This window comes from Peromyscus leucopus, chromosome 2, assembly GCF_004664715.2.
Source record: "Peromyscus leucopus breed LL Stock chromosome 2, UCI_PerLeu_2.1, whole genome shotgun sequence".
NCBI classification, from domain to species: Eukaryota; Metazoa; Chordata; class Mammalia; order Rodentia; family Cricetidae; genus Peromyscus; species Peromyscus leucopus.
In genome coordinates this window covers 145,102,662-145,556,306 of record NC_051064.1, presented here as the reverse complement: position 1 = coordinate 145,556,306, position 453,645 = coordinate 145,102,662, and the positions used below count along the sequence as shown (strand labels likewise).

The 453,645-nt window shown below is 47.1% G+C and overlaps 6 protein-coding genes across 15 annotated transcripts in view; 3 read left to right on the top strand and 3 right to left on the bottom strand.

The window, feature by feature from the left end:
- Positions 1–13,912, top strand: part of Tnfrsf8 (TNF receptor superfamily member 8) — a 52,632-nt gene extending 38,720 nt beyond the window's left edge. The window contains exons 11-13 of the mRNA XM_028860149.2: positions 6,057–6,082; positions 8,884–9,094; positions 13,645–13,912. Of these exons, the coding sequence (XP_028715982.1) occupies positions 6,057–6,082; positions 8,884–9,094; positions 13,645–13,889 (482 nt within the window). The 3' untranslated portion in view covers positions 13,890–13,912. The remainder of the gene's footprint in view (positions 1–6,056; positions 6,083–8,883; positions 9,095–13,644) is intronic.
- Positions 13,913–36,811: 22,899 nt separating this feature from the next.
- Positions 36,812–70,880, top strand: Tnfrsf1b (TNF receptor superfamily member 1B). Its single transcript, XM_028860146.2, has 10 exons — positions 36,812–36,975; positions 54,402–54,504; positions 56,562–56,690; positions 57,898–58,050; positions 58,468–58,561; positions 58,818–59,041; positions 59,533–59,610; positions 60,126–60,160; positions 63,458–63,665; positions 69,149–70,880. Exons 1-10 carry the CDS (start codon positions 36,898–36,900, stop codon positions 69,460–69,462), a joined length of 1,416 nt encoding a protein of 471 aa, XP_028715979.1. The 5' UTR covers positions 36,812–36,897; the 3' UTR covers positions 69,463–70,880.
- A 3,775-nt stretch (positions 70,881–74,655) lies between these two features.
- On the bottom strand, positions 74,656–76,514 carry LOC114685524 (protein SET-like). The gene has a single exon (XM_028860148.2). It carries the CDS (start codon positions 76,157–76,159, stop codon positions 75,326–75,328), a length of 834 nt encoding a protein of 277 aa, XP_028715981.1. The 5' UTR covers positions 76,160–76,514; the 3' UTR covers positions 74,656–75,325.
- Positions 76,515–88,852: 12,338 nt separating this feature from the next.
- Positions 88,853–322,897, top strand: Vps13d (vacuolar protein sorting 13 homolog D). Of its 7 annotated transcripts, none has more exons than XM_028860132.2 (70): positions 88,853–88,960; positions 93,535–93,704; positions 103,526–103,603; positions 106,113–106,303; positions 106,394–106,474; positions 109,605–109,721; positions 112,372–112,476; positions 113,350–113,520; positions 113,865–113,965; positions 115,402–115,570; positions 117,709–117,810; positions 117,971–118,172; positions 118,709–118,888; positions 120,008–120,138; positions 120,963–121,035; positions 121,427–121,597; positions 122,798–122,928; positions 125,561–125,693; positions 128,114–130,324; positions 131,622–131,773; positions 135,097–136,128; positions 139,653–139,743; positions 141,325–141,451; positions 143,358–143,538; positions 146,834–147,013; positions 154,739–154,961; positions 157,581–157,791; positions 160,803–160,974; positions 161,175–161,287; positions 163,314–163,526; positions 167,804–168,066; positions 168,892–169,025; positions 172,815–172,970; positions 174,893–175,103; positions 175,701–175,775; positions 177,530–177,736; positions 179,914–180,003; positions 181,967–182,107; positions 183,250–183,372; positions 185,500–185,574; positions 189,241–189,346; positions 191,078–191,230; positions 192,862–192,997; positions 194,435–194,482; positions 197,465–197,615; positions 197,778–197,988; positions 200,046–200,293; positions 201,655–201,846; positions 202,140–202,266; positions 205,625–205,767; positions 209,234–209,364; positions 209,578–209,753; positions 214,954–215,077; positions 216,312–216,547; positions 219,244–219,352; positions 222,795–222,958; positions 224,073–224,181; positions 227,257–227,436; positions 229,723–229,839; positions 230,657–230,806; positions 235,358–235,507; positions 236,603–236,699; positions 239,090–239,238; positions 248,390–248,524; positions 249,542–249,709; positions 273,521–273,653; positions 276,701–276,896; positions 311,818–311,949; positions 318,162–318,402; positions 320,187–322,897. In XM_028860132.2, the coding sequence occupies exons 2-70, from the start codon at positions 93,608–93,610 to the stop codon at positions 320,316–320,318; spliced, it is 13,158 nt and encodes a 4,385-aa protein (XP_028715965.1). In that variant the 5' UTR covers positions 88,853–88,960; positions 93,535–93,607; the 3' UTR covers positions 320,319–322,897. The 7 variants fall into 7 exon arrangements, with proteins under 7 accessions (XP_028715965.1, XP_028715964.1, XP_028715963.1 ...); XM_028860131.2 differs by having other exon boundaries at positions 120,960–121,035; positions 128,117–130,324; XM_028860130.2 differs by having other exon boundaries at positions 120,960–121,035; positions 189,244–189,346.
- A 43,302-nt stretch (positions 322,898–366,199) lies between these two features.
- On the bottom strand, positions 366,200–402,873 carry Dhrs3 (dehydrogenase/reductase 3). Of its 4 annotated transcripts, XM_037203169.1 has the most exons (7): positions 401,625–402,041; positions 400,798–401,061; positions 374,847–374,990; positions 374,141–374,260; positions 373,568–373,806; positions 369,391–369,516; positions 366,200–366,714 (listed from the first exon to the last, which is right to left on the bottom strand). In XM_037203169.1, exons 2-7 carry the CDS (start codon positions 400,990–400,992, stop codon positions 366,630–366,632), a joined length of 909 nt encoding a protein of 302 aa, XP_037059064.1. In that variant the 5' UTR covers positions 400,993–401,061; positions 401,625–402,041; the 3' UTR covers positions 366,200–366,629. The 4 variants fall into 4 exon arrangements, with proteins under 4 accessions (XP_037059064.1, XP_037059066.1, XP_028715975.1 ...); XM_037203171.1 differs by lacking the exons at positions 400,798–401,061; positions 401,625–402,041 and adding an exon at positions 402,849–402,873; XM_028860142.2 differs by lacking the exon at positions 401,625–402,041 and having other exon boundaries at positions 400,798–401,222.
- A 21,430-nt stretch (positions 402,874–424,303) lies between these two features.
- On the bottom strand, positions 424,304–428,167 carry LOC114685525 (nucleosome assembly protein 1-like 1). The gene is made up of 2 exons (XM_037203354.1): positions 428,068–428,167; positions 424,304–424,921 (listed from the first exon to the last, which is right to left on the bottom strand). Exons 1-2 carry the CDS (start codon positions 428,165–428,167, stop codon positions 424,386–424,388), a joined length of 636 nt encoding a protein of 211 aa, XP_037059249.1. The 3' UTR covers positions 424,304–424,385.
- Positions 428,168–453,645: the final 25,478 nt, after the last annotated feature.

Sequence of the window (453,645 nt, the reverse complement as noted above, 5' to 3'; positions counted from 1 at the left end):
TGGGTGTAGAAACTAGAAACTGGGTTTCTGGAAGAACATATACTAAGGCATTTTGATTAGCTTTTAATTCTTGTTTTTATTCACAGTTGATTTATACTAGGTTAGTGTCATGTTAGATGTAATGTGTATTCAACACAAGAATATCTTGACTTGGGTCTGGTTTATTTCCCTGCATGATTTTTTTTTATTTGCAAGTTCTTTATAATAAAATTTTAATTACAAAAGAATGCTTGACAGCTAGGTTTGGTTAAGTGTGCCTGTAATTCCCAGTACAAGAGGCCCAGGCAGGAGAGCCCTCATTTGTAGGATAGCTTGAACGATATGACATCCTGTTTCAAGAACAAACCACTAACAAAAACAGAAGTTTTCATTGGCTGATCTCATGGTGGAATGAAGTCCAGGACTGAGGGAAGCTTAACTCATTCTGTTCTCTTTTTTGGTAGGAAACTTGTGGTGACTCGTTAAATGAGACAGAGCAGGGAACCCAGGACAGGACAACCCTGAGGGGACAGTTTCCTCAGCCAGAGGCAGAGGCCGAGCCTGCAGAGCTGCTTTCTGACCTTGACATAGTGCCTGTCGATGAAGGTGCTCAAGGAATCGACAATGCCACCATCTCGGCTGAGCAGCCTGCTGTGGAAGCACCTCTGGCGTTGCTGCAGCCAGCAGACCCCATTCTGGCCGGTGACCCGATGGGATGATTTTACCAGTTTTGGCGTGGAGTTGAGAATATCAGCGCAATGCTGTCGCCACCATTTGTCTACATCCCTCCCAATTGGGGTGAGTTTATAAAGACACGGAAATAGCATTCTTTGTATTTCAAAACTCCTTCACACAATAGTAGTATTAGCTTTTTAATTGAAAGATTTAGGTTGAGACCTTTCAGTTTCACAGAGTGGTAAGAAATAAGGCAGAAATACAATCCTGCTCAAGATAACATGTTATGAAGCTATGGTTGTCATGTGTTGGCCTGTGAATTTAGTTCTATGTAGTTTTAACACAAGGGAGAAAGTTGATGTGTCTCGCACAGTCAAGATACAGAATGTTCTATCACAAGGTTCGTTTCTATCTCACATGAATTGTACCACAAATACACACCCAAATCCATCCCTTTTTTGGTTGTCCTTCCGTTCCACATGTCTAATACAATCTCCCTCCCCGCCCAATAAAATCCGGTGGTGACTCATCCAAATCGTTATGTGTATCAACAGTTTCATCCTTTTTTTATTGCTGAACACTCTATTCCATGATATAGATATGCTGTGACTTAACCATTCATCTATTAAGGAAATTTTGTGGGGTTTTTCCCTTACTTTTTACTATTAGGATTAAGACTACTATGAGCATTTATGTATAGATTTTTGTAAAATTTGAATTTTTATTTTTCTGATAGATTTCTCAAGAGTTTAATTACTAATAGGAATTGCATGTTTAGTTTTTTAAAATATAAAGTTTCATTGAGATGTAACTGATGTCTCAGTCTATTTCTGCTGGTAACACAAGATATCCTAGACTAGTTGATTTGTAAAAAGTAGAAATTAGTTTTCTTACTGTCGGAGGCTGGGAAGTTCAAAATAAAGGTGCCATTTTCTGGTGAAGGTCGCTTCCTCTAAAGGAGAGAAAGGCCATCTCCTCACATGGCTACAGGTTATAAAGGCAAGCTCTAAAACGCTGCACTAAGCTCTTTTACAAGGAACTTAATGCTATTCATGAGAGAGGATCTTCTCAAGCTTGGTAACCTCTTCTCAAAGTTCTCTTATCTCAATACTACAAGTTGTCAATACTGAATTCTGAATGAGAACATATCCATAGTAATTGATATGTAAAAATCAACAATGTTGATTAATCGTACACATGTATGAATATGTATACAGCTTGACAAATTTGGCCATATGTGTCTCACTTTTGTGAGAAACTGCATGACTGCTTTTCAGGGTGGCTAGACTATTTTATATTCCTGCTAGCATTTGGTACCTGTCGTTTCTATTGTTTTTCCTTCTGGATGATATCAAAATTCCTTCTTTTATCACACCGTTTGTATGGAAAGATTTCCTTTTAATGTTTCCTATGGGTAAGTCTGTGGGGGACAAATTCTTCTACATTTCCTTTTTGTGTGAATGTCTTAATTCTCCTCCTTTCCTAGAGGAAATAATTTGTATGAAAGGTCTTATATGACAATCGTTAACTTTTTTACAGAAATGCGGAAATCGCAGAACCAGTGTTGGAAACACACCCCTGACAATGAACAATCCAACTTTGGAGGAAAATCACGAAGAGGAAGACACTTTCAATCCACCTGTCTTTCACAACTTCAGTGAGTCTGAAATGATATCCATTAAACATAGCACTCCATAATCCAAACTTACCTCAGTGTAAGATAGCGTCAACTTATTTTATTGTTTGAGAATTTTGTATATGCAGTGATGTTTTGGTTAAGTAACTCTCCCTCTCTCCTCCAGCCTTCCTTACCCCCCATTTTTCTTCATTCCAACTTCATGTACTCTCTTTTTTTTTAATGCACTGAGTCCACTTAGTGTTGCCAGTATTGCATGAATAGATGACTATTACTAAGGCTATGGGAGTTTTACAGGGGCTCTCATTGTTAATATATTGACTCTCCTTTTCTCTGGAGCTAACCAATTGCCAATAGGCTCTCTCTCTCCCTACTTCCTCTCTGTCTTCTCCTCTCCTCTCCCTCTCCTTTCTCTCTCCTCTTTCTCTCTCTCCTCTCCTCCTCCTCCTCCTCCTCGTCCTCCTTCTCTCCTCCTCTCCTCTCTCTCTCTGGAACTGCTCCGAAGAACGAATGAGGCGATGTAAAAAGGAGTTTGAAATGGAAAAAGGAGGCTTAGTTCAGTTGGTCCAACTAGTGGAGAGGATGACCTGGAAGGGTTCCAGAAAAGAGGACGGTTGTCAGCATCCTCAAAACAGAGCATGTGGTACTACTGGAGCCCCGCACTTGAGGGAAGAGGGCAGGTGGGTCTATGTGTAATCATACAGCCCAGGCTACATAGTGGGAAATCTATTTCAAAGCCAGATGTGATGCTGCACACTTGCAAGGTGAGACAGTACGATCAGGAGTTCAAAGTCATCCTCAGTTAGTTACCAGTCTTACTTCCCTCCCCAAACTGAGAAAAATAATGGTTCCAGTGTGCCCATGGCCAGCTGATTTTATTATTGACCTCTTATATTAGAGTGGTACATTTATCACAGTTGAATAAATATACAGTAATGTATTTGCTTGCTTTATTTTATTTATTTATTTATTTATTTATTTATTTATTTATTTATTTATGTTTTTCGAGACAGGGTTTCTCTGTGTAGCTTTGAAGCCTGTCCTAGAACTCGCTCTATAGACCAGGCTGGCCTTGAACTCACAGAAGTTCTGCCCTGCCTCTGCCTCCGAGTGCTGGTATTAAAGGTGTGTACCACCACCACCCATGCTTTTTTTTAATTTTTTAAAATATGTATACGGGCATTTGCTTGTATGTCTGTAACTGCTCACATGCATGGTGCCCACTAAGGCCAGAAGAGGGCGCTGGATCCCTTGAAATTGTAGTTATAAAAGGTTGTGAACCACCATGTGGGTGCTGAAACGAATCTCAATCCTCTGGAAAAGCAGCCAGTGCTCTTAACCTCTCGGCCATCTCTCTAGCCTCAATGTATCATGATTAAGTAACAAAAGCCACACTTTATTCTTTCTTTACTTATTGTTTCTTAAGGTGCCAGGGACCCTTCTTCCATTCAGTCAGACATCTTCTTAAGCTCCCCTGGCCTGTTTACAGGCTCTCAGACTTCCTTTTGACCTAAGTGGCCTTTGACATCACTGGTCAGACGTTTTGCAGGATTCCCTCTACTGGGACTTGTCTAAAATTTATTTTGTACAATGAGACCAGGGTTCATTGTAGGAGGAAAACCACAGAGCACAGAGCCGTGCTCATCGCACACTTTTCTCCAGATGGCTTCTCACAGAAATTCTACTGTGTGTGTGTGCGCCGGCAGTGCGTTGCGTGCGTGCGTGCGTGCGTGCGTGTGTGTGTGTGTGTGTGTGTGTGTGTGTGTGTGTGTGTGTGTTGTGCACATACTTGCACTGGGAACAGAGCCCTTCACACTTAACAGACAATGGTTCCACACTAATCCTGCCCTGCTCCCCATCCCCCACCTCCAGCCTCACCCGCTGTTTTGAGATCTCTATTCTATCTTCCTAAACATCTCAGAAGTTGGCCAGGTCTGTCCCATTTCCCAGATAAAAAGACTGAGTCTTAGAACTGTGAAGCAGAGCTGGTTTCCCTCCAAGGAGGTGTTGAGCAGCTGGCTGAGCCACACTATTGTTTGGCACTTGGCATCTTTTCAATTTTGAAGTAATTATAAACACTCCTGCTTTTGTCTTCATTAGTGTGACTTCCTGAGGGTGTGGTCCCTATGGGGGGGAGGTGTCCCCTGGTTCAAAGGCACCAAGGGTCCTAGCCAGAAAGCCCTATAAAGAGACAGCGTCTCCTTCCATGCAGCATCCCAGCCCCAGCTCACAAGCCTTTCTCAAGACGGAGTTCAGCATCTTGTTCTATCTCAAGACAGAGTTCAGCATCTTGTTCTTTCTCAAGACGGAGGAGTTCAGCATCTTGATTCTTTTCTTGCTACTCGGGCGCACACTTTTTTGTTCTCCAGGTTCCCACAATGACTTGGCACCACATGTCAGCTGACAGATTGCAAAACTCAGGATTGCTTCCAAAGGACAAAGATTTAGTTTCACTGATGTTGCTTTTAAAACAGTCAGTTAAACCTTGCCCCACAAAATGAAAATCAGACAAATAAAACAAGCAAACCCTGGGCTGGAGAGATGGCTCAGTGGTGAAGAGCACTGACTGCTCTTCCAGAGGACCTGGGTTCAATTCCCAGCACCCACATGGGGGCTCACAACTGTCTGTAATTCTAGTTCCAGGAGATCTGATACCTCTTCTGGTCTCCTTGGGTACCAGACATGCGTGAGGTGCACAGACACACCTGCAGGCAAAACACTCACACATAGAGAATAATAAAAAATTAAAAAACCACACCCATCAATCCGAACTCCTTGTGTCTCAAGGCAGAGAGTACCTGAAGTGTCAGTGGCTCGGATTGGTGGTTAGTGGCCACCTCAAGAGAACAAGCCACGACTTCCCGAAGTGACCATTCTTCTGGGGACAGTGGTTACCAGGTTACATCAGCAAGGCACATTTGCTAACCTGAGACTTGGTCGTGTCATTTTATGAGAGAGTTGTTCTGAGCATCACTTCAGTCTATTTCCCTGCAAGACGAGCTCATGCCAAGCTGCAGTGACCTCATGACATTTCAATTTGTTGTCGGTTAATCTGCTGTGCACATGTCAAATAGGATTTGGGGTCAAGCTGCTGAGCCAGAAAGCATGTTCTAGAAGCAGCTCATCTGGCATGCTGTCTTTCCCTGGCGTGGTTGCCTTGTCATTGTGAACCTGATTGGCATTACAGGGTCCCTGGGTGGCCTCCTGGGACTCAGTAACAGTTCTGTCCCCCTATAATATGTTTCATGGTGGGCCTGGGCTAGTTTGCATTGGTAATGTGGCTGCCTCCTCCTTTCTCAGGTGGCTGGTGAGCTATGGTTAAATGTCACCATGTTCTTGGGTAGCTAATCTTTAAGACAAAAGGATACTGGGGTGAATGGCAGGGGCTGAGGTGAGCAGAGAAAGGTTGGGCCCTGAGAGTTGTGGCCCAGGCATCTCCAGAGCCCTCAGATGCCACCTCAGGGTGGTTCAAAGAGAAGTGAGGCAGACAGAGCAGGAGTGCCCTTGAGGGCTGCAGCCTGGGCTCCTTTGGCTTGTGGAAGGGAGGCCCCAGCTCACTCCTCCTCCAGAAACTGGCTTCAGGCATGCCAGGGGCTCATCCTGAAATTAGCTACTGCCAGCCTGGGAGCTTGAGCCCCGGGGTGGGCAAGGCTCAGCCCCACTGAGATCCTAGGGTGTTGTCTGTTAACAAATGGCGAGTGCTGGAGGGGTGTCAAGCTCTCGTTGGTGACGTGGTGACATCACTACCTTTTTTTTTTTTTTCCAGATTTCAGACCTACTGAAAAACCAGCTGTAAGTGCCATCTCCAACACCCCCACCCCCACCCCACCCCCCAGCTTCTGTCATCTTGTTTGACTTCTTTCTTCACAGATCTGTGCTTTCAGGGCTGCTGGGGTCATAGGAAGCCAGGCGAACTAGCCCCTTCCCTGGCACCCAGGCTTCCAGGTCGAGAAGCTAGGAGCCCAGGGCTTTGACCTGGGGCCCCATGGTAGGGTTTGGCCAGGGACAGAGAGCCCCACCTCACAGCAACCTCCAGCTCCTGGCTCAGCCCCAGGGGATTTCCAGCAGGGATTGCAGACAGCAGTTTGGTTTGGGCCACTTTGAGGTACTAAGTCTGGTCTGGAGGGAGGCTGTGATTATTTCTCTCTCTTTACTCTGGGAGGCCTGCCCTCCGAGCTGGATGACATACACCACCGCCAGCAGCAAGGGCTTGCCAAGCTGGCTGCATGTGTTGAGCAATTACTATCTGCTAGGCACTCCTGCTCCCTCCCCTGCCCTCTCTTCAGCCTTTCCCTGTGCAGCCCATGCTGACCTTGAAATCCAGGTGTGCACCACCACATCTGGCTTGCTAGACACCTTTCTTTGTGCTTTTTAGAAGTTACCTCAGAGAGTCCTGACTCTCAGGAGTTGGTAGTCTTCTCATATTTAGTTAAAGAGGAAATGGCAATCAGCAAGTTAGGGGTTACCCAGTTGGTGGCTCTATTAGAACCCCAGCCTGTACTGTGGGACTTCAGAACTGGTGCTGGACCCTGGTCCTCTAGCAGTCTCCTTTGGGGACACTTGCATCACTTCTTACAGAGTGCTCCATCTGTGCCGGTGCCAGGTGCAGGCCTTGGCAGGGCCTGTGCTTTTGCTGAACCCTCTTTATTTTTTTTCCGTTTTTCAAGACAGGGTTTCTCTGTGTAGTTTTGGTGCCAGTCCTGGATCTCGCTCTGTAGATCCACCTGGCTCTGCCTCCTGAGTACTGGGATTAAAGGCGTGTGCCACCGCCACCCAGCTGCTGAACCCTCTTTAAGCTTGTTCTGGAGGAGACCTGTCCGTTGTCAGGCTGCCCAGGGACGTGTGTGTGATGGTGGGGTGAAGCTGAGGGGGGAGGGGGAGGGGTTCAGGATGAGGCACCTGCTTGTGGCCATGTGGTCGGTGCTTATGGCTCACACAGTTTTTGCCTTTTTTCCATTGAGCGAATTGCTTATCTCTCTTTCTCTTTCTACCCCGCCCCTTTCTCTCTCTCTTTCATAACAGCTACGTTTTTTTCTCAGTTTACTCTTTTTGTTTTTAATTTTTGTGTATGAATGTTTTGCCTGCATGTATGTCTCTGTACCACGTACATTCCTGGTACCCGCAGAAGTCAGAAAGGGGCATCAGATCCCCTGAAACTGGAGTTACAGATGGTTGTGAGTCACTGTGTAGGTGCTGAGAACCAAACCATGGTCCTCTGGAAGAGCGGCCAATGCTTTCAACCACTGGGTTTTGTTTTTCCAGTTCCTTATTTGTTTATTTTTGAGACAAGGTCTTAATGTAACCCAGACTGACTGAAAATTCATTATGCAGCTGAGGATGACCTTCAACTTCTGATCCTCCTGCTTTCACTTCCCAAGTGTGAGGATTACAGGCTTGCACCATGCCTGGCTAAAATTAGTGAGGCTTGTTTGTTTGGTATGGTTTGGTTTGGTTTTTCCTGTCCTGGGAATCAAATCAGAGTGCTAGGCGAACACTACAATTGTGAGCTATATCATCAGCCCTGGCCTTTAAATTATCATAAAAGAATAACCAAGATTACATAGCTCTCTGATCTTTGAATCCCTCAACCTGGGTCCTTTTGAAGACTGAAGGTGAATGTCACACACCAGGTGTCTCATTTCCCTTTGTACTGAACTCATTAACTTGAGAAACCAACACATTTCTAAAGATGTGCTTTTTTTTTTTTTTTTAAACTCTGTTAGGATGCAGTTAAAACTTCTCTCCCCAGAATTTGGGAGTGAAGAGGTACCAGAAGGTGGTGAGCCTAGACTTCAACATTTAGATCTTGGCTAGAAACTTACTGTCTGTGTGGCCCTGGGTGAGTTGGTTGCCCCACTCCTCCAGGCCTCAGTTTCTCCATCTGTAAGAGAGGCAGGTGCTAATATTACAGCTGTGCGGGGTGGTTGTGAGGGTGGCACATCACTCTTAGAAGCTGAGTATGTGAGTCACTGACTGCTGCTGAGCACACAGTGAGTTGAGGATGTGGCTCAGTGGAGTGGGTAGAGTGCTTGCCTGGTAAGCACAAAACCCTAAGCTGGCCCTACACAGACTGGGCAAGGTAACACCTCTACCCCCCATTCCCCTGTGATATCAGTGTTGGGGAGATGAAGGCAGGAGGATCAAAAGTTCAAGGTCATCCCCAGCTGTATAGCAAGTTTGAGGCCAGCCTGGATGGACGACAGGGGACTGTCACACAAAGACAAAGCAATAACTGACTGTACACCTTTAATCCCAGCCCTTGAGAAGCAGATGGGTCCCTGTGAGTGCATGGGCCAGCCTGGGTCCCTGTGAGTGCATGGGCCAGCCTGGGTCCCTGTGAGTGCATGGGCCAGCCTGGGTCCCTGTGAGTGCATGGGCCAGCCTGGTTTATATATTAAGTTCTAGGTCAGCCAGAGCTATATGATGAGACACTATCTCAATTAAAAAACAAACATAACCATGAAAAAAAAAATTCTTGAGAATGCCACACACAGGTGCCTCATGCTGTCATGTGGCTTGAGGCAGCTTCAAAGCTCCCTGGCAGTTTGGTGGCGTTGAGGGAACCCTGCCTCAGCTCTTACTCCTGTTCACAGCAGCTGAAGAGAAGTGAGTCAGTGACAGATCCCATCACAGGACACAGGTCGAGCCCAGTGAACCCTCCAGCTGTGGAGACTTGTACCAGTGTTGGGGCGGCCTGCCTGGAGAGCCTGCCACTGCTGGAAGAAAGCACGGCTGGGAATCCTTTGGCCCCCAGGGAACCTCCAGAGCCCCGAGTATCCACGGAACACACGAATAACAGGATTGGTGAGTCCTTCAGTTGGGAGGTCCTGGTCTGATCAAGTGTGGAAGGGAGATGGCTGCTGAGCCATGGATGGGGCTGGGGGAGGGAGGGATACATTCCTCCCCCCTCCTGCTCACTCTGCCCCAGGTCAAGCTTCTGTCCAGGAAGAATGACAGGAGTGTCACTTCATGGGGACTACTGGGGACATTCACTGAGTGAGGGCAGTGTTTGTCATTATTAAAGAGACAGAGACTCTTTCCCCACTAGCCTAATACAGAGCCTGAAGTGGGGGAAGAAGGGAAGCAGGCTGGTGCCGTCAGACACTTCACTGGCAACATCTCTTCATGTCTGTCACATACTTCTGGGAATGATGACTTTACTCCTCTTTCATGGCTGGGGCAACTGAGGCTTGGGGTAGGAGTGTGGAGTGAGTTTTCTTGTTGAATTGCTGAGTCACATCTGCTGGTTTGGCCATACCACCCATGGGTCTCAGCAGGAGCCCAGAGACCAGCCCTTATTCCCCAGCATTTCCCTCTCTACTGCCCTCCTGGCAGGACCAACATCTGCTGTGGCTCCTATGGGCCCTGTCTCCTTCCCCACTTCCTACCACCCCAGAACACATCAGTGGTTCTCAACCTGTGGGTTGCGACCCTTTCAGCAAACCTCTGTCTCCAAAACTTATTTACATTATGATTTATAACAGTAGCAAAATTACAGTTATGAAGTAGCAATGGAAATAATTTTACCATCGGGGGTCGTCACACCATGAGGAACTGTATTAAAGGGTCACAGCATTGAGGAGGTTGAGAACCCCTGATATATATTGTCCTCACCATCTCAGGATAGAGTACTCAATTCTCACTCTGGCATTCAAGGCCTCTGCTCCATCACACCCAACACATCCGCTCTCCCTCTTAGGATGGTTTTCTGATTTTCAGCTCTCTCTCCCCCTCCCTCCCCCTAAGCACCTCTGCAGGGCTGTTTCCTCACCCAGAGCAGGCAGCTCCCCTTCTTTGAGCCCCCCTCCTGTCCTGGAGGCGGCCTTCTCTCTGTGTACCCTGAACAAGCCAATGGTCTCTGCGGAGCTTCTCCGCCCAGTGTCCCAGCCCCCGGCCCTCCAGGCCAGATGTTCCCCGGGCCCTGTCACCTTCTCTGGGTGTTGCTGGAAGGGCATTGGTGAGGGCTCTTCACATGTCCATGGCCGTCTGTGGAGGTGAGAGCTCTCTCGAGCTGTCTGTATTGTCTCAAAGAAATGTTTGCAGCTTTCGGTAACTCTATTTGGAAAGAATGTGTTTGAGAAAACACTGCCAAAGATTTTCGGTTTCCCAAGAAGTCCTCCTGGCATCTGAGTCCAAGATGACTGCAGGGCTTGGAACTTGGAGACAGGGCCTGAGCCTGTGCAGGGAGGGAGGTGGCGAGGGCTGGGGCTGGGGGTGGGGCTGCTGAGGGAAGGTCTCGGAGATCCTCTAGGACACCAGGACCCAAGGGATACTTTGTCCTCTTAGTGACACACCAGAAGTGCAGCCTCCCCATTTAGTTCCCAACAGGGACAAAGGGGTTTAAACCTTCCCCCCCCCCTTTCCTTCACCTGACTAGGACACTTCCCGTGGAGCTGGGATCTGAGCAGCTGGGGGTGGACCACCTGTGATGGGTGGAGCCAGAGGGTCAGGACCCATAGACAGGAGAGGGCAAAAGCCTGGGTCTGGTCTTGGCTTCCTCTGCTCTCCCAGCGCCTCTCTCCCTACATTACTTTCCAATACCTCCTCTCTCTCTTATATTTATTTATTTATTTATTTATTTATTTATTTATTTATTTATTTATTTGTGTGTGTGTACATACATATGTGCACATGTGTGTGTGTGCATGCACGCACGCGCATGTGCACATGCATGCATGTGTCACAGTGTGCATGTAGAGGTCGGAGGACAACTTGCATGTGTCCGTTCGCTCCTTCCACCATGTGGGTCTCAGGGATCAAACTCAGGTCTTGGTTTGGCAGCAACTACTTTTATCTGCTGAGCCATCTTGAAATACCTCCATCTCTCATCTATATAATTTATTCATTCATTCATTCATTTATTTATTTAGTGTGTGTGTGTGTGCCACGGCATGAGTGTGGAGGTCAGAGAACGACTTTTGGGAGTCACTTCTCTGCTTCAACCTTGTGAGTCCTAGGCATTGAGCTCTGGTTGTTGGCTTGGTGTCGGGCAGGCACCCTGTGCTCCACCCCTCATCTCCCTGGCCCCTCATCTCTCCGTCATGTGCTCCTCTGGCCTCTTCTCAGGCCAACCCAGCACCTGACCTATGGTCCTGTCTTGTTTTTTAGTACCAGAGATTGAACCTGGTGCCTTCTACATGCTAGGGGAGTGCCCTACTACTGAACTATATCCCATCCATCTTGGCTTATTTTCATTTTAAATTTAAAATGTGTGTGTGTGTGTGTGTGTGTGTGTGTGTGTGTGTGTGTGTGTGCAGAAGCCAGAGGTTGACATTGGTTGTCTTGATTGCACTCCACCTTACGTCTCCCAGCGTGGTCTCTCACTGGAACTGAGACTCTGGAACGGAGACTCACTGGTGCAATTAGCCCAGCTAGCCAGCTTGCTCAGGGATCCCCTGTCTCTGCCTCCCACATGTTGTTACAGGCACTGCCACACCCACCCAAGCATTACATGGCTGCTGCAGGTCTGAACGTTTGTCTTCATGCTTGTATGACCAGTACTTTGCCTGCTAGGCTACCCCCTGACCTATGTCTGTTTTCTGGATTTGTCTGGTGTTTTTTTTTTTGGCTTTTTTTTTTTTTTTTTTTTTTTTTTGTTTTTCGAGACAGGGTGTCTCTGTGTAGCTTTGCGCCTTTTCCTGGAACTCACTTGGTAGCCCAGGCTGGCCTCGAACTCACAGAGATCTGCCTGCCTCTGCCTCCCGAGTGCTGGGATTAAAGGCGTGCGCCACCACCGCCCGGCTTTTTTTTTTTTTTTTAAAAGACAGGGTCTCATGTAGCCCAGGCTAACCTTGAACTTGCTTTGCACCCAAGGATGACCTTGAACTTCTGATCCTTAGGCCTTGGCCAATTGCTGCTGTTCCAAGCTTGCAATTCTGCACATGCCCCCAGCTCCCTTTTTACTTTTTTCCTTGAGACAGACTCTGACTGAGTTTCCCAAGCTGGCCTTGAACTTGCTGTCTTCCTGCCTCAGCTTCTCCAGATTTACAGCCTGGCTCCCATCTTTGGCCAGCCAGCCCCTCAGCTGAGGGTTCCATCAAGCCTTGATGGAGGATGTGGGGTGCGGGCTGAGGCCCGCTCTTGCTGTGGGACCCATGGGACACACAGTTGGTGTCTTTCTCGTGCCCTTCCCTCCACTTCTTGTTGTTTCCTCTACTTCTCTCTTTCCTGGGTGTGTGAGAAACCAAAATAGAAGAGCTGCCATGGTGCAATGCTCTTAGGCATGCCTGGGCATCTGGGAGACTCCGGGCTTCCTGAATCTGAGGGTGTAACCCGGAGGCAGGGGTCCATGTCCCCCCTGCCTCCACCCACCCCCACTCTTAAGTTCCTTTTTGAGCTTCCCCATTCCATCTGCAGAGTCCATTGCAGGATGGGGCAGGGGGTGGGGTGCAGCCCCTGCCTGAAGCCATAGGTGCCATGCCCAGTGGGCAGAGTCAGCTGCTCCTGTGAATCCAGACTTCTTCTGCTTCCCAGTGCAAAAGGCTTTGTTTCCCCAAGGCTCCCTGACTCCCCCCATGGATCAGCCTGTGCTCAGGACTATAGCATGCCCTAGTGTTGGAGACTGGGTTATCCATCCCTGACACTCATCATCCACCCTGCTAGCTGGCAGTGAGGCTCAGGAGCTGGTCCACAGACTGGGTTATCCATCCCTGACACTCATCATCCACCCTGCTAGCTGGCAGTGAGGCTCAGGAGCTGGTCCACAGAAACACGGAGCCCCTGGCCACTGTTGCATATTATCAGGGCCCAGGCTTCTGAAGGGCATGGCCAACCAGCCAAGTTTGCCTGGATTGATGAGGCTCCTGGGACATGGGACCATGAGTCCCAGGTGAACTGGGTCACATTGGTCACCCAGGGTGTTTTAGGCGTGTGGATGAAAGTGGAAAGGGTAGCCAGGTGGCTGGATGTTTCTTTGGAGAGGTCTCCTAACCTTATTTGCTGACCTTGGGGAGGCCTCAGGTTCTTAAAGAAGCCATGCTGTGGATTAGATTAATGGTGGTGGTGGTGGTGGTGGTGGTGGTGGTGTGGTGGTGGTGGTGGTGGTGGTGAAGGGCAGTTCATGGGAATGATGGGCCTCAGAGCTGGCACTTGAGAAGAGCCAGGGACGTGTGTGGCTCTGCAGTGTTTCCCAGTATTCTTTTTATCCTGGCCTCTTTCAATGCTTATTTCCTGGACTGATTGTGTTCTTTCTCTGCTCGTCTCTGATGGCATGCCTAGGAAATCGTGGGTGCCCCCCCCCCAAATCTCTCCGTGCAGGAGAGGTGGCCTTGTCTGTCTGAAGTCACCCAGCAGGTCAGGTGGAAGTGGGCTGAGGCTCTGGTCTGGCTTCCCTCATCCATCTTCTTGCTTTACAGAGAAAATCTACATCATGAAGGCTGACACAGTGATTGTGGGCTCCGTGAAGACCGAAGTCCCTGAAGGCCGGGCTCCAGCAGGATCGACCGAACCTGAGTCAGAAGCTGAATTGGAAGTGGACCATGCCCCTCACTACCCGGAGCAGGAGACAGAACCACCGCTGGGCAGCTGCACTGAGGTCATGTTCTCAGTAGAAGAAGGAGGAAAAGAGGACCACTGGCCCATGACTGTCTCCGAGAAGTGACACCCAGTGTTAGCTGGGGCCAGAGAGCAGCTGAGTGTATCCTGGAGATCAGGTTAGCTCCAAGCTGGGAACCTACTGTGGCCTGAACTAAAGCCCCAGCATCCAGTGGGATAGCCCAGAATGAAGTCTTCAGCTGCTACCATGAACACTGGCTCCTGTGCCCCAGGAGTGGGCACTCACTGTCAGGCTAGTGTCTGCTGAGGGAGAAGCCAGGGGCTGGTTCCAAGCCTCCTTGCCCACACCACTGTGCCCTGCCTTCTCTCCCTGGCTCTCAGGGGATGGCTTTACTGGCATGCTACCAGCCTCCAGCTGCCGTACACACGGCTCCCTGCGGGCACAGAACCAGCACCTGTTGCCCCTACTCCTGAGGCAAAGGGAAGTTAAAGGACAGACACTCATCCCCACCGGCACCGTGACAGCCTGCACCCATCACACAAGACCGCACCACAGGGAGTGCACAGAGAGACTCTCCTGGCCCAGCTTCCCTGTTCTGAAGCCTACAAAATGGGCTAGATGCTACTCATTGTCCTCGGATGACCCTACCATGCAGCCTTTGGGGACTCAGATGTCTTTGGACCCCCAAGCAGCTGCAGTGACCTCCCTCCCCGACCCAGTGCTGCTAGAGGCTCTGCTTGGCCCAGGGACTTCCTGTCACATGGAGATGGGAGCACTGCCATCCTGGGGGGCCTCCACTCTCTGCGCCACCCTTGATTCCACCCTAGAAATGAAGAAGCATTGTGTCCTTAAGCCACCAGGATCAGGCCTGGCAGAAAGCTCCCTGCTCCAGCAGGTCGGAGCCTGGATGTTGGAGGCAGGCTGGTCACATTGCTCTGGACCCACTGTGAAGAGGCAACACTGGTGGACATGCCTGGAGCTCTGCTCTTCGTTGTTGTTGTTTTTTAAATTCCTTTTGAGGCGCTGGGAATTGAACCCATGGCCCTGCACATTCCAGGCAAATGTCGCAGGGCTGAGTTACATCCTCAATCCCAGCATTTCACACTAAGCACTAAAGCTGCTGTGACTCCCAGCCTGGCTCACTCCCAGGGACCTGCAGCCTCTTGTAACAAACACACAGCTGACTGGATGACACGTCTCCCGGTCTGTGGCAGCCTAGGGACTCTGGACTTACCCTTGGGCCAGGCAGGGAGAGTTCTGTTTACTCACCAGCTGCTCACTTCTGGAGGAAGCTGGGGCCCTGTGAGGAATCACGAGGGGAGTTTCTGAAACTGCCTGGATCTTTGCGGGAAAGTTGGAGCAGCTGGGTACCACCAGGGTGCCATCGGAGGCCTAGACCAGGGTCTGGATACTGGCCAGAAGGGATATGTGTGGGGCCTGGATAGTTGCCCAGCTGCCTTGTGCAAGTACACAGTGGATGTGTGGGCATACCCAGTGACCCTAAAGCCATGTCATGATGACCACATGGATGCCACACTCCTGAGTGGAAGATATTGCTAAACTTTCTCTCTCTCTCTCTCTCTCTCTCTCTCTCTCTCTCTCTCTCTCTCTCTCTCTCTCTCTCTCTCTCTTTGAGACAGGATCTTTTTCTGTATTCTAGGCTAGACTCAAACTTGATATGTAGCCCAGGCTGACCCTGATCTGTGACCCTCCAATGTTTGCTTCCTGAGTGATTTCAGGCTGCCACACACTTCAACCAAGTGACATATTCCTTTGCAAAGTGACCCTTCACACAATTTTTGACCCTCTAAATATCCGGAAGGGCCTGCAAAACTGTGGAAGTGTGAGGCTGCAGACTGATTACAGAAGTGAGTGATGAGGGACCGCTGATCACAGAGGCTGGCAGCTGACCCTCTAACCCCAGAGGGGACACTCTCCATGAGCATGGGCACTCACAGCTGAGGACAGGAGCCTGTGACCAGCTGTGTGCCCCTTAACTCTTTCCTTGTCCATCCAGGCAGTGTCTTCCTGATAAAGGCTTGTCCTCTGAGGATGCTGAGAATAAATGGTCTCTGCTCACAAGGCTCCCCTTGGTGTTTGTAGGAAGAATCCTGGGCCTCTCTAGGACTTTCTTCCTACAGGCAGGTTTGGGCCACAGCTTTGGAAGAGGGCAAACTCTTCCATGTTGCTGGCAGAGCTGGGGGTCTGTGGAACCCAGAGCTTCTGTGGCTGAGCAGGAGAGGCCCTGCCACCCTGCACCCACAGCAGGGCAGAGCTCCAGCTCCAGGCAATCAGCCCAGAGTCTCTCCTCGCTGGCTCCTGTCTATCCGTCCCTAGGACTGTTGCCTACACCTGTGCCTCACCTCAGCCTGACACCGAACCAGCTGCTGGGTGGCCATGTAGTCAGGCCAGGAGCCAGAGCTCTCCCGATGGGACCTTCCGAAGCTCTCTCTGTTCTGATGTCCAGGATAGCGAAGAGCCGGGCCCTTGTTCTCAGGGGGCAGCCCTGTGTGGTGAGGGACTCCGCCCCCACCTCTTTCTGAACAGTTGTCTGCAGTCAGTAAGTGCTCAGTCCTTGGATGCTGTTGCTTCCTGAGGCAGTCCTGTAGAATCTCCAAGACCTGGCACCGGTCCCTGCGGCGGGACAAGGGGGCTATGTCCCCTGAACTTCTCTCTCTTGTCCTTCCTTCCCAACAGTGAGTATGCAAGGACTGGTTCTTGGTCATCTTCACCGGGCAGTATTGCACTGAACTGAGTAGACCTGAGAGTGTACATGTAGAGGGGCAGTCCCCAGCTGCAGTTCTCCATGGGTCTCCTCTTGCACCTAGGGAACTGGTGCTCAGACTCAGGTTCAAATCCCAGCTCTCCCACTGACCAACCAGGGAGCTTGCTTGATCACTTGAAGGCTATCATCATCTGTTACTATGACACAACACTTGAGACTGGGAAATTTATTAAGAAAGAAGGTTTATTCTGGCTCATGGTCCTGGCAGGTAGGAAACCCACCCTGGGCAGCCCCATCTAAAGAGGCTCTTGCATTGACCCAACTGTGGAGTGGAAACCAGGCCAAGTAGGTAAAACGTGGGTTAACCTGTTCTTATGGTAACTTCCAGTCCTCAGACAGTGTGGACTCACTCCTGAGGGACCCACAGTCTTATGGACTGTGAGTGCCCTTTGTGACGCAGAACTCCTGGGGTCCCTGCCTCCTACTCTTGCTACAGTGGTGGTTGAATCTCAGCATGACCCTCCAAGGGGCCTCACCACACTCACCCCACAGCTCTATTTCCTCATCTGTGAAATGGGTATTGGTGTCAACCTGAGAGTACAGTGGGGCTTCCTAGGGGTGTCACTTATGACTAGTGACTTGGGTTTTTATTCCACCCCAGTGGCCACTTGTCCAGAGTGAGCGCTTTCTGTGCTATTAGGCTTTCTCCCTCTTATGAGAGGGTCTCTTCTCAGAGGGCATTAGACTGGACACATATGTTTCAGAAAAAATAAGTGTTCATAGTGATGGTTGGTTCCAAGGCTGGTGCTCCAAAGCCTACTTTTGGACTAGCCTGATACTAGTTGAGTTGCCCCCAAATGGGCAGGTTACTTCTTGCTGTCTGAGGTGCCTTGGGAACCCTTCACTTTAGTCAGGACTCGCTATGTGCCAGACATCTAAAACTCTGGGTGTATTTTTGAGGTCCCTCGTGGTTCTAGTGTCTTCCAGATCACACTGTTCAAGGTATTTTCTTCATAGTGCCCCCCCCCAAGGCACCCAATCTGAGCCAGGCCCAGGCTAGCAAAGAGTTCCTGGCACATGGCTTTCCTCCCAGGGATCCTGTGTCCAGTAGTGGCTCAAGACCTAGTCTGTGATGTGATGGTGAATGCCTTTTATTCCCAGGTGGATCTCTGTGAGTTCAAATCCATCCTGGTGTACAGTCAATTTCTGGGCAATCAGGGCTACATATAGAGACCCTGTCTCCAAAAAAAAAAAAAGAAAAGAAAAAGAAAAAAAAATTTCCAGTCTGTGAATTAGGCTGATCTGGGCTCTGGGACAGAATGTCTACATGGAAGAGGTTGGGGACAGCTTCCCTGGGGAAATGCCCCCTGGCTCCAACTGAGTGAAATAAGTCAGCAAGCCTCAGAAGGCAAGACTAGCCTGTGGAAAGGCCCTGAGATGGAAAAGCTCCTGGACTTGAGATTCAGGAAGAATATAGTCATAGAGGAAGCCCAGGGTGGGGAGAGAAAGGTGGGGAGAGAGAAGTTTGCCCAAGGAAGCCTGGTGAGCCATCCCAAGGCACTGAGATTTTATCAAAAGAACACCATTCCAGGCTTAGTTTTATTGTCTTGTAAGTACAATTAACATTTCAGAGTGAGTAACAAAAGCCAAACCACAGGGCACCAAAAGTCCCAAGAGCAGATTTCAGGGGGAAGCTAGGGATGCTGGGAACAGGAAGCAGCTGAGCTGGCACCCAGACAACACTCCTAGGTACTGCTGGGGAGACCCAGGAGGAGAGAGCTGGGGAATCAGGTTCCTCTTTCTTCTGGTGTCTTCCAAACGTGGCTGCAGAAGTCTAGGGAAGGCCACAGGTCCCTGGGCACACAACTCCTGTCATCTGAGCACCACGGGAGTTATCAGTGGCCCTGGCGAGGTCTGGGGACACTTTGCCATGGATGGAGATAGCGGAGGTTGTGGCTATGGGCAAGACAGGCCTCCGGGTTCGGGTTCAGGCTCAGCCGATTCCCAGCCACACAGTCTCACTCTTGCACCTAGCTTCCTGATTGATAGAGTAGACTGAATTCTCACCTGGCAAAAGGCTGAGAGGTGAGGGGATGAAGCATCTAGCTCAACTGGCCGTCTTCACGGTCACTGCCTTTTCAGAGCCTTTGACTTCCCCAAGCCCTTCTGCAGTCTGTGTCCATGCTTCCCAGGAACAGCCCTGAACGCTAAGCTGGGCTCTGGGTCATGGCTCACCAGCCCACAGCTGGGATGTTCCACATGGGAGTCCATCCTCTCAACCTCTTACCTCCTGACTCCACTTCCCGCCCTGCATCCAGGTGGCCTGGCTGTCTCAGTGGTGAGGGGTAAATGTTGATGCTGTGGATGTTACAAGCCGGCTTGAGGCAAGTTTCAGCCGTGAGTCACTACCTCCATGTCATGTGAACAGCCTTCACCACACACTCCCCTGCTTGATGGACTGAAACCCTGTGAGACCACAAGCCAAAAATCCGTCTTTTCTCCTTTACATTGTTTCAGTTAGATTGTGGTCACAGTGCTGTGGGAATTAAGAAGGAGGTGGATTTGTGTGTGTGTGTGTGTGTGTGTGTGTGTGTGTGTGTGTGTGTGTGTGTGTTGCACATGGAGGCCAGGGGAAGATGTCAGGGTCCTTCTCTGTCTCTTTTTATCTTACTCCCTGGAGACAGGGACTCACACTGAGTCTGGAACTAGGCTGGCAACTAGCAAGCCCCTGTGAGCCTCCTGTCTCCACCCCCACAGCTCTGGGTTATAGGTGTTTATAGCCACATCCTGCTTTTTACATGGTTGCCGGGGATTCGAACCCAGCCAGGTCCTAAGGCTTGTTTACCAAGTATTCTGTCTTAGGGTTTCTACTGCTGCAGTGAAACACCATGATCAAAGACAAGTTTGGGAGGAAAATGTTTACTCGTCTTACACTTCCACGTTGTAGTCCATCACAGAAGGAAGCCAGGACAGGGACTCAGACAGGGCAGGGACCTGGAGGCAGAAACTGATGTGGAGGCCATGGAAGGGTGATGCTTCCTGGCCTGCTCCACATGGCTTGCTCAGCTGCTTTATTACAGAACCCAGGACCACCAGCCCAGGATGGCCTCGCTCACAATGGGCTGGATCCTCCCCCAGCCATCACTAATTTAGAAAAATGCTCTACTGGTTTGCCTACAGCCTGATCTTAATGGAGGCGTTTTCTCAGTTGGGGTTCCCTCCCCTCAGATGACTCTAGCCTGTGTCAAGTTGACATAAACTATCCAGCTCACACTCGTACACACGGAGTCATCGCCCAGCCAGTGCATTCCTTCTTCAATGGACAGACAGGGATAGCATCCAGAGGCTGGGTCAGCTGTGGTTTTTTGTTTTGTTTTGTTTTTCTGATCTCTCTGGCTAGGCACTAAGGACACAGCCAAGCCAGCCAGAGTCACTTTCCTTGAAGGAGAGTGTTCTGAGATTCAGGGAGACCAAGGTCTAGAACATGTGTGTGGGACAGTTTGCCTGGCAGGGGAATCTACTGGGACAGAGACACCTTGTGTCCTGCTCCTGCTCTCCCCGACATTTCAGGGCCCCCCAAAAGAAACAAGGTCTAGAGCATGTCTCTCCGTTTCACAGTTGGGAAGCTGTGCCTCACAGAGCCCCCAGGGCACTGTGTGGAGGGAGCTATGGCCAGGGTGGGGGTCAGCTAGCCTAAGTGAGCAACACCAACACTTGCTGGTCCCCATGCTGGCTTTACAAACATGTTGACATTATAAGTAGACAGTAAGGACAGGGTGTGGAGGTCTACGCCTGTGGTCCCAACACTCGGGAGGCTGAGACAGGAGGATGACTTGAGCCCAGGAGTTCAAGACAGCATAACACAATCTTTAAAAGAAAGAAAAAAGTAGCTGGTAAGAATTGTGAATATGTGTTTACATTTATTTATTTTGAATGGGGTGGTGTGTGTGTGTGTGTGTGTGTGTGTGTGTGTGTGTGTGTGTGTGAAAGAGGAGTTGGTTCTCTCCTACCTTATGGGAGTCAGGTATTGAATTCAGGTCACCGAGCTTGGCAGCAAGTACCTTTAGGCTACGAGCCGTCTCTCTGGCCTCAGAGTCCCTATTTACGAGATCCAAGGCATCCTCCATAATCAGAGGGGACAGAATATCACAGAAAGGGCTGGGAGTGTAGCTCAGTTGGTAAAATGACTGCCTAGCATGCACAAAGCCATGAGTTCAATCCCCAGCACAGGAAAAAAAAAAAAACCAGGCATGGTGGCTCATGTCTGTAATCCTAGCCCTTGGGAGATGGAAGAAGGGGATGAGAAGTCCAAGATCACCTTTGGCTACTAAGTGGGTTTGAGGTCAACCTGGACTACATGAGACCCTGTCTTAAAAACAACGCCCCCCCCCCCAAACAAAAACAAAAAACGAACACAAATGTCAAAACTGAGTGGCTTAAACCAACAAAGATGGCGAGATTTGCCCATAGTCCTGTGCTTGGTCCCAGGCTGAGCCGTGAAGCGCATCTCTACCCACAGCTGTTCCAGATGGGCATAGACGGGAGTGGAGGCTGCATTTCCCAGAGGCCTGGCAGGGTGGTGGTTGATAGGCAGCCGTCCACTCCTTTCCTAGAGTGAGTGGCCCAGGCCTCACTGCTCAGTGGCGGTGTCGGGATCGCAAGTCCCATGGCCCCAGGTGCAGCAGTGGAAAAGGCCAGGGCCTTCACACCTGGTGTGCATCATGTTTGCCCTGTCACTAGGCAAGCAGACACAGAGCCTGGACCCCGGCTGTGCGGGAGGGCTTTCGAGACCATCCTGTGTCAGGCGGGCCCTTCCACATAACACTTTCCCTGAACTGTTTTCTTCTTAGGCTTTTCATGTGTATGGTATGCATGTGTGTACGTGTGTGTGTATGTGTGTGTCAGTCCACGTGTGTGCTCTTGAACACTTGAGGTTGAAGAATCATTCTCTATTGTTCTTCCACTTTATTCTCTGAGGCAAGGTCTTTCAATCAAGCCCAGATCTCACTGATGTGGCTAATCTGGCTAGCCTGCTTGCTCTGGGGGGTCCCTGTCTCTGTAATCCAAGGCTGGAGTTACAGGTGGACTTTTATTTCCACTGGGCATTTATGGGGGTTTCTGGGGGCCTGTACTCCAGTCCTCACACTTCTGTGGCAAGTGCTTTAACCACAAGCCAGTCTCTAGTCCCGGATTTAAGTCTTTCTGTCTCCAGCATGTGCTCTGTAATCCTCAGGGATTGCTTGAGTACCCCAGGGCCACTGCATGCTCACGGGGGCAGGGGTAAGCTGCATATTCCCTTGACTGATTTAGGAGCATTGGTGGCTCCATTCTGTTTCTTTTTAGAAGGGGAAACTGAGGCTCTCAGTGTTCCTGCCTGGCCTCGTGAGCAGGGGACTGGATCTGGTACCTTCTAGGGTAGGACCCCTCTCTGGCAACCCAGCTCACCAAGCTGCAAGAAGCCTGGTCAGGAAGTCAGAGTTGTGGGCAGATTACTCAAGAGCAGCATGTCACAGGTTGTGGTTGTTTATTTGCTGTCTTGTATCACTTGGGAAATGCCAGCACCCTCAACACACATCAGGGAAGGCCCCACCTTGAGCAGAGACCTTCTGCAAATACTGGGCACTCACAAGATGAATCAGGGTCCTCTGGTCCAGGGTCAGTTAGATGAAAGAACCTCATCCCTGCCCTCCAGGAATTCACATGTGTTAGGAGGAGAGAACCAAGTCCCTCTGAGTCTTCTTGTACTCTCTCCCATAAACCTCACAGGGTGCTTGGAAATGGTAACATTAGATACCCCTATGCTACTGGTGAGGAAACCGAGGCACAGAATAATTAAGTCACTTGGCCAATGATACACAGCTACTAAATGGTGCAGACAGGATTCGAATTCAGGTCACCTGGCCAGGACTCTAGTTCCCAGTCACTTGACTGTGATCCCTTGTGGCTCAGGCAGGGGTCACCACTGGCCTCTGTCATTTGCTGCTTTGTTTTATCTAATACTTTAACCAGTGTCCTAGAGTTGGCTGCAGGGAGTTAAGTCACATGCTACAGTGCCAAGTTTACCCGGCCACAGTTAGAATGTCAGGCCCTGGATAACACATCCTGGCACCCAGGGGCTCAGAAGACACCCAGATAATGGATTGCCTCCTGGCTTCCCCTCTACTGTTCTTTTCCAAAGTCAAGTGCTGGTCAAGTTGCTCTCTCCCAGAACCTTCAGTGGCTCCCTAGGGCCACAGTCTACCAATCGGGCCTTGGTATCTTCCATACCTCCCTATCCTGTCTCTGAGCCCCAACTGTGTCCCTTGAGGGGCCAGACATGGAGGACACGTCCCCAGCATGACGTCTCTGCTTAGTGGTGCCATCCCAAACTTCACTAACTCCTTTCCCTTCCAGGAGACTTTCAGGTCACCCAGGGCAGGACTTCCGTGCCTTTTGATTTCCTGTAGCACTGACCGCCAGAGGAATGGAGGGCAAGTTTCAGAAATCCGGAAAAAATGATCTACATCTGAGAAGATGAATTCATTCTGTCTAAATCACCGTTCTGTTGCTGGAAAGAGATACCATGACCAAGGCTTATGAAAGGAAGCATTTAATTGAGACCTGCTTACAGTTTCAGAGGGTTAGTCCATCATCATCATGGCAGAGTGTGTGGTGGCAGCAGGCAGGCATGTTGCTGGAGAAGTAGCTGAGAGCTTTACATATTGATCCACAGGCCACAGAAAAACAGAGAGACACTGGGGCTGGTGTGGGCATTTGGAACCTCAAAGCCTGCTCCCAGTGGCACACCTCCTCCAACAAGGCTACACCTTCTAGTCTTTCCCACCAGTTCATCAATTGGGGACTCAGCATGCAAGTATATGAGCCTATGGGGGGGGGGCAGCATTCTCAACCACTACACATTCATTCACTCATTCAGTAGAACTCCTATCAAGTATCCTATCGGGTAGGCTGCTGGGTGTTGAGGAGCATTGTGAGGATAGGAGATGAGGCCTGGGTATGCAGCCACCTGGGAAGGGCAGCCTGGAGTTGGGCTTTGACCTTGGGGATCTTGGAGCTTTAGAGTCAAGTAGATAGTGTCCAGGAGGAGGCTGGGCCTCCTCCACTCCCTCCTCTGTGGAGTGGTTCTAATAAGCCTGCCTGCACCAGAAGGATGCAGTAAGGATGAAGCTCTTTTTGTTTGTTTGTTTTGTTTTTTCAAGACAGGGTTTCTCTGTGGAACAGTCCTGGCTGTCCTGGAACTCACTTCGTAGGCCAGGCTGGCCTTGAACTCACAGAGATCCGCCTGGCTCTGCCTCCTGAGTGTCGGAGTACAGCACCACTGCCCAGCCTGAAGTTCTTATCTTAATTTGGTAAGTAGATATTTATCAAGCCCAAACTGCAGGCTCATGGTGCTGAGGGCATAGGCCATGCCCTCATAGCCTGCTGAGAATCTGAGCTGACTCTGTCTGGTGCAGCTGACAGATAAGTCTGTGGCACAGTGGGACCTCAGGGTGGGTCAGAGTCACATAGGACTTGAGGATATGGCCCAAGCTATGGGGATGTGTTTTAGTTCTTTTTCTCAGTGTTGTGACACATAGCGAACAGAAGCAAGTTAAGGAAGAAAGGATTTACTTTGGCTCACACTTTGGGTCCATCGTGGTGGGGAAGGCATGGAGATAGGTGCTCGAGGCAGCTGGTCACATCACATCTGCAGTCAGCATCTGCAGTCAGGAACAGAGATGAGTGCTCATGCTTAGCTTGCCTGCCTCTTTTTATTCAGCCCAGGACCCCAGGCCTTGGAAGGGATCTGTCACATTGAGGGTGGGTCTTCCTCCCAGGCAAGCCCCCAGAGGTTTGGCTCCTAGATGTTTCTAGATCCTGTCAACTTGATCGTCACTATTAACCACCACAGGGGCATCTGGAGAAGGGGGTGATGGATAGAGCATCGGGAGGAAGTGAATGGCTGGCAGAATGAAAGATGAGTAGTTTGTGAGCTGGGCTGCACACTGCCCCACTGCATGTGGGGGCTGAGTTTTCCTTACGTGCTCTGTGAAGAGAGGCTGGGAGTGTTGTGCAGCCAGTTAGCCGGAAGTTGTACTGGCCTCAGGGGCTGGGGAAACTGGGCATGGGGTTTTCCTTCTAGCCTGAAGGGGAAGAGCAGAGCTGGCATTTCAGGAAACTCTTCCCTGCATCATCAAATTCTGAGTCTGAATGTATTTACTTATTTATAGCAGGGATTATAGGCATGTGCCTATACATCACACCTGGTGTATGTGCTGTTAGGAATGGAACCCAAGACCATGTGCCTCCTAGGCAAGCACTCTGCCAACTGAGCCACATTACCAGCCTTTCTGAGTCTGCATTTGCTGAGCACCCAGTTATTGGAATTTTCCCAGGGGCCTGTCTTGAGAAAATCCTTCCCAGAGTCTTGGGGAAGACGCTATGTCCAGCATGGGGTTATCTGAGGGAAAAGAATCTATGTACACCAGTTTCTTACGTCCGTTTACTTTATTTCTCTATAACAAACTTCTGTCTACACAGCTGCAGTTCCATTCTGACACTCAGTTCCTCTCTGTCCCTTTTTCTGTCCTTGCATAGCCCTAGTAATAACTAAGCTCTTATTCTTTCCATCTCATCTTCCTCCTCTGTTCCTTCTTCCTCCATCTTTCCTTCCTCTTCTCCTTCCTGACCTGATTCAAATCCACCTATAGTCTACAGAACTTTTTCTTGCTCCTTACTCCTTGGCCTGAGCCAGTTTGCCTTTTCATCTACAGAAACTCTGCCTTGTTCTCTTCTCTCTGTCCACACGACTCTGACCAGACCAGGAATTCTGCTCCAGTCTTTACTGCATCTGGTTATGAAAAAGAAAAAAGAAAAAAAAAGAAAAAAACCTCTTTTGTCCTGAGTCAATAGCTCTGGAATGCCACTAGGCCTGAAGGAAAGGCATGATCTGAGCTTCATTTGCACAAGAAACAAAGCTATGCATCTACAGTCCACCTGTCTCCTAGCCTCTGTAAGGGTGTTACCTAGTAGATCAGCAGTAGGTCTGAGAAGCTTATACTGTTTGCCATATGGCCTAGTAGTATATGGGTGCACAAGAAATTCATATCAGAAGACTATATATTAAAGGTTGAATAACACCAAATATTCCCTGATAAATGGCTTCCCTCTAGAAAGATTCCTTGAACTTTCTAGGTATAGCTTTATTATATACAGCTGAATCTCTATAATATATTCTTGCAGCTTGCAGCACCCAGTAGATATCAGGTGCTGTCAGCTCTGATGTGGACAGAATCCCCGCCAAACAGAAGCCTACCACCTCTATCCAGCAGGTGAGGGAAGTTGGGCTCAGGAAGGTGAAGAAATTGGTCCATGGTCAAGGTCACATACCAGTAAATGGCCTGAGCTAGGGCTTGATCCCAAGTCTGGGTGATGGCTAAATTGTTAGCAGAGCTACCTAAAATAGCTTTTTCTCTCTCTTTCTTAATTTCATTATTTATTTTAGTAAATGCAAAAATAATGGGTTTCATTATATTTTCATGCCTAGTATCTCCTAAAGTAGCCTCATTGGGAAGCTCCTTGACAACTGAAATGCCATGCGGTTCTAGAGCTAAATGTTCCTGGGTCCTCCATTGGGGCACAGAGCTGTATTTCAGTTGAATGAGTGCAAAGGGGTACAGCTATTCTGCCTGGAATACAGTAGGTGCTCAATATATGTTGAGTTTTCAGGGCAGGCAGACAGGCCTGGGGAGGAAGAAGGGAAAGACTTCACCCTGAGGACAAATTAGAGATAGCTTAGTCACTGTCCCTTTGAGAAGTTCCAGGGCTCCTCAGCCAGAATTGCCCCTTTGGTCTGTCTGCAAGGAGCTGGTCCACACTGAGTCACTGGGCTCCACTCTAGCCAAGGCTACTACGAGGTACAGACTCATCAACCTATGACTGAGTGAAGATGGAGAAACTGAACCCGGGAAGATTATTTCTTTCTTTTCCCTTTTGAATAGAGGAAGGGGAAAGTGGTTGAGGAAACTGTGGTCTGTGACATGGGGACTGTGTGCGTACCCAGCTCCTTGCTGATGAGCACAGGCTGTGGCTCATTCTCAGGAGCCAGCTCCATCAGAGCACAGAGGGGCAGGCTGAGTGCTGGCTCATGAAGTGGGACTAGAGCCATCCTGTGTCCAGCCTGCCAGGGAACTGACCCCATGTCCATCACTCCCGCTTCATCTTCTGTCTACTCTGCCTCTAAACTGAAGGCTTAGCAATTTAGAAATGCAAACACTCCGTGCTGGCGCATAGTAGTCCTAGGGAGAGGCGGTGTGGTGGCCTAGCTTGCAGGAAGCAGAGTGTGCAGGGCTGAGCTGAGCTGCACAAGGGCTTCGGAACTTTGAGGCCCACACCCCTATTACTTTTTCTTCTCAGAATACGGATTGGGAAACTGAGGCACAGGGAGGAGTAAGACATGCTGAGGCCATACAAAATCAGTGGCCATAGAGCAAGATGGGTCTGTCACTCAACCTCTCCCAAGGCACTGTTCCTGGAAGAAGCCATATGGTTTCAAGAATTTCTTCCCAGAGGGAGACAAAAACAATGTGTACCCCCTTGATAAGGTCCCAAGGACCTTATGATTTTACCAAAGTTCACCCCAGGGAATTAATGAGTTTACTGGGCTTCCTTACAAGCATGAATGAAGGTCTACTTGCAGGAGCTTAGATGACCCCAAAGCTGCTACACTGGAAAAGTTTTCACACCACATGGATGGTGGCTTCCCTGTAAGCCCATAGAAGAGCCCCTCTTAATTAGTATTCCCCAGTCTGAGTACTCGAGCATCTCCTGAGACCACAGGCCACATGCAGTTAGGGCAGGATTAAGTGGCTGGTAACTCAAATGAGGATCCAATGATCCTTCTCACTCCCTTCTTCTGTAAGGGGATGTCAGCAGTCAACAAGCCAGATCATGAAGAACCCTTGCAAGAAGTGCCACTGATTTGATGAAGATGGTGGTCTTGCTCCAATGTGTTCTACATCCCTTATGTTCAGGGCACCTGAAGAACTTTAAGTTCTCTGTGAACTGGAGCCTCGTTGGAGTGCCTGGTACAACATAACAAGCAGCCATTGCCAGGCAAACTGCACTACACAGACTTGAGATTATAATGAGATTTGCTCTGTATCAGGTGCCCACGATATACTGGCCATGAGGACTCATGGGAGTTGATTAAAATAAAAGATGAGATCATGATGCCCTGCCATTTGGCTGTTCTGGAGTTGCTGCAGATATCAGCTGAGAACCCAGATGTGAAGTGGGTGAGGGAGTCAGGGGGAGGTACAGTCTTTTAGTTCCTGGTCCTCACGCCTCATATACGTTTCTGCTTCCTGCCATCGCTTCCTGGGATTAAAGGCGTGTGTCACCATGCCTGGCTCTTTCCAGGGTGGCTTTGAACTCACAGAGATCCAGATGGATCTCTGCCTCTGGAATGCTAGGATTAAAGGCGTGAATGCCACCATTTTCTGGCCTCTATATCTAGTGGCTGTTCTGTTCTCTGACCCCAGATAAGTTTATTAGGATGCACACTATATTGGGGGACACAGTATCACCATATCTCAATTCAAATATTTCTACATAGTTATTTGTGTGTATGTGCCCAAGCACACATGGCGTGCATGGTGCTCATGTGTGGAGGTCGGAGGGCAGCTTCATGGAGTTGCTCCCTTCCTTCCTCCGTGTGCCTCTTGAAGACTGGACTCGGGTCCTCAGGCTCGCATCAAGTGCCTTTACCCGCTGGGCCATCTCACTGGCCATGCATCTCAGCTGAAGCACGGTTGGTGTTTGGGGAATTTGGCAAATGGATTTAGTTAGGCGCGGCGGTGAGGGGTGATGGTGCATATGCCCAAGAGTGCATGTCCAGAGGACAGGCGAGGACATGCGGTGTCCTGCACCATCACGCTCTGCCTTCTTCCCTTGAGACAGGGTCTCTCGCCGAATCTGGAGCTGGGTTGGCAGCCGACAAGCCCCGGAAATCCTCTGGGCACTTAATTTTAACTCTCTGCCCTCTGTGGCACAAGGGTTACAGGCATGCATGACCCAACCTGTTCTGTTTTTTTTTTTTTGTTTTAATGTGGGTGCTGGGGATTGGAACTCAGGTCCTCATGCTTGTGTGGCAAGCACTTACCCACTCAGCCTGCTCCTCAGTCATTATTATTATTGTTGCTATGGGCGGGGCAGCCTTACCTTAGCCATTATAAAAAAGAATAGCAAAGAAAGAGAATTCACCCTGTCTACTAAACATTCTTCAAGGATCTACTGACACGATGTGGAACCTGTCCAGAAATCACCAGATTGGACGAGGAGACGAGCTCTCTCGGCAACAGACCCGCGGACCCACAATAAATGGCGGAAGGATGGAACGTTTGGCTGGCGGTGTAAGACAGATAGGCTGGCAGAAATAAAGTTGGGTCTTTAGACCTTACATACTACATGTAATTCAGATGCTTGACTGGCCCAGCTGTGACAGTTGAGATTATAAAGCTAACAAAAGGAAAAAGTAGAGAAAAGTATTTCCATGACTTCCAGCTAAGAAGACCCTTTCAACCATGATCCAATTAGTGAACAATATTGATGGATTTTTGTTACATTAAAATTAAGGAATTTTTGAGCCCAGCAGTGGTGGCACACCCCTTTAATCCCAGCACTCAGGAGTCAGAGGCAGGAGAATCTCCTAGTTGGAGGCCAGCCTGGTCTACAAATGGAGTTCCAGGACAGCCAGGGCTACATACACACACACACACACACACACACACACACACACACACACACCACCAACAACAAAAAAACCTGTCTCAGAACACAAAACTCCACAAAACAAAACACACACACACACACACACACACACACACGAACTTTTTAAATGGACTTTAAAAATATTTGGTATTATCTTAGTCTCTTTTTATTTTTTAATTTATTAATTAATTTATTTATTTTGGTTTTTCGAGACAGGTTTTCTCTGTGTAGCTTTGCGCCTTTCCTAGAACTTGCTTTGGAGACTATGTTGGCCTCGAACTCAACAGAGATCCGCCTGCCTCTGCCTCCCAAGTGCTGGGATAAAAGGTGTGCGCCACGACCGCCCAGCCAGTCTCTTTTTAAAAGTTATATTTATTTATTGATGTGTGTTTGGGGGAGGACTATGTACATGAACAATTTTCAGGAGTTGGTTCCTTCCTTCCACCGTGTGGTTCCTGGGGATCGAACTCGGGCTGTCAGGCGGTGGCACACACTTTCTACCTGCTGAGCCATATCGGCCGTCCAGTCAAGCAATTTTTAAACGATAAGGGGAAGCATGAATAAGGACAGCAAACACACACCAGAACGGAGGAGGTATTTATGAAATCCGAAAAGGACATGGGATTAATATCTAGAAGATACAAGGAATTAGAGCAGATCTACAAGAAGACAGGAAATAATAACGAACGATCGGATGAAAGGATGTTGAAAAGCAGTTCACAGAAGGGGAAACCCGGATGACTCAGCAGCGGCGAAGAGGTACTTGGACCTAAGAAGTTCAGAGAAATGCAAATGAGGCCCCGTGGCTTCCACTTCACACTCACCACATTGGCCTAGGAAGAAAGCTGGCTAATGGCAAGTTCAGGGGAAAACGTGCAGAAATAGGAACCCTCTGGCCCCGCCGGTGGGCTGTGACAGCGTGGGCGGCACAGAGCAATCGGGCAGCGTTAGGGAACTAGGTGCCCAGTACCCTGGGGTCCCACAGCCTACTCCTGAGACACTCCAACACCCATAAGCCACATCAGATTGGTTTACAGGGATGGATGGATTGTAGCAGTAGGGATGCTTTGAAAGAGGCTCAAGGTCAGGCTCAACACACACACACACACACACACACACACACACACACACACACACACGCCTTGTATGGTAAGATCTGTATATCATTCACTCCACCCTCTAGATCCAAAATCCAATAAGCCAGTGATGGAGGAGTTATATTTTAAAAAATTATGCTCAGATCAGCCACAGAATTATGAAATGCCTAGGAATACAAGAAAACAGTAGAGGGCAGAGAGGCCATTTATGAGGAAACAGGAAAACTGAGGCCAGAGTCGATAGAGTATGTAAGGGTGAGGGCAACCATTGCTTGTCCACAGATAGGGCCAGCATCTCCCTAAGTCCCTTAGAGACAGAGGGAGAGAAGAACGAGACGCGGAGGGGCACAGGGGGCGGGTGGTTTGGAGAGAGAGTGGACATGGGGGAAAGGAGAAGTGAGTGTGGGGTTAGAGGAGTGAGGGGTAGGGGCCTGGCCCTGGGAAGGGCCCTCTCAGATATCAGGGGAGGGGGTCGGGCTGGCGCGGGGAGGGGCTGAGGAGGCAGAGTTGAAAGCCATTTAAAGATGAAGGGGGCAGGTCTGGAGGTGTGACTCAGGTAGAGGCCCTTTCCAGGGTTTACAGAGCTCCGGGTTCTAGAGCTCCGGGTTCTAGTCCAAACGAGAGAGAGAGAGAGAGAGAGAGAGAGAGAGAGAGAGAGAGAGAGAGAGAGAGAGAGAGAGAGAGAGAGCGAGCCTGGAGAGAAAACTCAGTTGGTAGCATGCTTCCAGCACTCATGAAGCCCGGCTACCATTCCTAGCATGGCATGAATGGACACCCTGGTGAACATCCTGGTAATCTTAGCACTAGGGAGGTGGAGGCAGGAGGATTGGGAGTTCAAAGTCATCCTTAGCTACATAGTAAGTTTGAGGCCAGCCTGGGCTGCAGGAGACCCTACCTCAAAAAGAAATCTTAAAAAAATGTGAAAGGGGAGAAGAAAAAAAAAGATAATTATGAAAAAAACAAAACAAAAAACGCTCATGGAGCTGAAACGACACTCAGATGTGGGTGCTGGAAGTCTGGAGTTCCCAGTACAGGACCCAGTGAAAATGAAAATGTGCACTGGCTCCTTCCAGAAGCCCTACTTTCTATGTTTACCACCCGGGGAAACTCTCGCGTGCCTCTGTTTGGCAGTACTCAAGATGGTTACTGTTCATCCCCTGAAGTCCACAACTAGAGAGCAGTGAAACACTGGTGAACCTTAGGGCAAGTACACAGCCCAACTCCACACAGCAGAGGAAAGAGAAGGAAGTGAGAACTGAAGTCAGCAATGTGGGCATGTTCTCATCTCAAAGACTGAGTGCTGTCAGACAGGTAGGCTCAAGCTCCTGCTGTTCGGGTGTGCACAGGCGAATATGCATGCATATCATATGAAACACAGTTATCCTTCAGCTTCTCCTGGGATGGCTTCCAGGAGTCCCTTCTTGTAGATACCCAAATCCATGGATGCTCACATTCAGGATCCCTGCTTTTCAGGATACCCACACCATGCATGCTCTAGTTATAGTAACTTACGTCAAAGAGCGTGATGCTTGCGGGTAACACACACATTTGCCTATAGACTTCAAGTCATTTTTATGTAGTACCTTTATATCTCTATAAATTATCTTTATATAGCACACTTATATGAGCTTAGAGAATAAACAATATCAAGAAAAAAGGTCTGAATGTGTTCAGTATGCACACACAGTGTTTTTGCTTGTTTGATTTCTAGAACATTGCTGATCCCTGATTGGGTATATCCCGGGATGTGGAGCCCACGGATCTGAATGTTCACTGGAGTCCAATGTGTTGTTTGTTTTCATATGAAGCCCCAAAATAGACCAGAGAAACAGTAAACTCAAAGCAGTTGTCCCTGGGAAGAAGATTGTCTGAGTGGGAACTGGTGTGCAGCGTCAAGGACCTCTAGTTTAATGATAAAGAGTTTGAAGTAAGAGGCTGGAGAGAAGGCTCAGCAGTTTTCAGTGCTTGCCGCTCTTTCAAAGGACCCGAGTTCAGTTCCCAGCATCCACGGCAGGCTGCTCAGAACCACCTGTAACATCAGCTCTAGGGCATCTGATGTCCTCTTATGGGCCTCTGAGGGCACCCACAGACCATACACCCACTCATACACATTAATAAAAATAAACCTTAAATCCGGTCCTCTGTAAGAGCAGGGAGCACTCCTAACCTCTGAGGCATCTTTTCATCCCCATCTAGATATTTAATTCTTATTTTTTTGTGTCGTGTGTGTGTTGGGGTGTGTGTGTGTTACAGGTGGGAAGACAGCCAGGGGAGACAGTTGTGAACCTGTGGCTAACACCAGGCACAGCTTCCTGTTCGTGATTTACGACTGTGACTCACAAGGGGCTGGCCCAGCACACTCAGGGTGTGGTGATAAGCACTGGCAAGAACCAGCCAAGAAATGTCCTGACTGCGACCACTAAGGGGAAGAGAGGGAAGGACAAGGGATACCCTTGCCCAGAAGCAGCCCTATATGACAGGAGTCCCTGGGCCTCTAGAGGCCATGTTGGAAGGACCTTGCTCTGTAGCTGTTTCTAGGAGTTCACATAGACAAGTATATCAGAGGTTCTCCCTCTGAAAGCTGCCTCTGCCAGCATCCTTGAGCCACTGCGTGCTGCACCTAAGCCTCTGATGGTGTCTCTCAGTCCCAGGTGTGTGTGGGGCTCATTAAAAAAAGTCAATCAGATCATCCAGGGGCTGGGGAGATGGTCCAGTGAGTATTTGCCAGGCAAGCATGCAAGCATGAGGCCCACTGTTTGGATCCCCAGCTTCCAAAGGGGTAGGGGGGAAGCACAGTAGATATGGTGGCCCTCTTGTAATCTTAACACTCAGGAGGTAGAGACGGGATCCAAAAAGCAAGCTAGCTAGACCAGCCAAATAGGTGTGCACCGGGTTCGAGTGAGAGACCCTACCTCCACACACAGAGAATTGAGGAAGACATGATGTTAATTTCAGGTCTCGGTGCTTGTGCACACATGTACGTGCCCCTGAGTGTGCACACACACACACCACCACCACCACACACACCATCACCACCACACACACCACCACCACCACACACACATGCTGTTGCAGAAGGCATTCTTCCTAGAAAACAGAGCCGTCTTCCTCAGATCTGCTATGCAGAAAAGAGCCTATCACATCAGGGCCTTTGGATTGTTAAATTTCCCTCAGAGGAGAAGGGGGTGGGGAAGGCCATTGGATCCTCACCTGACATTCCAGCAACTCCTCCAAGACATTTGTACACAGTTCTGTCTGAATTGCTGCTGGGGGCCTGGGTGTGTCCCTGGCAGTGTGAGAGTATTTGGTTGTAGAAGCCTAGAAGAGGAACTCTCTGTGCAGCTATGTGGAAGTCATTATCCATGCTGGGTGAAGACTTTCCAGTGTGGATGCACTGGGGTTACCCATGCTGTGCAATGAACTCGTTAGTTCCCCAGGGTGAACCTGGGTAGAATCCTATTAGGAGGGAGCAGGCCAGCACAGGCACACCACACACACATAAACCAAAAGTCATGGGATCCTGGCACTGGGACCTTTGGGACACAATTTCTGGCTCAGTCTCTCTGGGAGCATGTTTGTGGGTGTCTTGGAGGCTGAGAGCTACTCTGACTGAAGCTGGAGTGCTTCCTCCCAGAGGCTTGCCAGGATACCTGACATACAGTAGGTGCTCAGTTAACAGCCTGGGCAATCCTGCAAAGGTGAGTCTTCTGTTTACAGAAGCAGAGCTACCAGCTTTTGGGGTGTGAGATGACAGGGGATCTCTGAGGTCTGGGGCTGCCCTGGGAAGTGGGGAGGGGCTCGGGAACCCCATGGCCAGGTTCATAGGCTTTGTCTGCAGCCCCCGAGGAGGCTGTCATCCTATCTCTGCCCATCCACTGTAAGAACAATGGGGCCTTTTTGGCACCATAGGGCTTATGGCCTAAGAGATGCCTGGTGGGGTGACTAGAGCCAAGGACTGACTTGATTAGACTGGATTCAACCCTGATATGTACTCTTCATTCATTCATTGATTCATTCATTCATTGATTCATTCATTCATTCATTCATGCACCTTCCACGTGGTGTTTTGAGACAGGGTTTCTCTATGTAGCCCTGGCTGTCCTTGCGCTCGTTGTATAGATCAAGCTGGCCTTGAACTCACTGAAATATCCCTGCCTCTGCCTCCCTAGTGCTGTCATTAAAGGCGTGCGCCACCACGTCTGGCTGGTTTTCATCTCTTTATTGCCTCCTGCGTATACTTAGAATTTCTCATTCACTTCCACTTTATTGAGCCCTACCTTCCGTGAGTTTCCTAGGTACCGAAGGGATAGCCAGGACAGGATGGCATGCGTACCTGTGCTGCAGAGGACTGTACGATGCAGCAGTGTGAGCAGCGACTGTGCTGGCTGGGCAGGAGCTAAACTGTAAGGTCCTACAAAACTGCAAGACCGTGTGTACCGACAGACACGTGTTGGTGACCCAGAGTAGCCCTCCGCTAACTGCTAGTTTCACAATTACTCATCGTTATTAACATGAACTGCAAGCGATCCCTGGTGAGCATTTGCTAGGCACCTGCGTAGATGCTAGGTTAGCTGACGGAGGGCGGGGCTGGGGGGGCAGGCTGCAGTGTTTTCATAGAATAACAGCTGATGCTATAAAAAGCAGTGCCTAGTATTCAAGTCAGGGTAGGCCCCCGTGTTTGGAGTTGGTGGCTTTAAGAGAAGAGAAACACACACACACACACACACACACACACACACACACACACACACTTCACGTTTACCCCTTGCCTCTTGCTATGTGGATCTTGCCAGCAAGGTCATCATTATTGACTGTGACTCCTTGGTCCTGGACCAGAACCATGAGTTGAAATCATCCCTTTCTCTTCATAATGTACCCAGTATGTGGTGCTGAGTTACTAGCCACAGAATACAGACTAAGATAGGAACTAGCCTGTGGTCTCCTGTGTGCGGTCCCTGGGGGGGCATTGTTCCCTGGCTGGACAGGATGAGTCAGTTGGACCCACTGGGCAGGGTTCAGGGCAGACCACTGATTCTTGTTTCTGACAGGTGACACTCATTCCTGGCTTTCAGCTTTCTCAGGTAGATCAGAGCACCCCTGAGATGTGTTCCATAGGGGGCATAGGGACCAGAACTCTCCTTGCCTGCTCAGTGGCTGTCCCTCTTTAGGGTTAAGGCTGTGGGCTGTGTCCCATGTCTCAGAAACATGTGGGAACCAGGTGATTTCCCAGGCTCCTGACTATCAGGTGGGATTTTCCATCCTATGAAGGGTCACTTCCCAGTTTCTCTCAGAGCACCTAGAAGTACCAACCTTGTGATTGCTCTCCCAAGGGCGGGTGGCTACAAGGCTTTCTCCTATCAGCCTACAGTGAGAGTGTGTGTGTATAAGGAGGCGGGCAGTCACCTGTCCCCCTGCCCATCCCACCTCTCCAAGTGCCTTGTGCAGGGCTGGAGGAATACACGCTGGCCGTGGGGCTGGCGCTCAGATGGCAGCTAGAGTGAGTGCTCTGATGAGGTCAGTTCTAGAAAACAAGACTTCCTGGATGGCTTTTCTCCCTCTGCCTCTGTCAGCCAAGGGACTCAGAACGAGAGGACCGGCTGTTCTCGCTGAAGGCTCTGAGCATGTTCAAAGGAACTCGAACAAATGAAACGTATCAACAAGAGCTGTACTACGCCATGCTGTGTACTGTGGTTGTGCATGCTGAGTTAAGCAGGCACATGCCATATGTTAGCGGGACCAGATTATATAGCTTATATTAATAAGCTCTGTGAAAAGGTGCAAATAGTCACGTGTAATTAGCCTGGCACTAGGGCCGTGGTTCTTAACCTGTGGGTCACACCCCGTTTGGGGTCGTATATCAGATATGCTGCATATCAGATATTTACCTTATGATTCATAACAGTAGCAAAATTACAGTATGAAGTAGCAATGAAAATAATTTTATGGTTGCGGGGGGGGGGGTCACCGCAACATGAAGAAATGTATTAAAGGGTTGCAGTGTTAGGAAGGCTGAGAACCACTGCTCTAGGGTCTAAGTGAGTGAGTGATCTAGGCCCTTTGGTTCTCCAGAGCAGATGTCAACTTTGGGACTGTTTGCCCCAGAGTCAAGTGGAAAGTCGGTGAGATTTGAGAAAAGAAGCTGGAGGCAGGTCAGCTGAGGGAAGGCCCAACCTGGGCAGCCAGTCACAAATACAGTGGGCATCTATCTCCAGTGCCAGTCTCTTTCCCTTCACTGGAAAGGTGACCCGAAGGGGAAGGAGCAATGGAGAGAGACTGAGTCACTCGGGGCTGGAAGAGATGCTGGAGAAAGAGACCCAGAGCTGCCTGGGGGAGTCCAGGTGGAGGTGCCCAGGGAGAGCAGAGGACTCGGTGTGAGGGGACGTGTCTTCAGTCAGTGGCCCCGCCCCTTCCCGCCTCCACCCCTCCCCTACCCCCAAGGTCTGCCCTAGCTCTGGCCTGGGGCTTTCGCTTTCAGTCACCAGCTAGAGCGCGAGGAGCCACTAGATCTCCAGGCGCAAGGGCGGGAGCCACCGCCGCCCCTATGGCGCCCGCCACCCTCTGGGTCGCTCTGGTCATCGGACTGCAGCTATGGGCCACCGGGCACACCGTGCCTACCCAGGTGGGTGACTCTCAGGTTATCAGGGGAACAGCCGCATCGCACAGTGCCCACCGTGGCTACAGCACAATTCCGGGACAGCGCGAGAGGCCATCCCATCCCCAGCCAACCTGCGCCACGCGCCTCTAGGGAGCAGCGGGGAACCCGAAGCCTGGCACCTTGGGAGCCTGGGGTGGAACTTGGGTCCAGGCAGCTTCACGTTCCAGAAATGCGCTGTGGCTCTCTCCACGAGCGCGGCCAGGGCTTGGGTAACAGCCAGCCAAGGCTCGGGAGTACCGTTCATCCCTGTGACTCTGCGAAGTCCCTTCTGTCCTGCACACTTGAAGCGGGAAGGACCCTTACCGGGGTCACTGCCCGAGCGCGTTGCCGATTCTTCCTTCTCTGCGCCAGCCATGGTTTCTCTCTTTCTTAGAAACACCGGGGCTGCTAGTTGTCGTTGGGGCCAGGAGTCTAAGTAGGCGCCTCATATAAGAGACGGTTGGGTAGTGAGTCACTTCTCTGCCACTTACCCAGATCTCTTCCAAGGATCCGCCTGTTGTGTTCAGGGGCCATTTCAGAACGTTCTCTGTGTGCTGGGGACAGTGGAGGCGAGGGGAGCTACCCAAGGAGCCCCGGGAAACCGGAGAGAGTAAAGACCCCAGTATTCCGTCTTCGCATTACTCACACAAGAAAAGGGCAAGTCTACAGTGTGGTCTTTTTATTTTATTTTTCCTTCCTGTCTCCATTGTTGGTAAGACAGGGTAAAGAGAACATAGATTCCGGGTGTGGAAAGCGAGGCCCAGAGAAGTCACCTTTTCTGAAGGGCATGGGGGGAGCTTGCTGCACAGGATATGCCTTCGCTTGGCTCCACAGTTGGGCAGTTAGGTGTGCTTTCTGCCTCCAGAGCCCACGCTGATGGACAGACTGTATTTACCTGTCTGCAGGAGAGGAAAGCAAGAGGTGGCTTCTGTGGTGTCATAAGTGACTCAATGGCTCAGGGTTGGAAAGGAATGGACTCATCCATGATGGATGCTGGTCCTCGGGGAGGTTGCCAGGGATGGACTCTGATCAGGACGGTCCCAGTTCTGAGGGCTGAGTGTGAATGTGCATGGCTGCGGTGGCCAGCCTGGCTGGGGACTGTTCTCTGAACTCCAAGGAAGAATAGGTCTTTGGGCTCTGAGCTTGGGCCTGTCCCTGGAATCGGAGCATATGAACTTCCGTTCAGGAGGAGGGGCCGCACAAGGCCCTGTGGGACTCAGGTGGAGTGCAGGTGTGACCGGAGGGACTGGACTCCTACCTTCTGCGACTGTTGCCATGGATTCTTAGCTTGCTGCCTGTTCCCACTCCCACAAATCCTTCTTTGACAGAGAGACCTTGCTGAAGCCCAGACGTCCCTCTCTGCCTGTCTGGGAAGCCTCTGTGGCTCCTCGTAGTGGAGGCCGAACCCTTACCTTCCACGTATCCCAGGCCAGAGGGAGGTATCTGCCCTACCTGCTCACAGGCACCTATGCCCTGGGAAGCTGATGACTAGGTGCTTGCCATCCTGCATGTGTGAGCCCGGTACACATTTTGTCCACTCTACAGCCTTGACTCTTCCAAACCTTTTGTAAATACCAGTTCTCCAGAAAGGCCTGTCCACATCTCCCCACTTAGGTGTGACCTGCTCTTTGGAGCACAGGTTCCATGCTACCTTTAATTCTCTGTGTGTCTTACCTGCCTTAAAGATGGGACGGACCTGGAGCTGAGAACTGTGCCATCCTCCTTCTCATGATTAATTCCACAGTGGCTCCTGGTTGGGACACTCAAATGCCAGACACTGTGTTGGGTACATTGCCACAGATTGGCACTGAAACTTCCCTTCCAGCTGTTTATACAAGGTGGCTTCCTCTGTTCCACTGAAAGATGTGAGAATGGGTGACGAGCTGGAGCATTTCCCAGGACTACAGAACTGGGAGGTAATGAGGTGGGATTGAAGGCAAGTTGGCCTCAACTCCTAATGTTACTTCCCCAGACCCTCCCTTACCTGTATCTCCCAACTCCTAACCCCTGTGATGGGACTCAGAGATGTTGTGTGTAGCTGGATTGGGCAGCAGACAGAGCCCTGAGGACACTGGAGCAGGTCCTAGGGGGCAGCAGATTCACTTCACCCTTGGGGTGGGGGGAACCCACCATTCACCTAATCATTTAGTCGGCAAATAAATGCATGTGAAGGCAGGATAGCCGGACACTTGTTCTGAGCTGGGATAGAGCGTCCCTACCCCTGGGAGTCTTGGGGCTGAGGGCCGCTGTTCGCTGGTTGGGCCTGAGCCTGCAGGATCTCTGGCTGGCACTTGAATGGAGTTTGTACCTGTAGTACTGCTGAGCCTGAGGGCTCTTTCCTCCTTTCCTTACACCTTTGTCTTTCGTTCACTGACTGACGTCCTTCTGGGGCATCTGTGTTGTGACTGAGAATGTGACCTGGTGATTGGGACCTTCAGATGGCCATGGGCCGGTGACCAGGCGCCCTGATACAGTGCCGTCCACCCATCAACTCTCTCAGTGCTCACGGACACCTGCTTCACACACTGCCCACTGTCTAGTTCTAGGAAGCCACCTTCAGAACCCCAAGAGCCACACTGCCAGAGGTTACATAACTTACAGACACAGGTTTTGCTCAGAACTGCCCTTGTGACCTGGGTCAAATTAGCTTTTGTTTACCCCCTGTTTGTGGTGAGAGAGAGAGAATTTGCTTGGCTTTTTTTTTTTTTTTTTTTTTTTGACAGTGTCTCATGTAGCCCAGGCTGGCCTGCAGTTCATTACGTTGGTTAGGATGACCTTGAACTCCTGATCCTCCTTCCACATCTCCAGTGCTGGGATTCCAGCTGTGTGCCATCAACACCTGACTTCTGTAGGTTGGGACATGTGTGCCTGCTTGCCAAGCAGACACACTACCAGCTGAGCTATACCCTGAGTGTTTGCCTGGCACTCTTGGGGTGAAGAACGGCCTGGACTATTGTCCTGACACCTGGCCCAGTGGCTCCCTGAAGCATTTGTCCGTCCCCAGGGCTGGGTGACACTTGTGACACTTTATGGCCCTTGCTTCCCAGTACTACGGGAGTAGCCAGGGTGGCTTTGTTAGGAAAGGGAGAGTTCAGCCAGGGTGGCTTTGTGGGGGAAGGGAGAGGTTTGTCACCATGTCTGGTATTTGTGTTACATTTCTTGTTGCTCTTGCTGATGACTTATTCCCAGCGCTCAAGGCAGAATTATCAATTCAAGGCCATCCTTGGAATCTGAGACAACCCTGGGCTTCATGAAACTGTAAAAAAAAAAAACAAACAAACCCTAAAAACAAAACAAAACCCCCCAAAACCCAAAACATTTGACTAAATGTCAAAGGCTGACCTTTGTAGTGACTCGTGACCCCATTTTATGGCCAAACGTGATAGGTTGGTGGGTAGATCCAGGTTCTGGTGGCCTTCCTCTTTCAAAGTGTCTCAGGGCTCCTCCCCACTGCTGTGGCAGATCTGATGAGGTGGGGACCTTCTCCCTAAATAACACATACTCTCTACCCCTACCTACCCTAGGCTATGATCGGGCCATATCACTGGTGGTGGCTCAGTCCTGGAACTGGCAAGGAGGGAAATGGGGCTTGGTGCTGGGAGAGGACCCAGTGAGCAGAAGTGAATGAACACGCGGCACTCTCTGTTTCAGACACCGCCAGACACCAGCTCCCTCAGTCAGGGTTCAAGGCCTGAGTCACACAGATGCCAGCTCGCAGCCTTACTCTGCTGCCCAGTGGCTGTGGGGTGTGTGTGTCCCCCCAACCCGCTACAGTGGAAACACTCCCCTGCTGGTGGCCAGGACTAAGGTGTTTCATAGGCTTTGAAGCCACTGGTGGCTGTTTGAGCCACAGGTAGCCTGTCCTGATATGCAGGACATATGCAGCACTCATAGCTAGGTGGGGGACCACAGTATGCTCAGACCCCCATCTCTGGGAGCCATGGGACCCCAAAGCTTCCGGCCTCGGTGACTTTGCTGCCTGGCACTCCAAGACCAACTTCCTTCCTGTCACCTTGTCCTGCTGTGCTTCCTGCCCCGTGCCCCCTAGTTGGGCCCCTCAGATCATTTGCCTGCCTGCCTGGGGTCTAGGACCCCGTGCAGTAGCAAAGGCGATGTGGTCAGGAAGTCGCCGCCCCACCCTTTCAGCGGCAGGTGCTAAATGACAATTGTGGGCGATGAAGAGTGTGTTTGCTGAAAATGTTAGGAGTACATTTAGCTCTGTGGTTCTCAACCTGTGGGTCACGATCCCTGTGCGGATTGAACGACCTTTTCACGGGAGTTGCTTATAGACCATCCTGCATATCAGATATTTACATTATGATTCATAACAGTAGCAAAATCACAGTTATGAAGTAGCAATGTACAGAGCGACTTCCAGGACAGGCTCCAAAGCTACACAGAGAAACCCTGTCTCAAAACATTTTAAAAAAAAAAGATGTCTAGTGAAGTAGCAACGAAATGTTTTATGGTTGGAGAGCACCACAGCATGAGGAACTTATTAAAGGGTCGCAGTATGAGGGAGGTTGAGAACCACTGCATAATACATGTCAGTAGATCCTAGGTTTTCTCTAAACTCTCTTCCATCTGTGTGTGTGTGTGTGTGTGCGTGTGTGCGTGTGTGTGTGTGTGTGTGTGTGTGTGTGTGTGTTTCTGAGATTTTGTTTACTTATGACCCAAGATGGGGAAACCCTCTTCTGAACTGATGCTGCCCAGTTCCAAATACCCAAGCAACTTCTAAGACAGCACAGCCTTGTGGAAGGAGCCTGGCCTGAGTGTTAGTAGAGCAATTTACTGGCTTACTGTGTGTCCTTGCTCAAGTTATTTGACCTCTCTGAGCCCAAACCTTCCAACACCACCAATCTCCAGTCTCAGAAGACTGGGGTGGGGGATGGTAGCTACACAAATCACCAGAGAAGAGAGCTGACATCCTTTCTCACTTTTTTCTTTCTCACTTTTTTTGTATGTGCGTATGTATGTGTGAGTGGTGTGCCTGCACGTGTGTGTTTACATGTGTGTAGATGCATGTCTGTGTGTGCAGGTGCCCAATTTGTCTTCCTCGATTGATCAATCCCACTTTATTTATTGAGGCTGGATCTCTCGCTGAACCTGGAGCTCATTGATGGAGTTAGTCTAGCTATCCAGCTTTTTCTGGGATCTCTGTTGCTGCCTCCCTTATGCTGGGTTTATAGTTAGCTGCCACATTCATGTGTGCTCTGAGGAGCCCAGCTCTGGTCCTCTGGCTTGTAGGCAAGTGTTTATCCGCTGAGCTGTCTCTCCAGCCCTTCATGCTCATCTTATTCCCTTTTGTTTGGGCTACAATTATTTCCCTGTCTCGGACCCCATTGGCATCAAGATTTCATGGCTGCCTGTCAGTCAGCTTGCCTGAAGACAGGCCTGGAAGTCATGGGTTTCCTGCCCCTGTTCCCTAGAACTTAGCACCTTTCATGTGTCAGCAGCGAGGCGTGTCCCCAGACGCTGAGGAAGTCAGAGTTTCGTAACATCAAGCAACAGGACTATCTGGGAGCCGGCAGGTTCAAGGAAGCCCTAGTGAGGCGGGTGTTTCCTCGAAGAAGCTCTTTGTCACCCATAAAGCCCACACTTTGTTTGGTGCCGATTCTGGGCCGACAGTGTGTCTCCTTGTCCTGGGATGCAGGGTAGGGGCTTTGCGGTTTAGGGCCCACCCCTCCTGTGGGACAGGGGCTCTGCAGCTCCAGGACCCACCCCTCTGGGGCTCACATCTTTTTTTCCACCGCGATCTCTTGTGATGTCATAGCTGACAGTGACACTGTTGTGGTTTGGACTGCTCGGTTGTGAGCCTGGGAAGAGGAAATCTACTTAGCTCACTAGCGGGAGGTTGGGGGAGAGAGTTCCTTATACCCGGAATGTGAGCCATCCTAGGGCTCTGGTGAGGAGGTAACCAGTGTGTTCTTAACTGTAGCTCTGTCTGACTCTTGCCCGCTTGAGGAGGATGAGACAGCCACCCTGTCCTCTCTAAGGTCTTCCCCACCCACCCGGTTTCTTCTTGGTTTTTGAAACAGAGTCTCACTTTGTGACTTTGGCTGGCCTGGAACTCGCTTTGTAGACCAGGCTGGCCTCACACTCACAGAGATCCACAGGTCTCTGCTTCCCAAGTGCTGGGATTAAAGATTAGTGCTACCACGCCGGGCTCCCTTCTTTCTAGAGCTGGAGGGGTTAAGTTTGTGGATGCTATGCTGTTCCTCATTTAAGAAGGGCCTCCTCCCAGCCGGCACGTTCAGCACGGGAGGCTGTAAGAGGGCGTGCAGCCCGAGTGAGTAAGTTCTACTGTTGAAACCGAGCATCCGATGACCGTGCTCAGGAGTACTGGGTCCTTGAGAGGCCTAGGGAACCACCACTGTGTTCTCTTTGGGACCTGGGGCCCTGGGTTAACCCAACCCCTCTGTCAAGACATGGGGAGACTATCACTACCCGGGGGTGCTGTTCATCAGGGTGGTCAGTGTGGGTTTCATCTGACCTTAGCCTTAGGACCATAGTGACCTGAGGTTCAGGAAATTGAGTTGGTTTGAGGTTGAGAGCTAGGTGGGAAGGGACATGTAGGCAGTTTTACAGGCCATGCACAAAGACATTTTCTGTCCTCTCGGGACAGGGCAGAGTTGTGGATCCTGGGTTCTGGGGTCTGGGGCCCAGGCCTGGTGTAGCTTCACTTTGGGCAGGAGTTGGCTCGTCAGTTCTCTTCTCTGTTGGGATTCTCCATTGCCCCAGTCCTGACCAGATCTCAAGGACTCTCAGAGCCAGCATTGGAATCCAGGCCTGCAGCGTTAGGAGGTGGTAGAGGGGGCAGGGAATGCTCAGTAGCTTGAGCAGAGGGTGGAGTGTAGCTCTGGACTGGACAGTGAATCTATGGGGAAGGGCTCTGGCATGTTGACTCGGTTAGCAGAACCCTGCCAGTGCCCTAGCTATCCCAGTGCCTGGCCTCCCCAGCTGACCTCCAGCCCTGGCTTCTGTCTGCGGCTGACAGAGCCAAGGTTCCTAATTTGCCTGTCACCAGCTGCTCCCTCTCACACTGCCTGAGCCTCTGGCCCTGAGCCTGGGTCCTGCTCCTTCCTGCTCTCTCTGGCAGGAGGCCAGTCCTCCCCACTCTACCCCGAAGGCCTCCATGCTTGCCTCCCTATGGCGTGGGCCTGTGGTCACACCCTCCTCACCTTCTCTTGTCAGCCTCTTGATTCTCCCCACATTCTGCCCTCCTGCAAGAACTCCGGGAGCACTTTCCCAGCCTTGAGACCCAGAACATAGCAGACTGGTGATGAGTGGATACCAGCTGGAGGCTGGAGGGACTGGGGACAGGGCTGGACCATCTAGCTGGGGCAGGAAGTTTGCTAGAGTCAACGACACATGAGGCTGTGTGTCTGTGGTCAGTTTGTGAAAGAAGTAATACCAGTCACATTAAACAATTGTTGGGCCGGGTATGGTGGATTGCATATGAAATCCTTTGGGAGGTGGAAGCAGGAAGATGGAGAGTTCCGAACCAGTATGTCTTAAAAAAAAAAACAAAACATACATATACATATACATATACATATACATATACATATACATATACATACACACACACACACACACACACACACACACAAACAAAAAAAAACACCCTGTATTTCTGCAGGAATTTGCAAAACACCTTATTGTATCAGACCCAGGAGGTATGTACTGTTGTCAGGTTCATTCTACAGAGAAAAAGACCTTTATTTATTTGAAAATACAATAAACAGGCTGGGGCTGGGGAGATGGCTCAGCAGTTAAGGGCACTTTCTGCTCTTCCAAGGACCTTGGTTTGATTCCCAGCACCCACATAGTGGCTCACAACCATCTGGAACTCCAGCTCCAAGAGAACTGATTTCCTGGGGCATCAGGCACACACATACATTCAGGAAAAACTCTCATACACATAAAATTAAAAACAATATGTGAGATGGTAGTGTCAGATGCTGGGAAGCACCGGGAAGGCAGAGGCAGGTGAATCTCTTGAGTTTGAGGCCAGCCTGGTTTACAAAGTCAGTTCCAGGACAGCAAGGGCTACACAGAGAAACCCTGTCTCAAAAAACCAAACCAAAACCAACCAACAAACAAACTAAAAAACCCAAGAATAACAAAAAACAATAACAACAACAAATGGTCTGGGAGGTGATTCAGTGGTCAGGAGTACTTGCTGCTCTTGCAGAGGCCCCGGGTTCTACTTCCAGTACCAACATGGCAGTTAACTGTCTGTAACTCCAGTTCCAGGGGATCCGATGCCCATTCTGATCTCTGCAGCATCAGGCACGCACACAGGTCCATAGACGAACATGTAGGCAAAGCATTCATACACATAAAAATAAATTCATCTTTTAAAAATGTAACAAATATACAAACAAAAACACAACAAATAGGGTCTGGGGATACAATTGTGCAAGAAAGAAGTCATGCTTAGTGTGTATAACAAATTAATAATTAAATTAATTAGTTAAAAAAAAATCCACAAGAAAATAATTCCTCTAAGATGCCTGCTAATTAGGGATGTAGTCTGATTTCAAAGCCAAGCTTCCTTCCTCCAGTGCCTGTTGCCAACTACCACACTCTCTCCCCATCAGGAGATGGGGCAATGGGAGCCTCTGACAGTTTGGAGGTGGCCTGGGGAAGAGCTGATCATTCTGGCCTTCGTGTGAAGGGCAGATGGGGTGGAAAGGCTAGAGGCAGGGAGACACACTTAGGAGGCTGAAGTGGTGACTCGGGTGAGGTGGGGACGGCAGAGCAAGTGAAGGAGTGGGAGGGTTGAGAGAAGAGGAGCCTGGGGGCCAGGGCATTTTCCCCCCCTGTATCTCCATCTTTTATAGAGGATGACTGTCCAGCCTGAGCTTGGGCATTGTAACTGGCTGGCCTTGAACTCACTGTGTATCAGAGGATGAACTTCTTTCTGATGCTCCTGGCTCCCCATCCCAGTTGCTGGGATTACAGATGTGCATTACCATACCTGGCTTTTTCATGCAGTGCTGAGCATGGAACCCAAGCTTTCACGTGTGCTAGGCATACACTGTACCAACTGAGCTGCACCCCAACCTTTTCTGGGTCTTTCATGGTCAGCCACAGGAACAGCCTTGCCACAATCCTGGCCGTCCACTCTGACTGGGGTCTGCAGTGTCTCCTGAGAGCCAGGCATGAGTCTCATGCATCGGATGCATGGAGCCCTTCCATCCGCAGCCAGCAGGGTGACAGGCCACTGCTCTTGCTAGCAGACGTGAGAGGGCCAGCCTTGCTCATGGGCCTACTGCTCTCCCCAGCCAAAGCCCAGCTTCCATCCTTAGGGATGCACAATCATACTTTGGCTACCACCCAGATGTGATGGCGGTTGGTTGAGGCCACTACATGGACCATGATCTGAATACCACCCTTCAGTTTCTAGGGACACTACCTTGTCCATTCCTTGGCCAGTTCTCATGTGAGCCAAACTCAGCTCAGTGAATCAGAAGTGAAATCTTTTGCTTTTGTTGATAAGCGCTGCGTCTATTAGACACCTGCCCCAGCCACGTGCAGCACCCAGCTCCTCACCCCCACTGGCTCAGTGAATCACAACACTTGGTATGGTCCGCATGGCTCTGTTCTTACTTCGTGGATGCCAAAATCAAGGTGGGAGAAGAAGAGAAGGGGAGTCCAACCAGGTCCTGGCTCAAGGCGAAATCACAGTAGGGTGTCAGGGGTGACACAAGAGAAAACAAAGAATTAACCTAAATATGGTCTAACCTGGGGAATGTAGAAATAGCCCCAGGTTGGCACAGGAACCTCTTGGAGGGATCTGACTCTCATCTGGGGTTCAGAGGTTTCCATGAGAATAAGATGTTGGTGGGGGTGAGTCTGGAGAATCTGAGGGGTCTGCTCTGCAGAATATGTGGCCAGAGGTAGCAACAGGGGTCAGGGTGTGGAAGGGATGTGGGAGTCAGATGCTCTGTATCTGTATCAGGTGATGGGTGAACTGAGGGCCGCAGGTGACAGGTGAGCTGGAGAGATTTTTGTTCCAGCCTGAGGGCAGCAGGAACCGCTGAATACTTTCACGGAGGGCCAGTCTTGGAAGTAGGAAGGTGGCTTAGGTCTGTCTGCAAAGGGGCATACGCTGGGGACCAACAGTGAGGAGACTAGCTGGCGAGAGTTGCCCAGGTGTGGAGGAGAGCCAGCTGGAGATGGAGAAAGCTGTACCAAAGGGTCTCAAGGAGGTGATAACGGAGAGAGTGGGGCATTCTCTGTCACCAAACTGAGCTCTACTTGGAGGCAGAGACCTTGGCATGCAGCTTGAAGCCTGGCCCTAAGAACCGGATCCCAGCATGGGTTTCCTGTCTGCTGCAGCTCACTTCTGAAGCTCATCACAGGCGGCAGCTTGGAGGAGGGATGTGTCACCCCTGGGCTACCCACCTGTGATGTGGTTGGTCCTACCTGACGACAGTGCTCTTTGTTTCCATGAGGGTTGACAGGCCTGGCCGACTAGGCCTTGCGTCGCTGTGACAGCCTGGCTTGATGTGGCTGTACCCTCATAGTCCATGGGGCTTCTGTAAACCTCCAAGGTCAAGACTGAAATGCCCACCCCCACCCCGCCATGCAAATGATGTGGTCTCTCCAGCGCTTGAAGATAGCTTCCGGCTGTGTGTGTGGGGTCCTTGGGCAGATGCCTGTCCCCAACAGCTGTCTCGTTTACCCTGGGATGTGGTGGCTCTTGTGTCTGGAAACATCATTGAATTGTTTACCACCCTGTGAAGCAAGACAAGACCACAGGCTGTGAGGTGCTTGCTGCACGACTATGAGGACCTGAGTTTGATCTCTAGAACCCATGTGAAAATACCAGAGTAGCACATGTGTGGAATCCCAGTGCTGGGGTGGTGGAGCTAGGCGGATCTCTGGGTTTACTGAGTGGCCAACCTAGCCAAATTCGTGTGCCCCAGGCCGAAGAGAAACCTTGTCATGACACTAAGGTGGACAGTGCACTGAGGAGAGACCACACAGGTTGCCCTCTGGCATACACATACACACACACACACACACACACACACACACACACACACACACACACACACACACGCACCCCCATATATGCACTCCCGTATGCACACAGAGTACAGCTACATGTGCACCCACACATACATGTGTACCTGCACATACATGGAGAGGTACTGATTCATGTTCACCCTCCCTGTATAGCCACATGCATGTGCTCCTGCACATACACAAACAGACATGCGCGTGCACGCGTGTACACACACACACACACACAACACACACACACACACACACACCCCACAGGCTATAAAACGGTCCGAGCCGTTCAGGTGTAGGATGTAGCTATAATGAGCTCCCAGTCCTCACCGTGTTGAACCTCCTGGATCCTCCGTTTCTGCATTGTGAAATGGGCTTCGTCTTAGTTGCTTTTTGATTGCTGTGAAGAGACACCATGACTAAGGTGATTTATAAAAGAAAGCATTTAATTGGGGGCTGGCTTACAGTTTCAGGGGGTAAGTCCATGGAGGGGAGCATGACAGACAGGCAGACATGGCACCAGAGCAGCAGCTGAGAGCTTATTTTGATTCATAAGCATGAGAGAGAGAGAGAAGAGAGAGAGAGAGAGAGAGAGAGAGAGAGAGAGAGAGAGAGAGAGAGAGAAAACCTCTTGACATGGGCTTTTGAAGCCCCCTGCCCCCACCATGTTACGCTTCCTTCTACAAAGCCACACCTCCAAATCCTTCCCAGAACAGTTCCACTAACTAGGGACCAAGCATTCAAACATACGAATTTAGGGAGCCGTTCTCATTCAAGCCACCAAAGACTTTTACTGACCTCAATGTTTGGTTCAAAGAGAAAAATGTGGAAATTCATGTGAGTGTGCCCAGACTGGCACCTCACACAGTGGGTACTTATCCTGGATCTAAGCCTTACCAGTCCTTCTAGCTCATACAAAGGGTGGTGCAGGTGGGTGCATACTCTTTACCACAAGCTGGAAGCTCTTCCATGTCACCTTCTCCATCCTCTCCCATTCCTGCCTTAGTGGTAGATCCATGCCCAGGGGTGTTGCCATCTATCATCCGTTCATCTCTCAGTCTGTCCATCTATCCATCTGCCCACACATCTATTCATCCATCTGTCCACCCATCCACCTATTTACTCTTGAATTCATCTCTTTTCATCCTTCCTTCCTTCCTCCCTCCCTCCTCCCTCCCTCCTCCTTCCTTCCTTCCATCTCCATCTCTTCTTCCCTCCATTTTTCATCCATCCATTTCTCCATCTATCCATTTCTTTATCCACCTCCATCCATTTATCCTTTTTGCAGTCTCTGTCTACCAGGCACAGTAGGTGGCTAATTCATATCTATTTAGTGGGTGCTTAATCCTTACCATCCGTTTCCAGTTCTGACCTGACTGGGGGGGGGGGCACTTGCCTTTTTTTGGGCAGAATCTCTCTATGTAGCCTGACTGTCCTGGATCTTACTCTGTAAACCAGGCTGGCCTTGAACTCACAGAGATCCTCCTGCCTCTGCCTCCTGAGTGCTGGGAGTAAAGACACGGGCCACCTCCCCACTCCCTGTTTGGGGTTTTGTCTTTTGAACGACCGGCTCAAGTCAACACGCTGACGCACCAAGAGTTCATTTCCTCATTTCTCAGTGTCAGATCCCCACGACTGCGGGTGGGGGCGAATCTGCGTCTCTCCAGTTCAAAGCGGAAGGTTGGAGTCCCCCCCAGCCCTGTGAACCTCAGGACTTGTCCACCCCCCTCTTACCCCATCCCAGTGTGCATGGCCCCTGCCGTGGCCCTGAGGCCCAGCGCCTGGGGCTGTGTTTTGGAGCTCTGGGGACCTCCCCCTGCTGGAGTGACCTTTCGTTCTGCGCTGTGTAGGGGCTTTCTGTTCCTCATTGTTTAGCCCTGACGAGGTTGTGGTTTTGTTTTTTGTTTTTTTTTCTCTGTCCAGGAGAATAAACAGGCCTCAGACTTGTTGAAGGAGGGCTGGGCCCCTTTGCTAGCTCCTGGGACTGGGGTCTCATATAGCTGAGGAGAAGGGTACCAGGGAGCTTCTTCACAGTGAAGCTGGGGACAAGGGGGGCCCTGGAAGGCAGGAGCAGCAGGCCATGGCGTCCAGCTGGCTACCAGGAGCCCTTGTTCATGGGCGGGTCAGTGAGACAGTCCAATTTGGCTGAGGCAAGGCCCTTTCCCATCAGGCCCTCTGGGTCTGGCAGGAAGTTGTCCCCTAGCCAAGCAGTGTTTCTCTGGGCCATTAGAAGCTGCCCAGGCCCCCAGATGAGTTAGGGGCTCCCCTGGTTACCACCACCCAGGATACTTGAGGGGATAAACTCTGGGCTGGCAGGGATAGGGTTCCCATGAGATCCAGGCCACATACAGCCCGGGTTTGTGGGGAGGGAGGCTGCTGTTTGAGGAAGTGGAGAGGGTGGGGTGAAGGGAGAAGGTACTTAATTAATGGGACAGTTTCTCCAGGAAGGCTAGTCCGGGAGTCTTGTGGGGGACACTCAGGCCCTCTGTGTCAGTTAGCATTCTGTGGAATGATAGGTGTAAAAGGAGCCATGGCGCTGTGATTTCTGGGGTTCAGGGCTTCCCTAGGTCCGCTGTGTGCGTCCATCCCCACTCCCTTCCCCCAGCTTATCTTGCTTTGTCCGTGGGGTGAGAAATCAGACAGCATGAGGGCAGCGGAGGATTCCCTGATGCCTGGGGAGTTCTTTCTTGTTTTTCCTCTTCTCTTTTTGAGCAGTATGAGTCCCTAGCCCAGAGACGCCCCCATGGGTGTGGAGGGGGCAACCAGCACCACTGACACCCTTTGCCTTGGACACAGGCAGTGTGGAACGCCCTTATAGCGGGTGCTCAACCCCAGTGGATCCTTTTGTCGTGAAATGGAAGGGGGAGGTGCCAGGATAGTGGGCGTACATGTGCGTGCGTGTACTTGGATGCGTGTGCCCCTATCCAGAAGGAGCTGCAGTGGCTTTTTCAGACTTGGTACCCAGCACAGCTGGCTCTGAGACTTCCCTCACCCAGCTGCCTGCATGACCTCCCTGGAGCAGATGGCTCTGTTGGTGGACTCAGAGACAGGCCAAGATGGCAGGTGCATTTCTGCTCAGGCTTCTTGGCTTTAGTGCGGAGAGTGAAGACCTCTCCTGCAGGAAATGACATTGGAATCACTCCCCTGTTCAGGGTAGTACTGCTGATCTCCCTTTTCTGTCTGGCTCTGGGGCTACTGGGTGAGCATGAAAACAAGAGGGGATGCACTTTGAAGGCATGTGTGGACTTTGGTCAGAGGGAGCATGAATAGGTAGGGCACAGGGGCAGGACCAGAAGAGCCAACGACTGTCCACATCAGGGAACTCTAGTCCCTTGAGTCATGGCCCCTGGTGGCTTCCAGCCGGTATCACTGAGTGGCTTGGTGACTGAACAGGGAAGATCACTGAGGGAGTAACTCACATGTTACTTGCTGCTGAGACCATGTCATTGGGCAGGATAGTGATGCTCCCCAGACAGTGCTGGAGGTGGGGAGGGAAGGCAGAGGGCAGAGCCACCACCCACAGATTCTGGGAATTTGTATGGTGGTATTTTACTGAACTGAAATATGATTTTAATTGTATGTTAATAAATAAAGTTGCCCGGGGGTTAGAGCTATTAGAGCCATAGCAAGAGCGTGGCGGTGGCCACGCCTTTAATCCCAGCACTTAGTAGATAGGGCTATAGGCAAGCCTGTGAGACATTTCCTTTTTTGTTTTTTTTTTTGTTTGTTTGTTTTTTGTTTTTTCTAGACAGTGTTTCTTTGTGTAGCTTTGCGCCTTTCCTGGAACTTGCCTTGTAGATCAGGCTGGCCTTGAACTCACAGAGATTCGCCTGCCTCTGCCTCCCAAGTGATGGGATTAAAGGCGATACACCAGGCTCATCTGGTGTGTATCGACTGGATACACACCAGATGAACCCAGTATTATAGGCAGCACCTTCTCTGATTGACTTGTTTACAGCTGCTGTTCAAGGGAGCTGGTCAGTGCCTTTGCTGTGATAGTTGTTAGATATTTTGTGTATCTCTCTTGTGTGGGAGCCCGTTCTGGGGTTCCTTGTGGCTTTACCCAGCAGGTCCGAATAGAGGATGATCAGGACCACGGGCTGAGTGCAGGTGTCTGAGATAGTCTGCACTTGGCTGTGCTGGGGGAGGAGGTCTTTTGCTCCACCCCTTGACATCTCTATAAAAACCCTGGGCCAGAGACAGTCCGGGCCTGTTGGAATAGGTTCCAGGCCCTCTCGAGGCTGTCCTTTATTTTCTATCTGTTTATCTCCGCAAGATTCTCCGCTATAAATCCTTCTATCTAATATTTCCTGCTGCTCGTACTCAAGAAAACTCTGGGAAGCTGTGGGGGTGGTGGGTAAACGCCCCACACTCTTGCTCCCGTGGAGTTCAGTCAGGAACCGAAGTCCAGAGAGGTAGAGACACTTGCCTGTGATCATACAGCTGATAAGCAGTAGAATAAGAAAATGAAACCATGACTTTCTAACTCTCTACCTTTATCTGAGAAGTCAGGGGACTTGTCACGGTTACTGGTTCAATAAACGTTCATTGAGCTCCTATTGACCATGATGGAAGCTGTTGGTACAATAAAAAGTATAAGCCAGCCCTCAACTTTGACCTAGAACCGCCCCCTGGTCATTTTCAGGTGACGTCAGCAGGAACTTCAAGGACTTTGGGTGTGTGTGCACAGCCTCTTTGTGCTTGTGGGTCCACTCCCGTGTTTGTTCATGAGCTCACATCCTTGCTGGACTGGCTAACTCAGCCTTGTCCCCGAAGGCTCAGATTGCCATCCCATCTTTCGGAAGGAAAGCCGGGGCTCGGGCTGGTCTCCAGGGTACTGGGACAGGCACAGTGATGACAGTTGCTGCTGCTGCTGCTACTGCACATTTCCCAGGGCCACTTGGAGATCTGAGGGAGAGCCCTGTGTTTCTCATTGCTGGTTCTGTGCCATGTGGGTGCTGTTTTCCTTTTCTCTCCTCCCCGTCTGTCTGTCTTTCACAATTATTTATTAAAAAATTAAAAAATGTGAGTGTGCCTGAGTGTATGTATGTGCACCACATGCATGCAGGAGCCAGCAGAACTTAGAGGTAGAGTCAGATCCCTTGGAACTCGAGTGGCAGGCAGTTGTGAGCAGCCATGTGGGTGCTGGAACCGAACCCAGGTCCTCTCCAAGAGTAGCAAGTGCTTTTAACTACTGGGCCGTCTCTTGTTCTCCCCCCCCCCCATTCCTGACTTTGCTGCTCTCTGGTTGGAGGTACTTGGCACAGCCATTGAAAGCATAGGCAAGAGAGGCAGACAGGACCCAGGCTCAAATCTGTCACTGCCTCTGAGTCCTTAGGTGGGTGACGAGCCCTCTTTATACTCCTGCTTCCTTTCTATACAACCGTCACCGTCCATCTTGGCTGGTTGTTGGAGAATTGCAATAATACATCCATCTCAGGTGCAGTCTGGAGGCAGAGCCTGAGGCATGGCTTCTTGTGACAGGAGAAGGCTCTCGGACAAGAGGGTGGGGAAGCAGGATGTGGCAACAGGGCCACATGGTTGCCAGCCAAGAGGTATGGGCGTTGATCTTGGTTTGAGGTCAAGGTATTGCCTCTCAGTTGGAAACTTGTCAGCCAATGCTGAGAGCATCCTCCTGGCAGTGGGAGTCTGAGTAGACCCGGGACCCCCCAGTGGTCCAAACCTTCCCAGCCCATAGGACTGCAACGCCTGTGTGAGGAAGCACACAGGCTTGTTCCCATCCTGTTTTAACTTCCTGAGGCAGCTTTGCCATGACCTGTGTCAGAAGCTTGGGTCTAGAGGTGACAAGGTCACTGCCTCTTTGCATCATAGGTGTCAGCATGTGAGCATGTATATGTACACCTGCACGCATATGCATGGGTGTACGTAAAAGGAGACACGTGCCCTGTCAGAACAATGACATGAATGTCAGAAGGGACCTATCTATGTAGAGAGAGCCCAGAGGAGGAAGAGCCTATGTTGAGTCTAGGGGAGTCAGGGGTGCTTCTGGGAGGAGGCAAACTTCAGCCAGAAGGACACAGGGACAGACAGGCAGGCATTCTAGAAAGAGAGCAGCTTTGTGTGGAGGACCTTTTTTCAGTGACCAAAGCCACTGTCTTCAAAAACTGCGTCTTCTCTGAACCCTCCTGGGACTCACCCAGCAAGAGGGAAGGCCTAAAGTAACCCACTCCTGGCCCAGCACCTCCATCTGCAAACACAAGTGTGCCCTGCTGAAGAGGGAGGCCAAGAAGAGGCCAGGACGCTAGTTTCTCCAACCTTCCTCCTCCTCCAAAGCAAGAACCCATCCATGAGACCTGATGATGGGTGTCCTGGAGCCCAGAGTCACTGTGCTGATGACTGCCTCACTTGCTCTCTTCCAGGTTACCTTGACACCCTACATGCCAGAACCTGGAGTCGCGTGCCGGGACCCAAAGGAATACTACAACAACAATGTTCAGATGTGCTGTGCTGCATGTCCTCCCGGTGAGAGGCAGATGCTGGGTGTTTGGACCGTGATGTCATGGAGGGAATGCCTGTCCAGGAATGGGGAAGAGGGCCTTAAATTCTCACTGGGCTGCTCCTAGGGACATCCATTCTAGGGCCAGTTAATCATCTTGCCCTGGGCTTTTGCATATGCTGTCCCCTCTGCTCAGCACACTTCTCAATACCTCCTCTCCGTTAACATATACTTACATTTTTAGACCCTGTCTCCATGACCAAGAAGGCTGCTCCATTCTGCAATGATGGTCTGGTTCTTCTCTTAGCCTTGCTGTGTGCTCCTCTGGAATAAAGACTGTAGCTTGGTCCCTGTGGAATTCCCAGCACATAACTGGCCCATATAGGTGTCCTGTATCTAATTATCAAGTGAATGAATGTGTACCTATTTCATAGATGGTAGATCTGAGCCCTTGCCCCAATGGGGAGGACTGAGTAGCTAGCCTTCAGTGCTGAGTAGCCAGTCAAGTGTATACATTCACTTGAGTAGTATCCATAATGCACCTACTGTGTGTTCAGTCTGCTGGGATCATAGCAGAATGTCGGGAAGATATTCCTGATCCTCATCCTCATAGAGGCTACTTTTTTTTTTAAGTAAGATTTATTTGTATTTTATACATATGGGTGTTTTGCCTGCATGTACTTTTGTGCACCACATTCACACAGTGCCCCTTGGAGGTCAGAAGAGGGTGTTAGAACCTTCGAACTGGCAGTAGGGATGGTTGTTAGTTATGTGGGTGCTGGGAATTGAACCCAGGTCCTGGAAGAGCAGCCAGTGTTCTTAACTGCTGAGCCACCTCTCCAGCCCATGTCTGCTTTCTAATGGAGGACAGACAGATTACCTAAGAGATAATGTGGTGCTGCCTGCCAGGAGGTGCTCTGATGGAGAGAAGGCTGCACTGGCTGATGGAGACAGACAGACAGACAAGGTTATGTGCTCCGGATGACACTGAGTGGTCCAGGAAGGTCTCTCTGAGCCCTGCAAAAGGGACAAGAGCAAGCCACACAAGCATACAGGAGATGCAAGGAAGTGAGTGGAAAGCCCCAAAGTAGGAGCCTGTTTAGAGAGCTCAAGGGACCTGGAGGTTGCTGTGTGTGGTCCAGAGTGAAAGAAGAGAGTGTGATGGGAGACAGGGGTGACGAGATGAGGGCTGGTGAGACGGCTCAGTGTGTAAAGGCACTGGTTGTGCAAGCCTGATGACCTGAGTTCGATGCCCTGAACCAATGGTGGAAGTAGAAAACACACACACACACACACACACACACACACGCACACTGAACTGATGGTAAAAGTAGAAAACAGGTTTTACACACACACACACACACACACACACACTAATAATACTACTAATAATAAACACTTGATTAAGATGAGCAGAGTCACCGTGAAGAATTCAGATTTTTATTTACTGGAGGCTCTGTGCCATTTGCTTGAGACCCAGTGAGTAGGAACAAAGGAGCTTGTGTACATGTTGCCCTCCACAGTCACCTTGAGAGCCCCCAGGGGACAGTGGCTCTTCTGTTGACTAGCAGAGAGTCTTTAAGAAGTTATGAGCTTAGAATGTCAGTGAATTTGGCAGGAAAGGAATAAGGGAGAGGAGCTGGCTTCAGAAGAAAGAAATAAACACCTTAAAGGTTTGCCCTGGTGTTCTCCCATCCTCCAGACTTTTAGGGATCCCGTGCCTTGGCTCTGACAGGCTGCCAGGTCCGACATCCTTGCTGCCACCTTTTCCCTATGGTTCATACACCAGGATAGAGAATTTTAACCAACCATCAAGAAGACAGGAGTTGGCAAACCGATTCTTTCCGAAGTGTTATTGACTGACAGTAGGTTTTTCTAGTGTGGTGTTTCAGCTACCTGGAGAGAGCAGAGAGGAATCTATGTTCAGAGGTGGAGATGGCTAGAGCCCAACAGATGTATGATGACCTGTGGAGGCGCTTGATGCTTCATCAAAGGAGCTTCCTGGCTGGGTTCAGAACCCTGGAATCTAAGGTCTTACTGGAGGCCTGTCTTCCACTGAGACCCTTGGTCCTTGTTTTCTCAGGCCAGCATGTGAAGCACTTCTGCACCAAAACCTCAGACACGGTGTGCTCCGACTGTGAGGACGGCACGTACACCAAGCTCTGGAACAGGCTCTCCACGTGTCTGAGCTGTGGTTCTCGCTGTGGCAAGGGTGAGTGGCCGGAGCGGGATGGTCCTAACATCTTCCCTGGTCACTAGCCCTCCAGCCTAGGAAGGTGGAGAGAGTTACCCTGGGCCAGTTGTTTTCATCTTCCGGGAGTTGAGTGGCTGGGGCCTGCTCTTTACCACATGTATGCATTTATGTGGTTGGAACCTGGGGCGCCATGCAGGTAATACAAGTGCTTTTTAACTGAGTTACACCAATCCCCAGACCTTTTAAAAAATTTTTTTAAAAGATTGTTTATTTTTATTGTGTGTGTATGGGTATTTTTGCTGCATGTAGTACCCATGAAAGCCACTATGTGGGTCCTCTGCAAGAACAGCCAGTGTTCTTAATCGGCAAGCCGTCTTTCCAGCCTCTAGCTTCAATTTTATTTGCAGGTTTTAGGAATTGAACATAGGGTTTTGTGGTGCTCTATCACTAGGCTACATCCTTTCAGAGCCCTTTACTTTTGAGACAAGAGCTTGCTCAATGGCCCAGGCTGGCTTTGAACTTACGAACTGCCTGCTTCAGCTTCCTGGGATTACAGGCCTGAGCCCCCAGAAGCAGCTTTCAATTCGTTTTTTTTTGTTTGTTTGTTTTTGTTTTATTGTTGTTGTTTGTTTTTGTTTTTTCAAGACAGCATTTCTCTGTGTAGCCTTGGCTGTCCTGGAACTGAGCTAGCTCTATAAACCAGGCTGGCCTCGAACTCACAGAGATCCACCTGCCTCTGCCTCCCAAGTGCTGGGATTAGAGGCGTGTGCCACCACCACCCGGCTGTTTTTGTGTTTTTTGGAGATGGGTTTTTGCTAAGTTGTCCAAGTTGGCCTAGAATGTTCTACTAGGCCCAGGCTAACTTTAAATTTACAATCATCCTCTTGCCTTAGCTTCCCCGGTGTTGGGATTACATGTGTGTAACACCTTGCCTGGCCACTTACAGATGGCATTTTCCTTCTCGATCCCACCACACCTTCATTGGATCTCTGAGGTGGGTGGAGGGAAGGGGCCATCTCTGTCAGAGTTGAGGATGTAGAACATAGGGAGGCAGATTGTGTATGTTCACAGTGTGGTGGCGCTGGGGTCCAGACAACAGCCCAGGGGACAATGTGGACAGGGTCCTTTGGGCCTATGCTGAGTGAATGACCAGCTCTGTCAGGGAAGGCAGAGCAGGTGAGTGGAGGCAGAAATGACCCTGGCTGTCTGTCCTTCCCTCCTCCAGACCAGGTGGAGATCCGTGCCTGTACTAAACAGCAGAACCGAGTGTGCGTCTGCAAAGCTGACATGTACTGTGCCTTGCAAACAAATGCTGACAGCTGTCGACAGTGCATGAGCCTGAGCAAGTGCGGCCCTGGCTTTGGAGTGGCCAGTACAAGTAAGGACCCCTCTTCCTTTCCCACACGAGCATCCCCGAGACGTCACAGGTGTTGACCTCTCAGCCTCACCGAGGAACCTTCCCAGTGGCTGTCAGATGCATCTGTTAGGTGCTGCACATTAGGGTCTGACATAGATCCAGACATGAGTCATAATAAGCCCTAAGCTGGTAGAAAATCAGATGAGGCAGGAAGGTAACCCTGGAAAGCAGGCCCATGTACGTGTATGGGCATGCATGTACATGCATGTGTATATGTGTTTATTGCATGTGTGTGTGTACAGACATGGCTACACGTGTATATATGTTAAGGGAGAGAGTTGCAAACAGGTCTCTCTTGCAGCCCCAGTGCTAGGACACTCCCCACCGGGTTGCATGAAGTATTCATGTTGTTGACAAGCTCTGGATTTTCTCTTCAAGGATCTGCAAATGGAAACGTGGTGTGCAGGGCCTGTGACCCAGGGACGTTCTCTGACACCACATCATCCACAGATGTGTGCAGGCCCCACCGCACGTGAGTGTTGATTGCCTGGGTTCTGAAAGAGCAGGGAGGGTGACCCCTGGGTGACTGGGGCCCAGGATATAGGACAGCTTGTCACCCATTGTCTCTGGGGCTGGATTCTGACATGACAGGAGCATGGAGGCAAGGCTGGCTAGGGTGACTGGCTCATGGCCACTGATTAGCTGTTGACATCCTTGTCCTCCGCCTGGCTCCCTGAAGTAAGCTCACTGTCCTCTGTGGCCTCCTGACCGAACCCTTCCTCCCTCAGATGTAGCATCCTCGCCATTCCCGGAAGTGCAAGCGCGGATGCAGTCTGTGCACCCGAGTCCCCAGCCCCGAGCACCGTCCCAGAAGCAGTCTACGTGTCTCAGCCAGAGCCCACAAGATCCCACCCGCTGGAGCCAGAGCCAGAGCCCAGCCAAACTCCAAGCACCGTCTCTGTCTTTGTCAAAAGTGAACCAAGCACCACGGGTGGTATCTCTCTTCCAATTGGTAAGTCTCTGTCTCCAGCATCCAGGCTTGCACGTGCACAGTCTGAGCTATTGGGGAGGCTGAGATAGGAGAATTGCAAGTTCAAGGCCAACCTGGGCTACAGACACTTTCTCTCCCTCCTTCTCTGCTCCATTTTTGCTTTTTGACGGTTCCCTGTGGGCGATCCTTGGAGCCCGGACTCTGTCCTTCATAGCACATACAGATGTGAAGGAGCTGGGTCTCCAAAGGCCTGATGTTGTCACAGGGAATCCCTGGGTTGGATGAATGTGAACATAGGTTCTGGTTGCTGGTTCTGATGAACCCATTACTTCCTGGGGTTAGGATAGCACCAAGCTGGAGGCCCCAGACTGTGGCCCTCTGGCTGCATGTGGTTTACAGATGTTTATCTTTGGTTCAGCCCTGAATTTGAAGACCTCAGGCTGGACTTGATTTCCAGCCCCAGCTCCAGCCACCTGGCACCTTCATTTCTGAGTACCCTGCCTTCTTCCTAGGTCTGATCGTTGGGGTGACAGCTCTGGGTCTGCTGGTGTTAGGGCTGGTGAACTGCCTCATCCTGGTGCAGAAGAAAAGTAAGGTTTTGCTCCATCCTTGTTTCCAGCCTCCCCGCTCCCCCTCACTGCTTTTCTGGGTGCCTCGGGTAGGGGGTGTGTCTAGTACAGAGCACTACACTATCATAGACTCAAATGGATCTGGAGACTGTAGTCCCTTGTTCCCTAGGAGCTTAGAGCCTGGAGCAGAAGGTACATCCTCTAACCTGGCCACTGGAAGGCAGTGTCGAGGCTATCCCAGGGGACTGAAGTTCAGGATTCCTGGGGTCTCTAGGATTCTGTGAGCTGGGCTGCATTTCCTGAGTGGAGTGTGGCTGAGGCAAGGCTACCGCACAGGCTGGGCTAGGGTACTGCAGAGGAGATTGAAGAGGGTAGTGGCTAAGAGTAAGATGGGCTCCTCTGTGGGCCTTACCTGGCAGGCAGCTACTCCCTGGGCTGGTCCACTCCACCAGCGCCACCCTAGCCATGCTGTGTCCGTTAGGACAGATGTGCTGAAGAAGCCCTGCTCCTGACTTGTTCCTCTCTCTTCTTTGTAGAGAAGCCCTCCTGCCTGCAAAGAGAAGCCAAGGTGGTGAGTATCCCTCTGTGGTCATCCTCCTCCTCCTTTCCTCCTCCTTCCCCTCCTCCTCCAGTTCCTCTTCTAGGGTGCTGGGTCATCATACAAGCAGCATGGAATGGTGGTGCATACCTCTAATCCCCATAGCCGGCACAGGTACAGGCTGGAAGACCAGGAGTTTAAATGCTCCCTCAGAGCCAGCTGATGTCTAGCCGCATTCCAGCTGGGAAGAAACAGGCCGGCTCTTCCCTGGCTGGGCATAGCCAGGCTCCCCCCCCCCCTCACCGGTCCCCACGAGCAGGGCACCTCATTATATAGATTAAGAAACGTAGGCTTAAAAGCTACTGCCACTCTTGAAGGGTTAAGAGTTAGGTCTGTGGTATGTTCTGGGGCTCAAACCTCTGAGTAAGTGGATTTGGCAGACACATCAAATGCTGTCTCAAACAGACCTCTCCCAGCAGGGCTTGCTCTCCAGTATTAGTCACCAGGAGTTGGAGAACCTAGATGCTGCCCTTTGCCCAGCCCTGTACCCCGTGAGCCGCCTGCCTCAGGGCCCTCTTGGGAGCCCAGTGGGTGGTGTCCTCATGTGCTAGGGTGAGGCCATCAGGCAGGACCAGCACCTACTCTGAGGGCTGGGAAAAGTAGGGTTATTTAGAAAAAACAGCACATGAATTCATCCACGCTGCCCCTGGTCATGCACATGGCCTCGTGTTTAGTCACCAACAATTGTCGGGTACTGAACTCAGGCCAGCACTGTGCTGAAGTCTTACAGATTCTTCCAGCCTGTCTGTGACACAGTCTGCTGCGTCATTATTGCCCCCCAACTTGACAGTCTTGGGACACATGGCCCAGACACTCTTAAGTAACTGTCCCGAGGTGGCACAGCTGACGGATGTGGCCTGGAACACACTCTTCCACTCTCACTCACGCATGCCCAGATGGCCCGACACAGAGAGACACCCTTAGCGCCGAAGCCTGCAGGAGCCATGCTTCTGCCAGTCCCAGCTCCGTGTAACAGGCCCAGGCCCAGAAATAATGTAGGAGGTGTCAGGCAAGCTGAGGTCCTCGGTGCTCACTCAGTGGGGTTCCAGCCTGAGTCACAGGATTGTGATGGTGTCTGGTGTCTGTACTTGAACATTGTAGCTTGTGGCTCTGAGTGGGGAGGTGGCTGTGACCTTTAGGTTTTTTTTTTTTTTTTTTTTTTTTTTTCTGCTTGGCTCTAGCCACAGGCAGAGAGGGGAAGGCCCAGCCAGAAAAGCTCCTTCTCAGGAGCTGGTGAGTGTGACATTTATGAATGCCTCTGCAGGGCTATAGGCTAAGGCTGGGCCCAGGGTAAGACTGTGAATTCAGAATGCCTTCCACCCCTTCCAGACTTGGCTACCTGGCTGGCAGGACTCCAGGGGAGGCAGGAGGATGCATCGTGCATTGCTTCCCCATGCTGGCCTGGGTTTTCTTGCTGTGGCCAAGCTAATGTAATTCTAAGTACAGGATTCACCTTCGGTGGGCTTTTTTGGCCTCTTGGGGACAGCTTGTGCCAGATCCTTTCAGTCCACAGTCAGAAGCTATGGACTGGGCAGGAATCAAGGCCACAGGACACACATGGGCATCTAAGAAGCAGGGCCCCCAGATGGCATTTCAGTGACTCTAGAGAGCACCAGTCACAGGAAGTATGGCCAAACTATTGCTTCTGCACAGACTTTTTGTGCCTGCCTCTGGAGGAAGGCCAGGGGGTGCCAGCCCTGGCCTGGTCACTTTTCCAGCTGGTGTGGACAGACAGTGGCCTTGGAATGGTATTTCCAGGTGTCCTCAGCAGGGGTGGCTGTGAAAATGGATTTTGTGCTAAGCCTCTGGAGTTGAACCCCAGATACCCAAAAAAGGCATGAGGAGTTTTAGCTTGCTGCACTGTATCCTAACCATGACCTAGGGCAAGAAACCCAGTTTCCACATCTGCAGAGCCAGGGTGGAACTAGGCTAGACTGAGCTTCTGAAAGAGCTGAGGTAGATGTTTCTCAGGTACTGTACTCGGCACTAGGTACTCAGGTCATGTACGGGTTTTGTCATTGTTATTCTGTAAGAAGCCGCAGGGAAGCCACAGAACATCCTTTGGGTGAACCGTGGGAAGGGGGAGCTGAGACAGGCCAGTGAGGAGCCCTGTGAGTGGCCTGGGGGAAAGGACTCCACGAACTGGGCTGATTCATTGAACGGAAGGAACAGAGAGTAAAGGTGTTAAGCTTCGAGGACTGAGTCTGGCCCCAGGGACAGCTACCTAGACCCGCCTGTGAGTCAGGAAAGCCACCCTTTGCCATTAAACACTGATGGTGACTCAGTTGCACCAAACTTGTTTGTTTATGGACACTAAAACTCATACTTTAGGTTTTGGGAATTTTTTTATTTTAGACAGGGACTCGTGTGGCCCCTATTGGGCTTGAACACTAATTGAAGATGGCTTTGAATTTCTGATGCTCCTGCCTCAGTCTCTCCACTCAATCAGTGCTGAGATTATAGACATACCACACCCCGCTTACGTGTTGTTGGGGACTGAACCTAGGAGGAGCCAGTGTGTAGTCTTTAGTTCCTTCTGTTCTTGCAGAAAACATGAGTTCAGGTCCCAGCACCCCATCAGATGGCTCACAACCACCTGTAACTCCAGCTCCAGGGGATCCAATGCCCCTTCCTGTCCTCCAAAGACATCTGCATGCACGTGTACCTGCTCACACTAAGACACAAACGTATACACACAATTAAAAATTAAAAAAATAAGACTTTTTTTTAAAAAAAGAGAAATGTTACTATCTTATTTATTTATTTATTTATTTTTAAGTTGGAACCATTTAAAAGCATGAAGGTCATTCCTGGCTGGCAGGCTTTGCCACCCAGTGAGTGGTACTTCTGCCAAGTTCTCATAAACAGTGTCCTGTGCAAGGCTTATAGCACCACTATCCTTGAAATTCCCAACTGTTTAGTTTTCACAACAATCCTAGGACATAAGCTATAATTGTTCCTTTATACATGAAACATGGAGGCCCAGAGAGGTTAGGTAACTTTTCAAGATCACACAGCCAATGAGTGGTAGAGTGATGATCTTAGACTCAGGTGGTCTGAATTCAGAATTCAACTCTTAGCTACCAGGCTGGGGACATCTCCCTACACTGACAGACGACCTTCAGAAAGTCGATTTTTCCGTTTCCTCATGTGGACTGAGGGTGTGGAAACAACGTGTGGTGTGGGCAGAAATGTGTAAGCTGTGGAGTGTGGGTGACGGGGGTGACGAGTCACCGGCAGGTGGTTTAATGTTCTCCCTCTTCCTCTCAGCCTCACCTGCCCGATGAGAAGTCCCTGGGTGCCACAGGCCTAGAGCAGCAGCACCTGTTGACCACAGCGCCCAGTTCCAGCAGCAGCTCCCTGGAGAGCTCCACCAGCGCTGGGGACAGGAGGGTGCCCCCTCGGAGCCAGCCCCAGGCAACGGCCACAGAGGAGGCCCGAGGGTCTCAGGAGGCCTGTGCAGGCTCCCGGAGTTCAGGTGAGAGGCAGGAGCTGGCTCCCTCCCACTCTGTGCAGAGAGAGTTGAAAATAACCCAAGAGGGAAATGCCTTTAACACACCTGGCAACCATGATGGTTGGTAGTTGTGGCTCTCAGTCACTGCCTGTCTTGGGAGGAGATCCTACGCCATTTCACCCTACACCATTTCACTCGTTCTGAAAAGGGTCCAGGCTCACAGTGCTCAGCACAGCTTCTCTGGAGTGTGTGGATCACGTTCTCACCCATGTCAAGTTGCAAAATCTTGAGTCAGACCTCTGTGAATTGGGTTCATGTGCATTCCTTGCCTAATCTCTGCTAGTGCCCTGGAGTTGCCCTGTGGGGCTAGCCTTGGCTGCCCCCAGCTTACTTCTGTTCCCTGCTCATGCGAAGAATAGCCACTTTGGATTCTAGGTTCAGCCCCACCTTGCCCTGTGTTGGTCCTCTCTCTGCTCACCCTTCTGCCAGAACTCTGGCTTTGTCTTTCAAGTCTCTCATATCCGTGGGGAGCACTCCCGCACCCCACCCCATGCTGTCATCCCAGCTGGGGTGGCTGTTCCTCAGGAATCCCCAAGGCCATGCCTCTCTTCCACAGGACTGTCTGTCTCCTTCCTCCCTTTACTGGCTTGTGTGATTCCCAAAAGCCAAGATCCTGCTTACATCCCCGGGCCCAGCACTGGTCTGGCTAGATTTTGTTTTGTTTTTTTGAGACAGGGTTTCTCTTTGTAGCCCTGGCTGTTCTGGAACTGTTTGTAGACCAGGCTGGCCTTGAACTCAGAGATCCTCCTGCCTCTGTCTCCTGAGTGCTGGGATTAAAGGTGTGTGCCACCACAGCCAGTTTGGCCTGGGAAACTGTGATACACCAGGCGTTGTCTTGGATGCTTTGCCTGCACCAAACACCCTGCCTGTCAATACAAAGAAATAGTTACCATTATTATCCCATTTTCCAGATGAGGAAATTGAGGCCTGGAAAAGTTAATCACCTTGTTAGGAGAACACAGTATACACAAGCACCAGGAGTCTGGGCTTGGGCTTTAGAGCTCTGGAACTGGAATATGAGTAAAACAATTCCTTCAAGTTTTTTTTTTTTTTTTCTTTCTTTTCAGTTTTTCAAGACAGGGTTTCACTGAGTAACAGCTTTGGCTGTCTTGGAACTCACTCTATAGACCAGGATGGCCTCGAATTCACAGAGATCCACCTGCCTCTGCCTCCCAAGTGCTGGGATTAAAGGCATCCTCCAAGGTTCTTTAAAAATATATATAGATTTGTTTTTTTAACAATGCATATGGGTGTTTTACCTGCATGCATGTCTGTACACACGGGGAAGGCCAGAGAGGGTGTCAGATCCCTGGAACTAGAGTTACAGATGATTGTGAACTGCCATGGTGGATGCAGGGAATTGAACCCAAATCCTCTGCAATACCAAGTGCTCTTAACTGCTGAGCCACCTCTCTAGCCCTGTTCTTTGGAAGTTCAGCTCTCGATAGCTCCCTGAGGGTCACCTGGGGCCAGAGGCACAATGTGGGGACCTGGTGCATTTACTTGGTGTGCATCTTACCTTATAATCTAGGATGGCAACACAGTTGGTACCTCCAGTGCCCACACTGGAGCGAGTCCCTGGTGGGGTTCCCCAGAACCCTGGGGTTTCCTTTGTTTTGTAGTGGGAAGGTCAGGTCCACTGGCTGGTGGTGCAACAGAAGTAAACATGAACGTGACTTTGGTTGTTAACTCAGAGCAGACCCACTGCCCCGGAGGCCATGAGAATCCGAGCCTTAATCCCACGAGTCTCCGTTTCCTCACCTGGTGATCAGCCATGAACCCCCTTGGCATGCTGATAAGAGACTGCAGCATTGTAGCCGCATTGGCATCTGACGGGATTACGGCTGCTGCCTCAGCTGCCTCCCCACCCAGCCTCCCCCCACACCCACACTCTGCTGCGGCTGCAGCAACTGTTGTGCCCAGTGCTTGCCGGTGCCCATGCAACCTTCTCTGCCTGCGGCACCCCTGCCCCCCTGCCTACCCACGGGAGCACTCGTGTCTGCTTCTGTTTTTGCTGTCGGAGTCCCCAGCCTCACCAGCACGTGATGACTTGTCAGGGCCCCTCAGTACAAGCTGAGGGTTCCTTGGGCCTGGCCTGGAACAGAGCAGATGGCTCTCCACATTGGTTGAGTCTATACACATGCTCAAATAGAAACGTGAGTTCATCTTTCTTGGCTCCCCTTCTCCCATTATGTCCCACTGTGGCATCTTCCTTGCCTCCCTGAGGATGTCTATCCATCCCCTTTCTCCTCTGCTCTCTGCCCCCTCCTCTTTCTTCTCCTAGATGTTTCTTCTCCTAGATCTGTACCCCATCTCTCTCTGACCTCCCCATTGCTTTGCTCTCCCATTCTCCCTCCCTCCCTCCCATTGACACCTCTCTCTACTGTGGGAGCCTGTCAACCCCAGAATGGTGCCCACCCACCACCAGAGTGTCTTGTTCACAACATGCAAAGGCCATGGTGACTTTGCGTGACCTTTGGGCGCTGGGGAGGCCCAGGATAGAGATGTCTTTGTGGTCCCTTGATTTCAGCTCTTCCTCCCTCTGGTGCATTTGAGAAGCCTCTGTGCATGGTGGTTGGCTGGCTGTATTCTTACCCAAGCTTCCTTGACCTCCAGCTTCCAGGTGCCAGGCTGAATAGCCAGCTTCCACTGCTGTCGGCCCTGGCAGGTTCTGGAGGGCCAGCAGCAGTAGCAGCAGCAACTGACGTTTGGGAGAACAGTTGTGTGGCAAGCCCTCATGTCTGCCCCCTGCTAGTCTGGCATCCACTCCTCACCAACTTAGGAAACTTAGATGCCCAGAGGGGCCAGGCAGGACAATGGGTGGACCGTCCCTGACGTCTGTTCTGTCAATGGCTTCTGCTTCTGTATATCCCAGTGGCAGGGATCAAACTTCTTGTGTATGGTAGACAAGCCTTTCCCACTTAACTATGCCTCCAGCCTGGGGCTTTCAACTACCAACCAACCTCTGAAGTTTAAAATTTGGCAGTCAGTTAATTTAAAACTTTATCATCGCCGGGCGGTGGTGGCGCACGCCTTTAATCCCAGCACTCGGGAGGCAGAGGCAGGTGGATCTCTGTGAGTTCGAGGCCAGCCTGGGCTACCAAGTGAGCTCCAGGAAAGGCGCAAAGCTACGCAGAGAAACCCTGTCTTGAAAAACCAAAAAAAAAAAAAAAAAAAAAAACCTTTATCATCACCGGCCGGGTGGTGTTGGCACACACCTTCAGTCCCAGCACTTAGGAGGCAGAGGCAGGAGGATCTCTAATCTATAGAGCTGGTTCTAGTTCAGCTAGGGATACACAGAGAAACCCTGTCTTTAAAAACAAACAAACAAAACAACAATAAAAAATCAAAACAAACCCAAAACACCACCACCATCACCACCATCAAAAAAAAAAAAAAAACCTGCTATCATCACCAAAATGTACTTAGGCTGGTTTTGGTCCATTTAATACGTGTCCCTGTTAAAAGTCACTAGGAACATAGCATGAACTGTCAGAAAGTCCACATGCCCCGTGATTCCAGGTCTGGGATGTGGGGAGGGAGACCAGGTGATGGACAGGGAAGGAAGCCAATGTGTTCAGAGCAGGGAGGACAGACAGAGGCTTATTGGAGAAAGTGACTTTGAGCTAGGCCTCAGTGACAGGAGGGAGAGCCTGTGAACAAGAAGAGCTTTCTAAGCTGAGGGAACAGCATGTGCAAAAGTCCTGAGGCCTGAAGTGCTCAAGGAGCAGCAGGGAGCCTAGGGCAGCTGGAAGGCCTGTGAGATGTTGGAGCATCAGGGGCGTAAAGAGGATGGGTACCAGTTTATGTAAGGCCTCATGGGCTCTGTCAAGGACCAACAGAGGAAGTGACCCCCACTTCAAAGGGCCAGCTTGGAAACCTGCAGAGGATGGGGCCGGAGCCAGGATGGGGCAGAGGCTGGTCATATAGTCCAGAAGAGTGGGTGGAGGCCTGCTTGGCTGGCACAGGGCAGGCAAGGAAGCTCTGCTTCCTTTTTGAAGGTAGTTATTGGTAGATTGGTTATAGAATACGACACAGACATTGCCCCAAGGCTCCAAGTCTGAGCAGGGTGGATCGTGGCACTGTGGACTGAGCAGAAAGGTGATTGGAGATGGAGGTAAAATGCAAGGTGTTTTTAAGAACCCAAGTGCAGGTTTCTTAGGTGCATGGTTAGGTGGAGTCCTGATTACACCTACTCACTGTCTCCAAGAGCTATGGAGATAAAGCAGTGACCAAGACTGTCATCTTTGCTAGGAGAGATGCACCGTCATTGCAGCCTTTAAAAACATTTATAGGGTTGGGGATTTAGCTCAGTGGTAGAGCGCTTGCCTAGCAAGCGCAAGGCCCTGGGTTTGATCCTCAGCTAAAAACAAACAAACAAACACCATTTATAAAAGGTTTATTCTTTTTTTTTAATCCTATGAGTGAGCGTTTTTTGCCTGAATATACATTTGTGTACCACATGTGTCATCTGGTGCCCATAGGAATCAGAAGAGGGCACCAGACCCCTTGGAACTAGAGTTACAGATCGTTGTGAACCACCATGTGGGTGCTGAGAATCAAACCCCAGTCTTCTAGAAGAGCAGCCAGTGCCCTTGATCACTGAGCCATCTCTCCAGTCACACTTTTTGTTTTCTTCTTTTTGAGACAGAGTCTTATGTAGCCCAGGCTGACCTTGAATTGGCTGTGTAACCAAGAATAACCTTGAACTTCTGATTCTCCTGCCTCTACCTCCCAAATGCTGGAATTTTAGGCATGTGCAATGTGCTGTCTATGCTGGGAACCGAACCCAAGGTTTTGTGCGTGCTAGGTAAACACTCTACCAATTGAGCTACATCCCCAGCTACCGTACCCGTTTAACAGCAGAGTAAACTGAAAGAGGTCAAGTGATTGGCCAAGATTGAGGAACTCAGAACAGTCAGTCTGCTAAGAGTGGGCATCCCAGCCTCAGTAGTAAGGACAGAGTACCAGCAATCCCATCTCAACTTCCAGATTCATGAAATCCTAGAGGCAGCTGTGGACAGTAAGAGATTTACTGAGAACAAAGATGTCTTCCGAGTCAGGGGCTCATCTCTAGGAAGGAACAGTTTCCAAGTGGCCACAGATACTGTGCCGATGACAAGAGAGTTCTCACCATTTGGTTTGGTTGGTGGTGTGGCTGTAATGGTCGACACCTTTCGCAGTTTTGTCTGATTTAGATGATTGTCTTCTGTCAGCCACATGGAAAGTTGGGCTGGGCAGCTGGGAGGTGAGCAAACAGAGGCACATGAGGGCAGGTGACATGTCTGATGCCATAGTAGGGGGGAGCTAGCATCTTTGGTCTCTTGGTCCTTGGCCTACTGCTCTTCCCCCACCATCTTAACCTGCCTCTGGGACAAGAAGTAAACTGCAAAGACACCCCCACTCCAAGACCCCCGGACTCACAGCTCCCATCTTGTGCTTCACAGATTCTTCCCGCGGCAGCCACGGGACCCATGTCAATGTCACCTGCATCGTGAACGTCTGTAGTAGCTCTGACCACAGCGCACAGTGTTCCTCCCAAGCCAGCACCACAGTGGGAGAGCCAGATGCCAACGCCCCGGGATCCCCGAAGGACGAGCAGGTTCCCTTCTCCCAGGAGGAGTGTCCTTCTCAGTCCCAGTGGGAGACCCCAGAGACACTGCTGAGCCATGAGAAGTCTTTGCCCCTCGGTGTGCCTGATGTGGGCATGAAGCCGGACCAACCAGGCTGGCGTGACCAGGCTGCAGCCAAAGTGGCCTGACCCCTGCAAGGGCAACGCCCTGTATATGGACCCCCAATTCTCCTAGACCCTCAACCCACAGGACTTTACAACTCTTTCTGGGCCCATTTCCCTTAGTGACCTCCCCAACCCCACTTGCAGGTCAAGTGAGGGTTGAAGCAGCCGGAGTGGTGGGAAACTCTTGCCATGGTGTTCTATGGGGCAGTCCCAGCAAAACCCTTACTCTTCTGTGACCTCTGGATCTCCTGGGCTCTGGCCTGATTGTGGCTTCTGAGAGGCCCCGGGATCTTTCCCTCCCAAAGAGCTAACACCCTCATCCATACGCTTGGAGAAAGGACAGTACAGCTCTTCAGCCTGAATGATGACATCACAGGACAGTCCCAGCAGGAAGGGGGAAGTGGTGGCCTTGTAGGGCACAGGGGCCCTTGAGGTTAGTGCTAGACTCTTGGGAAGTACCCCTTCCAAACTACCACAGTTCTTTTGATGCAAGAATCAGATGTACAGAGGCCCCGATAGGCGAGGTTGCTCTGCTATAAGGGTGCTGGGCTGTAACTCAGTGGTAGTGTGTGTGCTCTTAGCATGCCCTGGGTTCGATCTCCAGCTCCAAATGCAGAAAGTAAGTACATGCAGCAAACAGCTGGTTTGCATCCTCTGCCTTTGACCTTCACTCCAGTGGGCACAGAGAGGGTTCCAGTTCCTCCCTGCTGGCCTTCTAAGGAGCCCTTTCAAGGCCACACCTTCTTTTCAGGGAATCTCAGGGACTGTAGAGGTCCCAGGCCTCTGCAGCCACCTGCCTCCTCCTACCTCAGCCTGGACCACTCCCTCTAACTCCCCAACTGCTTGGTACTGTACCCACCGTGACCCTGAGTGCATGTCCATGCTATGCATTGTGGGTTGGAACAGTGCATGGCATCATTTGAACAGCCCATCTGGAAGCAGCTGAAGCCAGCTATTTTGCCAAAGGATTCATACCCATTTTCTAGTCAACACGCTCCCCTAGCATGCCCAGATCTGGAAGGAAAGGGTTCAGGAGACTCCTTAAGAGGCAAGTTCAGTCTATGGTGCTTGGATTCCATGTTCACAAATTCCATTGGATATGAAGTTGGTAGTTAAACTATTGGAGGCCTGTTACCATGGAGACTCAAAAAGCACTCTGGAATTGAGATGTTGTACTCTTAAGACCTACAGGACCTACTGGTTAGGTCTCTGCGCTGCAACAGACCGTCGAGGCTATGGAACACGCCTGTCCCCTGGTGGCCAGTACTGGGATGACTTTGGGCTTCCGAGGCAACAAAAGCATGAATTAAAAGGACGTTTTCTGGGTGTTGCCCCAGCTCCTGTGCTTGTATGGACCCCAACACGATGTGTCAAGGAGCATTTGCACTGTATGCTGGACAAGTTCCTGCTTATAAATGCTTTTTGTTGTTTTTTCACACTGATCCCTGACTGTGTCTGGGGGCTGGGCTGGGGTTTGTCTGGGGTCCTGCTGGCCCACCTCCAATGTGTGAGGAGAGATGGGGTCATGGTTAGTGAGGTCCAAGAGGTCCATGTAGTGAATGGCTCTGGAGCCCTCACCCACCCCACCTTTACAGCTGCTCTTGCTGAGAACCTGGCTGTCTCCCACTACAGTTGTAGCCTGTGGTGCTGAGGGAACTTCCGGCAGCTCGTCTCCAGGCATGTTCCTGTCTCCTGCCCTCTTACCTAAACCTGGCCTCCTCATTGTGTTCTGGGAAGGAGGTGGGTTCTGCCATCTGGGAAGCCCACAGCACAGGTCAGAGCAATGGCTGTACCACAAGCCCATCTGTGGGTGCTTAGAGCAGCTCAGGGCTCTGTGAGCAGAGGCGGGGGTCAGGGAACAGGTAACAGTAGTTACCTCTGACACATTCCTGAGGGATGAGCAGTTTTCCAGAACCTCTCTTTTTCTTTGTGTGTGTGTGTGTGTGTGTGTGTGATTGGTGGGGTAAGGTGTATGTGTGTGTGTGGGGTCTCTCTCTCTCTCTTTCTCTCTCTCTCTCTCTCTCTCTCTCTCTCTCTCTCTCTCTCTCTCTCTCTGTGTGTGTGTGTGTGTGGTGTATGTATGTGTATGCATTTTTGCATATATGTGTGGGGAGGCCAGAGGTTGGTTTGGGGTGTTCTTGGTCACTCTCTATCTAATATGTTGAGGCAGGGGCTCTCCTCGAAACCTAGAGCTTGCATATCTGGCTAGTCTAGCTTGCTTCAGGCATCCCTTGGCTCTGCCTCTGGAGTGCTGGGATTGCAGGCAGGCCGCTGGACCTGCCCAAGGTTTACATGGATACTAGAGATCTGAATTCTGATTCTCATGCTTGTGTACCAAGCACTTTATCCACTAAGACATCTCTCCAGGTGCTCCCTCTTTTAATGAGTTAAGGTTGGACTGGTAAGATGGCTCAGTGGATAAAGGCAATTGCTGACAAGCCTGAGGACCCAAACTGGGTCCCCAGGACTCCTGCAGCTTGTCCTTTGACTCCTCCACATGCATGCTTCTGCACGTGTGCGCACACACACACACACACACACACACACACACACACACACATACACACACAATACATGCAATAAAATTTTAAAAATAAGTTGACTTTATTTTGTATCATTATTTTTGCTTATTATCTGTTTGTTTATAGAAAGGGTCTTTCTATGTACCCAAGCTGGCTGCATACTCTGGGCACCTTGAACTTGCAAATTCTCCTGCCTTAGCTTCCAGAGCACTGACATTATAGTCATGTGCAGCCATGCTAGGACTTTTTGGGCATTAAATCTTCCTTATTTATTTAATCTTATTTTTTCAGATAGGTCTTGTGTATTCCAGGCTGGCATCAACCTTGTCTAAGGATGACCTTGAACTTGGTATCCTCTTGCTTTTACTTCCCAAGTGTTGGGGTTCAGGTGTGTTCATACTGTGCCTGGTTTATGTGTTGCTGGGGATTAAACCCAGGGGCCTTGAGCATTCTAGGCAAACACAGCCAAATGTCCCATGCCCCAGCCCCAAACTTTACTTTTTGTTTGTTTGTTTGTTTGTTTGTTTGTTTTGAGACAGGGTCTCACTATGTAGCTCTGGTTGTCCTGGAACTCACTCTGTAGACCAGGCTGGCCTCAAACTCAGAGATCCACCTGCCTCTGCTTCCTGAGTGCTGGGATTAAAGGTGTGCACCACCACTTTACTTTTAACTTGCAAATTATCATTAACATTGTTACCAAACAGACAACTATATTGGAGTTAAGTCCTCATAGGCACTTGACCATCATTCTACGGCCTTTTGGAGCTCTGTGCTTGGCTTTGCCATAGCTCTATTTGCTAAAGAATGCTTAGGGAGTTCAAGATCCCCCAGAACAGTGGTTCTCAACCTGTGCATCATGATCTCTTTGGGGGGTCACCTATTACTGTGTTTAACATGTATGCCTGCAGGCCAGAAGAGGGCACCAGATCTCATTATAGATGGTTGTGAGCCACCATGTGGTTGCTGGGAATTGAATTCAGGACCTCTGGAAGAGCAGCCAGTGCTCATAACCTCTGAGCCATCTTCTCCAGCCCCAAATAGAAAATTTTTTTAATTTAAAAATTTAACCGGGCAGTGGTGGCACACGTCTTTAATCCCAGCACTCAGGAGGCAGAGGCAGGAGGATCTCTGTAAGTCTGAGGCCAGCCTGGTCTCCAAAGCGAGTTCCAGGAAAGGCTCAAAGCTACACAGAGAAACCCTGTCTCAAAAAAACAAACAAACAAAAAAATTTAGCATTCTGCCAAGTGTGGTGCACGTCTTTAATCCCAGAACTTGGGAGGCAGAGGCAGGTGGATCTCTATGATTTAGAGGCCAACTTGGCCTACACAATGAGTTCGAGGCTAGCCAAGACTACATGGTGAGCCTCTGTCTCAAAAAAATTCTAGCATTCTTGAGACCAGAGAGCTGGCTTGCTGGGTAAAGGGCCCAAGACCCACATGATGGAAGGAGAGAACTGACTGGCCTCTCTACTCATACACCCACGCACATATACAATAAATAAAATAACGTAATTTAAAAGTTTTAAAAATATGTAGTATCCTCTGCTGGGACTGGAACTCTGTTGATAGAGTGTTAGCCAAGCATGCACAAGGCCCTGGGTTCAATCCCCAGGACTGCATATACTGGGTGGCTTCTTGTAATTCCAGCACTAGGAGGCAGAGAAGAAGAATCAGAAGTTCAATCATCCTTTGCTACATACCTAGTTCAAAGACAGCCTAGGCCACATGAGAACTTGTCTTAGAAAGGAGAAGGAAGAAAGAGAATAAAGAAGAAGAAGAAGAAGAAGAAGAAGAAGAAGAAGAAGAAGAAGAAGCAGCAGCAGCTGGGCTGTGGGGGCACTCGCCTTTAGTCCCAGCACTCGGGAGGTAGAGGCAGGAGGATCTCTGTGAGTTTGAGGCCAGCCTGGTCTACAGAACAAGTTCCAGGACAACCCCAGCTACACAAGGAAGCCCTGTCTTGGAAAACCAAACCAAATTAAAAGAAAACAAAAAGATAAATCCAGCATTGTTCTTTTGACTAGACCTGATACAGATCCTATGCCAGTTAGAGCGTACACCTTGGTTTAATACGTTATAACACTGTATGAAAGCCGGAAACACAAATATATTTGAGTATTGAATATGTTACTTTTCTCTTTACAATGAGGAAACACCTAACAAAAGCAACCTAAGGAAGAAAGAGGTTTTTTTTTTTTGGCTCCTGGTTAGAGAGTCCAGGCCATCATGGAGAAGTCAGGACAGCAAGAATAGGTAGCGGCTGGCCACATTGCCTCTGCAGTCAGGAAGGAGGGAGGGAGAGAGAGAGAGAGAGAGAGAGAGAGAGAGAGAGAGAGAGAGAGAGAGAGAGAGAAGTGCTGCTCAGTTCACTTTTTCATTTAGTTCCATCTATGACTCCTATCCCTTAGAGCAGTGGTTCTCAACCTGCGGGTCTCAATCCCCACAGGGGTCTCATATCAGCTATCCTGTATATCACACATTTTTTTTTTTTTTTTTTTTTTTTTTGTGTACACATTGATTTTATTGTAACAAAGCAACTTGTACACTTCAACATTTAAAATGAGCATTTTTCCTTCCAGTGAAAACCAAAAAAAAAATAAAAATAAAAAAATTAAAAATAAAGTTACAACAGAGAATGTCAACTCCAAATAAAACCCTACAGGTTCTGCTGATTCTCCCATTGAGTGGCAGGGCTCAAGTCATTGTTAGGAGAGAATTTTATTTTAAAAGTGTCATCTTAAACTGCAAGGATGTCCGTTAAACATCACAATCAAACATGCCAAAGGAGAAGCCATGTTGTCACAATGCCCACTTACCCCCCCAGACACCTCAACCCACCCTTGCTGACCTTCTATACCCCCCCTTTTTTTCTTTTTTTTTCTTTTTATTAAACAAGAGAAAGTAGACAGATACATGTTGGTAAATGCTAACTGTCTGTATTCACATAGAGACACAGTGTAATCTCTGAGCCCAATATACAGAGAAAGGAAAAAAGCTAGAAGTCTATGCACTACTACACAGGGACCTAGCACCCCCCAGCCTCCAGCAGAGCCAAGGGGGCCGAAGGGTTTTTCTTTTTTCCCACAGAGCACAGTGGTGGTGTTGAATCCACAGTTTGAGACAACAAAGGATAAAAATGAATTTAGAACAGAATAGTGGAGATTCTTTTCCTGTTGTATTTTGTTCAAGGTATTTCCCCCAAAATAGGTTGAGAACCATGGTGTTGAGAAGAGACCTCAAAAACAGGGCTACTGAGCACAAGAGGGGTCAGGGGGAGGGAAATGACTGCAACTTGCTCCCAGGGACTGGAGAAAATTAAAAAATAAAAAGAAAATAAAAAAGAGGGCTGGAATCCATCAGTCTTCTGTGCTAGTCATCCTCGCCTTCATCCTCCTCTCCTTCCTCCCCTTCATCATCATCTTCATCTTCTTCACCTTCATCTTCATCCCCTTCCTCATCAATATCTTCCAAGCCTTCCTCTTCTTCATCATCATCATCATCATCTTCTGCCTCTCCTTCTTCATCGTCCATATCAGGAACCAAATAGTACTGTAGGGGGTTTGGCCAAATGTCGTCTTTGATGACCTCTCCTAACTCATCTGCACCTGCGTCAGAGTGGTCAGTGAACCAGGTGAAGAAGCTCTCCGGCTCTTCATGCTGCCTCTTCCTGCTGGCCTTATTCTGCGTTTGACTTGAGCGTTTTGTCAAATCCTTTCCAGACTTCCATTTGATTTCAGTGGACTTTGAAGATGGGTCGCCACTCTCATTCAGATGAAATTCTTTGGAGAGAACTTTATTTTCAAAGTAAGGATTTTCATCAAAATAAAAATCTATTCTGTAACCTGATTTAATGTCTTCAAATTCTGTCACTTCAACTCTGGTCAAGTAATGCAGAGCCTCTTCATCTTCCTCCCCAAGCAGTGCAGACACTTGTGGGTGGTTGACAAATGTTGTTACCCAAAAATTTGGGATTTTGGCGATCAATTCTGACCTCTTCTGAAAAAATGGTTGGCGGAGTTTGTTATATTTTTGTTCTACTTTCAAAATTTCCTCACTGGCTTGTTCATTAAGTCTGTCTATTTCATTTTGTACTTCGTCAATGTGTTCAATTGCTTCTTGCTGTTCTTTTTCTGAGGTCTCGTCGGCCCCGTCGTGGTTGGAGTTGAGCTCCTTTTTACTGGCTTTGGCCGTCGGCGCCGACATGGTGCCCTCCGCGGTCGGGGCGGGGAGCGGGGAGGGGGAGCGAAGCGACGGCCTAGGGGGCGGCCAGCGGCTTCCCCTCACGCCACACGCGCGGCGCCCGCTTGCTCCGGCCGCCTCCTCCCGGCGCTCACTTGCTCGCCCTCCCCCTGGCTGCCTGGCGCTGCCCGCGGGGCCTGACGCCGAGGCAGGCCCGGGCGCGTTGTGGCGGGCCCCCGGCCGGGGCTCTCGCTGAAGGCGGGGAGGCGGCGGCGGCGGCTCGGCTGGACTCCTCGACTCGCGCCCCGCGCTCCGGCTCGCTTCTCGATTGCCCCGAGCCGCCTCCTCCTCCTCCTCCTCCACCGCCTCCTCCTCCTCCTCCACCTCCTCCACTATATCACACATTTACATAATGATTTATAACAGTAGCAAAATTCCAGTTATGAAGTAACAACAAAATAATTTTATAGATGGGGGGTCACCACCACATGAGGAACTGTATTAAAGGGTCACAGCTTGTGAACTTTTTTGTGTATGGGGGGTGGGAGGGTAGGGAAAGGGGTGTGGTCGAGACAGGGTCTCCCTATGTAATCCAGGTTGGTCTAGAACTCACTGAGTAGACTAGGCTGGCCATGAACTCATAGAGATCTACCTGCCTCAGCCTTCAAAGTACTGGGATAAAAGGCATGCATCACCATGCCCAGAACTTCATGAATTCTTTGTTGAAAAATCTGCCACTGAAAATTGAAATACCAAGGCTGTGGGCGTAGCTTAGTGACAGAGCACTTGTCTACATTCTGCCGGGCTCTGGCTTCAAGCCCAAGCATAGAAAAAGAAAGGAAAAAGAAACTGTGACTCAATCATTGATGTTATTTTTGAGACGCATGATCAGAGAAGCTAGACAGGCTAGCTGTGGAGCCATATCCCAAGTGGGTCAAAGCACACGGTGCATATAGCCGGTGAGGAACGTGATCCCACAGCCTGCCCCAAGTGTGCCATCTGAATCCAGGCTGTGGCATTTGAAGTATGCTTCTAATGGGCGTTAACAGCTTAGATGCAAGATTGTAAAACATTGGTAGCAAACTTCTGCCCTCCGGGGTTCTCCCATTGTGCTATAAGCCTGTATTTAAGACCTCCTCCCTCCTTCAATAAATGGCATTCGGCATTAAAAAAAAAAAGAAAGAAAGAAAGAAAGAAAGAAAGAAAGAAAGAAAGAAAGAAAGAAAGAAAGAAAGAGAGAGAAAGAAAGCCTCATGCTTTCCCAGCAAGCTACCTACTCAAGCAGGGGAGTTGCCATTTAAAAGCTAGCACTTGGTGGTATGGGGGAGGCGTGGGAGATACCTCATCCATTAGGAGCACTGGCTGTTCTTCCAGAGGACTGGGGTTCAATTCTCAGCACCCACACGGTGGCTCAGAACTGTCTGCAACTCCAGCTCCTGAGGCTGTGATGCCAGTGTGCTGGACCCTTACTTAAATTGATTTTGTCGGGACATTTTAATGATAACAACAGAAAAGAAACTAAGACAAATGGCGAAAGTGCTTGGAAGCATCCTGGGATGGGCTCCTCTTCAAAAATGTCCACGCTCCTGCCAGAGGCATGCCTACCACCAGGCATGCCCACCGCCAGAAGCTAAAGTCACCTCTAATTGGTAACATGTTCCACCATCGTGAACGTGTTCTCAGAGCAGAAGCTAGGTGTTGGTGTGCTTGTGTCCTGTGTGTCTGTGTGTCCTGTGTGCCTGTGTGTGTCCTGCTGTCTAGCAAAGGTAAGAGTGCTTGTTGCTAAGCCTGATGACCTGAATTCCACCCCCAAGACCCATATGGTGGAGAGAACTGACTCCCACGGTCGCCCTCATGTTCAAAGACTCCAGTGTTAAGAGAGCCATGGTGGTGCACACCTGTCATCCCAGCATTGGGATGATAGAGGCAGGAGGATCAAGAGTTCAAGGTCATCCTTGGCTACCTAGTGAGTCTGAGACCAGATCTGGTTGCATTAGAACCTTTCAAAACAAACGGACCAAACCAACAGAAAAGCAGAGAGTGGTGTGATATTTTCTTCAGTCACCTTCTCTCTATGTCTCAATGACAGAGACACCTACGATGACACTAGACCAACCCTGACAGTCCCAGAGGGTGTCCTCATCTCAGGATCCTGAAGAGTAACATGGTCATAGGGTGCCCCAAATTCTTTGGAGGGGGCCACTCATTAGCCAGCCCTCTTCCCCACCACCCACTCACTGTCCCCATAGAGCCCTTCACTCCACCTCCTCTCAACCTGGGCCCTGGCTTCTCGCCCCCCTCGTCTTTAGGTGGGTTACCTGGCTCCCTGTTTCACTGACAAAATAACGGAAAGAAAAGGGAATGCCTGGAGCTCCTGAGTCCACCTCCCCCATGCCTGCACCTGGGCCCATGTCCTTGGCTTCTCTGTGAGCATGGCTGAGATACACTTTCTGTATATCCTTCTTTCTCTCTCAAATGTCTATTTATTTTTATTTTATGTGTATGAATGTTTGCCTGCATGTATGTAGATCATATTCATGCAGTGCCCTGGGATACCAGAAGAGGGTGGCTGTGATTCACCATAGGGGTGCTGAGAATTGAGCTTGGGTCCTCTGCAAGAGCAGCCACTGCTTTTAACTGCTGAGCCATCTCTCCAGCCCATGGCATCTCTCATGAACCAAATGTATTGCTTTGGTGACTCCGCGTTTTCTCTGTCTGCTTATAGACACAATGATCTTTTTGTCCCTTTTGCAAAACAACATCCCACCTCTCACCAGAAAACAGAAAATAACAGTAGTTGGTGACACGCGGAGAGTGTGAAACCCTGCGCCCTGTGGGTGGGCTGTAAAACAGGGCAGCTGCTGGCGCAGATGGTGTAGAAGTCCCTAAACGTATGAAACAAGCCCTGGATTCCACCACAGGCACTGAAAATAAACCAAACATAGAGCTATCAGATGATCCGGAAATGTCACTTCCCGATACCTACCCAGAAGCACTGCAAATGCACGTCTGCCTGAATGGGTATTTGATTGAACATCATCACACACTGCAGCATTGTCCACAAGAAGTGAGAGATGGAGACAAGGGGAGTAGCACCCATGACAGACAAAGACAAAATGCAGACGACACATGCAATGGGGATGTTCTCCCTTAAGAAGGAAAAGGGTGGGTGTGGTGGTATTGTGTTCCCCAAAATATTGTGTACTCTAATAAATTTATCTGGGGTCAGAGAACAGACAGCCACTAGATACAAAGGCTAGAAAATGGTGGCACTCACACCTTTAATCCTAGCATTCCAGAGATAGAAATCCCTCTGGATCTCTGTGAGTTCAAGGCCACATTGGAAATAGCCAAGCATGGTGACACACGCCTTTAATCCCAGAAAGCCAGCCTTTAATCCCAGGGAGTGGTGGTAGAAAGCAGAAAGATATATAAGGCGTGAGGACCAGAAACTAGAAGCATTTGGCTGGTTAAGCATTTGGCTGGTTAGGCATTTGGCTGGTTAAGCATTTGGCTGGTTAAGCTTCAGGCTTTCGAGCAGCAGTTCAGCTGAGAGCCATTGGGATGAGGACATAGAAGCTTCCAGTCTGAGGAAACAGGACCAGCTGAGGAACTGGCAAGGTGAGATAGCTGTGGCTTGTTCTGTCTCTCTGATCTACCAGCATTGACTCCAATAACTGGCCTTGGGTTTGATTTTATTAATAAGAACTTTTAAGATTCCTGCTACAGGCGGGCTGGAGAGATGGCCCAGCAGTTAAGAGTGCATACTGCTCTTGCAGAGAACCCAAGTTCAATTCCCAGCACCCCTATGATCACACCAGATGGATCACAAGCATCGATTACTGCATCCCAACTCCAGGGGATCCAACACCTCTAGTCTCCATGGGTACCTGCATTCATGTGCACATGCCATACACATAACTTTACATAATAAAAATCAGAGCCAGGCATGGTGGCACATGCTTTTGATCTTAGCACTTGAGAGGCAGAGGTAAGTAGAGTTTGAGGCCAGCTTGATCTATGTCGTGAGTTCAAGGCTAGCCAGAGTTACATGGTGGGATCTTGTCTCAAAAAAAAAAAAAATTACAAACAAACAAATAAAAAACATAGTGATATCCTGTCTTTTAAAAATGTATGTTTGTGTATGTTAGAATAAAATCTGAGAGAGAGAGAGAGAGAGAAAGAGAGAGAGAGAAAGAGAGAGAGAAAGAGAGAAAGAGAGAGAAGACACCTGATGTCAAACTCTGGCTTCCACATACATACATGCATGCACACATCTATATACATATGATGCACAGCCATCCACTAACACATTGTACATATGCACACACAACTTAAATAAAAATAAAAAAAATAAAAGCTAAAAAAGGAAGGAAGCAGAAACTGAAGAGATGGCTCAGTCAGCGAGGTGCTTATTAAGTATGAAGACCTGAGTCTTCACCCAATAGGTAAACAAAACAAAGCAAAGCAAAACAAAACGCCCTGGAAGGATAGCCCCATGGTTAACAGCACGGACTGCTCTTGCAGAGGACCCAGTTTCAATTCCCAGTACCCACACAGGCAGCTCACAATCAACTGTAACTTCAGTCTCAGGGGACCCTACACCCTCTTCCGGTCTTTACAGGCACTGCATGCATGTGATGCATAGACACACATGCAGGCAAAAAAAAAAAAAACTTTCATGCACATAAAATAATAAAAAAGAAGCACCCACATGAAAATGTTCAGATACACACCTATACACACACAAGTATGCGCGTGTGTATAAATGAAGAAATGGAAGGGATTGTGCTGTGCACTATGGCATGAATGAACCGTGTAAGTGAATGAATGGGCCGTGTAAGTGAATGAAGATAGTCACATAACCTCATGTGACTCCTCCTCCACGAAAGATGTGCAAGCGTCAAATCTGCAGATGGAAAGCAGAATGCTGGCTGCTGGGGGCTGAGAAGCAGGCCACTACTGGGGATGTTGTAACTACTCAATGTAGAAAGAGTTCTGGAGATGGTCGGCAGTGAGGGTTGCATGGCACTGTGAATGGTTAAATGGTTAGTGGGAGCAGGAGTGTGGCTCATTTGGTAAAGGGCTTGCCTAGAAAGCACCAAGCCCTGAGTTCCAACCCCACCTGGTGTGGTGGTGGTGGTGCATGCTGGCAATCCCAGCCTTCAGGAAGCAGAGGCAGGAGGAACAGAAGTTCCAGGTCACCTCGGCAACATACCAAGTTGGAGGACAGCTTGGATTCATGGCACCCTGTCTCAAAATCAAAGTAAAATAAAATACTACAAGCAGTCCTTGCCAAATCCGATGACCATGTGAGGGAGTACTGGCCATGTTCTCAGCTGATCTTGCCTTCTAGGCTCTGGGATACGACAGCTACTAAAACAGAGCCCGTCCAGGAAAGCAGGTAGAAACAGAGTATCAGACAGATGAAGATGTGTTGGATAGGAGGGACAGGGGGATGGGGACACCCATTTTGGGTGAGTGGTCAGAAAGGGACTGGAGCAGAGGCCAAAGGGAGGAGGGAGGAACCAGGCCTCCTGCTCTGCTGGGCAGACAGGTTGGATGAAAAGAGGGAAGCTAAGGCAGAAGAGCGTCAAAGATCGTCATCCCCCATCATCCCCGTCATCCCTGTCATCCCCGGCTCTGCAGGTGGAAGCAAGATGCCAGTGACCCTTCCCATCTGGTTCTTTTTTCTGCTTCCTGGTGTCCTGAGTTCAGAAAGAGTGACTCTTATGTGTTATAGGCACATGTGTGCGTGCATGCGTGAGTGTGTGTGTGTGTGTGTTTGATTTTACCATTTGAAGTCACACTGTTCAAAAGATATAATTTACAACCAGATTTAAAGATTAAATAGGGTTTAAACATTAAGTTAAAAACTATGAGCTGGCTTACTTATTTTTCTACATATCATTTCTTTCTGCAAATGAAATTATAAGGTTTGTCGCTTCAGTTTAGGGGTGAGGAGGAGTCCTGATAAGCTTAAACTCAAAGGTCATGTGCATTTCGGCACCCAGTATAGATTGTAGTCAAGTGTTTGCACACTCTTGTTGAGATAGCACTCACAAAGGGAGGATTGTCTCGGTGCAGGTGGTCCTCATAGGCGTGTGTGTGTGTGTGTGCAGTACAGAGGTCAGAGGAGGATACTGGGTACCCTGCTCTATCACTTTCCACCTTATTCTCTACCTTGAGATAGTCTGTCACCTGGAGCTAGGCTGGCAGCCAGTAAGCCCCGGCAATTTTTCTATCTCTGTTCACCTCCCTGACAGCACCAGCATGTGGCCACACCTGGCTTTTTAGGTGGGTTCTGGGGATTTGAACTTGGGACTTTGTGCTTACACAGCAAGATCTTTTACCCTCCAAGCCATCTCTCCAGCCCCTCATAGGTGTATTGACTGCTACGTTGAAATCCTGGACTCTCAGCCAGTGAGAAATGCAAATCAGATCCTCAGGGGAGGGCCTCCCTCCCATTCCCATGCTTCTTTAGTTTCCCATCCTCCCAATTCCCTCATACCTACAGCTACCAGCCTGTTCTGCCTCTGCCCCTCCCTCGACTCTAACAACTTCCATCAAGCTTGTGCTTTTCTGGGTATAGGTGGTCAGCTCTGTGGTCTCCCCTGCTGGACTGTCCTCAGCAAAGATCACCCATGACCCTTGGTTTCCCATGCCCTGTCTCCTGCAGAGAGACCCATGTAAACTTGCAGCTTGACAACTCACTTATTGCACACTAATTCCTGGGGAGATGTGTCTACTCACCTCATATAGTGAAGGTAAGGATACTACCTGTCCAACTTGGGGAACCAATATGTTTATTGGGGTTACTTACAGGAGTGTGGGTGAGGGGCTACAGGAGCAGAGATGACTCAATGGCAGATGCATTGCTGAAGCTCACCCCAGCAGTGACAGCTCATGAAAGCTGGAACCCTGGATTTCACTGCCCAGCCTGCAGGAAGCTCTGCAGTTCTAGGTGTCTCTTCCAGTTCTAGGTGTCTCTTCCAGTCTCTAGGTGTCTCTTGCAGTTCTAGGTGTCTCTTCCAGGCAGCCAGACTGGTCTGAATGTGTCTCTTTGTAGTTTGTAGATAGACTGAGAAACATCTCCTATAGGCTGAAGTGTTTGAATACATGGCTTGTGCTTGGTGGAGGTGGAGCATTACTGGAGGAATTACATCATTGGGGGCGGGGTTTGAGAGTTCATAGCCTTGCCCCACTTCCAGTTTGCTTTCTCTGCTTCATGTTTGCAGTTGAAGATGTGCTTGCTCAGCCTTCTACTCTGACCGTCTGTGGCCATGCCTCCCCCACCACTATGGAGTTTCCCTCTGGAACCACAAGCCCAAAGAAACTCTTCTTTCTATAAGTTGCTTTGGTCATGGCATTTTATCACAGTACCAGGAAGTAACTGATACAAGAAGGGAGGAACCTAGTGTAGCTTGTCAGTTTCAGGGACTTCCTGAAGCTTTTGAGTTGTTTACCTCCTGGGTTTTAGTTAGCTCCAGAGGACATTGATAGGCAACATTGTTCTAATCTTTGAGCTTCTCCATTTTTAAAATAGGCTTACTACCAGCCCTAACCCCCTTGAGATACTGATGTATGAAGAGATGAGCTGAGAGTTAAGGATGTGTCACAGTTGGTAGAAAGCTTGAAGCCATGGGCTGATCCCTAGCCCCTTATAACCAGGAGTGGTAGTGCATCCCAGTAATCCTAGCACTTAGGAAGATAAGATGTTGAAGTCCATTCTTGGCTACATAATGAGTTTGAGGCTATGGCTAACCTAAGACAGAGACAGAGATTTAGAGAAAGCTCGGAGAGCTTGAGTGGGAGGCAGGACGAACCGAGCAAACCCATTAGGTCGGGAGCTGATAAAGGGCTGCAAGGAAGGGTCGTTGCCTCTTCAGTCTCTGCCTCCTTTCACTGCTGGGCATTGAACATGCACTAAGGATGGGCCTCAGGGACCTAGCTATGACTCACACCATTGAAGAGACAGTGGAAGCATCGGGTCATTAAGTACAAGAAGGTACACATTTGGGCAACTGAGGCAGCCACCTGACTGAAGTCACCAGTTAACAGGCCAGGTGCCTCCCCTGCTCATTGTTTTGTTCAGGCCAGAGTGAGCAGTCTGCTGCGGTGGGGAGGGAGTGTCTGCTTGCTCTTTAGGTTTTGTGGCTCATCTCATTGCTACTCAGGACATGCTGATGAAGTAACAGTGGCCAGAACCCGTGTCCTCCTGTCCTCGAGGCTGACCTGCCATGGAGTGAATCTTGGCTCTTCCATTCACTCACTTGCTGTCTGTGTGATTGGTATCAGGCAATTGATGCCCGTTGTCCCTATCTGGAAAGTGGGGTTAAGAAAATATCTCCCTCAGTGGGAAGGCTGGCTTGAGTTCCTACCTGTAAAATGCTTAAGACAATGCCTGGCTCACAGCAACAGCTTAGTTTGTGCCTGTCTTCTGTGAAGGTTCTGGAAAAGCATCTGAAGACAGGACAGATAAGTCACTTCCAAGAGCTACGGTCAGAAACACATACAGAGGGGTGGGTGTAGGTGTGTGTGGATGTGCAAGAGACCTTGAAGAAACACAAAAAAGAGGCAAAGGGTCGAGGGGACTGGGTGGGGGTGGGTGGGACGGCTGAAGTGTTGGTGCCTTAGTGGAGCTGGGAGGTGAGATAGCTCTGGGAGGATGAGGAGAGAGAGCAAGGGTTGGGTAGGATGGCCTCAGAAGCGCAGTACAGCACGTTGAGTTTTACTTTCAGATGGCACAGGAGCGTGGGAACTGTTCTAGCATGGCCTGATCTTAGAGTTGGGAAACCAGGCTTGCGTAACTTCATCTGGGAGACTGTTCTAGGAGAAAGGAAGCCATCCACTGTCTGCTTTGCAGAGGAGGACCAGGAAGCCTGGCTGGTGGGGCTGGTCAGGCGTGGTGCTTATCTAAGGAGTGGGTTGGGTGCTTGTAGCAAGCTGCTGACTGTGGGAGGCTCCTGATAGCCAGTTCCTTAGAAATGCATAAGAAAACCAGAGTTTCTCAACCAGTGGGTCATGATAGTATTTACACTGTAATTCATAACAGTAGCAAAATAACAGTTATGAAATAGCAACAAAAATAAATTTTATGTCAGGGTTCACTACAACATGAAGAACTGTGTTAATTGTTAAAGCATTAGGAAGATTGAGAACCACTGGACTCTAAGCTAAAGATGGCTGTGACCCAATGCCACCACAGAATTGTCCTGAGAACGTGGACTGGCCTCTGCTTTCCAGAGCTCAGAACCTCCCCTCTGAGCCAAGGGCTACACTCTGTCATTTGTCTTTTTCCATGTCCCTGGGTGACAGTGACATCCCTCTCTGGGCTCTCTTTATTTTCACTACAAACTCAGCCCTGGGCTTCTAAGCACCGTAGCTGCCAGGCACAGGATGCACCCGAGCATCAGAAGGAGGTCCATCCTGAGACTGCAAAATAAGTGTCAGTACTAGATGCTGGAGATGGAGGATACGGTTCCTTCTTTAAGCACTTAGACACATTATGCGGCCACATATACATCCTGGGTCACGTTTCTTTTTTTATGCTGATTACATGTTAAAATTATGTTTTGGATACTTGGAGGTCAATACAAATTTTGACCCGAATTTCATGCTTTTCTTTTCTCTCATTCTGACCTGGCTACTTGACATTTTAAAACTGTCTCTGCTGCTTGAGCTCCTGTCTATTCAACAGCACTGTTGCAGAAGGTTAAAAGCACTCAAGGAGCCGGGCAGAGGTGGCGCAGGCCTTTAATCCCAGCACTCGGGAGGCAGAGGCAGGCGGATCTCTGTGAGTTGGAGGCCAGCCTGGTCTACAAAGTGAGTTCCAGGATAGCTAGGACTGTTACATACAGAAACTCTTGTGTGTTGGGGGAGGGGGGCAGGGATCATTCAAGAAGCTGGGTGTAGCTGTTCGGTGGTGGCGCATACCTTTAATCCCAGCACTTGGGAGGTAGAGGCAGGCGGATTTCTGTGAGTTCAAGGCAAGCCTGGGCTACAGAGTGAGTTCCAGGAAAGGCACAAAGCTACACAGAGAAACCCTGTCTCGAAGAAAAAAAAAAAAAAAAAAAAAAAAAAAAAAGAGTTTCCCTGTGTAGCCCTGGCTGTCCTGGAACTCTGTAGACCAGGCTGGCCTTGAATTCAGAGATCTGCCTGCCTTTTCTTTTTAGTGTTTTATGTGTATGAGTGTTTTGCCTACCTGGATGTATGTGCATCATGTGCATTCCCGGTGTCCTTGGTGGTCAGAAGAGGGCAATCAGGTTTCCTGGAACTAGAGTTACCAATGGTTGTGGGATGCTGGGAACCAAACCCAGGTTTCCCTGCAAGAGCAGCAGGTGTTCTTGACTCATGAGCCATTTCCCCAGCTCCCGGCTTTTTTTTGTTTGAGACGGGGTCTTGCTATGTTGTCCAACGAGCCTCAAACTCCTGGGCTCGAGTCTCCTCTTGCCTCAGCCTTTGAAGTAGGCGAGACTATGGGCACAGCTACAGTGATGGCTACAGGTGCTTGTTTATTTATTAGAACATGCTAATCAAGGGCTGGCCCAGTGAGCCCCTCCCCCAGCCCCACAGCTGCATTAAAAAAATGTTCTTCAGATAGAGCCACTTCTGTGCTGACCAACCTAGCCTGCATTCCATCTGGAGAGTCGCATCTGGAGAGTCCCAGGTTGTGTTCCCACATCTAAGCTGCTGAGGAGGACCCAGCTTTGAGAGGCTAAGAGGTCCCTGGGAATCCAGGCCTCACTTAGGAGTGAGTCAGCTCACCGTCTCACAGTCACCCACATCAGTGCAGCATTATGAGGCTGGATAATTACTATGGTGAACACGTCGCTACAGCCTTGACATTCAGCTTCCTGCATCTTCTGTGTGAGCCTTAGATGCTGCCCTTGCTCTTTTTGGGATAATAGAAGAGTGAAGTGTTCATTTACCCATTCATTCACTCATTCATTCATTCACTCATTCATTCACTCATTCATTTTGTGTTGGTTACCTTTTCTCATCACTGTAGCCCAATACCCTACCAGCAGCATCATAAGGGGGAAGGGTTAATTTAGGCTCACATTTTGGGGTACAGTTTCATGGTGGAGAAAGCATGTGATAGGGACAACTTGGTCTATGTCAATAACAAGAAGCAGAGAAAGAGGAATGTTGGTGCTCAGCTCTCTTTTTTCTTTTTTCTTTAAAAGTTTTAAAAATTATTTACATGCATGTATGTGTGTCGGCTTGTCTGTATGTGCAACATGTGGAAAAGTATGCTTAGAGGCCAGAAAATGGTGTTGGATCCTCTGGAACTGGAGTTACAGGCAGTTGTGAGCCAACTGATGGGGTGCTGAGAACTAAACTCTGGTCCTCTGCGAGAGTAGCAGTGGTCTTACCCACCGAGCTGTTCTCCGCCGGCTGCTTTTCTCCTTTTTATTCAATCTGAGAAACTGACTCATCTTTCTCACATTCATCCTACTCCTCAGTTAATGCTCTCCGTAAAAGCCCTCACAGACACACCCAGAGGCACGTCTCATTAATGCCCTAGCTGTTCACTAGGCCAATGAGATAACCCTGGAGAATTCCTTTCTTCCCTTTCCTCTCTCTCCCGCTCCCCCTCCTCTCCCTCCTCCCCTCCCTCTCTCCCTCCCTTCCTTCCTGGTAGGGTCTCATGTAGTACAGGCTGGTATCAAACTGGCTGTGTAGCTGTGGAGGGCCCTGAACTCCTACCTCCCCTGCCTCCACCTCCCAAGCGCTGGGGTTGCAAGTGTGTGCCGTCACCCGGAGCTCGGACAGTGTGTGCTGAGGTAACAACTGTGAAAAGATGAAGCATCTGTTTTAGAGTAGCTGTCAGGGTTAGGAAAGATAACCAAGGACTAGACAGATACAGATCGTCTCATGTAGCATTAAGTTTTGTGAAGAGCTGGGCACGGTGGTTCACATCGCAATTCCAGCTCTCCAGAGGTGGAGGCAGGAAGGCCAGGAGTTCAAGATGAGGTTTAGCTACATAGGGAGTTTCAGGGCAGCCTGGGCAAACAAACAAACAAATAAACAAATAAGGTCTATGAAGAAATACAGCAGCTGGAGACATGGTTCTGTGCTCAGGAACAGTTTGGTTTGCAGCACCCACACAACCACCATGTAGCCCAAGCTGGCTTCGAACTATCAATCCTCCTGAGTGTTCGGAAGGAGGAAAATATTTTTTAGTTAAAACGTTTGCATTTATTTATTTTGTGTGTATGTATGGTCAGGCACACAGAGGCAGAGGACGTCTTGTGGGAATCAATGCTCTCCTTTCATCATGTGGGTGCTAGAAATTGGACTCAGGTGATCTGTCCTGGCTGCAAGTTCCTGTACTGGGTGAGCCATCTTGCTGGTCCAGGAGGTGTATAGTGGGGTGGGTGGTTTAAGCAGGAAAGGCATGGTTTGAATAACAGACTTCAGTGACAGTGTCAAGGGGTTCTTGTGGGTGGGGTGTGATGGAAGGTGGATGGAAAGCAGGGCGTTTTCGAAGGCACAATACTGTTTGAACTAGGTTCATTTATATCCCTACACGCTCCTGGGACTCAGTTTACCCATCTGTGAAACAGGGCTGATTGAGTTGTTGCACATTAAGCCCCCAACATCCTGGGAGGCGGCCGCAGCCCTGCAGGAACGGCTGCGGACGCTAGGGGCGCCCCCATCGACGGCTCGGCGCTCGGCTGGCCAGGCGCAGACATATAGCCTTTCGATTGGTCGGGTCTAGCGCTCCAGCCAGCGCCATTGAGGAGTAGCTGAGAGGAAGCGCCTCGCAGAACCGGGGTAGGGCGGCAGCGACGGCGATAGCTACAGCTACAGCGACAGGTATGGGGGAGGCGGGCAGGGCTGAGGGGCTCACGAGCAGCGCCCACCGCGATCGCCCCGGCTGTGCTTAGACGGCCCGGCTCGGGGTCTGCGGCAGCCGGCCTCTCCCGGAGCCCGGGCGCCCTCGCGGGGACCCCGGAGCCCGAGTGTCGCCGGCACCCCAGGCCCGGGCTCGGGGCACCGGCCCCTGCAGCCCGGCGACACCCCTGGATTGTGGGTGTCACTTCTTCCGAGGCCTGATCCCAACGTGCGAGTGTCCGTCCCTTCAGCACACCCCCAGCGGGGCGTCATTCCATCCCACAGTGCCTCCATCCCCTCTGGGGTCACCTCTGGGTGGGGACATCAGGCCTGGTCCCTGGGGTCCCTCCCCTTCCCCTCTCCACCTCCAGGTAGGGGACCCTTCGCCTTCCTTACTAACCTAGAGAGCCGTCTTCTCCGGGTTTGGTGGCTCTGTCCCTTGCTGCAGCCAGGCTTGGGGGTTCTGACAGCCGATGGAGATATGGGAAGGCAAGGGAAGCTTTGCATTCCTGTGGACCCCTAGCCTGACACCTGCTCGGAGCTGTCCCCTTGAGGCAGAGCTCCCGGGATCCCTCAGCTCTCAGTCCTAGCTGCCTCGCAGGACTCCCCGGGTTCAATTGGCTGCTTCCCCTTCCCGGGTCTGGCTTCCTCTCGGGAGGGGCCTGGCTCAAGGTCATGTCCGGCTGTCTGCCCAGGCTGTGGGCGAGTTCAGATCCTCAGTGTCACCTGCCACACCGATAGGGGAAGCCAGGTGGGGGTTATTGCCGGACAGCTGCCTAGAAGTCCTGATGGACCCGAGCATATAAACACTCTGGGATTCCGGCCAGTCTGGCGGCCCTTCCTGAAACCGGATTCCTTAAGGGAATCCTTGAAGTGGCCTCAAGCCTGGTCTAGATGCTTAGAGCAGCTAATGGATGCTTTCTGGCTTGGGCCCCAATTTACTGAGCAGAGGAACATTTTAGGGCGCTAACCGTCCATGTCTTTGTACCATGTGTTTTGTATTCTTCCACATAGAGCGTAAAGTACAGTAGGGCCTGAACTTGGGTACAAAATGACAGTAGTTTGCTGAAAAAGTAAAATTATTTTACATTTATTTGGTGTGTGTGTGTGTGTGTGTGTGTGTGTGTGTGTGTGTGTGTGTTCAGAGGGACAACCTGTAGGAATCTGTTCTCTCTTTCCTCCATGTGGGTTCTGGGGATTAAACTCAGGTCTTCAGTCTTGGTAGCAAGTCCCTTCACTCTTTGAGACATCATGCTGGCTTGACACTGGTTTCTCTTTACTGGGAAAACATCTGGAGTTGACACTTCAGGGAGAGTTGACATTTAGGGCTGAAATTAATGGCAATAACAAAAATGAAGCGTACTCCAGCCTTGGCTGGGTGCCCAGGACTGTCGGAGGCTCACATAGTAAAACAGGCTAGTCAGTTTCACTCTGTGTTTTAATAGATTTACGTTTTTAAAATGACAATGGAGAAATGTCTCTTTTACTTACACTGTGAAGCATTTTTGATTAAAAATATAAACTTGCTTTTGTGATCTCTTTAAACAAATACTGAAGAGTCTCCCCCAGTTTCTTAGTTTTATGTCTGGAGCATTAAAAAAAATCTTTTGGAAGAAATAAGGCAAGTATTCTGCAGAATGTTTTAATAATACTATTATCTAGACAGGGTCTCACTATGTGCCCTGGCTGGCCTGGAACTCCTTATGTATATATAGACCAGATTGGCTTTAAAACTCAAAACTCCTTCTGCCTCCCTGTGCTGGGAATAAAATTGTGTACCACCACCCTGAATAGTTAATTGATTTTTAACTGTCCCTGATAACAAATAAATCTTGCATGGAAGTGCTAGATATTACTGACAAGTAAGTCAGTCTTCCCTGGAGACTGGGTTAAAACTCTTAGGGGCTTTTGCTCTGGGTCTTCTTTGTGTTGATAGCCTTTTCCTTGGGGTGAGTGTATCTTCTGGCACTAAGATAAATCACTAGTCATCAGGCAAAGTCCTTGGAAAGGATCCTGAAAATAGTCTGGTTCCAAGTGGGACACATGCCACAGGAAATCTGGAATGTCTGGTGTGGTGGCTGGTGGAACGTGAATGGCCTAGAGCAGGATTTACAGCTCACAGTTCTAATTGGAATCCATTGACCCAGTCATCTGAGAACCCACTTAAACTTTTGTTTTTGTTTGTTTGTTTTGAGCTGTTCTGGAACTCTGTGTTGACCACGCTGGCCTCATATTCATAGAGATCCACCTGCCTCCGCCTCCCAGTCAGATTAAAGTCGTGTGCCAACATTCTTGACTCCCACTTAAACCTCTTTTGTTTGTTTGTTTCAGTCTCTCTCATGTTAACCTTTTTAAAAAAAAATCTGTTTATTTATTGTGTGTATATGCATTTGAGTCTGTGTGTGGGTGTGCCCCATATCACAGCTTGCATGTGGAGGTCAAAGGACAACTTTCTGGACCAGTTCTCTCCTTCCTGTGGGTCCTGGGGATGGAACTCAGGCCCTCTTCTGCAGCAGGTGCCTTTACCCTCTGAGCTATTTGGATGACCCTCATGTTAACCTTTTTTTTTTTTTTTTTTTTTTTTTAACATAATAGTAAAAATCATCTCTATAACCTTAGGCAAAAACTTTTTTTAAAATTTCTTTTATATTATAAGTGTTTTGTCTGTATGAATGTCTGTGCACCACGTGGGTGCCTGGTGCCCATGGAGGACCAAAGAGGGCATTAGATACCCTGGAACTGGAGCTACAGATGCTTGTGAGCCACCATGTGGGTGCTGAGAATTGATTGAACCTAGTTCTCTGGAAGAACAGCCAGTGCTCTTAACCAATGAACTCCAGTCCTCCAAGCAAAACCTTTTACAAATATTTGCTAAAGTATCATAGTTATGCCGGGGGGGGGGGGGGGGGGGGGGGGGGGTGGTGGTGGTGGTGGTGGTGGTGGTGGTGGTGGTGGTGGTGGTGCACACCTTTAATCCCAGCACTGGGAGGCAGAGGCAGGTGGATCGCTGTGAGTTCAAGGGCAGCCTGGTCTCCAGAGTGAGTTCCATGAAAGTTGCAAAGCTATACAGAGAAACCCTGTCTCAAAAAACAAAAACAAAAACAAGGTATCATAGTTATATTTACACCAGATGAAATGAAAACTGACTTTAAGTGTCAATCAATATTTTGATAAGCTTTAGAGTGCTTATTAAGTATGTGTTTAAAAGAATAATTATTATTTTTTTTTATAATACTGGTAAGCACAATATTATACCACTTATTGTAACAAGCAATTGTGAATCTAAATACTGAACCCATAACCAGAGAATTTCTGGTGTTTGGCTAAGATACTTCATTAGGTCAACATTATTGGATGTTTAATGATAGGGCTGGAGATGTGGCTCAGTTGGTAGGGTGCTTGCCTAGCATGCTTGAAGCCCTAGGATCAATTCTCAGCACCACATAAACCAGATGTGGTAGTGTGCACTTGCAATCCCAGCACCTCCAGAGTCAGAAGTTCAAGGCTATATCCTCAGCTATAAGGTGAGTTCAAGGCCAGCCTTTGATATATGAGACCCTGATCTGGGGGAAAAAAAAAGATTAGCGATAAAGCACTGCCTTTTCCTCCCATTTAGATGATTTTATGAATGAGCCTAATGAATAAACTTGCAAATTTTAATTAGGACACCTTAACTAGTGTTGTAGAGTGTGAATTTCATCCACATAGCTTCTTGGACATTTTTGTTTTGATCTAGGTTCCTGCTTCTTAGCATTTGGGCTGGATGAGTCTTTGCTCTGTGCGGTTGTCATGGGCATTGTAAGATGTCTGGCAGTTTCCATAGTCCCTCCTCACAAGATAGCCACAGCAGCATCTGAAGTAAAAATAATCAAAAATGTCTCCACAGAGCTGGAGAGATGCTTGTGGGGGAGTTAAGAACACTAGCTCTTGCAGAGGATTTGGGATTAGTTCTCAGCACCCACATGAAGGCTCACAGCCTTCTGTAACTCCAGTTCCAGGGGGACCTTACGCCCTCTTTTGGCCCCCACAGGCTCCTGCATGCATATGGTGCACATACATACACATAGAATAAAAAAAAAAAAAGGAATGTCTTAAGATGTTGCCAGATTGGTCCTGTGAAAAACCCTGACTAGGGCAATCTGATCCCAAGTCTAGTCCCCAAAGGAAGTATTTCAGAGAACAGTTAATTAAAAAGGCACAGTCAAACTGCAGTGATTTTCAGTAAGTTTCTGAGTGACCTTCCCTGTAGCTGAAGAAGACCAGTGTGGTGCTGGTCTTGCATTCTCCCTCATCTCCGTAAGCCTGCCCCTTGCATTCTTCCACCTGCAGGCTGGCAGAGCAGGAAGTCAACAGTAGAAATACATCCAGGTTCTGTTTTGTTGTTTTTGAGACAGGGACTCATTATTTATCCCTGGCTGGCTTGGAAGTCTAGACCAGGCTGGCCTTGAACTCACAGAGATCTGTCTGCCTCGCCTATGGAGTGCTGAGCTTAAAGGTATGTGCCACCACACCCAGCCATGCTGTTGTTAATTTCCCTTTTTTTTTTTCTTTTATAGATTCTGTGACCATGAGAGAGAGAAATAAAGACTGATCCATGATTTCTAAGCACCTTTTCCAGAGGAAATAGTCATGTTGGAAGGTCTTGTGGCCTGGGTTCTTAATACCTATTTGGGGAAATATGTCAATAACCTGAACACTGACCAGCTTTCAGTTGCACTTCTCAAAGGTAAGCACACTCATTTCTCTTCAGTAAGGTATGGCCTGTCTGTCTGTCTGCCTGTCTGCCTCCCCTCCCCTCCCCCTCCCCTCCCTCCCCTCCCCTCCCTCTCCTTCCTTTCCTAACTAATTAATTAAATTAAAAATTTACATCATTTGTTTATGTGTGGGAAGGTAATGCAGGTGTCATGGTGCCCGTGTGGAGGTCAGAGGACAACTTGTGCAAGTTGGTTCTTCTACCATGTGGGTTCTGGGGGTGAGTGTCAAACTCACATTAACAGCCTTCCTGGCACCTGCCCCTACCCACTGAGTCACCTCACTTGCCGTAGTTTACCTGTGGCTTTGTGTGTGTGTGTGTGTGGTAATACCCATGTTTGTGCACAAGTGAGAGCTCAGGGGTATGTTCAGAGGCCAGAAGCCAACTTGGGGAGTCTTTCTCTGATACTTTCCATCTAATTTTTTGAGGCAGGGTCTCACTGTATAATCTTGGCTGTCTAGCTAGGAACTGAGCATGAAGATAAGCTGGTTTTGAACTCAGAGATCTGTCTGCCTCTGCCTCTTGAATGCTAGGATTAAAGGTGTGTGCAACTATGCCCAGCTAATTTTTTTTTTTTAAAGCAAAACAAGACATACTGCTGGTGACTGCTTTACCCCAGTTAGGTTTTAGCTTTATGGGGTTTTATGGAGGCAGGTGCTATGTCATGATAGTGGCATTGACTTTGGCTTCAAATGCAGTTACTTATTAGCTAGATAATACTGACATTTTTTTTAGTTTGTTTTTTTGAGACAGGGTTTCTCTGTGTAGTTTTGGAGCCTGTCCTGGATCTCGCTCTGTAGACCAGGCTGGCCTCAAACTCACAGAGATCCACCTGCCTCTGCCTCCCGAGTGCTGGGATTAAAGTGTGTGTGCCACTGCTGCCCGGCCAACAGTGTTGAAATTTTGAGTCACATCTTCTTTAGCAAAAGAGGGTGCTATTCCTCCCATGGTTGATGTAAGGATTACATGGAAACACTCCTAACATAGACACAATATAGCCATCTACTACAATTTTTATTAAAGTATTTTACTTCGAGGTCTTTGAGGGAATTTTTGAGAACTTGTTTTACTTAGTAGTTTCTTTTTTTAAGTTGGCTTTGGTTCTAGGAATTGAACGCGGCCCTGTGGATGCTAGCCTGGTGTCCTGCCACTGAGCTGTAGCCCCAGCCTGTTCTCTTGCTTAGAAGTCAAGTACTCCAGGTTTGGGGCATGGTAGCCTTTGCTGGCCTGCACTTGGTGTGCTCAGTTCTGTGATTTGATGTGGGAATTGGAAAACGGCAACTTTCCTCTTTTCCTTTTTTAAAAATTTAAATTCCCTTGCCCAGCTCAATGTGGAAATGTTTAATATGTGTAGAAAAGGAATATAAAATTTGAACTAGGCATGGTACACACCTTTAATCCCAGTACTTGAGAGACACAGGCAGGTAGATTTCTATGAGTTTGAGGACAGCCTGGTCTACATAGTGAGTTCCAGGCCAGCCTGTTCTACATATGGAGTTCTAAGCCAGCCAGGGATACAAAGTAAGACTCTGCCTCAAGAAGAAGATAGTTTGGCTTCCAGCATGCAAAGTCAAAGCTTGTGGAGAGGAAGGAGGCCCAGTGTTCTGGGAATAGGGTTTGCCCAGGCCCAGGCTGGGGGGGATAGCAGTGACTCCTGGGTTTGACACTCTGAGAGCAGGACCAGAGCTGTGTTCCAGGAGGTTCCCACCCCTAGGCTCCTCAGGATTGGGTGAGGTGGCTGTGGGAGCTAGTCTGCTTTAGTTGTCCTGTACACCCTTCTTCCTTTAGTAATGGTCCAGATGTTGCTAGCAATCCACGGAGTCTGCTTAAAGGACCAAGGAATTTATTAGAGAGGGAAAACAGAAAATACAGACCATACAGAAAATACAATGCAGAGGAATTATTGCAGGGTCCTGGAGGGCTGAGGCACAGGCTCTTTAGCCTGGTCTGTCTCCAGCATCCAAAACAATGAGGGAACAACCATGTGCATCCCAGGTCTTAAGGGTCCTGAGTGGCCATGCCCCTGCCTCACTAGGGGCAGTGCTTCAAGGTCATGGCTAGAACAGCTACCCACTAAACTTTAGAGACAGAAATGTATTCTCCTCTGTCCTGCTTTCCCTTCTGTTCTTTTTTTTTTTTGGTTTTTTGAGACAGGGTTTCTCTGTGTAGCTTTGCATCTTTCCTAGAACTCACTTGGTAGCCCAGGCTGGCCTCAAACTCACAGAGATCCGTCTGGCTCTGCCTCCTGAGTGCTAGGATTAAAGTCATGCACCACCACCGCCCGGCTCCCTTCTGTTCTTTTAAGGAAGCTAGTGGGAAGCAAAAGTGATGAGTATTACTGATGTGCCCAGGTACCTCAACAGTTGCAGGTAACAGGCCTAGAGAGCATTGCAAACTCAACTTCACTGGTTAAGAGCTGGTGTCTCCAGAGTGAGGTGGTGACATATTGTTTGCTGACAAAGATGAACTGATGGAGCTTTAAGGCATGGGATGTATCTCTAGATTTACTAATGACAGATTTCTAATCTCAGCACTTCTAGGCAGAATATATATATATATATATATATATATATATATATATATATATTTAATTTAAGTGCCAGGTGTGGTTATGTGTCCTTTTAATCATAGTACTTTGGAGGCAGAGGCAGGTGAAACTCCGTGAGTTCAAGGCCAGCCTGGTCTATATGTGGGACCCTGACTTTAAAAAAGGAGGGAAGGAGACTGGAGAGATGGCTCAGTGGTTAAGAACATTGGCTGCTTTTCCAAAGGACCTGGATTCAATTCCCAGCATCCACATGGCAGCTCATAACTGTCTGTAACTCAAATTCCAGTGGATTTGACTCCCTCACACAGACAGACACGCAGGCCAAATACCAACACACATAGAAATTAAATAAATGAAAAAAGATTAAAGTTGCATTTATAACTTTTGTATGTTTGTGGGCACACATGCCATAGTATGTGTGGGGAGGTCAGAGGACAACCTTTGGGAGTTGGCTCTCTTTCCACCGTGTATGTTCAAAGGCTCATATTCAAGCTGGGCAGGAAGCACCTTCACCCTCTGAGTCATCACCCTGGCCCTTCCTGTTGTTCAGTCTGTAGCCCTGGCTGAGCCTGACACTTACTATGAAGTCTCTGCCAACATCAAACTGGAGTTGACCCTCCTGCCTCTGCCTCCCAAGTGTTGGGATTATAGATATGTGCCACCACACACAGCTTAGACAGAATACATCTTTTATTAATTAATTACTTTTTTAAATTTATTTTACATCCCGATCAGTTTCCTTTTCCTCCTCTCCTCCTGTTCCTTACCCCTGCCTCCCCGCTACCCACTCCCCCATTGCTCCTCCTCTGTCTCTGTTCAGCAGAACATGTCTTGTAATATCTGCATGCATCATTTTGTTGCTTTAGGGTAACTTTTCTTACACCCTCTTTAAGGACTGTTCTCTCTGGCTTTTAACTGTATGGGATGAAGCTGGCTGGAGTGGGGCATCTTCCAGTCCTAGCAGTGGAGAGGCAGGGGTAGGCAGATAGCTGCTCTGCATAGTGAATTTCAGGACACTAGGGCTATGTAGACAGACCTTGAATTAAACAGACAAATAAACAAACAAACAAACAAACAAAAGATCATGGGATGAAACCATGAGGAATGTTTTTCTTTCATAATTGGTGTTAGTTATGAAAGAACGTGCCCCCTTTACTAAGAATCCACAGCACACCACAGCATGTGGAGAATCACTGTGAACTGAGGCACTGGTAACAAGAGGAGCTGACGGGGTGTGTTGGTCTTGACGTAGTTGAATAGGGATTGAAGGCACAGGGTGCTAGACAGGCACGAGACTGTTATTCTGATCTAGTAGCGAATATTTGCTGTTGTAAATGTATGGGGAGACACAAAGGAGACAGTGCTCTGGTGTCTGGACTGATAGTGGGGTCTTGTGGCTGGACTGCCTGGAAGGTGCAAAAGGGGGAAAAAAAGAAACAAAAAGACTTTTTTGTTTTGTTTTTTGTTTTTTTTTTTGAGACAGGGTTCCTCTGTGTAGCTTTTGGAGCCTATCCTGGAACTCACTCTGTAGCCCAGGCTGGCCTCGAACTCACAGAGATCCACCTGCCTCTGCCTCCTTAGTGCTGGGATTAAAGGCGTGTGCTCTAGGCTTGGGACTGATACCAAAGGATGCGGCTTTCATCACTTATAAGCTGCATGTGATGTGAGTGGCCACTAAAGGCCTTTTCCACCCTCTTTCCACCCCAGGGCAGACAGACCTACGACCTCTAGTGCTACCACGTAACCAGCTCTGAGGTTTCTGAGCAAACTGATTGTCTGCTAAGCCTCATTTTCTCATCTTAAAGTTGAGAAACTGATATTCACGTTGAGTAACCTTAGTCTGGAATGTTTTGAAACTTAGAGCACTTTAGTATTGACAGAGCTTAAAAAGCCTTTGATGTTGGAGCACAGTGGTTGCATTTTGAATTTTTTTTTTCTTTCGAGACAGGTTTCACTGTGTAGTCCTGGAACTCACTATGTAGATCAGTGTGGCCTTGAACTCACAGAGATCTGCTTGCCTCTGCTGGATTAAAGGCATGCACCACCACTGCCCAGCTTTTAATTTTTTTTCATTGAATTTTGAATATTTTTAAAATTTAGTTTTCCTTCTTCACTCTCCTCCCTTCCTCCCCCTCCCCCCTTTCTTTCCATTATATTAATTAATTGGTTGATTGGGGTGGGGTGTGCCCCATATGAAGTAGGTGGATGTCAGAAGATAACTTGTGAGAGTCAGTTCTCTCCTTCCATAGTGTGATCCTAGGGATCAAACTCGGTTGTTAGTCCTGGTGGCAGTCGGCTCTACCCTCTCTAGCCATCTCTAACCTCTGGATTCTTTAAATAGCCCAGCCGACCTCAAACTTGCTGTGTGGATGAGGATGACTTTGACTTTCTGATCTCCTCCCTTCACATCCCAAGTACTGGGCTTACAGGTGTACACACTTCCAGTCTGCAGTCCTGGGATGGACCCACTGGCTCCAAGCATGAGAGAGAAAGTATTCTACCTATGGGACTACAACCCTGGCCTTGAACTTTTTATTTTTGTTTGGGAATGCTCAACCAGTAAAATCTATGTAAATAATTTAAAATCTGAAAATCCCCCAAACCTGAAATATGTGAAATCCCAAACATCCCATACAGGGGATACTCAACTTGTAATATTTCTTTGCCTTGTTATGAAGATTGAGTGAGATAATACATGGGCTGGAGAGATGGCTCAGCAGTTAAGAGCACTGGTTGCTCTTCCAAAGAACCCAGGTTCAATTCCCTGTACCCACTTGGTAGCTCACAACTGTCTGTCTCAGTTTTAGGGGATATGGTGCCCTCTTCAGGCTCTACATGCACCAGTCACAGAAGTGGCGCAGAGACAGACAGACATACAAAACATCCATACACGTACAGTAAAATTACAGATTAGAGTGTGTTGTCTTAGTTACTGTTCTATCGCTCTGAGGAGACACGCAACCAAGGCAACTAATAGAAGAAGGCATTTAACTGAGGGCTTGGGAAGCATGGGAGCAGGCCGGTAGGCATCATGCAGTAACTGGAGCTGAGAGCTCACATCTGATCTGCAAGTTGCAGACAGAGAGACTGGGCCAGGCATGGGCTTTTGAAACCTCAAAGCCCACCCCTGTGACACACCTTCTCCAACAAGGCCATACCTCCTAATCTTTCCTAAACAGTCCACCACCTAGGGAACCAGATTTTCAAATATAAGAGCCTATGGAGGCCATTTTTATTTAAACCACCACATGTATTAAATATTTAAAAAAATATTTCTTTTATCTGTTTGAGATTATAATTATACCCTTTCCGCCTGAAGAGGGCACTAGATCTCATTATAGATGGTTGTGAGCCACCATGTGGTTGCTGGGAATTGAACTCAGGACCTCTGGAAGAGCAGCCAGTGCTCTTAACCTCTGAGCCATCTCCCCAGCTCCCCCTTTCCTTCTTCTAAACCCTCCCATGTATCCCCTTTTGTTCTCTTCCAAATTCTTGGTAAATCTATATTTTTTAATGAGATAATAAAGGGGCTGTGGTTATAGCTTGGTGGTAGAACACTTACTTTGCCCGAGTGGGTGGGAGATTAGGAGGGCCTGAGTTTGAGGCTCACTGTTTGGGGGAAAGAGGGATAACGATGAAGTATTTGGCACACAGTAAGATCTAAGTGGTGGGTGCTGTCACTGTCACTGTCATTGTCCCCCTCAGCTGGCAAAGTCCCTGTCCTCAGAGCCACTAACCTGTTGGGGAGGCAAACTACACAGCAACACAAGGCAGCCATCGCCAAATGGTTGCACTTCAGCTAGAGGCAGTAGCCGGATGTGAGGGCTGGCTCCTGCCATCCCAGCACTCGAGAGGATGAGGCAGCAGGATTGCTGTGAGTTGGAGGCAAGTCTGGGGTGCATAAGTTCCAGGCTAGTCTGGGTGACACTGTGAGAATCTGTGTTTAATTACAAAAAAGTTACATTATGCACTTTTTTGGGTTCATAGGAGAGGAGCATTTTGTTTTGTCTGTTGGGTCTGGGGAAAGCTCCTCTGGGTGGCTTTTGAGTGAACAGAAAAGGGTCTCAGTGGGTTGCACAGGAGGGGTCGCCACACTCCAGGTGGGTGAGTCCGAGGAGCAGAGGCCCGGAGCTTGTAGGCCCAGGGGAGTCAGAAAGTCAGACTGTTTCACAAGGACTCTGCCCTTCAACGCCCCGCTGCTTTTGAGCCCTAGTCAGCCTGGCCTTTAAATAACCTGGAGCAGAAGGAGGAGAACCTGTAGTCAACAGAGATGGCTCGGAAATGCCTGATGCCTGAGTTCACTCCAGTGTTAGTGAATAGATCTTTGGTCAGTGAGAGGTGAGCAATTTTGGGGTGAGCCATCCATGAATAAGCCTGAAAATTGTTTGTCTGGAATCAATGAGTGGCATGCTGGCTTCGAAAATGCCCACCTCCTTCAGGTGCTTTGCTGCCTGAGTCTCAGGCAGTCCTTCCCAGCAGGGCAGGACCCTTCCCAGCAGGGCAGGCCGGGCAGACCGTGGGCACACATGAGTGAGTGAGTGAGTGAGTGTGTGGGAGACTAATATGTCTTCCGTCTTGAACCATTACTGTGGTTTTTGCTGTTCCTTAGCTGTTGGCTTGCTGCAGGCTTCTGTTTCTTCTTTCCTTTCTTAACCTCCTGTGCTTTCTCGGCTTCAGCTTCTTTGATGTTTTATGTTTGAGTTCCTGACGATTCTGAGCAGTACAGCAGCCAGGCAAACCCGGGAGCCACCTGCCTTGGTGACAGGTTAGCATGGAAAAATAAGGCTGATCTCAGTGCACATGGGAAAAGGGCCCGGGCATGGCTGCACATGGAGTCCTCTCCTCACATGTGCAAGAACCTACCTTCAACCCTGGTGCTGAAAAACAAACAAGGGAATGGCAGTTTCCTGTCGGAAAGTCATTTTCACCGAAGGAGAAGATTGTCGGATTTGTTTTTCTCCTTTATGATAATTTTCTCCCCACCTTTGGATATAGATTTATTTTGCTTTAGGTTAGTCTTAAAGCATGTGATATGGGATCCCCCCACCCCCCAAAGAGACTACATTTGCTTAGAATCTGCCAAATTGCTAGGTTTGACCTCTTTTTTAGCGTCTGCATAGTCATTTCTTTGGGGAAGTCACGTGCCTGTGCCATTACACCTTGGCAGTGGGCTTTGTCTGCCTAGTCCTGGGCCTTTCTACCAGTTCATGGTTGTCTACACACCCTGTTCTCAAGAGTACCTATCCCAGACAGATTCAAGTAGCTCAGAAGTTGTGTTGTGCAAGCAGCTTTATGATACCAAGGCCCTCTCCTCTCCTCAGCAGTTTGTGGCTAGGGTGTGATGTCTTTCTCATGTTCCCTGTGGCCTGCACAGAGTAGAGCTTGATTGTATATATGCAAATGGATGGCTTACACAGTCAGGCGAGTCTGTTTGTCAGAATCCCTTACTATGATAAAATACCTGAGACAATCAGTTGAAAAGGAGGAAAGGTTATTCTGGTGCAGTTTTGGTTCACATGGGTTGCTTGGCCTTTAGGCCTACAGTGATGGTGGGAACCTCTGGCAGGCAGGCCTGCTTACCCTATGACAGATGGGGAGCAGAGTCAGAGAGGGGCCCCAGGCTCAATACTCCTTTCAAGGGCATGTCCTTAATATCTTAACTTCTACCAAGTAGGCCCACCACGTAAAGGCCCCACCCCCTCCCAATAGTGTCATGGGATGGGATAATCCTTTAATTCATTTGGTGAACATTTGGATCCAAATGGTAGCAGAGCTGAATCTAGCTAGCTGCCCTGTCTTGGCACACCCAACCTGGAGTCATCATACAGGTTGGCCCTGTTCTTTCTGTGCCTTCTGGCCAGTTATTATACCTCAAGGGAGGTGCAGAGAGACCATTTGGTCTTGCTAGAAAAAAAGATTTCTTTTGCGTGACCAGTTTTATCTATCTATCTATCTGTCTGTCTGTCTATCTATCTATCTATTCATTCATTCATTCATTTATTTGCTTTTTGTTTGTTTATTTGAGACAGGGTCTCTACATAGCCCTGGCTATCCTAGAATTAACTGTATATATTGACCAGACTGGCCTCATAGAGCTCTGTCTGCCTCTGCATCCCAAGTGCTGGGATTAAAGGCATGTGCCACCATGCCTATGTTCAGTTTTATTAACTAAACATGGACTTCCAAGCATTTTGTGACCTATGATCAATTCTAGGAGGAGGGCATTGCTGAGTGCTGGGACTGTGTTAAAAACTACAGCAGAGTCTTGTGTTTTAACCTTAGCGATTCTGATTTGGGGGATGCTGGGGCAGACCCAGGAGCCTGCATTACATCTTAGTCAGATGATAGCAACATTGTGGGAACTGTTAGCCTAAGCTGGGTGTCTTCAAACTAGCCAGCAGGCCTGATCTGACCTGCTAGCTTAGGATGGCTTTTACTAACTTTACTAATATTAATTAATTGTGTGGGGGTGCTTCTGTGCATACATAAAGGTGCAAATAGTCAGAGGACAACTTTTGGGAGTCTGTTCCCTCCTTGCACTATGTGGGTCCTGGAGATTGAACTCAGGTCTTCAGGCTTGGCATCAAGCGCCTTTATCTCTTGAACCATCTTGCTGTCCTCTATTTATTTATTTATTTATTTTTTGAGACAAGGTTTCTCTGTGTAACAGTTCTGGCTGTCCTGGAACTCACTTTTGTAGACCAGACTGGCCTCCAACACAGAGATCCAGAGGTCAGCCTAGGCAACATAGTGAGACCCATGAGTCAAGAAAAAAAAATTAAAAAAAAAAAAAAAAAAGGAAATGCCAGCAAGATGGCTCAGTGGGTAAAGACGCTTGCTGCCAGGCGTGGTGACTTGTGTTCTATCGCTGGAACCTACGTGATGGAAGGAGAGAATTGACTTCTGCAAGTTGTCCACTGACTCACACGTGCACAGCGCACACATGACACCCACACAAATAAATAAATGTAATAAAAAACTTTAAAAAAGGAATGCAATTGTCATGATATAAAGCCTTTAAATATTTACTCTCTGGCCCATTACAGAAACAGTTAGGATCTTGCCTAAGCTCTTCAGGCCGCTGCTCTTCAGCTGTCATTATGGTTCAGGGTTGGTGGTCAGATTAATGCTGCAGACAGAACCCTTGGGCTAGTGGTTGCATTGCCATGGCCGTTACCCTTCAGTGCTCTGTGTACAGCCAACAGCACTGTCTTTGGATGAACATTTCATGATGTTTTGTTTGTAGGTGCTGTTGAATTAGAAAACCTCCCATTAAAGAAGGATGCCCTGAAAGAACTGGAATTGCCATTTGAAGTCAAAGCTGGTACGTGGAACCAAAGGAGGGAGGAAGGTTTGAGGATCAGGTTGTTTGGGACAGGAGAGTCAAAAGCCCTGGAGTTGGTATCTGCTTGACCAGGAAGTAGACAGGAAGTTTGAGAGTTTACATCAGTTTATATCAGTCTCACTGCATGGGTAGGTGGATCTCTGTGAATTCTAGGCCAACTTCTTAGAGGGTTCCAGGCCAGCACCAAGCAAACAAACAAACAACAAAACCTGGCCTCAGAATAGTCAGGGAATAATAGGGCTAGGCATGTAGTTCAGTGCCTAGTATGCCTAGTATGCACAGGGCTTGGGATTCCATCGCTAGCATTACACACACACACACACACACACACACACACACACACACACACACACACCCTTAAATACCCTTGCACATGCAGAAAACCACAAAATCACAATAGTATTTATTTATTTAGTATTTTTTAAAACTTTTTTACAATTATTTATTTGTGTGTGTGTGTGTGTGTGTGTGTGTGTGTGTGTGTGTGTGCGTGCATGCATACCACCAGCAAATATACTGACAGGAATCTGAAAGCTTAAAGAATGTTGACACTGGTTATTTCCAGAAGAAAATTCATCAAATATTGAAGGATTAAGAGTAACTCTTTGGGGAAAATTGATGTTTTTCTAATACTGTATTAGCAAACTTGACCTTGTTTCTTACAAAAAATAAATAAGATGCAAAAAGTCAGAATGCTTTGTATTCTCTTGCAAACTCATTCAGTACTACTGCTGTGGCCCTGCATGGCAGAGCATGCCTACAATCCAGCATTTGGGAGGGAGAAGGAAGGTCAGGCTTCAGGACCAACATAGACTGTATACAACCCTGTCTCAAGCCAAATAAATACCTGCCACTGTGTACTAATTCAGATTGGCATGTAAGTTCAGTTATAAGTCTTATTTTTCTAGAGAAAACTAATTTTTCATTATTTTTTTTTTCTAAAATACATCCCTGTAGTACTGAATATTAAACCTAGAGCCTTGTACATGCAAAGCAAGTATTCTATCATGGAACTACATTCCCATCCCCAGTATTCTTAATTTACTACTGGATTAGACAGTCAATTGTTCGTATGGACTGGGGTTATAGCTCAGGATAGAGCCCTTGCTGAACACGTACGAACATATAAGGGCCTTGGTTCCTTCTTCAACCACATACAAAGGAAAATACCATTCTTAATGTTCCATCTTGCTTTTTGTGACTGAGTCTCACTATGTAGCCCTGGCTGGCTGTGTCTCCAAGGCTGACTTCAAATTCACAGAGATCCTCCTACCTCTGCCTCCCAAGTGCTGGGATTAAAGGCATGCACCACCATGTCCAGTGACCTGCTTTTATTAAGTTGAATTTAAAGGCTTGGCTAAAATGGAAGAAGTTGGGAAATAAGTATACTTTTACAGGCCAGGTAGCTCTGAGCCTGTGTTCTTGTTTCTATATCCATATGCTGTGTTGTCTGTTTTAGTTTACAGTGGGTATATTCAGGGTTAAATATGTAAGCATGGTAACTCCCTACAAATACTTGTCAACCAACCAATTATTAATTAACAAGAGATAGATGAGTCCTGTGACCAGGGTCTGTGCAGATGTGTACCATGGGAAGGGTCTGTGCAGGTGGGTGCTAGGGGAAAGGTCTGTGCAGATGGGTGCCATGGGAAGGGTCTGTGCAGGTGGGTGCCATGGAAAGGGTGTGTGTAGGTGGGTGCCATGGGAAGGTTCTGTGCAGGTGGGTGCCATAGGAAAGGTCTGTTCAGGTGGGTGCCATGAGAAGGGTCTGTGCAGGTAGGTGTCCTGGGAACGTTCTGTGTAGGTGGATGCTATGGGAAGGGTCTATGCAGGTAGGTACTGTGGGGAGGGTCTGTGTAGGTGTGTGCCATGGGAAGAAAGACACCTCATAGGAATTCAAGGTATGGTCCAGTTGGAAGAGTGTTTGCATAGTAGATAGTCTATATTTGATATAAAAAAGACTCATTGGGTATTTTCCAGTTTAATTCATTGTAGCTGGTTCTTTTTAATTAATTAGTTTATTTATTGTAATCTAGCTTTTACAGACTCTGGCTTAACACTAGTTTTATATATGTAGGAGCCTGATTGGCTACCCTTGAACTGACTTGTGCTCCAGGCTGGCTTTGAACTTGCCATCCCCCTGCAGTAGCCACCTGAGTGCTGGGATTATAGGCATGCCCTCCCACTCCTGGCTTGCTGTCTGTTTTTGTGATTTTTGTCTTTTTTCCTTCTGGTTCTGGGGATGGAACCCAGGGCCTTGCACTTCCTAAGCACATGTTCTACCAGAGCTAAGTCCCCCTCCCCAAGGTATGGCCCCCACTGTCCTTGGTCCTCCTGCCTCTGATCTTCAGCATTTCTTAAATGCACCACCACAGTTGTCAGGTTCTGTTTTTTAAAATAAAATAAATAGTGGTAAAAGTAATCTGTGTGCTTTAAAGGGAGATAGAAAATGTGCGGGTGTCTGATGAGGCGTTCCTTCTCCTCCCAGGCTTGATTGGGAAAGTGACCCTCCAGATCCCCTTTTACCGCCCGCATGTGGACCCTTGGGTGATCTCCATCTCAGGCCTCCACTTAATTGGTGCCCCTGAGAAGATCCAGGACTTCAACGATGAGAAGGAGAAGCTACTGGAGAGGGAGCGGAAGAAAGCACTGCTTCAAGCCCTGGAGGACAGATGGAAGGCAAGGCTTAGAGCCTCTGGGCCCTGGGCGCCTGTGACGTCCCAACAGTAAAGGGCAGGACCGTGCTGACACTGGTTCTTTCCCTTACAGAGTGAGCGACAGCAGAAGGGAGAACCCTACTGGTACTCCGTCACCGCCTCGGTTGTCACGAGGATCGTGGAGAACATCGAGGTGAGTCCTGTCATCCGTTATGAGGACACATGAAGGGTTTCTGAGCCTCAGATGTGTTTTCACTTCTGAGTTTCTCTTTTCTTGTGGGTTTATGTGGTACAGTGTGTGGGGGGGCTGACTGCTCAGGTGTGCACTTTTGGAGGCTGTGCCAAAGGGAAAACCTGAAAAGCAAGTCCTGTGTTGTGAGGCAGACACAGATCTTTCTCGCTTTAGCTGATGTGAGTGGGCATTTCCAAGTCACACACCCCCACCCAACCACACTTTCTTTTTTAATGTTGGGATCTGACTTGCTAAAGGATTTATCACTTCAGAAGATAGGGTACTTAGGTCTCCATGACTGGTTTCGGGGCACGTCATTTAACCTCTCTGGTCTCAATTTCTTCATCTGCAAAAGGAGAGAGGCGGGATCCCCATTGTCTATTGTGTTGTGAACTATATGAGTGGCCACTAAGGCGTCCGACCTCTCTGTGATGTATCTTACTGAGTTTGGATACACTGTAGTGAAGGGGCTACTTGTTTGCTCATTAGGAATGGGATTAGGGGATGAATACTTCATTAAATGTCACAAGACAACCCCTACTTAAAGTCTCTAGGGCTCTCTTGTAGTGTCAAGGCAACCCAGGCCAAATGTGTTCAGCGTGTGAGATGTTCCCCAAAAGTATGATCTGAGGTTGTTAGTTTCATAATGTGGATTAAAAAAGATTGGTGCACTTGAGGGTATTGATTTTTTAGAAAATGTTACTATTGCCGGGCAGTGGTGGCACAGGCCTTTAATCCCAGCACTTGGGAGGCAGAGGCAGGCAGATTTCTGTGCGTTTGAGACCAGCCTGATCTACAGAGTGAGTTCCAGGACAGCCAGGGCTGTTATACAGAGAAACTCTGTCTCAAAAAACCAAAAAAAAAAAAAAAAAAAAAAAAAAAAAAAAAAAAAAAAAAAGAGAGAGAGAATGTTATTATTACAATACTTTTGTTCATCTGGTGTGTGAGTGTGTGTGTGTGTGTGTGTATGCTTTACGTGCAGGTGTGTGTGTGCATGTTTTTCTACAACAAATTAATATTTTTTTTCCTCATAAAACCTTTTTTTAGCATTTATTTACTGGGGGTGGGAGGCAAATGGGAGGTCTGAGGATACTTGTGACAGTTGGTTCTGTCCTTCTATGGTGTGGGTCCTGGGCATCAGATTCAGGTCATCAGACTTGGTGGCAAGCACCCTTACCTGCCTAGCTTTCTGCTGGCTCCAGAAATGTCTTTCTCAAGGACCAGAAGAGGGCCATTTCTCTGCAGTGTAGTCACAGGAGTGCGAGGCCTGTGCCTTGAAGCGTTGCTGGTTGTGTGCAGGTCTTATGTAGAGAAACCCACTGTATCAAGTTCCTGATCGAGGTGGGCTTGTCTTTGCTGCACTCCTCATCCTCTGGGTCTTACACTTTTCTGTCTCTTCTTCCTTGATGTTCCCTGAGGGGAACATGTGCCTTGGAGGGGGTGATGTATTTGTGCCATTTAGGGCTGGGTACTCCTCTCCCCCATTTTACAAAGTGTTATCTACTGTGTGTGTGTGTGTGTGTGTGTGTGTCTAGGTGTACACATTTGGAAGTCAGGCCAGCTTGAAGAGTTTGGTTTTATCTTTCTACCACACAGGTCCTGGGGATGGAGCTCACATCAACAGTTTTGATGACAACAAATGCCTTTACCCACTGAGCCTCCTCACTGGCCCATATTATGATTTTGACATCAATATTAAGCATTGGTTTTTCTCCATATTGGTCTCAATACCATGATTGTCTTTTGATTACAATCATATTAATAGAGTGATGACTTACTGTTGTTTTACTTCTCTTTTCTTTTCCTTCTCTGTGGTGTGTGTGGTTTATGTTTGTTGGGCATGCACACACATTTACATGTGGCGTCCTTGTGTTCATGAATGTGGAGGTCAGAGCAGGATGTCAGTGCCTTCCTCTGTTGTTTTCTGCCTTGTTGCCTTGTGACAGGGTCTCTCCCTGAGCTGGAAGCTTTCTATTTTGACTAGGCTGATCCAGGACCTGGACCACCAAGGTCCTGGGATCTGTCTGTATCTGTCCCCTCATTACAGGCAAATGAAGCCATGCCTGACTTACTGTGTGGTGCTGGGGATTTGAACTCAGATCCTCATGCTTGCAAAACAATTGTTCCTACACGTTGAGACATTTCCCTGGCCTAGTTTGTATTTTCATAATGGCTAATGATGCTGAACAACTTTTCTTTTTCTGTTTTTGGTTTTTCGAGACTGGGTTTTTCTCTGTGTAGTTTTGAGCCTTTCCTGGAACTCACTTTGGAGACCAGGCTGGCCTCGAACTCACAGAGATCCGCCTGCCTCTGCCTCCCGAGTGCTGGGATTAAAGGCTTGCACCACCCCGCCTGGCTTGAACAACTTTCCTTGACCACATGTGTATATACTTTTTCTTTCTTGTAGTGCTGAGGACTGGACCCAGGCCCTTGCACTTGATAAACCACACTCTACTTTTGAGCTACTCCCAGGCCCCGTTGTTGGTTTTTAATTCACTGAAGCAGAGTACCTTCTCTTGCTCACAGGAGCAAGAAGAAATAAACACACGTGGAGAGTCTCATAGACCTTACCTGCCTGCTGGCTTTCCTGGGCTCAGATTCCTACAGGTGCTAGAGCAGCAGGACCAATTGTTTGGATTCAGTGACGTTTTCTTTCTCCCTCCTCTCTAAACATGTTATTTATTTATTTATTTATTTATTTATTTATTTATTTATTTATTTATTTAAATCATTATTATGGGTAGGAGGTATGTGTACAGAGGTCAGAGGACAACTTTCTGGTATCTGTTCTTCCTTCTGCCTTTACAAGGGTTCTGGGGATTGAGCTTATGTTGCTAGGCTCTGGCCCCTGGTATTCCTTCCTGTGTTTAAGTGTTTACATTGATTTCTGGAATGATTTGATGGGAGCATTGTAGCCTTTCTGTGATAGTGTTCATGATGGTGAACTATCATTTTTGAGTGGTTTGTGATTATGTCCCGTGGAACTTTCAGCACACTGGAAACCTGTGTGTAGATGCCCTGTGGTTGGACGCCCCCTGTAGGATTCTACCTGCAGTGGTTATCTAAATGTTTCCCCTCTTTCTCTTTGCAGTTAAAAATTCAAGATGTCCACTTGCGCTTTGAAGATGGTCTTACCAATCCCTCTCATCCTTTTGCGTTCGGCATCTGCATTAAGAATGTGTCCATGCAGAATGCTGCCAATGAGCCTGTGAGTATGATGAGCTCTGACCACAGACCAAGAGCAAAACTTGCTAGGAGCTCTGGGGCTCTGCTCCGCCCCTCAATGTTATGTAAACTAGCCCTGCTACTTTACCATTCTATGCAGGCGTCCTTTTTTGGTTTGTTTGATTTTTGTTTTTCTAGACAGGGTTTCTCTGGGTAGTCTTGTCCTGGAGCTCACTTTGTAGGTCAAGCTGGCCTTGAACTCAGAGCTCCACCTGCCTCTGCCTCCTGAGTGCTGGGATTAAAGGTGTGCCCCCACCTTCCCGGGCTATGCTTGTGTCTTGTGTGTAGGCAACAGTTAACTTGCTGGGAAGGAGAAACAGTTGCTCTTCACTGACCTGTTGCATCACTTTGGTTTTATACACAAAGAAGCTGAGGTGCAGAGGATTCCTGTCAGCCAAGGATTTCCTCCTTCATTTTTCTACTCCTTTGTCAATCACCAAGGAAACTCATTCCACTTAGAGTTTCACCTGCTCCCTGGGAATGTCTGTGATGGTGTCCACACAGTCCCTTTTTTGTAATGGTGTTTTAGCCTGCTTGATAAAACACTGATTCTCCATACTTTTCACATGCCCTTGGGTTTTTTTTTTTTTTTTTTTTTTTTTTTTTTTAGACAGAGTTTCTCTGTGTAACAGCTTTGGCTGTCCTAGAACTCACTCTGTTAGCCAGGCTGGCCTCGAACTCACAAAGAGCCACCTGGCTCTGCCTCCCGAGTGCTGGGATTAAAGGCATGTGCCACCAATGCCTGGACACACCTGTCTTAATTGATTGTATTTCCTATTCTGGAGGTAGATAACACCCTTACTAGAGTAAGTGTTCTGTTGGGTAGGGCTAAGGGGATTGATATTGCTGATAACGAGAAGTTGACAGATCATTTCCAAGTTTGAGATGGCCTCATGGAGTTTAGGCCAAACTTGAATTGGATACGCAATTACTAAACATCTCTTTGTACTTCTGGCCTTCCTGTATTCTCTTCCCAAGTGCTGGGAATTACATGTGTGCACCACCATACCTGCCTCAGCAGCCCATAATTTTTACTTACCTTGACAGCCATTTATAGCTTTTGAGCCTTTGTGTGCTTGTGGACCCGGCACCCTTTTTTGGCCTCTGCAGGCACTGGTTACATGAGATGTACAGACATTCATGAAGGTAAAATATCTGTACACATAAAATAAAAAACAGCAGGATGTGGTGGTGCATGCCTTAAATTCCAGCATCTAGGAGACAGAGGCATGCAGATCCTGAGTCTGGTCTATGTAGTGAGTTCTAGGCCAGCCAAGGACAACATAGTGAGACCCTGCCTCAGAACAAAACAAAACAAAAATGAACGTAAAAACAAAAAAGCTACAGTAATTTATTCTCTAGTTCTGGAAACCAGAAATGTGAAACTAAGAAGTTAGTGTATCCACATCCCTCTCTAGCTGAGGGTCACTGGAAGCCCCTGCTTCCTTGGCTTATACATGTGTGTGGGTGTTCACAAGGCCTTGTCTCCTCTGTCCTTTTCTTTTTCCTTCTTACAAGGACCCCATTCATTAGCTTTGTACCTACACTTATCCAGGATGGCTTCATTTTGACCTGATTCTGTCTGCACAGATGGTGTTTACGAGTAAGGACACACTCACACTTGTGGGTGAACCTGACTTCTTGGAAGAGGACACTGTCCAAACTGATACCCTAGTGATAGTCCAAGATGCTTTTTCAATACTCAGCTGACTTCCCACTTCAAATATGTGTTCATGCATGTGTGTCCATACTGTTTCTCTGCCATTCAGAGTTCTAGTTAAGAAATATAATCACTGTCCCCTTTTGCTGACTTAGTTATTTGTATGAAATTTCAAGGTTCCCCCCCCCCCCACACACACACTTTTTTTTGAGACAGGGGTTCTCTGTCTAACACTGACTGTCCTGAAACTTGATCTGTAGACCAGGCTGGCCTCTAACTCATAGAGATCCACCTGCCTCTACCTCCTGAGTATTGGTACTATAGGCATGTGCTACCACTGCCCAGCTGAGATTTGCAGATATTTTGACACTCCTCTGCCCAGTGATATTTTCTGTTTGTTTGCTCCTAGCATCTTAGATATCCTCCTCCTCCTCCTCCTCCTCCTCCTCCTCCTCCTCCTCCTTCTTCTTCTTTTTTCTCAAGACAGGGTTTCTCTGTGTAGTTTTGGTGCCTTTCCTGGAACTCACAGAGATCTGCCTGGCTCTGCCTTCCAAGTGCTGGGATTAAAGACGTGTGCCACCACCACCCAGCTGCTGCTTCTATATAATTAAAAATATTTGTGCACATTGGTGTTGCCAGCTGGTCTGATTTTGTTTGTCTATTTATTTATTTTTAAGGCAGGGTCCTACTTTGTTACCTGGCTGTCCTGAAATTCACTGTATAGACTAGCCTTGAACTCACAGAGATCTACCTGCCTTTGCCTCCTGAGTGCTGGGATCAAAGATGTGAGCCATCAGGCTTTGAATGGATGGAGTTTGAGCTGTAGGAGAGTGGACAGTTTTCCTTTGGTTTTGTATCCCTTGCACCTTGCAAGTGTCTGATGTGTGATATTTCACACTCCATTAGTTGAGTGAACAACAAATATATCCAGGATTAAAGGTGGCCATCCTTTTTTTTCCTCTTTCTCCCTCAGGTACAGAAACTAATGCGAAAAAAACGATTAGACGTGGCTGAGTTTAGTGTCTACTGGGATGTCGATTGCACTTTATTGGGGGATTTGCCCCAGGCAGAGTTACAGGTATGTTCTGGCCAGGACTTTAGTGTAAGATGGTACCAAAGCATGTGGTGCAGGGACTCTGATTTTCAGACTGTGATCCCTGGGTTCTCCTACAAGCATCTTTAGTCTAGAGTCTGCCTGAGATGCTTATTGTGTCTGCAGGTTTGAGCTTCAGACGCACTGTGGTGGCTTGTGTATTTTAACTTCAATCAGGCTGCTTGGTAGATGTTTTTGTGTCTTTTTCATGTGAAATTCTGCTTTTTTTAAAATTAATATTTATTTATTTATTTTTGAGACAGGGTCTCTCTGCATAGTCCTGGCTGTCCTAGAGCTCACTATGTAGACCAGACCAGGCTGGCCTCAAATTCTCAGAGATCCTTCTTCTTCTGTCTCCCAAGTGCTGGGATTAAAGGCCTGCACCACCACACCTGGCTAACATTCTGTTTGTAAGATGTGTCTGTGTGTCTGATTTCTTGCTTCTTACTGCTGTGTGCACGTGGCACGCTGTAGTTAGCATTTTGTTGGCCAGTAGGTCTCAAACATGAAAACTCTGAGTGAACAGAGCAGCTTCTTAAAGAGCGACCAGCCTGCTGGGGTTTCTCCTTGAACATCACCATGGGGATGCCTTTTAAGACACTTACATGGATAGATAACGTTACTGTTTGGGAAGGATTGAGGAAAAGCTTAGCTTAGTGTTTTTGTAAAGAAATTGTAGGTACTTTAGTGAAATGGAGAAAAATGATTCATTTCCCCAACAACAGGTGGAGTAAGGTGGATTGGGTAACAGTGATGCTGTGTCACAGCCCATGGCTTAGTTTTACGTTCAGCTTCAATTCCCAATGTTGTAGAAAGTAATAGCCAGAAGGAAGGTTGGTGTGTGTTCTTGTGACGCAGGAGGCCATGGCCAGAAGCATGGAGAGTCGCAGTCACCACTATATCCTGGAGCCTGTGTGTGCATCCGCTCTCTTGAAAAGAAACTGCTCCAAGGAGCCTCTGAGGTCCCGGCACAGCCCGAGGATTGAGTGTGATATTCAGCTGGAGACCATTCCCTTGAAGCTGTCCCAGGTACATTTCCTCCCGAGGCTCAGACCCATGGCTAGAAGCTGGAGTCAAGGAAAACCACCCTGCAATGGTGTCCTCGGCATTGTTTCCCTGCAGGCCAGAGTCTAATAGGTGCAAACCCAGGTGGCATCACATGGTGCAATTGGGTTCATGCCCACTTGGTTTCCGTTTGGATTGGTGTTTCTAAGTACTGAACAGAGAACGTGGGAGAACAAGTAGCCTCCTGGTGATGCTTTGGTCACTGCATTTCAGCTCGGCAGATTGAGTTGTTCCTGTTAGATGGAGGTCTTGACTGAACCAAAGAACGAATTCTAACCTAATCTAGTATCTCTTACTCTTTAACAAAGCTGCAATACCGGCAAATCATGGGATTCCTCAAGGAGCTGGAGCGGAAGGAGAGGCAGGTGAAATTCCGGAAGTGGAAACCAAAAGTGGCCGTGTCCAAGAAGTAAGGGCACCTTTGCATGTTACCCATAAGTTCATTTTATGGCAGCATGCTTTCCTGTACACAGATCAGAAACATGACTCCCATCCTTTACATGTGACTGTAGAAAAAAGGGCAGTTGGGTTAACTTTGGTAGAAGTAGTTACATTTTAAAATTCATGAATGTGTTACCTATGAGGAAATAGAAATAATATCTGGGACAAAGGGGGCATGAAGTGTCTGTTGTTACATTGATTTTCCTATTGTATCTCTGTTGAGGTAAGAACCTCTTAGATTGAGAGTAGTGAAACACCCAAGATCCTTGGTGTCACTTAGCAAGCAGATTGCTCTTGTTTAGTGATGTCGGTCATTCTCTGCAGCACTCTTCTCATCTCCTTTTGTCTGTCTGTCCTCCAGTCTGTTTGTCCACATTATGTAGGTTATACTCGCTGACTTCCAGAGCAAGCATCAATCTTCTTTCTTACAAATATTTTTTTAAAGATTTATTTATTATGTATAGTGTTCTGGCTGCATGTATCCCTGCAGGCGAGAAGAGGGCACCAGATCTCATTACTGCTGGTTGTGAGCCACAGTGTGGTTGCTGGGAACTGAACTCAGGACCTCTAGAAGAGCAGCCAGTGCTCTTAACTGCTGAGCCATCTTTCCAGCCCACAAGTATATTTTAATTTAAATTATGTTTACGTGTATGTATGTGATTGTGTATTTGCATGGTGCATGAGCCCACAGATGCCAGAGAAGGGCATCAGATTGGAACTAGACTTAAGGGTGGATGTGAGCTGCCTGGTGTAGTTGCTGGAAACTGAGCTCTGGTCCTATGGGGGACACTGTTCTGTTTATTTGTGACAGAGTCTTTTTATGTAGCCCTGGATGTTCTGGAACTCACTGTTTAGACTAGACTGTCTTCAAACTCTCAGATCTGCCTCCCTTGGCCTCCCAAATACTGGGGTCAAAGGTGTGTGCCACCATGCCCAGCCTCAGTATGTGCTCTTAATTGCTGCCATCTTTCCTGCCCCATAAATCCTCTCTTCATGTTATAGTGATACATGTGATCAGTCTGATATATAAACCTTTTTAATGATCTCACTTGTTTCTATGTATGTCCTTAGAAACTCAGTTAAATCTGTAGTGGTCAAGTCCATGGTAACTGTCTCAAGGTGGCCTTCCTGCCAGCAGCGTTTTCCTCCTGCAAGGGACTGCTTTGGGTGAGGCACCCTGGTCACATGCTGCGGTATTATTGACACACAGTGTAATTCAATGTCTTTTTGATGACAGAATCACTTTTCTGCACATTAGGTCAGTGTTAAAATGGGCTCAAGACAGAGACTAAGGCTGATATGAGAAATGTCTCAGGAGTCAGCAGAGTTCCAGGTTGTCCTGTACCAAGAGCACTGCAGTGGTTTTTATTGGGAGGAGTAACACCTTGTCATGGATTGTTGCAGCTGTCGAGAATGGTGGTATTTTGCCTTGAATGCTAACTTGTATGAAATCAGAGAGCAGAGGAAGTGTTGGACCTGGGACTTCTTGTTGCATCGTGCCCGAGATGCTGTGTTTTACACTGACAGATATTTCAACAAATTAAAAGGAGGCGTGTTGTCTGCAGATGACAAGGTGAGTGGACTGCTTGCTTATTAATTTTTCTTGATTTGTTTGTTTGGTTTTGAGACAGTGTTGCACGTAGCCCAGGCTGTCTTCAGACTCTATGTAGCTGAGGTTGGTTTTGAACTCCTAATCCTTCTATTTCTATTTCTGTAGTCCTAGGATTATAGGCATGAGCCACCACACTTAGCTAAGAATATTTTCTCACAGACTGAAAAAAAGGCCAAGTCTGAGAACATACAAAGTCCCTTGCTGGAGGCACAGTTTTATAGGCTAGTGTTGGGCTCAGTAGAGTAGGGACTCCTTGGGAGGTAGTGAGCCTCATCTCAGCCAGAAGTATTTTCCTGCTCCCCGAGAAGAGTCATCAGTCAGGTAAGAGGAAGCAGAAATGGCCTTGACCCTGTCAGACCCCTCCTGGTACAGTATGCAGTTCTGTGCATGCAGTTCAGGGAGACTCATGGAGACCAGTGTCTCTTCCAGTCCTGCATCTAGTCTAACTGTTGGTCTGTAGCTAATTTCTGTGGACATTGGCCTACATTTTCTGTACTCCTCATTGACTTGATTGACTTTTGGTGGTAGAGGTGAAGCCAAAGCCAGTGACGGAGATGAGAAGGTTAGCCTTATCTGAATTATTTGTGGGCTAGGGTACCCCTTCCTGGGTCTGTCTGCCTTCTCCCAGGAAAAGGAAAGGCAGTGGGGCTGCTTTGCTCCGTAATTGTTATGCCTTTGTGAATGGCTCAGACAGTTCTCTATGTTTTGGCTTGGGTTATTTCTAGTTTGTTCCTCTAGGTGACCTTTATAGACAAAAAGGAACAGTTCTTTACTGGATGGAGTTCTTACCCATCCTGTCAGCATGCTGAGGCCATAGCCCCCTCTTGCATATTGCTGTCTTCAGTGGTGTCTGACACAGCTATGTGACAATGAGCACCTTGTGAAAAGGACGGACTAAGTCTGATATTTGCTCTGGATGGCTTTTCCTGAAGGCAAAGGCAGGGCATTAGGAGGAGGAATCTGGATCAGTGCTGAGGTGGCCAGGTAGCTGTGGGCACCTGCTGTTAGCGTGTTCTATAGTTGTTTTTTTTTTTTTTTACTCTTTACTCTTTGCCTCTGGGGGGTCTGCCACTCAGCTTCCAAATAAATACACTTAGACTCATTCTTTCTTATGAATTCCTGGCCTTAGCTTGGCTTATTTCTAGTCAGCTTTTCTTAACTTAAATTATCCTGTCTACCTTTTGCCTCTGGGCTTTTACCTTTCTGTAGTCATATACCTTTCTTTACTTCTTACTCAGTGACTGCTGTCTAGCTGGGTGGCTGGCCCCTGGTGTCCTTTCTCCTCCTTTTTTCTCTGTTTATTTAGTCCTTCTATTTAGTCTCTGTGCCTGTGAGTCCTGCCTATCTTTTCTCCTGCCTAGTTATTGGCTGTTTAGCTCTTTATTAGACCAATCAGGTGTTTTAGGCAGGCAAAGTAACACAGCTTCACAGAGCTAAACAAATGTAACATAAAAGAATACAACACATCTTTGCAGCATTAAACAAATATTTCATAGCATAAGCGAATGTAACACATCTTCAACTAATATTCTGCAACAGTGTTCTTCTAATGTTAGGAAATTAGACATTATTTAGGATGGGTGATTTTACTTTCTTAAAAAAGTGACATAATAGTTGTCACTGCTACTCGTTAGTAACTAGTATGAAACATGTTGAAATGACCACACCCTTGCTAATTGTGAATATGAAAGAGGTAGGGCCTGATCATGCATACTGTGTGAGCTTGGCCTTCAGTTTCCTCTTGGAAGGTTGGGACAATGATAACTGCTTCCTTTGATCGCCCAAGTTAACAGAGCTAATGTGTAATGTGGTTTGTGATTGTCACTGCTGTGCAGATCAGGATGTCTCCGCAGTCACCCGCTGGAGCAAAGAGAGCTCTCATTTCTCTGCCTGCTCCCACTAGTTCTAGTGGGGTTTTTGAGAACAAGTAGCATCTGCTGGATTGTAGGGAACCCCTTGTAAGCCAGAGGCGGCTTTCTTGGCACTGGGCATTGGTCACTGCTTCTCAGCCTTCAGGCAGGTGCTGGGGCTAGTGTATTGATGAGGGTGTTCACTTTCTGTAGCTCTGCAGTGTCTTGGCTTCATTTTGTTCCAAACAGGAGGAGATGTGTCGGATTGAGGAGGAACAGAGCTTTGAGGAATTGAAGATTCTGCGTGAATTGGTTCATGATCGATTTTATAAGCAAGAGGAGCTAGCAGAGGTGAGAAATCTGTTGAGAAAGGGTCATTCGGTCCCAGTGCACCCTGAGCCCTTCAGTGTCAATATGCTTGCGTTTCTGTCAGGACACATGGCAACCAATGGCATATCATAGCCTATATCTGTCTGTGGGTTTTCATGTCTGCCTCTTTGTGATTTCACAGAGTCTTCGAGAGCCTCAGTTTGATTCTCCAGGAGCCTCACCTGGTGACCCAGATGCCAGTGGAGGCAGCGGGATGCTGCAGTACCTGCAGTCCTGGTTTCCAGGGTGGGGCGGCTGGTATGGACAGCAGAGCCCTGAAGGGAACGTGGTGGAAGGCCTGTCAGCTGAGTCACACGAGCACTGGACCCCTGAAGAGATTTTGGGTATGCTGGGACCCTGTCTGCACCTGCTCCCTCAGCCAGAGCGAAGGGTTAGGTGCTAAATGCCATCCTGCTCTTTGTAGAACAGCTTGAGAGGTCATTTCTAGACTTAACCAAGGGAGACGACATTTGGACAGCAGTTTGTTACATAGAGGTAGAGGGAAGACACTCCATGGCTATGGTCATTTGTATATTATTGGACAGATCTGAGTGGCACACATTGCCAGAGAACTAAATCTGAGCTTGTTCACAAACTCTGAGGCTTGATGGCAGTCCCGAGGCCCTCTCTAGGCCTGTGCTGTCAGTGTGAGCCTGTAGAAACGAGGGACTATTTAAGTTAAATTGCACTAGCCTCATCAACCACATGTGCCCTGCTGCCTGCTAGCCACATGTGGGTTGTAGATGCTGTCCTTCAGTCACCTATATCTCTGGGTTCTTGCCTGCAGAAGGGAAATCTGGCTCAGCAGCGTCATCCCAGCCAGGGCGCATGCTCTTGCTCTTCGTGTTTTCTCTTAAGCCTGTTCTCCCTCACCATGTAGGCACCGAGGAGTTTTTTGACCCCACTGTGGATGCCTCGTGTATGAACACCTACACAAAGCGAGATCACGTCTTTGCCAAGCTGAACGTGCAGCTCCAGCGAGGCACGGTGACTCTCCTGCACAAGGAGCAAGGTGCTGCTCATGCCAGTGAGAGCGCGTTCATGCAGCTTGAGTTCTCAGGTATTGCTCAGAGTCAGCTCTGCCCATCTCTAGGGCCAACACACTGTCTGTTTTCATCATCTGTGGCAGTTAGAGTCTGTGAGAAAGTAGAGGCTAGAGAGATGCCTCAGAGGTTAAGAGTACATACTGCTCTTGCAGAAGACCCAAGTTTGGTCCCCAAAACCCATGTCATGAGGGCACCAAGAGATTTGTCTTAGTTAGGTTTCTATTGCTGTGATGAAACACTGTGACCAAAAGCATCTGGGGAGGAAAGGGCTTATTTGATTTACATGTCCGTATCACAGTCTGTCACCAAAGGAACTCGAGGCAGGACCTGGGGCGGGAACTGGTGCAGAGGCCGTGGAGGAGCATTGCTTACTGGCTTGTTCCTTCTGGCATGCTCAGTCTGCTTTCTTAAATACCCAGGTCCCCCTGTATAGCATGAATTTTAAAGGGTCTTATTAATAAAAAACAAACCCGGAGCCAGGTATTGGGATGAACGCTGAAAGATCAGAGAAACAGAACAAGCCACATCCAAACTTTCCTCACCAACTCTGCAGCTTCCAAATGCAAGCTACTTCCTGTCTACCCACGCCTTTATATGCCTTGCTTTTCTGCCCTCTCATTGGCTCTTAGCCCAGCTACTTTATTTCCTTGTCACTGCCTGTCTGTACAGACCTCCATGTCTCTATGGTTGGTACTGGGATTAAAGGTGTGTGTCACCACACTTGGCTCTGTTCCCTAGTGTGTCCTTGAACATACAGAGACCCTGTCTGCTAAATGATCAGATTAGGGGCATGTGCTGCCTGACTTTGTTTACTTAAAATGGCTGGCCTTTTCCCCCTGATCTCCAGGCAAGCTTTATTTATCAAAGCATAAATAAAATATCACATTTCGGCACAAATAAAATATCACCACACACCAGCCCAGGGGTAGCACCATCCACATCCACAGTGGACTGGGCATATGTGTGTGTATGTATGTATGTATGTATGTATGTATGTATGTGTGTGTTCAAATTTCATGGAAAAATACTTCCTACTGTTAAATAGTTCTCTTTAAAATATATCCAGTATTTCTAGATATAAAGCACATTAGGCCTTATATCATAATGCCATTTCTTATGTTTATCTTTTATAGATGTAAAGCTTCTAGCAGAGTCTCTTCCTCGAAGAAACTCCTCCTTGCTTTTAGTCCGGTTGGGTGGACTGTTCCTCCGAGATTTGGCTACGGAAGGAACCATGTTTCCTCTCCTGGTCTTCCCTAATCCGGTATGTCCTACAGTGGCGTGGCTAGCACACGTGGGTGTAGGTAGTATATTATGCCTGTTTTAGGAAATCAGAAGTCCTGTTACCTGAACTGATTTTGACATTTGATCACTGGAGACAGACTGGGACTAGGTCCTTTGTTGACTTTGTTAGAGAGAAAATGTTGGTGAGCTGTGTGGCTCTGCCTCTTCCCTCCCCATGCTGTAGCCGTTATGGAAGTGTCTGTCTACCTGGGGATAATGCCAGGAACACCTGCTCTCTGCACTTCATGGTTAACAGTTGAGTCTTTCCCATGTCTAACAGCTATACTCATAACCTACTGTAATATGAAATTTCATCATTCAAGGAGCCCAAAAGAAAACTCCTTAAGTCCTTTGTATATGTGCAATTTTTTGGTTGTGAGCCTAGCCTTTAACGGCTGAGTCATCTCTCCAGCCCATGTGCAATTTTATATGTAATATCCCTTACCAACTATGGGATCTTCAGTCTTATTAAGTTGTCAAAGACATAGTTTAACTAGCTGAATATTTGCCCATTTACTCTGTGTGTACTTTTTGAATGTTCTTAGAGAGTGTGGGAGGATGGACTTAGTTTGAAAAGTTATAAATACTTAATATTCCTCCGGCAATCCATTAGATGCACTGGGTACCACATAGCATATTGTCTGCTCAGGGAAATGGCACAGTAGTGTATAGATTGGTTAAAACTCAGTGTGAAGGGGGTTTGAGTTATATGTGCAAAGAGGGAGAAGGTGTGCAAGGTGAAGGGGGCAGTGTACTGTCCCGCTTGCCCACTGAAGCATTTTTGTATATTGTGTTTAATAGCAGAAAGAAGTCGGCAGAGTTTCACAGTCTTTTGGTCTTCAGACTGCATCGGCAGACAGAAGTGATCAATACCCTGGTAATTTCTCATATGTTCTTAAAATAAATCATTATTATTGATCGGCAGACTTCGATTTCTGTTCTGTGCCTAGTGGTTTGCTAGGTGGATCCATGTTGCGCTGTGAGGCAGCCTGGTACTCTGCAGGTGGGGCTGTTTCTCTGGTGTCACTGGGGTAGCTTTGCAAGGCTAGCCCTGGCTTTGCATTATGGGAATCAGTACAGTAGCCCAGCTGTCATAATTCCTGTTAAAATTTAGAGTCAGGCCGCATTAGGCTTTATTTTAAAAATCTGCATAATTGTGAACTGATTAGAAAAGAATTTAGAAAATGTCTATTTCCCAGAATGCTTTGCAGGCCTGTGGGTATGGTGGTTGTTTTGGCTGTGTTCCACTCTTCCGTTCTTTCCTTTAGCTGCAGACCCAGACAGTCCCGTCTTTGAGATGCTCTATGAGAAGAATCCAGTGCACAGCCAATTTGAGAGGCGGCTGCATGTCAGCACGAGGCCCCTGAACATCATCTACAACCCACAGGCTATTAAAAAAGTGGCAGACTTTTTCTACAAGGGAAAGGTTCATACCTCAGGTTAACTTTTTTTGTTTGTTTGATTCTCTGTTACGTTTGGGGAAAAAACTCCTCTTTTGAGTCATTGCTGGTGCTCTGGACAAGGTTTTAATGCATTTGGATGCCCTGGCATTGTGGCAAGAGCTGCAGAATAAGTGGCAGGGTTGTGCCTAGACACCGACCGAGTGTCCTTTGCCAATGTCCTTCCCATACGTTTTCATCCTTCATCCTGGGATGGCAGTTTCTTTGGCAAGCCAGGGTGTTTTAGCTTGATGAATTAAGGTGGAATGTTCAAGAATTTCTTTCTAGATGGCAGCATCTCTGTTTTTTTTTTTTAAACTTGATTTAGACTGTAGGGTTCTAAGTATCGCTGTTGATGCACTTATGATTTTTTTTATTCTCCAAGGAGGTTGAGACAGTTAGAGAAGTGCTTTCACTGACAGGGAGGCTTGTGAAATAGTAACATTTACTTTGTGCACATCCTTCCTCCTTGCTCACTGTGAAGCTGGAATGGTTACCCACTACACTCTTGTGGTCTTTTGACAGTTGTGAGGCTTTTTATATCAACAATAGCCGTTTATGACCTGGCTGACATTTTTCCTTCAATACAATATTCTGCTTTATGATGATTTTGAAGTACAGCAGTTTGGGGTTTTCAGAAATGTTTATAGGGATTCTAATAAGTTAGGCACCTCTCCCTCATGTACATCCATGCCCTTAAGGCTGTCCACCATTCCTCCTTGCCTTCTCCTGGCTGTCCTATGATGGACCATGTCAGAGTAAAGAGCTATTTTTGGCTGGGCAGTGGTGGCACACGCCTTTAACCTCGGCACTTGGGAGGCAGAGGCAGGTGGATCTCTGAGTTTGAGGACAGCCAGGGCTACACAGAGAACCTTGTCTCGAACAACAAAACAAAAGAGCTGTTTTTGTCACTGATTGCCTTTTCCCACTTTTTTTTTTTTTTTTTTTTTTTTGTTTTTCGAGACAGGGTTTCTCTATGTAGCTTTGCGCCTTTCCTGGAACTCACTTGGTAGCCCAGGCTGGCCTCGAACTCACAGAGATCCGCCTGCCTCTGCCTCTCAAGTGCTGGGATTAAAGGCGTGCGCCACCACCGGCCTGGCCGCCTTTTCCCACTTTGGTGGATCTTCTGGGTGTGAGCAGAAGCGACAGTAGCCCAGCTACTTGCAAGTTCTGACTTCTTGTGCCTTTCCAATATTGCAGGTTTTGGTTATCAGTCTGAGCTTGAGTTGAGGGTAGCTGAAGCAGCTCGAAGACAGTATAACAAGCTGAAGATGCAGACCAAGGCTGAGATCCGACAGACTCTTGACCGATTGCTCGTGGGAGATTTTATTGTAAGTAGCCTTGCGTGATTCTGTTTGGGGGCGGGAGAGGCAACCATGTTTCCTGACAAGTTCATGACCTGTAGTAGATAGGCTTGCTTGTATCAGTTATGCCAACTAGGTGAGTCAAAAAAAAAAAAAAAAAAGAAAAAGAAAAAGGAAATGCATAATTATATCGGTCATAAAACAAACAGCTTGTGTCTTTTCTGTTAGTGGTTCATTTAAGGAAATGAACATTGCTGACCAGATCATGTTTTCCTTGCTCTAAGGGTACTTTCAAGATTTGCCTGAGTGTCTCTCCAGACCTAATCTGCAGGTAGTTCACAGAAGAACCTTACTCTTAACTGTTTTAAAAGGTGTTCAGTAGAACAGTGCTCTACTTGTGGTAGTGACTTTGTGGTGCTGTGTGCCCAGCCCACTCGAGGACACCTTGAATAGAGAGCCAAGAAGCAGCTTAACTGTCCAGAGGCAGTTTGTGACCCTGGGTGTGGTAGTGCACTGCCCAGGCATGGCAGTAGATGGAGCTGTTGGACAAGCGTGGCTCTTGTGAACCTTGGAAGGCTGGAAGAGATGCTCCAAGTCGAATGCCTAAAGACTTGTTGTGGGGGATGGGTAATTAGTCTTATTTCCCTCTGTGTGTGTGTGTGTGTGTGTGTGTGTGTGTGTGTGTGTATGTTTCAGCATAAATTACAGCTATCAGTGCCTTCCTGTTATCTTCAAAAAAGAGTGTTCTTTTTTTTCTCTTAATTTCTATTAAAATTTTTTCCTACAATACATTTTGATCATATTTTTTCTTCCTCTCCCAACTCCTCCCAGATCCTCCCCACATCCCTACCCATCTAACTTCATGTTATTTCTTTCAATTTCAAAACAACAAAAACCCCAAACAAATGAAAATTAAAATAAACATCCTAACAAGACAAGACAAAACAAAACAAAAACACACAAAAAACCATGGAGTCTGTTTGTGTTAGTTCACTCTCTTGGGCATGGGGTCCACTGTGGATGTGGTTGATATACCCAGTGATCTCTATTGGTTTAAATATTAAGGCAACTCCACATAGTTAAAAGGGAGGTTTATTTTGTGGGGTAACTTACAAGTAAAGGGATAGGTTATAGGGTCTGGGAAAGGTGAAGCACAGTCCAGTAGTGTTCTCTGGAGAACTCTGCTCGATCTACCTCCAGCGTCCAAAATCCACGAACCAAGAGAGCCAGCCCATCTGGATCTTGGGTCTTCAGGGGCCTCTCTCTGCTCTGCCTTGTAGGCATGACAGTTACCAAAGCCTCAATGGGGGTGGCACTTCCAGGTCAAGGCTGGAACGGCTACCCACTACAACACTCCACTAGAAAAAACTATTTTCCTCATTCCCAGCAGATATCACTTGCAAATATCTTCTTGGTTGGGGGTGGGACTTCTTAGCGATGGGCTTTTGTCTGTGCAGTTATGGTGGGTACTGTCAAGTCTCTGTGTTCCTATGTATACTGGTCCTATTGTACCTGGAAGACTGTTTCCTTGGCAGTCATCTGACACCTCTATCTCTGACAATATTTCTTCTGTCTCCTCTTCCACATAGATCCTTGAGTCTTGAGGGGAGGGGTTTGATGAAGACATCTTCTCTAGGGTTGGATGCTCCAAAGTCTCTCACTTTTTGCATTGTCCAGTTGTGGGTTTCTGTGTCAATTACCATCTATGCAAAAAGAAGCTTCTCTGGTGAGGATTGAGTGATGCACTGATACTATGAACACAGCAGTAGGACATTAGGTGTCATTTTATTACTGTGTTGCTTTAGTAGATTACTAGTAGTAGGTTTTCCCTTAGGGCTCATGACCTATCTAGTCTCAGCTTCTTGGCTATTTTTGCAGTGTCAGGTGTGGGTTTCTGATTACACTTATATAAAATAGCCTTTACCACATACATGAAATTGAGGCCAATTTTAATCAGAAAGAATTTACAAATTCATAACTTGCTATATTATTTATATTACAAATATTAGAATGTGTATTTCCCTCAAGATAACTTTAGCATGAAAGTTTATTTATTTATGCCTTTTTTTTTGGATTTTGAGACAGGGTTTCTCTGTGTAGCTTTGCACCTTTCCTGGATCTCGCTCTGTAGCCAAGGCTGGCCTCGAACTCACAGAGATCCACCTCCCTCTGCCTCCCAAGTGCTGGGATTAAAGGTGTGTGCCACCATGCCCAGTGAAAGTTTATGATTACTAGTGTCTGTGAATAAATAAAAGTATTCATATTTCAATGTTGATTTGTATTTCATGATTTCTGTGATATTTCACAAAGTATTAAGCCTTGTAAATTACAAACAAAAGCCCTCTTAAGCAATCAGTCAGTACAAACAACTCCTCGAATTAGTAATTTGCTAACTTTTCCTCTCTACTTAAAACATCTACCTGTGGCAATGTCTTCAGACACTTATAACAAGTACAAGTGTCTTGTGTTTCAGTCCTGAGGCCTGGCATCCTGGCTGGGGTTTCAGGAATGTTTAGACACCTCCAGAAAGCTGCTCGGCAGTCACAGTTATTAGTGCTAAAATGAAGTAGCCCAGGCTAGCCTTGAATTTTGGTCCTCCTGCCTCCTGAATTTTAGGGTTAGAGCAGGCTTACAGCTGAGTTTTATTTTGCCTTTACAGGAGGAAAGTAAGCGGTGGACTGTTCGATTGGACATTTCTGCCCCTCAGGTGATATTTCCAGATGATTTCACCTTCAAGAACCCGGTGCTGGTTGTTGTGGATCTTGGAAGAATGCTTCTGACCAACACCCAAGGTGGAGTGTCAGCGTGAGGTAGCAAACCTGTCTCAGTGCATTGGTCTGTCTGAGCTTCACTAAGGAAAGCTGGGCAGAGAGTTTCATAACATTTTCACACTCCAAAGTTTGGGGTCTGGAGAGGTGGCTCAGTGGTTTTACAGAGGACCTGGGTTCAGTTCCCAGTACCCACATGGTGGCTTATAGCCATCCTCAATTCCAGTTCCAGGGGATCCAACACTCTAAACTGACCTCTCTGGGTACCAGGCATGTATGTGATGCACAGATATGCGTGCAGGCAAAAACACTGGGAAAAAGAACAAACAAAAACCCCTGAAAGTTCACTTGTTGCTTCTTTAATACTAACGAGCTGCAATTCACATTTCAAATGTCCAGTTCTCAGCCAGGCTGAATCTAAACACAGTGGCAGTCTCTAACCCTCTTCCCTCCGCTTTGGCAGCCAAACTTGATCTGTATTTTCTGTTCTAAACATTTCATGCTTGTGGAGTATTTGAACACATTGCCTTTCATGTTAGGCTTTTTAATTTAATTTAATACTTTAGAGGTTCATCCATGTTGTAGTGTGTGTGTGTGTATGTGTGTGTGTGTGTGTGTGTGTGTGTGTGTGTGTGTGTGCGTATTATTATCACACTCCTTTTTATGGCCTTTACTAGTCTCTTTATGAATACATCAAGTTTTATTTACCTGTTTTTTGGTTAGTAAGCATTTGCAACACCCTCACCCACAACCCCAGAACCCTGCTGTTTGAATATTAGCACTCTAACAGTCCGGTCATGTGTTTGTGGAAACATATCTTCAGTTTTCTTCCATGCTCACCCACGAGTGGGGTTGCTGAGCTGTGTGGTAGCCTTAAGGTGTAACATTTTTAGGGACTAGCGGATTACTTTCCTGAGTGGCTTATATGCTGACTGGTTTGTGAAGATTCTAGTTTCTTCACATCCTTCTTGTCACTTGTTACCTGACCATTTGATTGCAGACATCTTGGGACTGTGGAGGAGTATCTCCCTATGGCTTTCTTTGTCTTTCTATGTGACATTCCACACTATAATAAACATTAATTAACTAATTAATACTTAGTGTTAGAGATAGGAAGTTAATTTTTCATTTTTAAAATATTATTTACTTATCATTGTATGTGTGTGGGGGCGTGCATGTCATCGGACATGTGGCAGTTAGAGACAACTTTGTGCTCTTGGTTTTCTCCTTCCACCTTTATTTTTATTTTTTATTTTTATTGTTTTGGTTTTTTGAGACAGGGTTTCTCTGTGTAGCTTTGCGCCTTTCCTGGATCTCACTCTGTAGACCAGGCTGGCCTTGAACTCACAGAGATCCGCCTGCCTCTGTCTCCCGAGTGCTGGGATTAAAGGTGTGCGCCACCACCGCCTGGCCTCTTTCCACCTTTATGTGTCAGATAATGATATTGTATAAAACAAGAATATTCTAGAAGGGAAACAAAATGAACACTGCAACAAAGGGAGATGTATATAAATTTGGAGAGTGCCGTAAGAGAGTTGTGTGCAGCCCTGCCAGTGACAAGGTGCAAAGATGTTGGCAGTAGCTGGTGGCCTCAGCATCCCAGCATGAGCTTGGGGACTTCTCATAGCTCTACATTTTTACTCTTTGTGTTTTGGTTTTCAGTTTAATATGTAAGTTCACACTGAATGAATAGCAAATACACAGTGTTATGCCTGACATTTCATCCACTTAGAAAACCTCAGCTTGGTGGAAGTGTTCTTTTTCTTCATCATCATCATCACCATATATCACCACCACCAGTAGCAGCAGCATTATTATTATTATTTGTTTTTTTTGAGACAGGGTTTCTCTGTGTAGCCTAGCTGTCCTGGTACTTGCTCTATAGACAAAGCTGGCATCGAACTCAGAGATCTACCTGCTTCTGCTTCCCCAGAGCTGGGATCAAAGGTGTGTGCCACCACTACCCGGCTGTCATCATCATCATCATCATCATCATCATCATCATCATCATCATCATCATTTGAGGCAGGGTCTCTCTATTTAGGCCTAGTAGGCCTGGAATTTACTATGTAGACCAGGCTGGCCTTCAACTTACAGTGATCTGCCTGCTTCTGCCTCTGAAGTACTGAAATATGTATTATGATAGAGTTTTCAGGGTTTTATATCTCTGTCTACAACTTGTTGAGATTCTTTTTAAATATTTATTTTTTAATGTATATTTGTATGAGTTTATATGTACCACATGTGTGCAGCAGCCTGAAGAGGCCAGAAGAGGGCGTCTGATTCCCTGGAATTGGAGTTCCAGGTGGTTGTGAGCTGCCATGTCGGGGAAAGTGCTCCTCAGCTCTGAGCTGTCTCTCCAGCCCTCCTTATTGTGATAAGGGAAGGAGGGAGGGAGGAAATAAGAGACATTTGACTGACTGTCTTTTCATTTTCCCTCATAGAAGACTCTAGGAGGAAAAGTGGGGATGGGTCGGCCTCTGAAGAGAATCAGTTCAGTGACGAAGAGTATAAGACCCCTCTTGCCACACCTCCCAGCACCCCACCTCCAGAGACCAGCAGCAACGGGGAGAAAACGCCACCCTTTTCTGGAGTGGAGTTCAGTGAGGAACAGCTTCAAGCTCATCTGATGAGTACACAGATGTACGAGAGGTACTCCTTGACGTTCATGGACCTCCAGGTCATGGTGGGGCGCGTGAGAGACAACTGGAAGCGAGTGCAGGACATCGATGTGGGGCCAACACACGTGGTTGAGAAGTTCAATGTTCACCTGCAGTTAGAACGTCGACTGATTTACACGTCAGACCCCAAGTACCCTGGGGCTGTGCTCTCAGGCAACTTACCAGACTTAAAAATCCACATCAATGAAGACAAGATATCTGCTCTAAAGAACTGCTTTGCTCTCCTCACCACACCTGAAATGAAACCCTCTGATACCCAGATCAGAGAGAAGATTTTCCCCCAGGAAGGACCGCGCGGAAGCTTGCAGGATTCAGTTATGAACCTGACCCAGAGCATTGTGATGCTGGAGCAGCACACACGGGAGGTGCTGGTGGAGTCGCAGCTCCTCCTAGCGGAATTCAAGGTGAACTGCATGCAGCTCGGTGTGGAGAGCAGTGGCCGCTACATCTCTGTGCTCAAGGTGTTTGGCACCAATGCTCACTTTGTGAAGAGACCGTATGATGCTGAAGTGTCCTTGACTGTTCACGGGTTGCTCCTGGTGGACACCATGCAGACTTATGGTGCTGATTTTGACCTTTTGATGGCTTCTCACAAGAACCTGAGTTTTGATATTCCCACAGGAAGCCTCCGGGATAGCAGAGCGCAGTCTCCTGTCCCTGGACCTAATGTGGCCTTCCTAACTGATGTGGCTACCCTCAACAACCAATCAGCCACTAGTATTTCCCTGGAGAAAATTCTCACCAAAGAACAAGAGTCCCTCATTAAACTGGAGTATCAGTTTGTGAGTTCAGAGTGCCCGTCCATGAACTTGGACAGCACACTGCAGGTGATTTCCCTTCAGGTAAATAACTTGGACATCATCTTAAACCCAGAGACAATTGTGGAGCTCATTGGTTTCCTTCAAAAGTCCTTCCCTAAGGAAAAGGATGACATAAGCCCTCAGCCTCTGATGACTGACCTTGAAAGAAGCTTTAGAGAACAGGGTACAATCCAGTCGACGTATGAGCAGAACACCGAGGTTGCTGTGGAAATCCACAGACTCAATCTCCTATTGCTTCGGACAGTGGGGATGGTTGACGGGGAGAGACAGGGCAGGAAAATTGCAACGGCCAGTATTGGTGGCACCAAAGTGAATGTGTCGATGGGTAGCTCCTTTGACATGAGTGGATCCCTTGGCTGTTTGCAGCTCATGGATCTGACACAAGAGAATGTGAAGAACCAGTATGTCGTCAGCATTGGGAATTCTGTAGGCTATGAGAACATTGTCAGTGACATTGGCTATTTTGAAAGTGTGTTTGTCAGGATGGAAGATGTAGCTCTGACCGAAGCTTTGAGCTTCACATTTATTGAGAAATCAAAACAGGAGTGCTTTCTCAACCTGAAGATGGCATCCTTGCATTATAACCACTCTGCTAAATTCTTGAAGGAGTTGACATTATCCATGGATGAGCTGGAGGAGAATTTTCGCAGTATGTTGAAAAGTGCAGCCACAAAAGTCACCACAGTTTTAGCCACCAAGACTGCCGAGTACAGTGAGATGGTGTCACTCTTCGAAACCCCGAAGAAGACCCGGGAACCCTTTGTCTTGGAGGAGAATGAAATCTATGGGTTTGGCCTGCCTTCCCCTCGATCAGACACTGTGAAGCTTATCTTGAACATAAACATCGAGTCTCCAGTTGTTTCTATCCCTCGGAGGCCTGGCAGTCCTGAGCTGCTGGTGGGGCACTTAGGACAGATATTCATCCAGAATTTTGTGGCAGGAGATGATGAATCCAGAAGTGACCGCCTGCAGGTGGAAATCAAAGACATTAAACTCTATTCTTTGAATTGCACTCAGCTGGCAGGCAGAGACAGTGCTGGGCCTGAAGTCAGTCGGACGTTTTGCCCACCCTCTGGGTCCGTCAGTGCCAACAGTCAGGAGGAGGCTCATTTCACACGACATGATTTCTTTGAATCTTTGCATAGAGGCCAAGGTGAGAAGCAGAACTGAGTTGAGTATGTGTAAAGGTTCTCAACCCAACTCCTATATATGTGTCCCTGAAAACAACACAGCCCCTTTAGGGTTATCTCTGGGTAATGTGTGAAAAATCATAGTGGTGTTTTAACAGCTTCATGAAGGTCTGGCATGGTTTTACTTTCTCTTTTTGGACAAAATATGAATGTACTTTGAAGTGTTGTCCTTTGAAGTTGGCTGAGTGCTCCTTTACAGAGCTGCTACAGTGAACAGATGTAGTCTGACCTCATTTTGTATAATATTTCTATTCTTTTGTTCTAAGCTGTACATTTTTCTCAGTTAAAGTCTGCAGCCTAAGGTAGCACAAGAGATTTACGTAAATAGAAAAGGAAACTTTACTGCTCTGCCATCTTCTAATTGGGTCAGTGCAGGGTTTAAGGAATGATGTTTTCATGTTTGAGGAATGATGTTTTTGTGTTTGTATTCTGGATGCAGACAGTTAGACCCGAGCAGTCCAGCTACAGAATCAGGGAAGTTCCAGAGACTGTTTATTGGTGAAGAAAGTAATGCCTTTGAAAACATCTGTGGCTCTCAGAAAGCCCTTCCCTGATTCATTCGAAATTTAGAGAGCCAGCCTCTGGCCTTGAGTGTGCTAGGCGTGCACTTGGCCACTGCTTCATTTCCATGCTTAGCAAACAGTTTTTTTCTCTGTTTGGAATAAAGCGTTCAATTAGGAAGATGTCTTAAGGCCTAATGAGAAGGCTGTGTCTATCTCTGAAAGCTAAGGATGGAGGCAGTCTGGTTTGGAAAACTAGCTTTTAAGGCTAAGAGTAATGTAAGGTAGTCAGTCCGTGGACTGACTTAATGTTTACCACATCAAATACATTTTAAATTATATTTATTTGGTGTGTGTGTGTGTGTGTGTGTGCATTGTGCGTGCATGTGTGCATGTGTGCATGCACACTACAGTGCTGTATGTGGAGGTCAGCCTTTAGCCATGTAAATTCCAGAGATTGAAATCAGGTCGTTAGGCTTGGCAGCAAGTGCCCTTATTTAGCCCTTGAGTCATTTTGCCAGCCAGTAATATTTCATATTTTGAAGCTGCCAAGCAGAAAAAGTCATGAAAATACCTTCCCCCCTCCCCCATCTTGTGGTTCTGCTTGCTGTGAGTGTTGGTCTCAGCCATGGACTCAGTTGCCAGGCCAACCTGCCATCAGATAACCCCTGGGCTTTATTTTATATACAGGACACTTGGTCCTCAATAACATACCAGATATTAGTGTTCATGGTTTGTCATTTTTGTTCACTTCTGCCAGCCTTTCATATCCTGAACAACACCACCATCCAGTTTAAACTGGAGAAGATCCCTATTGAGAGAGAGTCTGAGCTGACTTTCTCCCTCAGTCCAGATGACCTGGGGACATCCAGCATCATGAAGATTGAAGGAAAATTCGTCAACCCAGTTCAGGTAAACAAACACAGGATTGATTTTCAGGTCAGGGCAGTTGACAACCCATCAGGTTGTGTTCTTTGTCTGAGATGTGGGAGACCTGATGCTTTTTAGGTTTTGGAACTCTATGTATTTGGGACATTTGCAAACCTTTATGGTCAAGCATCTCTGATCTCTAATTTGAAATCTGAAATGCTCTTAGGTTGGAAACCTTTTGAATGTTGTATCAGCTATTAGAAAGGTTTCAGGGGTATTTTGGATTTCAGATTAGGGACATTTAGTTTGTGTTTATTTATTTAAGTTTTATTTTATGTGTGTGAGTGCTTTGTGTGCCTGTATGGAGTGTACTGTGTATTTGTCTGGTGTCCAAGTAGGCCAGATGAGGGTGCCTGATTCTGTGGAACTAGAGTTAGGGATGATTGTGAGCTACTATGTGGTTTCAGGGAATTGAACCCGAGTCTTCTGCAAGAGCAGCAAGTACTTTTAATTGCTAAGCTGTCTCTTCAGCCCCATCCATATTTATTTTATATTTGTATTGTATATAGTACTGAGATTATAATGGTATATATTTATGTATATTAAGCATTGGAAGAAAATATGTAAGTTCAAGGAAATAATCATCAATGCATGTTCATGTTGATAACTTATTCTAATAGACGTGGAACATCTGTGTAGCCCAGGCTGACATTGAATTCATAATCCTCCTGACTCAGCCTCTTGAGTGCTGGGATCCCTCAGCAACATGGGATCCTTTTGTCATGTCATCTTGTCCCTGGGCAGTGGCTTTTTTTATGTATCACAGAGGAAGAAAGTGGATCTCTAATCCCATGCCCAAAAGCCAGTTGCTCTTTCCCAGGAGGACGTAATTCTTACCCCACTTTGTACACACTTGGACTATACCGTGGGACAATGTGATTTGAGCCATTAGGCTAGCCCTCTCTGAATTGAGTTGTGTGTGCGTGAACTGTGTATGTATCTTTTCTCCTTTTTAACAGGACTAGAGGAAAGAGTAAGATTAGGAAGCATGTGGACTCAGGATCTTAGGACAGTGGACCCTCTGTCAGGCTGTAGTTGGTCTCGAGTTTGTCTTTTAGTTGTTCTGAAGTAACCCAGGAACACATATCTCTATCTCTGTTGGTATCAGTAGCTCCTAGGTGTGGGTCTTTGGGTGAGAAACCTTCCCCCAGCATTCTCTCTCTCTAAATTAAATTTTTTTCTATATGTATGGGTGTATTATCCGCACGTATGTCTGTGTAACACATGTGTGTCTAGTGCTCACAGAGGCCAGAAGAGATCATCAAATTTCTTGGAACTGGAGTTACAGATAGTTGAGAGTATGGTTGCTGGGAATTGAACTTAGGTCCTCTATAAGAGCATCCAGTGCTCTAAACTACTGAGCCATCTCTCCAGTGCCCCTTATTCCCTTTTATTGAGATAGGATCTCATGTAGCCCAGGTTGGCCTCTGACTTGATGTGTTCCTGAGGATGACCTTGAATATTGGATTCTCCTGTTTCTACCTTCCAGTACTAGGCTCATTCTTTTTAATGAGATAGTTTGGGGCAGGGGCAGGTGAAATAGTTTAGTAGGTAAAGTGCTTGCTGTGAAAGTAAGACAACCCAGGTTCCATCTCCGGAACCTACATAAGGTGGAAGGAGAAAAACTTCATAAGATTATACTGTGACTTCTACACATGCTGTGCATGCTTGCATGGTACACACAAGGATAATAAACATTTTTTTAAAGAAGCATTATAAGGCAAATCCCAGGCTTTTTTCACTTCATCTTGTTTATTTGGAATGTGTTTCTCTGAACTGTGTGTCTCCATGTATTATAATGGCTTTTGATTCTCAAGAACGTCTTCACTTTGGTTTGTTTGCACCGGGAGCCAAGCAAGGTCTGCAGATTGCAGTTAGAGGCTGTGTCTTTAGGTCTCTAGGTCTCTCTGGAGCTGCCCCATCTGCCATGCCATAACTCTGTGGACACTGGTCAGTTGCCTACAGAATGGCCTGCATGGTGCATTGGCTGTTGTTTGTGTCTTTCTGAACTACCCAGGCGTCTCTGGATTCTGGGTCTTTTCTTGGCTCTGCTTCTCATTTGCCCAGAACTTCACAGGGCTGTCAGGCACCTCCGGTTACATTATAGCTGTCACACAATGTCTGCATTTGATGAGGGTGTGTAGGTGGCAAGAGCCTGATCTCTCACTTGTAAAATTCCCTGTCAATCATTTCTCTTGCTTCACATCACTAATGAACTCTGTGGGGATGAAGATTAAATAGGGGTGATAGAACGGTCACTTTCCAAGTCTGTCACAATTTCTCTATCTAGGAGTTGGGATCCCTCTGTTAATTGCCCTTAATTAGTAAAAAAGATGTACTTGAAAATATTTTTAAATAAGAAATTCTAACTAAAAGAGAGCAAGACGCCAGGGGTGCAGCTCAGTGACAGTGTTTGCCTAACGTGCACAGGGCTCTGGGTCCCACCCCAGTCCCAACAACGGAAACTGTAAGAGAGAAAAAACATAATTGCAGATCAGATCTTTGTTTGAAAAGTACTAACCATTCTTTGTCCTACTGACTGCTGATCTGGGTAGGTTTTTTTTTTTTTTTTCTTCTGAGACAGGGTTTCTCTGTGTAGCTTTGGAGCCTGTCCTGGAACTCACTCTGTAGACCAGGCTGGCCTTGAACTCACAGAGATCCGCCTGGCTCTGCCTCCCGAGTGCTGGGATTAAAGGCGTGCGCCACCACCGCCCGGCTGATGTGCAGCAGTTACAGTCGTGTTTTTAGTCCTGTGCTGTGCCCACGTTAGACTTTTGAAAGTCTCTTCCTTGCTTTCTGCAGTTATTTCGTGTGGTTGGAAAGAGTGGCTTTGCTGACTTGAGCGTACAAGGAGCACTCACTGCACGTTGATGTGCATAGATTATTCTGCAAGGTGCTAGGGAGAGCCTTGGGAGTAGAAGTGAATGGAAAGAAGAAAGGTCAGAAGAGAAATGATGGTCCTTGGTGCCAACTAACATAAAGCCTCTTGGTAAACATCGAAATACTAACTGGGAGTGTAGGGTCTGTGTGATAGTAATAGTGTGGGAGGGTACTGGAGAGACAGTTCAGTGGCTAGGGCCACTTACTGTTCTTCCAGAAGACCTGAGTTAGGTTCCTGGTATTCATGTTGGGCAGCTGCTGGCTGCCTGTAACTTCAGCTTGGGGAAGTGTATTGGGGGAGGGGGAATCCTGACTCTTTTAACCTCCATGGGTATCTGCACTCCTATATATACCCCCATACACAAAATTACAAGTACATTTTAAAAGATGGTTCTGGAGTAACTGGTTGTTCCCTTTGAATGCAGGTGGTGTTAGCCAAGCACGTGTACGAGCAGGTTTTACAGACGCTGGACAACCTTGTGTACAGTGAAGATCTGAATAAATTTGCAGCCAGTGCCCCATCCTCCCCCTGCCCTAACTCTCCCCTGCCCCCACTCAGCTCCTGTGGAGAACCTTCTGTGGAGAGGAAGGAGAACGGCTTGTTCAGCCATTCCAGCTTCTCCAGCACCTCTCAGAAGTCCTTGTCTGTGAAGGAAGCCAAAGCCTTTACTCAGATTCAAGCCAACTTCTGTATATCGGAGTTGCAGGTTCAGCTGAGTGGTGACCTGACTTTGGGGGCCCAAGGGCTTGTGAGCTTAAAGTTTCAGGATTTTGAGGTGGAGTTCAGTAAAGACCATCCACAGACCTTATCCATTCAGATTGCCCTGCGCTCACTCCTCATGGAAGACTTACTGGAGAAGAATCCAGACTCCAAGTATAAGAGCCTGATGGTGTCTCGAGGGGCTCCCAAGCCATCTAGCTTATCACAGAAGGAGTATCTCTCCCAATCCTGCCCTTCGGTATCCACTGTGGAGTATCCAGACATGCCCCGGTCTCTCCCTTCCCACATGGAGGAAGCTCCTAACGTCTTTCAGTTGTATCAAAGACCCATCTCCACATCTCGGAAAAAGCAAAAGGAAGTTCAGGACAGCAGCTACCCCCTGACCCCACCTCCTTCTCCCACAGTGGACGAGCCCAAGGTGCTTGCTGGAAAGAATAAATTTGACGATTCCTTGGTCCACATCAATATATTCTTGGTGGATAAAAAACACCCAGAATTCTCTTCTAGTTACAATCGCATTAACCGGAGCATCGACGTTGACTTTAACTGCTTGGATGTGCTAATCACCCTGCAAACCTGGGTGGTGATTCTGGACTTCTTTGGGATTGGCTCCACTGCAGACAACCACGCCATGAAGGTGCCGCCTGAGGGCCCTCTACAGAACGTGAAGTCAGAGTCCAGCGCTGCCATGGAGTCTGAGCTCCAGGAGCCAGTGAATTCCAAGCTGGATCTCAAGGTATCGTTATCCTCTGAAGATGAGTTTGAATCCTATCTAAAAGTGAGCATTTTACATTTATCCTGGAAAAGAGTTCTCATTGGCTGAGGGCTGTGTAGTCTGTGTCTGGCTGTTGAGAAATATAGACATTTGTGACATCGATGTCTTGGAAAGGGCTTTGTTGTAAAGCCCACCTGGAGGAAGAGGGAATATGTAGTTTAAGCAGCCTGTCTTCCTCCGGGCCATGCGACTCCAGGGAATCCTTTTTGTTTCTTTAGCTTCCTTCCTCACCGTCCATCTTCTGTCACTATGTGAGTGGTGTCTGGTGCATGTAGCAGCTTCTGTGCGTGGCTTTCTTGTTAGCTCCCCACCCTCTCACAGCATTATTGGCATCACTGGGCCCACTGTAGGCTGCTGTGGAATGCAGTGTGCCAAGTTAGATTGTCTCTTGGAATCCTGGCTCTGCACTGGAACCTGCAGTGGTGGTCTTGGGTGAATGAGGGAGTTTTTTCACTAGGAAACTGGGTGGTGTGCTGCAGCGCCTATAGAGAGGGTGGTCCCAGGCATTAGACCAGATTAGTGTGAGACCCTCCACATGGTACGTGGCACATAGCAAGCATCCAGTGAATGGTTGCTGTTACAGTTTTTATTATGACATGGGTTGCCATGCTTGTGACTTAATTTTGATATTCACATTGTAAATACTAAAAAATAACCCGTAAGGTAGCATTTTAAGGCATTCTGCAGTGTATGATGGAACAGTAGTCAGGTACACTGAGTTGACTGTGTGGGGCAATACAGGGCTGTTGTAAGTTATAAGGCCTGTCCAGAGTTCTGGCCCCTGTGCCCCAGCAGTTGGTCACTCTGTGTGCCTGGGGAGGAAGGTCTTTATTTACATGTCTTGGTGCATGCGGCCTGCATGTACTGCTGGGAACAGCGAGGAAGGGAACTCTATTACCTCATGTTGGTGTTGTCTTGCTTCTCTGACCCACAGCAGGCTTCACTCCTCTAGAAGGGGGAAGCCTGGGAGGAGAGGTGGGGGCATGGGAAGGGTGGTGGTGGGGGGCAGGCGCAGGCAGTTCTACCTCATACTCAGTTGGCTGGAAAAGCCAGTTCTGCCTCTTGCTCGGTGGGTGGGTGAACGCTCTGAGGCTCTGGGGCATTGGGCCTAGCATGGTGACTGGAAGTGGCAGTTCAGTCATTCTTTGGTTGCATTTGATGTGTTATAAAGGTGACTTTATTCTCCTGGTGCCTGTGGGGATCTGCCTGAGGACTCCTTCCCTGCTGTGGTAGGATGTGGTGTGCTCCTGGGACCTTTGCACAGTCTGCTACTGTAGGAGCCCAGGACTGCATTAGTGCTTCCCACAATGTATTTTTTGAGACAAGACTTTTTGAACATTTTTATTGTGATGGATTTCTAATATATCACAGAGGAAATGAGTCATGAACCTCAATATTCCCAACACTAGAATCCATCACATCACCTTTATTCACTTTTCTTTACTGAAATCTTTTAAAGCAAATTCTAGGGCAGGTCAGATTGTTCAGTGGGTAGAGGTATCTGCCGTCAAGCTGTTGACTCACATGGAAGAAGAAGGGAACTGACTCTTGAAAGTTGTCCTGTGACCTCTACATGTGTACACATCCATGCCTGTACACACACACACACACACACACACACACACACACACACACACACGCACACGCACACGCACACGCACACACACCCGAACACACACAAATGTCAAAAAATTAAAGCCAAGGCTATATAGTGAAATTCTATCTCAAAAACTAAAGTAAAATTTAAAAAAAAATTCTAGATACCATTACACCCCCATTTTTGTTTCTAGAAAAAAAAATGGATACTTTTCTATAAAATCACAATCATTGTCTGTCTTGCTACATTGACAAACATGCCTTGGTGTTATACAGCACTATCAGGCCACACTCAGATTTCCAGAATGTTGCACAAATGCCTTTTCCTGGATGAATTGTGGAGGCATGAATGATTTGAGAGACTTGAGGCCTTTCCTTTGGTCTCTGCAGTGCTAGGCTTTTCTGAGAGTTAAGTTTTCCCAGCTACAGAATGAGAAGTCATTAAAACAGCACATGAAAATCTGAGTAGTGTCCAACGAGGGTCCATGTGTTACATTTGCTGTCCTGTTTCCTTAGTGTCTTGTGTCTCCCAGCACCCTGTGCATCGATTTGCTAGGAAACTCGGGCTTGTGCTGGGGCTGTACTCCACGTTAGTGGTTTTCCTACTTCCTACCCAACTCCATCCTGTTTGGGATTGGAAGTTCGTGTGTGCATCTGATTCAGATGCACTTCTTGGAGAGGACATAGCACCAAAGTGGCAAGTGCTTCCTGTCACTCTGAGGACAGCTGGTCCTTCTCAGTGATGTGAAGGTGCCATGCCGTCAAGTGGGTTCAGGTGGTAACAGTGGGGTTCCTTTCAACACAGCATCTTTAGACTCAGGGTGTGTAATCCTAGGAGATTCACTGCTTAAGGATCTTATTTTCCCTTTTTATGGGACCTTGATGTCTTGATCCTTCTGTGGTCCCTGTCAGAGGAATGAGAACATCTCCGACTAAGGTCGCTGCTCTGATGACAATGCTCTTTCCACTTCCTGTGCCTTTTATAGGTGCTCTTCCTCGTTTCTGCTCTCACTTTCCTTGTTTCTCTTTGCGTTTCCTACCCATCTCTCAACTCCTACTCTGTGAATCCTTCGAGGACAAAGGGGTGTGTGGCACACATGTTCTTCTGTCTCCTGCTCCTTCCTTCTCTTCCATCAGAGCCTGGCCCCTAAGGCAGAGGAGCTGGGGACTGACCCAGCAAATTCTTAGACATATAAGTATTTTCAGTAGTTGGAATTAGTGTAATGCAGCCTCTCTCTGTCAGAGAATTCTATTCTCGAGACAAGAGGATACTGTCCCTGCCCCCTGAAGTCCCATTGCTAACCATAGACCTCTGTTAAATATGGGTTCAAAGGCATTAGGCAGGATTCCAGGCCGTTTTCATCATTTGCCTATATAGATTTTCTAGAGGAGACCTGACTTTACAGATTTGTGAGTACAGAACTATGCACTGCTAACAATTAATTGCTAAGATGGGAAACCTTGTTTTATACCGTGTAACATTCCACCACCAACAGAGGAACATAGAATCTGAACTGGAATTTCTGCTTTGGGCACAAATGAAATTGGCATCATGAAAAGGTTTGAGCTGGCGAGATGACTCAGCATGTGAAAGTGCCTGCTACCAAGCCTGACAATCTTGGGTTCGAGTCCCAGAACCCACACAGTGGAAGAAGTGGAAGGAGAGAAGATTGATCCCCACACATTGTCCTATGACCTCCAAAATGTGCAAGCCCAGATACACACACACACACACACACACACACACACACACACACACACACACACTGAATAAATAATAAAAGATTTACCTTCACTTTTCCAAGCCTGTCTCCATTCTCACCCGTTCTGTTTTGCCGTTTCCTGTTCCTCTCATTAACTTGCCTTTTGCTTTGTACCTTGTGTCCCAGGTTCATTCGCTTTCTCTTGTGCTGAGCAAGGCCACCAGTGAGCTGGCTAAAGCAAATGTGTCCAAATTAGTAGCACACGTGGAGATGATTGGTAAGTACAACGAAAGCAAACACGCATGATCTGGTAAATGTTCCAACACCCAGCACAAAACTAGTTGTGGTCACATGCCAAGTAAGGTGTACATCTGTGGCTTGATCGTGGGTATCAGTATGGCCATTATTTATGGTGGTGGTCCCAAATCCTGGCTTGGGATCAGCATTGTCTGGATGGCTTATTACAAAGGCAGGTAATGCTACAACTTCCTCCCTGCTCCTCTCCCATCTCATCCCAAAGGCCCCTAGCATCTATCTGTGTAGTGTGACCAGATAATTTTTTTTTGTTTAAATTGGAATACTTTTGAGAGTGAAATGGAGAGATATTAATAGTTAGATCTGGAAGACAAGCAGGTCAAAGGGCTGTCTGTGGGAAATGGGACAAGCTCATTCTGTTTGTGGTCTTAAGTAGGGGTGCTGCCAGAGAGGGTATGATGTTCTGCAGCAGGGTATGGCAGCAAAGCTGGCCTCTTTCTGGTGAGCTTTTGCAGGTTGGAATTCTTACTAGAATGCCATGTTCTAAGGGGTAGGTAGGGTTTACAAAGCATGAGCTCAAGGAATGTGTAATGCCGTATTGAAGACAAAGATGCTAACACTGTCATGAAGTCAAGAATGTCATTTGGAGAAGACATCTCGTGCCTGGTATGATTTTAGGAAAGCATCCTAGAAGAGAGGTCTTTAATTGGGAGGAGGCTGGCATTTTTGTTAGAGGACATTAGGAATCAAAAAATAAATATATGCCTTTGAGTCCCTGGGGAGCTGACCTGGCCTGCCAGAGGTGTGTACCTTGGTGATCATGGTGACAGCTGGGTAAAGTGACGATTGGTTTTGTCCTGTAGAAATAATAGTTCAGTCGCTGGCCTGGAACTTCCATGTAGACCAGGCTTCAGTTCCCAGGGATCCACCTGCCTCTGCCTCCTGAGTACTGGGATTACAGGTGTACACCAGCCACTGCACCCTGCAGGAAGGAACATTTCATGCTCACGTTCCAGTACATGTGCCCCAGCACCGGTCTCCATCCTCACCCCAGGGCTGTGCTCCTGCCAGCAGGCTCATTTCCAATCTGTGTCAGCACCGTCATCCCCACGCATCAGCTGAAGTCATTGCAAGCCCACTCAGTGTTGCTTGAGCAGCTGACACAGACACTTCCTCCCTTGTTCGTTTATTCCTAGTACAGTGAATAGACCACGTGATGGTTCTCTCACTTCTAATCAGCAGTCTGGTCTCCGAGGATTCTGCTTCTACCTGCAGCTGCCAGTGTTTTGTCCTTTAAGTTAGAAATACATTTAGTTAGTTAGTTCCCTTTCCGATGTAGATGTGCCCCTCGTATGCAGTGTTGCTGGCTTGTGTAGACTTTGTTGTTTAGACTTGTTCAACTCCTTGAGACTTTGGCTTTGAAACCCTTAGAAATAGCACATCAAGTATTTTTCTGCTGTCTTGGCATCTGGAAATTTACCTCTGACATTTAGTTTGATTAAAAAGTGCAAGTCTGAGGCATGTGCATGTCTGTTTTAATTCACATGTATTAAACAAGTCCAGAAAATGTCTATAATAATGTGTTCTAATTTTAACACTGTAGAAGGAGATCTGGCCTTGCAGGGAAGCATTGGGAGCCTGTCCCTGAGTGACCTCACGCCACATGGAGACTTCTACAGAGAACGTTTCACCACAAGTGGAGAAGAGGCGCTCATCTTCCAAACTTTCAAGTAAAACATGCACGTCTTCCCTTTGGGCTGTGTGTCAAGTCGCTTGCTATAAAATATAAAACATCTACTCTTTCTTGGGGCTGTGTGTGGTGATCACTGCTGTTTGGAGTCCTTTTTTTTTTTTTTTTTTTTTTTTTTTTGGTTTTTCGAGACAGGGTTTCTCTGTGTAGCTTTGCGCCTTTCCTGGGACTCACTTGGTAGCTCAGGCTGGCCTTGAACTCACAGAGATCCGCCTGGCTCTGCCTCCCGAGTGCTGGGATTAAAGGCATGTGCCACCACTGCCCGGCGTGGAGTCCTTTTTAGACATTATTTACATGAGCGTATTTTCTGTGTGTCTCCCACAGTGAGTGTGGAGGTCAGAGGACAACTTGCAGAGCCAGTTCTCCCCTTCCACCATGGGGTTCTGGGGATTGAACCTAGGTCACCAAGCTTGGTGGCAAGTGCCTTCATCTGCTGAGCTGTCTTGCCAGATCACTGTTTAAAATCCTTATTGACTAAACAGTGAAAAATTTTACTTTCTTAAGTAAAATTGAAAAGATCTAGCTTGTGAGGAGTCCTGATTTATATTGAATTTTATTAAAGAAGATTTGAATTGGAGATTACTTAGTGTCATAAGCATATGGGATAGGATTGAAATAATCCCAGTTATCAGAAGACCTGGGCTCTGTCCATTCCTACCAACTTGCTGTGTGACTTGAAGCAAGTCACTTAATTTCTGTGTACCACTCTTCCTCTCTCTGTGGAGGGGGCCTGAGTTGAGCATCTCTGAGCTCATGTAGCACTGAGCATTCTTGCCTGATTTCAGCCTGAGAGTCCTGCTCCCACTGAGTGTGCTCTTTTTGCTAATAAGTATGACTTATGTTGAATTCCTGTTGGAATTTAGAAGGTGTCTTTAGACCTATCTGCTTGCTTTAAAGAATGGTTTTCCTGGATGAAGTTTTCAGCTTTCTTGAGAGGTAGTAGAAAATGTAGTTGTATAGTTCTGCCCATTAGTATTATATAAGGTCAAGGCTCCTGTTCATCCCCCCCCACCCCCCACTTTCAGTGTGCTGAGAAAAGTGGTTCCCAAAAACCATCTGTGGGCTGAGGATATGGCTTATTGGTAGAGTGCTTGCTAGCTTGCACAAAGCTCTGGGTTCAGTCTTTAGCGAACCGCCTTAGCTCACTCTCCTCCGAGTCTGAGAACTTCTCACTGTGAGGTTGCCACACTCTACTGAGAATTTGGACTTCAGAGTTTAGTTTGATTTGCTTATTTTATACACGGCAATGGCATGGTTCTACAATAAATGAGATGATTAATATGAACCCTTAATTCTTTGCTTGGCACAAAAGTGCATTCTTTGGTAAATACGAATTCCTTCCCTCACTGACTGTGGGGGAATCATTTCTTTCTGGGCATCCCAGTCCATTAGATTCCGAGTGACTGTAAAAGTCTTCTGTTTATCTTTGAGTCTGCACTTGACATTACAGTCTACATTTCACTGACATAAAAAGACAACTCCTCTCTGTTTTTTAGAAGCCCCCTTCCCTGGAAGCACTAGCTCTGCCTCTTCCTTTTCTCCATGGCTTTTAAAATTACTTCCCAAACTCATAATGTCACAGCCTCTGCCAGGAGCAGCCGCAGCCCTTACAGCAGGGACAGGAGGTGCTGTGCTGGGGCAGCACTCAGGTGCCTTAGGTGCTTTCTAGAGGGATAGGGAGTTTTGTGCTGAGCGGTGCCCACTGTTTGTAGCCCTGGGTGTCACATCACACTTTTGTTTAATGTCCCTACTATTAAATTATTAACAGGCTTGTTTTGGGGGGTTTCTGTTTTAATAGCTAGAGCTTTTTGGAGAGGAAGCCCTTAAATCAACCTAATACTCAAATCTTGCTGGTGTCTGAGTCCTGTTTTTGTCCCCATTTCCAGATATGGGCAGCCAGACCCTCTGCTCCAGAGAGAGCATGACATTCGCGTGAGCCTGCAGATGGCCTCTGTGCAGTATGTGCACACGCAGCGCTTTCAGGCAGAGGTGGTGGCCTTCATTCAGCACTTTACTCAGCTGCAAGATGTCTTAGGGCGCCAGCGAGCTGCTATTGAGGGTCAGACGGTAGGTAGCATCTTGTCTCTAAGTTGCCTTTTCAATTTGACTGTTTTCTTTTATTGAAAATAGATTTTTTTTTTCATGCAGTATATTCTGATTATGGTTGTCCCTCTCCCAGCTCCTTTCAGTTCCTCTCTTGTCTCCTCCCATTTAGATCTACACCCTTTCTATCTATAGTTAAAAAAAAAAGGCATCTAAAGAATAACAATAAAGTAAAATGATATGGGGTGTGTATGTATGTGCATGTGCGCATGCGTGTGCGCAGGCACGTGCTTGTTTGCTTGTATGGGCACATACAGGCATCAGAGGTTGACATCAGGTATTTTGCACAGTCACTTCACATTACATTTTTGAGACAGGGCTTCTCACTGAAGCTGAAGCTTGCTGTTTCAGTTAGCATGGCTGGCCAGCAAGTCACTAGGATTCTTCGTCTCTGCTCCCTAGCACTGGGGTTACAGTCGTGTGCTGCCGCCATTCCTGGCTTTTACATGGTGCTCTATTTTCGTTTCTGTTGCTCTGATAAAATACCCCAACATAAAGCAACTTAGGGGGAGAAAGGGGTTTATTTAGCCCATGTTCCAGGTTACAGTCCATCATATAAGGAAGTACAGTGGCCAGAGCTTTTGGCAACTCTAGTCAAGAGCAGAGAGAAATGGATGCCTCCACGCCCACTTGCTTGTCCTCATGCTCACTTGCTTGCTCGATTCCTCACTTGCTTGCAGGGCTCACTCACTACTTGTTCAGCTTGCCTTCTCCATTCTTAAACAGCTCAGGACCCTCTCCTTAGGGAATATTGGGCTTGGTCCTCCTCATCAGTTTAGATATTCCCGTAGTGAGAATCTGTTCCCATGATTCTAGTTTGTGTCAGGTGTACAGTTAAATCTGATCAGCACATGTAGGTTCTGGAGATCAAATTCATGTTCTCATGGCTGACATAGCCAACACTGGTATCCATTAAGCTGTTTCCACAGTCTTATTTTATGATTTCCTTTTTTTTTTTTTTTTTTGGTTTTTTGAGACAGGGTTTCTCTGTGTAGCTTTGCGCCTTTCCTGGAACTCACTTTGGAGACCAGGCTGGCCTCGAACTCACAGAGATCCGCCTGCCTCTGCCTCCCGAGTGCTGGGATTAAAAGGTGTGTGCCACCACCGCCCGGCTATGATTTCTAATTACGCAAATGGGTGTGTATCTGTTTGTGGTTATGTACACATGAATGTATGTGCCCACAGAAGTCAGAGACAGCCATTCCCTTGGAGCTGGAGTTACAGGTGGTTGTGAGCTGCCCAGCGGGTGCTGGGAAAGGAACTCAGGTTTCCTGGAAGAGCAGTACATGCTTTCATCTACTGAGCCATCTCTCCAGTTCATGGTCAGTAGAACTTTGAAGCCTCCAGAGATAAAGCTAGAACATTTCACTGAGGAAAGGAGAGGTATTTTCTATTTACCAATGTGTGGTCTGTGTGGCAGGTTGATTCCCCATCTCTAAGTCATACTTTAAGTTCCTTTGAAGTTTAGCTTTAGGTGTCTGTAAAAATAATAGAAGAGATTTCTGATTGACACTTTGGACCTCTGGACCCTTCCAGGACTATATTGGGGTCACTTCTGGAAACTGTTGGATAATTTTCCAAATGGATGAGACCTTCCTGGACATTTCAGTTCATGGCCCCCTTAGTGCCTGGATCATTTCCCCCACTCTGGTGCTGGTGATGGACTCTAGGGCCTTGCACTGCTGGGCGCCTGTCCTACCATTGAGCTGTAGTCCCCGACCTTGGTTTGTGAGGCAGTGTCTTATTACATAATCCAGGCTGGTTTTGAACTCACTGTGTTGATTGCGCTGGCCTTAAACTTGTGATCCACCTATTGTAGCTCTACTGTTGGAACTGTAGGCATGTGTTACCTTGCCTAGATATTCTATGCATTTTATGATGTTTAAAAAGTTATTTTTTAAAATGTATTTTTTCCTTTGAGAATTTTATACATGTATACAACGTATTTTTATCATAACTACCCCTACTTTCCCCCCCAAGCACCTCTCATGCTCATAAAAAGCCCCCTCCCAACTTATGTCTTTTTGTTTTGAATAATCCATTGAGTCCAGTTAGCTGGTCATGCACACATGGATGTGGGGGCGCCACTGAAGCATGGGCAACCCACCAGTGGCTACACCCCCAAAGAAAAATGACTCTCCCAGTGTATTTTAGTGCAATGATAGGAACAAGAAAACAAAGCTAATACATTATGATTATACCCAGTGAGATAGTGTGGGCAGGCGTGTAAAGTGTTGGCCTGATCTTTAAAGGCCTTGCACAAAAGCCTGGTGTCCTGAGTTTGATTCATAGAATCCATGTAAAAGTGGGAGGAGAGAACCAGTTCCACAGTTTTCCTTTCACCTCTGCATGTGTGCTGTGGGATGCATTACCCGTTCCCCCCAATATTAAATAAATTAAAAAGTTTAAAGAGAGTCCTTTGTGGCTGCAGCTCAGTGACAGAGCACTGGGTTCAATTCCCAGAATGCTCTCCCTGCCAAAACCCCTCTGTACTATAAAGTTGTATTTTTTCTCTTAAAAGTAGCACAGAAGGGCTGGAGAGCTGGCTCAGTGGTTAAAAGCACTGGCTGCTCTTGCAGAGGACCTAGGTTCAGTTTCCAGCACCCACATGGTGGTGAGCAGTCATCAGTAACCTTGGTTCCAGGAGATCTAATGCCACTTCTATCTTCCTAGACACCAGGCACTCATGTAGCATACATATGTACATTCAGGCACACAGCTATATGCATAAAATGTTTGCCAGGTGTGTTGGCACACACTTTAATCCCAGCACTTGGGAGGCAGAGGCAGATGGATCTCTGAGATTGTGGCCAGTGTGTCTATAGATCGAGTTCTGGGACAGCCAGGGCTACCGAGAAACTCTGTCTTGAAAAACCAATCAACCAAACACCAAATCAACCAAATTTAAAAGCAGCACAGGCTTGGTGAGATGAGTAGTTGATAAGAGTCCTTGTTACATTACACGTGTCCCGTAATCTAATATATTTTCTTCATTAACATTGTGAAAATATTTTCACATTTCTCTTATGATTTATTCTCTAATTTTTAGACTATTTAGATGTATGAAATTAATTTCCAAATATTTGGGTACTTTCCATTATCATTTTGTTCCTGATTCTAATTTACTCTGGTGGCCACAAATAAACTATTGTGTTCTTTAATTGCTGTATAAGTTTATGAAAGTTTTTGGGGCCCATAGAGGTCTGATTATAAAATTGGAGAATTAACCAAGTCTCTGGGTACTTTCCTTTCTTACCAGGTGAGGGACCAGGCGCAGCGATGCTCGAGGGTTCTTCTGGATATCGAAGCTGGTGCCCCTGTGCTTCTCATCCCAGAAAGTTCCAGATCAAATAACCTGATAGTAGCAAATTTGGGCAAGTTGAAAGTGAAGAACAAGTTTCTCTTTGCGGGTTTTCCTGGGACCTTTTTACAGGATAAGGTGAGCCCTCAGCGTCTGGCTGTTTAACTCGAGTTTGAATGTGAACTGAAAAATTCCCAGTCTACAGCTCAGGGGCTGCTGTTAACTTCTGAGGTCCTGTAGCTGGGAGATTTCTGTAGCATGTTATTGACATTTCACCTAACCTTTCCAGCTGAAATAGTGTTAAATTGTAACCCTCATTAAGTGCTATTAACTTGTTTCAGCTAACACCCTGTGGGACCAGTCTTCCATGGGTTACAGTGTTCTCTGCAAGCATAAAAGCATTCCTGGGGGACAGATCACTGGGTGGATAAGAGCACTTGCCACTCAGCCTGATCACCTGAGTCCAATCCCTGGAACCCATAGCGAAGGAGAGAACTGATTCCCAAAAGTTGTTTTCTGATGCCCACATGTACCCATACTCACACTCACACATCATGTACCTACATAGTAATAGTAAATCAAACTTTTTTTTTTTTTTTTTTTTTTTTTTTTTTTTTTTGGTTTTTCGAGACAGGGTTTCTCTGTGTAGCTTTGCGCCTTTCCTGGAGCTCACTTGGTAGCCCAGGCTGGCCTCGAACTCACAGAGATCCGCCTGGCTCTGCCTCCCGAGTGCTGGGATTAAAGGCGTGCGCCACCAACGCCCGGCCTTTTTTTTTTTTTTGGTTGTAAATTAAACTTTTTAAAAAAGGCATTCCTTTCTAGATGAGTTGTTTTCCTGATTTAGTCTAGTTTTTACCTGAAGACAATTAAAAATATCTTAGTGGTAAAATGTTAGCTCATGTCCTGCTTTGCAGATTTAAATGACCTGGACATTTGTATTTGGGAAAGCCAGGGCTCTTTGAGTATGAACAGACAGTGAGTTTCGAAGCTGAGTGGGCCTTGGAGACACGCTGATGATCCATCTCCTCACTGGTTTCTGCCTTCCAGGAGCCTGAGTGACATTTCTTTTTTTTTTTTTTTTCCCCAAGGGTTAAGAGCACAAACAGCTCTTTTTTAAAAAAAAAAAAATTAATTAATTTATTTTTCTATTATCAGCTTGATACAGTATAAATTCTTATCTTAATAGTGAAATGTTTCAATGAGGCTTGCTCAGTAAAACCAAACTTATTATAAGCCACAGTCATTCTAGGGTCCCCCCTGCTATATAGTCTCCATGGTTCTGTGGGTTGCAGTCTGATTGTTCTTTGCTTTATATCTAGAATCCACTTATAAGTGAGTACATACTATGTTTGTCCTTCTGAGTTTGGGTTACCTTACTCAGGATGATTTTTTTCTAGTTCCATCCATTTGCCTGCAAATTTCATGCTTTCATTGTTTTTTTTCCTGCTGAGTAGTACTCCATTGTGTATATATACCACATTTTCTTAATCCATTCTTCAGTTGACGGGCATCTAGGTTGTTTCCAGGTTCTGGCTATTACAAATAGTGCTGCTATGAAGATAGTTGAGCACCTATCTTTGTGGTATGATTGAGCATTCCTTGGGTATATGCCCAAGAGTGATATGGCTGGGTCTTGGGGTAGTTCGATTTCCAATTTTCTGAGAAACCGCCCTACTGCTTTCCACAGTGGTTGTACAAGTTTACATTCCCACCAACAGTGGAGGAGTGTTCCCTTTGCTCCATATCCTCTCCAACATTGATTGTCATTAGTGTTTTTGATCATAGCCATTCTGACAGGTGTAAGGTGGTATCTCAGAGTCATTTTGATTTGCATTTCTCTGATGATTAAGGATGTTGAGCATTTCTTTAAATGTCTTTCAGCCATTTGTGATTCTTCTTTTGTGAATTCTCTGTTTAGCTTTTTAGCCCATTTTTTAATTCGATTGTTCAGTATTTTGATGTCTAGTTTCTTGAGTTCTTTATATACTGTGGAGATCAGTCTTCTGTCAGATGTGGGGTTGGTGAAGATCTTTTCCCATTCTGTAGGCTGTCTTTTTGTTTTATTGACTGTGTCTTTTGCCCTGCAAAAGCTTCTCAGTTTCAAGAGGTCCCATTTATTAAGTGTGCTCAGTGTCTGTGCTGCTGGTGTTATATTTAGGAAATGGTCTCCGGTGCCAATGCCTTCAAGAGTACTTCCTACTTTCTCTTCTATTAAGTTTAGTGTAACTGAATTTATGTTCAGGTCTTTGATCCACTTGGACTTGAGTTTTGTGCATGGTGACAGATATGGATCTATTTGTAATCTTTTACATATTGACATCCAGTTATGCCAGCACCATTGTTGAAGATACTTTCTTTTTTCCATTGTATAGTTTTGGCTCCTTTGTCAAAAACCAGGTGTTCATATGTGCGTGGATTAATGTCAAGGTCTTCAATTCGATTCCATTGATCCGTATGTTGGTTTTTATACCAGTACCAAGCTGTTGTTTTGTTTTTTTTTTTAATTTTTTTTTTTTTAATTTTACAATACCATTCAGTTCTACATATCAGCCATGGGTTCCCCTATTCTCCCCCCTCCCACCCTCTCCCCTTAACCCTGGCCTACCCCCATTGCCTCCTCCAGGGCAAATCCTCCCCTGCGGACTGCGATCAACCTGGTAGACTCAGTACAGGCAGGTCCAGTCCCTTCCTCCCAGACTGAGCCAAGTGTCCCTGCATAAGCTCCAGGTTTCAAACAGCCAACTCATGCAATGAGCACAGGACTTGGTCCCACTGCCTGGTTGCCTCCCAAACTGATCAAGCCAATCAACTGTCTCACCAATTCAGAGGGACTGATCCAGCTGGGTGCCCCTCAGCCTTTGGTTCATAGTTCATGTGTTTCCATTCATTTGGCTATTTTTTTTCAATAATTGAGTAAAATGGAAATTTATTATAAGCCACAGCCATCCTAGGGACCTCCATGCTATATATATATAGCCTCTATGGTTCTATGGGTTGTGGTCTGATTGTTCTTTATTTTATATCTAGAATCCACTTATGAGTGAGTTCATACCATGACTGTCTTTCTGGGTTTGGGTTACCTCACTCAGGATGATTTTTTCTAGTTCCATCCATTTGCCTGCAAATTTCATGCTTTCATTGTTTTTCTCTGCTGAGTAGTACTCCATTGTGTATATGTACCACATTTTTTCCATCCATTCTTCCGTTGACGGGCATCTAGGTTGTTTCCAGGTTCTGGCTATTACAAATAGTGCTGCTATGAAGATAGTTGAGCACCTATCTTTGTGGTATGATTGAGCATTCTTTGGGTATATGCCCAAGAGTGATATGGCTGGGTCTTGAGGTAGTTCGATTTCTAATTTTCTGAGAAACCGCCCTACTGCTTTCCACAGTGGTTGTACAAGTTTACATTCCCACCAACAGTGGAGGAGTGTTCCCTTTGCTCCACATCCTCTCCAACATTGGTTGTCATTGGTGTTTTTGATCGCAGCCATTCTGACAGGTGTCAGGTGGTATCTCAGAGTCGTTTTGATTTGCATTTCTCTGATGATTAAGGATGTTGAGCATTTCTTTAAATGTCTTTCAGCCATTTGTAGTTCTTGTTTTGTGAATTCTCTGTTTAGCTCTTTAGCCCATTTTTTTAATTGGACTGTTCAGTATTTTGATGTCTAGTTTCTTGAGTTCTTTATATACTGTGGACCAAGCTGTTTTTATTTACTATAGCTCTATAGTAGAGCTTGAGGTCAGGGATGGTGATGCCTCCAGAGGTTGCTTTATTATACAGGATTCTTTTAGCTATCCTGGGTCTTTTGTTTTTCTATATGAAGTTGAGTATTTTTCTTTCCAAATCTGTGAAGAATTGTGTTGGGATTTTGATGGGGTTGCATTCAATCTATAGATTGCTTTTGGTAAGATTGCCATTTTTACTATGTTAATCCTATCTACCATGAGCATGGGAGATCCTTCCATTTTCTGATATCTTCTTCAATTTCTTTCTTTAGAGATTTAAAGTTCTTATTAAAAAGGTCCTTCACTTGTTTAGTTAGTGTTATCCCAAGGTATTTTATATTATTTGTGGCTATTGTAAAGGGTGATGTTTCTCTGACTTCTTTCTCAGCCCTTTTATCATTTGTATATAGGAGGAGGGCTACTGATTTTTTTGAGTTGATCTTGTATCCTGCCACTTTACTGAAGGAGTTTATCAGTTGTAGGATTTCCCTGGTAGAATTTTTGGGGTCACTTATGTATACTATCATATCATCTGCAAATAGTGAAAGTTTGACTTCTTCCTTTCCAGTTTGTATCCCTTTGATCTCCTTTTTTGTCTTATTGCTCTAGCTAGAACTTCAAGTACTATATTGAATAGATTATGGGGAGAGTGGACAGCCTTGTCTTGTTCCTGATTTTAGTGGTATCGCTTTGAGTTTTTCTCTGTTTAGTTTAATGGTGGCTGTTGGCTTGCTGTAAATTGCCTTTATTATGTTTAGGAATGTTCCTTGTATTCCTGATCTCTGAGTGACATTTCTAAGCAGCAGAGATGCCATTCTCAGGGTATGCTCCAACCACTCCTTGCTGATATCCAGGCCCTCATTCCATCTGCTTATTCAGTTTGAACTCATCTTTAGTGTGTGGGAAAGGCACTTACTGGAACACTCGCCAGCTCTGCCTATTTGTCACCCAGCAGCTAGTCACATAGGAAAGGAGGGAAGCTTCAAGGAGATGAGTGTAAGATTTGATTGTAAGCTCCTAAGAACAGTAAAAATAGCAGTGAGTAGCTGATGCTTGTTGAACACCCATTGTATGTCATTCTAAATTCTCTACATATAAAAAGAAACCCTGTTTCTTCATAGCACTTCTGACACCATCTTTGTGCAGGCTTCTGTACACCTTCCATTTTCTAACTTTGTGGAAACCTGCTGGGAGTTAAGTCAGTCATGGTGCAGTTACCCGAAGTTAACTAGCTTGGGCCCACTGTGGACACAACCATAGTTCTAGTTGTCTCACGCTTCTGACTAACCAGTGACAGATTAGGGGGTTCCCACAGTCCCTCCCCAGGTCCAGTAAGTTGCTGTAACAGCTCGTAGAGAAGCTCGTGGGGAAGCACATTGGCTGGCTCTTTTACAAGGGGTGGAAGAAAAGGCATGGCTGAAGAGTCAGACGCATTGGTGTGTAGGGCAAGGGTGTTGCAGGGTCAGGAGCACAGGGACCTCTCTCGCATGCATTGGAGCATGCCCCCTTCTCTTGTGTATGTGCCTAGCAACTTGGTAATGATGAGTCTGGTATGTACGCTTTATTGATGAGCTGCTTGGCTCTTCCTGACAACACTTTATCTCTAGCCCCTCTCTGGAGGTCTAAGGAGTGTGACAGAAAGTTCCAGGAGTCACATAGTGAGTTCTTTGGAATGTGTTTTTGATACATCTTTTTTTTTCCTTTTCTTTTTTTTCCACGTGGAACATTTTATTATTAGAGAGAGAGAGAAAGAGATCGATATATCTTTATTTTGAGGTCACACTAAATGTTTGAGGCAGGAGGTTATCTGTAGTCAAAAATCTAGTTCAGTAGCACTGTTTTGTTTTTCTCCCCTTCCAGAAAAAGGAATGGACTCATTGTATCAGATGTGTCTGTGTATGAGCTGACAAGTTTGCTCCAAAGTTAGCTGTGGATGAAGAATTGCCAAACTATTTCAAGATGCTTTTACAAAAAGAGTCCTATATTTGTTAAGCCAAATAACAGCACAAATTATAGCATTTTAATGACAAAAACTTGCCTGTCTTTGTTTTTGAGGATTGGTTTTAGGTGGCAGTAATTACAAAGAATGCCTTTTCTTCAAGGTATAATGTGGATTCTCCTCCTTCCCTCCCTCCCTCCCTCCCTTCCTTTCATTTCTTGGTTATTTTTTGGGGAAAAAAAAAACCAACCTTATGGGATTCAGCAGTCAGTTCACACTCATGTACTTAAAATAGAACAAAATAAAACCAGTCAAAGCCCCCAAATGCTGACCCTTTTAAATACTTCACTGTGGGAGAGGCCTGCTTTATTACTTTGTGTGGCTGCTTTGGGGAGTTACTTCTCGACTGAGCAGAGGAGCCTTTCTTAAGGACTGTGTTAAGAGTCTTTTTAGCCCTGACCAGTACTTCCTGAATGACCTCATTTTATATCCAGAAATCCTGGGAAGGCTGCTGTGTTACACACTTGTGGTTGTTCGGTGGAGTTCCCTAAGGCTGCGTGGAGTGTGTCATTTGTTCAGATATCTGGGATCTGGCTCGCTTAGCTGTGCAGCTCCCCTCTCCTCTTCCGAGCTCAGTGTTGACTGATGGTTTCTGTGTTGGTACTGTCCTCTTCCACTTTGTACTTACACTTGCCTGTTGATGTTCTTGCTCGTGTGAGGTGTGTCTAATACGCAGCCCAGTGGCCCAGAACACGAAATACTGCTGACGCAGAGCCTGTAGGTCACTTGAGCACTTGTGCCCTGTGCCCTCACGTTTTATGACTTCTGAATGTGGGGACAGTTTCTTACAGAAAAACCCCATCTTACAGAAGGCATGTTTGGAGTTTTGGCGTATATTTGCCTTTTCTTTTTCTCAACCATAGCTTGTGTTTAAACCATAATTTCTAAGTCAGAGTTGCTCAAAAGCTTTGAGTTAATCTCCTTGAGCCCTTGATTTATTTTAGCTAACTACAGAGAGGATGGAGAGGTAAGTCAAGTGAAAGAGCAAAAATACTTTCTGTGGTTGAAGTAAACAGAGCACTAGGGCACTCTTAATGTGGAAACATTTAAATGATAGCATTTACCTGGTAATCATCCTTGAAAAAAAATGCAGGAAGTTTGTGTTACTGTTAGCTGTAATTACTGCTCAAGAAGTGGAGAGATCTCCGGGTTTTCACCTTTTATTCCAAAGCTGAGGAGTGAGCCTTGCAGTAGCAGCAGAGAACCATTGCTTCTCAAGCTGCCAGGGTGCACGTGATAGGGCCAAGAAGGAGCTGTCCCACGATGCAGAAGCCACACACAGACAGGGCTCTGAGGGTCCTGAGGACCCAAGGAAGAAGTTGAAACCAATGACTGGCTCACTCTGTAGAATCAACTAAAAGCACTCAGCAAGAAACGAGTCCCGTCCTTTCTAGAGAATCCCAGGGTTGGCTTTACTCTGTATGAGCAGAAGCCTGACATGGGTGACTCACCTCCTTTGTTTGCCTTTTGTTTCATTTCTGTGGTTACTTAGATGGGAAATGCAGATGAGTGTGGGGAGACTCGAATGCACAAACACCTTCCTGTGGTGACTATTGCAGTCCTACTACCATTAGATACTTTTTGTTTATATCCCAGGCTGCCTTCAGACTTGATGTGTAGCTGAGGATAACCTTGAACCCCTTCTGTCTCTACCCTGGATTACAGGCTTGTGCCACCACATCTAGTTTATTTGGTGCTGGGCATTGCACCCAGGGCTTTTTTTGCAGACTAGGGAAGCATTCTGATACCTTAGGTACATCTGCAGTCCCCTAGGTACATTTTTTTTTTTTTTTTTAAATTACAGTTAGCTTCTGTCTCCCCCAAAGCAGTAAATAGTTGAGAGATTTGCTTTTGTTGAATTTGACAAATTGGTATTTTTCTTGAGCCAAAAGACAGTGTCTTCCTGCAATGCTGCTGTAATTCTCCCCAGGTGTGGAATCTTTGGTAACAGTTTTGAAGATAATTGTGTGAGGTGGTGGGTGTCACGTCCCTCACTTTCTTGTGTCTAGGGTCTGAGGACAGTGTATCTACTGCAGAGTCTTTGAGAACCTAGGGACTAGGATGTGACTTCTGAGCTAGGAAAGGCATTGTTACTCCCTTATCTCTGCATTCCAGTTTTCTTTTCTTCCTCCTAGGAATCTGTGCCTTCAGCCTCTCCAACAGGTACCCCCAAACACAGTGTGAAAAAGATGACAAGCACAGAGGATCCCAAGGGACCCCATGGACAGGGGCTATTCATGATGCCTCCTGCAGGAATGGGCCTTGGCAGCCTGAAGAGTGAGTTTGTGCCCAGTGCCTCCATCAAGCAGCGTGGGCAGCAGGCCATGCCGCCTGTTAGTCAAAGTCCCAGCAGCCCAGGTAAGAAGGAGGAGCTGCACAGCAAAGGTGGGCCTGTCCTGAAGCCTTCTGGGGAGCTCTGTGGAGTGCGGTGACATGGCGGAGGGTGACAGGAGCTGGCATCTGTGTGATGACCAGGCTCATGCTGCATTGGAGCATGAGTGTCAGAGGTGCGTTTAGTCTCAGATAACTTCTAAAGTAGATTTATTTAGAAACTGCGATAGACCTGAAGAGGCTGTTGGTTGTCTGTGGGACTCTTACAGGTCCAGATGGCTCCCAGCAGATGGTGGCAGCCCGGCTAGTCCTGTGTCCTCATAAGCTATTACCCAGACCCTGTCCTTGCAGGCCATCCCTGCCCCCTCCCCCACATGCCCCAAAGACGCTAAGGTTAGTGTCAGTGAGGCTTAAGGGTCATTCTGCTATGGGTACTCTTGTTTTTTATTTTTTTATTTATTTTCTTCTCTGGGCTTTTTGGGACACGGCTCTGTAAATAGCCTAGGTTAGCTTGACCTCTACTTTCTGCCTCTGCCTCTCCAATGTTGTGACTGTGCTCCTCTTGTGAATGTAAGAACCCATCATTCTGAGCCTGGCCTGATCTGTGCTCTGGAGTTTTCAGTATGTCGTGGATGGATGCTGTGTTGGAAAGTGAAGAACTCAGTTGGGAGAGAGGCATAGTGTAAGAGGCGGCCGAGATGAGCTCAGGGCAGCTGCGCTGTGGGCAGTGAAGGGTGGCCACTGAGGGAGGGTCTAACTGCTTTGTTAGATAGACCCAAGGACTGGTGGACTCCCCGCAGGACCTCATAGTCCCAGAGGACAGAGCAAAGAGACTAATGGCTGTGCTGTCGAGAGATAATTCTGTTCATAATTGTGGCGTTTTCTTGAACACATCAGTGAGTCAAATGCCATTGTGTTTATTTGCATGGACTTATCCTTGTAGTACCCTGCTCAGGGTTTATCTCCCCTTCACAGGAGGGAGGAGATGAAGTAACTTGGCTTGTCATGTGGCTAGTAAGTGGTAGAGCTGGACAGTGAGTGAGTTTTGTAAGAAGATGTTGACCGGTGTGACTCAGACTCTGAGCTCTGTTGGCGGTACTTGGAAGGTTGCTGTGAACCACTCTGTAAGTGGTTAAGATAGTGACGGTTAGACATGAGCCAGCCTGACATACAGGTGGATGCCTGTGAGAAGAGATCTGGGGGTGGGGGTGGGGCACAGGTAAGGAGATGGCTCAGTCAGTAAAGGACTTGCACACAAGCATTAGGACTGGCGTTTGCTCCTCGGCACTCAAGTCAAACAATGACAACAACAAAACTGAACAAACTAGCCTATGTCTAATACCAGTGCTGGGGAGGTGGAGGCAGGGCATCCCTGGGGCTTGTTGGGCAGACAGTCCAGATTGAGTGAGAGACCTTGATCAAAAAATAAGGTGTAGAACAATTGAGGAAGACTACACAAGACACTTTGACAGCCACACACAAGTGAAGGTACATGGGCATTGATCTACACATGTGAACATGTACAAACATACACAATGAGATATGGAATGTCTTACAGGAATATGTCTGTTCCAACATCATTTCTCCTACCCAGTTGATGTTTTTAGCTAAAATTCGTTCATCCATGGTACCTGGCGTTGGATAAAGGCTGCGGTTTCACACTGTTTCCATGTGGTTCTAGGTTCTACAGCTGCTCCCTAGGGTCTCTGTGGTCATGACATCACTGTTCTATACCTCTCTCACAGATACATCCTGCTCTCATGGGTGTCTGTAGTACAACTGTACCATCAAGAACTGAAGAGGCTGCTGCTTAATGATGGGTGTTATAATACTCTGTTCCCTGTATATGTATATTAATGCATACATATTAACATCCCCTTAGTTACAGTCCATCCTGGGGTGGTACTTACAGAAGAAAGATATTAGATAAACATGAGCATTAATAGATTATAGTGCATGTTATGGGAAAGAAGAAAATTGAGGACTCAATGTAGATCGAGGTGGGAAGGTCATGGTACTGATGAGGCTGCCCAAGAAGCAAAGAGCATGGCCTTTGGGGAGATTTAAAGGCCTGGAGACCTGAAATTTGGAGAGCAAATGGGAGAATGGCTTGAAGTGAGGTCCGAAAAGTGGGCTGTGGGCTTAGGTAGGACCTTGTAGGCATTTGCAGGGAGTTTTGCATTAAACATAGCCACTGAAGCTTCCAAAGGAAGAGAACCTTTCAGTCTGTTTCTTTTTTACCCAGGCATTGTGGAGAGAATGTGGAAATATATAGGTACATTGGAGGATTGTTTGTGGAGGTGTTGTAGGCAAGGGTGAAGGTGGTTTGGGTTTGATCAGTGGTAATAGAAATGGTTAAACATAGTGAGTGTGTATTTGAAAAAAGAATTCTGCTGCTGGGACATGAGCAGCATGGCCAGGTGTGGAGGGCAGGGAGCAGCATGTGTTGGACACAGCTATGATGCTATGCATGGTGGGCTCTTGAGGCCCCCGATGGCCAGGTTGCTGAGTAGTATAGAGCAAGGCAGCAACTGGTTCTGATTTTCAAGGACAGGATGAACTGACTTTGACCCTGCAGTTTGCTCAAGCCCAGTCCTTTCTGCATGCTACTTTTGTCCTTACCTCTTTTCCCTTGGGTCCTTGTAGAAGACCATGTCTGCCTGCTGGATTGCATTGTCGTGGATCTGCAGGACATGGACATCTTTGCTGCAGAGAGACGCCCCAGAGAGGGCTCTCAAGCCTCTGACAACAGCAGTGGGGACCTGGTCTTCCCTTCCTATTTTGTGCGCCAGACAGGAGGAAGTCTCTTAACTGAGCCTTGTAGGCTGAAATTGCAGGTGGAAAGGAATTTGGACAAGTGAGTGTCTTATCTGAATAACGTGTAAGTATAATTTTAGTAGCTGGAAATCAGTGCTGTAAGGTAAGTGAGGAACACTTCTTCACCTATGTAGTGAATGTTGAATCCTTGCTATGTGCTAGACAAGAGGGCTTCTGTGATGAAAGAGAAACTGCTGCTGTCACAGAGCTTAAGTTTTTTTTTTTAGGGACATAGGAAGATAGTTAAATGTCTCTAACTTAGTGTTTGATTCGGGGACTCTTTTGTAACCTTACCTTGGGAACAAAGAGGGAAGAGTTGGAATTTAGCATGGCTTTAAGTGGTAATAGGGAGGTAGTGAGAACAGGCAGGGTATCTGGAAAAGGTGGGCATTTGGAGTACGTGGGCCAAGTGTAATAGAGCCCCTGAAGTCCATTCACTTTGCATAACTGCCCTGGTGCAATTTTCCCCCATCCATATCAGGAAGCCCATTTGAGAGTGCTCCATGAAGACTAAGGGGCTGCCCCAATTTACTCTGTAGTTAGCCTCATGTGCAGGAAGCTTGTGTCTGTAGTTGAGAGCAATCACTGATTCAGTTCTCATTGACTTCATAACTGCCTGGGAAACTTGATCCTAGACCAGCAGAGTCATGCTCGGGGTCAAAGCTTGGGTGTGTATTTAGCACTGTTGTGGCCTAGGGAGTACTCCTGCTTGCCTGGCCCACACATGTGGACTGAACGCACTGATTACAGCATATGACATCTTTCATTATGCTGCTTTGGTTTGGGAGAAAGCAGCATTTTGCATTTTAACTCCAGGGAAAGATAGAGAGTGTCTAGATAGCAATCAAAGAGATTTGCTGAGATTGGAGATGGCTCAATGGTTAGGAGAACTTGCTGCTCTTCTGGAAGACCCAAGTTTGATTCCTATCGTCTATGTCAGGCAGCTCACAACCACCTATATAACTCTATCTCTGGGGAATCTGATGCCTTCTACTGGCTTCCATGAACAGCTGCACACACATGCACACATATGCACACACATGCATGTGCGCGTACACACACACACACACACACACACACACTCACAAAGTCAAAAAAAAACCAAAGATATTTGCAATGGGTACACTTTAAAAAGTAGCCTCATTAAACAGTCCCTTTCCAGTCCCCAGGTTTGGGCAACTCACTTCATGCCATTTTCCATTTAGGTTTATTGGGGTATTTCTCTCACTGGAACCTGTTATTCTAGAGCTCCCTCCTGGTGTCCAGTTATGGTTGGCATGGGCTCTATTTGGCTATCTTGGCTTGGCTATCCTAAGGACTTCTTATTTAGGGACTGAACTCTTGGTTTTCTTTGCAAGCAATGGTTTTTTAAGAAGTACTTTTCTTCTCTGCTTCTCTAAATTCTCCCCTTCCCTTCAGTGCTGTGTGGGGTGGCACAGCTCTGTCAGCCAGCGAGAACACAGCAGCAGATGTGCTGTCCACTCCCACCCATCAGCGCACCACATGGCGGTGCTTCCCTGTTGTCCTTTGTTGATTGCATTCTTGCTCTTTCAAACTCTGTGTGGGCCTGGAGAGATAACTCAGTGGTTAAGAGCGTGTGCTGCTCTTGAAAGGCCCTGAGTCTGGTCCCCAGCACCTGTGTTGTCAGGTGGCTTTTTTGTAGCTTCAGGGGATCCCACACCTCTGGCCTCCCTGGATACCTGCACTCAGCATGTATACACCTTACCCCTGCCCCTCATGTAAATTAAATAAAACAAAGCAGTTTTATTATATATAGGTTTTCCCTTGCAGACAAGTCAAATTTATTTACTTATTTTGGGCAGTTCTGTGAGTCAAACCTAGGGACATAGTACATGCTAGATAGGTACCCTGCCATTGAACTATATATGTCCCCAGACTTAGAGCAGGTTTTCTTTTCTTTTCTTTTTTTTTTTTTTGATATAGATTTACACATCTTCCTCTTTAAATCCCAGTCCTTGAGTTCATGTATTCAGACCTTGTGTATGGAGGACCTATGATGCCTGCTGCACCCATGGAGGGCAGAGAGAGAGCTCTTTAGTCCTAGCATGAAGCATGTGTGTCCCGGCAGCCGTGGGCATCTTCAGTCTCACTCCAGCTCCTCCAGGCACTGTCAGGTGTTATCCTAATGAGTGTCCCCCTGTGCTCAGGAGGAAAGACTTGTTTCTTCTTCTGTCTCCTATGGGAGCTGGAGCTATGAGCTGGGCATCTGGTCCTTATGACTTCCCCAATTGGAATGTTTAAGCTATTTTTGAGTCTTGTGAGATTTTCCTTATTACTAGGCTAGTTAGGCCTGGTGTGGTTACACCTTAATCCCAATATTCAGGAGGCTGAAGCAGGTGGATTGCTATGAGTTCAAGACTATGGGTCACAGTATGAGACTGTTTCAAAAACAAAACAAGGCAAAACAAAACATAACAAAAACCCAAACTCAAAACCAAAACAAAACTTAGGGTTGGAGAGATGGCTCAGCAGTTTTGAGGACTGGTTGCTCTTGTAAAGGACCTGGGTTCAATTCCTGGCACCCACATGGCAGCTGAAAACCACCTATAGCTCTATATCTAAGGGATAAGATCCCCTTTTCTGGACACTACAGGCACTGCACACATGTGGTGTACAGACATACATGCAGACAAAACAATCATGTATGTAAAATAAAAAACAATTCGTTCATATGTGTATTTGTATGTATGTGTATGTTCATATTTGTGTGTGCACTTATTTGGCATGCTTGAGATGGAACCTGGGGCCCATGTGTGCTAGACTAATGCTCTACCACGGAGCTACATTCCCAGCTCATTAGATCTGAGGATTTTTTCCATGTACATGTGGGAGCTAAAAGTCTCTCTATAGATAAAGCATGGCAGTCACAGTAACATCATCATTGGAGATGCATGACTTTTTTTTGCCATTGGAAGTTAGAGAATAACTGGCTGATAATGTAGTAGCCACATTGTAGCCTTACATTTGGCTGTGCTGTACCAAGGCAGTTAGTGACTTATTTCTGAGAGTGGCCTCCTTTCTTTCTCATAGAGAAATAAGCCACACTGTTGCAGACATATCTGTCCATGGCAGTCTGTCATCTGTGCACTGCTCCCTGGATCTGTGTAAATACAAGCTGATCCGAGGCTTACTAGAGAACAACCTGGGGGAGCCCATAGAAGAGTTCATGCGGCCTTACGACCTGCAGGATCCAAGGATTCACGTGAGTGAGATAGAATGGGTGCTCCTCTGTAACTTGTAGTTTCTGCTGGTGGTCACCCATGTGGATATTCCTCCCAAGACGGTGGGGAACAGAAGAGGGGGGGTGGGTGGGACAGCAGGTGGATTAGATTTCTTTACCTTTGAGTTCATTTTCAGGTTGGCACCCTCACCCAAGGGTTGACTAGCATTTTCCTTTCACAGACTGTGCTGAGTGGAGAAGTGTACACTTGCATGTGCTTCCTCATCGATATGGTGAATGTGAGTCTGGAGCTCAAGGATCCGAAAGGAAAAGAAGGCACTGGCTCCCTAGCCAGGTCAGACTTTGATTAACTCTGATTTTACTGGTAGTAAGAACGATGTGAGAATGTATCCATTTCACATTAGCAGAGGGCAGAGTGCAGTGGTGGTCTGAGGCTAATGAAGTGTATAAGTGCTTTGTGTGAGTGCATGCATGTATGTGTGTGAGATCATGTTTGTATGAGAATGAGGTGTGTGTGTGTGTGTGTGTGTGTGTGTGTGTGTGTGTGTGGTGCTGATGATCAGGTACTGTAGAGTTGTGCTTGGGGGCAAGTGCTTTATTAGAAGTTTCAGTTTGGTTGTCCTATCAGCCAAGTCAGGTTAGCTTATGTCCTTTTAACAGCCTGCCCCACATACTGGTGACTTAAAGCTGTGAAGGTATGTTTTCCTCTCAAGCTAGGATGCTGGAGGACAGGCTGCTCTGCTGTTTTGTCTTTTGAGTGACAGAACATTTGCTTTTGTTATTCTTTTGGTTTTGAGGTGGAGTCTTGCTGTGTTACTCAGGTTCACTTTGAACTCTAGGAACACAGCCTCAATTTTCTTGAGTAGCTGGGACATGGGTATGTCACTGTACCCCATGTGCTGAGCATTTTGACAGGGCAGATTGAAAAATAAGAGCTCTGCAACAGTAGAAATAAGAGCTCTGCAACAGTAGAAATAAGAGCTCTGGAATAGTAAAAATAAGAGCTCTGGAACAGTAAAAATAAGAGCTCTGGAACAGTAGAAATAAGAGCTCTGGAACAGTAAAAATAAGAGCTCTGGAACAGTAAAAATAAGAGCTCTGGAACAGTAGAAATAAGAGCTCTGGAACAGTAGAAATAAGAGCTCTGGAACAGTAGAAATAAGAGCTCTGGAACAGTAAACATAAGAGCTCTGGAACAGTAAACATAAGAGCTCTGGAACAGTAAACATAAGAGCTCTGGAACAGTAAAATAAGAGCTCTGGAACAGTAGAAATAAGAGCTCTGGAACAGTAGAAATAAGAGCTCTGGAACAGTAAACATAAGAGCTCTGGAACAGTAAACATAAGAGCTCTGGAACAGTAAACATAAGAGCTCTGGAACAGTAAACATAAGAGCTCTGGAACAGTAAAAATAAGAGCTCTGGAACAGTAAAATAAGAGCTCTGGAACAGTAAACATAAGAGCTCTGGAACAGTAAAAATAAGAGCTCTGGAACAGTAGAAATAAGAGCTCTGGAACAGTAGAAATAAGAGCTCTGGAACAGTAAAAATAAGAGCTCTGGAACAGTAAAAATAAGAGCTCTGGAACAGTAAACATAAGAGCTCTGGAACAGTAGAAATAAGAGCTCTGGAACAGCACTTCAGTGCTCTGGTACACTTGGCACTGGAGCATAGTCCAACCAGTATGAGGGGAGTTGGGGGGCACCTTGCCCTGTGTCTATACAGTTTTGGCATAGTTCTGGGCAGAGCATCACTGGTGACTGCCTGGTGGATCAGTGTTTTAAAATTGAGAGATTTCAGACAGATGCAAATATAGACAGACAGATAGACAGAGAATGTGAATGAGAACTGTTTTGAAAATTGACAGCACTGGCCTGAGCTCCCTACTTGGAAACTTTTGGACTTACTTCCTTGTGTGCAGAGTAGGATGTGTTCTGGTTGCTTTTAGTGAGCTATAGTGGTCTTACACAGATGTGCAGGCTGACTCTGGAAAGTGAAGCCTCAAGCATGCTGTAATTTCATAGATGGAGGTCAAAAGAGACCTTCTATATCCATTGGGGATTATGATTTAACACATGGCTTTCTTAGCCTAGGATGGGACATGGGACGGTAAACCATCAAGGATATAATAGACTGGGTATATTGTTATTCCTCTGGATATAATCACCTCTCTGCAAATGGAAAAGGTTTAAAGCACAGTACCATTAATTGCATTTTGAGTGGCCTGTGACCAAAACCAATGCAGGATCTCAGATTGAAAGGTACTCTGATACATTGATGATGGTGCTCTTGTTTCATACTTGGACTTAATTTTGTAAGGTGGGATTGTGCTTAACTTTTCGTTTGCTTTCTTCCCTTTCAGATTTGACTTTAAGAAATGTAAGCTGCTCTATGAGAGTTTTTCCAACCAGACCAAGTCCATTAACTTGGTTTCCCATTCAATGATGGCATTTGACACCCGCTATGCTGGGCAGAAGCCCAGCCCTGGCATGACCAATGTGTTCAACTGTATCTTTCAGCCCTCCAAGAGCAGCAGCGCCACCCAGGGCTCCATTCAGATTGAACTGCATTTCAGGTATGGAGGCAGACGGCAGCCAGCTCTGCCTTCCTTTTTCTGTCTGTCCCCACCCCCATCCCCCTAGGTCTCTCTGTGTAGCCCAGGCTTTCCTTGAAGTCTCTATCCTCCTACCTCCATGTACCCCCACACTTGGACCCCCAACTCTGTCTTTCTTTCTTCTCTTTTTTAATTTATTGGCTTTTATTTTAAGTGTATTGGTGTTTTGCCGTGGGTACGTCTGTGTGACAGGGTCGGATCTTGGAGTTACAGACAGTTGTGAACTGCAGGTGGGTGCTGGGAACTGAAGAGCAGTCAGTGCCCTTAACTGCTGAGCCCTCTCTCCGACCCTCCAGCTCGGACTTTCTTTATGGCGATATTTCCTTTTGTGGTCGGTGGGCCAGATCCATGTGGCTTTAGAACATCAGCAGACCCCAAAATTGGAGGCTCACCGGTACTCACCAGCACTGGTGTCGCTCACCAGCGCCATGATGTGTGGTAACCCGTTCCCTTGCAGTATCATGGACTCACCAAAAGATGTCTCTGTTGCCTTAAAAAAAAAGTAGTTTGGCATCGAGCCAGATCCTCAAAATCAACCTCCTTGTAAGCTTTAATTTGTAAAGTGACTTGGGGAAGGAAGAAATTATGTGAAATTAAGGAAAAAAACCCAAGCAAAAACCTTTTGGTCTACATGAAAGGAAAGGCGGTTTTGACCTGAACAGTTCTTTATTCAGGTCTCCCTGACTCTGGTGTTATGGGAGGCGGTGGGAACAGGGAGGGGAGGGAAACGTTCTAGAATGAGACAGACCTTAGCCCCAAGACTTAGTCTTCCTCTCCGTAGCTATGTATCCTATTGAGCTTTGAGATTCACTTTCCTCTTTTATGGAATGAACCAAGAGTTAAGTCATTCTGGCGAGTCACATGGCACCCGAAGCAGCCGCTGCTGTTACAGCCGCTGCTGTTACTTCCTAATGCTGCTGCAGCAGCGGCAACCCTTTAATACAGCTCCTCATGTGCTGACCCCCACCATAAAACTATTTTCATTCCTACTTCATTACTGTAATCTTGCCACTGTTATGAATCTTAATGTAAATGTCTCATCTGCAGGATATCTGATATACGACCCTCAAAGGGGTCTCGACCCACAGCTTGTGAACTACTGCCCTGGTGTGATTCTCATGGCTTATGGCTGTTCTTGACTTGTATGGCTGGTGTTTAGTGTGCCACTCAAGACTTACTCCCAGTTTAGCTTTAGAAGGGAGGAGCTCTTGGTCTCTCCATATGCCTTTAGGAGGCCTAGCAAAGGAGACATTTTAGCCCTTGTAGGAACATTAGGAGTCCAACAGTGGCAGTGCTAGTGGCTTCTTGCTGGTCCCTGCCTTGACCAGGCATCTTACCTACTGCCAGTTGAATCCTCCCAGATCTGCAAACTTGGGCAATTTCAGCCCCCTTTCACATACAGAGAGACATCTGGAGAAGGTCCAAATGACTCTTGGATGACTGCACAGCTAAAAGTCTAGTAGTCACAGTCTCCTGGGCCTCTGATGTCAAAGTTGAGTCCCACCAACTCTTCATTCCCTCTGGTCTCTGTCATTGGCTGAGTGTAGCCTTGGGATGTGCTGGGTGTGTTTGGCAGCTTCTATGAAGACGTTTCTTAGAACGGGGGGGGGGGGGGGGACAGGGGACTTCCATGTATTTGGTCCTCCCGTAGAGGGGTAGTTTGGTGTTTGCTTTATTGTTACTAATTGTGACTTCCAAAGCAGTCAGCTCTTTGTCCCCTCATCGTCATATCTTTAATATACAGGGGGCCTAAAGTATTATTTTGCTCATATACTCAAGGCATATAATTTCATGGAGTCAAACAATCATTTCTTACCTTGACTTTTGCTAACAGACGTGCCCTTGTTAGTGAGAGAAGTGAACTGTTTCAGGAAGAATCACTCTTCTGTTGGGATTTTGTATGTCAAATATAAATCACTTCACAGTGTTTGAAGGCTTGAAATATTTTCCAGAACAGAGTCTGACACACTGACTTTCCGGTTAGCACCAAGGCCTGACAGTCCCTGCTCAGAATGGGGTGGAAAAATTTTACTGAGGGCAACATTTTTTTTTCCATTACAAAAGGGTAGAGTGTTTCTGTGACAAATGCTATGTGTGAGAAGGAACTGTGCCTTGCCATGCCCTTTTACTAGAGGCAGTGAGCCAGGTTTAACAGAAGCGAGACTGGAGAAAGCAGCCTTAGGCACATCCCCAAGTCAGCATTTCACAGGCAAGCGGGGAGTTAGTAAATGTAGCAGCCAGAGCCAGGGTCTCTTTCACAAAATCAGGTTCAACTCCCAAATCCTGTGACCTGCTCCTAGCCTGCCTCTGCTGGCCTCCTTTCCTCTGCCTGCTAGTATGGTGATAGGGCTGCCATCACCCCTGAGGACACTGTGGCTTCAGGCCAGGCCTGAGAGTCTTTCTGGGGAACTGTGAAGACTATAAAAGCAGTCCCTGTCCCCTGCCCATCCCTCTGCCCATTTCTACTCTAGGGTGCTTGCTCTCCATTTATGGCCAATGTCCTTTTCAGGCTAGAAGATCTGGGGTCTGAGGTTAGTTGCAGTTAAAGAAGCCAGATAGTACTGGTGCATGAACTTGACATTTGTGAAGCAGTCCTGAGCTTCTAAGAAGAGGCCTCATCAGTCTTAGACTTGTTTGTCAGGAAAGAAGCTGGCGTTTAGGGGACACCTGCCATGTGCCTGGTGCTTTTGCTTACAATGTTAGTTCTCATTTTGTATGAGGGAACAGATTGACATACCCAGGATCACACAGCTTGAGAGTGACAAGATTTTAGTCTGGTCTCCTGACTTCAAAGCCTTTGCTCTTCCTGTGGACCAGCCTTTCCCAGCGTTAGCACTGCAGGTAGCGATTCCTTAAAAGTAGGGCCTGTGGCCAGAAGCATCTCAGAGTTTGGGGTGAAAAACCCAAGTATTTTGGAGAATTCACAAAGGCTTTGCCAGTCCAATATCTCTAATAAACCTTCCAATACCCAGGGGCTAGAGTAATGGCTCAACAAGTGAAGCGCTTTTGCAGAAGGTCCAGGTTTCATTCCCAGAACCCAGATGACGACTTACAACCATTTAGAACTTCTGTCCCAGGGTACCCATGCCCTCTTCTGGCCTCCTTGGGCACTGCACATATGTGGTGCAAAGACATACATAAAGGCACAACACCCATACATAACAGCAAAAGTAAAACGAACATCCAAAGGCTCTCAATTCAGAGTTGAGCATTTGGATATTTGGATTGGGAATGCTTATTGATACTTCAGATCAGGCTGCTCCTATAAGGCTTTCCTATGCATTGTGGCATGGTTAGGAGCATTCCAACTCTACCTACTAGGTGCCAATTGTGCCCTCTCAATAATAATAATATTAATTATTATTATTATTGTTGTTGTTGTTGTTGTTTTCTGTGACAGGGTTTCACTGTGTAGCCCTGGCTGTCCTGGAACTCACTCTGTAGACCAGGCTGGCCTCAGACTCATGGAGCTCCATCTGCCTCTGTCTCCCAAGTGCTGGGATTAAAGACTTGCACAACCACTGCCTGGTGCCCTCTCAGTTATTATTACTAATAACAGTTGTTGTTAAAGACAGCAAAAAAAAAAATGTCTCTAGATTGCCTAATAAATGCCTGTTGTGGACTCATGTTAGCTGAGGGCTCTGCTATCCCACTTTCTTAGATATAGTTCTTTTTTTTTTTTTTTTTTCAAATGAGGGCCTGGAGAGATGGTTCATTGATTCAGAGCACTTGTTGCTCTTGCTGAGGACCTGGGTTCAGTTCCCAGCACCCACGTGGTGGCTCACACTGTCTGTAACTCCAGTTCCAGAGGATCCAGTGCCCTCTTCTGACTTTTCTTGAGCACTGGGCATGCAATGGTGAACAGACATACATGTAGGCAAAACACTCACACACATAAGATAAAATAGTTTTTTAAAAGATGTGATTAATCTCCAGAAAGTTTATATTTCATGGGCTCATAAAGCAGTGCTCAGCATGTTTCCATGCTCAAAGTTGGCAGTTTCTGAAATACTGGAATGGGACCCGGCATGGTGCTGCACACCTGAATTCCCAGGTACATAGGAGCCTAAAGCAGGAGGATCCCTGAGTCCAGGCATTTGAGGCCGTCTTGGATAACATAAAAACAGAAGAAAAGGAAAAAACAATACTGTATTGTTACTTACTGGGCCTGAATAAGGCCTTGGCAGTGTTGGAAATACCATCTTTGTTATTATTTTTTCCTGCCTTCTTTCTTACAGATCTACAAAGGATTCTTCCTGTTTCACTGTCGTTCTCAATAATCTTCGAGTGTTTCTCATATTTGACTGGCTGCTGTTGGTCCACGACTTCTTGCACACTCCCAGTGATATTAAGAAACAAAATGTCACTCCTGCATGCCACCGCAATGCCAGCAGCGAATCTGCTGTTGTTCCCAAAACCGTTAAGAGTGGAGTAGTCACCAAGCGGTCTTCCCTGCCTGTGTCCAATGAGAGGCACCTGGAAGTCAAGGTCAATGTAACAGGTGATTGTTCTTAGTGTGCGCCAGTGTTTGTCAGTTTGGATGTTACGTCAGGTCTATTGTACAGGACAACTTCTCTGTGCCAGCCACACCTCCTTAGTTTTTGAGACAGGATCTCACATAGACCAGGCTGATTGCAAACACTAAGGGCTGCCTACTTCTGCTTCCTGAGTGTTAGTATTGAAGTGTTTTGTTTTAGAGGAGGACCTCACTGTATCACAGGCTGACCTGGAATTTGCAGCGGTCCTCCTGCCTCAGCTTCTGCCTCCCAAGTGCTGGGATTGTTGGTATAAACCACTGCGTCTAACTTCATACTGGTTTTGATGAAAACCCAATGTGAGTGAGTTTTGCAGACGCAGCTGAGTAGAGACCTGTCAGCACTTAGCAGCAGTGGCGGCTGGACATCAGTGGTCTGCCCTCCTTGTGGGCAGAGTGAACAGCTGTGCAAAGCTGTTGTGGTACCCCATGCTGCTTGACCAACCCATCTGACTCTTCTTCCTTGGCTTTTAAGTCCTCTGGAGATAGGATGCTCTTCATAACTTCTGAGTATCTTTTTTTGGGCCTCTCACCATGGCTAGAATGTCATTTCTCTGTCTGTCTTGAACATGCATGTTGAACAGAGGAACTACATTCTAGTCCTTTCTGCCAGGCACTGCTCCGTTAGCTCAGCTGTGCTTGGCAGATTCTGAGTCTGGGAAGGTAGTGAAATAGGACATCGAGAGCCATCCTGGAGAAGGAACACCTGGTACACCTGTGCCCCTTGTGTTGGGACAGCCAGGTGGTGCCAGCTTCCTTGCTTGCCTTGACTGATGATGCTGTCCTTTGCAGGCACGGAGTTCGTGGTTGTTGAAGATGTGTCTTGCTTCGATACCAACGCCATTATTCTGAAAGGCACCACGGTGCTCACCTATAAGCCCCGCTTTGCTGACCGCCCCTTTTCAGGAAGTCTGTTTGGCATTGAGGTAAGTTTGTGTGGTGACCACAGTACCGCAGAGGGATCCAGAGAGAAACATCTAGAAAAGTATTTGCCTCCTGAATGCTTATTTTCTAATGGTAGGAATGGAACTGAGGGTCTTGTAAATGTTTAGGCAAGCACTTTACCATCAAGCTACATCCCCACCCTGCCCCTTTTTATGACAAATTGTTTAGGCACAACCTCCAGAGATTTTGAGTCAGTAGGACTGGGAAAAGACCCTAGACTCTGTCTTTATAAATATGTGTGTGTATAAATTACACACACACACACACACACACACACACACACACACACACACAGTATAAATATATATGGTTATAAATATATATATATATATATATATACACACACTGTGTAATTTATATATATGGTTAAAATATACATAGTATGTTTGTTATGTGGTAATTTATATATATGGATATATGTATAGTGTATATAATTTGTGAATATAGATACAGGTATATATATAAAATACAGTATAAATTATAAACACAATGCATCTATATGATTAAAATAGATATAGTATATGTGATATATTGTGTATGTGTAATTAATACATATACACATATATAGTATATATAAATTTATATTGTCTATATATAGTGCGTGTGATATACATACACACATATAGTATGTACATAATTTATATATGATATGGATATATTGTGTGAGTATAATACAGAGAGTGTGTATGTGTTGCTTTGGATTGAACCCAAGGCCTTGTGCATTTTAGGCAAGCACTCCATCAACTGAGGTGAGCTATATTCCCTGCTCAGCTCAGTCCTTTTTGTTTTGATTGTCCATTGCCTAGGCTAGCCTTGAACTTTTGATCCTTTTGCTTTAGCCTCTGGAGTAGCAGGTATTATAGACCTATGCCACCGTATCCATCACGGCCTCCTGAACTCTTCTTAGGGAAACATCATTCAGTGAAGGGCCTTTGCCTTCTCTGGCTTTTTCCTCCAGTCTGGTAGCTTACTCCCCCATGTCTATCTTCCAGTGTAAGGCTCTGAGCACACAAGGACTTTTCTCATCCGCTCTCCATTCCTCAGGACATTAGTCAGGGAGTCCCTCTTAGCTCTTATTCCTATTAGCACCTTGTTGTGTAGTCTGGGTCTGCATGTCTCATCTTCTTTCTGTCAGGATTGATGCAGTATTTCTTTCCAGTGCTGAAAAACATGCACCACAGGGCCCCTTAGCATATGCCAGGTTAGTAGTTTACACTATAAGATCTCCCTCATGATCTCCCAAGGAGGATTTAGAAGTGAGATCCAATTGGGGATTGATTAATGTGTCGTTCCTGAAGGAAAAAGGAAAATGAATAATTTTCCTCTAAAGCCTTAGAAAAACTCCATGGTAGGTTTGTACAGTTTAGGTAGTGGTCCTGCTTGCCTTGAATCCTCTTCCCTCACACACTGAACACTCTCCTGTTAAGAGACAGGGCCCTAGGGTAAGGGAGGCCTACTTAGAACAGGTGGTGAGGATTTTATATGGTATCCATCCCTCAGGAATATCTGATCTCTAGTAACGTTCGGGAGAGTCATGTGTGACCAAAAGGACCATGTCTCTGACTGGCCTGATTATTATGAAGGAGGTAATTTGCACCTGAGTAACCTTTGTCACCTGGACATGTCATGTGCAATATTAAGCAGCATCTACCCCATGTCTTTTTTGTTTGTTTGTTTTTTTCCCGAGACAGGGTTTCTTTGTATAGCATTCCTGGCTGTCTTGGAACTCCCTTTGTAGCCCAGGCTAGCCTCAAACTCACAGAGATCCACCTGCCTCTGCCTCCCAAATGCTGGGATTAAAGGCGTACACCACCACCGCCTGGCTCACCCTGTGTCTTTTAAGCCTTGGGTTGTGGAAACAACAGAGGAGACTATGCAGAAGCCATCTCTGTGGGATGCTCTTAGCTGAGGGATTTCAGGGACATTCCTCCCACTCTTGGCTCAGGGATCTCAGTAGTAGAAGGGGCAAGTGGCGGAACATTTGCTCAGCCTCTTGCCCCTTCTGATGGGACTTGGTGTTACTTCCATTGCTGTTATTCATTTTACCATAAGCTGTTTTTATTCCTCCTTTGAGGTTCAGATGTAGCTGAATTAATCAGGGGGTTTCTCTTTTTGACCATTTGCTTTTGTACAGTGAAGAAAGCTCAATTTGGGACAAGGAGCGGCGTGCTCAGATGTTGTAGTTGATCATGGAATTGAAGTTTGTTTGCTTTCCAGGCCATGAAAAGGCCAGCTTTGAGTGGGGCATCATGGTAACTGACTAAGGAACTGTACAACTGGGCTCTGTGTAGCTGAGTCCTCCAAAGGAGAAAAGGAGGAAGAAACTTTCCTCCTCCAATGTTTCAGAGAAATGAAGTGGCGGAATATTTGAGATGCCTAGTTTTGAGTTGCCAGAGCCCGATCTCAGTTTTAGGACCTCTGTGGTAGATCCCTGGGAGGATTGAACATGGTGAAAGGCTTTGGTGTTTCATGGTTTCCATAGTGCTAAGAAATGTCCTGTGAAGATAGAGCTCTGCTCATAAGATGAGAGCAGCTTCACATGAATGCTTCCTTCTTTCCTCCATCCTCCTTCTGAACACATAAAATAATTTGATCCCAGAATGGGAGTCCTTCCTTTCTTTTGTCTACCCTGAAGCCTATTTATTTGTTAGCATTGCAGAATAGTTCATGCACACAGAGTATGAAATCTAATTGAATGAATTCCTATGTACCTGTCTGGCTGCTTTAATCACGAATGTGCTTTAAATTAGGAATTCTGAGAGGAGGGAAAATTACCTGTTCCATATATAGTTTCTATTCTTATTTTGGTGTGTTCTGTCCTGTCCTTAAAAGAAAGTCAATATTACTATTATTTTGTTCATTTGAAATAGGCTTCCACTATGTAGCACAGGGTGGCCTTGAATTTCAGTCCTCCTGGCTCAGCTTTCCTAGTGTTGGGATTATAGTCATGAGTCTCCGATGGTTTTTCGAGACAGGGTTTCTCTGTGTAGTTTTGTGCCTTTCCTGGAACTCAATCTGTAGGCTGGCCTCAAACTCACAGAGATCTGCCTGGCTCTGCCTCCCTAGTGCTGGGATTAAAGGCGTGCGCCACCACCGCCCGGCACTTTGTAATATTTTGATGGGGGCTGCATTTTCACATAACCTGTAATATGCTGACCTTCCTAAGATTGAAGGCAGGTGCCACCACTGCCCGGCCTCTGTACAGTCTTTTCAACTGTCTTTTCCCTCCTTCCCTCTCTTGTTTCTTCATGTTTCGGGAGACAGGGTCTTGCTGTGTAGCTCAGACTGGCCTGAAACTGTGGTCCTCATGCCACTGTCTCTCAAGGGTGGGCTTAGTGTGTCACCACTCTGGCTATTAGCTCCTACCTTTAGGTGACCTCAGATGCTTTACCAAGTAAATGTGGTGCAACCTCACTTGCTCTTTTTTTTTTTTAAAACTAATAAAATGGTTAGTGAAATTTTCTATATTTTGTATTATTTCCTTAGGCTAGTTTCTAGACAGAAGTGAGATTATTGGATCAAAGGGCAGGAGATCTGTAAGCCATTGCGGATGAATTGGGAATGTTTTCCTGCAGGTGAACCACTACAGCTACTCTTGACCTCAGGCTAGAGTGACAGCCCAAATCTTTGCAGCATTTACTTCAGCAGCTGATATGGGTCCTGTGAGAACAGAGGGCTGATAGCTCCTGGGACAGTCCATTGGTGCTGCTAACAAGTAGAACCCTCTCAAGGCAGATAGTAATCTTTGCCGTATTGCATTTCATTTTCAGGTATTTTCTTGCCGACTAGGGAACGAGCAGGACACAGCTCTTTCAATTGTGGATCCAGTTCAAATCCAAGTGGAGCTGGTGGGGAACTCTTCTTACCAGAATAGTTCCGGGCTGATGGATGCGTTCAACAGTGATGATTTTCCACCCATCTTAGAGGTAATGCTGAGCAGCATCTTACCCATGGATGCACCCCTGGTCCCCTGTGCAGACACTGTTGACCACTCTGAGTCTAGTACCATTGTAGTTACCCAGCAGATGTAATGAATACAATGCTACCTAGGAGCTTGCAGTGTAGACAAGGATAAAAGACCCTCTAATAGGCTGGTATCATTTTGAAGTTCTGAAAAAGTTGATAGAAAGCAGAACTCAACATAGGCAGGAATAGTGGGTAGAGTGCTGCAAGGTCAGGACATCTGGGGGTGGGGTGGGGCAGGTAGGATATAAATCAGCAGAGGAAGGAGGACATTCCAGGTCAAGAAACTGAGTTAGGCAGAAACAGAAAGTCTCATTGGGACTGAGAGGTGTTGAGGGAGGTGATGTCTGAAGCTGAAGCTAGGCAAGAGAGGCTTACAGCCCTGGGGTTCTTGATCTCACTTTCTTTATTTCAGTGTGTGTGTGTGTGTGTGTGTGTGTGTGTGTGTGTGTGTGTCTGTGTGTCTGTGTGTCTGTGTGTCTGTGTGTCTGTGTCTGTATGTCTGTGGATGCCCACAGAAGCCAGAAAAAAAGAGTCCGAGTTATAGGCAGTTGTGACTGCCATGTCAATGCTGGGAATTGAACTCCGGTCCTCTGGAAGAGCAGTAAGTGCTCTGAACCACTGAGCCATCTCTAAGCCAGGTGTTGTTTCTTTGATAAGAGGGCAGTAATTAATCAGTCCATTTGAATCATGGGGACCTGAAAGAGAAAGGCTATGTGACTTTTCAGTTTCAGCAGTACTTCATTGGTAAAAAAGTGAATGAGTGAATAAAGAAAGGCTCCTTCACAGACCTTTGCACCCTGTCCAGTGTGCTGCCTGCTTGCAGGTCTGTGCTGCCCTCACCAGCGGAGCTAAACTGCTCATCTCTGAGGAGGAGTGCATTTTAGAAAGGGTCCTTCCAGACTTGGCCAATTATGTTATGTTTGAATAAAGCAAAGATTTTCTCATCGTTGTTGTTATTACTAGTAATATTATTATTATTGTATTGTTATTATTATTATTATTATTATTATTGACAGGGTCTCATGTAGCTTAGGCTGGCCTAGAACTCCTGATTCTCCAACTCTATCTCTGAGTGCTGACAATATAGGCAAAGAGATCCATTTTGTAGGTGTCCTAGTTTCATTTCTGTTGCTGTGATAAAATATCCTGATGAAAGCAACTTGGGGAGAAAAAGGTTTATTTCATCTTATAATTTCAGGTTATGCTTCAACATAAAGAGGTCAAAGCAGAAACTTCAAACACCTAGTCCCATCATATCCACAGTCAAGAGCAGAGAGAAATGAGTGCACACATGATTGTTTTCTTGCTTATACTCAGCCTGATTTCTCTACTCTTACACACTTCAGCACCTCCTGCCTAGGGAATGGTGCTGCCCACAGTGGGCTGGGTCTTTACATCAATTAAGACATGCTCCCTAAGACATGTCTAAAGGCTAACTCAATACAGTCTCTCACTGAAACTCACCTTCCAGGTAATTACAGGTTGTGTCAAGTTGACAAAGCTACCCATCACAGTTGATCAGTTTATTTCAGAGATAAAAAAATGTAATGGGTCTAGGAAAAATGGCTTAACAAAATATTACCATTATGTGGTCTTCACCCCCAGCCATATTCTTATCTTGTGAGGTATTAATTGCTCTAGTAATTATCCTATTTAGTTTTTTTTTTTTTTAATTTCATTCAGTTTTGTAATCATTACCTGATGGCTGAGATAGTACCTCATCATTATTTGCTTAATTTCAAGATCTTTGCAATCTTTTAAATGAGAAGTTGTGGTGATATCTGGACTTCTGAGACATAAAGTAAGAATTATGTTTGAGTGACGTGTGGGCACAAAGCCGAAAGCAGCTTTAAAACTGTTGCTACCTTTTGCATTCCATTAGATTCAGTTACAAGCCCTGGATATCAGACTCTCCTATAATGATGTTCAGCTGTTTCTTGCCATTGCAAAATCCATCCCAGAGCAAGCTAATACTGCAGCCCCGGAGACAGCAGCCTTGGAGGCAGACTCTGTCAGCACTTGCCTCCCAGGGGCATCTCGAATTGGAGAGGATGTCAGAGAAGGGTCAAGACACACCTTGGATCCTGTCTTGGGTAGGTGTCTGTTTGGAAACCCAGGCAGTCTTCTTGATTAATACTTATTCTCTCTGTCTCCGTCTCTCATGTTTTACTCTGCATCCCGACTGATCCAACATTTGATATGTCATACATCATCCATGCTGTTCTCAAACTTATGGCAGTCCTCCTGCCTCTGCCTCCCTAGTACTTGACTTATCTCCCGTACTGGTAGCCCCACCCCACCCACCTTTAACTTTTTCAGTGTCTTATGCATAGTTCGATTGATCATAATCTAATTGCTTGTCCTTGAGTATGATTGTGAAGTATGACTACAGCTACTGCTCCCGCTTACAGCAGGGGTTCCCCTTACAACTGCTTCTGGAGTTGTATGGCTCATTTACAAGTTCGGTTTTAAAAACTGAGACTTTGCCTCTGAAAACTTTGAGTCAATGTTGCTCACACTAAATGATAGTCTTTCACTTTTAAAGATTCAACATAAGGAAATGATGGAAAAGTACAAGGTACACATGATAGGGTTCTACACTAGGAGCCCATTTTACCTCAAGAAAGGGAATGTTCCTAGTCCCCCCTTATATCTGACTGTGGAGTAATCTGTATGAAATTGTCTCCTAGAGTTACAGCTGGCTAGACTGCAGGAGCTGGGCTTCAGCATGGATGACTGTCGCAAGGCTCTTCTGGTGTGCCAAGGTAATTTGCTGTTTGTCTTGACAACATGCTTCCTTTTATTTCCTCCTCAGTTCAGAGAGAGAGAGAGAGAGAGAGAGAGAGAGAGAGAGAGAGAGAGAGAGAGAGAGAGAGAGAGAGAAGGGCCTAATGTAACCTCTGGGGGCTGAGTATCATTCTGGTTTGGCCATAGTTGTGATCTGAAGGATTTTCTGTGATTCGGAGGTTGACTGTAGCTGGCTGCATGGGTGAGATTCTTCCTTGGCACCTCATCAGGGCCCTAGGCAAATCACTGAGCCTCTCAGTGCTAGTGCTTCCTTACCTGTGAAGTCAGAGTAGGAGGCCCTGGCTTTGGGGAAGTGCCTGGCACTTGGAAAGTAGTTGTTAATTCTGGTTACTGGTGGTGGTGGTAATGGTGGTGATTCTGACAGCCATGACCATGTGCTGAGCACCTATAGCTCTGTCTCTGGTCTTTTGAACAAACAAACCAACAGGGATTACATTTCTTTCTTTGTGTGGATGTATGTAAGTGAGTATTCACTTGTCACTATGTGTGTATGGAGGTCAGAGGACAACTTGGAGGTAGTTGTCTCCTTCCATAATCCTGGGGATTGAACTCAAGTTGTCAGGCTTAGCAGTGAGTACCTTTACCCCCTGAGCCATCTGACTGGGCCTGTCTTTGTTTTATTTAGCATCAGAGCTTGGTGTAGCTCAGGCCAGCCTTGAACCCTTGTGCTTAGGATCATCTTGAACACCTGATCCTCCTGCCTCTGTGTCTCTAGCACTAGGATCACAGCTGCAGACAACTTGCCTTTTATGCAGCTCTGATGATGGAACCCAGTGGGCATGCACTTTGAGCTCCATCCCTGTTCCCAGCCTGGCTCTAGGTTTTCTCGTGGAGTCTCCTTACTCTTGGAAATAGCCATTACTGCCCATATTTCAGATGAGGAAACTGGCTCAGATAGATTAAGTAAGTTTGTCTGAGTTCATCTATTAGTGTGGCCCAAGGTACATTAAAGAGAGGTCTGCTGATGTGGAACCTGTGTCCTTTGTACTGTGGCACACTGCACGCTATGTCCTTCCATCATGGCACATCATACTCACCTTTTGTTTCTCTTCAGAAAAAGCAATACAGTCAAAGTTGGTTTTCCTTCCAGCCTTTACTCTTTTTTGGTTTCTCTGCTTTTCTAGGTATTATATGTGAGGATGGGGACACACACACACACACACACACACACACACACACACACACACACACACACAGTTCCCTTTTCTTTCTGAAGTGCTGGAAATTAAGCCTAAGGCCTTGTACATTCTAAGTGCTCTACCACTTAGCCCTGCCTGGACGCCCTTCTACAGCTCCAATCTGCTTTATGACCCAGAGAGAAATTCTAGCTCTGTAACTTTGTGATTACCAGAGAATTGCCTTTGTTTTATGTATGTATATAATCTGAAAACTTTGCAGCAAAAAAAGAAGAATAAAGAGGCATATACGGAAAGATCACAGTGTGAACTGATTTGCTTTTGCCCTCATATACTTAGTTTTCCCTTGCTTATTGTAGCCCTTCTTTGGGCCCCAGAAGAATGCCTTAAGGCTGGTCCTTAAAAGTCTTTGTTAATCAACTTGAATAGAAGGTATACAAGCGGGTGGGAGCTTTCTCTGTTTGCTTAGGAGCAGAATTCCTGCTATATTCTGCCCCCACTCGCCTATCCTCACTCTCAGATCCTTGTAAAGCTTTGGGTAGTGGTGGGACTGCTCACCTCTGATTTTCTTGAAGGCCAGCTGAAGAAGGCAGCAAGTTGGCTGTTCAAGAATGCAGAGCCTCTGAAGTCCCTGTCCCTGGCCTCCAGCAGTAGAGACAGCCCAGGGGCCATGCAGGCGCCGCGCATCTCTGGAGTGGAGGTCAAGGCTGAGAGCGTATGCATCTGTTTCATCGATGACTGCATGGACTGTGACGTGCCCCTGGCGGAGCTTACCTTCTCCCGTAAGTGTGCTTGGCTTGGGGCACCTCAAGCAACCCAGTGCTGCTCAGTTCTTAGGGCGTGCCTTTAGGTTTTCTGTGTGTTCTTATTCCCCTTCTACTTCATAGTGCAGTAATAAGGAATTAAGATAAAACTTAATTGTCTAACATGTTTTTCAGATTTTTTTTTTTTCTTTTGAGACAGTTTCTCTGTGTAGCAGCCATGTCTGTCCTGGAACTCTGACCAGGCTAGTCCCGAACTCACAGAGCTCCACCTGCCTCTACCTTCCAAGTGCTGGGATTACAGGTGTGAGTCACTATGCCCCACCATATTTTTTTTAAACAAAGCAGAATTGAGGCTTAGTAAAAATATTTTATATTTTAGTATAGGCTTAAGCAGGAGGGTTAGGATAGAGAGAGGCACCCAGAAGAGTGAGCCACCCCCGAGGGCATAGGTGTGGGCTCTCAAGGGACAGTCAGGAGAGTAAGACTTACTCAAGTGTGGGTACGAGGAAGAATCGCCCAGAATTTTTTATTTATTTCCCTTGTGTGGCCATCACATCAAGAGCTCTGGCAGAGACACTCTGTCTGTCCATTCTTGTCTTCTCCTGCACATGGATATAGTGGTGAATAGACTCACCTGGGACGTTTAAAACACAAGCTGGGAAAAGAATGCTGCTGCCTGTTTTTCTCTTGAAAACTAGTCCAGGATCCTATTAGAAAGCTCCTGTGGCCTCTCCTGCAGAGGGCCACATGTGAGGTGACACTGCTCATCTGCTTTTGATAGGATGTGACCCGGGAAGGAGTACTTTCTCCTCAGTGCACATGCTAGGATGAGGCTTCTGAGGGGAGCAGGTGAAAAATCACCTGTCACTAGCTAGGTGGTGGTGACGCATGCCTTTAACCTCAGAACTCAAGAGGCAAAGGCAGGCAAACCACTGGGTTCGAGGCCAGCCTGGTCTACAGATTGAGTTCCAGGACAACCAGGGCCATACAGAAAAACCCTATCATGGAAAAAAAAAAAAAAAAAAAAAATCACCTGTCACTTCCGTGGTTTCTGGCTCACCAACCTTTTCTCCCTTGTGAAGTTTGGTTCTGGGGATTTGAGATTGGTCTTTGTTCATCTTCAACTTGTCCCTTCTCTGCTTTTCAGGGCTTCCCCAGTAAAAGCCACTGGGGTTTTGAGTGCTGGCATGAATGTCTTTTCTGTAGAGAATAATTGTCTGACTTCTTATGTTTTCTATGGCAGTCTTAAAATTTTGAACTAATATGGGTTAAGAAAGGGTCATGAGCCCCCCACACCTATCTAGGAGCTATGGACAACTGGTGGTCTCTATGCAGCACAGAGCCAGTTTTCTTTTAGGTTCCTATTAGGTCAACCGTACTGCAGTGGATGGCCCCATATCCCAGGAGTGTGTGGGCAGCTCCAATTGAAGTTGATGGGTAAAAAAAGGGGAGATTTACAGTTTTCCTAGGGTTTGGGGTGTGGTATAGAGGTTAGGGTGGATCTGCGGGTAGTTAGGAGGAGGAATTGGGGGTAAATATGATTAAAGTACACTGTATGAAATTCTCAAAGAATTAATAAGTACACTAAGAGCAATTTAAGCTAGTGTTCATCAGGGCATGCATTTTCTTATCACTGCCCTCTTTCCATGCATTGAGGGAGAAATACCTTATGTTCCTAAGGCTTTGGCTATACTTATGTGCTGGGGATGGGGGCAGGGGGAGTGAGACCATGTTTTAGGTACAGTGCTTAAGGGAGTGCCAAAAACTCATAAACTAAGATAATAATATATATGTTTTTATTTTTTATGTATGGGTGTTTTGCCTGCAAATATGTATGTACACCACTGCATTCCTGGTGCCCATGGAGACCACAAAAGGTCATCATATCCCTTAGAACTCAAGTTACAGATGGTTGTAAGCTGCCATGTGGGTGCAGGGAATAGAACCTAGCTCCTCCAGCAGCCAGTGCTCCTAACCACTGAGCCATCTTTCCAGCACAATAATGATATTTGAATGTGGTGATTATAAAACAAGAAAACTGATGCACAAGCCTGTATGGTGGACAGAATGCTGTAGTTATGTGTGCTCTCCCACGAGGTTGTCAGTACCAGCTGCAAGCTAGTGTCTGCAATGCAGTTCATCTGGGGAGGCCAGCTCCACTCCCGCCTCTGTAGTGAGATTTGCTTCTGTTGCAGGTCTGAATTTTCTTCAGCACATAAGAACTAGCCCTGAGGGCTACGCCCACTTCACCCTTTCTGGAGATTATTATAACCGTGCTCTCTCAGGTCAGTATAAAGCGTATGTTATTGCAGGATTTAGAGAATAAGTGTGAATGTTTACCAGGGCCCATTGCTGCATACATGTGACATGAAGAAAACGTGTGGTGGGGTGAGACTGAGAAAGATCAGCAGGTATGATGGCTATGTTGTGACTGTACTTACAAGTCTTTCAAAGGTTAGCTAACTCGTCTTGAAGAGCTGAGTGTCTTTAATTTTGTTTGTGCATTTGTTTTGAGACAAGGTCTCACTCTAGAGTTCAGGCGGGTAGTCTGTGACTCATTGTTATAGTTAGGTTGGCCTGGAACTCATGGAAATCCTCTGCCTCGGTCTCCTGATTGCTGAAATTAGTCTTGTACCACAACATTTGGCCCAAGATATACTTTTTTTTTTTTTGGTTTTTTTCGAGACAGGGTTTCTCTGTGTAGCTTTGCGCCTTTCCTGGAACTTGCTTTGGAGACCAGGCTGGCCTCGAACTCACAGAGATCCGCCTGCCTCTGCCTCCCGAGTGCTGGGATTAAAAGGCGTGCGCCGCCGCCGCCGCCGCCGCCGCCGCCGCCGCCGCCGCCGCCGCCACCACCACCACCCGGCTCAAGATATAATTTTTTAATACCCAACAGCCAGGCAGAAGTGAGGTGTGACACTACTATATACTGGGGTGCAAATGAACCATAGTTTCTGAAGTGGAATTATAATTTGTATGGTTTGGAGGTATTCATCATGACCTAGTGATGTTGAACACAAGCATATTAACAGCTCATCTGCACACCCTTTTCCAGATCTGTGTACTAACACACATGGACAAAGCTGTTTAAAATAATATTCTTCCTAGTGGTAATGAAACTAGAATTGAATGAACATCTTTCAGGAGTAAATGAGCAAATTAGATATTCACTGGTGGATTGCTACTCATTGGCAAAAACCATGATCTCAATCAGCTTCACCAATATATTGCAACAATGTGCTCAAACATGTTTTAGAGGCAAAGAAATCTTGAAAAGAATATATATGGGATTCCATTTAATGTATCCATCTATTCATAGACAAGGCAAACCAACCAGTTCTTAAGAAGTATGTAGTCTAAAAGCATAAGACAGATAAGAAAGCAGAAACCAGTTCAAGCAGATGGTTGCTGGGAGTAGCCAGAGAAGGTTGTTGGGAAGGAGGTAGGGTAGCACTCAGACTTCATAGATAACTTGCCATTTTCTAGTTCTTTTTCTTCCTTCCATTTCCTCTTTTTTTCTTTCTCCTCTCCCTCCTCTTTCTTTCTTTCTTTTTTTTTTTTTTTTTTTTTTTGAGACAGGTTCTCTCTATAGCCCAGGCTGTCCTAGAACTTGCCATATTCACTAGGCTGGCCTCAAACTCAACAGAGCTCCATCTGCTTCTGCTTGACAAGTTCTGGAATTAAAGGTGCATGCAACCATGCCTGGCCTGATTTTCTATTTCTTAAGTCAAACAATTACACGAGTGCTTGTGATAGTGTTTCTTTTAAATTGTGTATAATATATATGTGATGCATTGAAGATTAAAACAAAAACCTGGGGAAGTTAAGCCAACGAGCCTCCAAATGTGCCTTTGTTCAGCTGGTGGATTGATCTATGAGCACAAGGATTGATGTAGGAGCTCTTTGCTAAAGTCACTGTTTTTCTTTTCTGACCTAAGTCTGAGGCTCTTTTTCCTGTCTCCATTGAGGAAGAGGTCACATAGCTTTAATGAAACAGACACATGCTGTCCTCCCTGCCCTTCTTCCTGCCACCTGGAGAAGAGCATGGTGGGGAGTGTTAATGCTCTTCCAGGCATGTTCTGCAGACAGCAGGCATCTGTAGGGTGACCTGTAGTCAAAGGTAGTTCTTTCATTGTGAGATTGAATTGGAACCATTAAGACTGTCCTTGCTAAGCTTTCATGAACAGTATTCTCCTATAAACCCTTGATATCTGCTGAACAGATGTTTTATTTCCTGCATTCTTTTAGGCTGGGAGCCATTTATTGAGCCATGGCCGTGCTCTGTATCCTGGCAACAACAGGCAGCTAGTCGTCTCCATCCTCCTCGACTGAAGCTGGAGGCCAAGGCCAAACCCCGCCTAGATATCAACATCACTTCTGTACTGATTGGTGAGTGGAAAGCTGCTTGCTGTAGGCTAGCATTTATCTGTAACATGAGTCCTTTGCCTGAAGACAAGGATGCCAGGTGGGCAAATGCTTGGCCCTGTGCCTGGCATCACTTACTCATCATGGCTGCTCTCCTAGTGAACCCTAACCTGGTCTCTAGTGTTGGGGGCCACATGTTAATGCTCTCACTGGCCAAATAAAAGCTAAGGCTGCTTGGAGACCACAAAGGGTCCCTGTGAACTTTCTCCTCATAATGCTTGTCAGTGGGGTTCACAAAATATCCTAAAAGTGAGCTTAGATTCACTTCTGTTAGTCACAGAGGATTTTTTGTTTGTTTTTGGAATGAAGTTTTTGTGATGTAGCCCAGGCTTGTCTCAAATTCACATTTCTCTTGGCTTAGCCTCCAAAGTGGCTGGAATTGTAGGCATCCACTGCCATGCCCAGGTACAGGGCAGTTCTTTAAGGTATGACTTTAGCATAATGAGTTAATTTTCTGTGCTGTTCCCTATCAACTGTCACACTGACTTAACTCTGAAAATGGCTTGCTTAAAGAATTGCCAAGCCAATGGCATTCATTCTCAAAGTTTCTTTGGTGGCCCTGAAACGTACATCTGTAGATCTAGATTTCTCTGCTGTGCCCCTCCTGCAGTATGTGCACTGAAGATACAGCATTGCACTCAATGTTCCCTCAGTGTCCCATGTCCTTTAATGTCTTAGAGTCTTGCTAGTCCCTTTTCCCAGAATGTGACGCCATCCTCAGTCTCATTGAGTCTCTATTCACTTTTTCAAGTACTGAAGCAGGGTCTGACTCTCTAAAGACTTCCCTGGACTTTGGCATACACCCACCACCCACTTTTGCCAAAGCAGAGTAAATCTGCCCTTCTCTGCCCCCTAGTGTTGTATTTCTGTTTTTGCTTTATCGCCGTTCACCTCATGAACGGGTGGCTTCATGGAAGCAGTTCTTCTGATTGCTTTAATCTCTTCCAGGTGGAATTGCTGTCTCCAGGGTCCAGCCTTTTTTAGCATAGGCCCAGCATATAGGGAGGTGCTTAGTAAAAGCTTGTTTTGCTGAGTTGAAATTATTTGATATGAACCTTTTACCTTTTCTATCTCCCCTCATAATGTCTTCATGACATTCTTTCTAGATCAGTATGTAAGTACCAAGGAATCATGGTTGGCGGATTACTGTAAAGAAGACAAGGAAACAGAGTCAGCTAAGTCAGAAGACTGGATGGGCTCCTCAGTGGATCCACCATGCTTTGGACAAAGTAAGGTTTTTTTATATGCACATGTTTGTCTGTAGCAGTGTTAATCTACAGAGCAGTCCTTCACTAAGAGATTCAATTGGAATGGTCAGTCTCTGTGGAGAACTCCATAGGAAGTTCGACGGGCCTCTGCTGTTCCTTTTAGTCTCTGGAAAAGACAGTTTTCTGGCACAAACTACTGAACTGTTAATGCAGGCTCTAATTCTACCGATGTGGGGGAGAGAGGATCTGCAAATCTTTACTCTGGATTTCCAGTGACACCGAAGAAGAACTCGTGCACCAAGAGCATGTCAGAACACGCTGTTGGTTGCTTTATTTTCAGTTGGCCAAACACAATTGGTTTTTCGATCGACAGGATTTTTAATAACTGGGTTATAAAAAACATTTAAAGCTAGTGTTAGAGGGATTGTATGCATTCTTGGAAAGAGGGACGGCAGGATCCCAAGTGGAAAAAACGTTTTTAAAAGAAGGGCCTGTATTGTTCATAGAGCATAAAGAGATTGAATACCGGCCTCTTGAGGAAAGAGTCAGTGTGTTCTTTGTTGATGATGTTTTTGGTCCTGATGAATGCCTCAGCATGGAGCTCTGTTTGCCTCAGAGCTGGGGAGATGGTGACAGACACCACAGTCCTGGTTGTTCCACAAGCCATTGTTATCCAAATTCAGCTCAGCCCCAACTCTTTCAGTGTGGTTTCTTTGGAGAGTCTTGGCGGGACTTCACATAGCTCATGAATACGTAAATATTCCATCTGGTCTGCAAACAGTCCCGGGAAGATGGGCTTTCTTAGCATAGGAAGCATTTGTGCTGCTTTGCCTCTCCTGGGGTGTGTGAGCCAACTGCCTCGACTGCCTCGTGCTTCTAGTAGGAAAGACAAAAGCCTCTCTTCTCAGGCTGTTGCTTCTGAGCCCAATCTCTCCTAACCCTCCTAATCTATGTGGCCAAAAAGTGACCTTGCCTGTCCAGAAGATTCTAAGTAAACCTTGTGCGTCCAAGAGAGCGTGGTTCTGAAGAGAGCGCTGTACTAAGCAACCTCAGATCCAATCAGTGCCAACTCCAGGAAGGCCTGATGTGCTGCTGGAAGGCCCCATTCTGTCTTTCTTACATTTCTCCTCTCTCTGTTATTAATAAATCACCCTATCTATATTAAAGCTTGTTTCTTATTTATCAAGATTTTATGGTTAGTGATGCTGATGTGATACACTATTTTAACCACGCAAAACTGCTATACCCAAATAGCAAATGTCTTTTTACTGGTTATTCCTGGTAGCCATCTAAGAGGCCTCCTGCAGCATGTATAGCATTGGCTTTCAAGTTAGTAGTTTCCAACCGTGTTGAACTGACTACCACTTTTCAGATTTTATTTGAGAAGTTTAGCCACATTTCTCCCCAAAGTTAGGCTGTTTACTGAGGCCAGCCATAAACCAGGCTCCCAGAGTAGCCCTTAATGTGAACTTCTACCTAAGGAACTGTGGGCTTACTGCTGTTTCACTATCTTTAGCAGGGAACAGAGCACATTCACTTTGTGTTGCCATAGTTGTGAGCCTTTTAGTAAGGGCTTATTCTTTAGGTAAAGCTCAGCAGCATGACTCCGTTGATCAGTTTATGAGAAGTACAAGTTGTTTTCATGATGTACGTTCAGTTGGAATTTAGTACTGTGAGATAAACCCTGAGGAAGGACTTTGAAATCTGGAGGCCAGACTGACTCTTGCCTTGATTATTTGAGGTACCCAGTGACCAACACTTTGTCACTCCTGCGTTTTTTCCAACTGGAATGGCATATCTCCCTTAAAATCCATACTGATTAGACTTTTCTGGGCCAATACATAACATGGTTTAAATTAAAACTCCCCTGAAGGCTTGTTGTTCTCTTCAAGGGGATATTCAACGAATTCATTGTTGCTTAATTAGAACAAGGGCAGTGCTCTGCCTTGACGTAGCCGCACCATCAAAGCCTTGCAGAGAAGTGCTGGCTTTGCCAAGCACATTCTTGGCTCCCAGCAGTCAGGAAGGGCGCTCTCACAATTGCACGATGCATGCCGTTTGCAATGTTCTCTGCTCATGCATGTTGGAGGTGAGTCTTGTTCACCGCACCTGTTCTTACCCTCTAACTTTGTCTCTCCTGTCTACCAGGCCTCCCTCTTGTCTACCTTAGAACTAGGAGTACAGCCAGTCTGACTAACCTAGAGCACCAGATCTATGCTCGAGGTACAGTACAGCCAGAGGGCTTGCGTCCTTTTCCTGTTTCAAGAACTGCCGTATACGTCCATTTGTACATTGTTGTTGTTTTCTCTCTCTCATATGTGTTGTTAATTGGAGCTGGATTGTATATTCAGTTGTAAGTACTTTGCTTCAGTAACCTGAAAGAATGTCTCCAGCGGATGAGCAGAGCAGCACCTCTTTATGGCTGTGCCTGCAGATGTGACACCTGCTTTCTTACCATCTCCCTTGTCCTCCTGTGAAAGTGGGATCAACTGCATTCTACACAGTCCAGAAAAGCCAAAGGCATGAAGGGCTCTTATAGGGGAAAGGAAGGAGGTGGAAAGCTCCATCCCTCGGCAGGCAGCGCCTCATGGTTTGGCCTACAGAGTCCCCAGTCAGTGTGTATTCTCATGGGGAGTGGGGGCTCTGTAAAATAGGAGCCGTAATCATTAGTCATAGAGCCAAGAAAGTATTTCCCAACAAAATTGCTTGGATACAAACCTTCGTTTCTTTACATAGGAATTTATGTACTTAGGAGATAGGAAAGAAAATGTTCCTGAAGAACTGACTGGTGAGTGAGAGCAGAAAGAAATACCACATTTTGGATCACCAAGCTGCATTTATTCCTTTGTGTTAATGAGTACTGTTAATCTGACTGATTCATGTTTGTGACTAATTTCAGATCATGGGTCTTGATATATCTTATTTTTAAAGGCATTTGACCTGGGTTTGGTGGTCCACATCTGTAATCCCAGCACATGGGAGCCTGAGGCAGGAGGATCATAAGTTCTAGGCTAGCCATGGCTACATAGCAAGACCCTGTCAAAAGAAAAGGAAAGATAAACCAAAAGACATTTGAGCCTCTTTTCCTGGGGACACTGAACAAGGTTATTAATACAGAAGGGTTACTGTATATTCTGTTTTTAGAAGGCTCCACTGAGAGAGGTCTTTGAGAGAGGGCTCCCATCTTCATTTCTTATGAATTCACACAGCTGAGCTTTCCAGGATGATTTCCTCATTGAGGTAAAGCCGAGCATTATTTCCCTGTTGCCAACGTGACAGACTCTTGTGGGCAGTTCAGGAATTTGCCTTTATTTCACTTCACTGTCTCGCATCAGACTTGGGGCTTAATTATTTTTATTATGATTCACAAGCCAGGCCCTTTCTGATAGTGCAAACTGCTAGGTAGCATAAAAATCCCACTTCTTAGAATGGTCAGTTATTCTGGGAAAAATGTGCAGAGGGGTAGCACATTGTCTGTGGGAAGCACATGGCCCTGTGAAATTTCCTCAGCTGGCCTTGTTTGATGCTGAACTTGGTTGTGAGGAGCTTGAGGCTTTTTCAGCCCCTGAAGAAATTTGATTTGCTCACTGGAGGCAGATTTTTTAGGTCATCAGGAAATAATGTTCTCTTTGATGGATTTGGGAGTTTTCTCTTGGTATTGTGCCAAAGGCAAGGACACAGAGGAGTTGGATGCTGATGCAGTGCTGGGATTTGTGTGTTCTCTGTGGTGTTTTAGCCTCTGTTATTAAGTCTGACCAGCACATGAAACTTGGGATCCTGTGTACTATGCCTTCCATGTTATCTAATCCCACAGCAGTAGACACATAGGTTGCTTTCTATGGATTTCTAGTGCTTGATTGAGGCTGTATTTCAAAGTAAGTGGTTAAAGTCAATCTGCCACCTGTTCTTTCAATGCATGATTTGCAAGTGGAAACTTTCAATCTGGGTCACAGTGGGATGGGAAGGCATGTCTGGTCCTTTTCCTCTTGGCCCTTGTCTACTGTAAGGAAGGTGCTTGCATGCTCCTTGCTTGCATGGAGGGAGGCTCCTCCCCGAGTACATGAGCACTGTCTATCCTTTATAAAGCTCTTACTGTAGCCTCATAGCTTTATTTTTACTTGGGGAGCACCTAGGGACCCAAATGAGGCCACTGGGATGGGAGTGGGCATAGTAGTAGCCAACCATCATCTTTAGCAGTATCCCCACACAATATAGAACTGGAGCACCCTCTAGACCAGTGGTCCTCAACCTTTCTAATGCCTTTTAATACAGTTCCTCATGTTGAGGTGACCCCTAAATTATTTTATTGCTACTTCATAACTGTAGTTTTGCTACTGTTATGAATTAGAATGTAAATAATTTTGAGATAGAGGTTTGCCAAAGAGGGAGGGGTCTCAGTTCACAGGATGAGAACCACTGCTCTAGACTGTTCCTGTCCTCAGCAGATGGCTGGTGTAGGTCCTGCTGAGTTGCAACTGTCCAGAGAGAACTTGTGTTAACCTGAAGTTGTCCATTTGACAGTCATCATGCTCCTCCCCTTTGGAAAGCTGTCACAATGCAAGCCCCAGAAAAGTGATGGATCCTTAGTAGGCTGATGATGGTTGTGGCTAGACAGGCATGGTTTATCTTCTTGGTCTTGTCTGTGGGAAGCACATGGCCCTGTGAAATGATTTCAGCCTCACTGGTGTTCTCCACTGCTGGCATTTGCTGTCCCCCCTGCCTTGCCCCCCATTGACGTTGTGGTTGTTCTCAGGCTGTCTTTGTGCTTTCAGGATAAATGAAAGTGATGGCTGGACCCTGGGCCCTGCTGTGGTCATCAGTGTCCATGTTCTGTGAGCTCCTCAGCCAGCTGCCTTCCTACCCTGGATTGTCACTGCTGGGTGGTTCCTGCCGCCATCTCGAACTTACTTTATATGGTTATTGGAGGTGACAGGCACTTGATCAGAGTGGACTGCAGAAGGGTCCTGAGGACACTGGAGTGCCTTCTAACAGTTCTCAGTATTGATAGTTAGTTCACCTTTCCCTAGAATTTGGTTACATCATTTTCTAGTAGTTGTCGTTTCTCTGCAGGTTCCCAGTCAGAGGTGGTTTTGTGAAACAGCTGAATGGAATGTTGTCTTTGTAGCTTCCTTGGTCCCTTCCTTATGGTAGCTAGCTGGGTTGCCTGTGTTAAAAACTATGTTGGAGATCTGGCTCTTCTGTGCAAGTATGAGGACCTGAGTTTGATCTCCAGAACCCATGTGGAAAAGCTGTGCACAGTAGCACGTGTCCATAATCTAGTGTTGGTGTAGGAGGGGGAGAGACGCAGTCAGTCCGTCAGTGAACTCCAGATTCACGTGACGCCCTGTCTCAAAATAAGAGTAAGTAAGTGAGTACATAAGAAAGTGAAGAAAGATAGAGAAGACATCAACTCTAGCTTCTGCATGCCTGCCTGCACATGCGTGCACACAAAAAGAAGAGAGAGCTAAAATTTCATTTTAAAAGCTTTCAGATAGCGTGATCTTGATTCCCTAGTGAGAGAGAAAAAAAGAAGATAGTACTTGAAGAGAGAACAGGCTTTGGCCAGGGTTAGTGTTGAGAATGCATTACTTGGGAGGGGTCACCAATGTCAGTCTTTTTATTTTCTTATTTAAATTTTACCCAGGTCAGGTCCTGATGCCCTCTTCTCAGCAGTAAGACCTGTGGGAGTTGTGGGGACTGTGTGTGTATGTGTGAGAGAGCCATCACACAGAGGCCAGCAAATCCGTGCCGCATCTGTTTGTCATGTCAGGAAGCCTGCAGTTCCTTTTCTCCAGAGACAGCTGTGGATGCTGTCTCCAGGTATAGGAGGGTCTCTGTCATGAAGACAGAGTAGATCTTAATAGTCTTCTGTTTGTTTGTTTGTCACAGCAGAGGTGAAAACCCCGAAGCGCAGGCAGCCATTTGTCCCCTTTGCTCTTCGGAACCACACGGGATGCACACTGTGGTTTGCCACCCTGACTACCACGCCCACCAGGTAAGGTGCTTTGGTTCTGTCTCTGGAACCACGTAAATCCCCAGCAGCTTCCATGCAGCAGCCTGGCAGTACAAGGTTGGTCCCTGCTCAAGGCCTCTGGGTTTGTAACTGAATCAGTAACTCATGCCCTGAGATTGATGGTGGAAGTTCTGATTCTGCAAAGGACCACGGAGAAGTGGTCCTGAGTGTGCAGTAGTGGAGCTGTGCTCATCTTGACCTGGAATGTGTTATGTTCACAGTCAGAGGGTGAGAGAAAAGTCATTCCAGGTCTCCTTAGGCGTCACACTCTTTAAGGAAGCTATATATGGTCACAAAACTAAGTATTTTACATTTTTTCTCTGAGCCTGCTTTGGAAATGCCCTCCACCTCCTACTCCTGAACGCTGTTTTTGTCTCTAAAACACACTTTGGCCCAGATAGCATTGGGTGGAGTTGGGAGGGCATGAGAACTTGCCTAAGCTAAATGCAAAGCTTGTCTGACAACTTTGCCTGCTTAGATATTGGATCTCTATTCTAAATACACGGGGGAGTGGGGGGGGACGGGGGGGGGGGACGGGACGGGACGGGACGGGGACACGGACGGACGGACACATGGACACATTTCCAGCTCATGAAGTGCAGAACTGAGTAACTGTCAGCTAATTTGAAACTACATTCTCCTGTTTCCGCTAGCCATGAGGGTACCTCAGTACTAGTTCACGTCAGTTAAGTTCTTGCTGGTCACCAGCATGCTCTCTTAGAAAGTCCGGCCTTGGTTCACATGTTCCTGACTCACAGCTGGAGCAGTTGATTGGGTACTGACAGCTTTCAGGGGTTTCTTTCTTTTGGATGCATATGTATGTGTGAGTGTGAATGAATGTGGCTGTGTGTGTGTGTGTGTGTGGTGTGTGTGTGTGTGTGTGCGCGCACGTGCATGCATGTATGTGAGTGTGTATGCAGAGGCCAGAGAGCAACATTGGATTCCATCCTCAGGAATGCTGTCTACCTCCTTTGACAAAGGGTCTCTCATTGACTTGGGGCTTATTGATTAGGCCAGGCAGGCTGGCTGGCCACTCAGCTCCAAGGATCCTGTTTTTCCTTCCTCAGTGCTAGGATACATGCACCACCACACCTAGCATTCCAAGAAGTGAAGACAGGGGGATCCCTGGAGCTCGATGAATGGCCAGGTTAGTCAGTTGATGAGCTCCAGGTCCACAGAGAGACCCTGTTTCAGATAATGAGGTAGAGAGTCACTGAGGAGGACACCTGATGTTAACATCTGACCTTCACATACACAGATGTGCATGATATAATACACACATGCTCACCACACACACACACACACACACACACACACACACACACACACACACACACAAATGAACTTTCTTTAAATTAAAAAAACATTGAAACAAGGCCTCACTATGTAGCCCAGGCTGGCCTAAAACTTGCCATATAGTAAAGACTGACTCATCCTCATTCCTCAGTTGAGGTGGTAAGTATGTGCTACTATACTCACCATTACTTTAATCTATTTCTACATATCCAAAGAAGTTGTGACCAAACCTGAAAGTAGCTAAAGTTACCGGCCTTTACGGTCCTTTATGGGTCACAAAGAACAACCGGATTATATTATGCCAGTGTAGTCAGTCAGTTATAGGAAGACTGCTTCTCCTTGGTGGCTTGGAACTGTTGTGGAGACAGCAGGGAGAGCAAGGCAGGAGGGACAACTTGTCATCTGATCTGGTTCCAGGGCTGCACTGTCTCACAGTGGGAGTCCTGGGGTGGTTCCAGAAGGGAATGGAGCATTTCTGGATGATGCCCACAACGTCAGTGAGTGGCGAGAAGTCCTCACAGGTGAAGAGATTCCCTTTGAATTTGAAGCCAGAGGAAAATTAAGGCACAGGTAATAATATATGGTTGTTTATTCCTCTGTGAAAGATGTGACATGGATGTAAATGTTTGTCCCTGGTGTTTTGTCTTTAATTTATTCATGACTTGAATGTTTTATTGTGAAAAGATACTTTGAAAGTCACTGTTTCCTCTTAAAATATAGACTGTCATGCAATCTGGAAAAGCATTTCTTTCTATTCCCATTTACTCAATGTGTAAGGAGATAACTAAGTTATTTGCGAGTCTGGCTAAAGGCGAGATACATGCTAACACTCAGATCCATTGCATCCTGGCCAGGTTTCCACATGCAGGGGTGATGTGCTCTTCTAGAAAGGGTCTCAAAGCCTGGTGATTTCAATCTTAAAATACACTATGCCACAACCTTTCTGTAAGCAGATAGGCTCAGGCTGCAGAGCCAGTAATGGTAAGGCAGCAATTCAAAGCAGTGTAAGATTAACTCTTTAAGGGACACTGCGCCGGCCTGGTCACTCCTGAAGCAGCCAGCTAGAGTACTTGGCACAAATATGGAAGAAGGCTTTAAGTCAATTTCCTGAAAGATAATAGAATGTCCAACAAGGCATCTCACTGTGTTTCCAAATGGGAAGGCTGTCGTGGGTGTAAATGGGTGAAGATTTAGTGTTTGAGCCTCTGACTGGTTTCAGGGTAAGCTGAAGTGGAAGAGACTGGTTTCAGGCCGAAGCCCTGTGTGTCTGTGCAAACCTCTCTTACAACAAAGCACTCTTTTGCTGGTTTGCACTGGCTAGTCCTGTCTGGTGAGGGTTTGGAATACGTGGGTCTGGGTCTCTGGGGGTCTTATGGAGGTGGGGGTGGAATCTCTATGCTGGACAGATTTCCAGGGTGTCCTGTTCTTCATGAGGCTCTTGTCGATGGTGACTTTGAATAAGCCCTGCCTCTTGCATTAGAGGAGGCTTGACCTTGGTGTCATTTCCGTCTTGGTTTCCATGTTCTGTAACCCACTGTTCTGCTTGAACTCATCAAAATAAATGCCTTTTTTGGCATTTTCCCCTTGGCACACTGTACCCTGTGCCGCCCTCCTCCTTTCCTGTCAGCCTCAAGTTCAGTTCCCCATTTCAGCCTTCTGGCTTGCATTAGGAAAAATCTAAAATAGAATTAAACGTGCAATTTCCTCCCATTCCTTCTGTTCTGCCCACTGCCTTCTGCTCCAATTTCAGCTGATCACTTGCACTCTGTAATTCCAAGGGCTCTGACTCCCAGGCCTGCCTGTGGTTGTGTAGGGCCCGAGCCAAACAACTGCATGTGTTCCTGAGAGGAGTACAATTTTCAACAAAAGAACCCAAAAGAGAAAGCTTATGTATCCCCAACGGCATAGTTACGTGATTCAATGGCTAGAATACTTTGACCACCCCACTCAACTGACTTCACTATCTCATGAAGGTTAGGTAAGGACTGCTGGGAGAGACCTGGTAAGCATACAGGGTTTCATGGTTTGTATGAGAGGAGGGCAGATGCCCCTTGGTTCAAGCCCCTCACATCTCATCACCAGCATAAAAGCCAGGCTTCTTGACTTCTCTCGCTACATAATTATACAATAAATTAGATTGGAGTCTCTGTTCCCGATTTCCTTCCTTTTTGAGACTGGACCCTTTCTGTTCTGATTGACAGACATACCCATGACCTGCGCATCCATCAGCTGCAAGTTCGAGTGAATGGCTGGGAGCAAGTGAGCCCAGTGTCTGTGGACAAGGTTGGGACCTTCTTCCGGTATGCAGCACCAGACAAAAATTCCTCTTCCTCTACGGTGAGTGGCTGCTGCGAGGTGTCATGCCACACCCTGCCAGGCCTCACTGTCACACAGTGAAGCTTGCAATAACCTTGCTCCAGGGAAGTGTTTTACTCCCATATTTTTAGGAAGAAGACATCTGGTTATTGGCTCAGGCATAGGGGGTTGGTAATCAACATGCAGATAAGCCAGGCAATGGTTGACATCAGTAGAAAAAAAGGTGGGAATTGGGCAGCAACATGTAGTCTCATATAGGCAGAGATCTTTCTTGGCTGCTTATAGTCTGGAAAACATGCATACAGTCATCCCTCAGTGTCTCTGGGGGATAGGTTTCAAAACATCACCTGTCCTCCCATACCCAAATCTTAGGTGCTCAACTCCCTTGTGTTAAATGTCATAGTGTTTGCACACAGGTTGTGAACTGGAAATTATCTCTAGACTTTCTAGGGTACCTAGCAGCAGGATTGCTGTGGAAATGGTTGCTAATGCTGTATTGTTTTGGGGATAGAGATAAGGAAAGAGTTTGTGCATGCTCAGTACAGGGTTACCATTGTAAGCCTGATCACACAGCACATGATCTGGGCTTGGATAAGTCTGAGGGTGTGAGACCTGTGTAAATAGAGGGCCAATTATCTTGACTGTTTTTGATGTATTATAAAGCTTTATAATTTATATACATTTTCATATTATAATGCTTTTCTGTGGTCCTTTTAGCTCCATGTCCCCAAATCCTGTGTAGCACAGAGGTACAGAGGGGACCATTGCTAATTTTTATCTGATCACACATGAGCTCACATACCTTCTCCCTAGTTTTGCCCTGGCTTGTGGTCCTGGGTCTGCAGGGCAGTAGGGAAGGATGTAGGCAGCTTCCCTGGCTTCTAGTGTAGGCAAAGGCAAGTGTCCAGGTGATGCAGGTTTCTTAAGTATACTCTTGTGCAATATTCACGTTCTCTTGGTCAGGTGACCTATTTATGGGCACCAGTGATGAAATAGAAACTGCAGAGACACTGGAGCTTTCCTCATGAGAGATACTTTTGGAGAACACTGTCCCACAGGTGTTTACTTTCAGGGTCTCTCTCTCTCTCTCTCTCTCTCTCTCTCTCTCTCTCCTCTCTCTGGTACCCCACCCATCTTTAGTGGGAGAAAACAATTCCCCCTATTTCTCTCCAGATTATTTTTCTGCCTAAATTCATGCCAGGCAGTGAAAGGACCAACTCTCCCCATGCATACCTTTCTATTTTGCATTGATGGGTCCTGGAGAACCTCACTCCCGTTACATGATTATAGACTGAATTTTGTTTTTCCCCTACTGCTCATGACAGTGTGTTGTCTTTAGACATATTGTACCTGAAAGTAGTTTCAAACACCTCTCAAGGCAGTTAGATGTCACTGAATTTAATTGTACCTGCTATTGTGGGTCTGTGCTGACGCTCTGACTCTGTGACTCTCTCTTAGATTGGCAGCCCAAGCAGCAGAACAAATATCATCCACCCCCAGGTTTATGTGAGTATGATCTTTCTGTTGCTATCATTGTACTTACTGAGTGTGTGCACCACACTGACATTGTCCATAGCTGTGTGTTTCTTGATGGTCAGAGGACTCTGTGGCCTGGGTGTGACTGGCATTTATCCTACCCTTTCCTACTAGTGGTTCCCCTAAATTAGTGCACATAGCTGAGAAATATGGTGCCTTCAAGGCTTCCTTTTCCCTCTCACCTGAATTAGCCGTTTTTCCTGGTTCAGTTGTGTATTTCCTATGCTTGGACAAAGGCCATGCAAGGAAAATACAAGAAGTTAGATTACCTCCTTACTGCTGCTGAAATGTCATTGCAAAGTGGCATGAATGACATGGTCCAGGCTTTTCAGTTTCTTGTGCCCCAGGATCCCAGGCACTGAAGTTTCAGGCAGGTCTGGAAGCTCTGGGGTGCGGTCCTTGGGGGCTGGGCCAGTGGAAGCTTGAGATTTGATGGTGACTAGAATATGCTCCTTAAAACCATTGCAGAGAAGGGTCTAGAGAGGTGGCTCAGAGAATCTAAGTTCAATTCCCAGCATATCAGGTAGCTCACAGCTGCCTGTAGCTCCAGCCTCAAGGGATCCAACTCCCTCTTCTGGCCTCCAGGGACACCTGCACATGCATGACATCACTCATACTGATATACACACATCCACATAAATAAAAATAACAGTAAAAACAAAACAAAATCCAATAATACTCCAGAAAAGATGGTTTGATTTCTGACTTGGACTTTCTAGCACTCTAGTTTGGAAGCAAAGTGCTTTATTTTATTGCTTACTAGAGTGATTTTCACAGTTTGCTTTAATAGCAATAAAGTTGGCAGAATGAAGCACTTGGCTGTGTATCTCACGTGGAATTCTTTTTTGGGGGGGAGGTTCAAGACAGGGTTTCTCTGTGTAACAGCCCTAGCTGTCCTGGAGCTTGCTCTGTAGACCAGGCTGGTCTTGGACTCACAGAGATTCCCCTGACTCTGCCTCCCGAGTGCTGGGATTAAAGGTGTGTGCCACCACCGCCTGGCCCCGTGGAATTCATTCTTAAATAAATATTTCTGTATGGTAGTTGCACAAAGACTGTCAGATGTAAGCGAACATACAGGAACTTAACACAGCATTTGTAATCCAACAGCAATGATGAACCATTTCCCTCTGTTATATAGAGTGTCTAAACCTGGTGTTCTGTTTATAAAGGTTGTACATGCCTATAAAAATCTCAGCACTTGGGAGGGAGAGTCAGGGACCATCCTCAAGTGCATATTAAAAGTTAACCTGGATGCCGGGCGGTGGTGGCGCACGCCTTTAATCCCAGCACTCGGGAGGCAGAGCCAGGTGGATCTCTGTGAGTTCGAGGCCAGCCTGGGCTACCAAGTGAGTTCCAGGAAAAGGCACAAAGCTACACAGAGAAACCCTGTCTCGAAAAAACCAAAAAAAAAAAAAAAAAAAAAAAAAAAAGTTAACCTGGGCCGGGTGGTGGTGGCGCACGCCTTTAATCCCAGCACTCGGGAGGCAGAGGCAGGCGGATCTTTGTGAGTTCGAGGCCAGCCTGGGCTACCAAGTGAGTTCCAGGAAAGGCGCAAAGCTACACAGAGAAACCCTGTCTCGAAAAACCAAAAAAAAAAAAAAAAAAAAAAAAACCTGGGCTACATGAAAAGCAAAACAATTGAAACCAAATTATGATTATGGAGCAGAATCTGGATGGTTATGATGAAGAAAGAAGTTTATTTTTGAAGTTCTTGAGTGCACATATTAGTTTTTGGTCAGCATGAGGGTAAATTGAGTCACACTGAGAGAAAAAGAAGTCATGTACTCCTAAGGAATGGCCCCCAAACAGAAAAGGCTTTCCTGTATAATGTGCTTTCCACAGACAGGTTGAAGCCTCTGCAGGCATCTTTCTGTTTTCCTGTGTGTGTCTGGGCAGGACCCAGCCCCTTGTTAGTATTCAGGGAATGCTTTCTGTGTCTTAATTTGGAAGGACGATGCCACATGAGGAAAACCAGTTAATGCCTTGCGAGGTCCTCCCTCAATATCTCTAATTTGAGCTGCTTCAGATGACTGTTCTTTATTTCCTCAGGGAAGTTGAAAACAAGTCTTGTTTGCAGTTTCTTTATGAGGGCTTTTGGTGTATTTTTGTTTTTACCAATTCATAGGAAATTTGGAAAGTTGAATAGGTTATTACCACCATCTTAGTTGAAGTTCTTTATAATATATCTGGAGTCCTAAACATAACCTCCCCTTCCTTCCTCTGTAGAACTAAGGATTGAAGCCAGGGTCTCCTGCATGCTACTCAACACCCTACTGCTGAGCCACACCTCCAGCCCCGATCGTTTCTTTGGGACCTACTTTGTGGTGTCCTATCTGAGTAGATTATTTTATAGACATTTTTAGAGTTGGCTCTTTAAAGAAAAGATTTATTGATTTTTTATAAGTATTTTATGTGTGTGTTTGCTTGCATGTATGTAAGTGTGCTATGTAAATATCTTGTCCCTGAGGAGGCCAGAAGAGGGCAGACCCCTAGAACTGGAGTTATAGATGGTTGTGAGCTGCCATGTGGGTGCTGAGAATCGAACCTACTGAGGTATCTCTCTGGTTTTTGTTTGTGTTTTTTTTTAAATGGATGGGTAGTGGTTATTTTGAGACAAGATCTCAAGACAGAGCTCTGGCTATTCTGGAACTCACTATGTAGATTCCAGGCTGGCAGTGAACTCACAGAGATCTGCCTGCCTCTGCCTCCTGAGTTGTGGGATTAAAGGCGTGTGCCTCCATGCCCAGCAGTCCTGGCTCTTTTATGGCAATATTCATGGTTAGCAATATTTATGGCCTGCTTGTTTACTTTAGAGTTGAAAATTGGTTTGGGGTGGATAATAACTCACTGAGAAGCTTTGGGGACAACAGTGCTCCAGACTTCTCATAGTCTGGAACTCACATACTGTGTGTTTTTCCAGATGCACAGTTATTTTCTTTCTCTCTTTTACAGTTCTCTTCGCTCCCACCTGTGCGGGTGGTGTTTGCCGTCACCATGGAAGGCAGTGCTCGGAAAGTAATCACTGTCCGGTCGGCCCTCATTGTAAAGAACAGACTGGAGATACCAATGGAACTACGATTGGACAGTCCCTCAGCTCCTGACAGTACGTTCAGATGGTGTAGAACTAAGTATTGTCTACTGTTATTGTGACTGTCTGTCCCTGTGCAGTCAGTATACATAGTGTGTCTTGCCTCTGTCCTGAGATAATGAGTCTTGAGGTGGGGACTGTCTCCTGCAAGTGCTAAAACCCTTATTTCTGTGACAGAGCCAGTGGTGCTTCCCGCCATCATGCCAGGGGACTCGTTCGCTGTGCCTCTACACCTCACTTCTTGGCGGCTGCAGGCCCGACCCAAAGGAATGGGTGTGTTTTTCTGTAAGGCTCCCATTCACTGGACCAATGTAGTAAAGACTGCCGAGGTCAGCAGCAGCAAACGGGAGTGCCATTCTATGGACACGGAGAAAAGCCGCTTCTTCAGGTGTGTATGCTGCTGGGGTAGGTGCCTGGGTGGTAGCTTATTCCCCTCACGGGCTCTGCAGACCCTTACCAAATCCTTTCTCATCCCGTAAGTTCTGGGGTTAAAGTTTGTGGGAGGAACAAGCAACGAAGGCTATATCATCTCAGGGTACAGTATGTGTGCCTCTGTACAGAGAGAGTACACATAGGGAAGAAAGAACAAAACAAAAATCACCAAGTTCCTGTCTCTAAATCAGGAAGCCAAATCCTGGCCTGGGGTTTTTCCTAAGGAATAATTTTAAAGTAAAGATTCACACCTGGTGCTGACTTTCTTGAGCATGTTGACAAAATCACCTCACCACTTAAACCTGTGTTTCCCTCTGTGTAGCCTGTGAGGGCATCTTCCTGGGAAGAGACACTGGATTGCTGCCTTCAGGCTTTTGGAGACTTTACACCCCATCCAGACGAGAGCTCATATAGTGAAAATGGGCATTCATTTAGTTTAAACATACAAAATAAGTACAAGCATAGTATGGAGACTTGTCCTAAATGTGCCGGTTATAGGGAGACTAAAAAGAGAAATAGATGAATACACATGGAATCACAATTGACAAAATAACGAAGATATCAAAGATTTCAGCCACACTGTCAACGAGCTTGTTTTAGTTGGCATATGCACAGAGAATGCCTTGCCCAGTAATTCCTGATTGTATGTTATTTTCAAGTATGTGTGCAACATTCTGTAAGAGAAGCCATCTCTTGGGCCATAGAATTAAGATCAATAAGTATTTAAAAATTGAAATCATACAGCATACATATCCTGCTTATAATAGAATTGAACAGGTCAACAGCAATAAGATGCCTAGGCAACCCTCAAGTATTTGAGAATCAAACAATATACTTCTAAATAACCTTTGGGTCAAAGGAGAAATTACAAGGGAAATTGAAAAATATTTTGAATTGAACAACAACAGTAAAAACAGTAATAATAAAGACATGTCAAAAATGGGGCATCTTGCAAAAGCAGTTCCTATGGGAAAGCTACAGTTTTTAATGTTCTGTGAGAAAATAAAAATAGGTAAAACTACCCATTTAGCCTTGAGAAGCTAATAAAAGAATGAAAGCTAGTAAAAACCAGGGACAGAAACACACATCTGTAATCCTAGAAGTCGGGACATGGAGGGAAGAGGATCAAGAGTTTGAGGTCATCCTCAGATTTATTGTGAGCTTGGGGCTGGCTTGGGCTACATGAGACCCTGTCTCAACCAAAACCAAAACCAAAGCCTACACGCACGCACGCACGCACGCACGCACGCACGCACGCACGCACGCTGCAATTTTAACAAAAGTATGATTCCCTATGATTTCTTTTTTAAACATCCTTAGTGTTTTTTTTTTTTTTTTTTAATTTAATCTCTCTTCCTTAATTGTTAGCTTGATACAACTTGGAGTCATCTTAGTGGTAAGCTTCAATTAAGGAATCCCCTAGATTAGATAGGCTTGTGGGCAAGTCTGTGGGGGATTGTCTTCATTATTAACTGATGTGGGTGGCACCATCCCATGGCAGGTTGAGCAGTCCTGGGCTGTACATGAGCCGAAGAGAGAGTCAGCTCTTTTCTTCTTTAAAGTGCTTTTGGTCAGAGTGTGTTATCACAGCAATGGAGTGCAACTAAAATACCAAGTGTACAACAACATGCATAAATTCCGTTAACAAGAAAAAGACCAACACAGAGTAGTGTATACTATGTGACCCCATTTGTATGGAGTTCAAGACAGGGGTTTCTTGAATGGCTGGGAGAACAAACTGTTTGGAAAATTAGTGAAGGCCCTTTGAGGGTAAAATAGTCTTTAACTTTAACTTGTATGGAGTGATGGTTACACAGGAGCACATAATGGCCAAAACCCATTAAACCCCACTATTCAAAACCTATACATTTTACTGTGTGCCACGTCTCAGTACACATATTTTTATCAAAGGTTACAGCTATCTGGCTGACCCGAACTGTTACTCAGCTAAGGGGAAACAAATTCCAGTTCTTAATTCAGTCTGATGTTTTTCATACTGTTTTGTCTTCACAGGTTTTGTGTGGCCATAAAGAAAGAGAATTATCCAGATTACATGCCCTCAAACATATTTTCTGATAGTGCAAAACAGATTTTCAGACAGCCTGGGCATACCATATATCTCCTACCAACAGTGGTCATCTGCAACTTGCTGCCTTGCGAACTTGACTTCTATGTGAAAGGAATGCCAATTAATGGGACCCTTAAACCTGGCAAAGAGGCAGCCCTCCCCACAGCTGATACATCTCAGAATATTGAACTGGGTAAGGCTGCCCTAGCATTATTTGTAGTAATGCTGTGAAAAATACCAGGGAGTATTTTGTGAGCGTTCTGAGCTCCTTGGAGAAATCAAGTTCCATGTGATATCTCATTGAACCAACTCAGAGCCAAGGACTCAGCCAGGCAGCAGTCAACAGAGCCCTTTTTCTTGTGTGTGGGTACAGGGAGTGATTCCATTGTTTCAAACTGTGTATTCCCAGCTGCAGAACGGGGAGAGGCAAGTGTTTGTATGCACTCATCCCTTCAGGAAGAAGGCAGGCTCTAACTGTGCCCTCATGTAATCCTTACAGCAGCACTTATTTGGCCCACTTTATTGATGCAGAAATAGAAGTTGCAATGCTTATTGCACCAAGTAACTTTCCTTTGTAAGAGTCAGGGTAGAGAGTAACTGCACTTCAAATACCAAGTGGATGTCACTAAACATAGCTTTACTGGGGCCTTCAAGGAACTCTAGGATTTGAGTAGTAAACTTTGGGCGGTGGTAGTGCACGCCTTTAGTCCCAGCACTTGGGAGGCAGAGGTAGGAGGATTTCTCTGAGTTTGAGGCCAGCCTAGTCTACAGAGTGAGTTCCAGGATAGCCAGGGACACACAGAGAAACTCTGTCATAAAAACAAAAAACAACAAAACAAAGAAAACCACACATGTTCATCATGCTGTTCAAATCTGTTCTAGGCTTTTCTTTTGGGCCACCAACCAGCTCCCAAATTATGACACAGAGACATTATTAGTTTGAATGCTCGGCCTAACTTAGCTCATTTCTGACTAGCTCTTTTAACTTAAATTAACCTTTTTCTATTTATCTACCTTTTGCTTTCTGTATATCCTACTTTCATTGATTCTCTATGGCTGGTGTCTGCCTGGCTTTTTTCCTGGGCATGTCCCTCTTTCTCTACTCTTTTGAGCCTAGATTCTCCTCCTATTTATTCTCTCTGCCCACCAGCCCTGCCTATCCTTTCTCCTGCTTAGCTATTGGCTGTTCAGCTTTTCATTAGACCAATCAGGTGCCTCAGGCAGGCAAGGTGAAACACATCTTTACCTAATTAAACAGCGCATAAACAAAAATCACACACCTTTATACAGTTAGAGATATTCTGCAGCATAAACAAATGTAACACATCTTTGCCTAGTTAAAAGAATATTCTACAACACAGACTTCCTAATGGGACTCTTGGGCTCTGGTTGCTTCATATTTGTTCCCATCCAACAAGATGAGAGAAGCCTTGAGCTTTCTACCACAGACATCCTCAGTGATTTCTCTAAAAGGACTCCAGTTTAGTTTTGTTATAGGCCGTTTTTGACAAACTCAAGTGCAAGTCCAGAAAAATGAATGTTTTGTACCTTTAGGGGTGTCACTGGAGAACTTTCCACTCTGTAAAGAATTGCTCATCCCACCTGGGACCCAGAACTACATGGTCAGAATGCGACTCTATGATGTCAACCGGCGGCAGCTGAACCTCACCATCCGCATTGCATGTCGTGCAGAAGGATCCTTAAAGATCTTCATTTCCGCGCCATATTGGCTGATCAACAAAACAGGTATACCCGGAGAGCATCCAGGTAGACCTTTGACATGGGCATTTGAATGTCTTTGCTCAGCTGACCAACTGGAGCCAGTGCAGACAGACATTGCTTCAGAAGTCTGCTCTGCCCAGTCGTCCCTACTGTGTCACCATAGTCAAGCTGCCCATTTAGGTTCCTGTAGACAATGGGCTGAGCCCCGACAAACTCCCTCCCTCTGCTTCCCCCGAGGTGCTTTCTCCCTTTTCTGTTTGCATATTTCATGGGGAGACTGGGTGGGAACGTTATAAACTTTTCCCTCCTTCCTAAAGGGTTACCACTGGTCTTCAGACAGGACAATGCAAAGACAGATGCTGCAGGCCAGTTCGAGGAGCATGAGTTGGCCCGGAGCCTGAGCCCTCTCCTGTTCTGCTATGCGGACAAAGAGCAGCCAAACCTGTGAGTGTGGCTATGGGTGGGCGGGCCAGTGAGCTAGCTGGGGAGAATCAGCAAGGCTAGAATCTACCTGTGTAAGTGTAAGTAAAACTGTCCTGTAGGCCGCAGGCCTGACTGGGCAACAGTGAAGCCCCGAATTAATGGCATTCTTTTTTTTAACCCGAGTTATATGTTATTTGATACTGAGAATAAACCATTTGTGAGTTTGCAATGAAAGGTAATTTTACTTTATTGAAGTAGGACTTTTATTTGTAACTGTACCAAGGAAGAGAAAGTGGGCACCCCCTTTCTTTACTGCCATCTCCCTTCTGCTAGCAGCTTTGAGGCCTGGAGAGGAGTGAGTGGCATTAGGGAGGAGATAGGTTGTCCTTGGTGAAGTCCTCAGCCCGTGAATCCTGCTGAGATTGTTTGTGGGAGGTTTTGAAATCCCAAATGTGCTGTTACACCATCTTCAAATTCATGGAAGTGGGGGTGGAGGAGCAGTTGTGAGGTTAAGTGAGGAGTCTTTTAAGGCATGTAGGGACATTAATCCACTTTTGTTGGTTTTTGCATTCACTTTTCCTCAGGAGTTTATAGCCCCAATCTAATGATAAATTGGTATGTCTTGTATTTCTTACCACCTTCTGTAGGGCGCTGCTGAAAATTCACAGGAAGGCTGTCTCAGTGCATTCCAGTGAACACTGTGAGGTGGCCCCAGTTCAGTGCTGTGGACACTGTGAGACGGTCCCAGTACACTCCAGTGTGACACTGTGAGGCAATCCTGATACACTCCAGTGGACACTGTGAGGTGACCCCAGTACACTCCATTGGACACTGTGAGGTGACCCCAGTGCACTCCAGTGGACACTATGAGACGGTCCCAGTACACTCCAGTGTGACACTGTGAGGCAATCCTGGTACACTCCAGTGGACACTGTGAGGTGACCCCAGTACACTCCAGTGGACACTGTGAGGTGACCCCAGTGCACTCCAGTGGACACTATGAGACGGTCCCAGTACACTCCAGTGTGACACTGTGAGGCAATCCTGGTACACTCCAGTGGACACTATGAGGTAACCCCAGTACACTCCAGTGGACACTGTGAGGTGACCCCAGTGCACTCCAGTGGACACTATGAGGTGACCCCAGTACACTCCAGTGGACACTATGAGACGGTCCCAGTACACTCCAGTGGACACTGTGAGGTGACCCCAGTACACTCCAGTGGACACTGTGAGGTGACCCCAGTACACTCCAGTGTGACACTATGAGGTGACCCCAGTGCACTCCAGTGGACACTATGAGGTGACCCCAGTGCACTCCAGTGGACACTGAGGTGACCCCAGTACACTCCAGTGGACACCGTGAGGTGACCCCAGTACACTCCAGTGGACACTATGAGGTGACCCCAGTACACTCCAGTGGACACTATGAGACGGTCCCAGTACACTCCAGTGGACACTGTGAGGTGACCCCAGTACACTCCAGTGGACACTATGAGGTGACCCCAGTACACTCCAGTGGACACTATGAGGTAACCCCAGTATACTCCAGTGGACACTGTGAGGTGACCCCAGTACACTCCAGTGGACACTGTGAGGTGACCCCAGTGCACTCCAGTGGACACTATGAGGTGACCCCAGTACACTCCAGTGGACACTATGAGGTAACCCCAGTACACTCCAGTGGACACTGTGAGGTAACCCCAGTGCACTCCAGTGGATACTGTGAGGCAGTCCCAGTACACTCCAGTGGACACTATGAGGTGACCCCAGTGCACTCCAGTGGACACTGTGAGGCAGTCCCAGTACACTCCAGTGGACACTATGAGACGGTCCCAGTATACTCCAGTGGACACTATGAGGTGACCCCAGTGCACTCCAGTGGACACTGAGTTGACCCCAGTTATTTGCAGTGGACACTGTGAGGCAGTCCCAGTGCACTTCAGTGAACACTATGAGGTGATCCCAGTGCACTTTATTGGACACTGTGAGGCAGTCCCAGTGTACTCCAGTGGACACTGATGTGATCGGAGTACACTCTAGTGGACACTGTGAGGTGGCCCCAGTTCAGTGCAGTGGACACTGTGAGGCAACCCTGGTACACTCCAGTGGACACTGTGAGGCAGTTCAGTGCACTTCAGTGGACACTGTGAGGAGATCGGAGTACACTCTAGTGGACACTGAGGTGGTCCCAGTGCAGTGAAGTAGACACTGTGAGGTGGTCCTAATGCACTTCAGTGGACACTGTGAGGTGACCCCGGTGCACTTCAGTGGACATGATGTGCTTATCATGGCTAGCCTGAGTCTAGTGTAAGGTTGCAGTTAGTCAGAGCTCAGGCTGTCAGAGGAGACACAACCAGACAAAATGCAACTATGAAACTCTTATTTGTTTGATAAAATAAGCCCTAGATGCAGCACTCAAATTTCAGACATGTGATATGGCCAGCAGTCTCAGTCTCTCTCTCTCTCTCTCTCTCTCTCTCTCTCTCTCTCTCTCTCTCTCTCTCTCTCTCTCTCTCTCTCTGTCGTCTGAGCTCTAAGACTTGTCATTTGTCACAGTTTGGTTTTCCTGTGGAAGTCATACTTTTCAAAGGGTTTCATGTAGACCATCTCATTGCATTCTCCTTGACCTCCCCAGTGGTTTAGGGAGGGCAAGAAAAACTATTAAATCTTTTTTTTTTTTAAAAAAAAAAACTATTAAATCTTTTTTTTTTTTTTTTGCTTTTCGAGACAGGGTTTCTCTGCGTAGTTTTGCGCCTTTCCTGGAGCTCACTTGGTAGCCCAGGCTGGCCTCGAACTCACAGAGATCCGCCTGCCTCTGCCTCCCGAGTGCTGGGATTAAAGGCGTGCGCCACCACCGCCCGGCTAAACTATTAAATCTTAAGATGAGGAAACTGAGGCACAGAGGCAGAGGTACCTGCCCAAGGCCATATTGAATGTTAGTGGCAGAGCTGGAATACACATTCTGGAGTCTTTTTCCAGGTTCTATGACGAGGCTCCAGCCACCTCATCAGTGCTCTTACCATTGTGTTCATACTGGTTCTTAGAAAGACACCCCACCAGCTACCTTGCTTTACAGTATTTCTCAGGGTGTTTTCTTAAATCTTTGGATTTTAAGGAAATGGTAGAGATTATAGCATGTGATAAGCTTATGGAGAATTCTAGGGTTTTTCCCAAAGTGATTAGCTGCAGATCTCAGTCATTCACCCACTGCTGTGCTGTTGCTACCTCTGGAGTTAGCTGTCTTGCTGTGTTTGGGGTCTACAGGAGGTAAGGTTGAGAGCCAGTGTGAGAGACCTGAGCAGGTGGCAGCCAGTGTTTCCTTATTTGGAATCTGTTGTGGATGGATGTGTACATGTGTGCCCTTCTCCCACCACAGCTGCACCATGAGGATCGGAAGAGGGATTCATCCAGAAGGCATGCCTGGCTGGTGTCAGGGCTTCTCCCTGGATGGTGGTAGTGGTGTTCGAGCTTTGAAAGTCATCCAGCAAGGAAACCGCCCAGGGCTCATCTACAACATTGGTGGGTCATGTTTGGGGCTGAGGGCGGGCGGATTGGGACCCTTGGCCAAAGACCTTAGGCCTGCATGAGTAAAGCAGCCATGCATGTTGGCCTGGCAACAAGAACAGGTTTTCTGATTTGATGGTGGTCATATATTTTTCTCTGAATGCTTGATTGGTATCTACGTAGATATGTTCTCTGACAAACCCCCCTTTTCAGGGGAATAATAGACACACTTAGAGCACTTTCATCCTCCAAGTGTTCCCGCACATTCATTCAAACTTAGAAGCCATGAGCAGGTAAGAAGAGTTCACCCGAAGTGGAGAGCTTGAGTGACAGTCCAGATGCAGGTGGGAGGCTGAGTCAGAGACAGGACAGTGGTATGTGAATTTGAGGCAGAAAATACAGTAACATGTACCTGGGGGTGTCAAGTCCCCAGCTTGTCTTTCTGGGTATGTCAGGGAGGATTCTATACCCATGTCTCTCAGGGCCACCTGAGGACATGTAGAGCATTTCCTGAAGGCACAGGGTCAGCTGGATTAAGTATTCCTCATGTTTTATATGTTAGCATTGTGTCCTTGTAGTAAATCATTTCCAGGGACTTTACAGCCATGTTAGCCTAAAACTGCTTGGTCCTGGGCCCTGTAGAACTTTCTGTAATGCTGGAAGTTTTCTCATGCACACCGCCCAGCGCAGTAGCCCAAGCCACAAGCAGCCACTGAGCACCTGAGTGCACGCTTCTGAGGATGGTTATGTAACCAAGGGAGCCAGCAACTTTTCATTTTATTCAAATTTTTTTTAAGATTTATTTTATTTTCTTTGTATGGGTGTTTTACATGCCTGTCAGGATGTGTACCATGTGCAGATTGTACGAGAAGATCATAGAATTTTCTAGAGTGTTGTACAGTGTTGATGTTGGTCTAGACATTCATGTTGTAGGAGGGAGAACCATGATAGTATGGTTTATCCTGAATCCTACAGAGTAATGGGGTAGTTTAATCTTGAGTTCTTTTTGTAAAAATCATTTAATTATTGTGTGTGTATGTTTTGTGCATGTGCATGTAGAATACAGCTTGCAAGAATTGGTTCTTTCCTTCCATCATGTGGATCCTGGGAATTGGACTGAGGTTATCTTGGAGGCACTTGAGATTTCTGAAGAGCAGAATTGTCCAAGTGTAGTTTCCTTTTCAGATTATTTAACCTGGATTTGTGTTCATGCTCCCATTCAAGCTCTTTCTTATAGTGGACATAAAGATTTGAAAAAGAAACCAGCTTTATTTGAGCTGAAAAGAGTATTCTACTTACATTTGTCTACTCCACCCCTTGAGTTGGCGTGGCTTTCTGCTGGCCTGTCTTGCCCTTAATTTGTTTTCCAAAACAAGCTACCCAGGTTGGTTGGAAGCTTGATTTGGGAAGGGAAAGGAATGAAAGTTATTCCTTTTAACACAGCTCTTGCTGAGAGCTACAGAATTGAGGCAGACAAGCAAGGGGAGCAGTGAGCACATGTGTAAATGTGCATGCATGTGTAGCTGTGTATGCAGGTGTAAATTGTAAATGCATGTGTAACCTTGCAGTATCTGTACATGTGTGTGCTAGGAGAATGTTCCCAATGGCCTGTCTTCTGAGTGCTGTCCTTCTTCCAAGTGAAGGGGCAAAAGGGATGGGCCAAGACAGGATCCTAAAAGTCCTTGGGTTTGTAACATGTGTGTATGTATTATCAATATGTGAACTGTCCTGGTGCATACAACCAGCTTCCTCTTGGGAATGTTTACAGCACAGTCCCCAACAGAAAAGCTGGGGACATGCACCTTGAAAAAGATGGATTCTGTGTATTTTTATCTCAGCTCTAATATTGAGGGTCTGCCAGGATAAACTAGGATAGAAGGGAAACATAAAGCTTATCTTTTCTAAAAATAGGATGTCTTTGCTGGTCTGGGTGACTCTTTGTGCTTCCAAATTAAGCACAGCTTTTGAAGTGGACTTCATATTAGCTAAGATCTGCTGACTCTGACCCTGTTGATTTCTGGCAAGTAAAGCTTTTCTTCTTGTCTCAGAAGAAAAGTGTGGGGGATTTTCCGTCACCCTAGAGTCATGTGTACTTCTTAGGTAAGAGTTCCCAGAGACAGTCTCTAGAGACTGTCAGTCTTTTGAAATCAGCTGACTTCTCAAGCCAGTTGAAGCACGTTAAAGAGTCAGTAGGCTGTGGTACCTGTAACTCTGCAGGGTGCCGGCTCTTGCAAGGTGCCTGGGCTGAACCCCTAGCCTTGTCTACAGTTGCATGACCTAGAGCAGGTGACTCCACTTTCCATGCCTTAGTTCCCTCAGCTATGCAGTGGAAGTAATTAGTACCCTCATTCCAGAGGGGTGATAATGAGAATTAAGTGTAAAGGGCCTAACATGCTTGCAGTCGATAAGGATCAGGATTGTTATTTTTATTACTTTGGGTGTAAGTATTTTTAATTATTGTATAGCCAGAACTCAGCATAGAGCTTTGACTTACTTTCTGTATTTATTGTCATAGCAAATGAGTGAGTCATCCCACTGAATATTATATTTTTTAAAATTGTCATCAGATTTTACCAGGTAACTCAGTATGACTTCATTTGTCTTTATGTGAAACTTGTTATTTTGAAATTTCTTTCTCACAGGGCGATATTTGTGTGTGTGTGTGTGTGTGTGTGTGTGTGTGTGTGTGTGTGTGTGTGTGTTTCTGGTTTGTAATGAGTAGGGAAGGCCTATTTTCTAATGAATAAATAAATCCTAGCATTGTGTATGAGTTGGATTATTGGACAGTAGACTAAAATTACTGGAGAAGGTTCTAGCTGGAGAGTGCTCAATTGGGTTCAGGTTGGCATAGAATCTAACTAAGTAGTCTAAGGTTTCCACTTATCCTTTAGCAATGGCAGCTTCTCAGGGGGAAATTTGTGTCCCAAGTATAAGTCTCATTTTAGTGGTTAGTTTCATGAATAGACAGCTAAGCTATGTGTGACCAAAACACCAGTGTGTCTTAGCTGTTATTTTAAAGGTGTATACATGGTAAAGAGACTAGGAATTAAAGGGACATTGGCATTGCCCCTGAGACTTTTTGAACCTTTCCTTATTTATTTTGTGCATGCTTGCATGTGTGCCATGGTGCATGTGTAGAGGTCAGAGGACAACTTGTAGGACTGAGCAATGTGGGTTCTAGGGATCAAAATCAGGTTGTCAGACTTGGTGCTAAGTGCCTTTACCTACTAAGACATCTCGCCACCCCATCCCAACGCCCCACCCCCCGCCCCCAGGACTTCCTAAAGCCTAAATGGGTATAAGGAAAAATACATTGTGAACAACTGATATTTCCATTCCATTCTTAAAAGGCTTCGTACGCTTTCCAGGTGACATGTGTGTTTGCTCACAAGAACTAAGGAATTATGAGGGCTACTTATTTCTGTTAGACCTAGAATTTTCTGTTATGATTAATCAATGAAATGGTTCTTGTCATTTGTAGGTATTGATGTCAAGAAAGGCCGAGGTCGCTATATTGACACTTGTATGGTCATCTTTGCCCCCCGTTACCTGTTAGATAATAAATCATCTCACAAGCTTGCATTTGCACAAAGGGAATTTGCTCGGGGACAGGTAAGCAGTTTGCTTTGAAGAATGGCCAGAGCTTGTTTTTTAATGGGAAGTTTAATGTCAAGACTCACTTCTCAAGACTGTGTGTTTTATGATGTGAGTGACCTAACAGTTCCTGTGTAGGATAAGGCTCAGAGTAGGGACCCAGCAAGAATTGTATGTGACTTGGTCAGGTATTGAGTGACATGACTAAAGCCCGTGATCTGTGTATTTTAGGGAACAGCCAACCCTAATGGCTACATTTCCACCTTGCCTGGTTCCAGTGTGGTGTTCCACTGGCCACGCAATGACTACGATCAGCTGTTGTGTGTCAGGCTGATGGACGTTCCCAATTGCATTTGGTCTGGAGGCTTTGAAGTCAACAAGAATAATTCCTTCCATATCAACATGAGGTGAGTTTGGAATGAGACAAACCAGCTTTATTTGAGGCATGTTAATAATATAGTATATAACATACATACATACATATATATGGCAGCCCATTTCACTCTTTGTGAGGTTGGCTTGTGAATTTCTGGTTCAGATCCAGTTTTTAGAACTTGTAAAATCCCAGGGTTATATTTGTTTGCAATTGAATCTAGAATGTATTGTCACTGAACACATTCCTAGCCCCATCAAACAACAACAGTTTTTGGGGGGGTTTGTTTTGTTTTCTTGAGACTACATTTTTTTTTTGCTGGGTTGTCCAACTTGACTTTAAACTTTTTGGCTCCAGTGCTCACCCTTACTGATCATGCCCTTGAACAGCTAGTGCATATTCATATTGCTGTACACCTGCAGGGGTCTCTGTGACCACCAAAGCCAGCAGAGTAGGTAAGGCAAGAAGGTAGTACTGTTCAACATGACTTAATAGCTGGTGTTAGTTGAAACTGGTGTTAGTTGAAACTACTCCCAACTAGTTTATTTTAGCATATTTAAGCACAGCACAATTTGGTGAAAAATTTTCCTGTTGATAATTAATTCAATCCATTTGCACAATAAAGCTTAATATGTGAATACATTAAAACTTCATAAAGAAAATGTGACATTTTCCATAAAGATAAGTTCTATAGATTGACAATCTCATGATAAGGATCTGGGATGGGGGTGGGGGGCATCCATTGTGGTCTCAGCCACACAGTGCAAAGGTCACCAGGCTATTAACCATGTCTGCTCCCAGCTTTCTGGTAGATAACAGATTATGCATCCTTCCCTTTGAAGAAACAGTCCTGTGTGTTTAACATTCCTGGTTTCCCAAGTGCTTATCTGTGAACACAGGAACCTTTGTGCCTACCTCACACATCCTTGACCAGCCAGGGCATACTCACATTGCTGCACATCCATGAGCAGCCAGTGTGCACTCCCATTGCTTCACACCCTTGGGCAGCCAGTGCACACTCAATTGCTGCACATCTTTGATTAGCCAGTGTGCACTCCCATTGCTTCACACTCATAAGCAGCCAGTGCTCACTCATGTTGCACATCCATGAGCAGCCAGTATGCATTCACATTGCTGCACACCCTTGAGCAGCCAGTGCACACTCACATAGATGCCCAGAGAGCTTAGAGCTTCATGTCCTGTAAAACTCAGACTCTACACCAGTTAAATAACTCCCTATTTCCCTTGCCCCAGCCAGCCCTTGGCAGCCCCCATTCTACATGGCATATCTAGAAATTTGATTACTCAAGAACATATATTTATCTTTTTGTTACTATCTTATTTTACTTAGGATAATATCCTTTAAGGTTCATCCATGTGGCATGGGTCAACATTTCCTTCTTTAAGGCTGAATGGCCTCCCATGTATGTTCCACATTTTGTTTATTCATCTACTGATGCTTCTGCCTTTTGGGTTCTATTGTGAATACAGGTGTGCACATGTGCTCTCCAGACCCTGGGTCCAATTCTTTTGTATATAGATCCAAGAATGTCATTGTTGGATTTTTTTTTTTTTTTTTTTTTTTTAAAGATGGCGTCTTACTCTGCAGCCTTGGCTGGCCCTGAATTTGCTATATAGACCAGGCTGGCCTTGAACTCATAGAGATCTGCTTGCCCCTCTGCTTTCTGAGTTCTGGGAGTAAAAGTGTGTGCCACCAAGCCCAGCTGTTTTATTTTTATTTTTTTCTTTGATTTGAGGTCTTACTGTGTTGTCCAGGATAGTCTTAAACTGGGAACTCCAATAGTCTCCCCAGTTCAGCTTTCTGAGTGGCCAGGATTATAGGCATAGGTCATAGGTGTAGGTCATTGGCTTTGTCATTTTTAATCTTGCAAGTTTGTGCTATGCTGTGTTTTGTTAGGATTATGGCATTTTAGTTTCCTGTGCGCTGTGGCTGGGGGCTCCAATTTCTCCACAGCTTTACCAATACTTACCATTTGCTGTTGGGGTATCTGTAGTAGCTATCCCAATAGCAGTGAGTGGGGAATCTCACTGTGGGTTGTCTCTGGGTTACTGGGTATTGAGCCCCCAAATACTCATAAATGCCAACAGGTCCTCTGCTACTGAGCTAAGCCCAGCCCTCACTGTATCTCTGGTTCACATTTCTCCAATGATCATTTCACGTGCTTGTTTGTCTTCACTGGATCCTTTGCCCACGTTTGAACTGGGTTATTGGAACTGGCTGATGTTCTTTTGCATGTTAGTCCTGACCAGGTATGTGATTTGCAGATCTCCTCATCTGCCTTTTTATGCTGCTGATTGCCTTCTGGGATAGCTTTGTTATTATTTAATCCAGTTTATTGATACTTTGGTTGCTTTTGATAATGCATCCCAGAAACAGTTGTCAAATCCACTGCCATGAGGCTGTTCTCTTTTGTTTGCTTAAGGGTTTTATAGTCTCAGCTCTTTTGGGTCTGGTCTGCTTTGAGTTAACCTTTGTGTGTGGTGTAGCTGTGAGGGCCACTTCTTGCTTGGCATGTGGATGTTCTGCTTCTCCAGCAGCATTGGTTGTTAAGGCATTTGGCTCTACACATAAGGGTTTGTTTCTGGGCTTCCTACTGACCTGTCTGCGTGCCCAGTACTAGTGTTGATTGCTGTACCTTTTGATGAGGCAGTGGGAGACCTTTAATTTGGTTTGGGTGGCTCTTTTGTTCAGAATTCTTGAGATCCATAGGAATTTTATGATTTTTCTTTTCTATTTATGCTAAAAACATGCTGTTGGGAGTCATTCCTTAGGCTGGGATTACATGATTACTTTAAAAAGGTGAGGGCCGGGTGCAAGGGAAGGTGATGACTGTGTGCCTAGTGTTAATCCTTTAAAAATGGCTTGAGTGTGTAATCTAAGCTACTGAGAGACTGGTGCCACCCATTTCTTTTCCTTTCCCCAATTTTTCATCTGGAAACAATTTGAATGAGAAGTCACAGGAGCAGTACAGGGACTCTCTTCCATCTCACACCTCCACTGATGTCAGCATTTTGCTAAGTCCTACTTCTGCCTCTTCCTATCCCTTCCCACACCTGCTCTATGGGTTGAGCATATATGAGCACATTTTGCTGAATCATTGGGAAATAAGTCAAGGTCATCATGATACTTGAGCTGTAGTAATCCAGCCCCTACCACAAATAATGATAGGTATCTAGGGAATTATCTTTGTTTTTAAAACAAATAATAATACTGTAACTATGATACCATTAATACACATGCAAGGAGTCTAGTGCCAGCACAGTGCTTTCTCGTAAGCAGTCCCTGCCACAGACAGGATGAATGGGCGTGTTTTCCTCCACTGCAGCCCACCCTCTCAGATCGGGGGGCCGCTCAGAGGTCACTTGTCTAATGCAGCTGCAGGTGCTCTTCCTCCTGTCGTGGGGAGCCGGTGCAGCTCTCTCTTTTTGGCCGTGAGCCAGTGGTGTTTGTTTGCCAGTTGCTCCTGTGGTCTTGTAGAATGTGTGTTTTTTCTGTATTTGGGTGCTAGTGTCCCGTGTCTAGATTAGGTCAGTCCTTTGTGTGAATAGTTCTAGCTTATGTGATGTGTGTTTCCCCTTGAGTCATATCAGAAGGCCTGTGACACATTGATCTTGTTACTGGTGTGGTTTGATCATCATTTGGCTGTCGTGGTACCTACCGTGGTGCCCACCTGCTCTCTCTGCTGCAAAGTCACCTTTCCATCCTTGGAAAGAGGACTAATCCATTGTGGGATCATTTGCAGTCCATTATTCTGTTTCCCCAAACCTTTTACGTAACTGGAATTATTTATTATGTCAGGTGATTTTTTTTTAATTTATTCATTTGTTAATTGATATTCTTCTGAAAAAACAAGGTTTTTCTTTCCTCTACTAATATATCTTAATAGAGTGCACGTAAACACACAATACAATACATGTGCTTCTTTCCCCAGGGTCTCATGTAGCTCAGGCTGGCCTGGAACTCAGTATGTACCTGAGAATGTCCTTAAATGTCTGAACTACATCCCACCCTGTTGAGGTCCAGTGTTGGGGTCCAGCCCCTATCGAAGGTTCCCTTGGGGGGTGGGAATGAGGAATTTAGAAATGCTAGATAGGAAATATAAAAGTAGATGAAGAAAAAAGATAAGACACAGGGTAGCTTCGGGAGGGCCCTGGGTCAATACCCATCAGCTTTGAGTTTATTCATGATGAGCTTTTTTATACACTAGCAAGGGGAGAGGCAAAAGACTTCCCCCTTTCAAGATTAAAGCACATTGTACAGCCAAGTGTAGACGCTTAAAAACACCTGGTAACCATGCCCCATGGCAAAACACCTTATGATTAGGCCTTGAATATAAGACAACTGGTAACCATGCCTTTGCACACTATTATGCAGCCTTGGAGAGTAATATAAATTCTGACTCTGACCTTGAGTTAAAGTTGGAATCTTTGTGGGCTCCCATACCACTCCTTTCACAGGTCTTCATAGAAGAATATCAGCTGGAGAGACAAGTAAGAAATCACCATTTTGTGCTATGTTTCTACTTTCTAAGTTTTAAAAACTTTAATTTTAATTATATGTATGCACATGTGTCTCTGTGTGGGTATGTGTGGTGTGAGTGCACCTTCCTGAGGAGACCTGAATGGTCCTTTGATTCTCTGGACCTGGAATTTTAGGTAGCTGTGAGCCTATGTGGGTATTGGGACTGAGCTCTGGTCCTTCACAAGAGCTGTATGTATCCTACCTGCCGAGCCATCTCTCCAGCCCTTCTGCTTTCTAAGTGTGCTCAGAGACCACACAGTAGGCTGCAGCTGCCAGCATTTTTGGCGGCCCCCGTGTTGTGACTGAGGAGCAAAGGGATTGCAGTCAGTGGCCTCCTTTGTTTTTTAAGATTTACTTTTACTGGGGGCTGGAGAGATGGCTTAGAGGTTGAGAGCACTGCTTGCTCTTCCAAAGGTCCTGAGTTCAATTCCCAGCAACCACATGGTGGCTCACAACTGTCTGTAATGAGATCTGGTGCCCTCTTCTGGCCTGCAGGGATATGTGCACTGTATACATAATAAATAAATTTAAAAAAAAGATTTACTTTTACTTTATGTGCATGAGTGTTTGAGTGCATGCATGTTTATGCATTGACATCAGATCCTCCTGGAACTAGAGTTCCTGCTCTGTCCACTGAGCCATCTCTCTAGCCTGTCTCCTTTTAATGTGGCCTTTGCTCTTTGTTCTACAGGGACACCCTGGGAAAATGCTTCTTCCTCCGAGTGGAAATTACTCTCCGAGGAGCTACATACAGGATCTCCTTTAGTGACACAGACCAGTTACCACCTCCTTTCAGAATTGACAACTTTTCCAAGGTACCATGTGTTTTTGAGGGCTGACTGCTCACATGGGCAGGGTGGAAGATTATGGTGCAGTGCACACATGACACTCCCTGAAGCTCTGTGGCTCTGAAGAGGTGGTTTCAGCTGGTATTGTTATTATTTTTAGATTTCCTAATTTATTTCATGTGTCTGAGCATTTTGCCTGCATGTTTATGTGTGTCTGCATCTATGCCTGGTGTCTTCAGAGTTCAGAAGCGGGCATTAGATCCCTTGGAACTGGAGTTATGGATGGTTGCGAGTCACCATTTGAATGCTGGGAGCAAGTGCTTTGAACCACTGAGCCATCTTTCCAGCCACTTCTGCCGATTACTATAGTCACTAAGCTGCCTCATCCAGATTGAAGTAAACTTTCTGCCCCCAAAGCTTATTTTTGACTAAGAATTTGGTGCTATCTGTAGATGTGCTGCTGTACAGGCAGAGAGAGGAACCAGACTGATCAGTAGGAGTTGAGTGGGTACACTGCTGTTGCTCAATTTCAGTGGCATCTGTATAATCCTAAATGTTAAAAGGAAACCATGAGGTTCTGGCTTTTATTTTTTTGTGTGTTTGGCTGTGTGAGTGCGTGCCATAGTGGACATGGTAAGGCCAAAGGACAAGGTTCAGGAGCTGGTTTTCTTCCAGCAGGGGGTTCCTGGGGGATCGAACTTAGGTCATTAGGCTTGGCAACACGTACCATTATCTGCTGAGCCATCTCCCTGGCCCATAGATTCCATTTTAAGTTACTCCTTCCAAATATGGGTCATAGAATATAAGACTTTCTGTAGCTAATGTCCAGACCCCTATTCCTTCCATTTTCAGACATTCATAGGGAGAGAGTAGCAAAGACACCATCCAAACAGTGGAATTGCTGCCTTGGATATTTTGGCAAAACCTCTTCAAATATATATTTTTAAGATTGATTGTTTTTACATTTTTATTTATGTGGGTGTATTATGTATCGGTACCTATAAAGATTCACATGTTGTATTTCCTGGAGCTGCAGTAATAAACAGTTTGAGCTGCCGGGCACTCTGTTTCCAGTTGGCTGTGGTCCTTGCCTTTCAGCAGTGGGCCTTTTAGAAGCCCTGTGATGGTTACAAAAGCATTGTCTCCTCACTGGTCATCATTCCCTGTAGAGTGTTCATCTGGGAAGATGGGAGCTTCCACCTTGGCTGGCTGGCTCACTTTCCCAGAACACTGCCCCTGAACAAAGTCCTCTGCCCTCTAGGTTCCTGTTGTCTTCACTCAGCATGGTGTAGCTGAACCCAGGCTGCGGACTGAAGTGAAGCCCATGACGTCACTGGATTATGCCTGGGATGAGCCCACCCTCCCACCTTTCATCACTCTGACCGTTAAGGGGGCAGGCTCCTCGGAGATCAGCTGCAACATGAACGACTTCCAGAATAACCGACAGTTGTACTACGAAAATTTCATTTACATTGCTGCCACATACACGTTCTCTGGGTAATTCTGGACTTAATTACTGTTCATGTAAAGCAGAGTATTTGAACTATTCACTGGTTTTAAATTTTAAGCAGTTTCTAAGGAGACAAGTCACAGCCAATCTCTTCTTTACCAACCCCAGGATCAGGGTCTGCCTTGAGAGTCTAGTCTACATCCTCATCTGTAATAGCTTGATTTCCCCAAAGCCTAGACTATTTTTTGTTTTTGTTTTTTTCCCTTAGACAGGGTTTTTCTGTGGAACAGTCCTGACATGGAACTCACTTTGTAGACCAGGCTGGCCTCAAACTCACAGAGATCTGCCTTCCCCTGCCTCCTAAGTGCTGGGATTAAAGGTGTATGACAGCTTCTCCCCACCCCCCATAGTGGCAATTCTTCCTTCTTTAAAAACCTCCCTAGGGACTGGGCCTAGCTTAAAAAACCCTGACAAGTCTCTTCCTGAATCTTGAATTCCTCCAGTGTTTGTCTTGACATTGGGCTGGTAAGGTTTGTTTGTGGGTTGTTCCTATGGCACTGACCAATGTGACCTTCTTAAGGGCTAGTGCCTGAGAAACCAGTTCTATCTGGTTGTTAGTCCCACTTGCTCCTAGTTTTCTCTAAGTTCCAGCAGCCACTGAGCTCTTTAAAGGGAGAGTCCTAATGGGGACCATGAGCTCAGAGGGTGAGTGCATGGAGCAGGGTGGGAGAGAAGCTCTTGGAAACCCTAGTATAGAACAAACCCAGGCCCTTTTGGGATGCTAAGAGTTGGAACCAGTTTTTGGGGTATACCTGATGCTATTGGTGTGCATTCTTAGAAGAATTAATAATGGAGAAGAAATAAGGTTTTTTCTTAATTTTTTTTTTTGAGGTCAGGTTAATGTAACAGAAAATTAACCATTTCAAACTGAATAGTTAGTAGCATTTAGTACATTTTTGATGCTGTTGACCATCACTTTGCTGATTTCACCAAAACATTTTTGTTGTCTCTAAAAGGCCTCCACTGGCACAGTCTTTCATCCCTCCTCCCAGACCTCACCAGACCTCTAATCTGTTTCCTATCCCTTTGGGCTTGGTTAACTGGGTAGTCCCTGCATCCAGATTACCCCAGTGGCCTTCTCTGTCTGGCATCTTTTACTTAGTGTAATGTTTTGGGTTCAGCTACATTGCCACTTGTGACTCTGCTTTTATGAAATGCATTTAGTCTATGTGAGTCTGGGAAATGCTCCGTGTTGTATCCTTGCTTGACTGTCTGTCAGTCTGTCTGTGTCTGTTAGTTGGCAGGCATCTCAGCCTTGCAGATTGTTTTCCCATGCTGTGGATTGGCTTTGGCTTTTTTTTTTTTTTTTTTAAATTCTGTCTTCTGAGACAGGGTTTCTCTGTGTAGCTTTGGAGCCTGTCCTAGAACCTGCTTTGTAGACTTGGCTGGCCTCAAATTCAGAGATCCGCCTGCCTCTGCCTCCCAAGTGCTGGGATTAAAGGTGTGCGCTGCCTGGATTTTTGTTTTGAAGATATCATTTAAAGAACAAAGTTTCTTTCATTTCTGTGAAATCTAATTTGTTAAGTTTTGTTTCACTTTTCTCTCATATGCTTTTGATGTCCAGATGACTAATTTTTAACAGAACTCATCAGTACTTTTTGTAATAATAAGGATTTGAGGAAGCAGGCAAGTGATCTCAGTTAAACATCATTCAAGCATTATGCATGTACTCCAAGGTGAGAGGCTGGAGAATGGCCCAGTGGGTACAGTACTTTATTCACAAGTGTCATTTCCTCAGTTTGGATTCCAGTGCTCATATGGAAAACTAAGAGCGGTGGCCAGTGCTAGTAACCCCAGCACTGTGGGCAGAGATGGGCAGGTCCTAGACCTTGCTGGCCAAGCAACTTAACTGAAACAGTGAGTCGCAGGTCCAGTAAGGGACCCTGTCTCAAATAATAAGGTACAGAGTGGTAGAGGTGGATACCCCGTGTCAACCTCTGACCTCCAATGCATGCATATAGATAGGTTTACCAGACCATGTACATACAACCCGCAATATCCCACACAAATAATAATAATATAAAAAACATCCCAGCTGAGCCAACATTCCATAAAGCTTGGGATTTTTGAGCCACAGGGAAGCACCACAGTCTTGAACTGGGAGAAGGTGACTCTTGGCCCATTCTTTTCATCCTAGAAGGACTTCCATTTCTTGCCAAGACTTGGGAGTGCAATGATGCTGATACTCTGCATGGCAGTGCCCTTGGCATCTGCTCTGGGTTTATACACACACACACACACACACACACACACACACACACACACACACACACACACTGCTTTGAAGATTCATGGCTGTTATTTCATGTCTTAATTTTGTGCCACTGAAATTATGGGGAGAGGGAAAAATACCAGAGTTTTGTGTTTTTACAAATGAATACTAAAATTGTGCAGGGGTAAGGATAGCTCTAAGCCTGTGTCTTGTCAGGCTTTTTCTTCTATATTTCATGGTTTCTGTTTGTCTGTTTTGAGATGGTTTCTTCTGTATAACTGAGGTTCTCTTCCTACTTCAGTTTTCTAAGTGCCGAGATGAAAGGCATAGGCCAACTTGTTTGTTTGTTAATGGAGATTTATGCTTTGCTCGTGTGTGTGTGTGTGTGTGTGTGTGTGTGTGTGTGTGTGTGTGTATGTGTATGTGTGTGTGTATACATATGTGCACGCACACTCATTTATTTCATCTTAGTTTGCAGGAGGGGAAAGGCAGGCCTGTGGCTTCCCACAAGGCAGTTACCTGTGCAGAACTTGTCTTGGATGTGTCTCCAAAGACGCAGAGAGTCATCCTAAAAAAGAAGGTAAGACCTCATCGGCTGGTGACAAGACTTGGAGGCTCAGTCTCATCTGGTCCAGCGTCTCTAGCACTGAAGGAAATGGGCCACGAGCCTGGAGGCTTTGGGGTTGTGCTCCCACTGTATTCACTGTATTCATGCTGCTGGGCCCCAAGCCTTCTTGCCTCCAGGTCCTTCTGGAGAGAAGATAGTCCTGAATCTGTGATTTGTGGTTTTTATTTTCTTTTTCTTTTCTTTCTTTCTTTTTTTTTTTTTTTTTTTGGTTTTTCGAGACAGGGTTTCTCTGTGTAGCTTTGCGCCTTTCCTGGAGCTCACTTGGTAGCCCAGGCTGGCCTCGAACTCACAGAGATCCGCCTGGCTCTGCCTCCCGAGTGCTGGGATTAAAGGCGTGCGCCACCAACGCCCGGCTTCTTTTTCTTTTCTACCACTTCTTTTATCATCTCAAACTGAACTAAAGAAAAATGTCACACTGACAAGTACCCCTCTTTATTTTCTCTGACAAATTAGTGTAGCAAGACACGCCTGTGTGTATAGGAAAATATTTTTGTTAGCTGGCCTAGATTTGGAGGGAAAAACAGTAAAATTTGATCAAAGATATTAATAAATGGCAGGAAAAGTGATACTAAGTAGTTGAAACTGAAAGATGACAGAAATTAGGGACCATGGAGATGCAGCAGTGACTCTCAGGGGAAGAAGACCACACACGGAGTTGTCATTTAGAACACATAGACCTGAAGAGTCTATGATTCAAATGCTGCACCTAACCAAGAGCCGTGATGTGTTTGCATTAGTGCATGTCACTGCCCGTGGCATAATGTACCTTGTTTGTAATGGGTTTCCCTTTGAGGGGATGCAGATCTGGACAGATTTCTAATAGTCAAGGGTACTCTGAACACGTTCCACCCTTGAATTTCTTCCTTCCTTCCTTCCTCATTCACGTCTAAAGGTTTAGGACTAAATTATTAGGGAAGAGGAAAAACGTGCCCCAGGAAAGATGATGTGTCTCCATTTTTTTAAAGAGGGAGTTCTGATTGTTTCCAGCTTAGGATAGGTAAGTCCCTGCAGGCCAGCTTCCTTCATTGGGCAAGTGGGCCCTGACTCAGCCTCAGGCATCTGAAGGACTTCCTGTGCTGGCTGGTTTTGTGGGCAGATGTGAACATAGGCGAGGCTGTGGGAGCTGCATATGGAGATTGAGGCTGACTTTGATCTCATGGGCACAGGCAGTGGTTCCAGCAGGAAGAACAGGGTGCTGGTCTAGTTTGAGGCTAGTTTTCTCACTCCTCCTGAGCTGCATTTTTTTTTTTTTTTACAGACTTCCTGGGGGCTTTAAAGGAACCATCTAAGACAGTGGTTCTCAACCTTCCTAATGCTGCTACCTTTTAATACAGTTCCTCATGTTGTGGTGACCCCCAACCATAAAATTATTTTGTTGTTGCTTCATACCTGTGATTTTGTGATTGTTACGAATCGTAATGTAAATATCTGATATGCAGGATATTTGCTATGCAACTGGTGTGAAAGTGCCCTTTGACACCCTCCCACCAAGGGGTCGCAACCCATGGGTTGAGAACCGCTTATCTAAGATAATGTACATGAAGTGCTGTGCCAGAGATGTGGGGGGTAATAGCATAGCACATAGTTGTGAAGCCACAGCTTTTCCAGGCTTATACTGAGCACCTGTGTTTATCACATTTACCATAAGAACAGAAGAGGTAGTTTAGTTTGCCTATTTGACAGGTCAGCAAGTAGGCTCAGAGAGCTTAGGTGCCTCACCCCTGTTACCAGGTTGTAAACTAGCTCACCTTCTGACTGTGCAGCTAGGTCTCAGGTCCTGGCATCTTGACTTTGACGTTTATATTGTACCCTTTGGTTTCTACTGTGTAGGGTGTAGAATGCAGGGCTGTGGATGTAGCTCAGCAGAAGAGCACTGCCCAGCCCTGGTTTCCGTTCTTAGCACTTGAACAAAAATTGTAGAATGCAAACAACTGTCTTTCTGGCCTGTATGTAGCATGTGAATGAGTAGTGGGGGGAGCCAGAAGTGTCCACGGCTGTGGTAAAGCGCCTACATCCTAGAAGTGTGTGACCCTGAGAGTTGCAGCATGGGAAAGATGTCCCTGCAATGGGACTACGTGGCTGTGTTGTGGAGGCCACAATATTACATAATGGTTAAGTGGGCTCCAGAGAGGACAGGTCCAGTTGGTCCCTCTGCTTACTAGTTGTGACAGCGTGGGGAAGTTACTTCTTCTCACTAAGCCATAACGTCTTCATCTGTAAAGACAGTGACAGCATATACCTTGTTGGATTGTTTTCATGGTTAAATGAGTTACTGTACCTAAATCCCTCAGACCAAGGCCTGACCTGCAGCAGGTTCTCAATTAGTGTTATTACTTGTAGCAGATAATGGCTTCAATAAACTTCCTTAACTGACCTGGAAGCCTAATTGCAGTATTTAAGTATTCTAGCAAAGAAAATGCATTGAAAATTAGAAACAATCAACTGAAAATAACCTTTGAGTACAGCCAAATTAATGATTAGTTGTAATCAGTTTGTAAATATTGAGATGGTAAGCATTGGAAGTAGTGAGGGCTGTTGCTGTCCCTGCTCTGACAGTTTACAGAAATGCCAGAGACAGGGTGCTGACTCGCGTAAATTCTTGGTATAATTAGACTCTCCTCTGGGCTAAAGACATCTGAAGTCATCATATGGAACAGTGGTAACCATGGCAATATAGCTAGGGAAGAGATGACCCAGTCATTGGCTTCTGTTTTTTTTTAAAGGAAAAATACTAGGTGCCTAAGTTACAAAAAAAATTTCAATTATTCGTACATGTGCATGTCTGTGTGTGGGTATGTGCACTTATCAGTGCTTTGCCTGTGGAATCCAGAAAAGGTCATTAGATTTCCGCCTAGAGCTGAAGTTACAACCAGCTGTGAGCCGCTGCCTGACGTGGGTGCTGGGAAGTAACAGGGTCCTCTACAAGAGCACAGAGCTCTTAACCATGAAGCCATCTCTTTTGAAGAATACTTATTCAAAAATCTGCACCACTTAGAAATTTTGATTACTTGGTTTAGGATTTTAGCAAATGGGCTCAGGGTTTGTCAAATAAACCTAGTGACCTGAGTTTGAGCCCCAGATCTCATGGTGGAAGGAGGAACCAACTCCTGAGAATTATTTACAGATTTCCACACACATGCACCATTGTATACACATGCTTGCACTCAACATATACATACACACACACAAATAAAAATAAAAGATGGAAAAGAGTTTAGCATACTTCATCTAAGTCTAACTAGAAATTCAAAATAATGAAATCTTTAGTTGCATATTTCTATGATGTGGAAAACATACAAGTCTAGTTCCAACTGGAGAACCTCCTTGGCCTTTAGAGGAGGCGTGTGAGGGACAGAGCTAGCTCTGGCCACATCTATGTGTATTTGCCTGTCAGGAACCAGGGAAGCGCTCTCAGCTCTGGAGGATGACGGGCTCGGGAATGCTGGCTCACGAGGGCTCTGCAGTTCCTCACAACCCCAACAAGCCGTCAGCCACACGCTCCATCGAGGGATCTGCCATCCTAGATATCGCTGGCCTGGCCGCTGTGACAGACAACAGGTAATCTGATGGGTAACTTAGTCAAGCTCATTACCTTCAAATTCAGACCCAGGAAATTCACCCCTCAAAAGAAGAGTTCTGTTAACCCTCATGAGAATTTGTATTTTATTTTGTATTTTTTTTTCCTTAATGGCTGATGCCTGTCAAATTCTCAGATATCATTTAATTTTAAAAATTTTTGTGACAGTACCCATATAAGTATTAAAGATCAAATAATAAGATCTTTTATAGAAAATGAATATTTACTTTACTGAGAATTCCAGTCTAAGCTTGCTTCCTAAAAGTGAACAGTTTTTTTTTTTTTTTTTTTCCGAGACAGGGTTTCTCTGTGTAGCTTAACACCTGTCCTGGAACTCATTCTGTTGCCTAGCCTGGCCTCAAACTCACAGAGATCTGCCTGCCTCTGCCTCCCAAGTGCTGGGATTAAAGGCGTGCGTCACCACCGCCCGGTGTGAACTGTTTTTGTTCTTAAGTTTTTCTAATAATTTGTTGTCTTTCAAGAAGAATTAATTTTCGGGCAGTGGTGGTACATACCTTTAATCCCAGCACTTGAGAGGCTGAGGCAGACCAATCTCTGTGAGTTCAATCTCTGTGAGTTCAAGGCTAAGTTGGTCTACAGACTTAGTTCCAGGACAGATATGTCTTAAAACACTAGAAAAAAAAAGAATTTAATAGCACTATTGAGATACATTTTTATGAGTAACTCTCTGGACAGTTTACATGAGTTATATTAGCTTAAATATGTTACTTTGTTTACTATATATTAGTTTCTCCATAAATTCAGTCTATTTGTCTTCAATTGGTACCTTATGTGTTTCCGAAAATGTGTAAGTTCAGACACGGAGTAAAAGTATTTAGAAACAGAACAGTGGAGACAGTTGAGAAGATTTTAACTATTCAGCAGCTAGCTGGTCCCAAACTGTAAGATGGCTTATCCCGTGAGACTGCAACACCTGTGTTGTGCATCTCCATTCTGTCCTTTTGATTTTCCTCATGTCGAGGCCCAACTAGGATCCCCTTAGATTGCAGGGTAGGGGGCTGGAAGGCAGAGGGGCAGGGCCTCAGATTCTCCTCAGACTTCGACCCAGAGGATTCATTGTGTGTTTCTGTCCAGATATGAGCCACTGATGCTGAGAAAGCCAGACCGCAGGCGCAGCACAACCCAGACCTGGAGCTTCCGAGAAGGAAAATTGACCTGTGGCTTACATGGGCTGGTTGTTCAGGTCAGTTGCTTTTGACACCCTCAGTTGCAGCTCCCAAGGGTTGAACTTTCTTCAAAACAAAGCCTCACCTAGGTTATACATGATGAATTATTCAACGGGGAAAATTAACCAGAGAGCAGTACTCTGTAGTTACTCCGTTTTTGTTAAAGGCAGTCAGGAAACTTTTGCTGTGCAACTGTATGTTGCTACGTGGGAAATGCTTTCTTTTTTAAAGGTGTGTTTTATTTTTAAATATGTTCCTAATTGAAATAGAACCCCATCACTCTCCCCATCACTTTCCCCCTCCCTTTCCCTGCTCCAGCTCCCTCCCTCAAACCCCTCTCATGCTCCCCCGACTTTCAAGCTGATAGATAGCCTCTTTTTCTTTGATTATTGTTACATGCGTACATACATATGTATGCCCACAGTGTATATAAATGCAACCTGCTGAGTCCATGTTTGTTCTTTGTGTGTATATTCTTCTTAGGATAATAACTAAATAACTGATGTGGGTGACTCATCACTGGGAGGAACCACTTCTCTTTCTTCCTGCAGTCATTTGTTGCCTGTAGTTCTTTGTCTAGGGGTGGGACCCCCACAAAACTTTCCTCCTTCCATGTTGACATGTTCTTGGATACTCCCATTGTTCCTATCCTGTTTATGCAGCCATTCCTAAGGGAGATTTTCACGGCAGGGTTTATGGCCCTTATAATACTTACAGTCCTTCTACGGCCACAGACCTGCATCTGTGGCTCCAGGTTTAATTATGTGTGTCTGTGTGCATCTGCTTGTGGGTTTGCGTACATCAAAGTGCAGGTACCTGCAGTGTTCAGAAGAGAGTCAGATTCCTGGGAGCTGGTGGGTTGTATGGTACTCAACGTGGGTGCTGGGAATTGAGTCCTCAGCTGCAAGAGCAGCAAGCATGCTTAACCACTGACCCCTCTCTCCAGCTCTGTAGGATGTGTTCTTGAAGGTGATAGACTCAGCATGGTAGAAGTAGCTGTCCTGGGTGATGACTTTTTTCCCTTCTGTTCTTGGTTTCTCTGAACTTTTTCTCCCTTGTGGCATAAATTACTTATGTACTTTTTAAATGAAGGAAAAGAAGTGTTCATTAAAAGTCTAATGTTAAGATGGGTACTGAGATGGAAGCTACAGTGCTCTTTTGTAAAGTGTAGGAGTAGTCATGAGCTGTACATTGTCATCATCGCTGTCTCCTTCCTTTTCTTTCTCCTCCTTCCCTCTTCTTCTTCTCCAATGTTTAGCCAGTATTTTTTCCTTCCTATTTTTTTGAGATTATATTGTAATTACACCACTTACCCATTTTTATCCCTTAAGACCCTCCCATATCTTTCCCCCTTTCTCTCTTTCAAATTTATGCCTTCTTTTTCTTTAATTGTTGAATATGTGTGTGCATTACTTGTATGTATATGTTTTCAATGCTGACCATTTGGTATTATATAACCAATTAGTGTGTATACATATTTTTGATTTTGCTCATTGTTACATTCTTAGTGGTATCAAAGTTAGCATTTTGTTGTAGCAAATGTGACAGTCAAGACTACTAGACATTTTTCTTTGTCCTCAACTCAGCCAGTCTGTGGCATAATACATTTTCAAGTATTTTATCAGGGATTTAGATTTCTGCCCTTTCTTTCTTTGGGCTAGGTATGGATGCATGCATCTGAGGTGAGCAGATGGGAGGGTGGCGTGAGGGTTGAGCACATAGCAGAGCCGCACAGTGACTGTGAGTGCAGTTCTGCCCACTGTGGGACTCACACAAAACTCCACAGTCCAGCAGCAGGCCCTGGACAGAGTTAGTGTTTCTCCCCTGGTGGAGTCAGGCTGTCCTCTCATATGGTGGTGCATATAGCTATAAGAAGCCTCTTCTGTTTGGTGAGATTTATTTTCTTTACCTCTGTGGCCCTGAGCTTTTCTCATCAAAGGCCAGCTGCTTGCTTATGTGAAACTCACATCTGGAGTGGATTTGGGATTTTCAATTAGCAATACAATTCAGACTTCTAGAGGCAAAAGAAGGCTTGTTATAATTGGTGGGTTCCGGGTCTGACCCTGACTTTACTTTTAGTTTTTTTTTAAAGCCCATGTAATTCCAATTTTCGTGGAGCATTTTCCTCCCGCCCAAATCCCTTTTTAATGTTTGTTGTTTCCTGGATCTGCCCACCATGTCTTTGCTGTGAATGTGTTTTGGTTAGGGAACCGGGTTTGTTTCATTCCTATGCTAAATACAGCAATAGAAGGCTTGTAAACGTTTTCTGACCTGCCCTTTCCAAGTTTTGTATATACTTCCTAAACGCACCCTTATGAAAGGCTTTCCTTGTATTGAAGCCTGTTCCATATGCCTTTTCATCACTCAGCACTTAAAATGAATGAAGATGGGTGGGCATGGTGCTACCTACAATCCCATCAGGAGGCAATGAGTTTGAGGTTGCCCAGGCCACAGAACAAGGCCCTGTCCTGAAAACCAAAACAAAGAAAGAGAAAGGATTGAAATATCTGTTCAATGGTGTGTCCCCACAGGCCTCACCCGGTCGACCTGCATTTTGTGTTGGGAAAACAGCAGGACTGTGACTTTTCCCCAAAAGCTGTAGTAACAGTATCCATGTGGCACCAACTCGGGTGTTCAGCCATCAGCCTGGGGGAAGTGTCAGCTCTGAGACTGGCTTTTGAATTGGAAAGCTGAGTGATTAGTGGTCAGTTTTATAATATTTAAGGCTTTTAGGCAAAACTCAATGATAATACTCAAAGAAACAAAGTTGGCTCTGGCTACTTAATAAACTTATTTTTGGTGATTGAGATTTATTTTAAGGTAGATAAAACCAATCCACTGTTTGTGGAGTTACCTCCAACTGTGTGTGTAACCTTCCACATTAATCAGTAAATGTACCCTGCCATTTTACACAGGCCTACCATTTTTTAAAATCTGTTAGACAAGTTTTTAAGCAATTAAAAAATCTTGTTAGACAAGATAACAAACTGTGACTCCCCAATTCAATTCATTTGTCTCTCAGGTACTGTGTTGAATTGTCCAAGTCTCTGCTTTGGCCTTTTCTTGTATCTCTTTACTTTGATGTCTTTTAGGCCAAAGGAGGGCTCTCCGGATTATTTGATGGAGCTGAAGTTGTTCTTGGTCCTGACTCATCTGTTGAGCTGCTGGGACCAGTTCCACCAGAACAACAGTTTGTTAACCAAAAAATGAGGCCTGGTTCTGGAATGTTATCCATCAGAGTCATCCCAGATGGACCAACTCGAGCACTCCAGGTAAGAATAGCACTGACAAAGCCATGCCTTTTTCTTCCCGTCCCGATGGTCAGTCAGTATTTATTGAGTGTACTCATGCTGGATGTGGGCTATGCTGTCCTTTGTAAGAAAGGCCTGGGTCTCCATTCCAGAGTTGTATGGAAGTGAATATAACTGTAAAGATTAGCAAAGTCTAAAAAGGCTTAGGAGTTAACCAGGCATGGAGGTGATTTTTCATACTCAATACTCAAGAGGCTGAGGTAGGAGGATCACTGAAGTTCAAGGCCAGCCTGAGCTACATCAGAAGACCTTTATCTCCAAAGTATAAGAATTTAAATAGATGAGAAAAATAATAGTGGTATTCTGAGTGTAGTTAACCACTATATTTTGAATAATTGGTGTGTGACCCCCTCATGGGAAGAGAGGAGCTTTCCTAGCCAGACAAGTACAGTGCTGTGTCATGAAGGGAGGGGTGAGGGGGTTTGGAAGAGTCTGGGTTCTGAGGCTGAGGGAACTTCCTACAAGATGTTAATATTCGAGCTGAGCACTAAGGCAATAAAAAGAGTGAACCTGGGGGAAGAAGGTAAGGCAGAGGGGCTTTGCCATGATGGGCATGTTCACACAGAAGTAATTTACTGAGCAGCTATTGAAACCAGGCCGAATTTCAGTTACTAAGCCTATGACAGTGAGCAGACAGTCAGAATTCTGTCTTCATAGTTGATGAGAGATAAACATAGTAAGTTATTATATTAGGGTTTTCTAGAGGAAAAGAATTACTTGTGTGTGTGTGTGTGTGTGTGTGTGTGTGTGTGTGTGTGTGTGTGTGTGGTTTATTTTTTTTTTTGTTTCTTGTTTTTTTTTTTTGTTTGTGTTTTTGAGACAGGGTTTCTCTGTGTAGCTCTGGCTGTCCTGAAACTCACTCTGTAGAACAGGCTGGCCTTGAACTTAGAGATCCTCCTGCTTCTGCCTTCTGAGAGCTAAGATTAAAGGCATGTCCCACCACTGCCTGGCTATATGTATAGATAAAAGGGGGCTTATTAGTGTGGCTTATAGGCTGCGGCCCAGCTGGTCCAGCAGTAGTCCTGCTGGAAAGGCCAATATAGGCTGATAGTTAAGCCACTAGGCTGTATGCCTCAGCTGGTCTTCAGTCTGTTATAATCCTGAAGAAGTAGGTTCTAACACCAGTGAAGGAATGCCTCAGAGGCAGGATAGATGAACTTGCCAGCAAGAATGATGGTAAGCAGGCAAAAAGAAAAGCCTTCCTTATTCCATGCCCTTCCATATAGGCTGCCACCAGGTGTGGCCCAGATTTAGGGTGGGTCTTCCTACCTTAAATGATTAAGAAAACTCCATCAGTGTGCCTAGATGCTTGGGTTTTAGTTAATTCCCGATGTAGTCAAGTTGACAACCAATATTAACTATCACAGTAATTTATTATTTGGGAAGCTGATTAGTGAAGAGACTGGCCCATGGCATATGGTAAGAAATAAGACTAGAGACAAGATTGAGCCTGAGATTCATACTGAAGTTAGAATGTTTTGTTCAAGGCAGGCAAGAGTCAGGGGTTGGCATGATAAGGATTTATCTGCAATAACTATATTGGCTACAGTGTTGAAAAGACTAGAGGCAGTGGAAGCCCAGCTAAGAAGCTCTGGCATGATGATCGGAGAGGGTGGCTTAGAGCAAAGTGCAGGGTGAGCGTGTGAGGTGAAGAGAGAAGCTAATACAAAGGAAGCTGAGTGGTCAGTGATTGCGTATCGATGAGGCTTGAGGCAAAGTGGCCTCCAGGAATCTGCTCTAGGCAGCAGGGAGGACAAGAGTCCACACCACTAAGCAAAATACAGAGCAGACTTGAGGAAAACAGAAGTTATGTTGGCACTTGCTGAACTTAGGTAGCCTCATGATTCTACATGATGATGTCCAAAAGCCATTGTGACTTCTGGTCTGAGTCTTAAGGCGAGATATGTGCTGGAAATGCAGACTCATCAGTCATAGAGTAATAGGGAATGTGTGAGAATTCTGGTACAACACATCATACTCCATACCATAATCTGTAGTACCACTTTACAGAGCTATCTACTCATGGCAGAAGTAAGTGCCTGCCCGTGCTCTGTGTGGCACCAAAAGTGTTTAGCTGGATAGAGTGCTGTCTAGACTCAGAATGGCACCTGTTTCGTTACTGCCCAGATCTTGCCCTAGCAGCCTGGGAAGCCATTAGCTTTCATAGATTTCCTGGGCATAGAGTGACTTGTGACCTATAGTTGACATGAAAGCGTAAGCTCTCATCTTGTTCTGTTTTGACTTCAGATAGCAGACTTCTCCCAGCGGAAAAGTGAGCGCTCATCGTATGAAGTGGAGGAACTTCCTGTTACAGAGCAAGAGCTGCGGAAACTGAGGAATCCAGACACACAGCAGGAGTTGGAAGTAAGTTTACCGGTTTATTTAGACATGTGCATGTGTGTGGGCATGGTAACTGCATGTGTGAGGTCAGTTCTCTCATTCCACCTTTACTCATTGAGCCATCTTGCCACCCCAAGCATTAAGTTTTTTAAATGCTGCAGATTCATTTTCTTGGTCATCAGTTGGTTGAGAAATTGCTCTGTTATTGTGTGAACTCTGACTGTGGGGTGCTGTTTTACTGTGTTTACTGTTAACCACACATGTGTTTATGTCATGCAAGTGACGTCTGGAGCTTATGTGGAATCACAGACGAACAGATGTTGCTCAAGTGAGATGACAAAAAGGAAGCTAAATGATCCAAATTTTAATAGTATTTAGAGAAAATGAAAATTTGATTTTCCCCTCCATCTGACTCAAATGCTTATTCCTTTCCCTTTGTTTGGGTTTTGGGAAGAGAATGACGAGTTTGAAATTGAGATGAGCATGAGGCAGTATGCTTATTTGATCATGTTGAATGGTGTTTAATCAAATGCCTGTGGGGAGCCATGTCAGGAGCTGTGGGAGTGCACAGAATAACATGTGAGGAGCTCAGGTCCCAAACAGGGAGAGAGATTCTAGCACATTCACTCTACTGTACTGGGTGAGGGGGTCCTCACATCCCTCTGCCATTCTGACCTAAAGTGGAAGGCTTCCAGAGAGATGAGGAAATTTGGGCCAGAAGGTGACTAGTGAGGCTCTTGAGTGCTTTTCTGCTCTTCTGAGAAGCATTCATGCCTGTGTTCTCTGGCCACTATGAGCTCTGTTATAAACAGGTCATGGCAGTGCTTTGATTTTCTTTCAGGTGCTTGTGCGCTTGGAAGGTGGAATTGGCGTCTCTTTAATTAATAAAGTCCCAGAAGAGTTGGTCTTTGCAAGCCTTACAGGAATCAACGTCCACTACACCCAGCTGGCAGCTAGTCACATGCTCGAGCTCAGCATACAGGATGTGCAGGTACCAGGATGAGAGTGTTGTCTTCATGCTCTACCTCTGCCCAGATCAAGTGTTTGGTGTCTAAAAACATTGGAGAAATGTCTTTTCTTTTCTTTTCTTTTCTTTTCTAATTACTTTCAATTATGTGTATCTGTATGTGAATAGGCATACATGAGTGCTAATGCCAAAGGAAGACAGAGCTGTCCCCCTAGATCTGAAGTTAGAGGCAGTTGTGAACCATTTAACATGGGTGCTAGAAACCATACCCAGGTCCTTTGCAAGAGCAGCAAGGGCTCTTAACTACTGTGCCATATCTCTAGCCCCTGGAGGAAATAACTTATGATCTTCAAAAGAATCATCCTGTGAAGTAGCTTCCACCCCAGTGTGTCTCTTTGTGTTTGAGATGGGGGTCTTACTATGTAGTCCTGGTTGGCCTGTAACTTACTATATAGGACCAAGCTCCTGAATGCTGTCCTCAAAGGCATGCTTATTAATGCCTGGTTATACAAATATAGATGAATTCCAGATGCTCTAGCTGATGTATGAGTAATCTAGATAACCAATTGGGGTGTATGTGAGTGTGTGGCTGGTACGTGCACAGTATACATGTGGAGGTCAGGGACAAAGTCGGTTCTCTCCTTCCTCCTTTACCTGGGTTCTAGGACTTGAACTTAGGTTGTCAGGCTTGCATTGTCAGGCCATGTCACCAGCCTCAGGTTTCCGGAGTCATGTAGCTGTCTCCTGGAGGAGTTGGGGTCATCGTAGGGATAAACAACAGGGCTTGACTTCTGCTTCCAGGCAAAATGGAGTAACTGGGACTGGTTCCATTCTCCTCTTGAGATAAGCCCCAAGTCCACATACAGTAACAACAGCTTCAGGACGCTGGACATCAAACCACAAAGGACAGTGACCTGTGAGAGATAGAAAATCCAAGAGGTGAACCTTCTAACTGACTTAGCTTGAGGTCTTCCCAGGCTATGGTCCTGAGAGAGGAACCTAGAACAGAGGCCTGCAGAGTGGACTCATAGAGAAGACACAGCTGAGCATCCCCAGGGACTGACAGCTAAGTAGATAGCAGTGCACATGTGTGGAGAGGGCTTAGGTCTGGCAGAGTGCCAGCCAGTCTGTGTGAGGAAGCTTCTCATCCAGGGGGACCTGAGGGAGCAGGCTGGGAGCTGCCCTGGGAACCCCAGAATTTGTGGGACATTGAGAAAAGTCTCAAGCAAGTCTTACCTCCATGATTTATTTGCCCCAGATTGAATGCTACTCTGACCCTGTCTTGAACATCATGAAAGGAAGATCTGAAAGGATCCTGGGAAATTGACTATGTCCCCAACAAGCTTCATAATGTATTGGAGTGCAAACATGACCAGCACCCAACAGGGCAAACCTGACAGGCTACCATATGTGTAGATGAGCAGAACAGCACACTGTGAGGATGAGAATGCTTTCAGAATGGATCTAGTGCTAACACAGTTGTCAGAACATATTAAAACTGTTAATGGAACTGGAGTTTTGTATGTTTAATAAATTCAGTAGAGACCCAGAAAACAAAAACTTGACTTCAAGAAGTTAAAATTCAATAGATGTATATAACACATAGCCTGGATGGGGACCCTGTTTGGCCTTCCATGACCATGGGCTCCATGTCTATGCTGAACATATACAGACCTTTCTCCAGGTCATTGTTTCCTAATGAAACATAACAGCCTCTTCCATAGCACTTATATTGTATGAGGCACTGTAAGCCTTTCAGACTGTAAAGTATGGAGGAGGCTATGTGTAGCTGTGTGCAAATACCACAGTGCTTTATAGGCTAGAGCATTCATGAATTTTAGCATGCAGAGTATCTTGGAACCAATTCCCTGTCACTGGGGTACATTATAGTCAGGTTATGCAAAACTAATAATAAAGTAAATCATAGCTAAAATATTGCATACACAGGAACAATAAGATGACAAAGATAATAACAACAGACTTCTTGTTGGGAAAAATGCAAGTGAAAAGATGGTCAGCAATGTCTTGAAGTGTTGAAAAGGGTGCAAAAAGCTGTCATTCTAGAAATTTGCTCCTAGAAAAATTATCTTTCAAGAATAAGGATGTCTCAGTTAGTGTTCTATTGCGGTGAAGAGACCATGACCACAGTAACGCTTATGAAAGAAAGCATTTAATTGGGACTGGCTTACAGTTTCATAAGGTTAGTCCATTATCATCATGGTGGGGAGTATGTGGCACACAGTCAGGCATGGTACTGGAGAAATAGCTGAGAGTTTTACATCCTGATCCTCAGGCATAGGCAGATAGTGAGACTGGGCTTGGTGTGGGCTTTTGAAACCACAAAGCCCACCTCCAGTGACACACCTCCTCCAACAAGGTCACACCTCCTCATCCTTCCCTGGACTAGGGACTAGACATTCAGGCAGCTATGGTCATCATTCTCATTCAAACCACCTCAAAGGGTAAAGTGAAGATGTTCTTAGACATAGAAATGATGAAGGGATTTGTTATCACTGATCACCAGTTCCAAAAGCATTAGAGAGCAGACAGAAAGCGGTGCTGATGGAATTTGAATCAACACAAGGCAGAGAAGAAAACCTGAAGTGATGACATGAAAACCATGCAAGACCAGGCTTTTCATGTCAGTCTCCTGAGGAGGTGTGGTTGCTTAGACAAGCACGACAACACTGTTGTGCTGTCTGCACCACATATGAAAGTAAAATGGTAACAACAGTGGTGTCAAGTCTGCGGGTGAGAAATGCAAACAGCACTGTCATTTTGTACATGAAGTAGTATGATGCCATTTAGTGATAGAGCAACACATTGAGTTCAATACTGTAAACCTCCCCAAATAATCATAGTTGTATATAATTAATAAAGTGGAATGAGTGCTTGGTGGATCCAAGAGAAGGCAGAAAATGGGGAAGATAACACGTGGGATGGATAGCAAGCCATAGAGAGATGTCAGACAAAAACTTAATGGTGCCAGTTAATTGTCAGTATGATCAACATAGGTCAGATTGCATAAAAATGCAAGATCCAACTGCCATCCACAAGAAACACACATTAGTAGGGCCTTTAATCCGCAGGAAGCCAAGGCAGGAGGATCATGTGTTCAGGGTCAGCATGTGCTATGTAGTGAGACCCTGTCTCCAGCCCTCAGCCCCCACTCGTTAGCTATAAAGACACAAATAGGTTAAAAGGACCTAAGGGAGGGGGGAGCACAATACACTTTTAACTAGTCTTGAGGAAGGAAGTAGGAGTCACACTGATTAATGTCAGAACAAAGAATATTAGCAGAGATAAAGAAGGTAATTTCCTAATGATAGGAGAATTAATTAATCAAGAGGACCTGACACATGCTAACACTGATACGCCTAATCACAGACTCTAGCCTTCTGACATTGTGACACTGTGTCATCCTCAGAAGCCTCACTTGAGAACTGTGCAATTGAATTACAAAGAAAGAAACCGCAAAAAGAAAAAAAGAAATTTCAGGATGTTTTAATAAGTTTATGATTTCATGTTTCGCTGCATTTGTAGCTGTTCTGGGCTGCACATGGCTCAGAGCCTGAGGATTGGACACACCTGATTAGAACTTTAAAATTAATAGAAGAAAGCTCGTGGGATGGCTTGGTCGACAAAGGTGCTTACTGTCAGGTCTGTAGAGAACTGACTTCCACAAGGTGCCCTCTGACCTCCACACGCACACACATGTAAACAACAACCACTTGTGTTCTCAACCTAGTGTATGCAGTGGTGAGCAAGAGACCTTTCTCAAACAAGGCAATGACTGACACCCAAGGTTGTTCTCTGACCTTCACACATGTGACCACGTGAACACACATCGTACACACCTGTATGCACACACAGGTACACAGGTTTAAAAAGAGAAAAACTGGAAGAGAGCAGTAAATACAAACAGCAGGGGAAAAAAACACCGAATGTCTGAAATCCATGAAATTGAATCTATGATTGCAGTAGAAAAAAATCAGTAAAATCAAAAGTTGTCTTTGGGGGCTGGAGACAGCTCAGCTTTCAGAGCTCTCAGAGGAGCAAAGTCTCTGCTCTCTCTTGTCTTCAAGGAGCTTGGAGTGAGGTAGAAGCATCAACAGCATATCAGTAAGAACCCTAGCCCTGGGCAGGACAGGCCTGGATGCAACCTGTGGAGGTCAGGGCACAACTTGAGAGGATCAGTTCTCTCCTTCTACCACAGGAATACTAGAGATTAAACTCAAGTTTTCAAGCTTGGCATCAAACACCTTTATCTGCTGAGCCATCTTGCTGGCCCTGTTGTTATTTTTGAGACAGAGATTTACTGTCTGGCCTTAAGTTCTCAGTTCTCCTGCCTCCACTTTCCTAGAGCTGGAATTATGGATGTCTACTGTGTTGCCCATCATCATCACCACTGGTCTTGGATGAGAATGTGTGGATGCTGTTGCTGTGAGGTGGCAGGATGGCCAGGGGACTCTGAGTAACCTACATAGTATGAGGCAAAAGGAAAGGTTAAAAAAAAATGACAACTAAGCAACTTGTCTTGTTTGTTTTTGCTTTGTGGGCTTTTTCTGCCCCCAGGTGGACAACCAGCTCATTGGTACGACTCAGCCCTTCATGCTCTATGTGACCCCCCTGAGCAATGAGAATGAGGTCATTGAGACTGGCCCTGCTGTGCAAGTCAATGCGGTGAAGTTCCCCAGTAAGAGTGCACTGACCAACATCTATAAGGTGGGCTGCCAGGGAGGCTGGGGTGATGGCATGTAGGAGGCACACTTCCTTTCTCATAGCCAGGTTACAGAGCAATCGGCAGCACGGTGTGTGCACAAAGGTGGCTCACAGGGCTGAGCCATGTGTGGCTTTTGTTTGACCACTGAGGGAAGTGTAAGGAGCACCTTTCCTTGGCATCCTGTATCCTTAGTTGTGTTTTCAGTGACCTTGTAGCTAAACCTTTGGTAGTACTGAACCCATCCATGGAGGTCAGTCTTCATTCCTGAGTGAAGCAGTATCTTGTAGGCTGCTGCGATCTCTTGTTAAGGGCTGAGTAGTCTGGAGGTTCTCCCGAAGCGCTATGAGGGGACTGACCTTGGAGCAGACAACATGCTATGTGCACTGCTATCCTTATTCTATCAGTAGAGAGCTAAAGATGAGAGCCCTCTCTTTCCTAAAGGGGTCCCCAGGTAGAAGCCAGCTGTGATAGCAGTAAGCTGCAAAAGTGGGAGGGAGCCCTCATTCTGTTTTTTTGTTACCGATGCTGATGGGACCAAGCTTACCCTCAGCCCTCCACCACAGACACAGTCATGTGGCTGTTGCTCACTGGTGAGGCCCTGGAGACCAAACAGAAGGGTGACAAAGTGTCTACTGAACACTCAGAGTTCTGTTCACTGTAACGAGACAAAGCCAGGTGAGCCGCATGTGGTTTATCATAAATCACACGGGTAAAGAAGCCATGAGACAGGGTCTTGCTTTGCTGCCCAGGCTGATCTGGAGCTCCTGGGCTCAAGCAAACCTCTTGCCTCAGCTTCCCTAAGGAGCTAGAACTATAGTGTCACCATGCCTACCACACTGAGGCCTTTTTTTTTTTTGTTTTGTTTTGTTTTGTTTTTCGAGACAGGGTTTCTCTGTGTAGCTTTGCGCCTTTCCTGGAGCTCACTTGGTAGCCCAGGCTGGTCTCGAACTCACAGAGATCCGCCTGGCTCTGCCTCCCGAGTGCTGGGATTAAAGGCATGCGCCACCAACGCCCGGCCGCACACTGAGGCCTTTTAATGGCACAAACAAAAGCTGCTTTGGCGCTTGTCTATTAACCAGAGTTTCTTTTATCTCTAGCATCTCATGGTCACAGCCCAGAGGTTCACAGTACAAATCGAGGAGAAACTGCTGCTCAAGCTACTGAGTTTCTTTGGCTACGACCAGGCGGAATCAGGTAAAGCTGCACGTTTTACACTTCTGCCTGAGATTTGGTCCACAATGGTATGTTAGCCTGTTGTAAAGCACAGGTAGTCCCTAGATGCCAACCAAGCTGGCTCTGCCTCCTCCTAGCCTGACCTAGCAGGCTCAGGTTTGCAGTTCAGCCACTCTCTTTTTAAAACTGCTTGTCTGAGTTATGTCCTCAAACCAGGCAGCCCCTAGAGGGTCATAGTATCCTGGAGTGTCTAGCTGCTGGCTAGGAAGCAGCGCACCTTCCTCTGTGCTTTGCAGGTTCTGTTCCTCTTCTCTCATATAAGAGAATGATGGCTGTCATTTAGCAGGCCACTTTGTTTATGAAACCAACTCTGGGCCAAGGTTCAGAAATGCCTTTTTGGTGGTTGCTTTGGTTTAGTTTGAAAAACAAAAACTGGCTAACCTCAATTATTGGCTTTTGACATCCATGCCTCTGTGCCTTAATGCCATTACAAAGGTTTCTTGTTGCTGTCCTCTGGTCTTTGGAGAGGGAGACAGATCACTATCAGAAAGTGTACATTTCCTGCAGAGCTGGAGGGAGAGTTCACCTGTTGTTGCTTTAACTTCCTCCTCACAGCCCTCTCTCCTGCTCTTAGCTGGCTGCTTAGGCCTGCAGCTAAGAAAGGAGCCAGTGGTGCACAACCTTTTAAAAGACTGATTGTGTGTGTGTGTGTGTGTGTGTGTGTGTGTGTGTGTGTGTGTGTGTGCGCGTGCGAGTGTGTGCCTGTGTGTGCAGGTGCCTGTGGAGGCCAGAAGAGGGAGTCAGATCCCCTGAAGCTGGAGTCATAGGTGGCTCTGAGCTGCCCAATATGGCTGCTGGGAAGTGAACTCAGGTCCTCTAGAAAAGCAGCAAGTGCTCTCAACTGCTAAGTCATCTTTCTGGCCACTTGGCTAATTTTTTGTTTGTTTTGAGACAGCCTGTCTCTGTAGTTCATACTCAAGCTCATGATCTTCCATGCCTTCTCCTTTTCAAACCTAAACTAAAGAAACAATGGTAAAGAGGCTTTTGTTCTGGTCTGCATTTGTCTACCATGAAGGATAATGTGTGTGTGTGTGTGTGTGTGTGTGTGTGTGTGTGTGTGTGTGTGTGTAAAATGCTTGAGGGAAAATGTATATACACTCCCACAATGCAACGAAAAGTTTTGTATTTATACTCTGGTTGTAGAATTCAGCTTTTAAATCTTTAGCACCACAAATAAAATAGAATGAAGCTTTAAGAGTATTTAGGATTGTCTAGGGATTTTGCTCAGTGGTACAACATGTAGGCAGCTCTTATGAGGCACTGTGCTGAGCCCTTAGCGTCTCAAAAAGAAAGCAAGTAAGAAAGAGAAGGAGACAAGCATTTTGGAGGAAAAGCAAGGTGCTGTCTGTCTAGTGGTATGCTCTCCACTTTGGTCTGAGCTCCAGTTTATTTGGAGTCACACAGCCCCCTGAGTACCCAACATCCAGGCAAGCAGGTAGGCATTCTGTGTGGCTCCTTCCCAATAAGATTCACTTCAGGGTTTCTGGGTCATGCTTTTCTTGTGTTCTTGTGAGTCCCTTTTGGAAATCTCTTACAGCATTGCCTGGAGGACTCAGGCTTTTGTAACGACTGTGTCTGCCTTTCATCACTCTTCTTCCCCTTTCAGTAGCCAGTCTGTTTCCTGAATATGGAAGGCACGTCTCCCTTGGAGCATCCTTCAGCTCTGAGTAGAACTGATAGCAGCTTTGACTGGGAATATGCTAAGGAGCTGTGAGCATTCTCTCTGGTTTTCCTTTGGAGATACAGGAAGTCAAGGGGAAACGTGCTGCCTGAATGGATGCTGTGCATCTTTCCATGCAAAGAGTGCATTGCTCTTCTAGCCCATGCCACTCCTTTGTACTCAGGGGCTGGCCAATAAAAACTCTGCCTTGACTCTCTGCTTCCGAGACTCGCACTGCTGAGGAGGTGTCCCAGCACTTTCTCAGGAACTGTGTTGTTCATACTATTGCTTATGCTGAGAGTGTCCTCTTTGGTTCAGCTGTATTGCACTCTAGATTCCTATGACCTGGATCATCGGCACAAGTAATGACAGCAATAGTTCTGGAAAGTCTGTGGCCAGCAAGTGAACCTGTGACCTTTGGCTTTCCAGGATGAGGTCTGCTGGGTGGCACAGAGTCACAGGTTAACAGATGAAGATAATCTAATCCTATTTGCATTGGATAACCAATGTAAAAGCCTGCTTTCATATAGAAATGGCATCTGGATACTGTAGGCATTGCTGAGCCTACAAAAAACTAAGAAAGTGAGATGGCTACATTTTGTTTGTATAGGTTTTTCTGTGAGGTCACGCATGTTTGAATCATGATGCCAACAGCTTTTGATTTTGTGTTTTGCTTCTGCCTTTGGACCAGAGGTGGAAAAATATGATGAAAACATCCATGAAAAGACAGTGGAGCAGGGAGGAACCCCAACTCGATACTACTTTGAGAATCTCAAGATCAGCATCCCCCAGATCAAGCTAAGTGTTTTCACTTCCAACAAGCTGCCGCTGGACCTTAAGGTGAGCTGACAGCTGGTGTGTTCTCAGGGAGTGTGTGTTGACTGTTCACTGTTTCTGTCTGAAATTAGCATCCATGACATTCATTTTGTACCTTTCCTTTTACAGGTTTTCATTAACTCGTTTAATGCTCTTTTTGCTTAGTGTTTGAGAATAACTTTGCTAAAGATCAAGGCATTACTAAATAGGATAATACAGGATGGTGTAACATTCATCTGCTCTTTGGAAAGCTCTAGGCTTACCTCAGAGCAGTAGAAACCTCTTCCCTGGGCTTTGTCCGAGATTTAACTGAGACCAAGACAGTCTTTCTTTTGACTGACAGCCCAGGTCTCTCGCTCTTTTCTAAGCATCTATTTCTACTGTGATGGCTGTCAGATGGAAGGTCTGCCATCTTCCAGGGAGACTCAGCTATAGGCTTGCTGGGATGTGGCCTTGTACAGCTTCAGGACATAACCCTTCTTTCTACCGACCGTCTTGATCCATGGTTGACAGTTACAGCCTAGGTGCCACCTTCATTTTTAGTAACAAAGAATATTTTAAGGAAGGTCGAGGGCTGACATTCAAATCCAAGTCTGTATCATGTCTGGGTTCCCCACTGTGCTGTGCTGCCCACCCTGGGACATAGAAGAGGATGTTGTTAGACGGCGCCTCCTCGGTGGTGTCCTTGCTAGGTAGGTGGGGAAGCTGAAGTCCGTGTTTTCTCAGCCTGTATAGCAGCTAGGTGATGCTGGAGCAGGATGGGGGCAGGCGGTTGTTCAAATGCCTTTCATTCCTTTGACTACCTGCTCAGGCTGGCAGCTCTTGCTTCTGGTTCTTCCATGTGATGTGCTTGAAGACAGTTGTCCAGCACTCCCTCTTCCCACCACACTCAGTTTCTGTACAGTCCTGTGCTGCCTTCTTTCGAGATCTAGGATGACCGCTGTGTGTCTGCAGAGGACCACCTAGATGGCTGATGGGTTCGGGGCTGGTTCAGATGCCCGTGCAGGTTAGGCTGCAGGGTCTGCCTGGTGTGGTGCAGAGGGCCTTCAACCCAGAGCACAGCTGCGTGAGGAGCGGGCAGCACAGCCCCACTGCAGCCCATTGCTGTGGGTGGGGAGTGTGGGTCCAGTGCTGCTGAGTGTTCAGGTTTTTATTTATTTTATTTTTATTTATTTTTCTTCATTACTTTTTTTTTTTTTAATAATTTGGTTTAATTTTACATATCAGCCATGGATTCCCCTGCCCTCCATCCTCCCGCCGCCCTCTCCCTCCCTCAACCCTCCCCCCAGCCCACCCCCCATTCCCATCTCCTCCAGGGCAAGGACTCTCCTGGGGATTCAGCTCAGCCTGGTAGATTCAGTCCAGGCAGGTCCAGTCCTCTCCTCCCAAGCTGAGCAGAGTGTCCCTGCATAGGCCCCAGGTTCCAAACAACCAGCTCATGCACTAAGGACAGGTCCCGGTCCCACTGCCTGGGGGTCTCCCAAACAGTTCAAGCTAATCAACTGTCTCACTTATCCAGAGGGCCTGATCCAGTTGGGGGCTCCTCAGCTGTTGGTTCATAGTTCATGTGTTTCCACTAGGTTGGCTATTTGTCCCTGTGCTTTTTCCAATCTTGGTCTCAACAATTCTCGCTCATACAAACCCACCTCTTTCTTGCCGATTGGATTCCTGGAGCTCCACCTGGGGCCTGGCCGTGGATCTCTGCATCCACTTCCATCAGTCATTGGATGAGATTTCTAGCACGACAGAGTGTTTGGCCATCCTATCACCAGAGTAGGTCAGTTCAGGCTTTCTCTCGTCCATTGCCAGCAGTCTATTGTGGAGGTATCTTTGTGAATTTCTGGGGCAGCTTGAAATCTGCATTTTCATATGGAATCTCCTGATTTTTAAATGTTGGCAACCAGTTTACATTTTTAAAACAACAACAAAAAGCCAGCCTTTTGGGCCTGACAGAACACATGTGTGGGCCTCATGTGGCACAGCCTGCCAGCCCCCACCTTCTAAAACAGACCTGCAGGTGATGAGCCAGCTGTCTGCTCAGATTCCAATTCTAGAAGAGGCTGGGACAGAGGTGATGGCTTCAGTGAATGCAGACAGGGGAGGGCCAGCCAGGTCCAGGGGCAGCATCCTGGAAAGAGTGATGCAGTACCCTTCTTTTCTCACTGTCCTGCTGCTTAATCTGCCCTAATGTGTTTCCCAGGAGTCTGGAGATGCTTATAATTAGCCAGGGAGTGAGGGGAAAACCATGGGAAAACTACTGTCTTGCTAATATCCACAAGTATCCACTTGACTTTTGTGACCCTTGGAATGGATTTGTTTGATAAAGTCTGTTCCCCCAGAACACTTGGCTCTCACCCAGCAAACCAATGCTAAGCATTTCCTGCAAGTGGAAGACTTCTTGATTTAAAATCATCTTGTTAAAGAGCACAGACCCCCAGCATTCCTCTCAGAGTGCTCCCAGCAGAAGTGCCTGGTCCCCAGTCCTGTGGTACGGATGCCATGAGTGCTCTGCAGTCCTGGGGAGCTGATGCCATCCATGGGTGCTCTGCAGTCCTGGGGTGCCAATGCCATCCATGGGTGCTCTGCAATCCTGGGGTGCTGATGCCATCCATGGGTGCTCTGCAGTCCTGGGGAGCTGATGCCATCCACGTGTGCTATGCAGTCCTGGGGTACCGATGCCATCCATGTGTGCTCTGCAGTCCTGGGGTACCGATGCCATCCATGGGTGCTCTGCAGTCCTGGGGTACCGATGCCATCCATGGGTGCTCTGCAGTCCTGGGGTGCCGATGCCATCCATGAGTGCTCTGCAGTCCTGGGGTACCGATGCCATCCATGGGTGCTCTGCAGTCCTGGGGCGCCGATGCCATCCATGGGTGCTCTGCAGTCCTGGGGTGCCAATGCCATCCATGTGTGCTCTGCAGTCCTGGGGTGCTGATGCCATCCATGGGTGCTCTGCAGTCCTGGGGCGCCGATGCCATCCATGGGTGCTCTGCAGTCCTGGGGCGCCGATGCCATCCATGTGTGCTATGCAGTCCTGGGGCGCCGATGCCATCCATGTGTGCTATGCAGTCCTGGGGTGCTGATGCCATCCATGTGTGCTATGCAGTCCTGGGGTGGTGCCATCCACGTGTGCTCTGCAGTCCTGGGGTGCTGGTGCCATCCACGTGTGCTCTGCAGTCCTGGGATACTGATGCCATGTGTCCTCTGCAGTCCTGGGGTGCCGATGTTATCCACATGTGCTCTGCAGTCCTGGGGTGCTGGTGCCACAGGTGCTCTGCAGCTCTACTGGTGGTGTGTGTGCTCTGCTGAAATGAGCTGTCCTTCATGTTGACTGTCTTCTTGGCACTCTACTGGAGGACCGTTTCCAGAGCACTATTCAGCAGATGCCATGGCATACCTATGTTTCAGGCAGGGTGTTGGGAATTGGGACTTCAGAGTTGAGCTCTGGGCTTGAGGAAGTCACCATGTTAGCATACCTTGAGTGTTCCTCCTGGAGTCTGGGACTCCTAAGATAATATCATTTATGCAGAGTTTCCTAACAGAGTAACAGCCCTTTATTAGGAGCTCTTAGGAAGGGCAATATGCTCTTTCTGATGAATATGGAATCACTAAAAACATGTGCTTAGGAAATGAAGCCTTCTCCCTGAACAGCAGCCACAGGAGTCTGACTAAAAGGTAAGCCTGTCTTAGTATTGAAGGAACAATTGCCTCCATTCTCTGGATTCCCAGGCAGGAGTGAGGCTGTCAGAAATCTCAGAGGGGGGCCTTTTCAGGTTTACACTGAGGTACATTGTTGCTAGATACAGTGTCTGTCTGGAGACTCAAAGGCATCCACACTGTCCGGGTGACTCAGATGGGTCTACATCTGCTATCTTCGTTGAATTCATGACTGACAGAAGAAGGGAAGCCAATATTCCATTTCACAGAACAAGAACACAGCTGCCCCTCCCTCTACTCATGCTCTGCATGGAGTTTGCATGTTAGAGATGCCATGTTATATTGAAAAACCAGGTAGCTTTTATATAGGGGTTTCCCCAGCCCCTTTAAAGATCAAAAGATACCAGGGGGTCTTTAAAAGGTTTCAAAAGGTGGCCTACAGCAGGCTTTTTCCATTTAGAGCATTGGGGTATAACAAAAGAAGGACCTTAATTGAGCAATCTAGTTTGGAAGAAAACCCACACTTTAATGGTCAGAGAGCGAGCGGGTGGGGGTATGGGGGATTTCAAACAAAGACACTATTTAAAAAGCCTAAAACTGTCTTCTCAAAGGCTTGAAATAATTTGTTGGGAAACTTCAGACCCTTTACTTTTTCCCTCCCCTCCCTAAATAAAAACCAGATTTGTTAAAAGGAAAAAAGATCCAGTATTGTTAATTGTGTTTCAGAAAGTGCCAGAGAGGGAAGTAGCCCCGTAGCTTTAAACACTGTCCCCAAAGGGAAATCGGCAAATACCCTGCTTCACATAAACAGTCTCTATGTGCCATAAATAAACCTTTAGAGAATGAATTCCAGACAGTTTTGTTTAGTGTGGGATAAACTGAAAAAAGGGAAGGACAAGGCCCAGGGACTAGCTGTGATCTGAGGTCTCGTGGACAGGTATTTCTTTCAACTGGGCGCCCCGTCTCTGGAAGGCTTCAGCCACTTGGTCTGGGAGGTGGGAGTGAACTGTTTCCTATTTTATTAAGAACTTATGAGCACAGAGTTGTTTTCTCCAGAATCCATTTTACAACAGGAAACTGCTACTTGAGTAAATAAGCATCAGTGCCGCGTCCTACTGTATGTGACCAGTCACTCAGTTCATCTGGAGGGAGCAATCCTGCTTGGCTCTCTTCTCCTCTGGTGTCTCCTCCTTCCACTGACCACATCAGCCTGAAGGTGGCAGAGGAGTTCATGCCTACAGGCTGGCCCTGCGCCTTTGCAAGAGGGACCCACCCGGGCAGTAAATGACTAGGTGAAGACAGTTTCACTCCAGGTTGGGTGCTTCTTGGTTCCAGGGCGGATGGGCCTGTTGTTTGGCCTTGGTAGCCTGGTAGAGGTCAAAGGTCCTCACAGCAGTGTACCAGTCTTCTCTAATGTTAGGTCTCAGTGAGGAAGTTGCTATTTTTATTTTGTTTTGTTTTTAAGCTTTCTGCCTTGAGCTTTTTTTTTTTTTTTAAACACTTCCTCTTCTCTGAGAAGAAAGTAACACGAGGAGCTGCATGGTGAGGCCATGTGCCCACACTTGAGTCCCTTCACACTCAGCTGCATGGTGAGGCCATGTGCCCACACTTGAGTCCCTTCACACTCAGCTGCACTGGTGAGGCCATGTGCCCACACTTGAGTCCCTTTCACAGCATGCTTGGCCTGAGGCTGGGAATAAAGGAGTTAAGCTGGCTGACTCCAGTTTCTCTGTCAGTGAAATGGGACATTTAGACACACTCTCTTTTCGTGCCCACTTACTCTTTGGTGTGGGGGTGGCTGATTGAAAGGCAGAGAGTTTTGAGAAGAAATAGTGGACCTCTCTGGCCTGTGTGCTTTCTACCAAATAGGTAGCTGCTGTTAAAAACCACACATTCAAGTCTGGGACCTGCTCATGGCTAGTCTTTGTGACTTTAGGTCATGCACTTAGCATATCTTCAGTTTGGGTAGGAGGGCGGGGTTAGGCTGGCCTTGAATTTAGTCTGTATCCCAGGCTAGTTTTAAACCTGGCAATCTTCCTGCCTCAGCTTCCCAAGTGCTAGAATTAGAGGTGTGTGCCACCATACTGGCAACTTAAGGATGTTCTCAGTCCCTGAAGTTCTTTCTTCTGATGTTACCAGTGACATTCCATGGTACCAGACCAGTATTCTTTCCCTGTCTCTGTCTCTGTCTGGTCCTCTGCTGTGTGGTATTTGACTCTGTGTTCATGCCGCGTCTCTACTGGCCCTCTTTCCTCTATCGTTTCTTCTTGGCCTTTTTGGGTGGTTGTTCCTTTGTCTTTGTGTTTGTCCTTCTCCATGTTAGCGCCAGGCTTCACTCTATGAACTGTCTGGTCCTTCTCCATGTTAGCGCCAGGCTTCATTCTCTGAACTGTCCGGTCCTAGCACTTGGCCAGGTTTCTGTCAGGTTATTGGTCTTTATTTCGTCTCATTTTACAAATTATAAAAGTCTTGTCTTTGGAAGTAACAAATGTTTTTCAGGGCTTAATTTTTATTTGACTCTGTGTGTTCACATCTATGTGTGTGTACAGTCTAGAAGACAACCTTAAGTGTTGTTTCTCAAGAGCTGTTCACCTTGTGTTTTGAGGTAAGATCTCACTGACCTGGGCCTTGCCGATGAGGGTAGGCTGGCTGGCCAGCAAGTCCCAGGGATCTGCCTGTCTCTGTGCCCCTCCCCTCCCTGCTGTGATTACAAGTATAAACCACCATGCCTAGTGTGTGTGTGTGTGTGTGTGTGTGTGTGTGTGTGTGTGTGTGTGTATAAGAGAGAGAGAGGGAGAGAATCAAACATGATGGAAGCCTTAATGGGATGGAAAAGCTTTTGAGGTAAAAATATATTCACATCATTTCCCCCTTGCTCCACTCCAACCCTTCCCATGCACCCCAACTACCATCTCCCGAATTCATGGCCTCTTTGTTGTTGTGTGTATATTCCTAAATATACAAATATAATCTGCTCAATCCTTATAAAGTTACTGTATTACTTGATTTCGGGGCTGACCGATTGGTATTGGATCACCAATTGAAGGCTGCGGGGCTGTGTGTGGTTGTCTTCCCTGGGGAAGGCCATTTCTTGTGCTTTCAGCATTCCTTAGTTCTATGTCTATGCTTAAGGTTCCGTGAGATTTCTCTCTTCTGTGTTACCGTGCCTCTTGGTATTGTTCTTGTTTAGATCTTGTTTAGGCAGCCATGCTGATGAAACATCCTGGATACAGCTTATCTGATTTTTCTAGGAGATGAAATTTCCCAGCAAACTCTCTGTTCTCTCTCACAGTCAGATGAGTGGGCCTGGCCGTCAGCAGAAACTTTCTAGTGAGCCCATCTCCTCTTTTTTGTTTTGTTTTTTGAGACAGGGTTTCTTTGTGTAACAGTCCTGGCTGTCCTTGAATTTGCTCTGTAGACCAGGCTGGCCTTGAACTCACAGAGATCTGCCTGCCTCTGCCTTCCGAGTGCTTAGCATATGCCACCACCACCTGGCAGGAGCCCTTATCTTTAAGGAAGGTAATCTTAGCTTCCCCACACTGTGGGGTCATCAGAAACAATGGTGTAGGCCTGAAGATCTCTTGAGGCTGAGGCTCACTGATGACACGGCCTTACCTCTGAAGTAAATGACAACAGTTATTAAAAACTCTGGTAAAAGGAAGACAGAATTTTCATAAATACACCAAAATATATCCATAGAAGATGCAAAGAACTGCAGCCATTTTAATCTACCATGGGTATCTAGGGACACACTGAACAGAAGGTTTACAAGGTAGTCACATAGAAAGAAGGAAACCTTGGTGATGTTAAAAAGCCTCTCTAGATTAGGGAGGAGCCTTGTTACCATAGTGGACACTGGACAGTGTGAAGCTTCCCTTTCCTCAGTTGACCAATGGGTCATAATCCTGAGGACATTGCAGGATTTTGTGGGAGAGTTTTTAGTTTTGTTTTGTTTTTTCTTCAAAATTTATAGTGGACAGTACCCAAGATAGTCCTCAAGGAAAAAAGGGAATTCAGAGCACTCACAGATCATTACAGGACCACAGCAGTTAAAATGGCAGCACTGTGGTGGGCAGTAGCAGCCACATGACAATCACTGCCTGCAATAGGAAGAGGCCATGTATTAGGTACTGTTTAGACAGATACTGTCTAGAAAAGTGCGTGTGGATCGCTGGTCACATAAGAAGCAAACTTTCGGAGTCACTGTGTGAGTGTGAACAATAAAGCAGATATGCATACTGAGGTTCAACATGCTCATTCTTTACAAGCCAGCAGTTCTACTCCTAGACACGTACCTAAAAAAATAGATAAATAAAATGCATACGCATTCACCTAAAATGAATGTCTATGAATGTCACAGCTGCTTCACTCATAACAGCAAAAGATTTTCAATGCCTGGGTGTGGCAGTGCACACATTTGATCCTAGCACTCTGTAGGCAAAGACAGGAGGATCTCTATGAGTCTGAGACAAGTTGGGTCTACATAAAAGTTGCAGGCCAGACAGGATGACATAGAGAACCCTCTTGTCTCAAGACAAAACAAAACCCAGCTTTCCACCAATACTAATGATTAATGGGATGTTACTTGTGTGATATAATATTATATAAAAATGAAAATTAATAAGATATAGCTATATGCCATAGCGTAGTGAAAATATAACAAAGTACTTATTAACAAATCTATTTATGTAAAATGCAAATCAGAAAAACCCAATCTGTGGAGGGAGGAAAGATTGTCTGTGCTAGGGGCAGGTCTGTTTTCAAGGCAGAAACAATAATGCACTTTCCTACTTGGGCACTGGAGAGATGGCTTAGTGGTTATAAGCCTTGTAAGCAAGAAGACTGGAGTTGTGATCATTAGAACCCCACATAAAATGCTGAGTAGGCTTGCCATCCTACCTGTAGTTCTGGTTTTGGAAAGCAGAGAGGAGATCCCTGGAGCAGCTGGCTACTAAGACTGGCTATACGGGAGCTCTGGGTTTGATGGAGAGACCCTGCCTCAAAAGAACAAGGTGGAAGAGAGTCAAAGTTTCAAACATTAGCTTTGCATTTCAACACATACATGCTCGTACATGTGCACACTCTTGTGCACTTAACCATGCACGTATACACATGCATGCATACCACCCAGGAACATGCAAGTGAAGATAAGAGGCAGAAACAATAAGAAAAAAAAAAAAACAAATAAAGTGTTGTGTGTGATGCTCCACTGTCCCTGAACAGTGTTGTGTTAGTCAAAAGGGAGAGCTTGGCAAACACAGGTTCCAAACAGACCAGAAGGAATTCTACTATGAGGCTGACAGTGTTGGCTGCTGTAATGCTGAGATGTGTGTGACTTTGGGAAGTAGATTTGTATGTCTTTTTTTTTCTGTGATATTTTACTTTTATAATTATAGGAGAAATTCGTATGTCTAAATGTTAATCCATAAGTCATAGTTCACCATGGATTCTAGAATTATAGCACCCCAGAAAATCATCCTGTGTCTGAAATCTGTAATTTCCTTTCTTACCCAACTAGGCCCTGAAAAGCACCCTGGGATTCCCACTCATTCGGTTTGAAGATGCTGTGATCAATCTGGACCCGTTCACTCGGGTGCACCCCTATGAGACCAAGGAGTTCATCATCAATGACATCCTCAAGCACTTCCAGGAGGTGTGCATGCAGATAAGGAGGAGTGGAGTGTGGCAGGGACAGCCAGGGACAAGCAGTTTTGTTTTGGGTGTTGGGAATCTTACTACTAAGATGTCACAACCAAGACAAGTCACACCGCTGCTGTGTTGTGGGTCAGGTCATGTCCCCTGCCCCCTATAGATATCCTGAGAATCCCAAATTGACTTACAAGCTGTTTGTCTTGTTCCTCAGGGCCAGTCCCAGGGGCTTCCCTAGGTTAGTCACAGCTCTTAGTGGTTTAGTTGATGCTTCAATAACAACACAGAGTACTATGAACTCTTTATGTACCAAGCATGGCCTCCTTTCAACAACCACACCACTGTTCTTACTGCCTCTGAGATCTTGACCTTGAGTTGAACTTGACTTTTTTTTTTAAACCAAACTGGACATTTTCCATTTTGTATTTTTTAATCTAGACTGCACAGCCCCAAATGTAGAGCCTTTAATGGATTATCATATCATGCAGAATTTCTTAGTTTCCACAGTCAAAGCTTACTCATTTCCTTCCCTATCTGGAGATATTTCCCCCTCTACCTCTAGAGAAGTACACAAGCAGTTACTCCTGGAATCAGGCATCAGGCAGGCAAAGGGCCCGATGAGGGTTTGCTTGCCAAGACGGGCACCCCCTCTCCTCGAATGTTCCAGCTGTGTGTGTACTCCAGAACTGCCCCTCCTTGCTCTTGCCTGATTTCAGGAGAGTGTGATGCTTGTTCATTAAAAATCCCCAAAGAACCTTTCCAGTCTCACAGCTGCTTTTATTCTCCTAACTGGCCTTGAAGCATATTTTTTTAAGTGTATTGAAAACAGTCTTCAGTGTGTGTGTGTGTGTGTGTGTGTGTGTGTGTGTTGGGTGAAGTTTAGGGTCATTCATGAGAGCACAGGAGGTCATTGGTGGGTGACGAAGATTGAAAGAATCATTGATGACAGTACTGGAGGATGAGAGAGATCCTTAACCTCTTCTTGGGGACACTGGTACTGACATGGCTTTCCATCCCACAGGAACTCCTCAGCCAGGCAGCTCGGATCCTGGGATCAGTGGACTTCCTTGGCAATCCCATGGGCCTTTTGAATGATGTTTCTGAAGGGGTCACTGGACTGATAAAGTATGGAAATGTCGGGGGCCTCATAAGAAATGTTACCCATGGAGTGTCAAACTCTGCTGCCAAGGTAAGGGAATGGCAATAAGACAGTGTGATTAGCCTCAAGAGGCCTCTGTGTCACTGGAGTTCCATTGGTGGTTAGCTGGCCTGGATAAGCTGTAATCACACCCTCTCCTTCCTTGCTGAAATCCTTTGCCTTCCCTCTGCTGTGGAGGTCTGCCAGCAAGGCCAGTGAGCATGCTCCAAATCATCTTTCTTTCCCCTGTCCTGACTCTGCAGCTTGCCTGGTCAGTACAGTAGTCTCCTGACCTCTGGGCTTTGTGTATCCTTCACAACACCAACAGAATGAACTAGCTTTTTGTAAACATGAAATTGAGGGGTTGAGGATATGGCTCAGTGGTAGGACCCTTAACTGAGCATGCCCAAGGCCTTGGGCACCATCCTTGGTACAAAGTAAAACCCCCAAACCAAACAGTATGAATTGAGCTGTGCCTTCTACCTGGGACTTACCAACTAATCCCCACAACTCCATGGAAAGTTTGATCTAATGGGCTTCCAATAGCACAGAGGGAGGCTCTGAAAGCCATGTGAACCTAGTTGTGGGAGGACAATGGGCTGTTCTCCTGTATCTTGTAGCCCAGTGACCTCTTGGTTCCCTGGCATCTTGCTTGGTGGCCACTACGATGGTCTACTGGTGGTGTTCAGCAGTGGTTCTGTGTGTGAAGGTGGCTGAGTGCAGCAGCTGGTCCATGGCGTGTGCAAGTTGTCTGGGAGCTCGTCTTGTTCCCAGCGAGCCTGTTTCCCGGGTTCCTCTCTGCTCCACCATCCGTTCATGTGGACACTGTCCTGTCAGTCAGGAAGGGAACCTGACTCCTCTGAGGCCCAGGGCTGCGGGGAAGAAAAGTGGCTCTGGCAGGGCACCCCACCCCCACTCCCACCTCACTCCATGCTGTAGAGCAGGTGAAAGGTGCAGCTGAATCATTTTTCTGTTTTGTATGTGGTCCTGTCTAAGGTATACAGGGCAGGGAATGGGTGTCTTTTCAAGAGTGTCACCAGGGAGGACAGTCCTCCTCAGATCAGTGTCTCTGAGGCTGTGGTGTTACTCTGTCATAGCAAAAGTGTTTGCCTTGTGGTTCACCACAAAGAAATCTTGCTTTCGGAAGAAAAGAAAGAAGAAGAAGAAGGAAGAGAATTTTTTAGAGTACAACTTGGAAGTAGGTAAAGTCAGAGCCAGGGTCTGAAAGGCTGTACACATCTCTTCAGAGTCTTTCTCAGGCTGCTCTCTCGACCATGTACATTCCAATCTATTACAGCTCAACTTCCAAGCCTGGACTCCATGCCAGCAGATATCCTGCAACTTCCCATTGTAAACACTCTGCTTAAAGCTTTTTATTAAGTTTTATTGATTATCATACTTTATAGTGTCATCGCTTTTGTGTGAGGGGCTTGCCAGGGCCAGGGTCGCTTGACTGCAAACCTTGTTAACTGTGTCAGCATATTTCATGAGTTCTTCTTGTCTTCAGTAAGTGGAACAGTGTTGGAGTCACAGGCTACTGAGGGAACTTGCTTTCTAATTTATTTTGATGAACTCTGGATTTGTTACTGAAAAATTAAGTCCATCTAGCTGCAAGACAAGAAGGCTCCCACTTGACATGGGCCAGTCTGTCTGCTGACACCAGGCCAGACCATCTTTGATGCTGCTGTATGTGTGGCTGCACTAAAGCTCTCTGTCCTCTTGTGGGTCTGGGGGTTGAAACCAGACCTTCAGGGTTGCCGTGCTGAGCTGTTTTGTCTGCTTCTCGGCATACCTGAGGGAGTTGAAGGAGGTGCAGAGGGCACACTGTGGGGGTGTATTTATAGTGCTGAGTTCCAGGGAGGAAGAGGGCAGAAGCTGCCCCTGCCCCTCACTGAGTCACTGTCAGCCATCGCGCTTTGCTCTGGTGTTGAAGTCAGTTTGTTTGTTGTGATTTTGACAAAGGGCTGGTAGTTCCATGGCATTCTTGATGCCAACAGCACTGACAGGGAAAGGTGCTGGTGCCGGGACGGAGCATAGCACTGCCGCGTGGCACACACTTTCCCTTGCAAACATTTACTGAAAGCCTTCTGTCTGTCATCCCTATGACACACAGAAGGCCCTTGTCACACACTGCCAAGGTGGAGTTAATCTCCACCCTGCAAATCAGGAAGTGAGGCTTAAAGGACTTGGAGACATTTTCAAGGTCAAGTGACTAAAAATGACAGGGTTGGACTTGATTGAAGTCCAGCTGATTCTAATCCCCCTCCCCTACAATATCTCCCCTTGTGTGTCTAAGGTCCTTTTGCAAGTGCTTAGAGAATACAAACAATTAACAACCGCTAGCTTCCTTCTGGAAGCTTGTTACTGGACATGGACATTGCTTTGTTAGCTGGTAAGTCTGCTGCTGGCCTGTCTCCCTTTGTCCTCTTACCAACAGGCCTGGGGGACTGTGGTCACCCTCTCTACAGGCAGTCAGAGCTTGGTGCTTGCAAAGGTGGCTCTGGTCTGGTGATATTTGGCTGTCTAGGTAACCCAGTCAGGTTAGGCACTGTTAGTGTGTCGGTGAAGGGACCAGAGCTCAGAGCTAAGGGCTGACTCCAGTTAGCAGACACTTGTAGACGTTTTACCTTTCCTGGATCATTCTTTCTTTCTTTTGAAAATTGCATATGTTGCTACAATGTATTTTGATCATATCCATCTACCACTCCCTCTTCCCAACTCCTCCTCACGGCCCCACTTTGTCCCCCTTCCAACTTCCGCCCCACCCCATTTGTTGTTATTAATACCCCACCCCCCAGTCCAATCAAAGTCTAGCACTCAGGAGTCTGAGGCAGGAGAATCATGAGTTTGAGGCCAGCAGAGGCTGCTGAGTGAGATACTGTCTCAGAAAACAAAACAAACCAAGGTCCTGCCTGCCCTCAGCTTGATGGTTTTAGCAACACTGAAGATCAATGTGGGCAAGTAGAGAAAAGGGCTGCGGCCTTGAGTGACATCTGCAGAGTCCAACTAGGACCTCAGATGATGTTTTCTCCCACTTCTTTGCCCCTGTTTGGGGCAGCAGGGTGCAGCTGAGCCATTTCCCCTCCGCTGGCCCTATGTCCCAGGAAACCAGATCTGGGGCATCCCGGTGATCAGTGGACTTTTCTATCCCAGAGCTTCTCTGACAGGCCCTGCCCCAGCACCCGCCTTATCCGCTGTGGTCCTGCAGCAGGCAGGGCAGTCCAGCTGCCTTTTGTTTAGGAGCTAGCATTTGTTTGTGTTTGTTTTGCCGGCAGTGTATTTATAGGGCTCAGACGAGACTAACGCACTGTTTATTCAAGGAGAAAGTTAGATCTTCGCACAAAAGAATGTTCTGTGTGGATTCTGAAGGGGAACGGCAATTTATGACTTGTGTCTGTTTTTGTCATTACGTGTGACTGTTCCATTTTATTGTTGAGCTGATTATCCCCATAATAGCTTTTCCATGTACCTATAAGCGAGAAATAGGTGGATAGCTTCTCGTAAGCATTGGGTTTTACTGTGTTTAAGTTGGCATGGTTTTAAGTTCAGTGAAATTTGCTTCAGACAGTGATCTACCCCTTAGAGAATGTAGGATTTTCAGTTTTCAAAAACTCTTTGATCCCAAGTCACCTGAAGGATTCCTTTTCTGCCTCAGATGGGGTATGTTCAGGTTGTCACATGTGGAGAAATTACTCAAATGTTTGGCATCAGAATTTTTGTTTAATTTTCTTTTAATAACCTTGAAGGCTAAAAGGATTCCCTTAGTTTAAGTTCCATGTAGTTAGAGGTACTTTTCTGATGCTCACTGACCCATCCTAGCTCAGGCAAATCTTAAACATCTGGGTGGTCAGAAGCCCGTTTGGCACAGGGAAGTGGAGTAGTGGCATGGGAATCCCAAGTGACCGAGGTTCCCAAGAACGGCTTTGGCATTCCTCTCCTTCAGCTGAGGAGGCAGCTTCCCAGCCTGGCAGAAAGTAGATGACAAACCTACATTTCCTAGTACTGTCATTCAGTCAAGAGCGGGGTCCCGAAGTTGTCTTAGCAGTGAGCAGCACATATTTCAAAGGCCTTCACCCCATCACCTAGAGGTGCAGCTGTGTGGTGGAAGGGTGGGAAGCTGAAAAGATGAAAAAGAAAAAAGCCTGTCTTCCCCAAGGTTTTTCTATCTAAGTACAAAGATGGCTACCAAAAGAAATGTAGTATAATCAGGCTTAGTAATACACTTTCCTGTCCTTCATATCTGTATCTGATATTCCCCTAAATATTGTGCCAAATGAATTGAAATGAACCGTACTCAATTTTCACAAATTTATTTTATTATTATTATTTTTTAATTAATTAACTTAATTAATTAATTTTTGTTTTTCAAGACAGGGTTTCTCTGTATAACAACCCTAGATGTCCTGGAACTTGCTTTATATACCAGGCTGTCCTCAAACTCACAGAGATCCTCCTCCTCTGCCTCCAGAGTGCTGGGATTAAAGATATATGCCACCATGCCTGGCTAATTTTTGCGAACTTCTGAAGGACACACCAATTAATTTTTGACAGTTGAAGATCAAGATCACTGGGCCTGGAAGATTCTATTTTCCTTGAGTTCTTTCTCTGTTTTTTATAATCATCCTTGCTAAAAGTTTCTGTCTGTTTAGAAGTAGTACTTTTTTGGTCAATATAGTTTAAGGTCACTATGTATAACCTGGCTGTTGTCTTCAGACCCTGTCCTGGTGCCCTCTTCCTTGGAGTGGATGAGCTGAATTTTAACTTCTCTGTGCTATTTAACTACTTTCAGCACTCTACGATGCCATTTAAAAATACTAATATTTAAGGGCTGGAGAAATGACTTGGCAGTTAAGAGTGCTTACTACTTTTGCAGAGGATTGAGTTCAGTTCCCAGCACCCACAGGGTACCTTACAACTATCTGTAATTCCAGCTCAGGGGATTTGACACCCTCTTGTGGCCTCCATGGACATCTAAGCACACACATATATTTATATACACAAGCGCGCGCACACACACACACACACACACACACACACACACAATTAAAAATAATCTAAGAAAATAATATTTAACATCAGCCCAGAATGCCTAAAACTGGGAAACATTGTACTTCCCTACTATCAACTAATGACAGAACATTAATTTGTTTTTCTCAGTGGCTCTCTTTCCTCCCTTCTTTCCTCCCCTGGGTCTCTCCCATAGCCTTTTAAACTCTGTAGAGACAGGTTTGTCTGAGTTCTGTAAGAACATGGCTTTCAGGTGCTTAGCAATTGATTTTGAGAGGTTTATGTAGGTCCTGTCGGCCTGTTCTGTACTTGCTTCTTGGAGGAAAGTGAAGACCTTGCTCATTGGTGCTTCACCATTTCCCACTAGTCTCTGCCTGTCTAGTTACTTATTGATGACGTCTGAAGGCAGGGAGGTGTCACCCCACTACCTTTCAGAGGAAGCCTCAGATCTAGAAGTAGCTCCATCAAGATGACTGACAGAGGCTGATGAGCTTCGGCTTTCACCTGGTCCTGTCACTCCTGGAACTTTGCTCGCCATTGTTTCTTGAGTCTTCCCTTGTACTACAGAAACAAGCGTGAGCCCATGTTGGAGTCTCTCCCATCAATGCCCTCTGTGAGCCTTGCTAGCAAGGTCCTCTCTTGCAGAGAGTTTCAGAAACAAGAGGGAAGCAAAATGACCATGGTGATATTTATGTGAGATATTTGAGAAATTATAAAAAGCCAAGTGGAGATAAAAACAGATGGGAGCAAAATCTTTGTGGATGGAGGGGCTGGAAGAATTGAAGCTTATATCAAAGCATTACTTTAAATAATCTCTACAGTGTTGGGGGGAAAGACCATGAAAGGAAAAAGTACTTCTAGAAGGCTAACTGATGGACCTTTTCTTTGCCTTGCCTCATAGCTGGATGATAACATGCCCAGGTCTAGCTCGTAGGGAACCAAGGGCACCCCAACATGGCCATAGGTGAGCAGAGGGACACCACACTCGCTCAACATGCATGTGGGAAATGTGATGTGTCCTTTCCTTTTCTGTTCCGTTCCGGGGGGAAGCCCTCCTATGCATTTCAAGGAAGGAAATGTGTAATTAAGCATGAGGAGAGTGACCATAAGCCAAACATTAGGAGGCTTCTGGAGTGTCAGGTAAAGATGAGAGGATGACAAAGCCAGCTGTCCCAGTCTCTCCCTGCATGTTGTTCTCTTGCTCTTTTTTTTTTTTTTTTTTTTTTTTGGTTTTTTTGAGACAGGGTTTCACTGTGTAGGTTTGATGCCTGTCCTGGATCTCGCTCTGTAGACCAGGCTGGCCTCGAACTCACAGAGATTCACCTGGCTCTTCCTCCCGAGTACTGGGATTAAAGGCGTGCGCCACCACTGCCCAGCTCTCCCTCCTCTTATTTTCAGCACTTTGCCTTTAGTTGTGATGCTTGTACCTCAAGCCAGACTCTGTATTTATAAGGTCCAGCTCAAATGCCACCCAGAAAGTGCCCCTTCCCCACAAAAGTACAAAGTGCAAGTTTCCATGGCACTTTGTACTTCTGTTATAGCAGCAACCATGTTTCCTTGGATTATAAGCAGTGGTGCATATCCTTCCAGTACCCATCAGCAGACACTTGGCATTGAGTTAGTTGCCAGATACTGTGGACAATACTGAAGAAAGGAAGATGGTGACGATGTAGTGTGTGTGTGTGTGTGTGTGTGTGTGTGTGTGTGTGTGTGTGAGAGAGAGAGAGAGGGGGGGGTGGAGAGCATCTGTGTGGAATAGAAAAGAGTGGGTTTGCAGTGGGATCTGTGCAGACTGAGAGCAGAACATGGGAAAGTGCCGAGGGAGGCTGTAGGGCAGGAGCACCCTGTTCTTCCTCTAGGATGAGGTCGGGGCCTAAGGAATTAAGGAATGTAGATGTCTGCTTATTGTTGCATCCTTGAGTAGACTTCAAGTTGTCTGAGGTTAAAGATCTTATCTGACAACATTTTTGGCCAATATTCCTTGTGACCAGCCATAAATATTTGCTGTAGGAAAAATGGAAGTGAGCCAGGTTGCAGTGTATGGGGTGTCTCTTATTTGGCTTGGCATTTTTTGCATTGTGTATGTTCAGCAAAGTTATAAAATAAAGCACCGGCCTGCTTTTTATTATCTGTTGTTTAGTTTTTAATGTAACATAAACAGAAACTGTGGAACGGTTGATTTACAAGTGTGCCCCCATACATATCTGAAGCTTACAGCTAACCAAAATAGAAACAGGGCACCCGTGTGCTGCAGGACCACAAGTTCAAGGCCAGTCTTGGAGACATAGAGAGGACCCTATATTGGGGACATTGACTTGGAGGATGTGCTGTCTCACCAGCCCTTTTGGCCCTCAGTCTTATATAACATAGTCCACAGCAAAGACTTATCACTCTGGGTGCCAGCAGACCCTGGCTCCGCCCAACATGGCAGGAAGCCTTGGTGAACTGTAGGAAGAAGGGGAAATAAACCCAGTTCCTCTTGATCTGGTAAATAAAAGTGTGGGTGGGAAAGAGCTGTTTGCTTTCTTAGCAGGGAAATACTTAGGCAAATTAAATTTATGGAATAAAACCTTAGTTTGGAGGCATTAAACTTCTAGTGTTTTTGTGGAAGTGACTGTTAAGCAGAATGTGGTGTCAAAACCAAACCATTGTTTTAATTCTGTTTCCTTTGTGATGGTCAAAGCCGGGTATTGTAGCTAGTGGGGTGATTTCCTCTTTATTGTTAACTGGGAAATGGACAAGGTTATTTATGGTAGTCACAAAAGGAGGTGCAGCAGCTCTGTGGAGTTTTGTAGACATTTATCCTTTGTAGCATGCTCCTGTCACCATCTGATCTTTACACACTTAGACATTAAAGGTCAAGGATTATCCCCATTTGACAGATGAAAACATTGAGTCACAGTACAGGTAATTAGCTTCTGGAGGGTCAAATGGAGCTTGCAGAAAAGCACAGGACAATGGACTCCTCCACAGCCTCGGGCTGTTCCCATAGCAGGCAGTGCTGCTTCCTCCTCAGGAACAGGAACACTTTCATGTCTGTTGGCTCACTAGGCTTTCGACATCCCTATGGGGCCAGCAGGCCAGGCTGTCATCACTTTCCTCTGAGTGGTGGGAAAGTAAGTCACCAGCATGAAATGGGGCAGTTAGTGTTGAGCCAGGCTGCCAACCCCTCTCTGCCCTCTGAACTGAGCTTCCCCAGGGAACTCAGAAAATATCCCCCAGGAGCCCTCACCGCTTCCCAGATGGGCGCTCTCTTCACAGCTGTGCTGGGAAGGGTGGACTCTGCAATCCCAGGTGGGCACACTGGACCGCAGCCATGCAGCCAGAGGGAATCAAAGGCAGGTGGATCCCAGCAGCCCATTTCCAGTGACATTAGTGTTCCATGGCCTGAGCAGGTGAAAATTTAGACTACTACAGAGTCATTGTCAGCAGAGACCAATCAAGTCAAATGAATTAGCAGTCATGATGAATTGCTAGGTCTCTGAAGAAATGATCAAAGTTCTCGGGGAAAAAGCACAGGACAGATTTGCCACCTGAGTCCCATCAAGCTAGTGTCACAGACACAAACTCGAGGTCCGTAATAAACCCCGTGTGAAAACACCATACATGGTAGCAGACTAGACGTGGAGAGCCAGCCTTTCTTAGATGTACATGGAGACACAACCTCTGACTCTTTCTGAGACACACTGAGGATAGCAGACGTGGGAAAGAACATCAAGATTGGCACCGAGCCCTCCAAGACCATTGTAGAGAAACCAAGATCCTGTGAGGGGTCACAGCTCGTCAGTTCCAGGACCAGCTTTCAGAGATTGACCTTGCCCTTGCGTGGGCAGCTTGTGGTTGCCTGCTTCTTATCCTGTAGAAGGGAAGGGGTGAAAAGTAGTGGAGATCAGAGCCCTGGGGTTATAGCTATCTGTTTGGCACCTCCTTTTAAAAAAAATTAAACTTTGTATACATGTGTGTGGTATACGCCTATGTGTGTACATGTGTGGTATCTGTGCATGCATGTGCAGAGGCCAGAGGTTGACATCAGGTGTCTTTATTGTTCTTCACCTTGGATCCCTCCCCCCCTTGAGACAGACTCTCTCACTGAACCTAGAACTCATCTGCTTGGGCTGGACTGGTAGGCCAGTGAACCCCAGCATCCATCCCACTTCCCACTGAATCCTTGACACTGGGATTACAGGTGGCTGCAATGATTATGCCTGACTCTGAACTCAGGTCCTTAGGTTTGTACAGCAGACCTTACCCACCACTCTATGTCCCCAGCACCTTGTTTAGCATTCTCTCTATGGATTTGATGTGTTTCCACGACTGTCTCTACAACAGACTAAGGAGGACAAGGATCTAAATAGTTTCCTCCTGTGTTTTTAGGGTTGTGCTGTGTACAGTATGGATAATGTCCTCGGGTTGTTGCCCTGACCTGCGTGGGGAGGGAGGCGGGGCTCCTTTGAAGCACCTTGCCTAGCTAGTCTTTCAACAAGATCTCATCCAGCCAGTAAACCCAGGGAAAATTGCACCTCCCCTATAAACAAAGCCAAGTAGGAAGCCCTTCCATAACCAGGTTTAGAGGACAGCTGGTGAGTTGAGGCAGGGATGAACTTCAATAGGCACATAGTCTTCCATGCCCAAACTAAAGTAAGTGTTGCTTACATGCTTCCGAAGAGTTCTCTAAATGTTCATGGTTTGTCTGTGTCTTGCTATCAACAACTGTTGTTTGTTTTAAAGTCTACATAAAAAGAGAATCTAGGAGTGGCCTGCCGTGGGAAGAAGCGTGGGCCTGTCTTCTTTAGGTCATGGACCTGGCCCAGAGAGCGTAAAGGCCATGTGCTTGGTGAGAATATGGCTGTCTGAACCACGAGCCTTTGCTGAAGCTCCTTTCCCTTCTGGAAGGAGTTCCATATGCTGCTGGAAGCAGAGTGCTAGTGCTGGCTGTTGACTTGGTTTACTGTGGTCTCCTTTTTGGCACAGGAGGCTCTGGATGGCTCTCCTGTGTTTCTGTGAGTGCCAGGAGTGGGCAAAGCAAACCAGGGTGGGCTCGATATGTCTGTGTCCCGGATTTCATGGTTTCTGCCAAGGACTGTCACTGTCCGGCCACTCCCAGCCACAGCATTTTGTCTTTTTTTTACCTTAATCCAGAACACTTTGCCAAACCAGCAGATCAAATGGTGACTGAATCATGCCCCCCTCTGGGACAGATGAGCCCTGTCCTGCTTGGGCTGCGTCTGTCCCAATGTCCTCGTGTTGGTTCAGACCTGCTTGCCCCTCCATCAGAGTCTCTTCACAGCTGAGGTGTTTTGTCAGAGCAAGATTGCAAAGAGTTAACACTTTTGCTTTTTCTCAAAGTTATCTGTGAAGAGTATTAGTTGTTTAATAAAGCGTGCCTGCCCTCCGGATGAACCCGCCAGTGACTCTGCAGCTGGGGTCATTCCAAGTTCACGCGGTGGACTTTTGACTGCCTCTGTGTCTGTGAAAACAGTCGGCAGCTCCTGCGGGGATCATTCATTCAGGCCTGTAACACAAAACTATTGCCAATGGGCACCTGCTGGGCCAGCTTCCCAGGAGGGCGTGGAGAGAAGATACCAAACTCCTCAGGCATCTGTGGAGATAAGAGCCACAGGGGCTCAAGGGATCTCTAATCAGGCCTGCCCCTGGGACCCACTGTGGGCCAATAGGCCAGTGTCAGGGAGTGTTAGCCTAGCCAGGCCACTTGGGTAGCATGAGAGCTAATAAAGACAGTGTGGAGTGGGAGGTGGGAGGGGGAGGCAGGAGAGAGAGAAGAAGGGAGGGTAGGAAGGAGAAGGGGGTGGTGCATAAGGAGGAAGAAAGATTCAGAGTACATTCCCCAAATTTCCAGCACGTTCTTAATTCCTCAAAACAAGAAAACGGAGTCTATGGGTTTGGACATGCCTAATCGAAAATTGCTGTTTCTTCTGCCCGAACTGTATTTATTGGTTTGAACTGCTCTTTTCATGGAATTCATGTACCACCAAGAGCGCATCTCACTGCATTGGCCCTGTCCTTAAAAACCTGCAGGCCAGCAGCTTGAGTCTCAAACATTACTACTTTTACATGTCCAGTAACAAATGTGTACACGGGGTATGATCCATAGTTCTCCCCTTTGCTTGGGAAAAAAATATCACCTGCTCTCCAGAGAAGATGTCACTGGGGGCTCTGAGTAACTAGCTCCACACATGCGCTCACATTTTAGTGGCAGAGATACAGCAATGAGGTAATGGGGTTGAATGCCAGAGAACATTCTGGAGAGTACCTCGCAGTTCTAATGTAACCCCATGTCATATGTTCCACTCACCCCCTTCAGAAAACACAAGTCACCTGCAAACATTTGATTTTCCTGCTCGTCTGTGTGTTACTTAACCTAATTCTTCCCATCATTTCCAGTAGACAGTTAACTGTATTTATAGGCCTGGGTTATCCTAATCTGCCTGTGATGATATACTTTTAAAAGCAGTTTTGTTCTCACAGAAGCCTTCCTTACTGCGTCTGATCCATTTCTCATAACTTTGTGCAAAGAAACATTTAACTTAGTTCTGCACTACTGATAACAGTCCCAGGAAATTCCAGGCAAAAGCCAGAAGCCCATTTTCTTCATCCAGGACTGTGGCCATGTCTGGCTCTGTATGCTCTGATAAGGAGGACAACAATGTTAATTTTGTATTTCCTTGGCTTTTGTCTCTCGTAATCTGTTGCCAGAATGAGCAGGCAGCTTGTCCACCTGCATGCTCTTTGTGCACTGTGTGGTCACAGTGCAGAAAGGAGGCCAGACCACATGGAATGCTGTCATCTGTGAACTGCATTTCCCTTTGTTTCTCAGTGTTGCTGTACAGGAGATGGTGTGTGTGTGTGTGTGTGTGTGTGTGTGTGTGTGTGTGTGTGTGTGTGTGTGTGTGTACATGCTTTTGTAGTTGCTGCTTCCCTATCTAGGATGAAGCATGCAGCCCAGATGTCAAGGCACCTGAACCTTGTTCTAGCTCTGCACACAGACCTAACTAAATACAGAGTTGTGCAAATGTTAACATATTAACAGGTTTGCTGTTTTTCATGCCTTTCCTTTAGCTCCCAACTGTATATAGACAGCTACAAACACCAGACTCTGTGCTAGATATTGGTGAAGAAGGCCAAGACTTTGCCCCTCAGGGGCACCACAATAGCAAAGAAGAGGGTGGGAACCATGCATTCAGCGAGCGTCCAAGTGCTGGGGCAGGGCAGGCTGGCATGGAGAAAGCCTTGAAGATGGGTGCCACACAGACAATAGATTGTAGACAGGAAGGGGTTCACAGGAGGGACTATGTGTGTGAAGCACAAGGCTTGGGGTGGGGGAGATACGCTGTGCCAGCTAGCTGGGCTAGTTAGGAGACTGGTCCACTGTTTGCCCCATGGGCAATAAAAATATAAGAGACCTAAGTGTTCCGACATTTGGAGCCTAGTACTGTATCATGATAACCTGTGGTCTACATAGAAGGATTATTTTGCAATTGCATTGTGTATGTTGAGGAGAAAGGGTCACACATTGCACAGTCAGGACAAACCAAACCAACAGCCTCTCAAACCTGTGGGTAGGAGACCTGACTCACGTAAAAAATATATATACATATATTTACTTATTCATTTAGTGTATGTGTTCTCATACGGAGGTCAGGACAACTTGAAGGAGTCAATCCACTCCATGTGGGCTCTGGTCATCAGGCCTGGCAGCAAGCACCAGGTGAACCACCTTGGTGCCCCACCCCACCCGAGCTCACAGCACAGGGAGCTGTGTCTGCTTGCTTGCTGTAATGGCTTGCAGGTGCACCAGACTGCTCTTCATGGCCGGGGCGGCCCTGCCGGGGCACCACAGCACTTCTCATTAGCCAAGTGCTCCACTAGCCACAGCAGAAAATCGGCTTTCCGAAGCTAGAGCAGGGGACTGAGGGCCTTTGGCCCAGAAGTGAAGCAGCTGGACCACAGGAGGAAGAGAGGTGGTTGGTCTGTCTTCAGCTGAGCTGTTCTGCATAATGTGGGGCTCAGCAGGTGCCCTGTGTTCCATTGACCGTCAAACTACATCTGGGAAGTTCTCAGACCCTGTTTGACTAGCCATAAGCTGCTTGGTGATCTTTTTAGCATATAGGTAAACTAGATGTGGCCTGAAATGGAGAAAGTTGAGCTTGTTACGTATGGGAGTGTGTTTCATGGCCTTCACCCCCAAGCCCTTATCTCATCTGTTTTGATCTGTAGATTCTTCTCTGAAAATCCTTCCTTTCATTTTTCTACTTAGCACAGCTAACAGTGCCCAGAGAGAGCTTGGCTGGGACTTTTCTTTTTTATGTATACATTAAAAGAGGCCATTTATCTTGAGGCACACGTGACCTCTGCTTTCCTGCAGCTATTTAGACTTCAGGCCAGGTAGCTTCCTGGTGGCTTCTTGGAGCCTGTGATTTCCAGTGCTCAGAGTCCTAATACTGAAGTCATTTGCCCAGCACCTGGGCTGGGAGGCAGGCTGGGGCCTTTGACTCAGGCTTGAAGTTGGGCTCCTTGGCATATATGGTCAAGGAAGAGTCCCTGGTGCACACCTGTCAAGACTGTCTGTCAGGATGGACTCCCTGGCCCTGACTTTCTCAGCATGATTGTGTGCCCACCCTCATCACCCAAAACTTCAAACTTTGTAGCTGACCAATTATGTTCTGAACTTGAGTAGAATGAGTCACCATTAGAAGACTTGGAGAAATTTGCTTATGCTCATGCCCTACCTGCACCCCCACCTCCATCATATATATCACCCACAAGGTGGTTTTATTAACAGTGGGAGCCTTTGAGAATGACCAGGCCATGAAGCTGGAGCTCTCATGACTGGGATTAGAACTGTATTCTGAGATGAGGTCGTGGACTGTTGGTCAGGCTGGTGTGTAACTCATACTCATAAAGTGATCATTCTCTCTCAGCCTCCCAAGTAGCTGGGATTACAAACATGTCCCACCACATCTGGCTGGATCAGTACCCTTTTATTTGTGAAATCATTATTATTGTTGTTTTTAGGTAGAGTCTTGTTATTTAATCCAGATTGGCCTCAAACTCACGATCCTCCTGCTTCAGCCTTTTTAATGCAGGGATTACAAGCTTCTCATCACCATGCCTGGCACGTTAGTGCTCTTTAAAAGTGAGCCAGTTCCCCTCCCGTTGTGAGGTTACAGTGAAAAGATGGGTGTCTAGGAAGCAAGCCCTTTGGCAGCTCCGAGTCCTGAGCAAAGCCAGACCTTCCTCGGTGTTCTTAGGGAATACCTAAACTGAGAGTTTGGTTTTGTCTTAACTCACCTGCAGGGTGGGGACATTTGGTTCCATCTTATCAAGAACCTTCTTTTGTCTTTTTGCCTGAGTCTGGCCTCAAGCTTCTCAGGGAAGTAGATCAGATTTAATTCAATACCTTAGATCTTCACTCTCCTTCCCTTTCTAAAGGAAAGACTAAACTTGCTCTTCCAGAGGCCAAAGACAGTTTCCAATGGGTATTCATGCCTGCTCACTGGTCACTTTCCCACCCTGAAGTGAGCAGTGGCTCCATGCAGGGCATTCCCCAAATGCAGCTTCTGTCCCCAAATGTCACCCCCAAACAGGTTACTATGTTCCCAGAAACTGCTTGTTTTCCCTGGAAATAATCTGCTGTTGTTAATGAGCCTCGGGTTCTGGGAAGACAAGAGGATCTACTAGGGTGGAGAGAAGGAGGAAGGGTGGAGCCTGGATGGACTTGGATAACTTTTAGACCAGGAGTTCTGTTGGAGTTCGAAGCTTCACTTCTCCAAGAGGAAAGATGGATGCGTTGAGTCTGTGAGCTTCATGGCCTTCTGGAAGGCATTTTCCCACAAATGGAATAATCAACCTCCAGCCCTGTTCCCTCTCCAGACAACCTGTTTTCAGGGAGGAGCACATAGTGCATCTTTGTTGGCGATTCTCACACTCTTCCTAAGTGGGGATTGTGGCTGTTCTGTTGTGAGGACCAGACTAGGTGATTTCACAGCTGCTGTCACAGGGTTGCTTCACAGGAAGGCTTCTCTAGCTAAGGTCCCATTAACTAATTTTTGACAAAATTTTAAGACAAAATTTTCTTCTTTGTCTCATGAATGAAGACACTGTTCTTAAGGAGAAAGTTCCTAAAGAGAGTTTTTTTCAATTCTAGTTAATGCTAGCTAGTGTCACAGGTGGCCTGGGACTCCTTTTCACAGTCTGTGTGGCAGAGCTCGAGAGATGGCTCAGTCGGTAAGAGCACTGCTGCTCTTGCAGAGGACCCAGGTCCAGTAAGCCAGCACCCACAAGGCTCCTCACAACCACCTATAGCTCCAGTCCCAGGGGAGTCCAACGCCCTCTTCTGATCTCTTTGGGAACTGCATGCATGTGGTATGCAGGTGTACTTAGAAGCAAAACACCCACACACATAAAATAAAATAATAATAACAATAAAATGAAGTCGTACTTAGAGGCAAAACACCCACACACATAAAATAATAATAACAATAAAATGAAGTCCATGTACCTCCCTAGAGTGGAGCTAATTCACCCACCTAGGTAGGCATTATGCTGTGACTACTACAGAGGGCATTTTTTCTCATAATCTGGCTCAGTACTTGGGTAAGAGCCTTTGGTATTTGTTGCAAATCTTGTTAAGAGGGCACAGCTGTTTGGAACCACCTTCAGCTTTCCTCTGTGTCATAGGATTCTCGGCAGTGGGTGAGAATCAACACAGACGCCCGTCATCTGCCAGGAAAGCCTACTTACAGCATGTTCAGCCACTGCAGGTCCAAGTTCCATACACGACTGTCTTTACAGAGGCACTTGGGGCTGGTGAGATGACTCAGAGGGGAAAGGTGATTGCCACCAAGTCTGGTGACCTGAAGTCAATCCCTGGTACCCACCTAGTGGAAGGAGAGAACTGTGTTCTCTGAACTCTACACACACACTAGCACATATATAACCCCCAGTAAATCAATCAATCAATCAATCAATCAATGTAATTTTTGTTTTTATTTTGAGACAAGGTCTCTCCACATAGCCCTGGCAGTCCTGGAGCTATGTAGACCAGGCTGGCTTCAGATTCAAAGAGATCCACTTACTTCTGCCTCTCAAGTGGTAGGATTAAAGGTGTGTACCACCCTGTCTGGCAATCAATGTAGTTTTTAAATTAAACATGAGAAACAAAGAGGCACCGTGCCTACATGTGTCTCCTAATCCTTGTGAGAAAACCCTAGGACTTGACTGAACCCCGTCCTCTGGTCTGTTGAGGTCACTCTCCCAAGCCTGCCTCCATTCTGCTGTGTGTGCTTTCAGTCTTAGAGCAAACCCTACCAGTCCTTTTGAGAGAAAAAGCTAAATCCTATTATGGAAGTGCTTCAAACCACTCTGAGCTTCCGGATTAATCTGAAACAACATCTGAGTTCATAACTGGGTCACAGTTGCAGAACAGCAGAGACTTGCCAGTTCAGCTGGCGTGTGCCTCAGGCCAGTTACGACCCCGGCAATCTTGAGGCTGTACCTTACTGGATGCCTTTAGACCTTGTGTGCTGAGATAATCGGGTGCCTGTGGATAACTTTGTTTCTTAATGAGAAGGAGTGGCCTGTCCTGATAAGTGTTTGTCCATGAAATGGCTACACAGGACACATCCTAGGGCTGGAGGGCCTCAAGAGTCCAGAGTATGGAGGAGGAGAAAAGCAAGGTCACGGACTTGGAGGTGCCGCTGACACAGAGTGAGCGTCAGGCCCAGCTTTCAAAAGCCTCACTACTCTCAGGGTTCCCGTCAGGCCTGTATTCTCAGGACCACGTAGAATTGTGACCATATAGAATCGTAACTGGGAACAACCTGCTCTGTGTCCTGTGGACAGAAATCTGGGGTTCCTAGATACCCCCTTTTCACCAGGCCCCAACTTATTCCTTGCCCCCTTTTTAAATGTGTATCCCTACTTGCCCCACCCCTTACCCTGGGCCAAGTGACAGACAGCGGTTTGGTTTGCCTCTTGTCAGTGACAGTCACTGGTTCGGGGTCATTGTTTCCTTTAACTTTCCTGTTTATAAATATTGCAGAAAGGTTCAATGTCAAGACAAAACTCACAGAAGAACATTTTGAAAGCCTTCTCTCCCTTCCTCCCTCCTCCCCTCCCTTTCCTTCTTTCTGATTGGATGTTGTGCTGGGGATTGAGCCTAGGTCAGTGCTGTACCACTGAGTGGCATTCCCAGCCCCAGAACAGTTTTTGTTTTTGTTTTTTAAACTGTGGCTGTTTTAATGATACCAAACAGAAGAGAATGATTTAGGATCTTGGTTTCGAAGTGATTTGGGTCACAACTGACTTGAAGCTACCAGCAAAGTTGAAAATGACTCTGGAGTTTAAAAACCCAAAGTGCTTCTGAGAAATTTGTTCAAATTGATGGGCAGACACTGGGCCCAGCGCTCTGCTTTAATTCCTTCTGGAACCCCTCAAAGAAACCCTCTGGAGTAGGGACTTGCAGATGAATAACTGCAAGATACACTGAGGTCCAGACAAGCTAGGTGACTCTCACTATAAGAGGATGTTAGTGACAGGCAGATGCCACTGCTCTGTTCCTACACACTGGCCTCCTTGGCAGCACCACACAGGACCCCTGCCCGCCTGTGGCACAGCATGGAGATAGCCATTCTGATGGTGTGTCCTGGGCACTGCTGAGGGACTTGGAACTGTGCTGGTCATGCTGCAGCTGTCCAGCCTTGTCCTTGGGTGAAGGGAAATCCTCTCCCCCATGCCAGAGTCCTGTTACTTGTTTCTCTTTTCCTGTGAAATACAGTTACCACCTACCCTGGTGACAAGGAAGATACTGTCACCAGCAGTTTGCAAGGATCTTAAGGAGGAACTTTCCATTAGGTAAATAACTATGAAAGAAGAGCCCCAGAGAACAGGGAGAAACTGAAGCCTAGGCTCCTGTTACACCAGCCAAATACCTTTGGCACCCATGCCTGCTGAGTATCATGGAAGGGTCAGGGAAATGAGCAGGACAGAACTGAAGGACACAGTGGGAATTTTCTCCCTCATGCCATTCCACTGTCCGCTTAAATTTCTGAAGTCAGATGTTCAGAGCCAGGCCCCCAAGCCCAGGCTTCCCCACAGTCAGTGTCTTTGTGCATATGGACAACAGGATTACTTTGGAGTGCTGATGCACAGTGTGTGTTAGCTGTTCAGGAGAATAGGCATCTTGAAGTACTCCTGAGCTTTTTACCCTCGTGGAAACACTGCTTTATAGAACTTAATGACGTTGGCCAAATGCACAAGTGTGGCTAGTGCTGACGCTTCCTTCGGCTCCAGAGGGGAACCCACTGTAAGTGTGTGAGCAGGTTTCTGAAGGACATTCTGTTCCTTGACACCTTTCATCTTAGCTGGGCTGACGTTCACTTGAAGCTTGAAGTGTTTTTGTAGGCTTGAACTTTTTTTTTTTTTTTTTGAATGAGCTAAATTGACTTAACTCTGCAAATCCCCTGTGCTGTGGAGGTTTTGATTATAACCACCAGAGTGGTGCCTTACCTGCAAATGACCTCCTGGATTCCAGTAGCTTTCCCATTAGTAGACCAGTGCACACTGTGCTCCGGAGCTGTTAGATCCCTCTGTAGAGAGCATGTACCACACTAGAGGATCTTCTGTCATACCACAGCAACCCTATAGAATATGTTTATTCCCATTTTACAAAGGTTTGAGACTGCTCAGCATGTCTTATTGAATGTCCCTTATGTATCTTTCTGTGGTGAATGCTGTGCCACATTGTCCAACCTCTCTGCATTCTCCAAAGTGATATTTTTAATGCCCATTTTGGAGCTAAGAGTTAAGCCACTGTCCATGGTCTCTCTGCTATTAAGTGTCGTAGTTGGAATTTGAACTCAAGTGTGATTGGCTTTCTGTTACACCACACATACATATACCTCTGAGCTGAGTGAAGGCAGGAGACAGAACCCACTTCTGACTGCCCCTAGTCCCAGCCTCTAGGTGGCCCCAGTGGCTCTCACTGTGTTGAGACTGGCCACATAGCCAAGCTGAAGTTGCTCGTGTCCTGAAGACTTATTCTTTCCCTGAGAGTCACATCTCCTTTGAATGCTCTGGATGTCAGACTCCAGTATTCATTTCTATCAAGACAGTGAGACAAGGGGAGGGAGGGAGGTGACTGTGCCCTGAGTCAGTCAGATCACTTCAGCACTGACATTGTTGCTGTTGTAAGTGTTTCCACCCTGTTGATGGTTGCCTTCAAAGCTGAGGGCATGGTCAGGGAGTATGTCCCAGCTACAGCGAATACAAGGCTGTGGGCACAGAGAACAATGATTCTAGAATCCCTTCCCTCAACAGCCTGCATGTCAGTATGCTGTCTGTGAGGGATGGACAGTGGGATGTTTTACCAACCCACTTGGATGGGAATAAGAAGTAGATTTAAAGATGATCATGTGAGTGTCCCCAAGGGGATGGGAGGCCACTGTCTTGATCAATGTGCCCATCATCTGTCTGGCCTTGCTTTCTTTTCTGTAAAACGTCTCTGTTGGTAAGAGCTGATCAGCCTCCCATCAGCACATGTCTGGGTAGGTCACAGACTTTATTCAATATCTACCCTTTTTCTATTCTCAGATCCACTTTCTGCTGGACAAAATGCCACATGCCTATAATCTAGCATCTGAGAGTGGAGGCAGGAGGATTAGGAGTTCTAGAGCAGTACACTGGCCACAACAGAACCCTCTCGAAACCAAACTAAAAGGCTGCTTTTGGGGCCGCGTGCATGCACGCGCGCGGGGGGTGGGGGGGGGGACAACCTTTATAATAGTAGCCCATAAATATCTCTCCATGCTTTCAACTCACAAGTGACAAACAGCATGTCTAGATGGCTTGCACAATAGGGTTTTTGTTGTTGTTTTGTTTTTCTGAGACAGGGTTTCTCTGTGTAGCCCTGGCTGTCCTGGAACTCACTATGTAAACCAGGCTGGCCTTGAACTCAGAGATCTGCCTGCGTCTGTCTCCCAAGTGCTGGGATTAAAGGCAAATACCACTATCACTGCCCGCACAAATAGTTTTTATCACAGAAAAGTGAGAATAGTAAATTGACTTAGGTGTAGACATCTTTCATAGCAAAAGTCAGGCTTCTATCCAGGTGGGGTGTTACATGCCTATAGTCTGAGGCAGGTGAACCACGAGCTTGGGCACACATAGAGAGACCCTCTCTCAAAAACAAAACAAACAAAAAGTGAAGCATCAGAGAAACATCTGGAAGGATTTGGCTTTTGGGACGGAGAGTGATCTCTCCTTGAGATGCTGACCTTCTCTTGGGGGTTAGCATGGACCTTTGTACAGAGAATCACTGGGAGCCTGCTGGTGCAGGGTGCAAGGCAGCTGTAGAACCAGATATCAGATATCATAGCTACCATGGGCTCCCTCCCGAGCCTCAAGTATCTAACTGGTTTCATGGAAGGGATTTAGAAGGAGACAGGGTCATATTGGGTATCCTTCCTAGATGACTTCCCTTATTCTCTCAGAGGAAGGATGATGAGGAGATGTCTCTCTGTACACTGCAAATATGTGTTGCTCTGATTGGTTGATAAATAAAGCCGTTTGGCCTATGGCAAGGCAGCTTAGAGGCAGGCAGGAAGGTCAAAGAGACATAAAGAAAGGGGGGGGGGCACGGATGCCGACGAGCCGCCCAAGGAGCAACATGTAATGGGAAACAGGTAAAGCCACAGGACATGTGGTGATACATAGATTAATAGTTATGGGCTAATTTAAGATATAAGAGCTAGCTAGCAAAAGGCTTGAGCCATGGCCATGCAGTTATAATATAAGCCTCTGTGTGTTTACTTGGATGAGAATGGGAGAGATTTGTCCCAACTGCCAGCAGGCCAGAACACAGGAAATCTTCTGACTACAGAAGGAAAGTTGGTTTTTATCTTCGTTCTTGTTGACTGTTACAAAAGACAAAGTGGCCTTCACTTACACTTTCTTCTCAGTGCTTACTGTTCTCCAGCTGAGCAAGACGCTGAAGACAGCCCGGGTGCTCTAGTGCGTCCTGCAGGCACCATTACTGCCATGCCCACATGACCATCATCTTACCACCTCTGGGGCTTTGGTACAGACTGTGGATTAAGCTCCATATGTGCAGTGCTGGCCAATGCATCTAGGTCACCACTGCCATTGCAATGAAACCAGGCTGCAGGACAGGCTCCAAGGCCAGTGTTTATCTCCCCAGTGGAGTTCAGTTCATGTTGGGCCAGGCTCAGTGCTTTGGAAAGACATGCGCTGTGGAGATTGCTTGAAGTTAGAGCTGGAAAGGTTTTGGACATCATCCAACACCATCCCCTGAGCACTCTACCTTTAGGTGGTCCTTCTCTGAAAACTTGGTTTGGAGGCTTGCGTATATCTGCTGTGAAGTAGGGGATGTTAAAGTTAAACCCTAGTGTGGCTGGCCACAGCTCTCACCCTTTGAAAGGGTGATGATTGCCCTTGGGCTAGCAACTGCCTCACGGTGGTGAGGATGCTAGCTGGACACAGGCTCCTAGTTACTATTGCTGATCTTGCCAGCCACGTGGTACAATCGCCTTGCCCCAGTGCAAGTGGAGGCTCAGAGCACAAAGCTCCTACAGTGCTCAAGAAGGGTCTGCCATCTGGCTCAGGCCAATGTGCATGTTCCTGGCCTTCTGTCCTGTGGTGGCTTTCCAAGGACAAAGTCTGTTCTCCATGATCCCCAGTGATGGCTTTGCAATCTGCCATGATTCCTCTCATTATCCTAAAGGAAATTGTCAGATTAATTTTCATTAACTTTCTTTCTGTAACTAGTCATAGAGTGGTGGAGAAGGTGGGGCTGAAAAACAAACTGATGGGGCTCAGATTTCCAGGAGGGTGTACCAGGGATGCCCTAAACCACATCAGCATTGGGGGTGTGGGTGGGACTGTGGGAGTGGGAGGAGCTTTCCCATAAGTGGCGCCAGGAAGCACTTGCTATTTCTTCCCGTGTCCAGAACTTATCTGTCACTCACATCAGGAAGCCTCCAGACTGATGGCTTGCAGGGTGGATCTGATCTGTGTTAACCACACCCAGAAACCCTCATTCCTCACCCCACCCCCACCAAATCAGAATGAGGTTGGCCCCCAAGTGGCTGCCTAGTGTCTTGGGTCCTCCAGGTAGGCCGTTGTCCTATAGTCTTCCCATTGAGCTGTATATCTAAATAACATTCCTGTGCGTTTTCTAAGAGGTTAGTCCTGGGTCATTGGCACTTAAACCAGTTGTTTTGATAAATCCTTCCTGAGAAGGTTAATTATATATTTGATACCCTTCTCTTTTTATGCCTGAATGATGAGGATAAGTACTCTGTGGTTTATTAACTGTCACGTTAAACCTTTTCAAATTGTCTGGTGACAAAACAGAGTTTTATGTCCTTTTTATCCAGCTTTGATGGATGAGACAGCTTCTCTGGGTAAAGTATGCTAGGGTAAATACAATCCTCTGATTTGTGGGGGATGATGGGTTTGCACTCCAAGTCCTGGGTTCAAGTCTGCTGTTAATCTTTTCACCCATTTCCTTCTCTTCCTTTGATAAATGGGGCTGGGTACCTGATGGGCACTTGGTAATTGCTGAGTGAGTGAAAGAAGGCATAGCTTTACAGAGGAGGCTCATCTCACCTTTTCTCTTTCCCCATCAAACTCCATGCTCAGTGCATGCTGGTGAGCATTTCACCAAGCTGCACCTCTTCAGAGATTTTGATATGAAACCATAGAGCATGTTTCCTGCCTTGAAGCCAATGGATTCTTAGCACAAAGGGCAGTGTCCTTAATATCAAAGGATACCAACTTTCACTTTCTCTCCCCTGACCCCTGGCCATTTTGTCTAAACCTTTAACTTAAATTTAAAAAAAAAAATCATGTATATGTGTGTGAGCATGTGTTGGTGGTATATGCACACATGTATGTGTATGCGCATGCACACAGAGGCCAGAGGAGATGTCCTGCTCTATCAACCTCTACCTCATTTTCTTGAGACAGGGTCCCTCATTAAGCCTAGGGAGGCCAGCAAGTCTCAGCAGCCCTGCTGTCTTTGGCCAAAGTATGCCTGGGTAGATAAGATCCTGTGATTTGTGGGAGAGGATGGATTTGTCACCTGAAGTCATGGGTTGAAGTCTGCTGTTAACCTTTTTAACAACTGCCGCAGCACTGGAGTTCCAGGCACCTGTACAGCGGTAATGGCTTTTTACATGGGCGGTAGGGATTTGAACTCTGGTTCTTGTGCCTCTTCAGTAAGTGCTCCAACCCGATAAGCTGTCTCTCCAACTCACATCTTTAACTTTTCAATACATTTTCAGGGATACGAGGAAAGTAGCTCTTACCTGAAGTACTTGGGTCCGTAAGTCTTTAAAAATTTCTAGATTTTCCAGCTTCACAACTATTTACATGTGAGATTTGAAATTCACCTGGGTTACATACACACCTCACAGGTGACTGTTTAGTACTTCTGATGCACCAACATTCTGACTGCGATCCTTCACACGGGGCAAGGTGTGGATTTCCATTTGTAGTGCTTTATCAGTGCTCAAAAAGTTTCCGATTGTAGACTGTCTTAGGTGCAGACTTTTGGTTTTGATGTGGGTTGTATTGTGGAACTGCTGTGTAAATGCTTTGAGGGAATTCTTGTAGCAACTCTGCCTCGTGTTTCCCTGTGTCCGCCACCCAGGGTTTAAGACCTACTCTGCTGGGCCAGACAGTGTCTGTAACTCAGCAGTTAGTCTTTCTGGATAATCGTACCTTACTGACTTCATGGTAAGAGTGAGGGAAAGTATTTAATAGAAAAACTAATGCTGAGGCTTTGAAACTCCTCTGTTTCTTAATTTGTTCCAGTTTGCAGGGACGTTGTCAGATGGCCTGGGGAAGACCATGGACAATCGGCACCAGTCGGAGCGAGAGTACATCAGGTACCACGCAGCCACCAGTGGGGAGCATCTCGTGGCTGGCATCCACGGCCTGGCCCATGGTGAGTCCCATGTAGTCAGGCTGAGGAAGGACGTCTCTCCTTCCACAGTGTCTTTATATACACATCTTGTTGCAAGGGGGAAGTAAAGCTGGCAGCAGCATTGTCCTGGGGAGCTGTCTTGGAGAGCCTGCTAGACACCCACCCTTTCCTGAAGTCCTCATCCCTCTTCAGGGTGCTGTGCACATCGCACTTCCTCCCGGTTCTCTAGTCTCCATTTCCAAGTGCATTAAGTATGCTCCAGCAATCTCCTTTTAAAATCTGGACCTGCTGCTTTGAGACTCCCTTCAGAAGGCCGAGGAGATGGCCCAGTAGGTAAAGTGCTGGCATGGCAAACACAGGGCCTGAGTTTAATCCCCAGCATCCACCTCAAAAGCCAGATGTGGGAGATCCCTGGGGCTTGCCAGCCAGCCAAGTAAAAGACACACTCTCCAACAACAAACCATAAGTGGATGACACCTGAGGAATGACACCTGAGGTTGACCTCTGACCTCTGCATGCATGCGCACACACCCATACACATGACTGCCTGATGCTTGCCACTTGTTCCTTCCAAAGAAACTGGAATGTAGAGGTGGCTACTGGGCCAATGGCCTTGGTGTTCCTGCATCTGTAAAATGCAGGATTATAAAGCCATATAATTACAAAGCAGGTGACGGCAGACATACATCATCTCTGAGTTTGTTTCAACTCAACCACCAGTTATTGGCCAGAAGTCAACTTTTCTACCAGTGTCCCTCAACCACTTGGTCCTTTATCCACACAGAGTCAAGTGCTGCCCCCAGATCTGCTCTAGATACTTCCTGCTCATCATCCTGCCAGTACCTGTAGTGGTCTTCATTGGCCATATGGCCAGTGGTGTGTAGCTTGCTGTCAGATGGACTGACTGTCAAGAAAGCAGAGGGGCCATCCAGAGTCCTCTGGCCCATAGTGCTTGCTCGGCCATGGCTGGCAGGTTTGACCAGATCCTGGGAATCATTGACACAGTGACAGTCCCCCAGAGTGATCAGTCCTAGTTGTCTGCATTGAAACAAGGGGAGATAATATTTTATAATGATGTAAGCATGACTAATCCTATTCTTAGGATACAGTGTTTATTGCAGTGGGAGGATTGGAAGAAGATGTCTTTGCTTTTCTGAGACTCATCAGCTGTAAACATGGCAAGTGACTCCCAAGCATCAGGCTCATTCAGGAGTAAAGATTTAATCATCTTTATTAACTGTAATGATAATGCAGTGACGATTAGAAGTGTCTAATTGCCATCCTTTCTTCAGAGAGAGATGGCTGGTCTCTATTTTTGGATGAACACAACCATGTGCTAAGAAGCTAGGTAATTTGTTCATAGTTGCAAAGTCACTTCCAATCAAAGATTGTCCTGATGCTATATATAGCCCTTCTAGGAGCCAGTTAGGCCAGTCCGAGACCAGAACCAGTGCCAGCTCATCTAAGAGGATACTTGGAGCTCTGGACAGTGTGAAAAGAGTATCTCCTGTAGGAGGAGAAGACTCACATGCTAAGAAGACCAGAATCCATCCAGTCCCTTTAATATAAAGCTGGAGTCCTAGGGCAGATCAGATGACTCAGCCCCTGATGACATACATTCAATAGCCAGGCCCCACATGGTGGAAGGAGAGAACTGAGTTCTCTAAAATGTCTTCCGACTTTCTTGTATGCACTTTATGTACGCGCACGTGTACGCATGCGCACATACACACACACAAATGAAGTAAATGAATAAAAACCTGGAATCCTGTTTGGCCCAGGTCCATTGAAGTCTGTCTTTTAAGTACTAGCTGTTTGACCAGGAATGCTCTTCAAAGATTAGGATAGGGATGTTGCCTCACTGGAGCAAAAGGACCCTGAATCTGAAAGAAATGCTATGAATTCTTAGTACTTTCTCACCCAACAGTTTCCTTTCCCAATTTGTCTCACTAGAACTGAAGAGTGCAGAGAGCTTCCTCACACCCAACTGTCAGAGGGTAAACATCTGTGAGTGTCCCTGGCCCAGGTCCTGGAAATGCTCACTGGACAGGGCCTCCCCTTCCCTGCAATGCCTGCAACCTCGCTAGCCTTTGCCAACCTGTGGCCACTTCTGGGCCTGCTTCAGCCATTGCTGTCAGCTTTTAAAATGTTTGAATGCCTTTTTCACTTAGATCAGTCTTTTAAGCTTGACACAACCCCCAGGGTCCTGGTTAGCCTTGGCAGCCTTGTTGAATTATTTGGGGTGCCTTAATTCATTCTTTGCCATTTTCTCTGATGGTCTCAGCAAAACATGCAATATTATATAAACCCTGTCAAACATTTGGTGGTATTGGCTGCTCTCATGGTATTCATGGGAAACTGAAACATGTAGTTAGCTAGCCTTCTGCCTTACATTTCAGAGGATCTCAAACCTTTCCAAAGGACCCTATTTTCTAGTCTCCTATTGCTACATCCCATTGTCTGCATCTTCTCTTTATTGTCTATATGCTGCCTAAGACTTAGAATAGAAAAAAAAAAAAAAGGCCACCATTAACTTCCCAGCCTTTTCTTTCCTTAATTGATTGACTAATTATCTTTTTTTTTTTTTTTTTTTTTTTTTTTTGAGGTAGGATCTCATTTCTTCCAGGCTGGCCTTGAACTTATTATGTAGCTGAATTCAAGATGACTTTGCATTTCTGGTCCTCTTGTCTCCACCTCCCTAGTGCTAGGATTTATAAGTATATGCTCCTGTTCCTGGTTTTATGTAGCAATGGGGATTGAACCTAGGCTTTGTACACGAGGCAGGCACTCTACCCACCAAACTCCTAGTACATTCCCATCCTAAGGTTTTGTTTTGTTTTGTTTTTAATTATCCAGGACACATGTTCCTTCTAATTCACAGTCTGGCACAACATCCTCTGAATCTGGACTTCCTAGACAAGTCCCCTAGGTCCCTCAACTTTCGTCTGCCTAGAGATCAACATTGCCTTTATCATTCCAGACTCATGAACTGGGAGTTTGGTTTGGAATGCTTTTGGTTTTGTCTTTGGCCAGGTCACAGAAACCCTTGTTTTTTTTCCCCCTGCTAGGTATCATTGGTGGATTGACCAGTGTTATAACCTCAACAGTGGAAGGTGTGAAAACAGAAGGAGGGGTCAGCGGCTTCATATCTGGCCTTGGCAAGGGACTTGTGGGCACTGTGACCAAGCCAGTGGCAGGTGCCCTGGATTTTGCATCTGAAACAGCCCAGGCAGTGAGAGACACAGCCACACTCAGTGGTCCCAGGTCAGTGGTCATGGCGAGAATGGATCTCTACTTTTGAGCTCAGATCTGAGGCTTTTCTAGTCCACAGTGATGTGTTTAATGATATACTGTCTGTATTAGTTATATGTTGTTTAACTTAAATACACGTAGCAGAAATGTTTGACTTGTGCAATGGCATGAAGAAGGGATAGCATGTGTCTGTCATCCCAGCACTGGGGAGGTGAAGGCAGAAGAACTGGGAGTTCAAGGTCATAGCAAGCTCAAGGCCAGTCTGGACTGCATGAATCCTGCTCTCACCCCATCCACCTACACAAAAAGTGGCATATATTTTTCCATAAATATATACTACTAGGTTGGATATAGATAAGAGAATACAATGTCTGGTTCTTTCATTAGAGAGGTCAAAACTAGGATTATATCATTATCAGTTTCCCCAAACTAATTGTGCCCTCATGCCCATCAGCTGAAGGTTGGTGGTCTTTGCTCCTAGACCCAATGTTGTTCTAGAACACATCAGTTGTAGTTCATCACATGGGTTGTTCTCTTAGGTTTCCTTCTAGTCAAAATGCCAGCCAGTCCCCCAGCCTTGGAAAAGGAGCATTCACACTCCCACAAGCAAGTTGGTGGTTCTGCTGTGGGGTATTGCCTTGTCTTGACACCAGCTAGGACTGGAAATCAGAGATGGCCCATGTAGTGCCAAATCCCACAGAACCCAGCTACTTTCACTTAGCTCTTTGGTTAATGTTTTAGCCTCCCTTCTCCAGAGAGACAAGGATGGTTGCTGTTCTCAGTGGGCTCCACTCTGACCATAGGGAATTCATTGCAGCCCAGATAGCTGATGTTCCCCAGATAAAGCACTGTCCTTTTCAGAAGCTGGGCTGGGCTGTGCCCATATCTGTTGCTCCTTCAGTAAAATTCAAAGTGAAGTCAACCCCAGTGAAAATGAATGCCATTGTCTGTCACCAGGGAACCTCATCAGTGACATATTGTTGCAGTAGGGGAAGTGCTTGTGATTATAGACCAGGCCTTGCAATATGTTCTGCCAGAATGTCTTCCATCTGGAAGCAGCTGTTGGGGAGGGGGTAGAGGTGGGGGCGGGATAAGGGGGTGAGGTCTGTGGAGTTTACTTTAAAAGTTAAGCTGCAGTCTATTCTCAGATACAAAGTTAAAACAGCCCTGGCGGCTATTTTGAGGCATGTATGCAGTAGTAAGAACAGGCAGGCAGTAGAGAGTGTTTCCAGCTAGTTCTTTATTTCTGCTCAAAGCCCAAGAAGTCTCCTCCAGTCTACAACTGAAGACCCCCAAACATTCTCAAAGAACTATTCTTTATTTGTTAAAACCCCAGAATATCAAGGGATTGGTTTGTTTGCTCAAAAAAAAAAAAAAAAAAACTTTTTAAAGGTGCTGGAAAGGTGGTTCAGTTTTTAGGAGCCGTGTGTTGCTCTTTCAGAGGACCTGAGTTCAGTTTCCAGCACCAGTGTGGGGTGGCTCACAGCCACCTGTAACTCCTGCTTCAGGGTATGTCCTGTTCTGACCTCCCTGAGCACTCGAACTCACACATGCACAGACATTTTCTCCTCACATATACACACGATTAAACATTGAAATCTTTAAAAGATGGTTTCTGTTGGATGGTAGCAGCCACACCTTTAATCCAAGCTCTCAGAAGGCAGAAGCAGGCAGATCTCTGAGTTTGAGGCCAGTCTTGTCTACAGAGCGAGTTCCAGGACAGCCAGGGCTATACAGAGAAAACCTGTCCCGAAAAACCAGATAAATAACTAAATAAAGATGAATTCTACACTGCAAAGGTTAAGGGTGGTTGACTAAAGAGAATTGTTACTTTTGCACAACATTGGTTTGCAGGCCTCTAGGAGGCTTTGTATTCTTTCTAGGAGCAAAAATCATGGCACCGTGGTTGCTGTAGGAATAGAAATATTCTTGTCATTTTTACCAGTCATCCAGCATTTTCACAGAAAGTTTGACTTAGTGCCAATTGGTTTATATCATTACTCATTCATTTCCAGTCAGTAAATGTTGATTGAAAATTTCCTATGAACTCTAGGCTGAGAATACAGCAGGAAATAAGACTACCCCTAACCTTGGTCCACTTAGGATTCATCAGGGCAGCAGACACAAACAACCATATAAATAATGATTTGCAGAATGATGCTAGATGACCCAGAAGTGATATAGAGATGGTGTGGTGATGGGTCTAATCAGAAGAAGTGCAGGACCGGGAAATAGTCCAGAGGTCTTATGAGTCCAGAGGGAGCCTGGTAGAACAGACCAAGTAGAAGGAGCTTCTTACAGAGTTCCAAGCATTGTTGAGAGGCCTCCACCTGGCCAGTCCCACTCATCTTTGAGCTTTACTTACAGACACTTCAGAAAGCCTCGTGGTCATCCACAGCCACACAGCTGTCTGGAGATGGTAAAGCCAGAGTCAGGCAGTCCATCCAAGTGAGTGCATGGACATTCACTCTGCCTAGAAGCAAACCACAGAACTAAGTGGCTTGGGCTTGGACACTCACTCTGCCTAGAAACAAGCCACAGAACTAAGTGGCTTGGGCATGGACACTCACTCTGCCTAGAAGCAAGCCACAGAACTAAGTGACTTGGGCATGGGCACTCAAAGGAGGAGTTATTCCCTTCAGTCTGTCCTCTCAGCTCTTGCTGGGCTGGTGACTGGGAAAGCCACAGCAGTCATGCCCACAGGCCAGCAGATCAATCTCGGTACCCTTTGCCGAACTGCAAAGGAGGGACAGGGTCTTCTGAATGATGAGTGGTAGCCTTTTCACCCAGTTCCCTCTGCGTGTCTGTCTAGGTCCAGGTTATTAATGAGAAGGCCTGTGTTGGTGAGGGCAGAGCACTTGACCCAGAAAACAGCAGGGCAGAGTCCCAACCCCACTCACTTACTGACCCTGACTCATTGGTTCGATCTCTAGCCTGTCTGCACCTCAGTATTTTCCATCTATAAATGAGAGATTAGATATACCTGTCTATTAAGTCTACCTCCCAAGGGTTTGAAGCCCAACCAGGATTATTTTAATATAGAAGCCATGAAGGAGCTACAATAAAGCTGGGCAATATTATCTTCGGGTCATGCTCAGAGCTCCTTGCAGGTGGAGAAACATGTCCTTGTCTCTGGGTTTTGCTCCGATAACACTGGGGTCTCTTGAACATCCTGACACTCCCCAAGGGATAAATCACCCTGGCTTCTTGGAAGTGAGGTAGAGCCATCCAGCCATCCCGGTTGGTTGAACAGAATCCAGCGGTGTTACTCAGGGTTTTTCCCCACTGTTTAGACATCAGGGACTAACAAATGATTTGAAGGGATTAAAAGTGAGATTCTGACCGAAGACTGACCTGAGCCCAGGGAGCTCGCCAGGAACAGAACCCAAGAGTCCAAGAGTTCTGCACTTGGAAGAGACTCTCTGCTTCCTTTGCCATATTTCATCCCATTGAAGGCTTAGATCTCAGCCATCTATGTTTTAAATGACCCAACTTTTGAGCAGATGATAGCAAAAAAGTCATAAAACTGTGAAAGAGTACTCCTTCCAGTAATCCATCTGCATAGTAGCTTTACAGGAAACACTGGCTCCTCCTCGTGTTTATTTGAGCATGGTTTTATTTATAGGGAACCCCCCTCCTATGTCCTTTCAGATTAAAATATTTCCAAGTTCTTCTCCTTGTTGGACATTCCAAAAAGACAGCCACCTAACTTTCTTCCAATGTTCCCATGGAGTCAACAGTCCTTAGGAAGGCAGATGGGGGAGGGGGCGAAGAGGGCGGAGGACAGCAGTACCTCTGGCCCTTGCATCCATGCTGCAGACCAGTATCCACCCCCTCCCCTCGCATTTGTTAACTCTACAAGTATGTGTGGTTTGGAACTGAAACGGGAAACTTTTTCCAAGGCAGTGTTCTGCTGGCTCCGGGTGCGTCTTTTAGTCTACATGGAGTGGGCCACATTCATCTGTTCCCAAGTAAAGTTTATAAAAATGGCACAGATGCTTGTGGTGCCATTGATGCCACAGGAGAGCCACTGCCATTCTCTGAGCAGACCAGGCCAAGCAGGGCAGCCGGCCATGTGTGTGTCTGGTTCTCTGTCTGAATGCATGGTACTGGGGGCGGGTGTTCACAGGTGAAGGTGGCACTGCCTGCCTGGGCCCACACTCCTCTGTGCGTTTTGGACTCTGGGCAGCACAGCATGCTGGGAAAGCAGCAGACAGAGATTTATGAAGCCAGGCCCTGAGGTTTCCTCCGAAGGATCTCTTCACCTTTTTAGTCAAGACCCCAAAAGGCAGGAGAAATGGGAGCTGGCAGAAGTTGAAATATTTAAACCCATTTAGCCAAGCCCAGGAGTTTTGGGCTTATCTGGTTATTTAAGTTAGATAAGGAGGAGGAGAGTTTGAAGGATGATGATAGATCAGTGTTTAAGAATATAGCCATCAGGACTGACTTCAGGAATCTCAGGACCCTGTACTGAGCCCAGAGATAGATTCCAGTTGCTGGGTAGCTTTTGAATAAGCCTAGGTTGATTTCAGAGAGGATTTATGTGGAGCATCTTTGACTTTTTCAGTAAAAATACTCCCAAGACACCACCCCAAATTTATTAATGACACTGTTAATGTCTGGTTGGTGGAAAAGTGAATGGCTTTTCCTTAGCTAGAATCTTTTCTGGTACAGCATTTGTACTTTCCTCTGGCTCTCAGGAGTGGGAAAGAACTGCTCCTAGAGCTTCCCCGATTGCGATGGTCCTGCTTTGGGTCCCTCTGCCCTGCGCTGGTGTCATATTGAGATATCCAGCAGGCTTGGTTTGACCTGAGAGCCTTTAGGGACTTCCTAAAGAGCAAAGCCTAATAGGATGAAGGTGACACACACATGTTCTCAGTTTCCCCAGTGTATCTCCAAGATGGGAAAGCATACCCCCTTGTCTGAACAGGGTCAGCATTTCTCTGGAAGTTCCTGTTTGGTCTTCAGACTGCAAATGAATTTTATGTATCTTTCCATGTTTGTTTTAAGAAGGAAATATTTTCACTTGCTGCTCAATAAAATTAACACTTCTGAACATGCCCTGGGTCAGCCTGTGGCTCCACTTCTCACTTGTTTAAGTTCAAGCATGCATCTTCCAGATAAGTCCTGTGAACAGGAGCAAGGATGCGGATATGGCTATTGAGAGGGTGAAGGCTGGAGTTCTCTGTGTATTTTGGCAGTGAGGCTCTATATCCTTTCTTAGGTGGTTCTGTGGGTCAGCCTGGTACCCTTCTGCTGTGGTATGGCATAATTATTAGTATGACCCCATTTCCATGAAGCCAGAACATCATTATCATATCCAACAAAGGAAAGGGATTGCCTGGCCTCTCCTGATGTCCACAGAGCACAGTGGACAGTCACCATGGCCTCTGCTTCATTTGTCTTCTGCTCATGGCTACAAAGTGAGAGCCATGGCTTCTCACTTCCTCATCTTGCTGGATCAGGTCTCTCAGGAGCAGGTGTGGAAGTCCTTAGGTCATTTCACACCCTCAGTCTTCCCGTGCTCCCCCAGAAGCCAGGCGCTGTCTCACTCTAATCTGAACTCAGGCTGAGGGAGTTACAGGAGAAGATATTTTTAAGAAACATCTTAACAGGCCTTCATGCCTTATAAGTTAAAATTCTCTCACAGGAACACAAGTAGAGAAATCTTATTTTCTGAGACAGACTTCTTCCCTCTTGCTGAACTCTAAATCCTCCACTCCCCTTCACTCAAAAGGCCCCAGACAATGCCGTCCTCATTATAGCATGACTTATGGAAAGCTCAGCGCCTCTGCCAAGAGAGAAAGGCAAGGTGTGTGTGTTCGTGCTCACACGGAGTTGAGAAAAGCCTTCCATTTCTGAAATCCCATGACTCATTTTTATGCAAGATTATCTGTTAGGGGGAAAAAAACACTTTTTTGGTCATGGTACATTATAATCATTTCTAGAAAGGAGAGCGTCTAATTTTTGCCATTTTTGGCATGCCAGGATGACTGACTTCATGGAAACAGCACGATCCTGCCCCCAAAGTAAAAATCAACTGAACCAGGAAAGAGAAAGAGTGTTGTTCAAGCTCAGGCCTCGTGTCTCAACCAACATGTCCTGCACAGAGAAGACGGCACGACGGCTCTCGGGCTTGGGCTTCTGCCGTTTGGGAATCAATAGTCTGGCCATCGGCGGTCTGTCTCGCCTGTGTTCAGTGAGTTCACAGGACTCACATTCGAGGTCTTCAGTCTGAACTTTGAGCAAAGTAGTGCCCATAGTTCTCCCAGAGAGAAGTCTGTATTCTGTGCCTAAAGAAGAGTGGGGAGCCATTCACTGCCTGCTGGAGTCCTCTGCCAGGGCCTCGGTGGCGGCGTTGTTTTTAGGTTTTGATGCCTGTCATGAGCCTGGAACCCTGATTGCAGTAGCGTCTTTGAGATCAGACTGGAGTCTTCCTAAAGATTGCTTCTAGGTAGAGCTGGAAGGCCCTCTCCCAGCAGCTTCAGATGGGAAGAATTCTGAACTACACACAAGTGCTCCCCTGCTGGAGACCAGCAGAGAATGGAACACTGGTAATGTTGCAGGCAGAGGTGAAGGACCCAGGCTTGCAGGAGGAGTGATGGGTGGGGCCTTGCAGTGCTCCTTCACCTTCCCTCCACATTTCAAAGACCCAGTCCTGTTCAGTGTCTCACTAATTTGGCTTATCAGAGAAGAATAAAATCAGATCGGGCCCACATTTTCAGTGGCAGTATACTCTGAATGAAACTGTCTTGCCATAGTGGACTTACATAATCAAGTCAGTTGGCAGTGTTATCAATCAGCATCCTGAGTGTCCTAAATACGCAATGGGAAGTGCTTTCTAATTAGTGCAGGTTTGAGCATGTATGGAGCCTTAGAGTAGGGACCACTGAGGAACCTCAGCTCTGTAATAACCCTGTTCTTATATTCAGGTACTTATCTATGAGCTATAGGTACACAATAGTTTTATACTGGTAATCTCTAATGAGTGTAAAATGGTGTTTTCCAGAACTCCCAACGAGTGCATGTAGGAGCAGACATAGGGTACAGCTGTTTTTGATTAAGCAAGACTCACAGAGATTTGCAAAAATGTAAAACAGTCCCCTCCTCTCACCTTTGGTGACTCTGCAAACACGTTACTGGTGACAGGTCTACCTGTACCTGGTTAATTTCCTTGACAAGCTGTTCTGTTGGAAAATATAGTGATGATCCCTTCTATTGCTGATAAGCAGCACATATCAGTGATGGTGGATTAATCTGGAATACTCGAGGGCAGCAACAGTAATGTGATGCTCCACTTTGGACTCCTGCCAACTGTTGTCAGCCTCCTGACTTGCTCCCGATTTTACGAGGTTTCGCAAAGTAATGATTGGGAAGATTTTATCACATACCAGAAAGACCTCTTACAATAATTTACCTAATTTAGTCCTTCACCTTAACCTGCCCAATAAATTTTAATTTTGGCAACCTAAGTGGTGAGCAGAGAGTCCAGGTCCATCCTGTCAGAAGGCCACTTGGTTGGGTTAGCACAGCCCCAACTGATCTCAGATGATGGGGAAACTGTGTCTCGGTTTCCGAGTTTTCTTACTTGCCCACTCCGGAGCTTTCAACCCTAGCGAAGCTGGTGCAGCGAGGCCAGCCCACGGCGTTTGGATAAACCCTTTGAACTCCTGAGGAAAGCTGTTTTTATGAGGCTGTAGCTCTGTGTTCACACTGGAGTCAGCTCCTGGTACATTTTCCCCAAACAGACTTCAAACATTGATAATGGCAGGGGTGACCCGGGTCGTATCATAAAATTCCCAGCAGCCACAGAAAACTTCAAAGAAGAAGAACAGAGCCCCACCTCTTCTTGCGAAGAGCCTGGGTCCTGGGGATCCTGGCTGGAATCCAGTCAGCCTTGCTGAGTAAGGCAGAACGGCCGGAACAGGACTGGTGGGTTCTCCAGATTTCACCAGCTGATCCCAGTGGCACAATTAAGGTGGGAATAGCTGACACCTGTCTACCTCCTACTGTAGAGCAGTGCTTCGTGACCCCATAGGGGTGCATATCAGATATTTCCGTTACAAATCATAACAGTAGCAAAATTACAGTTATGAAGTAGCAATGAAGTAATTTTATGGTTAGGGGTCACCACAACATGAGGAACTGTATTAAAGGGTTGCAACATCAGGAAAGCTGAGACATACTGCCTTATAGAGAAGATGGGAACCTTAGGTAGTCTTTTTGTGTGTTTGAACTTTGGGAGGCCCCATTAATTCAGGTTCACCAATTCTTGACTTGCAATTTTCCAGATACAGTTGCTTAGTAGTACTGCAAATTGACAATAGACACTGGTTATTGAACATGTGATTCTATACATGCAGTAGGTATTAAGTGAGAATAGCTGAATAATTGGGGTCAACCTGATTTGAAGAGTCTTCAGGTAGAGCATCACCAAACTGGTTTGTGTGCTAATGCTAATCATTTATTTTACATGTATGGGTGTTTTGCTTATATATATGTCTGCACCACATGCATGCCTGGTGTCCACAAATGACCAAAGAGGGCATTGGATCACCTGGAACTAGAATTACAGACAGTTGTGAGGTGCCATGGGGGTGCAAGGAATTAGAACCCAAGTCCTCTGGAAGAATAACCAGTGCTCATAACCACTAGCCATCTCCAGCAACCTCTTAATACTCTTAAATCCTTCTTATGTGTTCACTAAAGTAAATGTGAGGTACTTAAAATATGCTTGTTAGTGATTTAACAGCTTAAGAAGAGTAAAACTACAGCCAGGGGACATTCTGCTCCCACCCCCGCCCCAATTTCCCAGTTTACAGCAGCACTTTCAAGACAAATAGTTTAGTCACTTTTTTTTTTTTTTTTTTTTTTTTGTTTTTTTGGAGACAGAGTTTCTCTGTGTAGTTTTGGTGCCTGTCCTGGATCTTGCACTATAGACCAGGCTGGCCTCGAACTCACAGAGATCCGCCTGGCTCTGCCTCCCAAGTGCTAAGATAAAAGGCATGTGCCACTGCCGCCGCCGCCGCCGCCGCCGCCGCCGCCGCCCGGCTTTAATCACTATTTTTAAAGTTAACAAATGATTCTTTGATTTTTCAGCTATTTGTATCCTGTTGTGCTTAGTAGCCATTACGTTGCAGTTGTTAAGGACAGTTTTAAATCCTATGATTTTGTCCTGAACTGTTTCCTTATAACACACTTTTTCTTTAAAATAAATCTTAATTTAAGGGGAGATAGCTTCTCTTTGGGGTGAGGGGGGCTTGAGACAGGGTCTTACTCATTCCAAAGGCTACCCTAGAACTTCTGATCCTTCTGCCTCTGTCTTCCAAATGCTGGGATTAACAAACAGTGCCACCACAGACTTCAGCATTTTAACCTTATATTTTTAAGTCAAAAGTCTTTCTAATGTCTCTCTAGTGTCTCTGTAGCCAATTCTGCAGTCTTCTGCCCACCTTTCCCTGTACCTGATTCCTGATGTTCAAGGGGGCAGCCTCACTCTTGTGGGAACTCTCTCCCCAGAGAGATGTAAAAAGTGTCTACCCCCTCCTTATAGGACACAGACAACAAACTGAAGTATGAGTCCACCAGAGTCCAGCTTGGGGCACCAGTATGTCTGTTGGGCTTACAGAGCATGGGTGGTGGGTCACAGGAGGGGTATGGGTGACCGCAGAACATCCACACCATCAGAAGGTCGCACCAAAACATGGGTGACAATCCCCCAAAGCTGCACAGGTCAAGTGCCCCTTCAGATGCTCTTCCACAGTCTATGTGCTCTAGCACCTGAGAGGCCCAGGCCGTGTGCTGTTGGGGCAGAAGCACATGCGTTAGCTGGAAGGTGCAGAAGGGCATGACTGACGTCAGGTGAAGGTCCACTGACTCTCCCCACATCGTTCCTATGAGGGAAGAGCAATGATCAACAGGCTTAATCTTGAAAGTAGTTGTGGCTTCTCTGATGGAGAGGAAGATGTTGTGCTCTGAGATGGTGTTCCACAACACCCCTCTCCTCAGCATCTTTGCGTTTCTTCCATTTGGAGGTATCTGTCTCTGTAATTCTAAAATGAATGAAGTGAACAAACAGACTGCTAGTCCCTCAGCCCATTAGACTGTCTGCTGAAATACACACACGTTCCTTCTTATTTTCAGTATAATTCTCTCATCTTGTCTTGAGAAATCAATATTCAGATTTTACATTATGATTATGTGAATGGTGGTCCCAGTGAAGCCACATAGGTTCTATTATAGTTTTCTTTTAAGTTGTTTGGTTTATCGTGGTCCCCAACCCCACCATCCCACCCCCAAGTTTGTAACTGCCTTTAGTATTGTTGTTTGCTTAGTTTTCTATTTTTTAATTTCCATCTGCCTATTACTAATTTACCCACAAACTCTTCTCTGTGCATTTGAAAACAACTTAAATGGTTATCAGTTTCATTCTTTTTCATGGGAATTCCACCTAGACTTAGCACTCATCCACCTTATGGACCAACCCTCCTCATGGATTGGCCCTCTCTATGAACTGTCCCACCCTATAGGCAGGTCCTCCCTATGGGCTGGCCCTGTCTATGAACTGGCCCTCCCTATGAGCTGGCCCTGTCTAAGGACTGGCCCACCCTATGAACTGGCCTACCCTAGGACTGGCCCTGTCTATGAACTGGCCCTCTCTATGGACTGGCCCACCCTATGAACTGGCCTACCCTATGGGCTGGCCCTGTCTATGGACTGGCCTCTCTATGGACTGGCCCACCCTATGAACTGGCCTACCCTATGGGCTGGCCCTGTCTATGGACTGGCCCTGTCTATGGGTTCTTGAATGTTGGTGATTATCCTCCTTCTGTCTAAGGCTGAAGAGGGCTCTGAGTGTTGTGTAATGATGGCCTGGTGGAACCCATCGCCTGAGCTCTGCCTGTGAGGAGGAGCAGGCCGGATGGGTGTCTGCGGAGATATGTCCATCCAGCTCCTCCTCACACAGCACTTGGCCCAATCCTCTTTCTTTCGCCACCTCACATACATACCTCCCTCTTCCTCCTTTATACCCAGGCCTTCAGGGCTCCTTGGGGCCTTGTCTTTCAAAGATCTAGCAAGTTCTGCCATATTAATGAGCTCACTGCTCTGTGGCTTCCCCTCCCTTGGGCTTACATTTCATCGCCATGTGTCCATCTGTGTTTTGGCTTCTAAAACTTGTTGACACCTTTCTTTTATTCATTTGGGTGTGTGCCATGTGTGGCCTCTTGCTTTCACTTCTAGGGGTGGGTGTCCCCAGACTAGATCTGCCATATAGAGTCAGAAGCCCTATAATGCAGACTTGATGATAATTCATCCGTCCTTACCACTGTCCTTTTCCTAGTAGCTGTGGTGTGAGGTGTTAATATGGAATCACACTGCTAGCTTTTATAAGCCTTTCTTGTGACTCAGGCCCAGGTCTATGTGGTTTACATGGATTATCTCAGTTCACCATCATAGCAACTTTGGGACATCTATGAAGGCAGTCCGTGTGGCCCTTCTCTCAGAAAGATTATTGCCAGTCTGACCCCAGCTTTGAGTCTGGTATTGCTCTTTAATCTCTTCCTGTGTATTGTAAAGAAACAGGTTGGAGAAGGCTCTTGTCAAATCCAAGGAACATGAAAGAAATAGCACGCCCAACGGTAGTGACATGGACCTGTCACCACCCCTCCTTGAACCATAAAAGCTATTCAGAGGGGCTGGCAGCTGGTGAGCGACTTACTTAGATCCTGGGTGCTGATGGGTGTTTGTAGTTTGCAAGGGAAGTTGCTGAAAGTTTTCTTATCTTGACACTCGGAGGGCAAGAGGTCTTTCTTCAAAGAGAAGGGCTTGTCTCAGAAGGAGATGTGGGAAGAACATAAAACCGCAGGTTCTTTCTTCCTGGTGCTGGTCAGAAATGTGACAGCCAGTGAGAAAAGAGAAGGCTCCGCTGGCAGTCCATGATTTGAGTGAGTGTTCTGCTCCTTGGTCTGAAGCAAGTGTTCCCCCTCTTAATCTCACTTAATCAAAGGTGAGATCCCTTTGACTCCTAAGAACTAGGGATACGGATACCTACCTCTGTGGGTGGCGATGTGGATTGAATTATATAATGTATATAAACCACTCAGCCCGGCATGTTACAGCTCAAGCAATTGTAGTTGTTTCAGTGGTCTCTCCTGAGTGTGGAATATGAAACAGAAGTGAAGCAACAGTTGTATCAGACTGAAATCTGGCTGACGCCTCTCTGTTCTATGAATCTTGGGAGTTGTGTGTTATGCTTGGTTTTTGTCCTCCTTGTTCTCGTCACATAAAATCAACAGTTAAATCAGGCCTAGGAACCAGGCTGGAACTGCTGACTGGCAGGTCTCACCTGGGCTCTTAGCCCACGTTCAAGAACTCTACAAGAGAAGGTGTGCAGAGGCCATGAACCTGCCCTGAACCTAGTTGTGATGAACAGGTGACCCCAAACTGTTATTAGTGTGTGCTGTAAATGAGATGCTTCTGGGGTCCAGCAGGGTTCAGCCAAAGGCCCCACATGACATAAAAATCTGCCCCAGAGCCAGACTTGTCGGGTAAAAGTTATGTAGCAAATGTCTCCGAACACTGGCATCTGTTGTCTGCTGTGGGTAGGGCAACCGAGTCTGATGGAGTGCTTACAGAAATGTGGACAGGGCATGCGACCTGTGACAGCTGACAGACCGTTTTTGGCCACTGCTGCACATCCAACTCTTTGGATAAACAGCTTTAAAAGCATTACATGGTTTGGAAAGCATTCTTAAAAAAAAAAAAAACGGTTATATTTTCCAGACGCATGACAATCTAAGGCTCAGTATTGTGTAAGGGTTTAAGTTGTCCAGCCAGAGTCCCCTCCAGCAGGGCTGTTGTCACTGTTGAGGGCTGTGCATCTGAATCTGCCTGGACAGTCTCCCAACTCTACTGTCATTTAGGTTGGGGTCCCTAATATCTGTTTAGAAACAAAACAGCTGACTGGAGTTCGGGGCTAAGTGTTTAGGATGAAAAACTGTTTCATTTTACCTCAGTGTGTTTGGCTCTTTAAAAACATTCCTATCATGTCCTCAATTCACAATTTGACAGAATAGAGATGGTGGGCAGCTTATTCTGAGGCTCTGAGCCCTTCGAGATGAACTTTCTCTAGACTATAAATGCTCATTCTCAATTCATTACAAACCTCGTCCTCCCACTTGGCTTGTTCCCAGAAATTTAACCCATCGCCTCGCCTCCTAGGAAATTCTGAATGACGTTAGGCAAGGGAGGTGGCTCTTGGGACACGGCATTCAGGCCTAGCACTTTTTCTGGGTCTCTTCTGGGCCATGCAATAAATACAAAGTGTTCTATCTAGTGATAATTTGAAGAATTTTTTTTTTAATCCAAGTCAAATATACCACAGACTTTTTAAGTTTCAGGGAAGGATTCATGGAGTTGTTATTCCCAAAGTGCAGTGGGAGAGCTGTCAGGACAGCTTGGAACATCATCCTGATTTGTTGTGTTGAAGTGACAGCAGTTCATCTGCCTGTGCAGGATCAGTTCCTCTTGACTCAGATCTCTGGGATCAAAATACCCCGTGCAGAGTTCTCTTGGGTGTCAGCGCAGGTAGGTCTCTGGGCAGGAGAACAGGGCTGCAGACAGTGGGATCCAAATTCCAGTTCCAGTCTTGTTTGTTACAGCTTTGTTTGCAGACTTGTGCAGATAGCTTTGATAACACACACACACACACACACACACACACACACACACACACCCGCCCCGGTCATTCTTTCCAGTGGCAAGAGGAGAGGATCATCTGCGTCTTGGACAGGTGTGGCATAGTGCACACCTATTGATTTCCCTGCAGGAACATCAGAGAGAGGACTTCTTCCAAGGGTTGGCTCTCCAGATATTGGGAAGAAAAGCCATGCAAGCCATAAAAGTTAAAAGTTCAATACCTTTCTGTTAAAATTAAAGGCATTAAGTCAGTCTGGGCTGTGTGGTACTTAAAACATTCCTCAGTAGCTGCGGCTCTAGCCCTGTCCCCAGCTGGACTGACCACCACTTAAATTGGTTATATCTCATCACCCAGAAGAATTGAGTCATTGGCCCAGCCTACCCATCACTGCTTCAGTCCTCTGTCTGAGTTCTTACAGACACCTCTGAGAAACTTACAGATATACCAGGCTAGTTCAAACAGGAGGAATGGGTCACTGCACCCTATATAAAATGTAACGTCCAGGAACCTGCTGTAAATGGTCTGCTTTTCACATGCTCCTCCCTTGAAGAAGTACTTTGCATGTTCACAGTGTTTTGTTTTGTTTTTTTTAGCTGCCGGTCAAGAGGTCAATATCAAAACAAAATAAAGAAGGCCTTGAGAGGCATTTCAGAAAGAGTGGGAGTGTATGTTGTTAGAAAGCAAATCCCAAGTCTATTTTTTCCTGGGCCCCCAAACCCGTATATCATAGCAGTGCTTCTTACCCTAACTGCGTCAGTGATATAAGTAGCAACATCATGGAGCTGGTAGAAGAGGTAGCCCACAGCCAGCTAGGAGAGACTGGTGGACGGCGGTGAGTCTGCAGGCAGAGGCTCTTGCATATGATTGGCTGCTGCTACTGCTGCTATGTAAGCAGCTTGTGCTCCTACAGTTTCAGAGTCTGGTCTCCTTGTTTGCTTTTGATTAAATGTCCCTGGAATATCGTCATAAAAGTGATCTTAAGATAGAAAGGGTCCAACAGGAAGTGGAGATATTGAGTGTTGGCTGATGATAGACTCTCATTCTCAGGGATAGGCCGGAGACTCTTGATGCATGGAGTCTCACTGTGGGCCAGATTAGGCCTCCAGGGATCTTTGTGTTATGTAAGGGCATATAAAGGAGGCTGAATTCACTTAGTTATATTGACCTGGCCCATGTGACAATGTGAAACAAGTGCTCCGTTGACTGCCCTTGGAGATGTGAGGTATCCTTGTGGCTAAAGCTGACTGAACTCTAACCATCTATATAAGCAAGCAGAGGCAAGTTCCGTGGATTACACATTCTCTTGAGAATTTCCTTGATGAGCCTTTCTTTTTGTTGCTTCTTGTTTTCTGGCTCATGTGGTTCTTTGTAACATTTTTAACAAATCAGAATAAAGAATATGCAGAAGAATTGCCACAGACAAGAGGGATTCTAAAGAGCAAGAGACAGCTTTTTGTGGTCCATTCATTCCAGGCACTGCCCATGGACCCCTGAAAAGGTGCTTTAGGCTTCAGAATGACAGAGTCACTGGCTTGTCAATCTCTCAGCATTGGTACATGGACAAAGAAGCCTTTGAGGAAACTGCTGGGAGAGAACCTGCGTGAACTTCTGGGGTCAGCTTCCCTTTCCAGCTTGTGCACATTCTTCATCTGTGGTGAGCACAGATGAGCTGCTGGAGTCAGGAGAGCCGCCTTCATGCTTAGACTCTCCAACCAGATGAAGCCCTGCCGGAGCAGGCTGGCTACCCAGCTGTGTGGGTGCTAGTCAGAAATCCTGAGTTCAGGGCAAAGGAATGGATTCATTCAGAAGATCTGATGCTTGGGACCTTCTGCTTGATTCCATAAGACCAATTTCCCAACAGACATGCATGCGCGCACAAACACACACACACACACACACACACACACACACACACACACACACACACACGGTACTCATGTATCCCACATTGGTAGTCAAGTCCTAAGAAACTAAGTTTGCTCTTTTCTGTATTAAAAGTATCATCAACTAGTAGTCAACATTTGTACTCCTGTCTCCTGTGGAACCAGGAAGACTAGAAGATGGCTGTAGATAAAATATGCCTGCTCCTGATGTCCTGGCTGAGTTCAAGTACAGGTTCAAATGCATGAGGACTTGGTGGCTGTTTTACAGGAAGTTTGCCAGGGATCGGGCTGAAGATTTTGCTTTTGTGAGAACAAAGTGAAGTTGTGCATTGAAGAGCAGTTCGGGGCCTATATATAGGGCCCAGGGCCTGCTGGGATGGTTTACACTCGGGCTGTCCTTTTGCCCTTCCACTGAACTCTTCATTTCAGCCATGAGCAAACAGTCAGGGCCTGAACTAACAACCCTGCAGTCCTCCGAAGCACGGCTCGCTTACAGTACCGAACAAAGGGAGGGAGGGCCGCGTGGGCCGGCCCGGGCCGTGGAATGCAGCTTCAGGGTTCTGCTCCATAAATTTAACCAGCACGACGAAAAGAAGATAATATGAGCCTTCGTGATGATCTGAAAGGGGGAGGCTCTGTGTCCCATTGATTGCGGTCTGGCCCGTTGCCAGGCCCAAGCCTGACCGACAGTTGAACCATATCGTTAAGGCGTGTAATACAGCTCGAGTCTTGTACTGCCGCCAATGAGTACATATCCACAGGGCAAAAGTTTATAAAGAGTTGAGGCTGTCCTGCTTAACCCTCTCACACGGCATGTAATAGACCCAGCTGCCATTCAGAACCTGCCCATCCGAGGTCACACAGGGAAACCCGCATGCTTCCTTTCTTCAAACAGCATTTCAGGTCTGGGGAGAGAGAAGGAGAGTCACTTTGAGGGGGTCACAATGCGGGAATGTTCCTCTCTGGAGCAGCTAAGCAGTCTGCCTCCATCCCTCCCCCGGCCCCCAGCCCAGAAATGGGACACCACGGTGCTTTCTTCTGAGTGGCTCTGTTTGCAGTATAATGTTGCTGAAGGAAACAGGGCTGACACAGCAGGAAACCTAGCCGTCTCTGAGGAGGCTTGCTGGTGGCAGAGTGCTTGATGCCTGGATGCTGGATCTTTTTGTAGCATTGCTGAGGCTCGAGATGGCTCTAGCTCCCCTCTGTACTGTCCCACTGCTCAGGACTGTGAACTGTGAACGACTTTTCTCTCTGGCTCTTTGAGGCCCAGTCTCCATGCTGATCAGAGCAGGTAGAAGGTTGCCTTGTGGAATGGCCCAGTGTTGCAGATGGCCTCAAAGGAACTCTATCCCCTCACCAGCAAGGGCACAGGGAAGTAGATTTCCCAGTGAGGCCCAGGCAGCCTGAGTTCTCAGAAGGAATAGTGAATTGAGCAGATATGCAGACAGAAGGGCTTAAATTAATGTAGGCAGAAGGGGAGGCTACCTGCATTCAGAGGACCTGGAAGGGAAAGTGGATGGGATAGTCTCATCCTGTTTGTCAGCAGCCATCACATCCCTTAGCCAAAGTGGAGACCTTACCCATGCTTTGTATCTCTGTCATTTCCAGAGCATAGAGGGATCCTGGCCTTTTGTGGCTCATGTCCAGAAACCGGGTCACCAAGCTCTGTGCCCAGGAGCTGTGGCACTCCCTTCCACACCCATAATCTGCCCATTTCAGAAAGCAGCAGTGACACTCCCTGGCTGCAGCCTTGTTTCTTTCTGCTCTGCCTTCCAGAAGTTCATCTTTATCTGCTCATCACCTGGGAGTCCAGCTGCTACACAGCTGGCACAGGAAGCCTGTGTGCAGGAGTCAGATGTGCTCAGCATGCTGTGACCTCCTGGGAAGGCCAGGGGATTTCTGTTTCTTTTGGTGCTGTGGGCTGAGTAAAAAGGCTTTAAAGGTAGAAGAGACACTGTGGCCAGCCAGCCTGAGACTTTTGGGGCTTTTGTTAGTCATGCTGCCACTGTCAAGGTGCTCTGAAGGCCTCAGGAGGCTCCAGTGGTGACTCCAGCATGGAGGGTGTTGTCATCTGGACTCCATTACACTATTACTAACCCTAAACTGCATGTGTCTCTTCATCGTGCATGTGAGACCAGATTGTATGAAGAAATTCTTCTGCTCTTTGGATTTCTTTGGTTCTGTTTAATAATCACTGAAGATGCCGTGACTTAGCCAGATGCTAGCTAGGGTTTATAGAGATTCTTATCTGCAAAATCTGCAGTTGGAACACCAGAAAGTCCTCAATGGTTTATGTGCCACATAGAGGGAAGCTTGGTCCCAGCTCCCTGGTCTGAGCAATCCTTTGGAAAGGGAGCTGTGAAGAGCTAAGACTGAAGAGTCACTTCTGACCTCCGGTGTGACTCACTCTTTGTCAGCAGCGGAGCTGCTCTAGGCTTGCTTGTGCCCCTCCTTCCCCCAAGGAACTTGGTCACTGGACAGACACATGCCTGCCCTCACTCTCTGCTGTCGGTGCCTGGGTTCAGAAGGAAAAAGGAACCCTCAGTCTCGGGGAGAGGTGGGAGCAGAGCCTTTGTGCCCCTTGTTAGCTATCAGAGGTGGCACGACTGCACCTGCCTCTGTCTCTTGCTGAGGGAGGGCAGGGCCCACCTCTGTCTTGCTCACAAGCCTGTGTGCCCATGCACAGGGAACCAATTAGAAAGGCACATGCTGGGTGTGAGCAGTGGTTGGCACCAGATCTGGGAGACTTTGCTTACTGCCCCATCTGTCTGGCAGGGTTTAGAATCTTACCCCCGTCTCTCTGGCTCATAACACATTTTTAACACAATTTGCATGTGTGCTTTTTTTTCCAGGCCTGTAGAGGCAACCCCCACCCCTTCCGCAGGCCAACAATCCAAATGAATTCAGTCTCAATGGCTCTTAATCTCCTAAGAGGACAGGCGCTGGGGAGGTTTGGTGTCAACTCTGACCCAGGGGTGCATCTGATCTTTATGGAACCTCAAAATATACCTGGGGTGACCCAATCCCTTATCTTTCCTTTTGATCTCTTTCCACGTGGACCATTAATTCTGCTTTCAAAGGAGGTTGGGAGTGAAGAGCATTTCAAAGTGAGGTTGATTTGGTCTCTGAACCAGCTTGTCTTCTGGCTCGTGCTCTGCCTTGCCCTGATGAGAATCAGAAGGGACAGCCATAAGCCCCTTCAGTCTCATGGATCTGCAGCTGGAGAGCCTCAAAACCAGTTCCAGATGTCACTTCTCCCTTTGCTGGTGGGTGAGACTGGGGTATGCTGGGAGGCAAGTTGCATGTGCTCTTACCCATTCTTACAGCATGCATTTGCAATGCATGTCTTACCTGGGGGACCCCTTAACGACTGTACCATGCATACCCAGGTTCCTTTTGGGCCTGCCAACACCTCTAGCTCCTCTGTCAGAGTGAATTACTCTGAGCTTGCTGGCTCCATAAGCAGGAACAGACTCTCCCGCCATTCAGGGTCAGAAAGTGAGACAGTCCTGCAAAAGTAAGTTTGTTCTTGGGCCACAAAAGAGTCCTGCAGGCAACTGCAGCTTGGTAAAGTCACATACCTGGCCAGACTGTAGGAGGGGACATGAGTAGTGATGGTTACTCCCCTTTGAGTGCCCCTTCTCCAGAAGAAAGCCTTTCAGCAGCTCCTTCCCCCACCTCACATAGCCTATATGCTGTACAGTTATTACAGTGGAAACCTGGACTCATCTGTGGTTTCATTGTGAGTGTACTTTAGATATTTCACTGTTTGAGCTCAACTGCTTTCTGAATCATTTTTTTTTTGTTTTGTTTTAAAAACATAGTTTTAGTGTTTAAGTAAATTAGCATGCAATATATGTACATTGCCGTTTGGGGAACTACTGTTTGAGTTAGCTCCTTGATCTCTGCAGCAAGCCACTAAGACAGGTGCTGTTATCCTCTCCCCTCCTTGTCTCGAGAGAATGAGAACTCAGTGTAACCAACCCACTGTTAATAATCACCAAAAAGATACTAATATAACCCCACCAGACACCTACCTGCATGTCTGTATGTACACATGCATAGACATACAAATATGTGCATATATATATATGAATGTTACATAAATAGGGGTGTGTGTGTGTGTGTGTGTGTGTGTGTGTGTGTGTGTGTGTGTACGCACGCATATATACATGTTGGCGGAGGCTCAAGCATCCTAACTAAACCTAGCTCTGCTACCAAGCTGCACCTGCAACCCCAAGTACAAACATTTGATGTTCACCTAAAAATACCATTCCAAAAGCAAGTTATTTTGAATATTTATGTAATATATTGTAAATATTCCATAATATACTTTCCTTGCCCATTATAGACACTTGCAGCTTTTCACATTCCAAGTGTCATCTTTAACTTTCCTCTCAACGCTGTCCTCAGGATGAATTCCTAAAGGCTTGATTGCTGTACTGAAGTGTGTGTTTTCTGTAGTGACACGTTACAGATCGCTTCTGAGGAAGGTGAAGCAGTTTGTGCTTGACTCCCTGCTGCTCATTCATTCAGAGCATGAGTCTCAGCTTTTATGGGGTAGCTGCTGTGCTGGATGCCCTAGGAAGAAGCAGGCTTGATCTTCTAAGCCTGCCAATCAGAGCAAGTGTCTCAATGCTGCTGTTGCTTATACTCTTTGTGAGCTAGGCGTCTCCAGGCATCTCCTGTGTTTCTGTTGGCTATTTCCATTTCTCCATTTGTGGGTTGTTTTCCATAATCTCTGTCCCGATCCTTTTAAAAGCCCTTGGAGTGTTCCATTGGTAGAGGGCTTACCTAGTCTATATAGAGGCCCAGGTTTGAGTCCCAACACTGCAAAAGTCAGGCACGGTGCTCATCTGTAATCCCAGGTAGAGGCAGGAGGATCAGAAATTGAAGGTCATCTTCTGCAACATAGAAAGTCTGAGGCCAACCTGGGCTACATGAGAGAGACCTTGTCTTGAAGAAAGGGGGAGAGGGCAGATATCTGAGAGATGATTAAAGGAGCTGTTAGAACGAAATAGTATATTTTTTTTAAAGAACAATGAAGAAGCTTTATTTATTTATTATGTATACAGTGTTCTGCCTGCATGTATGCCTTCAGGTCAGAAGAGGGCACCAGATCTCATTACGGATTGTTGTGAGCCACCATGTGGGTGCTGGGAATTGAACTCAGGACCTCTGGAAGAGCAGCCAGTGCTCTTAACCTCTGAGCCATCTCTCCAGCCCCGAAACAGTATTTTTTTAAGAAAATTAAACCTCTTAAAGTCAAGTATTCCTTCGTCCTTAGTCTGCTTGTTGTGTTTCTTTCCACTCTCCCAACAATAGGCATGCGTCAGCCCCTCGTCAACGGAAGTGCCTGTCCTCCTAGATGTTAATAAAATGTAGCTTAGCTACTGGCAGGTCCTGTCCATGTGCCTTGGAGTCTGTGTCACAGCTCTAAAAGCATGTTGTCACTCTGCCTGCAGTAACACCGGTTGCTACAACTCTAAAAGTGTGAGTGCTGGCAGATGTTTTTGTTGTGTGGGGTGTAACCTATTGACTGGTTGTTGTTTGTTTGTTTTGTTTTTTAATCTTGTTATTTGTTGCCTTCTATTCTTAAGTATCTATTTACAGTCTGTTCCTTCTGGCCTTACAGCAGGCTCCTGCTTGATGCCAGGCTTCCCCAAAATGCTGTAGCATGCCATTCCAAGCCTCCATAGTGCATAGCACTCCCACTAGCTCCCGCACTCACTCATCTGCTGATACAAGGTCTGGGTTTCTTCGGTAGTCATCAAGAATGTAGACTGTGGGGTGCTGCGTGACAGACTTTTCCTGGGGAAACACAACACACATATCTACTCACGCCAGACAGAGAGCTCACAAGAGACCAGTGAGTTTTGGGGGGGTTACTTACAGGAGCAGAAATGGCTCAAAGACAGCTATGTTACCAAAATCCAGCCCAGCAGAAAAGCTGGAACCTAGAGTACACTGCACACCTTGCAAGCAGCTCAACAGGTTGGAGGTGTCCTTTCCAGGCAGCTCAGTTGGTTTCTGCTTCTTTTAGACTGTTTGGCTGGCCTCAGAGGCTTCTTTGCAACTTGGCTTATCTAAGATTGACTCTCCGGCAGCCCTTACTACACAATGTGGGGCTAGAGAAGTTAAGAGCACTTGATACTCTTGCCTAGGACCTGGGTTTAGCTCCTAACATCTACATGGTAGCTCACAACCATCACAACTCCAGTTCTAGAACATCTGACACCCTCTTCTGACCTCTGTGGGTCCCAGGCATCATGCCGTATATACATGCAGGCAAAATACTCTCACACATATAAGAAAGCAAATAAATATTTTAAAAGAATGTAGACCTTGGCACTGAGGAGATGGCTTTGTTGGTAATGTGCTTGAGGACCTGAGTTCAGATCCCCAGGGCCAGTGTAAAAGCTACATACAGCATCTATACCTGTAATCTCAGCACTGGGAGTAGGTGAGTTTCTAAAGCCTGTAGGACAGCCAGCTAGCCAAGACCATGAACTCCAGGTTCAGTGAGTGACCCTGCCTCAAAAATCAAGGTGGAGAACAACAGAGGAAGACAGTGTGTGTGTGTACATATATCCATATAAGTCACACACACACACACACACACACACACACACACACACACACACACACACACACGGAAGGGCAAGAATGTAAATTGTACCTTCCTGGTTGTAAGCTTCTCAGTATTACCTTCTCCTGGTATCCCTTCATGCTGTCCAGATGCCTAACAGTGATGGAGTCTACATGCTGAGAGTCTCTTCAGCAAATGTGATATCGAATAAGTTCACTGAGTCCGAGGGAATTAGAAAGACCTTTGGTCAAGTTTGCCACTTCCAGGAAGACATGTTTGTCTTTACCATAAAGTGAAATATTAGTGAATACCTCCTGAGAGGAACAGTGTGAGGCTAGAGTGTTTGGGATTCAGTCAAAACATTCATACCACCAGCCATAGCCCTACCCCGCATGCCAGTTGCCCAGTCCCAACCTGGTGTCTTCTCACCTAAGGCTGATGGGAAATGCATGTGCAAGAGTTAGTGCCACAAACATACATGATGCATGGGCATTTTCCCAGTGCCTTGGGGCATACACACACCCCTCCGTTGTGTTTGAGTCACCCACAGAACAGTACAGTGCCACAGCTTAAAACATGCCAATTGAGCTGGGCGGTGGTGGTGGTGGTGGTGGTGGTGGTGGTGGTGGTGGTGGTGGTGCACACCTTTAGTCCCAGCACTCAGGAGGCAAAGGCAGGTGGATCTTTGTGAGTTCAAGGCCAATCTGGTCTACAGGGCGAATTCCAAGACAGGCTCCAAAAGCTACACAGAGAAACCTTGTCTCGAAAAACCGAAAAAACAAAAACAAAACAAAACAACAACAACAACAAAAAACCCAAACATGCCGGTTCTTCTCTCATGCTCCACTCTTTTCTCACAAGAGAGTGAGTGTATGTCATGGGTCTCGCTGTATGCCTGTGTGTAAAGTATGAGGGATCAACCCAAGTGAGTTTCATTTTGTTAACAGCTACAGTAGCCTGATTTCCTTCTGTTCTGTTTGTTTGCTTGTTTGTTTTGTAGTCATTGTAATGTATGGAGAGCCAACCTTTCAAATGAGTCACCTTGTCAATGAAAACCTGTTATTTACTTGAACCACCAAGGACTAAAGGAAGGGCAGAGGGGCCATTCCCTCATGACCTGCCAGTTTGCAACATGCACAAACCAGACAGAGGCAGGCTGGAGAGCCGAATCTGCAGTGAGCTCCGGTCTCCTCCCCCGGTGCCCCCTTCCACCCCTCCATGATTGTGTCCAGTGGCCTTCAGCCCTGCTGTGGCTTACAGCATAAGAGCCCTTCTGGCCCGTGTCACCCCTGGGGTCCTGATTCGACAGGATTCAGCAGATCTGTTGAGTGCGTGTTTAATGTGACACAGATGGGGGACATCCCACAGACCTTTCTGCTTTACAGATTTTCAGCCTTTTGCATTTCATCAGCGTTGCTTATTGTTTACAGGCTGTAACCTGAGACAGCAGAACAGATTGTAATTTTTAAAAAGGTCTGGGGGGGGGGGTAACAAGGCTGCAGGGGATCTGGGAGAGAAAAAAATCCAGTAGTGTGGAATGTTGTTTGCTGTCCAGACCAAACAAACCAGTTTGCCAAGGGTTGATGGACTATGACAGTCAGCCCGGCTCATGTTAACACCGGGCAGCACATAATTAACAGACAGCTTGATTGTTTTATCACCAAATAAAGAATGCTCTCTGTCACAGGTGGGACATCCTGGTCCCAGGCAGAAATGAGCCCCTCTCAGAGGGACCAAAGGGTGTGGCCAAGATGCCAGCTCTGTTCTGTTTCCTTCATGTCTAGAAAGAACACTGCCGAACCCAGTCTGCATTCTAACACGTGGCTGCTCTCCTTCACGTCTTTCTGCAGGAGCTTATGCCTGGCCCTATAGCAAGAGTCAGAACAAAGAGAGGGGTTTTCTTTGGTATGAAAAGCTAGGGTAGTCTTGAGGACATTGGACTGATGGACCAGAGCCAGGCAGACACAAGTTTCAAGACAGAGTACCATCTCTGGGTTTAGATGGTATGGCTGACTGGAGGTGACCTTGGCTTCTGTGAGAGCTCAGCCATAGGATAAGCCTAAGGATCAACAGCAAGAAATCCAGCTGATGAGGAAGGGCATGGGGACCGGAGGTGTCTGGTTGTCCCTAAGATCAAAGAAACCTAAATTGGGCTGATATCGCATGTGCCATATATTGACCCTGAGGAGGCCTTTCCTTGGTGTTTGAGTGAATTCAGAGACTTGATCACCGAGTCAGACATTTCTGAGCCATTGACCATCTGAGTGTCAAGATACCATTGACTTCCCATGAGGAGCTGGACCCAGTGTGGCTGCCAGGCTGGCTGGCTGGCTGTCTGTCTTTCTTTCTTTCTTTCTTTCTTTCTTTCTTTCTTTCTTTCTTTCTTTCTTTCTTTCTTTCTTTCCTTCCTTCCTTCCTTCCTTCCTTCCTTCCTTCCTTCCTTCCTTCCTTCCTCCTTCCTTCCTTCCTTCCTTCCTTCCTTCCTTCCCTTCTTTCTTTCTTTCTTTCTTTCTTTCTTTCTTTCTTTCTTTCTTTTTTTCTTCCTTCCTTCCTTCCTTCCTTCCTTCCTTCCTTCCTTCCTTCCTTCCTTCCTTCCTTCCTTCCTTCCTTCCTTCCTTTCTTTCTTTCTTTCTTTTTTTCCTTCTTGGGAAAATGCAGACATTGCATGGTTCCTCCAAAGCTGCCAATTACCCTCTGGGAGCATGTGACCTGGGTCAGGAGCTTCCTTGTGTCCCCCACAACGGAAAGTCCGGCATTCCTGTGCTCCAGGGGTTCCTGGGTCATTCTTAACTCCCAGCTTTCTCCTTGCTCAGGCTCCAGAGGCTCTGCTGCCAACCAGCCTTCTCTGCTCACCTGGCCCTTCTATACCAGCTCCTACAGTTTCAGAGCTGTACATTCATCTCAGATGTGTCTGGGCTGGAAGGAGGTATACCTGGAACCTTCCTTTCTCCCTCTGTCCCCTGCAGCTCAGCTGCAAGGCCTGAAGCTGGGGAGCCTGGATGCCTGGACAGCTTTCATTCCCTCAGAGTTCTTTCTTTTCCCACTGTCCCTTCTCTTTTCCTGCCGTCCCTGCCTTCCACCCTCTCTTCTCTGTTTGACAGGAAAAGGTCGTGAGAAACCCCTAGGTTGAGCCAGCAGGTAGTCCTGAAGTGGTCAGCAAACTACCAGCAAGCCCTCCCAGAGCTGTAGCATCTCCACGTCTGCTTGGCTTTGGCCCTCAAGGAGACCCTGGGGCAGGGGGCTCAAGGGCAGCAGTGGATGTACAGGGAGGAATTATATTGCAAACTGCATTTAGAGAAAGTGAGTTGCCATTGATATATATGTATTTTGTAAACCCTTGGCTATGGTGAATTTTCCTAAAGGTGGTATCCTGAGATTATTTCAACTCTAAGAATTGTATGTCCATTGTAATTTATTGAATGTTGGGTGGTTAGCACTGCTTCTTTACAGACATTATTTCAGGAAATTAGTATTTGAATAGAGCAGGGGAAATGTTCTTATGTCCAACAACAATGGAAATGCTCCTTAGGAGTCACTCTTACAGGGAGTCACATCACAGCCTTCCCCCAATACACACACACATTAGTGCTTGTCACAGTAAAACTATAAATACTACACTTTTGCATTGGGTTGAGTTTTGTTTTGGGTTTGGTTTTGTTGTTTTTTAAGATAGGGTTTCTCTGTGTAGACCAGGCTAGCCTCTAAATCAAAGATCCTCCTGCCTCTGCCTCCCAAGTGCTGGGATTAAAGGCATGTGCCACCAGCAAGGATTTGACTTTTTGGTTTTTGTTTTGTTTTTGGTTTTGTTTTGTTTTTTTCCAAGACAGGGTTTCTCTGTGTAGCCCTGGCTGTTCTGGAACTTGCTCTGCAGACCAGGCTGGCCTTGAACTCACAGAGATCTGCCTGCCTCTGGCTCCCAAGTGCTGGGAATAAAGGGGTTGGCCACCACTGCCTGGCAAGGTTTTGGGTTTTTGAGGCAAAGACTTATACTGTAGCTCAGGCTGGCCTGGAACTCATTATGTAGCCCAAACTGGCCTCAAACTTGATAATCTGGCCGCCTTAGCCTCCCAAGTGCTGGGATTAAAGGTGAAAGCCACTGTGCCAGCCACATTTAGGAATTCTAAGTTGACTTATTTGTTCTTGAAGAAGTGTAGGCAGGTGCTGAACACTTAATTTTATGAGTCCTACTATGTGCTGTGTGTGTGTATGTGATATTTCATGTCGGTGTTATCAACTGAGTGCTTGGCTAGGGTATCCTTCTGCCTCTCTTTTCCCTACCAACCCTTGTTCATCTCTATGCTACCCTGGTCTCAAAAGAGATCAGCTCTTGAGAGAGAATTTCTTCCATTGGATTTTTACCTTATGTAGTCATTTGTCAGAAATTGTCTGAAAATCAGCTTTTTGTCCCTAGCATTACAGACTCAGCTTTGGCTCATGAAAACAGTCCTGGAGTTAGCATTAGAGTGACAGGTTTGCAAGGACTGTGATTCTGGTAAGCACTGGATTCTGGTTTGCTATCGTTGGTAGAATACAAAGCCTTTGGTTGTGAAGTGCCCCTTTCCTATAATGATCCTCAAGGTTGTGTGTCGTTTTATAAAGTAAAGCAACCTCAGAATGCAGACAGATTTATGACATTTGGGGAACCTTTTCCAGAGCTCCCAGCTGTGCTGAATTCATTATAAAGTGAGCCTTCTGGGTCCTCCTCAGCCAGCTGAATTAAATAGATAGTCTCACCCTGGAGGCAGTTGACCAAGAGAAAAGTCTGGAGTATCTTTGTCCTCCTGTTGAAGTCCCAGCAGCATGTCTACTGGCATTAGTCCTACCAGCTGTCTTGGTCACAGTGTCATGGGGTCTCCAAATGCACGAGATTACAGAGAGCCTTGACCCCTATAAACAAGTCAGGTGTGAACCCCACTGATGGGTGCAAACCAGTCCAGGAAATAGCCCCTGCTGGACTGCTAAAACCTAACAATATAAATAGGATTTCTATGCTTCCTTGAGTCAACATCTCCCCCGTTTTCAGTGGCAATGGTATGGTATAGGAGTTTGTGTGTTGCTTTACGCATGACTTCAGAGCTCCAGGGAGCATGGTGGAATGTCAGCAGGAAAGGGGATGGGAAGCACTTCCATGGCAAGCTGTGAGCCTCCCCTGGCCCTTCTGTGTGGGCTAGGGCCCCTCCTCTGTGCCTTGGGTGCTGTTCTGTGCAGTATGTTTTAGAGACCAGCCTCCCCTTGCCTGTCTGTCTGGGCTAGGACCCCTCCTTTGTGCCTTGGGTGCTGTTCTGTGCAGTGTGTTGTAGAGACCAGTCTCCCCTGGCCCTTCTGTGTGGGCTAGGACCCCTCCTTTGTGCCTTGGGTGCCGTTCTGTGCAGTGTGTTGTAGAGACCAGCCTCCACTCTTAAGCACTATGCGTTCAGTGACTTATTTACTACTAGCAACAGCCCTATTATCAGCTCCATTTTAATTTTTTGTTACATTTATTAATTTGCATCTCTGTGTGTATGTGCATGTGGTATGAGGGTGTACATACCACGGTGGAGTATGGAAATTGGTTCTCTCCTTCCACATGTAGGTTCTGGGGATTGAACTCAGGTTGTCAGGCCTGGCAATGAGTGCTTCTCCCCAGTGAGCCATCCTGCCAGTCATCAGCTTTGTTTTATAAATGAGGAAACAGTTTGTAAATAATGGAATTGCCCTTCAAGCTTGAGAACCAGAGGGAGGCATGGCCATTCCCAGGCCTCTGAGCAGGTTTGTTTTTCTGACTACCTTAATTTGAATGCTTACTCAGTAATTCCAGGAAGACTTAATCTCTTTCGACACATGTATCCAAAATCCAAATTATCCCAGGAAATACTTGGTATCGTTTTCCCATTTCAAGATTCAACAAGCCAAAGCTTGGTTGCTATCTGTGAGTAGCCTCTAAAAGGTGGTGGTATATCTGCCTTTAACTATTGGTGGGGCATTTTCTCATGGAAAATGGTCAGACTTGAGAGATTTTCACACTCATGTAGTGTAGTCTCTCACCAGGCATACACTAAGTGGAGTGAGGAATCTTCCAGGAGAAGCATTTTCCTCAGTCTTTGGAAATGGATTCATGGGGCAGAGGAGAGAGCTGCAGGCCAGAGGTCTTCTGGACCCCAGACACTGTACAGCAGTGAGCATCAGAGTGGGTTTTAACCAAACTGGGCTCTCCAGTGCAAGGTGGTGCCATGCAGGTGGACTGTTTGGGTCCATTCAGAACGATGGTAAATGTTTGATGGTGCCATTCAGCTAAGACCCGATACCGTGTAGCTGTTACCAGTGAACAGTCAGTGTTAGAGAGTCTGGGCCAACCTTCTGTTCTCAGTCTAATTATTTGTGCTTAGTTGAGCAGACTGCATAACAGTAAGATAGTTAGTGACAACAAAAATTGTAGGCTCAAATATATAATAATGTAAGCATCATCCATCACTCCACAGAGGTCAGCATGTACAACCCCCAGTTAGATGGCAGCCCTCCATTGCATAAACATCTACTATGCTTGGGTGTCACAGTCTACTCATTTACTGATGGTTTGTGGATGCCATTTGGTTGATAGACATTGACCATGACAAACTTCTCAACCAGCTATCAGCTTGCACCATGCCGGGGTGGATGTACACAACCATCTGTCTCCCACTAACGGAACTGTGACACAGCTACTCATCATATAAGCAAAGAACAAGTCATGGCCTGGCCAACTGCTGACCTCAGGCCGAAAGGCAAGATCAACCAAGGGGAACTGGTTAGATGTGCCCGCCATCTTGTTTGGATTTACTATTGCTTCAAGACTGTGACACAGGTTATTTTCCCTGCTCTGATCTTTGGTTTGGGGGCCCCGGTATCTGTCAAGTAGCCCCTGCCAGATGAAGTAAGTCTTCATGGACAGCTCTCCCTGGGTGGGTATCTGCAGTATATCAGCCACTGTGTGAGTAGCCCCTTCCCTGGGGGAAGAGGCATCCATGGTGTATCACCGCCTCCTGACATTTTCATGGAGTTCAAAGCTCAAGTTCATTTGGTGCTGACATTTTGGATTAGCTGGTTGACTGGAAGGGCTGCTTCTTCCTATATGCTGTGAAATTTATAAACCACAGCAGCTGAGGGCTTAAAATGGCCGACAGTCCCCAGCTGGCAGCAATTAAGTGCACCGCAGACCTTTGGCTAAACAAAGGCTTGGGGAGGCAGAGACGCTGCACACACCAAACTGACTCTTGTTCTCAATGTTGGTCAAGAAGCACTTAACCAAAGTGAGGTGAGTGAGGAGGTTTTCCCACTTCCTGTTTAATGTGGTGCCAGACACTGCTCAAGTGGCATCATGACAGTTAGCAGTGGGGGGTCAGAACAGCTTCAATGTTGACCTTCATGCCTAGTACCAATGCCATACTACTGCCCTGTGGGTACCATTTAGTCAGGCTTCTCTAAGGAAGCAAACCTGGTAGAATGAATGTGCAGATATAAGCAGACTAGCTTATAATCTGTGATCCGGCAGTTGTTCAGTCCACAATGCTGACTGTCTCTGCTGTCCAAATCTAGAGGATTCCTGGAGAGCTGCTGGTCTTCAGAGTACATTGGAATCAGCCTCAACAGGATAGATAGAGAGTGGGGACAAGCAGGCAAAACACAAAGCTTCCTTCATCCATAGCCTTTCACGTGAGCTGCCACCATTAGGTGTGGCCCAGACTGAGGGTGGGCCTTCCTTGTTCAAATAATCAGGTGAAGAAAGTCCCTCCCAGGAGTGCCCAGCAGCTTGGGTTTTAGTTGATTCCCAGATGTAGTCAAGTTGACCCCTGAGACTAAGCCATCACAGGACACCATTATTCTTTCATTTGAGAGGAGGAGATGGAGTGAGAAAGTGCTGAGGCCATTTTATACCCACTCCAGCAGCAGGCTGAAAAATCTAGACCAGGCTGGCAAGATGGCTCAGCAGATAAAATGTTTGCTGCCCAAGCCTGAGGACCTGAGCTTGATTTCTAGAACCCACAGTGAGACTCCAATAGCTGCTCTCTGACCTCCTCACATATGCTATGGCATGCATGCACCCCCTCCACAATAAATAAATAAACATAAAATTTAAATAGACTCTGGATCAGTATTTTCCAAGATACAACAGATGTATCAATCAATTGAATTTTGTTTTGTTTTGATCCTTTGAGACAGGGTCTCATGTAGTCCAGTTCTGGCCTTTAATTTGCTTTTAACTGAGGCTTGCCTTGAACTACTGATCCTCCTGCCTTTTCCTGAGTCCTGGGATTATGCCACACTCCTGATTTTCCTTTCCTTTGTTTGAGACAGGTTCTTATGTGGATAGTATGTGGAGTGAGTAGAAAATTTCTTAATAAAGAAAAATGGGGAAAAAAAGTAAATTTCAAATTTAGTTCTTTTGTGGCTCTGGCCACAGGCTCAGGACCCATGTGGCCAGTGAGAGCATGTTAGATAGCGCTGTCCTAGGCAGTACCAAGCATTGGAAGGGCTGTAGGTAGCTAGCGTCTCATAACTGCATCACAGCAGAAGTGTAAAATGGTTTTGCCCCTTTTAAAGGTCGCTCAAATTCTCCTCTTAGGCAAACTTTTGTATCCTGAAATCTGGCAGAAAGTGTGCATGCATGTGTGTGTTTGTGTATATCCAAATCCAAAGGTCACCAGGAGACATGCACAAGCATGTTCATAACCACATCACTTACAATACCAAAACCTTAGCCAGTCTCAGATGTGCCGTAGACATTCATGCCACAGGGTATTAGTAAACAGACAGAAGTGAATTCCAGCTGCCCACGGAAATGGCTGACTTCTTTCAATAGGCCCAACATGATCAGAAGTCATAGACAGCACTGGTGTGTCAGAACATGCTTTGAAGTGTGGGAAGACTGCCTAAGAACGAAAAGCATGGGCATTAGACATGAGATTCAGAATTGGGGCTGTGCCAGAGAGAAGGAATGGGTGTCTGCATGCAGAAGACACCCAGGCTGTGGTCAGCAGTGGGGCTGTGTATTGTATTTGTTCAAATAAAGAAAAAGGCCAGTGATGGTGGCAGGCCCTGAATAGAGCAAGAGGAAGCCATCCTATTCCTCTTCCCAATGCTCGGCTCACTGGGACACAGGTGTCAGTCTTGTAAACTAGACACCTGTCCCTGAGTTGCAGTGCAAGAACAAATGCAGGATTGCTGTTATCTGTGGATGCACTTCTTTGTAAGGGTGATTTGAGTTCATGGTGTGTGTGTGTGTTTGTGTTTGTGTGTGTGTGTGTGTGTGTGTGTGTGTGTGTGTGTGTGTGTATACACGGATATACATATACATATGATTATATGTATTTTTAGGACCTTGTGCAATAAGTCTGACTCTACTGATACATATTTTATATATTACTATATATTTTTTTGTTGTTCATGTTTACGTGATTGGGGTTTTAGTTGTTTTGTTTTTAGACAAAGTCTCAGTAGCTTGGCTGGCTTTAATCTCGCAACCATTTCCATCTCTGCCTCCCAAACACTGTGATTTCATACTGACTATGAGAACAGTTCTACCACAGTGCTTCCTTTTCCCTGGTGAAGGTCACTTTGTAACCTTCCTGCCAGCTCTTCCCTGGGTTTGAAAACATTTCCTTATCTTTTTTTATTTTTTAAGCTCTTAAGTCAGTTTGGGTCCATATTTGTTCTCACAATGACTTTAAACACTGTCCCCTAACACCTGCTCACAACTAACCAACTTGCACATGAGAACTTGAAAGTTTAGTTGTGTTTTAGAGAAGAAAAACTGGCTTTAGTCACTGACAGAACATTGTAGAAGAACGAGGAAGTGTGTCTTTAATCTGCCTTTCCGCCTCTATAAAGAATACTCCCAAATCACCCCTCTGTGAGGGAACCCCTCATTTACCGAGCTGTGTCCTCTCTTTGAGGTAAGGTTGTAATGGGAGACTGTGTTTTTTCCCCTGTATATCCTAGTGACATGACAATGATCCTTCACCAGCACAGTGTGCTTCTCCAGGCTCTAGCACTAAGCATTGAGTCCAGCATGGCCCTTTGTGTTTGGTAGACCACCAAGAGAGGACCATAAAAATTGGGGGTAGTTTACTGTCTGCTGGGAAGACATGGAGGAGATGAGCATGACACACAGTAAGGATGGGTCCACAAGGGAGCTGTTCTACCTGCTCGTTCTAGATGTTTTGTGGGTTTATAGTCTGCAGGCTAGAAGATTAAAATTGGGAGTAGAGAGAACGTTTGAGGAAGGGCTCTCATAGAGGCCACTGAGTCAAGGAATTACTGTGTGCACTTCAACTTTTTGGTAACACGAGGCACATTTTCTTCCATTCTGAGTTGGGCCACAGTTCCTGTGAGGTGTGACTTTTAGGAGCTCACGAGCAGGAGCCTGCTGCTACCTTTCTTTGACTTGCCAGACTTCCTTAGGTCCCTTCAGAGGGATGCAGTTCACAGTTGGTTTCCCCTTCACCCCAGTCAAGCACTAAGAAAAAGAGAGTCTCTTTCTTGTAAGGAATAGGACACATGTCCACAAAGGTTCCAGTTTCACATCTATCCTTTACTGTCCCTAGCGAGCTAGACAGAGGTACCCTGGACATTTCTCTTATGAAGGTGAGATTCTGCTAGTTCACCTTGTGATAATTATTAGCTTTCAAATCTCAGGACCTCATCTTTGCTTTGTAGCTCAGTGAAAGCCACCAAACATTTGAGATTCTGTTGTGTCGCTGCAGGCAGCCAGGTGCTGCTGAGACAAAACACTTTTTCTTGTGGTGTGTGCTGTTCACATGGAGGCAACAAACACACACATATGCCAGTGCAATGATGTCCTTTGAACAGGTGACTGGCTTGCTCTAAGTTATGTTCCAGAAGGGCCATTCTTACTGAGGTAGTGGGGAATTGGCATTCAGGAGGCTAAGGCAGAGCAGCCAGTTAAAGGCTAGCTAGAGCTATATAGTAAGTTCCAGTCCAGCATGGGCTGCAACATAGTGAGACCCTATCTCAAAGCAAATACATTCACAGGCCATTTTTAGGAGCTGTAGAGAGGTGGGAATAGTTAATGTGAAATACATATCAGTAAACACCCAGGTATCTCTACAAGTTGAGAGGCAGCGTGTCAGGAAAATCAAACCTTAATTGAAAGGAGGTAGAAAAGTGACCTCACCATCTGCCTCTTGGAGGGATATTTGGTCTTCTGCTTGGCAGCCAATGGCCCTTTCAGGAGCCTCTTAGGCAAAAGAACCATGGGAATGCTTTGGGGAAGACATGTTATTGGTCTGTCTAGACAGTGAAATGACAGCAATTGTTTTGCCAGGCCAGGAGACTAGAACAGGCTACCTGGAAAAGTCCACCCAGCTCCTTACTAGGGACCCCTTGTATATGGTGATCTGATAGCATCCATAGGTGAGCAGTTATGAAGTTCCTCTCTCAGTGGACTCACAGTGTATGCCTACACCACCACCCCTGCTTTCAGGGAGAACTCTGGGGTGAGAGCTATCCATATGTCTAAACCTTGAAGAAGGGATTGAGACTAAGCACAGTGGTAATATGTAAGTATGTGCTGTAAATGAAGCTAACCCATTACCCAGGCCTCAGTGCAAGCCACTGCCGCCTCCTCCAAGTCTCCATGTCACTCCTGAAAAGCACAACTCATAACTAAATATTTGAGACTTGTTTGGGGTGAGAGACCTGACTTCCTAACAGCTATCAGACATCCTCCATGGCACCTTCTAGAACCATAGCCTGGTGAACTCAGCCTGACTTGGGTTCAGAAACACTTGCAATGACCTTAGCTCTTCAGATAGCCTGTGGCAAGTTCCAGACTGCTGCTTCCAAGGTCTTACCCCGACTTGCCCTGCAGGACACTTCTCCCCCATCAGTCCATCTCCACTACCACCAGTACGTGGTTCTGAAGTGCTGATTCAGTGTGGCCTCCTGTTCCTCTCTTTGAGGTATGTCTAGAGAGGGATGTTTTGCTTCAGTGGGTTCCAGGAACAAATAATAAAAAGTACAGCAAGTACAGGGTTGAGGACAGACCCGGTACACTCTTATCAGTCATCTGAAGTATGCACCGCCTTTCCAAGACAAATATGGACTCCTGTTTCTAGGAAAACACCAAAAAGTATTTATCAATTACCCTGTCTATGGTTTGTGGAAAAAGACAACAGCAGCCGACCCTGAAAGCCATAGCAAAGCAGATTCCTTTGGGCAACCGACAGCCAAGTGGCATGAGTTAGGGCTGCTGCTGTGGCCTGGGACTGGTCCTCTCATGGCCACTGCATTCCTTACCCTTTACCCAGGAGACTGAGCTCACCCCTCAGGAGCCTGGCAGCATAGCAGGTTCACAGTAAAGCCTAGGCCCCTTGGTGTTCCTCCTGAACCCACTCCACGTCCCCAGCGGGCCAATGCAAAGAAATTCCTGGCAAAACATAATACCAGTGTGGTCCACTGGGAGGCTAGTGATAATGAAAGAGCCACAGCAATGGGTAACCTATACTCTCTAGCACAAGCCTGATGGGTGCTTTTTCATATTATCTCCCAGGCAAGAGGTAGGTTGGGCCAGCCCATTACACAGAAAGTGAGATGGAGGCCAAGGAAATCAGCTGATTGAGCCAATAATCCTGTAGCCAAAGGATTGTCTGAATTCACAGTGGGCATGCTCGAGATGACATAACTGCTGCAGCTTGTTCCTGTCTATAAGCAGCGTCTTTCCAAATGAGGATGAACGATCCCTTTAACCTTGACACTTAACCTCTTCCTGTCCATTTGCCCCTCCAGGACGCAAGCCCAGAGGGTTCGGAAACCACGGTGCTGCACTGGCCCCCAGGGGCTGCTTCCTCGATATTCTGAGAGCCAGGCAGAAGGACAGGAGCAGCTCTTCAAGCTGACGGACAACATCCAAGATGAGTTGTGAGTGGGGGCTGGACAAACAGGTCCACTGTATTGCCTTGTCTGTTTTTGAGTCTGAGAAACTTCCCTGTGACCCAGGAGCTTCAGCCTGATGAAGCCCTTGAGAGAGGCTGAAGGATTGCGTGTCCTAAATGTCTGATGGGTGTCAATATGACTACTTATAAATGGCCTTTACTAAAGGGAATGGCTCTCAGTCTGTTCCAGAGTGGAACTTGCTGTGTCATCTCTGAAGTGTGAGTCTCTCTGTAGACAGCTCAAAGAGAGGCCAGTGTATGGGGTGTTCAGAGAGGTCTTTCCTATAAAAATTTTCTATAAACTTTGGTATCCAGTGTTTGCTACAGAATGCTAGTGAAATGAATCACAAAAAAAGTAGCAAACAATTACCCATCGAATGTTCTAGAAATGCGGTTTTCTTGATTGTTTTGTCACTCTTTTAGTAATCCAGGACTTTGTCACATTTGCGGCTACTGAGATTATTCTAAGCTGATGTGGCAGCCATGGCAGTCTTTGGCGATATTCTGTGGAAACCCTCAGAATGTAAAGTGCTCTGTGATTTGACCCGATGTGAGAGGACTGCATTTGGGGCATAGCAGCGTGCTGGTGTAATTTGTATTTTCTAAGGTGAGGCAAGCTAGGGAGGATCTGAACACTGGTGTTGCTGGCTGGTGAAAAAGTTCAGGGAGAGATTGGCCCCTGGGATGGCCTTCAGTGTTACTGGGAGATAGTACCAGAGAGGCCTCAACTCACATCTCATATTTTGTTTGAACGGGGACATATGGGGGACATAGAAAATGAAGTCCAGGAACGGGAGGTGGGCTATGGCATCTTCTTAGATGTGTCCTGCATGGTATCATTGGAGCATATCTAGATAGTGCTGTGCATTTCCTCTCTTGAGCCTGCCCTGCTCCCTAACAACAACACAGAAACTTAGAGCTCCATTTCTGAAGTCTGAGAGGGCTGAGACTGGCCTGTATACCACATTGTTGATAGGACTTTGGGCTCCAACTCAAAGGCCTAGAGAGTCATTTCTCAACCAAGTAGGACATGGTATAGATGCTACTAGAATGGCAGCCAATGATGGCTAGGGTGTTCCACTCAATGGAGAACCCTCCGAACCCAGAGCAGTGCCTGGGATTCAGATCACTCGATAAACTCAGCTTGGAGAGCTGCAGTTCAACATTTGTATTAACTCATGACCCACTTTCCAGCCACTGGGGATTTAGGAGTGCTATCAAAGGTTAAATAAGGGGTGAGGAATGCTTGCCTAGCATACACTGAGCCCTGGGTTCCATCCCCAGCACTGCATAAACCAAAAGTAGTGGCATTTGCACTTGGGAGGTGGAGGCAGGAGGATCACAAGTTCAAAGTCATCCTCAGCCATCTTGCATAGTCAGTTGAGCTATAGGCATCCCTGTCTCAAAAAGGGGAATAGATTAAGTAAAATTATAGATCTTTGTGTGCTATATTTTAAATTATTTGCTAGCCTACCTCTATTCTATTCATCCCTGGTCCTTTGCTACAAGATTCATTTGTAATAGAATTTCATAAGAGGGGAAAACTGTATAATCTGGTCACCATGGGATTGCTGCCCATGTGGTGCACACACTGGAAACAGGCCAGGGAGCTGAGATCTGGAGTCAGGGTGAAATCAATTTCATGAAATGCTTGAAGTTCACATGATCTAGGCACAGTTACTGGCTGAATGAATTTTGACTTTGAAGATGAAAACCCTGTGTCTCCACCCAAGCTGAGGGTGGAACCTGGCCAGTGGGTGGTGAGGGAGACATGTGACCTCAGTCTTTCTGGGCATACAGGAGAGGTCAGCAGGGTCTCTGGCAGACGTGGCTCAGCGTGTCCTCTCTTAGCAGCCTGTCCTCAGGGCAATGCAAGTGGTCCAGACATCTGTCTACAGGAAGGGGTTTCTTTCTCAGGAAAAGCTCGGGTGCCGATTTCTGCCTCTGACTTTTATCCTAGATTTGTAATTAAAAACATGTTTAAGGACCTCATTATTTGCATATTCCCCTCAGAGTTAACCCGTTAAAAGGGTCTTTAATACCTTGCTCTACTGTTCTAACTAAATGTTTCCACATTTTTTTCCAGTTAGACTCACTGTTTTACTTCTGGAAAATATTGTGTAATTACTTCCTGATGGAGTGAAAACCCTACAAAGTCCCCAGTACCACAGCAGCCTCAACTTTGATCTCCCACATCAAGTTGCATTTAGTTTTGTGGGGTTTTTTCCATTTAATTAAACAGTATTGAACAGATTGTCACTGACATCTGATTTAGGTCTGCTCAGGCCTCACAGCAGGTTCATTGGAGGTTCGTCCGTTACTTCTCAGTCCTAGCCTAGAACCCGGAGGAAGATGGTGTTAAAATAACACTCTGTATGATTAGCTTCTCCAAGCAATGTCTAGTTTGAGGCCAGCAGTTATGTTTTAGTTGTCTTTTCGTTGTTTGTTTTTTGTGAAATACCTACTTCTAGTATTTCATCAAGGTTGTACATTCAGATTGCAAGTCCAAGGGCGATTTGATTCTCACCTTTTCACGAAGCCCAGGAGCTGCCACATCAGCAGGACGGCCCTTGGGGCCTTTCATCGTTTAGACAGAAAGTAATGTTTAGGAGACTTTTTTTAATACAGAAAAGTATATAAAAAAAAGAAAGCAAGATGGGCTTGTAAACCTCAGGTTTTTCTCCTTGGGTGCTTGTCCCCTAGAGGCAAGAGAGGGGGGACTTTTGAGGAAGAGGATCCTGCCCAAAGTAGCATGCTAAAATGCCACCTTTCTCCTACAATGAAAGCAGCTCATTTACATGGCTAGCAGAATCAAACAGAGTTCAGAAAACAAATACTAGTGAAGCCCCCTTTGTGAGCTCTCTCTTCTTCTCTCCCTCCCTCCCTCCCCTCCCTCCTTTCTTTGCTGGGAATGGATCCCAGGCCCTACATGGCTAGATGGGTACTGTATCTCTCAGCCACAGCCTAGCTCCAGCTTCCACTTGCCAAGCCAGGAACTAATCTGTCAAGAATGTTTGACACCCAGAGACTTGTGTCTGACAGGTTCCCCAGCTGCCCAGATAAAAGTTCTGTGGGAGCACAGCCGCCTGGCACCCCACCCCCAATGTTGCACATGTGTGCAGTTGGGCCCCTCCAGATCCCAGTGCCCTCTCACTGCCATTGTCTGAATCCTTGACCAGGCATTAAGTCTCACTGTGTGCCAGGCCAAATATGAACTCCATGGTGTTCCTCAGCAAGTCAGGTAGACCTGTGTGGGAGGAGGGATGAGACAAAGGGATAAAATGAGATTTTCTCTACTGTTTCACTTGCCACCCACTGCCTGCCACATAGGGTCTCTGTCCTAAAAGGAGTCTGAGCCGTGTGTCATGGGGCCTCTAATGGTTAGTTTTCCTGAGAGGGCCTCTCTGCCCTCTGAGTCAACAGATCAGGGGACAGATGGGGTGTCCCTCCTCTGTCACCTGTGGACCAGTGGCAGTGAGAGTGGCTGTAGGTAGAGAGTGCAAAGTCAAGTACAGGTGTCAGAGTTTGGTGTCCAGCTGCGGCCTCCTGCTCTGTTGGCGGAGCCTGTAGAGAGCTGGCCTGCAGGTGTGCAGACACAGAGAAAAGGTGGGGAGCTCTACTTTGTGCCCCCTCTCCTCCCCAGTCGACTCCTCGCAGTGAGTGACAAGTTCGGGATCAGATCAGCGGGTGAAGGAGCTGCTCGGGAGCCATTTGAATGAACCTTTGATGTGGCTTCCAGATTTTGGGGGGCAGGAATCAAGCAGAATGACAACAGTGCTATTGATGGGACCCCAAACCTTGACCTTGAGTAATGGGTTGCAGGGGAAGCGTCAGCGAAGATGGGGAGACAGCCATTGCCCAGCTCTCTTTCTCCTCTCAACCCTGCCCTTGGTTCTTATCTGCTTTTGATTTGAAGGCCTTAGAACAGTGAATGCGACTAGCAGCAGCAGCAGCATTCCCAGGCCTGAGCAGGGCTCCTGGGCCCAGAGTGCAGATGTGGCAATTGGGGCTGCTGTGCTGCCCATCATGCATCCCTTCGGGCTTGTGTTAACTGAAGGAGCTGGTAGGCAGCACCATCTCTCTCGGAGATGAAGGAACTGAGCTGCCAAATGCAAGCCACCTAGCCAGAGGGCTCGTGGGCCCTCCTTGCCTGCCTAGCCCAGCTTTCCTTCACCACGCAGTTGGTCTGCCTTTTAGGAGTCACCATTCCTCCTTAGGTTTCCTAGCCTGTAAGAGGACTCGAGCCATGGCGTCCTCCTAGAAGGGAGGTTGGGAAGTGTGCTCAGGGCCAGCCTCTGCTCCCTTGGGTATAAATGTATCTTTCTGGTGTCAGAAGGGCCTCTGAAGGGCCTTAGTGAAGGATGGATCACTAATGGGAGGCTAGAGAGGCAGTCTCAGCTAGATGTTGTGATGTGTGTGTGCCTGCTAGCGCCTTGCCTCCTGGCCACCTTTTGAGTCTCCTCAGAGCATCAGGGACAGCTTTCATGGCTGAACTGCTGGTCCACCTGTGCCCCAGAACAAAATTACTTTGTGTGTTTGCCTCATTTTCCATCCAGTTCCAGCTGGCCCCGTGATGTCCTCTCTTCTTTCTGTCTTTCTGGCTCTCCATGTGCTCCCCTGCTCCCTTCTCCTCACTCAGTAATGCGGCCCCTGGCTCTCAAGAGTGTGGGACGTGAGGAGGCTGTGCTAAGCCGGCTGAGCACCAAGGGCCACTGGGCGCTTCTAATTTTGGCAGTGAGACTTTACAAGTCTACATTCTCAGCATTGCCAACCAGTTAAATGAGAACAGCAAACCCCAATTTTTGTCATGGGAGCCATAATTAAAATGAGGACTAGAACAAGGTGGATACTTAGCAAGTCCTCATGGGTGACTGACTCGGTGGTGGGTACTCGGGAAGTCATGTGGGCATACAGTGGACCACACCCAGGCTTAGAGCACCACTGAGAGCCAGGATGCCCAGCCAGGAAACAGTACGAATCCTCTGGCAGTACTTTGGCAGGCCAAGGTGTTGAAATGTCAGCAATCAAGGGCCAGGGCATTTGGGGAAGCTTCTAGAGTAACGATGGTGACTCAGGCTGGGGGAGCGGGGAAGGGGAGTGAAGTGTGGTCTAGAGATCTCCTCCTGCACAGAGCCACGCTTGGGTCTGACAGGAAAGCCCCTGGTTACCAGCAAGCAGGTCTTCTACTGCCTTCTCTGAGGATTTCGTGCCTTGTGATGCTGGACCAAGGCTACCCTGGACCTGGGTCCGTGGCAGTACCAGGTGGAGCCTTGGCTCTGAGCAAACATAATGTAAAACCCTGAGGTTCACAGCTAGCCTGTTGTCAGCCAGCTCTCAGTGTGCTTGCCGTCACCCAGTGTGTCTTTGCTGTCCCTGATGCCCAGGCACACTGTGAAAGGCCAGCATAAGATACAGGCGGCCCCCAAGCTGGGAAGGCTGTCACTGTGGCTTCCAGGGTGACAGCTGAGCAGAGAGATGTGACCTGCATGCAGTTCCACATCAGCCTATGAGCTCTGCTGAGAGTGCTTAGGGCTCAGTCTTTTCTTTCTCTTTTTCAAAGCTAAGCTGTTTCTTAGTGGCCTGGGATCTCTTAGAAGCCATGACTACAGTTCTGAGAAGGAATTGGTATCTCAAGCCCCGTGTCCCTGGCCATACTGGATGGGGGTCAGGTGACCTCTCATCAGTGCTGTCAGAGGGAAGAAGTAAATGCAGATGTGCAAATCTGGCAAACCTGTCCCTCCCCATCTTCTAGCCCCGCGTGCTGCCTCTCGTGGCCTAGCTGGTCTGTGTTACGTGTCCTGTCAGCAAAGCACTGCTTCCATTTTCTCTAACTCATAAGCTATCCAAAAGCTCACTGACCACCCTGTGAAGCCCATTTCAGAACAGGAATTTGTTTCTGTTTTTGAAACTCTTGGCTGACATCTCTTGTTCATGAGCACCCTACAGCTGGGAGTGTGCCGTGAATGCAGGCCTCACAGCAGCTCCTGGGGCCAAGTCCTTCCTAATACAAATTTGCAAATGAGGCCCGGAGGAATGAAGCCACACACATGCACAATTGGGTAACTGGGAAGCCTGGGTAAGCCTTGGCTCCAGACCCCAGAGACCTCAGCAGGCCTTTGCCCCTTCGAGCATCAAGGGATGGCCTGGCCCCACCATGGAGCGGCTCAGCATCCCATGTTCTTCTCTCTCCCCTCGCAGTTTCATAGCCGTGGAGAACATCGATAGCTATTGTGTGCTCATCTCCTCCAAAGCCGTGTACTTCCTGAAGAGTGGGGACTACATAGACCGAGAGGCCATTTTCCTCGAGGTCAAATATGACGACCTCTACCACTGCCTTGTCTCCAAAGACCATGGGAAGGTGTATGTGCAGGTGACCAAGAAGGCTGCAAACTCCAGCAGTGGCGTGTCCATCCCAGGCCCATCCCACCAGAAGCCAATGGTGAGTACAGCTGCTCCTTGCCACTCACGTGGACAAGTCCTGCTCTGTCTCCCACTTTACCCTGAGGACTGCAGTGGGAGGTTTGCGCTGCCCTCAGTGTTCTCCCACTCTGCTGGAAGCTCGGGTGTGCTCTCTTGCATTTGTGCCTCCGTTACCCATCAACACAGCTGGTACCATGTTCCATAGAGTTTTGTGTCCCTGAACCATGGTACTAAGTGCTGATTGATGCCTCGAGTCCAGGAGGGTGACAGAGCACACACTGGATTATTTTTCTGGTATCAGGAAACCACAATCTTTTGATCTATGCAGAGAAGTAATGTGAAGCACATTCAAAAGGAATTTGTAAATGAAAATGATATTTATCTCTGCAGGGTGGGAGGGTTGTGTCAGAACTTCTAGGTGGAGATGCTCCTCTGTCTTCCAGTCTGCACTTCCCACTCTTCCCTCAGCTGCTAGAGAAGAAGTCGAGGCAGGTGATTCCTTCAGGCAACATAGCTGACTCTGGCACACGCTGGGGCTCAGACCCAGGTGACCCACCTGATCCCCAAGCTAGTGTCTAGACTGAAGAGTTCCTTACTCTTTTAAGCTGGGCCAGTGAGCCCACAACAGAGCAGGTGTGAGGAAGCAGCCACAGTACCAGGTGTTGGTCCTGCTACATCTCCAAAGCTGCACCCTTCAGAGTGGCTGTGTGCATCTCTGGTCTTTCTATAGACCGGAAAAGCCGTCTTGCTGGGTCTCTCCTCTGAGTCTTCAACCTTCCCCATTCTCTCAGCAATGAACTGGACTAGGTTTGAACTTGTCAGGCTGTAGCAGGATTCTTAAAAGTTCTTATTAATAAAATCAAACCCGAGGCGAGTTATTGGGGTCCATGCTGGTAGATCAGAGAGACAGAACAAGCCACAGATAACCTCACCTGGTCAACTTCTCAGCTGGTCTGTGTCCTCATCCCAATGGCTCTCAGCTGAACTGCTGCTGGAAAGCCTGAAGCTTAACCAGCCACATGCTTAACCAGTCAAATGCTGCTAGTTTCTGGTCCTCACGCCTTATATATCTTTCTGCTTTCTACCACCACTCTCTGGGATTAAAGGCTGGCTTTCTGGGATTAAAGGTGTGAGTCACCATGCTTGGCTTTTTCCAATGTGGCCTTGAACTCACAGAGATCCAGAAGGATTTCTATCTCTGGAATGCTAGAACTAAAGGTGTGTGCTATCACTGCCTAACTAGTGGCTTTTCTGTTCTCTGACCCCAGATAAGTTTATTAAGGTATACAATATTTTGGGGAACACAATATCACCACATCAGGCCCCTTGGATCATTGGCTTACATTAGAGCTGGCTGATTGAAAGTTATGCCCCAGAGTGTGCGTTTCCCACCAATTGTGCCTACCCACCACTGTCTCCCTCTTTCAAGGCAGGCTAGCAGTGAAGCATGCTGGACAAGAAAGTTTGCAAGCACTTGCTCGCTGCTGATTTGTTTTCCTGTGCTGGCCACAACCAGGCTTTGGACTTGAATAAGGGGCTCCCTCCATTGTCCCTGCCTTACCTCTGACTGGAATCTCACCAGTTAGGGCCACAAATGCTGGTGGTGATAGTCTGCCTTAGTAACCAGAGACATAAAGTGAAAGCTTGGATCAGAGTGAAGCAGGCACAGGCTCCTGGGACTCAGTCTTGGATGCTCAAATGGGAGCTGCTGTGTAGTTGGTGTGGCTATATCCTGCCCATGCCTTCTAATTGTGCTTGGCCACCCCACTCAGGCCAGTGTGCTCATCCTTGTCTCCTCCCTAGGTGCATGTGAAATCGGAGGTCCTTGCTGTCAAGTTATCCCAAGAAATAAACTATGCAAAGAGCCTCTACTATGAACAGCAACTTATGTTAAGACTCAGTGAGAATCAAGAGCAGTTGGAGCTGGATTCCTGAGGACATCCAACTGATGGAGAGGGATGCTCCAGACAGAACCCAACCAGGAGGACCGACACCCAGACTCATGTTAACGGAAGCCAGAAGAGGGTTTAGGGGGAGATATCAAGGAACAAGGGAAAAGAAATTCTCACAGGGAAAAATGTAAACAGAAACCATATTAGTTTGTGGGGCAGGGAGTTACTTTAGATTATGGGGAAATAATTTTTAAAAGTATTGATTGAATAACGTTAAAAATGTATTAAGATGGATCTAATTTTTAGAATGCTCTGTATTTTGTTAACATGTATATATGTACAACTGTGTGTTTGTAAATATATAGACGCTTCCGAGCAGGGCTGTGCTGTGTGTGAAGGTTTGTTACCTGTACAGTAATGTAAAGTTGGACTGGATCTTCTGTCACACTAATTCTACGTGACTCCTGCAGGGGAGTCCCTATGGAAAGATGTTTTTGGAAGTTGAGGGTACATTGTGTGAGTTGCAAATGCAGTCAGTGTTCAGGGGTGAGCCTTCAGTCACCTAGACGGGAGCAGAAGCAGAGTCACCATGGAAAGGACTAGAGACTGACATCATGCCCATCTTTGTTCTCACCCATGTTACAGGCAGTGTTTCAGTTTCTCAGGCAATTCTCTAATTTCTGTCTACTGGCTTTCTCCAAACACTCCACCCAACTGGGAGATCAAATGGTAGTTGCTGGGTGTGTGCCCACACATGGCAACCATGCAGGTTTTCCTCGTGCAATTTGTGAATAGAGAAGTTTGAAGCATTGGTGGGTTCTCTTGACATAAGTTTAAAAGAAGAATTCCACTGCCCACTGTGTTCTTTTAATAAAACCACATGCTGATTTCACAGCACCATGGCCTCTTGGGAACAGGATGAGGAGGGAGAGAGTTCCAAAAAAGGGTGTGAACTGTGAGTACTGAAAGGGTATGCCTGGGAGCTTGGTACTAGGTCTTGGCCAAAGCCTGGTTGTCCTTGGTTCTAATCTGAAGCCTGGTAGGGGGCCAGGGGCTTCCTGGGTCTTACTTTTGGTATTTCCCTTTTCTAGAAGAAGTAAGCAAACAGGAGATGGAGGGGGTGGGCCTCACCCCACACTAGAATCAAACCTAATGGTTTTGGTGGGGGTTTTGTTTTATTTGTTTGTTTTTTTTAATAAAGCTAGCCAATTTCTACAATCTTGTCACACTTATAGCTGAGATCCAGGTGACCCAGTGGGTATGTGGAAGAGGTTGGTGTTTATCATTCTAATCCTTCCAAGACACAACGACAGCTGAGCTGTTCCTTCACCTCACCAATGCCCCTGTGTGGGTGTGTGCATGTGTGTGTGTGTCCACCATGGCACATAAGCATCGATAGGTAAGGGCAGTCCTAAAGGAGTGTTTTAGCTACATAGTGTTTTCAAGGCTCTGTCTTCTTGAACTCCAAATTTGCCATCTTCCCTGAACTGGACTTGACTTTGGTGGTTGGCACTTTGTTGCTCCCTGGGGAGGAAAGGATGGTGCCAGTGCTCTTGTTGGAGCCTCACAGCTGAGGGGCCGTAGTTCCTCACAGCCTTGCTCACCAGCCTGGACCCCCATACCCACACAAGTCCAGCCGGTGGTCTTGTTATCAGTAAGTAACTCACTGCCTGAGATCTTGGTCTCTTACAGAGGAGGCTTCAGAAGCTTTGCAAATGTGTGTCCCCTGCCACTTGCTGGGACAAGTTACTTCAAACATCCTAACCATTTGAAGGAACTAGTGTTGCTAGGGGAAATCCACCCTGCCTTGGGCCCCTTAAACTGGGTTTCTCAGTCTGCAGCTGGTGCTTCAGGAGGACCCAGGGAGAATCAGACACCTCCCTCTGGCTCCTTTCTAATTTAATCAGCTCTTTAAATAACTGTCCATCTATGATGGCACACCTCCTCCCTCTGATATTTAGCCTTAGAAGAAGCAGGTATTAAAATGATGTTTGGAGACCAGATAGGGTGGGTCTACAGGGTGAAGCAGTTCCCAGTTCTCCTGGCCCTACAGCCCTCATGCCAGGCCTGGGGAAAACCCCAGGGGCTTCCACCATTGCCTCCTGGCTTCTCAGGACAGAGTGCAAAGCTCCAGAAGAAACAGGTCTTTCCACAGTTCCTGTTTCCTCTAAGTTGGTACTTAGGCCGTGGCCTCAGAGACTTTGCAGGGACAGTTTCATACTGCCTCAAACACAGCTCTTCTGGGAGAAGTTAGCAGACAAAGGGAAGGTGGAGAAGGAGTTGTCAGAAGCCACCCCAGTTCCTGGATCCCATCAGAAACCCAGCAGGAGAGCATCCCTGCCCCAGGCCTACATGGAGGAGGCTGAGAGGTAGACTCTTGTGTCAGCCCCCCAACTGTTTGGTGGATACTCATCCCACCTCAGTGTTCAAAAGGGTCCAGGGCCACTTTGTGTTCAAGCGTCATTTGTGCCTCAAAATAAATGAATAAAAAGCACCATAGCTGCTGAGTGAATGGAAAATACAGTACCTGGTTCTTCACTATGTAAACACAGACTGCGACCAACCTGCATACCCCAGAGTTGGCACTGTTCTCCTGTGAAATAAAATGCGTTGTTGACTTCCCATGCTTGTTTGTTTCCTTCGCCCTCCTCCTCCTCCTCCTCCCCCTCCTCCTCCCTGTGTTGCCAGAATTCTCGAGTTCTCACCACTGACAGCCCTCAAACATACAGCAGTCAGGTGCAGCCTCTGGGAGACGCACACCTGGAGTGAGCAGCTGGAAGTGGCTCTGACCTCCAGTGGCTGTGTGCTGGATGTTGCTCACTACTGCCCCAGGTCTGTTGGGCTGAGCTTGCAGGGTAGAGGTCATCATTTAGAGTTCAGGCAGGTGAAGAGGCAGCTGAGCAGGCCCAATCAGAGACAGGTGTTGACTCATGAGGGTGTGGATCCACATAGGGTTCAGGATTGTGCTAGCAAATGGATCTGATCAACCAGGAGGACCACATTCATGGTCTGGAATCAGGAGCAGTGGAGACGTTGCTCAGAGCACTTTTGGTGGGGTGCTGGGGCCAAAAGCTGGCTAAGAGGGGGGAATGGAAGGAGAGAGACTGGAGACACCTCATATTGACACCTCTAGAGTATTTGACCATGAGTAGAAGGTGGCCAATACCTGATGCCTCAAGAGGAAAAGAGTGGCTAGGTACAAAGGCCACCCTGTATTCCCAGTTACTCAGGCTAAGGCCTGTGTATCTCTGGAGCCCAGGCATTTCTAGACCCACAATGTAGCAAGGAAAAAAATAGGGGAAGGGTGGTCTGATCCCCTGGGTAGACATTTGACTGCTTCTGTGTCCTAGGTACATGAGCTGATTGTGACAGGGCAGGAGGTGATGGAGATGTGGAAAGATGTGCAGTCACCCCCTTAGGGCAGGAGACAGTGTGCAGGACAGGCTTGTGGCTTACCATCAGGAACACGGCTGGTCACATAGGGGTCACTTTATGCCTATAGATGCCAGAGGACAGCTTTCTAGCATTGGTTCTTCCCTCCCACCATGTGGGTATTGAGGATTGAACTCAGGTCATCAGGCTTGGCTGCAAAGTGCCTTTATCTGCTGAGCCATCTTGCCAGCTCCCCTTTTATTCTTTAAACTTAAAACAGCGTGTGACTAGATTTCCTGATACAGACCACCCTTAATTCCGGGAGTGAAGCTCACTTCTGCAGTGTGTGTTACCTGCTATTCTGATATGTCCCGTTCCTTTCGCTACTGTTTTAAGTCTTTGTATCTTGAAAGTAGAAAATATCTATGCTTTTCTTAAATGGATCAGAGAGCTCTCCACATTCTTCTGCCTTGTGCTTCTTAAATTACAGTAGGGTTTCCTGCTCTGGTGTTTGAAGGCTTTGGGAGGGTGTGTCCTTTGCACGAGTTCCTTTAATCACTGTCTGCCCATGGGGGTAGTTCAGATTTTCCACTTCTTAGGTCAGCTTTGGTGACATTTAATTTTTAAAAACATGATTTAGTTCTCTTAAGCCTTTTGGTTATTAGACAGTTGTGTGGAATCTCTTTAAATTATTTTAATGCCTTCTGTGTTTTATCATTTCAAATCCTGCAGATTTCCACGGCTTGGTTTTAAGTCCATTGTTCTTTTTTAATAACTCCTTTGAGATGTCTTTGCTGATTTGTTTTTATTACTCTATCATTTATTTATTTTTTATTTATTTTATGTGCATTTGGTGTTTTGCCTGCGTGCATGTCTGTGTGAGGGGGTCAAATCGCCTGGAACTAGAGTTATAGACAGTTGTGAGCTGCCATGTGGGTGCTGGGAATTGAACCAGGGTCCTCTGAAAGGGCAACAAGAGCTCTTAACCACTGATCCCTCTCTCCAGCACCCTGTTTTTATTACTCTTGATTCATTCATCTTTAGTGTTTTATTTTCTCTATCTGCCTTGTTTTGATTTATGTTACTCTTTCTTGCTTTCTAAGAGAAGTTCATCCGTTGGTGTCCATGGAAACTGCATCTAAGAGAAGCATCCCTGTCCCATGGATTACATTCCGACTCCTCAGATGCTCCAGTCCCTGATGGTACATGTATTTGCACATTGAGGTGGTTAGAGCTCGATGTCAGCTTTGAATGGATTTGGAATCACCTAGAAGACAGACACACTTCTCTGCGTGTCTGTGAGGGTGTTTACAGTTTAGCCGAGGAGGGAAGATGTGCCATGAGTGCAGCTAGCACCAGCCCATGGGCTGGAACCCCAGAGTGAAAAAGGGCAAAGAGAGGAAGCCCGCTGAGCACCAGCTTTCATCTTCCTCTGTTTTCTGGTTGTGGATACAGTGGGAACAGCTGCCTCCATATCCTGCCGCCATGCCTCCCCCACCATGATGGACCGAACCTTAGACTGAGATATGAACAAAGTCTTCTTAAGTTGCCTCTGTGTCTGATATTTTGTTCCATCAGTGAGAAAAGTCACTGCCACAGAAAATTCATCCCAGCAGCAGGCAGGTGCTGTGATGACCCTCTCCACAGGGTTCTTAGCGATTTAGAACTGGTTTGTGGGAGGGATGTGCAAGAGTTTGGAGCTTGGGGCCAGAGAAGTCCTAAGATTCTGTAAGCAGAACTTAATGGAACATTCTGGTAGAAGTCCAGAAGACCAGAGTGCCAAGAGAAATGCGGTCAGTGGAGGCCCAGTTCATGAGTTCAGAGTGGGACAAGGGCTCCTCCACTGGGAACTGGACTGGAGGCCATTCATGTCACATTCTGGTTAAGGGTCTGACTAGTACATTCTGCCCATGTCCTGAGATTTTGAGTGAGGCTGAAGACAGGCAGAGTGGACTAATTTGTTTCTCAGAGGAAATGGCAAGGCAGCTAGCATCCAGCTGTGGCGCAGTTGCTGCTACTGCTCTTGTCTGGGTTTCTGATGGCAGAGAACAGCCAGTGGTGCAGAAAGATATAAAAAAAAAATTCAGTTTTGTGATAAGGAAGTATCTTAGTTACTATTCTATTGCTATGAAGGGACACCATGACCAAGGCAACTTATAAAGAAAAGCATTTAATTCGAGACTTACAGTTCAGAGGGTGAGTCCGTGACCATCACGGCAGGAAGCATGGCAGCTGGCAGGCATGGTGCTGGAGAAGTCGCTGAGAGCTCACATCTAGTCTACATGCCCAAGGCAGAGAGAAAAGGAGACTGGACCTGGTGTGGGCTTTTTAAATCTCAAAGCCTACCCAAGTGGCACACCTCCTCTAACAAGGCCACACCTCCTAATCCTTCCCCAAACTAGGGACCAAGCATTCAAATATATAAGCCTACAGGGGCTCCTTGCATTCAAACCACCACAGGATACGTGAGTAAATCAAAGTTGCTGACAAGTGTAGCCAGAAGGTTTCTCCAGTACTGCCCGGCCGCATCATCCCTCAGACGCTTATAAAGTAATCATTCAGAGGCTCAATATAAATTACCAATTGCATGGCCTATGGCAGGCTTCTTGCTAGCTAGCTCTTATAACTTAAATTAACCGGTAACTATTAATGTATGTATAGCCACGTGTTCCGTGGTTTTACCTGTGTGCCATTACATGCTGCTCCCTGGATGGCAGGATGGCGTCTCTCCCCTGCCCCTCCTTTCTTCTTCCTGTCTCTCTCCTGGATTTCCCACCTACCTCTAAGCTACCTTGCCATAGGCCAAACAGCTTTATTTATTAGCCAATCAGAGCAACACATATTTACAGCATGCAGAAAGACATCCCACAGCAGACAAGGAAAGTGCAGAGAAAATGGCTGTAATTGTTATAGGAGTGAGTTCACTTGAGGGGAGACCTTGCACTTTATAGTGCAACACCAGGAAAAATGCCTCACTGAAGACTCCAACTTGTCAGAATCACAAATTCATTTGAAAGGAGAAAGACTGAATGGAGAAGGTCACTGCGGAACTTTCCTGATGCAAAATGGGTCAAGTTTTTCCCAAGCTCAGCCACCAAGGTGTACAAAGGCCCTACAGTCATGGGGGCAGAGGGCCATATAATAGCTTGAGCACATAGCAGAACTTGATAGCATCACCCACAGTGCTGGTTTTATAGGCATGCAAAAGTGTATGCATTACAGGGTTGTGACGGCTTACACCAATGTTCCAGAAAGCCACTGAGGCCAGGAAGTATGCCATAGGGTTGGAGTCCCTGCAAGAAGCCTGTGAAACACCACTGTGTGACTCTGGGAAGGTAAAGCCTAAACTGTAATGGAGACGCCAGGATGGTGGAGATGCCAGGCCAAGGAAAGGAATAAGGTTACCCAAGGCTGTTCAAGTCCAGCTGATATCAACACGGCCCAACTGCAGGCCGTGAGCTTGGAGGGCTTGGTGTTTGCCTGGCTGACTTCTGGTCTTGCTGTGGTCCAGTCGCTCTCACTGTGCCCCCTCCCCCCTTTTTGGAACAGAAATGTAAACTGTTCACCATTGTACGTTGGGGTAACTAAAACCTTGTAACTGTTATTTCCTAGGGCTGACAGCTAAGAGTTCCTGAGCTTTAGGAGAAATCCTGCAGTTACACTTTGATGACTGAGAAACTGTTAAGGTTTTATGGTCTTTGAGAGAGGGACTAAGTGCCTTTTGTATTATGAGATTGACATGAGACTTTCGGACCCAGAAGTGGAATGCTGTGGTTAACAGTGACGTGTTTGGGGCATCAAACTGACAAGGAGGGAACTTGTGATGGGGGAGCTGCAGTGTTAACTTGTCTGGCTCTGGAATCACTTGGGAGACACACCTCTGCCCGTGTCTGTGAGGAGTTTCCAAGGAGGCTTACCTGAGGGGGAGACTCACCCTGAATGGTGCTGGCACCATCCCTTGGACACCATCTCATGGAATCAAAAGAGAGAAGAGGAGGCCAGCCAAGCATGAACATGCACCTCTCTGCAGATACCGTGTGACCAGCCATCGCACACTCTGCCTTCTTGCCATGATGGAGAAAGGTAGTGACTACAGAAAGTTGATGTCAAGGATGGGGTAACCCTTCCTCCCTTAAGATGCTCTTGTCGGAAAGTAACTAATACACATACGAACTACACACATCCTCCTGTGTGCCTAAGTCACCCCCACTTACTTTTTTTTCTTCAAGACAGGGTTTCTCTTGTGTAGCTTTGGCACCTCTGGAACTCACTCTGTAGACCAGGCTGGCCTCACAGAGATCCACCTGCCTCTGCCTCCCAAGTGCTGGCATTAAAAGCATGCACCACCACTGCCCAGCCAGCTTACTTATAAAATCTAATTGTTGCGTTGCTGTTTCCTCCAATTGCCATGCCTGTTGCTCTCCTAAATTATGTTTGAGTGGGTGAGCGTGTATTCATTCATGCAGGGCACACGTGGAAGTCAAAGACAACTCATGGAGTCGGTGCTCTCTCTTCACCATGGGGGTCCTGGGCCTTGAACTCTAGTCTTCAGGCTGAGCAGCAAGAGCCTTTACCTACCGAGGCTTCTCACCAGCCTACCCATTGCTTTCTCAGATCAGAGCAACCGATCACCCTTATACGGTTGGGATCTGTTAACATTCCCTTGTGGCAGGAAGGGGAAGCTTGTAAGTCCCTCACCCTGAAATGATGTGAGGTAAGTGAACTAGCGAGGGGGCATCCTCAGTGGCGTGGCTACCAGTAAGTTACTGGTAGTGATGTGGATCTCCTGAGTCCTCAACTATACTGGGGGGTGGGGGGCGGTTTCATGGCATGGCTGCCTGAATCACCTGTGCTCTATAGGTTGTCTTTCTCTTATGCTCCTGTGAGTAACCCCAGAAAACTGCCTGGCTCCCCAAGCTGAACTCAAATGGAGTTGTTTCTTTGGTGCTGATGTCCTTTCTGGGGTGAAGAGACATTTCTGTGTGTCGCCTCAGGAAATCACATGACCCTAATGCAATGATGCATTTAAATAATGATCAACGCCGTGCTCTTTATAGGCCAGTGTAAGAGAAAAGAAGTCACTTCACATTCAGGCAGTTTTTCTCCCAACAGTCCCCATCCCCTCCCCTCTGCCGAACCGGAACTTGCGATACGAATGCAGACTTGTGGGGCTGGGCCTCCATTTTGTTTCATTGTCTTTGTCACCTCTCTTCTCAAGCCACATTGGTATTTTAAGTGACAAATTCTTCTCAGAACATATTTGTTTGCCTCGTCAATTTTGATACTAAGAATTATTTCATTGCCACGAGTTTAGGCACTAAAATTACCTAGAAATATGTTCAATTTCTAAATTTTTTTGTGTTATCTCCCTTAAATCAGTTTTAAATTTTCATTGTGATGTCACAACAGGGCACTGTGACATCACAATTGAGCATTGCGATGTCACAGCTCATGTTTTGAAGGCGCAATACTGTATTGTGATGTAACAGTGGAGCATCAAGATGTGACAGTGGAGCATTCTGATGTCACAATTCAGTATTACTGTGTGGTCATAACGTAACATTGTAATGCCACCTTGGAGCACTGTGATGTCACTAGAGGACTGTGATGGTCCAATGGAACATTATGATGTCACAGGTGAGAGTGTGATGTCACGATGAAGTTTTAGAAGGAGTGGAAAAAGTAGAGAAGGTCCTGAGAAGGAAGAAGACACAGTCAAGAAGACCGAATGGTGACAGACTGTCAAGGACATGTGTCGGCTCCATGGCGTGGAGAACACACCTCTAAGGAAACGCTGGCATTTGGGGAGTAGAAGCCACATTAGAGAGGGTGAAGCTGGCCCATGAGATTGCTCAGTCCATCAAAGCACGGGCTTGTTGTGAAGGCATAGTAACCCGAAGTGGATACTGGAATCCACATAAGTAAAAGTGGAGGGAGAGAATCAAAGTGTCTTCTGACCTCCACATACTCACCGTGGCACATGTGTACACACACACACACACACACACACACACACACACACACACACCATGAGAGGCAGGGGAGGGAGGGAGAGAGATCACACATGCACATTGCACAAATACCATAATGATAAATACAAATTTTAAATTAAGAAAAAACAGTGGATTGATTAAAGAAAGAGAAAGAAGGTAAAGTTGATTGGCAGGTCAAGCGGAGAGAATGATGTGATAGGGTGGCCAGAGAATAATTTGTTCTGTGATGGTGATATTCTAAGGGCAGTCTACAGAGTCATAGCCTGGGTGTGGGCAGATGGGCAAACGAGTGACCTGGAGAGGACCAAAAACAAGAGTCAGACCAGGACAAGCTTTCTGTAATCACCACACACTTGTTAGTTCTAAACAAAGCCTGCGGATTGCATGGATATAGAACTCCCCTTTAGTGGCTTTAAATTCCACCGAGTTTTAATAACACACACGTAATCAATTTAGCACATTTGTATTATATATCCTTTACTAAACCTTGTATTCCACATGGAAACTATCTCCGAGGACTCACAGTTTGGGGAAGGTACCCACCGCGGCAGTCTCACACAGCTGGGGTGTTCACAAGAGATCTCAGCGCCAAGGGTTGCTCACAAACTCTCAGGGTGCAACTCAAGCCTCCAGCCCTCCGGAAAGGCTCCTGATCCCAGGAGCTTGTGCTGTTAATGTTGCTGAGGGAGGGGGAGAAGTTTCTCCAGTGGTGTTCACTGTTAAGATGTCCGTGCTCCTGTATGCAACCCTAATGAAACTCAGTGGCTCAAAAAAAGAGAAGAAAAAGACAAGAGAGTAGAAGGGAGAGTAGATGGGAAGAGGAAGGGATCAGCAGGAGTGAGGGGGGCAGCAGAGGGTAATGGGGTACACATGATCAAAATACATCATATACATGAATGACATGTCACAACGAAAGCCATTATTATGTATAATTCATATATGATAATTAAAAGGAGTGGGGAAGACTCTGGCCCTCATTTCCAGTATATTCCTGCATTTAACCAGACTAATAAACCATGGCAGACGATAGTTCAAAAGAAGAATAGAAATGCTTTTCTGATTCCACCCTCCTGTGTGGCCACTTGCAGTCTGTCCGGGTTAAAGGTGTTTGACACTGAAGCAATGCAGGCCAGGATGCAGCATTGCTTCGTTTTGTAAATGCAAATTGTAGGTCATGCCTGAACTACAGAAAAGAAAGCACAGGGTGACGAACTTGTAGTCCTGTCACTTTGGAGACTGAGGCAAAATGACTGAAAATTCAAGGTCAGTTTAGGCTCCATAGCAAACCATGTCATAACAGAGGGAGGAGGGAGGGAGGGAGGGAGGGAGGGAGGGAGGGGAGGGAGGGAGGGAGGGGAGGGAGGAAGGGAGGGAGGAAGGGAGGGAGGGAGGAAGGGAGAAGAAGAAAGAAGTAAGCTAATTTAGTAGTATGTTCCAGTTTCATTCTATTTCTATGATAAACCACTGACCAAAAGCACCATAGGTTAGGAAAGGGTTGTTTGTCTTGCACTTCTAGGTCACAGTCCACTCTTGAGGGAAATCAGGGCAAGAACCTGAAGGCAATCCTGCTTGCTATTCCATGCAGCATTGCCTCTGACCGAGGAATTCACTCAAAGCCAGTGAAGGACAGCAGGAACTGTGGAGGCTGCTGCTTGCTAGCTCCCTCACAGGCTCGTGCTTATTTACCTTTCTTACACAGTTCAGATCCACCTGCCCAGGGAATGGTTGTGCCCACAGTGGACTCTGTCCTCCTACACCGATTAACAGTCAAGACAGTCCCCCACCAATGTATCCACAGGCCAATATGATGTGGGCAATCCCTCAACTGAGATACTCTGGTGACCCCAGGCTGTATCAAGTTAATAGTCAAAGCTAACTAGAACATGGTATAATTTAGTAATAGCTAAAATTCCTGTGTGTGTATGCATGTGAGTCTATATGTGCATTGTGTGTATGACTGCCTGTGTCTGTATGTGTACGTATCTAACTGTGTGTGTCTGTGTGTGCATGTGTGTCTATGTATGTCTGTGCATGTGACTGTGTGTCTGTGTGTGCTTGTGTGTCTAACTGTGTGTGTCTGTGTATGTGTGTGGGTCTGTGTATGTGTCTAATGTGTGTGTGTGTGTGTGTGTGTGTGTAAGTGTATGTAGACTGTAGACAATTACTAAGCTGTATGTTCTGTGTGAGTGTGTGAAGTCAACCGTTAGTCTGAGGCTGTTTCATAGCTGGCTCTTTTGCCAGCACCAAGCCCACCTCATCTGAACCCTTCCGTTCATGGGGGGGTCGCTTCCCACTGCTTCCGTTCATGGGGGGGTCGCTTCCCACTGCTTCCGTTCATGAGGGGTCGCTTCCCACTGCTGTCTGTGCCAAACGCTCCTCCTTTAGCATCAGGACCTGCGGCAAAGGCTCCCGGCTTGTCAGCGGAACCCTTTTCTTCTCAGATTTGCTGTCTTCCGGCTCTCTGTGACAAACATCTTTACCAGCCTCTTGAGAACTAACTCTGGACAGTTGGAACGTCTTTCAGGCTCCAGCGCCAGCATCTGAAACCCCTCCCACCTTGAGGACTCTGCCTTCTCAAGGTCACTAGCCTTCTGTCCAGCACTTTTTCTGCCACAATTCTTGAGAATTATCTCTAGATCTTTTACTCTCCATTCAGTTTCTTTCCCATTTTTGTAATGCAGTTTTAGTAGAACCCCTTTTTAAAGTCACAGGTTTTTAAAATTCAATGCTCATATGCTCCAGGCTACAGGTTCCTTTACAGACAGTGTACCTCAGCTCCTAGTTGCTGGGATTCTTATAGTACCTTTTCCAGATGTGTGACTGTATTACATCTGCTTACAAGTTAATGCAGAATCCAAGCAAACCTGTGAATTAACTAATTAAATCATCAAGTAGTGCCGGGCAGTGATGGCACACACTTCTAATCCCAGCACTTGGGAGGCAGAGGCAGGTGGATCTCTGTGAGTTCAAGGCCAGCCTGGTCTACAGAGTGAGTTCTAGGACAGCCAAGGCTACACAGAGAAACCCTGTCTCAAAAAGCAAATGAAAGCATTAAGTTCTTTAAAATACATTTAAAGTTCACAAAAGAATTAGTTATGTCTATTTTATAATACTTAGGTTTTTTTTTTTTTTTTTACTGACATGATTATATATTTAAAAGTTCAGGGGCCAGCAAGGTGACTCAACAGCTAAAGGTATCTGTCACCAAGCCTGATGACCTAAACTCAGTTCTTGGAACCCATATGGTGGAAGTGGAGAACTGATGCCTGTAAGTTTTCCTCTGACCTCCACATTTGTACCACCATACATGTGTGTTCTTATATACACATGTACACTGTACATGTGTGTTCTTATATACACATGCATGCATACAAAATAAACAAGTGAAAAATCTAGCAGCTTAAATAAATAGAAACCTTTTTCAAAGACACAAATTACAAAAACCAATAGAAAGAGAAATAGAAAACCTGAATAGCTCTATATCAAAGAAATTAAATTTACAATTAATTTATTTTATAATTAATTTAAAACCTCCCCGTGAAGTCCAGGGCAAGCTGGCTCCACCTGTAAGTTATGTCAAACATTGGGGACAAATTAGTATCAGTTCTTTATGGATTCAGAGAACAGAGAGAAGGAAGACACTTCAACTCATTTCAATCTGACCCCAAAACAAGACAAAGGCTTTATAAGAAAAGAAAACTAAAGACTCAGGGAGTGTAAAATATTTTAACAAAATTTAGCTTTCATTTCAGACATACAAGCTTATTTATCTATTTATTTTGGTTTTTCAAGACAGGGTTTCTCCGTGTAGTTTTGGTGCCTGTCCTGGATTTCGCTCTGTAGACCAGGCTGGCCTCGAACTCACAGAGATCCGCCTGGCTCTGCCTCTCGAGTGCTGGGATCAAAGGCGTGCACCACCACCGCCTGGCTGATTTATTTACTTTTAAATTTTTATTTGTGTGTGTGTGTGTGTGTGTGTGTGTGTGTGTGTGTGTGTGTGTGTGTGAGTGTATGCCACTTGTTTGGGTGCCCACAGAGGCTAGAAGAGGGGATCAGATCCCCTGCAGCTGGAATTACAGAAGTTGTGAATTGCCTGTCGTGGATGCTGAAAACTGAACTCAGATCCTCTGTAAAGACAACACGTGTTCTTAACCACTGAGCCATCCATCCCTCCAGCCCAAATGCAACTTACAATGAGATAACTCAGCAGGTAAAGGCACTTGCTGCCAAGCCCAATGACCTGAGTTTCATCCCTGGACCTACATAGTGGAAGGAGAGAACTAACTCTCTCAAGTATCCTCTCTGATCTACACACAGTGACACATGCATGTCCCCCAAATAAATAGATACAAGTAAACTTTCAAAGGAATTAAACAAACAGCCAGTGGTTTCTGAAAGACAGCCAATGTCACTCAAGGAAATGCAAATTTAAATCACAAACACTGCAGTACCTGTAGAATGATTAACATGAAAACACTAGACAATAACAAGTGTTGGCAAGGGTGTGGAGTACCTGGAATTCCAATCCATTGCTGGTGGGGATGTAAAATTGCCCTGGAAAACAACTTGGCAGTTTTTCAAAGCTGTACTCACCTTGTGACCCATTTAGTCCTGCTCTTGGCATCTACTCAAGAGGAAGGAAAACATGTCCTCACAGAGATACATATATAAATATTCACCCACAATAGCCTCAAACTGGAAACAAATCACATGTCCATCACGGGGAAGGGGTAAACAAGCCACAGGATGACACACCATTGCAGTACTCCTCAGCCATCAGAAGGAATTACTGACACCCACACCGTCCATCTCGCCGTGATGCCAGGTGAAAGGCGGGCGCTAGCCCATCTGAGCTTCCCAAAGACAACCAAGTCGGTCATGTGAAAGACGTGGGGAGAGGGTTAGCAACAGGGGGATCTGTGGAAATAGTGGGGACAGGGGACGGGAGGGTGAGCTTACACTCGTAAAACAGAAAAGACATTTGGGGTAGGAGTCAGCCCAGTGCTTTAAGAGTGTGTGACTGGGAGAGGAAGGGCAATGAGCATGAGGAAGCTTTGGAGACAAAGGTGGGTATCTGCTGTGCTTGCCGGGCCACACTCAATTCTCTCTTCTGGAACTGTCCTTTTCTTTTTTCTTCATGGGATCCCACCTCTCACCATTTTGTGTCCTCTGTCTGACAGCCTGAGCATGCCCCCTGTCCTGGCATTCAGCCACCTGCTCTCCTGGCAGTTACTCCTGTGTGGCAAAGACCAGACAGCTTCTACAGTAGTTACGAGACCCGGGTCTGGCCCATCCACGTGCTCCCCTTCTTGGAGACATAGATCATTCCAGAGTGGAACTGTGGTCCTTTCTTCCACAATTACCAGGTGTCAGCCTGGGGCTGCCGGCAGCCAGTGGGAGGGAGGCCTTGCCCTAGAGGGACAGACAGACACGGGACAAGCTGGAGGGTAAAGAGGGCCATGTCACAGGGACATCATAGAAACCTCTGGACTGTTCAAAGGTTTGCTTAGGTCACTTCTGACAGGAAGAGCGGTGGGAGGGAGAGTCATGAGGTATGTTCTGGACACCTTGAATGTGAGGCCCTGCAGAATGCCCAAGGGCCAGAGGTCTGGAGTCTCTCTGAGAACTGAGTAAACAGTGAGACATGGAGGACAGGGCACCAAGAGAGCAGAGGGCCGAGGGCCGAGGCCAGAGCCCTGGAAATGAGAAAGATCCCCATAAGGCACCTTTGGAAAGGGCAGGGGTGCCTGCTCCACCCACCCTGAGGTCAGCTTGTGCAAGACCGGACAGCATTAGGAAACTAGGCCATAGGTGGCCTGCTGCCTGAAGGTTCTGGGAGCCCTGGCCAGAAGCCAGCCTGGTTTTGAAATGGGTTCCAAAGGTTAAGTTGGGGAAGCAGGCGGGTCCCTGCCTCTAAAATTTAACTCTATGAGTGAAGGGTGGTTTGGTTTCCTATTAGGTGTCTTTAAAACAGCAGGGAGTTGTGAAGGCTTGCAGGAAAGGAGGGAGAAGGGGAAGCTAAGGAGAAGGAGAGAGGGAGAGAGAAGCGAACTCCGAGGTGCTGTGCTGGAGCGCTGCTGCTCTGGGGCGCGCCTGTGTCCAGTGCTCCTGTGTTCCACGGTCTCCATCTGTTAGGTGGAACCTCCAGCATTTAACTGGGAGGAGTGGGAACCAGGAAGGTTCAAGACGAAGCAGAGCCATGAGCTCCATTATGGGACAGACTGTGTTCTAAACCTTGGGCCTCCTTGGCTGAGGCAGGTGTGGGAAGTGGAGGCCAGTGGAGAGGCTGGGATGGATGTCTTTGGAAGGTCACTGACTGCACACTCTTCAAAAGTCAGAGGGCCTGGGGCCAATGAGGCCTGTGGTAGGGGGAAGGCTGGACTGTAGGTCAGGGAAGAGCCGAAACCATGTTGTATTTGCGGGGGGCCCCCTCTTTGGCAGCTTTATCTGAACCCCCTTTGTCAAGGTCACCTGTGGGACTTCAAGCCTTTCAAGAGCCTCATTTTAAAAACAGGAAAAGACGGGCTGGAGAGATGGCTCGGAGGTTAAGAGCACTGCTTGTTCTTCCAAAGGTCCTGAGTTCAATTCCCAGCAACCACATGGTGGCTCACAACCATCTGTAGTGAGATCTGGTGCCCTCTTCTGGCCTGCAGGGGTGTGTGCAGACAGAACACTGTATACATAATAAATAAATCTTTAAAAAAATGAATTACATAAGACTGTCTCTAATCATGTATACAATGGGCTTAAGAACAATCCCACCCCCACCCCCGTCAGTCTCCTCTGTCCCCTACACATTTTTACTTTACTTCAATGTCATCTGCACATATGATTTTATGTCTCTCTATAAAACGTAGACACGGGGCCATGAGATGGCTCAGCAGGTAAAGGCATTCGCTGCCAAAGTCTGATGACCTGAGTTCAGTCCACATAAAGGCGGAAGCAGAGAATAAACTCTACAAACTTGTCCTCTGACTTCCACATGAATAATATGGTGTACACACACACACACACACACACACACACACACACACACACACAAACACATGCACACATGGACCGATGGACACAGACACACAGACACACACACACACACACACACACACACACACACACACACACACCCGTTTACTTTCTGGGACTGACTTGATTCACTCCATCTGAACTCTCCAGTTGCACTGTTTTCCTGCAAAGAACCTAGCTTTGTATTTCTTTATGGCTTAAAAAAGCAGCCGTGTATCTGGCGCTCACTTTCTTTATCAGTTCCTCAGTTAATAGGCTGGATCCAGATCTTAGCCATTGTTTTCAGACAAGTCTTGCTATGTTGTTCAGGTTGGCTTCAGAGTCATGATCCTCCTGCCTCACCCTCCTCAGATAACAAGTGTGCACCACCAGTCCTGGCAGGAAATTAATTTTAACGATACATTGACTGTAGCATATACAGAACAGGATCACTTCATGTGAAATCAATGTATAGATTATCAATAGGCTTGTTTACATTCTCATTTTGTATCAAATCTTCAAAGGTTGTCACACCAGGCACATTCTGGTGCTCTTGAGAATTAGCGGCAGCCACAATGACACCGTGGTCTGTTCAGTGTCACTTACTGTTTTTCCTCCTTTGGTGTATGTGTGTGTGGAAGGTTGGCAGAGTCTCACATTGCCCAGTCAGACCTTGAACACGTTATGTAGCCTAGGCTGGCTTTGAACTCTCTGTTCTTCTGCCTCAGCCTCCTGCATGCTGGATTACAGGTGTATACTACCTCTCCTAGCCTATTAAAGCTGTTTTGTTTGTTTTTGAGACAGGGTAGCCCTGGCTAGGGCTGGACTCCCAATCCTTCTGTTTCAGCTTCCTGAGAGCTGGGATTGTAGGTATGCGATACACCACACCTGGTTGTAGAAGATGTTTTTTGAGGCATCTGGATTCAGGACTTTGAGGGAATGTATGGCTTGGGACTTGACTTGGGGAACCTGGCCTAGGAGACTCCCTTGTTCTTGTTGGCCAGTTCTTCTTCACCTGTTCCTTGCCCAGTGGAGAGAAGCAGCTGTGGTCCAAGACTGTGGACGTGTGACACTTCTCCATGGAGACATTACCCTGTGAAGATCCAAAATACGTTCTGTCTTCTCAAGGCTGGACCTCCAAGGCTCCCAGAAGAGGTACCAAAGAGCAGGACGTCTTTCCTAGGACTGAACAGAGCCGAACACCATGGCAGTAGTGGGAACATCCTCTCCTCAGACCTGCCAGAATCCCTCACTTGTCCTGAAGACCATGGAGATTCACACCTTTGTACAGCCTTGGCCCCGGGGAAGCTTCTTGATGGGCCAAGGACAGATGTTCTGAGATATTCAACCTCAGGCTGGGGAAATGACAGGTCTGTTTAGTTCTGGATCTCTACAGATGCACAGAGGTTAAGGGTAAGGGACTGTGGAGACAGAGGACAGACTCACCGGGAGGATGACCCTTAGGTCATGGACTCCACACTGCTGGGAAGTACTGGCATCAGAAGAGAAGGGGCAGGATGGCACACAGACATCTCCTCTCATTCCACTGAGCCAGCCAGGTCTACTAGCAGTGATCTGTATTCTCAAAGTTGTATTCCTGGTCCTGTCCTGTCTCCTTTGAAGGTTCCTGTTCACCTTCAAGAAAGCTAAATTTGAGAGCATTTTCTTGGTGCTTGGAGACAGACCTTTGCGGGGTCAGAAGAGGCCAGAGGGTCCTATGCTGTTTGTGCTCTAAGAGCCTGGCTTTGTTTGCTAAACACTAGCAAGATTAGGCAACTCTGCAAACAGAACCAAGGCCCTGGCTGGCTGCCCAGGTTGGTTACAGTCCTGGTCACAGAGTCAGGAAAAGTGCACGTGGACACACATACACAGAGAGCAGGCAGGCAGGCAGGCAGGAGAGGTTGGCAGGAGGCCTCAGTGGTCACCTTTGCCTGGCTGTCAAGGTGCTTCAAAATAAGCATTAGGAGGTAAAAAGTTTAGTCAGTTTATGTTAGAAGATAACATCCATTCTGGTCATAAATGCTGAGGTTGTAAGAGAAAGAAGGCATCCAATTCCATCAGTGCTTAGCAGCTCCTATTTTGAACATAAGCTCATCCAGGGATCATAACAATAGAGCTCACACAAATAAGGATAGAATGTCTGTGACTATTAGTATCAATAAGTTTATAGTTTATAAGTTTTTTAATTTCTAAAAATGTTGTGTGTGTGGCTGCTTTACCTGCATATGTGTATATAACCACATCTGTACAGTGTCCACAGAGGCCAGAAGACAGTGTTGGATCCCCTGGAGTTAGAATTACAGCCAGCTGTGAGCTGCCATGTGGGTGCTGAGAACAGAACCCGAGGCCTCTGGAAAAGCAGCCAGTACTGTAACCACTGAGCCATCTCTCCAACCTCTAGTTAATAAGTATTTTTTTTTTTTAACACACACACACACAAAAAAACCCCCCACTAAAAACAAAGTGATTCATTCTTTATAAACTGCCTTCCATGAGTGATTCCACTTCCTAAGCCAAAGTGATTGGTAGACTTAGCCCTAATTCATATCTTGCCTCTTTAGCTTGGTGAACAGTCTACTTTGGGGGTTTAAATTCCCTCTGGATTTTCTCTTTGTACTTCCTAAACATCTCTCCCTCTCTAGAAAATGAGGTGTGACATCCAGAAAGAGCACAGGAAGTTGGCTGGATCGAGATCTTTTGTTACAAACTGTCTCTTGCCGCCTGTGTTTGTTTTTGTTTATGGTTGCTTTATCTTCTTCCTGCCTCCCACTCCTGTCATTCAGTCCTCAAAGTTCCCCTCCCTGATCGTCTGTGTATTTTTCCAGACACATGCACATGTACACATTTATGAGTAATATATGTTTCAGCAAATACATGCATATCTATATATTCTCTGCCCTTCTTATTTTTATGACAGAAATGTAGTTTACTTCTCCCTTGCATTTTCATTACTGATGTGTCTTAGAAATCACTCTATATCCACACATAAACCGTGTTCTATTTTTCTTGGATCATCGTAGGATTTCCATTGCACGTGGAGTATTTACTTTACCAGTGCCCTTCTGGTGATCACTCAGATTCTTTCCAGCCTTCTTGTTATTGCAAACAAAGCTGCAGTGAATCACCTTGTACAGGTCTGCGTTTGCAACATGCCCAGAGTCCTAAAAGGGGATTTGCCCTCTCTCTACCTGTTTGCAGTTGTCATAAATGCTGACAAATCGCTTTCCACAGAGTTTAACAATTATATGGCCACCAGAAAGAAGGGCAGTGTGTTTCCTCACACCTTTACCAAGGTCATATGTTAATCTTTCTTTAATCTGTGCTAACTGGGGAGAAATGAGAATCTAAGTGGTTTGCTATGGCTCCACTGTGGTTTGTTTTCCAAGTGTTTGTATGTTGGAGGCTTGGTCTTCAAGGTGATGGTGGTGAGCCATGGGACCTTTAAGAGCAGGGCCTACTGAGAGGTTGTGGGGTTGAGGTATGCCCCTAGAAGGGGTTAACATATTCTGGTTGCCACCACTGACTTAGGCATTGCAAGTGCAAGTTGTAGTTGTGGCCAGGTGTGGTGCTACATACCTGCAATCCCAGCACTAGGAGAGCTGAGGCAGGAGGATCACAGATTTGAAGGCAGCCTGGGTGTTACATGACTTTTTGCGGGAGACAGGAACAAATGTCTGTTTACCCCAGATAGAGCACACCAAAGAAACAATTCCACCCAAGTCTGGCTTAGTGCAGTAGTGAGTTTGCTGGGATGATTTACAGGTGCATGCATGAGAGTTACTTACAGAAGATGACTCAAGCAGCTGTATCACCAAAAGCCCACCCCAGTGTGAATGACAACCCTTAAAGGCATCACTGGACAACTTGAGGGTAGCTCACCTGGTTGAAGATTCTCCTCACCAGAGCAATTGTTATTGCTTACACAACCTTGGATAGAGAGTGTTGTGAGTCTTGTAAGTTTCAGGAGATTCCTAGAGCTTGTGAGTTGTATTTACTTTCTGAACCTTAATGAGCCTCCCCTCCAGGAGAGACTATTTCAATTAGGTGGAAATAACCACACAACATTCCACTTCTTCCTCTATCTCTCACATTTTTTATGCTCCTTTTTGCCATGTTCTTTGAGCCTCATAGAGGCTTGATTCTTTCCCAATGGGCCACTATGCCACAGCAGTAGTCACTCCGTCTCTTGACCACTGTGGTTTGAATGAGAGATGTCCTCCATTGGCTCATGTATCTGAATACGTGGTCCCACTTGGTAGCACTATTTGGGGAGGTAAAGGAACCTTGAGGTGGTGGAGCCTTGTTGGAGGGAAATATGTCATTGGGGTTGGTCTTTGAGAGTTTATAGCTTCACCCTGATTCCTCTGCTTCCTGTGTGTAGATGAGATGTGATCTCAGCTTCCTGCTCCAGCACCCAGCCTCCATGCTGCCCTAGCCATCACGGACTCTCCCACAAGCTAGAATAAACTATTTCCTTTGTCGGTTGTTTTTGGTCATGATGTTTTATCACAGCAAACAGAAAAGTGATGAATACAGCCAGGTTTAAGTCTCTGCAGCACACCTCTCGCTGTAAAAAGACATTCAACCCTGGGCTACTCGGTGAGGTACTATCTCAGATAAAATGACATAAGGCAAAACAAAATACAAACACAAGTTGCTCCATGAGGCACAGCCTGAGCCCTGAAGCACCCTGTGGCTTCCTGTCTGATGTGGCTCTTCCCTTTCACCTGTTCCTGCCATGGTCTTATCCTCTACTAGCATCTCATCGAAGGCCAAAACAATCGGCCACTGATTTTGGACTACTGGCTTCCAAAACATGAGCTCAATAAGCCATCTTTCTGTATAACTTTTTCTGTATAACAAAAAAAGCGCTGGGCCTGGTACGTAGCTTAGGTCTAGGTGTCTTTCTCAGTGACAAGTCACCCTTAGGTTTGGAAGCAGAGTCTCTTGCAGAACCTGGAGCTTGATAATTTGTCTAGAGCGTCTGGCCGCAAGCCCCAGGGGTCTCCTGTCTCCACTTGCAGCCCTGGAATTGTAGTGGCTCTGCCATGCCCGGCTGTTTGACAGAGTGCTGAGAATTAGAACTCAGGTCTCCATGCTCGTGCGCCAGGCACTAACTGAGGCAGCTCCCCAAGCCTGTCTGGCTGTATTTTAAGAATGTCTACTTTATCTCTGATTTTTAGCAGTTTGCCTGTAATGGCTTAGGTGTGGTTTCTTGTACTTAGCCTACTTGGGATGTGCTGAGCTCTTGATTCTGTGGGTTGATACCTTCCATGCATTTGGGGAAAGGACCAGTATCTCTTTCAATGTTTCTTTTGTCCCGTTTTCTTTTCTCTGTAACTCCAAATGAAGTATCCTCGAAGCAGTAAGATGTCCCACAGAGACACTTGCCACTGAGAGGACTGGGTGGCCAAACCAGGGCCATTACAGGCTCTCCTAGCAGCCCTGACATGGACCAGGCCTTAGTTTCAGTTCACTAGAATGGTCTGGAGCTGAGCAAGCAGTTCTCAGGAAAACCACAACCTAGGGGCAACCAATCAACAGGTGCCCCCACCCCAGCCTCCTGCCAGCTCAGCAGGCACCTGCCAGCTCAGCAGGCACCCAAAGCTCCTTCTGCTGGCTCAGCGGATGTCCCCCCAGACTTCTGCTTGCCAAAGATAGCTTTCCCTACCCTCTCTTCAACAAGCCCCTAGACACTAACCCCCACCCCACACCAATGGGCCCCTAAGCACTACAGCCTCCCACCAATCAGCCCCCAGACTACTCTTTCCTCCACCAATCAGGACCAGATTAATCCCTCCTCCCTGGAATTCCCCTAACTCTGCTTAAAAGGAGCTTGGGACCTCCCTTCAGGGTCCCTATTTGCCACCCCAACATGCTGGAAATAAATGCTCTTGTTAAATATCATACATGACTGTTGGTCTTTTGGGGGGGGCTTCTTCAGATCCTAACAGCCACCAAGCCTGACGACCCACATGGTGAAAGCAGAGAGTTGACTCCCACAAATTGTCCTCTGACCTCCACACATGTGTGGGGTATATCCGTGAAATTTTGGAAATTAGAAAAAATATTCTTATTTAACATTCTATTTATTATTTTGTGGGTTTTTAAAAACGTTGTTATTTATTTTGTTCTTGTTCAGACACTGTTTCGCTGTGTAGCTTTGGCTGGTCTTGAACTTAGAGGCATCTACTTGCCTCTGGCTCCCCAAGTACTGGGGCTAAAGGCATGTGTCAGCACACTTGGGTATTTTTTAATAGGATGTTTTTATTCTATTACATTTTTTTGATAACTATCTATATGTAAACGATGCATTTGATGCTATATACCCCAACTCCTCCGTTTCACTCCACTGGGACCCCTAACATGCCCCTCTCCCTTTTATATCCTTTGGTTTCCCTCTTCATAACCGACTGAGTCCATTGACACTGCCTGTTAGAATGTTGCCTGATTGTGTGGACTTGGTCTTGTGTAGGTGACCCCAGCTCCAGGGAGGTCATGAGTGCAATGGCCATGGCCTGTCCTGAAGACAGCCTTCTACATCCTCTGCTTCCGACATTCTTTCATCCCCTTTGTCATGGTGCTCCCTGAGCCTTGGGAGTCGGAATTAATACAGATATTAGGGCTGAACACTCCCTAGACACTTGTTCTCAGTACTTTGACCGGTTCTGAGTCTCTGCATTAACTGCTGCCCACTGCAGAGAGAAGCTTCTCTGGCCAAGGCTGAAGGCAGCACTAACCTAAGAGCATGGGCGTAACTAAGTAATAGGCAGTTTGACGACATGTCCATTTAGCAAAACAACAGTAGTGGCTTCTTCAGCCCCTCCCAGAGCCTGTGACCTCCTAAGCCATGGGCTTTTGACCAGATCGACAGTACAGAGACATGAATTCCGTCCTGTGGAACAGGCCTCAGTTGAATCTAAAAACCCATTGAAAAGGAAATTATTGGTTCAGGACCCCCAAAGCCAAGTTCTCAGCACAAAGGAGATTTATTTGACCCAGAGAGAGAGGGCAGAGAGTCAGAGACAAACACAGGAGGTGGAGGACTAGGGAGAAGGGGAAGGGAGCAGGGAAGGGGTACAGAGGGACGAAGGACCGCCTCTGGGTAGAGGGGAGAGAGACATGGCACATAGGAAACTGGCCGTTTATAAAGGCAAAACGGGAAACCTCATGTTGGGGTGAGGTGTTTAATTTTAATTGGGCATGTTAATTTGGTGAGCCAAGGGGAGCTTTTGATGGCTGGATTTTGGTAATACAGCCAGGAGGAAGTGGCCAAATAAGGGGACAGACCTTGGGGGCTAGCTTCAGGAACGTCATCTAACGGTTTTTAGCGAGGTAGAGGGAATTGGGAAGAAGGGCCAGGCCTGCCAGAGTCACGTGCTCCAGGGGGCTAATGTTCCCCCACCCGTACCCTCATGCCGTTATTACACCAGCGGGTACATCATTCCTTGCAGGTCGGTACTGTAGCGCGAAGGCCTGGCTGCTGGGGACACCACTGATGTCTTTTCTCTCCCAGCTAGCCTCAAGAGCTAGCCAGCAGGGAAAAACTTTTAAAGTCAATTCCAATTTGATTTCTCTATGACCTGCAAAGAATGTGGTGTCTTCAACAATAGGGTCCTACCATCTAGCTGTGGTGGGCAGCCAAGAGCAGTGATAATAGCTATGCTGTTATGAGTGTTCTGGGGTACAGTGTGTGGAGGTCAGTCACATCCGTAGCTGGGGTGAATCATGGAGCTCAGCTATGGCCATGGCAGAGAGCAGGCTGGAAGAGAAGGCAAAGGGGCCATGTTCCAAACCTGTTGTTCCCCACCACAGTCCGTTCTCCACAGAGCAGCCTGGGGGTCCTGTGTGCTGTCATGGCTTTCAGACAATTTGCTTCAGACAATGCTTGAAAACATGACACATTCCCAAGCAATGGCAGTAATTATCATCAGTGCTTAGTATTTAAAAGGAATTAAAAAATCATGCTATTTTTTTCTCATGTGTATGTGTGACTTGCATGCGTGGTGGTGGTGGGGGCTGGGTGTGGGTGTTCGTGTCGGGGGTGCATGTGTGTGCACCTACATGGGGAGGTCTGAGGTTGACACTGGGAATCTTCCTAGGTTGCTTTATACCATATTCTTTGAGGCAGGGTCTCTCTATCAAACCCAGAGCTTGCAGATATGGCTACTCTCCTAATCAGCTTGCTCCCCAGAATCCCCTGTGTCTTTCTTCCGAGGCTGGACTTACAGGCAGACCCTCCATGCCCACCTGGCATTTAAGTGGGTTCTGAGGATCTGAACTCTGGTCATCTTGTTTGTATAGCAGGCACTTTAGCTGCTGAGCCAGTACCCCAGCCCACCATCTCCTCCTTTCCTTCCTTCTTTCCTTCCTTCTTTTCTTCCTTCCTTCCTTCTTTTCTTCCTTCCTTCCTTCCTTTTTTGCTTTTTTCCCCTTCAATACATAGCTTATTGTGGGCTTTAGCTGGAGAACAGGTGGACTGTGAGGAATAGATACGAAGTAATACAGCACGCCCACCTCCAGCCTCCATCCCAGAAGGTTCTGCCTGTGTGACCTCTAGGCATCAAGCTTGTGCCAACCCCTCCTGCCACCCTACACCCTACACAACACAAGGTTTTGCAGTGTGGCATTCAGGGATATTGCATCCGGGCTGCCACTGAACTTTCTGTGGGACAGAACAGAGGTAACGCTGTCTTCATTAGGCTCAGCATCTTCCACTTTTATGTTTTGGAAGCTGAAGGTACTGGCTCTTGTCAGGTTACCCTGGGGACAGGACTCAAGACAGAGAGAGGCTGCCAGACAACGTGGAGAGGAGAGATAGGCTCAGCCTCTCCAGGATATCAGAGGACCCCGCCTTCCCAGCGTGGCCACAAAAGCACCAAGTATGTGCTTGAGCCCGGTGGCCACTCCACACCCTCGTGACTCCCTACCCACAAGGCCATGGCCTCTCCAGCAGCTAGCAAAGGGGGCAGGAGGTGCCTTGAGATTCAGAAGAGGTAATCAGATGGTCTATGTTGCCAGCAAGGCTATCAAGTAGCAGCAGATACCCAGTCGTAAGCCTCAGACCGAGCCAGGGCAGGGTGTTGCCTGCTTTGAAGGACTGGCCCCCAGCCCCACCCCCATGCAGAGCAGACCAGCCTCAGCTCTGCAATGTTGCAACCAGATGCATGCTGCTGGCCTGCCCGGCCTGGTGGAACACACTGCTGGCTCTCTCTCAGGGAGCCCGGATCCTGCCCCTTGGGGAGAGGCTGAGCTCACCAGCTTTCTCCATTCCTCTTTTTGATTGGCACTTTAATGAGGGCAGAAGGGGCTGACCCCCTGCCAAGGGGCCAGTTCATGCCCCGTTTATCTCACAGCCCGAGTCAGACTAAAACAACACTGCAGGCCTAGCCGCCAGGAGCCTGGGGGCCTGCCGCCCCCAGCCTGGGTGATGGATTGAGTGACCGCAGTGAGCTGGCAGCTGAAGTGTGTGGTGGCTGCACCTCCCGTCAGTGTGCAACAAAGGAGCCGGGCCCCACCGGCCCACTGGCCAAACCGCTCCCCTCCTTGGGGCAGCTCCAGGGTCTTGGCCTCCCTCCCTTGCCTCCTGAGCACCAGCGCCAGGCTTCTAGAGACGGGTCTGGGGACAGGAGCCTGATACACTCCGGAACCCTTCGGGGCTCCTGGGGGCAATGCCTGGACGGGGGCCTTCTGAGGTTGCAAGCTTGGCTGACCATTACATACTTCTTCGTTCTGGATTCCAAGCTTCAGGGTCTAAGACGGAGCACTTTTCTCAGCCAGTGCCCCCTCTCACATGCATCTGACCAGCTCTGAGCACTCATGGGGGAATCCAGGCAGGCCTTCTGTTTGCTGTGCAGCCGTGAGTTTGTCAGCCTTGCTGAATCTTTGAGTCTTTTCCCCCCAAAGGCTTGTATTTGATATCTCTTTCATTGGGTTCTTGTGAGAATGATGACCGCCAGCAAATCCTGCACTGTCAGAGCACAGGCTCCTAAAGCCAAGCCTCAGTTTACCTGATTGTCAATAGCCATCTCCTCAGCATCCACAGCTCTGTTGTCTTTACTTTTTTATTATTTATTTATTTCACACACACACACACACACACACACACACACACACACACACACTCTCTCATGCTATGGCATGCACGTGGTGCTCAGAGGACAACTTGCAGAAGGCAGTTCTTTCCTTCTACTCTATGGGTTCCAGGGGATCAGACTTGGGTCGGCGGACTTGGCAGCCGACACTGTCACCCACCTTGCTGGACCCTTTGACTGACTTTCTCAGGAGGTACCAGGGGCAAACCTGATATCTCAGTCAAGAGTTGTAATGTGCCCTCCATGGGTGCCACATCCTGCAGCTTAGGGGTGACACTCACTTTACACATGGAGAGACCGAGGCTCAGAGATGTCCATCTGCCCAGTGTAGTGCAGGATAGAGGCAGAGCGAGTTTCAACCACATATGACTCTGAAGTCCACGAAGCTATTCCCAAGGCCCGGACTGAAAGGCTGGACTTTCCCTCTGGGGCAAAGGGGCAGTTCCAAGTGCCCTCAGAGGCAAAGAGCCAGAGCATGGTTTGTGACATTTTCTGGGCCACCTGGGGTAGTCAAGATGACAATCTTTCTCGTGGCTCTGCTGGTGTCATCAAGTGAGCTTGAACTCTTAGCTGTTCCCCAGACCTTACAGGAAGCAGGGGCCACCGAGGAAAACAAACCCCTTTTCAGTGTGGAGGCATACAGTCTGGCACGTCCTCTGCCTCGGGGTTCCCTAGGGCCCTGCGCCGAGAACAGGATGGTCACAGGAGTCTCAGCTCTTTGGTGCCTTGGAGCCTCAGCTATACACCAGGCCTCCCTGGAGTGGGAAGGAACCAATCTCCACTTGGAGGAGACATCACCTCCCTGTGAACTCCCAAAGGGCAGGAGGCCAAGTCCCAGCCGAGGTCAGACGAAGTAGCACGGCCATGATGGGACTCCACGTGGTCCTTCTGGTCCTTGGCACAGGCCTTCCAACTCAGGCATCTGCCCTTCAACAATGATGACCTCCCCACCGGACAAAAGAAGACTTACCTGATGAAAGCAGAGCAAATGGGCCTCGTGGGGGTGTGTGTGCCGGGGCAGCGAGGGGTGGCTTAAGTCTTAAACTCTGAGCCAACAGACAAGGAAAGCAGTCTTTGGGCCTTTCGTTAAGCTCCAGAGGCTTGGTGCCCAGCCCTAAGTCTGGCCTAGAAAGACCATTAAAACTTCTTTCCCAGGGGCTTTTCCTCCTGCCTGTCAGCTCCAAGTCAGTCTCCTTTTGACATGTCACCTCCCAGAAAGCCTTCCTTCACTGACCCTGCCCAACTCTGAGACATCCCACTCGCAGACAGAAGAAGCCATGCCCCATTCTGGGTCAGGCTCCGATGGGCTCCACAGGGCCTGCCCAAGAGGATGCCAATGTTAAACAGCAGGCTGTAACAAGCTGGACAGAGCGAGCTGTCTCTGCCTGCTGAGGTCCCAGCAGACAGCCAGGCAGCTATCTGATGTCTGCCGGATGCACACCTGACAAACTCCACCAGGGAGTGTCCAGGGACCAATGTGTCTTATTCACCATTGTAGTCCCCAAACCTCATAGGCTTTTGTTGGACAGTTAATCAATGGATAGGGGTGTGTGTGTGTGTGTGTGTGTGTGTGTGTGTGTGTAATAGGACATCTCTGGGTGTGTGAGTATGGAACAAACTTTAAAAGACAAGTTTTCCAGTATTGTATACAAATCCAGTATTGTTACAGAACAGGATCCAAGAGAAGAATGGCTACAATTTATGAAGAGCTATGGGGAAGAGGAGGTGGAGAGATGCTAAGAGCCAGAGGGGATCATGACCAACTAGGAAATAGTGTTTTCCAGATACAGGAGGACTAATGCGCATATGAACTCGCAGAGATTTGTGACGGCATGTGCAAGGCCTGCACAGGTCCAAGCTAGACAGGGACCAGCACCCAGAGAGGGATGTGCACAGGAGCGCCATCATAACTAAGAAGTTATCTCCAACTTACAACCTCTGACAAAGGGAAAAAATGAGCTTTCTCCAATGGAGTCTCACTGGGTATACAAACCACACTTATGGGTAGGTCCTATGCCCAGCAATAGACAGCCAACAGAAAAGAAAGTCAATAATATTTTTGTAGATTTTTTTTAAATCGTATATTGTTTTGTTTGGGCTTTTTTTTTTTTTTTTGTCTTATTGGTCTTTTGCTTGGATAGTACGGTTTTCGATTTTGTGTTTTTATAGGTTTCATTTTTGTATATGTGTATGTGTGTGTGTTTCTTGTGGTTTTTTTCTTGTTTTTTCTTTTTTTTTTTTTTTTTTTTTTTTTTTTTTTTTTTTTTTTTTCTTTGTGTTTCGCTCATTGTGCCTGTTTACTTTTCTAAAAAGGAGAGGAAAGACGGCGCATAAAGAAGGAGAGAAGGGTAGTTGGGTGGGGAGGTGGAGTATCTGGGAGGAGCTGGGAGAGGGAAACCTATGATCAGAATATATTGTGTGAAAAAAATCAATATATATGTGTGTATGTGTGGATTTTCTGTCCAGTATGACATTATTATATTGCCAGCTGCAAAACAAAATCCATTCATGATGGACTGGGCACGTGCCTCAGTTGGTAGATCACTTGCCTTGCAAGAGGACCTGAGTTTAAGCCCTAGGGTCCATATAAAAAGCCAGGCCAAGGCTGGGCAGTAGTGGTACATGCACTCGGAGGCAGAAGCAGGCAGATCTCTGCATTCTGAGTTAGAGGCCAGCCTGGTCTACACAGCAAGTTCCAGGACAGCCTGGGCTACACAGAGAAACCTTGTCTTGAAACGCCCCCCCCCCCAAAAAAAAAAGCCAGGCAAGGGGATACACAGTTCTAATCCCAGCACTGGGTAGTCTTGGACTCACTAAACAGCTAGTAAAGCTGAACTGGTGAGCTCCAGGCCGATGAGAGATTCTGCCCCAAAGGCAGTGAACAGCATTCCTGAGGATAACACCAGAATACTGTCTCTGGCCTACACACACACACACACACACACACACACACACACACTCACTCACTCACTCACTCACTCACACATGTGTGTATTAAATAAATAAATAAATAGACATATAGGGCCAGTGAGACGGCTCAACAGGTAAAGGCACTTGCTGTACAAGCCTGAGGATCTGAGTTCAATCCCCAGAACCCTCCAGATGCACACTTGTGCCCATACATCACCTCCACACAGCAGAAGCATGATAATAATCAACAGAAAATACAAGAAGAAGATTGCAGCCATGTCCATCCAGATTTGCCTGCTCTCAGCAGGGTGAGGGTCGTCTGCAGACAGGAAAATGGCACCGGTTCTCTGAGAATTAATAAGTACCTCATATCTGCTTTCATTTTCCCCTTTTTTCCTGTCACAAAATCATCTTTTAAATAATACTGGACAAATATTTTCAAACAATGAACCCATGGATAGATCATCCACTCTGGGAAGCCCCTGGCCCAGCAATTATGGGAAACACAGGAAGCAGAAAGGTCACAGTCTGTGGGGGAAATCCCGCTGTTTGATGATGGGTCCAGCTTCAGAAAACAGGACCCATTAAAAAAAAAAAATCTATGTGTATGCATATGTGCATTCTAGTATGTGAGCACTATGTGTGTGGAGGTCAGGGGAGAAGCTCGGGCATTGGTTCTTGACTTCCACCATGTTTGAGACAGCAGTCCCTTGTCTGGTATGTGTGACAGGCTAGCTGGCCCCTGAGCTTCCAAAGGTCACCTGTCACTGCTACCATCTCACCCAAGAGCACTGGGATTACAGATGTGGCTGCTGCATCCAGTGTTGGGGGTGGGTTCTGGGGGTTTGAACTTAGGTTGCCAGGAAGTGCTTTACGCAATGAGCCATCTTAAAGTAACAAAACACAAGTTTAATGTAGACTACTTCTTCCTCCTTCCCTCCTTCCCTTGTTCCCCTGACAACTGAACAGAGAAGGTTCTGAACAGACATATCTTTAATGGGGTGGGCCAGGGAGAGCCTCTTGGATGCTACGAGAGGTTAATCAGAATTCAAATCATTCCATTTTGTTGTTGTTCTCAAGACAAGGTCTCATGCAGTTGAGGATGACCTTGAACTTCTGATCCTCCTGCCTCCACTTCCAGAGTGCTGGGATGACAAGCACACACCACCACACCCAATTTATGCAGTGCTGGGGATTGAACCCAGGGCTTCAGGCATGCTGGTAAGCACTCTTCCTACTGAGCTACATACATGCTTAGCCTTCGACACTCATTTTTAAAGCTAGTGAGTTTTCTGTTGGGGTGGAGTTCAGGGGTAGGCCACACCTACCTACCTACCTAGTGTATGAAAAGCCTTGGGCTGATCAACAGCACCATGAGTATCATCAGAAATGCAGAGCTCAGCTCCCATGAGGAATTTAATGGTACTTTATTAAATCCCAAGAAGAAATCCAGAAACCAGTGCTCTCTGTCCAAAGGCCACCTGCAACCCCAGCTCCCTGGCAATGACCTATGAATGTCAGGTGACAGGCAGAGCCCCTCTCAGCAGGCCCTGTCCCCAGGCCTACAAGATTCTGAACCCCAAGGAACAGAGAGATAAGAGGTACAGCCTGTGCTACACTGCCTGACTCAGGAACACAACTGGAGTGGCCAGGCTCTTTAACATTATTTCACCCCTGACAGATGGCTCTGGGTCCCACAGAGGCGCAGGTGGCCTCTTAGAGTCTTCCATCAAAGAAACAGGGACATCAGATGGGAGGAGGAGAGGGATGAGGGATGTGGGATGAGAGGACCTCCCTCCCTATGAAGATCTCAGGCCTGCCAGCACCAAGGAGCATCCCTAGGGATGGAGGAAAAAGTTCCAGGCCATGGCTGAGACCATAGATTTCAGGCTTTCGTGAACTCCAGGTGTGCTGGCTGCATCTGAACGTCTGTCACCGTGAAGATGGAGCCAGACACGTCTACTGTCTCCCCAGCCTCAAGCTGGGTCTTCAGCCCTCCTCTTCCACCTCTTCTGGGGGCCGGGACTTCCCAGGCAGTTGTATGCTGCCTTTCTTCCCTGGGCTGAGTGCCTATTCCACAGAAGACTGAACTGAGCTCAGGGTTGGGAGTGTCTGTCACAAGAGTCCAGTGGCAGAGCTGGGTGATTCATCCTGACACCCACCCACTCAAGGTCTTCCCTGTGGTTGGAAGATGAGATAGAGCCCTATCAGAGAGATGTGAGGTGGATAGTAGGACATTATGCTGAGAAGCCCAAGGGTAGAGCCAAGTCCATGACTCTGGCCTCAGCCCCTTAGCCCTGGATAAGCAGACCTGGTCAGCTCTTCACACAGCCCTGCCGTTTTAACCGTGATCACCCAGCCATGGTCCCCTTAACCTGACTCTGATGAACCAATCCATCATGGCCTTGTGAACTACATGGCACGTCTCCTGCTGTTGACTACATCCACTGCCATTCACTCTCCTCTGCCCCATGCTTCTTCTCTCAGTGAGTGTGCAGATCACATCTGACTGGTTCTTGCTCTCTGGGCAAGATACTCACTATGCCACAGGGCAGAATGAATGAATAGTAGGCTATTTCTGGTGCCTGGGTGTGCATACCCTTCGCCACAGCCCAGCTCACTTTGAGCCTTGGATTCATGCTTATCCTCCAAGTACCATCGTGAATCTAGGCTGGGCAGCCACTAGTGATAAGACGTGTGTGTGTGTGTGTGTGTGTGTGTGTGTGTAGAGACCTGGTGGCTGGGCCTAGGGCTTCCTTTGGCTCTTCTGCAGACCTTGTTACTGTGATAAAAACTCCTGAAGCAAGTTCAGAAAGGAAGAGTTTATTTTAGCTCACAGTTCCAGGACACAGTCTGTCAAGGTAGGAAAGGCACGGTGCCAGGAATGTGAGGCGGCTGGTCACATCGCATCGGAAGTCAGGAAGCAGAGAGTGATGTATGCTGGTGTTCAGCTTGCTTTCCCTTTTTTTTTTTTTTTTTTCTGTCCTGGGATTATTACATTCAGGGTGGGTCTTCCTCACTCAGTGAAACCTTTCTAGATGCATCCTCAGAGACACACCCAAAGGTGTGTTTCCATGGTGATTCTAAATCCAGTCAAATTGACGAGCAAGGTTAATTAGCATGTCTCCCTCCTTCCTTCCCAGGAAGACCCTATAATGCCAGGGTTGCCCTGACACATATGCCCTCCTTGGGCACAGGCTCTGTGGCTCGGTGGCCTGAGAGGCCACTTCTGCCCATAGGACCTGGTGCAGGGAGACTTACTGTGTGAGGACAAGACTATCTGTGTCAGGATCCCAGATCTAGGAGGATTGTACTTTGCCTTAGGGCGGGCCCTGCCCTGGCTCAGGAAGAAAGTGGGTGGCCTCAGAGGGTGTGCAGCTGGAAGCAGAGAAGGGCTGGGGTTTGAGCTTGGAAGATGCCACACGTCAAACGAGACAGCCCACCTGTCTCATTTGGCCCTACCCAGGCGAGAGCAGAAGCCAAGGCCATCCTGCCCACCATAAACTTGGGTAGGGAGGGAAGCCTTCTGATTAGTGAAATGAGGCAGCTGCTCCCTCCTGGGGCCTTCATTCTCAGGCTCTCACCTGGGCCTGTGGGGGTGGGGACTCGGGAAAGAGGCAGGTGACAATCCCCCCAGGAGAGGTGACAGCCCCGAGGCGGGAGCCGCCACCGCCACCTGAGAGTGGGTGAGGAGCAGGTTAGCTGGGTGAAAAGTTCGCTGCGAGGGGAGCTGTCTGTTTCCTTTTCTTAATTTATCCACTATTTGGCTAACCTCACTCTGAACCCAGGCCCGAGACCCCTCGACTCTCTCCCCCGCCTCCCCACTGGGCTCCTGGGCCACCACTAACCCTCAGCCTGCCTGTGGCCAGGCAGGGACATGCTGGCCTTGAAGCAGCCTGGGGCCAACAGGCTGCCTGGGGGAGAGGCCTGCTGCCTGGCCGGCAGTTATTTATGACTGAGGTCTTCTCCCTATCCTTAGTAACCAAAGTCCGGTTGCCATGAGGTCTGGGGCCCCAAAGGCCAGACATCAACCAAGTCATACAAGATGTCCCACCCATGGCCTTCACCAAATACACAACAGCACCCGAGACAGTGACCTTTCATTCAGGGCCATCTGTCATCCTGGCCTAGGGCTGCAGCTGGACACAGGGGCCTGGTGTCAGACAAGACCAGCCTCCTTCCTGAGCCCTGGGATAGCTTCTGCGACGTCCATCTCTCCTTGTTGCTCAGGTAGACCCTGTAAACTCATCATTATCCCAGTACCTCTTGCTCTCTCTCCCTCTCCACCCCCCTTGTTATTATTATGTTCTGTTTATTTACAGTGTGTTGTTAGTATGTGCATGCCACAGCACACATGTGGAGGTCAGAGGACAACTTGCGGGTGTTGGTTTTCTTTCCATCACGTGGGATCTGGAGATTGAACTCAGGTAGTCAGGTTTGATAGCAAGAGCTTCACCCTAAATCATCCTGCTGGCCCAGCCCTTATTCTCTACACACATGAGAGGAGGACCGGGCGATCCTGGCAGCAGTGACCCTTCTTCATCCAGACTGTGACAAGGAGACAGGCTGGGGAGCTGAGACAGAACCTTCGGCCTCTTCATTATTGGCAGAACAACCCAGATCACTCTGCCCCTGCAGCCTGTGCGGCCAGCCCCGGTACTCACTTTCTATGACAGCTAATCTCGGTTGCCAGCTTGACACAACCGGGGAGAGAAAACTTCCGTTGAAGACCTGCCTCCATCAGATCGGCCTCTGGCCATATCTGGGCAGCATTTTCTTGACTGCTAATTGGTGTGAGAGGGTCCAGACCACTGTGGGCAGTGCCCTCCCCTGGGCAGCTGGGCCTGGGCTGTATAAGAAAGGTAAACATGGGCCAGGGAGTGGTGTTCCTCTGGGGTCACTGCTTCGATTCCTGTTTGAGTCCCTGCCCTGATTCCCTCAGGGAGGACTGTGGCCTGGAAGTGTAAGTTTTCGGTCATGGTGTTTCTCACAGCAGCGAGCAAACTAGGACACCTTCCCGCCTCATTTCATACTCCCATTGTGATCTGCCTGGCAGCTCCAAGTCACATTCCCAGCAAGCGGGAGAATAAAGACACATAAAGAACACATTGTCCCCTCCTCATCACCTTGGGGCCTCAGAGGCCTTTCCTGGATGCTCTGCTTGGACTTTGTGGGTGCACAGGTGCATGTGGTCAGAGCACAGCTTGTTATGGTAGTAATTAGGACCTCCCAGGCATAGGGTACACACCCCTTGGTAGCCAAAAAGTGATATAAAGAATGCTTTGTCTGTGTATGTGTATGGTAGATGTGTTTACATGAATATATGTGTATGCATGTGTGTGGAGGCCAGAAGTCAAAGTTGGGTGTTGTCTTAGGGTTTCTATTGCTGTGAAGAGATACCATAACCGTGGCAACTCTTATAAGGAAGACATTTCATTGGGACTGGCTTACAGTTCAGAGGTTCAGTCCATTCTCATCATGGCAGGAAGCATGGTGGCACACAGGCAGACATGGTGCTAGAGAGGTAGCTGAGAGTTCTACATCTGGATTGGCAGGCAGTGGGAAAAGCTAGAGACACTGGGCCTGGCTTGGGTTTCTGAAAACCTCAAAGTCCACCCCCAGTGACACACTTCCTTCAACAAGGCCACACCCACTCCAACGAGGCCACACCCACTCCAACGAGGCCACACCTCCTAATAATGCGCTCCCTGTGGGTCTAATGGCGGCCGTTTTCATTCAGACCACCACAGCGTCATCCGCAGTCATTCTCCACCTTGGTTTTTGAGACAGTCGCTCACCTAACCTGGAGTGTATTGAGTTGGCCAGGCCGGCTGGCCAGGGAGCTCCAGGGATCCTCCAGTCTCAGCCTCCCCTCACTGCTGCCGGCTGAGGTCCTCACACTTCTACAGCAAGCCCTTTACTACCTGGGTCATCTCCTCTGTCTCCCACAATGGTTTTGGAGATGAGGCTGGCTTTGAACTCACAACGCTTCTGTGGCAATTAAAGGCATGTACCCCCACACCTAGCCGGTCATTTTTTTTTTTTTTTGTTTTGTTTTGTTTTAAATAGCTGCATGCTAATCCAAATCTGGGTGAACTGGGATTTCTTCTTCTTTACTTCACAGTGAGGTAGGAGATACAGCAAGTCCTAAGCACAGGGCTCAGTCCACGTCACAAGGGTGACTACCATTCAGATCATCATGGTAAAGATCCCCAGTCCTTAAAGACTCCCCCTTCCCTTCCCGTCTCTATCCATCCCAATCCCAAAGATGATTAATCACTAGACTATGTTTTGAACTTCCTACGAATTGAATCATGCCAAGAGGAATCTTTCCTCTCTGGTTTCTCATTTGTTTTCAGCACTGTGTAATATTCCACCACAGGAATGTTAACTAGAGCCTGTCTATGCTACAACAGATGGAAATGTGCATAGCGTTCAGTGCCTCCCCCAAACACAACGCAGCAATAACTCTCTCTCTGCAAACCTCGGTGTGTGCCAGAACTTTTGTGTCTAGAGACTCCATATGTCCATTTGGTGACAAGAATAAAGGTTTCCTTTGTACGCTTGTCCTAGAGGGTTTTTTTTTTTTTTTTTTTTTCATTCCGGAAGATCATTCAGCAGAATTTAAGGAGCTTTCGTTGTCTGGGCTGACTCAGAAAGGGTCTAGTCTACGGTCAATGGTGAGCCATGGAGGGCTCTAAGCAGAGAGTCATGTGTTCAAATCTGTATTCTGCAAAGAGTTTCTGAGCTGCATGGTGGAGGTACTCATGTGAGTCAGAGGACTCGGCTGTGGGGAGGGCTGGACGATGTGGAGAAGAGCTGAGGGGACTCAGTGAGAGACACAGCTCAGGGGACAAGTTCTCGCCTCACCAGGGTCTTTAGTCATAGCAGGGTGGTCCCATCTCAGTAGCCATGTGGTATCAAAAGGAAGGGCAGCTTCAGAGGCTCTGCTCTACATGGACAAACACTACTTCCTTTTCCTGTGTGTGTGTGTGTGTGTGTGTGTGTGTGTGTGTGTGTGTGTCTGCCTTATGGCCACTCCCTGAATCCTGAGCTCTCTGTCAGACAGGGTTTCCAGGCCACCACAAGGACAGGTAGGAAAGGGACCTTGTGGGAAGGGCGCATGTAGCACACAGAGGCACCTGGGAATTGCTCCATTCTTCCCTTCCTAGAAGCAGGGCCTAAAGCTGCTCTGAGGGGCTCTATTCTCCACAAGAGTCATGAACCAGACAACCCTGATCATCTTACCCACCCCTGGTTTCTGCCTCCCTCTAGCTACCCAGCTGTGGGATCCTTTTCCTCCCTCAGCCTTGTTCTCAGCCTGGCTCTTAGGGCAGACGAGCCGGGCCGCATCCATGATGCTGGTGTACAGTAGCCTCATGTAATCCCCTCTGGTTTTAGCCCAGTCCTGCCCAGGTCACCTCCCTCTACTAAAGTTTTCTCGCAGTCAGTTTTGGAATCTAGAAGGCCTTCTCTAGGGAGCAGTTTTGGTCATCTTCCTGTCCCCATCTCTTTCTCTAAGACATGGCAGATGGTTCCACATCCCTCCCAGGGTCCACTGTGTCCTCTCAGTTGGTCTCCACCTGTGGACCTGGTCCTCTCTCCAGCCGTTCTGACCTTTTCCTTCTTCCAGGGAGCTTCTCTGCCTCAGCACCTGTCTCTCTGCCTGCCTGTTCCCCCTACCCCCGTATTTTGGAGGTCTTCTCCATCCCACATCCTAACAGAGGGTCATTTTCAAGGCTGGCCTCTACCCCGGGAACAAAAGTCTCAGAAAAGATGAACAAGCCCAAGTCACCTACACCACATGAGGAAGATAAATCAGGGCTCTTCCCAGCATTTCCTGATTCCTCCTACTCAGGGCCTGCGGTGGCCCATGGCTCCCAGAAGACACTGCAGACTCCACAGAGACTCCTGTCCTGCTAGGCAGGGGCACTCGCTACCAAATAAGGGCAAAACACTTTAGAGTCTGCACAGCCTCTACTCTGGGTAGTAGGGGAAGCTGTTCCCAGTACCACCAGGGGACTGGAAGCCACATGGCAGTCTTGGGGTGGGTAGTGAGGGAGTCCCTCTCCCTCTCTTCCTCGGGGCAGTCGTGATGGGCTGACAGACAGGCTGGGTCTGCTGCCAAGCACCACACTGCCAACTGCCCACCAGGATGCTAACTGACTGCCCGTCCTCAGGAGCCTGCCAACTGCCTGTCACCCGGCTAGCCAACTGCCAGTCAGACCAAGACCTGGGAACTCCAGACTGCATGTCAGGACCTCAGCCAACTGTCACTCCCAAGGCCCAGGGGCAAGTCAGGGGTCCCACCACTGGTCATCCTGATGACAGCTACCGATTAGGCTACCTAGCATCCTGTCACCCTTTCCCTGGCAAGGAACTCACCACCTCCAGCTCTCAGTCTGTGGGCTCCAGGACTGATTGGCTTCTTGGCTGCAAGGGACAGAACACAGGACTCAGGCGTGGTCTACTGGAGCATCCTCTGACTGCTATCATTGGTTTATATGTGGACAAGGGACTCAACTCAAGCCCGCTGTAACCCCTGAGAATTAAGCCCCGGTAACTAACATCTTGCTTTTCCTAAGGTCCTTGAACCTGGGAGAGAGTGTATGCGGCTGGAGCTGAAGCAGCCTTCTTGCCATCAGGAGAGTAAGAGCGCTGAGAGGAGCCAGTCCAAACACATGGAAATGAAGAAGACAGAGAGGCCAGTGTGTGTCAGGTCCTGGAGTCAGCCATTCCCGAAACAAGTTACCATTGGGCTTTCTCCTGTGAACCAATAAACCTTGCCTTTTGCCAAGCAGGGCTGGCTGTGAATGGTGCCAGCAATCAGGGAGTTTTCCCGCTGTCGATAGAGGGGGCACTATTTGCGGGCCAGGGCCCAGCTCTTGAATTTCTGTCTGAAAGGGTTAGGCAAGCCTCACTGGCTGGGGCAGCTGGTGTGTGGGCACAAGCCAGATGCTGCCTTGCTTTGGCTCAGAGGCTGAGAATTGGAATCGGGTCCCTCGCTGTGCCTTGGTGGCACCTAGCAGTATTGGGACTCAAGGTGACAGCAGCTGCAGTGTCTGCCAAGTTCCCCAGTCTGGTTTTGAACTCCTCACATTCCTTGCTAAGTGTGTGATTCTGTGTCTGTCCCACCAGACACACCGTGACTCATTGCTGTTATTACAAGGTAAATAAGAGACACATTTATTAATGGAGGTTTACTAGTGCAGAGAATGATAGTTCATTATTTGTATCTCTCTTTTGATTTTCCCCTCAGTAACTGTGGTGGACAGGGCCACTGGTTCACTCCTCAGCGGCTCTCGAGCCCAGAGCTAGGTCCTCCCACCTCTCCCTCTCTGGGTTTTGCTCAGACCCAGTCACCTTCCCGGGCAGGATCCAATTACATCCCAGCAGCAGCCTGGGATTGAGCACAGCGTGTGTCTTCTTCAACTCCTTCTCTCTTTTGTCTTGTGAGCCTTGAAAAATGAAAGGAATGATAAGGATTTGGGGGGGGGGTTGCTAGAAAATCCTGCGGATACGGGGTAACTCACCAGGAAAGAAGCATGGAGGCCCGCAGTAGAGGCCTTTTGGAGGATTAGGGATCCCAGCCTGGAACAGAGAGAGGCTCATGCTCCTGGATCTGCTAGCCTCCTGGGGGACAGGCCACTAAAGCTTCCTGGATCTCCCTTTCCATAGCTGTATGCAGCAACTGAGGCCGACTCCCTGTCCTTTTTCAATTTTGAGACAGGGTGTCTTGGTATAGCTCTGGCTGTCCTGGAACTCACTATATAGGTCAGGCTGCCCCCAGATTTACAGAGATCTGCTTGCTTCTGCCTCTTGAGTGCTGGCATTAAGGGTGTGTGCCACCACTCCCAGCAGGTGTGGGGGTTTGAAACCTCAAAGGCTACTCTCAGTGTCACCCGCCCTGCCCCCCACTCCAGTGAGGACACACCTCTTAATCCTTCTCTAGCAGTTCCTCTAACTGGGGACCAGGCATCCAAACCTGTGAGCCTATGGGGGCTGTTCTCATTCAAGCCTCCACACTCCCACAGCCCTGAGTTGTTGCAAAGAAGAAACAAGTGACCTGAGGACCAAATGCTCCCAACAGGTGACACAGCTCCTTAGAGGACATCCTATAAAGTCCAGGGGCTGTTTTTTATTGTCACAACTGCAAGGGTCGGCTAGTGGGTGAAGACAGGGTGCTGTCACGTGCCCCGCAGAGCCCAGGACCGCCCTGCCAGTGACCCTGTCCAAAATGTCAGCAATACCGTCTTGAACGTTTAGCAATGCACTGTGACTTTTCTTGCTGGGCGGGGTGTGTGTGTGTGTGTGTGTGTGTGTGTGTGTGTGTGTCTCCACCTGGACGCAGACCGCAGACGGGACAGTGATTAGGGGAATAGGGTTTACTAGGAAGAAGGTTAGGCTTCCATATTGGCAACAATCGATGAAAAGCCTGTTTGTGCCAGATGCTCTGCCCTCACAGTGTCCGGTCTTGAGGAAGCAAGTACAGCAAGCAGATATTGTCCTCAACTGTCCATCAACTGTGATGGACAGATAAACCGTGGTCTAGTCAGATAATGGAAGACTTGGGCTATCAAAAGGAGGTGGGATTGTTTGACATCTTCTTTTCCCATTTGTATCTGCGTGTACATATATGTATTCATTTCTTTTTCTTGCCTTATTAACTGACTAAGAACTCAAGTCCTATACTGAACAGAAGCGGAAAGAGGATGTCTTCTCTTGCTCCTAATTTTGGGTGGATGCTCTCAGTTCTTCTCCACTTAATATAATGTAATCCAGAGGGTTGTTATATACAGACTTTATTCTGAAAGTTTCTCAAGCTATCTCCAATCTCTTTTGAATTTATTGTGAAGGGATATTGAATTTTATCAGAACTTTTCAGCATCTATTGAGAAGGTCATGTGATTTTTCATCTTGACTCTATCTACATACAGATCTTTCTTTTGGAAAAAAAAAGATTTTATTTTTAAAAATTATGTAAATATGTGTATGTATGTTTGTGGGTTTGTGTATGTGAGTCCAGGTATCCATGGAGACCAGTTCTGAAAAATATATTACACGTTATTAGATCACGCAGCTTAATGAGTTTGACTCTTATCTCAATCAAGCTAAATGGTGTGCACTGACTGTTCTGGCAGCTCCACCTGAGCCCCTGGCGTCGGTATACGCAGTGGGATGATCAGGTGGAAGCCCACCTCTCTCTTTCTAGCCCCAGCCCCGTTCCAGAAAGCCTGCCATCTGTGGAGATGCCTGGGACCACAACTACCGGCTATTGAAGACCCGCCCAGAGATCTGCCATGTGTGCTCTCCTGTTCTGTCTCCTGCCTTCCTGAGAGCCACCCGGAGTGCTCTGCTTTGCACTGCCCCATTTATTAAACCTGGATTTATTAATTCGGTTTGATTTGATTTATTCCATCGCTGGTGGAGGAACCCAGCAACCAAGATTCAAAACTTATCACTGACCAGACAGCCTCCTGGGTCAGGACAAGTCACCAGTGCCAGTGAGATGGCTGTTCTTGGTTGGCAACTTGACTCTATCTGGAATTAACTAAAACCCAAGTGGCTGGGTACACCTGTAAGGGATTTTTTCTTAATTAAATCATTTGAAGTGGAAAGACTCACTTTTAATCTGGATCTTTTGAGAAGAGAAGATCCACCTTTAATCTGTTGGCAGCCTATATAAGGGACATGGAAGAAGGAAGCCCCCTCCTCCTCCCTCCCTCCCTCTCTCTCTCTCTCTCTCTCTCCCCCTCTCTTTCTGCCTGCTTGTTCTCATCCTTGCTGGAAAGTCCATTCCTTGACTGGCTGGCATTAGAGCCTACTTCTTCAGGATTCTGGTGTATACTAAAGACCAGCTGAGACATCCAGCCTCATGGACTAAACATCTACTGGATTTTTGGATCTTCCATTGGTAGGCAGCCATTGTTGGACTAGCTGGGCCACAGACTGTAAGTCATTTTTTTTTTTTTTTTTTTTTTTTTTTTTTCGACAGGTTTTTTGTATTTGCGTTTCTGGACTCATTGGTAGCCAGGCTGGCCGAACTCACAGAGATCCACTGCTCTGCTCCAATGCTGGATAAAGCGTGCGCCACACCGCTGCGACTGTAAGTCATTTTAATAAATCATATATATATATGTCTTCTGAGTATCAGCTTATCACACCATAGTCAGAGTCAGACATGCCTCAAAGGATGTCACCACCACAGGCCAGGCCAAGACAAGTGACACCTTTCATTCTGCTGGGGACTCCATAACTGCTCTCCCATGAGGCCTCTCTTCACCCCTGTATCATTACCCATGATAGGGTCTTCTCAGCCTCAGCTTATCAGAGCCAAGGCTCAAGTCAGAGCCAGCCATGACTTGAAGGATGTCACCACTAGAAGCCAGGCCAAGGCAGTGAGTGATCCAGGTATCCTCAGGGGCCATCAGGTCATAAATATCATGTCACTGCTTTAACTTTACTGTGCTTTCCTAAGCTCAGTCCACACTGAATAGTAACTCAGCCCCAAGAGACAGAAGGAAGGGCAGGAGAGATGGTATGACAGAGGAGAAGACTGAGCCCAGACTGGACCCTAAGGGTATGGATTTCTTACTGTAATACTGAATCGTAATGCTATCAAGAGAGAACCTAGAATCACCAGGGAGGAAGCCCCTGAGTATGCCTGTGGGAAACTGTCTGATGTGGAAAGAGCCATCTTAATTATGGGCAGGACCACTCCCTAGGCAGGAGATCCTGGCCTGTTTGAGACCGTGGGTAAGCTGAGCCCTAGCATGCTTGCATTCATGGCTCTGACTGCAGACATAACGAGACCAGCTGCTTCAAGCTCTGGCTTCCTCAACCTCCCCAGCATGATGGCTGTCCCTTGAGCTGTGAACCCAGGCTAACCCTTCCTTCCAGAAGTGCTTCTGTCAGAGTATTTTATTAGAGCAACAGGACAGGAGACTGAGGCAGCCTCCCCTCCCCTCAGATCCCAGGGCTTCCCACTTCCCATGGTTGGCCTGAGAAAGCTGGGAGAGTTGGGGTGGGCTTCTGAGCCCTGGCTCTGCTTGGAGGGGTGGGGCTGCAGGCCTCAGGGACTGAGAGAGCTGGAGAGCTGGGGCTTTGAACAGATGAGGCATAGTGGCCCTTGAGAATGTGAAGAACTAACTTAGTCCTACTCTGTACAGCCATCCCATGTAGGCACAGGTGGATTCAGGTGTGTCCACTGTAAAAAATGTTTTACACTGTTCCATTTATTGTGTGTGCACATGTGTGTGTGCATGGGGTACATGTAGAGGTCAGAGAATAATCTGAGGGAATTGGTTCTCTCCTTCTACTATGTGGATCTCAGTGATCGGAACTCAGGTCATCAGGCTTGTTAGTAAGTGTCCTTCTCTCTGGGCCCTAATCAATGTTTTTTGATTGTGGTTTTGATACAGGGTTTCCTATATCCCAGGCTGGCTTCAAGCTCTTTATGTAGCTGAGGATAGCCTTGAACTTTTGATTCTCTTGCTTCCGTCTCTCAAGTGCTAGAAATAAAAGCATGTACCAAGCCTGGTTTTTGTGGTATTGGGGCTCAAGCCCAGGGCTAGACAAGACTCCACCAACTGAACCACACTCCAAGACCCAAGGAATGTTTGGGAACTTAGTAAGATGTGTCTGGGAGCAGTTCCAGCCCTTCCTTCTGCGTCAGCAGATATTTGTCGCCTTTTGGCTTTGCCTGAAGCGAGGGGTATGTAGAGACCTCTGGGCTCTTAATTCTGACCCAAACCCTGAGAATCAGAAAGATGCTCTTCAGGGGAGGGGTCCCACATGGGCCATGGTCTCCCCTCTCCTTTCCCAGCCACCCAGCTGTTCTTTGAGGACCTCAGCTCCTGTGCCTTGTGGCCTGGGTTCTTTTTGTCTTCCATAGGATAGGAACATCTCAAAGGTGAAAGCTGCCTCTTGGGATGGGGCTCTAAGGTAGGACAGGTTAGGGGCCCAGTAGGGGCTCCCGGAGTCAGCTCTGGAGCTTTCTGTTACCTGATCCCTTTAGACATCGGCTTGTTTCTGGGAGAGTCAGTTTCTCAAATATTCGGTCCCTGGGAACTACTGGTGCCCACAGGACTGAATTCCTAACCACTGGTCCAGCCAGCCAGCCTGCTCCCCTGGACCAGGGCCAGTCAGGGCTGAGGTCTGAGGCCTCCCTGGACTTGGCACCCACCCCCGATCTGCTTCTCTCTGGGGTTGGGGAGGAACCTTCAGCCTGGCAACTGGGTCATTTCCCAGGACCCAAGGCTTCTTTGCAGGGTTGGCACAGCCTGTTACGCCCCTCAGGGGGCTGGCGTTGTCACCCTCCTTCACTTGGACAAGCAAAGGGACAGAATTAGCTCTCCACTCTCACTCTTGAAGCTCTCCAGGCAGTCAAACCATTCCAGTGAGGGACCAGAGAGGTTTCCTGGGAATATGCCCAAGGCCTTTTCCCTGGTTCCTCTGGGAAGCAATCCAAAAAAAAAAAAAAAAAAAAAAGCGGGGTGCTGATTGTGTGTGTATTGTTCTGGGAGGAGCAGGCTCTATGCTACCACCAGGAGAAACCGTTTGCATTCTGGGAAACCCAGAGATCACCCTGTAACCAAGGCAGTGATCATGCTTGGTGGGTCTTGGGAAAAGTTGACTGGGCATTGCTGATCCCAGCATCCCATCATATTCCCCTGAGATCCTCACTGCATTTCTGGTTTAAGGCCAATGGAGACCCCAATGATCAAAGCATCTTTAAAAGATTGGCCTGCAGGCAGGCCATGAGCACAGACACACATCAGCTGCTCAGAGATGGTCTGGGAAACTGAGTCTCAGCAGGCAAGACCCCGCCTTGCCCTACTCACTTCTCTCTGTTCCCCAAGATGGACCCACCCCCAGGCTCTCCCTGGAAGAGCCAGCCACAGGCACCTGCCTTGGGAGATTGTCCAGACACCACAGGGGTCTGAAGCGGGCAGTAACATCCCACACATTGGAGACACCTGTCCTTAAGGGCCAAAAGGAAGATGATAGATGAGCCGACCTTGACTCCTTGTTGCTTGAAACTGTCTGGTGTCATGAAAAACCAGGAGTCAGAGCTGTGCTCAAATTCTGACCCAGGACAAGCCCACATCCTGTTCTGAATGCATCTTCTCATCTGTGGAACAAGCTTCCAAATGCTCCCTTTGGAAGGGTGCTTGGGAAGAGAGCCAGGCATCTGCCTCCACAGGGATTGCTCAGCACCAACATGGGCTCCTGGGCTACTCCATCCTTGAGTTGGCTTCTCTCCATCCCTGGCTTCAGTTCTAACTTTTCCTCGTGAAGTCTTCTTCCATGGCTTGGCAGACCATGTGATCATTGTATTCAGCATCCCAGGATCTTTGGCAGGCATGATCACGTGACCGGACCTGGCCAGTAAAATGGGAACGCAAGCGACACACACTATTTCCAGGGAGAATTGAAGAGGGTCTGATGCTGGTGGACCAACTCACATTTACTCCCTGGGACACTTCCATCTTGGGTAGTGGCTGCCCAGAGGGAAGATGTTTTCATGAATAAGTTGAGGTTGCAGGGCAGACACCTTCCCTGTTGGAAGCCATGGTGATCTGGGGGTCATATCTGGCTGACACTCACCGCCAAGTGGTTAGACTGTTTAAAGTGGTCACTCTGAGCTGTGTTTTGGTTTGGTTTGGTTTTTGTCTTCAGGAGCTGCAGGGAGAGCTGGTGACTGACGCAGTGTAAACACCATGTCTTAGGTCGGCAACACCCTAAGCATAGTAAGTCAGTTCTCTACAAGCCCCAGACACCTAGTGTTTCCCTTGCAAACCAGTCTGTTTTCACTTGAGTCATCTCATTCTCCTTGTTGTGAGCATGAGTTTAGGTCCAGCCTGAGGTGCTCAGGTCTATGTGGCCTTGGTGAAGCTTTCAAGGAAGCTCCCCACTATGTCAGAGGCCTGGGCCCTTCTCCTTCTCTCTGGAGAACCCCTGCCTGCTCCCTGCCGCTCACCTGCAAAAGCTGTACAGATGAATGCTATTCCTAGCAGGTCACGTTGCTCCCTGCTCCACACTGACCAGTGTCATTGACTGAATTTTCTCAGCATGAGAGTCACATTAGAGAACCATGGGCAGGCACCTCTACCCTTGCCTGAGACCACACCAGCTCCTTCCATTCTCTGGGCTTTCCCATCCCCCACAGTTAGATGTGCTGTGGGGTCTGTAGCACCCCACAGTGCTGGCCTATGCGAAAAACGGTATGGTCTGCTGGTATCACCTTGGCTTCTTCATGTGGGGTGGACAGCAGGTACTCAGTAAAGGCTGACTTTAAGTTGGTGGCCCAGTGGGGTCAAGGAAGGACAGACAGTGTTCTAGCTGCGGTGAGTTCTTCCGTGGACTAGCTCTCAGGAATCCTACCAGGGAAGCCATGTGTCTGGAGGGGCCTCCCCGACCCCTCTCTTCTTGGGCTGGGCTGTAGTCCCTTTCCTGCTCTCTGTAGACCCTGAGATGACCCTTTTTTTCTCTTTGTGGTTGGGACAGGCTCCTTCCCAGCTGCCCCCCTCCCAAGGACGTGAACAAAAGAAGCTGCCAAAGCCACCTCTTTATTTGCGTTACTGCCGGGTAACCAGTTTGCAGGAGCTGAGGGTGAGCGGGTTTTGGAGGGGAAGGCAGAGTGTCTGGGGGCAGACTCTCCTGGAAATCCTAGGTGCACACTGCTCGGGCGGGTCAGACTGGAGAAGCAATTGAACAATAAACCCTACAGAATGAGAAATGTACAAAATTGTCAGGTGGCTGCTGAATGGCGTCTTGGCTCCCCATGGGGGTCAGAGTTACACACATCAGTCCTGCACAAAGGTCCTGGAGTTGACCTGGGAGCTGCAGATTCTTCCCTGGGGACAGGTACAGTCCTGCTCACCCAGCAGACATGCCAATGCACAGGCACATCGGTGTGTGCCCGGGTATTGTGGCTCCCCTCAGGCTCCGTGGCTCCTCAGGTGTGTCTTCCTCCTGCCTCTATGTCCTCCCCTTAAAGGTGTTCATACAGGTGTAAGTCCCTGAGAACCTGTGGATCTCCTCCAGTGCAGCCTGTGGGAGTATGCTGGGGAGGGGGGGGAAGGGCAGATGGTTAGTCAGGTGGGCAGCAGTGGTGGGGTCCGTGGGGCAATGCCAAACAGGGTAGTAGACAACAGTTTCAGAAGCTCTCCTGTCTCCCCTGCAACCCATACACTGGCTCCCCTTCCAAAATCAGCACCTGAACTCCAAGAATTAGCGCTTTCATTAGGTAAAGGGCCAAGCATAGGAAAACGGACGGACTGTGCTCTCGGCATCTGGTGTGCCTTCGATGTGTTCCGGCCCTTCCAAGATGCAAGCTGAAACTTGACTGTCTTTGTGGTGAGACAGAGATGGCTGGGGCATGAGGGGATCCACCCAGTCATGGATTAGTGGACAGTCTGAGTGACTCTACTACTAAAGCAAGCTCCCTGGGCATACTTGCTCTGTCCTGTATGGGGGGGGGAGAGAGACCGCCCCATCCTGTCATGAGGCAGCAAGAAGGCCCTTGCCAGATGCTATGCCATGCTCTTAGCCTCCAGAACCCCAAACACATGCGCTTCTGTGGGTTTTTTTTTTTAAGTCTTGTTTTATTTTTAATTATGTGGATGTATGGATGCCAGTTTGTACATTTGAGTGCAGTTGCTTACTGAGACCAGAAGAGGGCATTAGATCCCCTGAAACTGGAGTTAACAGGAGGTTGTAAGCTGCCTGATGTGGGTGCTGGGAACTGAACTCTGGTCTTCTGCAAGAACAGCAAGTGTTTTTTAACTGCTGGCCATCTCTCCGGCCCTCTTTTAAAGCAATCAGTCTCTTTGTCTGTCTGTCTGTCTCTGTGTGCATGCTCACCTGCTGCAGTGCACACATGAAGGTCAGACCTGGGTGTTGGGGGTCAAATCCAGATTCTCACGCTCACACAGAAAGTACTTTATCATCTGAGCCATCGCCCCCAGCAGGGGGCCTGTTCTTTTAGGGGATCCCTCAGGCAGTCAGAGAGCATCGTGGATTGGAGGGCAGGGTATGCTGGGGTACGTGAATGCTCCAAATGCCCCCTCTTCTGCTCTCCACTCTCCACCCTCTGCGTGCAGAGGTTATCAGAACGGAAGACAAAGGGCCAGTTGCCATTGTTCCCTGAGTCACACAAGGGTGTGGCTTTCCTGGGAGTCAATGGTTGATGATAACAACAGGGTGAGCCTGGAACAAGGGGCTGTACTTCCTGACAAGCAGGAGCCACAGTCATAGCTGCAGGGACACAGCTCTCCCTGTATGGAGAGCACACTGAGCCACATGTACTAGCTAGCCCCTTCAGCATGGGACCCAGATGTAATGAGTCTAGACAGTTCTAGGTGGATTCAGTACTGGGAAAATTCTAGAGGAAAAAATACCTCCAGTATGAAAAGCCCACCTCCCAAGGTGGTCTTTAAACCCCACCTCATTAGAGCTATGATACTTCTCCAGATTCTGGACCTTTGGCATGAAAACTTCTGTTGTCACTAGACTGAGCTACCAGGGAGCTGGGCTATGCCTGCCTGACTGCAGAGCAGTGGGTCTTAAAAACGTGGTCCAGGCACTCTTGGGGGTGCCTGAGATCTCTCTCTCTAGGATATTTATATTAACACTGCAGTATAGCTTGTTTTTCTCTTTCTTCCTTTCTGCCTTCCCTTCCTGTTTCCTTTTTTCTCTCTTTCTTTATCAGCAGGGTCTTTCAAAAAAATATCACCTGGGCTAGCCTCAAACTGACTTTGTAGCTGGGGGTAACCTCACACTTCTGGTCCTCCTGCCTCTACCTCCCACACGCAGGGATTACAGGCAGGAACCACCACACTTGGTTTATGCAGCACTGAGGACGGATCCCAGGGCTTCATACATGCCAGGCAGGCTCTCTACCCACCGAGCCACATCCCAGGCCCATCATTTGTCTTTTATCCTTTATCTCTCTGCACGTGCAGTTAAGTTTTCCTGAGGTTTGTTGCAGGGGACTATCCCAATTGACTGAACTAAGAAGCAGATGTAGGAATCTAGTTGTTTCAGATTAAACCAGACGATGGAGAGATTTGCAAGAACGTAAGCCAGTGCCTCCCCTGGCTACGTGTCTGTGTTGTTTTAGAAAATAGAATTGCTTGTCACAAAAATAGATTTAGGAGTTGAGGCTAGATTGGGATACCTAGTGAGAGGCTGTCTAAAAAAACTAAAAAGGTAAGCAAACAAACAAGACAGTTATGATAATTTAATAGTTGTTATTGCTCTTTATAAAAGAAAAAACTGTAACTAGAAACTAGTGTAAATTTAACTTCCCCTCCCAGTTTTAATTTCTAATGAAGTAAGTAGTGACAGATAAGACTCACATGAGCAAGAGCTGTTTGGATCCCTTATAATTTTTAAACCAGGCACAGTAGTGCATGCTTTCCCAATACTAGAGAGACAGGAGAATTACAAGTTCAAGGCCAGCTTAGGATTCATAGTATGTTCCAGAGAAGCCTGAGCTGCAGTGGGCTCTGCCTCAAAAATATTAAATAAAAATAAAAACAAACCTCACAGATATCCTTAGACCAACAAGTCTGCCTTACTGGTCAGTACAGGCAACCTCCTGCCCTCAGCAGACATGACTAATCGATTTCACATTCACTTTCTCCTGCCTGTTGCCTTTTCCCCATTAGGGCCCACTGGAGTAAAGGAAAAAGCTGGACCTGAACCTGGTGAAGAACTCTCTCTCCCCATCCCATACCTTTTCAAGATAATGAGGATGTTCATGGTCCACGGGAGCAAGAGAAGGGCCTGGTTTTGTTGAACGGCTTCCACCGTCCTCCGGGCTACTGTCTCTGGCTTCAACGGCGGGAAGAGGTTGGGAAACCTGAAGGCAGAAAAATATTGGTTTCTCAAGGAGAAATTGGCCTTTCTGTCGGGCACCTTGGTGAGTGGCTAACATTTCTGAGGGCATCACTTTGGCTCTTCTGTGTGAGGGACTCGAGGCTGTGGGATTCTCTCCTAGTCCATGCCTGTTAAGAGTCCCTCGATCCTGCTCCATCCTGCCCCACCATGTGAGTGGAGTCTGCCCACTAGCAGGGGGTATCTCTGAAAGAATAAGGAATTAAGAGTCCACCCTGCCGGGCTCCTGGTACTCACATTGGACTTCCTCCACACTCTACAGCATGGGCCAGCCCTCAGTCTTTCTTACTGTACCATCTTTCCTCATCAGCCATTCCCACAGCCTGCTCACTCCTCCTGGGTCCTCCCCTGAGAGACTGTCCAGCCTCCCACAGTGCAGGGTGGCTTCAGATCTTACCTCCTGTCTAGCTGCCTAACCACAACCACATCTAGAATGACCTGGCTTGTCAGGTTGTTCTTTGCCAATGGCCTGTCTCCTCCATCAGGTTATGAGTTCTCTGAGGGAGGAGGCCCAATGAATCTCACTCCCTGTTGCATCCTCAGCATTTAGTAGGACCTGGTACACAGTAGGTGCTCAATAAATACTTGTCCTTTTGCCCTACTCCTCTACTGGGCCTTTCTGCCTGGGGAGGTCCTCAGCCTGCTGGTTCACTAGCCTGTCAGTCAAACAGAGTGGTTTTCCATGGGACTTCCAGATGAACAAGCCGGCAAATACTCACACAACAGGGGCTTCCCATGCCTATTCAGAGGCATCTGACCCCAGACCTGTGTACCCATTCTGTATCGGGCCCATGCACAAATATTCTCTCCAATTTACAGATAAGGAAGGTGGGGGGGGGGTAGCGTGGATGGGCGAGCTCCTAGCACTACTCTAATGACTCTGTTTCTGGCTCTTCCTGCTTTCCTCAGTATGAAGGCACAGGGCATGTGCTGCTGGCCCTCAAAGGGCTATGATTCACTGTGGTACCAGTAGGATTAAGGGTAGTCAGTCATCAGTCATCATGCCATTCCTGAGCAAGGGGCAGCCTTGGGGCTCACAGACTGCTGTACTCGCCCCTCCCCCTCCCCCTCCCCTGTACCTCCTCAGTTATGTGACAAGTGCAGCTTTGGTTTGTCTATGCACGAGTGTCTATGTGTGTGCAGGCACATGCTATGCACATGTGTAGAGGGCAGAGGTCAATGTTTGGTATCATTCCTCAGGAGTCATCCACTTTTTTTTTTTTTTTTAAAGACGGGGTCTCTCATTGGCCTGGAGCTTACCAACTTGGCTAGCCTGATGGGTCAACAAGCCCAAGGATTTGCCTATCTGCCTCTGCAGTGCTAGGATGATGGGTGCACACCACCTTTGCCTGGATTTTTTTTTTTTTTTTTTTTTGGTTTTTCGAGACAGGGTTTCTCTGTGTAGCTTTGCGCCTTTCCTGGAACTCACTTGGTAGACCAGGCTGGCCTCGAACTCACAGAGATCCACCTGGCTCTGCCTCCCGAGTGCTGGGACTAAAGGCATGCGCCACCACCGCCCGGCTTGCCTGGATTTTTATAAACGTGGGTTCCGGAGACCAAACTTTGCTGACTAGGTTTTCTTCCCAGACCAGGATAGTGAGCGATTCTCAGATAGTGAACCTGCGGCCTAGAAGGGCTGGCCTTGGGGTTTTCACAGAGATCAACTCCAGTGACAGGGTGGTATCTCTATAATGTCCAGCACTGTCTCTAGGAGGAGAGGAGATAGGACAGCAAGTCCCAGCTGTATGGGCTTTAGGGGACCCTCCCAGGTAAGACCCCTGCAGAAGGAGCCGATGGAGAGGCTTCAAACCTGTTAAGATTTCCCTCTTTCTCTCAATAGTGGATGACAAGGAAGGATGCTGGGAAGTGACCGGAGAAGCCTGCAGCCTGCTCAGATGGCCCAGTTACAGCTGGGCTGCCTCATACAGATGACTTCTCTCTGACACTCAGTTCCTCTATCTGTGGAATGGGTTTATAGCAACAGCACTGGAGTGGGCAGGGCAGTGTCTGGAGTGACTGGAATACAGGATAAGTCAGTACCCGAGAACAGTGGCACCCACGGATACAGCCAGTCTTGCTGGGTGCCTGCCTGGTCTGTCCTGACCTGACCATCACCCCCCGGGAAATTGCTGACATGGCTACAGGCTTTTCTTTTTTCATCTTTCTTTCAATAAATAGGAGCTGGTTAAACAGAGGTCTTCTGGCCAAGCCCTTGGCTCTCACCTGCACACACAGCTGCAGATGGCTGGCATCCGCTTAGTGCTCGCAAAGCAGGCACAGCCAGTCAGTTCTCACACAGGCCTTCCCCCAATGTGTGAAGTAGGAGGTGCTATCAGCAACCAGTTTTAAATATATAAACAGGGAAACTGAGGCACAGAAAAGTCAAGTCACCTGATGGAGGTTACACAGAACTAGGATTCGATCCCAGGACATTGGTATAGTCATGAGTACAACCCCCTTGAAATTGAGAATGTATGCTCATTTGTTAGCAAGCCAGGTAGAAATATCTACTTCTTGATAAACTCTAAAGAGACTGTCTTCTACGAAAACTAGTAAAACTCATCTAAGACCATGTTTACTCTTGGTAAAAATAACAGCTGGGAGTAGTGTTAGGATCCCAAGCACTCCAGGGACTGAGGTAAGAGATCACCATGAATTGAAGGCCATCCCGGGCTACAGATGAGACCCTGTCTCAAAAATTAAAATAACAGGGGAAGCATCTCTTTTATGAGCAACTTGTGTGTCCTAGGATTTGTGCTGGGTATGCTACAATCATTATTATTTTTCATTTTACCAGCAATCTACCAGGTAGATACCACTCCTGCCATTTTACGGATGAGCATAGCTCTGAGAGGCAACAAATCTTCCCCTAAATTGGGTGTGTCCTGTGCAGTGATACGATGTTCCCTATCAATGCCATTTATTGCCTGTGATCACCTCATTTTAAAGACTGGCAATGAAGCCCAGCATCACATGGCACATCATAGCTATAGCATGATGCCCCCCCAGGTCCTGACATTCAAGCATAAACACTAAGCCCGAGGTCACATTTCCCTACATAAGATGGGTCTGCAAGAGGCTTGAGTAGTGGGCTTCGGGGTTTCTTCACATGGGGCTATAATTTGTATTTATTAATTAAAAAATTATTGGTGTGTGTGCACATGTGTCACAGAATGCATGTGGTGGTCAGAGGGCACCTTGCTGGAGTCAGTTTTCTCCTTCCACTCTGTGGGTCCCAGGGATCAAACTCAAAAGATTGTCAGGCTTGGTAGCAAGCACCTTTACCGACTGAGCCACCTCACCAGTCCTGGCTCTATAAAAGGCTCGCACCTTCAGCATACAGCTCAATTAACTTTCGCTTGTTTCACCACCACCACCACCGCTGCCACCACCACCGAGTTTCCTCGGGCTCCCTTCCAGGCTCTATACCGTTGACCCTGTCTCTAGCACCATAGTTTTGCCTGGTTCAGAATGCCATGTACATGGGACCGTGCAGAATGTGCTAGTGTGGCGTCTTTCACTTAGCGTTTTGGATATGAGCTTCGTTATGCAGGTCACATATCACTCATTTCCTGTTTTGTTGTTGGGTAGTACTCCACTGTGCACATTCAGTACTGGTGTTTTGTGTAAGCTCCTGTAGAAAGAAGCAGGATTCTAAATGTGGGTAGCCGGTCTTGGACTGAATAAAATGGAGAGAGCGAGCTGAGCAACAGCCTTCGTGTATCTCTCCCTCTCTCTGCTTCTGGACTGTGGATGTGCTGTGACCAGCTGCCTCACGCTCCAGCCACTGTGACTTCCTACCAGGACAGACTGTACCCTCTTATTGTGAACCTCAAAGAAGCCTGTCCTTCCTTAGAGCTGGAAGAGTAACAGATACAGGTGCAGTAGTATCCTGCTGCCTTGTGAGCGGAAAAGGAGCTCTGAGAGCGAGACGAGGCCACGGAATTCTGGGGCTCTTCCTGTGAGGACCGCCGGCTGGGTTGGCTTGGGCGAGGTGGCTGGTCTCACCCACTGACCTGACGCGCATGCCCTGGAACATCTCGGTGCTGGTGTGAAAAGGCAGCACGGTGGTGGCCTTGACACCGGGACAGTCCAGCAGCCCCAAGGTCAGGCTCTCCATGAAGGCAAAGGCCGATGCTTTTGACGTGCAGTAGTCGATGGCGCCAGGGATGGCCGAGAGCGCAAGCACGGAGTTGAGGCACACGATGTGGCCGTTCTGCAGCTCCAGCATACGTGGCAAGAAGGCCTTGGTGGTCTGAGGGTGGGTAACAGAAGTCAGTATGGAGCGGCAGTGCCTCTGCCAAGCCCAGCACCCCTGCACTGGGGAGAACAGCCCGCTCAAGGCACACAGCTACCCATGTGACTCAGTCCTCAGTCTGGAGGGGCTGAGGCGTCCCTGCTGCAGAGCACTATGCTAGCCAGTCAGCAGTTCCTGTGTCTCCCTGTCAGTCACTCCTTTTAACTAGCCACTTTGCCACTGAACATCCCGGCTAGCGTAAGCCCTGGTCCCATCGAACCTCTCTTTCCCCCCACCCCACCCAGGCTTCCTGTCACGCTTACGGCTGGCTCTGGACCAGGAAAGCCCTTACCCAGAATTGGCCCAGGGTGTTGACATGCTGGGACTTGAGGAGGGCATCATCATCACTGTCCATCAAGCTCTTCCCATGGACCACAGCGGCATTGTTCACCAGGATGGTGATGTCACCCACCTGTGGGCAAGAGGGGGCTGTGGAGCCGTGAGGGCAGCCAGTCCCTGTGGGCTGTCCCTGTGGGGGCACAGACCAGGCTCCGCAACCACCAGCCACATGGCTTTTCTGAGCATCAGTCTTGTTTATAAACGGCGCTGGTGCCATACCAGCTGTGTCTGAGGATTAGAAATAATTTATGGTACATACTATACCCGGAATGCAGCATATTTATAATAAATGAAGTTATGGTCACATAAAAATGGTTAATGTTACCATGAGTGGGCTATGTAATAGGGTGAATTCATTTTTTCTCTCTTGGAGCTCACTGATCTACCCAGCCCAAATGTTTTGGATTAAGGAAAGGATTTTCCCAGAAGGCAATGGGACATTTGTCTTTTAGAGAAACTCGTAGGGTCTAAATGTCCAAGGGACCACAGAGGTCTACTCTCTTTGTGTTATCAACTCCAGTCCCTGCCCAAGTAACTTGGACAAGCTTTGTGGAGAGTCCCCAAAGGTGCCCTGCACAGCGTCAGTCTGCCATAGCAACACTCCCTCCCAGGATGCATGAATTCCGTAGGCTGGGGCCAGACACGCCCAGGCTACTCACCTTTTCTCGGACAGCTTTGGCCATTTGGTACACCTCTTCCCGGTTGCCCACATCACAGATGAAGTAGTGGCACTCTGTGCCCATCTGCCGAATCTCTTCTGTTGTCTCTTTCAGGCATTTCTCAGTCCTGCCCCAGAGAACAATCTGGAAGGGAAAAAAAAAGCATTGAATAGGTGGCTTTGAAACAGGCTGTACTGATATAATGATTGATGCCAGGATTTCAGTTTTTTTTTTTTTTTTTTTTTTTTTTTTTTATTCGAGACACAGTTTCTCTGTGTAGCTTTGTGCCTTTCCTGGAACTCACTCTGTAGCCCAGGCTAGCCTTGAACTCACAGAGATCCCCCTGGCTCTGACTCCCGAGTGCTGGGGAAATTCAGGATTTTAATAGTCTTTAAAATGCTGGCTTCCTTGATTCCATCCCCAAATAAAGTACCCAAAGCAAATTAACTGTGAGTTTTAAATAAAAATATTAATTATTAGTGTGTGTGTGTGTGTGTGCGGGCGTGCGTGTGTGTGTGTGTGTGTGTGTGTGTGTGTACCACAGGGCACACCTGTGCATGGGTGGAGGTTAGAGGACAACTTTTAAGAGTTGATTGCGCCTTCTGCTGTGGGTAGGGATCAAACTTAGGTTGTGAGGACTGTATGCTAAGCCATCTCGCTAGCTGTCTTAGTTAGGGTTCCTACCGATGTAATGAAACACTGTGACAAAAGCAATTTAAAGGGTTTATTCAGCTCACACTTTCAGGTAACTAGCAGTCTATCACTAAGGGAAGTCAGGATGGGAACTTACTCAGGGTTGGAGCCTGGAGGCAGAAGCTGATGTAGAGGCCATGAAGGGGTGCTGCTTACTGGCTTGCTCTCAAGCTTGTTCGTCCTGCTTTCTTATAGAACTCAGAACCACCAGTCCAGGGGTGGCAAAACCCACCATGGGCTGGGCCCTCCCCTAGCAATCACTAATTAAGAAAGTGCCCTACAGGTTTGCCTACAGACCAATCTTATGAAGGCATTTTCTCAACTGGGGTTCCTGCCTCTCTGATGACTCTAAACTGAACATCCCGACTAGCGTAAGCCTTGGTCCCATCGAACCTCTTTCCCCCACCCCACCCAGGCTTCTTGTCACGCTTATGGCTGGCTCTGGACCAGGAATTAGCCAGTACAGTGACCAACAATGAGTTGTTTTTTTTTTTATTTTTACTTTAGTGTGTGTGTGTGTGTGTGTGTGTGTGTGTGTGTGTGTGTGTGAGAGAGAGAGAGAGAGAGAGAGAGAGAGAGAGAGAGAGAGAGAGAGAGAGAGAGAGAGAGAGAGCGAGCACGTTCATGGGTACAGGATCCAGCAGAGGCCAGAGGAGGGCATCAGATCCCCTGGAGCTAGAGTTACAGATTGCCCAATATGAGTGCTGGGAACAGAACACAGTTCCTCTGGAAGATCAGTAAGTGCTCTTAACTATTGAGCCGTCTCTGGGCCCCAACAAGATTTTAAAAGGGACATCACCTACTCCTAAGCAAGGCAGCTGTTTCTGAGCACATTTATGACCAGTCAGCTGGTATGTTAAGTTCAAGCCTTTCTGATATACTCTTCCCAGCAAGACACTTCCTGCCAGCCCAGTTCTAGCCTTTTCCTTGATTCTTAGAAGCAACAGAAAAGCTTTTTGTTCTGTACACTATTCTAGAATGTTTTCTGTTAGGAACCAGCTGGTCTTCTCACCAATTATGTTTAGAGCTGGGATTATTCCCACCAGCCACTAGGAAGGATGGGATCACACTCTCCTTCTACAAGGCCTTGGAGGGTTTCCAGCTCACGGTGGTCACACTGGGAAGGAAGGATGCAGGAGGGAGAGGGTGGAGACAGTAAGACTCCTGCTGAGAAGCAAGGGCTTCCTTACCCAGCAGGTAATAAGTGTAGGAGTGACCCAGTGACCTTGACAGGACCTGTAAGTGGGTGCTTAGGCAGATGTATGACTGGACCACAGGATGCTGGGAACTGAAGCCTGGCCAGTCCTTAGCCTTGACCTGAAGGAGGACAATACGTCTCCCCACCTAAAAGAGCCCAGTTTGGGTGCTTGGGGAGCTAGCTGCCCTGAGGTACAGCTTTACGGTACACAGGTAGAATCACTGCATTCAGGTCAATCAGCACAAGAGAGGCGAGGCTCCAGCAAGGGTCTGGGGTTCTTTCCTTTTTAAAGATTTTCTTTTCTTTCTTTCTTTCTTTTTTTAAATCTTGTGTGTGTGTGTGTGTGTGTGTGTTGTGTGTGTGCCTGATGTAGGTAGGTGCACCCCATGTAAGCCAGTGCCTATGAAGGCCAGACGAACATGTGATCCCCTGGAACTGGTTACAGGTGATTGTGAGGCTCCATGTGGGTGCTGGGAACTGAACCCGGGTCCTCTGCAAGAGCAGCAAGTGCTCTTATCCCCTGAGCCATCTCTCCAGCCACAGATCTATGTTTCTTTTCTCTTTAAAATCATCAGCGAGGGGCTTGATGCCACTCTGAACTCCTGTGGTTTTTCTTAGCACAAATAAGTGTGCACAGGGGCATCCAAAGGGGCCCCGGTGCTCCATGCTCTTGCCGGTTCTTGGGAGTCTAGAGACGGTCAGGGTCTAAAGCTTGCTTGCCATGGTCTGCCCAGGCTATTTGCAATCAAGAACTAGGGAGACCAGGCCTGTCAACTGGGCTGGAAGATGGCCCTGGAGAGGGGGATAGCACTGGTCAGGAAGGGGGACGAAGGCTCATGGGCACTGTCTCCTGTGAGTAGGCAAAGACCACAATCAGAACCCTGGTCCTCTTGAGGTCACCCCTTGTGTACTGGCAGAGTGGCTCTACTTCTCTCCCCGGTACCAAGGCTAAGTGTTTCTATAAACCTGGAGTCCCAGGACCCAGTTCTGTTCCACTTATTTTACTATCTCAGTGCCTACCAAAGCACATGTTGTCTGTTGGATGAATGAATACATTAAGGGCCACCATTGGGACAGCGTGGGCATTAAACTACCTCTCAAGACTGAAAGATTACCCATCCTCTGCGGCCGAGCTAATTGCAGCCCCAGAACCTTTCATATATGAGTCTCTGTGGACTAGGAGTCAGCGGGACCTGGGGTTTCCTAGAGCACTCAACCCAGGAAGGCCGAGCTGAGGGGAGGCCTGCCAGGGCTGGTGTGCAGACAAGGAACTAGTCCTGGTTCTGGGCAAAGGTGCGCTGCAGGGGTAGGCGCATCTCTCTGGGCAGATCTCTGTATCTGCTGTTTGTGTGTCTGTGCCCGTCAGTGCTAGGACCTCCAAGCCTGTCTGAGAATGTACCTGTGTGTCTATAAGTCTGCATCTGTGTGTCTTGAATGCATGTGCATCTATGAGTTCACATCTGTGGATGTCTGTGTGCCTGTGAGCATGCTCTGTGTGTATGTATCTGTGAACATGTGTCTATGAGCCAGCATCTGTGAATAGGCTCCATGAGTCTTGCATCTGAACATAGGTGTGTTCCGTGAATGTGTGCAATCCTATGCATTTGTATCTCCAGATCCTCCGGTGGATGGATGCACACAGGTCTTTGGATAGGACACCCTATGTCCATCTGTCCTTATGAGTCAGCCTGCATCTCTGTGGTGATGGTGGCTCCAATGTGGTATGGGGGAGGGCTTGAAGGCACAGGGTGAAGCTGCTCTAGTGAGAGGCTCCTCCTGGAGACCTGCCTGGCTCTCGGGAAGTATCCCTGAAGGGTGCGATACCTGCAGAAAAGTTGCCCAAGTGGCTCTGCTATAGTCCCCTGAGTAACCACCAGTGTTGAGGGGTCCTGCCCAGGACCAGGTGGAGATGACAGTGGCAGGGAGAGGCGAGGTTTGAGGGAGAGCAGATAGGACCCCAGGGAAGAGACAGCCCTGGAAACTGGTTCAGCCTCCTCTTAATTCCCTGGTTGACCAGCTGGCACAGTCCGGCTAACCTAAGCTTATGAAGGCAGGATTGGTGTCTCCACACCTCTTGGCTTCCAATCTTCTGTGAGGTGAGACAGTGGGCTTCTTTCCCCTGCCCCTCTCAGGTGAGCAGGAGGAGGAGGGAGAGGCCTTGGACCTAGGTAAGAACTGTCAGCCAGGCCTGCCCTGATTTGCCTTACTGGCATCTACGGGTCTCAGCAGCTGAAGCCCTCCTCATCCTCTGCTTTAGAGACTTACACCCCCCACTTTCTGTACTTGGGAACTGAGGCTCAGGTAATTAAGTCAGATGTCCAGTGCCACACCTGGTGGGAGATGGAGGTGGGATCTGAACCCAGGGTCTACTCTCTGCAGGTGCGGCCCTGAGGCATGGCAGCATAGGGTAAGCTTTGAAGACCCAACTCCAAATCCACCCAGTGCCGGTGTCCATTCCTGCCCCAAATCTCTCCTTGGGTCTCATCTAGCTTGGTGTCTCTGCCAGAACTTCATCCACCTACCTGCCCGGGCTAGAGAACCTGCTATGGGAAGGGGCTGAGCCCAGGGCTGGGACCTAAGAGAACAAAAGAGACACAGTTCCCACCTCAGGAGCTCATCCCAGGAAGGAGGGTTGAGGGCTTGAAGAAGCATCAGTCTCAACCAAGGGGAAGAGGACAAGGAAGAAACCTGGGACCTGGGGGAAGGCAGGAGGTAGCCATACTGTGACTATTCACAGAGGAGAAAACTGGCTCAGAGAGGCTAAGCACCTTGTCTGAGGCCACACACACTGAGAGACAGAGCTGGTGTTTGAACATCAGTATTGTCTGGCTCCAAGCACAGGCAGCCAGCGACAACTGCTGCTCTCTCGCCTCAGTTCAATCCCCAGTACTACTGAAAACAAGATAAAACTGTGTCTGTCCCCTTCCGAGGTCCTGAGGGGACTCAGCCCAGAGCTGGTGCCCACTGAGTGTCCTGCAGGCTCACTCTGCTGGGATTTCCCTGGGAAGGAAGGGCAGACAAATCACACATCACCCTCGACGTACGATAGTCACTCAAAGAATTGGTGTGTTGTGGCCAGGAAAGAAGTTCGGGATTCAGGGTGCAAACAAAAGAGGCAGCAGCAAGGGATAACCCAGAAAAACCTACCTCTGACACCTCAACAGGTCAAGGAAGCAAGTAGCTTCAGAGGGACCCCAGAGGGAAGGCCTGGGCCTGGCTGCTGCGCGTTTCTGGATGTCTGGTTATAGGGAGCGTCTCTAACGAACAAGGTAACTTATGATCTTAGAAACCAGGGGCTGGTGAGATGGTTCAGCTGGTAAAGAGATGGCCCTTGCTGGTCACCAAGTCTGATGATCTGAGTTCGCTCTCTGGGACTCGCATGGTGGAAGGAGACAACTGACCACTGGACGTTGTCCTCTGACTTCCTAACACGTGCTGTGTCCCCTTCCCCCTCCCCCATGTAAAAACTGACAACCGTAATAACCACTGCCCTGAAGCTAGGTGTAATGGTACATATCTATAGTCCCAGTATCAGGGGCTGAGGCAGGAGGATGCCCAGTTCAAGGCCAACCTGGGCTACAGAGTCTCAAAGCAAGACAAGTAACAATAAGAACAGAAGCAAAACAAAAGGCCTACCACAAACTTCCCCACGTAACTCAGCATCGGTAACCTCTGCCTAGCCTCAGCCCCATCAAGACCTCTCCCGGGCCTCCGCTCACAATAAAACATCTATTTGTTGTCTCTCTCTCTCCATTATTTTTCTTTAAAACAGTAAGGATCTTTGCAAACTGCTAGTCATCCTATAAAGCAGAGCCTGAATGTCCCCTCAGTTCCAAAGCCTCTCTGGCTGTTCCTTCCACCCTTTCTACAACACTGGCCAATGGCTAATATTAACAGAGCCCTTATCATGGCCCAGGCCCTGTGCCAAGGACTCGGATATGCCCTCTTTCATCCTCACACCTTGTGGGTGGGTATGTTACTCCCCACAATAGATGAGTCTCAGACAGATAAAGTGACTGGCCCAGGGTCACGCCTCTCCTATCCTCACAGTTGTATGACTCAGAACCCCTGCTCCTCCCTGCTAAGGCTAGCCCTTGTTTTGTGTTTCCACTGGCAGACAGAGAAGCGTGTCGACCATTTGGAAGTCCTTTGCCTTGGCTCAGAGTCCCTTAGGGACTCTTATTCATCTTGTGAATCCAGTACCGGCCAGGCTCAGCTGACCCAGTCACATGGCACTGGTCCAGCTAGAAAAGTCTGCTGATCTTAGGACACTGGTATCCCTTCCCACTCAGCCTTGCTTCCCTATCTGGGGAGATATGCTAGGGACTGACTGTGTGTGTGTGGCAGGAGTGTGGGGGTGGGGCATCCCATTGGCGATGTGAGCAGGTAGTCTCAGGTCCAACTGCTTGGGCAGGTCTTTGGTGAGGGAGTTAGAGCGTTCAGGGCCCATGGGCCCTGCGGCTTAGAGTCAGACTGGCAACGTTGGCCTTGCAGACAGAAGGAAAATGTCCATCAGAGACTCCAAGCATGGTGAGCAGAGCAGCAGACTGGGTGAGGGAGGTTTGGAAGGGGTGTGGCTTGCCGTCACTCCCAGCACAGCAGATGGGATAGGAGGGTGCTTATTAAGACCCAAGCTCGGTGAGGGTGAGCATGGGAGTTTCAGTCTATCATACCGTCAGAGCTAGGGCGGTCCTGAAGAGAAGGAGACGGGTGCAAACCTGGGAGAGTGCCTGTGGTATCTGAAACAGCGACACGGTCCTTTCTATTTATTTTTGTGGTATCAGGGACTGAACTCTAGACATGCTAGGTAAGCATTCTATCAGTGAGCTACAATCCTCCAAGTTCCACCTCTTCTTAAAAACATTTTATTTTGAGACAGGGTCAAATGTTGGCCAGGCTGGCCTTGAGTTGGCTCTGTAGCCCAGGCAAGCGTTGAACATGTGACTCTTCTACATCAGCCTTCTAGGTAGCCTGGGAACAGAGCACACTCTCAGAACTAAAGATGTCAGGTATGGTGGCCCATATCTGTAATATGAGCCATGGGAATCTGAGGCAGAAGGATCATGAGTTCATGGGCTGCCTGTCTCAAATACACCTTTTATATTCCTGTGTATTTTCTTTTTAGATGGGGTCTCATATAGCTAAGGTTGTCCTTGAACTGTCTATGTGGCTGATAACCTTGAACTTCTGATCTTCCTGTCTCTACCTCCCAAATTCTGAGATTACAGGTGTGTATCACCACATCTGGCTGCCTATTTTTTTTTTTTTTTTCCCAGACAGGGCTTCATGTAGCCTATCCAGGCCTCATAGCCAATATGGAGCTGAGGGTGACCTTGAACTTGTGATCCTCCTGTTTCTACTACCCTTGTGCTAGGATTACAGGCATGCATGAGCATGCTGGTTTTATGCAGCGCTGGGGAATCAAACTCAGGGCTTCATGCATGCTAGGCAAGCACTCAACCAACTGAGCAACATCCCTAGCTCAACCCTAAGGTATTTCCTAAGAGGGAAACCCCATCTCTTGAATACAGTGGAACCTGGCCCTGGAGCCAGTCTAGGTTAAGTAAGTCCCTCTGATCTGTCATTGTCAACTTGGGGTCCATGAGTTGAAGTTTGAGTGCCTGCTTGGAAGGGGAGTAGGAGCAGTAGGGAAGCTGATTTTGGACCAGCTGGGATTATTACCAACAACACAGGCGCCACAGAGCCCTGTTCCAGAGATTTGCCAGGCCTGCAAAACTGGAGGTGTTGAGGACGATGGTGTCCCAAAGGCCCCACCAGGGGCACTCTGTTTTGCTTCCCCTAGACATAGCCTTGCCTGGGTCAGAACTTCAGTGGCTTCTGTCTCATCTTTCCCCTGACTTGAAAGATGTCCTTCAGCTACAGCCACAGGCCAGGCAGGGTCCAGCCTGCCCATCTGCAGGGTCAGCTGCAGGAGCTTGGTGGGCAGATTTCCCTAGGAGGCTAGATTTTTAAGCTGGACTCTGGGGATTCTAGGGAGGAGCCTCTGGGCGTGTTAAGAGGGAGAAGGCAGCCTGGGGTGTGGTGGCGCACACCTTTAATCCCATCACTTGGGAGGTAGAGGCAGGCGGATCTCTGTGAGTTCGAGGCCAACCTGGTCTACAGAGTGAGTTCCAGGACAACTGGTGCTACACAGAGACCCTGTCTCAGAAAAACAAAAGCAAAAACAAACAAGAAAAGAGGGAGAAGGCTGGGCAGTGGTGGCACATGCCTTTAGTCCCAGCACTCGGAAGGAAGAGCTAGGCGGATCTTTGAGTTCAAGGCCAGCCTGGTCTACAGAGCGAGATCCAGGCACCAAAACAACACAGAGAAACCCTGTCTCGAAAAACAAAACAAAACAAAACAAGAGTGAGAAGACTTGGGAGACACGTCTAGGGCTGTCTCTCTGCCTGCCCCAGGCATCCACAGTGGTGTCACTTTAATTCAGCTTCTAGAGCTGTTGTCTCTACAAAGACTGGTTCCAACAGGAACAGGCTTGAAGCTCCAGCCCCCAACTGGCTCTGTTAGGAGGCCCTTTTCCTAGCGACAAGCCCCAGGTGGCTGCCCCATTTCTCATCTATTGCCAGTGCTGTCTTGTCACCTTGTTTACAGACAAGAGGCCCCCCTTCTTTCCAAATGACAATCAAAGTGATGCCCATGTACCAGCTGAGCTGCCCCCCCCCAGTCACTCCCCAAGGCTACGTGCCCCAGTCCACACTCACAGGGGACAGAGAGGGAAGAGCAGCTACTGCATTCAGCACACTGTGACCAGGGAAGGCAAGATACAGAGCCTCAGATGGTCTTCTCAGCATCACCATGGACAGCTCTGGTTTTTCAGCCCGTGCGTGTGCGTGCGTGTGCATGCACGTACGAAGGCCAGAGAGTGATGGTATCTTCTTGACAGTCTCCACCCTGAGACAAAGGGCTCTCACAGAACCTGCGGCTCATCCATTCAGCAAGACGACCTGGTCAGCAAACCCCAGAAATCATATTGTCTCTTATCTCCCCAGGACAAGCATTACAGACTTGTGGTGCTGGGCCCAGCTTTTCACATGGGTGTCAGGGATCTGAACTCAGATCCTTACGGTAATACAGTCAGAACTTTGCTGACAGAGCCATCTCCTGGTTGGTAGGACCTTTTATGAGAAGGGGCATCTGTTTCTGTTGCTGTGTTAGTGACAGTAATATTAGTATTTATTTGGCAATACTAATGGCCTCAGGTTCATTATAGGAATCGCAAGGCCAACCTTAGGTCAGAGGTGACAAGGCCCACCTACAAATCCCTGACTGCAGCTTGGAGCTGGGCAGTGACTTCCTCCAGGCCGGGTGCCACTAACCTGGAGACCTAACCCGTGTCCTGCGGTGCTGACAACTCTAGGGAAGGGTCCACAGACACTGCTACACGAGGGAACTGAGGCACAGAGGAAAAGGAACACACAATTTACCCATGTGCCACCTGATTCTCAAACCTGTGCCCTTGACCACTGACTGCCTCGAGGAACAAAGGGATCCTGTGTGCCTGTTCACGGCACAGCTATCACTAAGCAACGTGTCCGGGTATTACAGCACCCACGTGCCTGTCTGGATGGCCTCCCAGGGAAGGAGAGGCAGCACAGACCTGTATTTGTGTGACTCCTGCTGGCCAGATGGTCACTGTGTGGGCAAGAGTGACAAACCTCACCTGCTGTGAAAATGCCCAGGCCCTGCAGGCTGGACCAAAGGGGCCAGCAGGTCATGTGCTCCTATTGGTGGGAGCATAGGAAAAGCAGGTGGGAGGAGGGACGGCACCTGCCAGGGCCATCTGTGTCCTCACGTGAGTGGGAGGGAGACCATAGCCACTGCTGCCTGGGCTCTTGTTTTGTGCATGTCCCTATCTTAGGGGCCTTAGATTAAATCCTCACAACAGCCCAGAAGCTGGATGAGTGGGAGGATATGTGACCTCATGGAGTCACGTCCAAGTCCTGACAGCCAATGCTGGCAACTGCGGCCTAATTTGCAGATACGACCCAGCCAAAGCCCCCAAGGAGAGACTATCATGGATTAGGGTGGGTCCTAAGTCCTTATTAGAGATGAAAGGGATGAACAGAGGAATCTGTTGGGGAAGGGGGGCCCAGAACTGTGACAGAATAGATCTGTTTTATTTATTTTCCCTTGAGACAAGGTCTCACTTTTTAGCTTAGGCTGGCCTTAAACTTAACAATCCACCTGCCTCAGCTTGTGCCACCACACCAGGCTAAGATCTGTAGTTATAAGGTACTTAGCTTGTGGTCACTTCCTATGGCTGTCATAGGTGGGTCCTGTTATCCCCATTCAACACATATGCCCCAGAGACGCTGCGTGGCATTGAGGCCAGAAAGTCATGGAGCCTGTGGGCTCAGTCACCAGACCACTTCACCACACTGCTGTTTGTAGGTGCCTCCTCTATCCTCCCCAGAGATGCTTCATGGTTCCATATAGGTTCTTTTCTCTAACTCTGCACCCAATCCATCAATGTTCTTGTCATTCACGCTCTGAATCCAGCTACTCTGGGCCAAGCTTCCCCTCAAGCAGACTGTGGCCATGGCCCCAACTGATCCTCTCCGGCTTTGCCCCTACTTCAGGTAAGATGTAACACAACAGCCAGAGATCCTTCTAGAACCTAAGCAGGGCTTTGTCACTGGATTCCACAGCTCATTCAGTAAAATTCATCAGTGGCCATATTTGCTATTTGCCAACCCTCTCAGAGTTGAGCAATCATGCAGAACCCTCCTGCCTACCTCAATGTGGCTTTTCTGTGCTCTGTCCTTCAAGGGCATCCTATCTCCTCATGACTGCTCCAGTGTATAGCCAAGAGGCTTTCAGGGAGTCAGTACCAATTGACTGACACTTGCTCCACCCCTCCATCCCTGCCGTATTTCCCATCTCTCATCTTTTCTTCGAGACAGATGCTCCTATCTCTACACAATGGATCTCTCTTGAGACCCTGAAACTGCTACCTGCCAAGAGTAGGAGTTCAGCTTTGCTCAAAACCAAGTGAGACCTGACTGGGGCCTCCCTACCCCCGTCCCCAATCCCTGGTGTGATTCTTATATTGGTTCTGAGTCAGCTGTTCTCTCTAGCTAGAAGAACAAGGGCCCTTGCTTCTTTCCATAAATATCAGTTACCACCACAGGCAGCAGACCCAGGCTACAGTTCCTGGCTGAAGTCCTAGGACCTCTGTCCCACTTCCCCTGGCTGGACCTTAAGGAACAGAAGGCCAGTGTGTCTTAAAGTGCTTGCCAGGTAAGAAGGAAGACCAGATTTTTGATTCCCAGAGCCACATGGTGGCCCCTGTGTTATCCCAGCACAGGAGGCCGAATCTCGGGAGTAAGTTGGCTAGCAAGACTAGTCCAAACAGCAAACCCAGGGTTCAGTGGGAGGCCCTGCTTCAATATATAAGCTAGAGAGCGATCGAGGAAGACATTCAACTTCAACCCAGGGAGATATGTACATACAGGCACATGCTCACACATTTGAACACACCGACACACATGCAAGCATACTACACACACCTACAACAACGAAACAAAAGCTCCAGATGACCATGCAAAACAGGGGTGGTTGAAAGTGTCCCAAGAGGAACACAAAACTCCCCAGGATGGAGATAGACCGAAGTGGTACTGAAAGGGGCAGGCTGCTGGAATAAGGTAACATTTCAGTAGAGACCTGAGGGATGTGAAGGAGGGAGCCCAGAGGAAAGAGGCAGACAGAGCACCTAATGCATGCACAAGCCCCAGGTGGGAAGGGGCTCGATGTGGTGATGGCGTGGTGATGCGCAGTGTGTCGGAGACGAATGGCAGATGCCAGCCACAGTGGGCAGTGAATTCTATTTTGAGTGTGATAGCGTGGGGTCTGGCAGTAGTCATACTATGAGCAGGGATATGTCAGCCTCTGTTCTGGATGTTGGGATGAGTTTTGAGTCCTGGAAGGGGAATTTAGGAGTCAGGTAGGGTGGGACTAGTCAGGAGGTGTGGTACACTTGGGTGATGGGGTGCTTGGGAAGGGAGATGGAGAAGAGGAATCTAGGAGGCTTGCGGGATTGGCTGCAGGCTGTCCGAGGAGAAGGTACAAAAAGAAAGCTGCCATCCAGAGCCCCAGGCCTCCTGCACCAGGGAAAGTGGGCTTTGCTAAGTCTGGGGATCCGGGATGACAAAGAGCTGGACCAAGTGAGTCCCCAGGCTCCTTCAGTTTCTGAAAGCACAGCACTGGTGAAGCAGAGGGAAGGGGAATGCCAGGCCAGCTAGCCATCTAGGTTGTAAACACAGTTTCAAATAACAGTGGCCCCTGTCCCTGGTGCCTGGCTCTGTGTGCTCCATGTAGAGGAGCAAGGCTGGCCAGCAGGCTCACATGACTGAGGCAGTGGCCAGGCACAGCATGAAGACCTCTGGTCTGGCATGAGGCTCCAGGAAGCCTTTCTGCCAGTAGAGGTAGGGTGAGGTGGTGGGGGTATTGGTGAAGGAGGGGCAGATGCAGGGGGGCTGGACTGCAGTGGGTAGACTGGTTGGTGGGGGAGGGATTAGGGCCCTAGGCTGGATGGGGAGAGGAGGGGACAGGGATGCAATGGGTTAGTAGAGGCCTGGGGTTGGAGTCCAAAGTGCAGACAGAGGTGAGGTGGGGGGGGGTGCTAGGCTCAGAGGGCAAGAGGTTAGAGATAGAAAAGGGGTACAGTCCTGTGACCGCTCAGACCCCAGGCTCTTCCTCCATGACCAGATTGGCAGTAAACAAATGCACTGATGTCATGGGTGCTGCTGACTGGCAGCAGAATCCACAGCTGCATATGGGCTGCAAGGTACCAAGCAGCCTCAGGCCACAGGGCCTGTTAGAGACACGCGGGCTTCCTCCAGCCACATGTTTGTCCTCGCTCTTCAGCGAGGGCAGCCCAGCTGCACACACTGACAGGATGCTGCAAAAGCCACCAGACATTGCAACACGTAGCCAGTCTGCTGGCCGCTGGGTGAACCATGCGCCACCCACCCACCTCAGCCACAGGCACCCGCCCAGCTGGAGGGCTTGCCTCCTGTGGAGCATCCCCAGGACTGGCAGCTTCCACCATCTGCAGTCTGCCTCCCATGGGTAGGGACTGCAGTGGAATCCCTTCCTCAAGGGACCTCCAGACTCAGGGGGCAGGTCCTTAGGTCTGCTCTGGTCTTCGTCCAGTGGGTTGGGAGTGTCTACTATGGCTCTCAGTGTCTGCAGGGGCTCTGGACTTTACAAAAGTTCACTCAGACGTGTGTAATATTCTCCAGGTATAATGATATGCCAAATGGTATGGTGCCTGCTGTCCTCAGCCAGTCTGCTTAGTGCAGAGGTCTCCCTGGCTGCAGCTCCTTGGCCTTGCTGCCCTTTGTTTGGTCAGGGCCCCCAGGAATCTACTCAGGAGTGGATTTGCTATGTGGATGAGTCACTTGGGGTCCCTAGGCTCCACCATTTCCAGCTGGCTTTCTTATACTGGGGAAGGTCAAAAGTGCAAGAAAATGCTTTCTGGAACAGGAAGGCTGCCGAGCAGCCAGAGATGCTGGGTCCGCCTGGGGACAGCCTGGAGCCACGGAGAGCCCAGGGAATTTGCTGTCCCTGATGGTCCTCAAACTTGGCTTCTAGTTTACAAGGAGAAGCTGGGGCTTTGGTCCCTTAGAGGTAAGCAGTTCTCTGGGTCTCAGAACTCACACCTATCCTGCAGAGAGCCTTGAAGTGATCCCAGATCCCTGGGGGTGGGGAGTGGGAGGCGGGCCAGAGGTTGACACTGGTGTGTTCTGTGGCTCTCCACCTTATCTTTTGAGACCAAGTCTTGTCACTGAACGTGGATGTCACAGTTCTGGCTAGGCTGGCTGGCCATCAGGATCCTGGGATCCACCTGTCTCCTCTCTCCAGTACTGGGGTTCCAGGTGCCCACAGCATCGAGGGCTTTTCCATGGGTGTCTGAACTCAAGGTCCTTATGCTTGCATAGGAAGCACTCTGGCCACCAAACCGTCCCTTAGTCCTGTGACCCCAGATACCAATGACCCCTGGGATGTGGCGAGAGGCAGTCTTCTCTTTTGACTGACTTGGTCTGTGCCCTCCTCCCCTTCCACTGTCTAGCTTCATTATCTTTATAACATCTGGTCATTGTCTTTATCTGTTGAGTATCTTGCTGGCTCTGACCCGTTTTAGAGATGGGCACCAAGACCCTAGAAGCATGCCTATTGAGAGTGCAGCCAGAAAGTGGCTGGGTTGCCCTGGCCCTGGCAGCTGGCACCGCAGAGGTGAGAATTCAGCTGCAGTTTAGAAAGATGAACTCCCCTATGGACACTCCTCCTCCTCTCCTCACTGTGGTGTAATTCAGAGGTCACAAAACATGCCCGGTAACACATCAGGGCTGGTGGTTCCCAGGGAGACTCAGCTCGTTAAACACTTTATTGACGGACTTCCAAAGGCAAGCCTTAAAGAGGCTGTGCGAAGGTTGTTTGCTAGGAGCCCATTTAATCTCCGAGAGGACACAGGACACATGCCATGGAGCTGACCTTCCAGTTGTCTGCTGGGGGGCTGTCAGTGTGGGGACCTAGGTATGCAAGGCTAGGGGAATGTAACAGGAAGTGGTGCATCACAGCAGGAAGTGGCCGGGTCAGCACATCCTGCAGGGAGCTGGATGGTGGGAGCGGAGCTGTGGCGCGTCAGGAAGGGCAGGGCCTTTCTTGGGGACCAGACTTACACAAGTAACCTTCCGCAGAAGGCACCCCAACCCTCCACTTCCAGAGAATGCTGATCGGAAGATCAGACTCCTTTCAGACTCCTTTAACCTGTTGTCATGTATTTATTTCTGCAGGGAACCTGCTATGGCTCGCTGATGCTCCTCTCCCAATCAAGTCCAAACTCCAGCTCAGTGGTTTAGTCCTTGCCTTCTCCTCACCTTCCCCTGACACTTCTGTTCTGGCCAGCCCGTCCTCTCCTATCTGTTCTTTTTCAGATACGCTTCCTGAAGCTGCTACATCTACCTCGTGCTTATATATCTCACTTGGACCCTGCTCAGGACATGCTCAGGACTCGTGAAGTGAAGTATTTTCTTAACAGCGGGGTCAAAGATGGTGGCCACCTCCCTGCACCACCTGCCCATCAGAGCGCCCATCCCACTAGGCTGCTGCTGTCACACTAAGGTGTCATGCAGGCAGCAGAAGAAGACGCTTGGCCCTTTCCATGCTTGGGCAAACGCCCACCAGTGTCCTCAGAGTCCAGGGTGTTTTTTCCTCCTGTTTACCCCAATGGAGAATCTTCAGGGAGACTAGCACGTCCTTTTCCATGGCTCAGCGGGACATAATTAACACCCGCTTCTCCATTGAGTCTACAGCCTCTGTCCTGCTGCCTGCTGGGACTGTGAAACCTTCTGGCCCCAGGGACTCTGTGTGTGGCTTCTGGAACAGGTGTAGGGTGAGAGACAAGGAGGCCTGTTAGGGAGCCCAAGCATTAGGCAGCTCTCCCAAAGTCTTTGTGAGGCTGGGGCAAGCATGGCCATTTCATAGATGAGAATACCAAGGCCTTGCAGGGAGAGGGGAGTGACTCAGGAAACCAGGCCCCAAGGGGTCACCTCAGAACAGGCTGCTTTCCATGGGAAAGGGGGAACTGAATATGCTGACCCTTGGGCTTTCAGATGGACTGTCCTGGATCATTCAAGCTAGCACATATAATCACAGGGTACCTTAGAACCAGGCAAGGAGGGCTGGAGAGATGGTATCATGGTTAAGACCTCAAACTTCTCTAGCAAGACATGGCGGCTCCCAATCCCCTGTAACTCCAGCTCCAGGGGATCTGATGCCCTATTCTGGCCTCCATGTGCACTGCACTCACATGTGCATACCATTCTCTTCATATACACATAATTAAAGTGAAAAATAAGATTTAAAAGCAGGCAAAGGGGCCGGGCGGTGGTGGCGCATGCCTTTAATCCCAGCACTCGGGAGGCAGAGGCAGGTGGATCTCTGTGAGTTCGAGGCCAGCCTGGGCTACCAAGTGAGTTCCAGGAAAGGCGCAAAGCTACACAGAGAAACCCTGTCTCGAAAAACCAAAAAAAAAAAAAAAAAAAAAAAAAAAGCAGGCAAAGGCAGGGCTGGGGCTGAGAGGTGACGGAGGGCCTGGCCTGCATGAATAATGTGTGGGATTCTGGGTTCTGATCCCGGCTGAATGAATCGGTGAATGTGGCTACAAGTAGGGGTGAAGAACAGAGATACATTCAAGGATTCTGGAATAAAGGAAGAGCCTGAACAAGGGATCAGAACCAAGGACTGCAGCAGCCTAGGGGAGCTAGGAAGAAGAAGGAAGCAGCTTCCAGAAAGAACACAGCTCTGACACTTGCCTTCAGTCCAGCTGAGACCTAGGCTGGGCTTTTGGCTTCTGGAGCCCTTTCTGAGACAGTGGGCACTCACGTGCAGGCAATGAGTTTGTGAGCACCAGCAGTGTGACCATGGAAGCCCAAGCAGAGCGCACTGATCCTGGGCCCCCAACAAAACCAACAGCACAGCATGGCAACCTATCAGCATCCGTCAAAGGAAATAAACTGTATCTGCCTTAGAGACTACTCAACATCATGGCCAACTCATTCTGATCCCTCACCTTGTGCTCTGAACTTTACACAGGTTATCTTACTTAATTCCATTTGGCAGAGAAGGCAAGCTAGCGTCAGAGAGGTTTAGCAACTTGCCCAGGGCAACAGAGTAAGCAAATAGAAGAGCCAACCTGCGAACTTTGCTGTTCCTGACTCCTGAGCTCAAAATCTGAATTGCTCCATTACACTTGTTCCTTGAGAAGCACACACACACTTCCATGATGCAAGACAAGTTGTGCCAGCCAAGGAGGTGTAAACCCCAGGAGAGCACAGTCTCCAGCCCACGCAGAACCTGTGCCTTGCCATCCCTAAGGTCCCTGCCTACTTGGTGTGTGTTCATAGGGAAGTAGATGAGACAGACCAGGGCAGACTGCTAGGTCTTTGCTAGCTGAGGCCGTGGAAGGTGGGGCCCAGGGTGGACCGGGCCCCACGTGGGTGTGTCTGGCAGCACCACCTGCCCACGTGAAGGTGAAGCTGCCCTCTGTGGTCACACTGGCCCCACCCCCACAGTGCCCTGCAGTGTGGCTGTGACAAGCAACTGGCTATAGGCCCTGGGCGATAGGCAGCAGGAGCCGCAAGGGAACAGGGACTGGGGGAGCCTGCCTGTGCCAACTCAGAACCTCCTGCTCAAGCGCCCGAGGCTGCAGGAGGAAGAACAGACCTCTCACACAAACCAAAAAGCCCTCAGACATCGACCTAGCAAAGGCCTTCCTCTACTTTCCTATCACAGTGGCTTTCAATCATCTACAACAAAGTTTGCACACGAGAGCTGCTGATGGTCACTGGACCACTTGGGTGGCTGTTTACTTTGCCCCCTTGAACTACTAACTCTGGAGAATGGAGAGGTTTCCTCTCAACAGTGAGAAGTCCCTTCCACCCTTGGTGCACATGGATATCAGCAAATGACCTGATAAAGTCCTACTGGCCTAGACCTGGAGGACAGGCTGACATGGATCCTCTGGCAGTTTCTATTGAGGATGACTAAACGGCAATGTGTGTAGCCTCCTGGCAAAGAAGTCTGCCTAAAGGTAGGGTGGCTTATGAGGTGACCGAGCTAGACATTGCCAGGTGAGCATACGTCTGATGTTCCCAGACCCCTAGTGCAGTCTGGACACCTTCAGACTCCACCAGGGTTGCTGGCACTGTGGTTGTCTGACCAGGGTAGACTATGGTGGCTGTTAAGAGACACACATACTATGCACCTTCCCAGGAGGCTGTCAGCAGGGTCTCTTCCACGCAACGATTAACTGAGAGCCACAGAGGCACTATTAGGGGCAGCAGGCACACTGGGGTCTTTTAGGAGCTGTGATTTTGTGTCTATGTGTGTGTGTGGGTACGAGCATCTGAGCAGCTGCACGTGGAGGTTAAAGGTTAATGTTGGTTATCTTCCTCAGTCAATCTCCACTTCATCTGTTTTGAGACAGGGTCTCTCGCTGGCCCAGAGCTCACCAGGTAGTCTGGGTTGGCTGGCAGCAGGCCCCAGAGATTTCGCGTTTCCATCATTCACTGTCTTTGTCTCTCAGTGCTGGGAGAATGGGTGTGTGCTGCGGCATGCAGCGTTCTACACTGGGGCTATGAACTCCGGTCCTCACACTTGTGCGACGAGCACTTTACCAAAGCAGCCATCCCCCTGGCCCACAGCTGGATGACTTGAGGTTGCCTGTTCTTAGAGTCTCGGTTGCTGGGCGAGGATGACAATGGTACCCTGCTGGAAGGGGTTATGGGAACCACCGGTTTGAGAACCACCCAGTAGACAACTATCTGGGCATGCTACAAGGGATTACCTAGGTTAGGCTAACTGGGTAGGAAGCTCCACCCTGAATGTAGGCTGAGTCTAAGATAACAGACAGGTCTGAAGAAACAGGAGACACTGAGCTGAGCATCAGAATTCACCTCTCTGCTTCCCGGCCGCAGAAATGTGGTCAGCCATGCACAGCCCCGCCACCATGCCCACCTTCCACAGTGGACTGTATAAGCCGTCAACCTCGAGCCAGGACAGACTCTGCCTCCCTTAAGCTGCTTTTGTGAGGCACTCTGTCACAGCAATGACAAAAGTGACTGACACCGGTGACTATGGGGAGAAAGTGGCCTTGCCGTGTGTGAAGTGACTACTGAAGTCCTTGGCACGCAGCAGGTGCTGAGCAAACACTGGTTTTTCCATAGCAGGGATGTGTCCTTTCAGACAACAGTCACTTAGGAAGTGCCACCGAGTACCAGTCCCTGTACCAGAACCCAGGGACACCCGGTCAGCAAGGAAAGCCAGGGCCTGCCGGGCCTCTTTCTTCCTAGAGGATTTTGATGTACAGACCTGTCAAGCAGCAGCCACAGTATAGCGAGTTGTCATGGTAACCCATGACTCTGGGCTCACCACAGTCCAGCCTTGAGCGGTGAGTGACGAATGAAGGGGAAGTTGGGTCAGGCCTCTCTAGCCTTCAACTAACCACAGAGTCTGCCCTGAACCAGTCCCTGCCCAGGAAGAAACTGGCTATTGTCACCATTCATGGCCACAGCATGGTTTGTGGTCTGAGTGGGCCAGGATCAAGGTCAAAGGCTAACACTGGCCCACAGCTTCTGTGGCCTGGGCAGAATCCTGTCCTGGAGGAGTCGCAGGCCAAAGTTCAGGCCCAGGCCCAGGCAGGTTGTGTCCCTCGTGATGGGTACCACCTGTATTCCACTATGAACCAAGGGCTGGGCTGGGGCTATGAGGTGTCCCCTTCCTGGCTTCCACAGTTCCCATGGATGAGCACTCAACTTTTTGGAAAAGCTGTCACAAGCAGCTTGATAGAGGTTTAGATGAGTTTTTGACTGAATCTTTATACTTCCATTTTTCAGATGAGGGACCCAATGCCCAGAGAGATAAAGTCACTTGCCCAGGGTCACACAGCAAGTTCCTTGGAAGTCCCCCACTAAGAGTGCTATTATCGGAACTGGCTCTCAGCAGCCCTGGTTACACTGAGTACTGCTGGGTGCTGTGACAAGTGAGCTACTAGCAACACTCAGGTGGCCCTGCCTGCCTGTGGGTCCGGCCTTGGCTTTGGGGCTGGCATGGCCAATCATACTCTCCTGGGCTGGGTGCCTCTCATATGGTGTGATTCCATCTTGGAGTGGGAAATACCTTGGCCCAGCAGCCAGGGCAACTAAAGTAGACCAATACAGTGGCAGCCAGGTCTATGGTAATAGTAAGGGAGCCATTGACAGTTCCCAGTAGGTGGAGTAGGGGAGGGTAACAGAATCCTCACCTGGCATTCCTTCCTGCCCCACCCACCTCTTCCCACAGGGGCAAGTGATCCTGGGAGATGCTAGTATATAGAACACCCAACAATACAAGACCTCCAGGTGTGCCAGGACAGACTTCTGACCAAAGTCATGCCAAGGCTGTCAAGCTCCTTCAGAAAAACAACTCTACAGATAACAGAAAACCACCACTATTTTCCACAATGATTTCCCCAAGGTCCAAGTACTTCTAGAAAACAACTATTCATTCTGATGTTTACCCTAGATACAATGAAAAACAACTATTCATTCTAATGTTGACCCTAGATACAATGATTCTACTAGATTCCCAAAAGATACCACCTAGGATGAGGTGGGACTTTACTGCCTTCTCTGCAGTCGCCTCCTTTCCAGAAGTCTCTCAAGATTTCCCCTCTCTACAGAGTGACCTCTCCACCCTGCAGGTTCAAAGGTCACAGGTCATTTCTTAGCATGAGACTCTAGCTCAGTGGCCTCAAATTTGGTAGGAGGGAGTGAGGACTCATTCTGTGACCTAAAGAGAGACATTTACGCTTTGTGTGTGTGTGTGTGTGTGTGTGTGTGTGTGTGTGTGTGTGTGTGAGAGAGAGAGAGAGAGAGAGAGAGAGAGAGAGAGAGAGAGGAGAGACAGAGAGAGAGAGAGAGACAGAGACACAAGGACTTACTTGTGTGTATCCCTGGTCTTTTACTTATAAGGTCAACCCCAGCTGGGCGGTGGTGGCACACACCTTTAATCCCAGCACTCGGGAGGCAGAGCCAGGCGGATCTCTGTGAGTTCCAGGCCAGCCTGGTCTACAGAGCGAGATCCAGGACAGGCACCAAAACAACACAGAGAAATTCTGTCTTGAAAACAACAACAACAAAAACAAACAAACAAAAAAAGGTCAATCCCATTTCAGTACCCCAAAGACAGGCTTGCTAGCACTTGTCTGTTTTATGGGCATATTGGGAAAAAAAGGACAACCCTGGCTTTCCAGGGCCTAAAATCCCAGCAGCGATCCTTTACCAGTGGGCCCTGTATCTCTGAGGCACTATACCAGATGACCATTCCCTCTTGGGGTAGGTAGTTGATAGTTTCAGGTAGCCAAAGATGGTCTTAAACCCGCTGTGCAGTCTGGAGAGATGACTGAGCAGTTAAGAGCACTTGGTGCTCTTGCAGAGGACTGGGGTTCCGTTCCAGCACCCACACTGGGAAGTTTACGAACTTTCAGCTTCGGGAGATCTGATGCTCTTCTGGTCCCCATGGGTACCTGCACACAGATGGTGGCGCACTTATATACACGCAGGCATATGTACATACACATAAAATAAGTAAGTCTTAAAACAAACAAACAAAACCAAACCAAAAAGAACTCTGCTATGTAGCTCCTGATCTGATGATCTGACTGCCTTAGCTCTCAAGCCCTAGAATAATAAGCCTGGGTGGACAAGCCAGGCTTAAAATTAACCCTGATGGCTGCCGGCCTGACCCTTTGGCAAGCATCCCACCCATTGTATTTAAATACACCCCAACATGGTTCTTTGAATAAGTGGGTTTATCCACATCCTGCCTGCATCCTGTTGACTCCTGCTCACCAGACTCCCCCTCCAGAGCCCTCTGTATACCAGGCCCCAGGATTTAACAGCTTTTGCCTGACCTCTCTGTGACCCTGAGGGAGACAGTTGGGTGGGGCTGAGATTATCTGCCCAGAAAGAGAAACTCTGGTTGTGAAACTGGGAATCAGGGGTTCAAAGCTGGCTTCTAGTAAAGCTGAGACTCTGGTCCCAACGGTGTCTTCATTTTGTACACAAGCTACATGTAACATCTGCCTCTGAGCACCGGCAAGGCCACTCGAATACAAAAAGGCCTTGTGGTCCTGTATGTTACCGTGTCATAGATGTTGCCACAGCCACATGTAATGCTTCCCTCTCCTACAGTGTTACAGCCCTGTGTGGGATGACTATTGTGTATAACGACAGTCATGCTTGTGACCATGACCGTGTGTGTGTGTGTGTGTGTGTGTGTGTGTGTGTGTGTGTGTGTGTGACTTCAATCATTCATGTCACCAGTCACACAGATGATCACAGCAGCCAGGCTGCCAGTTCCAAGTACCACCAGGAGTCAGGAGCCAAAGCAGATGTCAGCATGCACTTCCAGAGACTCACAGTGCATTAAGATTAAAGTTGAGAATGAAGACTGTGAATGCGTCTGGTTGTACTTCCCTACAGTATCCTGAGAAACCTGGACAATGGCAAGCCATAACTAACTACCAAGGTCCTGGTGAGGGCATGCTGGGAGGGCTGTCTTTTCCTGCGTTAAGTGTTGGTAGAAACCCTTTTGAGATTTCTTTATGTGTATGGGTGTATGTGTATGGTGTATGTGTATGGGTGTTTTATCTGTATGTATGTGTACCACATGCAGCAGTACTCTCAGATGCCGGAGGAGGGCATCAGATCCCCTGAAACTGGAGTTACAGACTGTTGCGAGTTGCCATGTGGATGCTGGGAATCAAACCCAGGTCCTCTGGAAGAGCAATCAGTGCTCTTAAGTGCTGAGCCATCTCTGGAGCCTGAAAATCCCTAGTTGTAAGGGAGAACCCATCAACTGTGCAGGACTCTGATGGTGGCAACATGGCTTCAGGATGACTTGTAGGGACTGTGACAACCAGACCCCTTCCCTAGGTAGGACACCTTCTCCTAAGTACAGCAGAGCCTGCTTTCTCCAAGTGTATGGTCAGCAGCAAGCTGGGGGCTGGTGGAGGAGTTTGGAAGTGGGTGTGCAGTGTCCTGTAAATGGGGGCCCAGGGTACCTCCCCAACTTTCTTCACTCAGTGAGATCTGATGATTAGCAACAAAGGCTGAGAGAGTCAGTGGAGAAGGCCCAACGCCTTCACTTCCCCACAAGTCACCTGTCATTAAGCTACCCGGTGTGTGGTTAAGTCACAACAAAGGCCGCTGGAAGCGACCACACACTAATTCATGCCTTTGCTCTAGTATCTAGCTGCACCACTGAGTCTTTAGGAATCTTTGGTATATCTCCACCTAGCCCCACCCCTGCTACCAGCCAGGAACTGTGCCACCACCTGCCAGATGTCACAGGCAAGCTTTGAACTGGGTCTCTAGCTTAGCCACAAGGAGTAGAAAGGATGGTACAGAGAGGAAGGGGGCATGGGAGCAGAATGGGGCTTCGAGATGGACCCGAGGACCAGGTCCTGGCTAGCTGCTTCATGCCCACATGTCCTGTAAATACACCAATACTAAGGCAGATGCAACTCCAAGCTGATTCTTAGACTGTCTTCCTGAAATGGGACCTTGGGTCCTCAGGAGGGATACTGGACCCAGTGGTCCTGATTTTGTAAGTCTTCAGTCATGGTCTGGACGTTCGCCTCTAACTGGACCAAAGTATTGGGGGTGCCCAAATACTTCCAAACCACCCCCTCATAAATCTTTCTCCTGCTTCCACGAATAATGCATATTAAAATCCTGACAAACTTGCAGACTTGATGATGAGCCTGAGTTTTGACTGTGGGGAGCAATTACAGGGGCCCAAAAAGTTAAAACAGGTTTGCTCAGGGGATGAACCCACAAGGGACTTCCCCCTGAATCCCCGAGGGTTACTGCTTCTGTCTCTGCTCATCTTGGTGTCTTGGAGGGAGGGAGAGCTGTTTCCTGATAAAGAATTTCTGAATTCTTGATATCTGTGTCCCTTTAAGACAAACTGTTAGGGGCTGGGGAGATGTTCAGTGCTCAAGGGCATTTGGTGCTCTTGCAGAGGACCAGAGTTTAGTTCTGGGCACCCATATCAAGCTGCACTCCATCTATGGGATCAGAATCCTCTGACTTCTACAGGCACCTGCAAGCACACGCGCACACACACACACACACACACACACACACACACACGAACAAAATAATTCTTTTTTTAAAAAGGAAATCCTTTTATTTGGGTCAGCTTTGTAGGCTGAGGCTCCCCATGGTCTACAAATATTGCAAATCCTACTTAACTCAAGGTCATTATGGGAAACTGGGTTGTCCCGCCCCCTCCTGGACATGCTCTCTGTTTGCAGAAGGCTCTGAGCCTCATCTCCAATTGGGGGAATCTCTCCTAGATCAGTCTCTCCAGAGATGCAGGCAGGGAGCGCTCTCAGTGTCAGCCTTTACTTTCACCAGCGCTGCTGGTGCTGACTACCTCAGTGCACACCGCCCTGGCTCTGGGGACTGTCCCAAGGTCCATGCACTGGTCCCAGATGTACTCATGCAAGAGGGCAGGAGCCCACATTCCCTTGGGGGAGAGTTAGAGAAAGGCTTGCTCAGTGTAGTGGCTCCACTAACTTTGGGTAGTTCCAATTCCAGGGAGCCCTGGGTGGGGGGCGGTTATTCTGCCAGCCAAGTGAATGGCACCGGGAGTTTCCCAGGCCCACCTGGATTTTGTTTTGGGTGACCCTGCCACCAATTAAAGGCCTATTTCTCATCAGCCTGGGTTTGTTTCCTGGAAAAGCTTGTCCTTTCCAAGATAGGTGGGGTTGTGCCTTCCAGGGTATGAACCTGTCGTATTCACTCTGCACTGTTAGCTCCCTCCTCCAACCAGTGCCTTCTCCTGCCTTCACTTCAGGATTGTTTACAGTCGGTCAAGTTTTTCCAGATTGTCAAAGCCTTCCTCCTAAGCCTACTGCAGTCAAGAACACTGAAAGGGCGCAGGACCAGGGCCAGCTGGAAGAGTCAGATGAGGCTGGGGCATACACAGCCAACTAGGGTCAAGCATAAGCAACTGTCACCAAGGGTCCCCTTCTCGGCCCTCTTGGTTCCTCTCCACAATGGGCTTTGGAAGCCTTCCACAGGGACCCCCTCCCCGGGATCCCCCACCAAGAGAAACTGCTGAGAACAACTTTTACTTCCCCCTAATTCAGTGAGTCCAGGGGTTAAAAACGCCCCCTTCTAAAGGCAAGGTTAAACAGCTGTCCAAACCACCCAAGGAGATTCAGGAGCCCTGGACAGCTGGACGACCCCCGCCCCAGCTGTTCTAGGACAACCTGGCCAGGGAAGAGTTAATGGGCAATCAGCTTTGGCTGACAGTTCAGACTCCAAAGTTCAGTCCCAGCCACCGAAGGAATTGTAAATCTCAGGGCAGTATTTAACAAAACAAAAGCAACCTGGAATTACATGAAGGTTTGGCTTTCCACAGAGCATATTTACTCTAATCCCGGAGGTATGCAGCTCCATGTCAGATCAGCTGGCTTGCCTGGTCCTCCTACCCCCCTCCTTAGCAACAGTTTAAATTTCAAACTAATTCCCCAGTTTGTTCTTCGTCTTCGCGGGCCGCCTGGAGACAGCCCGGCCTGCCGGTCTCAAATCCCTCTCTATTGCTCTTGCCACCACTGGGTGGGTCAGCCCGGTCTGCAGTTGCAAGTTGGGTGACAGCTGGCTCTCCCTCCAATCCTCTTCTGCACGTCTCCAAAACCTGGAGCAAGGGGAGCTGCAGCCACCCACAAAGCGAGAGGCAATGGACAGTGGGGTATAGTGCCACCTCCTAATCCAGTGGGGAAGGATCCCCTCTGTTAAGGAGGGCGAGAGGATCAAGGTTGAAGGTGAGGACAAGGGCTCTTTATCTGCGCCTGGTTACCCCCGCACTCTTCTTTCCGGATTTTAAACACTTGGGCCTCCTAGTCTTTCTGCCAGGCTAGACCATCCAAGTTAACTCCCAGTTTTTCAAACGCGAATGGAGTAACCCCTCTCACGTCCCTGCAGAGATGCAGCCGCCCAGGTTTGGACTAGGCAGCGAGCTGCCAAGCAAAATACCAAGTGCAACCTAGCAGTCAGGGCTTCCAGCTCTACCCAGGGGCGCGCACACCCCGCACTTAGCGGGGTGGCGGCAAAGTGGGGGAGGGTGGGGGGCACAACACCTTAGAGATGAAGTCATGAGGCGGAATGGGTGGCTGTTCAAAGTCTAGGGGTGGGTGGGGGTAAATAGCCAGCCAGATACCAATCCCTGGGGAGCCGATCAGCTCAGGACTTGCCAAAAAAGACTCTGGTGCCTGGGAAATTTACAAAGGTTGAAACTGGCTAGCTTAGCAGTTCCAGGTGATGCAAGGGATGGGTGGCCCGAGACTCTCAGCTTGTGGGCGCTGGTTTCCGCAGCCGCAGCAGGTGGAACCCCCCCCCCCCGCACGCGCGCCAGCCAGAGTCCCCTCACCCTCGGCGCCCACTTCCAGGTGTCGCAGTACCACCCCACCCCCACGCCGCGTACCTTTCTGGCGCCACGCTCTGCGAACTCCCGAGCGAGGTGGCGCCCGATGCCTCTCCCACCGCCGGTGATGAGGACTGACTCCCGGGACAGGTCCCGAAGCTTGGGGGGCAACACCAGTCCCACGGCTGCTTTGGTCATCAGATAGATCATTTGCAGAGGGAACACTACCAGCGCGCCCAGCCATTTCCACACCATCCTCTGCGCGGCGGAGCCGGGCACGGGGTGGGGGGAGGAGGTAGGAGGCGGTGGACGAAACTCTCCGGACTAAGCAAAACAGAAATTTAAAAAAAAAAAAAAAAGAAAGAAAGAAAGAAAACACCCCAAATAATAATAAATAAGCTAAATAAAGAAAAAGAGAGGCGTCCCACCTGGCCACTCTTGAACTGATCTCTTTCCAGATGCAAAGCACTGGGCGAGGAAAAGGCGGCGGCGGGGGGGGGGGGGGTGCGGGGGGCGGGGAGGATATAAACTCTGCTCCGGAGGGGGCAAAAGCGTCTCAGAAGATTGGGACGGTGAGAGAGGTGGTGGGGAGTGGGAAGTTCCAGAACTTCCTTGCCCCAACAGCCGTTTCGGCTGGGCAATTCACAGGTAATGTTTACAGACCTACAGAGGAGTTTAGTCAAGGCAAGGGAAGGGGGGGAAAAAAGAAAAAAAAGCACCAACCACAAGAGCGCACACTGCCACAGTTCGCGGTTTCAAAGTGCAAGATTAAAAAAACAAACAAAAAGCTGTTTCCCAATTGTAGCGCCCCCCAACTTTCCTCCAGGAAAAGGAAAAATCAAAACAAAACAAAAACAAACAAAAAACACCACACACACACACGAAACCTGGGGAGTGATTGCAGCTCCCAATTTCAGTCCGCCAAAGTCTCCCGACTCATTGCTATTCTTGGGCTCAGGAAATTGCTTAAACGCGATCTGATTGCCAGCACCGTGCAGGAGAAGTGGGGGGTCCGGGTGTCAGTTTCTTCCCGTGCACGGCTCGCCCTCGCGCGCGCCCGCTCTCCCGCTCCCGCCTCCTTCTCTTGCAGCCCGGGCTGGGAGTTGCCGCTCGATCTGGCTTCCTCTCTCTCTCCCTCTCTCCTTCGCTCCCCTTTAGCATTTATTGCCTTCTTTTTGTCCTTTCCAACTTGGACGGGGCCGGCTTGTGGAGCACGCGTGGATAGGACGCCCTAGTCTGCACCGCTGTATTCCTTCGTTCGCGGGGCAGCTGCGGCGTGGACCCACTGAAAGGGCGCCCCCTCCTTTTTTTTTTTTTTTTTTTTTTTTTAATACCCCATTAAGTCTGATTGACAGTTAAAGTTGTTGGGAGGCTTCACTACCATGCCTCTGAGTGGCTGCGGCGACTTCCCCTCCCCCTGCACCGTGGCGGGGCACGCGCCTAGGCGCGCACCCGGTCTCGCTGCGACTCGCACTCTCCTGGGACTGGCTTCTCATTTCTGCAAGCCGGGACTTGCCGCCCTAGTCCCCGAGGGCTCCCAGCTGGAATCCAAACACGCTGGAACCGTCTCAGGCAAGCTGGCTTGCTCCATTAGACATTCCTCCCAGCCCGGGCCAGGTGACCACCCTGAACGCGTGCGGGGCAAGCCTAGGGAGAACTCGCGCATGCCTTGATGCAACTGGGTCGCCAAGGGTTCATTTCAGGTCACTTGGTCATCCCCTGTGCCTCCAGGTAGGACTAGGAAGTCAAGCTTCATCATTGATTGCCTGGTCCTCTTTTTCCTTCACGGAGTGTACATCCGAAGTTGTACCAACGTGGAGTCTCCCACGTTGCGGAGGTGGAGGGACCTCTGGGGAGTAGGATTTTGCTTTGAGAGGAAGGGGGGCAGGTTAAAGGAACCTCTGACCCCAGGTGCCAATAAAATTCCCGTAAGATTAGCTGGGAGCATATTTATTGCTTATCTGGGCTAGAATTACCTTGACTGACAGCAATTTCCTTAATAAGAAAAGCCTGTAAACAACACGTCTTCAGCCTGTGCCACTGTTCAGTTTATGCAGTTTCCCCCTCTCTAGGTGCGGCCCCCCCCCCCCGCTGCCCTGTTGGGCACTCACCTTGTAACCTCCTACCCACCCCTTACAAGAACGTCTCCCGGTTGGGAGGGTGGGTCCCAGCTATTTAGAGTTGCCTGTTGCGGGAAGTCTAGGAGGTGAGTCATGAGAAGCAGGCCCAGTTAAAAGCGCTGATGAGACTTGCCGCCCGCCCCCTCTGCACATCCTTGGGCGGGAGAAGGAGAGACAGCCAGGGAGCCTGCCCTGTAATCTGGGGCAGCCTCTTCCAGCCCTGGACGTGTTCAGGCTGGGAGTCCTGGGCCTCAGCCCCAAAGACTGATCCAGCAGGCCCTGGGTGCACAGGGAACTAACTGCTTTTAATACTCCCCGCCTGGGTGTGAGCAAGTCCCTTTGAGAAGAGCTGATTTGGGGAGGGGGTGGGGATTACCTCCTCATTTGCCAACCCCCGTGGTTCTGGGGAGAAATTGGGCCTGAGAACTTTCAGTTTTGGGTGGAGCAAAAGGGATGAAGGTTAGGGAACCACTCTCTGAGGGAACCTCTGCGTTCTCTTCTGACATTCCACCCTCAGGCTGACCTGGCCTTGGGGACTTTGTCATCCCATTTCCCAGGTTACCCAGCCAGAAAGTGCAGGAGGGAGGGATTCAGTCCAGACCGAATTTTCTTCCCACCCCACCCCACTCTGGCAAGAAGGCAGGAGAGAGGTGGAGGAAAGGCTTGGCCAAGGACTGCAGTGAAGGGACTCCCTACAGGCTCTATTCTTCTTTTTAAAGGCCTGTCGGAAGGGCTGGCCATTGGCTTAATTAGATCTCATCCTACCATAGTGACCATTTCCTCCCCATCTTCCAACAGGAAAGATATCACAGTGGCGGAGAGTCAGACTCTTGGTGCCCAGCAGTTGCTAAGGCCTATGTAGAAGACTCTAGCTAAGGAGACCCCAACACACTGCATAGCTTCTGCCCTCATCTATTATCCTTGGAGCCACCTAGTGGCTAATGTTGGACACTACACCTCCGAGCTACCCCGTTTCCAGCACTGTGGTGGGCCTAATGAGCTATTCTTTTTGCTTAGGCCTTAAAGATCTCGACCTCTGCTCTCCCTGTTTCATAGCAGAGGTCACTAACACCCAGAGACCCAGTCACTCGTCCTATTCAGTTCAGATGCCCGAGCAGCTGAGTGACCAGGCAGACTTATGTTCATGTTCCACAGGTGTGTGTTTGGGATAGAGGACAGGTAATAGGTGGAAAGACACTGAGAACCCCAATAGACCTTCACACGTGTCCTAGACACACCCTAACTTCGTGACTGGTCCAGGGAGGTGGGTGTCATATGGCCTTTCAAAGCAGGGGGAAATTAGACCCAACATATATAAGTAACTCATGCAAGGCCACACAGGATGCTCCCTGCTGAGTCTGAGATGTAGTCAGAGGGGCACACAAACAAACAAACAAACAAACAAACAAACAAACAAACACCCTGCCAGGCAATTCCAAAAGGGACTGTCGATTCAGAAGCCAGCCTGAGGCAGGTAATGGCCCTGTTTCTACGTGGTCCACTTTCAGGATGTGGATTTTGTGGTCCCTGGGTTCCTGTGAGCCTCAGGCTTCCTCCAGCATCAGCTTTCCAGAGAGGAGTTGTATCTATCTGAACCCCCTTGCCCCCCAGTTCCCAGGAAGGTGGGGGGGGGGACTAGGCTAAGGGTGCACAACTCAGCAGGCTGGCCTGGCTTCAGTAGGAAGTTGGTGATATGGGATCTGTACCCCTTTTCTTTCTCTCTCGGTACCCCTCCTCTCTGTGTTCTTGAGGCAGGAGGCGCAGACTCTAACTCCAGAGGGAAGGTTGAAATTTCACATCCCAGCCTTGGGCGGAGGGCCCCACACTTTTTTTCATTTCCCTCCTGACGACGTGAAAGGAGCCTTTGTGGGGCTTGATGGGAGAGGTGAGCGGCTGCCTGCAGAACTAACTTTTCCATGACTCAGCCCTGCTGGGGCTGGGCACAGCTAGGGAGGTGCAAAGAGCAACCCCCCTGCAGGGCCAGCCGGAGCCCTGTGGCTGAGCTGCCTTCCAACTTTCCTGGTCTGTGATTAGAGACAGTGAAGAGAATTTGCTAGCCTTAGGGCTAGAAATAGGCTGTCTAGGGACTGGGGGGATGTTTCAGTTTAAGAGCACTGGCCGTGTGGGCTAGCCACTTTTTATGTCAATTTGACACCAACTGGAGCCATCTGAGAGGAGGGAACCTTAAATGACAAATTGTCTCTAGAAGATCAGGCTGTAGGCAAGCCTGTAGCACACTTCCTTAATTAATGACTGATGTGGGACGGTCCAGCTCATTGTGGGTGGTGCCATCCCTGGGCTGGTGGTCTTGGATGCTGTAAGAAAGCAGACTGAGCAAGCCATGGAGAGCAAGCCAATAAGTAGCACCCCTCCAGGGCCTCTGCCTCAGCTCCTGCCTCCAGGTTCTCGCTCTGACTTCCTTTGATGATGGTCTGTGATGTAAAAGTGTAAGTGAAATAAACCCTCTCCTCCCCAAGTTGCTTTTGGTTATGATATTCCATCCCAGCAAAATAAACCCTAAGACGCCATGCAAGCGTGAGAGCGCTTAGGTCCCCAGTACCCATGTAAAAAGATGAATGTGCTACTATAAACCCAGGGCTGGGGGTGGGAGTGGGCAGGACAGACTGGTGGGTGGATCCTTGGGACTTGCCAGCTAGCCAGGCAGCCTAGATGAAAAACAGCAAGCTCTAGGGTCAGTGAGAGACCCCAACTCAAGGGAGTGAGGCAGAGACCCACAGGAGAAATTTGAAGTCCTTTTCAGGCCAGTGTGTGTGTGTGTGTGTGTGTGTGTGTGTGTGTGTGTGTGTGTGCGCGCGTGCGTGCGCGCTCGCACTGGCATGCATACGCCCATTCACATGCACATGCAAGCATGCATGCTCACACATAGTAGACTGCCTGAACTAGTTTTATATGGTCCTTAGGCGGTTACTGGCTTCTTGACCACTGAACTTGTTCTGTTTTCCACCTGGTCCAAGCAATGAAGGCCAGGAGTTTTTCTTTTATCAAGCTCTCTCTTTGCCACCATTGCAAATGGGCCTCCAGAGCTAAGATATAGCATGCCTCAAGCCTTGCTCAGTGCAGGGATGGCACTATGCTACTGGGCGCAGCTGAAGCTCCAGCTCAGAGACCTTGAAATGTTCCCTGCCCTCCGAAGGACTGACAGCAGCTGAATCCTAGAAGCCAACACTAGTACCCACCGCTGAGCCATTCTGCCCTGTCACCTACCTCCAGCAGTGCTAGGAATGGAAGTCAGGGCAAAGGCTCTACCACTGATCCCCCACCCTCCAGCCCAGCCCAGCCCTCCAGATCTAGACCAGGACTTCAGATGTTCAACACACACACACACACACACACACACACACACACACACACACAGAGAGAGAGAGAGAGAGAGAGAGAGAGAGAGAGAGAGAGAGAGAGAGAGAGAGAGAGAGACTGGATACACACAGACACACATACCCAGATACACAGAGCTACCCTCAAACCCTGAACAGAACAAGCTAGAGGGGTTGAATGAGTGGGGTCTGGAAAAATATCTGTTCTAGTGGAAAAAGGGTCATGTAAGTTTATGTTAAACTTGGTCTGGTGGCACACACCTCTAACTTAGGGGACAGAGGCAGGAGGATCATGAACTTGAGGCCAGCCTGGGCTCCATAGTGAGTTCCAGGCTGAAAAGTTTGTGCTCTGGAGGGTCTTCCCAATGGGTGGATGCCTGGGGGCACATGAGCTGTGCAAGGCAAGCAGCCTGGGCGGCTTGCCAGGCCAAAGGAAACAGAGGGGGACAGACTTTGGATGGGTGTGGGTCCTTTGGTCTAACAGGAAAGAAGTCTGCAAAGGCCCAGACTATTTCAGCCCCCTATAAAACACCTCCCCTTCTAATACAGAACAGCTGTCAGCAGGGCTCCTTTCTCTTTGGCCAGGCCTGGTTGCTAGGACTAGAATCACAAAAAGCATCAGGTAGACTGGCTCCTTTGGCCCCCACAGTACCCCTCACCCCCAGGCCCTGAGCACACAGGTGGGCATTTTTCATGAGTCACAGCTCCCACCCCATCCCGTGCACAGGCTGAGACTCATTTTGTCACTCAGATCCCAGGCTGGCAATGGGGAAGGCTTTTCCCACTTCTGGGGGAGCGGACACAGGGGTAGACAGGGGTTCTGGCTGCCAGGGCCACATGAACACACAGGCCAGAGTCAAGGCTGAGGCTGGAGAATTGGCAGGGACAGGGAGGTGGCGGGAGAGGTGGTGGTCAGGTGGCTCATGGGTATCCATAACTCCACCTCACTCTCACTCTCTCTCACACACACCACACACATACCACACCCACACACCCCATATACACACACCACACATACACACACACACCACACACACATCACACATACACACACATACCACACCCACACCAATACCCACACCCACACCACACCCACACACCCCATACACACACATACCACACACATCACACATACACACATAACACACACACACACACACACACACACACACACACACCACACACCCCCCCACACCACATACCCACACATACCACACACCACACCCCCACCCCACACGTAATAAGGGAAAGAATAAAATAAGATTGGCAAGATGGCTCCATGGGTAAAGGTGCCCGCTCCAACCAAGCCTGATGACCTGAACTAAATACCTTTGAGGCCCACAGGGTAGAAGGAGAGAATGAACTCCTGCAGGCTGTCCTCTGGCTCCCATGTGTGTGCAGGCAGCATACATGAAAAATAAATATCAAATACAACAAACTTTGAAAAATGATAAGAAATCTTAAAACTTCTCAAACTAGCCAAAACATTTTAAAAGCATATATTGTACCCCAGTGCCATTCTAATTTCTCAAAGGTGGAGGAGTCTCATTTATTCCTAATGGGTGAGGACACTAAGGCCCGCAATAGTTTCACCACGGCCTCAGGTTTGTAAGTGGCAACGTAGGGGCAAACCCTCAGGGTCTGCTAGGGATCCTGGGCCTAAGCTTGCTGCTCCCTGACAAAAGGCCTTCCTGGGGACTTCCTATGCCACCAGCGCTTACTAAGAGGGTTCTTAGGCCACAGACAAAGCTTTGTTCCTGCCTACTGGGGAGCACACAGAAGGCTCCTGGCTTTGTGCACCCACCCTGGCACTCAGCTGCTTGTTTCGTTGGCTGTGTCTGGCCTGCTGGCTGCCAGTGGGCACAGAGCTTAGAGGTGCTGCCACCGGCTGTGACTCCGTTCACTGCAACGCCATCGTTGTAAAGACTGTTTGGCCGCTTGGGTGCCTGTGTTACTGTATATCAGCCTAATTAGTTTCTCTCTCTCCTCTCTCTCTCTCTCTCTCTCCCTCCCTCTCCCTCTCCCTCCCTCTCCCTCTCCCTCCCTTCCCCCCCTCTCTCTCTCACACACACACACACAAACAAAAAACCAAAACACAAAAGAAAACAAAACAACAACAAAAAACAGAGCGCAGACAAATATAAGAATGTGTGTGTGTGTGTGTGTGTGTGTGTGTGTGTGTATATATATATATATATATATATATATATATATATTTAAATTATATTATTTCTTTTTGTGTGCATGATGCACGTGTGCATGCCTTCTTGTGAGTGTGTGTGCAGTGGCATGTGTAGAGGCCAGAGGACAACTTGTCTGAGTAGGTTCTCTCCTTTACCATGTGGGTTCTGGAGACTGAACTTAGATCATGCAGCTAGCCAGCAAGATCCTCTAGCCTCTGAGCCATCTTGCTGGCTAGAGTGCATGATTTAAAATAGGAAGCTTTAGGTCTCAGGCTAGGGATAGGTGTGTCTCAATGGTAAAGTGCTTGTCTAACATGTGAGGCTCTAGGTTCCATCCCTGCTTGTACTCCTGTACTCCAGAGGTTGGAAGATGGAGGACTGTAAGTTCAAGACCACCCTGAGCTACAAAGTGAAACCTTGTCTAAAAGTGAATAAGTAAAATTCCATGAAAATAAGTTAAAAGAAAATTCTGTCCCCGACTTGGTAACTAACTTTACCCTTTCCTGAGAACTTTCCAACTACAAGGTCCGTTGCTTTGCTTAGTGGCCATGGCAGTCTCCAGCTGAGGTGTGTGTGTGTGTGTGTGTGTGTGTATAACTGGTTTGCCCCCTTTTAACAGACAAGGCAGCTGAGATCAGGGAAGAGAAGTCACATCTCCGCATCATGTGGGTTTGAATGTCATGGATGAGACATGGGTATAAAGAGCAGGTTTATGGAGGCTGAGAACCTGCAGCCTCTATCTTGTGAGGCCATGTTGTCACGAAGGAATTGCTCAAAAGCATGCACATAGCATTGACAGCTGACATTGTCATTAAAATGTAATTGAGGGCTGGGGATATGCCTCAGTGTGCCCAGCATGCACCAGTCAATGCCCAGCATTACATAAACCAGGCACGGTGGCACAGGGGAGGTGGAGGCAGGAGGATGAGAAGTTCAAGGTCATCCTTGGCTATATAACACATTTGAGGGCAGCCTAGGATGTGTGAGACCCCCTTTCTTTCTAGAAGTCAGGATATTTGCAAAGTTTTACATTTGACATTTAGTTCCTTGGGAATAGAAGTCAGCTTTGTATGGCTATCCTGAAATAAGCAATTAGCTTATAATGAGAAAAGGTTTATTTTGACTCACGGCTTTGGAGTGGTCTGGAGAGGGTGGAACATCGAGGCAGGAGGGCTTATTTGCTACCTGCATGAGCCAAGAAGCATTGAAGACAGATGGGAGAGATCACGGTGTCTCGGTTTGAGGGCATGCCCCCAAGTGAGCTAGGAGCCTTCCTCTAGGCTCCACCTTTTGAAGGTCCATCACCTCCCAAAGTACCTCCATGGGGTTCAACCCTCTGGCATATCTGCCTGTAGGGACACCTGCTGACCCATCACAGAAGCCCTTTTCCTGACATCTATAGTGATGAAGCACTTAAGGTCACAAGACACAAAATTCAATCACTGTGGGACCTCACGTTTTAAAGGAAAAATTCTCAAGTACATACACCAATTTGCTACTCAGTTGGGATTTGTTGTGTGTGAGGCAGTACATTAAACACTTTGTGTTTAATTTCACATAGTGAAGTAATCCCCAGAGGTAGGGTCTATAACCTGCCTTACATCAGTGGGAGGGAGGTTGAGGAACTGATTTCGTAAGGTTTTGGGGCCTAAGAGGAGCAGATACGGAAGTAGAATTTTAGCTGAGGTTTGAGTCAAGCACTCCACCCCCAATTTGGTCTCTGCTCCCTGCCCTGAAGCTTTGTCTGTCTCTGTCTCTTTCTGTGTGAGAACACACATGCATACATGCATTTGCATGCACATGACATGACCACACATGCATGCACATACCTGCACACAGAGAAAGACGGAAGGACTTCCCAGCATGTTAACTCTGACTGTCTCTTTCTTTTCATTTTTTATATTTAATTTATTTTATGTGTGTGGATGTTTGTATATATGTGCCCTAGGTACATGCCTGGTGCCCTTGGAGGTCAGAAGAGGGCATCAGATCCCTTGCAACTGGAGTTACAGATGGTTGGGAGCCACCGTGTGGGTGCTAGGAATTGAACTTGGATCCTCTGCAAGAAAAACAAGTGTTCTTAACCACTGAGCCATCTCTCCAGCACTCTGGCTGTCTCTTGATAGCAACACTGTAGATGATTTCCTCCCTTCTGCTCGCTCTCTCTCTCTCTCTCTCTCTCTCTCTCTCTCTCTCTCTCTCTCTCTGTGTGTGTGTGTGTGTGTGCATGCCTATCCTCCAACTCACTATGTAGCTGAAGATGACTTTGAATTTCAAACCTCCCTGCTTCCACCTCCTGAATGTTGGAACTATGGGTGTATGCCACTACATCCAGTTTATGGTGTAGTATTTGGATTTAAACCTAGGATTTGATACATGCTAGGCAAGCTCTCTATCATCTGAACTATGCCCAGATGTCTGTATACAGTTTCTCTCATTAAATACCTTCTTACACATCACCAGTGTTGTGCCCTGAGCTTTTAGAAAGCGCCCATCTAGTGATTGATTGATTCATTCATTTATTTTTGCAAAAGCAACCTTTTGAAAAAGGATCAGAAGTCCTAGTATGAGGTCCCAGAGGTTCTCCATGGGCTTGTAAAAACTCCAAAAACAAACAAACAAACAAACAAGCAAACAAACAAACAAACTAACTAACAAACAAACCAACCAAGTCAGAGAGGGAGCCAGCCCTTTGCTCCTTAGAACCACGTCATCCATCTTATAACACTGTTCTTTGCAAGAAAGTTCTGTGCATAAGTTCCATAAACCCCATCATGTGGAGCCAGCCCTCAAGCCAGAACAGATCTGCTAATGATCACTGCTTGCCAGGATCCCACAGGAAACCACCAGACATGTCACAGGCCCCAGGCCTGCCTCCCGCCTAAGCCCTTTCCCATAAAACCTCTTTTCATGAGTTTATAAAAACACTGCTCAGATTGGGTTGGGTCTCTGCATCTTCTGAGGTGAATGCTGATGTCTGTGGGGCTGGAAGGAGCTGAGGCCTGTCTTTGAGACTGAGAAAAGCAATAGGTTTTGACAAGAGGGACAGTTTCCTGCCTACCCTCACCCCCTTTCTCTCCAAGGATGTTCCTGAGGCTGATTTGGGTGAAAGGTGGCTAAGCGGGACAGACTAAGCATGAAACACTAACAGCTGCTCCGCCTGGCAGATCTTCCTAGAAGTGGGTGCTGCCTCAATAAACCCCAGATGACTTCAGACAAGAAAGCTAAGCATCATGTGTCTTGGTTTGCCCAGTTTAAGATGAGCTTTGGTTGTCTCGTAGGGTTGTTATTAGGAACATGGGTATTGCCTGGCACTTGATAGGTGCTCACCATTCAGTTCCCATCCCTGCCTCTGCCATATTGCCACCTAGACAGTCACCTGCTGCTTAATTTTCCTTGCACAGTGTTTAAAGTTTCAGAAACATTGTAACAACAGAAACAGGAAGTTCAAATATCTTTCACCTTTATAAACGTTCTATTTTTTTTTTTAACCTATGTGTCTGTGTGTATGAGTAAGGTACATGCAGGTACCTGTGGAGGCCAGAAGAGGGAGTTCTTTTGAGCTGGAATTACAGGAGTTGAGAGCCCCCTGATGTGGGTGCTGGGAATTGAACTCTGGTTCTCTGGAAGAGCAGCAAGGGCTTTAACCATTGGTCTAGCCATCAACTTTTCTTTCTTTCATTTTTTTTCTTTTTGGTAGCCTAGGCTGGCCTCCAGTTCACTGTGTAGCTGAGATGGCTTTGAACTCCTGATCCTCCTGCCTATGCCCCTCCAAGTGCTGGGACTACAGGTCTGCTCCACTGTTCTCAGTTTTTAGAGTGTGGGGATAAAACTCTGGCGTCATGAATGCTAGACAGAATAGAAAAGGAGAGGGACAGGAGACAGAGAGAAAAGTCCCTCACCCAGGTGTCTGGTGGCATGGCTGGGGCCCCTTACTGTAGTGGAACAGGAATCATCTCAGATATCCCAGTTCAAGGCCCTTCTCCCTTCCCAGCTTCAAATCAGCACTCACCTAAGAGCCTCCCTAGAAACCTCGTCTATGGGATAGACACGTATTGAAACCTTGTGCGACAATAGTGGCCTCTGTTTCTACCTTCACTCACTATAACTCCACCCAAGGCATCCCAGGGCCACTGGTAGCTCTCCTACCAGGAAAGAGAGAAGAGGGAAAAAATGATTCTTAGCTGTCTTTTGGGATGTAACTTCAGAATTACCAAAATGTGTACGTGACAGATGTCAGGACGGTCCATTGCTGGTTCTTCCCCGAGGAGCCAGTGTCCACACTTGGGTGTGTCTTACTTTCCCGTACTCTCTCTTGAGAAGCACACCCCCCCACTTGGGTGTGCTGAACTTTGTTCTGAGCACCTCTCTTTCTTTTCACCCCTGTCCTTAAGCTTGTATTAAATTATCTTCAATAAATCTCCAACTCTACTTCATACTGGCTAGTCCTAAATTTCTTTTCAAAAGCGTTGAAACTAGGAATCCCAGTTTGGCCTGAGGTGAAGTCCCTAAAAACCACAGGGAGCCCCTAGACTGCTGAGGGTGGCAGTGTGTGGCGCTGTGGCCTTGTCACCAAAAGGTGCAGGAACAGATTCATTTTTCTCTACTGATTAAAAAAATTAAAAGGCAGGAAAAAAAAAGTCATTGATTTCACTGCAGAAAATAATTTCAGGGTGAGCCAGAGCAAAGCAGAATTGGAGTTTATTACCAGGAGGCCTCCAGGGGCTGGAGAGCAAAGCCAAAACAAACAAACAAACAAACAAACAAATAAACAAACAAAAAACGGTTCACTGAGCAAAGTGCTTGTTGTGCAAAACGAGGACCGAGTTTGGATCCCCAGCACCATGTCAACACCGGGCGAAGTGGCACCTGTCTGTAATCGCAGAGATGGGGCGATGGAGACAGGCAGATCCCTGGAATCCGTGGCCCAGCTAGCTTAGCTAAACTGCTGAGCTCCAGGTTTAGTGAGAGATGCTGCCTTAAAAACTAAGGTGGAGGGTGCTTGATAAAGACACCCACAACTAACTGCCTTTGGCCTCCACACACACATGTGCACCTGCATGCACACGTGTGTCCACACATCTACATGGACACATGCAGCACGCACACACAGGGATTTTTTTACATGTGGGGTTTAAGTATATTGAGGGTGTGGGCATGGCTTCCTATGGGGAACTTTGCTGACATGTTTCAGCAGGAGCCATATATAACATTTAGGTGGCCCTCAGATGATATCTCAAGGGTTTCTAAGAAATGATACTCGCTCTCTTTGATAACTGAGATTGTAAGATGCCTCCAGAGGTGTCCTGGATGGGCCTACAATCTGATAAGATAAAAGTCTGGCCGTCAGGGTTGCGCAGCCCGGCTAAAACATGTCTTGTGCTCTAAATGGCTTTCCTGTGAAGTTGGCTGGCATAGAGTTAATATTTCCTTTTTCCCATGAGAGTGAGATTGAGTGTGTGTGTGTGTGTGTGTGTGTGTGTGTGTCTGTGTGTGTGTGTGTGTATGTGTATCGTGTGCAGTGCACATGTGTGTTCAAGTGTGCTTGTCTTTGAAGGCACATGTGAAGGCGAGAGGTTTGCTTCAAGATGTCTTCCTTAATCACTTCTCCCCCTTAAATTTGAATTTTGAGATAGGGTCTCTTCACTGAACTTGGAGCATGCCGCTTCAGCTAGGCTGGCTAGCCTAGGGTCCTCCTCTGCCTCCTCACTGCTAGTATTGCAGATGTGCACCACTGCGCCTGCGTGGCTCACAGCTGTCTGTAACTCCAGCTCCAGCGTACTTCATGCACCTGGCCTCGATGAGCACCTGTACTCATGTGCACAAACCCACATGCAGATGGACACATAATGAAAAAGAGTAAAAGTAAATCTTTAAAAAATAATCAGGCGTTAGGTTGGAGAGATGGCTCAGCCTGTAAATGCTTGCTGCTCTTCCGGAGGACCCATTCCTGGGAAGTTCCATTCCCTAGCACCCACAGTAAGGGGCTCACAGGGGTCTCTGACTCGAGTTCCAGGCCATCTCAAGCCCTCTTCTGGCCTCTGTTGGCACCTGCAGTCACGCATATTCACACACACAAATAAAAATAAATAAATCTTAAAAAAAAATAACCAAATGTTACAGTGTCAGTGTTAGAGATTGGAATGGAATAGGCTGGGAATGGGGGCATCTACATGTTATCCAGAGGAAGGGTACAAAGACAGAAAATGATGGGGACATGGGAATAGAAAGAAGATGGTCACTCTGAAGTCTGGAGCTGGAGAGATGGCTCAGTGGTTAAGAGCACAGGTTGTTCTTGCAGAGGATCTGGGTTCAGGTCCCAGCACCCACATGATGGTTCACAATCATCTGTAACTCTGGTTCCAGAAGCTCCAATGCCCTCTTCTGGCCTCCACAGACTCTTGCGAGTGCATGGTACACATATACACACTCAGGTGCACACATGAACTTGTAAAATAAATAAACATTTATTGAGAAACTTTTCCTCCCTAGAATGCTTTTGGTCAGAGAGTTTTATCACAGTAACAGCAAAGAAAGTTGGACACTTGGCAAACGTTCTGTTACTGAACTACACCTCCAGGTCCTTTACTGAGACCGAGTCTCATGTAGTCCAGGCTGGCTTCAAACTCCCCAGATAGCCAAGGGTGACCTTGAACTCCTGACCTGCTTTCTCCTCTTTCAAGTGCTGAGATTAGAGGCACACAACACCATGTCCAAATTTATGAAGTGCTATAGAACAAACCTCGGCTTTTGTGAATGCTAGACAAGCACTCTGCCATGATCCACATCCCCAGATATTGTGGGAATTCATTCCATTCAACCAATGGCTTTTGGGGTATCTGACTATGGGCATGGTCTTGTCTGCATATGATGTAACCTCTTAAGACAGACAGAGAGAGAGAGAGAGAGAGAGAGAGAGAGAGAGAGAGAGAGAGAGAGAGAGAGATCACTCTCTCTTGGGGTGAGGAGTGAGGAGACTGGGTCAGGCAGCAGAAAGTGACTTGCAGTTGGTTTCCATTGGCCCTGAGGAGAACGGAAGCTGGGTCAGCAGCAGATCCTCAGCACGTCTATCTTGCTTTGTATTAGTGAGTCTGTTTCCCCATTGTACCCCTTAATAAATAAGAAAGTAAGTAAATAAATAAGTAAATATAGAATAATAATATATATATATATAAGTCTATATACATATAGAGAGAGAGAGAGAGAGAGACTTCTGTGGGCTCTCCCCTTACCCAGCCCTATCATTCATATTTGACACTTCTCTGTACCCTGTTTTCCTGGCCTATAAAACAGGCACAATGCTCATTATGCATTTATCAAGGCTTAACTCAATGCTAGAAAATGTTGTGTGGTTGTGAAATAAAGGCCATATTCATTTTGGAGGACATTCCTATGAGTTTGAAAGCCCATCAAGTTTCCATGTGAGGAAAAACTGCCTCCTCACTGCTTACCCCCATCCTGCTTCTAAGAGAGGCTCACACCCAGGAAAGCCTTGGTCTACTCAGGGTTGCTTTTCCAAGGCTGTGATAGAGTGGATGAGTACCTTGGCCTTTGCTCCTGCCTGCCTGGGCTTCTCCCCCAGGAGGATGAGTCTAGTCCCAGGCTGGGAATAGAAATGCTGTGTTGGTCCAAGGATCAACTCACTGACTTGTTTACTTGAGGGCTGCCCACCCCCTTCTGAATTCTCAGAATTCTTGGCTCTTGGTAGTGACCCCAAGGGATCTGCTCCCAGGGCTGGGGCAGTTGGGAGGATTAACACTGTAGCATACAGGGCCTGGCCTGGGTCCACAGAGTGGGATGGATCAGGGAAGGGGGTGCAGGCAGATGCATCACCACAGCCTGGTGAGATCAGGGTGTCCTGGTGGGGCACAAGCCTCACCCCATTTTCCCCAGATACTTTGGGCCAAGCACAACAAGTTATTGGGAAACACTGGCTTCCTCCCCTCCTCTCCTGCCTCTCCTAAGGCCAAGGACATTGCAAGATGGAGATTGTTATATGGCTGGGGTGTAGTTACATGGTGATGGAGGCTGGAGCAGGCTGTGGACTGAGGATGGGCTCTTGGGTACAACTGTTCCTGGAGGTAGGGGTCTGTGTGGGTGTCTCCAGGTTCTTTGCCTCTTACCCAAAGAACTGGGAAAAAAAGGGCTACACAGATTTGCAAGGAGTCAGTTTGTTAGGAGTGAAGGGGTATTATGGATTAGAGAGGGTGCAACTGTCCAGACTGACAGTGGACCACAAGAGCTGAGAACACTCAGGGTCTGGCTGTGCCTAGGATCTCTTTCTTATAGGGTCTGAAGGAAGGAGGGGTTGGCTACCCCAGGGAGTGGTCTGAGTGGTTCTATAATTTGATTGATAGATTAAGTCATATGTTCATTCTTCCTACTGCACGTATCCCTTCCCATAATGCATCTGATTTTTAATCATGTGCTTACCCAGTTACGCACAGGCATAAGATGGTAAATAGGGATTCTCTCTGAAAGCTCACTTGTAGGACACAGTTTGCCTTTCTGCACATGTACCCAGCATTAGTTCATGATGGCTGCCATTTTTTTTCTTCATATTGGATATATTGGGAATAGTCGTGACTAGAAACTGTCTAAATTAGACTATTCCTAGGAGTGGAGAAATCTATGCTATTGTTCAGAGATCCAAGTATGTGTGGCCTGATAAAACAGAAGTTTCGGGGGGTTCTGAGGTTGCTAGGCACATTATTTGGAGAGGGGTGTGAGCATAGTGCATGTAGGTGGAAAAGCTAGGTGCAACGTGCAGTATTAGAAGAGGAGGAGGTGCATGACCTTACCCACCAGAGTCCCAGGCTGCTAAACTAATTCCTATGCTTGTCTGCTTCACAGTATTGCTTTAAAATCCCACTGTGGGACTGCAGGTACAACTTAGTCGTAGAGCATTTACCCAGCATGTGCAAAGCCCTGGGTTATAGTGATGCATTTTGAGTTTCTAGTTTTTGATTAAAGAAAAGCACTCATACCTAAGTCTAGGTGTGCTCAAACACCATGAGTATCAGGGTTTCTAGAGGAACAGAAATGATAAAATAAATATATATTACAAAGGAGATTCACATGATGTAGGCTGGGTAGTTCAACAATGTCTGTCTACATGTGGGAGAGGCTGAGAACCCTGTAGCTGTTCAGTGTGCAGCCTGGATACTTTAGTAGTCTCAGTTTGACACTGAAGGCCTGGGATTCCTGGAGAGCTGCTGGTCTTCAGACCACACTGGGATGTTGTAGAAGCTGGGCAATGATGTCAGTAAAGGATGGTAGCAGGTTGGCAGCAATAAAGCCTATGCTCTCACCAGCCACGAGTGAAGGTGAGCAGGCAAAAGCAACCCCGCTTTTTGGAAGGAGCTACTCACTCTGTGCGAGGCTCTCTGCCTTTCATTTAATCCTTTCTGGAAACTCAGGAAACCCCTCACACCCCAGATCCACCCAGAGGCATGACTCTTAGTTGATTCCAGATGCAGTAAGAGAATAAACATATGCGTAGCTCTGGCTGCGGGAGGCAGAGAATATCCCGAAGATGAGCTTCTGTCTGTTTTTCTGTCCATCTGTCCAGTTGGAGAGTAGACACAGCAGTTGTGTGTCTTCTGGGCTAAGCCCCTCTGTTTCTAGGTTCTGGAAATCCTGGCCAGTGGATTTAATAATCTGGGTTTTGGGTTTTGGTGTTGGTATCAATAAAGTGGGGTGTTACCAGTATCTACCTCTAGAGGGCACTGTAGACCCTTAAGCAAATTCATTCTGAATCAGTGCGTCTCAAAATTGGAGCTTTAAATGCTAAGGAAATTGTGCAAAAGTAGCACAGCACCATAGACTGGGGGTGGCATTGTTGGCAGTGATTTTAGGAAAGTGATGTAGTTATGATTTCATTTCCTTGTGCTCACTTCTGCTGTTGACTAACGCGCTTGGTGCACATGAGAGTCTTCAGCAAAACCTCTGTTTAAGCTGTAAGAAAGCTGTGAGCACCCCAAGTTCTCAAGAATCTCAAATGTTGCCAGAGGTAGCGGTGCACACCTTTAAACCCAGCACTCTGGAGGCAGTAAATTTGAGGCCCCCCAGCTCCACATAGAGTTCCAGGTCAGCTAGACCCTGCCAACAAAACAAAAAACAAAACAGAACAAAACAAAACAAAACAAAACAAAACACTCCTCCTCCCCCAAACCCACATGTGCCCAACAGCCTGTGCATACTTTCTCAGATGTCTACTGGGAATCTTAGTATGATGCTGCCTGACTCCCATGGCTGCTCTCACAGCCTCTCTGTGCCTGAAGTACCCACTGCGAAGCCACAGAGAACCCAGTGAAGCCACAGGGGTGGAGGTCTTGGGAGAGGAGGACCTAGGTGTTCAAACTCTAAAGCGCTGAGCTCTTTTCCACCTTTTTGTCCCCCTAGGGCCCAGTTTTGGAAGGAAGAAGGAGGGCTGGTAAAGATGTGTGAGTTCAGGAGGCAAATGGCTCTGCTGTTCCTGTCCCTTGGGGGAAGGGGACACCTGTGCCCCTCCCCTTGGCTACAGACCAAGAATAAATAAATAAATAAAGAAAGAAAGAAAGGAAGGAAGAAAGAAAGAAAGAAAGAAGGCTGACCTCAAGAAATTAGAATTTCCCCAGGAATCTCATGCTGGGAAAAAGAAAAAGAAAAGGCTGAAACCGGGTGCCAGCCAGAGAGGGGGCTTGTCTCTCAGGAAGAGACTTCACACCGGTCCAGTAACTTGTCAGACCACCCTGCTGGAGAGAGAAACTGATGCTCAGCACTGGGGAGGGCCACATCTTGACCAAGACTGCTTAGTCATGCATAGTTATCCTCTGTTTAACCTAAACTTTGTGTCAGGACCCCAAAGATGGCCGGGAGCCAAGTCACTAGACCTCTCTGTTTTTCTTAGAAGTGTGAGATGTGTACAGTAATGAGTACTCAGTAGAATTATCTTTGGGGTAGTAGTGATGATAATAGTTGCTATTATTATTATTATTATTGATTTCTCAATCCATCTGCTTAAGACGATGTAGAAACTTGAGCACCAGACTCTGTATTTCGTTTGAGCCTAGAAATATTTCAGGTATTTTTTTTTTTTCTCTCTTACCTGGCTTCTGCCTCCACCCAGGTGGTGGGGTAACATACTCTAGTAAATTTTTAAAAAAAACTTTTTATTGATTTTTTGTGGATTTCACATCATGCATTCTGATCCCATCACCTCCCTGTCCCCTCCCTCACTTCTGACATCTATCCTTGAAACCTGTCCCCCAAAACAAAATTTAAAAGTAAAACAAACAACCCCCTCAAAACAAAACCCAATCCAAACCAACCAATAAACCAAACCAACCACCAAAAATGTCTCAGCATGGAAGCTGCAGTGCGGTCCAGAGAGTCACACAGTGCACCCTTTCGTCCATACACCTTTATTTGCAAGTGTTCATTGCAGTGTCATTGGTCTAGTTCAAGGCCTCTGGCTTCCTCAGTCATGGGCCTTCACTGGGACTCCTCTGGGATATTCTGTTGTTGCTCTGTGTCATGGAGATCCTGTAGCTTTGAGTCTGCAGGTCCGGCCCCTTCACATGCTCTAGCAGTTCATAGATGGGATCTCAGAGTCCTGGTTCTGGGCCTGAGTGGTATCTGGTGTGGATAGATAGCGTTCCCTCATCATCACCACCCAGGCAAGCTCTCCAGCACTGCCTAGGCTAGCTTAGCCGGTGTAGTACACAGCAAGGTGTGGGGCCAGCTCTCCTGCTGTTGCACCTTGGGGTCCAGCTCACCTGTACTTACACTGCCAGGGCCAGCTCTACTGTTTTGCCAGGGTGAAGTGCAGGGTGCCCTCTCTGGAATGCTGCATTCGGTGAGGGGTAGAGCCAGCTCTTCCATTCTCATGGCTCCGAGGTTGGCTCTCCCACCTGTTGCAGGGGGAAAGGGGTGGGGGAGCATATTTCCCTTACTTTTGCCATCACATGGCATACCAGGGAGGGGGCAGGATAGCTCTCCTGCTCTCTCACCAACAGGGGCAGCTCTAGGGTGCTGTCTAGATGGAGTCATGCTCATTCTCCCATGTGCGGCCGCTGGTGAGGGGCAGAGCCAATTCTCCCAGTCTTGTGACCCCAGGGCCAGCTTTCTCACCTGCCACAGATGCCAAGGGGTGAGGGGAGAGAGGGCATTTCCCCCCTTCACCTATGCCTCCACATGGCAGATGAAGGGGGGTGGGGTCAGTTCCTGACTGTTTGGGAGTCAGGCTATGCTTGGAGCTGCTAGGACAGCTCTTTTGGCTGGAGCTGCATTGGGACAGCTCAGCTCTGGAGGGAAAGGTATCCTGACTGTTCGGGGCGTAAGGCTATACCTGGGGCTGGTGGGGGATGGTCTCCCTGCAGGATATAGCAATCCTGCTCCTCTCCTGGAGAGCAGCTACAGTAGGTGGAAAGGGGCAAGGGACGAGGAGCAAGGGGGTTATCTCTCCCTTATCCAGACCACTGTGTGACAGACTAGGGCTAGATCTCCCACTCTCGAATACCCAGTACCAGCTCACTGGCACCCTGCGGGGTGCTCTGTGTACCAAGCAGGAACAGTTCTACTATGCTGCTCTGGGGAAGTGCAGGGCCAGCTCTCCAGAGTGGTGCAGTTGGTGAGGTGCTGGGCCAACTCTGTGCAGCTCCGTCCTCACTGCTTTTGGAGGTAACAGAAGCTATAGACATCAACACAGACCATGGCTGTGGCAGGGCCACAGACTCAGACATGGCCCCTGGTAGCAGCCCAGGCCCAGGTGACACCATGGTCCCCGGCAGCTGTGTAAGTTACTTAGATCTGCATGGACCCACTGGCAGTGAGGTCTTTTCCTGGGCATCTGTACTGCCTTCGATGGTGACAGGATCCTTGGACATCAGCACAGGTGCTGTCTGTGGCAGGGCCATGAACCCAGACATGGCCCTGGGTGCAGCTCAGGCCCTTCTGTTGCCCTGGCCCTGTGTAGTGGATAGCTGCTCTGTCTATGACCTTGAAGCACTGCCCCTAGAGATGTAGCAGGAAACTGTCCCACCTATCTATAACACTGAAGAACCTGCTCCTGGGGCGTGGCTCAGGCTACCCTTAAGACCCGAGAAGCACGTAAACAGCTCTCTTCACTCCCTTGTGGGACTTGGATGTGGGACTGTCTGAGGCAGAAGAACATCGTGGGACCATGCCTTACTTTTCCAGGACCCTGAGACAATTCCTCTGTTCTCTCTTGTGAGTTTTCCTTTCTTTTTTTCTTTCTTTCTTTCTTTCTTTCTTTCTTTCTTTCTTTCTTTCTTTCTTTCTTTCTTTCTTTCTTTCTTTCTTTCTTTCTTTCTTTCTTTCTTTCTTTTTTTTGGTTTTTCGAGACAGGGTTTCTCTGTGTAGCTTTGCGCCTCTCCTGGAGCTCACTTGGCAGCCCAGGCTGGCCTCGAACTCACAGAGATCTGCCTGGCTCTGCCTCCCGAGTGCTGGGATTAAAGGCGCGCGCCACCACCACCCGGCTGAGTTTTCCTTTCTTAATAAATCCCTTTGCCCTTTAAGCAGACTCTGGATTTCTTGCTTTAGCTTCAGGTGGCTTTTACTCAAGTCTGTATGGACCAGGTAGCAGCATAACCATTGGGCACCAAGAAGGCCACAGGTGGAGGCCAAGCTCCTGGGAATCAGTGTGACCTTTGGTGGCAATACTGACCAGTGAAAATTTTTTAAAGAAAGATTTTCATTTCAATTATATGTATATGTGTGTGTGTGTATTATGTGAATGTAGTACTCATGGAGGCCAGCAGAGGGTGCAGTATCTCCTGGAGCTAGAGTTACAGGCAGTTGTGAGCTGTCCATTGTGAGAGATGGGAATCAAACTCAGATCCTTTGCATGAGCAGTAAGTGCTCTTAACTGTGTGCCTGGAGGACAAAACAGAAGTCTACAAAGCATAACCTAGAACTCTATCACAGTGTAATGGCATTTTGTTGTCTTGAGTTAGCTTGCCTGGACTCAGATACCTGATCTGTTTAGCTGTGCAAATATTGATGGATTTAACCTAAAACCTCTTCTTGCCTCTGTTTTTTTAAAAAAATTTTTATATATATCTACAGAATGAGAATAGTCACAGTGACCTTTTCATAGCTTTGCACGAGGCTGTGTGAGACAGTGAATGAAGGATGAGGAACCATGTGTGGCAAAGAGTAAACCTTGGCACAGCCTGGACCTCTAAGTGTGTGGAGTAAACAACTTGTTGCATTTGACTATGATTTGTCTCAACCAAAGCTCATGTGGGGTCCTGGCCCCCCAGTGTGGGAGTGTTGGGAGGTGGTGACATGGCGGTAGAGGTGTCATGGATGGACACATGGCTTTCTCATGTGAGTCTGTCCTGCTCTTGAGGGACTGCAATGGTTACCCTGGCAGTAGGCAATTATAAACTATGGCTCCTCTTCTCCTGTTTCTTCTTCTGATTTCTAACATGGTTTCAGGTGACACAAGGCCCTTGCCAGATGTGCCCACAGATTTTGGGTTTCTAAGTTCCAAAAACTTGTTACAAGATAAGCTTTTTTCCTTTGTAAGCTACCCAGTCTTAGGTGTTCTTTCACAGCAAGGGACAACAGATTAAGACTCAGTGTGTCTAGAATATATTGTTTACTCACATATCCTCATGGCCTAGGACAGTTCTTGACATAGAGTAGACACTCAAATATTTGTTGGAAGAATCAACAAAGGCTAGAGAGATGCCTCAGTGGTTAAGAATGAGTTCTGGCCTTGCAGCAGACCTGAATTCAATTCCTAGCTCCCGGGTTGGGCAGCTCACAACTGCCTGTAACTCCAGCTCCAGGGTATCTTATGTTCTCTTCTGGCCTCCATGAAACCTGCACTTATAAGTACATTTTCACACATGCACAAAATATGAAATAACAGTTTTTTTTAAGACTGTATAACATTTTTATTTTAGGCTATAAAAACAAAATTAGGCAAACAAACAAACAAACAAGAAAATTCAAAATAGGTTCAAATGATGTAAATCCATCCTTTCCAGGAAAGCAGAAGGGTAGACCCTACCACAAAGAAAAGATACTTAATTAATGGAGGTTAATTTTCAAAGTACATTTAAATACTATCAGATTAACTTCTGAGAAAACAAAAAAAAAAACCTAGGGTTTGTTCACCTTGCTATAACTAATAACCATGAGTTGACTTCTGTTATAATTATATCATCTAAAATATAAAACTCCTTAATAATCTTGTTAGTAGGTTTGATCTTAACTGGAAATTCTTTTTTTTTTGAGTTTGTCAAAACTATAATATAAAATTTAATAATAATAAGTACCATATGACTCAGAGAAGTTAATGTCCAAGAAAATGACAGGCATTGGATATTTTGGTATACGAGTTTGGGGTAAATATTTGGATGATATTATCTATCTATCTATCTATCTATCTATCTATCTATCTATCTATCTATCTATTATCTATTTTTTTTCCAAGACAAGGTTTCTCTGTTTAACAGTCCTGGCTGTTCTGGAACTCATCTTATAGAACAGGTTGCCCTCGAATTCACAGAGATCCACATGCCTCTGCCTCCCCAGTGCTGGGATTAAAGGCATTTAACTGGAAATTCTTAACCACAATTTCCTTTTCTCCAATCTGCATCATCCCCTAACAACGTAACAGAAGGAGGAGCGAATGCAGGCCGATTCCAACCTGTTCTATCAGCTGGAAACAACTTTGGTTCTTTAGGAAACAAACAGCTACACCAAACAATGTGCTCAACAGCTGACTCTCATAACTGTATTCCAATATGGTGAAAATATTCCAGAAGAACCAAGCTGCAGCAATAAACGGACATGCATTAGCAAGGATTTATGCATTCAACATATCTGATAGAACTCTAGTTAGAACAAATTAGTCTTTAAAATATCCACTTCCTTTCCTTTAAAAACTTACTGAGTCTACCAAGAAAGTACAAAACATAAGGCTGTAAGTAAGAGACAGTCTGGTTTAGGCTATTACAGGGTAGGCCGTCCTCGGGGCCAGACTTCCTGCTTCACTGCTGCTTGCACTCTGCTGGGTTCTGATCCTTCTTTGGGTCATAGTCCGGGTCGTTTTCCTCATCTCCTTCTTCTTCCCCTTCCTCATCAGCTTCTTCACCTTCTTCATCATAATCATCATCGTCATCCTCAATAGCCTCGCCAGTAAAGTATAACACTGATCTTGGGATTATCCGCTCCCGTAAAAAGTGACCAATTTCAAAGTCTGCAGCCAGGATAGCTTCGGCATCATCATCCAGATCTCCATTCTCAGGGACTTCAGGAGGGGTAAAAAAATTAAAGAAAGAGTCATTGGAAACTGTTTTAGTCACAGTACGGACAGTCCCACGTCCCTTATGTTTCTGCTTCTTTTTAATGGTTTTCAAAGTAACATTCTTTCCTTTTTTCCAATCTATCTGGCACCCTGCACAACCCATAATTTCTGGTCCATCAAAAGAAAAGGGATCAGAATCATCTGGTTCTGACCTCATCCTGTAAGTCTTTGTTAACACTTCAAAATAACAGTTTTTAACAGACAAAACAAAACAAGGGTCTGAAGTGATGACTTGATGATTAAGAGAGCTTGTACTCTTTCAGAGAACCCAAGTTCAGTTCCCAACAGCATGTTAGGCAGCTCAGAGTTGCATGTAATTACAGTTCCAGAGGATCTGGCTCTCTCTTTTGGGTTCCTCGGGCATTCCACTCAAGTGCACATAACCACACATAGGCACACATGCACACACACACATATTAACACAAATAAAAAATAAAAATATATAAAAAGAGGAAAGTCAGATCAGGGGATGTTGCTCAATTTCTTGCCTGTAGAGAATGGAGGAAGCCCTGAGTGAGTTCAGGTCCTCAGCACCCACAAAAAAAAAACCAGCTCAGTACCAAGGTCCTATAATCCTGTAATTCCAGTGAGGATGAGATGTGTGGAAAATGTAAACATTATTGTTTTTGTCATTGTTGTCGTCATCATCATCATCATCACTGCCCAAAACTCCATTAAAACTTTAAAGAAGCCACTTGTCAGAAATTCAGATTCCTGCAGGGTCAGCATTTTTTGAAATCACAATATGTGCTCAAGTTTCATGTCTCTTTAGAAACTGATAGTGTATGAATATGAGGCTGAGTCAGATCACTCAGAGTGAGGCACAGAACCCTTTTGCATTAGCGATAACACCCGTACACCACACTGTATGTGCATAATTGTTTGATTTGACACCCTTCTGCAGAAGTAAAACTTTTTGCCTTGCAGAAATCCTTTGGATTGTGTGGTCACTCTCTTGAGATCCCAGGTCCATCTGTTACAGGTAGAGACAGGTAGATTCCTAAAGCTCTCACTGCAAAGTTCCAAACCAATAAGAGGCTCCATCTTAAAAAAAAAAAAAAGGTGGAAGGTACCTTAGAACCAACACCTGAGGTTGTCCTCTGACCTCCACACATGTGTTACACACAGGTATTCCTGTATCCCACCCTCATGTGCATATGCATGTGCACATGACTTTTCACACGCACACACAACAGGAGAAAGTTCATTGCAAAGTGGACAAGTATCTTGTGTATTGAATATTCAAAGCTTTCTTGCCTTTGCCCATCCTATCTCCCTCACTGGCATGATGCCCTTCCCTACCTGCAGATTTGAGAAAGAAGTACTTTATCCATGTGGCTTCCCATCTGCTTTACTGTTCTCAATTTTACACCAGCAGTTGGGTCAGCTGGCCAATCTTCCATCTGACACAAGGATGTAAGAGGTGATGCAATAACAGGTGGCCTTGAACTCACAGAGAGCTGTCTGCCTCTGCCTCGTGAATTCTGAGATTAAAGGAGTGTGCCACCATGCAGCCCAGGCTATCTACCAGTTTGAGAATTTTCAGTCTTAGCCTCTAGAGCTGGATGATAGAATTCCATTCCCTACATCCAGTTTGAATGAATGACTTGTACAACATGTAGTCTGCGTATAATGATGCCTGACATTATGTATGTGCCAATCGGGGTCTTGTATGTATTCCTCATCCCAAATAGCTTACATGGATTGATTTCTCACTTGTGTCAGTTGCTCCAAGTGTTTACCGATTCAACAATCATTGAGAAGTAGACATGGGTCATAGTTGGACAGCTTAATGGAGTGCCAGGAAGAGCTGCTGGAGGGACCAGCCTTCAGCAGCTCAGGAATCGAAGGGGAGCCATGGAGTCGGTGAACTAATCACACAATTGACTTTTCTATCTGAGGGAGTAAAACTTAATTCTCTGAGGCTGGCAAAAAGGGAAACACACACACACACACACACACACACACACACACACACACACACACACACACATTCCAACATGTCAGGATCTCACCTAGGGTGCTGATGAATAGCAAGCCTTCAACAGGTCAGAGAAACTGAAGGGGACGCAAAAAAATTTGTGCAGAGTACACAAATTATTGGACACACAGACACTGAGGACTTTTCTGAGGGCCAAAGCTTAGTTCTTCATTTTATTATTTTTTCTGTTGCTTGTCTTACTCTATTCTTTTCCTGTTCTGTTCTTTTACCCTGATGCTTCTTGATAACTTCATTCTCACTATTTTCTGATATCTTTCTTCTCACTTTTTTTATTTTTTGCCTTACAGCTTATATACTCCAGCCAAATCTTTCAAGCATTATAAAAATTACAATGTGGTTATATTCTAGTTTTTAAGTGGATGATTACAATGAATACAAGTAAAAAAAACAACATGTTTCTCATTTCCCTTACATGATTAAACATTTTATGTATTACAGGTGACAAACAAATTGTCCCCAAGAACCCACATACAGTAAACACTTATCATTTAGACTTCCCATAGATCAGGAGTCTTTCAGCCACAACCATTTACACAAGCAATAGTTTTTATAATTGCCAGTAAATCAGGTTACTAGTTTCACTTTTCATATTTTAGAGCCCTGTCCAATTCTTTGTTTTCTAATTACATAAAATCAATTGTTTAAAGCTTTGTTTTAACTATGATGGACACTGAAACCTGTGAACACATTTTCCAATATCAAAAAGAACTTGAGATAACTCCCGGGACTCAGCTGTTTTCCTTAATCATTAACCTAAGCCACAGTCTATATGACTCCTCAAGAGAAACTCGTAAGTCCTAGCTGCATGACACTTCCTTGATCCTATTTTCCATGCTCTGAAGCAGAGACAACACTATATCCTATCTTTACCAATATTAGTTTTCCCACTAAACTAAACTTTATCATAATCCCTTACTGCATTTGTTTAAAACTCTTAGTCATCAAAATTCTATTTAAACGAACACTATTATCATATAAAATCATTGCTTCAAATAAACCCTATAGCTTAAGAGGAAATCATCTTCACAATGATCCACAGGTAGCCGGGCGGTGGTGGCACACGCCGTTAATCCCAGCACTCGGGAGGCAGAGCCAGGCGGAGTTCGAGGCCAGCCTGGGCTACCAAGTGAGTCCCAGGAAAGGCGCAAAGCTACACAGAGAAACCCTGTCTCGAAAAAACAACAACAACAAAAAAAATGATTCACAAGTAAAAATGTCCAGTAGAATGGGATGTTTCCATGAGATAATCACAGTCCATGAGATAATCCATTCACTCCATGCCAGATACCAGAGAAAAACGGCAGTGGCAAACATGTAAAGGCACAGCAAGAGACATTCTGGAGCCAAAGCCCTTGGGTCTTACCTATCTGAGATTCATTCATCAGTGCCTTGCATTCTAGTCGGCCAAACTCCTGAAGCTCAGGTGCCACCGACAACACACCTTTGAAGAAGTAGAATGTCATCAGTATCCCAAAACTGGTCCTGTTGCATCTGTCTCCCTTTCCAGCAAGGATAGAAACTTGTGACTCACTAATTCCTTTTCTGGGTGTGGTGGCTTGAAAGAAAATGGCCCCTGAAGAAAGTGGCACTGATTAGGAGGTTTGGCCTTGTTGGAGTAGATGTGGTCTTGTTGGAGGAAGTGTGCCACTGTAGAGGTGGGTGTAGCTGTAGTTTTTCTGGTCCTGCCTGGCTCACAGTCAGGACAAATCTCTCTCACCTGCCAGTCCCACAACCTCTCAGACCCACCCAAGTAAACACACAGAGACTTATATTGCTTACAAACTGTATGGCCATGGCTTTGTGTTATCTACTTCTTCTATCTTAAATTAACCCATTTCTATTAATCTATACTTTGCCACGTGGCTCGTGGTTTACTGGTACCTTACATCTTCCTTGTCATGGTGGAGGCTGGCAGTGTCTCTCTGCCTCAGTCTTCCACTTCCCAGAATTCTCTTCTGCTTGTTCCACCTATACTTCCTGCCTGGTTACTGGCCAATCAGCATTTTATTTATACAGTGCCATATCCACAGCAGGTGGACTTTAGGTCTCATATATGCTCAAGCTGTTGCCTGTGAGTCAAGATGCAAGAATTCTAAGCACCTTCTCCAGCACCATGTCTGCCTGCATGCTGCCATACTCCCAGTTGCCATGCTTGCTGCCATGATGATAATGGACTGAACCTCTGAAACTGTAAGCTGCCACCTCAATTAAATGTTTTCCTTTATAAGAGTTGCCATGGTCATGGTGTCTTTTCACAGCAACAGAAACCCTAACTGGGTGTCTTGTTTCATTTCTGTTGTAGTGGTAAAAGGCCTTAACAAAAAGCAGCTTTACTTTAGCTGAAAATTCCAGGATGTTAAGGCAGGAACTGAACAACTTTTCATATTATATCCATCACCAAGAGCAGAGAGAAATGAATGCATACATGCTTGCTTGCTTGTGTTCAGCCCAATTTTTCCACTCTTATACATTTCAGGATATCCTGCATAGGGAATGGTGCTGCCCACAGTGGGCTATGTCTTCCCACATTAATTAGTGTAATCAAGACAATTCCCCATAGATATGCCCACAGGCCAACACAAAACAGCCATTAACACTCTTTTCCCAAGTGATTCTAGATTGCATCAAGTTGACAATTTAAGATAGCTAGCTAGCACACTAGGTGTTTCTGCAAGATATATAAAAATGTGCCTATAAAATTGTTTGTGAAAAAAATAATAATATAACAAAGTTGGAAATATCTGAAATATCCACTAATAGGATAATGGATAACAGCCTTGTAATATCATGCTTTGGAATTTTATTTATCAAAAGAAAGGACTGACTTATTGATAAGGAATAAATAGTCATTATATTTTTTAATGTATGTTACATATAACATATATGTTATGCAATATATAGGTTATATATAAAAATTCTGAAATAAAAATTAAATCTTGAAGACATTATTTTATGTGCAAGATATCACAAAAAATATATTGTATGCTTTTAGTCAGACAAAGTTCTTCCAGAATGGGAAGAAAATTCAGGGCAGTGGTTGCCTCTGGGTAGACTGGAAGAGAGGCTTGATTTGGAAGGAATGTAAGAAAACTTTCTATGGCTGATGAACAAATTAGAGTAAAATGTGAATTATAAAATTTGTGTAGTGGGAATACAAATGTTAATGATAAAGTTTTCTTAATTTTTATGTATGCTTGCTCAATTAAAAAAATTTTTTTTTGACAAGATCTCACTATGTAGTCTTGGATGTCCTGGAACTCAAACCATGCAGACCAGTCATAGAGATCTATTCTTAGTATTGGGATTAAAGGTGTGTGACCCAGCTGTTCAAATTTTTTAATTTATTTTTTCACTTTATGTATGTTCATCTGTATACCCTGTGCATGCCTGATACCTCAGGAGTTCAGAAGAGGTTATAGGATTCCCTGGAACTTGAATTACAGATGATTGTGAACTACCATGTGAGTGCTGAAAATTGAACTTAAGTCTTCTGCAAGAGCAGCAAATGCTAACCTCAGAGTCATATCTCCAGTCCTTGAATATTTTTTCAGAAAAGTTATCATGTATCCCAAGCTGGCCTTGAACTCTCTATGTAGCTGGGGATGACCTTGAACTTCTGATCCTCCTACTTTCACTTCCCAAGAACTGGGATTACAAGTGTGTCCTCCTGCCTAGTTTATGTGATGTTGAGAATTAAATCCAGGACTCTGTGCATGCTGGGAAAGCACATTACCTACTGAGCTACATCTCTAGTATAATAACATAAGAGAAACAAAGATGATTTGTGACTTCAGTTTCCAACCATAACAAGATAGCTGAAAATAAAATATTCTTCCAATGCTGTAAAACCATTCATCTATTTTCTGCCCATGGATTTTCTTATTCTGAATTATTTCAGATGAATGGGGTCATTCATCACATGGTCATTTGTGATTGACCCTTTTCATTTAGCATCATGTTTTTAAAGGTTCATCTATGATGTAGAGTGTTCTTTTCATGAGTAGATAATACTTCATTGTATGGGTATACACACTCTGTGTTTGTCCATTCAGCACGTGATTTGGTAGAGTGATGGTTAATCTTGAATTCTTACCTTGACAGGATTTAGAACCACCATGAAAACACTGCTCTGGGTATTTCTGTGAGGCTAGTTCCTAAAAGATTTAACTGAGGGGGCAAGACTCACCTCAGTGTGGACAGCACTGTCCCATAAGCTGTAGTTTTGAATTAAATAAAAAGGGGGGCCGGTGGTGGTGCACGCCTTTAATCCCAGCACTCGGGAGGCAGAGGCAGGCGGATCTCTGTGAGTTCGAGGCCAGCCTGGTCTCCAAAGCGAGTTCCAGGAAAGGCACAAAGCTACACAGAGAAACCCTATCTTGAAAAAACAAACAAACACAACAAAACAACAACAACAACAACAGCAGCAGCAACAACAAATTCAAAAAACCAAAAAAAAAAAAATTAAATAAATAAAAAGGGGGAAGTGAGTTTAGCACTCCCACCCAGCTTTCTCTGCTTCCTGGCTGTGCATGCCATGTGACCAGCTGCCTCGTGCTCCTGTTGCCAAGCTTTCCTAGCCATGTTGCCATAATACATCCCTTAAACACTATGAGCCAAAGTACTGCTTTTCTCTTTTAAGCTGCTTTTGTTAGTTTTTTTTTTTTTTTTTTTTTTTGTCATAGCAGTGAGAAAAGTAGCTAATGTAGAGTTGGTACCAAGAAGTGGAGCTGATGCTGTGATAAACCTGATCATGTGGTTCATAGGCCTTTGGAGCTGCTCTGTAGGAGGCATGTGCAAGAGTTTGGAGTGGCAGATGAGAAGAGCTCCAGATTCCTGTAGGCAGAGCTTAAAAGATCACTCTAGTAGGAGCCTGGGGATGAGAATGCTGAGGAAAATGTGGGCAGTGAAAACCTGGCTCATGCAGTTCCAGAGGTGAACAGGGCTCTATTGAGAACTGGTCTAGAGGCCATTTGTGTTACATCCTGGCAAAGTTCTGGGTTTGGTCTACCAGTCCTGAGAAAGCTATATCAAAAACATAAACAAACATACTTGTGTCTTTCCACAACACAGTTTATTGAGTAATGATTTATTTACAAGGCACAATGGTTTCATCTGTGAAGTAGTTCTGATTTCCTTGGAAGCCAGCTCAAACCCAGGTTCTTTCAGTCCACTTTTAATTGTTACTATTAGCTCTCAGCTCACACATTGCACAGTGAATATATCTACATAAAGAGGCTGTGGCAGAATTCAGGAAATTTCAAAACTGTTTGAAGCAGAGTCAAGAACTGATAGGGACGTAGAAAGAGTCTCTGTTGGAATAAGATAACAAACACACTGGAATGCTGCCTAAGAGTCACGCTTTTGGGTCACGAGTTTGAGCTGAGTCTCAGGGTAAAGTTGAGTTGCAGAAGCGAAGTGGGGGACTGTGGAGGCTGTAGGGGTGAAGGGCCAGGGGGCAGATGAAAGGACAGTAGGTCCAGTTGGATGGTGATTCAAGTAGGCCACGCCAACAGTAGAGAATGAGATGAGGCAAAGCCCCCACACAGTCAGAAGTCTCTGCCTGATTGTCTGTTGATGACCACTAGGTGGTCAGGTGACAGGTCAGTGGACTGTTACCATCACTCTCCCAGTGTTAGGTGTCCCCCTCTTTAGGGAGCCCAGGCCAGAGTGTTGCAGGTACCCTTTTTTTCTGGTATGATCCTTGTATTCTTGGCCCTGGTTTTCTTCATACATTAGTAGGTCCATTCTGTCCTATAGCCCTAGTTTACTTTGACAGAGTGGCACCATTGCCACCTTTAGTATAAGTTACTTCTCAGCCTGTGCCTCATAGGTAGTGCCAGACAGGCATTGTTGTTCATGTGCCCACCAAGGTGCAGCAGACTCATCCCATTTCTATGTTCGCAATCAAAACTGAGTCAAAAGCTGCTTGTCAAAATGTAGTTTCTCTGGGCAAGGTGCATCCTGAAAAATTGCTGTTTTACATGATGTGGAGTAAAGGAGGCAGGGCACAGCCTGAGCTCAGCATTCCACCCTCTGAATCTGAGAGCAAGAGTCCACTGGCTTTGCAAGAAAAGGAATCATACATTCTTCTTTTCTTGCTTACATGCAACACACAGGCTCATGATGCATTAGAACCCAAACCCAATTGCTAACAATAAGAACAATGGATGTGACCAAATCGTGTCATCAAGTTACCCTCGTCAGTTTTAATCCAGGTCAGAGGGGTCCAGTAAGACTATGAATCGGCACATGATGTGTGTACTTTGAGGACTTTCTCCATCAGCTGTGAGACTGTTCATTTTGTGTGTATTCCTTCAATGCCACTCGCCAATGCAGGGGAGTATACACTCTGTGTAGCATCTGCATGCTTGGTGACTGCAGATGAATTCTTTACATTTACCAGTTGCATGTTGACTATTGATATTCCCTCATAGAAGAGGAGGGTGGGAAGGGCCAGGGGATCATCACCTCAGGTTCCAGCTAATTCTCCCAGTGATCTATATGAAAATTTGCTGTAATTGCATGAGCCGTCAGATCTATGAGAGAGACAAAAATACATAGGTGGAAAGACCAGGAAGAGTGGCTTCAATCTATGAAGCTACGGGAAACCTGCCATTCATTCTAGGTGAAGACTATCCAGTGTGGCTGCTTTGGGGTTACCCAGGTTCCTGTCAGTAACCCCTCGCTCATGCTCAATAAGGAAGCCCATAAAACATCCCAGGGTAGGATGTGGTGGGATCACACTTTGCTTTGTCATTAGGTCCTTATGAGGAGGTGGTGGCAGCAGTAAGTTTGCTGCCTTAATTTTAAATGCCCTTTTTTGTCCTGTCCCAGTTAAGTTGTTTGTGTGAAAAATGTGCAGTTGGGTTCCGGAGGGTGCTGGGAATCAGTTTCCCTGTGGTTTTTCCTGTTTGGAAAACAGTGTCTGGCTTGCCTACGAATACAGAGTAACCATTCCTTGACTCCTGCTGTTGGAGGGGAATATAAGCCCATGTTGGTACGAATAAAGAGAGCTGCTTCCCTGACAAACTGAAACTGGGTGTCTAGAGTGCTGTTTAACCTCGGCATCCCTAGCCAGATTTCATGCTCCAGCTGTGTGGGCCGCGGCAAGTGGAGGTCACCACCAGGACCTGGAAAGAGGGGTAAGTGAACGAGGCTCACCTTCACAAAGGAAGGGAGAGGATTGGATGTAACAGAGTAAGATAGGGTATGTATCATGGGTAATACTGCAAAAGCTCAGTTGGCCACTGAGGAACAGGAATTAAGTTAAGTAAGCAAGGAACAGGAATTAAGTCTAGCACCACACTCACATTTGTGGACATGCTCAGGAGGCGGAGATGACTGAATCTTTGAAAGGGGAAAAGGAAGAGGTTGAGGTCCCCTGTAAAGAGCATATAAAGATATTTGTGAAAGATTTAATGGATGAGGAAGAAGACGATGATCTTGCCTCTGTCTCAGATTTAGTAGAGGAGGAAGAGCAGCTAGAAAAAGAGATAAGGGAATTGCACCTTCTGCACCTCTATTGTCTCGACCTCTGCCAAGAAATCCCCATTGGATAGGGGAGGAAAAAGAATCAAGAGGACAGATATAGGCAAAAAAAAAAAAAAAAAAAAAAAAAAAAAAGAAAAAAGGGTGGTGGTGGTGGTGGGGTGTGGTATGAAACATATCCAGTCATTGAAACTTAGAATCAAGCTGGACAGGTGGTCCAGGAGCATGTTTCTTTAACTTTCAAAGATGATGCCTCAGGGAGAAGCTGAACTGTTATGGAGTTTAGTAAGAAATCCACCTGTGTTACTGCCTGTGAGTATTGATAGCCCTGTTTTTCCTGCTGTATTTTCTTCTAATTAGACAATTGGTACTGCTGCCAGCAATGTAAAACTCCAAGAAGATTTTGTAAATATTACTTTGCAGTTAAAAAAATGCTCTTTGTTTTGAGAAAAATAGTACAGCTGGCAAGAATAATACCAATGATATCTCCTTGAATCTGAAAGGCAGCTTTCATGATTGCCTAGTCCTGAGTAATACTTCTTTGGCAGGCTTTGTAGGTAGTTCCAGCCTGTCCCATGCTGTGGGTCTCCAAGTGCTCCCTTCCCTTTTGTTGTTTGGAATGGTGATGTGGGAGGGGAGGGACTACTAAACTGTTCAGTTCTAAATTTTAGCTTCAATAATTGCTGGAGTGCAAACTGGTCCCATGCAGTGATTGTGAGAATACCCGCATTTGCAGTGATGCCTCTGGAGAGTCCTTCTGATCAGTTTCCGCTGCAACTGAAGAGGACAGGAAGATTACTTGCAGCTATGGCTGCATCTGCTGTTGCTGCTGCAGCTGCTGGGCTTGCATTATCTCAGACTGTTCAACAGGCTGCCATTTTCAACACATTATCTGAGAGGGTGGCTGGTGCCTTGGACATTCAGCAAACATTGAATGGACAATTACACTTTGAAATTCTAATGCTTAATCAGCAAGCAGCACTGTTACAAGAACAAATAGATATGTTGTGGATACTCCAACATATGTTATGTCATTATGGAATGTCAGAAGTTTGTATAACACCTCATGCAGCTTTTAATGCATCGGCCAAGATTGCAAAATTGAATGCTTATTTGCGAGGGCCTTGGAATGGGACATTTTTGAACTAAGGATTAACGAAACTAGAGTTGTTCCTGTAAATGAGCAGACCTGGTGGTCATTAATGTCTAAAGCTGCTGGGTGGATCACTGGATGGACAGGGTCTGTTTCCCTCCTATTAATCTGTGCAGGCGGTATGGGAATTGGGTTATTTCTGCTATGCCGATGGCAACGCCAGTTCACTTGACACCGACAGGTAACCAAGCAAGCCCTTCTGGCCATGTCACCCTCTGAATCTGCACAAGTGTGGTTACAAATGTTGGACAGATAGTACCCAGAGATGGGCAACTCCTGTGGTCCTCATGCGACCTAACGCAGGGGGCATAAGGGCAGCCCCCTATGACGGGTAAGTTTGGGGATTGCAACAGGTGACCTAAGACAGGGGCTATCTGATCTTCCACAGGCTGTTCTAGCCGATGTGTTTCTTTTAAAAAAAAATAAAAAGGGAGGACATGTCGGCAGCAGTAAATTTGCTGCCTTAATTTTAAATGCCCTTTTTTGTCCTGTCCCAGTTAAGTTGTTTGTGTGAAAAATGTGCAGTTGGGTTCCGGAGGGTGCTGGGGATCAGTTCCCCTGTGGTTTTTCCTGTTTGGAAAACAGTGTCTGGCTTGCCTCCAGATACAGAGTAATCATTCCTTGACTCCTGCTGTTGGAGGGGAATATAAGCTCATGTTGGTACGAATAAAGAGAGCTGCTTCCCTGACTAACTGAAACTGGGTGTCTAGAGTGCTGTTTAACCTCGGCGTCCCTTGCCAGATTTTGTGCTCCCGCTGCGCGGGCCACGGCAAGGAGGGAGTAGATGTCCTACTCCAGGAGAGAATTTTAGCAACTGTGAGTATAGTGGTTACATTCCTGGGGTGACAGTCTATGGTCGGAGTAATGTCTTTAAGAATATGGTAAACTGATGGTGATGTAATGTCCAGGTATGTATAAAGGCTCTCCTCTAACTCACCTTCGGGCATTATAATCATTGTGTGCTTATGTGATTGATATGTCAGAATAAACTATCACCAGTTCCTCTTGAAGGCTGAATTTTTAGCAATGAGCAGTCTCTTGGTGCTGAATACCTAGAAGGCCTGGATGGCCCTATTTATGCTGTTATTGCCAGTGGATCAAGTTGTGAGGAAGGGTCTATCTTGTGTGCCATATGTGATATCTCGCCATGTCCCTTCCCAGTAGCTGTGTGTCTTCCATCACGCTGGGCTAGACATCTGTTCTGGGTTATGTAATGCCTGAGAGTTTGCAAGTTCATTTCCATGACATTCACCATGTGGCTTAAATTATATTTATGCTGTTCTTGGTGTTTTTGTCAATCACCCTGTTTCCATAACAGCACAGAGATTTGTTGGGTCAGTGTGGATAATGAGGCTACTGCCTGTGCTGCTGCTGGCTGGAGCATGTAGGTTATATCTGAAATTGAACAAGTTTTCCATAATTTCCTGGGTTTCCTCTTCCTGTATGTCTAAAATTGCTAAATTTTCTATTATACACATGTTGCAAAAATTGTAGGTTTTTTTTCAGTGATATTTGTTATTTGGTGGAGGCCCAGGAAAATTACATGGAAATACATAACATACTTTAAACATTGTACCAACAGGCATTAACTTCACTGTGTCAAAATTATCCTTTCTAAAATTATGTGGATCGGGTTGGTGTTGGCTTATAGATTACACCCCCATAGGAAACGGTCACAGTGCTTCAAATGATCATATGAAGTCATCAGCATTATATGAAGTTATGAGCTTATAAAGTTTTCAAGAAGGTAATGTGAGCCCTTTGGTCCACAGGGATTTCAGATCTGCTGTTCTCATGTGTGTGTCATTTCAGCATCTCTAGTGTGTGTGACAGGGTTCTGGAGATGCAAGGCTCAATTAAAAGCCCGGAACGCTGCAGCCGAAGCTGAACATGGTGCTGCCTCTGCGTTCTGTGAGGTTGGGTTAGGTTGAACAGGGCTTTGCACCGAGCACTGTACAGCAGCCCATGGCCCATCTAATTAATGGTCAGATACCATCAAAATACTAATTTGACAGTTTCAGGAAGAATGCACGGAACTGGAAAACATTGTATTAAGTGAGATCACAGAAAGACAAACACTGCACGTTCTGCTGCATGTACGGATCTAGCCTCTAATATTTATATGTGTGTTTATGAGGGAGGGAGTGTGGATAGATGCCAGGAAGCTAGAAAGGGGCCTGTGAGGGTAAAAAGAGGCTTCAAGGGAGAGGGATTTGGAAGGCAAGTATGATATGAAAATGAAAGGGGGACCCTTATAGGTGTGAGGGTTTAACTGGGGGTGGGAGATGGAGAGAGGAGAGGAAGAGATTTATCTAAAAAAGAATATATGAAATGCCAGGAGGAATTCTACTACTTTACATGGTGAAATAAAAAATAAATAAAAATAATAAAAATTTTGGGGTCTACTTAGGCTGTTTTATGAAAGTTATTTTTGCATCATGTATCTGCTGCCATAGTAGACCTTTGTTTTTATCTTAAAGCATACTAATATTTCTCTTAATTTTATGTATTTGGTATCAGCTTACGTATTACTTCAAATTCTTTCCTCTATTTCTGTGGTGATTTGGTTAACTACACATTCTTCACACCCTAGACTGTCTAGGGCACCACCTAAGTGATACTTGACCTGGTGTTTTAGGCCACAGTGTTTCTACCTCAGAGTGTATGTATATATCAGGCTGTGTGAGGATGACTGGGGGATTCTATATTTCCAGTCTAGTTCTGCTGATGACAATTTCTGTGTAGTTGATGTGCTGGCCACTTTTATGTCAACTTGACACAAGCTGGAGTCATCAGAGAGTGGAAGTTTCAAACTGACAATGTGCTTCCATAGCATCAGGCTGAAGGCAAGCCTGTAGACAGGCATTTTCTTAATTAGTTAATGGTAGGAGAGGGCCTAGCCCATTGTGGGTGGTGCCATCCATGGGCTGGTGGTCCCGGGTTCTATAAGAAAGCAGGCTGAGCAAGCCACGGGGAGCAAGCCAGTAAGCAGCACCCCTCCATGGCCTCTGCATCAACTTCTTCATGGCAGAACCTCCAGGTTCCCACCCTGCTTGAGATCCTGCTCTCACTGCTTTTGATGAACTGTTATGTGGAACTGTGAGTGAAATAAACCCTTTCCTCTCCAAGTTGCTTTTTGTCATACTATTACTATGTTTCATCATAGTAATAGTAACTCTAAGACATTTGGTTTTCCACAAATCTTTTTGTGAGTCATATAATTCCTGTCTGCCTTTGTGAAGCAATATTGGTATGAATGTTTTTTAAAATAGGGTCAAATCCTATATAGAAGTTAGAAAAAAAAAAAAAAGGAAGAAAGAAAGAAAAGTAAGTTTGAGAAACAAGTTAGGTAATTGGTATTCATGGTTTCATATATTGTGATAGACGCTGTATTCCTTTTCTGTGAATGTCAAGGGCAGGGCTACTTGACCTTGGTTCCTCTGATAGTCTACATCGAAAAGTTGCTTGTGTTAGTAATGTATTCTCAGTCTCATTCCCAGCAATAGGATGATCATATTTCTCAAAACCATTTATGTATGTATTGCTGGAGTCCAGGATGGAGCCAGAGCATAGAGAAAGTTTGTTAGTCCTCAATAGGAATGTATACATTTCATGTACAGAGCTGGTGAGATGGCCAAGAGGGTCAAAGTGTTTGTGCCAAGTCTGATGACCAGAGTTTAATATCTGGGACCCACGCGGTAGAGAGAGCCAACTGCTACATGTTGTCCTCAGATCTCCATACGCACACTGTAGTTATGAGAAGTTCATATGCATAATAAAAATAGATATATAAATATAATTTTAAAAGATCCATGAATGTGTGTTCTTTAGATTTCCATATAGTTATATATTTGGTGTGTGTGTGTGTACAGTTTGTATGTTTTATTTCATAGTGGCATTGAATATAAGTCCATGTGGTACTTGCATATTGCTAATTTTTGTCAAAGTTGTCCAGTGAGAGGACTATGTGTTGGGAAAAGCCGACCTGTCAAACAGCACCTGAATAGGGGAGTGAGGATTAAGAAAAGACAGAGACAGAAGATAGAATTGGAGGGCTCTCAGTGAATACTGCAGCAGCCCTCAATTTATTTCTCAAAGCTTTTTTATGCACTAAAGCAAGGGAAGGGGCAAAATATTTCCTTACAATGGTTCAAAGATCAAACAAGTGTAAACACCTCCTTAATTCTCAAAACGTCTAATAACCACGCCTTTGGCCAAACATCCCATTATTTGGCCTTGAGGAGCAAAGACAAGCTTGAACTCTCTTACCTTAAGTCAAGATGGAATCAAGCCACAAGCTGGAATCACTGTGGGCTCCCACAATCATGGTTACTCCATGGACAGAACTCTGGCTCATCGCATGACCCCTCTACTTTCTGTGCTACAAGATCAAAAGAGTGTTATGGTGTTAAAGGGTCTGCTGTGATACAGTCCTTTTAGTGAGCTTTCTGTGTGAGTTACATATTAATAAGTGTTTCAATCACTGTTCTATTGCTGGGAAGAGACATCATGACCAAGTTAACTCTTTTCTTCTTCTTTTTTTATTATTAAGAAATTTCTGTTTATTTTACATACCAACCACAGATGCTTCTCTTCTCCCTCTTCCCACCCCCTAGCCTTTCCCCCTGCAACCCACCCCCCATTCCCACCTCCTCCAAGGCAAGGTCTTCCATGGGGAGTCAGTCAGCAGAGCCTCGTACATTCAGCTGAGGCAGGACCAAGCACCTCGCCCTGAAACAAGGCTGTGTAAGGTATCCCACCATAGGCACTGGGCTCATGCACCAGGGATGGATCCTGACCCCACTGCCAGGGGGTCCCTTAAGCAGGTCAAGCTACACAACTGTCTCGCCTATGCAGAGGGCCTAGTCCAGGTCCATGGATACTCTACAGCTATTGGTCCACAGTTCATGAGTTCCCACTAGTTTGGTTTGGTTGTCTCTGTACATTTCCCCATGATGATCTTGATGCTCCTTGCTCATAGAATCCCTCTTCTCTCTCTTTGACTGGACTCCTGGAGCTAGGCCTGGTGCCTGGCCATGGATCTCTGCATATTCTTCCATCAGTTACTGGATGGAGGCTCTATGATGACAGGGTATTCACCAATCTGATTACCAGAGTAGATGAGTTCAGGTGCCCTCTTCACTATTGCTAGTAGTCTAAGGTGAGGTCATCCTTGTGGATTCCTGGGAACTTTCCTAGCACTCTGTTTCTCCCTGTTCCCATGATGTCTCACTCTATCATGATATCTTTTTCCTTGCTTTCCCACTCTGTTCCTGTTCCAGCTTGACCATCCTGTTCCCTTATGTTTTCATCCCCCGTCCCTTACCCTCTATTGCCCCCCTTATCCCTAGTTTGCTCATGGAGATCTCATCTACTTCCCCTTCCCAGGCAATCTATAAATCCTTTACATAAATACTATAAGAGTCTGAGAATTTCTGAAGGAAGACCCCAGACTCAAATAGTATGCAAGAACAAAGAGCATTTATTCTGCAGAAACAACCAGGATGCAGGGTCCACCATTTGCATGGAATGGAGGCCACAAGAGGAGCATGCAGGATCCTTTTAACCATAACTGGGGTAATTCCAGAAAGAGTTAGGCCATCTGAAACATGATTGATTAAACAAGCAGCATTTACATTAGTACAATTTTGATTGGCTGAAGTTGTAGTTTTTCAATCTTTGGACATGCTTGGGCAAGTCTGCGCATGTTTCAGGGAGACTACAGGAACTGTCCTTTTTTGGTCATTGTCTTGAGATACTATTGGGGACTGACTCAGACCTTACACATGCTCTCTACCTCATCTCTGCTGTCAGGGTTGCTGATGACTAATGGCCCTTTGAAACAAACCACATTTTTTTTCTTAGGAAACTGAAACTTAGATCCCATTGTAAAATAGAGTGTAGCAGGATTCTTAAAAGTTCTTATTAATAAAATCAAACCCAAGGCCAGTTATTGGGGTCCATGCTGGTAGATCAGAGCGACAGAACAAGCCACAGCTATCTCACCTTGCCAATTCCTCAGCTGGTCCTGTTTCCTCAGACTGGAAGCTTCTGTGTCCTCATCCCAATGGCTCTCAGCTGATTGCTGCTAGAAGCCTGAATGCTTAACCAGCCAAAATGCTTCTAGTTTCTGGTCCTCACGCCTTATATATCTTTTTGCTTTCTACCACCACTCCCTGGGATTAAAGGCTGGCTTTCTGGGATTAAAGGCGTGTGTCACCATGCTTGGCTGTTTGCAATGTGGCCTTGAACTCACAGAGATCCAGAGGGATTTCTATCTCTGGAATGCTAGGATTAAAGGTGTGAATGCCACCATTTTCTAGCCTTTGTATCTAGTGGCTGTCTGTTCTCTGACCCCAGATAAATTTATTAGAGTACACAATATTTTGGGGAACACAATACCATCACAATAGAGGAAGTTCAGACCCCTCAATACAACCTGCTCAGTCTATATAATGTGATATATGACCAAAGGGTTGACCATTTGGTATTGGGTATACTTTATTAGCTGTTTATGGGAATTTTGTAGTTTAGAATCCTAACAGAACAAAAGTATATTGTTTGTTTTTATTGGTCTATAATGACTATAATCTGTGTCATCATGATTGCTAATCTTTGACTGGCAGTGTAGGGGCTCAGGCCTAGAGCCTGGTATGGACTAAAAAAGTGCTCTATGACTGAGCTACCTCCAAGCCACTCAACTGATAATTGTATCTACTGATGATTTTGTTTAAATCACCTATTTCATTATAAATTGATAAATGATGATTTTCTGACTGGCACACTTGTTTGGATGCTGAGAATTGAACTCAGGTGTAGATGAACAGTCTTATTAAACAAGAAACACAGAGCCAAATGCAGAGTTAAAAGCCCAAGAGGTCAGAGCAGTAGCTGAGAGCTGAGACTTAAAAACTGCCTTTCTTACCCTTCGCTGCTGCTGTAGTCCTTCCCCTCAGAAAGAGAACTACTTCCTGTGTATCTGTCTTTTTATTGACTTTCTGTTCTGCCTTCTCATTGGTTGTAAACCCAACCACATGACCTCCTCACTGCCTGTCTATACAGACCTTCAGGTCTTCTATGGTTGGCATTGAGATTAAAGGTATGTGTCTCCATGCTGGCTATATCCTTGAATACACATAGATCTGTCTGTCATGTGATCTGGATTAAAGGTGTGTGCCGCCCGCCACCACCACCACCACCACCACCACCACCACCACCACCACCACCCGGCTTCTGCTATGGCTTGCTATTAGCTCTGACCCCCAGGCAACTTTATTTATTAAAATACAAATAAAATCACATTTCAGTACAAATAAAATATCACCATACTCAGGGGCTTATAAAGTCTAAACACACTCTTGTGGTTTGGATATGATGTGTCTCCTCAGAAGGGTCATTCACCAAAGTATTGCCCCACTGTGGCACTATTGAGAGATGGAATGATAAGGGTGCTAACATCATCAGTGGATCAATTTAGTGACCATGGTTTCTAATATTAATTGAGTATTAGGTATAACATCAATATTTTATAATCCTTTAATTTTTCATAATTTATAATTTTATAGTCCTTTAATATTTTTGTACTTGTTTTTTCTCCTTTCTTTGTATGAAGTTCCATGGCTTCCCTGTATTCTTGTAAATGTGCCTTAGAATGGTATTTAAGTAGGCATTGTCGCCAACGCTCAAATAGATTTTTGCTTCCTGTTTAGATGTAGGTAGGTGCAAAATTATTGTCATAATTTCTTTCGTTTAGTACTAAAAGCTCTAGTTTTATTTTATGGCAGTTCTCTCTCTCTCTCTCTCTCTCTCTCTCTCTCTCTCTCTCTCTCTCTCTCTCTGTGTTTGTGTGTGTGTGTGTGTAAAAGAGAGAGAGAGACAGAAAGAGACAGAGAGACAGAGTGATAAAGCCCTTACCTAGGATTTCTTCTTGCTTCCCTACAAACCATCTGCAGGTGATCTTGAGAACTACCTGGGAAGTGGAAGGTTAAGTGAGTGGTGGATTCTATGACGTAGCTTCCATGAAATTAATATCCATGATGGAGTGGGACTTTGTGGTAATGCTGCTTTTTGGAGTCACCCTTGCTCCTAGGAACAACCCCTTACTTAGCTCTATTAGTTAGGCCAATAAATTCTCTAGTTGAAAAAGTTGGACTTTGGTGGAATTGTACTTTTACTCTGCTATCAGTGCCTATCTGAGGAGAATATACATTTGTTTGGTCTCCCAAGGGAGTTAGTGCAAATCTGTCTGTCTGTCTATCTATCTCTCTATCTCTCTCTCTATCATCTATCTGTCTATCTATCTATATCTGTTATAATTTAAAATGGCAGGCAAGTGCAGACAGACACATCATGCAACCAGGATCACATGGAGGGTTTTATTGGAAGCGGGGGAGAAGGAAGAGATGCAGAGTGCATCTCTGGAGACAAGAACTGAGGAGAGAAGAAGGGGAAGGTGGGCAGGGTGCATGTTTTATGAGGGGATGCAGCATATGTACACAGAGATCACATAGCAACATAGTGCATGCACACAGACTATGTACTGATGTAGTAGGACCCTGGGCTGGCCAAGTACCTGCTTGAATATTACATGCATGCAGGGAGTGGCTGTGGTTGGTGATGTATCCTGCTTGGTCCCCAAGGGCAGGCTAGTGTAATGCCTGAATGCTAACATTCCTAGACAAAGAATGTTAATCTTTCAACCAGATTCATTTCTGGGTCCCCTATTTCCGCGACTCACGCAGCTGGAGCACAAAATCTGGTGAGGGACGCCGAGGTTAAACAGCACTCTAGACACCCAGTTTCAGTTCGTCAGGGAAGCAGCTCTCTTTATTCGTACCAACATGGGTTTATATACCCTCCAACAGCAGGAGTCAAGGAATGGTTACTCTGTATTCATAGGCAAGCCAGACACTGTTTTCCAAACAGGAAAAACCACAGGGGAACTGATTCCCAGCACCCTCCGGAACCCCAACTGCACATTTTTCACACAAACAACTTAACTGTGACAGGACAAAAAAAGGGCATTTAAAATTAAGGCAGCAAACTTACTGCTGCCAGCATCCTATGACTCAAAGGCATAAGTTTCTACAATGTAAATTTCAGTACAGATTATAAATAGTGGGAATGCTAATATGTCTAAAACTTATCTTTTCACAAACTCAAAGAATTCTTGTAAGCTTCAGGGAGTTGACTTGGATCTACCTCAAACAAGTCAGATGCACCCTTCAAGATTATCAATCAACAGCCTAAGCCCTTTCCACCTTTCTCTGATCTTGGAACTCCCCTCCCTCAATTGCTAGGACATAAGGGAAAATATTTTCCCTTAAACTTAACTTTATCTTCTGTCCTGCCAGCATCTTGCCAGGTCTAAGCAGTGCCAGTTCCACAGAGCCTACTAGCTACTCCAGGATGTGGCCAAGCACCCCAGCTTTTTCAGCCTCCCCCCAAGTCAGCAGGAAGCAGTCTTAAGAATTCCTGGTGCCCTCATTCCACCTCACCTGCTATCCCATTCTAACTTCTCACCTTTTTTATAATAAACAAAAGGGAGGAATGTTAGCATTCAGGCATTACACTAGCCTGACCTTGGGGACCTAACAGGATGCATCACCAATCACGGCCATTCCCTGCATGCATGTGCTTGCTAACATTCAGGTAGGTACCTGGCCAGCCCAGGGTCCTACTATGTCACTACATAGTCTGTGCACATGCACTATGTTGCTACGTGGTCCTTGTGTACATGTGCTATGTCCTCTCACAAAAGGTGGGCCCCACTTGCAATGCCCCTCTTCTTATCTTCCCACCACTTCTCCTCTCCAGAGGCCACTCTGTGCCTCCTCTCTCTCCTCCCTCTCTCCCTCCTCCCAATAAATTTCCACATGAGCCCTGTCCCATGGTGTGTCTGTCTGCTCTCACCCACCATTTAAAATTATAATTCATGCCGGGCGTTGGTGGCGCATGCCTTTAATCCCAGCACTCGGGAGGCAGAGCCAGGCGGATCTCTGTGAGTTCGAGGCCAGCCTGGGCTACCAAGTGAGCTCCAGGAAAGGCGCAAAGCTACACAGAGAAACCCTGTCTTGAAAAACCAAAAAAAAAAAAAAAAATTATAATTCATCTATCTATCTATCTATCTATCTATCTATCTATCTATCTATCAACCATCTATCTTCAATTTATTTAACTCTTACCTAATTGTGTATGTATTTAGTTTTTGCTTAACAGTCCTGATCATAACCTCTAGAATAATTGAAATAGACATAACAGCAGCTTCCAGGCCTGAAATCCAAGCATTCAAGATAGGGAGGCAGGAGATTATGAAGCCTGAGGACACTCTGGGCTACAGTGTGAAACACTACCTCAAACAAACCACCAAAATATTGTGGTTGTCAACAACCTTGTGATCCTCATCCTAAAAAGAAAACAACCAGCTTTTTACCACACAGTCAACAGAGTTATTTATGTCCTAATTCCAAGGACCACTGACTATGTTGTGCATATGATGAAAGGAATTAGGATTTCAGGTGGAACTGAGGTTGCTAGCCAACCCTGGAATCAAACTATAAAGGTAAACCAGATGCAAGCACAAGGTTGGCTAAAATGTCTATGAAGATCATGAAGGCTGTGTTAGAGTCCCCTTGAGGAACAGAATGATTGGGCAGGGCTGGAGGTCGGTGATAGATCCGTTGCCTAATGTGCATGAGGCATAGATTCTAGCCTCAGTGCTGCAAACACAAGATCAGTGATCTAAAACAACAAGAAACAAGGCACCACCAACACAGAAACAAGTCCCCCAAAGACCAACAAAACACAAAATAGCTGTATCTGCATTATCAAAATACATTGAAGTTTCCTGATTGTTTCTTCCAGCATGCATCTCTGTCATCTATTGGTCTATAGACGTATACATACATATATAGGATAGGAAATTGGCTCATGGGAATGATTGAGGCTGACAAATCCTGGTGCCCTCAGAGAAGGGAGATGGGAGAATCTCAAGACTCAAGAAGTAAAGAAACTTCAATGTGCAGGAAAGCTGGAACTTACAAGACTCATGAGGTTTCCCTCACCTGAGGTTTATTTATTTGTTTTTTTAGATTTATTTATTTTTTTTGTATATGGGTGTTGTGCTTACATGTATGTCTAATGTACGTGTCAGTGTGTCTGGTGATCTCAGAGGTCAGAAGATGGCATTGGATCTCTTGGAATTGGAGTTTTGGATGTGAGTTACTATGTGGGTGCTGGGAATTGAACCTGGGTCCTCTGTAAGAGCAAGTGCTCTTAACTGCTGAGCCATTTTTCCTTAGGTGACATGATAGTGTGACTTCTTGCCTTGTCAGTGGTTTCATGGGCCTTGCAACCAAATCAGAGTCCTCTGTCCAGAGTGAATGTCTGGGTGAGGATTCCACAGGGGAAAATCCAGGACGGATGTCTTCTTGTAAGTGGTATGAAATGACATACCCGTTTGATGAGTGGGTCTGCTCAGTGGGTAGAGATGCCTTGAGAATGGTTGATGGTTTAGAGCAAATTTTATGGTTCTTGGGAATAACACACGATCCATAATCTGCCCTGAAGGTTGTTGGCTTTTGCTATGTGTAGTAGGAAAAGCATTTGAGGCTGAGATGACTAGTCAGTGGGAACTTGCTCATGTAAGGGAGGACAAATATGTGCCCATATTAGCCTCTAATTTGGTGGGTAAATTGGATAAAAGAGGGAGAGATGGAGGTGTGGGCCTGCCGTTTCTCACAGTGGTCTGGATTCAAGGGAGAATGCATGTTAGATCTGGACTGAGAGCCCTTTATGAGGTCCCAAATCTTGGAACTTGTGGGAAGTGTCATGGTGAGGATGAAAGACATGAGGTAAAAGCTATAGTAAAGGACCCGGAGAAAAGAGAAACAGTGTTTGATGCCCAGTTCACCAAGCCAGACCGAACCAGGTTTGTGGTAGAGTTAAAAAGGAAGTTGATTCAACAGGGACCAGGAGGCAGGCACCGTGCCCTCCCAAAGCCACCGTCTCTTTTGTGCAGATCGACTTCAATGTTTCTTTGCATGTTCTATAACCTTTTTGTTTTAATTAAATTAAAGATTTTAAATACATTGTTCTAACCTTAGATAGAAATTCCTCCCCATTCACCTTGGGCTTATTGGTTATGTTGTTTGCCTGCTTACTGGTTTTGTGACATGGATGGACTATTTCAGTGAAATTTTTTCCATCATAGTATGTCTTAGATGGTGTGGGTTTAGGTGTGTGCACAGTCTCTCTCTCTCTCTCTCTCTCTCTCTCTCTCTCTCTCTCTCTCTCTCTCTCTCTCTCTCTCTCTTTCTCTCTCTCATCTATCAATCAATCCATCTGTCTATCTATCTCTATCCTAGAAACAGGGTCTGGGTCTATGTGGCCATGGCTGGACTGGAACTCACTGTGTAGTTTTGAACTCACAGAAATCCCTCTGCCTCTGCCTCCTGAGTGCTAGGATAAAGGTGTGCCCCACGGCACTGGGCTTCACTGGGCCTCTTTTGGGCTTTCCCTCTCCTTGATCTTTATCATGTCCTCTGACTCTGTTGTTGTCACACTCAGATGTTAGGCACTGCTAGCTGCAGGCTAATTATCTTACTTATGTAGTGCTCTGCTGGTATTTCTTGCTCTGTGTTCTTCTCCAAGCCCACCTCTGCACTGTGTGTGGTATTTCAGTCTCTTGTGGTATATGGAGTCCAGTCCTTCCAACTCCTTTGAGTGGATTAATTTTAGAGTTTTTCTACAAAAATAACTATGAGCTAATGGCTATCTCCAGCACCCAAGAGATGGAAATCTTGGGTGTGTGTGGGTTATCCAGCAGCAAATACTACTGATACAGTAACAAATTTGCTTCTTTGCTAGTTTTGGAAGTTACAGATGCCCTTTCCAGCAAGATCTGGAGTTCAGCCCTATGGCATGGAGAGCAGCATCTTCCTATGAGGCTCTGCCTGGGCTCTAGGAGTAGGGGTTGTTCTTTATGCCTGCAATTCCTGTTTTCCTTTGGGTTCTACTTATACCATGGACCCTTTCTCATAGTAATTCATAGTAGCATATATTAAGCTTCGTGTTGCAATCTGCAGATACTGTTTTCTGGCAAAACTCCAGGTATTGCAGGAGCTGTGTGAGGCTCTAGGGCAGGAATTAGCACTTTCATCTTTTGGAATAGCTTTATCTGCCTTTTCTCTGACAAAGCCTTGCCTTCAACTGACAAAGGAAGAGAAAAAACATTTCAAGGTTCCAGATTCATGTTTGCAGGGCAGACAGAAGTTATGTGTTTAGAAACAAGAATGATTGATAACTGGCAAAGCCTCAAATGTCACCCAACAGCAGAAACTCTGGGAACATGGTGAAATGGTTTATGAGAATGAGAATGAATCCACCAATACACATAGCATGGGAGGCTGTCATGCCCATGGTTCTGCATGGAAGACTGAGTAGAAAGTACTCTGCATGAGTCTATTAATATTCAGTTCAGAATCCAACAGTAGGTGTTTCCGTTGTAAGAAGAGCAGCTGTCTTTGGTATGTGTGGACTGGGGTATGTGTGTGATGAAGAAGTGCTAGAGATGTTTGACACCCTGATTTGGGGGCTGGGCTACTTGTGTTGACTTTGAGATGTTCATTAGGTAAAAACACTAACTGCTCAGGTTTGGTGATCTTAGTGAAATTCCTGGGACTCACGTAAAAAGCTGGAGGCAGTACTGTGCATCTGTAATCCCAGCACTCCTGTGGTAAGATGGGAAGTAGAGACAAGAGGATGGCTTGTAGCCTGGGGTACTTAGCACAAACAACAGGAGAGATCCTTCCTCAACAAGGTGGGAGGTGAAAAGCAACTCTCAAAAATTTGTCCTCTGAACTCTGCATGCTCACTGTGGGTAGCACATACATACACAGAAAGTAAATTTAAAAAATCATATACCTATCATTGAGTGCACATTTGCATACCCATACATTTACAGTGGCACAATTCATTGTGCCCAAAAGGTAGAGACAACATGAATGTCTGTTCATGGATGAATGGATGAAGAAAACAGGTAGGCTGTAGTTCAGTGATAGAGCATTTGCCTAGCAGGCACATAACTTCTGTGTCCATCCTTAGGATCTTCAGGGGGAATAGAAAGGAAATGTGGTATGCATATAGTGAACTATTCAGCCCTTAAAAAGAAGGCAGCCTTGCCATATGCTACAGGATGGAAAGACTATGGAGACAATATGCTAAGTGTAACGAGGCAGTTGGGCAATGGCAAACATTATGTAATTGCATTTATGAGGTGTCTATAGCAGCAGACTCTTAGAAAGTGGAATCATGGTTGTGTGGGAGGGAGGGGAGCTCAAGGTGTGTAGTGTCAGTGTTGAGAGAGATCTGTCCTGTATGATCCATGTAGATAATGCCTACTGTATTGTATACTTAGAAGTGGTTCTGATGGTAAATGTTATGTGCCTTTGAACGACAATTACACAAGTGGATACACAAGAGGAATACTCTCTATGCCTTTTCTATCAAACCCTCCCTAGACCCTGAGGATAAAGCCCATACAAGGCTCCAGCCATTAGATCCTGCCTCATTGTTCTGGCCTCTGCATTAGGCAGACCTTTAGCCACACCTGGGGTTGGTCATACAGCTTGAGAGTCCTTGGACAGACTGTCCATCTTTTGGGTCCCGTAATTCCAGAAGGAACTGGACTTCATCCAGCCTGATTCCTTCCCTGAGAATGGTGTGTGGATAATGTTTTGCATACAATTTTCTTTTTCCAGGAGGGAGGATAATGATCAGAACCATTTGAAAATAGGCTTGACATACACTTGCAGTGAATTAGTTGTGTGTCAGAGCCTTCTCTGCGCTCTGAATATTTTCTCCCCAGTGGGAACTTTCATCCTTGCCACCTTATACTTTCTGAAAATTAATAGCATGTGTAAGACTGTTGTAGCATGACATGGCCACTGTCCTCTAGAACTATCAGGAGCTGGAATTCTGAAGGAGACCTATACAAGATTGAGTGTTTCAACTTTCTGTCATGGAGTGGGGAGAGGCTCATGAAGAATCTCCCCTGCCCAAAAGCAGTTAATGGTTGCTCAGAGAGATTTTGTTTTCTTCAGTACTGTAGCCACCCATAAGTTACCCATGTTCCTGTAAGTAACACCAATTAAACTCCTAGGTTCACCAAACTACTCTTGGGTGTGATTGCTTTTGTTTCCATCACTGGCGCCTATTGGTGATGAGAAGGCATTTGTTTCTATCTGCTCAGAGAAAAGTTCATACAATGGGAAGGCCATAGACCTGGAAAGCAGAGAAGGAAGTGTTTAAAACCATGCAAACTGACATCTAGAACCAGAGAAGTCTCTGCAGCCCCTGCATTCTAGATTGAAGAACTAAATAGGGAGAGAGCATGGAACCAAGGAGCTGGGGATGGGAAGGATTTTGCCTACCTTAGGCAGACTTTGGTGCTAAAATGGGCTCATCCCAGGCCTTGGGTGAGGGAGTCTATGTGACCCATATCAAACCTCCTTCTGGGACCTTATGGAATTGGAGTGTAGGAAGAGTCCTATCCTGATATTCTTTTAAGCCCCCTCTCAAGTCCTTCGTGGCATGATTTCATGGTCCATTAGTTACTAGATGAACAAGTTCTTCTGGCTCCAATTGGTTGGCTATCTAAATGGACAGGTCAGGCCATTGTGTCAGATGAACTCTGGAAGGAGAGGGTGGAGGCCACAGCCCATAAAACTGGGTCAGGTGCTCCTCACACCTATTTTCAAGGGAATTTCTCAGAACAGCAGGTCCTGTGGGCCTCAGGATCATGACTTCTCTGTGGCTGGTGCTGTTGGAAAGCCTGTCTACTTTTGTCCTGGGAGTCTTCATTTGGGCTGTCATTCAGCACTTTCTCAATGTGGAAATCCCCTCTGCCTTGCAGCATCCAGTCAAGTTCAGGGTTATTCATTGTCTGGCACTGTTTGTGCTCACGCTGGTAAGTCTTCTGTTATGGGGGACTGTGGGTTAAAGGTGTTATCTGTAGCTCACTGCTTCCTTCTCCTTCTCTATGTCTTCCTCTATTTCCCATCCCACTCTTTCTGTATCCCTCCAAGACTGACTTGGGGGAAATCTCCTGTTTCTTCCTTTTCTCTCTCTTTTCCTTCCTCACTTCCTTTCTTCCTTTCGCTTTTATTCCTCCATCTCTTTCCTCCCCTTTTCTCTTTGTCCCCCACCTCCCACCCCGCTTTTTGGAACAGAGTCACATGATGTAGCCTAGCCTGGCTTTGAACACACAACCCCTCAGCTTCCTTCTGAGGGTTGAAATGACAGACATGCATCAACACTACAGTCTACCATACTTTTTTTCTGAGGACCGAGAAAGCAGTTTCAGACCAGCTGAAAGCTTATACCCTGAGAGGTCTAAGAACACCTTCGACAACAGCCTGTTTCTCCTTTCCTCGTAATTTCTCATCTCCAAGTGTTGATGTGAGATCTGAGGCTAGGGACTACTTTCTCAGGCTTGTCCCGAGCACAGAGCAGGCATTGTTTGCTTATCAAATCACCCATGTGATGTATTTAGCCATCTTTTCCGAATGGGTGCATTGGACAGCTAGGTTGGCTGTCCAAGACTGGTTTGGCTTCATATGGGAGGCAGGGAATTTGAATTAATGTCAGATGTACTAACTTTTAGTGGAGACACAGCTGTGAATTCCTCAGACATTTGGGAAGGAGGAGAGAGATGAGAAATTCCTGTCCATGCCATCTGGTGTGCATCTATTCTGCTTTCATTGGCCATGATAGATGGGAAGTCAAGGCAGCAGGGGCTTGAAGCAGCGGGTCAAGCATCCACAAGTGGGAAGAGAGAACACTGAACACACACTGCAAGGTTTTCTTCCTCCACATACACGGTTCAGGAGCCCAGCAAGGGAATAGTGCCACCCACAGTGGATGGGTCTTCCCTCCAGAATTAATGCAACAAGGACAATCCACCATAGCCATGCATAGAGGCCCATATTCTAGATTTTAACAAATTGACAATTAACACTATCACAATATAGCACCAATCACTCAGAAAGCATGCTTGTGATCTGCGTACACAGTTAATATTCTTCCCTTTTCTAATGCCAGTCCTTACCTCTTGTAAGGCATATATACTGCAACACCCTGTAATGTTTTCTGCAATATAGTTTATATTGGCAAATATATTGACTTGTTTATAATTAGTGTATATATATTGTCAGAAAAACACCTGTGGTAAATATTCAGCCCTGTGTTTTGATTACCACTTATGGACCCACATGTAAGTCACATTTCTTTCTTTTTTTTATTTTATTTTATTTTATTTTACAATACCATTCAGTTCTACATATCAGCCACGGGTTCCCCTATTCTCCCCCCTCCCACCCTCTCCCCTTACCCCCGGCCTACCCCCCATTCCCATCTCCTCCAGGGCAAATCCTCCCCCGAGGACTGCAATCAACCTGGTAGACTCAGTCCAGGCAGGTTCAGTCCCTTCCTCTCAGACTGAGCCAAGTGTCCCTGCATAAGCTCCAGGTTTCAAACAGCCAACTCATGCAATGAGCACAGGACTTGGTCCCACTGCCTAGTTGCCTCCCAAACCGATCAAGCCAATCAACTGTCTCACCTATTCAGAGGGCCTGATCCAGCTGGGGGCCCCTCAGCCTTTGGTTCGTAGTTCATGTGTTTCCATTCATTTGGCTATTTTTTTTTAATAATTGAGTAAAACCGAAATTTGTTATAAGCCACAGTCGTCCTAGGGACCTCCATGCTATATATATAGCCTCCATGGTTCTATGGGTTGTGGTTTGATTGTTCTTTATTTTATATCTAGAATCCACTTATGAGTGAGTACATACCATGACTGTTTTTCTGGGTTTGGGTTACCTCACTCAGGATGATTTTTTCTAGCTCCATCCATTTGCCTGCAAATTTCATGCTTTCATTGATTTTCTCTGCTGAGTAGTATTCCATTGTGTACATGTACCACATTTTTTTTCATCCATTCTTCCATTGATGGGCATCTAGGTTGTTTCCAGGTTCTGGCTATTACAAATAGTGCTGCTATGAACATAGCTGAGCATGTATCTTTATGGTATGAATCAGCATTCCTTGGGTATATGCCCAAGAGTGGGATGGCTGGGTCTTGAGGTAGTTCGATTCCTAATTTTCTGAGAAACCGCTATACTGATTTCCACAGTGGTTGTACAAGTTTACATTCCCACCAACAGTGGAGGAGTGTTCCCTTTGCTCCACATCCTCTCCAACATTGACTGTCATTGGTGTTTTTGATCGTAGCCATTCTGACAG

What these genes read in the sequence shown, in the direction of transcription:
- Tnfrsf1b (XM_028860146.2), top strand. Translation starts at nt 36,898, where the DNA reads ATGGCGCCCGCCACCCTCTGGGTCGCTCTGGTCATCGGACTGCAGCTA. An exon ending in CTGTGCTGCATGTCCTCCCG is followed by an intron (nt 54,505 to 56,561) that starts GTGAGAGGCAGA and finishes TTGTTTTCTCAG; the next exon opens with GCCAGCATGTGAAGCACTTC. An exon ending in TGGTTCTCGCTGTGGCAAGG is followed by an intron (nt 56,691 to 57,897) that starts GTGAGTGGCCGG and finishes TCCCTCCTCCAG; the next exon opens with ACCAGGTGGAGATCCGTGCC.
- LOC114685524 (XM_028860148.2), bottom strand. Translation starts at nt 76,159, where the DNA reads ATGTCGGCGCCGACGGCCAAAGCCAGTAAAAAGGAGCTCAACTCCAAC.
- Vps13d (XM_028860129.2), top strand. Translation starts at nt 93,608, where the DNA reads ATGTTGGAAGGTCTTGTGGCCTGGGTTCTTAATACCTATTTGGGGAAA. An exon ending in CACCTTGGATCCTGTCTTGG is followed by an intron (nt 175,104 to 175,700) that starts GTAGGTGTCTGT and finishes ATTGTCTCCTAG; the next exon opens with AGTTACAGCTGGCTAGACTG. An exon ending in GAGTCATCCTAAAAAAGAAG is followed by an intron (nt 219,353 to 222,794) that starts GTAAGACCTCAT and finishes TTTGCCTGTCAG; the next exon opens with GAACCAGGGAAGCGCTCTCA.
- Dhrs3 (XM_037203169.1), bottom strand. Translation starts at nt 400,992, where the DNA reads ATGGTGTGGAAATGGCTGGGCGCGCTGGTAGTGTTCCCTCTGCAAATG. An exon ending in CAGAGCGTGGCGCCAGAAAG is followed by an intron (nt 374,991 to 400,797) that starts GTACGCGGCGTG and finishes TTTCCCTTCCAG; the next exon opens with ATTGTTCTCTGGGGCAGGAC. An exon ending in TTCCAGGGCATGCGCGTCAG is followed by an intron (nt 369,517 to 373,567) that starts GTCAGTGGGTGA and finishes TTCTGCCTTCAG; the next exon opens with GTTTCCCAACCTCTTCCCGC.
- LOC114685525 (XM_037203354.1), bottom strand. Translation starts at nt 428,167, where the DNA reads ATGACATTCTACTTCTTCAAAGGTGTGTTGTCGGTGGCACCTGAGCTT. An exon ending in GATGAATGAATCTCAGATAG is followed by an intron (nt 424,922 to 428,067) that starts GTAAGACCCAAG and finishes TCATCACTTCAG; the next exon opens with ACCCTTGTTTTGTTTTGTCT.